General features: G+C 39.2%; 2 protein-coding genes across 4 annotated transcripts; both read left to right on the plus strand.

Moving 5' to 3' along the window:
- The first annotated feature begins 11,674 nt into the window (after positions 1 to 11,674).
- On the plus strand, positions 11,675 to 60,295 carry DHX15 (DEAH-box helicase 15). Its single transcript, XM_068943273.1, has 14 exons — positions 11,675 to 12,015; positions 18,366 to 18,714; positions 23,400 to 23,593; positions 24,809 to 24,968; positions 25,373 to 25,591; positions 36,807 to 36,974; positions 42,210 to 42,296; positions 43,874 to 44,023; positions 44,192 to 44,300; positions 45,469 to 45,660; positions 48,788 to 48,910; positions 49,885 to 50,075; positions 58,336 to 58,505; positions 59,731 to 60,295. Exons 1-14 carry the CDS (start codon positions 11,948 to 11,950, stop codon positions 59,846 to 59,848), a joined length of 2,298 nt encoding a protein of 765 aa, XP_068799374.1. The 5' UTR covers positions 11,675 to 11,947; the 3' UTR covers positions 59,849 to 60,295.
- Positions 60,296 to 74,218: 13,923 nt separating this feature from the next.
- Positions 74,219 to 458,278, plus strand: PPARGC1A (PPARG coactivator 1 alpha). 3 transcript variants are annotated; one of them, XM_068943274.1, is made up of 13 exons: positions 74,219 to 74,590; positions 395,750 to 395,929; positions 425,976 to 426,170; positions 427,125 to 427,247; positions 428,126 to 428,330; positions 432,489 to 432,534; positions 432,643 to 432,716; positions 440,981 to 441,893; positions 442,454 to 442,558; positions 442,695 to 442,815; positions 452,105 to 452,226; positions 452,579 to 452,730; positions 455,695 to 458,278. In XM_068943274.1, exons 1-13 carry the CDS (start codon positions 74,504 to 74,506, stop codon positions 455,796 to 455,798), a joined length of 2,427 nt encoding a protein of 808 aa, XP_068799375.1. In that variant the 5' UTR covers positions 74,219 to 74,503; the 3' UTR covers positions 455,799 to 458,278. The 3 variants fall into 3 exon arrangements, with proteins under 3 accessions (XP_068799375.1, XP_068799376.1, XP_009671609.2); XM_068943275.1 differs by lacking the exon at positions 74,219 to 74,590 and adding an exon at positions 365,425 to 365,526; XM_009673314.2 differs by lacking the exon at positions 74,219 to 74,590 and adding an exon at positions 390,469 to 390,641.
- The last annotated feature ends 100,025 nt before the right edge of the window (positions 458,279 to 558,303 follow it).

Here is a 558,303-nt window from a genome sequence, read left to right on the forward strand (position 1 = left end):
AAGTCTTACAATCTGATGATTTTTATGCTTCCAGAGTCTTATAATCTCTTTCACTCTTTCCCCAGCTCAGGACTGGGAACACCTCCACATATCCATTTAGCTTGTTTACAGTGGGACCCCAACCGTGTATGAAAAGAAAGAAGATCATATAAATTTTCTGGTGGTCGTGTATTACCTGAGCAAAATATCCGCTATCCCATGATTCAGAAAAAAAATTGGATTATTAGGAAAAAATAGAAGAAAATCACTAAAATAAAAGTTTAATCTACCTAGATTCAATATAGCAAAAACTTTAGAGTAACTATACACATTCCTACGCACATTTCATTAAAGACAGTTTAAAAAAAAAAAAAGAGCATATTTTAGTGGCCTGGCTCATAGATAACATCACTGTATCATTTTAGGCATTTATTTAGCAGTGTATATTGCAAGAAAGTTCTACTGATAGATAACTACTTCTTTAACCTGTGATATATGTCAAGAAGTTTAGCCAAATGCATTCAAAAGAGCATGAGGGACTGGGAGATCTCCTCACAGACTCTCTAATGAAGTCTATTCCCTTATCCACTGCCAAAGTGGCAGCATCACTTGGTCAGGTAACGTGCATTCATAACATGTATTAGAAATGATTAGAGTTTAATTTAGAAAAAAATATCCTCGGTGTGAGCTAAGCACAATGTTGTGCTTTTTGAATTGTTTCATTTAAAGTGACGGTGCAGTGGCATTTATCTTTAGATAACTGTCAGCTCAGGTAGAGGTCTCTTGACTTCCTTCTCCTGTGACAGTATAAGGTATCTAGGTTACAACGAGGTCTAGATAAAGCTTTCAGGTAGCCTTAAAATTGTTAATATTGATCATAACCAGCTCTCCCAAATTGTAACGCTGTTAACTTAAGCCTTCCCTTGAGATAAGCTCTTTTCCAGGGATTTCCTAAAAGTTTCTCTGCATCAGAGAAACAGTGAAACTTTTTCTTCTCCTGTGTTGGAACCATTTAGATTGTCCAAGTTAACAGAAAAGTGCTCTGTTTTCAACAATTTGTTATGCGGGAAGCTAAGTTTCCCCTCCTAGATAATTCTTTTTCCTTTTTTTTTTTTTTTTTAATACCAGTTACCTGATACATCTATTCTGCCAAAACAGGAGATGCCAACAAATGCAACTATTGGCCAAAATGATTGATTGAGGCATGCTCATCTATGTACCTGGAAGGCTATTTTTTCAATGTATTTACTACTCCCTATTACTTTTTCAAATGTTTGTCAAGAATTTCTGGACTTCCATGATAACTCCAGCTAACAGAGGTCTGGAAAATACTGGAAAAATAGCCACTGCATGTGAGCAGATGAACTTTGTAGCACATGCACAGTGAGTCTGGTGCACCTGAGATGTGTCAGACTTCCTGCACATAATGTGTGCATATTTCTATATGGGAAGACTTAGTCAGGAATATGAAACCCACAGGGTTGGCAGGGAGTTCTAATGTTAAAGGTACAGTATAGTAATGGACAAAGAAACATTTCTTTATCTCCTCCTCAAAATTAAAAGCCCTTGTTAAAATGCCAGTGCAGCCCGGGTTTATGGAGCTGCTGGCAATACCAGCAGGTCTGTCTGAATCATCATGAAGCTGATGAAAGGAAACAAAAATATAATGTAGTTGTTGAGTGCTGACATCCACGTATGGTATACAGTGCACTGAGAATTGGGCAGCTAGGAGGAGGTGCCGAGTGTCATCTGTACAGATTGGGACGTATTGTCTCACAGGTGTCTTGAAAGAAAATACAAGGAAATTAAACTGAGAAAATTGTGTTCACTGAACAATAGCAAGGACAGAATTTAGGCTAATGTCTAGTTCTGATTTTGATTCAACCTACAGTAATTAGATATATGCAGGATTTAACACTGTAAGAATTCTTCTCTTCCTGTTTCTTCTTTCTTTCTTATTCTCACCTGCCTCAATGACAAAGTCACAGTTGCATTCTATATAGCATCTGGACTCATCTCCTGGGACATCTGTGACTTTGTACCTACAACATATGGCCACTTGACTGTTCCCTGACCAAAGTTGCATGTGCAGCCCTCTCTTAATTTGTTCTATTTCTTCCTTTCCTTCTGTATTGCTCTTTTTCCTCCGATGAAATATTCTCTCTCTGTTTCTCCTTTGTGGTATAGAGTTGATTTCTCAATGTGAATAACTTGCAAATTATTTGCAAACTTGCAAATCGGAAGTAAATGTGTGTGGGAGTACATATATAGCCTTACATGTATGCAAGATGGGTGAAGACTGCTGAGGACCCAGATGCACCCAACAGCAAAACTTTGACATGGCTACATAGCTGTCAGCTGTATATATTTTAGAACATTAGGATAAAGGAGGAATAATGGGTAAAAGAGAGGATAATGTAGTCTGAGGTCTGAAATTTCATACCAGTGTTGTGGTGAAGAGATGTAGGCCTGCATCCTGAATGTTCTGGGTTTTTCTTAAGTCAAAAGAACTTCCTTTTCACAAAAGAAAACTTCCTTTTCTTTCAGTGATTTGTCTTTCAGTCTTACTTCCTGTGACTCTTCCATCCTCACTTCAGAACGGTACCCCCTCTGAAAGTCTGAGAAGAGGCTCTGTTCAGAAGGCTGGATATTTCTTCATCTTTCGTCTTTCTGTTTCTCCTTCTCATCCTCTTGTGCTCTTCTGTCAAGGGGAAAAAAAAATAGTGATGTAGAGACATTCTCATACTTTATACACCTTACTCTTTTTCCTTCCCCACAAAGGGAGCACAATGTTGGCGCTGAGATAAATCTCAAGAAGCAGTAATCCTCCAGGGAGCATCCAGGCCATGGGCACGAGCAGAACTGGATGATTTTGTGAATGCATGATTGCTAGGACAGAATATGTCTTTAAAACTTCATGCTGGAATAAATTAGCCTTTTCTATACTGACCCTATGAAATAGAACACATTTCAGAAAAATTAAGTCAGGAGATCTATTTGAAAGCACTAACACTGGTCTCAATCTTAACTATCATGGAGCTGGTATAGAAAAGTGATTTGTTGTTAAGATATGATAAAGTAGATTATGAACATATCTGTTAGCTATTTCTCAGTATCAACTACTGAGAACATTTTAATTCAGTAGTATTAATCACCACGGCATTAGCCAGTGGTAGCAATTAGTCTCAGTTAGAATAAAGATGGGAGGTGCTGTGGTTACAAATAAAGCTAGCACAGGATATCTGAAAAATAGGCACTGGTTATTGTTCAATGGTATTTTTAAAGCACAAAGCAGAAAAACATTCCTAGATCCATCCTGGGAATTTTAATACATTATTACCTTTAGTTTCCTAGCAAAGTCCCTCTGCTGGACTATCCTAATCCTCCCAACAAAGCAGTTTATGAGTGCTCCCTAACTCATTTCTGTCCAAATGAGAGAGGTTAGCTCGAAATAGTCTAAATATCAGCTCTTTTTTAATGTGGCTTATTTGACAAAAGTAGATCAGGAGAGTTTATAAAAACTACACCTGTGGGAGAACTTTAGGGTTATAGCATGTGTAGGAGGGATATTAGAACTGCCTGTTGTATGCGTGCCTATCAATAAACGAGCAACAGCGGAGCTGCCCATATCTTGTTCTAGATTTTCCATTTTCTTAAAGAGTCCAAATAAATCTACTACTAAAAAAATGAGCACATAAGAGTCTCATTTGACACAATATCTTCCACAAAATCCATGGTGTTTCAGCCAGATTTTCCTACTTTAATCTACCCATAGATTAACATGTTTTGTTGCAGCCAATATTTTTCAGAGAGTGTTTTGTACTGAAGACTCAGTTCTTACCCTATTCCTCTCCCACATATAATGCTTAGCAGCATTTTTTTTTTTTTTTTTTTTTTTTACAGTGAAGGAAATTCTCTAGGACTCTTTGCTACAAAATTGCTCCAAGGTATTAATTCATTTCCGCTAGAATTTAGGGAAAAATAAACCTAATGTCAAATATCTGCATATTTCTGCACCAATTGCTGAATAAGTAAATTTCTAAGAATAGCTATTATTATTCATGTACGTGTATCCAAATTCAGCTAGAAGGTCACCTAAAAGTAGGATCAATCAACTAGTACAGAAAAACATATATAGAAAAAATTAGCTTTTATGAGAAAATATATAATTCTTTGGTCCTGATCCTCCAAAGACATATTGAAGTGCTGAACTTTATTCACTGTGAGCAGTGTCAGGCTGTTAAGTGACGTGGATTTTTTTCAGGGGAACTGGCAGCTGACACAGTGTCCTGTCTCCGATTGCTTGTCCGTGCCCCTCTGCTGCTCCATCTGTTATCCTTGTTAGGAAACCAAACAAGCTAAGAAACTGCTTTTACTTTGTTGTTGCTAGGCTATTTTTTAGGCATATCAATTTCACAGCCTGATGCACTGCATGTCTACCCAAACAACCATGCCATAACAAGGGACAGGGTACTGCAGAGATGAGGATGAGCAGTCAGGATTGGGAAGGTCAGGGGCTGTTTAGACAGTGCTGCAGCACAATGTCTCACCACAGCATCATTTACTTCCATGAAACTACTTGCTGCATATCAAAAATAACATAAGACTGGGCGCTGTATTATATATTGCGTGCACCATTGTATAGACAGAAGCTACTTCAAAAAAAAAGTTGTTAAAATTGCAGAAGGAAGCACTTATTTACAAAGGACCTGTGGCAAGCTTAATTCTGCCTCTCTTCTTATTGTAGTAGTTCTCTTACACATTCATAGAAAACAGAAAGACTTTAAAGCAGTGTTGCTTTGTTTAGGCCCTGTAGGCTGTATACGACCTAAAAAAGATGACTCCCAGCCATATTCTTCTCTGGAGGCATCTCCTACAGCAAGGAAACGTTCACTCTCGTGGTACAAGGCAGGGTCCAAGGAAACTTGAGGCCTGAAAGTGGGCTGCTGCCTTCTGAACAAGTTATTTGAATTGCAGTCCAGGTCCAAGATCCATTGTGTCAACAGTGTACTTCTCAACTATCAGTGTGCTATCAACTATCTTGCTTCCCAGTATTATTCAGATTTGGGCAGAAAGCAAGCACTTGCATGATAAATCCAACCTGTACATGTATAAATCAACTACACTATGCATCGAGAGCAGATCCAGTTATAAGACAAAGAAGAGGCTCACCTTTGCCAAAGGCAGAAGTTGCACAGCCAACAAGGTCACCGCTATACTGAGTACAAAGAAGAACTTCATGGAATATGAGAGAGTAGACAGTTCTTTCAATTAATCCAGATGTAGCTGATAGGATTTAAAAAAATGCTATGAGTGTAGAGTGTAGAGTTCCTCTTGTTTTCAGTTGAGAGACAGGTTGCTCAGCATCTCTTCAAAGGGAGTCACTGGCTGGAGTATTCTATCAGTTCCTTTGTTTTTGCAAGAAGGAGCAGCTTTAGCAGCACCCTGTGCTTTCCTTTTGGGAACCCGCTCACCAATTACAGAGAAGGATATGATTACAGGGTATGCTATGTAATCTAATAGCAACAACAACAACAACAAACTTGGCCAAATGTCTGCTCTTAACTCCTTTAAGGGTTCTTCTACAGTTTTCAGATTATACTAAAATTATTATTCCCAGCTGTGATGCAGTGATGACACACTAAAAAATGACCTCACAAGGCCTGGGCTTTATGGTAATAAGCCATCAAAAAGAGGAGGTTACAATCCATTTTGACACAGCTGGATAAATTTAAATCCAATTTCAGTGCTTTCATTGGCTGTGAGGACTGTTCTGCAAGGGGACTTTTAACACAGTTGGTTAGAAAAAACCCTGATTGTCTGGGAGAAGAATAAGGAAGCTAAATTGTTGAAAAACTTGGCCCAGCTGGGCAAGCTATGGAAGTTGCTGTTTATAGTTTGCTACATCGTGTTTCTAGGATATGATGGATTTTTATTCTGTATGGTTCTCTACTGCTACTATTTTGTTATATAGTCTGGGGCTTATTATGAAGATAAGGACTAGCTGTTAACACTTTGTACATTAATAACCCATCAAGTAGAGGTTATTACGTCACCTATTTCGCACCTCAGGAGCTTTTGTGATTTTTACTTTTTGGAACTTTGTATATTCTATACAGGCAATAGAAACTAAGCCAATAACAAGTGTCTTACACTTACACATATACTCAGCGTGAAGCTGTACCACTGGTAGATCCAGCATGCCTAACCTTACGCATGGATATGAGTGTTTTATAGACTGTATTAAAAGAGAGGACTTTTAAAAAGTCTTAAGGAGCTAACTCAATAGTGAATAAAAGATGATTGTACTGAATACAAAAGGAATGAAAAGTATATACCAAGATAATGCATTTTTTCCCTTTGTGGACATGAAATACTTGCAAAGAAAAAGCAAGAAAGAATCAAACTTTCACAAAAGAAGTGCTCCTACCAAAACATGTAAATTCAATGTAGAATCAATGTAAATTAGATATATAATCTAGTTTACTCAGTGATGATATTTTGCGTTTATGCCATCACTTCAGCTTAAATTCAGAGTGCTTAAAATTCAAAGTACTTAACAAACATCTACTCTTGCAAGGTTTCTTTGAGTGGACTAAAGGTGACCTAAGGTCTTAGCAAATGACTGAGAGCGGTAGGATAGCAGGCAGTTGTAGGCAACAATATCTTTCCTTTTAGAGAATGGGTTTTTTTTTTCAAAAGTGAATTGTCCCTCCGGTTGAAGTTCTAAGAGATACAGCTACTTTTAAAAACACTTCTTAAATAACATTAGAGAATGTGCACTTTATAGTTCAGGCTGCAGGGAAGGGCGGGTTAAAATTCAGCATTTTACTTTCTTATGTCTTTACTTGGTGGTGTCTCTTTCTGTTGCACCCATCCAGTGCACAGTCTTAATTTTCTCAGAAGACTTCAGGTACTTGGTTACATTTTTTCTCTTTGTAATGCTACCCAACTAAGATAGAGGGGATGCCATTGGGCTGGTGACCTGGCATCTATCCCTTTATGAAGAGATGCATATTCCTCCTTGGTGAATGAGGTATGGTAGCTTACCTGAGTCATTTGCTTCTGGTGTTTAAGGTAGCTTTGATAGCCGGAAGTGATTTTTCCCATCTGTGCTTGCACAGTGATTGCAAACTCTCTCTCTTTTTTTTCCTTCTTTGTGAAACACTACTAAAATCATCCTGACCTTTTTGACCTCCAAACTGAATTGATGTGATGTGTTCTATATGGGATGATGTTTGATGACCGTTCACAAATTTCAGACAGTATCTTACTGCTGATAAAGTCAGCTGTCATGGCAGTGCTGCTAGCTTCCTAAAGTGTACTTCTCAGAGTAATTCAAAGTTGATTTATATATATTTGAAGTGTTGCAAAGTTTAGTTTCTGTAATTACATAGAAGCTACCTCTTTTCTTCACTGCAGAAACTGAGATCATTTGATGTATTCATTTTCATATTTTTAAATTTGAAAAATTTGGAAGTCTGAGGTCTTTAAACATACTCTGATTATGGGCTCTTGTCTGAAGTATTCTTCTGCTGATATGACAGAACCTAAGGATAAGCTCCATTTACTCACATTAGGCTTGGGTGGGGGGAGGGCAGAAGAAGAGCTTGTCTGTAATGGGTGTTTGTATTTAAGGCTCCTGGGTATTTTACTAGGGGCGTTACCCATGTATATATTTATTTTTTAAAGCAGATTGCAGTGACAATTATCAGGACTACTTCCAGGTTTAATATTTTAAAATTAGTTTGCAGGAACTTCTTTAATATTATGTGTTATAGATTTTTTAAAAGATGGGTTAGGCTTTTAGTTGTTTTTAAAAAGCAAACCATAAATAAAAGTACTGGCAGAGTAAGTGCTGCTATAGCATAGGGAGCGTACAGCCTGTAGCTTTGAGCCTACCTCCAGCCAGCCATACAAGAAATATATACTGCAGAGGTTGTAGGGGTCTAACACTCAAGCTTTAGCAGACTGAACCTCCCTTAGCTGTCTGCCCTGCGATCCTGCTCGTTACTACTGCCAGCATTGCAGCAGCGAAAGAATAAGATGTGTGGATTCACTTCAGTTGCCTGTTTTGGCTTAAACCACTGAGGAAGGTATATTTCTACTGAAATGCTAGACTGGATATATCATATTTTCCTGCCCTTTGTAGACTTGGCAATCTCTAGCAAATGAGTGAAACAATTAGCTAGCGGCAGTAATATCTGAAATTGTGACACCTAAATCTGCCACACTTCTCTGTCAGAAACCGCACTGGTTCCAAAGTAGGTCTCTGATATAAAGCTTGTCTAAGACTCACGATTAGTCTTCCGGGGTGAACGCAATGCACAATCAGAATAATATAATATTTTAGAGATAACATTATTTTCCTAAGTCACTGTATCAGTTTTAGACGTTAATGCTCCTTCCAACCCAAATAGCACAGTAAGTATGCCCACGCTCAAAGCACTCTTCTCACTGGAAATTGCCTAAGAAGATTTTGATACCAAGGAGCATGCATTGTTTAGCTAGGGTAATAGATGGAGAGTTAAAGAATAAATGGTCAAATGGCAACTAATATAAGCATCTCTTGTTTCAGTAATCTAAGATTTTCATTCTTATAGATGAATATGAAAGACTTCTCAGGGAAAAAAAAACAAACTTGCATTTAACAAATGCCTTTGAAAAGGCAGAAAATGTGCTTAAATGTGCCCTATTTTACACATTCCTTTCATCCTTTAGGAATTTAATGCTTATCACTTTGTCATTATGTGTTTCCTGATCATTTTTTTTCCTACTGTCTCATCTTATATTTAGACTGTGATCCTGTAAACACTTACCTACATGCTTAATTTTGCTACTCTTAGTAATCTCTTTGAAGTCAAAAGGATTATTTGCATTAGTAAAATAAGGCATGTGTGTGCTTGCAGGATGAAGGCCTTAGATTGCAAACTCTTTGGGATAAGACCAGATTATTTATTATGCAGTCATACAGCTCAAAGCACAGTTGAGTGGAGGTTCTGTTCAGGTAGCTTGGAAATACGTTAATACATAGATAATTAGTACGTGGGATATCAGCCTGGGCATAGCAGTCTAGTATTTGCTGACCCCAGCTGACACACTGGATCTTTCTCCCTTCTTTTTGCACTTGCTGGGGAGATTCGGCCACAAGATCATTTTCAGGCTGTCATATCTGCTGAGACTTCCTCTTGTACCGCCTTCTAAAGCAGAATCTTGCCCTGGTGTTGGCAGCGTGGTAACTTGCAGCAACACCTTGAGTGGCTTTATGCTGCTGTTCATAGGGAGATGCTGTGCATAATCAAGATGTGGAAGAGTTGCTGTCTTCCGAGAACCACATAGCGCTGCACAGTGGTAGCTGCTCATCCCATCTAATACATATAATGCTTTCCTCTTCCTCTCTTTTTCCATTTTCCAGGGAGACACAGCCACTGCATTGTTTTTTGGCTCCCTTCTCTGATAAGCTAATTGTCTTCTCCTCGGACACTCTATCTCAGTAATCGTTTGTTTAAGACAGCCATCATTTAAAAGCCACTTTGTGAGATGTGTAGAAAGCCTTCCCTAGCTGCATTCTGTGAACACAGCTCTGTATTCTACCAGAGCACCTCAGATAATCTTGATATTTGGGATAGAGACTACTGTAATACTTATCCTCTGGCAGCCTCTAAAATAGGTTCCTCTTTCATTTTTTTGTAATGTAACTTGGAAAATGACTCCTGGCTTTGCACGCAAAACTCGAGATCAAGGTCCAAGAAATATTTATTTCAGTTGATAATGCTAAGCAGGAAAATGGTATTTTCATTATAGTGGTCTCTAGAACTCTAGCAGAGATCAGGATACCATTTTGTCATATTATCCAAAATTAGGAACAGGAATGCTCTTCTACTAAAGAATATACGGCAAGAACTAACTATTTTAGTAGTTATTCTGATAGAACTCCAGAAAATCTTCGGGACATGAAGCTATGGATAAACATTCCCTTGCTGAGCTAGCTGTACTACTAGGTCACTGCTGCTGGATGCTCCTTTCTGACCACTGCCAGGTTTGCTAGCAGAGCTGTTATGTGAATGCTCCCTTGCCCTCATAGTCAGATAGCGTTAACAAAGATTTAGTATTTAAAATATCTGAACTATTCTGACTGCTTTTGACCAAAATGACTGGGGAGTGCTCATGCAAGTAGTTCAGTAATGGTTGTAGTAATCTCTGGCAAGAAGGTTGTGAAGGGCAACGGGGAGCAAGACTTGCAAAGCACATGTCTTTCAACACTTGTCTAGGTGGAAAGCTATACCAATAGCAGTGCTTTCAAACTGCATCTTAAAACTACTACTGATCTAAAATATGAAGTTAAATCTCTAGGAAGGTGCTGGGGGAGCGTGAGATAGGGCAGGACGAGTGGAGATGGTGTCCAGCAAGTGATGTTATCTCTAGATAGTGACTGGATATATCAAGAATTGTACCTCTTAACGAAGCTAGAGTTAAGAAGTTAGAGATGGGCTTTTATGAGCTATGGTAAAGTATCAAGGGACTGCACTTGAAAGCTGCTGAGACCTAGCGCTGAGATAGAGCAGGAATGGCTTGAAGGAAGTGGGTGTGTGGGAGCAGAGGTGGGTCAGTCAAGCACTGAGTGTGCTTCTACCAGCATGGGGGCAGCCTGCTTTCTGATGCCTTGGTTGTTACAGGCCTCTCAATGTTTGCCTGACTCCACCTTCTCCTGCCCAGGCTCATCTGTGCCTGCAGTTAGAGTACAAATTCTGTATGTGTGGATGGTTAACCCAGTTCTTAAAAAGTGTGTGTGCAGGCTAGCAGGTGAGGAACACAGTTCAGGGGCACAAGAAACAAGTCTCTTGGAGCAGGCCTGAGCTACAGGCTTCTGCTGGCACTTCTGCCAGTGAAAAGTAATCATTACAGCTACGTGCAAAAATCTGTAACTATACCGAGAAAATAGCATTTTCACTCGTGTGTTATTTTGGTTTTAGGATTTGTTCTACTAAATGCCAGTGTAGCTGTGCTCACCCTTAGAAAACTTTGTCACAGCAGACAGGTCCTCTGGGGTTTGTATTGCAAACATGGGATTTCCTTGTACTGTATCTTCTTGCACAGACACCAAAGACAAAGCACAAGAGAAAGTGGCAGAAACTAGCAACTCTGTTTCTGGGTCTCTGAATGGCACTTGGACTTTTCTCCCAAAACATACTTCTAGTAATACCTACCTTTGATGTCTGAGTAGTTAAAGATGTGAAGTAGTAAATAGTATGTGCTTTTATAGCTTGCAGTTTAGATGCCACCGGTTTTCTAATCATTTCTGCTACTGCAGATGGCATGTGAAGGATCATACTCTTCCCCACCCAATGCTAGGGAAGTCTGTGGCAGCCTAAAATAGGTGTTTGCCAATACAGTTATCTGGTTTAAACACCCTCCCGGGAAACGCCTGTCCCAGGGCACGCGCGCCCACAGGGGCACGACCGGCTGGGAAACGAGTTTTGCTCTCAGGGCATCAGCAGCAGCACCCGGGCTGCCGGACCCTAACAGGGCGCTGGAGCCGCTCTGATGAGCTAGGGAAGGCGCCTGGGCCGCCCAGGCAACGCTCTCCGCCGTTTCACCGGCAGCGGGGAGGCCGGACGCCGCTCGCAGCGCCGAGCCGCGGCCGTTGCCCCGCGGCAGCCGTTAGAGCGCCGCGGCCGGGGGCGGGGGTGGGGCCGGGGCGGCCGTTGCAGGCGGACCCGCCGCGCGCGCGCCCGCGCCCGCCCCGCCCTCTCCCTTTCCGCGGGCGCGCGGCGGCTCGCGCCAGTGTCTCGCGCAGCCCCGGCGCTTCCTTCCGGCCGCCATTTTAGTTGGTGTGCCTGGCCTCGCGGCGCCGCCGCTGCTGCTGCTCGAGGAGCGGAGAGCGCCCCGCCGCACCCAGCCCCGGCCGCCCTCCCGCCGCATCGCGCGGCCGCCCGCCCGCCCGTTCCTCCGGCCGGCCGCCGCCGCCATGTCCAAGCGCCACCGCCTAGACCTGGGAGACGACTACACCTCCAGCAAGAAACGCGCCGCCGACGGGTGAGGGACGGCGAGGCCCGGGCCGCGCGGCCTGCGGCGGGTGGGAGATTACGGCGGCTCCCGCGTAATCGTCTGCCCGTCCTCGGCTCTGGCCGTTCCCCGCGGGGCTGGGCCGCCTCGGGTCGCGGGGCGGCCGCGGTGGGAGGTGGAAGGAGGGGTTGAGGCAGCGGAGGCCGCATGGCGGACCCCCCGCGCCGCCGCCTCGTCTGGGCAGGCCCGGGAGCCTCGGCGGCTCCCTCTGAGCTCTGGCCCTAGGCCCAGGGTCGGCCTTTCTGGCGGGACCGGGCCCCTCGGCGGGACGGGGGGGCGGATGGCGGCAGGGTGATGGCAGGGAGCGGGCGGGGAGGGCCTCGTGCGGCGGTGCTGGGAGGGGGAAAGAGAGGAAGCCGCAGGCCTAGCCGCTTGGGCGAGCTGGGTTGGGCTCGCGTCGCGGCGGAGCCGGGGGCGGCGCGCTGCTCGGCCCGCTCCCCAGCGCCCGGCTTTGTGTGCGCCTCTTTCATCTCTCCTCCTTTCTCTGTTTCTCTGTTTTTTTTTTTTTCGTATGTCTCACCCTCTTTCCCTCCCTCTGCCCCTGTTTGTTTGTATCCTCCCGTCTGTGGCTTGAGGGGTCTGGCCAGTCTGGTCCTAGAGGTCAGCGTGAGGCTTGTTCAGCCTGTGTAACTAGTACCTAAGCTGGCAGAAACATTATTCCTTTGTTAACAGCTTTAACTCAGTAACCAACAGGTGAATGGCAGATTTAAACTAAAAGTCGGTGTGGGGTGGGTTTTTTGGGGAGGAGGGAAAGGAAGTTATAACTCCCTCCCCTAAACTGCAGGAACTCGAACAGTGGGCTCGTGCTGTCCTTTCGTACACAGTGGTTTCAGTGCCTCCACTGAATCTCCTTTTGCCCCACTTCTGTGGGGGACTCTTAAAACAGACTTCTGGAATGTAAAGGGCCAGAAAAAAGTATTCTGTTTTATCTGTCTGTTCTTTTGGTGGTGCCCAGAAGACTTTCCTGAATTAATTCTTTCCTAAAGTCCAGCATCATTGTTTTGGGCTATGACATTTATCCTAGAAAAATAAATGCCTTACATTGTTTACAAAACTGGTGATTGTTAAAAATCAGCCACAGCAGTTAGTGTTCATTGATAAACTGTCTTTGCTGTTGAAATAGAACTTGCATTTTCTTTAAGTGTGAACTTGAGTAGCTTGAATTTTTAGCTACTAGAGTTTGATATATTTTCATCAGCTAAAGTGAAGTGATTGTTTTTATTGAACATCTGTTTATGTATGTAGGATCACCATAATCTATTTTTTTTTTAATGAAATGGATTGAGCAGCTTACCTCAAGGTGTGTTCCCCTGATTTTTCAAAAGCTAGTATAGCTCTTTGTGCATGCAGAGAGTCATACATATACAGTTTTTTTGTATATACAGATTTTTGTAACATCTTGAAATGGTGACGCCAAAACTTGGCATAATTTGAACCTAGTACAATTGATATTGTTGTGTAGATGATCGTTATTAGTGTTTCCTAGTTTGTATGTTGTAGGGTTGTGGGTTTTGGTTTTTTGTTTTTTGTTTTATTTTTGGTACTATTTTTATTGAGTATCACTATCACTCTGAAGCCATAGTCTTCCCATTTGGTATATGCTATAATTGGTTCCCAGCAGTGGTATAACTTTTTTACCACAAGTGTTTGATCTTTATTACACCTTTAAAAAAAAAAAAAACCCTATATAAGCTCTGGTTTTGTGCTCCTTTTGCCAACAAAAGCATTAAATGGCATGAGACCAAGAACCAGTTGCTATAAGCAGAATTATTGAGTATGATTATTACTTGAGATCTTAATTCATCTAACACATGCCATACTAATCTTACATTGTCCTGATTTATCCATAGGGTTGTTAAGTTTTACAGGTTATAGAGGGCTAAGGGATATGCAGAGAGTTTCTTGTTAATAGCATGTATTTACATATCTTCTGTGCAGAGAGCACCTTTATGCAATGTAGTTGATTTTAGAACTGGATTAAGCTAAATTTGAAGTGGCATGTATTCAGGGAGCTAATACAGAAATAGTGATTGTACCTTACTGACTATCTAACTGTAATCTAAATATTGTATCAAGATACCCTGTATTTTTTTACCTCCTTTTTAATTGAGGTCACGTACTAATATGTGCACTTTTGCATGGGAGTGCTGTCAGGCCAATAGGCTTGTAGTCGCCCATGTAAACTTCTTGAGTATGGGCGCAATATCTATTTTCTTTCAGCCTTTATGTATCACTGTTGAACAAAAAAAACTTCTTGAAATATGTGAATTGTATGGGAAGTCTCTGGTTACAATGTTGCTATGTAAAGTATGTTAGTGTCTAAATCTGCTAATTTTTTTCTAAGCTACTTCAGTAGCTGCATAATATCAGAGTGCTTGTGTGAGTGGGATGTATCACTCTGACTTACTATACCTTCTGTTTTCATACATACAGAACAGAATTTCTCTTTTAACTCTGTTTTTTTTTTTTTTTTGGATGAACTGCAGACTTTTGCAAGTGTCTTTTTAGTAATGAAAGAATAATAGTAATGTTCTATTAGAAATGTTTAGGCTATTTAACAGTGATTTGTGGTTTCACCTTATGTCCTGTGTTTCTCTTTTTGGTTTAAGTGCTTTTCATCTTATGACTTAGTGACTGTTATGTTTCTTTTGTATCTGTATGTATATGTATGTATTAAATATGTGAAAGCTGATAGGTGAGACTGCTTACAAAAAAAATTGGTTATGGAATTGGAGTTTGTGAGCAAGATGAATTAGATTAAATCAAAATCAGGCTTCTCTAAGATGATGAAGAGTAAGTTAAACGTGACCGTTCTTAAATGAAGAATTATCAAGTTGCATTTTACAGGAGGTTCAGTAAGTTCATATGACACCTTAACATGTCCAGTATATATCTCACCAAAGTCTGAGTGATCACTCCTCAAAAGATATGAGCTAGAATTCAGTTTTGTACTTTAGTCATTAAAATGCTCATCTGGAAGCACTCTTTCACTTACTTCGAACTTGTCAGTGATGAGGAAGCAGGCAGCATCTTTTTGGAACAGAACATCATTCCCCTTTTCCATGGTTGATCCCAGAAGTCTGGATGTGTCTGCCAAGTTTTAGTAATACCAAGAGGAGATTGGGAAGCCCTTTTAGGATAAAAAGTGCTGCTGTAGAACAAACCAATAAATGACCAATGAATGTTAGAGAGTAAATTTGAGGGCATGTTGTATGTCATGTTTTTCTGTGCTGACATGTAGTTGCCACATTTCTATCTTTCTTAAACCTTTTTGAAACAATAAAGAAAAAACAACTCCCTTGGTTAACCTCTAATTAGAGTTTTTGCCTTCTGAGATGTAAATAAAACTTGATAAGTTTGTTTTCTTAAATGCGGGATTGGGCAGCTGTAAGTTAAATGAAGTAACAGAAATGGAGGATTAACAAGACTTTCAATTCTGGATCATATTTGTAGTTTATTTACTGCAGCTCAGTGTTCTTGAGATAATATCTATACTTTAAACCCACACAAGTCACTGCCATCACAAAAGACGACAGGGCTGCCCCCTCTCTTTTCATGCTGTAAGCTTGTGGGAGATTAGATTAGAGAACTGATCTATATTAGAATTAGTTTTAGTGGAGATGGACTAGGAAGGGCTTGTTTTCTACAGGGCCACTGAAGTGCTGCTGTGAACACAAGGATAAAGTTGGCAACAGAGGATGGGTCTTTTTGTTTTGTTACTGGTGCTGGCTTATGCATTTTGAAACATATGTGAAGATAAACTCATCTGCTCTGTAGAAGTTTCTGACATAGAATTGTTTACCTAGTTAGTGAATAGTCTGCTTCTGAAGGAATTTTGTTGCTAACTTCATTGGTGTCTAGTCATGGTGTAAAAACCATTGTTATGTCTTGTTCTCTTTCTACCTTTCTGTCAGTGAAGTATGTACTGTTATCAGTACTGTTATTGTATTTTGTCCTGGTTTTACTGTACTTAAATTGCTTTTTATAACCTTTATTTCCTTTTCTTATTATGCTGTTACTGTCTTGTCACACTTTTTTATGTCAATATCTTCTGATATTTAAAAATGCTGATTATTAATAGCTGATTAACTTAAAAAATCTAAAACTTGATCCGTTTGTCTGTTATCGTTAGACTCTTCCACCCTGAACTGTAGTATTATGGCAATTAGTTTCTTCAGTTTGTAACAGGGGTAACTTACCTCTAGCAGAGTATAAGACCCTACCAGGTTCTGCAATACTTGGCTGCCATTTTAATGTAAACAGAGATTTCTAGCTTTTACAGTATTTGACAGTGTTAGAACTATGCTGAGGCTATGGAGTTTGACTCAAGCAAAAGATGCAAACGAGCCTTTTTAAAATTATTATTTTTAATTTTTTTAGGTAGTTCAGTGTCCCAAAGACTTAGGAAAGTCTATGAAAAGTGAACTAGGACAGTGACAATCAGCAGTGCATTTTGTTACCCTCCTTTCTTCTCAGCTGGGTCTATGTTAAAAGAAGTGTTTTTAGAAATATGAAACAAAATAATAGCTATTAATTATGACAGCCCCTGAAGCCATAGTATGTCAAACTGAGCTTGGTTTTTGGTCTTGCTTGCGTGCCTGTCAGTCTGGAATAGCTCAGTTAAGTCATGGGGTTATACTGGGAAAGAACATCCATACAGTCTGCCTACATTACGTTCATTTTTACAAGAACAAGAATGTTAGTCCTCCTTGATGTCTAGCACATTTTGAATTAGAATTTATAAAATCAATAATAATATAAATTGTTCTTGGCTGCATCACCTTTCCTATAGGTAGGTGTTCGCATATTAGCTCACTGATTGCATGCTTTGCAAGTTCACACTTAAAAAGCCTTGTGGAGAAGTGTGGTGTTCAGCAGCTTTCACTCTTGCTTTTAGGTGTGTCTGAGAGCTGGTGAAGAAGTGGACGTTTCTTACTACTAATCTTTTGATTTATACGTGTGTAAAATTAGTGAGGTTTTTTTATTTAGTGGGATATAACTGCTGAAGTATTGGGAAGTTTTGAATTTTATTAAAAGCATGTAGCAACAGTTCTTTGGGTAAAACTGGAGACTTCTTGCGAGTGTTTCTGTGTTTAGTAGGGAAAGTGTAATTACATGCAAAACCAAGTATGTGGAATTGCAAAAGCAAAGTGCAACTAAGATTGAGGCTAGAGATTGAATTTGGACTGGATAACTATAGTGAAAATAACACTGTTTCTCTCTTGCAAGTGCAATGAACTTTTTTGGACTTCAGCTTTGGAAGAAAGTATACTTCATGTTCCTGGTAGCAATAATAGGCAACTTCAAGATTACTTGAGGTTTAATGTGAATTATTTCCCCTTGACGTGTTTGTTTACTAGGTTCGTTTTGGCTTTGCAGTTTATTCTTAATTTAGATAAAAATGAGCCAAATACTTCCAGTTTCAGATTTGCTGGAGTGTAATTACTTTTTGTGTATGTGTGTTTTTTTAAGTTTGTGTCTCTCTGCTATGGTGAGGAGGTGAGGTATTTATATAGCTTCTTACATTGTTTTTTTTTTTTGTGCAACTTGCTGACAGCTGTTTAGGTAACAGAGTTTTACAAATCATGTAATTGTAACTATGTGACTGCTACTGTTTAAGACTTGGCAACAAAAAAAATACATAAATGCTGGTTGCTTCTAAGTGTGTGGTAGGAGGTGATATCAAAGAAGGCAGTACAACTGAAGTGACTGGCTTTAAGTCTGAGTTTCAGACTCTGCAACCTGCAAATCAAAATTAATTGAGTCACTGTGTAACGGGTGACTTTGAGCACATAAAACTACAAACTCATTGTGGGATGTAAGAATCAAACTTCTCTCTTGGGGCTCGTAGATCATCTTGAGTTACAGTTCCTGCAGTTGTCAAAATTCTGTTGCTAGGTGGGCAAAAAGAGTATTTACTGTGTTTTTTTATTTTTCTGCAGCAATAGCAAATAGGGATGGGAGGAACTCTGAGAAGTTGAGGATGCGTAGCTGATTCTTGATAATAAGTGAACAAGATCAAGACGATGCTCTTTTCATGTGAATGCTTGCTTTAATCTTGCCTATACTGAGAGGAACTATGGCAGTACTTCTGTACAATGAGTGCAACTACTTTGTGTAGCTGACATTCAGTATGTGTCATATAATGTTATTCGTTCTCTGCTTATCCTTTCTTGTAGCTGCTTGCAAGGCTGTTTAAGTATTTGATATATATCCACTTTATATTATAAACCTTGAAGTCTGTTTTTTAGTTAGATTCCTACTCTGCATTTAAATGTTCTAGTATCTCATTTTCTGCTGTATTTCCTAACTTACTTTAGGAAAGATCGAGACCGGGACAGGGACCGTGACGACCGTTCTAAAGATCGTGATAGGGATCGGGACAGAGACAGAGATCGCGACAGAGAAAGGGACAAGGAAAAGGATTTGCGACCTACATCAAATTCTACATATTTTGCTGCTGCTGGGCTACAACCTATAAAAACAGCAATGATTCCACACAGTATTAACCCTTTCACAAATCTACCACATACACCTCGATATTATGACATACTGAAGAAACGGCTACAACTCCCTGTCTGGGAATATAAAGAAAGATTTACAGATATTTTGATTAGGCATCAGTCATTTGTACTGGTTGGAGAGACTGGGTCTGGTAAAACAACACAGGTGAGTGCTTACCTACTTGATACTGTAATTTTTACTGGTTGAGACTGTTGCTAACTGGGGTGTTAATCTTTTGGTTCCTTGAAATTCATTGTGCAAGGATACTTTACAAGGCTCGTGCAAAACTAGTTTGGAATGTTTCATTTGTTTAATAAGTATAAAAGCAGATGAGAAGAATCTTTCAGCCTCTTCCCTTTTCACAGTCCTGTTCTGTTCTCTGATCTCCTGTTTCTGGTAGGCTGTCCTTTTTGATGCAGAAGATGGAGGCTTTAACTCTTGACAAAAGCATACTATCCACAAACTGAGATTATGGTTGCCAGTTTACATCTGTAGTTCATTTAGCTACTTGCATAGGTAGTAGCTAGAAACCTGGAAAAAGGTTATGGAAGTGCACACCTGTTAGTGTTTGAAACTTAGTGCTACAATATGAACTTAATGGGAATTGAAATGTGAGATACAATTATGGCGTTATCCATCTTGGATAATGTGCTTTGGTGCTATTCAAACATGAGAGGGAAAAGATTGGATTTTTTGAGGGGTGATGACACAGCCTTACAGCTGCTGTGTTGACTTCTCAGAGGTCATGTAGTTTTTTGGTACTACAATTAAATTGCGTACACAACTCCTGTCTGTGAGCTGTGCCCATCAAAAAAAAAAAAAAAAGAATTTGCAGATGCCCTTAACAATGAAAGAGAAAAATGCTATGGCACTTACCTGCCCTCATTAATATTCTTATAGGTTGCTATGTCCTTCGTAGCATAGTTAGATGCTTATCTGGATCCTGTCTCTAAGTCCTTTGGAACTGGATAAAATCACATTTATAGTAGATTCATGGCTTTCAAAATCCACCTTGTCACTGGTGGTGACTGTGACAGATCTGCAGAACCTCCTAACCCTTAAAAAGGATTGGGGGGGGAGGGGGGAGAGACAGAGAAGACCTGGGATATGAGCACACTGCGGTGCATTTATAGTGAGACAGACTTGCTCAAGACTTTATACTTTGATTTTCTGTTTAAAATTTGTGGAAAACTGATGTAAAAATTCTTTATTCTGTAACCTGATACATTCCTTTTGTCTAAGGAGAAAGTAGGTACTGAAGTATGTTTTAGTCTATATGGTTTTAAGCAGATTATAGGTAACTTGCTCTAGGTCTTACAGAAATAAATTTTTAGTCATAATACAGAATCTGAAAGTCTGGAGAATGTGACGGACCTGGTAGTACATGATCACCTATAAGAGTGCAGCTATAAGAGCTGCACCTGATATGTTCAAAATAAATATGCCGTTGCTGCAAATTTCAAGAACCAGTTTTTTATTTAGATGGTACACTACATTATCAGTATTGCTCTTCTAATGTGTCAGCTGAGACCAGGATTTTACAGAATTCTTCAGATAAGTTTGATATAGTTACTTGAAAAAATGATATTCTGAACATTCATGTAAAAAAATTGGTACTTGTCTAATCATGTGGTCTGAGAATTCAGTGATATAAAGGATATGTGTTCTTAACACCTGTGATTTAAATTTCAAATATGTCTTAAGTTTCCAAGGCATACAGCTTTTCTGGAACTGCTGTAGTAATTTACCTCTTTCTGAAATGTCATAAGAAGCCTAAGGCCTATTAAATCCTAAAAAGGAATCAAAGCCACGAAAAGCACGTAGGTCGTCTTGGAAATTTGTTTCCCCCTAATTCTCTTTATGATACTGCAGCTATCATTTGAAACCTTTGCGGGTGCCCCTGTGGGAATGTAATTTGTGGTTATGTACTATCTTAAAACAAGTTGTTTTGTTTAGGCTTTTGTTCTTGTTTTTTGCTCCTTACTTTCATTGACCAGACTGAGATAAAATTTCTTCTGTGGCTAAGAAGCCTTCTAATGGTCATACTGTATTCATGAACTGTTTATGCTTGCTTTTTTGTCTGGTGTAAAGTTGACAGAAAGAGAAAACTACAACAAACTGTCCTTCCTAAATAATTTTCTTTCCTTTCACGGCAAGGAGACTCTAGTAGTAGATAATGTTTTGAGTTAGCTGCCATCTGTAAGGTCCCTTTCCCCAATTAACATGTGCGAGGTCTTTCCCTGCAATGTTGTAGAGCACTCGAATATGGAAAAGCCTGTCTTTGAGAGTGGGAACAAAGGGAGATAAGCTTCTCTGAAAGTCTTGATCCACATAGGCTTATAAAGAACTCTTCATTAAACTATACTGTGAAAATATGCTGACATATATATGAAGCCAAAACCACTAATTTTTGAAGTTTTCAGTATTTGCAGTGGGTTGATTTTTTTTTTTTTTTTTTTTTAACTTCAGCTTGAGTTTGTATGTCAACTCTTTTCTTCAGATGTTCTCGGAGTATGCTCAGTACTGTAATGGTGGAATGAATGTGTTGAATTTCTGCAGAAGAGGTTAAATGCTTGCTATAATGCAACACATATTCCCTTTTAAATGTGAGATCATATGTGGTGCTTGTATAATGATTTCGGAGTAGGCCACAGAGTGAATAGTAGAGAAGCATCTTGACTATAAAGAACCAAACGCTACTTCATGTGATGCGAGGAATGCCACTTTGTCAGCATGTTTTCATGGCATGTTAAGTTTAAAAGCAAGGTGTTTCTGAGCATGGCTTACCTTCTGCTGTCTGTATCTACAAAATAATTGCTATGGGTGAAAGTCTAATTTATTTTCAACTAATGGAAATTCTGAGAATTCTACTATATAACTTTAAACAGGGAAAGTTTTTAATAAATTGAACTGGCTTGCTTACATCCTTCTTAGAAGAAGCAGAAGGGAAACATGCCACCCTGTCCTGTCCTGCATCTATTTAAAAGCCTGTCTTTCCTTTCACTTTAAATAGTCTTTAACAGCTCTCAGTGTGTTTGCTTTGATATGGCAAACCACTGTGTAGTCCCTTCTTCATTGTGTGTGTTTTGGTTGCAACTTGAAATGTCTCTATATTGAAAAAGTTCTTAAAGGATGCTCATGCTTTTTATATTGCTGAAATCTTTTTTTCAAGGAAAGCCAGATTTTACAGTGACCTTTTTGTGAAGGTGACAAGTTAACTTTGTTAGTTTACAAGGAACAGATTATGTGATCACTTTTGTGACTATACAGAATTGTTCGTGGCTGAAGGGGAAAATGTAATATGGCTCAGTCCTTTTCTTACTGTTTGTGTCTTGTAAAGCTGGACACGAAAAGTTTTGTGATGGTCATCTAAACTGGCCTATCCCCTCAGAGTCTGTAAAGGCTTTTCTTTCACTTGACACCATGGCTGTAGGTTCTGCTGTTACCTAGAAAGCCACTTCTAAATTATTTATATTTCATGCTACAGTGGCCTGACAGATTTGCTATTTTAACATTCAGATCAGAACTTGCTCTATTTAAAGTGAAGAAGCTTCAGCTAGTATGCTTAGAGCTGAGTTTTCACTGGTGGCTTGTAAAGCAACTTCATTTTTTCTATGCTGCATATTTGGGAAGTGTGTGTGTTACTGGATAGGAATCCAGGCTCAAGTTACCAGTGTTTGAGAACTGTTACTTTTGTGAACAGATTTTTCTTCTGTTTGAGTTCTTTTCTGTCCAGAAGTCTGTTATCAGTCTCCTGTCATATTTTGATAGTCTCTACTTTTATTTTTCTTACTTAATATGAAAGTATGTTCCGCCCTTTTAAAAAAAAAAGGGGGGGGGGAATGTGGCTTTTTCTCTACGGCCTATGCTTGTCTGCTGTTGCTGTTTGTATGTTTTAGAGTTTAAATTGTGGTGTGAAAATACAACATTTTCAAGAAAAATTATGCTGAAATAGTTCAAATACATGCAGATTTCTGTTATTCTGCATTGGTGTGACTGTATAAATGGTAGCATTTTTCTCTTTGAATGTGAGCTTTTAAGTAAGAATATCTTGGAAAGCAATTAGTAAGTAGGAGTGGATTTTATTTGATTTCCAGTCTTAGAAGTAGTTGTGTCTGGAAGGTGTCTACTCATAAAACATCATACTAAGAACACTTTAAGAATATTCCATCTTCCTCATCAAGCTGTTAGTAGCCTTAGAGCTTCTTATCAATCAGACTGCTTATTCTGGGTGGTTTTTACTATTTCCAAATTTCTGATAGGATCAAAAAATTGCTGATTGACAAATGAGTGTTGATATAGGAACTAGAGCATTAAGTTTTCATGTCTGGTTGACAGAATTTCCAAAGAGCCAAGAATTAACCAAATGGGCATTCCTAATTAGTTTTGCTTGCCATGATTTCTGGCTAAGATAATTTTTATATTGTTGAACTTTTTTTTTTGCTGATATATTAATGAGCAGTGCTTTTTAAAGCCACAAAGCATATTTTATTTGCTATAACAAGTTGAAACACTAAAATTGGCTAAGGTTCTTGGATACTTTTGGAGCATGACAGCTGCTAGTCAATAGCTGTATAAAGAATTGATTTGATAGTGCTTGAAGGTACCGTGAACCTATGTATTCCCTTTATAACTTGAAAAATTATGTACATGCTTAGTGTGAATGTGTTTTATTAACTGATGTTGGATCCATTTAACTCAGCTGTTTGCAAAAATATCCAAATTATAAGAGCACAAACAATTGTCATCTGAGTAAGTTGGAATAGTAAATTTATCTGATAAAATTTTAAGGTTACAGATTACATCTAGCCATTAGAAGTGTATTTAAAACTGAATTTAATTCTTGACAGATTCCTCAATGGTGTGTTGATTACATGCGCTCGTTGCCTGGACCGAAGAGGGGAGTAGCATGTACCCAGCCTAGGAGAGTAGCTGCAATGAGTGTGGCACAGCGAGTTGCTGATGAAATGGATGTAATGCTGGGCCAGGAGGTTGGTTACTCTATTCGATTTGAAGACTGCAGTAGTGCAAAAACTATTTTGAAGTAAGTATGGTAACTGCTATTTACAGGTATAATGCAGCTAACTTTGGAGAGGGGCGTTATGGGACAGTAATGGGTGCAAGCAAAGTTTTGAAAGGTGTAGTGGGGAGGAGAGTGAAATCTATGGACAGCCGCTCTCCATCTTTGGGTAAAGAAGGGGGAAGGGAACTCTAGCATGACTTGAGAGAAACTTGGCGTGGGGCTTGAGGAAAATCAAAATTAATATCCACGGGATGCAGGGATTTCTGTAAGAAGAATGTCTCATTTTTACGTGATGCATAAAGAGGAAGGTGATCTGAAGAGGTATTTTTGTGAGCAAGGAGCTACTAGAATAGAGCACTTCAGCATTCATTTTCTCCATGTTATGCATTCACATGACCTTTGTCTCCATCTTCCTTGTTTGGTTACTTTAGTAAGGAGAACTACTGATAAGTTTAAAAATTGACCTATGCCTGACTCTAGGATGCATAATCTAAAGTTTGAAATCTTAGTGGTGGTTTAGCTGTCAGCTCTTTTAGATTCCTATGCTTTGTAGGTTGAACCAGGACCACTTAATATGTAGTTTGCAGATGACATTCAGAATGGTCAGTGTCTAACTTTCATTGTTGAAAAAGATTCCTCCTGGTGTTTTTCCACCAGTCTTGCTTGTCTGTTTCAAAGAACAGTGATTTGCAATCAAAACATGTCTTCTCTTTTGCTCATACAAGTAGTTGAAGGCTGGGAATAAAATTAATGAATAAAAAGAAATTATGAGTTGAGAAGGAAAATCAAAAAATAAACAGAAGAGGTGACCTGTAAATGGAAGAGGGGAGAAACAATTGCGGAACATAGTATTTGTAGGTTTTCAGAGTTAAGTTCCTCCCTCCACCTCTATTTCCCTGTCTTTAATTGTAGACCTGCAGGTCTGCTAGTAGTAGTCTGCAGGCTACTTGTAAATGTTGCAAACCTTGTTTCCCCTTCCCTCTTTCAAGTCCCACCCCTCCCCCCACCTGATTTCATCTATACCCTGCAGTAATTGTTATTTGAGAATTTTAAATGGGTTTATAACTCTGTCAGAAATAGTTTAGTGGTATTTACAAAAAAAAGTTGAGGAAAGATTTAGCTTAATCCAGTTAATTAGTGAACTAATTTAGTTGATTAGTGAATTTGATGTAGAATCCTCTTCCATGTCAGTCATTAATAGAAATTTTTATTGAAATTGTTCTTGTGTGCATCCAGGTATATGACTGATGGTATGTTACTTCGTGAGGCAATGAACGATCCTTTGCTGGAGCGCTATGGTGTGATAATTCTTGATGAGGCCCATGAGAGAACACTGGCTACTGATATTTTGATGGGAGTGTTGAAAGAGGTTGTAAGACAGAGAGCTGACTTGAAGGTCAGTAATGAAGCCCAAGAGCTTCTCCTTCTTGTTTACAAGCATACTGAATAGGGACATCTGTGTGCTTACTATTAGCTGATTATAAAATTAGCTAGTAGATTAACTGCTTTTGATTTGTTAATGACAGTCTGTATTGGAAAGATAACTCTAGGAAGGCCTAAATACAGTTTGTATTGAAGGAAATACTAGAAAGAATGCCCATGTTAGCTTAGCCTTTCCATATATGACTAAATTTTTTTGGACCTTGAAAACAAGGTGGTTTTCTATTGAAAAAAGCATGCTCATGTCACACAGTTAATAGTAAGAAGCTAGACTTAAATGTTATGCTTACATCATCTAACGCTTTCATAGATCCTTGTCAACCTTTAGAATAACTGTCTTTTTGTGCTCCAAACCTACAGGTTATAGTTATGAGTGCTACTTTAGATGCTGGCAAGTTTCAGATTTATTTTGATAACTGTCCTCTCCTAACTATCCCGGGACGTACCCATCCTGTGGAGATATTCTATACTCCAGAACCAGAAAGGGACTACCTTGAGGCTGCCATTCGAACAGTGATCCAAATTCACATGTGTGAAGAGGAGGAAGGAGATCTCTTACTCTTTCTTACTGGACAAGAGGTACTTTTTTTCCTTTTTTCATAAATTGTTTAAAAAAAAATTGTTTCAAAAATTGTTTTCAGATGCTTGCCTAAATTGAAATGTTTAGTTGACTTTTTTAGTTTGTCATTTAGAAATGACCTGAGGTTCTTTCCCTGTCATACAGAGAATACTTAATTACCTGAAGTGCATCTTTAATATGTGTATTCTGTGCAAGATTTCTCTAAAATGAAAATTCTCCTCTTAATATTCTGAAGTGGAAACCTAGAGTAGAATCCCGGGTCTGTACTGAGGTATATGAAAGTAACTAAATTCCTGAGGTATATGAAAGTAACTAAATTCCTGAGGTATATGAAAGTAACTAAATTCCTGAGGTATATGAAAGTAACTAAATTCCTGAGGTATATGAAAGTAACTAAATTCCTGAGGTATATGAAAGTAACTAAATTCAGAAGCTCTGGGTAGCATTCAAGCTTTTGATTTGAAAGAGTAGTTCTGGATTCCTGAACTTCCTGCACTTCCTGGATTTTAGAACTTGAGAGTAGCACTTTGGTTCTGTTATTTAGACAGCTACTAGCCTTCATTAAAATGTCTTTTTTTTTAAATTGCTTTGAGTATTAAGTTAGGGTTTTTTTGTACCACAAATAGTGGGAGTTTTATCTCAGAAGTGTGCTCAGTGGCATGTAGAAGTAGTTTGTAGAAAGCAATGTAAGCTTAAACTACATGAAAAAAAGATTTTTCCTGCAAATCTCAGATCCTTCATTTGAAATACACTGTGACTTCCTTAATACAAATATCTTGCTTTGAAATTCTTAAGCATGCTTGTTAGTAGATGGAGGTGGAAGAAAGGGTAAGGAAAAGGATAGGTATTGTGAAACTTGAAACTCCTTTTTAGTAGCAAGAGAGGACTCAACTAGCAAGAATACTTGATTTTTGTATTTCCCTAGTTTGCTCTGATGGTAGAGGTGCTGCTAGTGAAAGCTTGCAGGTAGTTGAAACACATCTCTGTTTCCTCAAAAGGCTTGCTCAACATAATCATTTTACCTGTAGCCAGTACTCCTTCATCCTGGAATGTGTGTGTGTGTGTGTCTGTGTTTTTTTTTTTTTCTTTTTCCCTCCTTTGTCCTGGAAAGTTTTGCTGTAGGAACAGCTACGGGGTGCAGTAACTAGAGTCTTGCTCTTGGTGTGTGGTTGTTTTTTAGTCCCTGGCCTCCAGGCTGGTTCTAGGCAGAAATGCTCTGCAGTTTTTGAGGATTCTGGAAAACTATGTGAACAGAGTTCAGAATGATATGATTTTCCTTATCGGAAAGATGCATCTATGAGGCTGAATGAGTTATGTAGAAGGAAGATACTTAGATAAAAGTATGCAAGTGTAAATTGTAAACTTTCTCTTTTTGTTTTTAAGGTGTGTAGGTGTTGTGTGTGTGTGTGTGTTCGGGTTTTTTTGGGCAAGGAAGAATTGCAGTGGTATAGACCAGAAGGTCCTTTCTAGCTACTGCCTTCACTACCCACTTAACTGGAAGTAACTTGCATAGACAATAAAATGATAGGAATTAGAACAGATTAATTAAGACATATAAAAAGCTGATAATGGAAGCTGGAGATGTTAGTTCTGTATTGTCAGGCTCCAAACCAAAAAAGTTCTAAGTGTATCAGAAATCAAAGAAATCTTAATTGTATAAGCGTGCTACTGAATGAAGATAAAATTATTAATGGTGCAGAAATAAATGTTCAATAAATTTTCTTTTCTAGTCCTGAAAGAGTAGAAGTATATGGTTCTGTTGAATGGACTGCTTTTCAGTACATTAGTAACAAAAGAGGATGCTAAGAACAGGGTCTATTAGGAATAAAAATTTCAAGCACAGATTGTATCCCATAATCCTTATAAAGAGGGAGAAATCATGTGGTCTTTTGTTTTTTAAAAGGAAAAAAAAAAAACTTGATGTCAGGGAAGTTCCAGCACGTGGAAAGAATGTTTGTGTTGTGCGATATGCAAGAAGGGAAAGTAAGTTAGGTTGCCTGACATCAGTCATAGGCAGAATTGGAAAATGTGATGGTGAGTTCAGTTTATAAAGAAATAAAAGTATGACTTTTATTTCAGTCAGCATGTTTCTCCTGGAAAATAGATTTTGTAAAATTGGTTTTCAGTTGTTGAGATTACATATTTTGTAGATTAATTATGTAGATGTGCTTTTGAGGCATGTGATAAAGTACATTTTAAGTGTCTCAAGACTGGCTAGCCTGCAGATTCTGCAGGAGTTCTGTGAAATTGCTATTAGATTGCACAATCCAGTAAAATCGGTAATCTGTGAATAAGTTTCATCTCTAGTGATTTTACACTTGCAGGGATTGTTTGAAGGAGACAATGGTAAGGGAACTACATAGATCTGTCTGCGTATTTTAGTAACACAGGCATTTATGAATTCAGAGTATGTTCTCCCCAATCCCAATACCCTTTTCTCCATACAGCAAAATATATCTCTCTACACACACACACACACACACACACACACACACACATATATATATATATATATAGAAAGTGGAATCCAGGATGTACTTGGAGACTGGAAGCAGAGATCAGCACTGTTATTTTTGAATGCAAATAAAGATCCTGAAATATATAATTGTGAAGTTCTGGTGTCAATGTTCCAACAAGGTTTAAAATGGGATATTGGTTAAACTGGAGTTGATGCAGAAAAGAGTTGCAAAACATGTTTGAAATTTTGGCAGAATGCTTTGTAAACAAGCCTTTATTTTAAAGGTGCCCTGTGGTTTCTTTCCCCACAGTGAGGTTGGTTAAGCACTGGAACTGTGAAAGAAAGTAGCAGAGACTTTCCTGTGAGAAAATTGAAGTCAGAATTGAAAACTTTTAGTTGCTCAATAGTAGTGATTAAATGAGGTAGTATACTGGGCTGCAGCTCACACAGGTTGTATCTTGTTTCAGCTTCACATAAAAGTTATTGGGGAGCTAGGGAACATAAACTGAAAGAGGAGTAATACTAATAATTGTGCTAAAGGCAGGACACTTCTTGCTTTTCCTGCATTAGAGATGATGCCAACCTGAATTATTTCAAATAAACCAGGTTAAAAAGATAATGAGTATTGAATCCTGTTGAGACAAGTTCAGCCTTGACTTACTGACAGAGCAGCTCCCAATTGTTTTTTAGTGTGGAGACTTCTTCCATGGAAGACTCTTTCTTTGCAAGTACTTCATTTTAGAGTTGCTTTTCTGAATCTATGTTCAGACCATCCATGATCTCCTGGAAGGTTATAGTTAAAAAGGCCAGCTGTCTTGACTGTTTCCTCATCTTATCACATACTGATTTGCTTTCATTGCTAGGGGCAGAAAGCGAAATCAGTAAAAGCTATGCAGCTTTCAGGACAAAGACAAAATAATTCTAGAAGGTTTGTGACATCAAAGCCAGATGTGGATGGCTGTGCCCTGTCTACAATAAGACCTCAGAAGGGAGAAGATTAAGGTGTCTCCCAAATACGTCTGGTTTGGGAAGCCTTTTTTATTTAAGCATTCAAATTCTTTTTCCTCATGCTCACTTTAAACAAGGTAAAACTACCTTGTCTTACACTGGAAAAAAAAAATCAATGTGTTTTCTTTCAGAGTTAAATAGTTATATCTTAAATTTGTTTATCCAAGGTGAAGCTCAGTCTAACCATAGTATAGAGACTGATCTGCTGTAGTTAAGACTGTCATCTCCTGTTTAAAAAGATTTTAAAATACTTACTTTAATTGGAACAGTCTTGAAGTCTTACTCGTCTTGTGAGATAGCATGAGGAGAAAAGTGCTCCAAATAAAGGGTCAGCTGAAGAAAGGGTTTCTCAAATAACGTTCCCAAGGTTCATCTTTGTAGAATTGTCCTATTCTGTTCTGTAGGCCTGAGTACTCTAATTGTGGTATTAATTATTCCTAAAATGGTATCACCTGTCACCATCTTTTTGCAGAAACAATTTTTGTAAAGTTAATGGGATGAGGTTTAAATCATCAAATTGAGCAGAGGCTGACCAGCAAGTTAAACTGATGTTTGTACCTAACAGTTTGGCCTATGAGCCGGAATGTTTGCAAGCACTTAGAGTACCTACATGACTCACCTCAGGGTAGTGTACCTTTGGCTGTTAGATAACTCATTTAGTTTCAATGTAAATTTAGCCATCTTCCTTGGTAGCTTTAAAAGCAAAGAAAGCACAGTTCAGTTCTCTTCCTGTATATTTTCCGAAAGCTTTGTTCTAATGATTGATATTGTTTGGAAGCTTTAAAAATGTTCCCTTGATTTTTAGGGATCACATGGTCCCTTGCATTTCTTTTGAGGTCTTAGAAAACTGCAATGATAAAACTGCAGTTATCTGGATCGTTCTTATTCTTAACAAGAGATCCTGTGTTGCTATTTCTCAGCTTTGAGGTATTTAAATTCACTGATCTTTACTAGGGTGACTTTCGAAATCTTGCTTATTTTCAGGATTTTGGGTGTGTACCATACAGGAAACAAAGGGGAAGGGAGTTGAGGTTATTGGATTAGATTGTTACCAGGTGGTAATTTAATGCAGTAACTAATTCCTGTTAGTCCTACCTGCTATTTTTCTGTTTGTTTTTGACCACCTCTTCACTTTCAATAAACTACATTGTGTATTTCAAAACTTGATGCAAGTGAATTGTTTGGCACAAACTTGCTCCTTAAAGATGTTAAAGATGTGATGCACTAATTGAATAATATATGCAACTGCTTCTATAATTCTGTTCTGTTTCTCTTGCTAGTAGTTATCCTTCAATATTTTCACCTCACTTTTACTGCAGAAATATGATCAAGGAAACAAATGAAAGTGAATTTCTACTGAGCTTTCAGTATGAATAGTGTAATAAAGACTTTATATTCAACAGCAGATAAGGAATAAAAAATGGGACTGCATGATAAGGAGTGTTAGTCTCTTGGTTCTGTGGTTAATTTTATACCACTCCTTTTACGTGAACTGCTAACGATATGTTCAAATCGTTACTTTCTGAGGCAGAGCTAGGGAATGTTAAGTATTGGAGCAATGACATGATGAACTTAGCAGTGGAGATACGGTATTACTGGAAGAATTTAGGGGGTTGGAGAGGTATTGGTCTGTTGTTCACTTAGTTGTAGGACTTAGCTATGTGCTCTGACATGGAGCCCGAGGAACCAACGTGTTTCTAAATTAAACCTAATGCTGGCACAGACTGCTTAAAAAAATCATATTTGGAAGATTTGCTGTGATTAGACTTTCAAAAATGAGGTATTTCAGGAAAGCTTGAGTAATCAAGGCGTTATTAACAGAAGTGTCTTGTTCACATTTTCAGCGTTGTTTTTCTTTTGGTAGTATTGACTAATATAAATCCAAGGGAATGGTGGGAAATTAATCCCTTTTTAAGTGTATCACTGAAGGGAAAAGAAGTTAAGCCATAGAAAAACTATTATATCTGACCTTCTATGTTTAAAAAACTGACAGCTTTCCGTAGTATCTTTCCCAGCTTGTTCTGTCAGGTTGAAGAAAGATGTCTCCTTCAAGAAGCTTCCTTTTGCCCTCCTTTCAGCAATGTGAGAGGTGTTATATTTACTTTCTGCGATTAAGGAAAGAAGGAAATTTTAGTGTAGTCATAGTGTATAGAAGAAAATAAGGATTTAGTTTTACAGATAGCAGGGGCTTAGCTCTGCTTTCAGAAATGTTCTGAACTCATGTTCTAGCTGAATAAATTCTTTTGTATGTTCTTCTGTGAGTGTTTTCCTTTGGGACGAGGGTGGCAAGCAGTACTGGGCAGTATGAGACAAATGGAGGAGGAAGGGACAAACTGAGATGATCTTGGGCATTAAAGAGACTAACCTGCAACCACTGTTTTCTGTGGTTAGTTTAACTGTTGTAAAGGAGTAAGAGGCTGTTGCCAATGAGCATTGACTTAAATGTTCAGTACCCTTGTTACAAAGAGTAAATGCAGCTGTCAACTTGCTGCTCTGCTTTAATTCCGTTCCTCTACAATGATGCTGAACATACCAGTATTGGCATGAGTAGCCTACTTCACCATTAATGATCAGTTTATAGGAGTCCGCAAACTTGTGGGAATATGCTGTACCAGTACTGTGGAAGTTTCCCCAGGCTTGAATATAGCTGCTAATACTGACTTCACCATGAAAGATTCTGTCAGTATATATGACAGTCATTCCAGTGTTGATAAGGTACCTGGGTCTGCTGCTGCTGTCACAGTCCAGAAACGTTAACAGTGAAATACCATGCTCCTTGTATCACCTGGAGATAAGCCTTATATTAATGTGATCAGTGGCAGCTATATCAACATGCTTTTGTTGGTTCTTTTGCTATCCAGTACAGCTGCTGCATCTGACATTGAGGGCACCTAGAATAAATGGTAAATTCTACTCTTAAGATTCATATTACAGTGTAGAAAAAGGTACTTCACTTAGCCCTGTTGAGTGACCGAATCTGTCTCAGTAGTTCTTACCAATTCTTTCAAGTGTGGTATGTACCTTACTTTCTCTTGACTCGAGAGATGAGTGCATCAAAGGTTTTTGTGGGAGGATAGTGGATGGTCTTTAAGGGTTAAAGCACCCATAGCCGTTTAGTTTTATTTTCTTTCCTATCGCCTTCCCTCCCCCCCCCCCCCCCCCCCCAGTCTACAGGATTTATATCCTTTTCCTGAAATATGTGCGTGTTCTGTGTACTGTTACTATAGTATTTAACATTGTTCATGGGGAAGTGTGTGCGACTGTGTGCTGTTTTGGCTTGGCTTTTGACTAGTTGTACCTGTGGTTATGTACGATTACATGAAGCTTTCTCAATGTAGTTCACTGGAGCAAAGGTTCTGCTCTGTGTCAGTTTGAATTGTTTAATAATACCAATTGTTCTACCTGTGGACATACCGATCACCCATAAGAACAGAAAATAAAAGAAAGCACAGCATTTCTTTTCTTGATAGGTGGGGTTTTTTTCATTCTTGTGTTTTTTTTTTTTTTGTTTTTTTGAAGGAGATGGCACTAGTTGTCAGCCTGTTCCCCAAAGAAGTGGGTTGAGATGGAGTAAAAGGCCTGACAGATTTGGGAGGCACGGGTAGCCTCCCTATTGCTTTGTGAAAATATGGGTGTCTCCCTTACCATTTCTAATAAATCGGAGGGAAATTGTGTGCCTTGTTCTCTCTTCTTTTTTTCCAAAACAAGATGCTACTGAATGTTGGCTCCCGTACCTGCTTAGGACTTGCTGAACTCTGTGGCACAAAATGGAAGTTCTAGTTGACATCCTGAACTTTTTTGGTATCTCTGAATTGCTAGTGCTGACGGTTAGGCTCCTGATTTGACAGTTAGACATTTTAAATTGCCCAATATCAGCCAGTGGTTGGACAGCCAAGAAGCCTGCACAGGGATTTGTGTAAACAAGCCTTAATCAAGCCAACTTCTTGGAAGGAATACTGTTCAAATTACCTTAAGTTTAGATGTTTAAAGTGAGACTTTCTTTTCTTGGCTAATGCCTTTTTTTTGGTTTGTAAACCATCTTTATATAATTTTAGGTACGAAATAAGGTATTGACTCCTGGATGTTCAGGTGACTTCACTTTTGCTTGTTGAAAAAATATCCCTGAAGAGCTTAAGGGGTAAAGAAGGCAGGAATGCAGCAAGGGTTTTTGGACCCTTTGAGGAAAATCATTGGTGGGTGTCCTCCCCCTCCCAATGCTTCATTGATCACTTGAGTATCCATAAAAGAAATATTTTTCTTTTTGCTGGTTCTTGTGTGTCTTTGGAAAACTTATCCAAGTAGAATAGGTTATGCTGTTGAGCATGTGAAAGAACACAGAATTCCACATTAGTATTTAAAATGTACTGCCTTAGAGCTCTTATCTGCTACCTGAATCTGGCTTCCACGTTATTTCAGCTGAGCTATAGGTGCTGTATATCATCAATTTACTTTGGTTGGATCAAGCAAGAAGTTTATGGAGACTTTAATATAGTCAGTAGACTGTTGGCTGGGCTAATTCTAATGACTAGATGTGAGGTATAGGTATAGCCTGTTGAAAGTGTGTGGCGCTAGAGATAAATGAGCATTTTGGCTAGTGTGTAACCTTTGTTCTTTCTGTGGTTTGTTTGCTGATTACCTCTGGTCATCTCTTTCCAGATTAATGCATTGATGCACAATTTCATTGACAGTAATCTTACTGAGAACTGTTTCTCAAGTAATATTCCCAAAAGCTCCTTAGTTTTCTACGGAATTAGAATCAAATTCACTCGAACTTCAGCATTGCCTATGTCTGGCACCAGTTGCATGATAGATCTGCTGCCTTCTTTGATTAATTCTGGAGCAGATCCTTGCACAGATGCACTGGGCAGACTTGGCTCTAGCTGTGGTTCCTCTGATCCTATGCTTGGTCCTGTTGCCTGTACCCTGGTATCCTCCTTTTTTCTTCCTCCAAAAAGAACCACCTCTTCTTACATGTGGGTTGACACAGTAATCCCTTCTCAAGGGATTGTGTAATAGACTTGGAGCAGTAAAGATTATGTGCAAATATTTAAGTTTGTAAGAAAAGTTGTTCATACTTGAGTAATTCAAGACTGTTGTAACTTGTCCTCAGAGGACTGAAGTTAGGACTGTGCATTCAATCATATCTTTTATTTCTAGACTTGAATGTTTTGAAGTGATGCAAAGGAATCTTTGATGCTTAACTCTGAATGCTTAATGCTTTTAAACTATTTTTACTACATATATGCATCTTAAATTGTATACTTTTGGATAGCTTTTTGGGATGGTTTCTGTAAGTCTCGGTTTTAGTCTGCTGGAATTAGAGGGTCCTTAAATCTTATTCTTCAGATGAAATTTAGGGTGAAAGTCGGGAGGTTGTGGATAAAACCTAGAGTTAAAATACTTTCCTGGCATTCTGGTGAATACAAGGAACCAGCTCTCCCCCCCCCCCCTTTTTTTTTTTTTTATTTAAAGCAATTTGGTACTACCAGGTTCTCTTTTTATTACTGCTTCTAAATGAGTATCAGTGGCTCTTGGTGACTTGCTACCTCCTTTCAGTGGTATATGATAAAAGGTCCATAGTTATCTCCACAAGTCTGCAGAGAGTAATGATTGTATATGCATTTGTCATCTGTGTCGAAGTACCTTAAAGAGTTCTGATTAGGGATACTTAAACTACTGAAAGATGATAGGTACTTGTGGACACATGTGGCCTGAGGAGTGTGGTGCTCTCATTTGTCACTGCTTGCTTATATTTTATTGTATCTTAAGAATAAACTGCCCTGGAGTCTCCAGTCATTAGTGTTGAGGCTGGACAGGATGCTTAATCTTCAGAGCTTTCGCAGTTATGAGTGTAATCTGCTCAGATTCCATGAAAGGGAATGTAGTGATGTTCAGAGCAGGGATTAAAATCTGTGCTATCTTTAATTTTTATTTTGACTTCCTTTTTGAAAGATAACCTTTAATTTTGTATTAAATGTTTAACTGATGCCCAAATGCTGGCTTGTTGAGACTTTGACTAGGGGAAAGTTTAAGGGAATGCAGTGTGCCAAACTAGTTAGTCAGCTACTTTGAAATGTTACCCTTTTTTCACCATTATGAAAGTATTAATCTACTCAACTACTGTGTATGGTCTGTCAACTAAGGTGGGTTTTTCTCTTTTACAATGGGAGGATTTTAATGAACTTTCAGAAAGGGTTTGTCGGGAGAATACCAAATATTGATGTCTGTTTAAAGAAATTCTTTCTTGTTGGTAAACCAGTAGGGGGCATTCTAGTTCAGTTTCTTATATGCCTTTTGTATTTTATGAAAGTATATTGGATTTCTTGGCAGAGTGCACCTTTGTTTAAAAGGTTTTTTGGAAATTCAAATTCAACTTCTTTGCAGTTCATTCAAACTTGCAAGATAATGCCAGAAGGCATTAGGTTTATTACTAAAGGACTCTAATATTAAAGGGAATAGTCATGTAGCCTTTCATTTGCCATACTCATGTTCTGTATTGACCAATATGTAGAATTAATGTATTATACTTTCCGTGCTCATTTAAAGCACTATACTGAATACTGTTAATCAAAAACTGACAAGTATCTTTAAGAACAAATGAAAAAGACTCTGAAATCTGTTAGTTCTACTTTAGGTTCTATCTGAATGTATAGATTCTGAAAGGGAAGCTGATTTTGCTTCCTTAAATCCTGTTTAAAGCAGTAATTTTACAGAAGCTTTAGATTACTTGGTTTGCATGGTTTTTTTTGAGTCTTGAACATCATTTTAATTTAGGTTGGTGATTTATTTGTCATAAGGGAGATCTCATCTGTTCATTGGCATATATGTTATAGCCGTTTTTGCTTTTTTTTCTAACTTGCTTCTACTAATGGTGACTTCATTCTCCCATCAGTGGTTCAGCTGGAATCTCAATGCTTGTTAAGAGTACCTCTTGGTCATAGTAATGGAGGCACTGTAATTTTTAAGCTGAAGTTTAATGAATTGTTAATCACTGGTCTAATTTTATGTGCATCTTTTCGTAGCTATAGGTCACCCAGCAGAAGTGCAGTTGATTTAAAAATGAAACTGAGTTGTAAACGATTTGGCAGGGTTAAACTTTGTCTATCAAGTTAGTCAGAAAATGGGCTCGCAAATATTATAGAAAATATTAAGTGCATGAAAAATCTTTCCGAGTAGTTCTGACTGTAAGCTTAAATGGAGTTTCAGTTAATTTTAAAATAAAAATATGAAATGTGAGATTGAGAAGTTTGTTTCTTGAGCATCGATGCTTATACTGTAAAGGTGTTTGTTCTCATTAGGTACAATGAAGCAAATCTTCCATATAATTGCATTAGTGATACGTGACATTAAAGCTTAATTGGCTTATTTTAAATATCTTGCACATCAATTTCTTTTAGATTGTGAAAATTGAAAAGGTCATGAGTGCAGTTTAATATTCCAGGGTGAGGGTTTTCAATTTTAGTACAATTTGTAGGGAATTAATTAGGAAACGTGTCTAAAAGAAAAAGGATGTTGAATGCAAATTAGACTCTTCATTAGAGGACAGAAGCAGAGGCATCTTGAAGTGTTGTGGAAATTCAGCAACTGTCTTGATCCCACCCTCCCCCCCCCCCCCTTTTTTTTTTTTTTGAAAAAATTATTGTAATTGCGTTTCTGTGGCTAGACTTAATATAATTGTCCTAAGGTGCTCTTAAATAAAATGTTACCATTTTCATGGGCTTCTTCTAACCAGTACTTTTGTTTTGTAGGAAATTGATGAAGCCTGCAAGAGGATAAAACGCGAAATTGATGATTTGGGCCCTGAAGTTGGTGACATCAAAATCATTCCGTTATATTCTACCCTTCCTCCACAGCAACAGCAAAGGATTTTTGAACCTCCCCCACCAAAAAAACAAAATGGAGCAATAGGAAGAAAGGTAAATAATATCAGAAATGTATTCTACTTTAGTATGCTGTTCAGTAACAAGCTGCTCGCACTTGTGTGGGGAATTAAATATGAGTTTCAGCTATTAAGTAAATTTGGACAGCAACAAATGAAAAGGTTTTTTATTAAGTCTTGAGTACCATAATCCAATATTTATCCTGTTTAGATTTTTAGATAACCCTTTTTCTTGGTGCAATTCAAAACTGTGGCTTCCATTTCTAAATGAGGATTTGAACTGAATCGGACTAGCATTTGCATAAATTTCTTAGAAATAAGATAAATTAATGAATTTGACAACCACATGATTTAAGTAGAGGGATAGGACTTTTTTCCAAAGTAATTAATCTGCGACGTGCCTTTTTGGAAACAGATTTGGTCATTAAGCAAGGAATTGGGCCTCTTCCCTTTCAGAGGGCAAAATGGAATGAGAAACTGATAGAAACTTACAAAATGATGTTAGTGAATATTTGACATAAAACTTAATAGTTTGCTTGCTGAATCTTTGCCTAAACCACATTAGGAATGTGTGGATATTTCTCTAAAACTGAAAATTTAGAAGGAATCTCAACAGAGCTTCTTCAAGCTAAACTAATGCTCTGTGAAACTAGCATTCCCAAAGTTAGATTTTGAAGGTCAAAGCTGAATCATACTGTCTGCTCTAGGCAGGGTTTGTTCCTTGATTATTTTCCTTTTTTGTGCAGTACGATGCATGCAGAATACTGGTGACAACTTCCTAGTGTTCTGGAAGAATAAATCACTTATTAAATTTTGTGAAAAGATCCTCTTTTTCCTATTGAAGTTCGTTGCAGAAAGCATGCAATCTGAAATCATGAAAGTAATGCTGCAACAAAATTGTATAAACAAATGACTTGAATGAATGAAATTGCTTCTTAGTGATGAACAAGTGATAGCTGTGTGTTTCATTAAAATTTCATTTATGTTTAAAACAGTGTGCTTTGAAATACAGCTTCTGGTTTTCTTGATAAGTGGATAACAGATGCAGCGTGAAGCTTTCATAGCGCTGAACTAACAAAGCCAGTACTAGTGTGTAACAAGACCTCACTGTAGCAACTATTTCACTATAAGAAAAATTGCTAGGCTAGAAAGTTTTAAACTGTGTGCAAAGGCAGGCACAGAACATGTATGCAACAGGCTCAGACCTATGAAGCCATTATGTGCTTAAAAAAAGATGGGGGAAAGGTACTTCTTACTGCCTCTTTATGGTGGTTTAAATTATATTCATGTGGTTTGGTTGAAACACGTTCTGGCTTTTGGCTTTTGTTTTTTCATCTGCATAGCAAATCTAGCACTGAGTGGAAACATGTTTTTTATGTAGTTTGTAGAATTGTGTAAGTGTTTTAGTGTCAGTTTCTTATCAATTGATATATTTGAGGTAAGACCTTGGGTTACTGGACCTCTGCTATCTTACAAGATGCCTGCTTTTACACCATCCCCTATGGGAGTTAAACATAGTTTTTAGAGCTGTTGAGGAAAGAATTAGTAGGAGGTCTGAGTAGGAGGTCTGACATTTAACTGTGAAAGATACTACAAGTTGTGTAGCATCTTGCAGTAATAATAATGGTAAAAATTAATGCTGCAGCTTGATTACTTAGATACTGGAATGTGTAAGGAGGAGAATAAGCTACTATTGCTGCAAGAAAGCTTAAGATAGATAAAAACACTTTTTTAGTTGCAGCTAATCAGAATATTTTGTTCTTCCTCTGGAAGATGATGAGGATGATGACTCAGAGCCTTCCTACTCCCTTTTTCTCCTCCACCTCTTTCCTTCTCTCTTCCCCCCCCCCCCCCCCAACTCACCAACAAGTGACTGACTTGTTTAAATTAAGAACAAGCTGGCCTAGGAGTCTACCAGGACCATCCCTGTACTTGTATGCCATTCAAGAGGGCATAATTTTCTATATCGCTTTGGATTATCTGCTGGAAGTGTTCCCCATCCATCATACTTTGCATTAGCCTGCTGAAAACATCTCTTGCCTTCCTTGGGGACCTTACTGCCCACTTCTAATTTTCCCCTTTTTGCTTACCCGCTACTCACTGTTAGTGTCTGAATTTTCACATACTGGATTTCTGATAGGAGCGGAAAAGTGAGTTAAAGACTAAGTTGTTGAAGGGCACTGCTATCCTTTGCTTTTGGTCATTAGTATGTAGCTAGCTTATTCCCTTATATAGTTATATAACTATGCAAACACAACGAATGAATGCAAAAGTATTATTGCTATACAATCTACCAGTAAGATGTCATGCCTTCCTGTACCTCTAAAAGATTTTTCTGGAGTGCCTACTGACTCCATTCAACTTATTTGTTTCATGTTTTGAAGTTTGTTTGTTTGTCTTTCCTTAGCTGTTAATTCCATTCTTGGAGGTCAACAACTCTTGATCAGCATGGTCTGTTACATAGCATTTGATGCGAGTCACTTAATCGGGTCTAACCTGTTGTTTAACCTGGGAAGAGGCAGAGCGTCTTATGCATTATTTTTAGGGCTTTGAAAGCTAATAAACCACTGCTCAATAATCTGTTACGTTTTACAGATAACAGTTTCAAGATTGGTGTTGGTATTTCAGGTATTCCACTGTTGCATCTGATAACCAGAAGACAGTCACTTCCAGTCATGACTATATTTTTTGCAGGGAGTCAGAAGTGTGTTTTTCTTTTTTTCAACCATTAGTAAATCCCAAGTGGGACTGGGCTTTTCCTTTGTATTCTGTTTATGAGAGTTGACATGTGCTTTTAAAAACAGGAGGTGGGAGGAGGAGAAAAGGAACATTAATGTTGACTAGGGTGTCTTTTGTGATTCATCTGAGATTTGTGCATGCACCACAGGCACCTTTGAATCTCCTTGTATGATTATTTAATCTTTTAATGCAAATCAGACATGAGTCTTAACGTATTTGGAGTAGATGAGAAAAAACTTTGGCTATGTCATATATAAACAGAAAAGTATGCCAGAATTGAATTCCCAGACTGTTCTATTACTTGTTTTGCTAATCTTATAATGGCACTAACTAGTAACTCTTGTGTGTGACATATGACTTTGAATATTCGAAGTAACGTGTCTTAATTATTCTCTAAACCTGTTTAATGTATCAGACTGCTAATCTGATACTTAAGAACCTTTTCAGCATAACCATTTCTGAAATTGCAAAACTATAGTTAAAGCTAATTAGGTACAGTTTATTATTTTACATAACTAAGTGCTAATTTCCTTCCTCTGATTTCCAAGTAATTTTGTGTTTTGATTTGGGCTTCAAAGATGTGAGGAAGTTTCCCCGAGTTTTTTCTTGGATGTTGTGGGGTTTTATGTTAATTAGCTTTTTAAGCAATGTAACATTAGCAAATGAGATGTATGTACAACACTATCCTCTTATGTGAATAGCTTTTTTTTCCCCCTCTACTCTTGGAAGGTTTCACTTGCTTTGAGTACAAGTTAAATAAGGCTGAGTACAATTTCAGTTGTTGGGCCTTTGCAGACTAAGTACGCTAACAGTGTTGAATCTTCAGTTTTGGTATACTAATGGAAATTGATGTTTAAAGTGGGACCAACACTTTTTGGTGCTGCTCTGTAATTGGTATTTGAAGACTGGGTATGGATGTCTCATGCATTAGTATATCTAGAACCTCTCAACTTTTTCTGCATAAATATTGTTCTCTAACAGCAAGCTGAATGGCATGCATGCATACACAGTTATGAATGTGGATTAATTATGCTTTTAACATGGACATGTTAGTTTAATTTACATCTTTAATGACTTGCAAAATTTTTACGGAAATCTGTCGTGCTACTGTGTCAGCACTTAACTGTGTTGATATGTTTGTGGCTTTTATCTCTTTGACTAGTCTGTGCAGGCTACCTGTGGATGAGAAGGGGATTTTTGTTTTACTTGTTTGAAGAATTTTAAAGAGGTCGTTTTGGGGTGGAACGTTGTATTAACTCCAGATCAATTTCAAATATTTTCCGACTAAGTATTGCTTTGATTATGTAGTAGCATTTGGGCAAGCCTAGATATTAAGTCTACTTAAGAAGAGATGAGTTGGGGTAATAGGGCTGGCAAAGTGAACAGCAGAAAGGGAAATTGGAACAGAATTATAAATCTAGTCTGACTGCTGAGTTTTATTGCAATTCTGAACAAATTGTTAGGGATCTCAAATTCTAATTGCTGAAAAATGAAAATGGTCATGATGGAATGCTCTGAAATTGAGAAGTGAAAGTTAGGTAGTTTTGGTGATGTACTGAACTAGTTTGGGGTTTTCTTTAACGTGGCTGGTTTAAATTGTCTATTAACATGTAATTTAATATGGTCACTATTTGGATGAGAACTAAGGATTTGTTTAGACTGTTATACTGCATCTGTGGCCATAAAATTTAAATGACAGTGAATAATGCTCAGATCTCAGCTATCACCTTTGTTTTAACTTCTGTATCAGATTTAACCTTCAGATATTTTGTAGTAATATGAAAGTGCAACCTCCAAAATGTGTGAAGATATTTTGAACATCGGCTAATTTAAGAAGACAAAGTTAAATGTATAATTTCAGGATTTTAGCTAGAATGTATTGATTGCTTTATTCCAAACCAAGAAAAAAAAAACCATACTATACTGCCACGTATGTCAAATAATGTGCACGCAAAACATTAAAAGATGTATGTCTGCTTTTTGACTGCTGTTAGTATCTGCTGTGTGAAACAGAAAAGGCTTTACTGAGTGTTTAACTGAAGAGGAGCATCTGTGTATAAAACTTACTCATCTAAGTATAGTTATATAGACCTTGATTTAATTTTATTTGACCAGTTTGCCCTACTTGGGCTTTAAAAGAAAAAAAGTTTATAAAATTGGTATTAACAGAAGATGTTAACGGACTGTAATGTAACTTGTCACTTTGTACTGAAGACATGAGTAAAATGACAAGTAAATTAGTGAAATACTTGCTCTTCTGTTCCTTAATTCAATATAACAAGTATTAGTTTTAATGAAGAAACAGAGGAGCGGAAACGTGGTGCACAAAAATTACACTGATGTCAGTGGAAGTTCCTCCAGTCGTTTCTGATCATCCTATAAAAGTCTTGGAGCACAGGTCTTGTGGTTATTGGTGAGGTAAAAGAAAATGCTGATAACTCCCAGTTTGTGTAAAGACAGAATTGGGGATCTATCTGCATGCATCACTTCATGACAAAGTAGATGTATAAACACTGTTTTTATTCTTCAACAGGTTGTTGTGTCCACCAACATTGCTGAGACATCATTAACAATAGATGGTGTTGTGTTTGTGATTGATCCTGGCTTTGCAAAACAAAAGGTAAATACAACTTCAGTTACTACTTCCTCAGAGTAGAAAAGACTTCTGGAATCTGATTTGTTCAGGTAATTCTTCCTTTAATGTAAACAGATAGGTCTTTTGCAATTGAAATCCTGAGCTTGAATTTTCTGCTTACTTAGAGTAGGCTTGCACTTAGTTGGTAAGCTTACTGAGCTGTCCAAAACACTGCAGTGCAGAAGTATTTTAGTTTTAAACTGAAATGTAAGGATTTTGAGTTAGGCCTGGAATATGGCTTTTCTAGATATTTTTGGAAGGATGATTTTGGGCTCTGTGGTTAAGAATGCTCAAGTAGAACCAGGAAATATGCCAAGATGAAAGTAAAAGAAAACTGGTGGTAGAGCCACCTCTTGGTTTAAGTTATGTCAGTGTAGAAAACTCCAGAACTAAAATGAGAAGAGCAGTAGTGCCTAGGTTAGTATTGGGTTTTCATCAGTATCTATCATGCGGTGTTGCAGCCCTGAAGATCCTACATCATGGAGCATGCATTGTATTTCTCAGAACACCATGGGAAGTTCAGAGGGGCTGAAGTAGCCTTCGCACAGTCAAACCAAGAACTCAATGAAGGACTGATTACAAGTCTTGGCTTTTTTTAGTTTTTTGCCAACTGTGACCTTTATAACTTAGTTTCTTTTCCTTTAATGTCTGTACATTTTGTCAGCCTTTTAAATTATCGCACAATGAGAGATGCAGCAGAATGTGAGTAGAGTCAATGCATTTTCATACACAGTTACAACGATCACTTAGGTTTAACTTTTTCCCCAGTAATTCTTATGCTAAAGAAAATCTTCTCTGAGAAGAAATAAAGTTCTTGCACTTTTTTCTCCCATTCACACTAGGAGAATTGCGTTAAAACATGAACCAAAGAAAGTCTTCAACTTGCGCTACTATCTGACTACCATCTTACAGTATCTTCATTTCTGTAAGCCCTAATGGGTTGGCAGGGCTGCTGTTTGTGTACAACTGTAATGGAAACTTTACAGCAAATTCCAGGATATATTTTGTGTTGTGACAGATTACAAATGTCCTTGAAATATAGTATTAGTTTGTCATCAGTATGATTTTACAGTTGCATTCAAAACTTAATGTTAGATTTTTCTGACCCCCAGAACAAGACTATTCAACCTTATAGTTCCATCAAGAAGACTTGTTTTTGCATGGAATTATTTGAGCATCAAGAGTGTGTTTAGCCCTCTATAGGACAAATTGGACATAAGTTCTGCCATAAAAATCTTATCTAAAAATACACACATTTAAAGAGGACAGGGAGCCTGGCAGGCGAAGATGTTAACAAATTAAAAAAAAAAAAAAAAAAGCAAATACTGTTCTCTAGGCAGTTATGTTTGAAGCTTTCTGTCACTGATCCAAGGGCTTTTGTAGCCAAAGCTTTGGTGTGTGGTGTTTTTTTTCCTCTCCTTTCAGATATGCACAATTGCTTGTGATTTCCTCATCAGAAACTGTGTTTGAAAATATGTTTAAAGCCGTCTTTGTTTTCTAGGTAGCATTCTTGTTCATGAGCGATGTTCATTCTTTTCTGCTCCGATTCCACTTTCAAATAGGTATACAATCCCCGTATCAGAGTGGAGTCTCTCTTGGTGACTGCAATTAGCAAAGCTTCAGCTCAGCAGCGAGCTGGCCGTGCTGGTCGTACTAGACCAGGCAAGTGCTTCAGGCTTTATACAGAGAAGGCTTACAAAACTGAAATGCAGGTAAGATTAGCTTTTTAAAAAATATCTATGAACACTTGCATTGATACAGAAAGTTGAATGCTGGGTTGCTGAGCAGAATTAGAATTTGAATATTTACATAGTTTAAAGTTTCTGGGAAGGACAAAGCCTTTTTTTATTGTGGTTTTTTTTTTTTTCCCTTTTCCCCAGGACAACACATACCCTGAAATTCTGAGATCTAACCTGGGATCTGTAGTGTTGCAGCTCAAGAAGCTTGGTATAGACGATTTAGTGCACTTCGATTTTATGGACCCACCAGGTATTTGATTCCTATTTTATCTTGTCTTCTGTAAGCGTTTTTTTTTAACTTCTGAAAACTTTGATTTCAGTGAATGTTTTATACGATAACAGCATAGAATAAACTTCAGAGGATTTTTTTGCACTGATTTTTGTCAAAATCCTTAAGGAACTTCTTCACTTACCCTGAAATTTAGTACTCTGTCTTACGAAGAAAACATTTTCTGTCACTGTCTGTATGAGAGCTTTTAATGGAACCAAGAAATCTACTGGATGTCCCTAACCTGCAGAGGATAAGACATGATTTTGTGCATTAGAAAATCTATTATTTGATGGTATTTTTATTTACATCCTTGATTACATGTTCTAATTACACATCAATTAAAAATTGTGTGTAAACTGGCTAGCATTTTTAAAGCTGAATACATATTTTTTGGCTCAAACTATGAAGTTAATGTACACCTCTGTTCTAACAGTGCTTAAAGTTCATATGTTATCTTTAAATAGCTGGGTTATATTGCTAATTAAAAATATAAATGAGCCATGTATAGATATATTTCTAAGAAAAAATTGATAATCTGTAAGCATTTTACTAGTGTTACAGAACTGCATTCTTTGTTCATGCTGTACAATGTATGTGTGTCACAGGAAGACTTTCAGGTTCTGTTCTGGGTTTTTTGTTTGTATAATATGCATTAACTTAGGAGGAATGCAGGATTAGGAGAACGCTCTTGCAGGCTAAGATTTGTGAAAGTTTATAGATACCTAAAAGCATGTAGTTGAGATTTTAGGACAGTACTCCATCTATTTTGTATGAAACAGAAGGGAGTTTGCATCAGCGCTCTTGGAAAACTGGATATTGCTACAATGCTGAATATTTTACAGTGCCGTTCCTGTCTGAATTTTGAAGAGCAATACTCTTCAAATATTCAAGGCTTTTGGTCCATTTAAGAACTCTTCTAAACAAGTGGCACCCCCCCCCCCCAACTCATTGGTCTCTAAATGTATAAAATTGAATTTGATAACAGTTGATTTTTGGAATTCAATTGAATGGACAATTAAAAAAAGGTTATAGTAGTCTGTGCTTCCTCTATTTTGCTACTTAAAGCAGTTTGATTAACGTGTCTAAACACACACATGCATATTTATGTATATAAATAAATATTAAAAATACATTTTTTTTTTTCCAGCTCCTGAAACTCTGATGAGAGCCTTAGAGCTTTTGAATTATCTAGCTGCTTTAAATGATGATGGAGACCTGACTGAGTTGGGATCCATGATGGCTGAATTTCCGCTGGACCCACAACTGGCTAAAATGGTTATTGCAAGTTGTGACTACAACTGTTCTAATGAGGTCCTATCTATTACTGCCATGTTGTCAGGTAATAGCAGGGAAAGAGACGCTAAACAGAACAGATCTTCGGTTTGGGGAAAATTTGAGTTTTCCACCTCAAACATAAGCCGTATAAAGACGCTTTTAATCTAGAACTGTTTCAGAGCTTCAGAAAGGGATTTAGTCAGTTTGGGTTTGTATGTTGACCTGCAGTTAATGATTAGTAAAGTTAAGGAATGAACATGCATAAAATGGTCAATTTGTTTGATCCTAAGTTTACTTAAAAGTGTGTGTGTGTGTGTGTATGTATATATTTATATATATATGTATATAGAGTTGACATAGGAAAAAATTTCAGGCTAGTGGAACAGAAACTTCCTTTTTAGGCTCACAGTCGGGGCTGGGAATGTCGGCTCAGCTACTCTGTTTTTAAGATAGGGAAATCTGTCAAATTCCAGTATTCCCAAAAGGATTATAGTATAATTTATATTAAACCACTAAACTTGTAGTACATATGAAGTGATACCTTCAGTCATATGAAGTGGTGAGGCTGAAGAAGAGTCCTTACTCTTAAAGGGAAGGAGGAAACCTTGGGAGAGGGTGTGTATTTGTAACAATAAATTTGTGTGCAAAGCTGTACTCCGCTGCATTGTGTGAATAGCACTGAATCAGAGCAGAGCTGCTTGTCAAGAAGAGAGATCTTGATGAGATAAAAATTCTGGTGAGCAAGCTTTACATTTCAGTTTCCAGTCATGTAGAACCTACTTCATTTTATACTTGGCTTTTATAGGACAAGCAGCAGGGTTTAGCCCATTATGAAAATGGGGTTGTTCTTATTCATAATTATTATTTCTTTTGGGTGTGTTGCTATTTTAGCAGACTCTTCTCAATGCAGGTGTGCTACTGGTCACATGCTTAATGTGGATGATTAGAAACAATGATTTGGCTAAGCATAAAATCTGTTGCTTCAGCTTAGCCTTACAGTATATTTATATGAAAGTTTTTAAGAACAAGCTAAAATGTTTGTTGCAGAGTTATGATTGTTCAGACTCAGAGCAGATGGGCAGGGCAGAATCTAATAATTTTTTGTGATTAAATGGTAGACTTAATTGCGGAGGTGGTGGTAGGTTGGTGCCTGTCTTTCTCTTCTTCCCCCTGCCTTCCCTCACCCTAGAAATTTACTAAAGAACAGTAAGTTAATATTTTTGGCTGTCTTCAACTGATTTATCCTACTACTATTTCTATTTACCTTCTCCCAACCCATAATACTTTACTTGTTTTAGGGCACAATTAATATTATAGCCAATGATGTCTTCAAGTTGACTTGAAGCTGGTTGCCCTCTGGGTAGTAACTAAAATTCTGCTCTTAAAACCAAGATGTTCACAGTATTTGTAACAGCTATTTTCCAAAGTAAAGACTTTATTGATTTTTGTTTATTTTTTTTCCCAATGACATGACGTGGTATATTATTATCTCTTAAGAACACCTAAGGATTGTCTGACTTGGGACAGCAATCCATGTGTTAATAGTTTGGGCTAAATACCAGAAAGGAGGAAAGGATAGCATTGAATGCATCGACAGATTAAATGATTATATGTGTTTAAAAATTACTTTTATAAAAGCTTTCTAGGGCACGTGAGGGTTTATAGCTGTCAGGGTGTTCTGTATTACTGTAGATTCTTTAATTCACTGTGGTGTCTTGCTGTGAGGTTTCACATACATACAGCTCTTTCATGCAGCAAGTGCTATTAATTATTCAAAACAGTGAGTTAAGGTAGTCATAGAATAACTTGAAATTTGCTTTTATTAACCTGAGTTGGAAATTAAAGTACCCTTTATCTTTGTTTTCCATACTGGACCCAGAATACAGGGTGTTTATTCCACACCTGCGTTTCCATTTTCTTTAATGCGTTGATCTTTCTGATATGTTAACATGTGATTCACTATTGCAGTGTACATTTTCACTGAAATTCCATCTAGTATTCGGTTCATGTGGCATACTTACTCTTGAAGTGTAATGCTTTTGGACTTTTAGGAGAATCTTAAAAATCAGAGGGCCCTCATCTACTAGGGACAGATGAGATACAAAAATAGTGTTCTAATGAGATTGATGGGCTTCAGTTATGGTAAGGCTAACATAGTCCCAAGGAGCTAGAAAAATAAAGGATTTGTAGCATTGCATTAAAATTATTGAAACTTAACACACATGAAAAACTCCTTAAAATTATATCTGCAGTAGGGTCTATGTAAAGAGCCAGACTGACCTTTTTTTTTTGGGTTGAGATCTCTATGAGGTTAAGATCTTTCATAACTACTTTCAACTTCCTGTTAATTTTGGTGTTAGAAACCTATCAGAACGTTGACAGACCATGAATTAAGTTAGCTGCAATATTTGTGGTCTTCCACAGTCTGAACTTGGAAAGGGAATCATAAAACTTAATTTTGGATTCAAGTCAGTGTAAGAAGGAAACAGATTATTTTATATAAGAGAATATAATGATAGACAACACTGATTATCATTGGGATTTTTGTTTTAAATAGTGCCGAAGGACGGTTTAACCTTCCACCACTACCGCTATCATCACAACCTTTAGACTTGTTAATACCTGCATTCACATATCTTTCTGTATACCAGTGCTGATAACAATACCATCTGGGGAAGATGACTTAACTTTATTAGTGCGTTCTGTCTAGTAGCAGACTTGTAATAAAATTAATGTTTGTTTAGACTGTGCTAGTGCAGTATAGTTTCAGAACTACCTTCTGCACTCTGTCCACAGAGGCTCACTGAGAAAACGAGCTTGTAATTAAAGTATTTATGTGGTACAAGTTTCTGGTAGAGCTATCAGCACTGGGTCTTGAACAAAGATCTGTTGAGCCTTCCAGTATATTAAGGCAATCTTGATGGCCTTCAGAATAGAGATTTTGATGGCTGCTTACAGTTCTAGTAAAAATAATCAGGTACTCTGTAGCTTTGAAACCCTCTTGTCTTACAGATGTGGTTAGGTGTTGATGTACCAAATCAAGGTAGTAAACAGTCCAAGATGCAGTTGGAGGCCATCCTGCCCTGCCCTATGCTCTGTGAACTGACCTAGCTAGGCCTTGTTCCTCTATCTGTGAATGCGTGACTCATCGATATGGGCGTTTGTGTTGGGCCCATACCAACCTTGTTTAGTCCCACAGTGTTTTGTTCGCCCCACGGAAGCAAAGAAAGCAGCAGATGAAGCCAAGATGAGGTTTGCCCACATAGATGGAGATCATTTGACGTTGCTGAATGTCTACCATGCTTTCAAACAAAGTAAGCGTGCATCTATTCTAGCAAAATATTTTTAATACTTTGTGCTGTCAGCTTTTGTTCCTGGCTTCCAGGGACAGTGAAAGATTTGGAATTTTTAGTGTAACTTAAATCGGTTTAACTTTTTAAGTTCTTTGCCTCTTTTACTGTTTTCCTTGGGAGGAAAAACCAGCAACTAGCTAAGAGATCACTTAACTGCTGAGTCTGGAGACAAGCCAGGCTTTTAAGTCAATGCTGGGTAACCTTGGATAGAAGGAAGTAAGCTTTCCTTTAATTAAGAAATATTGGAAGTTTGTTATCTGACATTAATTGCAAAGAAATCTACAGGCTTGTTTAGTAACTTCTGACTGTCTGTCCAGCTAATATAGAGTGTGAAGGATGTGGAATTCTGTGTTATTGATTCTATATTTTACTAGTCACAGAAGTTTAAGTGAATTTAGGTGAGATGCATCACATTTAGTACTAGATTAGTATGTTTGTTTAGCTTTTAAACAGTTATTCAAGTCCTTAATTTAAGGATCATTTGTGTGTTCATCTTTAGTTTCTCAAATACAACATGGTTATGTACAATTTTCTTGTGTATTCATTGCATGCTATAGTTAAAATGCTTCTTATATCCAGTTGCACTTTACATTGTAGCTTTGAAAGACGGTTTTCTTAGTTGCCCAATGCTTTCAAAAAGTGAGAAATTCATTGTTCTGGTATTCCAGCAAAACAGCAGTGCTTGTACATACATTATCATACACACAAAGAGAACCTAATTTTTGCTTGTTCTGACCACATGCTTCCTGAATAAAAAACATAGGGAAGTTGACTAATGCAAGAAATCCACTGAACAGGCTAAGAGCTATTATCACTTATAAAAGTTTGTTTTTTTTTTTTCCTGGTTCATCTGACTGATCAATCAGTTGGTTGCTGTTTGATTGTTTTAATTGGATAAAATATTCATTTTGGTTTCGTGTTTTTTAATGTTGCAGATCATGAGTCGGTTCAGTGGTGTTATGACAACTTCATTAACTACAGGTCCCTGATGTCTGCAGACAATGTACGCCAACAGCTGTCACGAATCATGGATAGATTTAATTTGCCTCGCAGAAGCACAGACTTTACCAGCCGAGACTATTACATCAATATAAGAAAGGCATTAGTTACTGGGTATTTCATGCAGGTAAGTGTACATTCTTGTAGGGAACTTTTATGGCTTTTAATGTTAGTATAGCTATTACCATTTATCAAAATTTCATGGATGTTATTTCAAATTATATATGGCTAAATATATTATTGCTTAGTCTTTGTCAGATTGACTGTTAGTCAGGAAGGAAGTACACTGCCTACAACTTATCTTCCAAATGTAATATTAAAGCAGTCTTACTAGTTTCAAAATATTTCTTCTGGCATTACCAGTCAGGACTTGACTGTTAATTTATGAGTAGCTAAGGAGGTAACTTCATAAAATATTTTGAAGTAGTTATTAAAAAGATTTAAACTACAAAATATGCACAGCTTTTCTCATGATTTCTAATCTGATACAAACAGAGAAAGTATACTTGCATAATTCTCACAGGAGGGGAGTGATTTCTCTTGCATGCTTTCTATATTTGGATTTCACTTTTAAATTATGCAAGTCACAAGTGCCTGAGTTCAGAGACTTTGTACTAGCAGTACATAGGTAGAACATGAATACCTTTGTGCAGTGTGCTGGGACTTGACATTGAGCTTAACCAAATTGCTGCTTTTAATCTTGACTTCAACTTTTCAGTATTTCATTTTCTCTCCACCTCCAAATTGCCTGGCTTCAAGTTGTGTATATGTAGCCTTGTATTTGCTTTTGGTAGTCTTCCTGTATGCTGCTGGTATTGGAGGAAGTCTCCATTTTCAAAATATGTGCTGTTTGTAACTCATTTGCCTCCTGAACCAGGATGGGGAGATGGAAGCCAGTCTCTGCTGCTACCTTCTGGGTGCTTTACATTAGAATCCAGGTCCTTTCTATTTTGTTGTTATGACATTGTCCCTTTCTGATGTGTATTTCCTCTTCAAAGGAATACAGTGATATTCAAAGATATCATCTTATCCCTGGGACTAAAGAGTCCCCTTCTGGCTCTTGCAAACCTGGGAGTATAGACCCTCTATTGGGAGTCTTCATCCTTACCCAGACCAGATCACTGTGGACATAGGGATGTTTCCCCAGCAAACATGCATTTGATGCATCTCGGCAATGTCTCTGCTAGAGCTTCAGATATCAGTTCTGGAAAACACAACTTTGTTGTTACTGTATCTTTGTTAAAGGTTGACCAGTGTCCATGGCATTTCTTAACTTTTCACCTGGGCTGCACTCAGGTTATACTTGAGCACAAAAACGTACCGGTTGTGAAGACACTACTGGTCAGTGCTGTGCAGCTTAGACTGCTAAGCAACTTGACAGATGCTGACTGGGGGACAGACTTGGGCATGAGCTATGTTTTTTTTGTTTTTTTTTTTTAAAAAGAAAAAAGTCTGTCAGGAACTGTGTTTCCCTGTAATGTGAATGGGAGATTAAGGTAGGGTGTTTATTTTTTTTTGCTCGTTTTGTTCAGTCCATGCTTTTGATGTGTGCTTCCCTAATCTTTATTAGGGAAACTTTATTATGCATTCCCACCTACACCTTTAATTCTGTGATCTTTTGCAAGACAAAGAGCAGTTCTGTCTGACTGTCCTTGTTGGGTCCCAGGTTGGCTGAGGCAAGTCTGATTTTTAGAGTTACACTTTGGTTTGGCAGAGTACCCTATGCCTGCCTTCTATCTCTTTGGGCCTATGAGAGAATGAGCCCTTGGAAGCTAATGCATTGTCAGTCTGAGTATGTTTTGTTGCTCAGAGGTAGAGTGAGCCTGTTCTTCTAGTATGTTTTCCTGCTGTGGATGTGAAACTGCACTACATGGATTTATCTGGTGAATCAATGGTTAGTTTTTTTAATCTGACATTATGTCGTAGGGTGTGAAAGACTACTGTTCAGAGTATCTTACTGTTAGAATGAAATCAGCAGTGTAACATATGCCTGACTATCGTCAGTGTTAGCTGTTTTAGATTACTGCCCAACTTTTGGTAGTGAGTCGTTGTCATCCAGTTGAATAGGAGTGAAGTTCCTCAAGAGCTAACCACCTGACTAAATACTGTGAGTGAGGTCTGATTCCTCCTTGATATGTAGGCATAGGCTTCACTTTCTTGATGGACTTACTGTTTGACTGGTGTTTCATCTGTGGTGTCTGCACTAGAGGCAAGAAGGCTTAGGGATAAACGGGAAAATGATGGTAGACGCCTACTTTAGGGTCTTTTTTTCGCCCTGTGTAAGTTGCCTTGTAAGCTTATCCCCAAATCTTGCTGTAAAGTGTATGTAATCTTGCCGCCTTCAACAAATTAATCTGTAGTTCTTCCATCAAAACCTCTACTGCTCAGGAGTTGGAGATATCATTGTATGTTTTTGCTGTGAATAGAGTAGTAGACTCATGCTAATGAAGACAGAGGCCTTTCCAGAGATCTTCTCAGGTGTTTGTTTATATAATCAAAAGATTCTCTCCTACTCCCTTACCCTGACTGCAGAATTAAATTTTTGGGATGAGTCAAGACATAGCTATGGCAGACCTGTTGAGATTACTCGGAGTCAAAGCAATATTAGCGGTTTCCTCTCCTTCTCTGTTTGAGCTTATTTTATCTTAAGCTTCTTTCCTCTTTAACCTCCATAGTGGTGTATGTCTAGATGCTGCTTGACCTTGATTCTGCACCTTCTCTTGTGAATTTCTTCTCAAGGTTACTCAAAGCAACATGAAAACTTAAATAACATCTCTTTTGAGCATTTGTAAATATATCAGCAGCTGAAGTAGTTAAATGTACAGTCAGTATGCACATTGTACACTCTTTAGTGTTGCTCGGGGTCTGATATTTTGGGGCTCTTGCTCAAAAAACCTGAGTAATGAGATGCATGTCTTTATCCTCTTAGTATGGAACATGCAGAGAATTCCAGAACTGAGCACTTGCAAAGTATGTGCACCTACAGCAGGAAGTCTGTGCATGCAAAGTAGCAAGTCTTATGAGCAACACGTGCAGATAATTTGATTCTTTAAACTGCTGTGTTTAAAGTGCAAAAAACAGTAGCAGCCTTCTTTCTGAAATGGGTTTTGACGACTGCATTGTTTTCCACTTTAATTGTCCTGAAAACAACTGTGAAATTTTACTTGGCTGTAGGGTTTTGTGCTAATCAAGACCTTTGGTTGATGTCTGACAATGCAGATCTGCAGGATAATGTATTAAAATGTTGAAATAGAGCTAACTGTGTAATTGTAACAAGTAGCGCAAATTTGCCCTCCTTCAGTTATCTGCCAGTGACTGACAAATATTGAAGTTCAGCTGGTTGACTGATCATCTTTTTACCCTCCATATTTAAATGCAAAGTGGAATTCCAGTAAATCTGTCATAAGTAAAGAAGAAATAGAAAGTACTACAAAATTGCAGCCTTCTGTATACAGGAAAAACTTCTGGAATAATAGATCTTTCCCAACAAGTGAAATATCTTGTAAAAGTTTGTGCTAGATCCCCAGTTTCTTCCAGTTCATATTTTTCTAATAAACTTATATTGTCTTTATATTGTCTTTTTTCACTATTTCAGCATCACACACTAGAATATGCATAGTATATATAAAATAAAGTAAATGTAATGCTTGCTATATTATTAAGAAACTGTTTAGTGAGGATAAAATAGACCAGAAAATAGAGGGGGGGTAAGGAGAGAAGGCAACAGTTTGGCTTGTAAAGCTGGAGATAAAATACAATGTACTAGGCCATTCCTTTTAAAGAACTCGCTTCTTATCATATATGAGATTTGAGAGTAGAATTGTTTGCATTTTTGAAGGGAAAACACTATATGCAACATGTATTTCCAGTTTAGTAATGAAGGCAAAACAAAAACTGGTACCTGAAAAATTAAGTCAAATTTATTTCAAGGTGGAACAAACTATTGTAGTGTGTGGTGGAGACACCACTGTTGTGGGTTGTCTTCAAGTCAAGCCTGACTACCTTTTTGGAAAACAGGGCTTAGTCAAACACAGGTTATATTAGGTTCATTACAGAGGATGAAATTAAATGACCTGTGATATACAAGGAGTTAGATTAGATGACCTGACAGTCCTTACCTGGCTTTAAACTCTAGGAATAAAAGAGAACGGTCATTCAGTTATGCAGAACAAATCTCTCATCTTGCTGAAGGCCAGATGAGTGGACTGCTAATTAAAATCTCATTCTTGCCAAGACTTAGTCTTTGGGGCTACTTAGTGTACATTTAGTGTACAGAATGAAGTATATCTTGTAACATACATAATCAGGCTTCTACAGTAACAGAATGGTAATAAAATCTACAATGTGAAGATAGTCATCAGTGCCTTTAATGGTAATCGTTTCTCTTTTTAAAGAATGCAGAATAGTTTGAAACTTTAATAGCTTCAGAAACAGTGTTGCATGACGTGCAAGTAGAAATTCCAGAAATCCAAGCAACAGACACTGCTCTTTTGCTGCATACTAGTGTCATTATTTTTTGTCTAAAAATGGAAGGCAGAGGAAGTTAGTATTTCTGTAAACTATCAAGACTAGCTCTCCAGAAGCAGTGGCCTTAATCTAATAAAAGATGCGTCTTGTTTTTGATGCTGTTTCTGCTTTTGTCCTTTTATGTACGTTTGGCTTTACAGTGTGTGTTTGGCTCAAGACCCCAGGTTGGGCCCTCTAGGTTCTGTGGTGTGATATGTAGCACAGCACCCTGAATTTTAAGGGCAGGTGGTGTGTGTATGGGCTGGGGGAGGGGGGAACAATGACAACAACACTTTATTCTTAATAAAATTGTGGCAGCCACAAAACCTAAATTAGAGGACTTGAACTAAAACTTTTCTTTTTTAAGATGGCAGATGTTGTGGTGGCAGCTTTTGCCATGTGGGTCTGTCATCTTGATAAAAGCATTGTAAGTTTCTGTAAATTACAAGTGAATTGGCTGGCCTGGCTCTTTCTAGAACTGTGTTTGTGCAGTTTTTTGTATGAAGAAACCAGTCTGAAAAATGCTTCTTCCTGGTGTATTTAATAGTGCAGAATCATAAAATGCATTTCTTTCTGTGGAAGCTAGTGATTTTTATACTCTGAAAAACAAGGAGGAGGGAGAGTTTTTGCTTATTGTCATTTGCCATACTAACCAGTGAGAGATTCTGCCTGGTTATCCAGGTGTCATTCTCAAATCTAATGAAGGTAAAATGTAAATAAAAACACATTTGCAAAAGACAAACCAGTTAAAATATCTGTAGGAGACATTGATTAAAAAAAAATTAAGCCTAGGGTTTTTGCTTATGTGAAAACTGAGCTGGAGAGGTGTTTGATCTCAGAGCATATTTGGTATGGGTTCTCTTTGTTCTGTTTAACTTATTTCATAGTGTCCATTAGCAGATAATCTGTTCTTGGTAAATATTTAGTCTTTATAGGCTTGTCTCCCATTTGAATTCTTGGGAGGGGGTGCAGAGGAATTTCATCTTTTTTTTTTTTTTACAACCTATTTTCTCTTATTCAAGAAAATGCCTTGGCATCTTTTGCAGTGAAGCGGTGCTGGTTTTAATTGCCATAGAGATGCAAGTTTGAAGGTGTGTGGTTTTCTTTTTTGTAAGATGGAATGTTATTTCTTCTAGTTAGCAAGTCAAGAACACCTGGTGTCAGAAAGGGATTGACACCCTTTTTTCCCACCTCCTCCTCATTTAGGATACGCAATTCACCAATGCTACTAGACAGTTCATTTTTTCATGCTTTCTGGCTTCCAGCTCCTGCTGTTTGTCTTGTGCTGGCCCTTTAATGAGACCTCCCCCTCAGCTGGATTTAACCTGGTTAACTAAACAAAACAGCAGAAAACAGAGTTGAAGTTCTCTACCAAGTCAGCGAGTTATATTGTTGAAGGGTCCAATGAACATCCGAGCTTACATGGGGGAGGGATTGGATCATAATAGCTACAAGCAGGAGAGGCAGGAAATGTCGGACTTCCTTTTTTGGCATTAGAGAGTCATTATGCAGCACTTTGACTTGCACCTGAATTGGTTGCAAGCCCTGGGCTCAAAGGAGCATCAGTTTATATGCTGTGCCACCCCCACCCCCCATCCTTATTCCCTCCCTTATGTCAAGCTTGGTGCTTGTCTGTGCCCATTCTGCATTCTTTCAGCATAGTAATCTGGCAAACCACTGACACCTTCAGAAAAGAAGTGGAATTAGCTCTTTGTCAGCTGTGCTGAAAAAGCTTAGTCCAGGAGAGAGTAGGAAAATGTGGTAGCTGGCAGTTAGATCATCACTGCTTGCTGTGGAGCCGTAGTTTTGTTGTGTGTGTTTCAGTATGGAGTGTTTCCATTACTGAACCTGAAATTCATCTGTATGCTACGTTTTTTTATGCTAATAGAAACATGTAAGTAGGGTAAATACTGTAGCTCACTATTGGCTCAAGACTAAAATAAGTCACAGTAGTATTTAACCACTTTCAAGTGGATAATCCCTGACATTTATGTTCTAAGAAAATATTTTTCTCTTAATTGGGGTCATTCCAGTCCCTTACCCTGGAAATGGAGAGCTGAATATAGGTAATACTTCCTTATTTTTTTTTGTGGATATACTTAATTGGTTATTTCAGAATCTATGCATTCATTCCAGAATTATACAAAGTAAACAGGAAATAGGGCTTATAACTATAGTTATAAGGGGGGGGGGGGAAGGGAAAACCTTTGGGGAAAACTTGAGGGTGAGACTTTACAGATTTTAATGGAGCTAAGCAAGATTGAAGTGATAAGGGTAAATCTGTTCCTAGAATAAAACTTAAGTGGATTGTTCTGTCCTTTTATAGGTAGAACTGAAATAGCTAAAACACGTTGAAAGACTCTTGTACACATATACTTTACTTCCATCCAAAAAAATTGATTTAAAAAAACCTCCCTTCAAAAACAGGCGTAATCCCAGAGTAACGTATGTTACGACTGTGCTAAACAGGTCTGAGATGGATGAGTTTCTAGTCTAGTCTGGCTTGCTGCTATACTGCTATTTAATCTTGCAAACACTGTATTGAGTTGGATGGAATTGAGCCTAAATTGTTACAGACAGTGCCCTGTTAATCTCCATTTAAAAGAGCTTCTGTTGGCTGTCCAAACTTGAGATAGAGTAGTGTAGTTTCAGATCTTTTGTGAAAAAGATTTGCAGACTATTGAAATACACTTTTCCATGAGCAAAGCATGTTCTAGATAATGTTGCAAAATATTTACGAAAAGCACATGCTCTATTTAAAATATATAATTTGTTATTAAGGAAGTGTCCTTACTTAAAATTAGAATGAGAAGTAGGCATTGCTTTTGAAATCTTGAAGTTTTAAGCTAATAGATGGAATTCACCTTGGACTAGCGCAAAAAAAAAAAAGGGAAAAACATCTCCTTAATTCCTAGGTATATTTCTCCAGTGAAGTACAGTCTGTAAAGGAAGATGTCTAATAATGAAATGATTAAAAATATGCATCTTTCAAAACATACTCTTTTATCTATGATCTGTTCTGCTTAATCTTTTACGAGGGGGATGTGTATCTGTTTCTCAAAGTAAATGCTGAGATAACTTTGAATTATCAATAACAAAAGGTTAATTTTAGTTACCTCTTCTGTTAGATTAATTAATCTTACAGAGGATATCCTTCTAAGGATAACTGACTGCTTTACCAAATCTTAATGAACTGAGTATCAGAACATCTCTGTGAGGTAGGCATTATTCCCTTTCACAGAGCAAGGAGGTTGGTCAGAGAGAGGTTAATTGATTTTTTTTTTTTTTTTTTTTTTAAACCAAGGTCACAGAGAATTGTATTGCTGAACCTACATTTTTCAGCTCTGAATCTCATGCTGTAACAAGGCTGTTCTTATTTTTGACATACTAAACTTCCTTTCTTATTAGACTGATGCTTTTTTCTAGGTCTGCTGTGTGAGAGGATTTGTAGACTAATACATGTAACAGTGAATTTATTATTCAAACACTATATTAATAAAAACCTACAAAGATACATTGAAGCTTACTAGTCCTGCAGAAGCTAGTACAATGAAGTGCTTGAAGCAGATATTTATGTTGGACCCACTGACTTTTGTATGATGTTATAAACTTGTCCAGTAAATACTCCCTTCTAATGCTTCTATTTGCGTTGCTACTGTTCTGATAATGATTATTCTTTAGGTGAGAACTATTAACCATTTTTGTACGTTATTTGAATTGTTTATTAGTATGTATGTGTATTGTGGCATCAACAAAAAATGTAGTTCTCTTCTGTGTATAAGAAATTGAATAGTTGCAGTAATCAGTGTGCCAAACTGAGGTTTGAAAGTTGGGATTATGTGTGAATTTGCATGGTAATGAAAGAACATCTTTCTACTTAGGTGGCGCATTTGGAGCGAACAGGGCATTACTTAACAGTAAAGGATAACCAAGTGGTACAGTTGCATCCTTCTACTGTTCTTGATCATAAACCAGAATGGGTGCTTTATAATGAGTTTGTCCTTACAACAAAGAACTACATTCGGACATGTACAGACATCAAGCCAGAATGGTAAGCAAAAAGTCTTAAAACATTGGTGACCTACTGTAAAACTTCTTTCTCCTTATTTAAGTTGAGAATATTCCTTTCATTTATGAAGCTAATATTGCTGAAATGTTGTGGGTAATGGCAGTGGTATGGGCTTGTGAACTTGAAGATGACTAAGCATTTTCTTGGTATATCTTTTTTTCTGTTTGTGGGAATTCTGTATAAACCTCAGATGCCCAGGCTCTGTGTTCAGTGCATGGAGAGATGTTTGACTTAAACACTTATTTCAGTAAGCCTGCTGGGTAGGAGCTGCCTGGAGTGCTAGTCAGCTGGAAATAGTAGCTTTGGGGATACGGCATAGTGCCCATTTGTGTACCTGAGTTAGCTACTGGCAGATGCCTCTGTTCACAAGATCTAGAACTTCTCTTGGGGATAGGTGTTTCTAACTTTGTTAAGGATTTGAACAGGATCCAGGGTTTTCCTTTTAACATATGAATGAAAGAACGAGATGGTATTTTTGGTACAACCTGCCTTGTCATAATATCTAATCAGTAGAATGCATATCAAGGAAATGAGGTCTGATTCTCTGCAGAGCAGTGGAGGTCTGACTGCTCTCATCCGTCTTCAGGAGTGACTGCCAGCTTTGGGGACAAGGAAGCCTCTTCAACTGTTGTTGAAACTGTGCTGTTGCACAAAAAAGACTTCTAAGTTGGAAAAGAGTCGTGTATGCCATTGTGTTTATAGTATTTTAATGGAAAATACAGGTTTGAATTCTTCCACAGGTGTCGTCTTTCTGAACAGGCACTGTATAACCTAAAGGCTGGCCACCAGGATCGTATCACCTTTTTTGGTTGCATTTTAAAGTTTAAAACAGCTAACTGACCTGTTATTGTTATAAAAATTGGTGATTAAGTGGTCTTCTGTCACTTCTGGACTTCAAGCTGACTCTGTGGAGTGTTTTTGGCATGTATGAAAGAGGAAACATGGGTTTGTAAGGGATATTGGGCTGGGCAGGAGAATCTGTTGTTACATTTAAGCGCTGCTTTTTTGCTTTGGACTTCGGCACTTGCACAGGATATGACTGAAATTTAATCATCTGTGTGCATGTGTGTAACCTTTCATTAGCATTGGGATCATGAGATGAGCTGAAAATAAAAGAATAGGTAATCTTTCTGTTCCATTCAGTGAATTTCTATAGGATGCATCTTAAAATTTGAGTATTTGTAACAACCTTCTCCTTTTTTGACAGGCTGGTGAAAATTGCCCCTCAATATTATGACATGAGCAATTTTCCACAGTGTGAAGCAAAGAGACAGTTGGACCGCATCATTGCCAAACTTCAGTCCAAGGAATACTCACAATACTGAATTTAGCTTTGAACTGAAGTTATTCAGAGGACAGCTTTAAAAGATGAATGAATTCAAAGTTCAAGTTGTGCTCTTCACTTTGGTTCAATAATGGCCTTTATTTGAAAGCTTTTTAATTTTTCTTTACAGTAAATATTCCATTCTGATTTCATAAATTAAACATTTATGCCTCCCTTTTGTGTTGACACTGTAGCTCATACTGGAAAAGCTGATCAATGTTTTGCAGTTTATTGAAAGTAGTTCTATATATAACAATGTTATAAGCATTTCTTTAGAAATGGTTGAAAATGCTTCTAAAAATGTGATTATCGACCATGGTATGCATGATCGTTGTAATTGTTGACATTCCTTTTAGAAGTTGTGATATGTTACAACTTGTGCTTATGTAGACACAATCTTCAGCTTCAGTACAAAGGTACTGACTTCAATAAAGTCTATTTATACTAATTTTGTGCCACAGTATGTCAGTATTTCTATTGTTTTGATCAAAATGTGAGAAACCATTTAATCTTTAGTTGAACGGCTATTTTATTGACATGGCAATAATTTATTTCAGTGCATATGTTTAAGTAGCACAATTACAGTGACATCAATATAATACATACAGTGTTAATCCCTTGCAGACTTCTCTGAATTGCTTAGGAAATTGTTTTAAAAATGAAATGCATGTAAACTTGTCTGAAGAATGCTTTCTTCAGACATATTCCTAGATATCTCTTGGGCAGAATTATAATATGTCCTGTGAATTGTCTGTGGCCAGTTAGAAATTACTATGCTGGACCTTGTTCAGATACAGTTTCAGATATAGGTTAGCACAAATAGTCAGCCACACTGTAGGACAAATTACACCTCACCACTCTAATTCTGTGGTGATTTTAGTGAAATACAACTTGTCAGCCTTTTCAAGATGGGCAAGTTTATCCCAGGTTATTTATAATAAGACTTAACATATTTGGTGGGATTTCAGATTTTTACCTTGCTTGGAATACACTCGAGATTCAGTCCTTCTGGCAAAGGCAAGTTGGAGCAACTCTTGCCAGAACAGGCTTGTTTAGAATGGGTGCTTTTCAGTTTTCTTCATGCTATAAGGCTGAAGCAAAAGTAGGTTATGCTCAGAGAGTAGGATAATAGTCTAAGGTGAACTACCAGAAGAGTGATCTTAAGAACTGATGTTTGGGGTATCCTATTTAAATTGTAGCATTTGGCTACAAAATTACTTGGAATAGATTCTCTTCTATTTCCAAGTATCTTTTTCTGAAATGCAGTTTAAATGGTGGGAAGTGGAGAAGTCTGGAAAGTGGTGGTGGTTGTTATTAGCAGTGAAAACAAGTATGAGGGAAGAATTTGAGTGGAATCATAATACACAGTGAGACTTGTGAGTCTGCCCAGACTTGGATAAGTGGAGGAACTCCCCCACTTCAGGAACTGAGAGATCCTTCTGTTCTTTAATGTGCACTGTACTTCCCCATGGGATATCTTTCAGCAGGAAGGAGGAGGGAGATTGACCTTTTTATAAAATGTTTGAATAGATTCAAGTCATCTGACTACAAATTACAAGAGATTTATTTAACATGTAGGTATGCTGAACTACTAAAGCATTTTATTTCAAACTAGTATTCCTAAAAATGAGAATCTAAAAAACAAATTCTGCTGTAGAGTAAATCTGAAGTCTGATTTGTCAGGTTTCTTGTTGTATTTGATCAGCACCCTCTTCTGGGAGGGGGAAGGGGCAGAAGAGGATGGGGGTGACTTTTGTGTCACCCTGAAAAATGGCTACTGTCTAATCCTTACTCCTCAGGTAAGATTTCCTCTAGGTATAGGGAGATCCACAAATGCAGCCAATTCTCAGCATAAAATTGCTTAAGGACCCCTGAAGCGGCTGGCATAAATTACAGCAGCTTTAGTGCTGGGGTACCTCGAGGATTGTGGAGCAGATGGTTACTGTGAGTGGAACTTCTCACTGGAGAGACTGTGGCCTGTGGGTGTCTTCTCCTTCCCCCCCACCCCCCACCCCTTTGTCACCCCACTCCCAATTGTCATACCAACAAACTCAGCTTGGGCCATGACAGCTAACCTGGGATCTTTCACTCTTATGTGTTTTTGCTACCAGGAATGCAAATACTACAGACCAAATTAATGCTGACAGCTGTACAACCCTGCTATCTTCCAATTAAGTCAGTGACACCTGTGTAATCCACCTAAAGACACTAGGGTGCACTGGTGTCATTGGCTTAATTGGAAGACTGTTGTGTTGCCCAGCTGTCATGGGGGACAGAGTAGGCCAGATTCTCTCCTGCTGCCTCAGAGAGGGGGATTAATGCTATGGAGAGCAGCTTGGCTATGGGAAGTCCCTGGAATCTGGGGGCTAGCAGTTCAAGGAAATGCTGAAGCATCTTGGGACTCTAGTGGACTTGCGTGATATTAGTAGATGTCACGCATCTACTGCGTGATTCCTGGAAGATTCCTGGAAGACGCTTTTATTCTTTAAATGGAAGAACTGATGTTCAAAATATTTGCAATACTTAAGATTAGAACTAAAACATTTTCTTTAGGCAGAGTTGTATCTGTTAAATATACAGTAGTTTATTCGCCAATAATTCTAATCATGTAGTAAGGAATACCTAGGGTTGGGGTAGGGAAGCTTAGTGTCTTAGTAGAGGCATTATGTACTAGGTGTTTCTTTATGGCATAATACTGATTTTTAACAGCAGTAAACGAGAGTAGCATTTAAGGCTTTTGGGGCAGTGACAGCCTCACTTAAATCTGTGGACACCCTTGAGTTACTGTGAGTTTCAGGTTTTTTTGTAGAAATTTTTTTTTTTTTTTAAGTCATATGCTATATGGGACATATAGTGGGAATGGAAAAAAACTTAATAATATCACGTTCTGCAAGAGGAAGTACTGGCTGGCCCTCACTCTGTGAAGGCGTAATGGAAGGGAAAATACGTCTTGTTAGAGAAAGACACTTTCCAGTTCCAAGAAGGAAACTATCAGAAACCCTTTTCTTAACCAAGATCTCAGGGATGCAACAGATGCAGGTAAAATAACTTGGTTTTGAGCACAGCCCTTGTTTTTTTCCTGGTAAGGTTAAGCATTTGGAAAGCAAAAACCTCATTCCCATTTTTCTGAGGGAAAAAACTGAGGGTTGGCAAGATCAAAAAGAGTTGCCTAGAGCCATAAAAGTAGACCATGAGGGAGAACAGGAATCATGCTGCTTTTCTGTGAGCATACAGAGCTCACTGCCTACTGCTTAGAACAGATTAAAATATCATAGCTATACTCATCATCAGAACTTTGGTTTTGGCTGCTTATAATGCAGACTGCAGGAATCAGGGAAAAAAAAATCAGAAATTACAAAATGGAAAAGAATTTGATATTGTCAAATAAGTTGCATGCATTTTTTTGTGAAATGCCATAGCTAACTAAAATAATTCAAATTTGCTTTATCATGTTAATCTTATGTTCTTAAATCACAGTAGCCCTGAGAAAACTAGTTAGTTTTCTTTTTCTTAGAAGGAATCAAGTATATTCTAGCAAGTATCAGTGAACGATCCTGAAAACGCTCTGTGGCTCTTTCTGCTGGTCTAGGGAATGAGGGGTTCTGAATAAACTACCTTTTAATCTTAGTTGCCTGGGACCAACTTTAGTTGTTTGTTCTTTTGCTGTGTTCCCTGCCTTACTATTTTCTTGTACATTCTTTAATAGTGTTCAGAGTACTACCTAGGGTGGAAGTGTGTTCCTTTCAGAATACTGAAGAATTGGTGTGTGAAGATTAGTTGGTTATCTCCCTTGGAATGATTTTAAAGGCAAGGCAATGTTTTATTTACTTGCGGAGATTTTTTTTTTTTTTTTACATGGGGAATTTTGGTGGTTTTTGAAAATATTAGGTTTGTATAAGATGAACTATTTATATTGTGTGACTTTTTTATATATGTTATCAATTAGTTAAGAAAATAGTGCTATGTGAAAGGAATATATTTTTTTTGAAAAGAGGAGTGTCTTCCATCTTAATAGTGCTTCTACATAATACCTCAAAGCAGTAAAGGGCTAATATTGATGTGAGGTAATAAGTATGTTTTTAGGTTTGTTATATATGGAAGCGGTTGCTGATGCTTGAATGTCTAAAGCTGTGTTTAGATACGTATCTGCTAACATTATGTACACATTATAAGAAGTGACCAGTTATACTGTGTTTAGATTTCTAGGGATTATCTAGCATTTAGGTTTTTTTTTGTCAGAGAAAGGAACAAATGGTAACTTCATGCTTCACTATGTTTTGATGTCAAAAAAACAAACAAAAAAAGCCACCTGGAAGTTTTGTGTATACAAAAGTGCAAAAGCTGTGCACTAAAGTTCCATTTGCAGTTACAGGAACATGCATTCATTTATTTAAAGCGCTGTTGATATAAGACCGTTAGCGTTGATATGTTCTATTTCAGTTTGATCAGTTTTGTATACTGGAGTAATGCCATAATTTTTGATCTTCCTTTCTCACTTTTTAGATCAAGACTTGTGAAACTGACAGAGCTTTAGTTTGTGACTTGTAATTGCCAATATGCGCTGCTCAGTATTTGTCATAAGAAATGCAGCTTAAAAAAAAAAAAAAGTTGAAATTAGCTTTTAACACATCATTTTAAAAGCTACTTTAACAAAAGTCGATGGGCAAGTAGTTTTCCTTCTTTCAAGTCAAGCTGTGATTGCTAATTTCCTTCATTTTTCCACAATTCAGCAAAAGTTTTACCACACCATGGTATTAGGAAGTGGAGAGCTGTATTCTAAGGTATGTGAATGTATCCACTTACTGTTGTTTGTGAGGAATAGACATTTATCTCATCTTTAGAAGAGCTGAAGATTTAACAATAAACATCTTTTTCTATTAGCAGAAGCATATCTTGTATCACTAGTGTGTTGACTTTTAAAAATTATTTAGCTTTAGGACTATGTATGGGACATAATTATCCCCTCTCCATTTTATATAAATCTTATCTACTTGGTCAGCCTCGTTCATTTTTCTATAAACACATCTTACACTGGTAACTTTCTTTTTTTGGTATGCTTTCTAGAGCTGTTCTAATGCAAAACTGGAGATTGGTCCCTAGTAATAAAAACTTCAGATATTTTTGAGCTTGATAAACAGCTTTAAAAACAGTATTGCACCATTACATGAGAGCATTTTTCTCTCTTTTCACTTTCCATTTACAAATGACAGACTTGGGCTGCTTCTAACTTGCACTGATGCGTTTTAGATAAGTGATGGGCTTCAAGGAGATCCCAGCTTTCAGTATCAAGGGATTAAACTAAATATGGTGACAGTAAAATATTCTTAGAGCTGTAGTAATAGATTAGTTCCAATGCTTCAAGGTGTTTTAATTTTGCAGTTTCAATTAAGGTATGGTAGTTTCTCAGGAACACTGAATGTATGTTGGTCAGATGATTAAATGATTTTCATTTGTGTACATCTTGGTTATAAGTGATTCTTTAAATTTTTCCACCTATGAAAGCTATGCAGTAGTTACATTGTATAGAGAAATAAAACATAGCACAAATTAATGTTGATAATAAATATTTTCTGTGGCTCTAAACATTTGTTATTTTTGGTTGGTTTTATTCTTCTAGCTAAAGTAGGCTCTTGCCTTCCATTTGAACTCACTGTTTTGTAAGCATATCACATTAATGTTCCTGGCCTCCCTGCTTCCAGCAGCATAAACAAACACTTAAACCATCAGGCACTTATCAGGCTTCATACAGTGGAGGGTTGCTGTTGGACCTATTTCCTGACTGCTTTGTCTATTTAAATATTCAGTCATGTAGTGAAACCTCTTCTACTTACTTTAGTAACAGATTTTGTCCTCACAAATACCAACCTTTTCAGCTTCTTCATGATGTTAGTTTTCACTAGCAAAGTTTGTGTTTGTTTTTGAAGTCCTACAAACTAAACTTGACCTTTCAAACCTTAGAATGTTATCTTTGAGGTTATTTCATTTTGCATGTTGAATAACAGGTACCATAAGCTTTTTATTGTGATGGGGACAGTATAGTTCTTTTTAAAAGTTTAATGTACCGTGAACCTTCTGTGAAAGGCTTACGATTTGTACAGTGGCGGAAGGTTAAAAGCAGTGAAATTCACAAAATGTTTATATGAGCAGCTAGCTGTCTAAAACAATACTGACAACATCATTCCAATGAGTTAGGGTGTTATGCAATATAATGGAAGTAAACTTAAATTACTGCTGCTTTTAAAGACTTTAAAGAATCATTTGATTAAGAGCAGAAACCAAAGATCAAGAATTGGCAAGAATGTAACCTGTCAGTCTTAATATCCAAAATAATACATACCCTGTTTGTTGAAAATAGTCTACTTTCATGTTGAGTAAATTTAGAGACAGTAAACAGCTTCTTCCTATAATCAGAACAGTATTAAACTAAAATCCATATAGGGAATGTAAACAAGTATACTAAACTACTTTTTTCATTTCAGTGTTAGATCGTGGCTGCATCTTACACATTGTGGCTCTGAAGCTCATTGCTGGACTTGCTGCTACATAAACCCAAATACTCTTTTCAAATGCCTGTTCTCTACAGATGCAGCATTGCCAAATACTAGGTTAAACTGTAATGTGGTTGTAGAGTTGTGATTTTCTTCAGCCTATGGAAATCTTGTTTCTGAAGGAGAATTTTAGGAGGAAAAATGAATAGGAAAATACTTATTTTAAACGTTCATGGCCTACCTCATAATCATATTTCTTCCTCACACAACAGTCGCTTGCAATGAAAATTATTTTTGCAGCTAAAGCTTTAGGAATCTAACAGTTCCTAGTCTGCTGGCTTGTTATGTGTCTAATGTTTAGCGCTCTCATTAGGCACTGTGTGTTTTTATCAATTTATTTGCCTTTTTAGCCGTCGTCTTTGATCAAACTAATCTGATTATAAAAAACAACTTTATCAATGCTGAGCTGTCTAGACTCAGAGCAGAACTTATGAAGTTAGCAAAAATTTGGAAGTCAGCAACAAATCTTTGTTCTTACTACTTCCAGACCTTTGATTAAAAAAAAAAGTAGAAAATTGCAGAAAAATTCCAATTGCCTTTTATTGCATTCATGTTAGTCTGCTTTAAGAAAAACAAAATGATTCTTTCCCTTGATTTGGGGAGATATGTAATGGAAAGGAGCTTAGAAGCTTCAGAAGAATGTCTAGTACAAAAAACCTACCTACCTCAGAATAGGTTTCCTCCTCGTGAGGTTTGTTTTTGTTAATTGGATCAAATAGGATGAGATCAGTAATGAAATGCAAAGTTAATGATCTGTCAATCTGAAATATCTATCAATTATTTCTGAGGATTTGCTGCCTCTTTGTGGTATTTCTTGTGTAAATATGGAACTCTGTGTTGATCAAAGCTTTTCTTGGGATAGTGCAAAAAGCAGTTAAATGCAGTTTCCCTGAACTCTACAGTGTGTGACTGGGAGTCTGTCTTCCCTCCTTCCAATTCCTCCCCACGTGATACGGTGCATAGCGCCAAAGAGGTAGTCAAATAATTTTTGAATGTCCATGATATACTTTGTGACGATGAGGTGCTGCTGCTTTATCAGTAAGCTTTGAGTAATATGCTAAAGAAAGAAGTCTCTGATCTTTTTTATTATCTCAGCAATGAGAAGAGATCTCATCATACCTTTCAGTACCTTCATTCTTAGATGGTATCTTTACCATCACATTGGTAAAGTGGTGTTGATTCTACTCTGTTTAAATCGCACAATATTTTGCTAAGGACCTGAATGTACCTAGGAGCACCAGAATATAAGCGGTTTGTTTTCAGATGTAAAGACAGTTACATAAGAGGCAGTCTCACAACCAGCCAGCCATCTTGATTGTTGGTAATTTGGATTATTTTAGGATTTTTTTTGCTTTGATTAGTTACTTCATACGGTAACTAATCACAGAGATGTTGGTTTTTGGAAGTTAAAGTCTGATAGGCCTTTGTAATTTATTTGCATTGCCAGTTGATGATGAGACTATCAGAGAAAGCTATGAACCACCTCGTAAGTTCAAGCCTGCCTACATTTGAACAGCATATATTCACTGGTTGTTATTTGTAATTCTAGGGTATTGAACACTAATGGAGATTACTCATGTTGAAAAGCTGCTGGAAGGCCTGAACTAAGAATTAAATTATCATAGTGACTTCATTTTGTTAACAGTCTCATTGAAAATATCTAGCTTGCAGGACAATCAAACTCATCAGTGTTCTGCTCTTCCCCTTCAGTAGACAAAGTTTTAATCAGTGGCACACTTGATCTTGCAGAATTCAAGGAAAATAATTTCCTGCATTTTTGAGATGAGCACAAATTCATGTAATCTAGCTTTTAAACTACTGCAGATTTTTTTTTTATTATTATTTCTTTTGGAATAATCAGTTTTACTTCATTCAGTTCGTTATTACATGTAACTTCAATTATCAAGATGACCCGATGCTTTAGATGGGATTAGCTCACGGGTAAAGAGCAAGCAATTGAAGTTGAACTCCAGGCAGATATTAGACTGATAGGGATATCAAAACACTTTGAAAAATGTGCAGTCAGCTTTGAAGTTGCATATTTGCAATTGGTCAATGCATTTATATAGCTTTAGAGCACCTTGTTACTCCATTCTGATGGTCTCACATAGCAGCATGTACAAAAAAATATTTTGTTACTGGTCTCTTTTTTTCTTGGAGATGCCATCCCATTGTAGTGGCCAGTCATGTGGCTTGAATTATCTGTATATCTTTGTTATCTTTTGGATGGAGTACAACAGTATATGGAATCTTCACCACCTAGCAAACTTACGAACAAAAAAAAATTATATTCCAGATCTTGGTCTTTAACTTCAAGATACTCACCAGCCTTGTCTCGGCTCTGGGATGAGAACTATGAGTGACAAAGTCAGAGCCAATGTTTCTTTGGTATAATTGAACTTTCTGTAATAAAGGTAAAACTTGTCTGTGCAAGAAAAGGAAGCAAGCACGCAGGGGCAAGTGCAAGACTGTTTAACAGAATTCAACAGTAATTATTAATCAGCTAAAAACTCATTGCTTTCTGCTTCAGTTGCAAAGAGTGTTTTTTTGACCATTTCGTGTCTCACCATAGCAAAAACTCCCAACACAATACTGGTGTGCATACTTTTCCTTCTGAGGAGAGGCAGATGTTAATCCCCTAGTTTAATGCACTGTTTAAAAGTGTTCAGATACTAAGGTGATGTACACAATCTAAAAAGGCCATTTGACATACTATAATAGACCTTTAGAAAAGCTGACTCTGAAATTCTTGTATCTACATTCAGTACTCACTGAACAGAAAGTATCCATTTGTTGCATTTTGATCAATGGCCACCATTGGCCATCATATCAGTTACAGAGCAAATTTCTCTCTGCAATTTTTCTTCAGCTGCATTCTGCAGAACCCTGTATTTTTTGAATGGTGGCATCCAACTGAAGTTCAGGGCATTATACTGGGATACTGCAACTTGAAAAGTTGCATCGTGATTCATCTTGATCTATTTTGATTATATTGAATCTTCTGCACATGCAGTTGCATATGTGGTTGAGGCTGATGATTCCAACGTGCGGAAGCTGTTCTGGGAACTTGGATCTCTTTAACTTGGAACTATCCTGTCTAGCGTCATTTGAATTTTAGCTAGAATACAGTAAGAAGGCAATGAAAAAAGCAGAACACTGAAGTAATGCGTTCAAAGTGACTGTGGTTGCTCTGTTCTCATCTAGTGGTGGTTCCATTCTCAGTTAGGCCTAATTTTATATTTTTGTAAAATTATAGACATCAATTATCTTGGAAGTTAAATAGAAACCTAAACATTTTGGAGTCTTCGCTTAATTCCGGTGTACGTAGTTTTCTGATCTTCTGGGACTATTTTCTTTTATAAAGATTGTTAGACAATGTTGCCCATGTTTTTCATTGGTATCGAGGGAGTAGAATCGGGTACTTAAACTGCTGATCTCCTCAAATATTAAAAGGACATAACACTTAGCTCCAGAGGTATTCATAAAGTAAAATGAAATAATTTTACATAGAAGGTGCTAAGGAAGCTTTAAAGTATTAGCCTAATAGAGCACCTGTCAGTGAACTTTTAAAGTCTTTCCGCTTCAGTTTTTATGGACTGTCTTAATTGAGCCTTATGCACTTATGAACAGGCTAACTAGAAATACTTTTTTTTTTTTTTCTACCTGCAAATAAGATGCAGGAACAGCTTCTACATTTATTTTTGAATATCTGACATTCGAGACATTTCCTAGTGAGAAGAGATTTTTAATTAATGAAATCTAGATTCAAAGTCAGGAATTAAAAAGTACATGTGTCGGCCAGTGCTGAAAGCTTGAAAAAAAGTGAGGGCGGTGGATTTAAAAATGATGCCCCAAAATCATCATGAGGTATTTGTGATTTCAAGCTTTAAAAACAGTGGGGAGCTGTTTTTACAAACAAGACCACAGTATTCAATTTAAACGCTACACTGATTGTTGAAGGGACACTATAAATAAATAAAATGTACCTTCATTGAATATCACTTTGTGCTGATGAATCTTAATGTAGAGGCTATAACTGGTTAGAGTTGAAGTCTGATCCCCATTGGACTGTTCTGATACAAATCTGTTTACATGAAATATGTGAGTTAGATGAATGTCTCTTCTTTCCTCTCAACGTTCTCCATATCCTTCTCAGACCAAAGACCTCTAGGAGAAGCCTTCCTTTTCAGGCAGTTTCTCAAGAGATGTGCTTAAAATAAAGATATGCACTCTTCATGATGCTCTGGCTTTTACCTGCGAAACACAGGCTTTCAGCTGTGTGTATTCTTTGAAGGGTCTCTCCCACAACTTGGCACTGGGTGATAGCAGATCTATTTACTGGCTCAAGAAGCAGTCCCAGCCCTTAGTCTTGTCTTCGTGCACCAACCTCAGGGGAACGAGGGCGTGCTGTCTGTGAGGAGACAGCACAACTCAATTCGAAAGTTTCACCTTGATTCATCTTACTTCTTTGCTAGACAGACTTTTCAGTTAAAAGAAAAAAAAAAAAAGTAGACTTTGAAACAATTTAGGGCTCCAAGCTGAAAATATGTAGGCAAAGAGTAAACAACATGAAATTTTAGACTTACAAGATTGCTTTCTAGCTGCTTTGCTATCTTTTATTTAGAAGTCCTCTGGCACATCCTAACTGCAAAAGCAACACAGTATCATCTGGCACTTGTGTCTCAAAGGATTCAACGCATTTCCTCAGTTCTGCCCCCACCAATAGGCCTCTCTCCTTCAGCACAGATGGAGTATTAATGGTTATCCTGAGGAGGTTACTTTTGTTATTCAAACATTTCCTGGATTTTGCTCTTTCCTCCATTCCTCCCCAAGCTAGTTGTAACAAGTTCCTTATAAGAATTTGTTTTATTTCACCTCCATCTTACTCCTTCCTGCCCGGATGGCTGAATACACCTTACCAGTCTTCTCTATGGAGCTTTTAAGACATTGGCCTATTAGACACTGGTAATTTGTAGATTTTATTTTTAATTTTGTATCTTTACCAATTTTTATAGAGACCAAGCAGACTTGATGACATAGTGTTTTGGCTAATGTATTTCCTCCGCGAATACCATCAGTTTTGGGAACGCCAGCATCACATTGTAGCATTCATTGATGGCAAACCAGTAATTTTAATGAAACGGTCTGCTCTTTTCCAGAGGCAGAGAGAAAATTCAGTGACCAACTTGTCAAATTTTGTTACAATATAATCATTACCTAAGTAGTATTGGAAGTGCTGGGTTTTTTGCATGATCTTTGTACTTTTTTATTCTTTCCCTTTAACAATGATTTTAAAATCCGACTCAAGAAGTTAAACATTGCGTTCACTGCTCTTAAAGACACAAAAGTTTCCTGATTGTTGTCCAGATGGAAAATAATTTTACTGGTGCTGCTTTTACCATCTTCTGCTGGAGATGATGGGAAGTCATACTGGTGCTTCATTCAGATGGTGAGGTATTGATTTGGTCAGCCTGGGGAGAGATACTGGATTTGGTACTCTGGTGCAGTACCGCTGTTTAGAGGTTCTATCATTTCAGCTCTGCTTTGTCCACATGTTGAAGCACAAGTCTATCTATTTGGACAAAACCTTTTCTTAGAAGGAAAAAAAAAATATATATATAAGAGGAAACACAGTGAGCAGCCTTCTACAGTATGTCTGATATTGCCAAAGACTGTTCATAAACATTTTATTGGAATTTAAAAAATAACTGATATATGTATGATGATTAATTTTGAAAAAGATTTCAAATTAAGTTTAGATTTGGACCTTAAGCACCTAGAATCTGTTCTGAGGCTTTTATAGAACATTGCACTGGAGATGAAGATACTATGTCTCTCTATCAGCAGAGACTGGGGGTGAAATAGAGTAAAAAGAGTGAAAAAAGCTACCTACTGACGTGTAGAAATACATTAGGGATTAGCAAGACAAAAAAAAAATCAAACTAGGATTTCATAGTGCAAACTTTATCTGAACAACATAAATAGCTTAGAATCCATGCTATGCTAGAATACAGATTCAGAATGGAATACACTGAGACTTAATATGACGATGAAACAAGCAATAATGTCAAATTGCTTTAAAAATGTTACAAGAAAGATTGCTTGGAACGCTGACCTCTGAGAGGGAGGAGAAGGGAACAATCCAAGAAGCATGGTGAGGTAGTAAGGAAATTTTATGCCTTAACTGTTGCTATCTGAAAGGATACAACAAATTCTTAAATTATGTAAAGTTTTGTTGGCCAGTGATGAGCAGCCTTGACAGGCGGAAGGCTCTCAAAGAAAATGCTGGAGCAATCTCAGAAACAAATCATTGTGATAACGATGAACAACTTGTTTCAGATGTAGTTTCCATATTGTATTGTTGGGAACCTTCCTACTATATGTTTACCTGGTTTAGGACAGGATGAAAGGCTCTTTGAACTAGTATGGAAGAGAGCTGTCAGTCATGAAAATTCCTCTGGATTCTCGGCTAGCCTTCATCCTTTCGTGGTATCACATGTCCTATTTGGAGACTGATTCGAAGAAATCTTTTTTTTTTTTCCCCAGCAAATAGAATGGCCAAAGACACAGTTTTTTTTCTTAAAGTATAGGAAGCACGTCAGGAGGAGTGAGAAACTTCAGTGGGCCTATAGACAGAGGCGTAAGTGGCAGAAAATTGTCTCTTGTCTTTTCTGTCGACTGTTATGGATTGTTACGACTGTGCTGGGCGCTGCTCAACAAATTACAGGCATGCATTTGGGCCCTCTTCTGTGGAAGGGAGGCAAAATAATGAAGAACATATAATACAGATATTCTTATATGACAGAAAATCTTTATTCCCCCCAAAATAACTATGTACACTATTTGCTTTCCAGTTATAGTTATCTGCTCTTTGTGACTCTCATGTTAGCTGATGAGGAAAATGTTCCTCTTGTTGGCGATTATGCTTTAAGCGTTAGTTATACAACCAGTATAAGGAATACGTAAGGAACGTGGTCAACTTAATCTAATCTATTTCGGCTAATTACTTGGCAAACGCTTTAAAATCATTATTTACAGTGTAGCTTCACTCTGTCAAATGCAAATTGAAAGCAGTTTATCTACTGCTAGTTTTACCTCTTCTTATGATTCTAAAGCGTCCCCTGTTAATCTGTGGCATTTTTGCAAAAGGGCCTTGTCATTACTATATTAACACGAGAAGGTGATTGTGAATGCCCCGAAACTGGCAGGAGGGAAGTCACATCGCCGGTGCCACTTCCGTAATTACTTACACGCTTAGAGAAAGGATCCAACTTTGCTCCCGTTCCTTGAAAACCGAAATGTGGATGCAAACTCCCCTCAGAAAGGGGGAAGAGAGGGGACGGCAGGGGAGCACGCGGGGCCGCACCTGACTGGGCGCTCTCCGGCGGCCGTTGGCGGCGGCGGCCGTTGGCGGCGGCGCCCCCGCCCCCCGCCAGGCGCCCGCCCTCAGCGGCCCGAGCGGGCTGCGCTGTGGGGCCGGAGCCGCGCCCGCCCCGCCGCGCAGCGCGGCGCCCTCGCTCCCTCACCCAGCTCTCGTCGGCCTCGGCTCGCAGCCTGGACACTGAGCCCGAACTTTTCGCGGCGGGCGGGCGGGCGGGTCGAGCCGGCGGCCGGGGAGGGCTGGCGGCGGCGGCGGCGGCGCGTCGCCGCTTGCCCGCTCCTTCCCTCCCCGCCGCGGTGCAGTCGCAGGTCCTGCAAGCGCCCCCTTGTCTCCTTGCGCAGGCTGCCTTGCCGAGGAGGAGACGGGGGCGGGTGGGGATGGAGAGGTCGCCGGGCGCCGGTGATTTAGCAGCGGGGTCTGTAGCACAGCCCGTGCCCGGCGGCGGCAGCAGCGGCGGCGGCGGCGGCAGCGGAGCGAGCGCGCACACGTGACTCCGGCGGTGGCTCCTCAGTGCCGCTACAAACAGACGCGCACACACGCACACAGGCACTCGCTGCCCGCTCCTCCATCCAGCCTCTCTCCCGCTCGCACGCACCGTGCCAGCCGCCGCCGCCAGGGCAAAGCTGTCGGCACCCTCCGCGGCGGCCGCAGCAGCAGCAGCAGCAGCGATCGCGCAAGAGGCAAGAGTTTGCTGCGTGCCTTCCCGAAGCGGTTTTGCGCCCAGAGGATGGCCGGCTGCGGGCTGTCAGAAGATGCTTTCTTCTCTTCCTTCTTTTACAACTACACCTCCTCCTGGGAAACCTCCTACAACCAGGTAAGGGGTGGCTGGTGCTGCCAGGCGCGCTCGCCTCCTCTGCCCCCGCCGGGCTCCCCAGGGAGGCAGAGGTGGTGCCGGTGTGTGCAGGGAGGGGGCTGTCAGTAAGGGGGCTCTTCAGCGTGGCTTTAAAAGGGGGAGAGGAAATGGGTCAGGAAGAGAAACGAGAGAAAAGAGCCTTTTTTTTCGTACGTGTCTCTTTCAGCCCCTTTCCTCTCCTTCCGTCCGCCTTCGCCCCTCCTGTGAGGAAGAGGAGAGGGGTGAGGAAGAGGAGAGGGAGGAGAATTTGGGCGCGGAGCTGTAGCGTGCGGGGGGCTGCGCGTTACCCAGAAACAACTCGGAGCGCGACGCGGCAACTCGAGCGGAACCCGCCCGCGTCGCCCCTTGGCTGTGCTCTCCGCCTGCCTCGGCGCCGAGGGGCCCCAGGGCGGCCCGGCGAGTTTGGGGGAGGGGGGCATGTGGGTGACAGTGTCGGCTCCAAGGGACCCCCCCCTTCCCCTTTCTCTTTCCCCTAGAAATGGCTGAATATGCATTTAACGTAGTACTTTCGGAGCCCGCCTCTGTGGATATAGTTCAGTTTATTGGTCTCTCCTTGCGGTTCTCTCTCTCCCCCCTGCACGTACTTAACTTTGATGACTGTGCAATGCAGAGCATGCATCTACCTCACCCCCGGCTCCTTCTGCCCGGCAGCCCTGCCGGGCCGGAGCGGCGGCTCGGGCCGGGGGCGGCTGGCGAGACGGGCAGGAAAGGCAGCGGGGAAGAGCGAAGGAAAAACAGAAATCACGCCTGAGATGTAGAGTGCTATTCTGGGAGCCTCCGAAACGTCTTTAATTAAATAACTGCTGTAGTCTGCTGCCCCCGCTGCTTGTTTGGTGAAAGTCTACAGGCAACTGTCATTTATAAACTCCATCGATGCGCGCGTGTGCGTGGAAGGGGGGGTTTTGGTGCCGGCGTGACGGGAAAAGTTGGGCGGCGGGCGGAAGGGGCGGCGGGCAGGTGCGGGGACGGCCGCGGTGGAGGCGGCGGTGCCTGCGCGGCGGCGGCGGCGGGCGGCTGCGTCCGCCGGGGGCGGCGGGGTCGGCGGAGCCTGCGCGCCTCCCGCTCCCTCCCTGCGGGGGGCAGAGCGCCGCTGAGCTCATGGAAAAACGTGCCGCCGCGGTTTCCAGGAAACCGAAATCCCCAAACTAGCAGTTGCCAGTTTAAGGTTACAGCTCACAGCGAGGGATCAAGAAACCGCACGCTCCCCTCTGCCTCCGGGAGTTAATAATACGGAGGGGCGAGGAGCGGGCGGCCGTGGGGCCCTGGAGCCCCGGCAACCGGCTCTTCCCTGGGAGCAGCCGAATAAATGCTGAACGCTGCCGTCCGGGCTGCGAGCCCGTGTTTGCCGGGGTCCTCTCGGAAGGCACCTCGTGGTGGGCAAACCTGCCCGCTGACTTCGCTACCCCTGTCTGGGGAAGCGTCTCTCCCAGAGGGAACAAGTGAGCCTCGCTTGTGCCGACACGCTGGAGAGGGGATTTGACGCCCACCCGCGTGTGGACACCAGAGCAGGTGCGGGGGGCGCGCCGCAGCCCCTCCGCCGCGGCGGGTGAAGTTGGTGGTGCCGCCGCCGGCCCCGCGCTCCGTGGGAGGCGCTGGCGGCGGGGCGCGGCCGTTGGCGGCTGCCTAACGGCCGCCGGCGGGCAGGGCCGGGCAGGGCGCCGCGGGCCGGGCCGGGAGGGGCTGGCAGGCCTCAGGGCGCTGCCCCCGGGCAGCCGCGGGGCGAGCTGGCCGTGCCTTGGCGGCGGGGAGCGGCCGAGCACCTGCACGGACACACGTACACCTGCGCGCACACCGCTGCCGGAATTTTTCTGTGAGCGAGAGGATATATTGATTGTCACCCTGTTAAATAGCAGTCCGCACAAGTAACTGAAATTTAAGAAGGGCTTCTGTCTGTTTCAAACGGCAAGCAGTCATATGAAGACTCCTTTGAAACCCTCAGAGGAGGAAAACGGCTAAGAATGCAGACGGTAAAATCAGGTTTAAACCAGTTCCTTTATCTGAAGTTAGTTTCACTCTACAGTGAAACATAGTTCCATAAAAGAATGGCCTTGTTAAATGGTAGGTTCTTTTACTTTTTTTTTTTTTTTTTTAAGGGCAAGTCCGTATTACAATGGAAGCAGGAAGAATTACTGACAGATCTACAGTGACTTATACTAAACATCAATGTTGAGCAGTATCTAAGGGGAAAACAGGGGAGGTAGTTTAGGATGCAGCAGATCTATTTATAGAAGGACTATATAAACTCTGGGATATATACACGAAGTTGAATTAAATATGCATGATTAGGAAGGGAGTTTAGAAGGAGAAGGTGTAATCATTATATAGCATTACAGCAGGAACGGATGAGCATGTGAGACTTTCAGGGGTGAAGATGAGAAGAATTTTTAAGATATATATCCTTTCTGGTGCTCAAGGCTCCTTTCTGTTCTCATCTTTTGAATATTACGTTAGCATTTACATCAGTCGGATTCACCAGCTGTGGATTAGCAGTAGATGTTAGTCTGAATATGAAATCAAAATGAATATGGGATTTTGCTGCAAATAGATTTTTCTTACAAGTTTTAACTTTTAAAAAGGCAGGGCTGGCTTAAATTTGACAGTCAGCCATATTCACATTTGTTTGTTTTTACCTGAAATGCATCAAAAAAAAAAAAAGGCTTGCACACCATTTCTTCTTGCTAAATATAGCAACATAGCTGAAATAGAATTTGTTTTGTGTACTCTATTTAAAACAAAACAAAACAGCAAACAGTAAAACTTTAAAATAAAGTGCTGATGCAGAGAGGGGTTGACTACTGGAAAATAGTTTTTTATTTCCAGATCAATATGATGCACTCTCAACATCTAGTACAAGGTAAAAGGATCCCTTGTACAGTATCAATAGCAGTTTAGCCATAGCTTAGTAAGGGAATCTTTTCCTGGTGTCTCAAGTCATGTTTTAATGACAGTATAAGTAATCAAAATAACACTTAATAATGGAACCAGTCAGGTTAAAGAGAACAGAGAGATTTCTTCTAGAAGCATAATATAACTGCTGTCTGTTCTGAAATCAGATAGGACATTTACTTTACAATTCAGGAAAGCTGAGCTAGGAGTTTCAACTCCTATATATTGATGCATTATTGCAGATCGTTTTTAAGCCCAAGATTATATGAGTGCTTTGTTGGTAATATTCTAGGAAAAAACTTTTTCTATTGCATATTAAATTCAAAAGTCCATCACAGAAAAGCTTATATTTGAAAAATTATGTCTGGAGACTATATGAAATCTGTTTTGAATCCATTTCTGAGACAGTCTGCCAGAAAATAAGGACCTGGAATAGCTATGCATATGGCTTCTTTGCATTACTAAGGTGAACCCTAAAAATATTAGCTCTTCTCCTGAACTTTGGTGTCTTCTTTACGGTTATTTTAGTACAAGGATTTAACCATTATGCTAAATTCTAGACTAGACAGCCTTGTAGACTTAATCATCATCATTATTAATTGTAGTGGCATGGGCTTATCTGCGTTGTCTTGCCAGTGTATGTAAGCCTGAGATGAAGAAATATCCAGCGGATTTCTTGTTCATTCACTCCATGGTCTTGGTTTTTAGACTGTCAATAAGCACGCCACTTTTAGTGCTTTGCTTTGTGGGTATTTATTCACTACAAACTTCCTGAGTCTATCATCTGGCTTACTGAAATTCTCTTTACATCTGTTTCTTTCTTAGTACTCATGAGAAAAGAACTGCCATTTCTATGCACTGCAGAAGGGGACCTGGCCTTATAAGAGCACTAGGTATATTCTTGGACATAACCTGTTTTTCCTCACTGAACTGACAGCGTTATTGGTACTAATTAGTTTTCACTCCCCACGCCAGAATTGGTGACGTTGTTGTGTTCCTGAATCTGTGCGGATAGGAAGTGCTTTAGAACCATTTGGAATGTAATTGTTCAGGGATGAAATCCTATGACTAAGGCAGAAATCTAGGTACTTATTGTAATTGGACCTCAAAAAAATCCTTGCAGTATCTAAGTAAAATGAGAGAATGCTGTCTGATTACTGTCAGCATTTCAGAGATTTTTCCCTGCAAGACTGAGCTGAGTACTTGTTACCTGGCGCCATCTCTGTGTCCTATGTTTTCAAACATGGCAGTACTTTTGCAGTGCATGTTAACAGAATGCAGGTAGGTCAGTGAAAGTTTGCGAGAAGAGCCCCTTTTGTGGCTTGGCTCTTTGTTCCACGTTCAGGGACAAAAATACCCCATTCTGTCAGTATTTTTTTGGGTGCTGGACTGAATCTAGTACATTGGTTTTATGCATCTTCTTCTTGTAACTAGAGTTAATCCAGTGGCTCCATTTTTGTTTTGGCTCATGGCCAGTAAGACTTCTTGACTTAATATTGTTTTCAGAGTTTCCATTTTTTTCTGTCTGAATAGCAGAACTCAAGAGTCTGTGGGAGGTTTGGAATTAAAACGTATTCAATGAGTTCAGGTTAGTACATGTGTATAGCATATACTACCTATGTAGAGGAGGATGTGGAATGTAATTCAGAGAGATACTGTATCAGTCTTTGCACAGAATCAAGGCAGTGCACTTTAGGATTTTGTCGATGTTTTTCTTTACTGGAAGAAGACTCAGTCAGCTGTTGTACGTTATTTGGCTGTGAAAATCAATGGAATAAAACTATTGTTTGTTTTCAGTTATATTTTAGCAAAGCCTGGAACAACATTTCTGCAACTTAAAAGACACTGGCAAAACTAAATTAGGTAAGGAAAAACAGTGATCCCAATTCAATATTATCAGAAAAGATGTGGTAATTAAAAAAGAAGTTAATCCTGGATTTGAAGATTTGCCTGGCTTTACTATATCCAAAAGGCATTGTGTTCTGGTGCACAAGGCTGGGAAAATGGAACTCAGTAAAAATGAAAGTGAAACCGAAGAGACCTGTTTTATTGGCATCTGAGCAGAAGATAAACGGTAGGGTTGTGAGGGAGATACAGTTTGGGTTTGGAAAGACCTCTACTTCAATAATTCAAATACCAGTAATAAAACAGATGACAGATTAAACAATTTTTTTTAAAACTTGGTTCTGTTCCTTTCAGGAAGTAATGTCTTAATCAGCTGTTCAGCACAATAGCTTTTAAAAGTTTCAGTGATCAGTATTGAATGTTATCATTTATTTCCAAGGGTTGTCAGAATCATTGCAGAAAACTTAGAGTAGATCTCAAAATACATTTTCTGTACAGTTTTTGTATTATTATTCTGGTTGTTGTTCAATAAACCCATCCACAGTCTGGATGAAAAACTGTATGCTGATGTTAGTCCCATCTGCCAAATAAGCACAATTTAAACTGGGTGCAAACCATTTCCTCACACCCCAGAGCAAAATAGCTAAATAATGATATACTAGAGCAAAATAATGCGAGTTTAAAGCATGTGCAGGGGCAAGATGTTATTTTAATATCTTAGCTCAGAAGAAAAGCTACTTTATACATAAGACAGGGATTTTCGATAATACAGTTGTGTTTAGAAAAAAATGTTAGTAGTTCTAGCAGTGTATTTTGTAGGAAGAGGGCAGGGAGTTCTTAGCTGGTCAAATGTTCATGTGGTCTAAGCAGAAATGTAAAAGTGCAGGGTTTGCATTGGAATGAGAATGGGGTCATCCACCCTTTGTACTCATCATCAGGGAAGCAGAACCTTCTTCCAGAGAGACCATAGGAAATCAATGAGTACACTTTGCTAGTGTAGAGATAAATGTGTACTATAGAAGGGTATTAAATATAAAAGGGCAGCAGTAAAATGATTTACTACATGAAGCAGTGGAACTTTCTTTTGGTCACCTTAAAGAGGATCTTCATTTTTGGTAACATAATTATATTTTCTTTTAATACTAGTATCTGAAAAAAGCTGGCAAGCAAACTGTTTTGAAGGGATTTAAGCTGTATGCTGTAAGCTAGGAGATGCTTGTTTATAAATGGTAGCTTACTGAAAAATATACATGTGTTTTTGAACATATTATCTGACACTTATCATTTAGACTAGAATAATCTCACCTGATTTACCACAAGTTAATGGGTTTTTAAATATTTTTTCCTGAGGCAGTGTGGATGCCTGCGATTCAGTTTGTCTCGCCATGACCAGAAGGTATCACTGAGGGGTACCAGCACAACGGATGCACATAGGAGAGAACCTGACGTACGTTTAGGTGCAGAGACATAATGAGATGTGGAAGAGCAGGTGCACAGTCCTAATGTGTCGATTTGTTTTTTTAAATTTCTTCTGAAGTGTCTATTTGCAGTGTGAGCAAATCGCCTTGTACATTTGAAACCTATAGCACTATAAAATTGCTGAAAAGGAAGGAAAAACAGTACTCTTATGATGTCTTTTGTCTTAGGCTGTAAATGTTCTCTGCAAATGGCAGTTGAGATTCCCCTTCTGCTTAGCAGCTGTGCATTATTGTCTTGACTCTAAAGGTAAAACTAAGATGTAGAGAGATTAGTAGCAGAGTGGCCCATGCTTTGGGTATGTCACTTTTGACACTGCAGTCCTAATTTTGGAAAGAGACATTCAACACTCCTGGTTCCCTTGGAAATCATTGGGAGCTGATATCACAAAAGGTATGTATGTATACACTGGCATTTGGGAGCAGAGGTATGCTGCAAGCCTCCAGTCATCCTGACTTTACTATGCTTTGGTTTTTATTGTAGATTCGCCTTGTAGGTAATGAACTGAATGCTTTTTGGATGGAACGAAATCGGAAGATGTGTTCCAGGAGTGCCTCTGAGCTACAAATAGACATTCATCTCCTGAAATGAGACCAGAGCTAGGAACGAAGTTAAACCACCGTACCACACCCTGAAGTGCATACGGTGGAGGTGTCAGATCCTCAGCACCAGCTGGTTGATTCTTCCACTCTTAGCGTTCTGTGTTACTTGCTAATGCAGACAGAGTATATATCAGTTTACCTAGCAAAGAGCCCATGAAAGCCCATATTTGGGAAGCTAGTTGGAGACTTGAGAGTAGAAACAAGTCACCTGACTTGCATCCTTATGTTGCAATCATAAGACCATTATTCCTTTCCTCAAAAAGGGGTAGTTCATGTTGGCGTGAAGAGAAACGGTTCATTTGATCACTTGTAATATAACACATGAGCGAATAAGAGGCATTGGAATTTTGGCTCACAAAAGCCCTCCACATTTTTAACCCATTTTATTATTTGCAAGAGCAATTTAGTTCCTAATGTTAACAATGAGTGATTATGATTCTGTACTTCCGTTTACAGCATAAATTAGCATTTTGTTTTCCATTACAGCTTTTGAATGAGGAATTATAATGTATAATTTGCTGCAAATAGATGTTATCATCTCTTTGGATGAGAACAACCACATAAACTTGAGCAAATGATAAAAATGGAATCAATTACTCCTCAAATGGAAGTAGTTTACAAACCTTCACATACAAAATGGCAACAGTAACTAGTTAGTCTAACAAATAATTAGTTTTTTTTAAAACAACATTTATTGAATTCCATTGACAATTTAGTAATTGTTTATAGAAGATTTAACCATCCCCCTCACAAAATACATACCACATGATATCTGCATTTTATAAACTGCAGATTGTCTCTATAGTCCTTGTTACAAGCTTCATCTGTGCACATTCACCTGTACAAACATTCTAGAAGGGGAACATGGAGCCACAAATTGCACAGGTGATGATGATGATGAATATTAGAGAGTTTCACGCTATGCTAGAATCAGTAGACCACGATTTAAACTGTAGAGGAGAGAAGAATGAAGAGTATGTCTTGTAGGCTGTATGCAAAGCCTGCTGAGGGTGATGTGTATTTTTTCTGCTGCTTTTGAACTTACAATCTAGGTCTCAAGTATTAGAGGGATAGAGGAGAAGAGGAAGAGACATTATTATAACTGCTTGAATGAGTAAATGCTGTGAGCCTCTGCTGGAGGCGAGATAATATCTGGTACCTTACTATAATGAGTTTACTGGTTTGAATTTCGTGGAAAAGTTTTCACTGTTGGTTGCTACTACATGTTTCTGTTTATACAAAGTTATTTACACTTGCAAGAAGATCAGACCACAGGCAAAATGAATGTGAGAAACAGTCCAGACTTTAATCTATTCTCTGTCCTTTGCAGAGACTTATTTCATCTCATCTAAGGATGTAATTCAGGCATCATTTTCAATTCCTTGTCACAGAGGCTGTCTGAATTCTGATGATTTTCTACATCCTGTTTGCATGTATGTTAATTTCTGGTCATCTAAAGCTCTAACCACCTAAAGCCGCTGGCCCACATCCTCTCTCTACCTGAATTCATCAGCATCTTTCTCATAATCTTCCCTGATAACCGCATTGCATGTATATGCAGTATAATTGCTGACTGAACATACCATCTTGATTTTTATCCACTCTTACCATTACTTAAAAATACAGATCCAAATCCATACTTTGCCTTTGTATTTAGTGCTTCAGATTTAAGACTTGTTGTTGTCCTTTTAAATCCTTTACATAATTTAGCTTTTCCCTGTTTACTCTGTTACTACCTCTTTCTGTTCACAAATGATGCTAGATTTGATGTTTGGTTGGATTGCTTCTGTTAACCAGCACTTTTTTGTTATCCCTACACTTTTACTTTTACTTAGTAAACTTGTGAGGCAGCTGAGAAAAATTATCTAAGGTTTTTTCTTTCTGGTCTCTTGAAAACCTCTTTTACCGAATTATTTAAAAAGTAATAAACTTATTTTGTGGTTGGAAAACTATGAAACAATCTAGACAAAAAACAGTCATCGCCCTGACTACTGTGTTTCAATATATTCTTCTGTTGTTTTTTCCTTTAGGTTGATAGCTACCGATAGATACTTAGATCAGTTCTGCAGATGGGAAAAACATTAAGTTTTTATTGTTCTAATCATTAAAAAAGAATAATGAAATCTTTTCTCTGACCCAGCTCTCTTATTAACCTCACTAAATCTGCTCCACTCTAGTAAAAATTACAAGTAATTAAGGTTAAAAAAAGAAGAAGTGATAAAAAGTAAATAGCATACACTGCAATTCAGGGTGCTGTATTGGCCTTAAAGCGCTCTCTTGATGCCATGTAGCTGGTTGCATAGGATGGAGCTTTTTCATAATGTCATTTCTGAGGGCAGCTGTTGGGTGTGAACATTTACATCTGACACTTGCTTTCTGTTTTTGACTCAATGTCTGGATTTTTAAAATGCTTGCACAAACTATTTTGGCCTGGGGAAGGAGGTGAATGTTACAATATCACAGTGAGGCCTTTTGAAGCTTAGAATGAGTATCCGTTCAAGCAATGGTTACTGAAAGGTTGCTGGTACCTGGTTGTTGGAAGTGCGTACAGAGTCATCATGGGGACCCTGGACAGAATAATTTAGTCTCAGCTTGTGCTTGACTGTAAAAACTCACTCCAACAGGATAACTCACTTCAACCATTTCTTTTCTTTTCTTTTCTTTTCTTTCTTAAGCGTCAAACAGCACATTGTGAGTTGACATATCTACTAAACTTTGGCTTTATTCATGAAACTTCTCATGGTATTGTCTACTTACTTCTGCCTGCTCATAGTTTGCGTAGGCCTTGATCCAGCAAACCACTTACTCGTACGCTCAACTGTAAATGCTTGAAGTCAAGGGAACTGCTCACAGGTTTAAAACAAACGAGTGCTGTGTTAGACTGGGGCCTTACATAGCTGTATCTTCAACATAGAGAACTTACAGAGTCTTATTTGTTAAGTACTTAGCACGTTTCCAGTTCTTTATAAGTATTGATGGTGATTATGGCAGTGGAAACAAGAAAGCAATGAAGAGATCAAGGAAACCTAGTAATGTTTATCATATTGGTTATTGCCATACAGTCGCTTTCTTTGTTAAATGGATTGACAAGTAAAAGATGATTTCTCTTCCTCTCCCAAGAGAAAAAGCCTTGTGATAGAATGAATAGGTATTGTGTTAAAATGCAAAACAATGTGCAGTGACAGAAAGCCGTGCATTAAAGATACTTAAGGACAGGAACTCCTTCTGGAGTGTAAGCAAGGTTTCAAAAAAAAAAGATGGCTGAAAACATGCAAAGGTAAAAAAAGATTTGAGTAGGATGCACATGCGCGCGCGCACACACACACACAGAGATCTAAATATTTAGGTCATGTAAAACAATAAATAAATGAACTACTAACCAGGTAAATTAGCAGAACAGAAGTAAAGTTGCCATTTTGGATTTTTTTATTTTCATCCAAAAGACTGTTAATTGCTAGAGGATTAAAATAATTCATATTCAAGGATAGAAAAGGATAGCAGTGTGCAGAAGATTGGATGCTCCAGCTGTACAAGAAATAGTGAAAGGAATGCTTTTCTCTTTGTGTGGTGTCAAAACCAAAAGAAGAAAAAAGGGAGGAGGTTGTGGCTCTTTGATGTCACTTTCTTTTACAGCATTATTTTTATTCTGAAATGGTGTAATCTTTTTCTATTTATCTAAGTCCTTTTCTTCTAAAGAGTTAGAGCAGCATTGTTAATTGATTTTTCTGACACTCATGATAACAGTTGCATTAAAAATAATTTACAAAGGAATCTTTTTTTTTTTTTCCCCAGGAGCTAAACCCTGCAGAATCTGTTGTAGAAAAGTGGCTAGAGAGTGGATTATTGTACATCACTGTTCTCACAGAATTATAATCTGCTTGATTGCTAAAGTGCATGTTGCGCTTTTACATTGTCCATCTTTAGCCAGCATTGTCTTTCCAATAAGATTTGCCGCTTTAGTAGTAATAGCACCAGGATATCTTTTGCCCTTTTCAACATAAATAAAGGTTGTCCCTACAGCTGCTCAGATGGTGCTGTGTAATATCTATCTTAGCTGGAGTGCCGGCTTTTGGCTAGATTATTTTAACACACTGGACCTTTTCTCTGGTTACCAGTGGTTAAATCATTTCCAACTGTGAAAACAGATGTGTGGCTTTTTGGGGAAGTAAAGTTAATTAAGGGAGATTTATGAATTTGCCTATTTATTTATTTTTATTTTGAGTTAGAGGATACATTTAGAAGAGGAATAGATTTTTTTGTGAATATGAGGTTGAACAGTTTACCAACACATACATCGCTTATATGGGAAACTTTGGGCATGCCCATGGCACGAAGAACATGTCCATTGCCTCGTTACCTTTTAAGACATGTTAAGAATCAGAGAAGAAATCCTTAGTATTTAAATTAATAACTACTAAAGTGGAGACAGAATGGGCAAATATGAGTGGCTAGTTTATCTTCTCTGCGTATTGTACATTAATATTACCGTTTGGCCATTTTGTAAGGCAACTGATAGTTTTTTCAAATCTGTATGGGGAAACACTTTACACATGTCTCATTAAATTTTTCATTTCTTCATCTTTGGCTTTTGTCTATATTCAAAGGAATTCTCTAGGCGAAAATTTCTCTGGAAAATATTTACCATGTTTTAGACATTTTCTATCCTTTTGTGTTTAGCATGCTGATTTGTATCTTTACTCATTGATGTCTATCCAGTTTTAAATCTGCTGGCAGAGACAATGCAATTGTTATGAAAAAGGGAACTTTTTGTATAAAAAAATTCTTAGTTTTGTGATTTCTTTTTTACTCTTCTACTCTTGATTGTTGTGTAAAATAAATGGTGAAGGATGCAAATAAAACTGACAGCAGCTCATTTAATTTTTGTTACTCCTGTTGCAAATAAACGTGTTGTGAAATGGAAAGCTATTCATCAGAGCATTCTGGAACAAGGAGAACAATGTGCATATACTAGAGCTGCACAATGTGTTACACAGTAAAACCCCAGATGTACAGAAGTGTCTCTAGAATTATCAGTAAACCTTCATGTCTAAATAAACGATAATTTTTTTCAGCAGCATTTAGTCTTTCTGACTGAGTCTGCTACAACTATAAACTAGCAGTGCAAATAGAAAAGAGATAGTTTACACATGTAATTTTTTTTTCCATGGGAAAAAATGCATCTTTGAAGGGATCATGGAGAGACTGTATTATAGCAAAATAATTGTGGAGATTGCAAACATGTATCCATGAAACCACTGAACTTTCTTCACCTTCCTGTCAACTGTAGAAAATACTTTGTGCTTTGGGTGAGTTCCCTCTGAGAAAAATCTCAGTGAAGAAGTTTACATGTTCAGAAGAATGGGTTGTGTATCTGGGCTTTGTAGAGAATGAGGAGATGGTGTACCTCTCCTGTTGTAAAAACAGAGTAGGTTAGGTAGTGGTTCAAAGCATTTTCTGTAAGGGCCATTGCCTGTTACTTAAGCAATCCAAAAATGCCAGAATGACTGTCTGCCTGATGGTAGCTCTCTGATAGCAGTTTCCGGATTCCTTTGGATTAGCAGTTACCCAGGCTGAAGAATAGCTGTGGCATTGCTACCTGTTAGTGCAGGTTTCCAAAAACTTGCCATGTTAGGCCATGACCTGATTTTGGACATAATTTTTGCCAGATGTTGACTGTATGAACTGTTTTTTGCCCCAAGCTAGGGTCTCTTTTTATTTAGATATCAGCAAATGTGATTTTAGTGTTTTCAGGAACATCATTAGATTAAAAAAAATACGTGCAAAATGCTACACTAAGATGTATAATTAAGTCTTGTCACCAGGGAAGGCAGTGTAGAACGTAGATCTGTTTTTTTTAACAGAAGGTTGTTTTTTAGAAAAAAAATAATTAAATATAAGACAAAAAGCACACGTAAGAATAAAAGGACTGGCAGACAGAGAAATATTTTATGAGAATATTTCTTTTTTGTAGTTCAGAAGATGTAAAACAAAGGGGTAGCAAAAGTCAGAGCTGTATTTGATTAGAGATTAAAAGGTTATTAATAGTGCTGATTACCTCAGCTTAGTTATGTCTGTTCTAGTATTACTCTTATATTTGTTTGCAACACTAATCAAGCTCACTGTAAGCCCTTATCTTTGACCAACCAGAAGAAATCATAAAGAAACCAGAAGAAATAATTGTTTAGTAAGAAAGACTTTGATAACAGCATGACTCTAGTGTGGGAGACAAGGAGATAACACTGTCTGAATGAAATGATATAGCCAAGGTAGCTAAGGTGATAAATTCTTTAGTGGTCTTGTCCTCAGTGATAAAATATACAGCAAATTAAAGATATCTTTTCAAGAGTCATTTTAAACGCTGATGCTATTTGTAATTTGCATGTTTCGCATTTGCATGTGTAGAAGAGAAGGAAGAGATTTGGTGTTGAAAATAATGTGATTTTGTGAAGCTGCAGATTTACAGAGATTGCGGAGTAAAGCTTACATTTACAGATTGCAGAGTTTAAGACCGGAAGATTCAGTATGAGCTCCCACGTATCTTAGGCCATTAGTTAGTACCCAGTTATCCCTGTGTTGAACTGAAAACTCTTTGGTTAGTGTGACTTGTATTTGACCAAAGCATTTTCCAAAAATTAGCAAGTCTGTCTGAAGGAAGGCATCAAGATATTAAATAGCTCCTTTGGTACTTGCTCTACTGGCTAATCGTTCTCATTGTCTGATTTCTTTAGAAAGCCCTGTTTTTCAATACAGTTTTTCTGGATTCATTTTCTAGGCACAGTTCTCTTTATGACTTCATCTGGTGGCTTGGGAAGCCCTTTAGTATCTTTTGTTTTCTCCCTCTGAAAACAGTTATAAACTAATCAAGTCACCACCGAATCATCTTTTTGATAAGCTTGTCAGAGGGAGCTCTTTAGGACTCTTACTGGAGGCCATTTTTTTGCAAACCTCAAGTATATTGCGGAACTTTTCTGCTCTCTTCCCAATTTTTTGACTTCCCTTAAAGGAAATTAGCTGCCAGAAGTTTGACATGGTATTTCAGTATTGGTGTCTGCAGTGCTGTATTACAGAGAAGAATTCACTTTCCTGCTTCTCTTTGGTATATCCAAAGTTCATATTAATTCTTTTTGCCCCAATATAACAGTGAGAGTTCACAATGAATCACTTGTAGATTGCAGTCCTTGCAGTCTTCCCTGGGTCGTGATTATTCAGGATACAGTCTACCATTCTGTACATATGGTACATTTCCTATTCATTGATCTGCACCTTAGTACTTTCATTCCAACATATTTTATTAAACTAGCCCTTTCCCCCCCTTATCTTTATATACCTCTCTGCCAGGCTTTATTCTGTCTACTGGTTTTATCATCAATGTCTTTATATTGCTAATAAAATACCGAGTAATGTGGAGCCTAGCACCAATCCTTGCTGAAAGCCAGGAGAAACATCTCAAATCTCTGGTAATTCCTCATTGACAAGTATTTTATAGTATCTATCTTAGCCCCATTTTAATACATTTAATATATTCTTATACAGTATCATGCTAATATTTGAATCTGAATGTTGTAATAAATCAGCTGCCTTGCAGAAAGTCTTCTACAGATACACAATCACTGAACAAGTGATTTCATCAAACGTTTGAGTTAAAATTACTGGATATTTTTGGTGATGAGATGCCACTCCTCTAGTAAGTTATACGTGTATGTAGCTTGATTCATTACTTAATATACCTCTCCTGGGAGGAGCAGGAGCATTCACACTCATAGTATGTAAATGAGCATTTTAGAATAACTTTGGCTCTATAGAGAGTATACCTGAGTTTTCACATACTTACACTTGTAGTGCCTGCACCAAAGAGACAATGACCAAAGCATCACCTTGGAGCAAGACCTTATGGGTAATGTGTAATATCAACATGTCAGTTTGCAAACATGTAGTAGGTACCCTGGGGAGTGTTAAAATACTTCCATCTTTTTGTAGGTAGGGCTTGAGGAATTGGAAATGTACTCAGATGTGTTCTAAACTGGAAAATGAAAAACAGCTTTAGGATATTCTTGGCCACCTTAATTTAGTGCAAAAGAGTAAAGAAATGATATATAGTAACTGCTGATTCCGTTTTGCAGAAGTAAGTCAGTTTGTTCCAGGGCTGAATTTATTCCCTAAATATCTAAAATAGCTTCTTCTGTGTTACTTCTCTGATGCTATAGTTTATTTACTCTAAAATCTGTCAGCCAGGACTGTTTCTGAATGAGGTGGTCCTGCTGGCCCCAGCTTCTGTCCTGCCCCCTTCATTTACGCTGGTGCAAGTGTTGCACGCAGTGAACCAGATCAGGGAGCTGATCCATGTTCACCTTTTGCATGTTGCTCATCCTCTAGCTACACAAACATTGGCCCTGGTACAAGAGAGGGGCGGCACAGGCAAGAGCAAGGCATCAAGGAAAAAGCACACATGTCTATTTTATTGTCAGTGATGGCCAGTACGGGTTTAACTATGATGTAAGTTTGCGATCAGATATGCTAAGGGACTTATGCCAGTTGCTCACCTCTACTGCTCCATTTTGTTCGTATGGCTTATGGCCTTCCTGCCAGAGGTTACCCTCCATTCAAATTTGCAAGTTTAATTGCACATGCAGTTGCTAACGTGATTCTCTCAAAATGGCCTAAATTAATATAACAAAAAAATTCTACTGTTATCAACTTTAAGTATCCCAAGCAAACCTGACCCTTTATTTTGAAAGGACTGGTTACAGTATGGTACAGTACAGTTCTGATGTGCTCTCATGCTGGCAGATCATTAGGAGGTCATGATGAGCAACTAGCGGTCTGGAGGGTTGGTAGCCTGGATCAGCTGCAGCGCCAAGAGACGATCTGCCTTCAGCCTACATTTGCTGTGAAAAGCACTGAACAGGAAGAGGTACTAACTCAGAATTAAGTATCTTTTTTAATAAGGGTTTGAGGTAGAAACAGTAGGTACTTGTTGTTTTCAATAAGTCTGGATTTTTCCTTGCCGAAGAGCTATAGGTATATGAATGCAGTTTTCTATAGGTCCATATCAAACACGTGATTTCTTTTTTCCCCAAGGAAGTAATGGTTTTGGGTGTCCTGGTTTTTGAAGGATTAGCTTCAGACATTTTAAGTAGGGCTGACTTTCAGAGGAGAAATGTTTATCTTTTACTGAATTTGTGGGCTTTTAATGATCTCATTTTGATAAACCCAATCTTAACCAGAATAAATGTCTCTTGACATGCATGTCTAGCATTTAATGCATGAACATGGGTTTCAACTACATTGCCGGGAAAGCTGCATGAAGACCCTCTAGCTCAGCTTATGCAGAGAGTTACCAGTAGTCACAGGAACTGATTATTGTAACTGATGTCTCTCTCATTAAAGGGGTATTTGTACGACATTTGTTAATCATAAATGGAACTTTGAAAGCCTGTAATTAAGCTGTGTAAGTTTTTAAAATAAGCCTAGGATCCTCAGTCTTTTATGTAGTCCCACTGTGCAGGGCTCTGTACTTCATGCAGGCTTGTGAGCCCTGATGCCCATATATTCCCCTGGAAAGGAAGATTTGATAACGTGTATTGCTCCAAGGTGTTGCTTTGGTCATTGCCTCTTTGGTGCAGGCACTACAAGTGTAAATATGAGAAAACTCAGGTATACTCTCTATAGAGCCAAAGATTTGATAACGTGTATGTTATTTGCAGAATTTACAAGTCTGAATTGAAGGATAGAATAGACCTATTCTTATAGTTGTGCTGAACTTCTGTGAGATAAAACAGCCGAAAATAGTTCCCTATAAACTGTCAGTGACCACTGAGGGTTTTATTCTGGCAATGATGATGGTATTTAGAGCTAAGTGTAGAGGGCTTAGGGTACTATTTGTCAAAGGTGCTAGGTCTCGTTGTCGGTAGGCACATGGGTGTGATAAGCAAGGTGCCTTTCAGTGAGTCTTTAGGTAAGCTCCTGAGATGCATAGTGCTGTGTAGGAATTTTTGAGATCATTTTAAATGAACTAGCTCAGATGCCAAAAGCAACAAAACTAGGAGGCAGTTCACTCTTCCAGTGGATTAGTTGTTACAAGTAGGCAATCATGTCATTGTATCTTTATTTTGTTTGCTTCCCAAGCCAGTTCCAGATCGAAGGCTGTGCTGGATCTCTTTATTTAGCATTGCACTTTGTGTGTGGTACCTCTGTACTTTTAAACTCCTGATGTAAGTAATGACTGAACATAAAATGGGGGGACTTCCAAAAATTTTACTCTTAGGAGGAGACTTAGGAAGGACTTAGTCTGTCAAGGCAGACTTGAAAGCTCATGCTCTAAGCTCAAGTTAAAAAGTTCAGGACGGATATTGCTTAAAAGAGAGATGTTCATAGCCTCTTTTTTAGTTTTATGTAGCTTAAGACCAAAATAAAAGTCCGCATTGGGATGCCTAATTTTATGTTAATTAAGCTGTATTTGTATCTGTCTGAAAACACTTGTTATTCTCCTGCCAAGCAGTAAAAATGCCATCTGCATAGCATTTGTTAAAATAAGTGTGTATATTAATTAATTAATTAATTTTTAATTAATTAATTTTTTAAAGATAAGAGGTGTGACTATTTTTGTAGTACAAAGTAGTTGGTTTAAAATGTGCAAAAAGCAACCCAACAATACTCCGAAACAGGAGAGTTATGCAGTCTTAAACGTCTAACAGAAAGTTAACTTTTAGTGTGGTGAAATGTGTTTAAAAGTTCAGGTAAATTTAAAGACATGAGTAGCCAGTTGTATAGCAGAAGGAGAGAGTGCAGTTATTTCAATTTTTACAAATGACATCATAATAAAAGTTTTGAACTGTCTTACGGATTCTCTATTTAATGTTCTCCCCAACACTTCCTTTTATGGAGTAGCACAATGATGTGTGGCATTTTGTATGTGTCTAATCTCTCTTTTATTTTTAAACAGATCTTCTTCAACTGGTAGCTGCTTTAAGAAATATGTGAGTAGAACTGTAGAAATAAAAGCAGCTGAGAGAAAACCATGTAGCAATGCTTTATACTTGCATCTCAGTTTTCTTTCATTTGGGAACTCAAGGCCTGTTCCTTTCAGTTGCCAAATGTTAGGGTGATTGCTTTCAAGGTGAGGTGGTTCTATGCTGCTTTGAACTGATACTGCATGATTAAGGTAATAAGTGAGTGCCATTTAACTGGAACAGGCCTGATCAGAAGACATTCCAGGTAACTCATTTAAGCCAAACAATACTTAATTGCAATGACTGTTGCTTAATGGGGATGGTAATTATGTGCATTGGGGATGCTTTCAAATGATTCATTGATGGTTGGGTCTTTTGTGTCTCCCTCACTTTGGCTCTTTTTCCTGTTGTTCAAGTCTCTTCATAAATAAGCGTGATTGATTCAGAGAGTGGTAAACTATTGCTGGTGGTCAGCTTTTAATAGTTCTGTGCCAGAGCTTTAAGATCAGCTTGCTTAAAATCATGATACCTCTAATAAATTTGAAGATCTTTTAATTTTCTTTTAGGATTTTAAACTGCTGTGTTTGCTTTACAGTTTTCTATGCATTCAGGAATTGTAGAAACTGAAATAAGAAAAAGGCAAATCTCATAATTTCTTGGCTTCTGGATCAGGGCAGACTCTAACATCATGAGACTTATTAAATCACAGAAGTTGATATGTTCTCTGCCCTTGGCAAATCATTTACTTGGCTTAGTTCTGTCATATTCTCTTCACCAGAACTGTCGTTCTTCTGCATGAGCCTGCCTGCCCTGTTATAAAATAGACTTCGAAGTGAGGACTCTCTCTTTATAGTTAAAACTGGCCATAGATAAAACTGGGCCCTTTTCCCACTTTTTCTCAAACTGCTACCTGCAAATATATGTTTGCACCTACATAATTTAGCCTTGCTCAGCCTACCTCATCAGTATGAGGTGTTGATGCTTTCAGCTTCATTTGCTCTATGTCTGTCCACTTTTTTCATATACGTTGTTGCACTTTCTTTCACGTTGCATCTTTTGGGGGAGTCCTTGTTAAACAGGTGTATATACTGGGTATTGTGGAGAGACGTAGTGTTTCCTTAGAAAATCTGGCAGACAAAGTTTGCTCCTGAGGCTAGCGTTACAATTCCTTTATAATTCCAGAAATCTCATTCTTCTGTGTTCTTCAAGCTTATATGTTGTTTCCAGAGTGAACATGTTGGATTAGTATGAGTAAATGTATTTGAGTTTAAAAGACTTAAAATCTTTCCTTTTACTATTTCTGAAATGAATAGTATTTTATGTCCTTTCTCTCTTACTACGTCTGGCACTTGACATGTGGGTAGTTTGTGGGTAGGTTTTGACAATGACTCCCGCAAGAATTGATTTTCAATGACAGTAACATATTTAAGAAATTGCATTATTTGAAAAATAGACATGTTTCTTTGTCAGTAACTCCAGTGCAAATATGAAAGCAGGACAGTATTTTCTTCATGAACCTCATAACAGTCTGTAGTACCTTTTTAAAAAAATGCAAGGACGCTCCAGGGTTTGTAGGATCACACTTCCTCCTCCTCCTCCTCCTCCTCCCCCTCCTCCATTTCTCATTATCTCTTCCCTTTAACAATGTTTAAGAAAAGAATTTCAGAATGACACATATCAAAGGTGGCACAGGGAAGGTTTTGTTGGCATAAACCAGAGCTATGCATCTCCTGAGCAGAAAACTCATGTTGTCTGTGTTGACAGCTGCAAGTAGTCTTACATATTGCATGAAATCTCTTTATCTAAATCAACTAACAATATTTAACCCCTTATACTTTGAATGAAAAAATATTAGGCATGTGAGACGTTATCATTGTCAGCTTTTTCCCTGTAAGATGATGATAGGTAAGTGGAGAAGCTCTCAAGAATTGTCTAGGCTACTTAATGGATTGGCCAGTGCTTCCCAGATATGTTGGTTAATAATTGAGTAATTTTTTTTCTGCACCTTTAAAAGGGCAGATGGCATTTTCAAAATGTCTCTTGATTTTGGTACCTTTATTATGGTTTCCCTTGACCTTGAGATTCACTAAAGGGCCTAATTTGCAGTGAGAGGAGATGTAGCCAGAAAGTCTAGGCCTCTTTAAAGTGTCTAAATGTCAGTTCCATTTACCTATTAAAATTAAACCAAAATTAATTTAAAATACACTTGCAAACCCTCTTAGCTCAGTAAATCTGATGTTTTTAAATTATATTAGTGAGATCTAGGCCCCTGTTCTGCTAGGTATTGTACTTACCCATATCATCTCATTTAAGTCAAGCACTTATTAATTTACTTGCTTCTTTAATTTAAATCAGGAAATCGTAAATCTAACGTTGCCCACATAATAGTCAATTATTCTAGTTTTCTGATGTATAAATACATATTTTTATCACAGCGTGACTTATACTTTAATGCAACATATAAATGCATTTCTTTCGTCAGTAATTTCAACATATAAACACAAATCTCACAGTAAAAAGAATCACAAAACATAGCTGAGTTAAATCTGTTGATTGATCTATACAACATATATACTTTTTGTGAGTACTAAATATTTTTTATGGAAGCAATAATTAGAAAAATGTTTAACTAAAAATTTGAATAATTACAATGTTTCTCATTCAGCATCATCTTTTAAAAGAAAGGTCGTATTTAGAGAGGGAGTTAAAAAAAATTACAATCCAGCTGTTTTTAAGAGAGCAAAAGTAATATATAGGTTGATAATGAGTCTCAGATTTGGTAGTTAGGCCAGAGTGTAATTGGTGTGGATGGAGGTTACTGACTTCCACTGAAGACCTAGCCCTCTGTTTGTGCTCAGAATAAGAGTTCCTTCCCATGTGGTTGTATGGTGGAGCTATATGAAATACCATAATTTTTAAGGTTTGTGGACTCTAAATCAAAGTATCCCTTATTGGTTGGAATATCCATTGAGACTGATAGCTGTTTGACTCAGCCTGATGGTTGTGGATTCTTGTGTAAGGATAAAAGAAAGAAATGACATGAGGTTGCCTTTTGCCATACAAAACTGTGTTACAAGTTGTAGTCACATAGGAAATGCTTTATTTGCCTACATGTAACTATTTGTAAGTGTCCTCTTGCATCTCCCCCAAAAGGACGGTGCTTCCGCTTCCAGCTTTTTATCTTCCTCCTCCACCTGAGGATTTGATTACTGAAGTGGTGATGTGGGAGAACACTGGCAGCTGCAGCTACAGGCCATCGAGTCTGGAGCAGAGGTGCTGTTTTGATCACCATGCCCTATCCCTTGTCTTATGATGCAGATGGGAGCACAGTGGTTCTCAGCAGCTACTGCTGATGCAGTTGTTCTGGGATCTGAAGCCTTCATAGCCTTTCTTTTTTTATACTCCCTTGTCATTTCACAGACTCGCAGTTTGGAGAAGGGAAGAATCTGCCCAGAGGACCTTGCAGTCTGACTTGGATATGCAGTTTGTGTGTAGGATACTGCAGAACTAGGAGGTGAAGAAGGGAAGGAAGGAAGTTACAATGATTTGTTCAGCTGAGACCCCGGCTCAGAGAAGAGGTAGCTGTGCATGGGGAGGGGAGGAAGGGCAGACAAGTTAATAGGCTTTCTATGTTAGTTTAGCTTACTAACTGTGGGAACTGTGGCTGAAGTGAGTCTTTTGAAAGCTGCGTTAAGTGAGGGAAGATAAATGCCCTTATGAAACACAAGTAAGGATGTAAGAAAAGACACGGAGGGCCTTGTGGAAGAAATGGACAAATGGGCCATCTGTAACGTTAGAGACTACTACTGGATGCTGGTAGTGCTTCTAAAGTCATAAATTGATAATACTATTAGTGTTAGATGCCAGAACTAATGCTAGTGTCCAACAGCAGGAGTGATTTTCCCACTGGGAGAGTGAGTCATGCTGTCCCTGTGGAGAGAAGTATATTAAAAAAAAGAAACTGGTGAATTATGCTGTTTTTTGGAAAATACTGACATATATCTTATACAATGCTTGCACTGTTGCATTTCAAATAGATTCAGATGTGTAACCTAGAGAAATAGGAGAGTGTACAGGACTGATTTGTATAAAGTACTATGGCAGTATGTAGAAGGACATTAGAAGGAAGAGAAAGGTCACAAACAAAGGATTTAAGGGGGAGATAGTTAAGCAGTTAATTAGACCTGGCTTTCCATTAGTGATGTCTCCTCCAAAAGCAGGAGGTATCTGCTCCTCCAAAGAAGAAATTGGTGGCAAGACTGGAATTGAAATTGAATTGCCCTAATGACAGGTGTTACATACAGCCAAACAGTTCAAAATTCTTATGTAAGTGCAACTTTTAGAATCAGTGATGTCAGTAACTGGAGAAGCTGCAGTTTTGAGTCCCCCAAAATATTAGCATTATGTTCATTTGAGGCAGCATTTAGGAGCCTTTACAAAGCAGGAAACAAAGGAGCTGTATGTCAGGGTGCAGTGTGGACCAGCAGCTCCCTGTGGGCCGTGGAGCTGGAAACCAGGGGGCCCATCCCGCTGCCCTTAGCAAGGGAGCAGGGCTGGTTAGGGGGCGCAGCTGAGAGCAGCCCTGAGCCCAGGGCATCAGCCATCTCTGTGGTGATGGAGCAAGGCTGAGGTCGGGCCAGGAAGCCAATCAGCAGGTGGAGGCCTGGGTCAGGATCCAGGGGTCTGTGGCCAGGCACAGGCATGGCTGCAGTGCTTCTGGGGCTATAGCTCAGATTGGGGCCAAGCAGCAGAGTGTCAGCTTAAAGCAGGTCTCAGGGGAAGGGTCAGCCCTGGCTGAGGCCTTCCAGCAGCATTGTATGGGACTCTCTCCCCATGGTCACCAGCGGGAAGGGGGCAGCCCTCAGCTGCACTGTCAGTTGGCCCTGAGCTGCGGCGGCCAAACCTCCAGGAGGGGCGATGCTTTCAGGGCCCTTACACTGTACTAACAGCAGCTGCCCTAGGGCTTTCACTTGCGCTCTGTCCTCTTCCAAAATCTTAGACTCTACTAGGTGAGACATAACTGGTAAATGAGATGAACGAGGATGTGGCGGGAAGAGCAAAGCAACAAGGCCATAAGCTAGCTGCGCACGCATGCTAGCTGTCTACACAACTTGTAGCCAAATAACAGCAGCAATTACCCTAATCACAATGTGGTGCTAGTGGTTTATTATGTTACTTACATACTTTACCATGTACAGAAAAAAAATTAAATGTTGCATCAGAAACTGAAGTAGTAAATGTTACAGTCTTTGAAGTGAGCAATAATGACAGAGAATTTAAGAAGAGGAGAACCTTACAAAACCAAGGAAAAATGACTCAGGGGGCATGGGAAGGGTAGATGATATGATGATATGGCAGGTTATCTCAGGAATACTCAAGGACTGAAAAAAATTTAATAACACAGAAGTGAACAGAGTGGATGAAACACCATGTGTGGCAGAGCTGCTATCTTTGTTGCCTGGCCAGGAGACCTGCTTGTGACTGGTTTAAAGAAATGAGAATACAAGGTTCTGCAGTGAGCTATGGCAAGTCAAGAACATATTTAGCACAACTGTGCTTAGCATTATTCCTTGCTTTACTGTTACAGCAGCTAACCCAGTCTTCTGTGGGGACGCTGTTGTACTGGGCTCTGTACAAATGCCAAATGAAAAGACAGTGTCTGCCTGATAGAGCTTACCCTGCAGGTGTAATAGAAGAGAAGAGAAGTGAGTGCAGTCAGGTGGAGAAGTGCAAGGAGACAACAAAACAGTCGTCTCTAATCTCTGTATGCACTAATGCACTGATCCTGTGGTGAAAACAGATAGGGCAGAGAGCTGTTCTCCCAAGGCCTTTGCAGCACTTCTAGCAGCTGTTTTCTCATTGACATAAGTGGGGTTCCCTGGGGAATGTATCGTATTGCAGAGGCACAAGCCTCTGATTTCAGAGGACACACCTGATGGTGAAAGACATGGAGTTGCAAGAGAGCCATATGACTAAGTCAGAACTACTTGTACCAACAGTATGACTAAGACTTGTACCCGTGTAGTGAACACTGCAGTAAGCCAAGCAAAGTTGGAGAGACGTCATGGAACTAAAGGTGACATACAGCTTTTGTTCTCTGTGCTCTCAGAAAAGTGACTGCAATCATGATTTGTTTGTGGTTGTACAGCATATTTTAGGTTCAGAACAGTGAGTCAGAGCATTCCACAACCGGTGTGATTTTAGTGTAGCATACCCCTCTGCAACTTGAATTTATACTACCATGTTCTTTTAAAACAATATGTCTAACTTTACAAAAGATGCTTTATATATACAAACAAATATGTACTGAAAAAAGTGTATTTGGTTCCCGAGAAGGTGATCTCTGTTACATCAAACACCAAAATGTCACCTCAGGTCATAAACTATATTACAAAGCATAAAATAACTTTGTCTTTTCCAAAAGTTTATGTATACAAGCAAGCCAGCAAGTAAGGAAGTCAAATGTATTTGGCTCCATTTCAGACTTTCTTAAACAAAGAAACTGCAACCCCAGTCTGATAGTGTACAAAGAAAAACTGTCAGCCTGCAGCTTTCTCTTCCTGGTTAGGCTGCCAAAGATTTGGTTTGTATTCATGTTTATATCAGGTAAACTCAGTGCGTTATGAACCCTGCAATATAGTTTTACACAAAAAAACCAAGTTCATTTTGGGGTGTTCTGATACTAAAAAAAGAATGAAATTTTTTTTTTTTTTGCTTGGCAGCAGATAATTCTGCAACATTTTGGTAACTTTGTATTTTTTACTACTCAGGAGATTAGTTATAAGTGGTTGGTTACATGTACAAATAAGTAAATCCCAAGTGGCTAAATGACAGTGAACACAGAATATAGACTGGACCTCATTTTGCATTTTCTTCTTCAGAATAGTTCCTTTTAAATCCCTTCTCTTTTAGTATTTGATATATTGCAGCCCCTGTGTTTGGAAGTTGCAACAATGAATATATATAAAAATCAGGAATGAGCAAATCAAGTAGAGTAGAAGACATAGAGAATTTAAAGTGGTTTTTAGATTGACAAAATTTATTTATTTATTGGAAAACATTTTATGCCCAGGAATAAACACTAAGCTGTTTCCAGTAAACCATCAGTTGTGGCAGGGAATGGAGGAGTTGAGGGGAGAAGAGTAGTTTTATCTGAATAAAAGTTCTGTGCGAGTGCTGAAGAAAACCAGAGATGACATTGCATGGCAGAATTCATCTGTTCCAGAAAGCATATATGCTGTAGATGGAGTAGCAGCTGAATTGCTGTAGAAATTAATTTGCCCCACACAGAATAAGTTGAATAATTTACTAGAATAAACATGCAGGGCTGTGATGGGAAGCCATCTATTCAGTGTCTCTATAAGGAGACAAAAAAATGAAAGCAATCTTGTATCTTGCTCTTTGCAAGTAGAGAGAAGACACTAGACATAAGATTTCTTGGGCTGTGTGTATGACAGGATGGAGAGGCAGGGTGGAGAGAAACCACTCTGCAAGCTACCATCTTCTTGACCAGATATAGCTAGAAAAATAGACTCACCAACTGTCTCACCTGACAATACAAAGGAGAAGTTTTTAGTGTTGGTCATCTTATTCATGCACGTGTCTGTCCCCTTGAAGAAGGAAGAAAGGGGATCTTAAAAAATCTGTAGAGCAATGCAGCTGTGTATCATTCCTTACACAGGACTTGTGACCGCTGGCTGCATCTGGTTTCTGTATGATGGCAACTTAGTGCCAAAAACACTGGTGGAGTATGGTGATTAATTAGTTAGAAGTGGTTTACAAAGCAAAAAAATGTATGATCTGATTTTATTTTCCTTCACAGTACAGTAATAAGATGTCCCAGGTTTCTGGAAGGTGATACCTGACAGAGGAGAGGTGAACTGTCTGGGTATGTATATGTGTACAGTCTGTAAAAGTGGGCGTTCACCAGCCCTCCAGACCAGACCTGCATACTGTATACCTAGTGAATTCAGAGCCAGTGCAGCACCCAGTGGATGCAGGAGGCAGCTTGCCTGAGGACAGCAGGTGCGTTAGCACCCTGTCAGGCTCCCTGTGACAGCTAGCTGCTGGCTTCAGCGTGACATGCACATGCATTGTGCTTATACCTGCTGTTTAAGAGCAGTATGAGGAGAGGTGCACAGCATTAACAGTTGCACAAGGTGCTAACCAAGATAAACAGAATATGTTTAGATAACACACAGTTGTTTCTTGCAAACAGCCTACAAAACTGGGAAATATCTGCCTTGATACTTAATCTGAATTTTTGTTCGGTAAGTAAGATTTAACCAAAAGAAAAATGTTTAGTCCTCCTTCATACATTAGACAAAATAAAAAAGGGTACAAATCCATAGTTTGCTTTTGCACATCCCTCTTGTAGTTTCCTGACCCGTTTAGGCTTTTGTCTGTGGAGAAAAAAGTAGTCTTTGTTTCTGTTTGATCTATGTCAAAAGATGTTTTTGTCTTTTGCACAGTACACAACTGTTAATTTGTGTTGATACCAATCGTATCAATACATGGGTTAGGAAACCATCCGACATCTTTTGCTACAACTTGGTATCCCATTAGTAAGCACACCTGCAGCTGTTCCCCATTTTCCCCAAAACATTATGCAAGTGTTGTAATGGGTTTGGTTGTGCAGGTTAAACATACCCTGTAGGATGAAAAGCTTTTGTGTTCCTGTAGGAAAGCTTTTGATGCAGATGAATTTGGTGGAGAAGTGTATATACTTGGGGTGGGTTTCATCTGAGGCTGCATTAGCTACTAGTCTGTACAGAGTTGTCTGCGCTCCATCAATAGCCTAGGAAGAGGGAAACATGTCCATAGGGTGATTGACCTTCAGCCAGTGGCTGAATCTAAATGCACTAGTTTAAATACATTACTTCTAGACTGCTGAAGGTGAGATAAATCTCATCTTTACTAGTGTGATAGCAAATGGTTCAGTCATAGTGAGTTGAACTAGGAACTGCTACAGCAGGTGAGGATGTTTGTCTTACGACACAGTGTAAGAGGCATGTTAGATAACAGCTGATTGGTATCAGTATTAGGCTTCATGTAGCTAGGAGTGTTGGCAGAAACACTCTCTGAAGTTACAAAAAGGTCTGCCTTTTTGACAGGTCACAGTCTGTTTTTTTGACTTCATAATGCTTCCCCCTTTCTCAAATCTTTTGGAATATGGACTTGCATATGGACAACTTAAGTAGTTTGTCATAAATTGGCAAAATTAGCAAAACTGGACTAGTATCCAGGTCTTCAAAGTTTTGAGTTTTTGGTAATGTAGCTGTGAACCATTCTTGTTCTGTCTGTTTTGCTACTGAAAGAGGAACAGCCAGATTTCTACTGCTGCTGATGCCTATAAAATTTTAACTCATAGAACTGCCTCTCTAACCACTGCTGGGAAATGAGTTCACTGGGGTGGTTGATAGAGCAGCTGCTCCCTGTGCCTTGCCCAGCTGAGAAGATTATTCTTCTGTCTGTTGATTTGCCCTTCCTGCCTACCCAAAGTTCTTCCGCTGTCCTCAGTTGGATCATCTCCTGGTGAATCTGCAAAGCCTCATACCTTGAATCCATTAGTGAATCAGACTTTCTTGTGCACACCTAATTTGTTGAGCTCTCCTGAGAATAGTTTCATGCTACCCAAGTCTTATGATCAGTCTGGCTTGAAGGCTGATTCAGCAGACATATCTCCTATAGCAGTCTCAAGTGCAGCAAGTATTATGCATATCTGCTGTATCAAATTCCATAGAGCTTGTGGGTGGTTTAGAAATAATGTAAGCTAAGCAGTTTTTGAGCACAGCTTGTTTCTGTAGATGAGGGCTTCTACAAAGTGCAGCCTTTTAATTTTTTTGTCTTATACAGTAAGTGGAGACTTAGAAGAGAGACGGAAACAACTGCTCTCTCTTTATTTTTGGGGGTGAACGGGGAGAACCCTATTCCCAGTGTTCAGGAATTTTTGGAAGAGGTATAAGTAGAAGATTGAAACAATTGTAAAGTTTGAAAGGCACTGTCCTGACGGAGATGTGCAGCAAGTTTGCTCATTTTACATGTGCATGCATGTACATATGTGTAACAATTCCATTCTATATCACTAAGAGATATTGCACACTGGAGACTTGATACAGATTGGACTGTAAGATTTAACTCATGTTATACTGAAATTGTCCAAAAAGAACTGGTAGCTTTGAGCAGTAAAGAAATACCTACAAACAATTTTTTCTTTTAGTGTGAAGAATGAGGTATCTGTAGCTGCCATTTTATTTTGTTTTTGTTTTTAGTAAGGTCAATGCTTCTGCAAAGGAGTGCTTGCATTTTTTCCCTAGGCTTGTGGTACAGTGCTTTTGAAAAGAATGCATGTAAGCTGACTTTCTTTTTTTTTAAGGTCAGGTTTGTAGTTTGAGAAGTGGTACTGCTCTTGTTTAGCTCTGTTCTCTCCACTAGAATTTACTGCTGGAGGGATGGTGTTTATCATGTCCTTTCCATTGTTTATGCTTTTGAAAAGGGAAAACTTGTGCAGATAGCTTGTTCTCTTCTGTGGGATAGAAATAGCATATGTAAACTAGTGGGACTTAGGAACGGACTGTAGAAAGGGCACATCTGACAATAGTATGACAGGGACTTGTTCTACAGCTTCCCTATGATCTGAATGCAACAAACTATAGGGGTGAATATTGCATGGATAGTGAATCATCGTATTTTTTTCATATCTTAGAAGTTCGAAAGCCCCACAGCTGTTTGGACCAAGGTGTCCTTTGGCAGGAGGAACTGCAGGCATGGTATATCCTTGGTGGTGTTCTTGGAGGAGAGGGCACATCGTCAGTGCTCAGTTGTGTGCAGGTATTATCTCTGTTGTCATGTTGTGCAAAACACAGACCCCTTTGCTCTCCTTCAAGTTAAGAATTTGCCTTAAGAATCCCCAGTGTTATTTGTGCATACAGCTGCAGATGCATCACCCTTTCTTCTCAAAAACGGATAAACTGGGGATAGCGGACAGCGGAATCACAAGCTGGCCTATTTTATAGTCCAGTTGGTGGTAATGCTTCTCTGTACCAGCTGATGTTTCTTCTTTGTCAAACAAAATGTTTGACTGGTGTTTGACTTTTGATAGTGCTGATCCTGGCATCTGACATTACCACTGTTTCTGTTTCCTGACTGCATCCCGTTGATACTTGTAGAAAAATGACCGAGTTGCTTATGCGCACCATTTTTTGTGAATCTGACATCTCTTCTTTTCCCAGGTACAATGGACTTGTGAGAAGAGGCCCTTCTTTGAGCACAGGGGATACAAGTTAAGAGGAACTCCTTCTATGTCAGTATTGTAAAAGTGTTAATGGGCAATTCTAGGAGCAGTGAGGCAGGAACTTTCAGGCAGAACAAGTACATATTATAGAGGAAGAACAGCTTAGTCTCTTAGGCTGAGAAAAACAGAAGTTGCCTGTATTTAAGGAGTCAGGATTGTTATCTGTCAGTAGCAAATGTCAAATTACGGGCATGGCTTATGTAACACAGGAGCAGACCCATGCACTCTAACCATGTACCCTAACCCTGAGTTCAGTTGTCTCTTTGAATGCCGAAGAAGGATGCCTTGGTAGAAGAGATAATTTCAGTATATGTAACTGAGGAACCTCTTTGTTTTTTATGAACCATATTGGTTGATGCAGAGAATGACTGAACCCGCAGAGCAGCAGCTGGCGAGACAGTCCAGGAAGGTTGAAGCCTATGTTTGAAAGAAAGACAAATACAATGTAGTAGTCACAACAGCTCAGCTGGTTCCTGGGCAAAATGTATGGTAGAGGCTTTTATAACCTGAGCGAACAAGTGCTTGGCAGTAGCATTATATCAGCATGCTCATCAAATCTCTGCAGTGGTGTTAGCAGTACACTATCCTGGATACTTCGTAAGTATGTTCTGTGTCTTGATTTTACTTTCTGTTTTGTAGAAAAAAGATCTCTCCGCTTAAGTTTTTGGAGATTCTCTGTTTTGTAGAATAAGTTCTTTCTGAGCTAAGCAATCTTCTCTTTGTAGTGTCTAATTGCTGTATTAATTTGGAGGCAAGGTGACCATTTCCATGTGCTGATTTGATGAAACCACAACGATCTGAACCAGCCTAGCGCAGATGCCTCAGTTATCCAAATGCCAGAGCTGGTCATTGAGATTTGATGAGAAAATATAAGTCTTCAAGTGCTGGTGCACTGGTCACACTCTCAGCACGTAAATCTTTGCCTGCATTGGCAAATAAATGAACTTGATGACCTGCTAGGTCTTTTCCATCTCTCTCTTACATGATTGTCTGTTTTGAAGCCCTAGAGCATCACTGTTGTTGCCTCCTTCTGAGCCAAGTGGCCTCAGGGAAAGAACCTGTCTGTCAGTGACTAGGAGAGCTCGCCAACTGGCTGTGAGTTGTGTGCTGGCTCAGGGGACCCCTCCTTCGTACTTTTATAGCCTGCAGAAATGGGCCTCTCTGTTATCTGAACCTGTGATTGTTTGGAGATTGCTGGGCTCTGCCACGACCCGGGGATAATAGCCTTCTGCTTTATAGTGTTCTGCTGCCCTTTAAATTTGAAGCATAGTGAGAGCAAAGTGTGGCAGTTCTCGAAATAGCAGGGAAATGAAGCCAGCCTGGGGAGATCTAAAGCTGGTGGGGTGCAGCCAGCATAGCTACTGTTCTGCTGGTCCAATGTGTTCCTTTGCAGCCTCTGCCTCTGAGTTCTTTGCAGTAACCTAAATCTGCCCTGTGCTACTGCAGCAAAAGGGGAAAGGTAACAGCGGAATTACTGCTGGTACTTTGCTGAGCAGCACGAGGCTTTCAGGCGGAGGGAGCACATGTCTCCCTGTGTCGTCAGTGCAATGAGATTAAGATAGCATGTAACTTGTGACGTGGGAGTGTGAATTACCAGTATATGAATCTTCCTCCTTCACCCCTGTAGGCCCAACATAATAATGGCTTCTAGACCTTTGCTTAAGTGGAGGAAGAAGCATTAAAATCCAAAATACCTTTTTTTTTCCATTTGTTATACAAACAGGTTTCCAAAGTAGCAGCAGGAGTCATGGAGGAAAGAAGGGCGGGTGAAGAGATGAAAAGGAGATGCTGCAAGGATGAAGAAAAGAGATAATTAGGTTGGCTAAACAAAAGGATAACAGAAGTAGGAGAAAAAGAGATCAAAAAGTATGAAAATATTTAAAGAGGCAAGCTAGTACCTGGAGAAGACAAATGGCTATATCCTCAAAAATATCTAGTAGTTTTGGGACCCTCCAGTCTCATTTTGTTTCTCATGAGAGTTAACACTTCTGAGGATCTAAACCACTCTTGGAAATGCTTTTTAGATTCCTAAATCGTTTCTGATGTTTTTCCAATTTTTTTTTTAAATTCTGACATACTAGAAAAAAAACTTCTCTTTGTCAATTAAACTATACAATACAGGGAAATGCAGGAAGCAGTTGGGAAGGTTTCCTGTAAGTTACCATTTAGGGTGCTGAGAGAAGTGAGATCAAAGTGCACTGAGAGTACAAAGCCAGATAGGATGTAATGTCCTTTAGTGCTTGCAGATCAGAGAAGTAATAGTGCTTGGAGTGTTTCATCACGCAAAGGCATAACAGAAAAGTAGCTGTACTGAGTCATAATAAAGGTGTATATAACCTTGTATACTGTTACTAGCAGTGGCCATGGTTGAGTAGCCTAGGAACTAAGTTCATAAATAGTGATAATGCCCCAGAATATGTTTCTGACATCCAACAGATTTCAGCACAAAGATCTGTGAGCCAGTGGTGGTGGTTTTGACCTGAATCTGTTTCTTTAGAGACAACTTTGATATATGAAATAGCTAGGTTCTTCTTGGGCTCTAATTTACAAACCAAATTTTTCTCTTCCTGTGGTCAGTGTAAGATCTCTTCTGTCAACAGGTGATCTGAGAATATGTTTCTGTGTCTGGCTGTGAGCAACACAAAGTTTTCTTATATGCTACAATAATAGCTAGAGTTACAGTGATATAAAGCACCTTTGGATGTTGAGTTCGTATTCAAGGAAAATGACAAAGTCAGTCTCCATTAGAATATGTGTAGCCTAAGACTGAGTTTTTGAATAGCTAATTCCTATGCACCATGCTCTGTGTTGCCCTGATATCTGGTGATTAAATGGCATACTTTAAAGTGGCACTAATATTGTGCATCTTCCGGCAGAAGTTCTTAAAATCTGCACTGATTGTAGTTGTTCAGTAAAAAGCTAAGTATGCCCCTTAGGAGAGATGCAAGGGAAAACAGCTTATCTACGCACACCTGAAACTGGAAGAGACAATTCACTGGAACTTAATTTGCTGCATGCTGGAAAGACTAATGATGATTCTGCGTTACATTGGCAAAGAAACAAGGTAGGTGGCAAAAAAGCTCTTATTATAGTGCCTAGGTAGTAGGAATTTATGAGATACTTGTTTTGCGTTTGCAACTTGTGATGTCATTTCAAAATCTTGTAAGGATTTTCAGAGCTGCAGTACTGTAATCAAGAGACTAAATATGTTGCACCAATTCTGACAGTGACTTAATTTCTGTCACATGCCACATCCTAATGTACTGCTGCTGTAGAAAAGTATTTTTATCTTATTTGCAGTGTTTTTGTTGTAGAAGAGTGTAGAGTGGGAAAAGGAAGGAAAACCCCTAGAAAAAGCATCTATGTCTTATTATATTGACATAATATTGACAATGAGGAAAGAATTAAAGCACTTCTGTCATGTCTCTTCTCTACTTCCTCTTCCAGCAGCTCTTCCTGTTATGTGGAACTTAGCTATGACGGTGATCGGGGGTGAAGTAGACAGAACAGGGATCGTATTAACATGGATGATAGGGGCTATCTGAATTGCAAGAAATTGGAAGAGACTGCTCATTTTTATAAAACATACCCCTGCCGTAAGGAGTATAATACCATAAAGGCTTAGGCTAAAATCTATTAGAGCCCAGCATCCTGTCTCATCTGATAAACAGTGAAGCTCAGTGGTGAAAAGAAGAGTGTAAGAACTAGGAAGCCCATTCTGGTACTTCCACTGTATATTATTCTCAGGTCCAGCTGTCTGGGACTTCCTGAGCCTTAGTTTTTTAAATTAAGTAGTTCTACCTGTTTCTTCTTCTTCCACGATTTTGTCCAATTCTGGTAGTGGATTCCACAGCTTAGTTATGTGTTGTGGGAAAAAAGTTAAACATTTGCTTTGAACCTTCCACATGCTTATTTCATTTGATGACCTGTCTTTTTTCCTCTTAGGGGAAGGAGTGAAAAATCATTTCCTGTTCACTTCCTTCACTTGTGATTATTATAGACATGTATGGCATATATCACAGACCCTTCAGTCACCACCTTGCCAGGCTGAAGATCTCTTACCTTTTCAGTCATTCCTTATGTGGCAGTTGTTCCAATACTTTTCATCCAGCTTGTTGGCCCTCCTTGTATCTTTTCCAGTTCAACTATCTTTTCTGAGAAGAGGCAGCCATAACTGGACATTCTGTTCAAGATGCAGATGAACCTCTGATTTATGTAGTGGCGTGAAATTCTTTTCTATTTTTTTCCTTTCCTAACAAAATTATAAAATTATATCTGCATGTTTGACTAATACTGAGCATTGTGCTTCATAAAGATTTCTTCTGTAACCCCAAGATTTCTGTTGTGAGTGGTGCCAGCTATTTCAGAACCCACCCATGTGTGTGTCGTGTAGAATTATTTTCCCAGTATGCATTACTTGGTGTTATTAAGATTGGATTTCATCTGACGTTTTGTTGCGATATCGTAACTCCTGCAACTCCTGGCAGCCAGTTTTGGTTTTTACTTATTTGAATAGGTAACATTAGCAGACTTTGAAAGGTCACTTCAAATGAATGGTTGCTTCACCTTTTTCCCAGATCATATGGTAGTGTGACGAATAGCAACTATGGATCTAGAATAGATTCCTATAAGACTTCACTGATGAGATGCTTTCTTTGGTAAAACGAACCTTTTATTCCTCTTCTTCAACCTATTTTTTTTAAATTGTTCATCCGTCAGGTCACTTTCACTCTTCACCCATAGCAGCATCAATTAGGGACTTTTCTTGGATTCAAGTAGACTTCATCACAAAGATCTCTCGTGCCCACATGCTCAATCATTTCTTCAGACAACTCTAATGAATCTGAGAGGTATGATTTCCCTCCACAAAAGCTGTGTTGATCTCTCTACAAAAAGAGAGATCATTACGTTATTACCAGTAAGGGACATTCAAAAGCTGCAAATTCAGTGCCAATTAAAAACTAAGAAGGATCAAAACCCAGTCATGAAACTATAAAGTTTCTACTTTTTTGTTAAAGATGTAGCTTTAAGAAGCACGTCAAGTATTGCTCACTGAGTTGGCAACAGAAATTCTCACATAGTTTCAAACTCTTATTTTAAAATGGTTTGGTTTGTGATTTTGTAGAAAACACGCATCTTATGCAGACTTTGTTTGAATGCCAAGTCTGAAATTCCAGCACCAAGCTGTTTTCTAGTTGTTCATCCTTCCTGTAGAAGCAATGGCCGCATTAGTTTACATTTTTGAAACTTCCATGTATCTGAGGGGGGGCAGAAGAGGCAAAGAGGCAACCTTCTGAGGGATGATCGTATATCTTTAAATGTTTTTTTCCTCCCATAATTTTGCATCTGAAAAGAGCTAGGTGGGATCACATATAAAATTTGGGTCCATTCCACAGCTATTAGAGGAGTAGTGTTATATAGTTTCTCCATGTCATTTTTAATCTATCCCTGTTTTGGGGAAATGGATGTGAGGAGTAAGAGACCTTACTCAGTCCCTAGGTCTTCTGTTGCAACGGCTGGAAGGTACCTCCCTCCATTCTATCTCAAATGCAAAAAACACAAAAACAGGACTGATGATTTTTAGCTGCCTCGCCCTATATGTTGAAATAGTGCCCTGCAAGTCAAAGACCTCATAGTCTCTTGAGCTGTCTATCCCCTCTGGATAGAACTATTAATGCTGGTAGCAATGACTGGCATGCAGCATAATTTTGAGAAGAGACACTGCAGCAGAGTGAAAAACAATCCTGTGGAAATGCATCCCATGATACCAGAGCAGCAATTAACAGTCCTGTCTTTGCCCACAGGGAGATGACTAACATTTAGATTATTACCAAACTGTTAATACAAAATAAAAAGCAAACCCATTCCAAGTGACCCATAGTGACCCATAGTAGTTTCAGATTAGCTTTCTCATTAAATTAAGCTTTTTTTAACTATGGGAAGCAATTTTAATTATTTCTGTACCAGGAATCATAGGCAATGCCATGAGGTTACCGTAACATTTGGAGTGGGGATACACGTGGCATTTCTGGCATTCCTATCTGTTGGCATGTGATCGGCCATGCTGTGCGTCAAGGCTGTGCTGGAAGATATGTGGCTGAGTAGGTGGGTTAAGGAGTCATTACGCAAACTAACTTGATTCTGTGTCGTTTTGTCAATAAAAGATTTAAAAAAATCAGTAGTAAGCTATTTGGGAATTGGATCTTTGCCAGACTGAAAAGAATTAACAGCTTCTTGAGTATCAGTGGGAGAAATTGGGTCATCTGGGGAGTCAGCCATGTGCTCAGAAATAGTGGGGAACTGCAGTTTATTTAATAAGAGGGTTTAAGATAGTTGTGGGGAAACTGAAGTGAGGAGGGCCTTTGGAATGAGCACAGCTTCTTGCAAATATAGAAAAGGGAATAATATACATCCTTTGGAAACAAATTGGCTGTTTGCTTAGTCTTAAGCCCAGGAATGGTCTTTGCTACTTGAATCATTCCCCTTTTTAGCTTCCTTATTTTATGCGATACATTTGTTAGAAAAGTTATCTCCTACTTTGGGTTAGCGACATCTGAAGTGCCCACTGGTTTGCAGGGCTATGTGGCCTTGGCTGACAGAAGTTTCTTGTGGTTTATAAAGATGCAAAATGAAGTTCCAAATCGTAGTGGTAACTTGGCAGCTTGTTTCATGAAATTAAATGAGAAAGTAATTGACTGTTCCCTAGATACTTATCTCATGAGAACAATCCAAAACAACAAGAAATCATGTTTTTTCCCGAGTAGTAATACTAAACAAAATGATAAGGTGTATGGATTTTGTTTTAAACTCCTGATGCTTTTTAGTGCAAATGTAGATTGTATATTTGTATATGTACTTTGTAGACAATCCGGGCCCTCCTCTTCAGTTAGTTTGGATAGGTAACTCTGTAATTCTTGCAGAGATGTATCAGAAGTGTTAGTATAAGCTAATGAAATGTTCATGACCTGTGTTCATAGATGGTGAGAAAGGATCTTTCCTCATAAATTCACAGGCATGCAGAAGCTAGGCTTCTTTCCTTTTGGAAGTAAGGATGAACTTTACATAGCTTCACTGTATTTCTCCCTTTCAAGAATCTGTTTGTCTGGGTTTTAAAAGAGCTCAGATCCCTTTTGGGCACCTAAATTAAATGGCTGGATTTGCAAAAGTGTTTAGCATCTAGCAGCTACTTTTATTCCCACTTATGTACCCCAGTGGAGGTGAGCTGTTTTGACAGTGTGGCCCATTATTTGTCAAGTTGGTTGTGATTGAGACGCTGAGCATTCCAGGAGCACTCTATTAAAATACTTGTACAGCAGAGAGCCTTATGGGGCAATTTGTAAAGCCATACTACTGGGCTAATATAAATGTAATCTGAAGTTGTGCAACCACATCTTGTAAATAAAAATTTAGCAGGTAAATTGCTGGTTGTTCTTTCCCCCATTCAGAGAATTCAACCAAAAATGAGGTGAAATTCAGGCAGTTGCACCCACAGGAAAGAAAATACCGAGCATTCCCAGAACAGTAACCACTGAGGTGTGCAGAATTGTCAGTCTGTATTATGTAAGCAGGGCGTATAAACATAAGGAGTATCCTTCAGGAACAGTGCATAGTTGTACAACGTATATCTGAGACATCTGTCCATCTGTTCTCCTTGGCATCTTGAGAAGAAAATAACCTAAAGAATCACAGATTTCCATGGAATTCAGGAACTGAAGAGTCTTAAATCTGGAATAGGGTTTTTTAGGGTAAACAAAGTTGTTGGAGGACTGACCACTCAGTTATTGCATACCATTATGGCTAGTAGTCTTTTTAATTCTGATTTTTTCTTTTTCTTTTTTTTTTTTTAAATCGTGACCAGTCATTTATTCTGGTCACCTTGAGTCATTATCTGTTCGAAGAATTAAATGAAATTCTCAGTTTATGTTCAAAATAGGTATTTCCCAATCGCCTCAGCATGGACCGCAGAGAAGCGCATTACACTTATTTTTGGAGCCCAGCGGTGAGGAGGCAGTGGTTGATTTCAGGACTGGGCTGCTGCTGAAAAACTTGCATGGTGACCATGAGAGCTGTTGGTGACACGTGGATATAATGCTGTTTGGCACCTGATGACAAGAGCATGTCTGAACGAGGAGGAGAGTGGAATGCTAAGTTACAACTTTAGTCACCTGAAGCATTCTTGCTCCTTGTAGCCTTAATGCTTGGCCTCTATTCCTTAGCATTGTGTTTTAGGTTTCAAAGTGAAAAGAGAGCTAGCTTTTTAAAAAGACTGTATTGGCTTAGCAGCCTCAGCAATTTGCTGTTCTGTGTTTTGATTCTAAAAGATGTTGAAGAAATCCTTCATCCAAGAAAATGGAAAATGATGGTAATGAGGACCTTTATGGCTTGGGCTCACAGCTATATAAACAGAAATGTTAGATGTATGTTGCTGACAACAAACTTCTTTTCTTCTGCTCTCCCTTAATTTGCACCACAAGAGCTAAAGGTGTTACGGATCTGACTGATTTAGGAACTTCTTCCTCAGAATTTTTTCTGTTGGTCTGAATGGGTGAAACCCCACTGAGTCCCCGTTCTCTTCCCTTTCTGCCCATCTTTATATTGTTGCTGAGGCACAGCTGTATTGAAAGCACTAAGGCCTTAACTTTAGGAGAGGCAAGTCTTTAGTCCTGCAGCAGGGTGGCTAAGAAGGCCAGCGATCAGAATAAATCAGTATTTTACAGATGAAACCTGTGCCTAAAGTTGAAGAAGAGAGCTGCAGGTTTCATTTTCCTCTGCTAACCATCACAAGGGATTGGAGAGTTTATGGGGGAGATACAGAAATATGCTGAATCTTCTGGGTAGGGATGCATCTTCAGTGAGTTATTGGTTGAATGGTTATATGGGGGGGAGGGGATTGTGAAGTACATTCTCCTGATGTTAAATTTGTAAAATTGGGGTTTGGTGCTAAATCACCCTTCTGCTTATAGGTGCTGTGCTCTGAAAAATTTGTTTTTCTAGGAATTTGCATTTACCGTGCTTTAGCTCACGTTCTGTAGGTTTTTTAATATCATGATATTTGAGCTCCTCCCAGATATTAATGCATGTGTATTTGTTATGTGTCCGTTTTATTGGTTTGGAATTTGTACACAGAGCAGATAAATGTCATGAAATGAGTATGCGTGCATGACACTGAAATGCTTTCTGACATGTCTGAGATAGTGCTCACTTGTGAAAATAGTGTACTTGCATCAACATACTGATTGCACTTTCATGACCCGTGATAGCAACCAGGAGGTTCAGTTTCATGATCAGAGTTCACCCGATTAGGGCCTTTACAGGCTCTTCAGTGTTATCTATTATCCTTTGTTAGTCAGGGGAAAGACTCCCGTTGTCTTACATTTCACTAGAACTGGATCAGGTCCTTACTGAGGTAAAGTGCTCACTCTAAGAGGCTGCAGTTAAGGACGGTCAGTAGAGCTGATGGAAGCAGTAGCAGAAACGGTGGCATTCTGCACAAGTGGCTAATCATGAAGTATACTACAGTGTGTGCAATATAAAGGGCTATTGTCTCTCTTGAGGGGGTATAGGAGGTGATTTATGCTACAGAAATACCAACAGTCATGTGACATGTGTTGTCTTAAAATTGTTTCAGTATACTAGACTTGATATTTTATGTTTCAGAGCAGCACTGCTACTCAACGTATGTATTTTTAGATCATTATAAAGCTGCCTGGTGGGATGACATTGGAGAGGGAGAAATCCATGCATGTAAGCTAGCTTTGTAACAGTTTGAGCATTTATGGCAAGACTGTATTCCTTACTTCCTAGCTACACATCTGCTGTGAACATCATACCATACTTAAACTTTAATATATATGGTTTTAAGGTTGCTACTGGTCACTATCTGATAGTTAATGCCTGAGGAAACTATACGTTGTTGCTGTTATGAATTGTTTTTTTACTGTTTTCCGTTTCCCATTTTACTGAATAGCTGCTGACACCCTCGGAGTCTCTCAGAGCTGGATTACAGTGCTTGACACAGAGGACAATTTTATGGCTTTGTTGTATATGCGTGTCTTTTAGAAGAATGCACTGCAGTATTTTTTTATATATTGCTAAGAAGTCCAAGCATAATAGGAAATTTCATATTGTATAATATATCCTTTACAACTGATTCGCTTTTTATGAAGTATGTTAAGATAAGAAAGGGATGGAATCATTTAAGCTAATACTTTCATATTAGTTTTAGCAGTTGTTTATTACTGTGATTTTCATATGAAATGTGTGCATAGTATCAAAAGCTCTTTGTGAAAATAAAGCTTTTTAAAGCTGTGATTTCGTTTTTTGCAGTTATATAATTTTTTTCCTTAAATATAGTGGACTTAGTTTATCACATTTTAAAAAAATTGTTCCTGGAAGTTACTCATCTTTGTTCTACAGTGTTAGAAGTATAAGCAGTATCATATACTGAAATTTGTATGTTTATTTTACTTCAGAATTTTTTATGGCAATGTGAAAGTATTACTCACAAAATAATAGAGATAAAGGCAAAAAATGAAAAATGGTAGAACATAATGATTTGCTTCCATATGTGAGTTCTTCTTCCCCTAAAGTTGTAGACATGAAAAGACAGATACTGAGCTGAACAGAGGATAAAAAGGTCTTAATATTAAAAACAAAATGTGACAGGGAATATACCTTAGAAGCCTGGCTTCTTGGATGCTCATTCTCAGTTTCATTTGCCACCCTGAATTAATCTTTTAACTTCGTAAGATCTGAAAAGGAGTTGTGCAGTGATTTCATTTGTCTTCATGTACTGCAGTGCTGCTGTATGGAAAGCTATATTAACATTTATAACAGGCAATTTTGTCAAGAACTACTAACTAATACAAATCTGCATTAAGCACTGCCCTTGTCAAAAGTATAACAATAAAGCATCATAAATCTCTGTCTATTTGTTTATGTATCTATTAGACAACTGGTAACTATGGTCAGGTTGTTGGGGTGTGGGTTGGTGGGGGAAAAAAAAAAACAAAAAAGAAAGTCCAAACACATACTCAATTTTGCTGTTAAGCAAAGGACAGTGAGAAATACAGATGGACTACAGTATATGAAAGGCTTTGTTCCCACTACAGAAGAAGAACAAATTCATGATGTTTATCAGGGTGGTCCACCTATTGCATAATAACCACAACCAGCCATAGTACACATAATTATGCTATCTCTCTCATAATCTGTATTATCATAGTACATTTTTCTTCCACAAGAGAAATTAGATGTGTAGTGCTCTGTGGCTCACGATTTTGTCGTCTTAAAGAGATGCTGAGTATTTGAGTGATGGCTGAATTACCTGTTTTATACTTAAGTACATAATCCCAAGAAGGTTTAAATCAATGTGTTAATTGGTAAGTGATACTGTAATTATATGTATAATCATGGAAATTTTGAATCCAGATTATTTACTTGCTCTCAGGAAATTAATCTACAGAGGTCATATATTAGATTGCTTGTTTATTAAGTGGAACCCCTGTAGTTACAAAGTACTGATTGGCTATAAGCTGAATGAAGCATTCTTATAACTGTATCCAGCAGGTGTCAACAGTTCAAATCTTAGAGTGCATATTGATCCAGATTCAACAGTTCATTAATCTAAGCACACATTATATAGATTTTTCAATGTAATTTTGAAAGAGTTGAAAAATTGTATTGAATGATGAGAGATGATACTCAAATTAATGTTTTATGGCATATCTCCCTTGGATATGTGACATATTCAGATGGGTTTGGGTGCTAAAACCAACACTGTGTCTTGATTTTTATTTTCATATGTACTTTTCTGGCTTGAGAGTAGCTTCAGTGGGTGAAGTGCTCTTTAGTTTGCTGGCAATCCAGACCATCTGTTTTTCTAGCATCAGGTTTGTCACACTTCATCTCCTGCTTCCTTTTCATTTGCTTTCGGGGAAATAGTGTTGGTTCCACTTAAGAAACCCAGAGACATCCAGCTATGCTTTATTTTTTTTTTTTCCCTCCTTGGGCTTGATCCTGAAATTCTTTGGAATCCTCTGGCAAGGCAATTCAGCACAGCCTTAAGGAAATCATTGGAACAGCTTGAACCTTTAAGTATATGCTTACGTGCTTTGTTTCATGGGGAGAAATGCCATGGATAGGCTGCTAGGAGAAGTAGCCCAAGGTATTTGGCTGGATTTTCCCTTCATTTACCTTGATGTACCTGAGGACAGAAATCAGCCAGTCTTTCAGATCATTTGTTGAATATTTTATTCTCACATATGAGTTTAGTAAGAGGAAGACTGTTTTTCTTCTGTGATAAATTCTGACAGACGCCTATCAGTTTGTGCATCTATGAACTTTTAGTTCCCCCAGCTTTTACTCTCTTTCTCTTCTCTGTTAATTGCTAGTATCTTTGCGGAAGTAGAGAACAATGAAAAGAAAGAAAAACGAGAGAGAAGATGTGTCTACTGTTACCAGTGAGACAAAAAAGAGGGGAAGGTTGTTCAATTTTAAGGAAAAAAAAATCCAATATACAGAAACAGGTTGGTATTTTTGGGAGTTATTATATTTTTCCCTTACTGTAATGATCAAGCTAAAGATATACTTCAGTCCTGCTGGCCAATTTTGATTAGACTGCCGTAATGCCTTGTACCATATATTAGGATAGCAGGAGTGCTTATTCAATCATTTACAAATGATAAGGGCTTTTTACTCTTTTCTCTTTCTGACCCCCTACAGTTTGCAGAAGAAATTTGTGCAATATTATTAAAGTTGTGATACCTCTTTGAGACATTTGCTAAAATATAACGTAAATTGCAAAGCCATAAAGATAGAAATTGTGCAATAGATCATTGTACATCTGACACAATAAAGATATTGTACAAAATCTGACCCAAATATCTTATCACTTATGTCTCTTTTATCCTGACAACGTTACTGTTATTTCCTAGTGCTAATAACTGACTTTACATTTCTCCAGTTCTGTGTTTAATTTGATAAAGTACGAATGCTTGTGTATTTAATAAAAAAATGAAATGCAAAATTGAAATAAAGCTTCTAAAATAATGGATGGGAATTTTCAAGAAGAGTCGACATGCCTGTCGAGATAATGCTGATAGAATTTCATACATCTGCAGTAGGACACAAAATTAATTACCAAAGAATCTGACATTGTTAGTCCTTTTTATTCAGCTACATGATAGCTTCAGTGCTCTGTAAAAAATAATCAAAGTAGAATTTAAAACTCTTCTCAGAATGCCAGGTTTTCATCTAAAAATATTAATGTATGTTAAACTTCAATTAAAAAGAATGCATATCATATCTTAACCTTTTTTTAATAGAGTCGTTATCTGTAGTATAGATCCTATTCAAAGGTATATTATTTAATCAAAAGATTCTTTTTAAAATGTAAAGGTTCTATATTTTTCATTAAATATTGTCTTCCATTTGTAATTTTGGAGAGTCAGGCATACACACAATGGTGCAATCTGCAGTCTTCGAAGCGTGAAGTCCGAGGGTGCAATTCAGTCACAAAGATTGGTGATATTTCCAACATGAAGTGTAGATTGAGCACTTCATACAAATATGAAATACCAAGATCCCTTTGCAACCTTTATGTTTTTAAATATATTTTATCTGAGCCGTCACTGCGTCGTTGGAATATGGGTGTGTATAAACTCTCACAAATTGAAATACCAATTTCTGCAGGCAGGCTATCTTTACTTCGCCACTCATGATTTCTGCAGATGCTTGTGTGGAAATAATATCTTCTTTCTTTCTGAAAAGTGAGCCATTCAGGATGTCACAGACAAAGTTACTGAGAGTGATATAATGTGTAAGAGGATAGCCATTTGGTGCCCAAATTTATTTTGACTGCCAGTGTCACTATGTAGAGAAAAAAAATAGCTGAAATGTGGAGCATCCTAAGGCATTACAAGCTGCCTGGCCACTAGATGTCACTGTTACTCCATAGTAAAATGTCCACACGTGCATTTTTTGGGCTGTGACTGTAAAGTAGCTGTAGGTGGCAAAGGTCTGTAAAGATAACTTCAGTTTGTGTAGCGCAACTGTAGATCATGCAGTTGTGAACTTTGAGACAAACAACAGCTAAGCATGTTCAAATGTAATTTAGGCTTCCAGCATATTGTTGAGAGTGAGAGAGGCATCAACAAGCCACTTTTAGCTAGATTGGTGGGAGCCAACTGTGGTCTGCAATTTTTGAACCACAGAAACCTTAACACACAGGAAAGAAAGCAGATTTCTGATCTCTATTTTATTTATCAGTGAAGGGATGCCTTTATTTCCTAGTCACTGACTGGACGAGCTGGATCAATATTTCACTAAAACTTCAAAGACTAAGGTTGCTTAGGTAGCATATGCCATAATTTTTCTATTCAGTCAATCACTGAAGTCGTCCAATTTTTTAAACTTTTTTAAAACATAGATTTGACTATTGTTTAACCTGAAACTAAAAACCAAAGGTAAGAAATGAAGAAGGGGAAAACCTGGGGTGAACACTGGAAATATACTTTTATGTCTATATTAGACCAGAATTTGTCTGAGAAGTACCAACAACAAACATGAATACAGAAGTTGTCAATTGATGGTGCATGTATTTAATGAAAAGCGTAGGAGTAGCTTCAAGAACCTACAAGTCTGCCTTGGTGTGAAAGACTGAAGACTCTTGTATATTTAAAAGATATTTTATCCAGGTCTGTCATTCTGTACATCAGGAGAGGATTTCTGCTAGAAGGGAGTGCCTCAGTCTAGGAAATAAAGATGTAGTTCTTATGATCCAATGGGTAGCAGCTGAAATTAGAAAACTGTAAATGTTTATACCATATTTAAAGTGTCATTTTTAATTGCTTCATCACATAGTGACTCCTGTGTCAGCAGACATCTTAAATCAAGACAAAATGTCTTTTTACAAGATATATCCTGCAAATAACTTAGAACGTATGGCTTTTGTGCAGAAATTACTAGGTGAAGTTTTTTGGACCAATACATGACACCTAAGGCTTTGAATAGGTCCCATGACTCCACCAATCTTAGACAGATTTGCTGGTTTGTGACCTCTGTACTTTTCCTGTGCTACTGAGCAGAAAATTTCAGATTGTATCCTGACTGGAAGGAAAAGACTGAAAATCATTGATCTAATATGACTAACATTTTTATGGTACATTTGTCTTCAGCAAGGTAATACTCTGTAAAATCTGCTTTCTTACTAATTGTCCTAGTGATTTGCATATAACATCTACTTAGTTTACAAAAATATTTTCTTGAGTCTGGCAAGTGAAACCTGAGCTCATTCTCTTTAACATTTCATCCCTTTCAGTAAAATCATTAAGCAGACAGATCTATATAAGCCCATTGTGGACTTGTATGGAGGTAACTGATTTTTAACTTAGTAAGCCGTTTTGTTGATGACCTAAAAGTTGAAGTGAATTGAATTCACTCAGCTAGGTAAGCTTTTCAGGGCTCAGAGGAGCAAAAGGCAAGTGAAAACATTTTATCATTAACATCAGAGATAGAACTGAATAGTCACAGGATATGAAATTGTGGTAGAAGAATGTTATTCATGTGTAGTAGAAGTGCATCTTAAAGGAATAAGGACGAAGGTGACAAAACTTAGTTAATTAAAAGTACAGATTATGCAGCTCAGCAGGTCTCCATTTGACTGGTAATGGATTGCTGCAGGGATCCTGTTACAAACTAGAATGGGGCTATGGGCGTTGTAGACATTTTTAGAATTAAAAGTACAATGTTGTATCCAATTAAATCAGGTCAATTCATCCTAGGTTTAGCATTTGTGTCTAAGGTCTTATTATGACACAAACTGTTTTCACAGAGATTATTCACTGATCACTGAATTTTGGCCTGCTGTGGGAGGAATGAGCTGTAGTCCAAGCCACTGACGCTATTTCAGAGCAGGAAGAGATTATGTGTTGCTGCAGTGATCAAAGCTGGAAACTGGACAGAACTTGAGGGCTAATTCTTAGAGAAGGTATAGAAAAATTTTTTCTGTCACACAGGTGACTATGGTGTGGTCACCCCTGCAGCTTATTTTCTTTGGAGTTTCTCTTGGATGGTAGAGAAAGCCCATTCTATGAGTTGCAGTACCAAAATTGTCATGTGACTGAGATCCATAAGATGCCTATCACTGGAACCAGAAAGTCCTCAGAGGTCCCCTCCAGCTTCATTTCTTCCCATAGCCAGGGATGTTGGATGCTCAGCAGCCCTTGCAGCAGCACATAACTCCATCCTGAAGCCAGAAGTAGAGCGTGCATGGGTGGCCTATAGTTTGGGAGGCATAGATAAGCTGTTACCATTTCACAGGCATGTTCTTAGCTGGAAAGGGCCTGATCCGTATCCTTTTGCAGGAGGCTGCAGTTTTATATGATTCTCTCTCTCTTCCCTCAGGAGGGGACTAGGTTTAGGGGCAATGTTAGAAGCAAAAAATGAGGTGTATAGGAGTATGTACTTGGATCTCTTTTTTCTGCCCCAGTTTCCAAGCTTGGGGGAGGAGCCGACTTCAACTTAATAAGTTATTGTCAGAGGTATTAAAATTTTCTATGCTATCTGCTTAGATAGACAAATTTTGGTGGGGTAATTTAAGTAACGTAAGCCAGAGTAGGGTTGTCAAGGGAGCATGAATCTTGCAGAAGCTTTTCTTTTGAGGCTAGATGCTGAAAAAAGGGAAGGGAACATCTGTATGGATTCCTCCAGCCTCCAGTGGATCCTTTGGGATCAGCAAATTCAAGGTTCAGAACCTCTGGCTTCTTGCATGTGGGCAAGTCCTGCTCCCTCCTGCTTGATGGTAGTTTCTAGGAAGCCAGGTGAGCTGGCATATGGCATTTCCTCTCTTGCACAAAGTTTTTTCCCCTTTAGAGACCTGAAGGTCAGAAGGAAAGAGAAACATTGCGTTCCAAGCATGGGTAATAAAATGCTGTTGCTATTTACATGTTGTAAGAGTGGCTGGGAACCACTGAGCTGCGAGATAACAATCCAGGGACCAACTTTATTCAAACATTCACATTTTATTTAACATTTATTTAAATAGCGAAGCTCTTTGATTGTTATACTAGCATTAAAGCAGGCTGGAAACTGGTTTACAGTCTCTGGAAAGCAGCCACACATCATCAGTGTCATAAATTATGTCCTTTTTTACCAAGATATTGGCTGCCAGCTGAAAGGTTAGAAATAACTTACTTTATTTTCAAATGCAATTTGCAGTTTATCTACGGAGAGAAATGAGCAAAATGGATGCAGCTGTCTTGTAAATTAACCCCATAGAGTCATCAGGCTTGGAGTTCCCAGAGAAGTGAAAATGCATTTGATATTGTCTCTACAAATTGGGAAATCCCAGCTTTTCATGGCATCCAAGACTTAGAGGTGAAAGTATATGTGCATGGCTCGTCAGAGAGCACAGGCTCTCATAGTAACAAACCCCCAAAAGAAAGCAATGGCCCAAATCCCAGTACACCCATATAACAGTGCAGCAACCTGTTCTGGTAACGCAGAACTCAATTTGTTGATGTAAGAGGCCTACTTTTCTAGGAAGGAGGGACTTTATTTTTAAAGCCTTTTTTAGTGCTGATAAGCCATAGGAAATTTTAATGTTCCAGTTACGGTGTGCTATCTTACTGTAGTCACTGGTGAAATTTCATCTTTTAAGTGAAATGTACGTTCTATTTTTGCAACTGTTGTGCCTCACGCAAGTGCCAAAGATGTGACTATTCGAAGAACTCCCATGAAGAGGAGAGGCTATGGCATTTTTTTGATGTATTTTGCATTTAATTTTTTCAATGCAGTTTGTACATTTCTGCAAGTCAGTTTGTTGGGCAAACTGTAACATAGGAGAGTAAATCTTGAATTAATAGATCTAGTGGCTTAGTATTCGTGCCAGACTACCTCAAGTTATTTTAAAATGATATATAAAATGATTTTTAAAAACAGTGAGCCCCCTAGGTTGTTTAATTTTCAAATCCATCACTCAAGCAGAGACGGTTTACGGTGCATGTGACATAGCAGAAGAAGGATTACTGTACGTGCGAAGCATGAGGACGAAGATTACTGAGGAAGTACTGTGGTCAGATGTACCTGGGAATCATCACTCTGTGTATAGGAGGTATCAGTTATTTACCATACAGCTGACAATGAGACTGGATTCTACACTGAGCATGCAAGTTAAGTCTGAAATACAATATATGTGGCATAAATGCTTTTTTTTTTTTTTAGTCACACAGCTGCATCATTAGAAACCCAGTGACATTTTATGTGTAGAACTGCAGTGGTTGCTTACTTCTTAAAATACTTGCGCGTGCCTTTTTAATGTACAAAGGAAGCTCATACAATATTTCCTGTCTCAGAGTCTTGTCTTGTGACCTGGGAACAGAGCTTATTGTATAAAAACAGCAAGTGGAAACTGTGGAACCTTCCAATGAGATTGTGCAGTTCATTTAAAGTCTCATTGGATGAATCATTGTTGAAAATTTTGTTTCTGAAGGTCGTTTATGGCTGAGGATTTTTAAAGGGAAAATACAGCATCACTGCAGTCATCCCTGAAATAATTTTTCCTGCATGTTAGTGGTATATTTCTTGTGTTCAGGAAATCAATGTCAGTGATGTAATGGGAGTTTCTACATCACACTTGTATGTCATTCACACGAAGAGAGCATCGTGGGAGCTGGGTGAGATTGATATCCTCTCTAAGAATAGCACTGATTATAGAACAGATTTTCCCATATACAGAGCCATTTTTAATTCACTGCCTACTGCAGCTGCCAGCCTGCGGAGATAATTCCTTCTAGCAGAATAGCTGTAGATTATTATAGGGAAATCAAATTTGCATAAAAGCATTTTATCTCTCCCCCTTTTTTTCTTCGTGTCAAAGTTACCAAACACTCATTGTCGGTTACTTTTTTTTATAGGTAGAACTTTGCTACTTTGTTAGAACTACATCTTAAGTAAATTGCTTATAAGATCTTTCCTGCTCTTTTTTGTTTTATATATTTTGGAATGAATGCTAAACAAGTACAAATTATTGTTAGAGAAACTTTTTTTTTAAAGAGAGCTAAACGTTCTTTCAGAGCTGGTTCTGCACATCTTGGTGGTCCATAGTAGCTTCATTCATTTCTGCTTATTCATGGTCCCTGTGACCTGGGCAAAGCTTGCAGGATGGGTCTCTTATTTAGCAGTGTGATGTAGCCACCCATTGATCAAAGTGCTGTGCAAATCTGGGTGTGTATTATCATTTGGTGGTGAGGAAACTGAGGCACAGGCAACTCAAAGGACTTGCTTAAGCTTACAAGCACATAGCAGAGTAGATTTTCAGTCTTCTGAACTGCAGATGTTTGCTTGCATGGTCAGACTGTTCTCCACCTCATTATGCCTCATGGCAATTATTCACATAGATCTTTGAGGTTCAAGAGCAAGAATAACAATTTGTTGATTTTTTGGGATGATATTTTTATTACAATTTTACACCTCAACTTAGGTAAGCGCAACACTGGCTATCCTAGCATCTATATATCAGCTGCTTTTTCAAAGGTCAAAGAAAATACTGTAGAGAGGTTTTTGCTGAGAGAGGAGGAAGAAACTTTCCTTCTGTTTTGAAATCTGGGCATGAAGTTTTTCTTAGTTTCTCTTCCCCTCTGCCCTGTTATTAGATCAGTGAAGAACCATTTAAAAGTGTTTGTGAAATTCATCTCCTCCTCTGTTAAGATCTCTAGTATGAGTTGCAGAATTCTGAAACTGATCTGCAGAAGCTAACTATTTAAAGGAAGCACCAATACATCATTTAGTTGCCGGGTGACTAATGCCATTTGACACACCCTAGGGCCACCTCTGCCGACTTAGTCCAGAAGGGCACAGGCATCCCATAGATCCTGTATCAGATCCAGCCTTCTGTAGATGTCTTTGATTCCCTAGGGTAACCCAGATGACACTATCAGATGCCTATGTTTAGGCAACTGAATTGAGTTCCCAGATTGACTGCAGGCTAAGTGTTTAAAAAATAAATGAACATAGCAGCAATAACATCACCTAACATACTGACCATGAAGGTAGATGGTAGCTCATAGCCTCATGAAAGCGATCAGAACACCATTCAGTCCATGAGGTTAATTTCAGATTCAGGATTTGCTGCCTTATTCCTTTGAAGACCCTTTGAAGATGAATGGCAGGTATGAGGGCATACTAGTAGGTTTAACCCTGGCTGGAACTGGGAGTCGTTTGGTATGACAAAGAGGAGAGGCTGCAAGAGAATTCATCTGTGTGCTCTACCGTGGTTGACTCAATCCTTACATAGGTTGGAGGCCTCTGGAGCTTAAACTTACCTGGCAATGGTCCAGTGGGACATTTAACCAATTAAAAGCAGATGAAGTGCTGGATACTCTAGGAAGGTCTTCTGTGCTCCTCTGGCACATGCTCTGCAGGGGTCTCAACGGTTTGGGTTGAAGTGGCCAGGAGAGAAATGAATATTTATGTTGGTAGTTAGGAAATTGTGAACTACTATGCAAAAACAATTAGTGATCTCCATGCCTCTTCGGGCTTCACTGGTTTCAGTAGATGCGACTTCCAAGAGTCTTGGCCGCTCTGTGCTATCAGCAATAGAGATTATGGTTTCCCTGAACAGTGTGCAGAGTTATATTTTTCCCAGGAACTGTGATAGCCTGCTTAAGTACTGTGCTCCCTCTGCTATCAGCTGCTAACGCGGAGTTTATGGTTGTAACAGGCAAAATGACTTTGGAGGATTGTGCTGTAACCTGATAGTTTTTCCCCTACCCCCAGCGTTATAACATGATTTGGTCTTGCCTGTGGATGGAAGTAAATCATATTTTACCCTCACTGCTAAATTGTATTATGGCCCTGACCTTTATAGGTGAGACAAAACTCCATTATAATGTGGTTATAGGGCTGCTGTGTTATACAGGGAAAACCTGGTTATCTGTGGGTCTCATGGGAATGTCCTAAACCAGAGGATAATTGGGAGTTTGGATAACCAGGAATTTCAGCCTTGAAGATGTGTTAAGCTAAATCAAAACTTCACTGCTAAAGCTGGGGGAGGTACCTGAGTCCAGTTAGTAGGCATTCAAATGTAACGTAATATTCAACGTGATCAAATGGAGTGGGGCAGGCCCTCAGCTGCTGTGACTTGTCATTACATTGAAGTGAGGCTATGACAACTAACACCATCTGGGATCTTCCTCTCTTCCCAGACTGGCTCTTTGATGTTTTTTTCCTAGTATGAGTCTATCTAAAAATAAAAGAGTCTATCTAAAAATGAGAAAAGTCAATGAACAGATAGTATAGGTCCTGTTAGACAGAAAAGTGAAGGTAAAAAATCCTACTGACAACCACCCAGCTGATACATGGTTACGACGTGTTAGTTGAAATGCTATTTTTGTATGTCATGGTTTCAACCAATGCAGTAGAACCCCTTGGTTAAGAAGAATATGCTAGAAAAATATATGCAAATAGAGGGTTAAAAGATTGTCACCACTTTTCCCTGAAGATCCCAGTTCATACATGCTACTTCCCTCTGGATGGCTCTGGATGTTACTCAGTTTGTGTCTGAAAGGATGGTCCCAGGTCCCAGGCAGAGACCTCGGGGATCATCACTGCTGCTGCACCATGGGAGCAGAGTGCCACCAGGCAGGAGCTGGCTCCCTTGCTTCTCTGAGCAGCCTGAGTGACCTGAGTCACAAGAAAAGTAACACAGTCAGTGAGAGGCAGCAAGGGGGCTGGACTGAGAGCACAGGTCTGTTGTATCCTATTTATTTCTGTCTCTGTCTCACTTTCACTGTGAGTCTGAGTGAAACCTTCATATCCAGACCCCGAAAATTCAGAGCTCAACATTCCCTTACCCTGAGCATTTCTTGGAGCTCATCTGTAAGTGTGACTCCTGTACTTCATACAGTGTGGAGAGAAGCACTTTGCAGGACGCTGTGATGATTGCTTGCCTAATTTTTTCAAGTTACTAAATGAAATCTAAAATTAATTGGAATGCTCACAGCACCTTCAGGGATAAGGGTTTAATAGTCTGCAGACCTTAAACTGTTTGCACAGTTGTGCCTTACAAAAAGGATGTGTAATGTTAGCAAACTTCTTCACGTTCCCTTTTGCAGACAGCTTCTCTCTTCCTGCAGTGTAAGCCTGACACTGGGGATTACAATCCTTTTGTCATTTACATATTGTACTTTACTGGGTGTATATATATGAGTGTGTATATATGTGTATGCACGTGTTTGTGTTTGGAAGTTTGTGCATGTGTGTGTATATATATATATGTACACACACACTGTGTGAGAGAGAATCTGTGTGTGCATATACATATAGTACTATATAAATGGGTACATCTGCCTTTCAGATTTCAGTAAAAAAAAAAAAAAATTCTTACTAAAGAGTTCTCTTGCTCAGCACTCACCACTATGATGATTTCTATTCTGATGTACTTTCCATTCATTGGAGCTGATTATACAGGTGGGTAAAAGGCAGTTTCACAGGCCCACCCAGAAAGTATATTTCATTTTCAGTGTGTGCTAAAGAATGGACGCTGGTAGCCAGTTCCAGCTCTCTCCCTCATAGCAAGGAGAGATGGAGACATTTTGCCAAAACTGAAGTTTAGTTTCTGTGGAGCCTTGGTAATGTAGAGGAAGACTGAGCATCAGATTCTTGAGCAGTTTATGTTGTTTATGTGAAGGAAGCTGCCCTGGGTTACAGAGGCTCTATCTGTAAATCCTTTGAACTTATGATTTGCTACATCGAATGATTTCTGTTGCTTCAACCCATAAGTCATAAGAAATGCTACTATGATATATATATATATTTTTTGTTCTAACATTTGAAGCCCAAAAATGCAAATTCATCTTTCACTTAGAAACTCTACCTGGTAGGCTACCATGTGATTGAAATGTAAAATAATATATCATCAGAATAAATTTATTACTGACCGGTCAGACCACCCTCCCCCACCCTGTTGTCTTCCACAATAAAGCCTACAGTTGTATGACTGCAATTTTGATATGATTCCAGCAGACATCAAAATTTATTATGTCAAAGTCATTAAAAAAATGCTATAAGCAAGCATAATTACTGCCTTTCTACAGACTGTATTAGCTTGCATATGATCATTAGCTCTAATTAAAAATAGCTTTTGATAGATTTTATAAAGAAAAGACTGAATTTCATTTGGGCTTTTACTGTCTTGTGTACATGATGATCTTGACAAATGTGTACCAATCGTTACATTCTTGTAACAATCAGATAAGAAAAGACTGATCAATTGAAGACATAATAAATTAAGGGTATAATAATGTTGCTTGTCAAAGTTTTGCTAACTAAATAAGACTTGGCTTGCAATTTATCTGGTATATTTATTTTAAATTGGGAATTACACTTAGAGATTTGTATAATTGATTTGCTTTGCAGTTTTTTAAAATAACAAATTAACTTTTAAATTATGTGTTATTTGCTGCAAATAATAATGATTAGTTTGGTTCAGCCGTAGGATGACGGAACCAACGGACTAGAACAAGAACCCCCTCTGATGAACAGCACCATCATCCTTTACAGTTTACGCTGGCAGTTGAATTAAAAGTTTTTTTTTTTTTTCCCCCAATAGAGAATTCTTCTTCTCCAGGTTTTAAATCGAGAGTTAGTGTGTTCTTAGTCGTTTACATTTAAGCTTGCCATTATCAGCAGTTTACTGAAGCAGCTGTACAACACACAATGTTCTTCTGCATAAGCATTTTGCAAAGAAGGCTGCGGAATCATCCGGAGCCACTCATCAGGAAGCTAACCTCAGGCTAAAGTAAGAGAAAGGACAGGAGTGTTTTTAACTGAGGATGCATTGGGTTTAGAACTGTACCTTCTGGTTGACTATGTGCTTTGTTTGAAGCCCAAAAGACAAAGCTCACTGACCAAACATAATGGTAATCTAGCAGTGAGAGAGAGAAATAAAATACACAATTTTTTTTATACTTGAGCACTTCTGTTATCCTTATTGGAGTTTTAGATAAGGAGTTTTGCACAGTCTAAACAGGCATCAATATTGGAAGAAAGTCTATGGAATTAGAGCAGCGGATGTGTTTTTTTGGAAAGGAGTCAACTTTTGTTGCAGGTGTAAGTTCTGAAAAATATAAACAAGAAGCAGGCTCCATGTAACTGTACCATCAATTAAGTTGGTTTAATAGCATTTCAACTTGTTATTAATAAGACAAACATTTACTAATCTTATCTCTTGTAAGCAGGAAGGAAGTTGAAGTGCACAGTAATGCACATTGCTGTCAGGAAAAGTGGTTTATAATATCATATGGTATAATTTGCAATGAAGCAAAACCAGCAAATGGCTATATGGGAGCAATCTTTATCCTCTTGATTTAACTTCTTCCCCTCCCTTCACCCCTTGGTGGCTTTTTTGTTGTTGTTCATTCCCCTAGTTTCGTGCGTCCTAAGCATTTCCTGCCATATTCTGCTTGGATATGTACTGCTTGGCTGTGCAAAGATCATACTAGTGGAGAACTGACAAGGCGAGGTAAAATGGTGTGAAATCTCCTTCCCTCAGGTTTTTTTCTTTGCCTTCTCCCAGGATTGAGCTACTTTGAGGAGCAATCAGCGTGATAGTTTAATTGTACTCTAAGGAATGCTGATACTATCAAGACTGACAAATGATGGTCTGAGGAGTGAGAGCACTTACTGAAAAAAATCACTTGCCTATCATTTTTAAAAAGGTGAATATTACTGACTGAAAATGAAGCAAACATTTATTTTCTTGTCTCACATGGCTGATTTTCCTCTTTTGCCTTCATATCTTCTTTTAACTTTTTAAATACTACTAGTGGGAGCAAGGCTCTATTTTGCTTTTAAGTGAAGAGTAAATCTTGACTAAACCTAGGTTCCCAAGACCATGTTAAGATTCCTGAATAAGTGACCTTACTTAGAATAGTACTGGGCAGTCCGCATCTCGTGCTTGAGCTTCTTGGAGCTGTTACATGCTGAGCGCTTTACAAGTCAGTATGCTGATATTTAAATACCTAACTTTGGGCTTCTGTTAAAAATAATAGCTAAGAGTGTGAAGGAGGATTTGACGGAGTGCTGGAGTCACAGTTGCTGCAGTGTCCCACTGCTGTTGTATTGAAGAGAATGAATTGCTGATTAATTCTATAGTTTTGCATGCAATACTGATTTCTGAAAACACTCCCCACCTCCTTTGTCTGGAAACAATCCCATAGTCTGCTGACATTTGAAAGAATATACAGCTTATCTGTTGTGAAGTCCACTGAAAAATAATTTACTATTCACATGTTAAATATAGGGGCAGTTGGTCTTTCTGTGCTACTGCAATAATTCTGTGAGAAAAATTTCAATGATGAAAATGAAAAAAAGTTAAAATAGTCATAATTTACTGCTTTAGTCTGCAGGGCAGCTGTTTTCTGCCTCTATCTGTATTCTAATAAGTCTTTTAAATGAAGAGATTTATGAGATTATTTTAATTTTGATGTCTTTTTAATGCTTCATGCATTTTAAATACAACCTTTTAATAGTTTTTGAGATTGAAGAATTTAATTTTATTTTATACTGCAGAAATAAATGTATTCTCAGGAGACTGCACCATTATTATAGCTTTTCTTTAATTCAACATATTTGGCATATACAACTATACTACTAACCAGCAACGCTACGCTTAGCATCAAATGCAAGGCATCATTAGAGTCTGAGAGACAATCTGGCTACTAGGGATACTTAAAGAAAACCTCTACTTGCTGTGGGCAATAACCTTCTGTTGATAGAATTGCATAGAAAGCCTGTGCTGTAAATGTAAAAGATATATCCTGAATGCAGCAAAATAGGTGTGGTGCTGCTGTGCAAGGCACCTCTGCATCCCAACTGCCTGCTTCTGCAGCAGGCACATGGAGGGCAAGGCTCGCTGCGCTCTGGGTGGCTCCATAACGTAACAGGCCAGGCCTGGCCAGCTACCCGCAGGGCTGCTTCAGGTGTACAGCCATGCGAAAGTCTTGTGCTCCCTTAACCCTGGCAGAACTCCTGTCTGCAAAATCTTTGTACCTGTGCTTTTGCTTTGGTTGCAAGTTGATAATAGCAGCCATATAGTTTATGTAAGACTAAAAGAAAACAGGCAGAAGGCTTTAAATGAAATAGAAGGAGTGGTGCTTTCTCATTTAATATTAGCTATCTGACAGTTAAGTATTTAGCTAGTCATAGGTCTCTCTTCAGATGCTAGGAAATTGGTCTTGCTGAAGGAGGATGGTGCATGTTTTAAATGTGATAGAAAAATGTAAAAGAGATGAAGACTGGCAGTAGGAACAGAGTGGCAGGTAACTCTGGCTGACTGGGCAAGCAAACGATGAGTGTCAGTGGCAGGCCTACGCTGCTGATTCCACACTCCTACCTCTGCACTGTTCAAAGTGGTAGCAGGAATCCTTTCTAGGAGCCCTGGGTCTTACAGTTGCTGGTATGTCTAATTAATGCATGTTGAAAAACAACTTTGTGATAGTGTTTGAGAAGATTGGCCTGTGCTGTTCTCCAGGCTCAGGCAGTTCTGCCTGCCACGGTCAGGACCTTGCTCAGCCCCACGCAGGTCCTGTGCTTTCCAACTTCCTCCTACTCTTTTCAGATACCTGGGAAACATGTGAATGCAGCTCTTGAAGCTACTGTTGATGCATTGGCTTGCATGAATGCCCTTAAGCCAGCTGTAAGCACTCTTCTGTCGTCCTCCTAAGATACTTCAGTTGAGATTTGTCAAAGGCCAAGCTGTTAGGCACCTGAAAGACCAGGGAAAACTCCTAAGTACTTTGAGAGAAGATCCTCCAAATTGTACTTCCTACCTTATCTTTCAGCAAAGCTTGAAATGGTCTCCAAGGAGCAATTGGGGCTTTCCCAAACGGTGAGAATTTTACCAGTTCTTAAACGTATTTTATTGTTCAGGCACTAGCTTTCAGTACATGCATTGCCTTTTGGGGAGTTCTTTGTGTATTAGTAAGGTGGAAATTCTCACTGAGCCAGTGATGGAAGAGTTTATGTCCTAATGGATCAGTTCAAAGGTTAGCCATGGAAATGTCTGCAGTGTCTTTATTAAAAAAAAAAAAAAGATACTATAATATTGGATCAGAATACTATAAGATGTACTATGATTTTGGAATGGTTCATGTGGGAATTCCTAACAAATGCAGATTTTCTTTGTGGATTTAGCATTCACATACATTTCGGCAGCCTATTTCACAACTGGATGAAAAATTACTTACACTATTAAGTTCCATCTATAGATAGATGAGAGACACATAAAAATTACAGTAAAGGGGCCATTAGGTATCCAGACAGAGAGAAATCACCTGAAAGAATAGTAAGAGTTTTTACAGGTGTGCAGCTCTTTTTTCTTTAATGGTATATAGAAACCAAGGTGGCAAGAAGAGTATTTTGCATAGTGGCTTGCTTGATGGTTATTACTCTGGCTATGACTTGCTTAAGACAGACATTTCAAAGAGAGAGTTAAAGAGATGATATTAACTGAATGACTTCTATAGGTGTTACATTAATTAATGAAAATACTTGGGGAGGAAACACAAATGCTACGGTTAGAATGTAAAGCTAAGAAAACAGCATGAATAAAACGAAGAAGGTGTTGTTCAAGGAGAGACTGGATGACAACTTCAAAAGGAGATCCATTGGGGTTTAATAAAAAAACAAACTACATCAAGCTTGAGAAATATCCTAGACTGAAAATAGTTGGAAGCACTCACAGTATTCAGGAGGAAGGATATATTCCTCCTTTGGCATCCACTTCTGGTCACTGTTGCAAATAAGGTTAGATAGACCCTTTGGCCTGAAGTAATACACTGGACTTACGTGCCGTTTTTATGAGTAGTCAGATGCTGTGAGATGGCCATTACATTGTTAAGTCAATGCTGTGCAAAACTAGAAGAATAAAGACTGACGGTGGAAATTCCTATTGGAAAAGTAAAACCTGAGAGAAAAGTGTATTTACTCTGTGATCATGTAACAGAACCGAAAACTACAGGACTAGGTGTTAAAAGAACATGGAAGTCTGGTTTTGCACATACCTGCCCTGTGCCACCAGTTACCTGGATGAAGAAGTGAAAACAAAGACCCAAATACACATCATTCCTACATTATTATGATAAAATACAATTGCTAAGTCACTTGGTCAACTAAATGTCCATGTTTTGGTGCTGACAAAACATGTGTTGTGGTGTTCTAGCCTTCTGAGATTTTCTGTAATGTTAACATATAATGCATAGAAAGAAAAATCTGTTAGTTATCAGAGAATGACAAAATAGGAAGTGAGTAAAAGCAGAGAGTAGTCAGTATCTTTCTTTCCAGCTGGTTCTACTTATTTTGAGGATTTCTGCCTTGATCTGCCCCTTGTTTGTCAGGCTAAAGCAATGGTATTTGCTGTGCGTGCATGTGAGAGTTCAGCTACCACATTTTAGGTTTGTAATTAAGAAATTAATTAAAATACTATACAGTTTACTGCACAGTCTATCAAGAGAAGGGCAGTCTACAAGATTTTTTAAGTTGTATGTGCTATAAATTCTGTGCTACAGATGTACAGAATCATAATCGCACCGACATTAAAAGTTATCCTCCTCTTGCAGAGGAGTATCACTAAAAATTATTGTGAAGGACTGGCTATAAAGTAATTGTCTCAGCAGAAAACTAACCAGTAAGAACAAAAATTTTAACACTGAAAGACCAACATGGAATCTGAAGTAACAGACTTCCTACGAAAGACTAAAGAAAGAAAGAGGTATCAGAAAAAGAAGTTCTGAACTTGTGTACAGGTTTCTGAGGTCACTGATGAGCTTCTGTCAACCTTCTACTAATGCCCCTTTAATGGCAGCATTTCAGAATTCTAAAGTACAAGTCTGAAAGTTTTAATTCAGTTCTGTACCATTGCCAGATTCAGAGTCCAAATTTCAGGTGGTCTGATTTTTGGGCTACTTTGTAGCTCCAGCAATTGCACTGGCTACATAATTGATATTAGTTTAGCTGAAGACACTGAAAATGATACTCCTTTTTGCAGATTCCAGGGTGACTCTGATTTCACTTTCAATAAAATTATAAGTCTCCCATTTTATATGTTACCACTGACAAATAGAGGAGAAATATTTGAGCTAATATTGATATTAAAGAAAATGTCTCACGTTGTTTAAGGTGACTTTTTTGAAAGCAATGTGTGTGAAAATGTTGGTATAAAACTCTTCACTTCCCATCTATCCAATGGTGAAGGTAAGAAAAAGAAAATATGGAAAAGGAAATATGTACAATAAACTTAGTACATAATGCTGATGTGGATGGCATTAGCAGAACTTTTCTTTCAGTAACCCTTTTAGAAATGTCAGGTTTTTGTTACCTGCCTTGAGAAGTATTGTTAGGAGAAGTGATGCAACAAGGCCGTAGAAAAAGAAAAACAAGACAGTGCAGGAAAAATTAATAACAGAATACATGGCAGACAAAATCAAACATTTTCCTCCTTTATCTTATTGTTGTCATGAGGAATTGAATTAAATTTTATAGCATAGCAAATTATTGATCTTCTTTTCAAGAAAGTTTCATCAAAGTGTTGACAGCTTTTACAGATTTCTCAAGAAATTTTAATCGCTATGAATTGGGATAATCGCTTCTTCAAACATGAGATGGTTCCCACCTTCCCACCATATCACAGTGGCAGTATATTTAAGTTGAACAATGCCAGTCAGCACAGACTGACTTGGAAAGCACATAGGAGAAAGCTGATAGTTTGTTATAGGAAGGGCATTGGTGTTAAACTGAAATTTGTCATTTGTATGCGCAATGAATTAATCAGGTTTACACTGCTTTTGTGAATTATGGCAGTGTATGACATTTCCAGTAACGCTATGTTGCAACCAAAATCCCTTAGTGAATCCATGAAAATACTCCCTGGAATATTTGGTAATTGTGCTACTGTTGATACTGTTGCATAAAATACACTAAAGGTCAGGCGATTGCCACAGTCTAATGGTGGATCAGTGTTGATCAGCAGGACCTTTGGCAAGGCTCTGAAGGGAAGAAAGGTCCCAATGATAAAGTGATCTCTGCAAGAGTCCTTGTCTTTTGGGATATTGTGCCTTCCGTCAAGGCTCTTATTAGCTCAGGTGGTTGCTCATCAAGTGGCAAAAGAGAGAATTGTTAGAGTCTCTTTTCACTTTGTATCTCCTACCAGGAATACAATTCAAAGGCTCCCCTTACTTTGGGTTGCAAAGAACTTCTTTTTGGAGCTTTTGAAAGGCTAGGATAGTTCCAAGCAAATTAAATTCCATCCTAAATGATGAAATGAGCATGTTGAGCACCAGAAACTTGATCGCTATTTGTGAAACAGTTGAGGAGGCTTTGTCAAGTACTGTGCTCTCCACTACATTACGAGAAGTATTTATTTCATGTGCATTTAATAATGCAGTAAAGATGATGCCTGAAACACTGAAGTACAATGAGAAATTATTAGTTTTCTGCAAGCAAGGTAAAGGCACTGTGTGTATGATTGCCTCAGAGGATATGCAAGATATAGAAAATGAAATGAAATAAATAAAAAAGTGGCAGATGACTGGTTTCTGGATATTGCTAGGTGGATTTATTAATTGCTAATATAGCGCTGAGCCATGAATTACTCAGTCATTGCCATTGTTTCAATTTTATGACTTTCCTCTTAAATACAGATTCGTTAGGAAGGAATCAAATGTCACCGGGCAGTGAATTACACAGAAACAAATTTATGCTTGTGAATGCTGATTTCCCATAATAAGTTATGACTTTAAAAGGACACCGTCAAGGTATTTTTCATAGTTTCAGCATGACTTTTTTCTTGCTGTTGTCTACGATAACCCCTTATGCTCTGGATAGAGAAAGCTGCCTTATACATTGCTTCTGCTTTTCATTTTATCGTGGTGGAAGAGGTTTGGGTCACTGTAGTCTTTCATATAATCTACTTCAAACTTCTTGTACCTAAGCAAAATACTATTAAATATTTTTGCTTTAAAATAGGAATGATAGAGCTAGCCAGATGTGCAACCAGATACTGTTACCTTCTCGTCACCTTAAGGACGTACCATCTCCGAGAAAGGCTTTACCTTGGAAATCACCATGCATCTGTTGGTCTTAAACACTTCCCTGCTGTAGTCCTGGAACTGGCTACGCCACGTCTGGCCGGCCAGAGTGAGCTTTGCAATCTGAGGTGCTTTGCAGAGGGACTCCTGTGCTTGTGGGCTCTTTTTTTGTATTCTATGTTTGATCACTAGAAACACTTTGTAATGGTTTAAAGCTTAAACTATTGAAGAAAAATAATGAAGGAACAGCTTGGAGCTCCAGGAACTGACATGCACGTGAAAATACCTCCAGTCACTTCAGTTTCATGTGAAAGGTCACTGTTACTTTATTGTATTGAGTAAAGTATAACGGAGAGTCTAAAATAAATATTTTGGATTAGTCTTGGCTGCATTTTCAATTACTAAATGGGTAACTGTCTCTCCATGTGGCATAGCATGGTAAAATTAGCTATACCCTTGAAATTTTATATTATTATTTGTTTTTTAGTAGATTTGTGTGCAGAAAACCATATCAGAGGACCTGACCAAGTGCCGTAGAAGAGTGATGTTGTATAAGTTTCTAATATGGTTTTTCATTTGAGCATCATACTGTGTTGACTGTTTAGTATGTAATGTCATAAAATGCAAGATTTTCCTTTTCATTTAGTTTTTGCTGTTTTGATAAGATAGTTAAAAATGTCCCAAGGAAAGAGATTTCTATCTAAATTTTCCTACATCTTTTCAGGTTCTTTTGGAGGCATACTTTCAGTGCTCTAAGTAGTCTTTCTCAAATATTGGTATTTATGCTGTTTTGATATTTGTAGGCATTTATAGCACCATGTACATTGCCTACTTTAGGCCTTGCATAGCTGACCTATATATAGTTCTCTCTTTCACTTTTCCTTTTATATTTCATATCCTAAAGCCAAAACAAGGGTAAAATGTATACTGTCAAAATTGGGTTGGGAGAACTGTCCGCCCTGTTCGTGCCGTCAGTCTATTGACTTCTTACAGCAAAAAGTGTGTTATAAATCCCAGACTGCTTTGTGCCAGGTTGTATCTTGGGTAACCACAGAGAGCTGCAGTGAATTTATGAACTGTGAGTTGGTGCCAAGAAGCCCAGCACGTCTCTGGAAACGGACAGATATTAAAGGCCACATTTGTAAAGGCATGAGACATCTACGTATTGTTCTGGGCACCTCACAGACACTGAAAGAAAGGGCATACCTATCCAAAAGTACCTAAGCAGGTAAAAATATCCTGTTGGTAAGGCACTGTCTCTACATCTTTGATGGCCTCAATCAGAGCCAAGTGTGTGGCAAAGAGCCAGCGTGTCCCTTCCCTGAGCACCTGTGTGAAACTGGAGTCTTGTGGGATCCCCTGCTTCGGTAGAGCTAACTTGTCTGTATAAATTTGCATATTTAAATAGTGAATATGCAGCCTCAATTGGGGTATCTGGTTTTGTGGGGAAAATAAATAGCTTGGTGATTAAAAGGACCGAACTCTGGGAAGTATGACTAGTAAAGGAACTTCTGTTATGTGGGAGATTCTGCTACACCAGATAGGGTCCATTGCATTAGAGGCTTTGCAAATGCATAATGAGGCTGTCTACTTTACCTTATCTTAATGTTTCCTTTCCTTAGATCTCTTAGAGCAGACTAAATCAGTTACAGTACTATTTGGATTGCCGTTATGGTCAAGGCAAGCTGTTTTTCAGCAGCTGTATATGGGATTTCTCCAAGCTAATTTTAGGATGAAGAAATTTCTTTTTCAGCTGCCAATTCTTTCTCCATTATCAGCTGAAAAGCTGATGAGAAAATAGGAGCCCATAGGTAAGAGTAGTAGACAGTAGCGCAATCTATACAGAAGAGTTCAGAAGTAACATAGTAATGTGCTGCTATCAAAGAAAACATAGGAATAAAGGTTTATCGGAATGGCATAATAGAAACATATGCCTTTCAAGATTTGTTAAGTGCTTATAACTTTTTAATGTAGCACTTTGTGCCTTAGCATAACTTTTTTTCTCAAGCAATTTGCTTTCGGAAATGCCATGCAAACAGAACTTTACAGTGCCATAACTCACTGTGGAAAGGTGCAGTGTAATCACTTACAGGAATGCCTTCATAGGCTATGTGTATCTATGGTAGAAACCATCTACCAGTCTCTCCATTAGTTAGCACCTAAGTTTACATGGACAGTTGATGTGTCTCTGCATTGTGGGAAACTGCTGCAGCTAATCTACTGAATGTTGTGAAAATGTGTTTAATCATAGTTTTTTTTTTTGTTTAAAGATGGTGGGTGTGTTCTGAAGATTTTGCTATTTGAAGCTTAATCTTATGAGAAAATCTTTAGCCAAGTCAGGTTTTTAATCACCATGTTAGTCATCCCAGTGATTACATAAAGAACACTGTAGGAGCATTTCACATACCATCAGCCCTTGGCACTGGAATAACAATGAGGGTGAAGCATTAAAAACGATGTACTCATAAAGACAAACATGGCTAGATTGTTACATAGAGAGATCATCTCAGTATTTGCTGTTTAATATATCTTTACATTAATTCAGCTCATTTCTGAGACAACACACTGGAAGAAAACATAATTTGAATTAATTATTTGCACATATGGCAAGTGCCTGATGTCAGCTAATGCTGCATTAAGGATAGACATGCTGGGCACACATTAAATAATAGAGTAAATATTTGGATGGTTTATGATAAACTGGTTCCTTCTGCGGATCTTCTTTGTGCCTCAGTAAACATTCCCATTGGGCTTATTTACTGTGATTCATATAGTGCAATATGTTAAGTGTTATAAAAAGTGTGCTTTTAAATCTAAATTCTTCTGCAAGGCCTCAGTGTGTTTTCAGAGCGATTGACTATGTAGTAACACTTCAAAATAATACTGAAAGCATTATGGCACCCTATTATTATAGGGAATGTTTTGTTAGTATTAATCACAAAGGTTCTTTTTGTGTCAGAAATTCTTCTATAGGAGTTCCATTGTAATCTAGCTGTAACAAAACCTTTATTTTCACGTGTTTCCAAATATTTGTGTCAAGTGATTCTTTTATGAAAAAGCATTAGGATTAGATGCTCCAAACTTGTTCAGCAATAGAAGAAAGAAGCATTGTTAAAAAAAAAAGGTAAGATCAAGAGCCTTGCATAAGAAATAAGCACATAAACCCTTATCTTACTAAATATAAAAAGGTATAAGAACAGATTAACTAGTTTAAGAGGACAGGAGAGTGCAGGATTTAAGGTAGAAAAGGTCCAGAAAATCTGGGAAGAAGTCTTAAGTTGAGCTTTATGTTTTCTTATTGCTGTTGAGTTCCTGATGAAGTCTAATACCAGAATGGAAAGGCTTGAATCATACAGGCTGGTTTGTGTTTTTCACCCTTTGTCTGCCCCAGCTGCAGACAATTATTCCAAGATGTGATTTAAGCGGCCCTTTGAGCTCTGGCAAGCCTCTAAGTGTTGTCAGGTGCATTCTCTTGGTGGATCTCCTGCATATGTTGCAGTTGGACTGCATGTGCCTTGCAAGTCCAATGTGCTGCACTTACTGAAATGATCAGGGTGATTCTATGTCCTATTTGAGATAGGACAGATTTGTTGTGTGTAAGATGTAAAGTTGCTCTATGCAGGCTCTAGCCGTCGGTCCAGAATTTCCCAAACTACCAGATATCTCTTGAATGACCAAAACTGCAAGGTGGTAGGTTGTTCCTAAAGGCAACAGTCTTTTCTCCACGTTGGTAAGCAAGGTAGATATGCTTACTGGAGTGAGTGGGTAGGGACAGCATACACTGTTTAATCCGTCCTCCCAAATGTTCTTCCTCAGTTATGTGGAAGTGTGCAGCAAGGAGTGTATCGGTATCAATTTTCTTTATTTATTTAAAGAATGACTCGGGAGAAAAGAAGCAGAGGAATCTAGGAAAGGGCTTTAGTTTTTAAGGAAAGAGGACAATCTTTGGCTACAAGAAAAATAAGCGGATGTATTCACACCTCTCCTTTTCCTGAAGATCATGATATTGAGTGTGTGGATGTATATGTAAACTCAGATATAATCATGCCTTCATTATTCCTTCTTATTTTTTCATATATACTTTCAAATGGATAAGATCTTGAAATATGTTTATCAGAAAATGCCACCTGCCAAAACATGTGTCTACATATGTCTAGGTAGTGAAATAAAATAACAAAAGTGACAACAATAATTATGTTCCCAATTTCTGAATGACTGTTGAAGCAGAGCAGGCATTCAGATCTCTTAGGCACGAAGACAACAAAAGCTGAAGACAAAATAATCTAGCAGTATCATTTAGTTGTTAAGAAAGCAACAGGCACTATATGAGAAGGTTTTAAAATAGGAGTAATGCTATGATGAACCTGACTGCAAACTCTGCAGTCAAACCTTGTAGGTTCTTTTTAGAGCCAGCATAAATGTTGAGAGAATGTATGACAAAACGTATAGAATGTTAGATGAATGCAGGCTTCCACTTTTCCATTATTGGGTCATTCTTTTTCCCAGGCTAATACTCTCAATAGATAACATCATCAGTATCATCTTACTACACATGCGTAAGATCCCCTATGTTCCCACACAGCAGTATAACGGCTAGAGTTTTAGTTAATACGGATAACAAAAGCTCCCTAGTTAGTGGTTTGTTTTTGACATTAGAGGTTGAACAGGGAGAGATAGGAGGAGGGGTTAGTGATACCTGTTGTTAATTCTAATATGCTGCAGGTGGGAGCGTTGAGGAGCCACTTCGACTGGCTACAATGACCATAACGAGCTAATATAGCTGAGGCTGTGTTCATGATCCACAGTGCCTATGTGGTAGGGCAGGCATAATTATAAACCATCTTTACACTTGCTGATTTGTGGAGGAAATGATCACTACTGCTGTCTGAAGCTGTTTCCAGAAGGCTGCCTGTGATGGCTCTGCTGATTCTGCACTTCTAAAGTTGGAGGAGTATGGAGATGGTGACTCGTACTGCAGTGTGAAAGCAGGGAGTTCTAGGTAAGGGGGAAGACCTTCTGCTGTGGGTGTTAGAGGCTGACCCACATCTAGGATACACAAAAAACTGTGATATGCCCTATAGGAAAATCTCTCTATGTTTCTGTACCTGATCTGTGATAAAGTTAATTGGTCATTTTCCAGTTGATTTTTTGAAATTTTTTGTATAGTAAGTTAATGAGTATTTTTAGATGTTAAGCTGTTGCTGATATAAGCCTGGCAATTATATTGGCTTTACCCTTTATCTTGAAAATACAATATGTCAGTTTTTTTCATGTTTTTCTTCAGAAGCTTATTAAAAATGATCATGGCAGTATGGATGTATATTGACTTTAAGAATTCATAGAAAATCAGGGTAGGGTCTTCTAGTAAAGTTGTGATAGGCCAAATGTAATTTTGTACATGGGGTTAATATATATTTAGTGGTGTGTTTGAGTGACTTGACAAGGCACTGATGTGGATGGCTGCTAGTTTCTGTTTTGCTTCACAGGCAACCAGATGCTGATCCAGCTCTATGGATCTCCATACCCATTTGCTTATCTTGCTCACTAATCAGCTACTTTGTGTGGCCTGCAGAATAGGCACCTAATCAGTTTGTAAAGGAATCAGGTGTTTGTTATTGAGGAGGAAATGGGGATTAAAATAAAAAAGTGATTGTTTTTTTTTTTTTTTAATGTGTCATTTGGAACTGACTTATAGATCCTGCCGTGTTAGACAGCCTTTGGTTCGATTCTTGGCAGCACTAGTTGGATTAGGAGTGTCTAGTGTTCAACTGAAATCCTGAGATTGTGTGCTAGACACTAATAGTGGCATAAACCTAGTGAAAAGTAAGAAGGCCGTTTCTAATAAATGAGTTGTTACTTTCTTCAAAATGCGTTTGTTGATTGACGCCTGGTTGTGTTTATGCATTTTTGAGATGAAACAATTTAATAAAACAATTCTTCAACATGTTAGAAATATAGACAATCTATTTGTATTAAAATATCACAGACTAAGGCTCCTATTAATGTTCTGAATTACCTATACTTGGAATATTTTCAGCTAGTTCTTGAATTACAAAAAATTCCTTCTGGGTTAGTTTTCATTGGTATGTCTTGGTTGATTAGTCTTGGTTGGTATGTACAGCTCCCAAAACATACGTACCATGATACAGTATATGCTGTTACTTGTTTTCACGTAGATTATCATGGACTGATAAGACCTAGTAATTTTTCTCCCTGCTGTGATTCTGAGTTCTCTCTATGTGCACATGTAAAGTGTTGCACGCTGGTTTAATGTACTGGAGAACAGCGAAGTGCAGCAGTAGAAGCGGGGATACACAGCAGAGATGTTGATATGCCAGTTTTGTGACCCAGCTGGTGGTTGATTTGACCTGTAGGATAAACTTGAGAGACTGCAGGTCGTCTTTAATTCATTCCTGCTATAATGGCCTCATATGGGCACTTTCTGCCAACCCACATTCACTGGAGGATGATATGCATGTGGCTGTTGTGCTTTCCACCAGAAATCCAGGTGAGGGGCTGCAGCAGCCTTATGTCTTCAGAGGGATCCCCTCAGTGTGCTACAGGCATCTGAACAAAAGAACTGGGCCCGTAAATGTGGGAGCAGACTTTCCAGGAGTATAATGACTTAAGACAATCAAAAGTGTCTGTATCAAAGCCAACCATTTGGCAAAAATATCTGTAGCAACTTTTCAAGAACTGAAAAAAACAGAGTAAATAAAATGCACAGGCATAAAGAAGAATAGAAATAAGAGGCTGTGGGCCTCTTTCTGCAGAACAAGTGTATGTGTGATGGCTGCAGAGCTCTTTGCATGAAGCAGCCACACATAGGAGTATTTTAGGATGGCTTCCAAATTTTGGAAGAAAAGGAGAAATGTAATCTTGTTGAAGTTTAGCAATTATGTACCATAGTTAATTAATCATATAATTAAGTAAAATGAGACCATATTTCTTGAAATGTGTCAGATAATTATGATACATTTTGGTAATTACATGTAATAAAATTAATTAAACATAGAACTCAAAGAATCAAGAAAACTGTTTCTTGAAATGATTTATCCTATTCCGAAGTCAGAAAGATTTCAATTTTGTTTTTCTTGTGCTCAGTCATAACCTTATAATCCAGTCTTTGCTGTTTTTGAAGACACTGCAGATTTCCAGTATTAGCTTTTTGCCATAGTACTAGTTCTTGGTCAGAATTTTTCTTGTGATTCTTTAATCTTTGTAATACTATTGGTCACTCAGTATGAAAATCCTTGGATGTCTCCTGTTAGATCATTACTCAGAAAATAGATGTGACTGCTGTCTTGTGCTGATTTTTGCTTCATTGCTGTGAAGTTGTACAGAATATTTGTAAAAGAAGAGAAAGAAAAAGGAAACCAGAGGAAACAAATATTACACAAGTGTAAGACAGGATGCACAGAGCTCGAAGGTGCTTTAATATGTTTCATTGGCATTTGCCTGAAGCATCAAGCACACAAATATCCTCCTTTGGTATGGAGGGCTAAACTGACCTCCCTTTCAAGTTGTAATTTTTTTTTATAGTTAGTTCTCATTTTCACTGCTGCCGTGAGGAAATTTTGCCGCCACTGCAGACAATACTCTAAGAAGGGGAATCGTGTAAGAAAACCCCATGAAATTGTGCTTGTGATATTAATTTTGTCACCTCAGGCTTAATAATCATTTTATGGTCATTTTTAAAAAGTTTTTTAGCCATAATGTTTTATCTGTCTTTATGGTCTCGTATGCTGTGTTTAACCAGTGTAATTATAGAAGGCTAATTAAATATAATGCTACTTAGTTCTTAAGATTTTAGCACTATTACTAGTAACGTAACTAAGAAAACTTAGTAAATCCTGATGTCTACACAAAGCAAAATATTGGTGTAGCATATTTTATATGCCATTAAAAGGAGATGATGGTGCCTTTTTGTTGGTACGTTAGCTCACATCCTAATTTGTTAGTTCATTTGCAATTGAAAAGTGGTGTGGGGGGGCTTTTTTTGTTTTTTTTTTTTTTTTTTTTTTTTAAGCAGCATAATACCAAAGGGAATGAGAGGCTTATTCTTCATAGGATGTCTCAGATTTTTGAGAAGTAGGCTCCGATTTAAAAAGCTACTTAAGCATATGATTAAACCTATCTTTATTAAATAGAGTTTCTCGAGTGCTTGTGTTCAAGTTGCAGGTTAAAATACTGTAATAAACCATGGCCTAGTGGCTTGGCTTGGTTCTGTATTTTTGACTTGGTATATCTTGTCATACTTTTTGGAAAGCATGGCTCTGATCTAGTGCCAGCTGAGGTCACCAAGTCAATGGAAACTTACTAGACGCATTTCCTTTTTTAACTATCTTTGGTTAAAAAATACTGTATGAAGCGCATTCTAAGTCTTGTAAAGTGTCATGCACCGTCTTCCACAATTGAAAGAGCCCCATCTTATGGCTTGCTGTCCGACAGGTGTGATTGTTTATTTCACATTAAATGAAGGCTGAAATTGTGATTTTTACACTGGAGCTCAGAAGTCATAGTTGACCTTTCTCATTTTCAGGTGTGTTTTTCTGTATCAGGTAAGATCAGTGTTTGTATTCTTTAAATCAAGATGAAAAAAGTCTATATAGCAGGAGAGGGTGGGGTGAAGGTGTGTGTGGGGGGTGGGATGTTTTAGCACTGGTCAAATCTCCTTGTGCTATCGCAGTCAGGAAGCAGGCTGAATTCAGAGCAACAAGTGCTGCTCTGAATATATTGCTTGGGTCATTAAAGGTTATCCCACATTCTTGATCTTCCATCTGAAGAGAGAATTTCTAGATTGAAGGGTAAGGTATTACTCTAGTATAGTGAGCATCACATTTTCCTCTGTCAAGTATGAATTATTCTATATCGCTGATGGCATGCTATGAAGGGATGATGGTATGTTTCATGACTGTTTTATTTGCAGTGATAATGATTTAGTTTTTGACAGTATTTTCATGCATATAAAATAACCCTCCAATACAAAATCTGTTATCTTTTTTTTTCTTTATTTTTCCCCTCAGCCCAAATCAGTTGGCTGCCTCTTTTTCAAACTTAGTTTGTGCACCCTCTGGGGAGTGCTATGTGTTTGTGCATTTGAGACAACGAAAATCTGGTGAGAATCATGTTCTGATAGGCCTTTAATATAACTAACATGACTAATGAGCCTAGTGTAGATCTAACAAGCAAAAGCTGTAGGTTTAGGATGTTTTAAAACAGATGAAAGCTTGTATTAGTATATTTTGAAGTGTCCTGTAAGCAACAAGAGTATGTTCTATTTGATACCAGTACAAAGACTTTTCCCTGTTACAACGCACACTAATTGTCCACCTTGTTAATGTTCTCAGAAGACAGGCCAAGACTGACCGTGCTCAAAGCATGAACTCCACTCTACCTTTCTGGCTCAGAGCTGAGACATGTTGGCAGGGCTGACTAAAGATGATGCCTTGCTTTCTTTTTTTTTTTTCTTTTTTTTTTTTCCATCATGCTGCATCTCTATGGTAAAGTATTTGTCTTTTCTCCTCCACAGTATATGTAAATCGGACATCTCCACAACCGCGGTCTTTGGCAGTCCACAGTGGGGGCGCCTGGACCCAGCTTGGTAATATAATGGTGCTAAGTCCAGTCATGCCAAAAATTATATGTGCATTTTCTGCCAGTGGTTGGTCCCATGTTTTACACATGCAGATGTCAAATACACAGGCTTTTCCCTTAGATTATCTGCTTTGGGATAAAGTGGGATAATAATCTTCACTTGTGCTTTCTGATTAGCACTAAGCTGTTTTTACAGTTCCAGTAGCCAATGTAATAGCGATTCACAACTGATACGCCATGCAAGCAGAAACACTGAAAAAGTAAAACCGTGGTGCATGATAATAGCTTGGCAGTGATACCAAATATATAGTGCTTTGCTTTCATTGCCTTTGAGGAAAAGTGGATGAAATATATACTGGAGAAATCTATAAACTAGCTGGCTCATCACTGTGCAATTCAAGTATGGCTGGCTATTCCAGGCAAGAATGTGGTGCCATATTTAGGCTACATCTAGAAATTGTCCAGAATGTGCCTCCCAAGGAAGGGAGCTCTGGATTCAAGACATGCCTCCGTCAGCAGGGTCGAAGGCTGGGTGGTCGAGCTCGTTCTGAATGGAGAGCTGCAGACTGGCTTGTAAGTGAAAGGCGAAACTTCCCTTCCACCTTCTCACCCGTGTTACAGAATGCTCAAAGGTGAGTTCATTTTAAAACCTAAAATTATTTTCCGTTTCATTTTCGCAGAGCAAATGTTTCATGAGTGTAGGAAATTCCTCTTCTGCAGAAACCTAAACACAGCCTTTGTATCAGCTGAATGCTGTGCTGTACTTCATGTGGCAGGAATGAGAAATACTCCTGGGATTTTTCATAGCACTGATCCCAAATAAAGTATCATGATAGCATGAAGTATCACAGTAATAGTACACTGATGTGAGAAGTATTGCAGAATAGAGTTAGTACGAGGAGCAGGGAAGATGAGGGTATGGTGTAACTTGTGGTGTTAAATACCTTTTGCTCTGCTCACCCTTGCTGGAAGAGGAGGAGGTTCGCACAGTTTAGAAGTGCTCAGCCATGTCCTAAGTCATTTTTAAGGAAGTGAGAAGCTGCTGCTCTCCTGTCACTTGCAAGGAGACTTCTAAGGCCATTTCCATGCCCTATTACAACTCCTACTACTTCCGTCCTGGTACAGCTTTGTGGATGAAGTTGGGCATAGGAGTGTCGTTAGTCTTGGAGCAGGTGAACAAAGTCTGACAATTGCACAATAATATTCAAAGGCTTTTAAGAAGTGAAGTGACTGCCAAGAGAGTAGAAGTATCAACACATTATAGTGGTAACATTTATTACAGTGGTTGTTTATTATTCATAGCATCCAGTACACATTCCTATACTACCTTGAAGGTTGAAGTGGGATGTAAATGCTGCGTCTGCCTCGTATTGGTGCTCTGCACGAAAGTAAATTTCACTCTTTATCTGCAGTACTATGGGATTAAGTCAGAGCTTATGGGGGAGTATATATTCAGAGCTTGTTGGATTTAGATTCAGAGTTCCTCGGCTAATATCCTGTGATGTTTTATTTAAAAAAAAAAAAAACAAAAAAAACTTGGTTTTTGAAATGTATAGATGTGTCTGTGGTTACTGCTGTGGTACATGTGTAAATCAAGTTTTGCTGCTTCTCCTTACATTTCAGTGAAATGCAAGATGGCAGCTGCTCAGAGATTACCATTCTTGAAATAAAATATCTATTTATGACTTAATTTGCTTCTCAGGAAGGCGCTGGCACTGAATGTTTTGTTGGTACACTCATAAAGAAGGGACTGGGCATCTCTATATGGCATTAGAAAGAACTTTAATGAGTAGGAAGCATGTCAGAAACTATATTTCACATTTAGCGTATAAATTTTTGTAGTATGCATGGATATTTTAAACTATATAACAGATGCAAACAGAGGCTTTTAGGCTTATTTCCACCCCCCCCTTCCCTCCCCTCCCATCCCCTCCTTTCTCTTTTCAGGTAGTTAGTTCCTCAGAATATAAAGGATTCTTGGGCTTAAATGAGTTTCTTTTACAGCACATAAGGGAATTTCTTAAAAAAAAAAATCCCAACAACAAAAACAGGCTAATGAAAGAAGTGATTTTAAAATATAGGGTAGTTATTGGATAGTTGAATTATTGCATCTTGCTAAGTATTTTAGTAAGGAAACAGCTTTAATTATAAGTTAAAGGATTGGTAAGCAAGATGAATTTCTACTATGTAGAAAATTTAGCCCAGCTTTGACTTTCCACAGAACCCTGCAGCCCCTTCCCATTTTTACTCATGAAGTTCAATTTAATAATGTGCTTAATTTTTTCAATGAGTGGCTGGAAGGAGCATTAAGAAAGCTATAGCAATTCATTAATACGGCTTTGCATTTTGGAAACTATTGGGTAGTGAAGTCTATTAAAAAACAATTAAGATCCAATGAAATGCAGTAATTTCATTCTCCAAAGGTTTCATGTGACTGGCACTACTGTTACAAGTTAGTAGTAGTTTTCCTATACTACCATTAGAACCATCACAGCTACAACTGGATTTTTTTCTCTTAGGTCACCTGACTATTTCTAATTGAGGTAGGTTTTTATCTGACCTGACTGCTTAAATACATTTCGGAATGCATGCTTTTGTGTTATGTTTCTTCTCTGAAAAACCCTTAATAGAGGGCAGAGAAACTAACTCATAGTACTGGTTTCAAGAAAGACAGCTGTCCTTGTAGGCTAGGGGAACTTCTCTAGAAGACTCTGTAGACAACAATGTGATTTTAAGTGAAATTGTGTCTAGTGCAGTTCCTCTGCATCCCATGCCCCGCAGTGTTGTCAGGGACAACGTTTAAGGCAAATCTTTTTCAAAAGTGCCTGTGTACGTAAGCCGCTGCCATTCTTCTCTGCAACTTCAGTCTCAAGACTTTGTTCCTTCTGGCACTGGGGAAAGCACAAGGGGTTTACCTGTGGGTTTCTCCCAGTCCAACCTGCTGTCCTCTTCCTTTATAAATCAGGTGTATTTATCTCTGTCAGTCTTTGTCAGTGAGCAGAAGGTTAGCTCCTCGCTTTTTATCCCAGGATTCTCCCCCTCTTTCTTGCTCAGTCATTCTGTAGATTTTTTCTTACTGCTTTTTGGAAGCAGCTCACCTACCTTTCTAGTAGGAGCTAATCACTGCTCAAAACATGTTGGTATAATGATCTAGACGTTTCCTGTAAACATTAATTTCTTTGAGGTACTCAGTGGCATTTGTCTTCCTTCTCACTTGCAAGCCATTTTTTCTTAGGTAGTATACTTGCTTTTTTGCTTGTACTGTGAGTCATTCTTAAGACTGGCTTGTTATGCCCATAATGACTATTAAAACATGGCTGTTGTTCTGTAGTTTCTCACCATACCAGTTTACTGATACAAATTTCCTACTCCTCTGCTTGCCTTTCCAAAATTCACTGCATTCAGCTGAGGTGCTGTCTTGCATACAAAGGCCAGTTCCCTGAATGATGTGTCATTCATAACAGTCTTGGAAGGTGAAAGGGTTGTGATGGATGGGCATAGAAAAGAATTTTTTCAGAAAGCGGGAGCATGTTTTTACTGTGCTGTCTCTCTTGGTCCATTTACCACTGAGAGAAGAAAGGAGAGAAATTAGAAGCTGTTCTGGTAAATTAACCCTAGCTGGTCTCATGTGATTAGTCACTACAACATTTTTGCATGAACGCCGTGGGTTGACAAATTCTGACTCCCATCACCAGGCAGTTAAGAACTTTCCTACAAAATTACATGAGCGTAAAGTAGTATCTATTAGTGAACCCTTCTTTAGTTAAAGGGAACTGATATACATTCATACTTGAACTGCAGTTGATGGTAACGATATCTTTTGTGGTCTTTATGCTTTCATTATCCAGTTTTTCATACCTTGCCACCATCATATAGGGCATCTTTTCAGAGACAGGTGGAAAGAAGTTCTGAATGTTTGGTATCTGACTTGGGGAAACTCCTGCATACTCAGCCGTTTTGAAAGTCAGATGTCTCTATAAGGAATTAGAAGACTATTTTTAGATAGCCATGTTCTGGAAATCTTACTTGTAATTTTCTTCCATAATAAAATGTGGTCAATTTAATCTGTTCTGCATAATTTCCAGTCATGATACTACCCCTTGTGCATAAATAATTAGCTAAAATGTCTGAGGTCATTTACATCTTTTGCTGTACAGAACAAATGATTAAATGACCACTACTCAGGATTAGCAACAAGATAGACTTGAAGTTTTAGTCTTGGTGTCTTTTTCTAGCTGACCTAAACCAAGGTATCAGAAACGGTTTGCTAATCTGCAGAGACAACTTTGGATGTAGGAAGTTATGTCAGCAAGAGCTGAGCAGCTGTATAAAACCTCTGCCCAGAAGGTGCTATGTTAACTGGTCACTGAAACAGCCCACATAAAAGCCTAAACTCCCAAAGAGTTTCATTAATTTCTTTTGTTCTTCCTTTTCCCTGCTTGCAGAATGGGACAACTAGCATGTGTCTGCTTGACAGGGATGCTGTGAGGAGCAGGGAATGTCTGTGAAGTGCTTTGAAGTTGTAATGCATAGTAGAGTAACACTTCTATGAATAATATTTTCTGCTCCATTTTTCATGATAGCCAATTAATGTATCAAAAGAAAATAACTTTGAGTCATGTTGGTTGATAGAAATGCATGGAATGTTTATCTTTAAGATGTAATAAAAGTAACTGATGAATATGGCAAAAATCACTTGGAAGAGAAGTGTGTGTGTTATCTTCCCAAATTAATCAACCGCTTCCTCAAGATGGAAGATTTGCTATTTCAGGTTCACTTGTCATAACTAAGATATCAGCCAGGCTTCAGTATCTAGGAGTGGTTTTTAATTAATTTTCTCCCACACTTTAAACTGGAGGAAGATATATTAATTTCTAGCATTAGCAAAATGTAAAGCCACCCCTGTATCTATCAGTTACAAGACTTATCCAAATGCGGCAGACAGGCACTTTACATGGATCATATCAGTATATGCTGTTTCTTCTTTTACTCTGTACACTTGGGTAAGTAGAGCTGAAATGATTCTGGGTCTGCAGACAACAGAATTGTACAACCCCAAACAAGTCTTCATAACTCAGCAGTATAAAAAAAATTGTAAATGCTCTGACTCCTAATGTCAGGAAGACGGTGTGGAAACAAAAAATGTTAATTGAGCCCTTTGGACAGAGGTAGTGGTGATTTAAATTTCTCGTTTTCTCAGCCATAACTAGCAGAAATTTGGTTAGTTTATTGTTTATATTAGCACCGTTTAGTAAAACCCATTGGATTAAGCCTATTGATGCTTTTTGGTACAACTTTTCTTTTAATCAAAAGGTTGACTTGGTGATGCAGAAATGCTTAGCTATACATTACAATTTTATTATCCATTTGTTTAATCCTTCAAAAATTCCTCAAGAATTAAAAAAACAAAAATCACCTTTGACATTTTCAAAATAAAATGTTTAAAATTTTCTGTTCTATAGTGATTTTTGGTTTTGATTTCTTACATTCCTTTTGGTAGTTGATTAATATGTGAAATTGAGGGCAAATAGGCTGTTTTATTTGTTCAAATATTTTCTATTTCTTCATTCTCAAAAAATTGTTTGAATTTCTGGTTTAACATGAAAAAATTTGTTATTGATATTTCTTTGTAAATGAACTGAAAAATCTGTTACTTGCTCACCTTGGTTAGTTACATTTGCCATATTTAGAAATTTGGGGGAATTGTCCATTCTTTAACATGGAACTAAATTGACCGAGCTTGGTCTTTTGTGAACTAATCATATAATTGTGGTGTTGAGTCGGGTGACAGGTTCATAATAGGCAGAAGATTTTTGAAGTGTCATTGTTATAAATAATATGCATAAAGGTGCGTATAAGTGTGTGTGTTTATATATATTTATCATCTTTGTGTGCTTGTGCATATTTTCTGTTTATTCAGAAGCAATTCAATTTGTGCTAGAATTGTTAAGAACTTCAAATTTGACATGTTTTGAGTTAGTAGTTTTAATATAAATAACTTCTAGGTTGAAATTAGCTTTAGAATTCCATTGAGGAAAGAATAATATCATCCCTTAGAAAATTAGCCTGGAGTTAGACATACCAGTGTCAAACCACTAAGGAGTCACTGGGTTCATCATGGAGGGATGCTTTATACTGGGGTACGGATGCAAAAAGAGCAGTAGGTTGACAAACCAAGTAAAATTCCAGTGGCTTTTTAGTGCTGTTGGTTTCAAAGTCTCACTCCATAAAAACAGTGATTACAACACTTTGATTACGTGGGTTCCCTTTTGTACTGTGTTTTGGTCAGTCTTGCTCTCGTGTTGTCAGTGTTGCCATTGTAGTGATTGTCAGCTGAAAATGTCCCCTCTGCCCCAATATGTATTCTTATATTTAGAAATTTTACATCATTAGTGTCAAATCTTGATTCTCAAGCTAGGTTCAGCTGCAGAGTGAACTCTGTGGCCCTTGTGGTGTTTTTCAATATTTAGTAAAAAAAATTTTATTTTTGTTATTGGTTTTTTTTTCCCTCATGCCACTTGAGAAAGTGTTGCTTAAGTGAACTAATGAATTGCAACCTAATGGAATGTTGCTTTCCAAGGTACCTGGTGTGCTGACTCCAAAAGCAAATGTTGTTAATTCTTTGTTTATGAGTGTTAATAACATCATTGTCTATCTTTTTAGGAAACAGAGATGAGAAAAATATTAAAGATGAAATGGAAATGTTTGCAATGGAAATAATGTCAAAGGGAAGAAAGAATGAGAAGTCAAAAATAGAAGAAAAATGAGGAGAAAAGGCAGGGGACTACACAGAAAGTTTAGTCTTCCGAAAGGGATCAAGAAGTGGAACAACAATAATGTAGATGAGGAGAGGTATTAGAAAGACACTGTTATGCAACAAATACCGATTTTTCTAAGTCAAACAGAGACAACAGAAATATTTCGGGGAACTGAAGATCTCTGAACTTTTTTGAAAACAAAGCTAGTACGTAAGAGCCTGGTTTTGATGTGCTCAAGAGATTTGGGGCCCCATATCAACTCACTCATGCATTGATGTATACACTGAAAGTTTTCCTTGGTCTATAGATTGCCCTGATGGGGGGGAGGGGAAGATTAGAAGACAGTAAGTGAATAAGGACCATTTTGTGATCATGGAGAGATCTCATGAAGAGAGTTGTTTTCTTGGAAACAACACTAGTGGTTTTTATCACTGTTATGTAACTACTTTGGAGCTTTAGAGTGAATCCACATTTGTACGTTTTGTGATGGAGAAGTTCTAGTTGCCCAGAATTTGTTTGAAATAGGCAGAAGCTTTAAAGTTGTGAATGTAGCTGAATTATAGGGATGAAGGGAAAAATAAGGGTGAAATGTTTATTACTCAGAGGTCTGCTATGGCATATATATATATATATTTTTTTTTCTAATAATACTATGTTTTAAGAAAAGAGAAACTATTGAAGAAAAAGCACGCTTCAGTGTCATAGGTGTGTGACACACTTTGGGGGGGAAAAAAAAATTCTAAAGCAATTAAAAATTAAAAGGCACATGTTGTCTTTAATCTATTACTAATGGAGAGTAGTGCATCTCCGTGGAACAAACTAAGGAAAATGAGTGAATACAAATTTGAGTTTTCTGTATGTTGTGATTTGTCTATCCTGTATCTTGCAATCTACAGCATTATTTAACAATATATCTAATTTTTTAATTTATGAATGAGCCAGTGTTGTGAACATTTATAAGATATCAGCATTTGGCAATGCAGAACTTAACGATCCACAGCAAGAAAACAACAGATGACAGTGAATTTACTCATTTCTTCATCATAAAGATAATCATGGCACTGAAATGCTGCAAAGCAGGATGGTGTTCAGATGCCCAAGTAATGGGGGCCATATAAGAACTGAAGAAGATGGAGAAGAACAGATGGAAACTTGATGAAAGGAAATGACCTGTCCAGAATTCTGCCTCCTGCTGTCATTTCAAAGCAATAATTAATAAATCCATAGGATTTGGAGCTGTGTAGAAACGTCATTTTGTTGTGTTTCCAGTCGCTTGGATCTAATAAAACTGCTAATCCCCTATGTTGTAATTATGGCAGAAAAAGGAACTACTTGTAAGATCATAGGATAATTCAGACTGGAAAGGACTTTGAGAACCTGCTCAAAGCAGCTTCTGCTCTGAGATCAGACCAGGTTGCTCAGAGCTAGTTGTAGTTGGATCGTGAAACCCGCTGAGGTTGGAGACTGCACAGTCTTTCTGGACAGCCTGTTCCAGTGCTTGACTATCCTCATGGGGAAAAGTGTGTGGTGGTGGTGGTGTTTTCTCCCCCCCCCCCCCCCCCCCCCAAATATCCAGTCTGAACCTCTCTTGTTACAACTTATGCCTGTTCTCTCTCATCCTCCTATCATGCTGTGAAGTGCCTGAGTCAGTCTTCCTGGTGACCTCCTTGTAGGTACTAAGGGGCTACTGTTAGGTCCCCCAAAGTCATCCCTTCTTCAGGCTGAACAAGCCCAGCTCCCTCAGCCTCTCCTCCCTGGGTAAGTGCTTCCATCCTGACAAACTTGGGGGCCCTCTGCTGAATTTACCCCCATTCATTGATGTTCATTGATGATTCTTGAATTGGGAGGGCCAAAACTAGATGCAGTATTCTAGATGTGGTTTGACAACTGCTGAATAGAGAGGGGGAGAATCCCTTCCCTCTATCTACTGTCTATAATCCTATTAATACGGTTGGGAAAGCTGTTGGCCTTGCTTGCTGCCAAGGCACAGTGTTGGCTCATATTCAGCTTGCTGTTTACCAAGACCTTTTCCATAGCACTGCTCCTCAGCCAATATTGTTTGTTTCTTCCTACGTGCAGGACTTGGCATTTCTCCTTGTTGAATGTCAGGAGGTTCCTGCTGGCCCATTCCTCCAGGCTGTCTAGGTCCCTCTGGATGGCAGCCTTGCCTCCCAGTTTGGTGTCATCAGCAAACTTGATGCGAGTGCAGTCCGTTGCCTCCTCTGGGTCACTGACCAAGAGGTGAAGCAAGGCAGGTCCCAGGACACAGGCCTGCAGTACTCCACTTCTTGCCAGCCTCCAGGCAGAGTACAGCCCATTAACCACTGCTCTCTGAGCCCAAACGTGCAGGTAGTTTTTTACTGTCCAGTTGTCCACCCATTCAGATCATAACGTCCTAACTTGGACACAAGAATACTGTAGGAGACGGTGTCAAAAGCCTTGCTAAAGTTGGGGTAAGCGTCATCCATTCAAGAAATGTATTCCAGGAGGACTCGCTCCGTGACTTTTCCAGGGACCCAAGTGAGGCTGACTGGCTTGTAGTTCCTTGGATCGGCCTTTTGGCCTTATTTGAAGACAGGTGCAAGATTTGCCTTGCTTTATTTGTTGGAGATCTCCCCTGATCTCTGCAACCTTTCCAAGGTGACAGAAGGTGACGCTCTGAGGACACCCGCCAGCTCTCTCAGCCCTACCCTTAGAGGCAGCCTCCTGGGTCCTGTGGACATGCATGGGCTTGGTTCTCTTGCGATGCCTGGCTTGACCCCCATCCACTGCTGCTTGCTCTCCTCCTCTACAAGCCCTGCCAGCACAGAGGCCTGGGGGATGTTGTTGGTGAAGCCTGAGACAAAGAAGGCATTGAGAACCTCAGCTTTACCTGTGTCCGCTGTCACTAGATCACCTGCCTTGTTTTTGGACGTTCTGTACTAGAACAGACCAGTATCTTAAAATTACCTATTTCTGATTTGTATCCCTCTGTTACCATATTCTCTGAAAATTACATAATTCATTTTAAATGTTCCAATTAAAAACATGGGCATTCTCATGTGAAAAAGGGTGGGATCTACCTAGTCTAGTATCCTGTTTCTGATGTTGGGTGTTTTATGTTACCTCAGAGAAAGAGGGCTATATATAATTCCATATATTCATTATATGGAATAATCTGCCCACAAGGAAACTTTCTTTCTCAATGGCTTTAGTTAGGACCTAGCTTCTGCTGTGAAGCAGGAGGATTTTTGTCCTTGATGTCCTTTGGATGATTTTTTTCATGTCCTTCTTGACAGAGGTAATGTATTCAAGGGGACTATATGCCATTAATTTACAGCAATTGCAGTGTATAAATGGCAGTATATTAATATTTTTTATAATATTCTATATTCCCTTCTCAATACATTGCAACATTCTATTCACTTTTTTCACTCCTCATGTGTATTGAGTGAACATCTTCATTGAAGTGCCCATGATGAATCTTGCATTTTCTTTCCTAAGAGGTTATAACTAATTCAGAATCCATCAGTATGTACAAGTGGCTTTAAATTTGTTCCTTCTAGTGTACCCTGCTCTGCACTTTTCTCACAGTGAATTTTGTCTGCTGTCAGGTTGTCCAATTACCTAGTTTTTTAAAGGTCCTCTGGAGTTTCTCATAATCCTTTGTAGTCTTGACTACCCTAAAATAGTTCTCTGTAGTCAGCAAATTTCACATTCTTATTACTTACAGCACATCAGCTTTCACTTATTAGTATATATTAGTATATATACACCATTCATAGTATTGATCCCTCAAACATGCTACTACATGTCTCTTTCCACGTTTGTTATCGTTTCTCCTTATCCCTATTTCCAAAATCATTTAGTTAATCTTACAGTTCTCACCAAGAACATCTGTAAATGTGTGGAGGTCATCACGCCCACCTGCCCCTGCCAGGGGGGAATTTGGCCTTCAGATCTGAACATCCAAGTTTTCTAAGTAAACTCATGGAAATAAACTTTTAGAAAATCTGAATAATGTTCTTTGATTCTTCCTTTTTCTTTTTACATTCAGATTATTATGGACAGGTTGTCGGAGCATTCTTAACTGGGCAAAACAGTGCTTTTCCTCTTCCTGAGGAGTTCTGTTACATTCTAAAATGTGTTTTATGATTCTGACTTGTATTGTAAATACTCTTCAACCAGGTGGAGTGCTGATTAAAAATTGGGTGCCTCTAATTGCAGGGAGTGCACACATCATCTCACTCTTATTCTGAAGGCTGGAAAATAATTACATATTCTTATTAGTAGCTCAGTTCTTTTGATCCTTGCTTCTTTCAGAACTTGGATCAGTGTTTCACAAACAACCTTTGGGGTTGAAAACTGCTAAGCTTAAGATACTGCTTAGAAAACAGTTATGATAAAAACTCAACAGAGGAGTCTTTGCATGCAAAAGGTTTATATTGGTTCAAGGTTATACTGAGCAGGTAATTGGAAGAGAGATCTGTTGAGAGTAACAAAATAGACCAATTGCATTAAGATCAGGAAATCCCATCAGTTGGAAATAGTTGAAGTGGGAAGAGGATTTTGGAGGTGGGAGATATCCTATATGCTTGCCCTTTTCTGAGTTCCCTGTAGTTCGAGCACTGCAGACACTGCTGAAAATAGATATGGGTTAATCCTAGGTCTGAACTAAGTATAGCCATTCTTATGCTTTCAAAAAAGATAAAACTATAAAAAGAAACTTTATGTGGCATACAGAACGTATAATATTAGGACCTTCAGAATAAGATCTTTTTCTTCTGTTTGACCTGCAAATACTGTCTCTGTTTGTCATATGACCAGAGAGTCGTATGAAGACAGATTTGCCATAAATGAGGTCAAATTTCCAAGAGCTTGAGAAACTGTGAAGAAGGCTTTCACTCCTTAAGGGAGTGAACAGTGGAATTTGTCAAATTTCACCATCTTCAATCATCCTGTCTTTGACAACACCATTATTACAGAGAGTTGCCCATCCTAAATATTATTAATTGTGATGGATAGTTATTAGAAGAAAGCTTTTAGCTTCCCTGCAATGTACTTTAGTTTAACTCAACTCTTGATACTCAGGTGGTCTAGTAATAGGAACCGTATTCTTACGAACCCCTCATTTTGGCTGTATGTACAGAATCTCTTAATTGTATGGTGTATTTGGCTGCTATTTGGGCTTTGTGCTTTGTTACTTAGCCATACTGTTTTGTTTTGTTGTGTTTTTTTTAAACTTTTTTTTTGGGGGGGGGAGGGGGAATATGTGAGCCTGCTGTCATATCTCATATGACTCTAATAAGGTATTTTTTAGTAAGCTGCATGCTTTTTGTTTGGATTTTAATTTCTTAACTTTCTCCTTCAGGCTTTATAACTAACTTCCTCATGCAGGACAGCAAAAATCTGCATGAAGTTTAGTGTCAAAGCACTACCTCTTGATATGACGGCCCAAAGAGGATGTCAAACTTATTTACACTGTGACCACTGCTGCTTAATGGCTGAACTTCACTTACTTCTTGAACCAGTTCATGTGTTACAATAAGCATATATTCTTGTTTGAATCATGAGTTTTGTGGGCTCTGCAGTGAGTTTCTGTAGAAAGAAACATGCTCATGGTATTGAGAATATTTTTCTTCAGTCTCTAACCTAATACGATATTCAGGCATTTGACAGGTAACTGAACATGTCTGTTCTTTCCATTGTAATTAATACTGTTTGTGGGTGTACACAGCTGCCAAATACCTATTTGAATTCTGGCTTGGCCTTGCAGTGAACGAGGTGTGCAGGTGCAGCCTTTTTGCACGTTGGGCTGGTGATGGCTTTGTTCTTCCTCTTCTCGTGTGGCTAGAGAAGGAACAAGATGGGATGTTGAGGTTACAATGCTGTAAAGTTGTGTTCCCTCCTAAGGTGTGCCGGTGTTACCGTACTGTAAGGTCTTGGTCTGAATGCTGAGAAAAGATGGGTACATTTCTTCCTCTCTGAACACAGAGGTAAATTATATATCAGGCAGTTTTGCTTTGCCTTGTACACCTTGGAAAAGAAAGCATCTGAATTGGCTCAATCAAACTTGGCACCAGGCTGAGTCTTTCTTTTGTTCTGAATCGGGGCAGGCTTCTAATAAGACGGGCTCTTATGAAGGTAAAACAGGGTTTGTTATTTCCAAATTCTGGCATGAAGGTTTATGAAGGGATCTTAAATATAGATCCCAATTTCAAATTTCTTCATTCTCTGTCACTACCTTGTTGATCTCCTGTAAGAGAAGATACTCTTGAATTCACAGAACAGCATCCTTTATTTCTGAAGAGCATCTCACACTGACTGTGTATATTTCTGCCCCTGTCTGTGAAGTCAGTGGGGCTCGCTCTTTCTAAAAAGCTTCTTTACTACTTGACTCAATCTATCAAAGTGTAATCACCCTGATAAAACACATTACTTTTTACAGTGGCTGTTACACTGTGATGAACTCCTGATTGTTGCAGTAGTTGCTGATGCTTTCTTGGATTTCTGATATTTTGATTTAAAAAAAAAAAAAAAAAAAAGACGAGGATAGCAGATGGTCCGTGTTCAGTTGGGCAGTGTGAATCTTCAGTTCAAAAAGCAGCACAATGTATCAGCAGACCAATTTCATGATTCTACTTCTTCTCCTGCCCCTTTTCCCTAAAACTCAGTGCTATGCAACAATATTTATTAGGTCAGATGATGTACTTCATTCCAAAACATTCATATGGGAAAAAACTGAAGACTTGTGATTAAAATTGATTTTTTCCCTTTTGGAAGTTAGAATCAAAAATGGTTACCTGCTCGTTTATGAAACAGATTTATTCTGTTGACATGGAAGCTTGTTTGAAATGTAATTGAATTTCTGTTACCTAATGGAAAGTGACAGTTAACAGTATTTATTTTCCATTTGTGTCTCAGCAGATAACATAACACAATTTTGATTTGTAGTTAGCTTTGGAATCTGAGATTGTTCTATCTCTGTAATTGAAAAGATGGGAGTGTGATGGCCTAATACAATCCTTTTTTTTTGTTTTTACACCAATAAATGCAGCATTAATACAGTAAAGCGTCTCTTCTAGCTTAATAATTACACTGAAATGTTGTTTTTGCATCCTGCCTTTCTCATTAGAAACTGACACATTGTGATCTGGGTTGATAATTCTTCCATTTAGACTCTCTTTGCACCAGCTAATTTCTTTGATCAATGCCTCCCTTTCCTTGTCCACCTCAAAATAACTTCTTTCCCTTGCAATTACATTTCTCTCGTTTTTTCACAATATATTTGAACAATACATACCATGCTCACTTTGTATGGAAAACCATCACTTCATTGTTAATGTTAAAAACAATAGATAACAACTGTATTCTTGCATTGTTATATGCCCTATGCTGCAATTCCCCAATCTCGGACGACCACACTGTCCCAACCTCTAATGCAGGCATATTCAGTGTGCAGAATTCTACCTACTCCAAAATAATTGTCTCTAGGCAGCCTCTTAACACAAAGGAAGTTCTCTCTCTGTGAAGTCAAACTCGCGTTCCTAATTACATCAAACTTGCGTCAAACTTGCATTCCTACATTCCGTTCCTACTTACACTCTTAATTTGGTGGTACCTGAAAAGAAGGGCTTATTTTTTCAGAGGGAGTTGTCTGTTCCTTCCTATGCCATGGTGAAACTTATGCTGCACTGAAAGCTGCTCTGCATAGTTACTTGCCTTGTAACTAATCATCTATGAAAAAATTTTAGAGTTCATATTAACACAATAAAGTAGGTATTAAAGTGGCAGGAGCCAAACACGTTGCAGAGGAGCTTGTTTTCTCTCTTAGTTGCGTAAGGAGAGTAATCAGCCAAATGACGTGCTTAAACTTTGATGGTGTGGATATCCTCCAGAGCAAGAACCTGGCTGTCACAATACAGCTTCCATTCACCAAACCTGCTTTCTAGAGGCAGGACACTAACTATCCGCATTGGTTTTCTAGCTTCTACTGCCATTTTGACTGCCACTGTTTTAAATTGGTGAGTTTTAAATCAGTAATTGCACACTGTCCCATTACAGCGTTTCAGAAAGGGTGTTATTCAAAACATATTTTTAGTATACTGTGCAAATGACGTCAAGCTTTTTATAGTGCATCAGATACCACAACTATGAATAACATTACCACTAGAACTTTTTCTTCATGCTAATGAATAAATTAAAAAGTCAGATTTTTATTAGCTACCTTAATTCTTAAGTTGATTCAGAAATAGAAAATGGAAACTCACAGTCAGTACTGTACTTCTGCCAAATCTAAAATGGAAGTTGAAAAAGAGTATTTAGATATCTAATAGCATGCTATCATGAAGAAGTTTTTTTTCACTGGGATTATTTCAAGATGTTGTGTGTGTGTGCATGAAAAACACAGAAGATAGATACTGATTTTTGAAAAATCCAGAAAAAGTCAATTCTTGAAAAAAAACCTGGCCATTTTACAGTCTCTACCTTTTAGTTTTTAGGTTTAATTCACACAAAAATCCCTGTATGTGCAAACTGAACTTCATAAAACCTCAGAGTTTTCTAATGTGAGCTTCTCAGAAGTTGAATTTATCCATCCAATTAAAAGATGAAATCATAAATAATAACAGTGGAGAAGATACCTTAAATTAACCAAAAAAAGCAGCAAACTAATAGGAACAGGAGACTTGCTGCATTGAATATGAACAAAAAGTACTGCACTGAAAAGCATGAAATGTTTCATATTTTCAAAGCTGCCTTGAGCTTCTCTGCAGTATTCACAAATCGCACTTTTCATCCTTGTCCCATGATTGGCCTAAAATATTCATAATTTGAGAATTCCCATAATTTAAGACCTACTAATGAACAATTATTTCACGAAACTTTTTTAATCGTACTACTGAATGTGTAAATATGCAGTTTCAAGTGATGGATATCCAAGCCTGTAATGACAAAATATTTCAATACATTTTAATCAGACCTGGAGTGGAGATTTCAATAGGTATTTACATGCATACTACTTTACATATGTAAAAATATGTATATGCATAGGGAGCTACATATATGTGTGTGTAAGGGGGTATATCTCTATATATCTGTGTATGTATATAAATCAGGGATTCTGTTATGACATTTATTGTCAAATACAGATGATAACCAACTAATGAAAACATATTTTTCAGTGCTATATAGTAGCTGCCAGGTGGGTGAAAGAGATCTTTTCACAAGCACAAAAAACTGAATATCCAGTATTGTCGTCTTCTGAAAACATTAAAGTTAATGCAAAGGGTATTTCATGTATCTCTAAACTTACACTGTTTAGAGGACTCCCACTCCCACATCCATAGTTGCTCAGAAGTTTTTGGCAGGTAGCGTGTCTCTATTTGTCCTTCTGTCTAACCCCAAGCTGTGGCTGTGTGTTGACCTTTCTTGCAGTCTCCTATATACCTTATCCTGAGATAGCTTGGGAGAGGATTTCTATTAATTTCATTGGAACATATTGGAACATAAAACAATGCAGTTACGATAGTTTTTTGGAGGAGAGGGGGGAAATAAGCAATCTTTTGCTTGAGTGGTGGTATTTGAGTAGGCTTTATGTGGAAAACTACAGATGTGTGTTATGTACCGATTCTCTATGAGAAGGAAATACAAGGTGCATGCTACTTTCATCAGTTGTTTTTGTTTATGTTTTTAGTGTTGCATATAGAAGTGCACTGATCTGTATCTGTATTGATAAGTGTAAAAAAACATCAGTTTTAGTCATAAATATGTGTTTCAAAATAGTCAACTGCATAGGAGAAATGAAAACAGGTATTGGAAGTAACTAGCTCTGTGGAAAGACTTTCAAGAGGAGGAAGTTACAAAGCAGGAATCACTTATTTTAGTGTGGAGGTTAATGAGAGAAACCATACAAAATAATGGTACAAAAAACAGGCTGGTGAAATTTCTTATACACCTTTTTTCGTCATGTAAAAACGGTGAGGGGAAGGAAGAATCCTCTTTAAAGTAACGTATTTATCTATCATTGTACAGTTTGAGCTGTCCAGTGTGCTAATGGTTTTATTTTTGCGTAACACTTTTCAGGGAGGGAAGCGAAATTATTTGCATTTTAAAGGTTGAAGTTGGGGCAATGATTTGTCCGGGATGTCAGAATCCTGTTCTGGAGACTGCATGCTCGCTACTGCTGGTTATGTTTCATTCTGAGACATAACTGTTTCAAGTAAAATATATTAAATATAAAACTGATAAAGTTTGCATATATGGCATGTGTAATTTATACCACAAATGGTGAATGTGTAGGCCTTAGTTTATGCGATGACAAAGAGTTCCTGCTTAACTGGAAATGAGGGAATACAGTGTACACCAGCAGCTCCAAGGAATTCTCGCAGTAGGGATGTAGCGCTGCAAAGCACTTAGGCCTTTCTATTGGTGTCAGTCTCTTCTGACACTTACCAATGCGTATGGGGACTAACCAAGCTGAGAACAGTACACTTATAAACCAGAACAAGCCTTTGAATGAATAATAAGAAAATAATTCACAGTTTACCTTAGGCTGGGTGTAAATGATACTTCGTGACACACAGATATAAGAAGAAACCTTCATCGGTAGTGATATTATTACATAATAGCTCATTGTGGAGTGGTTTTAGCTATTTTTCAGCTGCTTCCCAAGCACCTCATAGGGGCCAGGTAAAGAGAGAGGATGAACTCTCACTGACCCTCAGTTCATGAGTTAAGCATTTTATGGTAAAGTATGCAGATGTGCTGCAAAGAAATGGTGTATTTGAAGCCAGAAAAAGGGCCAATGGGAACCTGCAACTACCACAACTAAAGATCTTCTCAGATAGCCAAGTTTCTGCACGTATCTGCTGTTTTCTTTTGGTCACGTTCTCTCATGCACTGGGTTTTCAGGGAATTAATCGTGATGAATATTGCTACATCAGCGACGTGGGTTGAATTGCATTAATAAAGTATTGAATTATATCTGAATTACTTAATAAGTTGACAATATTTTTCATCTGTGACAGATATAATATGGATAAAACCTACATATGGATGAACTTAATCTGCTCATGAGTTTATGAACGTGTCGTCCCCAGGGAGCTTTGCAAATACACAGGATATCCCTTAGTGCAGGTTTTTTGTATTTAGATTTGTGAGTAAGCTGTAATATCACAGGTAGAAAGACACTTTCCTTTTGACTAAGCAATTGATGGGGCCTGTGGATGTTATTCCTTCTAACAGATGTATGGAATTTAGTGTAGTTTGGACCTACACACCTCATGTAGAAAGACTAGAATATGGATATACTACCTGCCAGTTAAAATATCAATTTCTTTCACTTCTGTCTTGTTTTCATTACCTTAAGGTCAGTGAAATTTTTTTTTGAGAGGCAGAAGAATTGGGCTAGAGATGCCTTGATTTGGAGATGCTGCCAAACCTCCAGCACATAGACGCGTTGCAGTCTGGCTCGGAGAAGTGCAGTTCTGCTCCTCCAAAGTTGCTTTCTCTTTAGCCTGCCTCCTAAGCTATTTCTCCCTCTTGGCCCAGCTTGTACATCTCCTGGGTAAGCTGGAACTGGATGAACCCAGGGGTTAGGGCAGATCTGCTCCCTGCTTCACAATCTCCTCCCGTGTACAACAGAGGGACTCTTGTTTCCTACCTTCCTTCATCTTCCCTGCAACTTTTGGTGTAGAAAGGAGAAGTGAGTGTGTTGCTGAGGGTTCCTAGGCTTTGCCTTTTGGGAAGGAGGGATAAGGGCATGCCCCTCCCATATTAAGGGTCATTGCCTTATTTTGTCCCATTCTATCACTGAGGCTATGAACTGTTCCTTATGTCTTCATGGGACATTCTTTATTTCATTCATATGTTCAGTGAGTAAGGGAAGGTTAATGTTACTTTTCAGAGCAAGGCAACTGTTGATTATATCTTTTTTTGGTCCAGAGCTCAACTTAAAGAGGCCGAGCCTTTGAGCAAAGCAATCACAAAGCATATCCAAAAATTACAATTTTGTCTTGTCGTACAACTGCCTCAGCTTGCATACTTGAAAAATCAGAGACAGGGATTCCTGTTTGAGATTTTGCCTATTGAAACCTCTGCTCTTATATTTGTGAACTACTTAAGTGTATTCAAGAAATGAAGGAAAATTCTGACAAGATTTATTAAAACCATTGTAAAAAGTAAATGCTTGTACACGTTAGTGTATTTTATTTCAAAGATTTCAGTGAATATTGTGTGCAGATAGTGCTTTGAAACACAGTAGTAAGCCATCTTCTAACAGGGCCCGAAGTTTCTACATATATTACATTTGTTCTCTGAAATTTTTATTCTGAGCTCAGCAGCACAAAAACAGGGGATTCCACCTCCAGTTTTGATGTACTGTGCACTGTGCTGAGCTGTGAAGAGGTTTGTAGAACCTCTCAATTGTGCTCAGATTGCAAAGTGAAACAGGTTCTCTCTGAATTTCAGATCAAGACTAGTGAGAGTTTCAGAGGAGAATTGAGGAGTGCAAAACTCCTTCAAAAAACCACCCCCCCCCCACCCCCAGCCAACCTTTGGTGGAGATCACTGTGGATACTGCAGGTAGATATTTTTGAAAACTGGAGAATCTAGCCAGAATAATGGAAACAACTAGGAGTAAGTATCAGAATTGCCTTCAGAGAATTTTAAGTGGTTGCTTTCAAGCTCTTTCCTTAGTGTCTCTAATTTCAGTGAACTATCTGGTTGGTTTCAAACCAAGTCATACTTGATTTGATCTTAAATAGCACTATTTTAAATTTACACAACCCTTTTGAAAATTTTTTCTTTACCAATTTCTGTATCAACTTTATATGCAGAAATGACTTGAAATTTCTACTGAAATGCCAAATAAGCGTGTAGGATATTTCCTGAATAGCTATAGATCATCTAAAAATTGCATCTAGGATTGATTTGCATACTCAGACTTTTTATATTAGAGGAGTATTTACTATAAGCTTAATATTAGCTATATAAGGCACAACACTGGGTTTATTGGGCCAGCACAGAATCTGGCAGAGCTGGTGCAGCAGCTGAGTCTAATCACTTTTATATTTAAAAAATGATATATTTATATTATTTTTAAGTTGCATGTCTGCATGCATTGTGATTGCAGCAGGGACTCTGATGGTGCAGTACAGAGAAGTTAGTGTAGTTATTATAAATCATTTTATTGTAACCGCAACTAATATTCTTTGCCAAATTTCATCCATAGCTAAAATGGCACATCTTGGTAGGACAAAAGCTTCATATATTGCCAGCAATATATTCACTTCTTTCAGCTGAGAAGACAATTAAAGATTTGGTTGAAAGGATATATGTTTTTTTTGTTTGAGACCACTGATGCCTCAAACCATGGAAATAGCAAAACAATTCTGATAGCTCTTTGTTACTATATAATTGAATGTACTTATTTTCAATACAGGAATGTTACTGAAAAAAATAATTCTAGAAAATGTAAAAAGCATACTAAAATAACATGATTTAAGCTGTGACAGTATATCATCATTTGTGGCTGATAATGCTAATGAAAATTTGTAGGCAAAATGGTGTCTCCAAGAGTAGTAGAAAACGAGAATGAATATGTGCTTCCAGCTAATTGTTGTGCTCACAATTCTTCAATGCCACATAACAGAGAAGAGTACACTGCACATCATTCACAAGCTGATCTTAAAAACTGTGTAAGAACAGTTTTTTTTTTTTTTTAATCACTTTTCCTCATGTGACAGCAGAGTTGCAAAATTACAGGAGATATGCCACTTTGCCAACCTAGAGTAGGTGAAAACATTGAGGAATGCCACTACACGTCAGTCGTTTCTATAATCTGAAATTGAAAGGGACCTAAAATGTTTCCTGACTTTAAGAAGTGATGTTCTGTGTTAAATAAAAACTGCTCATTTACCATGTTAAATTCTTTAAGAATTTATTTTATAATACGCTAAAAGATTTTTTCATTAAAGGCTTAAAATAAGGATGAACGACTTAAGTGCTGAAGCTTGCAACGATACTGTAATTGAAGGGTAGGCTATAACAAAGGATTAAGGACAAATTATTAGGTTATAAATGCAACTATTATTTGAAAACACATAATGGCAAAACAACAGTGAAAAGAGATTCATTCATTTGTGTGCATCAGTGTACTCTCAAATAGCTGTTTCACATTTTGATTTTGGTGAACAAAACTGCCTTAACTTGATTCAGTAACTTTCTCTGAAAATATGTTAATTTTTCAGAGATATTAATATTGAAAATTGACAGACGTCCACATTTGTCTGAATGAAAAAAAAGGCTTTATACTGGCAGATTCAGTAGCTTGTGTTTGTACTTCAAGACTCATTATTAAGAAATGGTCAAATATTCTCTCTTGAGATCCCAGGTCTCTCAACTTCTTCCAGCTTGCAGAAATTATTGTGTTCATTCTGTCGGCAAATACTGCAGTGAATAGTAGATGTATATTCTGTGTGTAGGTAGCCTTGAACAGATTACAAGAGAACAGTAAATGGTCTTTCCAAGAAGACTGACCTTCAAATTAAAGTCAATTCTGTTTGTACCTATGAAGAGATTTATGAATTGACCAAAATAAAAGATATATATTAAAATTTACAATAGTTACCATTTTAAAGAATAAATTGAAGCTTATGAGAATTGAATTGTGTATTTGAAAGTAGTAGAATAGAGAGTAATCTCAAAGTGACTATGTCTGTTATTACAGCTGGATTCAAAGCCTATTAATGCGGGATGGGTGGCTCTGGCCGTGAACATCAGTAAGCTCTGCAGCCACCTTTGCATCTTTATGCCACAGGTCTAGGTGTCACTTTTCAGATATTAAGGGGCTGAGGCAACAAACGTAGTTGTGGTTGTTTTGAGATTGACTGTTAAGTGGGTACTCAGGCATGCTGTTATTGTATGTATGTTAAATAATCTGTAACAATGAGGAACTTGCAATATTTTATCACTAGGTAAATTTAAATTCATGTGAATATTAGAATATAATCTGTTGATTGTAGTTTATGGGTAAGTAAGCCAGGAGTTTCAGATTTGTCTGCTACTTTTTCTCTGGTTTCCACATGCTGACAAATGGGATGTAGCATTTCCAACTTCATGTTAAACTAATTTTTTTTATTGTTATTTATGATAACTGCTCTTTGTCTGTTACTTGTCATAACTGCTGTTTGTATTGAGGGAGGCAGATAAAGAATGCCTATCGCTAAACAGCTGAGCTGCACTGCTACCAGCAATGTCATGGCACTGCTCCCATTCTCCCTTGCTCTTCTGATCGCTTGAGCAGGTAGCACCTGACAAACAGTATTCATAGTCTCCCTCATCTTGTTTCATCACTCATCTGCATCACTCAGTATCCTGTAAATATATACAGAACCAGAAACTTGATCTGGGCTTGGAATAGTCTTCATGGAGATCTGATGGAAATGAGGTGGTTCGAAGCTGCTTGCTCGCTCTCCGTCTAACACCACGGTCAGCTTCTGCCTTGGGTCAATTGTAGACCTTCTGTGTGGTCCCAGGTGCACATAATCAGTGAGAACAGTTTATGGGAGGCTGGCTGGACTGGTATGGTGGTCAGGGGAAGGATCGCTCTGGCTGATGTATAATCTATAATTTTCAGGAAACTGCTCCTGTAAACCTATCTCTTCCCATCTCTTTTATTCTACTGATTGTTAGGGCATCAGTATAAAGAGTTAGTAAAAGTGGTGGTTTTTAAGCTGAAAATCAGAGTTAGTTTGCTTTTATTTTTTTCAGCTAAAAGGCAAGAAGTCCAAACCAGAAACTCTTTCTGCTTTCAGAACCCATATTTCAAAGAAAAAAAAGTTGGGATTTATATTGCATTATTCAGGTTTGTTTATACAAAAGCACTTCTGGGATTACCTTTCAATTTTGATCTCCTCTAAATGAGTATATGTTCCTGTAAGTATAGCGGTGCTCAGTACTATAGTCTTGAATATATGACTATAAAGAAATATGTCCCAAACTACAACGTAGTACTATTCATTTTTTACAAAGTTGGCACAAGATTTAATATTGGTATGTTTATTTAGACTTTTTTCACTTGAAGTCCAACACCACAAGGCTTTGTTAAGGCAGAAGCAAGAGTTTTTTCGGTAGCGTAACAGTGATATAAAAAAGGAAAGCCTGTGTAAAACAGGGAAGTTCAGTAAAACTCAGCTGTCTATTTAACACAAAAGGCTGATCATGTAGTGGTAAAAAGGTATTGGATTATTTAAATTTTTCAACCCTGACTTGCATTCTTAACAGACAGCTGTATACTGCTAATGCTTTGACAATGGAATTTTTCCCCAATAGCATCAGCAATTGGTGAATACAAATATTATGGAACCTTTGTTTTACATGGTATAGACATCCAAATTAAAAAAAAAAAAATAAGAAAATGAGAATCGTTAAACAAAATATTCCTAGTTCTGAAAAGAGGCCACGTTCTCCTCCCTTTAGGAAAAAAAAACCATATACTTTCTCATTTTAAACAAACTGATTTTACTCATTCATTTGTCTGTTGCAAAACTCTGGACCTGAGCTATGCTGCTCTGAGATTTGCTTGAATGAGACACGTTCCTAACTAAAGTAGGTTAAACCTACAGTATTCATGAAGGAAAACCTTGGAAAATGTTCAAACAATGAGAGCACTAAATTAAACTTACTGCGAGAAGTCTAAAGAACGTACTTTATGTGTGTAAACGTATTGATTGCTCATATATTAGTAGTCATTAAGGCTTCACAAATCAGTACCATTCATTGAGTGGAACTTCTAGTTTTGCTTTTATTTTGATCTGAAGTTGGGAAAGAATGAGTAAATGCTGCCGGGGCTGGTAAATTTCCCAACCAGATGGGCTTGATCTTATGAGATTCTTAGCACCCAGTGATCCCATTGACTTCATAGGTGACGCACAAGCTTCATGAAATTTGTAGCAGCTGAGAGGATATGCTGTATTTGTGCACTTGCTAACATTGAAGTCAATGAGAGCTGTTGGGTGCTCAGTACTTTTCAAAATTAGGTCACATCTTTAGATTTCTAAATAAGGATTTTAAAAAGGACCTTGGCTCCATGAGTCTGTCAGGTCACAGCCCAAATCTGTTATTCCTTTCTCAGCTGCTTTGTGAAGCCTTTTATTTTTTTCAGCATGTGCCTCCCTCAGTTTCTGGTGAGTTCAGCCAATGGGCAGCCTGAACCATCACAGGATGAAAGATGTAAGAATCTGCCCATCGCTTGTATGGCAGTGCCTCTCCGTTCTGATTCTTCCTTGCTCTTTCATTTCAGTTATCGTATTTGTCCATGTACAGCAGTCTTGCTTGTCACTGCATATTCATAAACACTGAATGTACTGCTTAAATTGCCCTGTGTCAGGAACTAATTCTCAAATACTAAAACTAATCATTCTTGAGACTGTTTTTAGATAGGACTTCATAAGTGGCAGTGTTATACAATGACTGGATACAGATTGATTAAAAACTCCTGGTTACAATGCATTTCTCCTATTCCTTTTTAAAGATTGAGTCATTTTTCTCATTGGCTAGCTGCTCTGAACTGCAAATGAATATCAGTATGTAGCTTGAAAAACAAAAATGAGCTGCTTTTGCTTGTGATTAGTATGTAAAATTCCAAAAGGGAGAGTAGTTTTGAAAATAAACCTGTGCTGCAAAATATCATCACAGTTGTGGAAATAATAATCATCTGCGTGCGTGCAAGTCACATATCTGTGCATGCACATCTGGTATTGGTATGCGTAAGTTCGGCTTGCTCAGTTGCACATGGCTGACTTGGAAAATCTGCCCTGTAGTTATTAGAAGATGTGACATATTTTTTGGCATGTTATGAAACACAGGAGAAACAAAACCCCCTCTTCTAACTGCGCCCACCAAGGAGTGCTTTTTATTCCTTGGGTTTGTCATTTGGAGGCTGAGAGAAGTTGAGAGCAGGTGTGACAGATCAGGTAGATTTTGGCTCCCTTTACCACAGACACATGAAACAGATGGCTTAGATCGGTGCTTATTGAACATATGGAGTGAACACACTAGTTACCAAACTAGAACCTCAGCTGCACCAGCCAGTGCTTTCTGCTTGACATTTAGCTGTGAATACTTATTGCATATTTAGGATAGCACATCCTCTTTTCATTTTGTCGTCTTCTTAAATACCCTTTTTCCTCACGTTATCTTTTCTCCTCTCTCTTATCCTCCTTTGTTCACTGGGCTCTCCTTCATTATTTCCCTCCTCATCTGAGTGGGTGCTGAGTGCTTTGACTGTAGGGATTGTGTGGCCAGGTTGTTAACAGCCAGGAGCCTGCCTCAGATTCACATTCGTATCTGTTTCCTAAGACAAAGAGAGAAACAAACCTAGAGAAATAATAATAAGCATACCCACTAATATTTCAAACTTAGGTGCAGGGGTACCAGAGAGCAACAAATAGAATGTTAATCTTTCCATTTGAAATGATATAACTTTTTATCACCCACTGAGGGAAGAGAAGAGTAGAAGGAGTGAAAACATTTGTAAAACCAGCAGAAAAGCAAGAAACAATTTGAGCTGTGACACACTAGAATCATTGAACTGTATTCTTTTTAAGTCCTCATCTAAAAATCTGAAGATGTGACATGATTATGAGATTATCTTCTAGCTTCAGTGGAGTTTCTTGGCCCTCAGCACCACTTACTGTAAACCAGATTGATTGTTTGGAGTCCTAAATGTGAGTGTAAATGCTTGAGGCACCCATTAATGAAAAATGTGGACTTGGCTATTATTGGCTATTTCTCTGATTAAATAATGCTGTGATTGGTATGTAGGTGCAAGAGATTGGGCAAGATGTTCTCCTGAGGTCCCTACATTTCTGCCATCTTTAAATATTTGAAAGAGATGAGAGAGAGGCCTCAAGCCATAGTGTAGTACTTCACGGGATGCATTTGGCCCTTGGGCCATATTCGCCTGTTTGTTTTTACTTAAAAGAAAAATCCTAGCAAATCTGACTATTAATGAAAATGTCTTGGAAGCAAATGATAAAAAGCTGGCAAGGAGAAGGTTTTAAGTACTGCTTGTAGTTTTTGCTCACTCTCTTCCAATAGCTGTAAATTCTGCAGCATTTCCCTGAGGGGAGGAATTAGCGGGGCGCAGGAGCTGAGCCTGTTGGAGGCTGGCTTTGTGGGTGCAGAACTGCACATGTTCTGCTCAGTCACAGTCGTTTGCTCCTCGGAGGTCTGGCTCACATGTATTGTTTTATCCTTCCTACTGTTAGAGTGGCCCTATGTACTGTGCACATATGCTGGAGACCTGATTTATAATTAAGAGCAGCTGGCCATGCTGCTGTCCAAAATAATTTCCCCTAGTGAAGGATCAGTGGAGGAAAAATGCAGAGATGTTTTGTATTTGGTTGAAAGGAAGAAGAGCTTTCATGCTACACGCAGCCAAGTGAAGTTTATTGCCTGTCTGAAGAACCAAGAGCTGTCTGTCTGTTCCATTTTATGAGTCCCTCCTGTGTTGCACCTATGGGGAGAAAAAAAAGAAGTCAAAGTTGCCTTAAGGCAGCCTATGGGAATTTCCTGTATAGCTTGTTTAAGCAGTGCTGGTGGCTGCTTCTGCCCTGGTAGTCCTCAGGAAGTGAAAAAAGCAAAAAGACTGTTACGGTGGGTAACCCCCACCCCCTGCCCTCGTTAAGTCTTTGCCCCCGTTCCCCACGTGCATTTAATGATTCTGTAGTATGTCTAGTAACTTAGTATGAGAGAGATTTTTATAGTGGTCATGGAAGAAGATTTTACACTTAGTGTGATCCAGCTAAGCTGGACTCAAATACAGTGTAGCTCTTTGCATGTTTTTTTAAATAAAGGAAATTAATTTCAGATTATGATTTTTCTTTTCTCCAATGAGTAAAGCCTCCTGTTGCAATGTTTATGCCCCTGAGGGATGGCAGGAGTGCTAAGCCTCACCTCTTTGGTGCTGTGCTGCTTTGCTGCTTGTATTTAGATAAACTCTTTTTTTTCAGCTGTCCCTTCTCTTGAGCAGTACAGGAAATGGGAAGAGCATGAGACTGGTGGAAGCTAACTCTGCCTGTGCGAGAGCCCTTCTCCAGCATAATGAGAGAAGAGCAGCAACAGTGGCTCTGCCGCTCCTTTGTCCCTTGCCCACACCTCCATTGCGTGGATACAGTGATCCCGGAGACCGTGGTTTTTGGCCTCCAGTTTCTTTTTTTGGATAGCCTAAAACCTCTTGCAGGAAGTGCAAGCACAGGAGCGGCAGAACAGAGCTCCTACTGCCACGGGCACCCAGTTCCCTCGGGGCTTGGAGGAGACAGCAGCAAGAGCCTGTGACCTGCAGGGCTGGGAGGATATGAGGAGAGGAGAAATGCCTGAGAAGCCTTTGCCCTCCTGAAGGAAGAGAGTGAAGAGCAGCTGCCTGCTTGGTTTTTAAAAGAAGCTATTGCTGAACCGATAGGGAATGGGAAGCAGCATCTCTCCGATAAGAATTTGTGTGGAGTGTGTGTTTCTGTATAGGGCATTGCAGTTTTCTTGAGAAGGTGGTATCTAACTGTCGCCTCATAATTTACCTTGAGCTACAGTCTTTGTTCTCCTTTTGAAAGGTTTGACTGTGAGTCAAGCCTGTTGCTACTGAGGTGAGATTGTTAAACGCATATACCCTGTACCGTTGAACACAGTAACGCTGTCCAGGGTAGGGAAGTTGATAGGCTTCTGCCTTTGGGGCCTGGAATTCCAAACAGGAGGAATTTTGCCCACTTGGTAAATTTGCTGTGTACACCTAAGCCCACAGGAAAGCAAACCAGCTGAGCTAGGTAACTATATTTTCATAGCAGCCTCAACACAGGACTTTGTACTTGCTTAATTACTTACACTTGAATTGTGTGCCCAAACTGAGGGGTTTGACTGCTTGCAGGATTAAAACAATATGGAAATATTTTTATGCTGTGTGTGCCATTGATGCTATTTATGTGACCTCCGGCAGTTGCCACAGCATCATGGTCAATGGCTGTCTCTGGTCTGCTGAATGCCAGGTGCAGGCTGAAAGCTTGGACTGCAACCCAACTCAAGTCAAGCAATAAGGTTGTGCATTTACTGTAACATGATTTATGCAGGCCTCCATGGTGGGTATTAAGTTGGCTGAAAATGGATGCTGTCCTTTTGCTGGGCATTCAGCTCTGCCATATAAATATGCTATTCAGGTCTGCTAAATTTTTATAAAATGCTGCTTCTGCCAGCCTGGCTAACAGGGCTTATCCAACAGTGACACTTCAATAGCAAAATGTTTTGTGAATGATTTTAACCTATTTGTTTCTCTCTCACATTGTGATCCTAAATGTTTTGACAAAACTATATCTGAGAGGTGTAATCACTTGGAAGGGCTTAGAAAAGACAAATTAAGAGGTAAATTTCATATTTATTGATGTAGTCTGTTTTTGTTAACTTGAAAGTTAAGGTGCATGTATGATTATATGTGTATTGAAAGCACATGTTCAAAAATACTGCTGTAAAGTTCCATTCTTCAGTCACCCTCCTCCCCCCAAAAAAGGAGTTGTTAAAGATAGTTGATGAGGAGGCAGCTGTTTGTCCAACAGTTTTATGCTGCTATAGCTTGGAGCTAGTAATGTTAATAGAAGGAGCATTTTCAAATTGCAAGTGTGCTGTAAAATACTACATTTGTCAATGACTGACTTGTAAAACAAACATTCCAGTTATTAAGGCACCTTTAGCTTTTGTTCATGTGATGGACAGGCAACTGTTCCAGCTTGTACCTGTCCTTAGAAGTTATTATTACGCATGCTTAAAGTTCCTCTTTATTTTTCCCATATTCATAACAACTGCATTATGATGTGACATATCTTTTCCAGATATTTTGCTTGAATAAATAAGTAGGATATTAAATTCAACTAGGGTATTAGATTATAAATTAGTTCTGTAACAGGCGTCATAATGTTATTTAGATTTTCAGTTTACAGAGACCTTGTAGCAACTCCCTAGAGCTATGCTACAGAATTAGAGGAAGATGTGAGTTGATGTAAGAAAATTGGTTTTGGTAATATGCTGATGTCAGTAGAGTTTTGCTGTGTGGAAAGATATTTAAATTAACGCTTTTACTTACTCCATTGTACAAATGAAAGATTGGTAATGATTTCAAATTACTGATTTGTTGGCGTTTCGACTAAGCATACATGACTATAAATGTCTTTTTCCTAGTCGAGCAATATTTATATGGTAAGTATACATATGGATTTTATTTTTAACAAACAGAAACATATCCCAAACTTCCCCATAACATAAGCATTTCAGAAGAATAAAGAAATTTAAGAGCTTTTATAGTTTAAAAAACCCAGGTTGTTTAGATGGTTCAGAGCTCTCTATGTCAAGGAAGAGAGAATAGTCTTACAGTGCTGGTCTTGAATAACTGCATCACGATGAGCAAGTGCAGTGACACCATATTGGTAAGAGAGATGTGAAAACATGCACACTTATAAAAACACATTTGCTAGTCAGATTGATGGTAATGGTAATCTAAAGAGAGAGCTACTAAGTGAAAAGATTTATAGCTGCTTACTTAGGTATTCTGTAAATATTGGAATCCATATCCACTGTGATGCTTTATATATTCAGTGCAAGAATAAAAGGTGAAAAATAACTGTGAAAAGAAGTAGATGTCCTCCTAAGCCATTTTCTGAGATGATGGACAGGAATATTGGTAGGGGTCTTAATTAAAATCAAACCAAACAAAAAAATACCCTAGCCACTTTTATTAATGCGGAGTATCAGAGTAAAGGAACAGATTATCTCCTTCTCCAGAGAAAATTGGCAGATGGAGAAAATGTATGTGTAGGTATCAGCAAGATTGTCTTGAACCCCCCTCTGCTGCCTGTCACGGAGGTGCTATTTCAGTCTTCCAGGAGGGCTGCGGGGAGGCAGCTCAGTGGCCAGGCTGTAATGTGTATCCCCCCCGCCCCCCTTTTCTTTCATCTCCTCCCAACCCCTGCTGCAACAACCCTCAGTGGAGGTGTGTAAAGAGTGGAAGGTTGTTCAGGAAAGCTCTCCTGTTTACCTTTTTGGACAAGAGATATTAAAAGTGAAGTTTCTGATTCCCTCAAAACCTTCCTTCCTTCCCCAGGAAGGGGAAATGGCAATGGGGCTATACATCTTCCCCCCCCCCCCCCCCCCCCCCAAGCTGTGGGTATGCCTCCCGTAGCGCTGGGAGCTGTCAGCCCCAGCTTACTGAATACTCAGGCGAGGTATATGGTGCCAAGCAACAAAACTGATCTAAACTGGGAGTAATTCTAACGTGAGGGGACTTAGGGAGATTTTAAAGTAAGAATGAGAGCAGGTTCAGGCTTTTGCATTTACTATACAGGTTCTTTGTGTCTTGTCCTCTCCACTGCCCAGAAATACGGATGTCTCATGTTGTGGGCTTTTAGAGGTATCCCAGTCTGACAGCCTGTTCCTGCCGCTGTTTTTTTGCCCTTTAGGTTAGATCTTGCTTCACAGGGAAGCAATTCCCTTCTCACTGTTTGACCACCCTTATTTTACAGATGAATGCAAAAGCTCACATATCCTAGATATGATCTTTCTTTGCTTTGATGTCTGCCAAAATACATAAATAGTGAGGTTAATGGGTGCTGCCAAACATGAACTTTAATGATTGGGCCACTAATTTAACTGCCTAAATCTGAATTTAGAAGCCTTATTTTATGACTCCTTTTAAAAAAAAATCTTAGCCATAGTTAAAATGAAGATTCAGAAACATCAGAGGCATATCCTAATGCTGCACATCTGTTGATAATGCAGGCATGCTTTTATCTAGTGTTTCTGTGCGAGTTTGTGAGTCCAGGCATGCTTTAATATGCAAAACATGTCTGGAGCCCATATTCCTTGTCTCGTCATGGACATGCTATGAACATCCACTATTGGAATGTGATTTGTCATCTAAATGTAGCTGATGTTAAAGTCTGAATGTCTTGTTACTGTGAAACATTTTGCTGCTTTTAAAACAACTTGAACAAAGAGAGCACTTCATATTGCACTTTGATGTGTGTCTTTATTGAAAAAGCTCCTCTCCATTGCTGAGGCACTGAAGCATTTGCATTAAGTGATACAGGAGATGCCATAGCAATTTCATGAGAATTACCCTTTGCAATGAATGTTAGATTAAACACCTAAGTAAAATCCCTTGAAAGTGGCCAGAAGATAAATTAGAGCAGAGCTTTACCTAGGTAGAATTAAATTACGTACCTTCTTTTAAAGATTGTTTTTAATTGATTTGGTGCATACTCTTTAGTTAGTTAATAACAAATATTGTACCTATGGCTATATGATCACTCATGTGAGTTAGATTTACAGCACTAAGGAACTCCCTTTATCAAAGAAAACAATTTCATAAAGGGGCTGTCCCCTTTTACTGCTCTGTTGCTGATAATGGGTCTGGACTGTTTTCTGATTAGTGCTCCAGTGTTATACTAATATTGGAGATGTTCTCTAGCAGATAAATGCAGGATTATCACATCGTTTTAGCAACCTAATCTGTTCCTTGATTGCACACGACAGCAGCTTTCATATCTCAACTCTTTCCTCTCCATTAGGATTTTTAAAGCCCTACAAAAATAAGGCTGGGAGGGAGACGAGGATGGGAAGAAAAGAGAGCAGGATATAGGATAAGAAATGGTGGAGAAAGCAGTTACAAGTAGCTGGAAATTTAGCCAGTGCAGCAGTTCCTCCTGTTTTGCTTCTTTGGAAGCTTGAATCTGAATGGTGCTTTTAACTCCCAGTATAGCTGAGCTTCACTGCCTGTCAGTATTGGACCCTAAATGTGTAATATTGGGCCCAGTTAAGAGACCAGGATAAATTGTATTAAATTCCATCATTCAAATATTGTGTTAGGTGTTATTTTTATTAGCTTTGGCCCAACTTTTATATGTTACCTCCCAGTTCTCACTAGTTAACTTTATACCAAATCCTACATCTAAAATGAAATCTAAGATAAGAACTTTCAAATGCCTATATCCAAAGTCAGACATTCTTGGAAAAGGCCTTTCCTTGATAAGGAATACATATAGCATGGATCAAGAGGAAAAAAAAAATTAAGAACCTGGAAAGAGAGGAAGGGTCTAACAGAGATGCATGTTATTGCTTACAGAAGTCCTGACACAGGAAAGATGGGATGGGTGCATGGGAGGAAGCTAACTGCAGCCTGAGCCTGATGCTGTTGAGCCTCTTCCTTGTGGCTCTCTCCAAAGGTCCTAAGAGATCACTATGACAAGAAGTTATCTTTGAGGTTGCTGTGGTTAATAGTTATGATTCTAATTTTGGTTACAAACTTCTGAGCTATGAGGATAATGGCCCGTTCTGCAAATTGGCCAAAGAGAGAATTCCTGTTTGGGCAGTCTTAAAAGGTTTTCTCCTCAGAGCTCTCCTTGGATATGTTTGAGCCTTGCCTCAAATCCCCATTTAGGCCTAATAGGGACACATTTCTTGTCTTCAGTCACTCTTAGATTTAAAAAAAAAAAAAAAAAAAAGGCCTGAAGTTACACATGTTAAAAAAAAAAAAAATCAGATAATGATCTCTTAACCTCTAAAATCAGAATCCAAATGAGAAAAATATAAAAAAAAAATTCCTATCTAACAATTAGATAGCTAATGTTTGCATAATTTTAATTATCATATACCGCAATTATTTCTAATTCATTTCAGTATACAAATCACTATTTTATATATGGCATGTTGTTAATGTTTACTACTATAATTACTAATTTGCAATATAAGGCAGCAATTTTATAGTTATTCAGTTACGTATAATTATTATGTCAAATAGGAGACAGCAATTAACACTGAAATGTATTAGAAATGATTGTACTAAAATTACTCTAAGAATATTTGACACATAATTGTCATGTAATGGAAGATGGATTGCATTTTTCTACTCTTTTCCCCTATCCATGCTTTTAGAAAATGTATTTATTTGGGACCCTCAAGGATTCAGTTCTGCAGAAATTCATATTTGTTAATCACATAGACAGAAGAGTTAGAGCTGGAACTAATGAGCAAGATCAGAGAGTCTTCTGTACCTAAATGTCATTTGCGGTTGCAGGGTTTAGGTACCTTTTTCTACAGAAGCAGTTCAGAAAGTCTGTAGTTCAGTGGCTACTTAAAGAGGAGATGTTTACATTCTTCTGGTCTCCACAGCTGTACAGGGGCCCAAGTCAAAAGAGAGATTCAGCAAATGTTTTGCTCTTTGCGTTACCTCTGGCAACGCTCTCGTGGGAAGGTGTCAAATGAGTCCTGAGCCCCACGGCTGGTGTCCCTGACACGGTGTGGCTCCAGCAGCTAGGGGAGGCGCCAGGTAGCGAGGTGGTGGCAGAAAGAGGCAGGGCAAAGAAGAGGGTACCACAGCTGCTCATGGTGACCCACAGCATATCCAACACGTTTCGCTGAGACTGCCTGAGGCACAGCAGTCCCGTGCGTTGCATCTTCAGAGCGATAGCAGTGGTACCGTACTCCTGCTGCATAAAAACCTCACCAGGAAGGAGGACAGCTGAGGTTTAAGCTCCCTTTAGGAAGGAGGCATCTGCTATCTGAATCTCCTGTATTGGATTGCTCTATCCCCTACATTGTGGGAATAAACCCTAATGCAAGTTATAACTGGGAGTAACTTTAACTTCCTTTGCTGAAGCTCGGCCACCATACTGTGAAGTGCAGGAGTTACGGAGCCAGAATAAAGCAGGCATCTGAGGGTTGTGGCCCTTCTGGGAAGGGAGAGACTTGGCCTGGGGTGGGTTCTGATTTGGGAGCTCTTTACAGATAAGCCCCTTACAGTGGAAAAGGTGAAACAAAGCTGCTCTTAGTACAGAAAAAATTACAGCCTTAAGTCGCCTAGGGAATCCTTAAAGAGGGGAAAATTCCTATTTCACATCCTGATTCATACAGAAAATAAATTAGCACTACTGCTTAAACAACTGTTACTTTGTGGCAAAATAGCTCTCTGTGACAATTCTTTTTTTGACGAAAATTTAAAATTTGGGCAGCTCTAAGCCCTGCTAAACAAAATTCATGGCTGTACATCTTAATAAAGCAAGGAGGAGCACAGCATGTCAAATGTCTTGGTTTAAGTGTAAAGCTGATATAACTGCACATGGCACTGGGAGATCCAAATAGGGCCCTCAGTGTGTTAACAGAGCACATTGACTTATATCAGTCCTTTTGCCTGGTTTAAAATTGATCCCCTTAGAAAAGTTAAATATCACCTATGTTTGTAGATTGCTAGACAGCTATTAAGATAATGCTTTTATAAATACAGATGGTGCCCTTATCAAAATTACATGGCAGTAAATAGATGCCCGTAGAAATAATATGACACTTTGATTAGCTAATAAAATGGAGCACAAGTAGAATGGGGATGCTAAGTTGCTCCGACAGTTTTCATGCTGTCTTATTTGTTGCTTATTTAGCTTTGATAAGTTTCTATTACAGTTTTTGCTTCTTAAGCAATTCCTCTGAACCTTTAATTTTTAAACAGTAATCGTATTTTATTGTCTGTGGTGGAAAATCCTCATTGTCGATAAGCTCTTCATCATGATAGCAAACTGTTTTCATTCTTTTTAAAGTAAACGGACGGGCCAAATTGCATGCCGAAAGTTGTGGCGATAAAAGTGGCAGAGGGTGCCAATTAATATGTTACATGAAAATTATTGATTAAAGCAAATAATTGCTCGCAATTTGGCAAGCAGTACTGGTTCACTGATGTGGCAGCTTTTTATGCTATGAGAGATACAGTAAAAGTCTTTTATATTGTTACAGAGAATGACAACAGGAAAATTATACAGGAGGATGATTATACTTTGGGGAGGGAATTATACTGAGAAATTAGTCTAAGTACTTAGGGCAAGAGTCTCAGCTGTTCAAAACTGGTGTAACTTCATCAGTTTCAGTGGGATTGAAACATGGTCTTGTCACTTTTAAATCTGCTGATAATGGATATGTGGGAAATACTGGCTGACCTTGGAGACATATCAGAATAATGTACTCATTGATGCAATAATTGATGAGCTTGTAAATGGCAGTGATAATCAAGTGGCACAGACATCAGGTGAGATAAGTACAAATAAAAGATGAGTGATTAACAGTTTCACCAGTATAGTGCTGACTAATATTTCAACTTTTTTAGTTCCAAACAAAAATTCACTTAGCAACTTGAAAGCAGAAAACGATTAAAACCTGCCACAGATTTTAAAGTAGTCTCAGGACCTTTTGGCTGCCTCTGCTTTCTCAGGGAGTACAAAGTTCAGTTTTGGTCTTTTGGTGCAACCTGTCCATAATATTTGGTAAATGTAGTGAGCTAGATTGCCTCTTCCACTATTATGGAGGGAGAAAGATCTCAAGTGCCTTTGTTCAGTGTTTCCCTGTGGAGCCATGGTGAAACGTGATCTCCAGTTCTCATCAGCCTTACGCAGTAATTACTGCTCTATCACTCTCCGTCTGTCTGAGGCCAGCAGAGTTTGCACAGCCGGGTGGAGAGAGAGGAACCAGCATCCCAGCTGCCACAGTCTTCTGGATCCACGCCGAGTATCTGTGGTTATATTCTTATATCCCAAATGTGGCTTTACTGCAATTAAACAAAACTGTTTTCTCTCCATGCTTAAAGGCCTTTGAATGTACAACAGCTAGGTCTAGGCTTGGATGATGAAAAATCCTGTTCTTGTATATAGACAATTTGTGTGAGGGTGAACAACCATGGGCTGCATGGGAAGTTTCCACCGATTGTACCCACCTTGGGAAATGGTAGTGACAGAGGAAAGGACATCTTTTAGATTATTTCTCTTGGACCCCCTGCCATCAAGGTTCTTTGCGGGGGGGGGGGGGGGGGGGGGTTTGGACTATGAGAGCATTTAATGCCTGACTGACCCTATAGATGTAGTCCAAATGTTGCATATAGCTAGTTGTCAGAGAGCAGACAGGACATATATCTTATGCCTGATAGAAAAAAAAAACAAAAAAAAAAACAACAAAAAACTTCCAGGTGTCCAGGCACTGGCTGTATGGGCATAATAAAATCCTGTTGCTGGTCGTGTTTTCACCTTTTGTTATAAAAATTTAAAAACCTATTTTCCAAATAAATAAATCTAAGAAATCCCAAACCATAACAAAAACCCCCTTCAGCTCTCACATCTCTATGGCTATATTGTCAATTTGATGCATGAGGTTTTAGCTGTGCAAATCCCTTTAATGCAAGTGGGAGTTGTACAGCTAAAGATTTACTCATTGACATAATAATAATAATATTTCTTTAACTTTTTGTTTTATTTTTTGTTTTTCCTATTGATTCCCTTCTCCTACTCCCCCCCCGCACCCCCCGCTTTGCTCTTTAATGAAAAATGCAGGCTAATTCAGTGCTTCTTTTTCTGTAGTGAGAGGCAGGCACGATGATCCCTCCCTACCTGCTGAATGGGCATAAATCAAAGGGCCATATATGATTATTAAGGTAGTATGGTGGTAATAATGAAAATACTTTCTCACCAGTGTTTCCTCCCAGAATAGTGTGGGCAGTCAATACTGCAGAATCCTATCCTAGTGAAAAAACATTTTTTAAGACAATTTTTTTTCCAGGATGACTGTGTCAACCTTTTTGGCTAAAATTTCCTTCACTGCTCGAAAGTGATGTGGTTGACACAAACAGATGTACATAAATCTAACATTTCAGGGAAGATCATGCCATATCCTATCTATATGACAGGGCAGAATTCGAACATTCTTGTGCTAGCCTATGGGCATAATGCAAATTCCCTGGGTGAGAGAGACATGCTTTTGCTCCAGAATTTCAATTGGTTGTCTCCTCATTTTAAAAAATGGGCACACTCTACACAGCTGGGTTGTAGAGTTTTCCTTCCTTGTCTTAGTAGGTGACAACTGAGCTAAACGTTGGGTCCTTCGGGACTGTGAACAATGAAAACACCTTTTATCTCTGATTGATATTAGAAAGTGCGTTCTCTCCATCTTCTTTTTTCCAGAGAACTTGCACTGCTTCTCAGTATGCGACCTTGGAAACAGTTTATTCTCTGTGTAGTAGAATATGCAGTCAGGTATAGCCTTCTTTTTTTTTAATCCAAGGGAAAGGAAGGAATTGTCACCCTTCAGGATGGGGTGAGATAATCCTACACAGCCCAATCACTGTCAAAACGAGAATACAACCCAGATGGAATTTAGAGCACTGTAAGGAAGGCATTTTGCCAAAATGTTTGTCTGGAGAATGGCAGAGATTAAAGCACTTCTAGCTCTGATTGGATTACCATGGACCAGGAGCGCTTTAATCTCTACCACTGTGGCTTTGGGGGAAGCCAGTGATTGAGACGTGAGGCAGGATCCTGCTGAAGAAGCGGATGACTGAACTTAGCTCTTTTAATCTTCTAGTCCTGTGGCTGTAGTAGAAAAATATTTAACTGTTGCATCAGAGAGAGAGAAATGGGTAGCGAGTACTTATTTTACCTTTTGACATGTGAAAAAAATACAAATTACACTCTCTCCCCTCCTTTGTGGTGGAAGCAGCCTTTGTGTCCCAGCCAGACTAAGAGCAGCCCAAGTCCATGCTCAGATTATGATGCTGAGTAAACTGATGTTTACAATTAATATAAGAACATAATAGCTAACACTGCAAGTCAAAGGTAATCCAGTATCCTGTCTCAGACCAGTAGCAGATGCCTGTGCAAGCATAGTAAGCCAGAGTATTTATAAAGAGATTTTCCCACTGGTGCATTCTTCCAGTTTTCTGACAGTAGTATTTTCTGGACAATTCTTAAATAATTTTTATTTATACACTTGGTATTTCAGGCATAACTGCAAACAGAGCTATTCAAGAATGATTCAAAGCACAGGATTGCCCTTTTAGAGAAGGGAGGAACAGAGAAGCGTGAAATACTAGAAACCAACTTTGGATGATATAGGTCAGTAAAGAGACAGGCATAAGAGCAAAAAAATAAAAGAAACTTGGAACTGAGAAATTTCTCTTGCTCAAGCCTCAGTCAAGAAGGGACAGATATAGTAAAGAAAAGAAGAAGATACAGGAGAGACGATGAAAATTGTCATGAGAGATCTGAAATGTACACATTTCTGTGCCTGACCTGGGGCATGTAACATGCAGGACGTTGTCTGAATCGGACAGCGTCCTTTTCCCTTACGTAAGGGTCCCCAACGTGACTTTGGCTGAGTGGGCCTGACTAAGTTATTTTGGTGTTCATAAACCTACTGCCAGTAGTGTCATGAGACTGAAGCTGGGGGAAGCTGTGAGACAGGCATAATCTCCAAAACCTGCTGATGAGATGGGACTTTTATGAACCGGTGAATAACTGTTATAGCACCAAATGTAGAGAGAGCCCACCTGGCTAGCTGCTTCTACCTCTCCCCTCTCCTCCAGCCTGTGTGGGGTGGCTGGGCTGGAGGGAAGCTGGGCGCCTCACCGGCCACAGCAGGGGGAATGGAAGTGCCTACCGGGGCTTTCTGAAAGGCGGAGTGAGTGGGCATGCTCAAACTGCCAGGAAACTCATGGGGCTTGTTTTGCTAGCTTTAGTGGAGCTTGGGTCACCAGAAAAATACATCTCCCAAGAACGGAAGAAGTCTTATTTTCCATTTTCAATTACTATTAGAAGTCTGGTCCTTCAAGGTATAGGCCATATGTATAGCCTTTGCAAAAATATGTACAGCTTAAATTGGAAGCATGTCTAATGCCGTGTAGACTACTTTAATCTTTAAATGATCCTTCAGATTACGAGAGTAAAGCTGTGTAATCCTTATGTTTTATGTGCTATTGTGCCAGCCTTTCATGGTGAGAGGCTAAATATTTTTGTCATTTTGGTTGGTTTATATGCTCTATTCCTGGTTTGCTGGCAAAGTAAAACGTCTGATATGTCCCACCCCTGATGTCTGTATTTGGATGCAAGGATGAAGTGAAATGAACCCTATAAGCCAAGTACTGAGTTCCTTTCCTTGTTTTTATTAGCTTTTACTTGGCAAGTTCTAGTGTCTGTTATATATAGAGAGAACAAAACACTGTTTAAAAAAATGGATGTTTATGGAAGACATTGTTTAACTTAGTAAATACAGTATACATGTTATGAGAATGGATGTTCTTTCACTCAATACAGAAGCTACATATGGTGCTGATAGCAAATGCCATATGTTTGTAGAAGAGGCTACGTTTGTGCAATGCCTTTTTTGAGACCTACTAGTCTGTGAAAAATAACAATTCTATTTAATGCTGCTGTTTGTGGCCCCTTGGTTTTGTCTTTTAACTTCTATGGAATAGCCAGTCAGAATGGACTTGGTCGCATAAATCCACACTCCTCTTCAAGGCCACTTAATCCTAACAGTGCCCATCTGGAGGATCTAAAATGCCCCTTACCCTAATCACAACACTACAAAATTAGGCTGTCTCTTGCATTATTCTCTCCGCTCTCTGAATGCTGAGTGCCTGGCTCCCCAGTGACACAGCTTCCAAAAGAAAGTAGTTCTCGTTGGTCTCATCTGTGGCCTGCTGGCAGTGATAGTGTCTTTAGAGACATATGCTTGAATCCAGGCTCTCAGGCCGGGAAAGGATTTGACTGCAGGAGTCCCACCGTTCTGTTGCCCTAACCACCAGCAAATGCTGCAGCAGGAAGCAGCATCTCCTCTGCTAGATGGTGTTCTCACGAGCTGCACTTTGTTCAGAGCAGAAGTAGGTGCTCATGCTGAGGAGGGGGTTTGGGGCTCTGGAGGGAGAAATGCACCTCTTGGCTCGTCTAGGGGACTTTTAGAAAGGGGTAAGATTTTGAAAATGCTCTGTGCTATGCTTTCCTGTTGTCCATGTGGCTGTGTGTACAGTATGAGTCTTCTGAGGTTCCTAATCTAATGCACTCTTGAGGTTGGCTGCTCTATTCTCTTGGGGCCTATGAGTCTAGCTCTGGGCTTCAGACTACACTTTGGGACCAACTTTCTGAAAATTAATGCCTTGCAGTGCCTAAATTATAAATACTTAAGTCCTTTATTGGATCAACCGCAGCCTAAACCTGCTTAGTTAGAGATATGATTAGATAGCAGCCATACGTGGTATAGCTCCTGCTTTCTGGAATAGCCCTAATTTTTCATCTAAAGATGTTTGCAGCTTACAGAGGTTGGTATGGATTAACTAGATCCCTCTCTTTATGTACCATGCATAAATAATACACAGCTGCTAGCAATTCACGACATTATGCAATTATTATTTTTAGTTGTTCACTGAAGAGAAGTGTTTTAAATAGACATGTAGATAATTTGGCCAGTTAGGCTTTTCAGAAATAGGCAACAGAGAGTTAATTCTGGGTGTTGTCAGTTGCTGCTTTCAGTTTTGAACATGTATTGGATTCAGAAGACAGCCTTATAGAAAAGAATGTTATGTTAATGTGACAGCAATCACAGATACTGCTACTGAAAACTCACTGTTGCTCTCCCCTCCAAAATTAACATCATAACCTTATGTCAGTGACTCACTATTATCCTAATACCTGTTTTTGGATTCTGTCCAGTCCCATTAGATATCCCCATGTTGATTGCTCTGTTACTGGTGAATGTTAATTGCCTCCAAATCTCGGTGGAGTTCAGAAGCTTGGGGAAAAAATACTGACTGGTAAAGCTGCTAGTTTTATTAACAGGCAAGTAAATAATAAATCTATTCAGAGATTTGAGTGAAGTGCCTGAGACATGAGATATAAACAGCTGATCTCACATCTTTCTTTGCATGTCTATCATATGTTAGTAATGAGATAGCAGAGTAAGCCATATTGACTTTCAACATTTAAGTGATATCAGTAGTGCCTGTCCAAAATCAGTGTACGTTAGGAGCCAGTCAGGTTCCATATCCTTCCCATTGGGATTCTTCTCTGTTTGACATTAAATGATGCCCCTTATTACCTTTTAAGAAGTTCTTTAGAGTTAGTGGGACTATTTAATTAAAATGATGATGTCAAAATATGGTTATAGCAAAGCTTGTCACCTGTCATTTAGTATTTTTCCTCCTCCTGGTAATGCGTATTTATACACTCTCAAGGAGAATGTGTTCTTTTGCTTTGCTTTAAGAGGGAACTGAAATCTTTATTACCTGACTGCTTTCTTTTGTCTGCTTGTTTTAATCACAGATTCTGTAAGCGAAACCCTAACCCTCTCCCTCATTTCCACGCCAGAAAACTCTAGATTGAAAATCCACAGTATAATCTCATTGTGGGTGTGTTTCTTGTATAATATGTTCTGGCTTAAGCTCCTCTTTTAGTGGTTTTTAGTTTGTAAAAACGTTGGTAGCACTTACAGAGCTGAAATAAGTGATGTGAAGAATATACTGTAATCACATACTGCAGAATAATTACATATTTTATATCGCTGGTTTTCAGTTGGAAGATAATATTTAATCTCCTAGTAGAGATCTGTAATGACTCATTTTAGACACTGACCCTCTAACTTCATTTCAGGAATGAAATATTTCCTAATCCAGTAATGTCTGTCTATACCATCGTGTCATGTAGATAAAGAAAAGTAACTCTGGGCACCAACTGCTAGATTGCTTAAAAAAATAAATGTCAGCAGGTGAATTGCTTGCTGAGTGCTAGGCTGAAGTCAAACGTGAGCTGAACGTGTGCTATGGACATATAAAATCTGTATTAAAGCAGGTGAAGTAAAGTTGTTATTTTTGTTGGGCTGATATAATAAAAACATACCCAATCTTAACTTCTTTTTATGTTGGTCTGATAAGCGTAACATCTCCAGATTAACATGAATTTTTTAAGCAGTGCAAAAATGGTGATCGTGCAGTAACCATACTGGTAGTGAAAATGTGGATAGAAGCCAAGAATTTCATTGCGAGACTTACCCCGAAGAAACCAAACCGGAACAAGAAAATGAGAGAGAGAAGCAGAATGGCGTTTCTTTTTGTAGAAATGAGCTGAATGCTTATAGGCCAGTGTTGTTTATTAAAATACTTGTGAGCATTTGATCCGTGTGTGTGTGTTTTCACCAGATAGAGCAAACAACGCACTTTGAAAGTGAGCACGGTGCCAAACACTCTGTTTGTGATGTCTCTAGAATTAAGATGGTGGGTGCTTGAAATTAAGCTGCTTTAGTCACACTGAAGCACATAAATAACTGCCAGGATTTCACAGCTTCTGAGCATTAAGAATGTCTCATTCATTTCTGTTCTGAAAATGTTGGTCACGATCTTCTCTTAGTTGGTTAGTGTCTCTCACTGTGAAGAGGCATTTTTCCTATTGAGCCCCGTTTGACTGCATCCCTCCAGTTCTATTCACATTTATGAAGAGTTCCAGCAATAGGAAGGACTCTGTATATAATATTTTATAAACAGTTTTATATTTCCTTCTTCATTTTTACAATCCATGGTAATGCAGATTGTAGGTCAAGGCACAAAAAAGAGAATGAATGAAAGATTATTTTCTGTTTATTTAGTTTTACCAGGTTAGTACTTTGATTTATGTATATGTATAAGTGTACTAATGTTTATGATATCACAGTTCTGGTTGTGTGGCCTTGTCCTGCAGCCCTGAAGCGTGTGCTTGTCCCTAAAGTCAGAGGGTTTTTATTTGTGTAGCTAGCATAGAGTGAGGCTGTGTATGTTTACTGTAGGATTTGCGTCACCTTTTTAGTTCCCTTTTTCCATCCTTGCTTCAGACACCGCCAACACCTCTCTCTTTGCCAATGTACTCCCACTGAAAGCTTCCCGGCTCAAATGAATGCCCCAGTTCTGCTGTGGCAGTGCCGGCTGCAGGAGGTACCCTGACAAGGAGCTGCTGCCCGTCCCTGCCCCATCGGTACCTTCCCCCATAGCCCCTGCTAGCTCAAGTAGGGTTAGCTCAAGTATTGCCCAGGGAATGGAAGAAGCCTGCCCCCATCTGAAACAGAGGAAGGTGGTGTGTACTGTTTGACTGTCATTAGGGCACGAGTAAACAGTCTTTGATACTTAACAGCTTTTATACTTTCTGTAGGGCCTATGAACACTGGCCTCAGGTTTAAGACTGAAACAAAACCCCAGGTGCAGTAGTTCTGTGTGGGTCAGATTCATCTTAGATGTAAACATAGTCCTACCTTTGCATTAAATTATAGGAGTTTTTGCTAGGAATTAATTTGGGCCAGTGACTCTGCTGAGGTTAAATTCTTCATATGCTTGTGGATTATAATGGCAAGAGAGAGGATCACTTTTTCTGGAGAATGTCTAAAAGAAACTGACCAAAAATAGAATTTCTGTAACCCAGAAAAGAATAAAAATGGTAGAATCTTAAAAAGTCATGAATTTTGTGCTTCTAATTTGCAGAAATCCCAGCAATTGCTACTGTGCCCAACCACTCACAAGTACAATAAAATATAATTAAATACAATATAAGATTTTTATAATAGGAAATAGGAATTTTCTTGTCACAACATGCAGGTTGCCGATGTTGAAGCTCACAGTTAAACATGGGAGCTATTACTAGATGCAATTTACATACCATTCAGGATTCTCATACAGTGGCACTTTCCAATCTGGGAGAAAGTTGTTTGTTGTAGACAGCGTAAGTTTGATAGGAAGCTGCCCGAAATATGCCTTTTGGGTAGAGAAGTACATTGGTAAAAGTATTTTGCTTTGTTAATTGTTTTCTCATTGCTGTTTAAAGCATTCTAGCTGATGCTGTAAATCCAGTTGATGGACCCTGTATGTTACTAAGTCTGTGCCTCGCTGGAAGCTTAACATCAAGTGAGTGGGTGGCTTGTTGATGTAAAAACTTCCTCAGAACCTGATTCTCCATTGATTCCACTGAGTTTCCAGTGGAAACTTGAATGATTAGAACTGCAGAAACAGACAATGAAATTTAGGTACAACGGAGTCTCTGTTTGGGTGAGTACTATCCACTGTAATACAGAAGCATTAATCCTACTTTTATTGTTAAAATAACCTCTGTTTGGATGTTCCTTTGAGTTTAATTCTGAAGTATGTGAGATTGGCTTGTAGCTCACAGAAACAGTGGAAAACCATCTGGATCCAATGCTGGGCAATGTTGGCAGAAAGGTATTTATGGCGATAGGATTCCTGAAGCATACAGAACCTTGATGGGGGAAACATTTTTGTTGTTTATATATTTGAGCTCAGACAGAAGGAAAAACCTGAGTTTTAGGAAGCTTTTCACAAGATACATATAGAAGAAAAAAGAACGTGAGACTTAGATTTTAGAGGAAAGCATTGAAGCCATGTGAAATGTAATACAGTGTCCAGAAGCACTGGTTATGTTGCATTGTCTTGAAACTGTTGGTCGTCTTCTGTTCAATCAGATACATAAAGGCAGATGTGAAGTGTTAAAATAAAGGAGCAGTTTTTGTTACTTTCATGGCAGCTATTGGTGACAGTAATGGTTGCTTCGATTTTGCCCTTAATTTCTCTTTCAGTCACTTTCTTCCTCCCAGACCTTCTGCCCTTGCCCCCTTTTCCGCTCTGATCTTCTTGTCTTCGTTTACTGCAGTTCATCAGGGGCCTAGTCCTAATCTCATTAAAATCAATAGCAAAGCTATTATTGATCACAGTGATGCAGGATAAATCCCAGGTCTGCAATTTCTTTCCTATCCTAATCAGCCAGATCATCATAATTAATTTAGTGTAACTTAAAATAAATCAAAACACAGAGTGCTTTTATTTCACTTTTAGTTTTAGTGCCTAACCCTGAGACTTCAAACACAACTTGTATGAGGAGTTTATCCAAACAGCTGCCTTGCTTGCATTTTAGCTTTGCTCTAGGTAAAGGTTTGAAGGACCGTAGAGTCTTTGGGGTTAGCACATTCGGTTTGTAGACTACAGAATCTACTGATTTTGAGTAATCTGTGTAGATGTATGTGTAAAGTACTTCCACAGTCATAATCTTGAATAGTTCGAATTTAATTATGACTAGAGATCCCATATTTCATTTATATGTAAAATTAAAATATGCCGAAGCTAATCGTATTCCAAGACTGACTCCAAATATTTCTGAGCTAAAATGTTTGCAACATAGAAATCTTATTAAAATTCCTATTCCTGCACATTTTAGTAGTAATTTGGTTTAAAAATTGCAAGACTGTAGTTTCCTTTGACTGAGAGAAGAATTATGAGACTGTAGACAGACTAACTGCAGTTTTAACAGTGCTAAAATCCATTATAAATCAGAAAAGGAGGGAAAAAGTACACATGCCATAATAATAATTTATTTGATGGTGCTATTGAGTATACATATAGCTCACAGATTATGTGTTTCTAGTACACTAAAAATAAAAAGGCTAAGCACAGGAACATTATTTTTAATATGAGGATGCAATGCTAAAGGGGGAGAGAATTTTTTGGGATGATAATCGGGCTGCTGTAGGTCCTTGTTCTGCTGGCTGCAGTTACGCAGCCTCCTGCACCAGTTGCTGAAAAGGGACACAGACAAGCAAAGGTAATAAAGTTATCATCTCTGTCTATTTTTCTTCTTTTCACATTCCTATTGGTGAGATTACCCCACATTTCAAAACACGTTTTCTGAGCTATGGCTTTCCAAAGTTCAGTCTCAGAAATGCTAAACTGCAATATGGAGATTAGGAAACGTGCGGTGGCTTGGCTTTGTCCTGTTAGTATGTTTTTGTGGGGGCTGGTGAGTGAGTGATTGTATGATTGCTGCTTGTCAAATGTGAAGAGTGCAAATCTAGCTATTATCTTCTCCTGTATATTCCCTAAAGGCGCTTTAAATCCCACTGGTCACCTGGTCACTACTGGGATTTATTTTGTGAAGCAGACTTTGCATCAGAGCTTAGAAATACAGTTGTGATGCTCTGACAGGCTATAGGTAAAGCTGTATGGATTTCAGATATTTGGGGACATGGGTTGGGCATTTCTGATCCCCTTATGAAATGGATTTACAGCTTTTTGGGAGCTTTCCCTTTGGCTGTCGGTGATATCATATGTCTGCCAATAATCTGTTTGTTGTTGTAGTCCTTCTTCAGGCAAAACTCTTATTCTGAAATGTTAATATTAGCAATATTACAGTCATGCACAAGAATAGGATGGGGGTTTTGTCTGCATGAGCTGCTCAGGGTGAGACACAAAGTCTGGTCAAGATACAGGTTTAGCTGGCTTCCTTATCTGTATTTACAAATTCTATATAATGGGAGCAGTAATATGTTGCAGGCAAAAGATAATTTGCACTCGTGGTTTAGTTGAAATCGTTTGCCCTGAAGGACTGTGCTTTGTAATATTGGTCTATGCTCTTACTGCTCAGAAATGCATTGTTGTGTGTTATTGCCTAATTGGCTAAGTGTAATTGCCTTTATTGAAAACTGATCTTAAAAGTTAATCTATGCTAGAGTCAGGAAGATTAATTGGGGCTATCACTATCCCATAGATTTCTAATAAAGTGACACCCCCTTAAAATGGTTTGCTATGAGTGCAGAGTGGTCCACAATGAAAGACAGACGACACACACGTTCTTAAGTGTGCCGTTTCTAGCCCGAAAGCTCACGGGGAACTCGGCACGCCTCCACACAGTACTTCGGACGCAAGATTTTAGGGGAGATTGTGGCCGAGGAAAGGAACACAAGATTTCAAGTATGCTGTTATAGGTGAGGTCTATGTACTTAAGATTGGGTCACATTGGTGGGGGACTGTGGCTTGTGTCCCTTTTAGATTTGCTTCAAACGTTCATGTTGATTTGAGGATGGTTCTGTTGGCTGTTTTATAGGGACTAGGACTGAGATCCAGCCAAATTTTCACCGATGTGTGTGCCTAGAGTTCCTTAGAGGCTAACTGCTTCTGCACACCTGGAGCCAGCCGGCCAGGCACACCTGGTGCAGTTCGAGTTAACACGAACTGTCAGTAAAACTGCTCTTTCTGTGTTTGGTCAAGTACTTTTTCACACTGTGAAGTGTGGCTGAGTGGGTTTCTCCAGATACCTTATCGTTCGCTGACATGAGCTGAGTAGTGTAAACAGTGTGGGCAGCGGTGCATTCTCTGCTAATGCTGTACTGTGACCTGTTACCATTAAAATAGGAAGGACACAGTTAAAAACTTTGGTGTAAAACAGAGTTTGCAAATCCATGCTGGAAAATTTACATAGTTGAGAGCCTTCTTTACATAATCTGAAATCCAGTCCTACTTCATGCTTCCACTACAACAGCTGAGTCAAGGAGGTGGAAAACTAAAAGATGTTGGATCATGAGGCTTCGGTAGCTATGAACTCTGTGTACTGTACTGAAATGTCACATTGCAGAAGGTCTTGAAATTAATAGTTGAAGTGTCACATCGCACTACAGCCTCTGTTCACATGATGCAAGTCCTGTTTATCTGATCTGTCCTAAAATAAGAAAGCCTTATGCTTTATTTATGAGCATTGCGCCACCATCGCAACATAGCGTGTAACACATCATTTGATCACCTTTGTTTGCATTAACTACCTGTTCCTGCATGGAGAAAACACTTTTATCTGGCGTACTGAGTTATTTGTAAGAAGGCTGAAAGCAGCCTGTTGGGCTGTCTTGGGGGCTGCTTAACATGTAACGTGATCCAGCTGCTGAACTTTATAAGGTTTCTATTTCCAACTTTAACTGTTTTTGATTCTTTAAAAGAACTTTAGCCTCATTCCAGAGATGTCAGGATGTAACTGTATATCAGGAAGTGAGATGCAGGCCGGAGCCTCACCATGGAAAGTTAAAGACATGATGTTGGCTGGTAGAGATGTCACTTTGCATTATATGAATGTTTAGCATTCCTTGGTGCCATATTGTAATGTATGAAACCCTTCAGCAGAGCTGTCGTCAGGCAGCCATTTCACTTTCACTGAGTTATCCACTGGACTTTCTCCTTGCTGCAGGAATTCAGCCAAGAATAAGCAAAGAATTCACATTTGATGAAATACTATAGGTTTCTGGCACGGTCTTTTCTTCTCTGCCCTTTACTGAGGGTCCTGTTCTTGCTCTCCTTGAAGTTCATGAGCAATTGGGAGCTATGGCAGACAAAAGTTTACTTAAAGATTCATGGTAGTAATGCCTGAAGGGAGCACTGTGACTAGTTTGACCTGTCATAGAAACACACCACTTGAGTGCACCAGAATTAATTCATCGTTGGGCTAGAACCTCTCTCTCAGTGAGAATGTCTGTTACAGAAAATTGCTAGTGACAGACAGCCACAGCCCATGGTAATTGCTCCAGCAGTTAATTACCTTCACAGTAAAAAATAAAATAAAAAGGTTTAATTTCTAGTCTGAATTTGTGTGGCTTCAATCTCCTATCAGTAGATTTTCCCTTTATTTTGCTTGCTAGATAGTCTCTGGATCCCAGCTATAGATCCCCACTGTACAAAGCCACATGGTGTGCCATGGGCATCATACATGCGAGGGAGGGCAGAGCTACTGGAAAGGACCCTTTATGCCTGCACCGAATCAGGGCAGCCCTCTCTATCTGCCGTCTATGTCACAGGACTGTGCCAGGAGTGAACCAGTGCCCTGTGGTTGTAAGACACCTGCTTTGGCGAGAAAGTGGGTGGAAATGACCCTGACACAAACCCAAGAGACAAAAATCTTTGAATTTTGCATTACGTTAACTCTGTGCAATATTTCTGGCTTACGTCCATCTTTAGCTATTGAAAGAGACATCTTTTTGTGATACGGTCCTGTTGGCACATGTACAAATGCCTTCAACTTTAACTTAAACTCTTGGTTAAGTGTGCATTTTATTATAGGGTCAGAAACAATTTTTCTCAATTACCACTTATTCATTATTATAGAGAGAAAATGAATTTCATTAAAATGAAATAGGAGGACTAGTTTTCCAGCTTTACATTAGACCTGAACCAAAAATCCAATATTGTTCTTGGTGGGAAGAGTAAGAAATGTATGGAGACAGACTGTCTTTTGAACTTGCTTTTCTGCTTCATAGAAACAGCAGAGCCAGCTGACCGCAACTCCGTAGCTAAGTGCATATCCAGGCACTCCTGCTGGGACTCTGGAGTCATCCTGCTGCTAAACTGAAATAGGGACTTACTGTCTGGGAACTGTACCTGGGCCTCTCTAAGACAGAATGCTGGGGTTGGGGTTTGTCCCTCGTGGTTGGTCTGTGTCAGGATCCCGAGGAGCAGCAGCGATGCTGCGAATGCAGCTCACTCCTGTGGGTGGGCACTTGGGCATCCTGGCAGCCAGCAGAACTGCGAGAACAGGCAGGTCCTGAGAAAGTGAGTGCCCGTTGCCGACTTCTGTAAGCCAGTATGTGAACAAGAAGAGAGGCATACAACTTTCAGGAAAGCTAGGCTCATTTATTTTGAAAATTAGCTTTTATTGTAAGAGGAACAAAAGGTAACAATAATACCTACTGCTGCACGTTTAATAGTAGCATTAGGAAATGGAATAAACAGTGTCCCACTAATGTGATATGAGAGTGTTTTGCTCTGAAATCTTCGCAGCCCTTTGGGGGTGTAAGATGAGTGAAGAGGTGATGGAAATTCACCTGTGCAATGGGTTCTGTGACTTACTGAACAGCCACCACTGCTGCACTGTTGGTGCAGTTTGTACATCTTTTCAGTCAGTTAGGACCAATGAGCAGACTGCAACCTCCCTACCAGATTTCAGCCTGATAGAGAAATGCTCCTCTCCAGAGGAGAAAGGAAAATGAAATAATGAAGCAATTGTGGAAAAGCTAAGCCATAGGTTAAAGGCTGCTTCAGCAAGAAAATTTCATAGAGAAGTCTCTATTCTCAAGAAGCCTTCCCTGGATCTGATCCATTTTGCTCATCTGAGAGAAACCAAGGGGACCCAATGCTCTCAATCGCTATATAAAATAGAGGGCGAAAGATAATCTTGAGAGTGGCTTAGTGCTAGCTTATTAAGGATATTGTATTTAATGAGACCTTGCAATTGTAAGACCTTGAAATGCACCAGCGCCTTGCTTGCTGAGTGCCAACGCAAGGTGAGGAGGCCTGTGTTATCCAAGTTTTCATTTTTCGCTTCTGTTCTTGTTATAAAGGCACCAAAAGGAGAGATGTGTGTCTTTGTAATTTTAGGCCAGCTGAGCTTAATCGTTACCATGGGTTTCCATAAACTCATAAGGATGTGGTACAAGTTGTGTAATCAACCATGACATGATTATCACTTGTCTTGAGGTGTATTTAGATTGACTTTGTAGGCGACTCAGGTGTTAAGTATTGAGCTGAGTTGTATTGTCAGGAGAAAAATTTATCTTGAACAGCTGTTTGAGGTGAAACTGTATCATCCATTAAAATTAAAATGATCATTGCTGAATAAAAGTGACTTTTAGGCTTGGTTTTGGCACCATAATACTGGCCAGTCTGTTTCTCTTATGAATGCCACTTTTTTGGAGATCATATGATAGAATATACATTTAACTCTTCATAATCCCTTACAGATGTCTCAGAAGCCATATTTTAAGACATAATGATGACTCTGAGTAAAATGCTTGGATCCAGATACATAAAGTACTGCTTATTTCTTACTCCTAGTTTTCTATGCTGGCAGGTGATTCAGAAGTGTCATGTCACTGTTTTTGTATAAAAGCAAAGAAAGCTTTGCTGGTGTCCTAAAACTGATGAACCACTGTCAGTTTGTAGTCTTTAACTGGTAAATACAAAATTGTGTTTTTTCCCCAGGTTTTGATGATACTAGCAAAGATATGTAAATAGAAAATAAAATTAATCAGCTGCTGTTCAGTGAAAAGCATCATGTTTACCTCAGCCTTGTAGCTACTTTGCCCTCCTACAGGGGCTATTTTAATTAGCAACATGAGTTTTGGATAGTTTAATTTATTTTATAATTTTATAAAAAAATACTCCTTTGGAAGAGTTTATTTATAAACTGTCCAGGTAATTGGCAACAGTATTTCAAAACCAGCTGTAAAAGCAGAGTGTCCCGTAAAATGACTTTTTTCTCTTCTTTAGCCTTATCAACATGATAGTTAATGCAGTGTCTCATTTCCTTGCTGATCTTAGTTGGTGACAGCAGAGTAAAACACAGTGAAGATCAGATAATTAAATGAGAAAATAAACATTTCATCAGTTGTCTCCCCTGAGAGATTGTTCCGTATAATACAGTAATACCTTATATTTCTGTGATGACTTTCATTCCAGCAGACCACAGTGGACTTTACAGACTTTAGGGTCTGTTTGTGCACTCATTGAAATCATGGCAAAGTTTCTGTATGAGTAATACTGAACGTTAACTATTCCGCAAATACAGTTCTGGACCACTTTTTGTGTTATGCTTCTGCTCTGTGGAACTGATCATAACAACTTTAATATCTTTCAGAATCAAGCTGAAATAAACTCAAATCTTGCACACTCACGTAACCTACATACTTTCAATGAGATTCCTGTATGAAAAATGTTGAGCAAGGGTCTGTCTGAGTATGTAGACTGATACAGACATCATTTTGTGTACAATTGAACAGAGACCTTTCCTGAGTTTGAAATGCCACATGCGTATCGTATTAGTATCTGGGTTTAAACTGTGGCCATTTATGAAAAAATTCACTGAAATCTAGTTAAACCATGAATCCTCTGTTAACATTGAATGGTAAAATAGCCTTGCTGAGTGAAGACATTTGTAAATGTGTTGGTCCTGCAATCCTTATTCTTAAAATTAATCATTACTCACCTGAGTATGGTGAAGGGTTACTCACTCGCTCTTGTGAATAGGAACAGACCCACTGTATTTATTTCTAGAAAACATATTGCACAAATATGTTTAACCCATAAAGATTATTTGATTTTACTTGTACAGGGAATAGAAAGAACGTGATTTATGGTACTATGTTTAAAGTGTTTGCAGAGAACCATGGATGTGAGAGGCAGATGGATTAAGTACCTAAGGTTGTACAGTAAATGTAAGATCACATTCCAGAGATCTTACTTAAGGAAAGCTCTCAATGATCTATATGAAACTTGGTCTGTGGAAACACTAGATAGATATGTTGAACAACTTCACAAATTGGAGCCATCCACAAAATTCTGTCTAGTGAATGCCAGCATTCTCTATGCAGAAAGACATTTCCAACAGTGAGCATTTCGTGGAGGTAGGGGAAACAAGATTTTGGATTTGAGACTATTCCCTGTAATATTCCAAGTGGAAAGTTTTGCAAAAAGTTACAGCCATTAAGCAATTAAGGTAATCAAATGTTCAATCACTATAATTTCCTGAAAGAAAGTTCAATGTGCATGCAGTGACCCTTTTAAGAGGCCAGATCAAGAAGTTATAAGAGAATCAAGAAACTGCCTTTGAATTTCTTGCTTTTCAAAATTGCATATAAAAATGTGCCCTGCAAAGACCTAATCCTAGAATGAATTTGGTGCCACTATATAAATGATCTTTTCTAGAAGGGATCTCGTAGCCAGTAGGCTATAACGGACAAATTATGTCACTTATCCACTGTTTTTATCTGCCTTGTTCTTCCTACAAGTTAGGACTAAGGTTGATTAATAAATGAGCTGTTTGGATGTTTATTTAAACATTGAAGTCTCTTTTAAGAAATAGACTATTTTTTCTCATAAAAATGACATACCATGGACAATACTGTGGTGCCTGCTGTTAGAAAAGAGTAATTACTTACAGCCACAGTTATAATATGCTTGCTTGCTAAATGCATAAATCTAATAATGCAACAATACAGTGCTACAATGAGCTTCATGAATTGGGGAAAAAAAAAAAGAATTTAAATGCTTTTGGCACCTGATGTACGTTTCTCACAGAAGGTCTATAATTTCCTGTATTAAAGCTATCTGTATTCTTTAATGAATGCAGCTAGAAAGAAGAGTAAAAGATGTTTTGAGATTCATGTATTTAGTCTACTAGGTACCATTTTGCTATTACATTTGATTTTAAAGCTATCAACCTCATTTGGTTCATATGATCTTTTTCTATGGGGATAAAACACAGACAAAAATGGCAAGTTGTTCTTGGAAATTGAGACTCAGTAACACAAAGTTAAAATTAGTATACCTGTCCATTGTTGTTGAAGTGCATTTCAAATGCTTCAGTATTACCAGTATGCGTTTTGGGAAGTCGGTGTTTGTAAGTGTTAATATGTGCTTGCCTGGCTCGCTGTGCGTTTACAAAAAAAGCGGTAGATTATATAGTAGTTCACTGCAGTTTCTTTGACCTAAGCATCAGCCATGAAAGTTTAATGTAATCTTCTCTAGTGTACCCAGCAGTCATACACGTGTAAGCACAAGTCATCATTCCCACAACGATCTGTTCAGCCTTGATGCAGGACTGTCTTACGATAGGTTTGGCTTACAGAAGCAGCATCAGTAATAAAATAAACAGCGCTATATCCCCCTGTTATGGAAACAGTTCAACCCTAGGTTTCCGAGGAGCAGAGTCTCACGTACGTCTAGCAGCAAAATTAAGTATTTATTTAAATGATGGTAGAACAAAGTAGCAATTCGAGTTGGGTGCCTTTGGGGAGGGACCCCGGACAAAGAAATTCTGGGGTAATTATACCCTTTACAGTTTTATTTCCCTGCCTGCCAGTGAAGGTCTCCTCTGATCTTTTTTACCGAGTCGGTGGTCTCTCTCCTTCTGATTGGTATCCCTCTCCTGATTGGTGTTTGTCTCCTCCTGACAGGTCCTGGCCTACATCCGAGGCTTGTTGCCATGTCCTTGTTTCCCACAGTCCCTTATCTTCTCAAAGGTCAACCACAACCCGGGTGCATCCCATCTTGTTTCCTGCATTCTACTTTGTATCTGCATTAGCTAGTTTTGTATCTTTATTAGCTGGTTTTAATTGGTTTTGCAGTTACATCATCGGCAATGTCGCATCGTCAGCAATGTTTCTCGAGTTCATTGACGGTTCGGCATGGGGCCTGCAGGCTTCAACTACTTCAGGCATTTATGCTAAGTAAGAGTCAGACTTATGCTGAGCTGAAGCTAAGTCATCTACAATTTCCTTCTCTAACAGTGCTGAAGCTAAATCAGTTACGATTTCCTTCTCTAACACCCCCTCACCACTGCCTAAACAATTTTAGAGATCACTGGAAAAATGCTATATTTTAATGCTAAATATGATGTTAAAGCTGTCTGTACGATGGAAGTCAGTATATCTAGTTCTGGGAACACTGTTAGGATACTTGGAGAGCAAATGTGGCTGCTTTGAAAATTTGTTTTGCTGTTTTGCTCTTGTTCAAAGCTATGCTTGTGCTAAGAGGAAGATCTGTGCTCTTTGGGTAGGTAGCACTGTGATCTCTACAAGCGATAAACCACCTTGCCCCCGAAAGGAGCTCCCGCATGTGAGCTGCTGTCCTCTGCCCTGGGCCACTGATCCAAGCGGCGCTGCTGCTTGTTCCACGGTCTCTGTTGCTGAAGGGAAGCTGGTGGAGAGCAAGTAAGAGGAACTGACTGCGGAATGAATTGAGGCTTGCCAAGGCAGAACTGTTAATGCAGATATATCAAAGCAGTGCATATCAGCCGTTTTGGGTAAAACTGCTGTGTTTCGCCTATCTGTATTTCATAACCTCTGTAATTTAAATCTTCTTTAACTCATTTGGAACCTCTGTGCCTGACGTGTTGAAAACTTGAGTTCTGTGGAAAAACTTTTCATGAATGTCATGCTAATCTTAAAGAAAAAACCGTTCCCTTCCTTGGGACATTGCCTGTCCCTTGGGTCTGGAGGTCATGTCAATCCTCTGGCCCCATCAAGAGAAATTACTTATGTATTTCATGAGCTGAGTTCCCCTTTGTGTTGACCAATTCTATGCAAGCTTTCAAATAATTCTGCCTCACCTTTGCCCTTAGTCTCATTTAATTAGATATAAGTCTACATACAATTCAGTCCAGCTAGTCTCTCAGTGTAAGTTGTGGTTTCTCTTTTTGGCTAACTCTGTACTGCTTCTGTGATTGAAACTGTGGAATCTTGTAATTCATTTTGTTCTACCATTATTGATTTGGTGGCAACAGTCCAAACGTTAAAAAATATTTTCCACGTTGTTGTTGCCCTTGATTTCCAAAGACATTGCATACAATGAAGCGTGTGGCTCAGAAATTGACGTATCCATAGTCTTTCCAGGGTTTGAGGGTACATTTTCAATTGCAAAAGCAGTTTATTGTTAATTAGAGAGATTTCCAAGGGCATCACAATCTCCTGATAGTCTGTGAAGAGTATCCTGTGGTAGAGTCTACTCTGGGAGGGTTTGGCAAGACCATCACTAACGTAAATCCTGAGTTAATTCCCTGATGAAGAAGGGTTTTTAGAGTTTTCAAGGTACACTTATGCGTAAGCTTAATACTAAACTTCGCATTCTGCACTTTTATTACTGGATTTTGCCTTTGATTCTTTAAAAAAAAATCGATCTAGAAAAGTTTCACCAAAACTCAACAGACCCATATGCCAGTCGGTTGAAGCCACTGTCCCTGAGCAATGAGTTGGCTGTTTCAGTGGCAGTCCACAATGTAAGCATATTTCCTTAGCTAATTTGACTCAGAGTGTTAGCCTAAAAGGAAGGACTTCCTCTGACAAATTTTTGGTAGTGTGCAGGATGACTAACTAGTGAAAGGATATGGAATTGGATCCCATTGTGCGTTTGTTCTACTTAATATCTGCTGTCTTATTAACATGTTAAAAGGTTGTGGCTAGAAAACCCAATGACTTACCTTTGCAGTCAAATACTTTATCTTTCATGGTCCTGTTTGATCTCTGCAGATGCCACAGAGAATGACTTTCTGGGGACCTTTAATTGGGTTACATGAGAATGCAATGGCATGAATAGGAGTCTATCTTCTTCAGTGTCCTGGCTTTATTTCTACAGTACGTGCTTTGCTTGAGCAGTTTGAGTTTGTGTAAAATCACACAGTTCTCCATTTTAGGTGCCTGATCTTTCTTTAATATGTAGCTCTGCCTTCCCTTATTCAGAAATAAGTTTTTATTTGCCTATATATGCATGCCTGTATATAAAAATGGATCTATATAATGATGAAGTCTCTTTTTGTGTCTCTGCTAGTGCTGCTTTGTTATAATGGAACGACTAACAGTAAATAGAATTGACTTAGAGGCTGAATCGGTTATTGGTATTCTGTTGATGATAATATGAGTTGCCCCCCATCATGTAGTGTGAAAATAAATTCTGAGTTATTACAAATACCAAATAACTTTATGAAGATTACTAACTCAGTTCATCAAATCTGTTTTGTCATATACCCGTCATTTTGACCTGCTGTATGATGAGGTATATTTTAATTTTTTAATACTGGAAAGAACTCCTTGCTGTCTGTTACACAGACATGAATGTGTTTTTAAAATCAAGACACTGCAAACAAAAGCTCTGGATAGCTTTTTCTGCATTTTGCCTGTAGATGCTTATCCTGTTTGTGTCACAAACTAACGAACCCCCTCTACAGTTTTACTGTGTTTTATTTTGCATAAGTCTTTTAAAGTCTGAATAGCATGGAGAAGAATCATACAGCTAAGGTGCTAATCTGCGCTAGCTTTGTGAAGAATATACTCCTCAGATTGGTCTGCCATTACATTACCTTATAGTTCTCTGTTGGACTGATTTTCAAATCCTGATCCTGGCATTCACTGGATTATATGGATCAGCTCTTTCCTGTCTGTTTGAATTACTAAACTATTAGACTCTTCACCTCCATCAGATTCTGGTCAGTTATGAGTATCTAGGTTAGATCAGTTTTAATTCCATTCCTAATTGTATCCCCTCAGTTTTGAAATGCTCTCCCTATTGAGCTACATGGTTTAAAAAAAAATAAAAATGAGGATTATAACTCCCCTTCTCTTGGGAGGAGTTAGAGGTTATTTTGTTTGTTCTGTTTTCCCTGACAGGGGAATTGAAAGGGAAAGTTTACAGATACGAATGGGGGCGAAAACATTTTTGATCTGAAAACATTTTTTCTTGTCTCCAAAGCAGGCCTTTCTCTCTAAAACTGACAGTGATAAAAGAAGGTGTCATATTGTGTTTTCCAGTAGTCGTGTCTGGCACACTTTGCTGCCCGCAGTCTTATCTAAGGTTCTGGCAAGCTTAGGCAGGGGTGTTTGGCCGTGCTTGGGTATGTGAGGCTCACAGCTGCTTCATGCCAAGAGGCAGATATGAAACTTCCCCAACATAGAAGTGCATCTAGGCTGGGAAGAGCTCTCTGCACAGAGAGCTTTGTGCCCAAGGACATGAGCCACACATGTTTTATGGCAAGCACGTTAGGAGGAGAGGGCGGATAGTAGGAGAGGTTGAATAAGGGAAGTTTCTGTAGCTTTGTATTCACTGGGAGATTGGTTTAGGTTTTTCATCCTGGCTTGGTGAAGATGCTCTTAAACCCTGGATCCTTAAGATTCCGTGAAAAAGATGTGTTTTGAGAAAGAGAAAATGAATTGAGTAAATGGACAGCATTAGGAGGAAAGTCTAATTTCTTATACTCTGTTTTACAGCCATGCATGTTCATTAATTCACTTACATAGCGGATAACTCTTAGTTTTGAAGTACATGTGGAACTCATTATTACACTCTCGACGCATTTCCTCAGTCTCTCTTTCAGATTCTTATATCCTTGAGACTCACAAGACCCCATATTACGACTTAAAAAGGCTTATATGTATTGTCTCCCTTCTGGCCGTGAATGGAAGGGAGAAGGATTTTTAGGTCCCCTTCCCTGCTGCAAGCATTTAACAATAGTATACTATAGCTTTGTTTGTTACCATCCGCAGTGAAAGGAGCAGCAGGGCTTTAAAGCAAAAGCCAGTCTTAAGAATATGAATGTTCTGACTTTCGTCGATTTGATTGTCTGTGAAAGCACGTTTTTCATTAAAATTAAAACACCAGCCACCTTTGACCACCAGCTCTGTTTTTTTTTTGTATGATAGTAAGTGTGGTTGGTATTTGTTTTGCATTGTTTGTGTAACAGAAGATATGAGATGTAGTTTTTTTAACCCAGATTTTGTCAAGATGTAAGCATGAAGTAATGACATGTGACTGGCGTTTTGCATCTGTCTTAAGAAATACCACTTCCTTATCTTAATTAATGAAAGTAGATTTGCTGAATGGCCTGCTTATTGATTACTGCAGTAGCTGAATTTTTATGTGCTATTTATGCATGTTCTTGTTTGTGTTATCAAATATTCAAAGAACATTTGATCAAATTTTTTTTTTTTCCAGAGGGAAGGTATTTCTGTCTCTCATTAGACTGACACTGTTTCAAGATATTCACTGTGAACCTAAGGAGAATGATACATATCTTTAATGTGGTCACTGAATTGCAGGTATGCAAATTACAGTATAGGAATGGTAGTAGTCTCTGCTTGGTTCAACGTGAGCTCTACTGAGATCATTTTTGCTCATAGAGGAATGTAGGTAGCGTGACTCCTGTTAGCTAGTAAACTCAAATACTTGACATCATGCTAAGCTTTTTTCTTCAATTTTGCAGGCCATTTAAAAGATAGCAGTAACCATGACAGAACTGGGGCCTCTGGAAAGGTGTAGTTGGTTTTCTTCCGTAGTATGTGTTTTTGATGTGAATTTTATTATAAAAGTAAGAATCAGAATGGTGGAGATGGAATGAGTTGACCTAATGCTGGGAGACAGACTTTAGCTGTCACTTCACAATATAGAAAAATCTACTTTTCTTTATTTCAGGTACTGACTGAAACTTCTGATGTGTGACTTGGAGTAAAGATTATCTTTGCTCTCCTGTTTTGTACTGTGAACTGCCTAATGGGGCCATGAAGTCTGACTGATCGTGATACGTTATTGTTCACTTTGCAGAGGTCATAGAAGTTCTGGATGATTTTTCTGTGGTACACATTCATGGTTTTTTAATTATTGTAATTATATGGCAGAAACAACTGGTTTGGATTTTTGACAGTGTGTCTTATTCTGTTATTAACTTGTAAATACTGGCTGTCACAAGTTGTTGTAATACTTTACAGATATACCGACTTGGAGCATTGTCTTTGCCTTTGTGTGTTGCACTGTAAAGCGAAATACGAAACCTTTAAATAATCACTTCCCTGTTTTCAAGGTTGATTACGTTGTTTTATGGCCATAACATCCCAAAATAACAACTTTCCCTTTAAAAGAAATCAAAATAACTGGGTGCTGATATAGCCTAGAAAAGGAAGGCATTTATTTCCAGCATTTTGGCATCATTCTTTTATGCTTTTGAGTTTGTTTTAATTTTGTCATGCTTCCTTTCTAATGTTATATACTAATTTAAATAATAGAACTCGTACATAAAAATACAGTCATGCAAGAATGACTAAGGGTGATAAAATTGGAACAGTGATGCTAAGTGCAGCATTGCAATCAATAGGACTGCAATGGTAATAACACCAATATGTCTAGTTAAAGAGATGTAAATTGCTCTTAATCTGAAAGAAGGTTAGAACCACAGCGGAGCAAGGAAATGAGTAAGCTGCAGTGTGAGAGCTAGCAAAGATGTCTGTGCCCACTCAGAATATGTCTTGCTCCACAAAGGACAACCTCAGGGGGCCTTCAAGGGATTGCTATAAAGTGAGCAGAAACTCTAGACAACAGAAGAGATGTCCTATGCAGCAGAAAAACTCTATTACTAGCAAAGAAATATTAGAGCAAACTAGTAGGAGGATTTTTCAGGACTGATTCCAATTAAGCTTCTTGAGAACTACCTGCCTCCTTCTGCTGCCTGACCTCCTGCGAGCTCAGTGTGGCAAATCACTAGAGCAAATAGTGCTCACTGAAAGCAAAAGGTATAGAAAGGGGCACGGAGTGGATCAGCCAAGGCAGGCAAGACAGGCTGCTGTGTTCACAGCTCTTTTGGAGGCTTGTACCCCACCATGTTTCCCAGGTGTTCATTGACTTAAAGCAAACCATTATGTTCCTGTATAAAATTAACTGTGTGCAAACAAGGGATCGTCTCGAAAGACAGATCTTCGGTGGATAAAACCATGAGTGTTCTGAGCTGAAGCTGCCCTTGCAGCTTTTAATTTGCCCTAGTGCGACAACTCAAGGTATTTCAGTTCACTTGATATGCAAAAGCACTCATTGTTCAGAGATCCCTGCAGATGGCTAGGCACCGTGAAGGTGCATTAAGGTTAGAGCATTTATCTTAGCTCTGAATTCCTCTATTGGGTTGGTGTCAGATCTCTAATGTTGTTCTTGCATTTCTTACAGTTTGTTGTGCATGTTTATTTTTAGTAGTGTTTCAAAAGAAAAAAAAAAAAGAGGGGTCACTTTTTCCATTCTCTGCTTTGCCCAATTAAGTTTGAAAATTTTAATTAAGATTTGGTAAATTGAGTTGTCTGAGAACTGTATTTAGGTATGAAATGACCTGCCTCCTATGAATAAATAGATATGAGAAAGGTTCACCAAGTTTGTATGACATTTCGACTCCTTAGGGAGGTGTTTCCCAAACCGTTGTGCTACTCTGTGGATCAGAAAAAGAAGGTCAGGAAGTGGTCCCTGACATGCACTGTGGTTTAATGCTTCAGCGCAGCACTGAGGGTGGGATGAGTGAGAAAGTAATGAGCACCAAAGTGCATTTAAAATGAGAGAAAGATGACTGTGGTGCAAAATAGCTTGAAAAGCATTTAATTGAAGAAATACGGATAACTCTGAAGCTGCTGATTCTCATGCAGTGATCTGAGGATTTCACGTGCATATGGGATATAAACTGTGGATTAGACCTCTGCATTGAAGTCTTTATCTCACAAATGTTACCATCCAGCAGTTTGTGCTCAAATCATGTAGGTTCAGTCTCAGCAATACATGACAAATAGTTCATGGGCCAGGAATTAATTGATGCTTACTGACATAAGCCCTTGACATCGATGAAGATCTGAGTCCTTATTGTTTTATCCTATAAAGTGCAGTCCAGTCCCAAAAAACAGCCAAATTCATGAAAACCTACTACCTCCAAAGACGTTACAAGATTTGTTAAAAGAGGATAGGGTTTGGTCCTAAAGGTGTCTGTCATCCCATTGGAAGAAAATATCCTTAAATAAATAAAATCAAATGCTGAAATTTTGTTTTCAAAAATGTTTTGTTTTCTAAGATGTTTTCACAATTTGAAAGGTTTGAATGGAGGCTAATTTTATAAAATTTTCTGAAATATTAAAAGCAGAGGTGGTGAATCATACATGATGTTCCGGTTCATTATGAATTGACTGGCTCAATTACAATACTATTTTATTACATTTACAATAAAGTGTCTTCTGTTACAGTTAATTATCTGTATCCCTTAAGAACAGGTTCGTCATGTACAAAACTAGTAGTTAGTAGTAGCTCCCCAGCTTTGATGATAGGCAGCAACTCTGTCGATCACTTGAACAACAGCAAGAAACAACAGAAATGATTTTAGTCACTAAGTCTTACTAACAGAGTTGTTTGTCTGCTGCTAGGATTCCTGAGTGGGTTTCTGTTCAAGGACTTCAATTTTTTAAAGAACATAAACTCTTATTACTATGGACTGTTATTTAATAAAGTTACATCTGGGTCCTTGAATAGTGCACAGCCAAAGGAACATAAAATAGATCCATATGTCTAAAGTCAAAAGGCAAGATGTTTGCTTGAGGAGATGGTTCTAAGTATACTGAAGCAATACACAGAAGTTATCACACTGAAGAAATTAATTTAATTTTTCTCCCCAAACAATGTACTTTCTTTCTGCTTTTAACCTTGATCGTTGCGTTAACAGATGATAGAGGCACTGATGGGAAAAGCGTAAGAAAAGTGCTGAGATGCTAGAATACAATGATCTGAGGACACTTATATCACAAGGCAGATAACCTGTTTGCTTTTATTTGTGAGCTTTCAACCATGAATGTAGAAATGGCACTCCATGATTATCGATCAGCTTATCCCACTGTCTGCCATTAGACAGGGCTTCAGTTAAACCTACTGCCAAACAAAGGACATTGCAAACAGATGCCACAGAAAACATGGCTTACGTATTGCTTGCTCACTGAGCTAGAATATTGTATTAACTTTGCAAGGCTTCTAATATTTCAAGAATTACAAGTTAAGTGATTTTAAAAATCTCTTGCTCAACAGCATTATCATGGAAGGGCTATTTATGGTATCTGCATGAGTAAACTGATAGCAGCCTGGTTGCTTATTGTGGTCCTCCAAATTCATTTTCCTAATAGCTTATTGGAAACTTCAGTGGGGACAGTGCTTTTGTGTGGTGTCTCATCATTCCTCATACAACCAGCTTTCAAATAATTAAAGCTACTTCATTCTATCAGAAGGTGCAGCTCAACCCGATATTTCACAGTCATTATGTGGCCTTCAGTTTTGCTACAAGAGGAATATGTGCAACTGTGGGATTCAGAGGAGTAAGTACTGCACTGGTCAGTATAACAGATCCCATAATGGACCTCAGGTCCAAAATGCATGAGATGATGTTTGCTGTGGGGTTATGAAGACGCAGGGATTTCACTGTGGGAATTTTAAGGAAGCCTGGTCATTTTGTAAACTTACATGAGGATACCCAGGGCTATGAATCCCTGGCTGAGAGAAGGAAGCAGTGCGCTAGAAGCCGGCAGTAAGGGGTGCAGTCAGTACAGACTGTGGTGAAAGCGCTGTAGAAAGGAGAGAGACCAATGACAAAGAGACTGGAGTAGCCTGAATCGAAGACAGATGCTGGGGCACGGACAGCTAAATCCTGGAAGAACTTGTATTATATGGAGCGATGAGAAAGCAAACTCACAAATGGGGCCTGTCATTAATCTGTACACACAAACTGATTGTGGAAGTACCTAGAATTAGTGTTTTTATGTTGAATATAGACCTTCTCTTGCCCTGTTCCCTGCTTTGGCTGTGGCTGATATTTCCCAACCCTTAGGAAAATAATTTGAAATAATGCTGTTGTTTTCAGACAAGCATGTCATTTGTTTTACCGGTCTGTAGTTGATTAATTTGCAAATGATATTCCCAATAAAGTGCTTAGAAGTAGATAATTACAACTATATTAACAGTTACCGGGGAAGCAGATGGTATTCTGAGGAGCTGCCATGTAGAATTAGTGCTGATGCTCTACTGTAATGTACCATATACCCCAGCAACCCACAAACAACAAACTAAAATCCTGCTGATATTCCAGATTGTAAGTAAATTGTGCTATTGCTTCACATTCAGTTCTTATCTGAATTTTTATGTGTGTTTTGTAGATAGCTACAGTGCTCAGTGAGCTGATGCTTTTTATGTTCAGTCGCATAACTCTCCATGTCTATATTTTGTATTTTCTCAGTATTGAACTGACTAAAATCAAGTTTCTAGACAGTCTGTTGGTGCTTTCTCTACTATACTACTAGATACTCTGAAGCCCAGATTACGGCTGTGCAAACAGGGACTTTTAATTTACTAAATTACTCAAACCAAAATTCCATGTGAAGTAATAAGTTTAAAAGCCTCTGAAGCAGAACAGCTCTATTTCACAAACTCAGTCTCTCGCACATGCGCGCACGCACACTCACACGCACACGCACACGCACACACACACACGCACGCACACACACTCACACACACACACACACACACACACACTCCCCTCCTTGTTTAGTTAATATACATATTTTATTGTGCTGCCTGATAAAAAGCAATCCCTTTTATGCTTCCAGCTATCAAGTAAAAGGCCATAATGTCATTGCAGTTCCGCCTGTGCATCTAACCATCAATAGTTTTTGTTTTAAGCAGGCTGGAGTTATGTAAGCAATAATACACACCAGGGCTTGAGGTTGTAACGGAGTTTATATTCATGCCCTGGGTTGACCGAGTGCTGTTAGCATCCACAGAGAGTTCAGTATAGCCAAATGGCCTGGAGTCTGTTTAGATAACATTTTTATTTATTTAATTAATATACTTGTTGTCTACATATTTAAAAAGAACTAAGTACTTAAAAAAAAAAAAGACTGTATAAAACACTGGAAATGGTTACTAAAGTGATTTTATTATGTTTTTCTCTTCAGTGTATTTCTTTGCCATAGCTGTCTCTAAAACAAGCATATAGCTGTGTGTCTATGGTACATGTGCGTGTATGTGCAAAAAAGCTAACATAGGTACTTACCCTTTGGGCAGAGGATAAGACAAGAAACTTGTGATGTTTAGGGTAAGTCACATTGCTTCTTGCACTGTTTGGCAGGGCCTAGGCTGTTCTTTTATCGTGGAGTTGCATTAAAATCCAGTGGGAGCTGGTGGACATAGTGCCCCTTTTTATTTAGCCAAGCGAAAGAAATTATTCAGAAGCTCCTTTTAGGATAGGCAAAATCAGAACCTCCTTAAAAATACATAACACCTGGAAGTCAAACACAAATTCAAATGGTGGAGTATTGTTTTGATGGTACAGGATGACAGAAGCGTAGTTGTGCGTATGTATGTGCTCAACAAGTGTACGAGTAGGCACGCTCAGAAACAGCACAGGCATAAAGAAAGACATCAGCAGAAAGGTAGGGGCAGCCAGAGAACCATTTGTAATGTAATTCTGAGGGAAAGCTGAAGAAAAAGAGCTTCCTAGTATGAGTGCAGGCCCAAGGACGGGTCCCAGAGTACAGAAGTGGGAAAATGTTTCATGATTGTTTTGTTACAATTAGGGAGTATTTTATCCACTTCCTTGTAAATAAACAGGATTGCCTTAAGGTAGTACCGATTCCCCAGGCAATATATTTTTAAATGGAAGCTGCAACCAGATCCTAAAAATAAGTTAATTGTTTCAGTCAAAACAGGTTAACAAAAGAAGAGAATATACTACTGCCTGTTTCTGTAGTTAAAATTGGTGGAATTAGAACTGCTGACTTTAGGGGCATGTTCAGGAAAATGTGAGAAAGAGAACTTTATCCAATAAGGTCTCTTGACCCTGGAATACTCTTTCCCTAATCTGCATCAAAGTATATCTCTGGCTTCTTTCCCAGCTTTGTTTCTGTTGGTAGAAATCAGGAGTTATTGGATTTATTATAAGGAGGGTGAGAGGGTGACACCACTGATTGTTTTTAAGGTTGTGTAGCATGTCCTTCTGAAGAATCCTGTTTTCAGCTGCATAAAACTTTGACCATTTTACCATAAAAACTTTTGAGTGGATTTTCTGTGCAAATACTATATGAGGATAGCAACTTTTCAGAAAATGAAGCAATGAAAAAGATTCTATTCTGCATTTTTTAAGAAACACTTCAGACTTCCTGAAATGCTTGTGCTCCATATCAGTGGTTGGATAACTGGAAGGGAGATCACAGAATCACAGAATGGTTGAGGTTGGAAGGGACCTCTGGAGATCATCTAGTCCAACCTCCCTGCTCAAGCAGGGTCACCTAGAGCATATTGCCCAGGATCACATCCAGACGGGTTTTGAATATCTCCAGGGAAGGAGCCTCCACTGCCTCTCTGGGCAACCTGTTCCAATGCTCTGTCACCCTCACAGTGAAGAAGTTTTTTCTCAAGTTCAGGTGGAACTTCCTGTGGTTCAGTTTGTGCCCATTGCCTCTTGTCCTGTCGCTGGGCACCACGGAGAAGAGACTGGCCTCATCCTCTTGATATCCCCCCCCCCTACAGATAGCATATTGATGAGATCGCCTCTCAGTCTTCTCTTCTCCAGGCTGAACAGGCCCAGCTCTTGCAGTCTTTCTTCATAGGAGAGGTGCTCCAGCCCTCTAATCATCTTGGTAGCCCTCTGCTGGACTCTCTCCAGCAGTGCCAGGTCTCTCTTGTACTGGGGAGCCCAGCACTGGACACAGTACTGCAGGTGAGGCCTCTGCAGGGCTGAGTAGAGGGGCAGGATCACCTCCCTCGACCTGCTGGCAACACTCTGCCTAAGGCACCCCAGGAGACCATTGACCTTCTTGGCCACAGGGGCACATTGCTGGCTCATGCTTAACTTGTTGTCCACCAGGACTCCCAGGTCCTTTTCTGCAGAGCTGCTTTCCAGCAGGTCAGCCCCCAGCCTGTCCTGGTGCCTGGGATTATTCCTGCCTAGGTGCAGGACCTTGCACTTGCCTTTGTTGACCTTCATGAGGTTCCTCTCTGCCCAGCTCTCCAGCCTGTTGAGGTCCCTGTGAATGGCAGCACAGTCTTCTGGTGTGTCAGCCACTCCCCCCAGTTTAGTATCATCAGCAAACTTGCTGAGAGTGCACTTGCTGAGATAATCTCCTTTGTCAAGGATGGTCCTTTTGCAGCCGTGAGAACAAACCCATTTTTTCAGTGGTTTATGAATCTTAGAAAGAAGAAAGATTGGGATGTGTCCATTACAGGTTTGTTTAATTTTAGATGTTACACTTCAATCTCTCTGCATATGCTTGGACTTCGTGGAACTTATGATGATGAGCAGTGCCTGTGTGAGAAGTTGCACATCGGCAACTGGTCCCAGGCAATTGTGTTTCAGATGGACTGTATGTATTAAGGTTGCACCCTGCCTGGCAAGGCCTGGGTTTTAGAGCTCAGCAAAAGGAGCTTGTCTCTTTGGTACTGCCTATGTGGCAATGAGGTAGTGCAGAAAATAAAAACGATTGAAATGTAAAAGAGAGAAAGCTAGACCTCAGTGAATGAGTGGATGAGCGAATGGGATAGTTGGCCAAGGGGGTTGGCAGATTGGGACTGGAATGAAAAAGAAAGCTGGGAATTTCAGGAAGGGTAAGACTAGTAGTTGAGGCTGTTGGGTGAGAATGGGCAGTCTTGTCTCCAAAGAAAGTGTTAGGCATGAGACTGGAAGTGGAACCCATTAGGGTCATGAGGATAAATGGGAAGTACACATTCTCCAACAAGAACATGGGAGTGAGGTAGCACTGGGAATGACTGAAGAAGAGCAGCAGTACAAGGAGACTGGAGAAGGGGAAGAGATCATTTTGACAAGGCCTGGTGCAGTGGGGGATGATCTGTAAATATGTTATGAAGGCCTGGAGAGGGACGTGTGAGAGACTGGAATTGGGAGATTCTGGGGCAGGTGATGGGATTAGAATCCTATTAGGAAGGAGAAATTAGAGTTATCCCATGATGGATTGGGAGAAAATAACAGGGCCCACTCAGGTAAAATAGATGTATCTGGGAATGGAGAAGGAGAAAGACAGATAACTGGGTATGAACAGATTGGGGGTTGGAGAGCAAGGACAAAGGGGGTGTTTAGTCCTACCAAGGAGAGTGGTATTGTTTTGAGAATCATACGGAGTGTAAACTGGGAAGGTCATATTCATCTGTCTTCTACTGTTTCCAAATACCTGTAAATTCTACTGGTAAGAGTATTTGTCATCCATTTTCAAGTGTTTGTCCACATCAGTGAGGATAATGTATTATTGCTGTCAGTTACTCTACTGGCTCCAGCTGCAGAAGTCTGTACGGTATAACTTAACACTTAAGACTCTGGTGAGTTAAGTGGGGAGGACAGCCACATGATGCCACAGTTTTTATATTTTCAGCTTGCCTTTTTGAGAGAAAAAGAGGGAAATGCGTCCAAAAACATGCAGTAAAATGATAAACTTGAAAAGTCTGTGATTGAGTAATTAGGAAGTAATGGAATGAAGTTGTCCATGCCACAGTAATTTGCCCCTTATACGTTGCAACAGTTTTGCACACATGACCGTGTGCCACTTCTTTCCATGAGATTTATGCCTCATCAGTTGTCCAGGATGAATGATGGTGTGTGGACAAACCAAGGGTGTTCAATAAAGAATCTATTGTCAATGGGACTGTCCTGACTCTTACAAGAGTGGGAACATGGGCAGTGAATTGCCCTGTTGGTAGGGAGACGAAAGCCAGCCTCTTGCCCCAGAGAATTAGATTTTGTCTGTTGTTCTGTCACAGATTTCTTCATGACCCTAAGTCCCTTAAATCAGACTTTTTAAAGACAATTGCTAGCTGTGTATTTCATATTTTTTCTGGAAGCCCAACCTCAGCCCTAGGGCCTGTTTTGCACAAGAGCATAGCTGTGACTGAAGTCAATGGGAATCATGCTTTGAAGATATAAAGCACTGCATAATGTTAAAGATTCTGAAAAAAACATAGCCTAGACATCTTAAGGCAGGCTTTCCTAAATTAGTGGGTACTTTTGACTTTAATTTATCTGTGCTGAAGCTTCCCCTGTATAAAAAAAGAATAATACTTTCCTCAACTCATGGGGATCTTGTGAAGATTAGTGAAGTGTCTGTGAAGCCCTCACTTATTTTAGTGATGATTGCAGTAGAAAAGCTCATAAGGAAATTAATAATTTTGTCTTCAGAGCAGTATTTGAACAGTTAGCAGGAAACAAGCCATAAGGCCATACCCTGAACAATGATAAAACAAAATATTGAATAGTTGCTTTATTAACTCAACACCATGCATCCTGTGCTGTGAAGAACTGCACTTAAAAAAACGTTTAAAAAATTTGACTTTGTCATAATATGTATGCAGAATACACCAAATTAAGTTTGCATCAGCAACCTTAATTCTGTCGTTGCCTAATGTTGGAGGCTTGATTCTGTAGCCTGAAGAGCGCTCTTTTAACAGAGAGAGATTTTTGTGTATGTAGTGCAGTATGTTAATGGGGATGTGACTTTTAGAGATTTTTGCAGGAGAATTGTTTTATTTAATACATAATTCAATTTTTAAATACTTCTTGCTTCTGTAAGATCTGGCGAATTTCTAGCATTGACATTTAGTATCCTTTTTTTCCCTCTGCTGAAGGTCCTACTTTGTAGCATTTATTCATGCTGAGTAGCATTTACTAACATAGCTGAAAGTGCTGGGGATGCTAGAACGAGTGAGGATGGGAGAATCGTGCCCTCAATTTTTCATGCGATTATAAGTAGATACCTCACAACCTATATTGACTTTTCCAAAGATCAGAGAGCTCTTTGCGGGGGAGGAAGGGAAAAGCACAGAGGGTAAATTCAGCCACAACAAGGTTAATGTACTTGCACAAAATTATACATGAAGCCATGAGAGAGCCAAGAATAGTAGCACCCACAAATCCTGTCAAGGAGGTTGATCTTGTGAAGTGATGCCCTTCTTGCAAGGTGCTGATCCTCTGGAAGCTGTTAAGTTTAGAGGACACTTAGGCCCCTGCAGGATCAGTCTCTTATTTCCTGCCCTATGTATCTGAATTTTGATCGTATTTGATCTTACCCTTTTAAAGCTGTCAGTGTGGTCTAGTAGAATCCTAGGAGTGAATCTCAAAATTTATCACGGAATTTTGCTGACCCTGTGACTCTTTTTTTAACACTAGCCAGTTCCAGAAAGCAAACATTTAACACAGTCTGTCTCTCGGGGTGTGTTTCGTCTCCTGGAAGAAGAAATTCCAGCATCATGACTGTTACAGTGCAGTTCAGTTTGGGCTGAAAAATGGAACAGCTCCTTGCCACCGGTGCATCATTTTTGCAGTGTTTTAGCTGCTGCCTTTTGTTAGCTGCAAAATTCTGTCAGGTGAAAACAATACCTTTTTTCCTTGTTACAGAGGAAGTACTTCATAAATTTGTAACTGTGGTATTAACATCTGTGTTTTTACTGCTTTTTTATCTGAAATTTCAGTGATTATCATTAGAAAGGTTCACAGAAATTCTTAAGTAGGTATTGCAGTGCCATTCATTACATTTCAAACCTCAAAATACAACTAACCATTTTTCTTTGGATGAACATGTCTCACTTGCTGAGAAAAATTCTCTATAAGAAGTACAGAAGTTAAAGGACATGGAACAAAGTATCTGTTTACTTCTTTTCTTGGCCACAGGAAGCTAAATTTGCAACCTCTCTGTTCAGAAGTATATTTTTTAATATCCGGATCACGAGGTTTTGATCCATTTGGAAAATCCTGATATAAGCAAGGCTGTAGTCTGCTGCTGAAGTGCTTAGCCACAAATTGTTCCAGCTGTTGTGTGATGATAGCAGACTTCTGATGTATCATACAATATGTAGATCACTGCTAATTTTATCTTCATGTGGTTGCAGTTGGAGTATAGTGCTGTATAAGGCAGATGACAGGGGTAGATCTGCGTGGAGAAGTATGTTGTATGTATTGTCATTCCACCTGTGGAATAGGGTTATCTAGGTCAGTGGAATTGATAGTAGTAAACAGTGCTGTGTACTGCATATCTGGAACTTTTTTTTTTTTAAATTATGTCAAAATGTATTGGCAAATGGGGCAGCTGCAGTGGAAGAGACGCTTACCTTGTCTGTGATGGTCGATTTTAACTAGTGATAGTCAAGGGCAGCTGCTGTGTAATTCTCCCTCCTCTTTCTTCTGTCTTTTTAATGTATAGTCACAAGCTCTAACAGTTTTGATGCGCTGTGTGTGAATCCCCTAAAGAGGTATCTGTACTTAAAAGCATCAGTTCTGGCTCTTACTAAATCTTTTGCCTAAGCAGTATCCTGCACCATCCCGTTCCACAGATGAACTATACTTTACTATACGGACCACTTATTTTGTTCTCTGATTCTGTATCAGACAAAGCCGGAAACAGAGATCCGTATGTCTATGCAGACATATGGCCACTCTAGTATGAACTGTCTCTGCCAGAAACATCAGAAACTCACTGGGAAACTGGCTCCCTTGGATTATTGGGCCTTGGAGTAGGAGGAGGTGAAGCAGCAAAGCAGCTGCCCTCTATTCAGCCTTTTTCCACATGGAAAGCAGGTTTTAGAGCTCTGTCTCCATTAGGAGCAGTCTGCTGATGCAGCTATTGCCACATACTACAACAGCAAAGCCGTCCTGGGTGGACTGCTAGAAATAGCTTGTACTGGCAAAACCGTGCTTTTGACAAGATAGCTTATTACAGCAACCCCCATCCTTCCCCAGCAAACTAAGCAATCCCAGCAGAAGTACAGCTTTGTCAGTGTAACTGCCTTCACGTTAGTGCCTTTTGCCTGGATAGCTGGGCTGGTAAGGGATTGCACATCTTGGCCCCGGGCTGACACAACAGGGCTCGCAGAAGTTTTATGTTGTAGCCTCAGTGCAAGACTCAGTGGGTCTCCGGTAGCGGGTACTGAGGCTGAGGTGGGACGCAAGCAGAATGGCACAACAGGGCCACAGTCAAAGACACTCTAAGTGAGACCTCTTGACTCCGTGGAGCTGATACTGTCTTTCCTGAGGATTTGCAGGGTTGGAGAGGACCTTGTTCCTATTTTATCCCAAGCAATGTGAAATGTTCAGTGCTGCGGGCCCCCTATGGGTCGGTTCAAAGTAGAGTTTTAGCCACCCGACTTTTCTACAGATTCACTCTGCTCCTTTCCCATATATCACCTCTTATTTTCTTGATGTTTCCTTCTTTCTTTTCCAGTGTATGATGTTCCTTATTCATGCAGCTTTCCCCTTTTATTTCCAAATGAATGAACACTTGCCACCAAAATCCCAGTCTTGCTTCAACAGACGTGATCCAGCAGAAATCACTGAAAGAGGTATTAATACATCAGCAAAAAAAAAGAGTTTGGCCTTTTTCCTCGTCTGGACGTTCTCCTCCCTATTTCTAGCACTACAGGTGTCTTTACTTAGGGCATGGTTTACTCTGTGGTAATGACTCCATAGTTCATGTAACATTTTAATATGGCTCTATATTTTCTTTGGTTGGTATTTCATCTGAATGATTGCAGTATAGGATCTCTCTGGCAAATAATTCCATTCTGAAAATCAGGTTGAAAATTGGAACATATGACCTCAAGATTACTCCTGCTAGCATAGTGTTTGCTTTTGAAGGCCAAGTGGGAGTTTCCCTGCAGAAGTTTGCACCCTACATAAGAGCTCAAGAAATGCTCTGCAGGGTCCTAGTGGTCCATCTGGCCCAGAGTTCTGTCTCTGACAGTGGCAGCAGGAGATGCTGCTGGGACATAAGCCTGACCATTGCTCTGCCCCTGCCTCCCAGGCATTCCCGGTCTTTGGACTGGGAGCATTAGACAGGGTCTAAGAATGTGCCTGGGAAGCACGTAGGCTGTGGGATCCATTGGCAAGTAAAGAGAGGGAGGGCAGCATGTGTACTTGTGTGGAGAACAAGTAACTTTCTAACTTCTATCTAAAACATAAAATTTTCTGACCTGTCTTTGTCTCCTTTGGGGTGTGAGTGGAAAGGATTTACTTTAGATCACCGGGTTTGTAAACAGCTGTATGATACATTGCTGTAACAGCACATGGAGGAATAGGCCAACCAGAAGGACTTGTTAAAAAAGTATTTACAGGTTTTTTTTTTTTTTTTTAACCCCTCTCCCAGAATAACTTCTCATTTCTCTACAATAGCAAGAAAGGATTTTTTTGTGTTGTTCCTTTTCCGTGGATGGCAGGTCAGACTTTTCCCTTGATAGGTTTGCTTGTCACAAAACTGGTATTTAGCTTTCTCTGATTTTCCAGACTCTGAGATTCAAAGATAATGTTTGTCAGTCCATCGGGATAAAAATAGCATACCTTTATCACCATCATCATCACCAATTATAGGAATCACTAAGGCATCTGTCACCATGGTAGAGAGGTACTACAATATGCCTGTAAAGCATCTGGTTCCTTCAAGAGAAGGAACTAGTTCTAATTCCCTCTGCTTCAGTTATACATCTTATGCTTATGGGTACTTGAATCCGTGTAGTTTAATTCAGGATTACACTCCTGGGGCCATTCCACTGTTCAGCACTTAGTAATGTAGAAGATCCACTGCCAGCTTTGAATTGCAGTCTGATAGTTTTAGAATTTGTGCTCAAGCTCATCTCCTCACTAATAGTGAACTCCAGCGTGATGGTGGGGAACCACTGGAAACGCAAGGCCTCTGGCCATGTGATTTCAGATTGGCCTCTGTCAGGTTTTTATGGCCCTGTTGAATATAGATGCTCCTTCTCCAGTGCAAAGAAAAAGACAGAGCTGGGTAGAATTTCAGCTGAGCTTCAGGACTTTGTCATGTACCCGTTCTTGTCCCTGTCTTTAAGACACACACATAGTGCATACTGCTTGCCTCAGTGGCTGTTGCAAGAAGTTATAATAAAATTAGGAGCACAGCTGTTCCTCTTACAACCAGTGCACCCTGTATACAATAATAATAATGAAATATATCCATTGCTGTTCTCTGTGGTACTAAATATTCTCCAGTGAGGCATCTTGCTTTAATAATAAAACCACATTTTCTTAAACAAGGGAGCATCAGATTTACATTGGCAGTAAGTCACTATTTTCAAATACCATCCAGAGAGATATCCAAGATAACCATAAGACTCTCTAGGACAGCTGACTCTGCATTGAAACTGCAGCCTGATAGAATGGCCCACTATTAGTCTTCATTTTTTCCTTTTATCAAAGCAATTAGTGGAAGAGGACTGTCAGTCTAAAGGTTCACTTTCTGCTGCCCAAAGGACTGCACGTTGATGAACTTCTTATTTTCCATTATTCGTGCTGTGGAGGCACCCAGAAATCCTGGCGAGAGACCTTTTTCTCTGTTAACATCTAAAGGAAAGCAGGTTGCCCTGAAGAGGTTACAGCCCCAAGTCCTGATAACGGCATGCAAGTGAAGATATGTACATGCTTATGCGATTGTTGTTTTTGGGCATAACTGCCCATAAATTTTGTTTTCATCTTTTTAGTTGAGGAATACTGAAATAATATAGGCATGCTATTACAAAGGTGTGTATGTGTATCTGCTGGCTTTACTCTGGCTTACCCTCTCCTGAGGCAAAGAAGTAGTGACTCCTTTCTGTGAGTTTACAGAATCGGGCCCCTGCAGCACTACCCTCTTAATTAACCAGCAAGATAAATGTGCTTGCAGTGGCCAGGGCATGGCTGTAGTAAATGTTATCCTTCCAGGTGGAAAAGGGGTCAGACCATAGTGAGAGAAGAAGAAAAATATGGGAAGAGGATGACAAAAACTGTAGGGGAAAAATACAATGAAAAATATAGGGGCAAAAACTTCACTGATAATCATTCTGCACCAATTTAACTTTTCCCTAGTAGCATACCATTCATTTACCCTGTCTACATTAAATTTATCATCTCCAGGCTAGCTGGAAAATGGAGGTCAAATTTCATTTTGGCCTGCAACTTGATAAAAATGACCTGCAAAAGGTAGATGACAGGCTGTTATTTTATGCACTGGAAAATAGCAAAGATCACATACTATCTCCTGCGTGTCCTCTTTTTCCTGCATGTCTGATACTAGCTCCTATCCGTAATGTATCACAAGTGAGTGTCCTGATTTGTTGGAAGGCTGGTCAAGGTTTAAAACAAGAACAATCTATTTCAAGCTGGCAATCTCAATCAGTATGGGTTGACTAGGCACCTTTTGCCATGTGAAATCTCCACTGAATCACTAACAAGTCATAAAAATACCAAGTGAATTGATGTGATAGTCAAACACCCTACTTATTTTACTTAGAGTTCATTTAATCTCCAAAGTTATCTACTAATAGGAATTAATAATTCCTCAGCAATTGCATTCGCCGTGTCTCAGCAACTTTCATGAAGCAGGAAAAATGCTGCTAAAAGAAAAAACAACAGTGTACCAGCTGAGCTTGTGGATGGCAAGAGAGTGTAAAAGTTAGACTCTATACAGGAGGAAAAAACCCAAACAAATGTTTCTTTAGCCCTTGGAGTATTTTGGGATCTACACCAAATAAAGACTGTAAAGGATTAGTCTAGGATTAAGAATCCTTTAAACTTATGAAGTGCTTAACCTTCACCGTGTCTGCTTCCCACACTGTTTGCAATATTGCTCTGCCACTTTTGCAGGGGAACTAGTAGCAGAGCGATACTGCTGCAATGCAGCCTTCTCCACGTTGGGTCTTTTATGATTCAGTACTACTTTTGGTTTGCTTTGTAAAGATCATTGCAAGGGCTTATCTTGTGTAATTGTTTTACTGCCATCTGCATTACAGTATAATTACCTTTCAAAAATGGTAGATCTCTTTTGCTAATGTTTAAAGGCAAATAATAGGCAAATAAATTGCAAAGTCTTGGGATGTAGCAGCACATAGGCGATAATAAAATGTATCCTATATTTACAGCATATACTTCTGTCTCTCTCTTTCATTCTGTTTTTTTCTTTTTTCTTTTCCTTTTTCCCTGGGAATGGTAGATGGTGATTATGGTTTTCTCTTCTTCCTTTTTTTTTTTTTCCCCTTGCCTGTCCTCCTTTTACATGGAGTTAATCATAACTCGTGAGGGTTTTTTTTTAGAATTTGTTCTGATCCTTATCTGATAGCTGTCCTATAGTACAGGAAGGATGGATATTCTGGTATTTTCCTAAACTATAATAACAAACAAAAATATGGCAAATAATTCTAACACACATTGAACAAAATAAAAGGAGTCTTCTTTTTTTGTGGGAGATTTAGCTATTCCTAAAAAATAATCACTACTAGTTTTATAAAGTTTTAAGATGTATAAATCTTAAAACTGTGTGACATTTTAAATCTGTGTGACTTTCTGTCTGTCTGTCTATCTATCTTCTACTTTGTAGCCTAAAAATGCCCTCCGGTTCATACGATAAACTGCTCGTTTGATAATATCTTTAAGTTTTCCGTTCCCTGCAATTATGTACCAGGAATTACAGTTCGTGCCCTTAGTTACATGTGAATGCCTGTTCTCTGGCTGCTGCTGTAAATCCTGTATTACCTGAAAGGTTAAAATATGGAGGTGAGGACATTAAAAAGGCGTCCAGAAAATGCAGATGACAGGAAAAAAAGAAAATACAGCGGCAGAGGGGAAATACCATAGATAAAATGATAAGGCAGAGAAATAAAGCATGACAAGACCATGATAGTTTGCATAAGTAATGAGAATTGAATTCGTGGTTTTTAAATTGCTGTTTAAATTCCTATTTGCATGTTTATCAGAAATCTCATTTGCTCAAGTAAAACTGGCCTATATACATTTTTTAAATTTGTGTATAGCTCTGATTTTGTTAAACGGAGGAGTCAGATCCAGTTAGACAGATGCCTACGTATAATATTATTTTAAAAGTGGAAGTGTGCATGTCTCAATGACAAGCTCCTAAGATGTGTTCCATTAAGGGCAGGTTCCTGCTTTCCCTGAAGTCAGTGGGGAAACATCTGCTGTCTTCGTCTGGAGCAGGACTGGGTCGTGAGTGACTTGCAAAGAACTCCCTCAGTGAGCCTACATGGCCGGGAGCCTCCTCCAGCTCTGCCCTTTACAGGCTGGCACTGAAAGCCAGTTTTGCAGGTCTCTGAGCACCTTTTTTCAGGGTTCAGTAGCCTTAGCTCCCAAATGAAAGGCACTTAGAGGACTGAGTCCTGTGTTTGTGCTTCTTGTGCTGATGATTCTTCCTGGGTACTTGTGATTAATTGCATTGGCCACTGGGTGCCCCTGATACCTAAGATAAAAGCCAGTACAAGGCCATAATTTTGGTACTTAAAAGCTTGCATTTTTAATGGTTGCGTATTGGACTGCTTCACCTCTGCAATTCATGCATGCATGAATTTAGCTGTATTTGTGTTTGCTCTCTGCAAGAAAACCTGTGTGCATGGATGATTGCACCTTCCACATTTAGCACAGCCATTCTCCTGAGGACTCGTAGCAGCCATTCTCCTGAGGACTCGTAGCACATTTTCCTAACACTCCTGCCAGGGAGTGAACAACCTTAGGTTCTCTGGAAGCTGACTGGGATCTGGGAGCATCTTTGCAAAAGACACTGAGCACCTGAAAGGCTTCTGGTCACCTCACAGGATCAGTAACACTTTCAGGCAGCGGAGTGGAGTCTCATCTGAAACTCTCTGGAGAACAGGGGCTGAAGAACATTCTTCTGAATGAGCTCTTCAGCATGTAGAAACCCTGAATGGGCATGAGGAGCCCTTCCCTCCTCTTTGGAGGTGTTACTGCGAAATGTTTCCCACTGGACTATACAGTCCTTTGAAGGCTATGGGGACTCGTGAAGAGTGCAGTCACTGCAAATCTGAGTCATGTGCCGGCTGCTTATATGCATTCTTTTGGCATCCCTGAAACAGATGCAAATTGAATTTCAAACAAAAGATACCACTACTGCTGCTACAGTGGTGAATGACCTAGTCTTTGAAAGCTGACACTGCCTTACACGTTCGCAGGTAGACATCCTGCACTGATAGTTTTTGGATACAGTGTAGAATTCCTAGTAGAAAAATAATCATTGTAGAGTTGCTGTTAAAACAGAAAATTCTTTTTTCTCTTTTTTTCAAAATGTAAATATACATTTTTTGTTAATATATATTTTCAGTTATGGAATCAAATGAAACATACTTGCATTTTTCTACGCTTACAACCTCTTTAATTAATCTATATATCGCTCATGGATTTCTGTTTTCTAATATACTGGTACTATGGAAAAGTCATATGTCTAATTTACATGTCCAAATTAGTTTCAACTTAGTTATATTGAATGATAATAGATTTCTTTTTCATATAATTAATGTTGTCTGCAAACGTAATGTGGATTAAATTTATCATTGTAAAGATCTTAAGATTTTAATATTTTTGCAGAGGCATAAATACAGTGTAGCTATAATTATTTCATTATGTATGTATAAAAATAGGATACGGGGAAAAGTGCATGCTTTCCTTCACTGATTACTCTTAATGTCTCCCAAATTTCCTGATTTACAATATTCTCCAAGGATGTAGATTTTTCTAATTGAAGTACAGTAATTTGCATATTTTTAGACCTTGTGACACAGTTAATTGATATGTCATTACTTATACAGCACTGAATATATTTTACACATTCGCTGCAGAGCAGACTTAACTTGAGATGCTGTAGCACATTGCAAAGAATTCAAAACTATTGCATTTGGTTTAATCTTTTCCTTTCCTTCCTCACCCTTTCTTTATAAAGACGAAGCGGAGGATGTAGTAATTGGTATAGTTCCTGTTCAAATGTACTCGTTAAAATAATGTAACTGTGTAAATGACAGGACAAGAAAAGTAAGAGCAAGTAAACAAAGAGAGGAAGAATAATGGGAGAGACAAGGACAAAGAAGATAAGGTTAAGACGAGGGGGGAGCTAAATGTCAATAGTATCAGTGCTGTGTGTTTGAAAACCAAATTGTTCTGTTTTCTTTTACGCTATTCAGTATAAACTTGTTAAACGTTCACTGTGTCTAGGAATATTTTAAATGAGTTTCTTAAATTTGGGGGTACTATATCTATCATAGACAGTAGTAATGTGGCTAATAACGCTCCATTATTCAATCAAGGGCAGTGACTTTCTCCAGTGACATTATATTAATTTCTCCAGGTAAATACCGTAGCAGAACTGAATGTTTTTAGTTTTCCTTTGCTAACTAGGAAGGTGGCTCAGTTGTGTAAAAAGGAGCGAAGGGATCGTAATTCTATTTTCCAGGGTTCTGGTTAAAAGTATGGCTCATTGATAATGATATTGTCACCTCTATAGGTAGCTGAAGGAGGTGTGCTGTGTCTGGTGGATTTAATATTAATCCTATATTACTTGTATGCCTTACTACAGTGTAAGATAGAATTGTGTTCCTTACAGCACAGAGAAGACATGCTATTACAACAAATGAAGATGAGCAGAGGTGGAGACCTGGGAAGAATGAGGTTGTAATGGGTCAAGGTCACGTGTACGCGTGAGGAGTGATGCTGATGTTTCTCTAAGTAAACTCCAGAGAGTAGAGTTTATACACAAAGAGCGTGTTTGAAGGTGCAGCCAATAGTGGGACAGTGTAATGTGGTGGTCCTGGTGCTTTGCTGTGCATTTCCCAGGCCCTCAGGCTGCTTGCTTTCCTTCCTGCTTTCACAATGTACATTATGACCAAAGTATATTCCTTGTGCCCATGTTTATGGCACCTGGGTTTGGCCACATGGGATTTGCAGTGTGAGTTGCTTATCAGCTTTTTAGGTTACCAGTTTCTTAACATGCTCTTTTTTTCTGTTTTGGGAGGATAAGGTTGGGCATGAGAGCAGAGTATGTCACTGGAGTGAAAGTTACTACGCAACACTATTGAATTTTCTTAAATAGTGTGATATCTTGGCAGGAGTTTCTTCTAGGGCAGCAATAAAAATAAATATAAAAACGCCGTGCACATCTTTCAAATGCTTGTACACTAGAGGCTTGAAGCTTCAAGATACTTCCTGTTGGATCAAGCTCAAGAGACAAATATGAATTCTGAATCCTGGCTACAAAGTAGAATTCACTTTCATATGAACTTGCATTTTGTTTTCAACTGAAAGGGTGAATAAAGGGGAAAAATGCCAAAGGTGAGTTCTGTCTCTCCCTCTGAATTTGCAGTTCCTATGTACTCCAGTCTCAGAACAGTAAATTTGAAGTAGCTGCGTAAGAAGAAAATGATGATACAGCAGCAAAGTGTATGGTCTGCCCAAGTAAGCATTTGATTTGGAACATATTTTGCTGCAGCCCCAAACCTGACTGAACCCTGTCTCTATCAAAATAGCAAGTGGGCCATTCTTCTGGCTAAGGGGCACATTTTGGTGCTCCATGATAAAAACATCTTTAGGGAACTCTGGAAACCAAAGTTACTGAAATCTTGAGAACCTTCATGTGGTGGTTTGTTTTGTGTGGTTTGTTTGTTTGTTTTAATTTAAACAAGCCATGGTGGTCTTTCTCGCATAATAATCATTAAATAGTCAAGACTTCTTCCTCCTCTTACAGTATCGTAACATGGCAAGAGGGTTTGCTTATATAGGACAGCATTAATTTCACCTACCTTTAACAATCTGTGAGTTAGTTGTCTATACTAAGTTCATTGTTTAAGCACTGTGATCATTGCAGAGAGAGACAGGCATCTCCAGGATGTGATTTCTGCCACCAGTCTTTGAAACCAAACTTAGGATGTGACAAAATCATGTAAGTCAGAAAATCAGCAAACTAATTTAGGAAATTTTGCTGTGCTACAAGAACAGCTTTCTGTGAACATGAAATCTCACGATAGTCTGAAAGTAGGACACTTTGAAGCTATTTCATTATTTTTTTAAATACAAATTGAACACCAAGAATAAAATAAAGAAAAATATGCAGTATTTTGAATTATTATTTCTGCCCCTTTTTAAATGATCCCATTTTCTGATTAAATATTTTACTAGCAGTCCAGCAAAAAGTGTCAAATTTATGAATATTAAAATATAATCTGCTCTGTATAATTAATAACAATTAATAAAGACATTCCTTGATGATTGTATTAAATGAGGTGATTGATTCTGCGCTGGAGAACATCTTGCCTCACTGCATACTTTTAATTTTAACTACCCCGAGAAAAGGTGTTTAAAATGAAAATATGCAGCACTAAAAAAATATTTTACCAGTTCAAAACATTCTATGCATCAATAAATTTATAATATAAAACACTAATTCTTAAGAAGTAATAGGTAGTCTTTGGATGTTTTTACTTAGTTGCATTTCTTACTTTGCCAGTTGTACAACCATCAGATTTTACTGTCCTTGAAAAAGAGCTGCACTTACGCATTGATTGTGTGCATACAGAATACTGTAATTTCATAGACGAGTACGCAAGCTGTTGCAGTTTTACAGTTCAGCAATGCATATGTGAGTGGTGCTAATCTTATGTTATTCTGGAAGATTTCTGAAGGTTACTGTGCAAATATTAATAACCTGTAGGCCCTTTGGTTTGTTAAGAGGATGGGAAACCCATTAACACTCGTATCTTTCCATAGAAGAACTTATATTTTGCTTTTCCGTGTTTTACTGTAATGTTCACAGATCTCTTGTTAATTTTATTGCAGTTTCCTTTTCAAGATCATTTCTCATTGATACAACAAAGAGTGGAAGATGAGAGAAAGATAGAGAGAGTGTTGCATAAGTACAAAATAAATATCAGAGATAGGAATGTATCGTACTACATATAGAACGGTCGTTCAGAAATGTCAGTAGATCCTAAGAACAGCGCTGCAGGCTCTTCCATCTCCTAGCTAACGTTTCCTCCCTCTGGGACCAAAATACCTTGTAAGCTGCCCAGCTGGAGACCGTTTGCACGTCACTGAAGTGCAGCTACTTCTGGGGTATTCTCTCCTAGCTACGCATCTTTGCAGGTCCTTTAGGAAGGGACATGGAGATTAACTTATCCAAGTGAAACTTCAAAGGAATTTTAAGAGGGCAGAACATAATTACCTGAGCTGAAATTTTGCCAGGACGCAAGTTAAAGTTCCCACTCTTTCAAGTTTTCTGTTAAAACTACTAGCCTAGATAAAATCCTGACTCGGTAGAGTCAGTGGGAGTTTTAGCCTGGATTTTGCCCTGTGAGTCACCTTCAACCTCATCTAAATCAAGCTCAAACTTGCAATCCTTGACTGTGCAAAGCTGCTTGTATCTTCAAGGTGAGTTACGTATTAGACTGAGGTATGTACACTTGATGGATCTCCAAGAGAGGATGAGGAGCGGTTAGCATACAGCTGGACAGAAGCTCAGAAAACATGTATTGGAAAGATATGCTTGCTCAAAGCACCAATGGCAGTTTTTCTGCCAGGGAGCTTTTCAGCCTGGCTGACAAAGGCATAATGAAATCCAGAGGCTGGAATTTGAAGTTTCACAAATTTAGCCTTAAAATAACACACCATTTCCTAGCTGTGAGGATAATTAAACACTAGAGCACTTCACTAGGAGGTGGGACTTGCTGGTGCCTGCATTCTTTGGGAGGGAGTTGAATGTCCTTGTGAAAGAAGTTACTTTTGTTTATCAGACAGTCTCTGTGACTCTTCCCAGCGAGGTAGAAGGAGAGTGTGTTTTTCCTCAGATCTGTGCTCAGTGCACCTCATCGCTTTTCCATTCAGAGGGCATTGGGAGAACTGGATTGCCTCCATTGCTTTCAACACTATAATCATACCTGCAGTCCCACATTAGGGCAATGATTATAATCAAACGTCATGCTTCAGGACTTCAGCAACTCACCTGCAAGGAACAGGAGAAGTTTCTTTTGTTCCCCAGGACATTATTACCTGGATTTATTTCTTGTTTTAAAAATGTTTACCTTTAAAACATTATTATTATTTTCCACCCTGGGAGATGGGACTCTAAAGCAGGGGATACCAGTGTGTGTTCCTGAGATGAATTATTTGTGTTGTGCTCATACGGATATGATCCTGTTTATCATCATGAGTGGAGCTGTGAGTGAGTCTGTCAGGTCAGAGAGAGGCGAATGGGTAGGCACCTTTTCTGGGCAGTTTTTCTCCTGCTAGGATCTTACCTGGTTTCCTCCTGTTTGCAAGGTCTTTGTTATTTGGAATTTTAGTTTCTTTTTTTTCTGTGTCTTGAGTGTGTAAATCTGGCCATCTGAGAAGTGCAGTACTGTAATTTAACTGGAACTTTGGATTTAATGTAGAGTATCTGTGTGAAAGGCAATAGCCTGTAAGATAACTGAGATCACATGGCAAAATCTAATAGCCTCTTCTGTCTAGAAACTATGAAAACTATCTCCTTTCACTTTTATTGCCAGATATTTTGATGAACAGATTGCAGTCTAATCTCTCACAGAGAATTAGTGTGACAGTTAAATCTTGCTCTTCTGTCATCAAGCATGTTCATTATTAAAGTGGTCTGTAGGCATAAATCTCTTAACAGTATGCTTGCAGAGAGGCCATACCCCCCAAAATATTATTGTCTTGTATTTATAATATACACACATATATACATGTGCATGAGCACAAAACTTTCTCAAGGTGCTTCTCAATATAGAAATAACTGAAAAGACCCAGAGAGCCTTTCAAGTGAGTGCAGTAGACTACAGGAGAAAAAATGGGCAATACCTGCTTTTATTGTGGTATATTTACAAATACGAATGATCAGCCTCAACACTTACTACATGAAGACAAACATTGTCTTCTTTTGATCCCTCCTAGTATGTTTTTAATGTTGTAATTCAGAGGTTAAGGAGTCAAACCTCAAAGGCTAAGAGGAAGGTGTCTACTACAAGGGAACGTCTTTAGGTAGTTACCCATCTTTTAAGTTACTCACAGATATTCTGTCAGTCTCACTGAGTGAAATAATAAGGCCTTTGTTTATTCTTGTATATAAAAAAAACTAAAAGAAGTTAGTTATCCTGAAAGCTAATATTCCTAATGCTTATTTCAGTATTCTTTCCACTAGAATTGTGGAAAATCTGACAGTAATATAATATGTCAGTTAATATAAAATACACAAAAAGGTCTTTATTGAAAACCATATTTTTCTAATTTCTTGATTGTTTTAAAAAATCATTTATTTTTATTAACTAACAAACTTGCTTTGTTGGGCAGTTCATTAGCTGTGGAAAGATTTTATTATTTGCACCAAAAGTCTGTAATTAAATTCTAGCACTACCATTTAGAGTTGATTTTTTTTTTTTTCATAAAGCATTATGCATCAGGTAAGTAGTCTGAATGAAAATGTCTACTTTAGGCAAGGTTCATTACAGGGAAGAAAACATGCAATTTTGATTAGGAATGAAAAATAAAACAAAGAACTACTTCCTGGCATGAATGTAATCTCCTTTTTCAAACTGTACTAAACCATTACGATTGTTAATTTTTAGATATAGCTACTATTATTTTTACCCTAAAGTGGACCAATGTAATCTAGAGTATAGTCTGCAACATTTAATATTGTACAAACATATAGGGCGGAAACAGTAGATCTTACTCAGCCATAAAACTCAACTGCATGCTGATTTTTAAGATCTGCCCGGTGAAGTGGCAGCGGATCAGAGATCGTTCTCTAGTGAATGTGTATAAGCTGGGATTCAGTTAATTCATAGTGTAGACCGGATCGTAAATTTTCATGGTAAAGATCAGATACTGACAGGTACCAAGATGAGACCACTGATCCTCTGCTCCCCAGCGCTTGAATAATTATTATTAATAATAATTATATCTTACCCTGACATGCATCTATGTTCTCATAAGTTTCCTGAACTGTGTAACAAGCAAAAGAATAGATTCTACTCTTCCTACTCTCAAAGTAGTTCCTTTGACTTGGGGGGAATCTCATGTCCATATCATATATGCAATAGATTTTTCTGCTAATGTTTTTCATGAGGTACTGATCAGCCTTTGTGCTAACCTCAAAGAAATCTTTGATTCAGTATGAAATGCCTCTGTACTTACTATCTAATATCATAGCAAATGCAGCCAAAGGCTAGAGATGACATTTATATGAGATTTCTAGCACATGACTGCCAAAGTAAAATGGCTGGGATAAGTGTAAACTGACTAAAGGGTTTTTCCTCCCGTTTCTGCTGTAGGCTAGTAGTTGAATATCCCAGACGACAGAATAATTTGTTCTGTGTTTTTAGTTTCCCTTTTGCAATTAAAGCTCAATCTTCTGTGTCATGTGTCAGACAGTTATCCTTAAAACTGTTAAGTAGTGTTACCCTCCTTTTGCAGATGGGGAGTCTGGGGCACCTAACTGAGATGACTTTCTGAAGCCATCAAGTGCTAGTGCCATGTGAATCCTCGGACTAGGAGAGAAAAGAGAGGAGTCTAGGAGTTTGGCCCTTAAGCCTCTGGTCACCTTTAGTACTTTTTTCTCCATGTATTATGTGGGTCTCTACATAAAATACAAAATGCCCCAGTAGAGGACTGAAAACCTTGCTGATATGCCCACACAAAACCTGTTGAGACAACGGGCTTCAAAAGCTGCTTGCAAAATTGGCTTTGCGCTGCAACGTGACCATATATTCAGCGTGCCTGTTGGGAGAGAATTTTCTCCAGAAATTCAGGAACTTTGATTACTTATTTTCTGAGTTGAACGTGTGTCAAAGATACAGAGAAATGGACCAGATTTAGAGTCTTACCTCCATTCTGTAGTTTAAACCTCCCTCCCACCCCTAGTTGGATTTAAATCCACATTCTCAGCATGTCACTATTTAATGTGAACTTGGCCTACTGACCGTATATAACCAATGAAAACAATAAAAATAGCCTTTACAACCCCTACTGTACAAATTCAGTAACTTTTATCACTAGGTGCGATAATCTTTTTGTTATGGATGTTGTGGATGGGCCAAGAAGTCTCCTAAGGAGACGGTCCATTCTCTGGGTGAAATAACACGCTTCCCTTTCTCCCCTCTTCTCATAATTACTTCATAGAGTAAAACAGATCCTTGGGATCCAATCCAGTCTGTTGGGTAAGTGGTATGGTTTTGTAATTTCATTGCAACTCAGCAGTGAAGCTTGTGAAATAATAGTATATATACTGAAGGCTCTGTGGGGGACTGCAGTGAAGCAGTAGTTACTTCTCATAAAGTTTTTTAATAGGACGTGAGCTCCAGGATTCAAGGGAGAGAGCATTAATGTCCTTTTCAGAACATCGTGGAAAATAAATACTGTGCTGCACCAATCTCTTGGCAGTTTCAAGGAACGTCTAAAGAGGATCATTATGAGACCATTTATGATGGGAACATGATTCCACTGCAAGTCTTTGGAGTCTCTGCTGGGATGTTGTTCCTACTACTTGAGATTAGGAGAGGAAAGCAATTTCAGTAGAAGTCTGTGGAGACTGTACGGCAATTACATTACTGACAATATCAGTATGATTTTAGTGAGAGTCTCTGGAGACCCTAACTTCTGAGTGAAATGAAATGCATCATGCCCATACAAATTATGTTATTGTTTGAAATAAACCAAAATAAGTTAAAGCTAAACAAGTACTGAAATAATATGAACATTCAGATCAATAAGCCTTGTGGCAACTTAGCCAGGAAATCCTAACCACAGCCTTATGGTCAACTGCTGGCTGTGGTTCTTCACCCCATGTTTGCCTGGATGTAGCATATGGACAAAGATTTCTCTGGAAGTCTGTAACAGCCCAGATAGGAAGATTTGCTTTTTAGGTGCCTGTATAGTTCACAGCCAGTTTAGGGAAGGGCTTCTCCAGCAGGTGGTTTTACTGAGATCTTGCTTGGATCCCCTTGGTGGGTTGTGGGGTCTGGGAAGTAAAAGAGGGTAAAGTTGTTAGCAGCAGCAGTATACCAAAAAGGAGACGTAAGGAAGGAGTTGGGGTTAAAAATCTGGTGATGTGTGAGTACTGCTTTTTACCTCAGGTCAGCGGTAAAATGATGACTGGTTAAAACCACGAGCCTCTAACAGTGGTTGAAGTCTGCTGAGCTCTGGGAAGTATTTTCCAGAGTTTTCTGTTCGGAAAGTACACCGAGACTGTCCTTGCTGTTGCTTACATTTTGCAATGCCAGCTCCCTGTGAGGGTATCACAGTGCACCATTTTTTTACTGAAGCAGTAGCATACCAGCAAAACCAGATACCCTTGCTGGCTGGGAACTGAGCAAGCCCCGCTGCTTTTCCTGCCCATGAGTGACCCAGGACCTTCGTTTCCTTTAGCAACATTACGTATGCTAGGCTGTAAAAGGAGAGCTGCAGAATTTCCAGTGCTGAAGGTACGTAGTCTAACACAGCCAGGGTAAAGTGCAGTGTTTGCATTTTATTGATTCTTACCTATTGATTCCAATGGGATGAACTGTCTGCGTAACAGAAATGAGACTGACAGCAAGACAGGAACTCGGGCATCAGAGACAGGCCAGGCCCTGCATGACAAGAGCAAAATCATATAAACAAAGACCTCAGATATTTCCTCAGCTGAATCTAACAAGAACCAAAGAAAAGGAGTACTGTTCCTAGGAAGGGCTGAGATTTACTGAATAAAGTTGAGTTTGCATTTGATCACTCCTGCTGATAAAATTGAGCAGGGCAAATATGTGAGTGCTTCATGACAGATTGCCTTGTGCCAGCTACATTTATGGTGCCATTTCGTGTAATCTGGAGAGTGACAAAATGTAAAACCACGTCTCACATACTGCATGATTCTTGTTCTGTGACTCAGATGTGGGAATGGATAGAGATGCCATAGCCTGACCTTCCAGGTAGAAGGAAGATGTCTGAAGGGCTACTGAATATCCAAGACGTGTAATGAGTGTACAGAATGAGTGTGTTTCTCGGTTAGTTTTAATTAAATAATTTTATTGGAAAGGCTAAGCACACACTGAAGAAAATGTGCTCAATAAGAATATTGATCTTATTAAGGGTTTCTCTGCAGATATATATGTATGTCTGTGTGTGCTTGTGTGTGTGTACATATATATAAAATCTCAGACTAAGCTTCTGTTCTGATTGTAGCTAGTTTCTTATGGGCTTATTAAAAATTTTTGCTTGTGCGCTACTTCCATGTATTTGGGATGGAGATTAAGATGACACTGAATCATTTTTTGTGCCCTCTGGATTCTGGGTGCTGCCACGCCAAAACTGTCCTAATGTCATTCACAGTCTAGAGGGATTCACCAGAATCCAAGCAGCGTCCCTGTGCAGCGTCTGCTGCATCTGCCAGCCTGGTGTGCCCGGGTGGAAAGGGATCCTCCTTCCTGCCCCGAGCTCTGGCGAGCGGGGCCGGAGCGAGAGGCACGTTCCCTCCCTAGATAGAGGCTTGAGACAAAGCTGTTCCTGCGTCTTTGGCGGAGCGAAGGGCTGAGCCGAGACTTCTCTGATGGGGAGCCTAAATCTTATTTCAGCAGCCCTGGCTTTGACAACGGAAAGAAGGGATACTGGGAAGCAATTAGAAGAGAATACTATGTGATACTGTAAACTTCCTACTCACTAGCCTGTTCAAGGACCTGGAGCCTTGCTAGTTAAAATTTATGCTAAAGTAGCCCTTTTTGAAGAACTGTTTGGAAATGTAAGTGGAGGATTTGACACGTCTCAGATCAGATGAGGTGAGAGTCCTGCAAAGCAGGTAGCTGGCTCCCACTGACAGCCATCCCCGCTGAGCTGAGCTGAGCTGAGCTGCCACACGTAACTGCTCCTTCCTCTCCGTCATGGAGAGAGCAGGCTCTCCTGGCCAAGGCTTCGTTTTTACCCTTCCTCTAGGGTTAGTTTTGTCAGGTACCCATGATAACCACTGGAGCTGGCAAATAGAAACCTTGAAAAATGGTCCTTTTGCTTAACTTTCTGCCTCACATAATTAATTTTTGACCCCCAAATAAAATTGGTCAACCACCAGGACAATGACTCTTTCTACAACTTTACAAAGAAACTGTTGTCCCCACCTTCTGCCAAAGAGGGCCACAGCAGCAGCTGTCAGCGCTGCTCCCATGCTCTGTTTTACATGTTTTACAGTAGATTTGTAGCGCTCTCCTGCTCTGCTCCTGGCTTCTCCCGTTGGGAATAATAAACCACCAGTGCTTCCAGTGCCTTTATTTCCCCTTTTGCGCCTCATCTCGTGGCACAGATTTCCCTGCAGCTCTTTTTTCTGGCTGCCAAATATGCCCTTTTATGTACTTTTTGCAGGAACAGAGCTGTCCCTCCTCCCTGCCCCCTTTCGCCTGTCTAAATCCACCTCTCGTGTCTCTTAAAGGACCAGCACTTTCAGCCAGTGTGAGATTTTGAACGTGGAAGTGGATTTGATTATAAACAAAAGGGTAACTGACTTAATTGCCCGGAAAAATGCAAAAAAGTTATAAAAAGAAGAGGGAACAGGAAAATGGCCTTTTTGTTTTGAATGGAAATAACTTTAACTGAGGGGCTATTATTAACCTAAGTTAAGTACTTTGAATGCTATGTTCATCCCGTCCTGCAAATTTGTCTCTGCTTAAATTTAATATATCTGTTACACAAACTTTGTGTGCTTAAACAGGAAACATGTTTGAAACCTGGTTTTTAATTTCTTTCTTTCTTTACATATACTCTTAAATTCCCCCTTGCAATCCTGTTCATGGATTTTTTCTTGCTTACTGGTTTATAGGTTTCCTGAAAGAGAAAATAATATAAACCTTAAAACACAGGGCAAGGCCATAGTTTGCTTTTTTCCCCCCTGCTTTTTGGCTTCTAAAATAATAATAAAAAAAGTTAAATATTTTTATGCTGCTTCTTTCCTGTTTTCTTGCCAAAAGCGAATGTTAGTGGAGAGAATAATTAGACAGCGTGGTCTAACTGGCGCATTATAGTGTATCATTGTCCACTTAAGAACCAGTTGGAAACCTTTGTTAGCATCGAGCTGCAATTATAGAGCCAGTTACTTGCTCCCTTCCCCAGCTCTGAGTCACTAACTGGTTTTCCACCTGTCTCCACGTCCCACTGAGCTGGAGATTGCCTGGGTTCAAATTAGGCAGCCACAGGTGGCACCGCCTGCTGCCTCTGGGTTTTAATTGTTTTTTGTTGTTCAGCAGCAGCTGCTGGTTTGGGCCTTTTAAGAATGCATCTAGTGGAGAGGGAAGGCAGAAGAGCAGGGCTAAGTCAATGCGTGTACGTCGGTTTTTGGATGCGGCCCTCGGCGCTCGTTCCTGCGCGGCATCCCAGGCCCGCGGCCGGGCGCTGGCTGGCGGCGCTGGTGCGGGAGGGCAGGGAGGCGGCGCGAGCATGCGGCTGAGCGGGGAGCTCGCAGCCGCCCGCGCCGCCCTGCAGCCCCCGTTGGCGGGCTCGGCCTTGGGGCAGAGGCCGCGAAGGTCCCATTGCGGTTCCTGAACCCAGGTACCGTCCTCAGGGCAACCGCCCGTATCAGAGGGTGGAGAAGAAGGTGCTCTCTTCCCCTGCACCCGGTTAAAGTAGCACTCTGCGGTTACTGGATCTCCTCCCATGAGCAAGAGCTGCAGATACACGCTCTGCTGTCTGAAGGGGTTCAAACCTGCCTGTTTCACCTCTCAGAAGAGTTTCTGGACCAACCTGTTACGCAGCAGGGGCAGGAAGCGGAGGCGCTGCCTACCCGCTGCGGAGGCTGGGCCGTTGCACGGCGAGGAGCGGGGGCCGTGCGCGCATGGTGAGACCGAGCGTAACTTGGCATCCCCCTGGTTAGGGGAGCCGGCTAGGAGACTGCGCGCGTCCCTGCTGCCAGGGTGGTCCTGCTAGTTTACGTCAAAGTCATTCGATGGAGGGCAAGTGTATTTCTAGGAAGTGTGATCAGCAGTGCAGGGAGTCACGACAGCCTTTTGTGGGAAGCCCGGTCTTATTGGTATGCACTCGAGGTATCCTTAATGGATAAGGCTGCAGTAGGACTTGAGGGCCTGTCCGCCTGACTTGGTCGTGCCTGGGTACGTGTGGCAGTTAGCGCCGAGCTGCTCGGCCTGGGCACGCGCAGAAGCAGAACTCGAGGCACGCCAAGAACTTCAGTGTCAAACACGGAGGTGACTAGTGAGCTCACTGGCTTCAGAGCTAGACTGTATTTAAGCAGGTTTCTGCTGCTCATGTGTTTGGACTTTTGGACTTAAGCTCCTAAGAATCTGCTCAAATCCTCTTTGAGGTTGCATAATGCAGGAAAACGCCTCTGAGGTTCTGGACTGTAGGCACTGACCTCCGTAATTAGGTTGTTGGTAATATATTCAGTCCATGAAAACCAGGAAGTCTAGAGCTCTTACTCCCACACTGGTCTCAACCCAGCCTGAAAGTGAGATACTTAGCTCAGATTGCTACATTGAAATGGGCATACTGTTCCTTAGGCTTGGGTGGAGACAAGTCCTTCGGGGCTGTTTCTGTTAAAAGAAAGAAGCTGTTATCTGATCAGATATCTCCTTGCATAAAATACAGTGCATTCGTAAAGTATGCACGGCACAGTCACAAACTCTGCCTTTTCCATAGTGTCCTCAGACTGCCTTTCTAGCCAATTCCATGCCTTCCTCTCTGCTCCCACTGAGGATGCTCATGGTTGTCCACTTGCATCTAGGTCTTTCTGTGTCCTAGACGTACCTTGGTTCCAGGTTAACATCTGATCCAGCCTTGCCTGAGTCCTGAGAGTGGTGGTGTTATTGAATGGTGGTGTCTGTTGTTTCCAGCTGCTACTGAGAAACTGTGGATGACTTGTTTCTTCCATTTTGTTTTGAAAGACTTGCGCTTAGCACTGTCCTCAGCTTTAACCAGCAATGTGTTTCTCACAGAATCCATGATCTGCTTGATTTTCAGCTCTAAACTTAAGAGATACTGTTCTTTCCAAGGTTATGTGTGACTCACTGTCCAAGGCTGAGATTTTGCCTACGTAGTAAGACATTAGAGTTAAGAATATGCAATCTGAAAATGCTGTTGCCTCTAAATTTCACATTTCTTGTCATCCTATGCTAATTTTGAATGGTCTTAAATCTTAGGTATAGATTGTGGCTTTTTGCTTAAACTATTGAAAGAAAACAATAGACCTATTGTTAAGTTTAAATGCAAGATACAATTAAAAGCTCAGACTTCTGATGCGGTTCTTTAAAAATCCCTCTGTAGATGGAAGGAGGTTTCTTCTCTATTGGGAACTCTGCATTATTTAGTAGATTTGCCTTGCAGGACAGATAGTTTCAAGGCTTTACGACTATATCGAGGATCAAACATTTTTGTAGCCTGAATTAAAGCTAAATAATCATCAGTTCCACAAAACTTTATCATTTCCTGGACAGACTTCTTTTTTTACATTCTTGTTCCTGAGCAGATTCGTTTTCCTAAACCTTCTGTATTTGGCACATTTTTTTCTTCCAGTCGTGAGTCTTCTGTCTGTTTCCCTAGTGAAGCAGCTCAGCCACCTCAAATAAAATTACAGTGTCAGTCAGTTGTTCCACTGCCTCCTGTTGTGAGCATGCAGACATCTACTCACCAAAAGACTTGGCTCCTAGAAACCCAGAGAAACCTTTACTTGTAGTCAAGTGAGAAAAACAGTTAATCTCACCGTATGCTGTTCATGTTCTTCAAAAGCTTATTAATGTCTCTTCTTTTGGTCCACCTTTTGGCAAGCCATGCAAATTTAGAACTCTTTCTGTTTTGTCAAACATTTTTCTTCAGTCGTTTCTGTTACTGTCCTCTGTTCCTCCAACTGAGCAGCGCTTCCCTAGTACTTCTGCAGTCTTCTTGAATGACTACTGCACTCCTCAGTGCTTCTACTGGTCTCCCGGGTGGAGAGATGCAGCCCAAACAGATATTCAGAAAATTATGTTATTTCAGAAAAAAAGTAAAGCATTATGCATTTTACATTTCTTTTAATATACATAACATTGGCATATACTGAACTGTTTGAAAGAGAGTATTTGTAGCTGAGAGAAAGGTTTCATTTCTTGTAGTGACTGAGACTTTAGAAAAGTGGTGGTGCACCCTTCCCCCCCCCCCCCATTTTTTTAGTGAAATTCTGAATCCCAGCTGCCAACTGCTGTTTGTGATGGTGGGATACTGCCTGAGCCTGGGCGGGCTTGATGGGAGAATTGCATTTGCTTGCTGTAAATGATGCATGAAATGCAGAATCCTCACTTGCCCTGTGTGTGGGGAGGAGGAAGGTGATGCTTTGCTGCCACTAGTTCAGTATTCTCTTAGCTGAATTCCTAAGCTGAGAATCATTAAAAAATAAAAATAACAATACAGAAAAATAAATGACAGCTGAAAAACACTGCAAAACAAACACTCAGGAAAGCAGCTAAGCCCACCTACCACTGCCTGTGGCTTCCTACAAAAAATGACTCCTAGGCAGACTCACTTGTTGTCTGGCTTTTTTTCCTGAGGAATTTTGCTTCGTATCAGCCGTAGCACCTGGTTGAATCTGTCTTTTTATCTTTTCTTTTAATGAAGAAATAATGTCAGTGGGATGAAAACAAAAGCAGACAGGATGAAGATCTCCTACTATACTATAAAAACAATGTGAAGGTGAAGCTGAGATGCTTATTTTTGAAAGCAAGACATCATCATCTAGTCACAAGATTCTATTACCGTGAGCTTATTGTTGTTATATTAATGAATGAAAAATATGTACAATGAAGTGAACAATGGGAGATCTAACCAGACAGCCAGAAACTAAGCTACTCACAGAGGCAATGCTGTAACTGAGGCTAGTGGCTGACTGCTATTTTTGGATAGCCTGCCCTGACTGGCTCAGAGGGGATTTTGTTCCAAGTTAACTGATTCGAGAATTGCCAGAGACTCCTAGTAAGTGATGCTGGTGTCAGGTGCTTAATGCTCTTAACTCCCATTGACTTCAGTGGGAGCTGGCAATGGATAAGAAATGCTCAACATGATAAAATTCTGTATTGTTTGGCAGAGCCAAATCCAGTAGGCAACATAGACACCTAAAAGGCCTCTGGAGTTGAATCTGAAATTGTTTATTAGGCATGCGGGCTTCCTTGACGTTGCCTGTGGAGGGTTAGTTGCTTTAGAACAAGAGCTAAAACCTGCCAGCCTCCTGAGAAGAGACCTACCTAAAGTCTGCATACTCAGCTGCTTAATGCAGAGATGCAGAGGAGAAAAGTTTTCCGATAATTTTACCTTTCAGGCTGTTTATTTGTGCCTGCAGGGAAAGGTCTCAATCCACTAAAAATCCACAGCCCTTCACACTCTTCTCAAGTTGGGCATCCCCTTCTGCATGATCAGGCAGAGTGTTTGACCAGAGTGAGAAGGTTTTTTTGCATTTTTGTTTGTTTTTTGTTTGCTTTTGCTTGTGGAGATTCGAACCAATATCCCCACTTCTCAAGAACGTGTCAGAGCTACGGGCTGTTCTCAGGAGAGCAGGTGGGGACAGAGCAGGAGATTTTCCACGTACTTCTCTGCCTGCTGAGCTGAAGCCCTGTGGCTGCCCAGAGCTTAGGCACAGAAGGGCACACAGCCAAAGGAGCCTAGAGAAGGGCAGTGATTAGAGCACCCAAGTAGGGAACCTGGTGTTCTGGCTCCCAGGAATATGCCTGTATTTTTAATTGAAATCACTCTTGGATACAATGAAGAATAAAGCATTTTGATCAGAGCTAGCGATGACCTATTTAACATTTAAACTGGTTGGCACTTATTTCAGCTCGTGTATGAGTCCTTAATGAGTTTAATGAGTTCTTTTGGATGTCAGCATTTACTACTAGTATAGCTTTATGGCTCTGGATTTGGGAGATCTGAGTGACTATTTTTGTGACCTTGGGCAAATCCCTGAAAGTATTAGTGCCTCAGTTTCCCATAAACAGAGTGATGCAAGATACCTTTCATGGCTACTTGCACTGTGAACTATATGGGACAATTATTTTATTATATTGTGTTTGTGTTATACCTGGTATAATGGGCGCCTGGTTTTCAGTAGGGCCTCTAAATGATGCTATTTTAAAAATGAAAGATGATTATTAAGAAATGCAGCATAGCATGACAGGGACACACATATATATGTACAATCTTGTCTTAAAGAAGACAGAAAAATAGCAGTGTCTATTAGTCAAAGTAATGCAGTCCCAGGACACCACAGCAATTATTTCATTTGTATTACTCTGCCTGTGTGAGAACCCATGCCTACCTTCCAGATTTTCAAACAGATAAGCAATTTTTTAATTGATGCTTAGCCTGAATATATCTAATGTCAGCCAACTGTTGTTAATAGGAGCTATTATAACATAAAAGTGCTGATATTTTAAATGTAGTTGGTCAATCCCAGCAGGACTATACATTCAGGCCTCTTCTACAAGGTTGTATTAGTCATTTGACACTGGTGCTGAATTTATGTTGTCAGATCCATGCCAGCTATTGAAACTTGACAACTAATTCTGGATAAGAATGATTGGAATTGATAAACCTTCTTTTATTTTGGGGGGAAAAATTGGAAGTGGCTGCTAGTTCAAATAGAATCTCTTATCTAGTGTGGCATGATGGCATTTAATGAAAAACATTCAAACAAATCTACTCTTGGATTGCCCTGAAGATAGAGAGTTGCAGAGCTGGATGCAATTCAAATAAGTAGTTCTTTATTTTGCATAACTTTGGGGCATGCTGAGACGTTTCATCAGCACCTGATGTCATTAACTTTGGCAGCTACCAACTAAACTTCTTGCTCCTCACGTGTATGAAACAGTATACTATTAGAGGAATGCTTGGAAGATAAGAAAATATGTTTATTTGTTTTATATTCTTTGCATGTGTTAATAATGACACCTTAAATTATTAGAACTGAAACATTTTAGATTTGAATGTAGTTTTACTCTATATGAAAAGTGTCACCATGGGCTATCAGCATTACAGAGAATTTGACATTGAGAATGCTTTTATTGTTAAACAATGGCTGTGGGTCTCCTCCTCATTTTTTCCCAGCAATTCCCCTGTCTCCCCCGGAAAAGACAAAAAATTGCACAGAACCTAGCATGCGTTGTCAGGCTAGCTCCTCCTATGGTTTGACTGCTGGGTTACAGCACTCTCTTGCAGCTCTGGAGCTGCATTACCATACGGTCATGCCCCCACTAAGAAGTTATTGTTAAAATTATGTGGCCTAGCTGTATAACACGTTTAAATAGCTGTGGGACTGGGTTTGGCTTGTGCTGTGTCGGCTTGTCATGGAGACAGAGCTAGTGCATGAATGCCTGTGCTGTGTAGCTGGATCCCTGGGTTTATGGGAGTACCGGAGATCAGAAGGCAGCTCAAGCTGTGGTGGCAGTTCTAAAAATAGGAGGCAAGGCTTGACAGTGTCACCTTGAGCCATTTCATGACTGTGCAGTATTATGATACATATGACATGGTAGGGTTGCGTTATGTTTTCCAACCAGTACTCTCATTTAATGGACTTTCTACCCAATTTTGCAGGGGCAGTTGACTTTTCTGGCCTTTTTTTTTTTTTTTTTTTTTTTTTACACATACCAGTGTAATTTTCATAAAGTTTCAGTACTGTACCATATTCTAATATATTTGAGAGGTTATTTTCTCTTGTGAATATAGATAAGAGAGACATTGCTTCAGGTGCCACGATGTGGTAAGCACTCAATCAAATAACTCTCAACTAGTTGTGAGTCTGCTTCCGCTGCCATACGTACATTGTTCTGGTTGTAGCATACTTACATTAATGTTAATTTACAAATATAAACTAAGCTATGGGTAGTAATAACTAAGCCATTATCATACACTAAAGCACAGATTCAGCCAGCCTGAGTTCTGCCTAAGTCCTCATGCTTCCTACCAGAAGGATGCCTCTAAAGGAGTCTCAGCAGGGATATACAGAAGCAAAGTAAGGCCCAAGTGGGGAGCCAGCCAATAGGAAACAGTAAGCATAGGGATGTAGGTGTGATTTAGGAAGGCTGAATTTAAGCGTAGGAGGATAACTCGACTTCTGGGATGGCCTTGAGATAATGGAATCACCTGGAGTTTAATGGCATGTCACATCATTCAGCCTGCCTCATCCTTTCCTTTTTGAGACCTGCCTCACTCTTAGGGAGAATTTGGCAACTGTCCCATTTCCACAGACCTTGGCAGTTGGAGTACATCTTTTGGAAATTACGGGAGAGATATTGTTGTGTCCCTCCACGCTGACCCCTACCCTCTCCTTTGCTTACTAGAGCGCAAGTGAGAAAATTTTGACAAACCGTATTCTGCCCAAAGGTTCCCAAGTTCTTTTGCCTGACTTCTATTTTTAGACTGATTTCCTTTGCTTTTTTTTCATCGTGTTAAATTTTGCTAAATTTCTGCCCAGAGGAAATTTTTATAGCTCAATTTTAAAGCCCTTGCAATTGAGGATTTATCCTGGGAATGACACAACCCAACAAGAGTAGCACAAATGGCACAGTACTGAAATAAAAGGTTATCAGGACTGTAATTTATTTGTTTAGTCCACTTGGAGTACAAAGGATGCCTCTTATCTCTTCAGCTCCCTCAGTATGTTGCAACTCAGTGGCTGCTTTCAGACTGTCTTGCTTTCTCTGTCAGTCATTTTCTCTACAGAAACATTTTTCAGGAAGTGCAATTAAAAAGCTGTTTCCTGATATTCCCTCCTCCTGCCTCCATCCTTTCCCCTCCCCCTCGAAATCACAGCTTGGGCACAGGTTGTTTTGTACTTTCTCATCCAGGTGACTCAGGGGTGACAAAGGGTAATGAACTCTCTTCATATCTTGTTATAGGAGAAAAGACTGAAATAGCAAAGTGGCAGGCTTAATCTCCGGCAGTTAGGACGAAGAGAGGTTGTATGTGAAACCCACTCAAAATATGATTCCTTGTTCTAATATACATTTTGAATTTATAGAGAATTGACTCATGCCATTTGTTCAAAGCCAGAAAATGCATATGATCTGCAGCTGAACTTATCATACTCTAATAATGCGCTAGGCATTTTTCAGAAGTGATGGATACTGATTTTCATGAGTCTTTTCTGCTGAGCTGATTCAAGGCCAGCAACAATAAAAATGGTGATAGTCATTAGCAATGCCCCCTGCAAAGCTATTCAGTTAGGAACTCTCTGGTTGAAGTAGTCAGTATTTTTGTGACCCTTTTGTGCTGGCAACTCATTTGACTTAGCACAGAGGAGGATGTCATCCTCCCGTGGGGTAAACTGGGGCAAGGAGTGATTATTCCCTAATTGGAAGACAACTGAAGGGCTGTAAGGAGCTACAAACAGTAACAGTTCCTTGTTAAGCATAAGGAAATCGTGGTATACCCTAGATAAAATCACAGTAGAAAGGGAAATAACCCAGTTCCCCAGTGGTCATGACACATGCTGGTGTCATCAACGAGTTGCATCTCCAAGGAATATCTCATTTTCCTCCCAGTAAGGAACAGCACATGTTGATAGGATTTCCATTATCAGAAGGCAGAGATGCAGGCAGAGCAGAACAGAAGGGGGTGCCTGGATGGGGGCAGATGTGCCGACTGCTCTTGCATAAGAAGAAAACCTGCATTTTCAGGATGGCTGAAACAGATCTGAGGTGGAGGAATTGGGGAGAATGAGTTTCTGGTGGTGCAAGCCTCAACACTGAATATCATCTCCCCTTGGCTCTAGCCAAAGGCTATCTGCAGCTGAACTTTGGCAGTACCATCTCTGCCACAAACTGGAAGCTTAAACACCTTAAGAAAGAAAGTTATGGGTGCAATGTTGCAGTGGTGAGTATGGAGCACAGGGTGCCAGGAAGGGCTGAGGAGTTGCCTCCCAAATGTCAGTAGTTTTCTGGTGGAGAGCCTGCCCTATGTGATTGCTGTAAAGACCTCGAGAATGGGAACGGAAAGAGGTTTTGGAGGACAAGGAATACAGAATTTGGCTTGGACAAGGAGCATGGTGATTAATGTGAAACTTCTTGACAAATGGATATTTGAAATAATTGGAAAAAAATGAGCCAAGGGCAGTTCACCTTTGCCAGTGTGGAACTTTGGCAGCTGGGGAAGTACCTACAGGAAGGTTTTTGTCTGCTGTTTGCAGCTCTCAGCCCATGCTACAAGTTCCTGACGAAGGAACGTCTAGATCCCTAGACTTCCTGTTTTGATGTAAAAAATAGTGACGTGATTTTAAATGATGTTTATATCTCTGGACTTTTTCTCGCCCTTCTTGAATCAAATTGAAAAAATGTTGGTCGGATGTATTGGGTGGAATGAACAGGAGGCAAGAATGACTTTCACAGACCAGATGGGCTCTGTTTAGTCCTGAGATCAAGGCTCTTGTGTTGAGTAGCATATGCAGATGCATGCTCGTATATATCCTTCTCCTATAAGCAACTATAAAAATTATTTTCTGCTTTGGAATAGACCCCTTTATCTCATATGCCACCTAATATTTTAAAAGTCTTTCCTTGTGGCCTCCCGACATTTTCTTCTGTCATGTAAATTTGCAACCAAAAAAACTGCAGTGCATCAAATATAAAAATAGAATTCTTTCTATTTATCTGTTGTTCTATGAATGTTAATAATAAATAGCTCAAATCAGAAACTTCCACTGAAAAATACTTTATCTGACGAGTAGTCCCCTCCTCATCCCCAGATCCCTCTGAATGACTTGTTACGGGGAAGGGTTGCAAGTATCTATTTCAAAGTGGTTATAGGCTCACCACTGTGCTTGCCTAGTCTGCTTGTGCGTTGTGTGTAAGGTGAAATGATGCTCCAGTGTCCAGCTTGGCTCACTTGAGCAGATACCACCACCACCACCACCACCATCGGGGTAAATCCTAACCATGTGAGATGAGTGCACAGAGGAACCAGAATACTGGAGGAAGATCTGCTATGTGGCTCTGAGCAGGAATTTGCTTCACTATGTGCAGCTTACAAAATCACAGTTCACAACTGCTGTGCTTATACGGGCATGCTGGGTAGCCAAGTACATAAGATATTCAGGAGATACCACGTTCGTCATACTAGAATTTGGCCTTTATGGCCACTGATGTTACTCTGTTAGCAAGACATGTTAGTTAGACCACAAGAATAGGCACTTACAGACATAGCAAATAAATAATAAAAGGGCTCTTTAACCACCTCACATTTTTAAGAAGTAATCGTGACTGAAATATGTGAAAATACGATAAAAATCAGACACTTATTTTTCCAACAGAATGACAAATGCATCTGGTTAAAAAAGGGTAATTGGGTAATGTGGAGTACAATCATATCTCAGCATTCTCCCATATTTTTTTTTTAAAATAAAGTACAAACCATAATGCATGCAAGCCTGCATGCAGAGAAAAAAATGGTCTTTCTGGAAACATATGCTGGCTCCTAACTAGTTTCTAGGAGAAATATTTAGGCAACTCAAAAGTAAATATAAAACCTTGATTCAGTTGTTTTGATAAGCACATCAATCATTTTGTATTCCTTCAAATTTTAAACAGTTTGGGATTTTTCACTACTTTTCGGATGTTGTGCAGATTACAGAGCTATAGCCCATAAGCACAAATATGATCCTTTGAAAATCTGCAGTTAAAAAAAAAATGCTGTCATTGTTTCTGCCACTGGAATAGCTGGTTCCTCTCATTCCAGTCTAATATTTGGAGACCTTTGCTTGCTGGGTAGAAGATTCTTCTGAGTATATGAATGCGTTTATTGCATACTTCAGGAGGATGATTTAAAGTTTACAGCAGAAAGAGGTTAGAATTCCCATGTGTAGTAAAACAGTGATGTGTGGTGTCCCAGATGAGTATAAAGCTGGCTTCCTCTACCTACCTGTTAAGGATTCTTATCCTGTCGCTTCAGATTTGCATGCTACACGTGGATTTCTGGCTCTTCCCCTCAAACCTGTGTTCTTATGTGGCTAGTACTTGACAACGACCTGACAAAGCTTCTGAACTTCACTGTTGCAGATTCAGCTGCAACAAGGCTTTCTGTTTGTACATTTTCTTTCCATGGAATAAGAACAGGCAGCTGAGTTTGCCCTATTTTTGCCTGCCATTTCCTGGACAGAGGTATGGGCACATGGGCTACACAGGTGGCATGCACACGCTCTGTAACCATTTGCCTGGGACTTCTTGACATCTGCATCTGTGACTGAGGTATTAGAGATGTGTATAGCCTAGGCATCTGGCCAAATTTTTCTTTTTTCACCAGGAGTAAAACTTTCAGGTGGAAAAAGAAGTCTTGCCTAGGGAAGCTGGGACATATGGCAGCCCTAGAGGAAAGTTAAATTGTATGATTTGAAAAAATCCCTAATGCTGGTGGAAGTGCTACTTAAATGCCCACTGCATAAAGTCTTGTCTGTATGCTTTTTTGAGGGGGGTGTGTGTGTATGTGTGTGCATGAAGACTGACATTTCACACCCATTCTTCAGTTAGTGCTTGACATGACGTTTCCCATAGCCTGAAACACACAAAGATTCTCCAAACTGGAGAATACACATGCTCTTCTATTTTTTTTCAATGTTCTTGTATGGATTTAGGGTCTTACACAGAATTTATATCCACACACTTGAGAAATATTAACATTTAGATGTAGCAGTACGAGCAATTACAGGTTAATATTGTGAACCAGGCAATCAGAAGGACCCTAAGGTCCTTGGAAACTTGGTTTCTCTGCCTCTGCATTCCCATACATCAAATACAAACAATAGATACAGGACACAGCTCAGGCCTGCTGCAGGTTTCTAGGTGCTCTGTACGGGTGAATGTAACACTTCTGAGATCCTTTTGTAAAGAATACCATGCACAAGCCAAGTGTTTTATAATGACGTTTAGCATCTGGCAATATCAAAGGCAATTAGAACTCAAAGAGCTCTGATATATAAATATTAGGAACAAAAATATTGTTTATGATTTCAGATCCTCTGCAGTCACTCACTCTGTACTCACTCTGCATGCAGACAAAAGAACTGGGGTTTTCCTTTATAAAAAATGCTCTCAGATCTTGGAAGAATGAGGGCTGTGCAATTGCCTGAATAATATTGTGAGTCAAGATCCATCTTATTTCTACTTTGCAAGTGGGAGATTTTTCCTTTTGCAGTACAACAACTAAAGTCTTTACTGTCCTTTTACATTTTCTTTCTATCACCTGAATCTAGCGCGTTTTTGCTGACATTGCTGTTTTAAAATATTTTTCTAAGTTATTTTAAATGCAAAAGAGCGTATTGATTTTTAAAGCATTACATTGTTGTTTTTCTATTTTATTAAAACAGAAAACCATCACCAGCTTAACATATTTCACAGCTTGTATCCTGGGCTTGGAAGCGCTGCAGATATAAGTATGATCACAAGGAAAAGAAAATGTGTTGAAATGTAAAGGATTGGTATTACTAGATGAGTGGAAAATTGGCATGGTAACTATTTTACTATTATAGCTACCTTCCCCGCTACATTTCTTACACTCTGATTGAAGATGAAATAAAGTTCTTGCATCTTGTTTGTGTAGCTGATTTGTTGCATATTTATCGATTTACGGATCATAACGCACAATTTTTTTTCCATCGAAAGTAAGGATATTCTGTATCTGTCATGCTTTGTGTGTGTTACTGATTTTCTATGATCTGTTGAACTGATTTGTACCAATAGTTGCTAGTCCTTAACATGTCTGGGGGATTTCTTGAAAGATATTCATTCATTCTGCTAGGAATCAATGAATTACAACTGAGCACTAGTATTGTACTATTAGTTTTTCCGTAAATCATGAAGATATAGATTTAGGAGCAGGTAAATTTCTATTGAATACATAAACATCTTTTGTATCTGTCTGATGATTTAACTGTACTTCATGGAAAAATCAAAATACGATATCTGATGGAAAAATAACGAAGTATTTATCATCCTATTTAGCCCTTGCGTGTCTGGGAACGATAACATCACTGGGGGATCATTTCCAGCCTCTGTTAGAGGGGACTCTTCAATCTTCTGCTTGAAGAGTTCGTGATGGTCCTACTCAGGTCAAAAGTGCCTAAGATAAAGTGGTTTCCAGCAGCTGTATTTCTTCCAGAGAACAGAGTTGTGACACAACCCGGCTGTAGGTTGTGACTGCAGCTTCAATACTTTGTTTATCCATTCCTCTGCACACAAATAGAGACAGCAGTAATGTGGCCCTAAGTCATTTCTGGTTTTCTTGTGTTTGGGCTGTCCATGCACTTAGCTATGGACTAAGTCTGAGTAGCTCTTCAAATCCTCTGAATTTTGCTTGAGCCCTGACCTTAGCAACTATTGGTAGATAACATGCAGAGTAAAGCATCATCCCTACCCTCATATACTTAACATGCTGAAGTCTGCAAGTAGGCCTAGTTGCAGCTCTTGTTGCCTGGGAAATCTCGTTACAGAGGTAATATCCCTGAGGTTGAGGTTTGCTGTCTTCAAGCCTCTCTCTGGTACAAGAACAACAGAAGAGGCCTTGGGGCACCAGAGAAAATGTGATCCACGCTATTTAGAAGAGTTACGGTACAGCATATTAGTAGCCACAGATTGGCCACGGATTTGGCTTTGCCAAAATCCGCTAGTGCTGTTCATTTAATGATGGTATTCAGAGTTCAATTAAGTGTACAAACTGATCTGTTTCAGTTTATCTTCAAACAATGCTAAATCTGTGGAAAAGATGCTGACACTTACTGTGGAGCAATTTGTAACTAAAATTTTGATGATTTTTATGACCTGACAAGACTTTGGTTTTTAATTTGCTGAGGAAGACGCCTATGGCTAAGAATGCGGGGTGTTCATCCTAAATGACTTTAATAAGTTTTTTAATCTTAAATGCAGAAACATAGCTTTCTTGTAGATGCTTACAAGATGCAGTAAACCAGCAAACTGAAATTAATGCCAGGTTCCAGTCCCTGCATCCTTATGACTTCAGTTCTAAACATCTCTAAAAAACTCTCCTGGTAACAGTAGAATTTTCCTCTAAATGAGTAAGCGTTATTAGCAAATAGCTTCTCCTAATGGCCTGCTATTTGCATTTTTCATTCTGTACAGTGGTCACTTCAGGAAAGTAGTGAACTGTATCATTCATTTCTTCTTTGAAGTGTGTCAGATTTGACTGGAGCATTTGTGTTTTCATACACTGTTTTGGAAGATAGTGTACTAATTAATTTTGAGACATTTGAACTCTTAAATCTCTCAAAGCTCAAAACTGGCTTTTTCCATCATATGGTAATATGACAAGGTGTTTCAGTTAAAGGATCTAATCCTGACAGGTACTGAGCTCAGTACCTCTCAGAACTAGGGTCCTAAATATGCTTTATATGGTGTTACCTGAGTAGATGAAGATTCAGTCTAAAAATGGTTCAATTTTTGTCTGGCAATTTTTTTTTTAATCTAGGATGTTATAGAAAAGCTTTATCCTTTTTTTGTTGATGGATTTTAAGGGGGAGTGTAAATTGTTTGGCAATAACAGGAGGGAGGGTGGGCTGTTCATAAAGGAGAGCAAGGAAGTGCAGCAGAGAGATGCAAAGGGACGTGGACCAAGAGTATCACAGAATGGTTGAGGTTGGAAGAGACCTCTGGAGATCATCTAGTCCAACCTCCCTGCTCAAGCAGGGTCACCTAGAGCATATTGCCCAGGATCACATCCAGACGGGTTTTGAATATCTCCAGGGAAGGAGCCTCCACTGCCTCTCTGGGCAACCTGTTCCAATGCTCTGTCACCCTCACAGTGAAGAAGTTTTTTCTCAAGTTCAGATGGAACTTCCTGTGGTTCAGTTTGTGCCCATTGCCTCTTGTCCTGTCGCTGGGCACCACGGAGAAGAGTCTGGCCTCATCCTCTTGACATTCCCCCTTCAGATACTTGTACATATTGATGAGATCGCCTCTCAGTCTTCTCTTCTCCAGGCTGAACAGGCCCAGCTCTTGCAGTCTTTCTTCCTAGGAGAGGTGCTCCAGCCCTCTAATCATCTTGGTAGCCCTCCGCTGGACTCTCTCCAGGAGTGCCATGTCTCTCTTGTACTGGGGAGCCCAGCACTGGACACAGTACTGCAGGTGAGGCCTCCCCAGGGCTGAGTAGAGGGGCAGGATCACCTCCCTCGACCTGCTGGCAACACTCTGCCTCATGCACCCCAGGAGACCATTGACCTTCTTGGCCACAGGGGCACATTGCTGGCTCATGCTTAACTTGTTGTCCACCAGGACTCCCAGGTCCTTCTCTGCAGAGCTGCTTTCCAGCAGGTCATCCCCCAGCCTGTACTGGTGCCTGGGATTATTCCTGCCTAGGTGCAGGACCTTGCACTTGCCTTTGTTGAACTTCATGAAGTTCCTCTCCGCCCAGCTCTCCAGCCTGTTGAGGTCCCTGTGAGTGGCAGAGGTGTGTTCTGGTGTGTCAGCCACTCCCCCCAGTTTAGTATCATCAGCAAACTTGCTGAGGGTGCACTCTGTCCCTTCCTCCAGGTCACTGATGAATATGTTGAACAAGACTGGACCCAGGACTGACCCCTGGGGGACACCGCTAGCTACAGGCCTCCAACTTGACTCTGCGCCATTCACCACAACCCTCTGAGCTCGGCCATCCAGCCAGTTCTCAATCCACCTCACTGTCCAGGTAGAAGTCCAGGTAGACAACATCCACTGCTCTCCCCTCCTCTACCCAGCCAGTCATTCCATCCTAGAAGGCTATCAGATTGGTCTAGCATGATTTCCCTTTGGTGAATCCGTGCTGACTACTCCTGATCACCTTCTTGTCCTCCACATGCTTAGTGAGGACCTCCAGGATGAGCTGTTCCATCACCTTTCCAGGGATGGAGGGGAGGCTGACAGGCCTGTAGTTCCCTGGCTCCTCCTTCTTGCCCTTCTGGAAGACTGGCGTGACATTGGCTTTCTTCCAGTCCTCAGGCACCTCTCCTGATCTCCAGGACCTTTCCAAGATGATGGAGAGTGGCCTAGCAATAACATCCGCCAGCTCTCTCAGCACTCGTGGATGCATCCCATCAGGGCCCATGGATTTATGGATGTCAAGTTTGGACAAAAGATCTCTCACCTGATCCTCCTCCACCAAGGGAGAGTCTTCCTTTCTCCAGCCTTCCTCTCTTGTCCCCAGGGTCTGGAATTCCTGAGGGCTGGCCTTAGCAGTGAAGACTGAAGCAAAGGCAGCATTCAATAACTCTGCCTTCTCTATATCCTTTGTTACCAGGGCACCCACCCCATTCAGCAGCTGGTCAACATTTTCCCTAGTCTTCCTTTTGCTATTGATGTGTTTGAAGAACCCCTTCTTGTTGTCCTTGACATCCCTTGCCAGATTTAATTCCAACTGGGCCTTAGCCTTCCTTGCCGCATCCCTGCACACTCTGACAATGTCCCTGTATTCCTCCCAAGTGGCCTGTCCCTTTTTCCACCTTCTTTAGACTTCCTTCTTCTGCTGGAGTTTTGCCAGGAGTTCCTTGCTCATCCATGCAGGTCTCCTGCCCGCTTTGCTCGACTTCTTCCTCAGAGGGATGCACTGATCTTGAGCCTGGAGGAGGTGATGCTTGAATATTAACCAGCTTTCTTGGACCCCTCTTCCCTCTAGGGCCCTGTCCCATGAGATTCCCCTAAGTAGGTCCCTGAAAAGGCCACAGTTAGCTCTCCTGACGTCCAGCGTTGCGATCCTACTCATTGCCCTGCTCCCTCCTCGCAGGATCCTGAACTCCACCATCTCATGGTCACTGCAGCCAAGGCTGCCTCCAACCTTCACATCTCCAACTAGACCCTCTCTGTTCGTTAGTACAAGGTCTAGCAATGCACCTCTCCTCGTTGGCGTCTCCACCACCTGGGTCAACAAATTACCTGGGTCATCAGTCCTCTGCAGGAACCTCTTTGACTGTTTGTGCCTAGCTGTGCTGTATGGGCTAAACAAGGGAGGGCAAAGATGTAAGAGCAGTCAGGACACCAATATAGGTCAATAGGCAGGCTCCAAACTGCCTAGCTTTCCGAGTGAAGATGAGTTGCTTGAAATCAGTGTGGAAGGGAAACACATGAGGAGATCTCAGTAAGAGAGGACTGTCAGGAATATTAGAAATGGTTTTTATTTTGTTCCAGTAGATGACTTCACTTCTTAGCCCTTTTTCATAATTTCAAGTAATTGGCTATCAAACAATCTGCTAGGTTTTGGGAGAGTCTAATTTGTTATGATAGATGCAAGGCTTACATGATTCACTTCCTCCATTTTAAGGCTTTAGAAAAGTTCACATACTTCAGTTTTGTGTTTGCTTGTAGCTGACTGTTGAAGTAGGAGCTCAGCACTCAGATTTGTTAGCCCATCTACCCATCTGTCATGGTCTTTCCCTGGTGCTTGCGGGACAGCATCCATGCGACTTATCCCCCTATATAAGACTTGCATTCATTTTAAATATTTCCTTTCAGATTGTCACCTGTTAGAGGCTATTTTGCTAGTGTTATGGTTGGTGTAGTAGAACACAGGAACAAGAGACATATATTCTCTCATCTTTCTCTAGCTCTCTAACATCCTTTCACTCTTGAACCCTCTAAGAGCCTGCTATCTCAGCACCTTCTAGTGCCTGTAATGGCTGTTCAGAATTTGTGTTTAATGATTTGCTTGCTTGTGAGCTTTGCAGCCTCCTCTCAGACTTCTGTTATCTGAAATTTTATTCAATGTGGCTTGCAAAAAAAAGCCCTAACTGTCTATCTTGTTCTGGACAGATTATAGAAAATCATGTTAAGTGGCAGAAGCTCTCTTTCCTTCCAGAAGATTGTGTTAGTCACCAGGTTATTCTCTCTCATTGTAGCTGTTCCAGGAATAAATGCAACAGTGACTGGGTACATGCAGATTGCATGGGTCACATTTTCATCTCAATACTTGCATGCACAAGTAAAATAGGTAAAATACCCCATTAATCAGCCACTTATGTAGAGTGTACTGGTTTCTGATGCAGCTTTTTGCTAGGTTCCATCGATTTCTTCAGGAGTTTAGGGTCCTTATTGAGATTGTTAAGCTGCTCTATGAATATCTTCCTAATAGATCCCTGTCTCCCTTCCCATTTTCTTAAATTAAACAATAGGGCTCAGAAGAGGAAGAGTTCAAGACTATGCATAAGTGTGCGCCACAGGAGGGAAGGAATGGAACTGCACTATCTCATATGAATTTTATGTGGTTTTTCTTTGTCTACATTTCATAATCGAGATCTTCTATCCTTTTTTAAACAAGGAAATTCTGTATTCTGCTCCAGTCATTCATTCATGGACATTTTTGTTCAGATAATTGCATACTAAGAGTAATGTTTTTCTGACTGTGCGGATGAAGGCAGATGAGGCCCAGCTTAATTGAACTCTTCGTATTTTCAGTATTTAGTACTCTGAAAAAAGGTACCTGCTTTTGCAGCTACGATTTGAGAATGGAAGCCCACAAGGTACTGTCTCAGTAGATCTGTAGTAACTGCTTTGAAGAAAATAAGTTAAGTAATGTAAGTGAATATGAGAGGTAAAAACAAAAGTTGGTCTATTATTTTCTTAGCTAGTCTTTTATGTTAATAAGGCTGAAAGATATCAGTGTCTATGAGGTTAAAGTGGCATATTGTTTTCCTTTGTGTTTTTCCTTTTTTGCAGAATTTTTCCCGTAGTTCCTTTTATAGTCAAGCTATTGACAAGACAGCCTAGAGCACCAGACATCTACAGAAATGGTTTTGGTTCCTTTTGTCATACAGAGAATTAGGATTCGACACCTGGAGTTTTGGTCTCCCCACTACCATGCATTTGCTAGGTTATGTTATCATTCATACAGTGTGTCACTGGGTATTTTACATAATATAACTAATTGGTAATAAAGCAATATTGGAACGTAGAAATTGTCACAGAGTTCATTAGACAGCAAGACATAGCAATAAAAATAAAGCCTTTTAACCTATTCAAAAAAATGTACTGTTAGCTGAGCCTTCTGCTTTTCTAGAAGAACACAGTTCCACTGAGTAAAAGCTATTACTCCATAAAGCTAGCAAGTGAAACTCAGGACAAGTGACATATTTCCCGCAGCAGATCTGAGTGTACATCCAAGAACATAAAAAAGTTAAGAGGATGCTGGACGGAGGCCATGTAGTACCTTGTAGGTTAAAAGAGCAATTTTAAAATCAATACTTTTGTTTAACTGGCAACCAAGGTAGTAGTTTCAGGCTAGGTGAAATATGTTAAGAGCAATCCCTTTCATGAGGAGCCGTTTCAGGTTAGCTGTACTGAAGTACTATGCTGTGTTGTATTGGACATGCAAAACGTGGGAATTGCAAATAAACTAATCCTGATGTGACAAAAGCTTGCATAATTATTTTGAAACCGGGGGAGGTTGAAATGGCCCTAACTTGGGGATATCCCATAAGTGATAGACAGGCAGCTGCAGAATTTATAATGGATCATTTTCTGGAAGATGAGAAGGAAACTTAAAATAATTTCTTCTCCTGCTGCAACTCTAATGTGCTTGCACTTCTAATTGACAGACTGTGGATGGAACTGAGCAATGGCAATCAAAATTGCCTCTGAGCAGTTTTCCTCTGAATTTTTGCGCTCTGGAAAAAGAATCCAGTTACTCCCTGATAATGATATACAATAAAAAAAAAAAGTATTGATCTCCTTAGTGTTTACCAAATTCAAAGTGATCAATCAAAACACAGAAGATAAATCAGCTAGTGCCATAGCAATTCACTGGCTTTAGACAGAACTTAGTATTTAACAATCTTACACCAAAAGATGAGACTTTAGTTTTTTATCTGTTGCATGAAGCAACAGGTAGAAAAAATCTTCATAGTACAGTTTTTGTAGAGGAGAGTGAGAAAGCAAGAAGTACAACATTTCAAGTCTGAAAGCATATCTCAGCGCAAATAAAGTGAATTTGAGGAAGAATTTCTTGTTTTTTAATGACATAGACCAGACCATTAAGCACCAAGCAAAAAGAAAAAAAAAATCCCCAAATGTTTTTTGATGCTTATATAAAGTGAAAGGTCCCAGTCCATCTTCAGTGCAAAATTCTGCTATCTAGAGCATACCCTGAGCCTGAGTATTGGCTGGCGTACACTGAGTTGACTTCAAAGAAAAGAGCCCAGGTTCTCACAGCTGAAGATCTATCTCATCTATTTAGCCATCCAGGTTCACATACCATTGCCTGTCCCCCTTGCGTTTGAGTGTTTTCTTTTTTGCCTTTGCATGTAAACCATGGCAGTGTAATGGAAGTGGGACACTTAGGCAGATGGGGAAGTAAAAAATATTTTCTCTTGTTTGAAGTGGGAAAATTGGTGGGGGAGGGAGAGAGGAAGGAAGCAAGCTAGTTAGTTAGTTAGTTAGTTCCTGGAAGTTAGAAAAAAAAAAAAATTCCTGTATAGAGAAGATCAGAGAAATAATAGCAAATGTCTTAAAAAATGACTCCTGTCTCAGTTGTGGTGCTGTGGTATAAGACAAAAAGTTTGGGTCCTCCAAACTAAAACTCAAATCACTCACCGCTTTTGAAAACCTGCCCCTGTTTATTTATGTGTCATTTTATAAAGCAAAATAGAGCAACATAAAAAAGTGTGGTAACACAGAAAAAACATTAGATGAAAAAAACCCTAAGCAAAAAATTTCAAAGAATCTGCTTGACATACTAAAATAGTTTTGTTTTCTTGAAAACGTTTATTGGAAAATGCATTACAAAAGCTTGTAACAGCTGGAATATGGTGATCTAATTGCTGTTTCAATAGCACTGTGAACATGCAAACATATTTCCTATGCAAAATGTCAAAAAGGCAGCAATCAAAGTGAGGCTTTAAGCTTCAAAACAAAGAAAAAATGAGCTGATTTGTAAACATTTATTTCTAAGGTTACATTTAGAAACAAAATAGAACAGCGTAGGTTTGGAGACAGTGCAACAAATCTTTGTACAAAACACAGATCTGGAGAGAACAGAGCATTACTGGCTAAAAAATACTTGGGCTGCATCGAGAATTCACTGTGAGTTGCGCTGGAGCTACCTTACTATGTTATGTTTCTTCTAATTCAAACAAGTAGCAAATCTTTGATTTGAATAAGGGAGGGGAATTTTCAATATTAAAAGAAGTACACGTGGAGACCTGGGAATCCTTCATGTGGAGAGCAGGAATTAGCATTTACCTTCATTTGCAATAACGTGCCCTTTCTGTCGATGCCGTTTCCTTGCTATGTGATTGGGGTCAATGACAATGTTGACTTTTACTACAGGTATTGACTGAGGTGGGTTTGGAGTCTCTGTTCTGGGTTGTCTCTGGATTTAGGGTGACCTGGCAGTCCTGTACGATTCGTACAACTAATTGGTTCGGGGGCTGGTGTTTGCTCAGGTTGATTGTGTTCTGAAAGGACAGATTATAATTTAAAGGTACAGTTGAGTTCGCTGGCGTTTTAGCAACCAAGTGCAGCAAGTGACTGTTAACTACTAGGTAATGAAAATAAGCCTGGTATATTGTGCTATACTGTGAAGCCCCAGTATACGGTGCCATAAGAAACTTCCTGCAAGAATGCCTTTATTGTTCACTAGTTTTGCAAGGTCCTGCCTATATAGTGATGCACTTTAAAAGACAAATATCTGTTAAATGTTAAATGGGTGCAATCCAGAGATCTGGAAAATGATGCACACTTATCCTGCTTGCCAAAAGAATACTATTGACCGGCCTGATTTTCCTGTGACTTACTCCGGTGTAATTAGCATAGCACCACAGGAATTGCTTGAGTTACATGAGTATGAAATCAAAACTAGGCCAGTAAAAATGAACACGCCTGCTATGCTCCAAATTATGCCGACAGCACACAATGAAAATCCTCTTAAACATATACTTGATAAAGAAATAAATCTATTTGAGGAATGAATTTGCTTTTCACCAAGGCCATTCATTTGTAAGATTCTTACTGTATTGTGTTTGCAAATAACATTTATTTCTGTAGTGTAAATATGCAAGAGTTCATTTTAATAAAAAGTAAGCCCTAAAATAAGATAAACCCCATGACTAGACTTGCATTGAAGATTTAAAGTGCATTCATCTGCTGTTTTTCTATATAAATATTCATTGGTTTAGTGCTCTCAGGTGTTGGAACTTTTAATCTGCATTCAGATAGAGGTACTTTAATCAGAGAGTTCATAAAAGTCTCTAACTTTTTTCATAAAAAATAGAGTAGTGGATATAACAGAGGGTTGCAAAAGCTTAAAAAAAGCTAAACTGCAGCTCTAGGAGAAAAAAAAGTAAACACCAAATGGCATTTTGTGCCATAATATCAATATTCTATTAAAAATAAATCTCTCACTGTTAGACCGAAGAGTCTCAAACAACCTGTCACTTTACTGCAGTCTTCAGAGATGACTGATAATGGGTAAAAAATCCCATAGCATCTGTTTACCATGTACTCATACAAACTGTTAGGAATGTTTTTAAATGTCAGCAGTAATGTATGCATGTATTAGCTATCACAGAGCAACAGCTCAACAAAGACAGCATCACTGCCACACTGGGGGCTTCTGCTATAAATTAGGGAGGTCAAGTGACGGAGATACAAGCTGAGTACTTTTTAAACCATATTGTTTGCCTTCTGAAAGCTAGAATAAATTGTATAGCCTGCTGCAGTAACAGTAGTGCCAACGCATAGGGTTTCTACACTTTGAAAATAGCTAAGTGGGATTATGGTAAATCTTTCAGTTGCAAGGTTAATCGTCAAAGGCACTGAATTTAAGGTCAGTGGGATGAGTGTGTGTGTGTGAGGGGGGATTGTGGTTTAGACCGTCTTTTGCATTAGCAAGGACCACATTTCATTTGGTAACCTAAGCATTCATCAAGTGTAGAGTGTCATATAGGTGCAGTTGCTGACTAAACAATGTTTGTGTGACAGCATTGTTAGCAGCTGCTATATTACTTGACAATTCGGCACTATTTAACTACTTAGATATGGAACAGGGTATGTTGTCCTGGCAAAGTCATTGTACTACAAGCCACTTTTCACACTGAAATTCATAAATCAGTTTTTTCCCCCCGTGTTACTCATAATAGAAATCTCTCTCTCTCTCTCTCTCTCTCTCTCTCTCTCTCTCTCTTTTCTCTTTAGTGAGTGTGTGCAGGTTTTTTTCTGGTTTGCCACTAAAAGGATACGTTGTTGAATGTTAGTTCTGCAGTCAAAATGTGTGAAGAAGTTTTTTTTTTTTTTTTCAAACGATCAAGAAAATACATTTCCCAAAATGCAAGAAGCCTGTTACTGTGTTGATGTTGTATGGAGTGTTGTGTATTAAGAAAAGTGACAATCAAAACAGATTGCAGAGAGAAATTAATTCATCCCACGGTCTTTTTCAGCCCCTCTCTGACAAGCAGCTCTGTTTCAGCAGACACCTATGCTGTCCTGGACACTCCATCGAATTCGGTGCGGAGCCATGCGGACCCCACGGGGGCTACGTACATGGCCGGGCCCCTGGGCTTGGACTGCGGTTCCGGGGAATGAATGTGCTGTGGGTGAAACTATTCACATACTTGATGTTAATCATGTGCTGAAGTGCTTGGTGACTTGGAAGAGAATGATGGGCTGTTCGAATGCAGACTGCTCTTTCTGCTTTGCTATTCCCTCTATCCCATAGTGGACATTTTGGAGCTGCCTATAAACCGGTGCCCTATATGCCATATGGCCTTTAGTGAGTTAAGGGGACTCTGCTGAGAGTTCTTTAGAGAGTCTCCTGTCCTGACATTTCTTTTATGTAGGTATGGTCTGTGATGGCTGATAGGCAGTTTCCATAGAGTCGTAGTGGCCTTTAAATCTAGCAGTTTTAAAAAAAAGAGCCAAAAAAGAACAGAGAGAGATCAAGGACATAATGTTCTTGATGAAACAGACTGAAATCCCTGAACAACAAAGAGAGGTTTTTTCTTCTTTAATTATCTAGATCATTTGGCCAGCTGTGAGCCATGAACCCAGCTGGTCAGCTGTGGGTGTGAAAGGGAGTTCCACCAGGTTATTTTGTTAGTGTAACTCTTTAGTCTACATTAAAAACTAAGCACAAATATTTTCTTCATTGTAAAATGATTCCTTAGGTTCAGACAAAAGTTATCTTGCATACACGGGTGGAAGAGTCCATTAGGAGATAGACTCACCACATGGATCAGCAAGGTCCCGATTCACCTTAGTGAGGAAAATGGCTTCTGGGGGCTGGCCAGCTTTTCAGTTGGATAATTTAGTTGGATCATAGCAGAGCTGTGATCCAGTTCTTTAATTTCCGTAGCGGGTAATTGCAATTGAATTAGAGCCTTGAGAAAGTAATTATTACAGGCATTGTGGAACACCCTGCTAACCCAGCAGTAAATTAAACCACAGATTGGGAACAACTGGAGATAGTCAGATTAGAGCTTGCTTTTGGAGTTTTTTTCACTTCTAGTAAGTTCTTTTTTTTTTTCCCTGGTTGGAAGACTAAATTTTGCCCCTTGGAACGGTAGCGTAGTGTTGCTCCTGTAATCAGTTGATAAGAGATGTTCTGGTTAGAAAAAGTTTCTAAAAGTAAAGTGGAGAAAATGAAGTGTTCTTAGAGCTGGAGAAGAGTCGTGAAAAACAAGCACAAAGTTGAGCATCCAGTAAAAGATGTATTCTGAAAAATGTTCCTGCAGTATTTGGTGAACTGTGCAAGGTTCTTTGCCTGGCTCATTATAAAAAACTAGTTGTTACATGATATAGAAGTTTAAGAGTAAGGACTTCAGGTTAGAATATTGTAAGAAAGAACCTGATTGCAGGAAATCTACTTTAAATTTACTACTAGTGCGCAAGCAAACCTTGAAAAAGAACTATGTAAAACTTAAGAGCAGGAGTAAACAGCAGTTGCAGAAGGCCAAGTTCTGCCATTTTTTTTTCATGTAGCTGATTGAGAAAGTAGTATTATTGACAGGCCTTTTCATTCTTTACTGTTAAATGTTGAATTCACAATTTGTTCAGAGATACATACTTGACAGGCATCAAAGAAGACCCCACTGCAAAATTTCAGTCTAGTTTTTTCCCGAAATTATGCCTCATTTTTGAATATTGTGCAAAATATTCTCAGAAGGAGAGAAAATTTTCTTTTGACCTTTTAGAACAGTGTAATTTTTGTATGTCATGCTTCATTAATCCTGTTTAAAAAGAAAAGCTAGAAATTACTCTTTTGTTTTTTGTATGAATTTTAGCCCATCCCGTGCTTCTTACAGCGATGCACTGATTTTCCCCAGCTGAGGCTCTGGTCCAGTTCTGACCTATCTCTTTTAGGAAGTTGTGCCATTTGTGAAATCATTCCAAATTTGAATCCTTAGTGCAATTTTGGGATAGAGGAGAAGTCCCTCTGTGGCAAATAAAAAGCCCTGATACAGTTTATGTAGGAACAGGGTGCATCAATGAGCAAAGCAGAAAATGGGGACTCTTCCTTGCTTCTTGGGATTACAATAGCATCCAGGAAACAGCAGCAGCAGAAGTCTGTTTGGGATATCAGAGCAATTTACATGTCCTTTCAGCTTTACTGCAGGCTCTTCATGGCTGGCCAGTCCTTCATTGTAAGTCCCTTGAGTTTGGAAAGTCCCTCAGACCAAATCGGAAATAACTGCCACTAGTATATGTGTTCCTATATTTGGGTTTTCAGCACAGCTCTCTTTTCAGGGCAAGTCTGCACAGCAGTGATAAATTGTAGACAGCTTCCTTTCCCACATCACTCTCTTCTTTCTTTCTTGTATTAATGTATTTGCAGCTGAACAGAAGTCTGGAATGTGTAAGTAGTGATAACTCTTTATGTTACTTTAAAACATTTTCCTTGGCCTCTCTTCTGGATGAGATGGTCATAACTCTAATTCCAGAAAGAGATGAGAAAGAGTAGCCAAATGCTCAGAGACAAAACATAGTGTTTTGTGCCAGTTTTCCTAGACAGTTACCCAGTCCTTGAGACAATCGAGTCTGGGCAAGGGACAACACGAGAAGGTTGATGCGTCCGCTGTGGATTATCCTATGCTCATCTTTCACTGACACAAACTGCGCACAAGGCCATATATTTAATTTATGTACATGCACATATATGTGTATATATGAGTATATATGTTTATGGAGAGAGAAGAATCTCTGACACAATCTGGAAACGCAGTTATTGTCATTGGGCTAAAATTTGGGACGTATGTTAATCTCCCCAGTTCGGCAACAACGAATGTTCGTTTCTACCTCCTGATGTCTCATAACAATGCCTGATGTGTGTCTGACATGACTGTTGTGCCTTAACGTTAGTTTTCAGGCAGTGAAGCGAATGCATAAGCAGCTCTATTTCTTTGCCCACCACTTGCTTTATGAGGCTCCTTTGTAGTTCTATAATGTCCTCTGTCCAAGGTTCTTTTCAGACATGAATGAATTAAACATCTCAACAGCCATATAAAGGCATTCCACTTTCCTATATGAATAGGAAGACTGAGGCAGAAGAAGCTAGGTCTTGTACCTGATTTCCAAAGCTTTTCTCCATATTTTAGTCTAATTTTCAAAGGTTAATTAACCACTTGCTGAAAATTTGATGTGCTTTGGAAAATGGGAGTGCATTTTTAGGCTGCTCCTGAAAATATTGTCCTGTGTGACTTTCCAAAGTCAGCACAAATACATAATATTTTTCCTGTGGAAAGTATAGCACCTAGCACTGTACTGTCTAACTGCTGATTATGGACAAAAAGCCTAAATTTCATGCTTCCTAGTCGTCTGCTTCAACCCAAAGACAATTTTTCTTATTCCTCTGCTAAAAAAGCATCATCTTGAGAAGTATCTTGGGTTCCATCGCCTGTCCTTTTCTCCTTTGTTTGGTTGGTTTCAATAGGAACACTTAAATCACTTCAATATTTGGCAGAAGCTTTGTTTGGAATGTGATTTCACAAGACTTGGCTATAAGTAGTATTTCTCAACGTAAATTTTTAAAAGGAAATGGAAGCTAGTTCTGAAAGTGGACATTCATTGTTACATTTCTTACATGCCTTTTTGAAATTAATTGCAATCCTCTAGAGTTAGACATGGTAAGAGGCCTTCTACAAACACCTAATATATATAAGATACCATGTTCTTGTAAATATATCTCTCACTGATCTGTGTTTTAGTTTTTGGCCCAGCAACTGGCGAGCTGGGTAGTCTTCAGAGGCAGCCAGTTTGTATATACTCTGTAACCCCATTTCCTGATCAGAGAGTGCTTCATACCTCTTCCTCAGGACTCCTGCAAGGAGTTTGCAAAATTCTAATCTTAGTTAAAATGATATAAAACCATGGTACTTTGCCCGACCTCTTGAAAGTTCGTTTGGATTTTATATTTGGTTTGTTGATAGACTTCTAGTTTTGCTTAGGGAAGACTATAGGAAGCAGTCTGCTTTGTGTTACACCTTACTTTCTTACCCTTTTACTTCAAATATCTAAGTTCACTGGAAATGTCCTGCCCAGCTTGCTGGAGGTAAGTTTCTTCATCTACAATCTATCAAGGTTTTTATCTATTGACTTGTAACATTTGGTGCTGATTCCTACTAAACAACAGTGATTTACTGTTTGTAAATGTCTAACTTAATTCTACGTTATTTAGAAATCGATACTTAATTTGAATTGATTATGTTTCTATGCCCTTAGATCTTTTATTAAAAAAAGGGCTGACACTGGTAGATGAAGATCAAATTTCTCGACTAAAAAATTCTAGTAAGTTGGCTGTTCATGTACAATGATAGCCCATTCTAAAATGCTCATGTTTCCTCATTGTTAGAATAATACATCGCAGTTTTGATCTTGCTGGTGGTGATTTGACGGATGCAGTGCTAATGACTGCTATGGAAATACTTCCAATTGGCATAGAGATTGCAGAAAAGCAGGGCTGGTCCCCAGATGGTGGGGAATTTAACGTCCAGAGTTCAGTTCTTGCCTGCTTTGCACAATGTATGGTTGTCTGCAGGATGGGTAAAAAACTTAAGATTCAAGAGAGTGGGAAGTCAGATTTTTCTGTTTTTAAAAGTGAGATAGTGGATGGCTAAGGACTAGCTAGTCAAGTTCCATCCTCAGCTTAGTGAATGACTTCCTCAGAGCCTACAGGCAAGTAGTCTTATTTCCATTCTGCAAGACAGGGTTAATAATACAACATGCTTAATTCACAAAGTGTTGTTGAAAAGATTAATTATTTCTAAATACACTGAAGCTAAATGGGAGTATGAATAATTTGAATTTGTAAAATGTTAGTTCTAAGCCCTTGCGAATGTGTAGTTGATTGACATGCAGTGAAAGACAGGTATTTAGAGATCTGGAAATTCTTCCTTGTTAAGATAACAGCCATTGTTGTGAAGGAGGAGTGAAGAATCTTGGTGTCATCAAGTACAAAGGAAAATTTAATGATTCAGTAGAACCAGAGTATGGATTTCTCACCGTCAGGGTAGGAGTGTAAAGTATTTATTTAAAGTAATTGCAGGAACTAAGAAGTTTTTCGTAAATTCCTCAGTTCTTCCATGTTTACAGTAAATCTGAGATTGTGATATGATCAACAAGCTTATTTACTCCTCAGTGCTAAGCATGAGCAAAAGATAAAAAGATGTAGTTTTTCATTACAAATGTCCAGCATTCCAACTTCAATGCAGTTCTCACAGTCAAAGTGAACAGCCAGCATAGTATCACATATTGGTTAGTAATTTATTCTGCAGTAAGATACCATTTTTTTCTGTACTTAGTATCTGCATTTCCCTTTTCCTGTTTTACTCACCTTGTGCAAATTTTCAGTGTCACTTAGGAATAACACCATGTGCTCTGCTTTGACTGTTTCTTCTTTCTGTCCTGATGCAAGTCATTTCCGTAGGTGAGGTCTGTTCCTCTAGGACATCCTAGCAGCTGCAGTTTTCAATGCAGTAGATACAGGGCATGCTTTTAATTGGAAATAGTACAGATAATTGTGAGCGCAGTGAGGCTTGATAAGCTCCGCATGCCGGGAACGGACAGCAGTCTGTTCTGACTACATCCAAGTGGCTACTGGATCCCATGTGCTCCTCAGCTTTTGCATGTGAGCAGGGACTGGCAAGATCCTAGAGGATAGTTTTAGTGCTGGGGCTACTCTTCTATCCCCAGGTATGCTTTCCAATGGCTCCATACTCGTTTCACTTCACTTCCCGTGTCCTGTGGTCTCTGTCCATCCATCTCCTGGTCAGCCTGGCTTTCCCAGTGCATTTTCTCACTCTGTCCAGGTCTTTTCAGTGCTTGAGCACTGCTTCCTTCTGAGCTCCTCCTCTAAGTTCTTTGAGTTCTCTCTTCCTGGATGACAGCACAAACTATGAGGACTTGAGCACATGACATTGCTAGTTCTTACCATTTTTTTCTATCATAGTGGTGTCTGTCTCTAGGCCTGGGTCTCTTGCGTATATCCTACATAGAGGTTGCTGGTGCCCTTCTTACGGAAATGAGCTCTTGTAATCTAGTTGCAGAATGCCCATCTCCCTAGCTCTATCTGCTCCAGCTGCTGGAGGGACTTGTCGTCAGAGCTTTCAAGTACTCTTCCTGGATCGTGTGACCAAAAAGGCAAGGAAAACAAATTAGCTAAGTAATTTCTTAAACAAGCACACTGAAGTGTTGCAGGATGTTAGAAAGATATTAGACAGCCCTGGTCTCAGACCTATGACTTTGTGATTCCTCTGGTTAGAAGCCTTTCTTGTCTCCTCAGCCTAATTCTCTGATCTTCTATAATTTTTCAATTTTCTTTCATCTTGGATGAGAAGAATCCCAAACATCAGACATGCCAGTTGGTTTCTGTATGGCAAATCATTCTGAAGCAATGGAGCTACTTGTTACAACATAGAAATAACCGAGAATTCTTGATTTTTCTGTTGTTATCTGAAGCAGGCAGAAAAGTTCTGTTTCAAAATGGGGGTTCTACTTCACAGAGCAGGCTCTGATGTAGTATGATAAAATGCATGCTTTGTACCAGATAACAGGCATTTCACACTCAGATAAGAAGGACATGTTTGCAGTGTGTTGCAAACACACATCACAGAAATGCTAGAGATGCATTGATTTAACTTTTCTCAAAGATGTAGATACTGGGTATATAACTCAAAACCTCAACTGCTTCTTGAAAATCCTGCTCAAAATTTAGTGAGCTCAAAATTATAATTTTATGAAACAGCTGAAGTGAGGTGGACACTTATATTTTCATTTTTTCTGCAAAAGCAACACTGTGAGAATCTTGAGCAACTGAAAACTGTATCACTACCTTGACTTTATTATGCTTATCTGGAACCTTTGTTAGAAAGGAGGAAATTACTTGAGTGAAAAAATAAGACTATTTCTGTATAAGTAGTTGATTCTAGAACCTTTTTTTAAAGCTTTTTTGCACCGTTCTAGAATACTTGGTTTTATTTATTTTCCACCATACCTTTATTCTGTAGGATTTCTGCTTTTGCATTGGATTACTGAATTCCTTGACTTATTTGTGATATTTCCAAGAAAAATGGAAGTAGAAAATGTAAGAAATATCACGAGAAATCCAGTTCTCACACGATATCCCGTAACTTCATATGGATTCAAAGGAATTTGTTTGTTCAGATTGCATTTAAATTGTTTGGTGATTGGTGTGCAAACCAAAGCTCAGTTCTGAACTCTTCTGCTGCCCTTCTCTTTTTAGCACTTATTTTGCTTTACATGCTTCCTCCTTCGACTTCCTGAAGAATTTTGTTTTTAGGATATAAGCAATTTTAGATTTGCAGTATTTGTCCAAAATAACAGACAAATGCAAGAGCAGTAGACTGAACTCGTTAAAATTTTGGAAACACACTACTGTCTGTTCTTCCATTAGTGAATCTGCAGAACTCCTCTTAAATTTACCCAAAGTCTGATACAATAAACTTATTATGTTATCATATTTGTAATAAATAATTGTCTATACATTAAGTTTGGTGCCATAGACAATTTAATCAAGTCTTATTTGTAATGAAAATATGAGGAGATATTTCAGTGCTGAACTAAGGGATGTGATGAACTTCTCAGTTTCTGAAAACATTTAATCATACAGAATTTTTCCTCCAGGAATGGGAATACCTGGAGGCCAAAGACAGAGAGAGGGCATGTTAACAAATGCTAGTACAGGAATAAATCTACTGTAATCTTTACTGAAGAAAGGAGTATCTAATGATCCTGTTATTAAACTAAAAACAACCTGAATGATTTTATGACAAAGTTACAACCGTGTTAAATTAAAATATGTACCGTCTGCATCTATTTATGTTAAAGCAGCATGCACTGAAATCCTTCATAAATGAATACCTGATAAAGGAATACATTGACTGTAGAAGGTTATAGTCCCGATAGGTCATCGCTGTTGTTACACAAAGCACATCTAGTAAGAGCAGAGTAAGGCTGTTTCATGTTCATCTTGTATATTTTTAGCCCAGATGGCCATTTTCTAAGTTAGGGGCTATTATTCTTAACATGTGAATAAACCAAAGTGAGTGAGAAATTGGAATATTGGAATGACTTCCATTTAATTTGCCACATAAAAGTGTGTGTGGGGCAGAGAACTGCTGATTCCCCACATGTCATATTTGTAGATGGTTACTGATGTAGTGTCAATGTCTGAAATGAAAAAGAGATTTTATCAGGTTTGATATGTTTGATATCAACATCAAGGCATCATACACAAGATGGAGCAAAACCCAAGGCACTTCATCTGAGAGGATAAATCTATCAAAATTCTAAGGCCTAAAAAGGTAAAAATCCTACAGTTAGGACTACCTAAAAATCCTAATCTAAAAATAAGGTTCCAGTAGTGATATAAAAATAAGGTAACAGTAACGTGTGTTTGTCTGTTTTCAGGTTTTCAACCAAGACAATTGGAGTAGAATGGTACATTTGTGCTGTCTCAATTTGGAATTATCAAGAGGCAGAGGAGTGAACACAATCAAAGAATGCTATAGTCTTTAAAGTGTGAAGAGGAACTTAAACTTTTCAACCTTTGATTATTTTAAGCATTAAAACAATGCAACTCAGCACTCGTCCTATTTTCTCTGTGATCTACAGTATTCTTTTGCACTCTTACGCTGCTACAAGAACATCAGCTGCTTTGGTCCCTGGCTGATTCCACTATCACTTTACAACCCTTTTATGCCAGTGTAGCACTTGCATAAGGAAAGTTGTATATGGAAAAGGAAAATCAAGTCCTCTGGTTTGTAAGTCATGAACTACTTGCTAAATGCACATGTCATCTGGAGGCTAATTTCTTCCAGGTTGCCAGCGTTATTGGGGTGCACTGTAGCTAACCACAGCTAAATGTAACAACCTAGTTCCAATGAAGTGAATGATAAGACTCTTTAATCTCTCTTCAGAAGTTAAAGGCTCTTTGAAAGGCAGAGGCTCTGTGAAAGGCAGCAGTTCATGCAAGAATTAAAAATAGAGCAGTTAAAGACAGTATCTCATGAAAGAACGAGATGTATCATAAGTAACTTCAATGAAATATAAGGACCATTATCCTGAGTCAGATTCCAACTAGAAACAAGCCAAAATGGTTTGAAAAAGTATAGTTGTGTCTCTAAGCAGGAAAATTTAGAGATGTTCCTGTCAGATTTGTTGCCCAAGGTATGTACAGGCATGTCTCTCCAAGATGATACTTTGAGAATGAGAGAGTAATGCCAATTGACTGGATATGAAATGACAATATTTGACATCCCTTCTGCTAATATTGCCTGCCAGAAAGGGACGTTGGGGAATGATCTCTCTATCTATCTGGAGCTTGAATCAGAATCCTAATATTGGTCATGCTTGCTCCAGTTGCCATTTCTGTTAGCTGCCCTTACTGTTTATTTCTCTCTCATACTTGATTTCGTAGGTCACTGTCTGATCCTATATGTTGAATTTAACATTATTCTATGATCTTTATAATCATAAAATCTCCCTTATTATGCAGGAAGCACCCACAAGCACCAGCTTACTATGGAATCTTTAAAAATGTGACCAACATCTCTTGTATAATTTTTTCTGCTGATAGTCTATTTCCTATTCTTTATTTATTGAAAAATATACCAGTTAAATTATGAAAATCATGGCTTTTTTGACCAGCATTTTGCAATTCTGGGGGGTTTTCTAATAGCCTAGCTCATACCTCTACCTGAAGATTTAAAATGTGATGTTAGGCAAACATGCAAGAAAATCTGTTTTTATCAGGAGTCATTTTCCTTTCTCAGAAGTAACACATGGGACTTGTATACTTATTTGGCAAAACTGTTTATTCATATCCATGTAACCTGAGCTTAATCACTGTGGTAGGTGAAGTTTAAAAAGAAAACCCAGATCACAAAGCCCTCAGGATTTGAGGTCTGCCTATTATGTTGTAATTTCATAAAGCGTTCTGAATTTTTAGAAAGCAAGCAAAGAGCAAAGCTTTGAGGGCTTTTTTAATTCTTCCCCCCTTACCCCATAAGTCACACAGCATTGGCATGATTAGTACATTTGGTAGCTAAAATTTACTGAAAAAATGGAAAAAATTCAAAAATGAGGCAAAGGTTTTTTTTGTATATTATTTCTTTATATTGTTCTATATATTACATGTTCTATATATTAACATTCTTACCTTCAGTAGGTCTTCCCCTCTCTGATGTTTGTTATCTAATATAAAGCCAGCTTTTCTTTTACTACACAAAATGAGTTGAACTCCTGTAGGCAGAAAATGCTTCACGTTCCCATACTCATCCTCGCAGTTCTGTCATGTACCCGTTCAGGTCTGTGTCCATGTCTCTCAGGAGCATGTAACTGGAGCTGTACTCTGGTTTCCAGAGGATGTCTCACCAGAGCCTTGTATGAGCCTTCTTGCTCTTCCCTTTTTGCTTGACTTACAGTTATCCTCTTAAACTCATCTTCTCCATTTTAACTAAGGATTTCCCGTGTAGGTAATAAACACTTTGCCAAAGTCTGTATAGATGAGATTGTTATTTTGTCTTGAAAATTTGCTATTATATCAAAGAAAGCTATTAGTCTGGTTCCGTCTGCTTTTGATAAATCCATGTTGACTCTGATGCCATTTTCCATTTGTCTACACATCTTTTAACTATTACCTCCTGAAAAAATTTTCCAAAGCCTTACATGCTAGTGTGATCAGATGAACAGGCTTGTATTTGCATGGATCACTTTCCCCTTTCTGAAGTACATAAGTCATTTTATCTGCTAATCTTCAGTCATATGGTTCCACCCTAGCTTAATCATGCCCAACCTGCAATTTTGTGTGCCAGTTCTTTCAGAATTTGGGAGCAGTGATTATCTTGTTCTCCTGACTTGAAGGAATTACGGAAATGGAGTTTTGCTTCCACTTCAGATTTGATCATTTCCATTTTTATCCCCTCACTTATAATATGCATAACTGCTTTTGTCCATATCACCATGAGTGCCAACATCTTTATCATTGTTTTATTTCTGTGACAGCGTTAGCTGCTCTTTTACCTACTCCCTGATGTCACTGCATAGTTGCCCAGTTTAGTCCAAAATGTTTACTCAATGTCACCATTAAAAGTGGAGTTCTAAGAAAAGAGCTCCTAGTTAATCTAATTGCTTTCATGAAAGTCAATAGTAAAATTCCCGATACGCTCCCACTGAAATTTTGCATCAGACTTACTTGGCTCTCTGAGGAAAATAAAGGCAAAAGGCATAACATTTCAATCGATGTTTAAAAATAATTTTTCTATGAAAACATGTTTTGTCATCATTCTGTTTTTTTGAGGAAAAGAATAATGAAATAGTATTTTCAGAGGAAGAATATTTCACCCAGACAATGTTGGCCTGCTTGTAGAATGATAAGAGCTGAAGATTCTCTATATATACACCATTGCTTAACCTCAGATATTGTTTCACTGTAAACTTTTATTTAAATGACAGCATTTTGCAGATGGTATTTAAAGCATATGTATTCTGAGAAAGGAAGTGTATGCTTAAACTATTAGCTCTATAAAAATGGAGAGCCAAATCTTATATTCCTTATTGGGACTACTCGCAGAATACTTGAACGACTGGTCCCTCAGCTTGTTAGGATATATGTTTCAAACTATCTCTTCATTAGCCAACACAGAATTTACCTGGCAATAAAAGGTATCTTTGTATCACCCGTGGTCACAATAATGTTTATTTAAATATTATCTGATTCCCTCAGCACTCTTATTATTTACCAGTAGAAAAAATGACACCATTACTTTTCTTCTGAATTTTTAAAAATGACAATAGTGCAATTAAATTACTGAATTCATTTATATTTAATTGTCCTTTTGGTTTTAATGTGCTATTGGAGGACATTTCTTTCCATGACTGTTAGTTTTCCATGCAACATAAGAAAATCTAAAGCTATATTAAGGGAATATATTACATGGGCAAGACAAAGTCTCATTAGTGTTATTTATGGCATGCTGAAACCTCATTAGGAGAAGGTATGCTAGATTCAAAAATGCATTACTGAGAATGCTTTTTGGGGGGTTAAGAGAGAAATTGCTTTTATTGTGTTTCTTTATCACATACAGAGTGGTTAGTAGACGTGTTGGTTTCTTAAAGCATAAAATAAATTAAGATAGGAGAAAAAGAGTAATTAATCTAGGAGTAAGTATAACCTCATTACAGATTGAGAATAGCCTGCACATGGTCACAAGGAGTTTCTGTTTACTATTCACCTTAGTTTCAACTAACCATTAATTTTTAACTTCTTTCACTACAGGTAGAAAGCAGTATTTTTCAGCCTAGTAGTTTGCATCTTAAACAGTAATAATGTGCTTTTAGTGCACTTCAGACCAGGGATGAGTGAAACCTGAGGTGTGGAGTCACAAATAGCCCAATTTAGGTAGTAGTATTTGCTCTAATGAGAGCTATATATCCAGTCCTGCGTAAATATTGTTTGGTAGGCATACAAGGAAACCATTATTTGCAAGTAAATGAGAACAAAAGGAGAGTCCCTGAATTGTCAATCTCAGACAGGAAAGTCATTTTGCGTGGGCAATATCCTTCCCCAGGTTTGCATTGCTGCCATTACTTACTAGTGACTTGAACAGCCATGAAATGAAATCCCTCTTTTCCCACAGACCTTGATCCCTGATGCCATTGGTGCAAAACAGATGTGAGCAGTTAGTTCCCCTCTTCATTTGTTCCCTGCTGCAGTTGGTCACTGTCAACTCTGTTCCACAGCTGACAAACTCTTTTACGTTGGTGCTTCACAAGGCTGCCTCTTGACAGCAATGTTACCTGGTAGCCACGCACATTGTTTTGACTTATTATGCCAAATCCACTTAATGCTAACACTGCACACAGCTGCTTTGATGGTGCGTGTATATTCAGACTTCCTACATTATGCCTGCTGTTAAAATGTGAGTACCTGCGGGGCTCTTTAATAATAAACAAAAAAATCTATTCTTCTAGTAATTGTTCTTTTTAAAACCACTCCACATGTGACATCTGTGGTGGCAGCTGTAACATTTATGAATGAAGAAGCGCTGTGTGGTTTCTGACAGGAACTTAGGAGTACATGGTGACTTCTGATCAAGGCTAGAGCAGCTCAGTGAACCCAAAAATACTGCACACAATCTCTCCCTATATATTTTAAAGTGTTCCCCCTAGTGTTCCTTTCTTATTTAGAAGGCCTTAGATGTTGAGATGTTACTTTATGACAGGGTCACATAATTATTTTAAGTATAGTTAATTATCAATTGACATGTGACTAATTAGAGGATCTTTCACTGGGCTAAATCCTTTCTTTCCCCAGGATATTAAAAAAAAAAGTCCTCAGGTTTATGAGGACTTGGTAGATTAATCTGGATGCAGTCCCGTTCCCCCCATCCTCTCTCCGCCTAGTCACTGAAGCTGTGCCTACTTGCCTTCTCCTTCTGGGTACAGCATATGATGTACACGTTACTGTAGCACCTAGAAACTACATCTGAAATGAGAACCCCACTGAATTTTTCCCTGTGCTAACGGGGAGTAATAAGTAGTTTTTGCTTAAGAGTGATCTCTTTAAATAGACCAAACAAATGGGAGGAGGGACAGAGAAAAGCATACAGGCAAAACAAGTAAAGCAATTTTTAGAATGTATGTCAAAGCTGTCTTCTTTTTCTGTTACTTTTCTTCTTTCAAAAGGTTTTGGAAGGAGAACAGAGAGGGAGGGAGTATATCTCACAATGAGGATACCAGAGAGATGAAGAGGCTGGAAGGGAATGAGGAAAAAGTTAAAAAAAAAAAAAAAACTATGAAGGAAATGGACTGCAGGAAATGGTTCCGCAAATTACTGATCAGAAGCGGAGGACGTGTACGGTGAGAGCCATTGCAAGTAGCTAGTTTTGTCTGATACTGTCATTGCGCTAAGGGTCTACCTAGAGCTGACCTCTTCTTCCTAGAGTAGCATCAGAAAGTGTTACCCATCAAAATGAGGCTACTTTGCTGTCAACACGCACACGTGTATGATCTCAGTTCAGAGCATCTTGCTGTAAGTCTGCTTTTTTAGAGAAAAAAGTACAGAAAAGAGGACAAAAGAAGCAGCCCTAGAAGGGAAGGACAAGTAGATTTCATCCATGAAAACCCAAACGAAACACGATATTTCAGATAAAGAGAGAAATGAGAGGAGCAGATAAAAGCAAGGAACAGATAAGTATCCCTTGGCTTCGTTCAGTAGTATCTTTCTGCCCAAATTCACACAGGTAAAAGAGAACAGGGAAGACGACGTTGTTCTTGCACCTTGAGGACATCAAAGCTTGGGGGCTGAGGGTTGCTGGCACGTGAGGGATAGACCATCTTAGTCTTCCTTTTTCCTTCTTTAGTGCTGGTGTATTATGTTGTATAGAGAGGAAACTCTGACAAGCTTTTGTCCTCCCTCCTACGTCCCTGCCTTACGTATTCTCTCCATATTGCAATTTTAACGGCAGCTGTGTCTGTCTCCTACTTTGCCAGCCTGCTCTGTGGTCTCTTTCACCAAGTGCATTGACCAGTGCAGTGTCTAGTGTGACAAAACAAAATGAAGAAGCCTTACTTAAAAAAAAATACTACGCCACATCCAAGGCATGCTTACATTCACACCCCTGTTGTGACGGATTCCCTTCTGCTCTGAAACCATGGAGTGTGGTGAACACGTCCAGAAGATTCACAAACTAGTTAAAAAGATCTGGAAGTACTGCTGTGTAATACAACTAGGCACAGCCCTGAGAAGAGTTGCAGTACGAGGGTTTTGTATATGTAAGCACCTTTGCAGAGCAGAGCTCTGTGTTATGCAGCAGCCCTGTTTTACAGGTATGTTCTGAGCTGTCGCTGACTTTTGAGGGGGGTTACAGTTTATATTTAGGTACCATCCATTTGTAAGGAGAAGAGGAGGTCTGATGGCCGTGGAAGTGGACAGGGTGGCAAACATGTCAGTGTTACCTCTTTTCTGTGTGTAGGCATCACATGGGGTTTAGGCAAATTACATGAGAAGTCATCCTGGTCTCATTCAAGTCCATGTGGGTCTTGCAAGGGACTTTATAGGGACTACATATCTTTGATTTCATAGTTTTTGAAAGTCCCATTTATCCTCTGTCATTTAGAAATGATACTGCTAACTTGGTGTGGAGAATGTTAGTTCTGCCTTCTTTCATGTTTACAGCATGTGGAGATATTATTGTAATTGTCAGTTTAAAACATGCCTTTAATAATAGTCCTTAATAACACTACACAGACAGAAAACTCCAAATGCTGTTGTACTGATGAACCTAGGAAAGCTCTGTGTGACTAGGATATATCCTTCTGATACGACCACTTGTTTGTTGATGTATTACTGTGAAAGAGGTAAGCAAAGAAAACACATACCCCCCACTCAGAAGCTAGTTGAGCTTCTCTTTGGGGGAAAAAGGGACAAACTAGGATTTCTTTTCCATTCATTTTTTGAGCATTTGCATCCTCAACTAAGAAAAAAAGGAATAATTTTCAAGTGCAGACAAATTGCTGGCAGACCTTGACACTTTCACAATAATCATCACGTTGAGGGCTGGTGTCACATGTAGATTTACTGGAAGTACTTTGCAGAGGCCTACTTTGTAAAGAAAAGCAGGCAAATTTCATTCCAGTTTGACTCTAAAGAGGACATGAGAGGAAAATGACAATGAATTTGATTTTTGCTTTCTTTGCTTTTCACAAAATGAAGGTCTCTCCTACAGCAGTATAAAAAGGCTAAAAGAACTTGCATGTGTCACTAGGAAACCTGTTTTAAGATTTGATGCAATATATAAAAGATTTATACCATTTTCTCCTCTTCTGTATTGTACATTGTTACTGGTACTAATCTTCTACTATGAGAAATAGAGCAGAATATTTGTTGCTCAAGTATCTGTGATGGTTAGTGAGAAATTAAGAAATGTCTGAAGACATTTGGAAGTTCTCCATCACATCAGCATTGATCAGGTGGAGAAGCTAAAGACTATCAGTTTGCAGTTACCACACACCTAAGTGAAAGCAGGATATGATAAATGATAGAGAGAAATTGAGAGTGGATATGTGTGAAAGACAAGGCTCTTCCTTGAACATAGCACAGGAACCATTGTCCACTTTATAACTGGGAAATGAAAAATAGCTATTTGTGACCTTGCTGAGTTCATCAAGCTTGTTCGTTAAACAGAAAGTAATTGTATTGGAGCCAAACGCTGTTTTTTCTTACTGTAATTTTTATTTCAAAGAATAATTTTCAAAGAATTTAACAGCAGTCAAAGCTTAGCCAAGGGTTTAGGGAAAAGAAGAGGGCTGTATAATAGCTGCAAATTCCATGAAGCACTGTGCTCTCTGGGGAGGATTTAGATGAATGGTGAGCCTACCCAAAAGGACAAAGCAGAATAGGTTGATCTGATCAAATAAAGCTTAAACACATGGCCAGTGACACAAAATTGATTTTTTTAATCAATAAAAATAAAATTTTTCTGAAAAAAATGCATTTCTAATAAAAGATGTCTTTTTTGGAAAAGTCACAGCCACTTTCCCCTTGGACTTTGTGGTAGTTGCAGCATGGTCGAGGAGGAACCTCCCTCCTTTGAAAAGGTTGGGTTTATTCCAGCTCTCGGAGGGTCTGAGCCAGGTCAAGCTACAACTAATGGCTGCAGTACTGGGACTGACCTTTGCCTCCACTGGGCACCAAACTTCAGAGCAGACCCAACAGCTCCAACCTGTGGTACTGTTTGCTAAAACCAAGGATAATTTCATTGTTCTGGGCAATGTCTTGTTAGCTCTGCAAGGAGCAGCAGGGACTAAATAAAAAGAGTTCAGAGAGTCTTTTAGTAATTAATGGTTTTCCATAGCATTTTCAGTTCATTTTCTCTATTTTCAGTAGTTGTATGACCTGAAATTATGTCACAGCAGAAAAAACAAATGGGCTTTTCCTTTTACTCTTTTTCTGTTCTATAAGCAGATCCTTGCATTCAGGTCTTCTAATCTGTATGGAATCAAAAAAATTAGAAGTGAAAGGGACCTGTTAGTCCATCTAATCAATCTCTCTACTGGTGAAGGATTGCTCTTTCTGTAAACACATCATTCTTTCTGTACCCTAGTTTAATATGACTCAGTTGATAAGAAAACACCAAGGATATGCAGCAGGGTATTCTTTTGGATGTATAATTTTAAAGGTAAGCATGTATACTGTTTCAAGATCAAAGCCAGTGTCATTCATTTGTCTTCCATAGGTCCCCGTATCAGCAATCTTCATTTAAGTCCTGAAGTGGGGCCTGAGTATAGTGCATTTACTTACCTGGCATCAGAAGGAATTTTATGCTGGTTTTGAAAGGAGCTTAGATGAAATGGAGATCTTGGGTCCACTGCTGCATCTGCTGACTGGCCTGGAAGCTGTGGCTGCTAACCCAGGTCAGGGACTGCAATAGAGAAGCTTCTTTTAGCACATGTTATTTAGTAATGTAATATCCTATACAAAGGCCAGTTATTCAAGCTGTAAATGGAAGAGCTGAATTGCCCCATAAATTTGAGGCTTATTGATGTGAGTTGCTTCTAATATTTCTATAGGGAAAAACCCACTTATTGATCACTTGGGGCACTGTCTTAACTTCTGACATTAATTTAGTTGCAGATTAGGTAGGAATGTATTACTTTCATAAAGATCCTGAGTGCTTGGAGGCAGGCAGTGAAACTGCAGCACAGATACCAGCAGACTGTATGGCTCATGACACTGTCTGAAATAGCAAGCAGCACCAGTGAACTGGCACACTTTCAGTTCCGTTTCCACCGAGAAGGCTTATTACAGTAACAAACAACAGGTACTGCTGTAATGAAATAGATCTCATATTCCAGCTGCTCAGGGATCATCCTCAAAAGTCTACCTCTAGGTGCTTCAGAATGAATAAAGAGGCTTCAGCCAGGGATTTGGGCTAGTTTATGTCCAGCACTGGAATAGATGTCACAAGGGATTAATAGAGCAAGTGCATGAAGCTAACTATAATCTTGGTGGGAGGTATTAGCATTGCCCAGAAATGGTATCGGTGGCAGTACAAATCTCCTGAGAGAGTTCAAGAAAGGGCAGGGTGAGATTAAGGCCATCTCACTGCATTAGCTGGAAACAGTGGCCATGCTGCGAGTGGTAGGAGCAGGGAGTGGACTGTTCTTGCCTTGTTGTTCTAGCCTGTGCTAAATCTTTATGACGAATGTGCTTTGCTGGAGTCAGACGAGAAATACTGATGAGCATTCTTGATGTGGCAGTGGGCGCGAGCATTCTCTTTTGTATTCCCAAAACCAGTTCTGGTTTATTGAGAAATGAGGCAGCATCTGCAACTTTATCCATCCTGCCCATGCAAAGGAAGGCTGAATCTCCCAGAGTCCATCACAGCACGAGTGACAGCGCATATTCCTGTTCAGCTCCGATGCATGTGGTTCTCTGTCTTCACACGCAGAAAGTGATAACTTCTGGTCTCTAGCATGGAAGATTTGATCCCTTAAACTCTGCTGTTCCTAACAGAATTCCTTCAAGTCCTGTCAAAGCAGGAACGCTGACCTGGAGGCAATTGCAAGGGCTTGTTTTCAGCTTCTTTGGGCAGTACCCAAGAACTCAAGATCTGCCTTGCTCACAGACTGGAAAGATGTAACGGATAACATAGGATTAATGGAGACTTGTTTAGGTGAAAAAGATACAAATGTGGAAGTAAGATTCATTTCTGATGTTTACCTTTCACTCTGTATGCACTAAGGATTTTAAATGCAGTAAAACTGTAGCCATTCTAAATACTGAGAATGCACTGACTCTGATCTGAAATTTTTTCTCCTGTATAACTCAATTCAAGAATGGTACCTGCCTATGTAGGTAAAACAGTAGGGTCCAATGATGATTTGTAGAGACACAGGAATTGCCATGCTTCTTCCGTTCTTTGATCCATCTAGATCAGAGCACGGTCTCTGAAAGTGGCTTGCACCAGATGTTTCCAGCAAAAGGCAGTGTAGGGTGCCGTGAGCTTCTGAGTAGTCAGACATGGCAGTCCCCACCTTATGTCCAGTGCAAACAGTTCATTCCCACAAACTGATATACACTGTGAAGCATGAATTTTTGTCAGTGGTATCTGCTTTAAGCTTGAATTTCCTATTATAATAGCTGTGCAAACACTTTTAGAAAGTTGATACATTCTTTCCCTCAGGCACTTCGTTCAGCAATGAATCCCACTCTCTAATTACATGTTTTGCAAAAAGCATTTGATTTTCTTGGTTTGAATCATGCCACCTTTAGCTTTCATTGCATGTCCTTTCCTTTTTGTTTTGAGAGCCAGAAAGAATGGACCTACTGTGTTTTTTACCATTCCCTCTTTTAGAAAATTGTATCATGTCTTGCACTAATCATTTTCTTCCTTAAACAAAAAAATCTCAATTTTTTTGTCGCTTTTCATAGGAAGGATGTTCTGTGTTCTATTTTCACTGCCCTTCTTTGACCTACTTCTCCAAAGGGGAGTGAGGAGCAGTGTATACGGTATTCAGCATGAAGCTAGAAGACATATATATAAGCATATTTCCATTTTATGTTATCTCGAACTTACTCTTTAGGCACCCTCGCATCATGTTTGACCTGAAACAGAGGTCTTCATTAGGTTGTACATAATAACACACTCTTTTTCCTGAGTAGACAGAGCTTTGTGTTAACTGTTAATTTCAGTTATTAGCTCTCTGGCATGTCTGCTATGGTATGTCTGACTCTGCAGGGTCATTCACGTAACCCTGCACAACTGGGCTGAAGGGCACAATGCCCTCCTGATGCATCCCTGTGACTTCTAGGACTCATACATGTGACTTTGGTTGGAATTAGGCCTCACTGTGTAGGTCTAACAGGTTACTTGGAGATAGCTTGGGTGTTACTGTGGGGCACTGCACTTCCCCTGGGAACTTTTCTCACTCTCTTTCTAGTTATATTGACTTGGAGAATGAACTGAGCTTAAGGACATGTAATGGTTCAACCTCAATTTCACTGCAGTTGATTATATGGACTTCTTCCATTCTTTAAAAATCCGGATAATGGATATGTGGCAGGAAGTAATTGGTGAGCGGCTGTGTACTACAGAGGGCTTTTATAAACTGGGGCCTATTAAAAACAGAAATCCTTACCTTGATTAATTGACGTGCTGTATTAAGAGCAGATCCACGGCTGTTAAAAAACTTGAGTGTGATCCCAAGTCTTCTGTTTTCTATTCTGATATCCTGACGATACTGTGGTATTGCTGTCGGATGTTTGATGCAACATGCTACAGACAGTAAGGATCCAGAACTGCACATAGTGACAAAGGCAAAATATGTGTGCATTTATTAGACCATTCAGGGCTCCTAACTAAACTAGGTGGAAGGACCTTTAGAATACACAAAGTGCATACAAATGCATACTCAGTTGATAATAAGGCATTTAGTATACTTTTTAGTCATTCTTGTTGTTAGTATTTATATTATATTACCGTTTGGGTCTAAATCAAAGATCAGGGCACTGTACAAACACATAACAGAAAGGTGGCCATTGCCTTCTTGACTCAAGCCCAGAAAATCAAGGGAATTAAGAATGAAGATGAACATTTTTGAGTCAATATTTCATTCTTAACTTGTGTCAAAGCAATTTAGTTGTTCTCCTTCTGCTCCTCCCTCTTGTTTTCTGCCTTCCTCAATAGCGGTGTTATAAGGACAAAACTCACAGCCCTAATGCCTTCCTTTGGGGTTTTAAGTTAGATGCTGGATATTGCTTTAACTTAGAGTTTTTGTAGTTTAATTTATTTTGGTTGGTAAAGAATATTCATCACTCATTTAATTCAGAAGGTATCTATTGATTGCTTTCTCCTCATTTGGTATTTTCTGACATTTTATAGCACTTGATATTGATTTATACAAAATCCATAGTCAAAACGTCCCAAGGAATCCTTTATTCACTTGTCATTTGCTGTTTCTCTTAACTAATAAATATAACAGCCATGTATATCCACTTTTTTAAGATTTTGTGGCTCTGCTTTTAAAGAGATGACAGGCTGGCACTAACAAATGAGGAATTCTTGCAATGAGGAACTTAGAAGTTGCAGGATAGGCAAGACAGAGAAACAAGGTCCACCTTGACTGGTTAGCAAGACAGAGCAACCTCCCCTACTCAAAGGACGCTTAGGTTAATGTAGGAAAAATATAACTCTACTTCAGCTTTTGGAATGTCACACATTGTGGTACTCTGGCAACTTTTTTTATAGCTTGTCAGCAGGTAATCAATATAAGTAGCACATGCAGCAATACATATGAGAGCAGGTATGTCTAAACTGTGATCTGCCACATTGTCAGCTTGCCAGATGCTAAAGTTAGTTCTGCAGAATTGCAGTAATGTTCAGTGACTCCATTAGGAGGGCGGTGCCTTCAGCAAATGTTTTCAGAAGTCTCCACTTGACTTAATAGCCTAAGCTCTACTTCCAGAAATGATCAGGGAATTTCATGAGCCTAAGGTCAACAGGATTAGATCTCCTTAGTCACTGATAGCTTCTATATTGTATTTTCAGTTTGGGTTTGAGACATATGTCCAAATGGTGTTTGTGTCCAGAATCCGACTGCTCAGATCAGAGCTTTCTGTGATCTCTGATATATGGGAGAAGAAGATTGAGTCTTCCTGAGCTCTTAGGAGAAGTATAAGCACGCTCCTACCTGCAATGTGGATGGGTCAGTTTTGACCATATGTATTGTACTGCAGAGAACATGGGGACAGTATTTAGAGAGACAAGCTGGCTGTAGGCTCTGTCCAGGAAGATGCTGATATTGCATACAGCCAGGGTAGAAGGATTCTTCTGCACTGACTTAGTTACTTAGGAATTAGATGTGTAAGTCGGACTAGTGATCTTCAGTTCCTCCCACTGTCACCCAAGGCATGTTTTGCCCCAGGATGATTTGTTTCAGGCTAAGGTGAGTATGTAGGATAAAGTCAGGTGAATTGCCCTCTGGAAGTGCCTGCCTTCTCTCTTATTTACTAAAGGAACCTCACTTGGATGTGTGCAGGTCACATTCAGGTGTCAAAAACAGGTGAGATGAATGTCACCAGCAGATAGTAAGGATGTCTGAAGTTGGTCTCATGGATACGACTCATATTATCTATAGGTCTCCCAGGGACAGTAGCGTCAATTACCAGAACAGTGATCACAGAGCGTGTTGTGCTTTAACCTTCTTCTCAACCCAATAGTGTAGGTGCAGCCAATGAACCTGTAGCTACATGGCAGGCTACATTTAACCTTAATGGCTATACATGATGATCATCTATACTGTAAATCTTTCAGCTCAGGCCTGAAAAACCTCCAGTGAACTTCCAGCTCTGTCCTTCCCTGGAAGATAACCAGGTACGTGGTTCTGAGTACAGGAGATCTGACAACCTGCTTGATTTGCTCTCTCTGGCCTGTTGATACAGGTTCCTAAAAAGGCCTGTTTTACAAATAAGAAACACTATGTGAATAGCTTTTATGTAGGCTTTGTATGATATGACATAGTTATGCCTTCGATTAGTTCAGGGACAATTTGAGGTTGTTGATAACCAGTGTATAGCTGAAAGCTAAGAGATACTTAAAAAAAATTGCCTTACATGTATTATCCTGCAATGGTCCTTCTTGACCTAGGTTACTTATGTACTGAAGACATTTATAAACTCTTCTTCTTTAGTCTTTTATGGGAGCACTAGAGGGACCTTTTAAAAACAAATATCATGTCATCAAGAATTAAAGTGCCAGCCATGTATCTGGCACTGAAGACATACTATGTGCTGAAGTCTTGTGATTAGATATGCATATGGCATATAGGCATAAGATGTTCTGCAATCAGAGATCCCAAGGATCTCTTAGTAAGTTTACTAATTGACTCCCTTGTCCTCTCATGATAAAACTCAGAAACTAAGGTTATTGTGCATGACAGAAAAACAAAGCCATAGCAGGAGTTTTCTGCATACAAGGTGGGTTTGATTCATGTGTAGCTGATAACAGATATCAGAGTACAAAGTCTGGTTATTGGAGAGGGAAATAAAATGTGGGCATATATGGAACAGTTAAGAGAACACAGAGCTTGGAAAAAAATGTATGAAAACATGATGGGCCCATGCTGTGCTGTGTCCAAGCTGACCTCATCACAACTTTTTAAGGAGGAGGCAAAAATTGTTCATAGTCATCCTTGCAGCTGTCCAACAGCCATATGAGTTTGTCTGCTAGTATCCAGCATAATGGTGAGTAGCCTCAGAATGAAGTTTAGTGCTCCATTAAAGATCCTTTACAGCAGTGAGGTCCCTGGGAGGCACCCAAACCTCCTCCTGCTTTATTCTCATTCCTTTGTTATACCACTGGAGAGCAGATGGTTGACCAAGGAGCTCTCAGCAACCAGCAGGACTCTGAGGTGGAGATGTATCCTCCAGACCATATCTAACATAGGTAGAGCTACTGCGCATGTGCCCATAACAGCTACATGAGTCTGAGAAACCAGTCCTCACCAAGAAGCTGTATCCATTTCACATGTTAAGTATTTTGAAAAATTAGGATCTGACTGGGTAGCAATTCAGTGTTCAGCAAAAACTTGTATTTTTCTCACTTTGTTTCTTCACACTGCTGGCAGTAGTATGAGGTATCACAGTAAAAAAAATGTGGATATATTAAAAAAAATTATCCTATGTTTACAGTCAAAACCAATCCTCATGATGGACTTCTGAAGCATCTTTATTACTGTGAATTGAAAGATCCGTTTACACACTGGTACTTTTCTCACTGTTGGAGATGGAATTGCTGCAAAAACCTTTTAGACTCAGAGCTGTAATGTCTAGTGATGTTTTGTTTAGAGTAGTGTAAAATCAAGTATGTTGTATGAACTTCAAGCAAGGTACATTTGAGCTGAGTACTGGATTATGGAGAATGATGTATGGAGCTTCTTTAACTGTGTGGAGTTAGATTTGATTTTTAGCAAATAAGTGACAGATTCATATGTGGAGGAAAATTGAAGTTCTCATCTATATATTGTTTTTATTATATTTCCTTTGCTTCAGGCTCTAACATATCAAAGACACTGTGGGTGAAAAAAGTACTTTGATTTCCATCAATAAAGTCTTCATATTCTTGCAGTTCATACCCAATTGCATGGTTGTGAAAAAGACAAGCGAAAGTCATGAAATAATTCATTGCAATCCACAACAGCTTAGATTTGAAGCGTTGCTAATATTCACAATTATCACCCAGCCCTTTCTGTGTCGCATCCATCTCAGATTTAGAATTACGCTTCTGGCCCAATAAGAATATGTCAGTATGGTGGTTTGCATCTGTCTTTGCCATATGCAGAGTACGAAAAGAATTCCTGCTGCTTCCTTTTTTTTTTTTTATTGTACCCCTCCAAAATCAGACCAGCTGTTGCCTAGATGCTGTCTCTTGCAAATGACAGTACTCTTAAAAGAGAGCTTGTCTCATCCCAAGGGTTTCTTGTTGCTGCTGTTATAGTTTGTTATCATCAGACACTGGGAGATATGATTTGTTATTGGCATTACAAGTGGGCTTTTGTCACCACACAAATATGGTTGAAATATGCTGTTGTTACTGGGGCAGATCAGTGGCACGGCTGGGTGTCTTCCACTGAGTACAGGAGAAGGCAGCAGGGCCAGCAAACTGAAGTCACCTTTAACTGGTTCCCCTGTTGTATCTTAAGTGGAAATTAATTTTGTCCCCAAGAAAACAGAATTCTAATAAGTACTTTCTTAATGAGAAGCTCCTCTGTGTCTCTTTTGTTGCTAGTCTGATACATCTCTTTGTGTCTGTGCAAGCATCTGACTCCTTCCTGTGTTTGTATTGGTTTACCTCGTGCTCTCTTGGTCTAAAAATAAAATATCCATATGTGTAATAGAATCTGGTGTTCAGGCTTGCTCTTGTTATGTAACACAAGTTCTAAAGTCAAACTGAATGCTCCAAAACTCTCATCTGATAGTCCATCCTGAGATCTTTTGATTAGTGTAGCCATATTTAACAAAAAGGAAGAAGGGGGAATAAAAAGAAAAAAGAGAAATTCTGAACCTAAAAGGTAGTCTTACATTATAGGTAGGAAGTTTATGCTGAATAACGACTGTCATATTTAGTGTTATGGCAAGGATATTGTCAAGCTGTGTATGAGGCTCAAAATTTGTGAAGATCGATTTCTATGAAACCTGAGAAAAATTCCCAGTTTCCAGGAATCTAAGAAAAAGGTAACAAAGAAAGCGGCTTTTGTTTGTATTTAAACAGCCTTGTGCCGAGTTCTTACTCCACGTGTTTCAGCCCAGTAAGAGCATCTATGGGTCAGGAAATGAAAATCCCCAGAAGCAAAAATGAACCCAGAAATGAACCCAATTTTTCACTGTCTGCTTAGTTACTAAGAATAGTAAATAAAGAGTGTGAATGTTGAATGGTCAACAGGTTTTAAAAAAAAATCTCATCCTAATAGTGCCAAGTCTTACAAATTTTAAAGATGTTACATTATGACTTATTAAATGACATAGTTCTTTCACTTATTAGCATGCTTAAAAATTAATCTTTCTTTATTTTTGTATTAAGACCGTACTTTACAGAAAACAGTGTTTTCAGTTACTTGAAACTGGCTGAAAACTTGATTTTTCTAAATGCAGTGAGTTCAGTGGTCTCAGATAATCTGTGATGAATTCTATAGTCAAGTAGTAGGACACATTCTCTATATTTTTTTCAGTTTGGTTAAAAAAAGCTAGTCTGTGTTTTAAGGAGTTGATGGGAAGACTAAAGCATCTCTCGATAGGATGAAAAATAGTTGTGCTAGGTTAAGGAGTGATGAAGAGTGTAATAAAGAAAGTCTTGACATGTTCCGTTTATGCAGCAGGCATCTTCAGGTGTGATGTGCAAAAAGCAAGCTCAAGCAGTTTTCTTTAATGTCTTATATTGGGACTAATTTTTCTGGTTTGGGATTGAAATACTCGTGTCCTGCTGAACCCATTTCTGCATTGCTGAACCTGATCTCTGAAAGAGCTCAGCAGCAAGTATGGTAATGAGCCCATTTCTATCAAAATGGCCTGTATTATTATTCATGTTTATTGGCTGCAGAGCGGTTCATGAAGCACTTTTCAAACAGATACACTGAAATATTTTCTTTTACACAGACCCAGCAGCTATTTGTATTTCCTGTGCTTGAATCCACACCCCTGATGCAGTCTTAATTATAATGACACCAAATGAGACAATTACTGCAGTACATGAAATAACACTTTTGGGAAACGTGTGTGAAAATACTTCCGTGAGTATTACCAATTCTGATATACTTTACATCTAATTAGGGTTATTTCACATTGTCACCAACACGCTTTCATTACACTGCGAACTCCCTGGCTGTAGCGATGCATTCGCTGGACTGGTCAGACTGTGTCAGCTCGCAGTCGCACTTTCCCAAATCTTTTCACATGTGGATTCTTCATGTCAACCCTTTCCTTCCCCTCCCTCCCCGCCGCCCCCCTTCCCCCAGCCCGTGGTGTGACATTTTCTTCATGACAGTCTGTCTCTGAACTGCACTTGCTGCTGCCTTGGTAAAGGCTTACAAAGAGAGTATAACAGCCAGTGGCCAATCGAGTTTGTGCAAGCTACATCAGCTATGGATGAAACATCCACAAGAGAGAATAAGGACTTAGAAGAAAACTGGATAAAAGGGCTGCGACGGGAAGCTAGCTGGCAGGTTAGTGATACAAAGACGTATGCTTGAAAGTGCATTAAATGTAAGCACTAAAAATCTCTGAACTTTTTAGCCTAAGCATAAGTGAAACATGTATGTTTATTTGTAGCAGAGCAATGTCTGAAAGCATATTCCTGTGACTCCGGTTATTATGTTCTTATGTTCTCGAAAAGAATAGTTGTAAAATTTCAAATCCATCTATTCCACATTACAGGACAAGTAAATAGAGTTTTATAAACCTATTGACATTACTAAATTTACACTTGCTTAGTAAAGGTCCTTGCAATAACAAGTTGCAGGTGCATGCTGTAATATCAAAGGAAATATGTGGTTTGAGTCTGTATATGTGCAAGTTTATTCCATTAAAAATATAATACAACAACCGTCATCCTCTTACTTAATTGTGTCATAGTAACTGTAACACAGGGTTTCTTTTAGCCTCTTTTAATGAGGTAACATCTTTAAATGCACAATGCATGTTTTCTTTATTATACTGGACTCACAATAGATGTGTATGCAATTCAATCCAAAGGCAGGCAGTTTTTATTAAAGTGTGCAGAGCAATAATGTTTACATTATGCAGTACCTTTCTGGAGTTTGCAGAATTAGATACCGTTTCAGACCTGCTAAGCCCCACTGAGTGGTTGTGATTGCTCTTTACATTACATCCTTAGCATCGTCTATGCACTTTTTTCTGCTCTATTGCATTTTAATTAGTCAATCAACAATATTCAAGAGATGTGTCACCAAGCTATTTCCTTTTTCTCCCTTGCTGCTTCTTACAAGGGATTTTTAAAGAAGATTATTATTATTATTTTGCTGATGCCATTATATAAAATTCAGATAAAGTGGTGATTTGATTTGTTCCTATCAGGTGAAGCTGCGCAAGAGTCCGAGATTGGTAAGAGTTACTGCAGCAGTCTACATGCTACAATGCATACTCCCTTCCCCCAGAAGAAAATCTGTTTTAGTTGAATCTCTTCCCCATAACTTTCCTCTAGAGAAGGAAATACAACTCTCTTTTCAGAGGGACATGATATTCCATGTAATACTGCTTGTGTGTTTTGCTGTGGTGGCTATTTGATCAGCTGTCTGTATCACTAATGAAATGAAATGCAAAATGAGGATATAGTGAATATAGAAGCTAAATGATCCCTCCTCCGTAGGTCACTGTGGAAGCAGATATGGGCCAAATGTGCCTGTTGAGCCCAGCGTGCCTGGCTGGAGCAAGGTACATGTGTCAGGATGTAGAGGGGGTGGTCACTGTGCAAACACACCACGGGAGACCACCACTGCCCTGAAGAATAGGACTCAACAAGTGCGTGAACAAGTGGAAGAATTGGAGGAAATAGGGAGAGACAGGAGGAGAGGTGGGGTTGTGGAGGGATCTACAGCTAGTCTGAACACACAATTCAGTGAACTGGAAATATGTTCTTCTGTTTCTCTGGTTTGTGCTATTTCTGCTAAGTCAGATGAGGGAACAGTGTGTTTAGACAATATGGAAATGATTTTCCTGTAGTACCTGGCTGGAAAGCAAGTGTGCTCTCACAATAATTAATTTTAAGTCAACAGCTTCTGCCTCTTTTTTGGGTGAGGGAGCAGTGCACCATTGCAGGATGGCAGTGGCAGCATGGTGACTGGATTGCAATGGCTACCAAGCGTGGGAAGAGGACTCAGGTATTGTAGGTGTTTTACCTGGAGCCCTGAGATGCATAAAACTGGGACCTAGTGATCCCTTGGCTTACTTCTGAGGAAGCAATGTGCCCTGTTGCGCCTGCACCAGTCTGTTACTGTTCTGCTCCTTCCGAAACACAGAAAAACTGTTTTGGTTTTTTTTTTAGTTCTTATTTGGTTGAAGAAAGAGGATGACATGGTTGTAGATGTTTTGCTCTGGGATTGGATCTTTGTTACATTTGAGTGAGATTTTCAGAGAAACCCCTGGGAAAGGGTTATCCATTTCTCATTCAGGTTGTAAGTCATCCCATATTTCTTCTGCAAGGTCCTGAGAAATCCCAGGATAGGGTGCAGCATCAGTCTTGAAAGGAATCGAATCAGAGTACTGCAGAGCCAGAGCTCTTCTTCAGTCCTATCTGCTAGGGAGCTCCAAGGTGATGGTGTACATTCTTTCTTCTTAAATGGGCCAAGTTTTTTTAGAGCCAGGCCCTTATATCCATATTTAGTCTCCTAAATAAGTGTCCTGATTTTCAGAAGTGCTGAGTATCCTGAGAAACTAACAGACATTTCAGTTTTTTGTTCTTCAACATGTAAGACTTGTGCTTCAGGCTACATAGTGGTGGGTACCTGTGTTGCAGTCCTGGGGTACAAGGCAGGTTGTGCTGCTTGTTGCAGCCAAAGGTCATGACAGCTATGGATCGCCTTTGAGTAGAGCCAAGTAATGAACGTACCTCCTTGCTAAGGCACAGAGTTGTGGCTCTCTGCTCCTTCACAGAGACGCATCAGCTATTTGTGGTTGAGAGGTTAAAGGATGTGTTGACCAGGTGTGGCGGGCACAGCGGGTCACAAAGCAGGAGAGAAGTCCTAGTGCTGTTTTGCAAATGCAGAGGAGTGTGAGGAGGAGGCCAGTTGTGTGAGTCTCACTCTTGCTGTGAGAGACTTGACAATTCTGACTTGGCACTTCAGAAAAATCAGGCTGTTTATTTAGCAGGCTAAATATAGGTTAAGCAGCCTAACTTGAGTATCCTGCTTTAAAAATTCTGGCGATAGTCATCTTCTATCCTACCTTTCAGCCAGCACGCTCATCATGCTGTGAAGGGTCTGTGCAGTAGCCCCATGCACATGAATAAACATCAACTTGTAACTAAAAGAAGAAAGAAGCTTACAGTATTTCTTTCAAGGGAATATATAGTTTGGAAAATTGAATGTATTCTATCTCCTAAAGGAGTCATTTTTCTATTAAGTAAAAAAAAAAGGGATAAAATTATAATTCTGTCTTTATCACTTAGCTTTGTAACTTTTTATCTCCTATTGTTCTTATCATCTCAGACTTTGCTGTAATGATGTATATCTATTTTTCATTTTTCATGGAAAAAGGTGGACTTTCTTGCTCGTGTTAGCAGACCTTCAGAACAGGTTTTCAAAACCTTATATAATCTCTTTTCCTGATGTTTCCTTGGGAACAGCTTCTGACATTCTACAGATCTATAGCTGTCACAAAGCTGGCACAGTTTTACCATAGACCAGTTGCATATTTGGGTGACCATAACTATGCAGAAAGACTAAAGATTAAGAGCTCTATAAGGGTACAGATGCCAATATTTAAAGAAAAAAGTTCTGCATATTTAAAGAGAGAAATGGATTTTACTTCACATATACACACCCAGGGAAATGTATGCCCTCAGAGATGCTGGAGTAACTCCAGTTGACTTAAATAGGAATTTTGCTTCCATAAATGAGAGCAAAATATAGTCCAAAATGTCCTGAGAACACCAATCCCAGCAACTTGTCGGAGCAGTGAATCCCTCTGCTGACATATTGAGATCTTGAAAGCCACAATTTTCTTCCTAATTGATGGCTCAATCAAGAGTATGGTCTCTGTCTCAGGCTTACTTTAAGCTTTGTCCTTGACATGCTGAGTTACTGTATAGGCTAAAATACAGTGTCTGTATTGCAGAGGGAGGGATACAGAGCAAGAAATGTTTAAGTCATTTCAGAATCAATTGGGATCTTTCATCAGGATCGGCACGCAGTTGATTAAAAATAGGCATTTTGTCAGAGCCTTCAGCAGTTTGATGATCAGTTTCCTACAGTATAATAAAAGCAGACATGCCCTGCCACTTTCATTTAATTTTTTTGTTCTCATATGTATTTGTGAGGAGTGGGAGTAGTTTGGCTCAAATGAGATCTTTTCCGGCTTCCATAAAGCTGGGAACACAGCAGTATTAAGTGCAAGAGACCCAGGAACCCATCTTCTTCTCACAGTACGATCTTGTTGAGTTAATACTGATTGAAGAAGAATGCTGCGTAATCACTATATTTATGTGAATTATATGTGTGTGTCTTCGGGGGTATATATCTATACATCTGTGTGAGCATGTGAATGTAGTGAGTTCACATCTTCAAGATATGATAATACTGAAATTTGAATGTTTTGGAGAAGGAGATAAAGAAATCCCTGGCTGCAGCGGATAAAATTTTCGTGTTAATTCCTGTTGTGTAGTCTAGAGTAACAATTCTTAAACCTTGTAAAATTTCTTGTTCCTAATTTAATCAGCATTTAGCTGGAAGAAATCTTTCTCTCACATATAGCAAAACAATAAGAAATCTTAAGCTATCAAAGTTTTGGGGTTTTGTTTCTTCCACTTTTCCCAAGGACATGAATGCCATTCTATGATGATGGAACAAAGAGCAAAAAACCTGCAGACTCTTTTTTTTTTAAATATTTGTTTCAACTGATCACAGTGCTGAAGGCACTGTTCTTCTGCATTGGTGGTAGCCAAACAGGGCTATTAAACATCCAGTGATCCAAGCATGGAATGTACAATTTCATGTATTATTCCACCAGGCTGCCCTGTATATCCCCCAGTACTGGATTTGAAAATGCTGGAAATTTTGATTTTATCACCTAAAGCATCCAAGATTCAGGTATAATATAGCTAATAGAACCATTGTGCTGTGTTTGCTGTGACCACTGAATTCTTTCAAATAGTGAAGTTGTGGGTTTTTGGTTTTTGTTTTGCATAAGGGAGGAATGGTCACAATTTGATCCTAGAGAGATAACTTTTGAAACTAATATTTTAAAATTATTCTCCTGAATAATGTATTTTCAATATGATGTATTTTCATAATAAGAGCTACCGGTGATTAATTTTTAATCTTATAAACAAATTTTGCTATCAAATTTAATATTTAAGGTATAGTAGGAGGTAGACATCTGTAGGGCTCCAGGACCATGGTCTGAGCTCTTCACACACAGACGAACTTGCCTGGACTTTCATTTTCTGTGTCATATTGGATGCTCTCAAAAAAATCCTGGAAGCTGTCTGTCTGTGGAAGACAACAAGAGGAAAGGTGGCTTCATCAAATGATCAGCAACTGAATAGAGGCATATCAGAACTGGAAATACTTTATCAGGCCTATCTACAGTTACTGTTTCAATTGTTCTTTTGTTTGATATCTTTTAATATCTTTCAATACCCACACACAATGCTTCGAATTCAGATATTAACATAAGAAATTGTATGATTTAGGAGGATTTGGGGGAAAATACAGCCTATTCATAGAGCAGAAGCAGTTAATGAATGCCAGTGAAGTTATGTTTTAGGGTTATTAGACTGCAGCGCTGGTATTCTGTCATCTGTGATATTATCCATGTACTTTTTGACCTTTACTCAACTTGTCACATTAGACAGAACACTTTTAGCACTAACATTTGGAAGGGAGGAATGTGTTGTTCCCTCTTCAGAGTGCTGTCAATGATTAGTCCGTTCTCGGGTTTAAGGGTTAGGCCCTATACTGCGAGGACAAAATGATTTACCTGATTTTCATCATCCCTGAGGAAATGTTCTCTACTTGATGCTCCTCATCAAGAGCACTGAAAGGGGAATATTGCCTCACAGTACGAGACAGTGTCAGTCTTTCTGAAAGCCAGGATCAGTCACATATCAGTAAGAAAAATGTCATAGATGCACCAGGATGGTGTGAGGTGTCTTTTTGATAATAAAATACCTAATTAGTGTAAAGAGAAGTAGGACCAATGTGTGATATTGTATGGACTGTAGTTTCAGAAATCAAACGCCTTAAGATTAAACTGAGGAAGAGGTTCTACAAACCTCAGTTATTTAATACCCTGTGAAATGCACTGTGCATGCTGTGCTTAGCTTGCTATTGCTCGGTACTTTAAGCCTGTTCATAACCATTCGCAGCACTTAAGATCTAAAGATACACTCATCCTTTGATAGGACAAGGTCAATTATTCTCAATTTATTGCCAGTACCAAAGTGTTTATGCAGTTTTATTTATAAGCTGGGTTTATGTTTTTCTAACATTAAAGACATTTGATAGGAAAAAAGGGCATTTCATTTGAAGATTACTTGTTCTATGATATATTTATATATAAAAATGTGCATGTGTATATTCCATACAAACGATATAAACCCTATCTTTTTGTTTCCTCAGGACTCCTTTTAGCTTCTGTTTAACCTGATAAATGAACCCTGTGCTATCCTGAGTTATGTATGTGAAGCGTACAGATGTGCAGACACTTGGGTTTGAGAATGGTGTTATTTAACTAGCAGCCTTTTCTCACTGGGAACTTGGTTTTGGTCTTATGATCATTCAAGCTTTGTGGTTCTCCACTGTGCTACTGGAACGAGAACCTAAAGCCTTCTTAAATGTAGTCCTTTAATACCAGTACTGTTCCACCAGAATCCATAGAAAGCAGCTCCATTTCTGCAGATCCTGTAGACTGGAGATGAGTAAGTCCATTCTTGTGTAATGAACCACTTACTTACATGTGTGCTTAAGATAAGCCTGTGTTAACTGCTGCACATAAGAAAGATGAGCTATTGCTTTGGGAATATAAACCTATTGGTTCATTTACTTACACTCAGCAGGATTTTTCGTCCTGAACCTGCTTAACTGTTCTAAAACTTTTTTTTTTTGTTGTTGCAAATGGTTTGACAACTGACAAACATAATCAAATAACATTTTTGACTATGTTGTCTGAGCCAGTCATAGAGCTACTTGTATAATGGGAAAAATTCTTTGTTGAATAAAGTGAAGGGCAAAGACTGCCAAAACTCATCTAATAACTGTTTATATATACCAGCTCTACTATAAATGTTTATGGAGATGCTGGGCTGGGCGTCACAGCTTGGATGTTGGCTTACATGATCTTTTCTCCTCCTCCATTTATCCTTCTTTCAAAATCTTTACGGAAGTATCTGAATAAAGGAGATGTTTCTCAAGCCTAAATGCTTTAGATTTAAAATGTATTTTTTAATTCATATTGAAGTACTGGCTAGCAGTAATGTAACCACTTTGCTGGTGTTACTGCAGTTTAAATGTTCCCTGAAGGATTCACGCTATGACTGGGCTGTTGTACTTCAGAGTCAGGGCAAATATATTCCAGCTCTAGAATTGGGTAGCTGATGCCCTAAAGAAATGTTCACCTCTCTCTTCCCAAGTTATTGCTTTCAGAGTTTAGTCTGTTTACATGTCTTTGCTAATTTAGCCTCTTACTTGCACAGAGGATTACTCATGGGCATGCCTGAAAAAAACAGACAAATTATTTTCCAACAGAAAAAAAAATTCAGTTGTATGACTGGTCTTTAAAATATGTTCCAGCATATTTCAAATGGGGATGTGTGGCCATGTGACATGCAGCTCAAAGTTCATGAAACTTGTGGAATTCACACATGTTCTTACAGAAGATGTACTGTTTTTCTGAAATACCTCTGACTGATGAATCATACGACATCCTAGATCATATCTCCCATGACTGCATTGTGCCAAATTCAGCACTTGTCTCGCTATGAGTATTGGTTTGTCTTTTCTCTTTTGGCTGGGGGATTTTAACAAGGCCTCCATCTTATTCCAAGAATAAGAAAGAGAGCAGTTAGTCCGCAAAGCAGGTAGCATTGACGTCTGCTCCTCCTTTCAGCAGGTCTGAGAGTGCTACCTCCCGATGTGCCCCCCACCCTCGTGTCCGGGAGCTGGGGCACCCAGAGGGACTGCAGCAAGGTGCAGCTGAGCTGCTAGTTAAGTAGCAAGTAGCTGAGGACTCCGGCAGGTGTTTCAGCTTTTATCTTTCCGTCCTCCCCTGCCTTTTTGTCAGATGCTAGAAATTTGTAAACTTAGCTTTTCTGATTCTCAGAAGAATACATTTTTCTAATACTACTGGATTTAGGAATAATCACCCTTTGACAGCAGAAATGACATATGACTAAACTATAATGTCTTACTAAGCCCATGGTCTTTACTAGGAATGCTGCACAGCAGTTGTAAGCTAACTGGTGTAGGCTTCCTTGATCAGTTTAATTGGAGGACAGAAGGCCTTCAACATTTTAAATAGCTGACAGAAGGATCTATTCCCAACCCTTTCCCTCTAGCTAAACCTGTGATGTGTCAACCCAATCTCCAGGACACAGACAGTACTGTACTTTTGACCTTTTAGCATATTATCCACTCTGCTTTGTCCTAAGCTATTTTTCTGCAAAATGAGCTAGATTTTGCTTCTTGGCAAAACAGCAATAGAAAGCTGGAAAATCCAAAGGCGTGGATACATCTTTTATTACAGATATTTTATTACTGGGCAGTTTGTTTCTTTCTTTCTTTCTTTTTTTTTTTTTGACATTTATTATGTAGACATAGTTGTGTATTGCATCTGTTTGGTTTTCATGGTAAATTACATCAAACATTGTATCTTGGTTTAGAAATCACTCCAAAATAGCATGGAGAAGGAGATGCTGCTTTCATATTCTATGTATTTTGGTTTTTTTATATGAAAGTAAAAATATTTGGGAAAATTGATTTTTAAACTAATAACATGAGTTATAGGAGCTGATAAATGCGAAATTAATAGCTAAGAAAGCAGTCATTTCAGATAGATAATTTAGATTTTTATCATTTATTAATCATAAAAAGTAAACCTGCTGTATAACTAATTTTAGTTTTATCAAGAAGATGAATTGTTCCAGCTAATGAATGTATAGATATTCTATGCCAAAGGCATTCGTAGGAATCTGTTAATCATTTAACTGTGTCATGGCATATGCTTTGTCTTCATAAACCAATTAAAACACATAACTTCCTCCACTGAAATGTGTGTTGGTCTTCAGTGCCTACAGCAAATTAGAACAGCATTTGTCTTAAAATACATTTCAGTATTGCAGATACAAAAGTTGAATGAGGCTAGTATCTTCAGGTGGGAAACACTGGTAGGCTATCTATACTGCTATCTGGTAAAGATAGTTGCATTTTTGGCTTTTCAGGGAGCTGGGCATAAAAATACCGGTCACATACACTAAGGGCATGTGAATAGTCTCATTGGAATCAGCTGGGAGCACTTTCCAGCTTAGAGTTAAGTGTGGGCATAAATATATGAAAGATTGTAGCTTACATCTGGAAGAGCTGTGTTGATGAAGCTCTGTGTTGATGACTGTTTGCTACCCTTCTTGCTTACAAACATCACTGGTAATTTAAAGCAGGTCAAGGAGATCAACTCAGACCTGGGGGCGGTCATCGCACCTTTCGAGAGAGCTATGACAGGTCTTTACTGTATGGGGATGAACCGTAGCAATGGGAAGAAGAGCAGCTTATTATGACAGTGTTTGTAGGTGCAGGCCTGAACTTAAGTAGTGCTAAAACAAGATTGGCAAGGGTGCTCTGAAGGTCAGTTTTTCCTGGAAGCAGTGGAGGCAACCTTCAGCATTTTGTCCTAGTTCATGCTAATCCTCATGGAAGGTTATCTTTATTCTTTGGCATCTTCAGGAAGAACTTTTGCTTTTCTTTTGACCTAGGGGAGCCTGATGTGTGGTGTTTTGCAGGCTCTTCAGGCTGCATCTGGGACTTCGTGGCGCAGACATGGCTGTGCTCCTTCTGGCCTCCCTGCGTGCAGGCTGGGCTCCCTCAAGGAGCCCATGGTGGTGCGTTAGGACAAGCACCAGCCTGCGACGGAGATGGGCCTGTAATGCAGGTGCTGCTGCACTGCTGAGAAATCACTGCAGTAGTTTTGCCAGGCTTGCTTCCCTTGGCTGTGCATCAGGCTTTCCTGGGCTTCCTGCGGGCTCTTTCAGGAAGGAGGGATTAAGCGCTAACATCCAGTTTGCTTTTCCGCGCTGCCCCTGATGTGTGGTCTAGCCTGTTACTTCACTGTGTCTCAGTTCCCTGCATGTAAGTCGAGCTCCACCCCTTCCTGCCTATTACTTGCCTGTTTCATATAGTTAGAACGATCTATTTTGAATTTAAAGTCTTTGAGACAGACTTTACTGCTCTGTTACTCCATGCCTGTGAAGAATTTACGTCACTTGGGCTTACTCTTGGCAAGGGTTTAGAGATGCTGTTGTAATATGAATAACAACACTGATTGCTGCTGGAGATTTTCCTGAGGACAGCATATGCAGTTGAACCAAAACTAGAGGTTAGAGGGTAATAATTGCAGTCTTGGCTATTTTTAGTCCATGCTAGAAGAGATAGAGGGTTTAAAAAATTGCATTTTTACATTTAAGAAAATTACTACTTTCTGGAAAAACTTCAGAGCTATGACACAAAATGAGAGTCAATAGGGTGTTTAAATTTGGGGGCTGGTTTTCTATATTCTAGTCATGCAAAGCTGTTCTTTCTGTTTTGTTTTTTCCTCCCAGCGAGGTGAATAAAACAAAAGTGTGAATGCGTTTAGGTTTTATTCACAGCGCTGTAGTAATGTCAAAGTAAATACAGACAGAAACAGACAGAAAGCAGACAATTGAGAAATCAAAAGACAGCAAACACTCAAAAAAACAGCTCTAGCTAATCCGACTCTAAAATACATTTTGTTTGATTGGTTAACAACCTGCTTCCTATACTGTGTTTTTTTTATTTATATCTTTAATACATTATCTGTAGGCGACATGGGTGAAGCACTGTTGCTAAAAGAGAAGGTAAAATTATAGTTATTGCTATAATAAACAGCTTGAGAAAATCTTTTTAAGAAGATTGCGGTAATACAAAGGGAAACAGCATTAGATTGTAACATCAATTATTTAGAACAATGCTGTTATATTCATTTTTTACCCTATTTCTTTTCTGAGAGATAAAGTTCAGTCTTTCCAGAGTCAGGTTTTTGGAGCCATGGAATGCCTGCTTGGGTCAAAAGTCCGTAGCTTTCTGAGGAACCGATTCTGGAGACTAAGTGAAAGTGTGTCGTAGCATGTGTGAGGCCCAGGTTCTGCAAAGGTGCACGTGGGCGAGTGCCTGGGCTCGCCCAGCAACGCTCTTGCACCGCTGTTTAAGCTACAGCTCTGCTATAAGGGAGAAGTGCAGCTGCTGGCATTAGGTTTTCTGGGACTTTGAGGAAAATAGTAATTTTAGGCTATCTTGCCCTAGTTTTAGCAGGCTTCTGGGAATAAGAAAGGAAAAATGGATCTTTGTAAAGACTTAAAGAATGTTACTGAGAGGGAGGGGGTGAAATCAGGTCCTTATGGAGCAGTGAACCTGGTTTATAAATGGAGTGAGGAAATGTAAGTCATTGTGCATTTCTAAATTTGGGGCTTTTGTATGGATATTACTTAACTGAAGACAGAAATCTTCCCTGAAAAAGAACGCACAATTGTGCCAGGGAGGTAGGATCATTTGATTTTATTAGAAGCTAAGGTAAAGGCAATGGGTAATTCAAAAGAATAAAAACATTTTCTTCCCCCTCCCCCCACCTTTTTTTTTGGCTGCTGTCCACATATAAGAATTACTTAGTGAAATAAAACCCCTTGTCAGTAGGGCATACTAGTAAGCATGCAGGTTGAGAACTCAACACTTCTTAGTTACATTAATGTTTGGAAAAGGTTCTATGAACAATGCACCTGGCAATAGTTTTCTCAGTGCAAGTAAAATCTTTAGTGGCACAAACCTCATAAAAATAAACGATATTTTGTATAAATTCTGAGTGAATACACATAAGCTGCAAATACAGTTAGGACAGCTGCCACTGCTTAAAGGTCAGTAAAGCATAGCATTAAACGGCACATTTTGTGCTCCCAGACACGTAACCTGTGATAAATTTTATGCAGTACATTTCTGAAATATCTACAGACACATTTTCTTCAATAATTCACAATCCTTTAAAAGCTTCTTTTCTTTTGACAATCAATAACAGGACGCAGTGTCTATAAAAGTTGCTGGTACTGGGCTTCTACGGTCAGTTTAATTGGAGGACAGATGATGTTAAACTCCTCTAACAGCTGACAGAGGAATCTGTTCCCAAGCTCTTCCTTCAAGCTAAACTTAAGGCATACAGGCCCAATCTGCAGGATACATACTGTACCTCTGACCTTTAGCTGACTGCTCAAACCATTTTGTCCTGGGGATCTTTGTTTTTCCCTCTGCAAGGTGATGGGTTTCTAAACGCAAGCGTGGGAGGATTCGGAATGCACATTAGTATGAGATATTTAGTGGGAAATGTCAGCTCTACCACACAACTTTTTCCTGCTTCTGTTTGTTAGTGTAAAGTCAGCAGAAGTAAATTAGCTGGCAGATTTCAATGGAGACTGTTACCAGCGTCCTCTGCCAGATACCGTGTGGAGTGCCAAATTAGAATTGATTTCTCAATAAAACTGAGTTCAGTCTCCTCAACATAATCTAAGATAGAATGACAAAATCTCTCTAACTCACTTTTTAATTTTATTATTTTCGGTCAGTTTTGTTCCTGGATATTTTTGCTGCCCTAATTGCTTGTTATTATCTTCTTCCTCGAATTTTTTCCCTTGTCCAGGAGAACAAAACCGCGTCTGCTTTTATGAGCAATGCAGGATAGTAAGAGGGAAAGGATGTCTACTCACCACCTCCCTTGCCCCTCCTTACACTCTTAAGACTCTTCCAGCAGTAGAGCCAAGAGCGCAAGTCCTCTCTCTGTGCTGTGACTCACAGGCTCGGAGCACAACAGGCTGCTTACAGTCCCATCCTCATTCTGCCTTCCCACTCACAGCACGTTGCTTTGGGAACCACCAACCAACCTAATTAAAACAAATTTTTCCTATTGCGGGAGTAATTCCCCAAATGTTCCACCTCGCCAGAATCATGCTGTGTCTGCTCAGTTCACTACTTCTGTCCTACTCCCCAAAAGGCTCATCTTACTGTAAAGAAAATCAATGCCTTCTAATGTGGCTTTAATTCTTAAAGTCAGTGCTTTTATCACATATACTTCTAGGGAACCTCCTGTAATATATGGAAGTGAACAAATGGCTTCTTTTTAAAAGACAGATACAGTAGGTGACTTCTGAAATATCAGCAAAGCCTGTTGTATGACCCAGTGAGAGAGCTATTCAGAATTAAATAAAGCAGGATTTTAAGTGGGGAAGCCCAAGTGGCAACAAAACATGGCAGCATTTGAGGGGGTGCAAAAGATCTGAAAGTAAAGCCACCACTTGGAATTTGCTGATCTGTTTTCTGCTGCACCCAGGCATCGCAGCTGATCATTATGTCTAGCCTGGGCTTGTGAAAAAGTGAAGGGATATGTCTGCAAGGGCAGCGAGATTTCAAGGCATCCTGACAGCAGTCCTCTTTCTCCAACAAGTGAGACCTGTCTTTCACCCCAGGTAAATTTTACCACAGAAGAGATCAGTGAGCTTGGATATGCTGTGCCTGTTTGTATCAATTGCAAATCTGGTTCCCTGTTTTCCTAAGCACTGAAGTCTTCCATCCCTCAGCTCATTCCCTGGGAATCAAAATGTAACATGGCTCCTGAAAGTGTCTCAAGCGTGGTTGGAAATACCTGTGTTTGAATGTGTTCATCTGTTTTTACTTGTGTGCCTATAGTTTTTAGGGTTAAACGCTTTATGTTTATGCCAACCCTATTTTGGCAAAGGCGGAGTTTCTAAGAGGTGCTGGACAATATAGTCGGTTAGTGGCATTCCTCAAACTACTCTTTTCAGCTTTCACTATTTTTTTTTTCCTCTTTACCTTGGCCGTTTTCTAGCTTTCTGCTTCTATCAGGATGTCTTGTGCAGGTACTCCACCGAAACCAGCTGCCTTTACATCCCCTCTTTCACATGGTACTGGAAAGCTTCCTGCACGTTCTCCCTGGCTACAGGAGTGAAAACTTGACTGTATACTTTTTTTTTTCTTTTTCCATGTGAGACTGGTAGTTCTTGGAGTATTCAGAATCTGCTCTCTGTCCTTCTATTGCTTCCCAGCCAGTACTGCTGTCTAGCTGTCTCCTGTGCTCAGCTGTCCGTCCTTTCTCCCCTTTCTCACTTCCTTTGCCATGGTTCTAGGTCCCTCTGTTGCCATCTGTATTCTATTCACTCTACATAACAATGGCTAGAGCTTAAATACTGCCTTACAGTGGTTTACTACTAAATCACTAGAAGAACTGGAAATACGCAACACTGCTACAGTTTTACTTATTTGTGAAACTGAGTTTTTTCTCATGTGAACTAGAAATGAACTCTGTTGACATCAAGTGAAACCAAGCCACCAAATGACTGCCACAACCTATGGAGAGAGCAAGTGCTTGGTCTATGAGCTTTCAGGCATCTGAGAGCGCTGGCTGTGTTCCAGCAAAACATGGCACCATATGCTTAATTTTAAGTGTGTAAGCAACCTTGTGGAAATTGGTTCGGACTACGCTTAATCCTCAGCGTATTCTTAACTACCTATAACTTGGAGCATGAGAGTGGCTTGCACTCCCAACCCAAAAGCTATGACTGACTAAAAAGGAAGATAACTGGGAAGATTAATTAACCAAATGAAAGATGTTGGTTGGAGGAATGCTACTTCCAATCGTAGAATATGGGAATCTGAATTTCATTCAAAGTGGTAGTTGGAGAATAAATGGATTAACTAACACATTGGAGAGAAGTCTTGCTGGCAGTTGTTCTCAAAATGTTGATTCTCAGGGCTGTCTTCACAAGGGGGTTAGTCCTCTCTTTTGCCAGCAGGTTGAAATTATCCTCTATATTCATCATATAAAAAAAAAAAAAAGAAAGAAAGAAAAAAGAAAGAAAAAGGAAAAAAATCAGAAGAACAAGGATTTGTGTGCTGTAAAGGTGGATTTTAGTCACTGAGCGCTTATCCATGAAAGAGTTTATAAGTGGCATGTGTGGGGCACAGCAATGCAGACAACAGAGTGCTGGACCAGCCTGTCTTCTTCACAGGAATATGCATATCCCCTTGATAGTATAGGTTTATTTGCAGGAATGCTTTGTCCCTGAGTCACAGTGATGGCAGAGGGTGTTATATATGCAAAAATAAAAATAAAATATAGGGGGTGCTTTGTCTGCCCTAATGTTCAATATTTCCCCAAACTAGTTATTTTTGGTGAGCAGGTTTGAACATGTCAAGCACTATATACACTGTGTGCTAAGCGTTACTATTATTTAGTGTTTTATTTACTGTTAATGTATTTTTAGTAAGCATTGGGACTTTTCAAGTCTTCCTTTGGGAAACTGTTGTACATTCTCATAGATTTCACTGTCAGAGTTTTTACTGATAGCTTATATTTTCCTTTCCTTAATTGCTGTCTGTTACTTCTTCTTATGTGCTCTTGTACCTAATTATAAATGTTACAACATCAATTTAGGAAAAATATCAGGGGAGGTTTCACAAGGGTCAGTGCTGATCACAATATTGTTTAATACTTTCCTAAACAATATATACAGAGCAGTACAATTTGCAGATGATGCCAAATTAAGAAGGATCATAAACAGTGGAAGGCAGAGAGAGAGAGAGATAACAAAAGGATGTTGAGAGTTTAAAGAACTGTGCAAAAATTAACAAGATGAGATTTAATTTAGATAAAATACAAGGTCATACACTATGAGAGAAAAATACCAACTACAAAATGGAAGATGCTGGTTAGGAGACAGCAATAATGGTGATATATTTTACATTTATGTAGCTTCCTTCATCTTACTGAATCCCAAAGAGCTTTACAAATTAAATAAATTAATATACAAACTACACATAAGGATTATTTTATTCTCCACTGAGATAGCTCCTTTGTTGGTGCAGAATATGACAGTTACTCAACAAAGCTCTGCAGTGGTATGTAACAGTTCAGGACAAAATATTACAGATCCCCTTGAAATGGCAGTAAAAGTTACGGAAGCCAGAATTTGTCCAGGATACTGTTTAACACTCTTTCTCTGATGAAAACTGCCAGAGGATTTTCTTTCTTTTTTTTTTTTTTCTGGCTGCAGATGATCAAGATCTTGGTTTTACATCTGTCTTTACATTTACTGCAGTAATGCAGAGACGAGCCCACTGAATCACAATGGACAACGATTATATGAGATCTCATTGTGTGAGACAGTTGGGAAAAGAGTAAATGTTTTACTAAAATAGACAAATATATATGGCCTATTTATTAAAAGTATAAAGCTTCAAAATGCAAAGCATTATCTATAGTTATTTGAGAGCCATTCATTTGAAAAAGGACAAGGAAGTTAAACTGGAGGGTATATAAAAACTGATGATGGGAAAGAAAAGACACAGTGCTGAATTGATGGTTATGGGGTGTGACATAAAGAGAGAGATTAAGAAGATGGAGCGCATATAAGTGAAGAGGCAGCAGAAGGACAAGATGGGACAGGATAAATAGCACAGGGAAAGGCAATGGCAGAAGAAAGGCTAGAGGTAGTTTCCTTAACACCTCTGATGTTGCTGAATGTGATGTCATTCTTTGATGGATATTCTTCAAGTATTGGTATTTCAGAAGGACGTAGCAGATTCGTGGGGGAATACTAGTTTGTTTGCTTCCCCTTGTCCCGCTAACTCTGTGCAACGTTATGAGGGTTTTGCTTTTAGGCACATACAGCTGTATGTCTCGCACAACAGAAGCACATCCCCGATTGCATGTGGGGAGAAATAGGGGCCCTTAAGCCGAACCCTACGCAGTGCTGGGCTCTGCAGGTTCTGCACCGTCATGGAGCTGCAGGTGGCCCAGCGTGCCTGGTGCAACGGAGGACTCTGCGGTCACTGCGCCTGCCAGCCCTAAGAGTATATAGTACTGGGATCTCGGGGGGGATAGATGCTGGGAACTGCGTGACTTTGACTTGACTGGTATGTTCAGCACACTCTGCCTGCTCTCCAGGGAGCCGGGAGTTTTTGCAGTATTGAGGTCCAATACCTCTGATGCTAACTGCATAAACTCGGGTCATTACCCAGGCACGAACAAGTTGTGTGTCTTGTCAAATTGTTGGGTCTCTAATTAGGAGTGACTCACATATAGAGTCATTTCAGGAATCACTTTAAAGCACCATTTGCCCTACCAAGATGGCTTTTCTGTTAGAAACAGGCTATGTGTGAGTATGTGTCCCTCTGAATATAGATTTGGTGCTTTTATCTGCTGGGCCAAAGGGAGAGTTCATTTGTCAGATTTGCCTTTATGCATTACTTTTCTCCACAATAGCACATGGTAACATGGGGCTAAAATAATAATCATTAGAAAGGGTAATTTTCTGGGAAGGTTTTACAGTTCCTATCTGAGCCTATGCTTCTTGAATCTGCTATTTTTGATTTTTGTTTTCTGGTTGACAAATAAAGAAGATCTTGAATGCATTCTATCCGCTCCCCTGCAAAGGTTTTCTGTGCTCAGGTTGAAGTGGGGAAATTCCTACGTTCATTTTACTCTTCTGAGGTCCAGCTAAGTGCTTGGGTTTGTAACTGCCTGTCCCATGTAACCACATAATGTGAATTTGAGTTGAATTTCAGTTCCAGATTTTTTTTACATTCGGATTCCAGCAGTTGCATAAGATGTTTTTCTGAGCATCACCTATGTGGGCTGTTACACAGAGGTCAGCTGCTAAAGTAGACTTTATTTAGAGGGTGGAATTCACTGGGCCTGATTTTCCACTGTCCTGCTCCTTGTGTCTCTCCTTACAGCGGTGCAAAATACCATCATCGTCCTTCAGTAGTATTTCACATCCATTTTGCACAGGTATGAGTGACTATACAAGATGCAAGGCAGTGGAAAATTCTCATTGTGTTCTGTACTTTATCTTTGCCGAGGCACAAACCAGCACCCTCATGGTCTGTTGACTGTAAATCTCCTACTTCTAGATGAGCTAAGAAGAAGCCTTCCCATGGCTAAGCTGGTATGAATCACATTAAACTTACTCCAGCTAAAATAAACTCCATTTTTCCTTCTGAATAGAGCCCTCCTTTTTCTATGTGGCTGGATACGTGATTGTATTCAGTGCTCAGGGATCTTAGTGCAGTGTTCAAGAACCTGGGCTCCAAAAGCCGCGGGAAAATTGAGCTTTGTGGTTAACGCTCCCAGCCATCACAGGGAGGTTGGTTTAGGGCAAAAAGGATTCAAAAAGGTATACTTGAAATAAAAGATCTCAGGAAGAAGGGGAGGGCTAGGCCAGGTATTAGGCTGTTATGCTTTTAAATTACATTAATGTTGTATCATGACCATTCTTGCAGCTATGCCTGCATATGGAGTAGCTTGAGGTTTGTTTGTTTTAGAAGAAACAGAGCATTGCACTTAAAAAATAAAACCTGCCTTTAAAGACCTTTTGAGGGAGCTGTCAAGCTGGTATCTCATTTGCTTTTTATTATGACTGAACAGTAGTTAAAACTGGAAAGGAAAGAAACAATGCAGTTGAAGGACAGACTTTATTTCCCTCAGAGGCTGTAGAAGTGCCTGCTTCAGTCTACTGCCATTTTGCTTGAGAGAGCTAGAGCACTTGAGTTATGGTGACATCTATTAGAATTCAATTAGTGGTAGTTCACTGACCCAAATTAACATTCTTTGTTAAACTCAAGTCAGTGTATGTGTGTGCTATTTTCAGGCCAAATGGACCTGGAGAGAAAAGAGGCTCAGAATCTCTGAGTTTGTTGGCGATGTCTTTGTAACGCGATGCAGAGTACGAGCTTATGTAATGCCGGCGCTCTCGGCTTGCCAAAAGAATTGCACATGTCTGTGGTTTGTAATTAAACTGCGTGGATCTCTAACTCCAGGTGAGTAAGGGAGAAAAGGGACAATGGAGAAAATGCTGTGGTTGCTCAGGAGGCCTCTCTGTTATTTTTCTGCTCCTCTAGTCCTGCTGAAAATTGGCAGCTGCTAGGACTTGTTTGAGATTCTGCATCTCAGCTGCCCCATTTTTTTAGCTTGGACAGGCATCGTGGGGTGCAGGGATAGGGTTAGAGTATTTCAGCCTCGCTTTGCTTCTTATTTCAAGCCCTTTGTAGACTCCTGACAGCATCATGTCTGTTCAGGTCCCAGATTTGACATTGTTGGCTTTGGTTTTGGGGCTAAATTAACCCACCGTTCTTATCCACTAAACCTTTCAAGTGCCCGATTCATGCATTAATCTTTTTGTCTGAGCAATTTTGTCAGTGCCTACCATATTCCAGGCATGACTGTAATAGACAAAATACTATTATAGTTAGTAATGTCATTTAGCATCAGGAGAGGCAACTGATAGAAATTCCCGCTTTGTTCCTTTACTATAGTCTAGCTGTTTTGTCATTTGAAATACTCTATAACTGTCCCTGTAGTTGTGGTTTGGTGGCTGTCTTCTCCTTCTCTAGTTACCCTTCCTTACAGTTTATTTTTTTGTTAAAATACATACTGCACAGTACTTACCACATCTGCAACTTGGAGATTTTTTTGTGTTTGTGTGGCATATCCCTCTAGGAATGAATGAATCACTGACTATGACCAACTCTGATTTTATTTGAAAAGAAAACATGGCTTATTAGCCAATAGTTGTTAATGAGATTTTTAAAGGGAAAAGATTCTGTTTAAAATATTTTTCACAGACTCTAGTTCCATGCTGACATTTACACGAAGACAGCGGGCAGAGATGTGTTACTCTGGATCTGTTCCCATGTGTCACTTCAACTGGTTTAAACTGTCAGTGAGAATCTTAGAATAGTCAGCTTCAAATGTCTTGTAGATATCAGTCATTATATTTCACATTTTAATTTTAATAGCGACTGATGTATATGTCAAGAAGTGTTGAACCATTTGGGTACTGAGCTTATGGATTTTTTTCTTATTTAATAGGTTTTAAACTCAGATGTGGTTAACTATTATATGACCAAATTCACTCCTAGTGCAAGTGAATGTTATCCATGTATGCTGCATTTGAATTTGACCCATGCAGAGCAAGTACCGTTTGAAATGCAGGGTATTTTCTTCATTATCTATGCCTGCTTTCTGTTTGGTAACGTAAATATACACATTTTAAATATTTTGAATATACCAATTCCTATGAAAAAATCAACTAAATACATGTAAATATCCATAGAGCATATATTTCTCATGCTGACTGTGCCTGGTACAAGGTAAAACTTCAGAAAATCTGTTTCCAGTATACTTGAAGGCATTTACTTATCAGCAGCACAGATGGTACTTGAAATGCTGAATAATAATTGTTAAGAGCCAAGGTAAACGATGGCACAAATTTAAAAGAGGACACAGGAATTATAGTCTGCGCGGATTGCACCACTTGTATATACAGGTGCTAAAATTTACATGTGCAAACTCCATTTTACTACTGAAATGATCAGCTAATATGCTTATTTTTCAATGTGAGTACTAGGAGCAGAGACTAGGGCAGCGGGTTGCTGAGGTGAGGAATGAAGTGTTCAGGCCTTACTATAAACTTGAATTCTTGCCTAGCCCTGCTTACAAGTGAAAAGTAAAGGAATATGCCTTGTAGCCAGGGATGCCTCGATGACCTTTAAGGCACTAAAATCTTTGGGTTACCTGAAACCTCACTTATATGGGCTTCAAAATCTCTGTCCTTCCCACAACAGTTTCTTTTGAGCAGTTTTCATAAGCGTTCTGCAAGTTCCTGTGGGACTGAGAAAGTTGAGGACAGCGTATCTTTGGTGGAAAAATATGCCCAAACTGAATCAGTACTGAATTCAGTATCAAGTTAAATGACACCATGGGTGTTCTACTGATTGTGCTTTTTTGTATATATGCATAATTTAATAAAAACTTCTGCTTCTAATTTCTCATAAAACTACTCCTGAGATGCTGCTTATTTTGAAAGTGCTGTTCTGTAGCTATCCAGAAGACTTGCTGCAGTAGACACATGGGGCTACGTATAATTCAGTGCTGTGCAGAGGATATATGTGATGTCTGCTCACCTTGTCCATCTCATTTCAGCCCTATTTTGAGTTCTTGTTTTAGTCTTGCACTACTGTAATGCCTAGGACCCCCAGAAACTGAATCTTGAGCCTTGCCACATGAACATAAGACTGTGCAGACAGCCTTTGCCTTGAGTGCCTTAGAAGACAGATAAGAGAAGGCAAGCAGCAGACAGAAGGCTATGGAAGTATAAGGAAGCCATAAGCGTGTGGGGAAGCGGTAAGCATGGTGGGATCAGTTCAATAGCGGCTTAACTACTGCCATTTTTGTTTTTGTAGGCATCATAGTAGAGGAGAGTTTTAAGTGATAATGCTGTACTGGAACTTGACATAGACTGAATCTCAACCAATGCTGTACGTTTCATCAACCCAAGTAGCCTTTTCTTAACTACTCACAATGGGTTTGTGAGGTTTTTGGGACCTAAAAACTCACAATGTTAATGATGAGCAGGCTTTTTTCTTTTCTTCATATTTCCTATCAAATGGTCGTATTTCTTGCTGTCTTTTTAGCAATAGAGTAGAATAAGTCTTGCTGCAAAGACAGTTACCCTCCTTCAAAAACTAGCTGACCATTGCGCTCAGCAGCACACCTGCGCAGCTACAATCCTTCTCTTCTAAGTCTGGCCTGTCCACGTCGAAAGCTGTGCAAGTCTCCTTGTTCCATTGCAGCTCTAATCTTTCCTAACTATTAATTTCTTTACTGCTGCCATCTGGTATGGAAGCCCTTTCATCTGCAGATTCCCTTTCTCTCTCCTAGTCAGTGCTAGCAGCCAAAATTCAAATCTGCCATTGGAGGTTTTATTCTTCCTGCCGTCCTCCCTTCTCTTCTGAGACAAACAGGGATAGTGCCTGATAATGTTCTCTGTCACAGCTTTCTATTGCTTCAGTTCTGGAAATGTTTGTGGCTAGCAAAATGTCTGTGGTAGTAGGACAAAACTTGACTGTAATTTGAAAGTATTTTGGTTAGGAAGTCTTGAAAGTGTTTCTTTTAAATATTTACTTGCAAAGATCTATGTTGCTTTTAGCGTTAGGTTTGGGTTGGGGATGAAATTTGCTTTCTTTACTCTGTATTTGAAACATCTCTAATATTCTTTTGTCTCCATTTCTCACACCTCTGCATATTCTCATCAATAAAGAAGATGGAAATTTCAATTAGTGGCATTATGCTGTTGCAAGACATTTTTGCTCCTAATTTCAGCCTGATTTGCAATTTCTGCCTATTTTCTAATAAAGCAAACAGAAATTCAGTGACAGAATGTATTTTATGTTGGATTTACACATGATATTAAAAAAATCCAATGTCCATAGAGTAGTTGAAATAACATTTTAGTACTCCATTGGCTTCATTCTCTTTAGAGGTCGATACACAGTGGCATTTGTTCTGTGATGCAGAAAATAATCTGTTAAGGAAAAAAGGTATGTACATCTGTAACTTACACTTAAGAAAAAAAGCCTTTAGTCTAGCAAAGAGCAATTGTATGGATAAGTTAGTGGTGACATTGAGACTGGAGAAGAGTTAATAAAAGAACATGTTGAGAAAATTTTAGATGAGAAGTAAAACAAAGGAAAAATATTCAGCTTGTGTCATCATCCAAAAAACAATAAGGAAATAGTTCATGCTTTTTGTTGCTTTACTTGGATTCAAAGTTCTCTTCAGAATTTCCTTTTTTACTAAAATTCTACAGTCTCAAAAGTTATTAATGCATTGTGTTGGAGTCATTAGACTGCATGTTAAGTTTATTAGTGGACTGACTAATGTACTCTTAAAAAGCTTTATTTGGAAAAAAAAGTCAATATAGGAAGCCAAGAGAGCTCTTGAGAGTTTGTGCCACATATACATTCACACACAGAAAATCATGTTATCAATTTTCATTTGACTTTTAATCAATTACAATGACAAAGAGATGATTTGAAGTCAATTTTCTGTTGGTGCTAAATTAGCGTTTGATCACAGATGTTTATTTTGGTGACTGCATTCTTTGCAAAAAGCCCTGTAGAACTCATTTGCACAGATAGATGCTTCTAATTTTCAGATGATTAGCAGGTTTTCTGTATTTTTGGATGACGTTACTGCTTTTAATAGTATTAGGGATACATTTCTGCTTGGGTATGACTATGTGGGAACCTCTTAAGATAAACAGAATTTTGCAAGAAAGCCTGCCATTGACTTAGAAGTGCTACTCTTTGAAGGGAGATGTTTTTCTGAGTGATCCCATGCTAAATCAGTTCTAAGAATAACAGGCTTTTCCATCCATTTGTTTAGATTTGTAAAATACATGCTAACAATAGCCTGTAACCAAAATAACGTTTTGATTCCTACTTATTGTTAAGGAGCAGAAGACAAAAGAAGAAAAAGCTATAAAAATAAATGTGAAAAGTAAAATATGGGGTTTTTTTTTGCAAGGGAGTTGGAGAATAAATCCTGACAGCATTACTGTTCTTTTATTATACCCCTTCTTTATTTATCTACTGATTAAAATAGATTAGCCAAGTCTTTTCAATCTCTATTCATATGACAGCAGTTCCTGAGACCACATAACAGGCATATGTGTAAAACTACTCTGTTATCTTTTAGATTTCCCAGATGGGATTCAGAATGTTAGTTTTGATCTTTAAAATTACATAAACACAAGCTTAAGGCCAGGTTTTGAAGTGGTCAGTGCCCTTAAATGTAGCCAGATTTTTTAAAAGCACAGTTTTTATTTAAATTCTGGAAGGTAGTGCCAGACAGCAGGTGCTAAACGCTGGGATTTTTTTATTTGTTTGAAATCTGTATTTCAAACTAAGAGATGCAGGACACTGAACATTTCTGAGAATCCAACCGTAGAAAAATACTGCATAAAATGCAAACCATAACACATACAACCCAAACCCATCATATAAATCAGCCTAAATCATCAAAGTGATAGATCAAACAAATGCCTCAAAATTCAATTCTCTCTCTCCTGTCATTCTCCCCAAATGCTTTGCATAATACCCTGAAGATCAACAAACAGATTTTGCCTGGTATGCAGTAAAGTGAGGAATGTATTTTATTGAGGCATCATAGAATAAAAGGATCCACCAGAAACCTTGGCTGTTCTAAACTGAGATGATAATACTGGTGGCATCGCAAAGAGAAAATACTTTTTTTTCAGTTAGATTTTGGTCATTTATTGTTAATTGTACTTAAAACTTGCTAAATTCAGCACAGCCCCTTCCACTGATAATCCTTAAATCAGGATTATATGGGTAGAAAACCATAGTTTTCAGAGATTACAGCTGCCTGCAAATTGATAGATATTTTTGATAAATAAATACATAATGCCTCACAGCAGAATCTGCACTGCATGAAAATTAAATTGAAGTCCCCCTAATGTCCAACTTCAAGTGAAGTATTTCAGGTTATGTTCTTTGTGATATGCCCCTCTTCACCTTCCCTTTTCCTTTCCCATTCTCTTTCTCCTTCCCTCCCCTTCTGTCTCTCCACTTTCCTCACTAAAAACTACTGAAGTAAGAAAAAAAGCAGAAGAAGGATAGTAACTGTAGTGTTCATTTTTTGATGAAAAGCTAAAAGAATTCTATGTAAGTGATAATTACTTTCATTTTCTGTTAAGCCCACACCCTTATTTTAATAATATTAACAGTAGATTTTCAATCAGTAATACTGGAATCAAGTGTCAAGGAAACAGTATGTTTTTGTGGCGAACTGCTCGCCTGCATCTGGAAGGTATATCCAGATGTAGCACTGCATGCTGCATCGGATGTTCTGAAAGGAGACCGAGTATTGCGGTGAGTTAATGAAAAGTCGATAGACCCACCGATTTGATTTGCTGTGTATAAGAGGTGGGCAACTCTACGCGGAGGGTATTAGAAAGGTTAATCTCCATTAAACTTAGTGTTCCCTCGACTCCCCTGTCGAAGCGTTACCCTGTGGAAGCCCTGTTGGAGTTGTTTAGTCTCAGTGACAGACTTCTGTGGCTTGCATTATTGTGTGCCAGGGCTCGGGGGAAAGGAGTGGCTAATTTAAAAACCCAACGCCACCACGTTCGTTATTGAATTTTTATCTCTGTGTGTTACATAATGAAAGGATGAAGGAGGGATTTACCAGGGAGTCTAACACCGCCCCCCATCACTAAGTTCAGTATTTTACTTGTGTACCTTGGTAAAGGCCACACGCATGTGCAGTTCTCCTGCATGTCCTGTGACTTCATGCAGTGTTGAGCACTTTGTGCTAGCAAACTACGTTAACTCTTTCATGAGGAGAAATGTTGTAACTCCTAATGAAGATGCCACATCTGCAGCTAGAAGCCAGCCATTTGTACGTTGACGGGTGCGTAGAGCCGGCTCTGAGACTTTCCCTCTGTGACCTCTAAATCCTATTCAGCGTTTGTAAGAGATTAGCATATGCAAATTATTCAGTTGAATAAAATCTCCTTTTTTTCAGTCATTCATAAAAAGTCTTCTCAACAAATGATAATAGCAAGGTCCAATATTTAAAAGACCGTGTCTTCAGACTAAAAGACATGGAAAAATGTTGCATTGGCCATTCCTGTGCTTTGATTGTCTAATAATAGAAGCTGGGAATCTAATCAGATCTTTGTGCAACGCTGGTTTTATTTTACAAGCCTCCCTTTCAGTGCAAAACTCAACATGCTATACTTCTGTCTTCTATTATACTGTTTTCTCACAGCATTTTACTGGGTTTTTGTGTTTAATAGGATATTCTGAGGATCTGATTCACTTCTTGCCTGACATGAATACCTCTCTCTGATTTTTAATCTCACTTTCTGTTAAAGTATATGAGAATTATTTGTATCTCAGGAGGAGAATCAGAACCTAGATTTTTTTGGGGAGGGCTCCAGTGCTATTCTACAGGTTATTGTGTCTTTTTTAGAAATACCATACTTAGCAACTCTGCCTACAACAATTATTCAATAGAAGACAACCGTTCTAGTACTAAATTCCAGTGTACTTGACTGAGATTTTTCTCGCAACAGTGGAGAAAAGTTATTTGCCTTGTCTTGCTTTCTTCTACTTTACATACTCTTAGTGATGTCAAGAAGGACTCTTTTTCACCATCCTTTACTCTGTTTTCTATTTGTCAATTTTGGACTGGAATGTGAAGGATGAATTAGGCAGTCAGGGCGAATCTACTCCGTTGGGAAAGACCTAGTCAAGTTGAAAGATAATGAAGGGTTTTGTAAATCTTTTAAAAAAAATGTCATTATGCATTAACCTGTGAATCTGTGAGTAGCAAGTGAATGTTATATATAACATCATTTAGCAGGAAAAGAAAGTAAATTTAAATACTGTCAGAAGTCAGTGGTGAGGGATGCTGGGAAAGCTTCAAGGAGAAAGGTATTGCATTCTTCGCTTCTTTACTTTTGTGTTGAAATAAATATTGTAATTTGTAAAATTGAAACTAAATTTGGCCACTCTAATTTTGAGGGAGATTTTTTCAGCATTTCATGAAGAAATGGCCAGTAAGGGAATCATTTAGTGAGGTGAGCGGCCATTTCATGAAGGAAACCAGCCAGGAAACCTTAGGGATAGAGGAATACTGCATGCAAAGTGCCTGCTCCTAGAGTTGCCCAGTACTCATCTGTGTCACAGCTCTGATTTCCCCTCTTGTTTGAATTAATGCTCACTGCCTACAAATTCCATCTGCTTTTTCAGCAGGCAATGTTGGGGCCTTCATTGCAATCAAATTTCTAGTAAAGGTTTTGCCTGTGTGACTCTTAGCAGAGGGGTACTTAAGAAAGGGATATTTAACTTGAAAAATTGTTTATTTTGTAGAAGTTCCAACTAGCATAATGTGTCCAACTAGCCATAAAATTCTCTGCATACTACATGAAATTCAGCTTGATAATGATACTGCTGCTATTGTGATTATAGAAACACACAGCAGCTGATTTAACAAGAAATAAATTCAAATCACATGTTCCCAACCTGTAGCTGTGCAAGAAGTACCAGACTTAAAAGCTAGTGCTGGAGTTGGTGTGGAGATTAGTAATGGACTACAGAAACTTTCAGCTTGAGGTTCCTCGTTTGAATTCAAGCTAAGTCAGTTATCACAATCTGATGGCTTTCAGCAGCTTGTCTAAAACGAACTGATGGTCTTAACCCATTTCCTCTTATATCCCTATCACCCTATCATGAGGCAAACTTTTGGGGAAGTCTCAGAAGAGAGAGTTAGTATTAAACGGGCACGGGGGCTGAACTTCCCTCTCTGCAGTATGAAAGCTGGTCCCAGTCAGAGTGCAGAATACAGGGGAGACTTGTTCTTCTGATTAACGGTGCATAATATCTGTGGATACATTTGAGATGCAAGACCTTGGGCTGTCGTTCCAGCAGGGAGCCAAAATGCTGTGAATCTACTTATGAAGAGTTGAAATGGCACTGTGGATGGTTACCACTGAATTTTCAACATACAGAGTGATATGGCTAGTGATTGAGATCAGCAATATTAAATGCTTTAAAAATGAACATTCCACATTTTTAATGTGATTTTATTATGTTTTCATTGGAAAAATAAAAGGTCACTATCCTGGCAGGACATTACATTGCAAGTCCCAGGACTTTAGATAACACTCCATCTCTAGCTATTTATGGCTTTCAGTTTTATCTGCTGCTGAAATTCATGTGAGAGAGAGTAAGTAGACAGACAGATCCTGGGTAAAAGGTGTAGCACATGCCACAGTAAATGGATGCCTTTTAATTTTGGAATTACATCAATCACATGGATGCTCTTTGGAATAGCATTCATGGCTGGAGCAAGCGGGCCATGAATATTTAAAAGAACAGACCACAAATGAGAAGCGTACAGGAGGCTCGCAATCTAGCAGATATTTGCACATATTACAGCATTCTTACAGAAATACCACACTGAACCAGTAGCCACTTTTGTAGGTCAAATTAGTTGTGCTAAAGTACCTGGGAATATTATGCAGCCCTTAGTTCTTCACTCTAATTTATTAACACCTCAGTCTGTTAATCCACGCTGCTTTTAAACCTATTTTCCTTCCACTCACCTGGAAAAATGTCTGGCTGAGTGCAAACTTGGGTTAAATACCTGGCGGAGAGTTAGATTCAAACTAGAAGTTATCTGCTTCTCTGGGAAGATGCCTAAATCACTCGAGTATAGGCAAAACCCCCAGTGCTATTACCATGGTTTTTCTGAAGGACACGCAAGTTTTCTTGCAGTTGGCACAGCCCCCTGGGAAGGAATCTCAGTGTGTCTTGGCGCAAAAACCCGAGGAGATGAGCTCCCACATAGCCGCAAGCAGATTCAACAGCTAGGAGTTGGCAGCTGGAAAGCTCATGCCACAGCCATGCTGACTAGGAAGCTCAGTCCTGGTTGCCAGCTGCCCAGGTTGACTTCACAGTATAGACATAGCCCAAATAGGAACACCCAAATTTTGCTCAGAAAAACAGTGTGAGCTTTCCTCAAATACAAGATAGTATTTTTTCTATATATTTCATGTTAAGGATCCTAGTCCCAAGGCTTTCTTGCATTTGTCCCTTTCTTTGAAGCAGATTTGTGACTAGGTAGTTTTGTTCTTCTTCATTTTTGCTGAACCACTGCTTCAACTGCTACTTCATTCTGTACCATCTGTACTTTATTTTTCTCAGCTGCTTTTCCTGCAACTATATGCAGTCGAAAATATCCATCTGTTAAAGGGTGAGGTATCAGACAGAGAGAGAGAGACAGTTTTAAATAGGTATTAGAGACACGTCAAACTAAGTTAAACAGAAAAGATTAGACAAAAAATGTCCCAGGAAAATCTGGGTGGCATTTTATTCTCATCAAAACATGAAAAATGATCAGAAGAAGGGTGGAGGGAAAAGGCTTTTAATCTGAGAATCTCCCATTCTAGTTAGATTTCTGTTGTACTCCCAAAATACAATGATCTAACCATGACATGAAGATGATGATGTGCAATCATCGACTGTATCAACAGTTTCACAGATGTTTTTTTGAAGTTTAATGTTAATGAAATGCAGACATGTGCCTTGTACATTCTTCTCAAGTCCCAGTTTTCACATTTGGTCTCTCTAATAGTGGAATTAATTTATCTCATTTAGTACCTGAAGAACAACAATTTTCAGAATGTGATTTCATGAATCACCACAGTAGGAGTCCTGTATTTAAGAGGGTCTTGGACTGAACAATTCAAAAGGCTAAAAAAGGAGTTAGCCAGTAGAACGAAAGATCTCTACTGGGGTATATTGGAAAATTTTATACTCCTGCTTGATAGCCTGACAGTTTTAAACTCCCTTGTCACCAGGACTGAATTTATCATTTTTAGAAGTACTAAGTAACATGTCAATGCCTTTGTAGCTGTAAGAGATAATTGCATGCTACATACTTAAGGAAACAAACTGAGGAAAAGACTATTTACATACACTAGGAACATGCACAGATTAGCTTCAACTGGCCTGTTTATACTGTCAATCTGTATTATATTTGAGATTAGATAAATATACATAAATGTTAGGCATAACAAATATTTGACAGTGTTTCTCTGTCCTTGCATTGTGCTGTGTGTAGCTGATTACAGTACTTGCCTGAGAAAGCCAGAGACAAAGAGGTGTTTAACTCCTTCAGGTCCCTTGGTACAAGATCCTTCCCAGACAAAATGGTTTCATTATAACTCACCAGTTCCGGTGTATTATTCTGTCTGAATATTCACACTGGAAACAAATGTAGCTTATTAGAAAATGACAGATCAGGAAGAAGCATTTTCAGAGTATTATTACAAATAATACAAATTACATTTTATTTCTAGTTATCAGTTTGCACTGCTAAGTTAAGATCTTTGCAGTTACTTGTCTTTTGCAATAACTGGTGCATTTACACAGTGAACTACGAATAATAAAACCATAAAGATCTTAGTGGTCAGCACTGTCTATTTAAATATTTAGCGTTATATTTGGTAATTTCCTTCTGTATATTTTTGTTTTTAATTGCATTGATTTTTCTCCCTTTTTAATGACATCAATAGAAAAAAAATGTAAAAATATAAAATACCTTTGTCTCAGTGGCTGAGTATGAGGGCTGGGCAGTCTAGAGACAGCCGGGCCAGATTCTGTGCATCTCTCCCGTTTATGCTTGGTCTTACTCAGAAGGGGTATCATCAGTGCCTTGTAAGGTAAGGGACTAGTAAACTAAAACATGGCTAAAAGACAGGCTATCTTTTGCCATCTTTTGTTTCTCAAGGTGTCTTCTGTGTAAGATGATGATAATTAATCATAAAGAAATGTATAATTTAGTATTTGAAATATATCTGCTTTTCCATCCATAGATTTCAAAACACATTATATACGTGTATGTATCATTAGCTCATGCAAACATGCAGAAAGTTAGGCTTTGATATTAAAAAATGGCCTGTGTTTTTGGCTGTCCAGTTTTAGACATCTGTTGCATATTTTTCAGAGGCACTAGCACGTCCCAGGCTACTACGGTTTCAGTGTTCAACACTTTTTAGAATAAATGCAGTTTAACTGCCCCAATACGTCTGGCATCTGATCCAGGAAATGCATCCTGGGCTCTTAGAGCCTGTCACATGGGTCCCCCGTGTGTTGCGTGGAGCTCGCTGGAGTCCAGGAACTCAGGCTTCAGGGACACCCTTGCCAGGGGATGGCCTCAGAGAAGGGCAGGGAAAATATACCTCATGGAAGAAAGAGGAGCAAGATATTGTTGAGAACAAGATTCCAGAGTGGTGAGAAAATAATTTTAGGTGCTGTGTTTGGATGGACTTGTTTGCATATTTGCGAAACAAAATGAATAAGGAAATAAATTCATGAATTTTACACCTCAGTAGGCTTTAGCCTTCTTTTGATTTGAGAACCTCTAAGATATTTCCACCAAATGTATTAACCTCTGCACAGGAAGCTCAAGTCCGCAACCAGGAGGCTCACTTTGTTAATAACTTTTCCTAAACTCCTTAGAAATGGAGATTTAGAGGAACCTGTGGGCTGTAGATCGCAAAGCACTGTTTCAAGCTCTCTTACTAATTACAAGGATAGCAATTGCTATATCTGCAGAAACATCTCTACTTGTGAAGCCTCAGATTATCTAGATAGACAATAACTATATCTGATCCGCATAAGGCTTTTCTTGCCTGGAGCTGTGGGTCTGTACTTGCGGCCATTGCCTAGGAAAAACCTCACTGACTTTTTACCTGTTTTTCTGGAAAGAGACTTGAGTTGAAGCGGGGCTGAGAACTGCTTCAAGGTTCTGTAATTTAGACATAGCCAGCATCTGACTGGTTTTTCACCTTGCAAGACCAAAGACCATATATTACATTTTATTCATCCAGTTCCTCTCTCTCCTCTTTTTTTTTTTTTTTTTTTTTTGGTCTCCTTTTCTGAGTCTCGCTTTACGTAATAACCCTCCAATGAGAAAAAACAGGTGTGGCATCTCTTGATGTGCACGTGTGCTTTTAGCATAATTTCCCTGTTGAGGCTTCTTTGTTTGTTTACTTACACTTTATCTGTATCAAATATGTTCCTTCTCTGGAGATTGCCCAAGCAGATTTCTTCCTTTCTATTTGTTACAGAATTTTCTTGTACATTTTTCTATATATTTTAAAACGCAATACACAAAGCATACAGAGCTTTAGCTGGGATTACCTCTTCAACAGTTGGTTCTGAAACTTCAGACGTGGTATTTTGTCTTGTCACTTCCCTAGCTTGTTGCTGTAGATAGGGAAGATGACCCATACCATCGTCTTCCAAAGAAGCTAATGGAAGGCTCTTTTGAAGATGATGTCATTATTGCTGATGTTATTTTCATAGGGATCCCACAATGTACAGTGTGATGTATTTTATGAGTATGCTCTTAGTATTCCAGTACAGAGGAGAGAAATACATGTCCAAACTTATGTGTGCTCATCTACTGCTTCAAAGGGAACAGAAGGATAAGGCAATGAGTGACAGTGAAAAATTTAGTCACTGAGGCATGAAACAAGAGTGTGAAGGTAAATGCTGTTAGTGACCTGGGCAGACTTTTGGGAATCATGGCATCATGGCCTTTCTTCACTGCATCATGAACCCAGTGGAAGGACAAAATTAGAAGTGTGAGTGTCTGAAATGCTTTTGTAACATAGAGGGTTACGTTAGACCTGCTAAATGGGATTTTTGGAGGCAGAGAGCACAGAATATTAAAATATCAGATGAACAAAAGCTGCTACAGGAGTTTGTATTCGTACTGTACCTGTAAAATCTAGAAGCTCCTGCTGACTGTAAAATTAATAACAGGCAAAGTCAATGTTAAATGGCCTCAAGAAAAAAGGCAAAAATTCATATAAAAAGTGAGGATCGATATGATACCTTTTGCAGTACAATATTGAGCCTTCTTTTCCCTTCCCCCAAAATAACATTGACAGTTATACAGCAAAGCTTTTACTTACTTCTGCTAATGGAAAACTGTGATAACGATCTTTGAATAATAGAGTTTTAGAAATATCAGCTACTGGGTCCTTATACTAGCTTTACCAGTCAATACTGTAGTTTTCTTTAGAGAGGAAGCAGTCCTAGGGGTTGGGAAGGAATCTTTGCCACCTAATGTATCTTGAAGAATTTTTTGCCTCTCAGATGAATTATTAAATGCAAATTCAGCAATGCAAGGGAGGAAAAAACAGATTATTTTCCTTTTGAGTTTGCTGATTAGTCAATTGCTTAGTTCATGGAGGATGCCACTTGTGTCAAGTTTCTGTATACTTTCATAGAACTGGAGCATGATACTTACTGTATCTCAAGTGAATGATTTTTCAATTAGCCTGCAGTTCCTTGGCTGTTTTCCCTTTGCAGTCCTATGCGGGTGATGTGGAGCAAAGGTTTAAGAGGTTTTGGACAATTTATGATGTTTGGAGAAACTATTTGTCAAGACACAATATCTGCAACAACTTTTATGTTCAATTTTAGTCCTGGGTCTTTTGTTTATTTTTATGGCACTGTTTTCTGAGGTGTTAAAGCTAACTTTAAGGTATTGTTTAAAATGGCGGGGGGAAAAAAAGAAAGAGGAAAGAAAAAAAGCCAATGTTAAAAGATCGAGATATCAGGGGGCACACAACTGTTTTCATGATAGAACTGCAGATGGGAGTGCACTGTGAATTGGTTTACTCTGCCATCCAAACCGAGAAAGAAAAGAAAGATCAGAAACATTTGAAAATGAGATCATACAGCATGTGAACTATACAGACATCTTGCCCATGTTTTTTTTATGAGAAGTCTTACTGACATTTGAAAAGTAGGGACCTGTTCCCTAGTCTTAAGGTTGACTGACATTTAAGGGCAGCATAAGGCACGATTTCCTTCCCCTCTTTTTAAATTGAAGTTTTCATAAATCAGGGTGAGAGAGAAACCTGGTTGCACCTTGCAAAGTGTTAAGATCTGTGTAGAAATATGAAAAAAGTAACCCATGGCGTTCTAAACACTTTGCTAAGTCTTGTTGTTCTACGTCTATAGAAGCATAGATAACAGAGATGTATCTGGACAAGGAGAGAGAAAACCTAAAAATGGCTTAATCTCAAATATTTATCACAGCAGATTGGACACAATTGCACAGAATTAGCAAAATAAAAATGATCTGGGAGTGACTAAAGTACTTCTGAATAAGCTGCTGCAATGCAAGACCAGTGCATTTTGCCTTGTCTTCATCTCCAGTGCAAACAGGCCACCAGGCCTTGCACACGGACATGTTCAGATACAGACGCCACTTTAACTGCCGGCACGTGTGGGCAACACCAGTCGTGGCGGCCACGCTCAGGGGATAGCAGTGCAGCTCCGAGAGCGAGCTCTTGCCTTCAATCGCTGATCCGGGACCGTTGCTTAGAAAACATTCAGCTTCCTGTATTTTTCTTCATTGATTTATTTCTCTGCTCTAACAGTCTCAGAACGCATCCCCTTAAAGGGCAGTGCCACACATAGTATGTGTGGCATATTTCTATCACACATATTTCTAAAACTATCCTAGTATTTTTCTAAAACTAGTATTTTTGCAGAGGCTGAACATCAGTAATAAAAATCTTACGTGGCTTCAGCAGACTTGATGCGAAGTTTGTACTTGCCCCTCAGCTGTGTTTCCTCCCTCCAGCAGTCTGAGGTTCTGGTTTCATGGCAGGAAACATTTGGCAGCCGTGGTGGCCAAGGTAGTCCCCTCCTCCATCACTTGTTCCTGTCCCTGGACTAGGCTCTGGAACAGTTGCTTTTGGAGTCACACCATGAGCAGATCAGGAAACAAATATGGTCTGAAAAGATTTTTTTTTTTTTCATCCAGGATGGGAAGAGGGGAGAAGTGAGGAGGGAGAAGGAATGCCATGAACAGCTATTACTATCTTGCACTTGGTATCATCAGTCCAACTACCTTTTGAGGTCAAGCAGAAAATACAAAATGTACTACAAAAATAATGAAGCCAAATATTTTCTCTGTTTCATTCCAGTGGGTAGTTGTAGATACTTAATTACAGAAATGGTTCCTAAAGCCCTTCTCTGAAGTACCTTATTTCTTTCTTTGACACCCAAGCCAGCTTAAAAGAGTAATGTAAAAACTTACAAAGAGATGATCCAGAAGTGCTGCCCGATCAAAGGCAAGGTCCACTGACTTGCTTAGGCTGGAAATTGGCAAAATGTTCTATGGCATTTTGAAATCTGTTTCTTGGAGAGTGATATTACTCTTCAGCTAGTTTTACTTTTGTGGGTGATTACAGCCAGATGTTGCAGTCAGGCAGTGAAGCCAGTATAGGGCAATTGTTTTATAAAGGGCAATAAAGAGCATCAATGGAAGACATTAATATTTAGGTGGGCTCCTGCTAAAACTATCTAAAGAGGAGTGATATAAAGTGACATAAAAATTGCCGTATTGTAATTTGAGTAGCACAGAAGAGTGACTAATGAACTGCATTGCTTTTATAGCTAAATAGACTGAGAATAAGACCATTTTTAATACATCCCCACTACACAATTATCGTGGGAGGAATTTCTATCACTTTTTGTATTTTATTTGCAGTATCATATATTGTGGGGGTGTGTGTGTGTGTGTGTGTATGTGTATGTGTGCATACTGGCTTTTTGTGTGCTAATGAACAAAAGCTAAACAGTTCAGGCTTATAAATAACTGTGTATCTGTCTCTTTCTAATCTAGAAATCTTTCTACATATATATTTAAGAAGCTCCTGTTGACAGTTTACAAAACCTATTTTCACCAACACAAATGGTTTGCATATTTCTGTTGCAATTACCTTTTAAAAATAAACACCAGAAATACAAGACAAGCTTCTCTACTGCTCCAGCACTAGCCAACACAGAGTGGGAGGACCATCAGGGAGCTATTTATGACACCCAGCTTCTCAAGTGATTGTTACTTAGGATGCCAAATAAATGATAGTAGCTTCTGGGTTTCTCTAATGTAAGGGCAGCCAGCTGGGGTCTTAGCCAAGACCATCATTTTGCAAAATCCAGGGGCCCCATTCCCATCCTTCACCCCCATAATTTCCCCTCTCCTTAGATGCCCCCAGCTTTTCATTAAACATCCCTTGTGAGCATTCATGTAGAAGTTTCCTCCACTCATCTAAGCTGGCTGCGGGCCCGTTTTCAGCTGGGCACTGGACATTTTCCAGCTCTATGAGCAACATCAATGAGGCTCTGAAGCCAGAAGCAGAGAAAAAGAATCTGTTTCTTTAAATTTGAGACCTTTATTAGCCTAACATTGACTCTGCCCACTGTACCTCTCATATACCTATTGCCAGGCATGTGGCACCCTCTTATAAATAAATCCATTGCAAATGCTGCCAGTTGCACCCCATGTGACCGAGCAGTGATGTGGTGGGGCACTCTGAGGTGCTGCCGGAGCGAGAGGCAGGCAGGCTTGGGTGCCGTAGGTGGCCCGGCTCCCTCATGGCCCACGCAGCGATGCAGCCACCGGATGTGCTCGCACTCTCTCGTCTTCATGCCTTTTTTCAAGCACAGAGTGAGAGATGGGGGGGTTCCTGTCTGGAACTGTTTTATTGCTATTTTACTATGTGGGGCAATATTAATAAGAATCTGGAGAGCGAGGCATTCCCAAAACCTCATGGCCTGTGTTCAAAACCAAGCAGGCAGAGGAAAATATTCTCCTGGATCTCACACGTTTTTAGTGAGTGCTTTGAACTGTAAGCCCTTGACCTTTTCTTTTTCTGGAAGTTTTGTGACTCTTCAGTTTCCCTGAACAGCTTCTTCTTCCCTTCTTCCTGTCAGTATGTAGGTTGTAGGACTCTAAAATAACTGCTTTGCCTGTAGAAGACTGCTCAGAAAGAGAAGATTTTGTCCTGTGGAAATGCAGTAACAGTGACAAGCAAATCTCCAAAGGCTTTTGCTAGACAAAAAGGACACTGGGTAATCCAGTAACTGCGTAAATGAGATTTATTCTGGAACAAACTCGCATTTCAGAAGCAAGCACCCAGCTTCCTTCATGCAGCTAGAGTCGTGCAAATGTAAAATGAAGGCAGAATTGGGCCTGCAGTGTTCCTGGCAGCTGCCTGAGCCAGTGACTGCCGGTGTCGAAACGGCCCCACTGCTCTGCTGTAGCACTGCCTAAGTCCCCCCTGGGTTTAGTGGAGGGAAGCCTCTTGCAGTGGAGTGGTGGATCCCACCTCCAGTATTCATATGTCTCTTCCAGTGAAGTAGTTACTAAAATCTGAATATTGCTGTGAATATGAGGCACAGCTCTCACCTCCAGCTTACAGAACGTTACTTCACCTGGTTTGAAAGGGAAATAGAGAAACCTGAATTCATCCCACCCTGGAACAGCCTTTGGCTCTCTGCATAGTCAGTGCATAGAAAAAGGTACCTCTTCAGGTACCTTTAGATCTTCAGTTGGAAAGGATCACGCTCCAGGCTTACCTGCTTCTCTCATTGACTTAGTGGGAGCCACCGACCATTGTCTTCCTGGCTTAGGTACTTCAGCTGAGCTCCTAAAGTTTAGAGGATAAAGCCAGCCTTCAGAGACCGGAGTGAGATACTGGGGTAAAAAGCATGTGAATCAATATAATTTTCTTGACTTCAGTGAAACTTCTTTGTAATTTGCCATATTTTCTTTCAGTCTCCTTTTCCTGACGAATGTTTGGGTTTATTTATTCCATACTGTTATGCTGGTGGTACTGAATTATGATGAGGAAAGACTTGGTCCATCACCAAGTGCTAATTTTCAGATAATTAATACTTGGCATCAGAGTAGCACTTAACAACCATGACTGGAAGATGACTGACGAAAAGTCCAGGCATGGCATCATCTAAATATTACTTCTTTTGTATGTGCCAAGGACTTAATCATTTGTTACTTTTTTCTATGGGGAGAGGAAGTGATTACAAATTTCTTATGGGAAACAAAGGTACCACTGGGCTGCCATTAGCAGTGCCATGGGTATGAAGGACAAATTATACTTGGTGATCCTGCCAGCCTAATGTTCACCAAAGCCAGGCTCAGGATGTATAAGTATTATTCCCTGGTGATAGACATAAGTGAGCCTCTTAACAGGAAGCCTCTCTGATTTTTCTGTCTTCTGCCACTGTGCTTGATATCATCTCTGTCTCCTAATTTAATTTTCTTTTTTTTTGCTAAAACATCCTGGTAGCTCCTTCTGAATTGGACTGATTGAATCTATTACTTCCTTAATTTCAATCTCCTCGGTGTTCAACAACTTGCTTTTATTGCGCTGCTACCAAAAAAAAAAAAAAAAAGACTGCTCACCAAGTGGGTTATCCCAATCTCTCACTGCTCTAAATTTAATCCAGGTTTATAATATAAATGAGCTATCTGTTTAGCAGGGGAAAACTGAATGCAAGCGTTGCTCAGTTACTAGTATTCTCGCCTCTAGGCCAGAAGGTTGCATTTTCATTAGTCTCATACCAGGATGTGGCTTTATCCCCAGTGCTACAACTGGGTGTTGCACTATTTGAGGAGCTGTTCTCTGGATGAAATGCTGCATTGAAGCACCTTTTGCTAGTGGCTGGTGTCCAGGTAGAAATGGAAATATCTCAGAGAATTATTTTCTTCTTTCTTTCTTTCTTTTTTTTTTTTTTTAATGAAGACGGTATAATCCTATTGTCCTAGTAGTATTTCCTCTTTCAACAAAGCAAGTACTAATGTCGAAGTCTGTGTGTAAGAGCCATTGGTATGCACACAATGGCCTCTCTGTTTAGGTAAAGGGTCACAGCACTGAGAGTTTAGTAAAGGGCATTTAGGGTGCCTGAAGTCTGAAAGACAAGTTACGAATCAAATTGTATTCTAGAATATAAAAAAGCATAGAAACAAAAATCCAAGTGCTGGGTTTCATACTGGATAGCTCATTAACTTAAAAACAGAATATGAATGTAAATTATAACCCTTGTTATTACTCATAACTACAGTTCAGATGATAACTTGGCAGTTTGCCCACAACTCTTTTATAAACCAGTAACCTCCGGAATAAATTATACATCATACATAATACATAATTGTCCTTAAAAAGGCAATAATTGTTCTAAAAGGTACAGTTTGCAGCATATTTCACATGAAATATATGCCACAAAGCCAGCCTGGTTGTTCAGGCTCTAGTTACTGAATAACCTGTGTGCTCTGTAGTTTTAAGTTCCTACCCAGAACACATAGTGTCCTAGTATGAGTGGGTGGGTTTTTTTCCTTTTTGTGGATAGTGTCTGTTTTTAGCTGCAGTGTTAAGTTGGGTGGACAAGAGGGGCACATTCTCTGAAGTACATGCAAACGAGGAGGGGAAAAATCTAATTACCGGTGGTATAGCTCACATGTGAAAGCGACTGTTTCACAAAACCAGTTTGTATCTTTTTCCTGTGTTCTTCTCTGTTGTGTATTTCTATGCTTCCTCCAGTTTGTGCTATGCCAGATACCCTCACCTTTCTTTGATTTAATCTTGAGGAGTCCTTATTTATACAGCATGTGCTGTCCGAGAAGGGCTGGTGTCCTGGGGTGATCACTGGATTTAAGAGAGTCTCATTTTCATGCACTCAACCTAATTCTTCATTATCCTGGAACGGGGCACTTGAGTTATACTTAGTTTTGCTTTAAAGGGGTCTTCTGGACAAAGACAACAATAACAACAACAACAAAAGAAACCCAAACCAGAGACCTGTCCTCTCCTCAGTCCAAAGCCTCCTTATCACATGTTTGTCCTCCCTGCTTGTTACAGATTTACAACTGTTTTTTTTCCCTAAGAGTAAGGGTTCAAGTAACAGCTTGCAATTTGTAAATTTGAAATTTGGCCTATTGTTGTCCTCCTATCAAGAGATGGCTGTGTTTCAGTGACAGGTAAGGTGATCCCCATTTTACCTAGGTAAAATATTCTGTAACGTAAGGGTCTTTCTGCTCTTACAATGATATTCAGGTAAACAAGTAATGCACTAAGAGTACTATTACTATAAGGGGTTTTAGTGCCTGTCCTGCTAATGGCCAGATTACCTATTCAGAGCTACTCATTATTTTTCTGTAGAATTACATTATCTTAGTGTCAGTCAAACTTTTTAAATAACATACTTTTAGCAAAAACCACTTTTATAGTATTTTTGCACCCAGCCTTCCACCTCTAATCCTTTTTGAATCACATGCTTCACCATGGTTTTCGATTTATTTTTTTTCAATTTGCAATTTTGAAATGTAGTGTTAGGTTGCTAGCACTATACTGTCATTTTATGATCAAATTTTCAGTTAATTCTCTTTGCTTGTAGATATTTAGCTGTAAAATATCTTACTATAAAATAGACAGCAAGAAGGTTATGTGTACTTTTTTTCCCATTTGTTTATTTGTCTGCACAAGACACATTACAGGAAACCTTTCACACAGGAGTTACTGTGTCACTGTAATAATTGATAACGGAAAGTTATGTGAAGGTCTTATTGTGTTAAATAAACTAGCTTTTTCTCAGAATGAAAAGATAAATGATGGGACCTAAAAAAGAAAACTCTCTAAAAATGACCTACTGTGTAAGATATATAAGCTTCAGGAAAAGTACTCACATATTTTTTCCATTGCAAAGAAAGGTCGCTATTTTTCTACCACAGTAACAGAATAATAGTATGTTCAGTTAGCAAATACTTGTACAAGCAAATGGTAAAATGCTAATAGATGTTGCAAGCCAGAACTTGAACAGAGAATTCTTCTTTTTTAACGTGGGTTTGCTGTCCTTCAAGTGATTAGATTCTGTCAATCAAAGACTGTATTCATATATAAAACTATTATAGCCTGATCTTCCTCATTTCTGAAGGGCAACCAAACTTGAAAGCTCTCAGTGATAAAAAACTGGTTGCTTTATGCCTTGATTTCGTAGCTGGGTTTTAAAACAAATTTAGTCTTAAACTTTTTGTGGAAGTAATTTGAAATGCAATGTGCTATGCATTTACTCATCTTCTGTCCTTTTGCTCTTCAGATTTTTCCACTGATGGTACATTGATAATACTGGATAAAAAAGCGTTATCTCATACCTTTTTCTGCCATGTCCCCTCTCCCCAGCCAGCCTTCAACCTGAACTTACACTAAACTATCTCAAAGAAAAGTCTGCAAGAAAATAAATTTTAGTTATTGAGCTGGTAGCCTAATTTTAGCACAATTAAGAGTAGTCTTAGAACCAGGTTACTCTAGCTGTATAGGGTATGTACACTGACTGCATCTATACTAGCCTATTAAGCCCAGGTCTCAAAGTGTCATGGAAATCCAAACTCTGTGATTGTTGACACTACCTCTGTGTTGGCTCACGTTCTGGCTCTAATGTGACTCTAATTCTGCTGACTTCCCGTTCTTGGAAATTTCCTCATGGTGATGGGATAGAGAGTTGGGGGGGGGGGGAGCGACCCAGGGAACTGGTTCTCTTTAAAGCCATGCCCCACTAACAGTTCATCTATCGAAAGCTGTCTGGGTCTAGGAATTCACTAGTTCTCGCTTTGGTGCAGTCACGAGAGGCTGCAGAGATGTAGTCAGTGGAGAGAGTCAAAGAACCACAATCGAAATATACAAAACCCCCCTGAGATGGTATCATTTTAAGCAAACATTAGTTTAAATCTCAGTGTTTTCTCCTACACTATTCTAATTTTTCTTTGCGACACACTGGATGATACTAAGGTATTGGACCACTAACTGTGGTAGTAGCTGTTGAGATTTCGTAATGGTTTTTATTACCTTCATTATAGAAAGAGAATTTATTTAAAGGCACAGAGACAAAAGTAAGCTTGAAATATCAATTTAAGCTGTGCATTTCCTGTCTTTTGAGCAACTCGTTTCAACGGTAGTGTTGCAGTAGCATGACCAATGTCTTTGGGAGTTGCATGTATTTTTGAACAGATTAATAAGAACGTCTCAGGCTTTGCTCTTGCTCCCTCAGTTCCAAAGCTCTTGTTTGATGGTGCAGTGCTAAGTCTCATCGTTTGGGGTAGGCCACTTTTCCAGCATAGAAATAACAGGTACTCAATGGGGGTATTGTGGGGTTTAGATCTGTAATGATATAAAGGTGATAGGCTATAGCACTCTAGTCACCTAAAACTTCCTCTTTCTGTAAACATGGCTGTCAAATTTGCCTGCTAAAATATCTTAAAATATCTCTAAAAATGTTATAGAAAAGGTTGAAAACATGGCTAGAGTAAGTCTACTTCTTCCACAAAAGAATAAGCATGTCTTTTAGTTAGGCTTCTTGATCTGAACAGTTTGTCAATGGTGGTAAGTGATCAGGAACTTACTTGTGTCCCATCTGAAAAACTCAAGACCTAATTTAATCTCCTTGTCTCCTAAAGAGAAGGAACTCCTCTTGAGTTAGAAAAATTTCACAAAGTTACAGCCATTTTTCCTCTGCACTTAGAGAAGCCATTAGGAGTCTTTTCATATATTGGTATTGGCAGTACTTTATTATCGTTTCTCCTTTTTCATGGAAACAGTACCTGAAAAAAAATACAATCAGTGTGAAAAATAGCAATTCCCAATCTTACCAACACTGGAGAAAAGGCACCAGTCAGTATTCTCAATTTATCCTACTTTTTCCATAGCAAAGTAGACAAGAGTTAGAAGTGAGCTAACAGTCATGGCAGCCAAGGAGAGGTGGACCATGCAAACTTTGAAGAAGTATCAAAAAGGAAGTACTTAGATTTCTGTTCTGAATAACTGGACAAACTCGGGCAGGCCAGTTTCTAATTTTGCGTCTCAGAAGTGAAAACTAGGCCACTCCTTTCTGGACTGCTGGTTGTCAGTCCTGTGCTAAAACAGTAAGGTGGAGCCGACTGAGTTCCCCCCTCACCCAGACATCAGGGGACATAGAGCCTCCACCAGCGCTGATCTGGTCGCCAACCTGGCCTGTCGGTGAAACCCTGCCATGTGGTTGACCCACTGCACAACAGTGGATCTGCTTATGAGCCAGATGCCTGTGTAGCCAGGGGTGAAGACAGGGGCTGTGGAGCCCTCAAGTAAAGATGGGAAGGAGCATGTGGGCTGTAGGCTAGATTCATATTCTGGTAGGCTTTATGCAGGGCAGCCATACAGCCCACCCAGTGCCTTACTCTGAATTTACCCTGGAGTTGGAAAATGGGGCAAAACCCTCCTCCCGTATGCATCATCCTCCTACCCAGCCCAAGCCAATGCTAGCTGGATGGTGTACTCTAGGCAGTGACGTCCTGTTCCCCCCAGTCCCACCCTGGCGGGTTTGCGTTACAACAGCTGCCAGTTATCTTGTCCTTGTCAGCTCAAGTATATCAGATAATAACTAGCTTTCACTAGTACAGCACAGTGCTTTCCAAACAGTGTGGGATAAGCAATTAGAAGGAACTTGGCTTTTCCTTGCTTTGGTAACATTTGGAAATATTCCTGGTTAGACACTGTGATTTTGAGCTAGCTGCTATCCTTTGTGGCAGAGCCCAGCTTTACTGATTATATCACTTCCTTCGTATTATAATAGAATTATTCTATCGCTTCCTATTACATGAAGTGCCCCATGTTTGTGCACTACATTCTAATTAAAGGCTGATATCCAGCTGAAGTAGTTTACATTTCTTTAACAGCTTTTATGGTGTTGTCTCATGGAGTTAGGTCTGTCTGAAGACAGCCAGAGTTTAGAGCAGTTAAAGCTTTTGAAGGAGATTACCATAATTAAAAAGTGATCAACATTCAGTGCTTTCTCTCTTCCACCCTCCCTTCCCCTTCAGCCTTTCCCCCCAGCACAGCTTATCTCAAGGCAGGCTGTAGAAGGGAAGCTCAGAGAAAGTGGCTTTACAATGAATATCAGGTATGGAATGATTCCTTAAATACACCACGCCCCAAAGTGCAACCTTGCCGCATACGTGTTAGACTAGCCCTTTTAGGTCGTTGCTGTATTTTCACCAGGTACAACTGAATTGTCATTGTATTCAGAAGTGCTCTTACTGGTATTTCTTACCCTGATGTATTCATTTTTATGTTAATCATGACCTCATTTTTTAAATAATTGTAGTTCTTGTTTTATTTACATTTAAGTGACAATGGTTTTCCTCATGGTATGCTTTAAGGAGGTACCTACAGAAATCTTACTGAACAGTCTTCCCTGCGTTGCGTTCATTCCAGTACCTGCTAATGTTTTGAGACAGTAGGTAAAAGTCATGATAATGAAAAAGAAGGTTAAAAACAAGAAATACAAGTACCTTCTGGATAGAGGAATCCATTTTTCCACTAATTAATAGCATACTTCTAACAATGGAAAGCTATTAAAACATGAAGGTGTGTTTTGTGAATCACATTTATCAACCGCTATACATGCTGAAGTTCTATTATTTATTCTATATTTTTCTATATACTATCACCAGTAGTGTATGGATTTTTTTCATTCAAATGTAGAAAGTAGCAACAAAAACATTTTTTTCTCCATTTAAGTATATATTCATGCAAAAAGGAAAATGTAATAAGAACAGTACATTTTTATGTCAACAGTAACCTTTATATGGTGCTCTTTAGATAAAACTGTGAATATTGGAAAAGAAAAAAGAAAGATAAGTGGTTCCCTTATTCATCTTAGTCCAAAATCTATTTTACCCACTGCTGGTTGTTGGCATTGTTTGATGATATGACACAGTAACAGAGTATCAGATTATCAGAAAAGGAGATTCCCAATTTAATAGTTGCTTGCAGAAATCAAAGTATTTTTCCCTTATCTTAACATCTCAAAAATAAGTAGCTGTTAAATTTCAAATCATGTAGTCTTCCTGATTTATCATCATATCATGGGTGCACTTAGCTGTCTAACATCAGGGAATCCAATAAGTCCTGTCACATAAGAAGAAAAGAGAAAATCCTATTGGATGATGGTTTACATTCTCCCCTACAGTGATTTATTTCTGTCACAAGACTTAATTTTATCACGAGGCAGATGCTCCATCTATATCAATGCAATACATTCCTGCATTCATTTGTTTCACACAAAAATTGTACCTGATATATTTTCAGATGCGTTTTGGCTTATTTAGTACATGGAATGATTAGATGGTGTTTAATCACATGTGTAATTTCCAGTTTTCATAATTCTCAAGCATAATAAAGCAAGTCCTGTGTGAAGAAGCATAATATTAAATTAAATTGCACAGACTAGCAGTTACAGATGCAGCTGGTGTTAACATTTCGATCTCTAGCGCATGTCATGGCAGAGCATGTCAGAAGGAATAAGCAGAGCTTACCCAGGTGATCAGGTGATCATCCTGATGAGAGCGTGCCAAACTATGTCTTGAATTAATTTCGTTGACATTATACTGAAAAAAATAGTCATTACACCTTTTTCTTTGAAATCTGCAGTGGGTATTCTCTGTAGTTCCTCTGAATGCGGAAAGCCTAACCAGCGTGCTTTAATGGCAAATGTGTGTCCTATCATCACTTCTCCCCCTCCTGTCTGCCACTTAATACAGATTATACTCTTCTGAATAATCATCTTTATTCTGTGGGGCAGTGGAGGTCTACAGGTTGGGATCCTCCGCCAACTGTCATTATACTGCGGGAGCGGGCTGCATCTGCTTAGCCGCCCTGCTTCTCCGCAGCCGCTCTGAAAAGCACAACTGCTTCCCTCAGACGCAAAGAGGTCCCAGTGAAAGACTGTCAGACTGCTGAACTTTTCAATCAGCTCAGGATATGTGTGATTCCCATTTTGACATTCTGCCTGGAGGACCATCGATTGTCAGCTGCCATTGACAAGTGACAGCAGAGCTGTGGCCTCCAGGAAGTTTATTGTCTTTTTCTCCCTCCTTCCTATACTCTTGCCTTCTCTTTTTAAAAATAAGCTTTGGCCAGCTACCCTTTTCTTCGCTATGGAATGTGGACAAGTGAAGGTAGGTTTGATGTAAAGTTTCCCAAATTTGCAGTTTAGTGGTATCACTACAAGAAGGTGAATAGATGGGAAAGGAGACCAAGTTAATGACAATTCTCTTAACAGCTGTTGTACGATTCAGCTTCACTACTTCAGTTAATTAATCAGCACCTTGCTGGCAACTCTAGGGGAGATACTCGTTAGATACTGGTAGCAAACAGACAATGCTTTCATATCAAATATGTTCAACAACATCTAATACAGCGATAACTTCCACAAAAGAGGGCAGGGAATACAGAGACTCATAAAGGCACTCAAGAAGAGGCATTTAATATCCTTGTATACAAGGATGTGCTACATATGGTACTTACTTTGTTATTGATATCCAGCTTAGCACACTTTGGACTAACAAAGTCAAACTTTCATGTGTTCGTTAGAGGTATTTCTTTTAAGATAATCTTCCTATATATATTTGTATATATTTATATAAGTACTTATACATGTGTGTACCGTGTATTGTTGTATTTGTGTATGATCTCAGAATAGACAGTATGTTCTAAATTAAACTACTCTTTATTTTGCTGCAGGATGAAAAATGGGCAAACCAATCTTTTATGCAAATATATCTTGTAGAGAATGAAAATGTGATTAAGATTAAAAAAATCAGTCAGTAGAGTGCTGAGTCTACACATTATGTAAGAAAATGGCTGTTGTCTGAGAGTTCCCTCTTTCCTCTTTGGCTTTAAAAGGGAGATACTTTATATCCTACCTACTAATAACAGCATTCATATTTTATGAGAAATAATGCACAGAAACCTTAAAACAATGAAATTACATCTCTACATTTGTAGTGTATTTTATATTTTAGTACAGCCCTAAAATTGCCATTAATGAATGTTAGCTTCAAGTTTAAGACAAAACAGGCTTTAAAAAAATGTTACAGCCCTGTTATGACAAACATTTCTTTCTACCATGTTGATTTACTGTTAAATTGCATTTCAGTGCACTGTAGTTCTTATTCTCAGACCTCTTCTCTCTCTTTATTCACTTTTCTGATTTAAACCTCTTATATGGTAGACAGTAAATTGCAATGAAAATGACAGTGCTTAAGAGACTGAAATATATTTGCTGTCAGATGTTCCATACATGTTCGGTTTAATTTTTCTGTTGACTTTATTGATTTATTAAGAATGATAATAGCTTGCATATTACTTCATATACATAATTGTCACATAAATCTTTAGCATTACTGACATGTAATTGTGTCCACTGTGGATTGTAGTGAACGGTTTTCGTATTTAATGCACTATTGTGTGTGGAGTTCAGTACCAGGTTGTTTTATGTTTTTGGGGGTCATACTGTTTCCTTTTGAAGCCCTTCCCAGTTTGAACTAGTGGCACAACCTTAGTTAGGACTCCTCGATACAGTCCTAGGAGTCACCACTGCTCTGGAAGCACTGAAGGCACTTGAAGTTGTATTAAGCAATTTATGTGGACAATTTATCCAGTCTGCCGCTATGTACTGATGTAGACAATTATAGCTCCAGCTCTTTAATGAAACTTACATTATGGTAGAAAGAATATCATAGCTTCTATTATACTCATGGGAACTATAAAGAGAAATGTCCTTTTTTAAATTAGCTTTACAGCACTGAAGCTTTTATGTATTTACATGCAAGTACACTATTAACCCAAACTACTTGTTTTGAACTCTCTCTTTTGTCAACTATCAGGAAGCAACCCAGGCTTTAAGAAAAACTTCTTTTGTATCTACCTTTACACATTGCTGGCATTTAATGTCAATGGTGATCCTGCTAAAACTTCCCCTTTGCTGCAGTTGTTCACATGACAGTGAGAGCAGGATGCTTTCTTAATCCTGCCTAATCTGCAGCAAAAACCTTAGATAAAAAAGGACTCTTGTCTAATCCGGCTTCTCAGGTATGGTTTACTCTAGGTTTGAGCTATAAATATCTCTCTTTATTTTGTCTTCTGAGAAGCAAACTGTTGAAAATGAGGCACGGGTTCATTTTTAGCTGCCCATTTGAAAAAGAGAGAAAGGTAATATCTAATTTGGAAAAGAGAAAAATAAAGAGACAAAGCTTTTGGCATGTGTTCTCTCTTTGGGGAATTCGCTTGGGAGCAAACTGTGTTGCAGAGCTGTGCTGTTGCCTTATTAACCCCCAGGCAGCAGTGGGCATAGAGCTCCCAGCGCTGAGTTAACACTTAGCACTCTGTGTTGCAGCGGTGCCAAGCATCAGCGAGTTTCAGTGTCTGTTTTCAGAGGCTTAAGATCGGGTGCATTTGGGCCTAAAACACTTGTCTCTGCCCATTTTTTCTCTGCTATTGCTCACTCTATAAACCTTAGTTTTAACACTTTTGAAATATACCATTATGTTGATGCTTATTTTTTCTTATATGCTGAAAACAAAAATAGCGCTATCGTATGGAAGTATGGGATGGGGGAACGGGATAAGACTTTGTGCTTGGAATGAAATAACATTAACAGTTTTGCCATGGGCTTCTACAGATTCAATATTTCGTCTGCATTTTCTCTATTTATATACTCCTCATGTCCCAAATATCCTTAAAGCACAGTTGTTCTTCTGCTGAAGGCCAATCCAAAGACAAGTGAACTCAACAGATTGTTTTCTTCCATTGCCTGTAATGAAGCTAGATGAAGCACCCACTTTTACTGCAGTCCAGTTTCTTGAGTACTGTTTCTTGTCTGAGGATAGAATTTGGAAAGGAAGAATAGTTAAAAAGTGGAGTAAATGCCTGAGAAATGAATTGGAATAATTTGATAGAAGGGAATATAAAATTAATGGACTGTCTCAAGGCTTTCAGTCATTCCTATTTTCTTTTGCAAACTTTTTTGGGGGTCATAGATGGATGTTAGAAAATTGGTAGTCACTTGGTATCCAAAAGCAGACTTCAGCAGGACTGTGCCTTTCCCTAAATCATTATTCCCCAGTAACACTGTTATGATCACCTCTGTGTCAGGGTGAGGGGGTCTGTTTAAGATTTTCACTGATCTGCAAAAGAAAGTACATTTATGTCATTTATGTGAGGTTGGCTTTTGCACCTAATTTTCCATACAGCCAAAAATCTTCTTAATAATGAACCCTGGACGTCTTTGTCCATTCTAAATCAATTTTCCTTTCCTTGGCTTTGAAAACCTGCTGAAAAAAGCTCCCTTTGAAAAAAAAAAGGAAAATGCCAGTGCCCTGCAAATAGAATACTTCTGAAATCTGCATACGTTTTCCATGTGTTTAATATAGGGGAAAGGTAAAGGATAAACTTTATAATCCCTTGAAACCATGTGTGTATATCATAGATGGATATAAAATGTATATAAAATTGGAGAGAAAAGGTTAAATTTGGATCTATAGTCATTCGGAGTCAAAGATTAACGATGACAATGTCATCTCGTAATGAGGGGCTAATGGGGCTAAACTTCATCAATTAAATCCTTTCTTTTTTATAGATTCATAGATTATAATGCCAGGAGGGAATACTGTAATAATCTAGTTTGACCTCGTCTATAGCATACGCTATAGAACTTCCCTGAAATAATTCTTGTTTGAGCAAGAGCATTTCTTTTACAAATAAAACATCCAACCTTGATTTAAAATTGCCAGTGATTGAAAATACCTGAAAAACCTTGAGAAATTGTTCCAATGCTTAATTATCCCTCACTGTTACAGATGTGCACCTTCTTTCTCCTCTGAATTTGTCTCTCTGCAGGTTTCAGTCACCAGTTCATTGTTCCATTGTTTGCTAGACTGAGCAGTCCATTATCAAAACTTTGTACTCTGGTGTGCTCCTGATAGACCAGGTGTGAATGACTACTTTGTCCCATTAACAGAAATCTGCTAAGTGTCTCTCCTACATGATAGGCACCTTCTCTCCCAGTGCAATCCAGCCTACACATTAGAGATGCCCTCTAGTCTGTTGAGTGTGATCCAGGGAAGGGGGATGTGGAAGAGCTGCACCTTGTGTGCTCCTGTGGCACTATAGATGTGGTCCGCGATAGATAGTGTGGTGGTTTCTCATCCTTAACAGAGCACTTCTGCTCAGTAGAGAGAGCAGAACATGAACCAGAACATGCTAAGCTGGGCAAGGGCAGGCGTCTTCCCCGACTTCCCAGTATAACCCTCTGAGGGAGCCTTAGCAGAGAAAGCAGAAGAGCTCCCCTGCCTAGGCAGGGGCAAGGAGAGAGGCAGCAGGCATAGGCTTGGTGGGCTCAGTGACATGGTGGGCAGCTTGGCAGTGCTCTCTAGTGTGAGGGGTGGGGGCTTTCCATATCTGCTGCCCAGAATAGGCAGCAGGAGTGGTACATATCCTGTAAATTTTTAGCTTCCTGTGCTAGGCTGTGGTTTGGCAGGGAGCTCTTCTAGTTCAAGCACACTTTTTATTTGGGGACATCAGCAGTCACTGAATTGTGGGAAGTGTTACTATCAATTAAGTACCAACCAATAAGTTGTTTAATGGTGTGAAGGACACAATTTCTATCCTGGGACTTGTCTCAGCTTTAAAGGTTTGCCTTTGTGAGTTATAGCTGCAAAACTCTCTTAGAATAGATGCTGTTTTATTGGAAGATAAGGAGTCTTTCTGTCACAATATCCTGACAGAATATTGCTGTCGTGATACAGCTGTGCAGTGTAGCTATGGCTATACGGTTTTTACTGCTGCTTTAGAACAGTAATTCTGAGTTTCTTTGCTTGACCTTCTTTCTGCCTCCTGACATTCTGGTACCCTCCTTCCTGCTTTGAGGACCATTTGCACATTGGAACACAGAGCAGGGATGGAGCAAAGAGATGCAGCCTGAGTTCAAATGAACTTCTTTACACTGCTTCGTTCCTAACCCAGTCACTTCTCTCTCGCCTCCTCTTCCTTCCTCCCAGCAGCTTCCCTGCCACATGGTGTCCTAGAATGTGGCTGGAATGTAGTAACCACTGAGTGGTAGTTAGCAGGGAATACTGAGAAGGCAAGGAATGAGCAAACTTGCTCCATAAAATGATCGGTCCTGTCCTCAGTCACCTCCTTTTGCTGGCCACCTCTTTGGAGGTCCTGCTAGAAGTGGAGAAGGGCGCATAGATGGGAGGAGGTGGCTGGTGCAGGCAATATATCATGGGTGCAGCAAAGCCTTGGTCTCCATCATCAGCCTTTCTTCTCTGCCAGCCCAGCTTATGCCTGGTTGGCCCCAGCCCCGAACGTGTTTCAACTGGGGGATTATAGTGCCTATTTCAGAAGTGCTGATCCAGAAAATGGAAGTAGAAAGGGAAGATTTTCTGAAAAGCCCAGAGGAAAAATTACTTTAGTAAGTAATTAATGGTATTTGCACGTTCTAGTGTTTTAATGTAAGACAAGGTTTTTCATGCACTGGAAAGTCTTCACCAATGATTCTGAGGTCTTGCAAATGAGAGACATAAAATAATAGAATCACATCTGGGTATGTAGAATGTTGGGACAGAGACCCTGGCTCTTCAGATCAAGAAACATATTTTTTACCAATATTATCTTCTTAGAATTTCATATGGCTCATCCCAGTGTCTGTTTTGCACATTTTCTGCAAAGAGAAAATCTTTTCTATCTAGCAGAATATTTTTCCTGTAAAATTTAATGAAAAATGATCGTTACATTTCTGATCATGAAACTTCAGAGATATGCTTAATAGTTGGAACTGGCACACAGCTTTGTGAATATGCTACCTGTATGATCAAGATTGTCCATTTAAGGTAGCGTAGCATGAAGATCCTCCATTTGGAGGCCGAAGATTCTCAATCCTCTATGTTAATGAAAAATCTCCTTTGTAGTAAGGATTGGCCTATCAGACAATATTTTGCACTTCTGTTCATTTCCTGCTAACATGAATTCTGAGGGAGTAAGGATTGCTTTTAGCCAGTAGTTAGGACAGCCCTCTCAACTGGTCAGATGAGGTTTTTCAGTTTATATTTTAAGCCAGGTAAATATTCATAGATATCTTTTACTCTAAGCTAAAAAGCCCTGAGTATTTCAGGAGTTTTTGGCCTTTCATCATCCTCATTGGTCAGGACCAGTATTAATCTATTGCAAAAAAACCTTATCACAAAGAGAAATCCCTCCTTTGCTCTCCCCCAGCATTTTTTTTTTTAAGTGAGGAAAAGAAATCACAGAACCCAGAAGTGCCAGGCATCTGCAGTTTCCAGGTGCGAGTCCTTCTGTAGGAAACATTTCTCGAATAGCTTCCCATGTCAGTGTTGTTGCAGCTCTGAGTAGTCAAAAGGACCAAACCACTGGAACTTTATTTCCAATGTTCCTGAAATGTGTGGTACTGCTCAGCTGGAGCCCCATCTCCAGAGAAGCCAGCTGTGTTCTTGCTGTTCTGAAGTGGTAGATAAATGGAGTGACTGATGTTTCTTGAAGGCAGATGGCAGTTTCTTATGGATAATGTAGTATTCTGGTAGTTATTGTTGGAAAATGATGTAACCTAATGTGTATTAGTTCTGCTTACCATAATCTAAAGTACATTAATATTCTGACAGTAATATTCTGTTCAATGGTTGCATTAATACATAACGCTGCAGATATTATAGTGCAGCTGCATTTATATCACATACTTTACTACAATATTTACAATATTATTACTGTCAAAACTATGGACAAAGTTGCCTGATTTCATGGGTGGGTCATAGCACAAACTGTAGATTTCATTACTTGTTATAGATTATTAGAAAAGTCATATGTGGAAATTATTTATATAGGTTAACTAGTTATCAATACAAATTTTATGAACGATAAAAACAAACACCAGCCTCTCAGCAATAAAGCTATTAGGATACATATTATAGCATTTGTATTGAGCCTTCTGACCACTTATTTTTTGATAGGTATCAAGCTCAGTCTGTTGTATGGGAACTCAGATTATGAAAGCTAGACAAGATAGCATACATTTTTATAAGGACCGAGACAGGATTACATCAGTATCTTGTTGCCAACAAAAATAGAACAAAACATGAGAGAAAACATCCCTATTTTATTAAAAGCTTATTCTTGAGAAAAAGTGCCTTTTAAGTTATCTCTGAAAATACTTTTATAAATAAAACCCATGGTTAGTGTATTGTAGTTCCATATCATATAGATATAATATGTTATTATAGCCCTCTGCCCCATAAGGGGAAATAAAGCAGTCCTAGGTTTCTCAAAACATTAGGATCTTTGGCTTGATTTGTCACATGCTTGTAAGTCTTTGATTTCCCGTTTGTCAGCCATGAAGATACTGATTATACAGATTCCTGTGAGTTTCCGGTTAGCAGCCACTTGAGATACAAACAATATTAAAGTGAATGTTCCAGCCTGTAAAAAGGAAAATACTCCATTTTGCTTACTAGCAATTTAAGAGACATAAAAAAGAGCTGCACTGGGAGGAAACAAATCCATCCATTATTCTTATCACTCTTTTCTGATCTCTCATTCTATTTTTCTGTTATCTAGGACTATATTGCTTATTTTGGGCTATAACACTGACAGGATCTGTTTAAAAACAATTAAAATGCAAAATTTAAGGTTACATGAGAGTATAATTTTACATGATTTACTGTCGGACTTTTGCCAAGCTCTCCATCGTCACCGGCATAACATTTGGTAAATAACTGAATTTAAGGATTGTGCTAGCCACGAGGTATTATCCACAGCAGCCTTTTTTTCTCTCTTTATCTTCTTTGAACAAGCTGTTTTATATATTGGAACTTTGTTAATGAACAGAATAAGACTTAAACAAAACAACTTTGCATTTAACATTTTAACATATTACCAAAATGTTAAACTTTATAAAGATTTTCTGCTGATTGTTAACCTTAATTAAAGCAGATTGTAATATATTAAGTGCAGAGTGACAGAGCTGCAGGAGTTTATTGGAGCCATAACATCTCTGAGATGGTTTTAGTTACATTTTTTTCTGACCTTGGAGCATAGAAGTTAGCCTAGCTTAGACTCCTAAAGTACATCCTGACAGCATTAAAGGCAATGGCAAATTCATTCAGTCTCTGGAAAATAGGCCCTACAATTACAGACTTAAGAAGCTCAGTCTACTTACTTTATCCAAGAGAAGGTGAGACGATGTGATGGTGGTCTACAAGGTATTACCTGAAGATGATACCTTTGATAGCAGACAGCTCTTTAATCTAGGAGAAGAAAGCAAACGGAGATCCAGGGTTAAAAGATGATCCCAGCACATTCAGACTAGAAAGTGACCACGCTTTTTCCAGAGTCGCATAACTACCTCGTAGAGTGAGTTACTTGGGGATGCGGTGAGTTCACCACTGGGAGGTTTTAAGTCAGATTACAGCCTCACAAGTTGGCCATCTTCCAGGGTCCTGTTTTTATTCGGGAGTGGAAAACACCGCTGAAAACCTTTGGTGTCAGAAGCCTATGAAAATTGTCACTGGGTTAAGTGGAACCAGAACTCACAGGCAGTTTTAGCAGTTTTGGCCTTGCTCTTTACAGCCTCTTGCACATCAAGTCTAACCTGGGCGGTATTGTTCCCAGCAGTCGTGCTGAGGATGTGTAGGTGTGTGTCACCTGTACTTGTGACAAGAGATGTGACAAGGAGTAGCCAGAAAATGAAACTAAAAAACATGTAGCTTACACCAACCTATCCTAGGCTGCCAAAAGCTTGATAGTCACGACAACCACCTAGTGTATAATTATTGTGGACCAGCAGACAGCAGCTATCACGGTTACGTTGTTGAGTGACAGTTTGCTTCTACAAGAAATAAATTCTTACTTCTCCGAAGCCTGTTGGGGAAGTCAGGTGGTTAGTACGTTCGCTCCAGTTCCTCACCGGCTTCTCCTCCAGAGAAACAGTGTCCTGACCATGTCCCATAGAAGACAGAAAAGCAAGGCTTTTAATCCCCCACCCTGTTTCTGACCTTATTATGTAGGTGTAGGTCTGCAAACCAAATAACAGTGTAGCTCATCAAAATGCAACAGGAGTCAGGTGAAGGAGAAATTAGCTTGGCACATGACATCATTTGCAGTAAGAATGATTTTGTGTAAAGCCACATGTTATTCTTTAGAAGATGGTCTGGGAGGAGGATTGAGATACAGCCATAACTGCATCTCCTCTGTTGTGACCGTTACTGTGCACAGAAGGATGATGTTCCTAAGTAATGTATACCCAAAATTTCCGTGACCAATATGTCATGAAAGGCTCCTAAGACAGAAAAAATACCTAGTGTCTTCTAAACCTCCTGTGCTATGCAAAGGCCAATCCTATAAGTGCTTTCTTGTTAAAAATAGTTCTGGAGTATTTCACTGAGCTGTGTTTTCTCAGACCTCAGGGTTCTTTGCAAAGGGTTTTAAATTTGAGAAGTTAAGTCAAAAAGTCATTGTATTTAAAGTTTAATTGATGCGGATAGCTATAAAGAAAACCATTGTGAATAGCCCTTTTCTTACCCAAGCTCTATTCATCTCATGTAAATGTTTTAGAAGCATTTTTACTCTGCCTTAAGGCATTTCAATGAATGCTCAGATACATGCTGGTAAAAGCTTTACCTTATGGTTGTTTACTTGGAATTCTCTAGTATTCAGCCACAAGCTGAGCAGGACATCAACAGGTAGCAAAGACTAACATGAAAAAGTGAATAAAATCTTTTTCTCTTGAGAGACTTAACATTTCACACTTTGTTTTAAGAAGGCTATACTCCTTCCAGGAAATGTGTTACTGACTGTGATAGGTCTCTCTTGCTGGAGCTTAACAGGTTTTACCACAGCAGTATTATAGTGCCTATAGTTTCACTGTGGTCATTCTCAAAATGAAAAATACCTTTTAATGGTATTATAATTATCATTAAAAATGTGGATAAAAGTCTACTGAACTTGTCCTGTTCCACCAAGACACTGCAGTAATACTTGTGGTATGTAGGGGCGTTTAAGGAGAGCTTAGCATCACCAGCAGACCCGTTGCAGAGTTGGAGTGTCGTCCACGTGCTCCTTCCCTATTGCTTCTGCCGGCATCCCTCTGCGGTTGAATTGGCAGCTCATTGCATTGACCTCACAGGCAGAAAGCTCCGGGTTACGACTTTTACTTATTCCAGTTATTCAATCTTGAAATTGTACAATTAATTCTAAATCTGTTGGATTACTCTTCTGCTTCTCTTATAATGTACAGAAAAAAGCTTTTCAAGGTCTTGTAGGTTTCTGCTGCTTATCTTGTTTTATCACTGAAGAGGTCACTTTAAAATGACATGACATGCATTGATGGCTTTCGTATGATATGAAAAGTTGATTTTAACATTGATGCATATTTAGATTAGTGTTATTATTTATATGTTGAGAGTAATATTTATCTTGTCTGCATCTTTGGAGCCAGGTCTGTTTTAGTTGACTGGGGAGATGCTTTGTATGTACAGTGTTGTAGAGCTTAAATGATGTGTTTGCAGGCAGAAGGAGAATTTTCTCTAATACATTAGAAAGGCAGGATATTTCCACATATATTCTTCCAGTAATACTGGAGTCAATCTTCCCCAAGAGCAATCCACTAGATTGTCTAATGTGTTCCTAAGTATGGGACAATCTTAAAAGTTTTTAAGATTTTAACGTTTTATTGAAAAGTAGATAAAAGAGAGTGAGGAAAACCTGAAGCTCAAGCAAACGTAGATTAATGTTTTCCCGTGAGTGGTTTCAAAGTCTCTTGGTTTTCTCTAGTTGTCTTTTTTCAGCTTTCTGATCCAGTGTGTGAGGTGTATTTCTATCAATCACTGTCACAACTTTCTATCAGATATTTGGCTCTTTCTGTTAGTGCCCGAATTGCAGGCTGCAGTTATTCACACTGACTTGCATGCAGTTTTTGTGTGGTATGGTTTTATTAGTATAATAATAATATACATGTGTATATTATATTCCTGAGCAGGACCATGATCTGGAGAGATAGGAAGACAAATTTACCATGAAATCTGCAACAGAGTATGTTATGTGAACCTGATGAATATATCTAGCCTACATATAGTCCTCCTGATTGAGGCATATGGTGAACCAGTCCTCCTGAAGTAAATACCTCAATTTCCTGTGTAGTGAATGGGAAGAGGTCCACATAACTTAGGTTCCTAATCCCTAATTAATTAGATTCCTAATCCAGATCTCTCTCTCTGCAGGCTTTCAAAGGCACCTAGTTCTCTTTGTTGATTACAGAGGAAATTTCCACTCTCCTCTCTATAGAGATGATAGAGTAGGTTGAACAGAAGTGGTAATGAAAGCCTGGAAACTGGAGTAGCTGGGAGATACAGGATGAACTAGGATTTGCAATATGGAGCGTAGAGTCTGCAGTCCATGCAGAAGGGGGTGTGGGTGGGTGTGCGCGTGTGCGAGGGAGAAGGATGCTTTTTGAGAGCGGAGGAAAGAAAAAGGAACGGGCACAAAGAGCCTTTCTCTCCCACGAGCCACGCAGAGTGCCCAAGACTTTTCATTACCTCACACTTGCAGATCACTCACTGAAGTGCGGCTACTTGTCGATAATTTTATTGTGATGACCATTTCCAGTGGAGCTTGTAAAACCTAATTGTTGTTCCTGTGCCTTTAAAAGTTTAAAGGCAGAAAACTTTCAAAAAATTTTTCTCTGCTAAGCTAATTTAGTCCCACAGAAGAGAAGTGACTTCAAAACTTAGGTAACTGCAGAAGCCTGTTTCCTGCCTGGATTTTCTGTTTACTGGGAGTCCAGTAAGCTAATATAAAATATGCAACATTTTCACTTGCCTAAATTGCAGCAGCTATGTAAATATCAAAATGCTATTCTGGGTAATCAAACAAAGGAAAAGTTGTTTGTGTGTACTGCATTATTGTTCATTAATTTACATCCAGAAGTGCTTTAAATGTATATACAAACATACATTAATCACGTTTTAAAGGCAAATGTGGGAAGAGCAAAGCTTATAAGAGTAGCCGTGTAGATGTAGAAACCATTAATGTTTCTGATGCCCTGTGGTAGGAAGAAATATATTAAAAATTGATTTTTGGTTTCTGCCTTTTTCTTGGTAACATTTACAATAAAGGATATAGCAGAAAGTAGCCTTTAAATTGATATTTCAGAGCTTTTTATGTGTGGGATATGTTTTTCCGTATTGTTAATGGGTTTATATAGCAGAGTAAAAAGGTCAGCTTCTGAATACAATGGTTTTATTCTTCTATTAAAAAAAAATGAGTTCAGCATTCATGAATTATTTAAATATCAACCAAAACATTTGGCACACTGCTATGGTAAGCAGTATTATTAAAACAAGGCTTAGAAAATGTGTCGTCTTTTGAATGTGATGTGAGTCCAAGGCAATACGGTGTGTAACATTAACTCTCTCTCAGCTTGTAACAAGGTGTTGCCTGCTGCTGTATCTGCGCTCTGCGTGCAGTGACTGATGAGACGTGTATTTATGTTACTTTCGCTGCCGGGATGCAATCTTCTCCCGTTTACACTTTTATAATTGAAGAGCCTCTCTTCCTCCAAGAAGAGCGAACTATGATGCGTCTCAAAGCTTCTCCTAGTTCACAGCCACGGTGTATTCAACGAGCGCTGCTGTCAGTTTATTTTCTTTTAGTAAAATGTTTTGGAAAACAGCAGTCCTTCCCATGTTTTAAGATATGCCTGAAATATAATTCAGAGGAAATGAAACAGTATGGAGCTGTTCTAGACAGGGTTTCATTAATCAAATGTTTTATGTCTAATACTTTTTTTTTTTACTTTTGAAAATAAGGTACGTTTTGGAATAGTTTTATGAAAATAATGTTGTCAAATGATGAGATTCACAGTGTTTTTTTGTAATTCAGCAGAACTCTTCAGGGATATGGTTCTGTATTCTTTTTAAAGAATTTTTTTTAAGTTCCAATATAGTCATGATGTTTTTGAAGTGTTAATTGCCAAACCTCCTAAAGTGTATAAAGAATGACATTTCATGCGGCATCATTGATCATATTTTTAAGGAGCCCGTTGATGGATTAATAACCTTCTATGCAAAAAAAAATGTTTATAATAAATGGACTGTAATCCAACAGGCCTACTGCTAGATGAATTGAAGTTGTAGCAGTAACTGAAAAATAGAATAATTATAGTATCACCGTGATGAAACCCTAGTGTGTAAGTTTACTTTCAAAGTTAATTCCTTGCAAATAGCTGCTGTACGTAGGCATTGCACATTTTCTCCTCCAGACGTACCTACCGTGCTGGTTGTCGATGGCTGAGGAAGAGACTTGGGGTGGGTGTAGTTTGGCTACAGGCAGTCCATCTTATCAGAAAAGATTCTTTCAACAAATATTTGCAGAAAATGTAGTAACTCTGATGCTGTTCAGTGCACTGTTGTAAAATGTTTAGTGCCTTTTTAATGTTGGCGTAGCAGCTGTAATACATGAAAAGTGAAAATTTACACGGTAGGTGAAATAATATATAAAGAGTAATAAGTAATTTAAAATCAGGCATAGAACATAAAGGTGTCATTTAGCACTGGTTTATATTTTTACAAACTTAGAGTCTTGTTCCTTGAAGTTTGATTACCACAAAAACAGATGGATTCATTTAAACATATTTAATCATGATGAAAATAACTCATTCTTAATTGCATTTATATTTAATTAATATAAGCCAGATGATAGCAAGTTGAAGACATAGAGCAAAAATTACAATATAGGCTTTTTTATGCAGGCAGTAACCTCATGCTGTAACCCACTACGACATTTCCCCCACTTTTAAACAGAAGTGCTAATTCTTTACCTGAGGAATGAAAAATATAAGAGAAGTTGGTGACTCCTGATAACTGAACTGCCAAGGGAAGTAGCCTCAGTTTGTCAATTTGCCAAATACAGGATGAGTATTGTCCCTGCGGGTTCCTGTATTCCCTTTCTCCAGTCTGTTCCTGGCTACTTACAGGAGGACTGTTAGGATGATCTCTGTGACAGAAGCATCTGGACAACAGAAACTGTATTTACCTCACCAACTCACTTCTCATCAGCTGTGCAAGAGGTATCGATGATAGGCATTGGGCCGTTGCTGTCACACTGGACATTTATCACCTGGTGGATTGTCAGTGAAACATTTTATTCCCCTATTAAATGCCTGAAACACCAGCCTTCCAACTACAGTTGTGCGCTGGCCATATTTTTCACCCTCTTCACCTTTTTTAAATAATAAAAAAAAAAAGGCTATGTAGTGGTATTGCTAATGTAATTCAGTATCAATATCTGCCAAAATAACTTCCTGGACCTTTATATGGGTATACATACATACATACATACATACATATACATATGTATCTCTACATATACCCTCTCTCTCTCTATAATGTAAAGTAAGGATTTTGCATGCTGATGCCATTCGGTAGTACCATCAGACAAGCGAACCCCCAGACAAGCTACCCTGTGTTAGCATGTTGTGCTGTGAGAAAGGGACAGATCATTCCTATACCTGTAGATGTGATCAGCTCCCACGTATTCCCATAAAGGATTTTGGACTGCCTGGTATGAGCAAAGGTCAGTGGGCTATAGCATGCAGATGACCGTGTCACCGATGATGATGCTGACCCAGACATGAAAGTGCTTAGAGGCTGCTGATACAAAACAGCCTCTTCAGAACTGGAACTTTCCCATGAAAATAAGGACATAGGGCAAACCTTGATTTTTACACCCTTTCATCATAATTGATGTTTTCATCTTGTTCTTCTATTCCTCTAAGTTATGACATTGTGTCCAAAACGACATTATGATATTCCCTCAAAATGTCATGGCATAAATGAGTAATATCTGGTGAATGAATCCCCAGAGGAACAATTTGAACTCTTTCTGCTCTTGTTATTGAATCCCATTCAATTAAACGTGGAAATCCACGGTCAGTTAAATGTGGAAGAGGCAAGCTTCACAAGATCTTCTCTGAAAGGCAGCTGCTAGTGGTATGGAAACATTGAAGTCAGCACTCTTTAGTAGTGTTTCCTTTGTGAGACAAACATTAAAAGAGCTGAAATCTCTAGAGATGCTTCTGATAAGCAGTGATATTAAACGCCATGGTCCTATCATGCTTCTTTAAAGGTGAGCATTATTAATAGAGCAGCGTGCTTTAGCTGTCTTAATTCTTTGGTTTCTCTCAGTTACTTTACTTGCTAAGTCAAGTGTACCTGTATTTCTGAGATCAAAATAATCGTATATTGTTACAGAAGTAGCTCTCCCCTTCTTCACTGAAAAAGAAAACAACCCTCCCATTTATGCATTAGGAGGCTTTGGTTATTTTAGTACCTACAGTAAAGAATTAATTCTCTATGAGTATTTGCATACTGGGCACTGGTAGTGATCAGCTATACTGTAAGCTCTTTACTTAAAACTTGTCTGGAAGGCACCTGTGCTTTGCTCTTCTGTGGCTGGAGCTCATGATATTCATGGACTCTTAGGCCTGTATCTTTTCTAAGCCCTGCTTCATCTTTATCAAAGCTGGCATAATCCCAACAGAGCTTTCATACACGGTATATTCAAACAATCCTCATTTTCAGACACGCAGCGCTCTAAATATGGAATTTGTTGTGGTTTCTCTAATTCTTATGAGTCACACGCTCTAGATCTCTGCTACTACCATTTCAATTCCCCTTGCTGTGGCCCAGTCCGTTCAATGTAAGCTTTTCTAGGTTTGGCTGAGTAGGCTACTCAAGAGGTTAAAATCATATCAGTGGAAATTATTGGTTCATTGTTCAGCCTTTCCACACGTGATCAATAATAGCTCTTGTTTTGAAACAAAACTGTGGAGTAACACAGCTATTGTCTAATTTTTGATAAGCTGTGGAAAATTTGTAATGAGTTACACTAGAGCTGAAAAACAGCGATTATTAGAAGAATAGCATGCTTGATGGACTACCAGAGCATGTGTTAGTCATGAACCCTTCAATTTTCCGTGTATTTTGTTCCCATTATTTTCTAAAGTCCCTGCATCAAGTAGGTAAGGGTCAGTATTGCCATTTGGAGGGGGGAAAACTTAGGCTGAGAGGAATGTTCACCAAACTTAGATTTCAAATTTCCAAGGGTGCACCAAAGTAACGGCCAGTTTATAAGTTATTGCAGCTAACCACCCTTATTTCCTACAGTACCATATTAAACAACAGTGATTTACATAGCTACATAGAGCATGCACTTTCTTTTGCCTGAGAGAGTGTGTGGTGGGGGAAGCTGTATTTACATTCAATTAAGACAGAAATGTTTCATGCTTACAGGTGGATATTTTCATCTGGGTGGAGTTAACTGAGTTATTAAAATGTATGTGAAATTTTACTATGTAGTGAGAATTCAGTTCTGTTCAACCAAAAAAAAAGGGTGCATGAAATTTTAGTATAAAATGTTTGCTTTATCTTTAAGGAACATTAAAATGGACATCAAATGATATAGCAATGTAGCGGGCTTAAAAAAAATCAGGAAGGAGAAGCACGCGAATTTGTGTGACAACCAATTTCATAGCAAAAACTTTGCAAGAAAAAATTATGTATGTCCAATACTGATAAGACATTGTGAATGTACATTTTCAGATGCAGTTCTCTTAGTATTCTGGCCTTCCACTACAGCACTCTCAGAATAGTAAGCACAGTTCCAAGTGTTCTCTGTATGAAAGTGGGAAATATATAGGGCATGAAACAAAACTTTAGTATACAGAACTGCCACTGCAAAGTTAAGGACCTGACATTGACAGGAATTCGTAAAATTCCCACCCCCGGCCCATCTCGCCAGTGACAAACTCCGTCTCACCGGAGTTTCAAACTGCCATTTCAGTTTGAAATGAAGTATATATGAACTGTCTCTTTTTCAGTGCTGGCAGACCTCAATGGGCGAACTGGTCAGCAGTGAGTAAAAGCATATAGGTAGCCACAGGAAAAGAGTCACTGACACCTACTCGTCTGAGGCTCATTTGTTGGGCACAAATTTTTTAAATTTTAGCAAAGGTGCTTTTAGCAGAGAGCTTTCGGTTCTGTGCTGGAGATGTAACTGCTGACAATGGGCAGAAGAAATAGAAGTAACGCACACAGCTGGAGACAGGAAAGGCAGAAAAGACGACCCTGGACTTGCTAGGCTCGTTTCTGATGGCAGCACGTCCTGAGCAGCTGCAGCATGTTTCAGCTGAGCTGTGGTCTGCTGATATTCAGGGCCCCTACCAACAATGCCAGGCTGAGAAGTCATGGCAAAATATTATCTGCGTGTATAGTTGCTGTTTTCCCCCTGGAATAACAATCCAGCCTTGTTCTTGCACAAATTATTTCTCAGATCTTTTAAAGAACAGCCCTTCATAATATGCATTTGCATGCATGTAGACAGAGTGATTTTGATAAGGGTTTTCACAAGCATTTATTTTAGAAGTGGGCTTAGTTATGACATTCTCTTTTGACATTCCTGGAGGCTTTATATTTGTAATCTTCACATGGTAATAACGTTCACTGTGGTAGGTAAAACGTAGCTATGATAATTACGCCTTACTAATGTTTGATGACAGGATGTTGTTTCTTTTTGTTTCCAAATAAAATTATGAGGAAAGAAAAGAAGAGAGGTACCCTGCTGCCAGAGAGGGAAAGAGTGGCTGGCATGACCTGGACTATCTAATGGCAAAGAGGCCAATGCATGTCTGCTGCCTGTTTGTTGAGAATGTGATTTTTGTGCTGAACATGCTGTCAAGAGCCCTCTGAAAAGGAAGCAGCTCAGGGAGTCCCAATTTCTGTGGGAGCAGGCCCTATATCTGTAAAGCATGCAATATGCAGACAGATGTGGGGATTGGTGACAGCATTGTTCTTTTTATGGTCTTCATATGCATAGAAAAAGACAGGGCAGAAACTAATTATTTTTCGTGTAATGTCTGTGGCTTATAGGATCACAGAAGCAGAAAGTGTTAAAATCCCATGGATTGAAACAATCACTTCTTTATGACCTGCCCTTTTACACCAACACCATTTAAAGATTTAACATACAAGTATATATATTCAGATCCCCTCGCCTTTCCCTCACAGAAATGGCATTTCATTTTATTGAGATGTAGATAAATGTGCAGGGGGAGAGTATTCCATTTTTTGAGACCCTTCTGTAATACTATTAAATAACAGTGTAATTAAAGGCTCCAGCAATTTGCTATCTCTTTTCACATAGAATTACTTCAGATGTCTGGCATACACACTCACCCTGTTGTTCAAAGCCATTACAGTCCATACAGTCAATAATCTGCAAATTAAAAATTCAATAAGTAGACGCATTAAAAATTGCATGGTTCCAATTCAGTCCATACTCCCAATTCAGTCTGCTTAGCGCTGGAAAGAGGTTTCTGAGAAGCCCAAGACTGTGACACAGTTTCAGGATACCTCAAACCATCCTCCAAACCACACCTAACCACATTCTAGTAGCAGAGCAAGGGCTTGCTTGCAGGCTGTATTGAATCTATAGCTATTTTATAAATAGATAATATAATAAATGGGCATAAATGGAGATTTCTGTCATAAAACCAAGCTATCCAAGTAGCTTGGCATGCTGGTAAGATTGGTGCTGAACCATTGTCTGTGCATAAATTTAAAGGGAAGTGCACATCTTATTGAATTATCAACAGCCTACGTGTTCCTAAAATGGGCTTCCCTTCTTAGTGTGCTGCAGTCCAGCCCCCTGTGATTTTGGGCAGGAAGTAGTGTGGCTAAAAGCCATCTATTCTAAGAACAACTATACGGAAATTACGTAAGGAGACTGAAGTTAAATTTAAATCTCCATAGAATCATTTCTTCTTCTTCTTCTTTTTTTTTTTTTTTAATTCACCCTGCCATTATTGGGAGTCAGGGGGTAGCAAGGTTGCAAGCTTTCATGCTTAATGTTTTTGCTGCTGATTGATTGTTTTACTGGTATTTCAAGACCTGGTTTCTAGTGTTTTATATGAAAGCCCAAAACATCAGTCTTGCAGATGTTGCTTTTCCCACTAACAAGAAGACACTGTGATTCAAAATTTTCATTAAAAATTTTGCAGAGCTTACCACTGGTGGGAAGAGTTTTGTACTTTTCAGATTGTTGCGCTGAGCACAGTGAATGCAGTTTTCCTTTTAAATAAAAGAAAATACATGACTAGGACCTAGATAATACTCCTTAGCTACGCTCTGGGGGCTCCTTGTTGTGCCCAGTGTTTGGAAGACAGTTCTGCGGACATGAGTTGCACGCCCCTTTTAAAAGGGAGTTTAAAGCCAACAAAAAGATCTCTTCTCAAATTAGAAGGCCCCATTTGCGAAAGGCCTTCTGCCTTTGCTAGGGTTCCTGTTTTACCTGCCAGCAATGTTATTTTCCACAGCTTTATCCATCCCCACCTTTTTCCCTGGTGTGAAAGGAGCTCCTTCAGTGCAGCAATCGCGTCTCTCTTGAATCGCTGTCAGTCTCTGCCTTTTACGCAGGAGATGCCATCAGACTGCACAGCATGCTTGGGAAGATGTAAAGCCCCAGATGGCTGTGCCCAGCACAGACTTGACTTAACAGCAAAGTTAAAAAAAAACACCAAAGATACCAGATGACATTAGTTTTAATCATGAATGATCAAGGCAAAAATATTTTAGACCTTTACTCACACATGATATTAAGGGCAGTTTTATCTCTAATTCTGATTGATCAGTGCAGTGTTACACAAATGCTTTAAATGTCTCTTTCTTTCATCTCTGGTGAAACCTTTAGAGGGTGATTTTTTTTTCCCCTCTCCATTGTGGTAAAAGGCAGAAAGGCCGTGAAGCAGGAAACTCCTTCTGGGGCCAGGATTTAGGGGCAAGGCAGCCCGAGGGCCGGTGACATAGGGCCTGTGCACCCTGTGCCTGGACGGGCAGGAGCCAGTCTACTATGTGTAATCTACTCAGGATACGCACAAGAGCAGCCAAGGAATTTTTATTTAGGGTAGAGGTAGGGATGGGGATGATGAATTCTAGCTCTAGTAAGTTTGAACCTGAGCCAGCCCAATCTTTTAGCGGCTCATAGGTGTCAGAGCTGATACAGCTGCGTGGCTGCATAGAGCACTGGTGGTACTGGGTTCCTCTCCCAAGTGCATTTAGCCAAGCAGAGTTTAGCCTGTTTATTCTGATAATTGGAATCTAGTTTTCTCTTTAATATTTACTAATAGTGCTATGTACTTATAGGGCCTTCTATCCAAGCACTTGACAAACCTTAATGGAATAAACCTCATGGCACTCTGGGGAGGGAAGTGGATATCATTTTGTTTGTCATGCTGAAATAGTAAGATGATGTAATTGTACCTCCCTGTGTTTATTTATTTCTTTTCTCCCATTATCTATCTGATAAAAACTGCTAACTAGCAAAAAATCTATTGTTTTAGAAATCCTTCTTGTAGTTTAACTATAATAGAAGATTCGTAACCAATTTAGACAGCAGCGTAATTAGTGTAAATGCTTCCAGTAACTCCCTGTGATGAATGTGACTGCATTTGGATATTCACATGTAGGACATGAACCTGAATAATAAAGTGTTACTCTATACAGAGTGCAGAAGTGTCTGCGAATGGAAAAAGGCTTAACCAGGACTTTCCGAGCTTTCCTGAGATAAACAATTTTTGAGCAGAGGCACAGCCACATGGAGGGTCAGTTGAGCAAGGCACCAAGTGAACATGGTGTTTCCAAGCTGCATGGTCCGGGAGGAGGTGCCGCAGGAGTTGGGAACAGTGCCGAGAGATCAGGCGCTGGGTGGAGGGTGCAGAGGACACCAAAATGTCATGCTGTGCTTCTGGTTAAGAGGATAAGGAGAGAATAATGAGAAGGTTGTATGTACAGTGGCAACAGGGAGAAATCTGTCAAGCCCTACTAAAATGTAGTCAACATTAGGAATAAGCCACAAAATTGCTAAAGAAAAAATCAAGAACTACCTTGCATAGGTGATGCATACTTTTGATGTGAGTTGGGGCAGATAAAGAAAAATTGCAAGCTTTTCTCCATTCTAGATACATGCTGGGCTTTAGTTAGAGGCTGGAAGTACTTTTCATACCCATTAAGTCTATCATCTGCCTGTAGTACTGACCACGCAATAGCTGGAATTCAAGTTGGACTTTCTGCAATGAAAAAATACATATTTGTTATTTTATATCAGCCCAATGACAGGACTTTATTAGCCCTAATTTGAAAGTAATGCACTAAGGGGAATATTTGTCAGATGTAGTTTTGCAGTGTGAAAGCTAGTAGGAATTTTTGGGAAAAAAAAACAATCCAGAAAGAAGCCTGGGCTTGTTTTCACATTTCAGCCTGGAATGCATTCTGATACGGCACAACAGCTGAAATGTATAAGGGAAACACATTTTACTTATTCTGGCTCAGACAAGCAGTAGCAATTTGTCGAATGGGCACACCATTCAAATTCTGGTGGATTTTATATGACCAGGTGTCCACTCTCTTGCCTGCCTCATTCTATGTCAAAAAAGGAGCTTCTCCCTCATAGAGTTCATTTTGAACGACCATATGGTGTATAATAACTCCCTTTCAATCAATGCAATAGCATTTGCATTTACTCTCTGATCAGACAGTGAAGGAAGACTTCTTCCTATTGAAAAGAATCCTGTTTTTCTTCCAGTAACTCTTCCGAACAGATACTGCCAATATTGTACCATGTGGTTCAGCAATTTTGTGTTTTGGACAAATCTCTGCAACAGACTGGTTAGGTATATTCTCATTAGAGTTGCTGAGGTTTCTGCACAACCCCCTGTGCATCGAGATAAAAATACCTTTAGGTTTGCATTTCAGTGGAAATATCAGCTATTTTTAAAGACATATTTTTAAATATCCATGTATGAATGAAAGTGTTGCACTAATACCAGAGAGAAAAGCATATTCTATCTCTCCTTTTTCTCTCTTTCTTATAAACTACTTTATTTGCTTCAGAGGGGAAAGCCCAGCATGCTGGACTGTCTATTAATTATCAGGATTGTGTTTAGACTGCTACATTCAAGAGTTAACTTTGAACCAGAAGTATATGTGTATTTTCATATGTTATATCACCACTCTTAAATATATCATTATGGAATTCAGACTAAATACCTTGATATTTTGATTCATTTTTAACAGTGTGTGTGCAGTATTTGTTAAAGCCCTTGAACTTCAGTAGGCATTGGCTCAGGCCCTAAATGAAGCAACTTAAAGGATTTCTGTTTTACCTGCCCCAGTTTTTATATTATTATTAAAATAAAAACTGTTAACTTGGGACATGCTTTAAAATATCTCCCCTGAACATTAAAGAATGCTGAGTATAATTTAGTTTGATATTTTTATGCCATCATAAGTAATTTTTTATTCATTGTAAAAACATTTCTAGTTGTGTAAATCAGTTTTGTTTGGTATTCATTGCAGATAGGACATGTATCTCCAAAGGTTTTCAGGTGTAAAAAAATTAGCAATTCTTAATAGAAACATAAATGTTATCTAGCATTTAGATACAATTAAAAAGTATCAGTAAAAAATCCTGCCTTGGATTTGTTTCCTATTTCAGATAATATATTGCAAACACAGCCTAATAAATTTAACAGTTTGAAGTTGATTTATGCTGAACCTTTCTGGTATTAACATTCTTGTTTTATAATTACAAGCAAAAGGAGCATAACCTTTCCCTAATATGTGGAAAAGAGAGATGTGGTGTTTCAGGAAAAATCATTTGTCACCATTTTTACTTTTTTTCCTCCTCTCTCTTGTTAGCCATGCTCTCATTTCTTCAGCTAACACTGATACGCAGTGACACATAGTGAAAGTAGCAAGACTGCAGCAAAACTACATGCTTCTGTCTCATTGTTGGGACTACAAGGTGTGCTCTTCTGGCGCATTACCTAAGGATTAAAGTAGCTTAAGGATTCATGCAGACTTCTGGGGTCTTTATTAGTACAAAAATTACAAAACCCTCATACCCTCTGCTTTCAAATGCTAACACAGACAAATAAGGCTTGATCTTGAAATACCTTTTGCAGCATTGGTATCATGTCTTTTTTCCTTTTCCCAGATCATTTTCAACATGATAATTCTCATGATGAAAAATGAAGTATATGAACAAAAGGGTTTTTTACATTGCATTCTATCTGTGAAAACAACAAAGTAACTCCTAATTTTTTAAACTGGTTTTGGTGTTAAATAAACATCAGTTCTAAAAATTTTTTTCTCTAGATCAGTGGTTTGCAGTTCCTTTAAATTTATATTAATATAGTTAGAAAGGTTGACACAAATCTCTGAGCAACCCACCTACAGCTGTGCTGTCTATTTAAAGGGCAGATCCTCTTCTCTTCCTGCCTGGCTGTGAGCTGGGGAGGCCTGCCCGAGCTGAGCTGCATAGTGGAGCTGCTGTGTGGGATGAGGAAAAAAAAGCTGGTCAGGAAATAGTTGAGGGTTGTTATTCTGTCTCCTGCTTAAGCAAAATAAATAAATAAATAATCCTTTTTTATACTCCCAAGTCCTGAAAATCAGAACGTGGGCAAGATACTCCTCTCAACAGCTAATGGGCTTTTTGCCTTTCCTTGGCAATATACCTACTTCCTATCCCAAAATTACTGAAAAACATCAGGTACCAAACAACGAAGGGAGGGGTTTTTGGAGGACAATGTTTTTTTCAGGGAAAATGTGAAAATTAGAGTTAAAAAGAGCTTTCTGGTCTGGTTAATAAGCCTATTTGTACAAAACAATTATTTTCCATGAGTGTGTATTTTTTGATTGACCTTAATGAAAACCATTGGTTCTTTAAGAGATGCCCATCTCAATATTGGAGAGCAGCTGCAGTTTCCAGTTGATTTTAAAAGAGATCTTTTCTTTATCTCACCTGGGTGCTAGATAACGTCCTGGAAATGCACACTGATGCCTCACTCTCCTTTCCCACATCTCTGCTGTAGTTCAGGAGCCCCTGCAGCGACTTTGCGCCATACATAAGGGCTCAAATTCAGAAGAGCATTTAATTCAAGTGTGTGAATAATCCTATTGAAGTAATTTAAAGTGATCGTGTGCTTAAAGTTAAGTGTGTGCTTAAAAGCTTTGCTACACTGAGGCATAGCCTACCCCCACCCCGCTACAACAGAGTAAGATCTATGGCCAAGAGATCTACTGCATCAAGAGGGACTGGCTCCAATGCCTTTTGAACTTGAATTTGATCAGCATAATTATATACAGTAGCTACTGGTATTTCTTACTGCATTAGATACCCAAAATATTGAAAACAAGATTCTCAAGAGGTTAAAACATATAAAATGGGAAAGGCATATTAACTGAAAATGTTAAATATGACACAATTACTAAAAAAGTAATTGTAGAAATTATTAATGGTAAAAACAGATATATTTTATGGTTATACAAGCATATGCCTGGGACTAGCCTATTAGCAGAACTGCAGTACACAGGCACAGGGAAAATCCCTGTGCATTACTAAACTGCTAGAGTGGAAAAATTAAACATGCTTTTTTCTCTGTCTGCATGCAGTATAGTTCTTTGTTATAATAGTGTCAGTATGTTCCTTGGTTTTGATGTTGATTTTTTGAGAAAGCAAATGTCCTGGCCACATTCTAATAGAGGGTATTGTCAAATACGTAATATATTTCACACTTAGAAACTGATAAATTGGTACCCATATTTCTTGCTTTGCTACAGTGTTGATGATGCGTCAGAAAATGTAGTACGAAGGGACTTTCTATCTTTTTATAATTTTCAATATTTAACACCACTATCAAAGCCTGTTTTTAAATGAGCGTGTAGGTGTTAGGAGCATACGTGATAATGCACCTTCATCTGTCTATCTATCCATCTATCAATACATCTATATTCCTTGTACTGGAAGAGAAATATCCTGTCTCATACCACAGTTCATGAACTTTACTGAATATTTTTGAAATACTATTATTTGACTGTTTAATTCAGTTTTAACTGTCCATTCAATTTCAAAGTATAAGCGAGTACCGGACAGTCTATCATCTACTGAATCTCTTATTGGGTGGATGTTGTGGTATATGCTGAGTATATTTATGGTTTAAAAGAATGATGATTCAGCAAGCTTACTGCATAATAATCCTTACTTCATTGGATACTGTAAGTGGTTAAAGCTAAGTGTACATGAATGTATAATGTGTTCCTCCTGTTTTGTAGCTTAGTAATACATTATATTGGTGAGCTACTGAGACATTTATTCCAAAGGAAATGCAGAGAGTGATTTAGAAATGCCAATAACAATAATGCAATTACAGTTACAAAACATCTTAGTTGACCAAACAAATCTTTTCTAAATGCACCTGGAATATTTTTTAGCACATTTAATTAAGTATATATTCAGCATATTTAGTTTAGGACCCAATTAAGCACCAAAAGCATAGACGTATAAAATACAGTCCTTGCCTTCCAGGCACTCCTGCTTAAATTCAGCAACAGTTGCATTTGGAACTATAATACTGTTACAAAGACAAGAAAGACAATACAAGCACAAGAGGCCATATTGCAAGCTGGCACTGGTATCTACAATAATTATAGCAATCATTCAGATGTTCTAGCAGTCGATACAGCTGAACTTTATACAGGTTGCAGCTCTTAATTTATTAATGCAATATTTTTTCTTTACGAATTTCTCAAGTCAATCTCTTACATGTATGCAATTGGTTGTGTTAGATTCTTTTCAGCTTTATAGGGATAGATCTTAGTACAGTATTTACAGCCATCTTTTAGTCTCTGGTTTGTATATCAAGGTGTCAAGATGTCTCAGAGCCAAGCAGCAGAATACATGCAGTGAAAGTGACAGTGACATGAAGTTACATCGCTCCAAACAGTAAATCTCGATGCTGAGAAAGCATAAGAAATTGTCAGTAAGGTCTAAACAGAAGGGCATTTTGACCTACAGCATAATACTAGATTAATGACTGGCTGGTGCTAACTGTCCCTATTTCCAGCAGTTGTTCAAAAGCTCCTGCGGCTCTTTGTTGAGATCCTACCCTGCGCTATGTGGCGCTCTGTAGGAGAGCGCGAGGAGCAAAGCTCAGATGCCTACGAGGCAGTGGCGCAGGCCTGCTGCTTCCCGTTGCGATGGGCCAGGGACACCGTCCAGCTTCCCTTGCAGCTGGCCACTGTGGGCCCGCTGGGACGCAGTTTGCCAGCTCCTAGGCAATGTTCATATGTTCGTACCAGTACTCTCCCAGGCCCTTGCACGTGTGCCAGGAAATCGCTTGTTTCCTGTTATAAACCACGGTAGCGCTGTGTGTACGTCGCTTGGTGTCCCTCTGGCTGCTCCCGCTCGCGGGTCACTGCTGCAGCAGAATGGCTCCGTGAACGTGCAGCTTTCCACGGCTTTGTCTGCCCCTGACGTAGCTGTGGCTATTAAACCTGTTAGCTTTCTCCTGCTGCCCTTGATCTGGTGTAAAACTTCTATCAGGGTTATAGAAACTGGTGCCTTTGTGGTAACACCTTCTGAAGTACCTTCTATTGCTGGTGTGATGGCTGTTGCTCGAGTTTGTGAGGGCACGCGAGGACTGCACGTGGTGCAAGAACAGCAGTGCAGCTCTGCCAGTCAGTCCTAGAACCATATCCTGCAATGATGTCCTATATAAGTATCATAATTTATGTGTGTTTTCAGGATGGGCATATGGTACGTTTCTCTGAGAGATTTTTTCATCACTGACTGCTGGTTCCTCTTACAGCAGCATGTCCTTAAACTCCAGTGTAAGCTTGAGGTTTAAATTACGCAAACAATGGAAAAAATGCTAAAAGGAAAAGTCTCTGAATGCTTCATAAAGGATTTCTTGCCCTTGAAAAAATTGATAGGCGGTCATTTAACCTTGTGGCACCTCTTCAAGCTGTCCATCATACCCTGAACATTTGAGACTTGTGAAGTATGATATGGAGTAACAAAATGGTATCTGCTTATTCAAAATGGGGAGTACTAGATTAATCTCTTGAAGTATGTTGATAACAGATGGAATAAAAGATCACATGGCACAGTTTAAATAGACTAAGGTTAGCCCCAATGTCCTGGTCAGTGTCCCTTTGCTTGTTTAATGCCATTGCTAATTAACTGGCACGAGCGCTTGTAGCCTTATGTGGGCTGTTACTGAAAGCCTGCTGGCTGTTGGCACACCTCAGTGCAATCTCTACCTGGACGGCAGTGCTTTGCTCGGTTTAGTTTTGTTCTGTGCTGTGCACCCTTAGCAATGGGGGAGGCGACAGAGACTGCTGCAAAAGCTGTCATATTTGCTTCATTTCCTACGGGTTGCTGTGTCTGCTTGTAAACGGGAGGTTCCCCTGGCTCACCAGAAAGTTAGTGAGCTGCCTTGCTTTCGGGCTGCCGGCCCGCTTGCATCTGCCAGCAGCAGAACTGGTCAGATGGAGCTGACCTCGATATGCTAACAGGTAACAACAGCTACCATGGAGGTCCTAGCTTTTCCCTGGCATGCCTGTATACTTTGTGCTTCATGCAGGTGTTTATTGTGGCTTGAAGGAGGAACCATGGCACAGGAAACTTCCTTTATTGTAAAAAGGAAGATGGTATTTCATGGGAAAGAATTTGGTGGTACTGAGAGTCTTAAAAATGTATTACAGTAATGCAACAGTGGTTTAATTTCATTAAGTTACATAGTAAACTTTTTCCTTTGAAATTACATTGAGGTTCAGGGTAAACAGATTTTTTTCCTTGAATCTTCTTACTGTAGGAAAAGTATACTGTGCAATATGGTGTTCCAGCTTCCTGTCTTCTTTTGGCTCTATACCTGTATTTTTATAGATCTTTATATTCTTTATAATAATATATTCTTTATAATAATATATAATAATATATTCTATATATTCTTTATAATCTTTATTTTCTGCCAGTAAGTACCAAGGACATTATGCTTCTATGCATCTAACAGTAATGGCAACATCCTATAATGTGTTCTGTGTCTCTTCTGCTTATGCTATTTCCATGGCATGTTTGGTGATGAGACCCCATCAAGAATACTATGTACAGTTCTGGTCATCTGTATGCAGAAAAGATAAGTTCAATTTGGAACAGGTGCAGAGAGTGGCTAGCAAGAAGATCAGAGGAATGGAGAGCCTGTCTTACGAGGGGAGACTTAAAGAGCTTGGCTTGAGTAGCCTAGCAAAACAAAGGCAGAGAGGGGATACGGTTGCTGGCTATAAATACATCAGAGGGATAAACACCAGGGAGGGAAAGTACTATTTAAGCTACAAGACAGCGTTGACACAAGAACAAATGGATGTAAACTAGCCATGAGTAAATGCAGTCTGAAAATTGAAGAAATTTTGACCACGAAAAGAGTGAGGTTCTGGAATAGCCTCCAGCCAAGAGGAGTGGGGGAAAAAATCTTACTGAGGAGAGTGGTGAGTTTATACAAGGGACTGCACCACATTGTAGCCTGTGACACCAGGGGCCTGGATTTGGCGGCTGAGAAGATCATTTCCATTCCTGAGTCCCTATAGTCTTATTTAGTGCAAGGTTTGTCTTGTATGATATGCTGGCAGGGCTCCTTTCCCCCTCTTCCATCTAAAGGGGTAGATACCAGGCTGTGACTTGCTTTTCTCTCTGAGCATCTTGCTGCTGAGATTAGAATCAGGACTTAAAAGAAGATCCAGGAATAAATAACACTGTGATCTTTCAGAGGACATTTTATTTTCGGCTATTTTTCCTTCCTCACATGTGCATGATGCAATGAGATTTTGCTTCTTTGTACACCAATGTTAATTTTTCTGTCAGCTTTTTGGCACGCAAAATTAGGAAAGAAATTGTCCTAGCATTAAACTAGAGACCCAGGGACTGGGAAATACTCCTGCTCTCTATGTGTAACAGTACAAGGCTATTCTTCAACCTGAAGGGACTATAGAAGGCAACACACTATTTTGGCAATTGTTGTAGTGAACGCTGCATCGTCTGGCAAGAGGCTCAGCTTGATGTGGACAAAAAGTGAATTCCTCCTTTGTGCCTACATCCTTAGCTCCCGCGTGTTGAAAATAGAACCTGCTTTAATCTTCCTGAGGCTGACGGAAAGATATCTTGCAGACTGCAAGTCAGCAGTTGCCCACACAATTGTTTGGCAAAATCTATTTTTAAAAGTCCATAAATTCCACAACTAGACAAACTGGGATTTAACAAAAAAATATAGTCACTAATGTCCTATCCTTTTAAAGAAAGACAATACTTTCCCCTTTCCTCCTCCTCTCTTGGGGAAAACCTGCATATTTTAAAATGTAAATGCAAGGTGCCTCTGAAGAAAGCCTAGTCACAGCAGGCCAGGCTGGGCCGCTCTGCTCTTGCCTACATCGTGCTGTGCTGCCCGGGGGATGCGGCGCGGTGCAAGCCGGTGTGCCGCGCGAGCGGCCCTGGCAGCGGCCGTCCCCCGGGACTGCCGGGCCTGTGGGATCCCTGCAGCGACACCTCTGCGCATCACATGCGAGTGAGCTGCTCGGCGGATGCGTCAGTAAAGCTGGAAATACAAACTAGGAAATCAGGTTAAGCCTCTCTCCAGTTTTCTTCCCTCTGCACATGCCTTCTTTCTTCTGTTCACTGAAATAAGCTATCTGGGAAGCCTTTGCTGACTGTGGAGTCAGCCTTGTAATTTTTTTCATTTACTGGAGTTACAGACTCAGAATGAGTTAAAATTGCCTGTCCCTGCCACTGTTTAAAAAATCTGATAGATGTAAGAACACATTGTACACGAGTCACCTACACTGAGTACCCTTTAAAAATATAGCCCTGGGCTTTGATGTACAGGCTTGTATTATTTTTCCTATATTTTAAATCATTCATAAGTGGTTTTCAGGCTGACCTGCTGGTCTTTTATGCAGAAAATTGTACAGATTACCTGAAGTGAATCTGTACTGCACAAGGTTATTTAACTGTGTAGCTTTACATTTAAGCATTTCATATGTGAAGGGGTTATTTGTGCGTGAATGGACTTGCACTCCAAACATAAATTGTTTATGTAAATACTCAAATCTTACTGTAAATCTTCAGTGAGGAAGCCTCCTTTTTTGAATTAAACAACCCCCCAGAATTAAAACCAACAACCCCAAATGAGAAGTGATTATGACAGAATTATGGTTTTCAACTCATATTATTATATATGCCTACATTTAGATTCCCAAAGGGACCAATTTACTAATATTAAGTATTCTTGCACTAAATGGGATGTGGTAAAGAGAGAACTGCACATCTTAAAAAAAAAAAAAAAACTTTCAGAGTTGATTTTCAAATGACTAATAGTAGCACTGGAGTTCCAAACGAGCGGGACTTTTTCCTAAACCTCTTATTAATTAGGAATTATCATAAGGCAAAATATCTGCATTAATTTGCCAAAGGCAGAATAAAGATTGGTGTATTGCAGTGCTCACAAACTTATTCTGGTGGTGCTGCAATGCACAAAACTTCTAATAAATTGGGAATAACTGATGAATTTGACAGCAGGCTATTAATGCTAATCTTTCCCTTTGCAGGGGCACATTTTGTGCTAAGGTTCTAATAACAAAATTACTAGCTCCTCCTTTGCCTTCAGTCATACTACATGCAGCATGCTCTGGTATATTGTAGTAATCTGTAAAATGCCTCCTGAAAAAAGTGCTTGTGGATCAAAATGGTAAGAAGCTGCGTTTTGGGATAATCCTGTAGATACTAGAGTAAGGCTGACTGGCTACCTCTGCTGATCCCATTGTAACTCATTGTCTTCAGCAATGAGAAGATGCTTTTGGAGTAGATTGAAGATGCTTTTAGAGTAGATGATTGTATTGTATCCTTGAGCAGCTCATTCTTGTGAGCCTGAAATTTGGATGGGTGGGATTAATTCACTAATGAAAAGAGCTAAACCCTTTCTGAAGCAAATGGCAGTTTTTTATAAAGCTATTTTTTTCTGATTTTTCTTTATATACAATTAAAATCATGTTAGACTGTAGCAGTAGAAACAACACCTGTAATTTCTTGTTGTTATGATGGTGTCCGGTTAGCAGTCTTTCCCTCTACTGCATTCCCAGTGCATGTAATACAACCTGGGACACATTCAGACTATTTGTAAAAGTCTCTAGGTGCAGAGCTGACATATATCATGAAAATAAATAGCTTAATATGTCTATATGCATTGTGAGTGAGGATTTAATTTAAAAAAGTTCCTGTTATTCCTATTTTTAATTTCTGAGCTTTTTTATATTGGAGTAGACCCAGGCACATGGAACACTATAACAATATCTAGGAATTGACTATTTTAATTTCTTTTGCTGATTTGTTCAGTTGGCAGAAGAAAAAGTATCCCTACATGAGAATATCAGTTTCTTTCTTTCTTTTGCTTTCTTTCTTTCTTCGGTCTTTGTTTTTTCTTTCTTTCCTTTCTTTCCTTTCTTTTCTTTCTCTTTCCTTCTTTCCTTCCTTTTTCTCTTTCTCTTTTTCTCTCTCTCTCTCCTTTTCCCTCCTTTTCTACGTTCTTCTTTCTCTCTATTCCTGCAGGGATGTTGTGAATGGGGTAGAATTGTTTGAGGTATTGTTGAAGTATTTAAAAAATACTGCTTAGTATTTAGAATGTACTATTGTCAAAGTATTTAGAAAAAAAATTCATTACCAGGTCACATTGTTATTGGTATACATGTAGATATAACTGCATACAGACGTACAGCTCTGAGTGTGTTAACTTGTTTATGTGCTGAATGACAAAGCATGGTTGCTTCCTGACCAATGAGACACAGGATTACCAAAAGAGAATGGCCTTATTGTTAGAAAAGGAGGTTAAGGAGCTGGTTCAGCATTATTATCATGCTCTGTCTTGAAACTAATTTTGAAACTAATTATAGTGTTTGCTTTTGCTATTCCTTTCCTTATTCATTGATCTAGCTACATCTATTTGTGTGTTTATAAATATATATAAATTTGTATATCCGTTTATTATTTTTCTGTCGTGAAACACCTCCACCAAAAAGCTAAGCAACAGTAGTCCCCCTGCATTATATGGGAATGTCAGTGTGGCCTTTTGAAATTTGTGTTTTGCTTTCCTCTCAAGTTTGTTTGTGTAACTTTACATGCCACTTTAAAGCAGTTGTTTGTGTTGTCTTGTATGTCTGATGTGAACATGATTCAAATCTTGCTCTGCTGCTGTTAGCCATTGGGCACTGGCTTCCAAACCATCCTCCTGCACTGGCCCAAATAGCTGAGCTGGGCCTGTAGGATCTTGGTCTGGACAGTGGTAAGAAGAAATTGACTGTAACAAGCTGGAAAGAAGTGAAAAGTCTAAATGAGATTTCAGATGAAGTTGCTTGTTTTCTGGAATGCTTTCATGTTTATGAATATGTACAAGTAAAGGTATAAGTTCTCATGTGCCTACATACGCACACATGCCCTGTGGCATATATAGGTAATTTCTAGTGTGTTCAACACACAGTGGTACATCCACAGGTCTCAGCCGATGTCCTGTTTGATTCTCGTGTGCAAAGTCCAGTGGTGAACTCTGCACAGGGCCATACCAGTTTCTGTTGGGAAGCCAGCCTGGTCCATAGGAAGGAGCCTATTTTAACCCCAAGTAGTCCTTAGAGCGCAAGCCCTCTTGCAAGAATATTCTAGGCAGCAGCTTTTCACTGAGGAAATACAAAGATTTTAAAGGTGTAAGAGGCAGACATAGTCCATTAGATCTCCCCAGATGAGTAGTTCTCCTCACAGTGCACTGAAGTGACTGAGGGAGGAGAACGGAGATTTCTCTAGCAAGTCAGATCTTCTCTGCGAGCAACCAACTCCCATATGGGAGCATCATCTGCACTCCCAGACAAGACTGGAATCCTGTGGCTGCTGGAGAGAGAGAGTTAGTTCCAGCCGTAAGATTGCTGAAACTCCCCACAGGGCTTTCCAACCAAGAATAAATCTGTTATTCCCTGACAGAAACTGCTGAAGCTGGGTCTTCCCCATCTGCACAAGTACCCCTTTTTCTCCTGAAGAGAAAAAAGGCATGTCTTGCCTTTCGGAACTCCTGTGGTTCAAAAAAGAGCTGGTGTTTTCCATTGGATTAGGTTCTGGGTGTTTTGTATATTCTTTTTACCATACTTTGTCCTGCAGAACTGCTTAGGAGTTGGGGGACATTTCTTCCACCTGGACTTTGTATACCTATAGTGGGGTCCAGGATTATTTGTTGAGTTTTTCCCCACAATGTTACTTCACATTTGTTAGCGCTCTATCGCTTGTGCTGCATCTTAAAAATCACTGCAGTGCTCGCTGTGAAGGTGCCCCACAGAAGTTGATACTGCAATTTTTAAGGAGCAAAGATCATTACATTTTAAAATGTTCATTTAGGATTCTGATTTAAAGCCAAAAAAAAAAAAAAACCAAGAGAATCCAAGTTAAAGCAGGAATAGTTCCATGCTAGAATAGCTGCAAACAGTAAATCACACATTTAGTTACGTTTGATTGAGAGCGTTTATTGCTCATGTGAGCAAAATGTCTAGCCTGAGCCACTATATGGGTAGTTATTGCACAAGCATACCACCCGCAGCCATGCCAGGACACCCAAACCCCCTGATACCGCAGCACTTGCTGTCTTGAATAGGAATTGGAGGTCATGCCAGATTGTGTTGCAGTGCAGTGAAGTGGACTAGAAAGAGGCCACCCACCTCATTTGCACTTGTGACTTACCGTAATCGGTGTTTGAATGTCAGTCTGCGGTGATAAAAGGCTAATTTATTAACCCCCAGTGCTATGTGCACCCCCTTTCTGCCCATGTAGTGGAGATCATAAAGTCTGTAAGATTACCCACTGTACTGAAGCCTCCAATAGCCTGAGCCTTAATGTTATTTTTACATCATTTTTTTGTATTTAATCTTGTATGCTCCAGTTGAGCTACATTAATGGATTAGAATACAGTGCGATCTTATGAGAATTCCACTACAATAGATAGATAGTTGGATGGACGGACAGACAGATGCAAGTTTAAAGCACAAGAGGATTTGCATATTTAGTTCTGCTTTACAGCCTTCTTTAGAGAGTGGGATTAATGATCTGCTAAATTATCACAGTTGAGTCTTCAGCATTAGTGTGAATTTGTATCCTGCTAGAGCTAGTTTTACAACTTTTCCAGAGCCATGTACAAATCTTACTGGGAGGAGGGCAGATCTGGTTGTTGATAAAGCAGCTGGCAACTATAGGAGAAAAATCAGAAAATAGTCCCTTTCCTGGCCTAAGAGCCTTTCCATCATCCAGTGCATGCATTTACAACATGAGAAGGAAGAGTGTTCTCCAAGGACTGTTTGCTTTCTGAGTACCCAAGATGCTACGTTAAGCGATTACTGAAAGTTGGCTTAGAGAAATGTCTTCCGAAAACATTTATTTGGAAAGGGAAAACAAGCTCTTTTGAGCATGTGAATTCCAGATGCCTAATACACCTTTTGGTCCCTGTTTTTAAAATGGTGTGCTTGAGCAAGGTGTTCTGCAGTGGGCTCGGCTCTGAACCAGAGGATCCGGCACAAATGCCATTACTGACTGAGCCCACACCAGCCTCATAAACTTCCCTTTGATCTAGCCATTAAAGGAAAGAACATTACTTGGCATATTTCTTGGTTACGCATATTGCATTCTTTGGTCCCATTAAATAATAATGAATAATAAATGGCATAGTTTGAAATGAAATTCTGCACAGCTCAGTAGGAGAAGAGGACTAACATACCTTCAGCCTCTCACAGAGAATGATGTGAGTGGATCCCAGAGCCCTCTCTAAGGTCAGAGGTCTTAAGAAACCAGGGAGTGGTTTCCAGACATTCAAATATTATGTAATGCCAATGTTCAAACCTGTCAGTAGAAGAGGAAAACCGCTCAGACAGCAGTTAGGTAGGAAAAAAGATGCTGGCTCCTAAGATGACACTCAATAGTCTCCTCACAGTATCGAGATTACATACCAGAGTGAATTCCTCAGGAACTGAAACTGCCCAGTTTTAGGAAGCAAATATGCGTTCCTATCCTACCTAATTTAAGGACTTAAATTAGGAGCGCAGCTGCTTTAGGTTCCCTCTGCAGTCAAAAGAAAGGCACAGACACTTCAATAAAGAGATTCAGGTTTTAACTGAGTCCGGAAGTGCCTGTTTCTGTCCGCTGACTCTAGGCAACCCAGCTTCTTAAAGTAAGTCTAAGTGTGTGCACCTCTTTCCTGTTTTAATTTAGTATAATACCCAAAGCAGGTATTAATATAATATCCAAGAGACCAACAAGTGCCAGGGAAGGAATATCTTTCTGGTGTGCAATTTTTCTGTCTTTGCTGTGGGTGCCCTGCAGAGTGATTGAGAGCCCGATGATCATTCTTGGCAAGCCTGGATCATTCCGGATCATTCTGATCCAGCTGCTCCTGAACACAGAAGACATCTCCAAGGTCTTCAGTAGGAGCTGGACTAGGTCTGGATGAGCAGCCTGTGCAGCCTGCCTGACCTAAGTGCTGGCAGACAAGTCCCAAACACTTCCCCCCTTTTCCCATTTATTTGCATACCCTAGTTTTACTGAACTTGATGGATGCCATGCTTTTTGGCTTAACTGGGTGCTAATATGGAGGAAACTTTAGGTGCAGAATGCCAGTTTAAAATTAGATAGATTAACATTAGCCAGACACTTAGCAGTAAGATTCAAACTCCAAATCTCTTCCTCAGGGTGCAAAACTTACTGTTTTAAGAGGTACAGATGGGGTGCACTGCAGTTTATAAGGACAGAAGTAATTCAGGAAAAAGAACAAAATAAATTTCTTCATTATTTTTCCACGTTCTTTTAATTTCTCTGTAATGCCATCTTTCTCTTTCAAATTATTTGCCTTCCTTTCATTCCTTTTCCCGTTTTTTCTTGGAATTCCCTTCCTTCACAGTATTCCCCTTCTGCATTTCCTTTTCTTGCTCTCTCTTCAAGATAATACTCTGCATTAGCCTTGCACCTTGCACAGCTCTTCTTCTCATTTCTTATCCTGTCCAAATGTCCCCTTTCCTTCTCTGGAGAGGTGCTTCGCATAGTGCTGCCAAGCTTGCGGCTGCCTGAAGCTGCCTGAAGTTTCCAGTATTGTCAAGCTGCACTTGGTGAAGCCCGAAAGAAGAGCCATAGGACACGAGCAACCTCAAACCCCTGGAACGCTCTCAGGACAGCATGATCACAGAATCACAGAATCACAGAACGGTTGAGGTTGGAAGGGACCTCTGGAGATCATCTAGTCCAACCTCCCTGCTCAAGCAGGGTCCTCTAGAGCATATTTCCCAGGATCACATCCAGACGGGTTTTGAATATCTCCAGGGAAGGAGACCCCACTACCTCTCTGGGCAACCTGTTCCAATGCTTTGTCACCCTCACGGTAAAGAAGTTTTTCCTCAGGTTCAGATGGAACTTCCTGTGGTTCAGTTTGTGCCCGTTGCCTCTTGTCCTGTCGCTGGGCACCACGGAGAAGAGACTGGCCTCATCCTCTCGACAACCCCCCCTTCAGATACTTGTACACATTGATGAGATCGCCTCTCAGTCTTCTCTTCTCCAGACTGAACAGGCCCAGCTCTTGCAGTCTTTCTTCAGAGGAGAGATGCTCCAGTCCCCAAATGATACCTGTCCAGAAGGATGTCTTCACATTTATTGTAGCTCTGCAATAGATTTTCCTTCAATTCTTGTTTTAAAAGGTTATTTTTACCATTTCCCTGATTTACTCAACACCTTGTGCCTGGTATCATTAATTATTCATATTTATTTAGCATCCTGGAGTGCCAGAACACCACTGTGCTGGAAACTTTATACCCACATACTGAAAAGATAGCTCCCCATCCTAAAAAATGGAGTAGGAAACAACAGTCAGCCGCACGAGGAGATCGCATTAACTTTCCTTTAGCTGGCCTGGCTTGCAAGTACTCACTATGTGTTGTGGTTCGTTGGATACAAAGGAGATTGCTCACTGATGTCTGGGGCTGGCCGTGGGGCATCTTATGGGTGGGTTCAGAGTAGTCCATAGACGTGTAATTGGAAGTCTTGATTTTTCGTGTGTTTTCATGGGTTTTGGTATTTCTCAGCTGCTGTACAACCAGTTCAGTCCCATTTTCAGCTGTATTTCTTACACTAGTTTCTATGTTGCTCTTCTAATAGTTCCTTTTCTTTCTTGATCACTGAACTTTCTCTGTCCAGACCCCTTTTTGCTCTTTCTACTTAAGAACTTCACTGTCTATCTTGCAGCCCTTCTTTCTGGCATCTGTTTTCTGTTTCATTGCCTACAGCTCCCCCTGTCCTACCCCTCGCACCCCACCCCCAGCTCCTTCCCTCTCCCAGCCAGAGGACAAGGCACCACTTGGGGTCTTTGTGCCTCCCCCTCCAGCTCCTTCACTCTTCCGTTTTGCACAGCGGAGATCACATGTTCCTGCAGAGCTGGAGACGTGGAAGAGCCAGGAAAAACAGTGCCTGAAAAGGAGAAGTCACCCTGGGTGCCCTCTACCAGCAGAAGGGTTTCCCTCATCGTGGAGGCTGGCTGTTGAGCAAGGAGGGGGTGGCCAGCACGCTGTCATGCTGGGACCCCTCGCAGCTTGCGCAGCCTTCCCTCTGCAGCATCGCGGCAGCCTGCGGACGGAGGCAGGAGGCGTTTCACCGCAGACAGGAGAAAGCACCCGGTAACAACAGCACACGTTGTACTCGTATAAAACTATCTAAGCCAAAGTTCAGATGAAGGGCAGCAATATAGCCAGAAAGTCATGTGGCTCTCATGTTGGTTAGTATGTCACTTTGAACAGCTCTTATCTGATATTATTATGACTAACCCAGTGCTGACAGCATGGAACAGATTACAGGAGCCATGTGATGATTATTTAAGGCATCACTGAGTATAACGTGCAGCTAATATTAACCCGTTCTTTCCAGCCTAACTCTATTTTGAAGTTGCACCCACAGAAAGACCCCTACTGAGGTGACATTTGGTAACTAAGCTTATGCTTGTTTCCGTATTTTAGAATGTTTTTTAATCATTCAGCTTTGGCCTTACAGTTTAAAGCAGATTTGCGGGCTACAATTGTGTTTTTTTGCTTGATTTTCATTTTCCTTTTTAAAAAACCAAGATACCGGTTGTGGCAGGTGCATGTATTTTGTATTTCTTGTAGCAGCACGTGCCAATAAAATTCAGAAGCCTTTTTGTTTTGTTATGGTTGATCTTTAAAGTTATTGAGAACTGAACTGAAGTCATAGCTGGCAAAATAGACTCCAGTGTTCTACATAAATGTCAGCAGCGAGAAGGCGATACTTTCCAAGGGGCAGTGATTTGCGCACTGAATGAGAATGCGAGGCAAACACACATATTGTACCCTTTAAACAGACTGACACCTGCACAGGGCATTTCAAAAACAATGCCAAAAATGCAGTGTTATATGAAGCGTGAGAGTGGCAGGGACTGTTAAACTATTTTGACAGATGTGTTAAATGTAGTGCACAATGAGATCGGAAAAAGTTTGCGCTCCCGATGAATTACGACGTTAATCGTAAATAAATGCGATGTACCAGATCCTGGTTATGGACTTTTGCAGATTTTGGGCGGGGGGGTTGAAGCCATTACTTCTCTTGTCCGTTCGTGAACTTCAAAGGTGTGAAGGATTTAAATTGCATTCCTGGAAATGCCAGTCACATGAGGAACTTCGCTCATGTGAGTAATCCTTCCCTTACCCTACGCTCTCTGCCCCTCAGGATGGCGCTCCGCAGGGTAGTGTTGCATGAGCAACCACTGGAGTTAAAGGTGAAATGCTTGTAGGATACGGGCTGGAGCTTATTTCTCTGAAGTGTGCACGACTGTGCGGGGAGAAAGGAGGTGAGTGTCCGTATCTGGCAGCAACAGGCCTGGCACAGAGAAGAAGCTGTGGATACCTTTAATCTTGCCCATGTTGTGAGGTGTGAGAGTTGCTGCAGAATCAGTGTGAGGCATTCCCTTCCCTCAGGCTGAGCGTGCTGTCTGCAAAGCATTTTTATCTCCTGCCAGCACAGTGAATGGCTGGGTTTGAGGCTAAATGCTGGGTATTTTATGTGGGGATGGGAGGGTGGGAGAGCTTGCTAGAAGAAACTAAGGCCTTGAGAAAGTTAGGGCATCAGGATCAACTTTCCTTTACACACCTGGGAAACACTAGGGCGCGAAACCAGCGTTATCAGCCTTATCAGTATTAAAGCCTTTTCCTGGATTGTTGAAGCCAATGGAGCTTTTGCCACTGACCTTGTTGAGAAGCAGAAGAAATCCCAAAAGAAAGGTGTTATATAAGGCGGGTTCTGTCCCCTTTCCCAGGTCCTCTATGCGCTGCCACATTTCTCCTCTTGTATCTGCCTCAACCTTACAAACGAATGAAGGAGAAAGGCTGAGAAAGGAAGTCTGGAGCAGGAAACATGCAGTTAATATAAACTCTTCCCTCCATTTTGAACGTCTAGCCAAGCCCATCTGAGATCGGAAGGATTAAGGGCTACAAAATATGGTTGAGACTAATTACAAGTGAGACTCCAAAGGCTCAGAAGGTTTTGGAAAGGGGCTCAAAATTCCCTCAAAAGGGGCTCTGAGCCCTCTTTGTTTAAATTAAGAAAAAAGAAAAAGGGAAACAAAAGAGAAACAAGAAAATCTTGACTCTAGAAAACCAACAACACATGCACAAGTGAGTATCTTGGAAAAAAAACTGTCTCATGAGATGCGTATCACCTCCTGTTTGGGGGCCAGACTGCATGACCACAAGAATTCCTGTGTTGTTGTAGGATTTTACTTCCTCTTTCAGCAAAATTGCAAAAGGTAGAGCCGAAAGGAGAGGAAACGAGATCTACTAGTGATGATAATAATTGAGTATGTGAGCTTTGGTAAGTACTTTCACACAGTTCCCAAGACTCACTCGGGAACTCAAGTCAATTCACTGCATTTTGTGTATCTTGGTGGCTCCATCTGTACAATGCAAATGATAAATTGCTAACTCACAGATTTGTGATGAGCTCAGATCATTAATATTTTGCATTGTTTGGAGATCCTTGATTGGAAAGTGCACAGAAGGCTAAAACATTTCTTTCTTTTTTTCTTGAGCTGAATTACTCATGTTCTGAAAAAACTATTTTCTGCAGAGGCTTTATGAAATGTTTGTCCTAACGCTCATTTATTATGAGTGGCACTGATGGAATGTGTTCTAGTGTGAAGCAGATGTATCTATTTAATAGTTTACTTTGATGGCTCCTTTAAGAGGTTTTATAATCTTTATATTTTACCATTGGGTTTGGAATTTTATGTTCCTTTAACAGGTGCATTACCTTGATCAGATGTTTTCATTTTAAACTATTGACTTGAGCACATGGCCTGCAGGGATTGATGTGCAGCAAATTGATTCTTTTTAAAAGATTTATTCTCATATTCTCTTTTTATTTAGTGTAGAAGTTCACTGGTAAACACAAATGATTGACAATGGCAGTTCATTAGTAAAAATGGAACTGTGCCACAACTGGGGAAACCGTCCCTTTGCTTCCCCTAGTTTAAAAGCGTGCCTGTAAGAAATCAGTAAGGATGGGAGAACACTTAGAAAAATCCGATCTAAAATAAGACAGAGTTTAGTTTTCTGGGTTACAAAATGGCTTTTTAAACATTTCTTCTCCACTCACAGGCGCTATTGTTTTTGTGCCCTTTTATCATTTAAAGAGTTCAAGCTATTTGAAAAGGATGTGTACAAAGATTACCTTAAAATGACTCATTGTAAAAGCTCCCTACCTGATGAATTTGTACTATCAGAACCAACATCCATTTTAACAGAATCCACTAAAAAAGCTCAATCTGTTCAGCATGTAAGATGGAATGCAGCAGCAGAGTCCTGAAATGAAAATAGCTTGTGTAATCAGTGGAATATAAATGGCAACAGCATCTAGTACTCCCTTTTATGATGGTGGAAAGAGAAGGAATTCAGTGGGCAGCCATATGACCAGGTCCTGCATGACTGAGAAGCTTATATTTTTGCACTGTGCTATAGCACAGAACCTTGTGTATCCAAGAGGAGGTAAATTGTTCCCGTGCCTTGTGACCAAAATCCGTGTCTGAAGGAAGAAGCAGGATAAAGGACCATTATTTTAGCAAAGGCATTAGAAATCTGTGCAACTGCTGGAAGCATTAATTAACAAAATATTTTCTCATAATGGCTAGTGTCCTTCTGAAAATAGAGTGGGGAAGCTGTTTGAAATAAAAACTGCAAGTATGTCTGGGTAGCTCACAGTTTTAAAGCGCTGCCTGTGCAGATAGAAGAGGCAAGGACATGGCATGCAGTTACTGAAGGTTTAATACAAGCATAGATTTAAAGCAAGTTTCTTCCACATGTGAGACTCTCACATGAATACCTGATTCCTATGTTGTTGCCAATATGGGTGGCATTCTTTGGAGTCTGGTTGGTGTCCAGTCTGTCTTGCTGCATGAAATGAGTTTGATGGGGTCAGGTCAATCCTCTCTGAATGATAATCCACATCATAAAGCTACTGTAAATGATTCAGCATGGTTTAGTATTATTTTCAGCCAGTGCCCAGGAGAGGCCAGGACTGAGCTAGCATTAAGAATGAATTGTACATGCTTCCTACCCTTATATAACCAAGGGTTGAGGTCACAGGAAAGCACAACAGGAAAATGAGCACAGCCTCCTTCTGCAGTGTAGAATATTTGTCTTTCATAAGCAAAGGTTATGAAGCTTTGGTTAGAGGGAACGGACAAATGTATTTGGTTTTCAGAAGGCACCTTAGAGCCTCCTAGAGAAATGGAGTCCTCATTCTGCAAATTGCCAGGACTTTTCAGACAGTGGCTGCATACCTTCTACTTCCACAGTAACTAGGGTCATTTCCCACATTTTAAGAAAGTAATTGGTATGTTGTCTTTCGGGCCTTTTCTTTCTAACTGGATGGAATTTGTTTAATTAAAGCCAACAATTCAGTTGCTAACAGGTTATTGCTGCAATTCGTGGCCAGTGTAATTTTTGCCAGACTTACTGCTTAGTTCTTCTTTGAACTGCTCTTAAGGCATCTTTGCAACATTAATTGTAATAGACTTAAATCTTTGTTTGGGGTGTGACCAAATTGCCATTTTCTTCTGTTGTCATCCTCAAAAAGACCTGAATATGTTACTGACATAGATACCTAGGTAATTTTTATGTGACCATAAGAGGCTACAATAAAAGAGACTGGGATGCAGGAGCACAGAAAGGGACAGACCTGAAGGAACAAGAGAAAATGTAGAAAGAACAGAAACTGCAATTCCTGCCTACCCAAACTTTGTTTTTTAGCAGCTACCTTTGGGTTTGATTGATGACTGTATGATTAAAGCATAACTCTTTACTGAGTAAGGAACCTGTGAATATTGTGGAGTTGTGCTTAAATACAAAGACATATGTTATAGAGCAGAGTCCCATGTGTTTCAGCGCTGGCTACTGAGTCCAGCTGAGAATAGATGGAAACTCTGCCCAACACTTGTTCATTGAAGAGTCTTCTTGAAGTTTTAATCAGAGCATTACAGAAAATATTAACTGCTTCCTGCTCAGGGTGCTAGTCTTCTCCCAGTATTGAGAATCCTCCTGCAATTGTGAGTTGGGCTCCTGGCAAATCGAGGCCAAATTCAACGGCTGCATTTATGACTGGTGCCCCCACACAAAGACCATTTGACTAGGAACTGTGATGAAGCAATATCTACTGAATTTTGTTGGAGTATTTTTAGGAGTTTTGAAACTTTGATGTTGTGTGTTCTTATGAACAGACAATTTTCATCTGTATCTCTTGGCGGTAGTAAATTCCCTGAGGAAGGTGCTTTTAACTGGCTCACATGCTGGAGCTTATACTGTTAGCTATAATGTCATAGTAGTGTAGGTCCCACACTTGGCTCTCTTTGCCTCGTAGAAATGTCAAAATCTTTTTTTTTTTTTTCTAATTCTTCACCAGTTACTTTATTCTTCCATATAAGAATGTGCTCCTTTACTTACACACTTTTCTCTCCTTTAGGACTGTACAATCCTGTTATTTCAGAGGGGACTGTATCCTAAAAGAGCAAAAAAAGAAAGTGTTTGGTTTCTGGTTTGGGTCTTTTTTTTTCACTATTATATATAAAGAAATGCCATGAAGAATCCATAGAGAGGGAGTTCATTATGTTAATCCCATCTCTAAAAATGCTCCCATGCTTAGGGCCTTTGTTGTCAATAAAATGTCAAACAATGGCACGTATAGCGTGTTGTTCACACTTAGAAATGCCACAGCTGTAGGATTGTGCTGTTTTCTACACAAGAGTTGAGAAGGAATTAATATCAGGTACAAACCCAAGTGTTAGTACTGGAAACCAAAGCAAAAAAACTTACAAAAAGTTTTCTTCAGTATATTTTTAAATATCAGTTGTCGTTCTTCGTAATTTGAAAGACTTCTGTTTATACCTCATAGATAGTGTCCTCTAGTTTACCAAGGAAAGCTTTTACACTAGTTTGCTTTCTCAAGGGGCAATATCTTTCAAAGTGTTATTGCCAGTGTATACCCTAATAGTTTCAAAGGAGGGCAAAACCTAGGAAAGAAAATTGGGACCTTTTGGCGCTATAACACAGTAACTGCCATTAACTTACTGCGTTTGTGATAATGTGGTGTCAGGTAAAATACCATAAAGCAAATTGCCTTTTCCGTAGCTTGCTCCAAGAAAAGGAATTTTCCTTCAGCACTATCATGTGTTATGAAATTGTGGATTTTGTACTATAAAAGACTAGATGCTTGTTTAGCACAACTTGGACCAATCTGGAGGGCTCCCTTCTGGTTGTGGCTCCAGGAAAGGGAGTCAAATGCATTCATGTTACGACCCTCCCCAGTAGCAAGCGACAGGAGAAACGCTGCTGTCCTAGAGATGTGTTTTATAGGTGCAGTACAGAGACTGAACGACAGCAACATTTTTCACTCTCCTAAGTACTAAAGCAAGACTTAACCAGAGTCCAGACATTGCATAAGGATGGTAACGACTGTGAGCAGGTAAACTACTCTTATGACTCTCTGAAAAAACTATCAGGCCTTGTTTCTCAGCAGAAGTAGTTGTCCAAGCATTCTCCTGTTTTATTAGAGGATATCACAGTCTCTTCTGCTTTTCACACAGCTCTTACAGAGTGCTAAGTGATGTACATGAATCCTGGGTCTGCGCTGTGGACGTACGTTTTAGTGATTTTCAAGAAATACTAAATACTTTGAAAGAAGGACCGGCCATGTGATGCTAGTAAAACTTCTAAGAACAACGATTTAGTTTAGGACAGAACTAAGAGGGATGAGGAGAAGGGAAAGGTTGTCATTTGTCATGGAGGAAGGTCTAGCCTGATCCATGACCATAGCATTTTCATCTCCGTGCAGTTTTCGTATTGATTTCAGTGACTGGATAGCAGGGGGAAGAGAAACACTGCTATTATTATTCGTTACATTACACGTGAGCTCCTGTGACCTGCCCACTGTACCTGACTGGATCGAGGTCAGGCTGCTTTGGGCAGAAGCCTTTGATGGGGGCCTTGTAAGGAAGTGGTGCACTCTGCTGTGCAACTCCGTCCACCTCTCCTTGGAGTATTTTTGTTAGGTTTCATATAATTATAGTTGACATCTCTTCAAAAAAATGTTGCATATTATGTTTTCTGCTCCGTTTTGACACCTTGTGATAGGGTTTCTTTCAGCAAATCACCATGTGCAAAATGTGGAAAGACAGCAGGTATAAAATTAATTTCATTTGTATTTAGCCAGGTGTGGCTATTAAAAGACAACCAAAATCTGGCGTGATAAATCCTCTTCCAGGAAAAGCTTGTTAGTATCTACATTCTGGGTTTCTCTTGTCTTCCAGACTCTTTTTTTTGTTGTTTCACTGAACATGCTGGCTGCTGCCAGGTTCCTTATAGCGGTTCTCATTTTGTCTGCCGCTGGTTTGTGTGCTGACTCAGTACCTACAGTAATGTACGCTCCTTCCTTTTTGCTTAACTTCTTTCCTGCCTGCCTGCCTGCCTCCCTCCCTCCTTCTCTCCTTCCCTCTTTGCTCCCTTCTTTCTTCCCTTCTTTCTTCCCTCCCTCCTCCTCTTTTTTCCAAAATGGGAGCAGATAACCTGAAAAGCAGTTTTATCAGCTTGGGAAAAAGTTGCACTTGCAACCAGTTCTGCATCTAGTGATTCACTGACAAATTAGTGCATCAAACCTCTCTTTTTCTATGTGAGAAGATCTCTTTTCGTGTGGAATAGCAAGAGAGATGCTCTGTCTGTTTCTGGGTTTTGGGTGTTACAGGTAGCTCCAACATAACCTGCACCTCTAGTAAAGTCAGTTGTCACCTGGAAAATCTGGTTTTAGACTAGGCAACCAGGGCTGTTGTTCAGGGCTTTGGTCTCTGGTGTGGTCTGCTGGGCTAAGCTGGGCAGCAGTGTGAGTCTTTGTAAGAGTAGGTATGAGGATGAAGAGGTGCTACTTTTGCACAGAGCCCTTGTGACTCTAATGACATCTCTACTTGGAAGAATCCCCTTTTTAACGGTGAGAAATAGTTTAGTTTGTCTGCTTGGCCCTCTATAATGCCAGTCATATCAAATTGTTCTAATTATAAATGTGACAGCTCTGTGAATTTGGATTTTAAAATCCTGGTTTTTTCAGGTGGTATGTTGCAACTCCGAAACAGAAAAGTTAATAGTAAACTTAAAGAGGTTATAGGGCAGTGCTTTATGCATAAAACCACCTCGTCTACACCTGGATTTGAGCCAGGGAGTACATCTGCTTTGTATCTCAATGAAAGAAACAGAAGTATCCTATGCTGTAAGATTGGTATCAGCAGGGTCCCCTGTTTCCAACCATGCACGTTTGCTCTAACTCCTGAAATTAATTAATGGAGAAAATTTCTTGTAAAATAGAGCAGCAGTTCTGATTTACATGACTTCTGTGCATTTGCAAGTATTTTTCCCCCTATGGCTAGAGCTGCATTAACAGATTTTGTTCCAATAAATGAACTAATGTGCGTGTATTAGGCAAACATCTCAGGGATCCAGTCTCTGCAACAACTTTGGCATTCCCTGCTATTTATTGCTATTTATTGCATTGATCGAGATGCCCCCCTTTCTGTGCCGTCTCTCTCCCCCACAGCTTAGCTACTAAGCAACCTCTTCTGTCGCTGCAGTGAATCAGCACTTCTGGCAGCTCTTCCCTCCCGCGTCGGGGCTCCGGGAACGGCGCTGGCGCAGCGCGTAGACCGCTCCTGAGCTCGTTCGGGTCCGGAGAAGCAAGGCTCAGCCCTGCAGGCGGAAGCTTTCTTGCAGTTTTTTGAAACAGGAAAGAGGAGGGCGAAAAGTGAGACTGACTCTTACCCATTTAGTAGAAGCAGCTTTTGGCTGACAGTGATCCAGGAGGTATTTGCAGCCTTGTTTGAAGTACTGCGTTGGCATTCAGATAGTTTGTAAGAAGTATAATCAAAATACTAATAAGTAAAACAGATATAACCTAGTCACGCTGCACTTAGAATGGATGGACCTTATGAGAGTCATAGGTCTTCGAAAAATTTGGAAAAATTTGTGAAACACTCTGAAATAGCTGCATGAAACAGGCAAAAATCCCATAAATGCATGAGCTTTCTTACCTCTCCAAGTCTGTTTGCAGGTCCTTAGACATGTTACCTACAAAAGAAAAGAAAAAAAAAAAGAGGTTCTTTTATTTAGTTCATTACAAGGGAGATTTTCAAAACCAGAAGTTCAGTTTGCAGTTAAATCTAGAAGATACCCAGTTTCTCTCTGTGCCTTTGAAAATCTCCCCCAGATTATGCATATCTTCTTTGCTGTGGCAGTACAGAAGGGCAAGAGGGTGTCTGTAGACCTTTTACTTGGCATGAATAATACTTGAAACCACAGCTAATCTCATTGAGCTGTTTGGTGAAAAGGTGTTACTGAATTAAAGCCTTAGGAGATACTGAATTAAAGCATGGCCCACAGGATAGCAGAAATCCTGCTCCCACTGAATCTGGGTGAGACTGGGCTTAGTAGGGTTGGAGAAGGGCAGGGTCAGGTTCTGTGCTTCACTTTGAACATTTTTTTATTACATAGTAAGGGAAACGAAAATAATTTGCTTCCAAAAAGGTAAGTTTTATAATAACCAGGACAGTAGTGATAAGTAGCAGGATTCTGAGGATACATTGTTGTTGTTGTTTCATTGTTGAATGTTTTTTTCCTCTTGTATTCAAATCTGAACTCACATCTCTACTCAGATCCTTTGATTATGTTTTCATATAGGTAACAATGCAGGGCTCTTTAGGCATTGATTTCCTTAACTTCCTTTGACTTAAATAGTTAAATAATTGAAGCAAATGCAACCATCTAGTATTGCCCCTCTTCATCAGATAATTGGTGCTTTGTAGGCCTAATATGCAATATGCTGATTAGTGCTTTTGTTACATTAAGGAGTTTATTTTTACCATACACCAGACCTACTGTAGATTAGTCTCCAGCATGCAGTTCGCTAGATGGCTTGGGTGAGGTTTTCAAAGTGCACTCAACCTTGCCTTTACTTGAGAACTCGGTCCTGCAGAAAATCATGGCACAATAGGCGCACGTGATGTGTGTCATCTTGAGTGAAATGCTGAGGAGCTCCAGAGTCCAGAACATGGGCTCCTAGCGATGGATCTGAAGAGCCAAAAGCTCCCTAGGTGGCCCGGAGCAGATGTCTCAGGGGGCATTTGTATGTGTCCGCTTTGTACCTTGTACGCCAAAGTGTTCTTGCATCTGCTGTGCAGTGAGTCGTGTTGATGTGCATGCAAGTGTTGGCCCATGGAGAGATGTATGAACGTAAATAGAGTCTGTATTTTCAAAAGTGATCCATTGTCTTGGGGATTAATGGGAAACTTGATCATCCGGTTATTGTCTGAAGCTGTATACCCTGTGAATACACCAAGTACTCCACATCCAGTGCTATGGGTCTGTGTTTTTTAAGGTGATGGTTGTGGAGAGGATTATCTTTTTTTTCTATTTACTTTGTTAAGCCAATTAGAAATGTTCAAGACTAGGAAGTGTTTTTACAGGTCTTATGATCCCGTTAGTTAAACAATGGAGGGATAAGTGAAGAAACGAAGCAGACTGCAAAATAAGCTGTGTAAATAAGATATAATAACTAACTTTCTGGTAACGTTTTGCTGAGCAGTCTGATCATTGACTGCCCAGCTAGTTCTATTGAAATGACCAACATAAATTTATCTATCTTCACTACGTTTTTACTGATGCTAATGCCAAAGAGCTGAAGGAGCTCTAGGAAAGGAGAGTTAGATTCAATTCTGGTTCATGAATCATATACTGATTTGTCAGGTAAGGAACAAATTCTGCCTCAATTGCCACTAAAACTAAGATAGGTTGTACTCCTGTGTCTCAGGGCAGAATACAGTCTGAAATGAAATAGATGAGGTCAAAATCTGTTTTCATTGATCACAGAAAAGGCAGTGAAGCTGTAGAGGCAAATGTGACAGCAAAATATTGCCAGCAAGGCCGTTTCTCTTGCCAGTGATGCATCATGGCAGAAGGAAGGCTGTTTGATTTTCAACTTCCATGATGTGTTAGTAGGGTTGCTAAAAAAATAATCTTTCTGTAAGTGAGCAAATTGAACTGAAAGTAAGACATAATGATTGACACTGAATCCCAAGATGCTGTTTTTATAGAGTCTTTTTGCATGGGGGAAAAAAAAACATTTGAGGGACATTTTGCTTTTGTTAGGGAAAGTAATTTTTTTTTACTTATATTTTCGGGATCTTGCAAAAGGGAGACAAGGAATGTGATTCCATGAATAATCTTCCTTTACTCTATTATATATTCTGCAGCCCATTCCATAAAGATGACAATAATAAAAAGTAAGGGACTCAATATGAGAAACAACTTTCTGTTAGGGAGGATGGCTTTATAGAATAGATACTGAAGCAGCAAAGAACTGAAAGTGGTTTCTGAGAAGTGTTGACCTCCTTTCGTGCCACTTACTGTGAATTAAAGCTGTGAGTGAGAACTAGTTTGGGCATGTGGTACAGCACTTACCGCAACTGCTGCCAAGGAACAAGATTTGTGTTTCTAAGGAAATGCAACAAAAGAAAATGGTTTAAGAGGCAGTAGCTGTCACTGAGTAAAAAAGTATCTATGTACGGATAGGAAAGAAAGGCTGAAGTGGGTTATTTTTTACGCAGGTTAGCATATGTGTGAATTCTAGTAATGTGGGATTCAAAATCAGACAACTGTAGAGCGTACAGAGTTTGGCACACCTTACACTGTTAGAGTTTGCAAAGTCAAGCTGGCTGAAATCAGCTGTGACCTGCTCTGTGCGTGTGATTGACTGTTGTTTGTCATTCCTATGGACATTATTAGTAACAATGACCTACTATAGCAAAGAGATACATTTAAAGCAGGGAAATGTTTTTTTTTTTGGCTTCTTGGAACTACTTTCTTAGCAAACCAAAAGGCAAAAATGTTCGGCGCTTCTAAACCAAAGCTGCCAAACGGTATCACTTACCACTACCTTTAGGGTTATAAATATCACAGGACATGACATCCACTCACTGATTTGTAGCAAAGATGTTATGAGAATTGTTCATGCACTGAAGTTTCATTAAGGGATGAAAACCATAGCAAAACACCGAGGAAAAAATATTGCTATATTTATACAGTGTCTTAACTCCTTTTTTTTCCCTCCTTGGTTGGAAAGGGAACCACCTGTCTCCTTTGCTGATGTCAGACTGCTCCCTTGAGACACGGTGCTATTGGAAAGCACATGATACTGTACATATTTACACCAAGCCCGTATCTGATTGAGATTGGGCTACGAGACCTGTGAGTTCACGAGTTTCTTCATCATACTCTCATGCATTAAACATGTGTTTGAACTCTGGCTTGAAAGCTGTATGATCTTATGATAGACGTATTTATGTAATAGTTAAATGAATGATCATGTGCTCTCCAGCTCCTTTTCCATGCAAATGCAGAGGAAATTGAATATTATAATATTTCAGTGAGATGTCCTCAATAACAAATTACTGTTTAAAATAACCAATATTTGTATATATATCAATTGCCTAGCAGTTATTTTTGTCTGCTATTTGCATGATATGGGAAAGACTTTTTCTAGCAAACGTTTTAAGCTACTTGGTGCTGCTTTCCTTTTGGAATGATCACAAGGGCGCACATTTAGGGACGTATTTTCCATCTGTTTTTTTGAAGCTGGCAAAGCGCATAATTTGGAATAGAAAAGAAGTCTGAAAGTACCCGAATTTGAACTAGTATGTGTTTGAGCCATTCTAGGAATTCTTATTCGGTTGCAGTTGGTAAAGATGAAGGACTATATTGCGCCCTTGGCTGCAATATACAGGCACAGCTCCAGGCAAATGGGAGCCGCATGTAGTCACATGTCCAGGGGCATGATAGGGGCCCTGGGAGTTTTTCTGTTCTGTTACCAAGGCAGGACCTGAAATGATCAGCAGGGCTTGGTGAACCCCAACTGTTCAGAGTAGCTCTGGGATGTGGAGAGTTGGCTGAGATGGGTCACTGCCCTGCGTTCTTTTGCACAGTCCTGGGCTTGTGTGTCTCTTCGTAAGAGCTTGAGTGAAGCCTCTGCCGGAGGGACCTGCTGAGTCTGCTCTGAGCTGCACTGGTGGGCACGGGGCTGCCAGCGTGAACTGGCTGCCTGAAAGGTCACTCTGACTTTTGTCGGAGCACACGTAGCAGGGGAGCTTTGTAAGCCAAAGTCAAGCTTTGCTGCAGCCACGTGTCCCGCACTGGGGGAATGAATTTGTGCCCGGAACAGTGCCGGCGTAACCTCTTGTTTTGTAGGAGCAGGGAATTTCACCCTGTGAGCTCTGGGTTCCCCTGCACTCCCTCCGCTTGGCCAGAAGTATCTCCTTTACTCTTCAAGTCAGCTCACTGCATGGGCTGAATCTGGCCCTATAGCTCTGCCTGTGGTAGGTAAACCTGAGATTCAGTGGAATGGTTTCTTGTAGGTGGGGATTTTCAAAGCACCACACGGCTCGGGGGCACTAGCACTCCTGAGAGTCAGTGGGACTGCAAGCAGCTGGAAAAAAAGGCTCTGAGAAATGTGAACGGCCCCTGAACCTGGCTGTGAAACCTCCCTAACTAAGAGGAGTGCGGCAAGTTTTGAGACTGGGATGGTAGCGTGCCTGAGATCTCCAGTTGCCCTCATTAAGCCCTGAGAAAAGAACTTTGGTTTTTATTTGTCCTGTCATAGAATAGGATGCGCAAGCCATGGTTGTTGAGCTGCCTAAGTCTCCCAAGCAGTTCAAGTGTAATTTCTGGCCTGTGGAGATGCCCTTTGACTAAAAACTGCAATTTTTTGGCTGGGGGCCAATAGGTTCCAGGGGAAAAAAACAGCGGGGGTTGTGACAGGCAGCTCTGCTAGGTCACTGTGGGATCTCGCTTATTGCCAGTGCAGGCCCATCTCACCTTTGTACAGAGGGAGCCATCATTATCTCGTGCTCCGAGATCTCCCTCCTCCTGGTTCTGTAGGGTATGTGATATATTTAGTGTAGTTCTTGGCCATATGTTACAGATTTTTGTAATGGAGATTGAAGGGTAATGAAAGACTGGCCGTCCCTAGCCTAGAAACAGAAAAGTTACAGCTAGAGAGGAACTCATGGGTCATCTACTCCATCCTCATGTGCTAGCGCAGGATTTTCTTGTGTACTAAACCACTCAGTGCTGTAATATATGATTGATATTAATTAGGTTTCTGCAAAGTACTGCGCTCCTCAACTTGAACTGAACCAGAAATAAATATATTGCCATATATTAACATTTTATTAGTTGAGAAGAAGAATAGGATGAAGGCACCTATGTGAAATCCAAAGTATGAGCTTCAGATTGAATTAATGCCAGCAGTGCCTTGAGATTAATTTGGTTACTATGGGTACAGAATAAGAAATAGTATACCATAATGTAACTATGTTTACTGATTCATTTCTGGCATTAAAAACTAAAACCACATTATATATGCAACAACAGTCTTTTCTTCCTTGGAAGAGGAAGGCGGGTACATTTTAGTAATTAAAGTGAATGTTGCCCTCTGAAAAGTGCCAGTACTCTACTGGAAGGAAAGCTGTTATTATTTTACAGGATCTGCCCCATCACATACAGCGGAGCTGCAATAAACCGAAAGACCTGAAAAAAAAAAGAAAATATCACCACTCCAGGAAGCTTCCATTCTTTTAGAGCTTCTTGTTAAATGTCTCTTCTAACATGATAACATTTGTTTCATATACCATTCAACTGTATTGGTCAAATGTCAGTTTTCTAACCTCATGCTACTTCATATCTCATCAGTATGTAAGGGATAGGACAAGTTTTGCATCTTAAGATGTTGAAAGCTGGGTAATAATAAAATAATGCAATGGAAATACCATATATTCAGAAAGCAATTATTTTAAGGGGTTTCAGTTTTGACATGGCTAGATTAAATATGAAGCTTTTTGTTTCTTATACTTGCTGTCAAGAATATTGTTAAATACTGATACCACCTCCTAAGAGAACCACTTTTAAATACCAAAATGGAAAGGATAAGCATTAAATATTTTGGTAGATATATTGTGCCATAATGTCTACTGCCTTGTTCTTAATACAAAGCACAGTAGGGCTTAATTAAAAAGTGATTGTACGATCTATCACAAACCTGCATTAGGGATATGGATGCCAAGAAAATTAAGTTGAATAGGTGGTGATAATGAAATCGATATTTTATTGAATAGTTTTTATTCCTATGCCTTTGTTTGCTATTCTTGCTTCCCTGTCAGCAGGTAAGACATTTTCCATCCAAAATTCTTTGAAAGAACTCATTGCGTTTGTTGCTTCTTTGTTTCATTGTTTGATCAGTGTAAGTTATTTTGTTCATTTTTTGAAAGAGTAACATGTCTTGATCAACTTTTGACTCTGGTGTAGTAGAGTATGACAGTAAACAAAGAAAAGCAAGTCCTTTTGAGCTAGTTCCTGCTAGTTTTTCCAAGGAGTAGCTAGCTAACAACCGGTACAAGGGTGATCTTTTATTTCACGTAAGCAAAAGTCACAGCCACTGAAAGCCTCTGGGGCAGTCCCGCAGCCTGGTTGGTACAGATTTCTCCTGTACCAGCTCGTCGTGTGGCTTCAGAACCTGATAAGCAGTGCTGAGCAGTAGTGAACATGAAAATATACTCACTGAAGCATAAGAGACAGTGAAGAATATATACAATGAAAGTAAGCATCTGTAAGGCCTGGGCCAAAATCACCCTTGTTATAACTTCATCAACTTAAATGCTATTGATTTTTCAAGTACCACCGACCTGAAGTTGCTGGGATTGTACTTGGGATGAATTTGACCTATACCGTTAAGGCCAGGCAGAATCACGATTTAGAAAATGCAATGCAAAGAAATAGTTGCCGAGTATTCTGCCCTGTTGTAATTCTACAGCAGTCAATCAGAGTTCAGTGTACTGTTGGAAAGGCTCATCTTTAAATGGGTAGAAGTGTGTCTGCAAGCCCCGTAGCAAACAATAAGACAAAAGATCTTATTGTTCCCCTTCATATTTTAACAGAGTGGTATGTTGCAAAACAGACAGCTTGCTTCTCTAAGCAAAATTCCTGGGTCAGCCGGCACAGCTTCATTTTCACGTCCTCAGTTATCAGGTTCAGTTTTGCCAGTGTTTTGTGGTAAACTCAAGCAGCACTGCAAAAAAGGAAGGCTGCTTTTTGTGATCTGGCTGAATGTCCTGAATGAACATGTATCACATATTGCACTGCACACTGCAACTAGCAACTCCTCTCATGCCGCGGCACAATATGGGATAATGTGCTAGAGGAGAAGACAAGCACAGCACAAGGCTCTGAAAGCCATGAGAGGCACTGAAAGCTTGCATTTCTGGTATGCAGCAGTATAGATATTTGAAAGGTTAGGTTCGGTCTATTTTTAGGTAGCCTTCACATTGGGACTGATCTAAAAATGAAGGTGATATAAAAATTGCACATGTCTCTCCTGAATTGTCAGAGATTTTTGACAAAATGCATAAAAAGACTGTTCTCTGAATCAGATAGATTTTTTTTTTTTTGAAGTAAAGCTATGCCTCTTATTTAGAAGAGGAGCCTTTATAGTCTTGATTAAAATGCCAGTACCGTCTATTTCACTCTAAGATCAGCATTTTCAGATTTTAGCAAAGTTAAAGAAATATGACTTTCGCACTTATTGTTTGGGAAGATTTATTCACTTGTGTAAATGAATTTTAAAAAATTGGCAAAGCCTTTTCTCTCATATAAAATAAATCTGAAGATAAATGATCTTTTCTGCTAACATCACCTATCATTAAAGTGGCTAAATGAAAATCAAAATGTGTTGCTATTTAGTGCCTGCTCTTCTTTTACGGGAGATGAAATTGAACATGTTTCCTGGGCAGGAATTGTCAGCTATGCTTCGATTTATAGCATTGTCCAGGATACAAATTAACAGCTGCCAGGCATTTCCCCCACTCTACCTTAAAGATGGTGGCCCTGTCTCCCCGAAGTACCTGCCTGTAGTTTGCTGTGCACACTCCTATTCTACCTTAAAGGAAATCTGCGAACAATGTAATATTGCATTGCGTTGAGCTGAAGCACAAACATTTTTCCATGTCTCTGTAAACAGGACTGCACGTGAGGATGAAAAAGCTGGAGGTCTACCTCCAGAAAACCCCTGGGGATGTGTCACAGCCATTTCTCTGTTGTATGCAATCTTGGTTTAATAAATTGGTAATAATATTATGGTGAAGGGCTCTTTGGTCTGGGTTTGCTGAGGATTTTTTTCCTAAGTAACTTGCAACATTAAATTAAAATAATCTTCCATTCAGATGGTTTCTTATTTTCACTTGGTTCTGTGTTCCTCAGAGAGGAAGGGTGAGCCTGTAATGGGCAAAACTGAAAAGGTACCCTCTAGTGAAGTCTGTACGTCAGTGGGAGTGCTACACAGTCCATTTAATGCTTTTTGGTTAAATACATGGTTGTGCCTTGCCATTTTACTTGTGGAGTTCAATAGAGCAGAGACTACAAATAGTTTAATTGTGTCAGATTGTTGGGGAATTTTACAAGGGTAGAGATCCATTAGGGACAAACATGAAAGCAGCAAACTTGTCTTATTTGTTGACTGATATGGAGTAATGAAAATACAGTCATAGCTCTTTTTGGGAAAAGACTAGATATAAATCTTTGCTGATACCTATTTATAAAATACTTACACCAGTGCCCCAGGGCAAAGGATGTTTGGCAAATACTAAATTTATCAGAAACAAAGATATGCAAAATGGTGGTAGCTGACGCAGTCTCAGTACTTTATCCCTGTTCTGTTTGTAGGGGAAAGCTGGTGAAGCCTGAGCAGTAAAAGGAGGAAAGATGCGGAGGAGTTTCTGCTCTGAACTTTCTTGGTCCTGTCTTCAGTGACAAGACCTGGTTCAAATCCCACCTAAATCCATTTAAAAATTCTCATTCCCTTTAGAAGCATTTGGAGCAGTCATTCATTCCAGCCACTTTAACCTCCTTTTGTGCATTTTTTTTTTTTTTGTACAGAGATTCAGGCAAAAATTTGGGGGTGAAAAAACAAACAAACAAAAGTAACTTAGACCGAACCTTTCTATGACTAACATTTCTCCTATTCTATCTCTGTACTGGTTTGTTTGGCCCTGGGTGAAAGGTGAAAGTACTGACAAATTTCTAGTCAAAAGCATCACTTGGGAAGGGTCAGCCTCCAAAGGTTACAACTGTATTTGGGACAGCTAGTGACCCCAACCTAAATGTTCATCTTCCATTATTTCTGTTATCTGAACTGGGGATAGAGGGAGGGTGACATCTCTTGCCATTTGTGCAACTTTTTTAGATTAATATTGCAGCTCCAAGAAAAATGAATAATTGGACTTTTGAGCACGCAGTGCAACCATAAAACCTGTAGGGATTCTTCTAGCACTAGTCACTAGTTTGCCTATTGCAAGTTAACTGCAATTCATGAAGAGTGCTAGCTAAAATTAACTCTTGGGCTCAGTTTTGGCTGGCAGGAACTACTAGTTAAGAGGTCATGTGAAGCTGATCTTTCAGGAGCCTGGTCTGTGTGAGACTGCGCTGGCCATTGCAGTGAGGTGACCCCTGGCTTATCCTTGACTGACTCGGGAAAGTGGGGTGTCATGTCTGCAGGAACATGAGGTAGGAAACGTTTTCTGTGTCCCAGGACTCTGCGAGGCCACGGTGTATGCTGGTTGCTGAACGGATGGAGCTTGGGTACCTTTCCTACCACCTTCTCCATATGAGTGCGCCTTCTTCAGCAGCCAGGCATAACCATATAAAGGGTTATATGGTGCAGAAGCAGGTTAAAAAAATCTCCAGTTCTTTCATGTGATATCTTCATTTGATTTTGTGTGCCTAAAATTGTAGCAGAGCATATCTGTGGCCTGTGTTACTAGAATCAGATCAGATGACTACAATTCAGAATTATTTCCACATTGTACTTTGTTTTAATACAAAAAAATGCCAAGAGCGAGGCCCAAGAAAAAAGGCTGACTCAGTTCCACAGAGCTGTGTCTGAAGAAAGTCTTATTTGAAGATGAGAGATGTGTTCGTAAGGCTGTCTGTCATCTCTAGTTTATTAAAAAAAATTGCTAGGAGGCACTAAAGCTGTCCACTGCCTTTCCCTCTGTTCCTTCACTCAAAGGTGCTTCATTCACATCGACTTTACCATAGCAGTTTTGTGTAAAACAAGATTTGATTTTGGAGTATTTAAAGGTGAGTGTTCTTCCCAGTTATGTGCTGCAGTCTTGCGTGCGCTCCACTGCAATCGCTTTCCCAGCCATTTTTGAAAATAGATAGAGTGTGCTATGAAAGTATGTGAATTTTTTCTGCCTTTAGCTACAGTACTGCCTGAAGTGGAGCTAGCAGGCGAATGTGCTGTGCTGCCCTGTGGCAGTTAGGACACCACGGCTTCTGTCTGAGCTGGGAGATCTCAGTTCAATGGCTAAATGGCCCATGTGATAAAACAAGCCCAAAACTGAGTTTAATTGACAGTCAGCAGTCAGAGCAAGTGACTTTCCATGGAAGGGCCATTGAGAATGAACTATTTCTCTTTTGTAAAAAGTTGAGATAAATGTAAGGGTTGTTATAAAGAAGCTTTCCTGGATATATGCTTTGTACCATTGGACAGAGATCAAAGGAGTCACAATCCCTGTCCAGAAAGAGTTCATAAACTAATGTAAATTTCTTAAGAGTACTTTAGATAGCATCTCTGGAACAGGCTTGTCTTCCAGCAAATTGCTTAAGGGTTGCATCAAGGAATCTTTTATGCACTGTAAGATACCAAATCCACATTGATTAGTCCTGGGATTCTCCTGGCCAGATCTCTCTCAGGAAAAGTCGCTACAAACCAGATTGATGTTAATGATAAACAAGTGGGGAGACAAGAACTCTACGGAAATACTGTAGGTGCCCCAGGGAAATGGTGCAAGGTGGATGGCAATAGGGGTATCGGGAAGAATCCAGGTGGACTTTTCCAAGATCCTACAGAGCTACAAAAAGAAGTTGTGTCCTTGAAGCTTTCACCAATCCTGCCTTTGGTAGCAAGGGCTGGAGAAGACAATTGCCTGTCCACAGGTGGACGTATGTACTTGTGAGTGGTAGGCTAGGGAATGGCAGTGGAAAGGTGCTGCCTAAGTGTGGGGGCATCCCCCTCTAGCTGCTGAAAACCAGCGCAAGCAGAGAACTAGTCAGAAGCCTGTTGCCTGGGTCTGCTCTGCTCAACATTAGACACGAGCAGGATTTGTACTCTTTAGAGACTTGAAAGCACTGAAGGAAAGGGAAGGGGAAAAAAAAAAAAAGAGCTTTATGATTTCTGTTGTTCCAAAGAAATATCGGCGGAGAGGTGAGTGGAGACGATCAAAATCTGTGACAGACTGTGATTTTGATGTGGTCATGCATGAACAGAAAGCTCTGCCAATGTGCAAAACAGGAATCTGTCTCCTTTGCTTGCCCAGGTGTCTGCACTCAAGCAGCCACCAGAGCTTCCCTAGGAAACTGATGTGTTTACATGGCTCAGTTTCTCAAACATAGAGGGGCAATAAATTTAAATGTAGATTCTCCTTTACAGATTAGTCTCTCTGTAAAACAGTAACACCAGAGTGAAAGACATTGTTCATACTGCTTTTAACAGGCTTGACAAGCTGGATTTTCCTGCAAATAATAGAAAATGTGGGTCCTGGAGAACATATGCTCCAAATGTTGGGGGAAAAACGTGGTAAATGAATTTTTATGTAGTCAGCTGGAGTGGTTTTGCTTTTCTTGTTTTAGTAATGAGTAACTGAAATATGTTTGTGAAGAGGGAGATGTTCAGAGGTTTGAAAAGATTTAGGAAGATTACTTTCAGGGAGCACCTGTATTCCTACTTTACTTAACTGCTCCTGGGAGGTCTGACAACGACCACTGAGTTATAAAGAGTAGTATGTGTGCAACCCCGGTTAACACTGATAATCAGCCAATCTTCACTTAATAGTGAATATTCAGCCAGGTCCATTCACATGCCTCCATATGTGGAGGCAGATGTGGTAAAACTCTCCCTGATGTCAGTAGGAAAGACTCAGTGGAGGGAGAAAGCTCTTTTGGACTCTCTAGTACACAGCTGCTCAGACAGCAAACTGTGGCCCAGAGTTGAGACATGAATAAATTTGCCCCAGACCTTCCTGAGTCTTTCAGAGAGCTGGTGCAGAGGACCATCGTGGTTTGTCTCTGCAAAAAAATCTCAGTTCATAACGGCCCTAGCAGAATTGGAGAGGGCTTGCTGTTTTTTTCCATTGTAAAATCATTTTACCAATGAACCATGAACTTGGTTAACCCTCTTAAAATACCCCAGCAGTTCAAGGAGTTTGGCTCACTGGCTTACGCTATTGAGTGCATAGGTAAATAAGGAGAAGAAGCTGAGAAGGTAAAAAACCAAACAAACAGAAAACAGGATAAAAGCAGAACAGCGAGAATGGAGTAGAAAACAAATACAAAATAACTGCAGAAGAAATAAGAGTAAAGATGCACAGAAGGAAGATTTCTAATAAAAAATTAATAAACTATATATGCTTTATGTAGAGCACCATTCATGCTAACATACCTTTGGAATGCAGTTTTGCTTTTTATGTATACCATTGGCGTATCTTCTGCTATAAGGCCATTCACTCTTGGAGAGTCAAACGGAAGGGGTTGAACTGATGTGAAAACTGGTTTGTAAACTTCCGCTTGCTGAGACTTCAACACTGTTCTTTTATTCAATTTTAATCATCCTTACTCCACTGGAACAGTAGCTAATTTTGCTGAATATTAGCAAGTACTGTAGTTTGGAAGCCAGTAAAGACGTTCTTTCTGTGGGGTTTCAGAGTCAAAGGGCTCCAAAATCAGTAGCTTCTTTGGGAAATCTGAGTTATAGGGCGTAAAAACCTGACCATGAAAATGTGAGTGAAAGAATAGGAAAAAGAAATAGAATGAATACAGAATTCAGAAAAAAAGTCAAGGACATAAAGCTTGAAGACTTTGGTCTTTGAGTTTCTGTTCGTTGCTGTTGTTATTGCAGACAGCCATACCTTCTAATCCTGTTAAAAGATGTATCAGGATTTGGGAATTTGTGGCCAAATGGTGCTGGAAGGCTTGCCAGACCTTTCTTGAATTATGGTATTTGAAGAAGAAAAGGCAAAATTTGGAAATTGCTGAGAGCAGATACTGAATAACCTAAAAACAGAGAAAGGGTAATGATCAGGGATGTGGTCTGATGAAAGACATTTCAGCAGAACAAGATTGTGTCAAACGGACCTGCAGACTTTACTGACCGAGAGAGGCTTTCCTTCATATATGTTTATTATGGAACAAAATAATGTGTGCCTATTCCGATATTGCCTCAGAAGAGATGTTTGTGCAATTCTTTCGTGTTATCGAGACACTAGGGAAGAGCATTGCTGAAGCTACCAGGGAATTTTTTAAAGATCGTTTCCTTGGAGGACAGTAGTGTGGATATTGGCTGTATTCTCCCAGGCTTCACTGATGTGTGCTGAGGCCACCTGATTTTCAAGCTCTAACACTACTGCAGCTGCCTTCCTCTCTTCCCTCCTATTACATGCACTGCTGTCAAAAAAACACATTTAAAACATTTGAAAAGGATCCTGATGAGTAGATTTATACTGTGACTTGATTTGGACCATACCATTAAAAAAGTTCTTCCTAAGAGATGGGGGACCCTTGTTTGAGCCTTGCTTGCCATTGCTTCTGGGTACCGCTGGAAGTGCCAAGCAACTTCAAGCCATAATGTAGACAGGCCTGTAGAAAAGCGCTAAAGGGATCTCAATTATTATTGGATATCACTTGCACGATCTGCAGTGTATTAAGAAAGTTCTCTAATCTCTAAGGCTCGTATGAAAGCACCACTAAGGTTACAGTTTATACTTACCAGTTAACTTGCTAATTTGAAGGAAAAGCAGTGAAGTGGAAATGTAGAAAATAGAAACAACGTGAGCAGGTCAAAATATCCAAAACAGCGATATAAAATGTTCCAGTGTAAATACATTTCTATAAAAGGTGTGAATGAAACTTCAGAAGAAGAAAAAAAAAGATGATGGATTCGGCACAGTCAATGAACACAATTATAAGTAGGTATTGAAGGAGAATATTCCACCAAGCATGGATCCACAGATAATAATTAATAAGAAGTGACTCCACTGGAGGCAGGCAGGTGCCCAGCTTTATTTCACAGCTGACTGTTCGGAGGCCAGAGGTACTGACCTTTGCCCCACATCTTAATAATTTACTGCAGTTTTATCATTAAATCAGCATATAATTGGGAAGGAAATTAGGTTTTTTTCATCGTGTGAGCAAAGTAATACCGTTAATTTAATCATTTGTAGGAAAGGCTTTCTGTAGTTGTTCGGTATTTTGTTATGTGTTTTTTTTTTTAATTAAGTAAAGTAAAAACAATGCCATTTTTGTCATCTGTGCTTGGAGAAAATATGACAGTGTGATGTGATTTGCAACTTAAGCACAAGCAGGGAAAACTGTACGTTTTATCAGAACTGGCAATAATAAATTACAAAGGAACACAAATAAGCTAAGAATATATCTGAGACTTGCTACAGTTTCTGAAGTTTTTAATATCTGGAGGGAGAAAGGCTATTTCAAGAACACTACTTCTTTTTATTTATTTTTTCTCTCAGCAAAATCGCATAATTGTATCCATTTAGCCTTTGGAATATTCAAGTTTGCAAATAACTTAACAACGGAAATGAATATTTCATGACGGGGAGAATGACCAATTATAGTTTCGCGACTGTGCCTGGTAGCCCATCAGCATGACTGATCTAGTGCTTACATTGTGCAAGACTTTTGAACCCAGCTAATTAAAGAAATAGAACTTAAGAAAATTAACAGGCAGGTGGGAATAGTTAAACAAGACCTTTATTTTATTTTTTACTCTTTTCCTGTTGTGGGAAATGGTTTGCTGTTACGTTTGGTACCTTGAGTTTGTTATGTATTCAGTGTGTAGTGTCATCATAAACCAGTTGCACCTGCAGCAGCCCCTATTGTCTCCGCGAGAGAGCTGTAAAAGGCTTAAAAGAAGAAACACTTCTGTTAATAGCGTGTCCGTGCTTCCACATGACAAGAGCTTTTTTTGTTTTCAATGAGAAAATGCCCAGTCCAGGTCAGAGGGGCTGGTGCACAGTGTTTGTACAAAAATGCACCCTAAGGCAGCACTGAGGCAATAGTGCTTATAGGAAAACGCAGGCAGGAATCTAAACAGTTATGGGCAGGACTGGAGCAGTTTTATGTAATAACACTGGTTTCTAGGGTGAGTACACTAAGACACAGAAATGATTAAGCAGCAGCCGAGGAATACCGTAATTAAGCTGGAAACAGGATCAGGCTGCTTCTTTGTAGCAGGTGAGATACCTATATGATGTTTTTTATCCATACTTTCTCCGTTACTGGGAAATGCGCTTTTTTTTTCTTTTTTTGGCTGATGCATTTGCTTGTGGAAAAACTAGCTGTAGTTGCAGTTATCACTCAGAAATTCTTAGCCTAACATACTTAAAATACTTTGCAAGGTGTAAAATCCGTTAGCGAAAAAATTACTGTAGCGTGTTGTAACTTTTACAGAACTCTGTGGTAGCCCTTGCGAGCGAAACGGCGCTGGGGAGCTGGTGCTGGCTCCGGCTCCGCTTGGAAAGGTTAGAATCGCTCTATTCAGAGCCCGCATGCTCCAGCTCGGCTTGGAGTTACTTCACTTTTCCTTTATAATAAATGCAGCTTTGTGTGCTGTTTGTTTTGGAAAAAAAAAAAAAAGAAAGAAAGAAAGAAAGAAAGAAATTAAAAAAAGATTGTGAGGGATTGTAGTTATTACATGGCAGGGGCACAATTTAGGGGGTGTGGCACTGAAATCTGATTTTAATCACAGCGTGGTGCTGAAGCCTCAAAGGTCTGAGTGGTTTTTAAAAAGATTTACTTCACTTAAGCCTAGGTCTGCCTCTGAGTGACGTCACTAGTTTTAGCAGCAGCACAAGAAGGCTGGATGAGTGACAGCCCAGCCTACTTTTTAATAGCTTTGTCATGTGACTGGGAACAGTAGTAAGACAGGTGCCTTCAGTTCACTCTCAGTAAGGGGCTCGTTGCCTGCATGAGTGTGTGCTCCCTGCCCGGCTCTGGATTGTAGTTTAAAAGCTTCACCGCTGGCGTTTGGGAGCTGGATGGCGTGGGACATGTGCAACCAGGACTCTGTCTGGAGTGACATAGAGGTGAGCTGGGCATCGCGAGCGGTGTGGGCATTGTCTGGTGCGCAGGCGTTCTGCAGGTCGCTGGTGGCTTTTTGTTTTGGTTGGTTTGTGTGTTTTTTTTTTAATGAGAAAAATGCTGGATAATGTACTAGGTAGAATACTTTGCAAACAAGTCTTAATCTTATCTTAACTCCAGTAAGTTTGCTATTTTAAGGTTACTCTGTGATGCCTTGAGCAAATCAAAGCTTAGCTCCTGTCATCAGTATCTCCTGCAGTTGGAAACTATTTTCATGTGCCTCTGGCTTGCTTTCCCGTCATATGCAATATTTATGCTCTAAGATATTGATATGAATCAGTGTCTGAAGTCTTTCCAGTGGCGTTTAGTGGCCTGGTTGGAAAAATGCCATGTTTATTTAGAATAAGATTAATGTTTCTTCCCTCCCCCCCACCCCCCCCCAAAAAAAAAAAGAAGTTAAAATTAACTAATGGCTTCATATTTTAATTGCTTGTTTCCCTGTACTGTGTTGAAGGCTTTTTCCTTGTTTATCAGCTGTAAAATTCAAACACACACACAAGAATGAATGCCTGGTTGTTTTTAGATGCTTTTAAAAGAGATTTCTGGAAATAGATGTTTCCTTGCTTCTTATTGTGTTGGAAAAATTAACCAGCAGTTAATGTCCCATAGGGCAGGATTCTCAGTGAATCCAAGTAGTCCAACAAATGGTTAAATCCTACTGTACAACAGAGACAACAGGATGAACCATGAGAATAGAGTTTATGCAGGACTGTGTGAACTGCTGCTGCTGCCGCTGCTGCTTGTGTAAAAATAGACGGCAATACATCAAATCCACAGCTTCTGCTGGCTACAATTCATAAAGGGAAAAAGCAAGCAGTTCCCTGGTAATCTCTGGAGTATAAAGTGAGGTCTGAGGATTTCGGCATGTTTGCATTCGGCAAAATGGAGCGTTACCTGAAAGTTCTGGCAACTTGTGAAGCAAGGCAAACTTTCCTTGGACCCCGTCGAGAGGACTCTGAAATCCAGACCTGCTCCCAGGAACTAGCCCTCAGCCTGCGAGTTTGGAACAAGCGCTTGAAATGCTCCCCTTAGGCAACAGGGGTGGGGGGAGAAACGTTACACGTGATGCTTTTTCAATAAGATGCTCGTGCCAGGAGATACCTATTTAAAGGAAAAATGTTAGTGTTCCCAGGTATATTTTTCTATCTATCTGGTGGAGCATGCATGCGGATTCTTAAGTCTTTTTGTCATATTTTAGATATTTGCAGCTTGCTGCTGTATCCACTGATTTCTGTTTGCATATTGTAATTGCTCTTATCTTGTTTTGATTTCTTGGTAAAGTGGAATAGATATGGATAATTCATATGTCCTGTAGCTATTATGAGTCAAGGCTGTAAGTGGATGACTTTCTGGCTCCAAAGTCCTAATTGTTTCTGAGTAGCTGGAGTATCCTGTGGGTTGTTGTCTGGCTTGTAGCATGGGTCTCAGCTGCTGTAGCTTCATTTTTCCATCATGTATTATTCCTGATGCTGCTAGGAGCTGATTGAGGAACCAGCTTATATGGAAATATTGAAGATTTATTTTAATCACTAGAGTTCCTGCAGTAATTTCAACCTAGTAACAGAATAGATAATTTATGTCAATGACTAAATTTTTCGTAGTGTGAAGGAAAAAAAGGTTTGATCTTAATATTAATTTGTAGTGGATGGATTAACTGTTGGTAGGATTTTACCAACTGGCTCCTGCATTGCACTTCCTGTAGCAATGTAGTAGTGTCTGCATGCTGTTTTGGCTCTGGGGATCACCTTTACTGATCTAAAATCTTACAGACGGCAGGTACTGTAGGCAGCTTTCGTTTTTTGAATCATTAATGTTTGCTGTCAACTTAAAATGTATTATATTCTCTCTCATATAATGACAGGATGGTGTGTTGCTTAATAAAGGCCTGCACCACTGTAGCTGATCAGCGTCCCCAGTGTTTCACAGTTTAATGAAGGTGATGTACAGTAAAGTTGTGAAGATTGATAGAGAGAATCCACATGACATACATTCTGTCAAGTCTGTCATTCTTTCCTGGGTTCATCCCCTTGGCTGTTTGAAAAACTTGTTAAAAATAAAACAAAGATTATTTTTTCATTAATATAATTAATATGGCACAAGTCCAGTCTCTCTCTCTTTTTCTTTAATTTACCTTCAAAGGCACAAAAACATCCAAAAGGTTAATGGAGAATTATACTTAATTATAATGATTCATTATCATCAGTGCAGTTAAGCTAATTTATTGTTTGCGCCTGAACTAAGAGAAAAAAAGTCTGTTGGAGTGAACTAACGCACAATAATTAGCCTTTTGTGTCTGGTGACTGCTTTATCCTCCTAAATGTTACTATAAAATTAAGGTTATAGTTAAGGAATAACTATGATATCAAATAATGGTGGGAAGACAGTAAAATGCATTATAGCAATGCAGGTGCACCTGTTACAGATGTACAGGCAAACAGTAAATATCAGCATGTCAGATGAGGACAGTTTTAGGACTTGGAGTGTTAAATCTGGCATCATCCAAAGGTCAAATATAAATTAATAACAGGAACACTTGCTACTAATGTGTCTCAGATTAGAAGCATAATGCCATATTCAGAACATGTCAACATTGGCAAGAGCAGATATACTTCATTTCAGCTACTACATTTTAAGTGACATTGCAGTCATTATAGGCAAATAAAAGCTGCAGTGATCAGGATTTTTTTAAATACAATTGTTTATGTTGCTTCAAAAGCCCATTGTAGGATTTAAAAATGCATATTACCAAGAGCTAACGCATTTAACTAGGTGGTTCACAGGGTGAAGCTATTTTTTACAAATGAAAGCAGTAACAGATCAGCAGGGTATTTTAGAAGTCTACAGCATCAGTTATAAGCTACTGACCTCCACAACACAAACCTGAGAATGATGCTGAGAATCTACCTTTTCAGTCAAAAACTAGATTATCCTTTAATGAGATCAGAGATTTTGTCCAAACATCAAAAAAGGTCATCTCTGCATTATAAGACTTCTGCTGGAAGGTTATGTCTAGCACTAAAGAAGAGGGAACTCTTTAATTTTTTTCTTTGTGTTTTTTCTGTGATGGAAGTAATAATAAATGGTGTGCGGTGAAAATTACTTAAGTGAAATTTTTTTGACGATTTAAAGTTCTGCAGCCCCTTAAATAATAGAAATAAAAGCAACCAATATTTCAGAGCCTCATTTTGCAACCTCTTAGTTCCCTTGCCCCTTGGCCTATTACGTGATTATCTCGTAGTGTACTGGTAGACATGGAAGTTGCCTGATAAATTATAGCTCACACCAGCTGCACTGAGTCTTTGTGCCAACAGATGAAATCTTTGCTCACAACAGTGCTGCTGCATATAGCCTGTGTACTGCAGCCGTGCTGAGATTCTCAGCGACAAAAATCTCAATGAAATTCACCTTCAGCAACTCTCCCTCATACTGCCATAAAAGGCGGTCCTTTCAAGAGTGACATAACAAATATTGAGTAATTCACATCAGTGGACACTATGTTATTGCTCTACAGACATATCTCTTTAGAAGGTGGCACTTTCTGGATTGACTTCAATCCAAACAGAAGTTGGGAAATCATTCAAACCACCCAATCAACTGACTGGAGTTGAGGAGTACCTGCCGCCTGAATGCGCGGTTGGCCATCCTTAGCACAAAGCTAGAAATACTCAGTGTTGAAGCCCTTAACACTCAGTTGACTTTAAGGCTTTTAACCATTCACTACCTGGTGCCTTTGCAGCTTTGAAGAGAGGAGGTATGTTCTGCCGTATAACAATATAAATGTAGCTATTCGCAGATGAGTTCCAGGAGTGCGTGGTACAGTGCAGTAGCAGTTGCTTCACTGAGCAGTGTTAGTGTATGGGACTACGTTATTTGCCAAGCTCTTACTATGTTTTCCATAATTAAGAATTGGCTTTGGCTACCCTAACATTTCAATTGCCATGCTAAAGTGGGTGTGTAGTATTTTTTTTTTTCTTTCTTGATTAGTAGACCAGTTAATACCGTATCCATCTTCATACTAGTGTGTAGAAGTTTATGCATTCTGGGTTTATTTGTATTTATCACTTCTCTATTCATAAGCCACAGAGACAACAGCATTTTGCACTGATGCAGATCAGACTTTGCTTATTACCTACACATTAAATTAGTGTTTCACAGGCCCTCTACCTGAGGATCACTGAATCAGCTGTAGTGTAGAACTTGCTGGGTTGCCTGGAGGAAAAAGTCTGCCCTGGTTCACTTGATGCGGCTGCTGTCTGGAGAAAATTAGGAAGCTGGCTGGAAGTTTTAGGGCTGCGACAATACGCATACTTACTTCAAGTGGGTGAAAGGCTCCATAAGCTATCACCCAATGTCTATCCATGTCTATCACCCAAGGGTGACTGTGGAGATATTTCAGAATACACTTCAATTAACAGGGCGCTGTTGCGTGACTAGGTAGCTGTGATCTGTGCATCGTCTGGTGTATTGGGGAAATAGCGCAGCAGCCTCTACTGACCCATGCTTCAGTATGCCCATGTGGGAGCTGCTACCATGGCTGACCCCAGGGATTACAGTGAGGATTTGTAGAGCTGAAAGCGTGAAGATCTGCAGCTTGAGATCACCCCTGGGGTGAAGGCTGTAACAGGCTGTGCCTCTTTAACCTGACTGCACCAGGAAATGCATGACCTTGCCTAGAGGTATTCTTCTGCGACTTCTACCTGTACTGGCTCTCTCTGACACAAAAGAAGAGTAAGGCCGTGTCTTGGCCCTTGCTGTTGGATTTACTAAAGCTTCGGATGCTAGTGTTGTCAAGGAGTGTAGGGAGAAGGAAGGTGATTGCTCCCTGCACAGAGATGTGGAATAGGAGGCAGCGTATGCCTTTATTTTCCCCCTCCCTTTTGCATACCTGTGTAAAGCTAGCAGTGATCTAATATTTTGGGGGAGGTCCAGAAAACAATCATTTCTAGTGACCCTGTGCCATAGCTTAATCAAGGCTTAATTCTTATCACATGATGTTAAGGTTAATAGACTCCTGGTAATTAATGAAACTATGTGTTATTCTTGTTTCCTGCAGTGTGCTGCTCTGGTTGGTGAAGACCAGCCTCTTTGCCCAGATCTCCCAGAACTTGACCTCTCTGAACTAGACGTGAACGACTTGGATGCAGACAGCTTTCTAGGGGGACTGAAGTGGTACAGCGACCAATCAGAAATTATTTCCAATCAGTACAGCAATGAATCCTCCAATATATTTGAGGTAAGGGAAGACTGTGCAAGTACATATTTCAGAATGCTTTGCCTCTTTTCTTTTTTAACCTGATGGATGACACTTCTTTAAGAACCAGCAAACATTGCGATATGTGTTATGACCTCTGAATGGTGCTCTTAGTCCTCATGATCAAAACGCAGTTGGTTAGCTGGAGATGGGGGGGGGGGGGGGAAGCTTTGAAAATAATTAAATGGAACTTTAGATTTTGGGTTTTTTTTTTTTTTTGAAAGGAAATGGCTGAAGAGAGCCTAGAGCACACTGCGCTGTGGCGTGACAACAAGGAATTGCACAATTAGCCTCTACCAAGAAAAACAAAAGTTGAAGACATTTGTTATCTTCCACTTGCTTTCCACAGAAAGGTGCAGAGGGCAACACTGTAGCCAACTGATGGATGGCTGAAGCTCTTTTAATAAAGACTGTAGCAGAAGGTCGCACTCAGGGCATTACCGTGCAAGGCACTTCGCACACAAATTGAAAGGTCCTCCTAGTTTAAGTATACAAGAGAAAATGGGTACACATCTCGGAGAAGGCAGCGATGGCTGTCATTTGCGTTGTAGCTCATGAACTGGCTCATCGTTTGGGATGGTTCATAGCTCTCCTGGCAGAGAGCAGACTTAAAGTGAAAGTTGAAGGGTAGCAGTAGAGATTTAAATGTTTTCCTTAAAATACTGCCTTGAGGATCAGGGGGTACAAGAAGAGGGTTACGGTCTCTTTACCTCTGCGTCCAGTTTTCTTCTGTTGTGTAAAACCTTCATGATTCTCCACCCCATAGTTATGGGGCAGCCGTGCCCTGCTTGAACCCTAACCTCCTTCCCTCCTTGATAATAGGAAATGTAGTAGATCATCTGCTGACTGGGAAATTGGACAATAAATTGATTAGCTGGCAGGAACACTTTGTGCAACAGCAAGCTATCGCTGCGGCCTCTCGCGTTGCAGGTACAGCAGCTCCAGGAAGTACAGCTGGCCCACTTGCTTGGGGAAGCCCCGACTAAGCACTCTACAGTTTAATAGCTGGAAAAGATTAACTGTAACAGTTTAGTAAAATGCTTCTGAAGGTAAAATATAGCTTACCTAAGATGTCTTGAATGAAATTCTCCTTTTATGTATGCAGCTATAAACCAGTGGTGGTTTCCCTGGTGCAGTTACTCTGGATTTATACAAGTGTAACTGAGAGCAGAAACTGGCCCTCAGAATTTGATCTTCCTCTCATTTACACTCAAGTAATTTGGAATTAATTTTATTCAAATCAAAATGCAGTTATCCCTTGCACTTAAATCCTCTTTTTTTGTTAGTTTTATAACATTTCTTGTCATGTTTTATGAAGTTTCAAAACTCAGTCCTCTTCTTGAGTTGCAGTTGTAGTAAGTAGCACAAGTTACAACTTATCTGTTCACAATTTTTTTGATGGTCAATAACAGGGAGGCATAGGAGGGGGGTAACATATTTGCAGCTAAGATCAGAATTAGCATTGTGCGAGAGAGAATGTTTTTGCTTTTGTCATAACCTAGGATATATATTTTCCTAATCCACTGAAAGCCAAATGCAGAGACATTTTTCCTTTGGAAGAACCAGGAAGAGATTTAGACTTTTAAAATGCCAGGTCCACATAAGTGATGTAATTAAGCATGTACCTGTCTTTGAGCACATAAATAGCTCCAGCAGAAACAGTGGAACTTGTCCATTTGCTTATTGCTTGTCCTGTGCTTTACTACCTGCACTGGTGGCTAAAGCTATCAAGTACAGAATTGTCTCATGCAGGTAGTGACAATCCTGCTAAATTCCTTACATAACAATTGTCACTTCCTATATGAGACAATTCCAGTTCTGAAAAGCAAGGTATTCTGCAAACAGTGAGACCACCATACAGATATTGTACTTACCCTGGTGGGGCATGGTGATGTGGAGGTACTGGTTGTTTCATGTAATCTCACAGGCCCGTTTGGGTGTGTTGGTAGAGGAGCAGCACCAGTGTGAAGAAATAGGTGGTATGCTGCTGGAGGAGTGCATCTAGGCAGCAACTAATGTGTCAGAAATAATCATTTGGAAATGAAATATGTTACATCTTTCTTGATAGGCAAATTCTGCTGTCATCTATGTAAATGCTTGGATTTCAGAGTTCACTGACTGCAATTACAGGGTGCCCTGCTGTCTCTGACAGCATAGTTTGGCCCATACATACCTGTAGGGACAAATTGTTCTCTAATAGCATTTTGCAATGCTGCAGTGCTAGAGTAAGACTATTTTCAGTTTCTCAGTGTGTTATATTTAAATTTCTTAGTTGTTTGGCCCAGGAAGGAGGGGTGTCAAACAGTTATTTTTTTTCTTGCCGTGCATTAACCCTGTCCCCATTCTCCATTGTGCAGCTGGATGCAAGCACTATTTCTTGTCTCTGCTGCTCTGTAATGTGACGACTGGGGGTGCTCAAGAACAGAACAAGATGTGTTCTTTCTCCAGAGATTATCTCAGATGCTCTGAGAGGAACTATTTGTTTTAGCTGAGAGAATGGAAGTTTTATTCAGTTTGCTATTTGGTAATCTGTTTTTTTTCCATATTGATCAGCATTGGCTTTTCTTTTTAAAGAAAAAAAAATATACATATATTTGTATATAAATAATATATTTTTCTCTTATTTCATCTCGGGCATAATATGGTTTGTATAACTTAAGCTTCCAGCTGAAAACTGGTGATATGAAAAGTGGAATGGTAAACAAAAGCTGGGAGGAACAGGCAAAACCTAACCTTGAATGCAGTACATTCACCTTTGAATTGTTAATGCGGTACATATGTTGTTGTCTGTATGAGGCACCTATGCCCCAAAGGTGCTTTATAAAGTTGCTGGATGTCTCAAGCTGATGATTTTTTTTTTTTTTTTTTTTAAAGCACTTATATTTCGGAAAGTGAGTTCTCAGGCTTTCTGAACTCCCATTCCTGGAAGCTACCTTGAGCTGAGCACCCATAAGCTTAACTTCCCTTGTAAAAGTAGCATTGTAAAAATCTCATGGATTAGACGTTATTAATAGTTATGGTAGTGACTAGGCGCCAAATAAAATGAAGGTCCAGTTAGACTAGCTACTATGTAACTGATGAGTAAAGGTAGTTGCTCTCATGGGTTTACATGTGATGAGATGTTGTCCTTCACCCTAGTATTGGAAAACACTGGTATCCTGTGAGATATACCAAACTCATCACTGCACTGGTCTACTGGCAAGACAGTGCAACCGATACTAGTCCTTATTCAAGCCCATACTGTTTGCCCTAATGTGGAGGCTCTTATTATCGACATGTGTACTTGTGCATATTATGAATTAGTTGATTTCTTTCTACTCACAGCTTGATAACCTCAGTTTTTCATCTGATTTTCTTTGCCTGGTGTTCTGACTACTGTAAAGATACCATAAAGGAGCTCTTAGCCCTAAGGGCACCATCTGTTGAAACAAGCTCGTGCAAGTAAATAGTTAACAAGTCACCCAAGACCAGTTATTTAGACGGTTTACTGCATCACTCACTTGCATTATTTATTTTTCTAGAGAACTAGACTTTAAAGAGTTGTATTTGTTTTTAAAAAAAAAAAAAAAAAGATTTAGCCCCTTCTAGAAAGCCAATGTTATTAGTTTTCCATTCTCAAATCCAATGCTATGTGAAAATGTGAACAACCATAGAACTTGAGATGACAGGAATGGGAAGGCTTTTTGATGATAAAAACTATTGTCCCCTGAGGCATCTTCAAATATACTGTACCCTATCATGTAAGGTTAGTCATATTTAAAATTACTTATGACCCATGCCTAGTGTTTTGGAGAGATTAAGCATCTACAGTGGGTATATCTCTCTGTTGGCATTATTTACAAATAGCTCAATTGAGGTAAAAAGAAAATGCAGTCTATATATAGGCAATAGCCTATTAAAGTATAATGAACTTACGTAAAATTGTAAAGAATTTTAAGGGTGGTGTTCTAATACTTGGCAAAACATTTTTAACCTTTAAAAAGACTTCAGAAATCTTGAATTGGTTGCCCTTTCCTGGATTTCATTTATTTACACATTTCCGAAAATGCTGAGACTCTCTCTGGAATATGATGACTTTATTTTTAATTATTTTGCATAGGTCTCATCCAGGTTACTTTTCAAGACCATGTTACGTGCTCTGTATTTGGAAAACGTAAATAGGCTACTGTATTTTATTGTAGACTGCCAAAAAATGCTGTATTATGAGCAATGAGAATGAGGAGAGAGAAGGAGATTCACAATGAAATGCATATTCTCTTACCCCTGGCAGTAGGGAAATTCATGAAGATAAATGATTTCTTATTTAGTTGGAAGGGTTTGCATCAGGAAGATGATGAGGGTGGAGGGGAGCTTCAGACACCACCAGGGTAATTTGCATTGGTTCAGATTATAAACTCTAATATTCTGTGGTGTTGCCAGTCTCTTTTACTATTGCAGGTTATTCATTCAAGGTTTGCAGCCAGATTGATTAATGAATTACCAGATCTTGCGTAAAATGACTTGGCCTGACTTTTAAACAACCACCAATGTTTTCTTTGCCAGTCTTGTGACTGGTGTTAATGGGTTTCCAGAGGACTGAGCCTATATAGATTTTTCTCTACTGGCCTCTCCTAGCATTTTTTCCACTTTTTAATTTTCTCCAAAACTAGTAGCCCAGGGCAGGCAGTTCAAGGAGATATAATCTCAGGGAAAAAAGACATAGTAGTCAAATCCTTGATGGCTGATGCCCTTCAGTGCCAAATCAGCATGATTTATCATAGCCATCTATTCAGCACAACAGAGTCTAGAGGTGAGCTGCATGGTGTACCTCACACAATATGCATAACTAGAGCTCTGAACTTTGAAGGAAAGCCTCAGAGCTATTTGCAAAGTGCTGGTGCTTAGTGAATACTAAATTACATTTAGGAAATAGTCTACTGCTACCAGTTATACTTCATTTTTATTCTTGACACAGACACCTAAATCAGAGAACAGTAACATTTCAGAGATTATGGTAGCAGTTTGGGTATGTTCCAACACTATAATAGGATCAGAATTTTAAGGCCTTTTTTATTATTACCAATAGTCACTTAGTTTCTACTGCAGCGTACTTTGTAGGGAATTACAGCTTTTACTAAAAAGATTAAAATGCTATTATGCAAATGATTGCAGTATGTTATTATGTTTACAAATTAACATCCATGGCTCAACACACAAATTAACTAACTATTCCATCTATATTATTAAGGATTTAATAAAGTAACTGTTGATAAAAATGAGGAGCTTGGAACAGTTAATAGGAACTGATTGTGATTTAACATAGAACTTAAACATTGTGTTTAATGTTCTAGATGGTATAATGGCAGAATAAAGCTTATCAAAGTGCTTAAAAGAACTGAGATTGTGTGAACAGCATAGCAGCATATCTGAGGCCTTAGAGAACATAAACTAAATAGCTCTGGGCAGTAATGTGGAGTGGGCAACCTATCAGTGAATCTGAAGGTAACACAGGACTATCTTGCATCAAAACATAGTTTACTGCACTAATAAGTAGTTTTTTGAAATTCAGCTTAACACACATTGAATGTTTTATGTTACAGGCACATGTGGGATACTTAGCAACTTGCATCCCTCTAAAATGCATCCTGTAATGAAATTTTCCTATGGCAAATGGGATTTCACTGCAGAGGGTATCACTGTATGACAAAAAGGGGAACGCTGAGTTCAGGCTGAGATGACTTTACAAATAGTGCTGCAAATTGCTGTTCCTAGCAGTTCATAAGAGATCATAAAAGCAAACAGATCAGAGCTACTGAGGTCCTAGAGAAATGAATGTACAGTATGTGGTTACAGGATAGATTTAGTAGGGAAACAGACAACATGCTAGGTTTAATAGAACAATAGACATAAAAGGCACAGGATGCAGATTTGGGATAGGAAACTTTATAAGAACAATAAAAGATAACAATGTATCATAAAAATCCTTTTGAAACTAGGAGAAGGACCCTCAGTTGCGATGGCAGAAAATAGCAGATTCTGTGCAAAAGTGCAAGAATCTTTTATATTCTTAATAGTGCAAGGTCCCTTACTCAAGTAAGTAATCTTTTCAAATGTCCTGGGCCTGACTCTGATTAATGCATCTACTGAATAGGAGTCCAGTGCAATAACACTGTATCTGCATGGAAGATGTATGTAAACTATAACCCATGACTAACTATGCTGGCATTAAAAAATTCTCAAGCAGTAAGTAGAACTTATTTAGCTCAAAACATCTGCTGTGTAATTGGGAAGGGTTTATGCAAATATTCTATATCTAGTGTAAGTAAGGTGCGCTGTTCCCAGTTGGACAAACTGTCTAAACTTGTCTCTGTTTTGATGCAAGAACCTTGCACATTGGTTGAAACCTTTAGGCAGAAAAGAACTCTCAAATAAACAAAAAACCACAATTGCTTTGAGAGCTTATAGTTTGAGAGCTTATTGTTTGATGTATGAGGCCACCAAGACCATTCCCCAGGTGTGTGATCAAGAAAATGCAACTGATCTCCTTCACAGTCCCATTAAGTCCCATTTCACTACCCTGCCTGCATTTTACCTGGAACAGCTGTGTCTTTGTCTCTACTCAGCTGAGTACCTGCCCTTTTTGCAAGAGGGAAGAATAACACTCACCAGGACAGTAGTAAGCTAATTAGATCATTAGACAAACGTCTTGGCCCATATTAAAACAGGCCCTTAAGGACACTGTGTACCCACTGGCTTCATATCTAAATACAAACTGGTGTCAGCTGCCATACAGGCAAAAATGTAATAACCTCCTTTCACAGAGGTCATCTTAAATCCACTTTGGTCACAGTCACACTCCACATCTGTTTTAGTGAGATGCAGCTTCTTAAGGTGGCATTTGGACTTCATAAGCACACAAACAACCAAGCTATAAATTGCTACTGCTGGAGTTATTTTGAATAAGTGTATACTGTTTCATATTTATAATGGTGAGGCTTCATAATATTTGCAGTGAATATATAACACAGATCAGTTCAACAAGCATGAAATTGTATGTTGTCAACTTGTCACATAAATAGAGCCATATTCTGGCTTACGATAATGTTGAACTAAATATTTTCTCCCTAGAATTGCAGAGAGGGTTGCAAAAAAGTGGGGCAGTGGCTCTGTCTTTTGTTAGAAAAAGTCACTGAGTCATTGCTAGTGGGAAGTAAATATTTCTGATAAGATTTTTTTTGGTGTGGTTTTTTTTTTCCTCTCCATTTGCTTAACAAAAGCAACAGAAAGTTTACCTTTTTTAGACAAATGCTAATTGGCTAAACTGTTAAGTTTATTTTCCTTAATGGTTTTATTTCCAGTGTAACCTCTTCTTTTTTTTAATTGTTGCTATTTTTGTACTGTGCATCAGTGCTAATTGCTCTGAAATGCTCCATCTTAACCCTGGCGTGCTCTTTTCCTGCTCCCCCATCCCACTTCACATTAACTCAGGCCCATGCCATTACAGAAGGATAAAATCATAGCGAGGCTTAATTTAGGATTATTTTTTTCTTAGTACTGCTAACCTATTGTACATGTGTAGGTCAGAAGAAGGCAGTTACTGGGAGCCAAGTTGTGCAGGGAGAAAGTTTTTGTATTGAATCATACTTTTTTCTTTTCCATGAATGGAAAAATACAAGGAACTTGTGTGTGTGCGCATGCATGTGTGTGGGAAAACTTTTCCGCCTGTAGTTCTTTTTTGTAATACATTAGTTAATATTCAGATACACCAGACGTTTATAGCCGCATGACTGTGTGTACACAAACACTCATCCATGGAAGATGGTTTTAGGTTTCGCTGGAAATCAGCCCCTCTGGAATGTGTAGTTAGCGGCTTTGGCTGAATTTTATGTTCTGATGCAAAGGAGCAGCAGTCTTACTTCATAATGATTGAGAAATTAATCAGCACTTTGTGGTGGTGACAAATCTGAAGGGCCATGATTGGACTTAGCTTTTTACCACATGCAGTAATCACTGGATTTTGTTTATGAAAGCATAAACCCCAAACCTATTGAGATGTTAGTGTTGTTATGAAGTCTTATGTGTGTGATGCATTGGAATAATACTTTCATTTCTGTATACACATCTGTACTTTTGTGTTTTGCTGCAACTAACACAAAGGGGTGCTGGTCCATAATGGGTAATTCTAGTTACTAAGGCAATAAAAAGAACAAAAGAACAACAGAGTATTTTCTCTGAGGACCTGCAGTGGCAACCTTAGGCTCATATTGTTACTTCACTTGCTGATTTATGACAGTTTTGAGTTGCCTGGACTGCTCATAGCCATCTAGCTTGTCACATGAAGTTTTAGAGGATCAGCTCTTCCAAGAATGCTACAGAGTTAGAGGTGGAGACCTGGTACTGTGTCAAATGGGCAGAGAGAGCTTACTAGTCCTGTAGAACTCTGTCTATAGTCACGGCTTCTCCTTGAGGCTTGGAGATATTAAACCTTTGTAGGGACTCACAGGGGCAGTCCATTAAACTGGGTAAACTTCACCTGTAAATCTCTCCTATGAGAGATCTGTTTGCCTGAAAGCAGAGAAAGTGGGTGAAAAATGTTTTTTGTCACCCAATGGATGACTTCCAAGTAGGTGGTGATAACCAGTTTCTAGAGAAGAGGGTTGGTCAGAGGAATATTCTGCTTCCATGTGAGGTGCCAGAAGAAATAATGGGAGTTCTCTCCTGGAGTAGTAGTTTATCCTGCAGGGAACTCAAAATTGCTTTTGAAAGTAGTCTTAAACATTTGTGAAGAAGAAAAATTCTTCTTCCAAGTTGCTGTTTGAACAGTGAAAAGCGTCGCAAATAGCAGGTAATTAACTTTATGAATGTGAGACTTATCACGGGATTTTGACTTTGGTGAAAATGCTGTGGGCTTGTGCTTTTCTGTAGAGTAGTCAGTAACCCTGAGCGAAAAGCAGATATGACATGAATTTTAAAAGTAAGCTTTCTTTTTTCAGCCTTGTTTGTTTGTTTTAATGTGCATCAGTTGACTAGATGCATCCACTGTGCTCCATTCTGCCATTCCTATTCTCTCCCCTTAAAATGACATTTCTAATAGGATTGGCAATGAGTTCCTGGTCACGTCTGGAAGATCTCACACAGTAGTTTTAAGCAACTAGGGAGTCTCCAGCAGCCATGTCTGTACATACCAAAAAGCCTAGCATGGCCAAATCCAGCTAAGTTTTCAGAGGAGCATGAGTGGCAGCAGGAAGACTTTGACAAAAGATTAATCTGTTAACATCTTTCATACAGCTCTTAATTTGCTCTTTACATGTGCTAAAATTAAAGTATACATCTAATGTGGCTCAGACAAAGGGGAAACAACAACAAATACCATTGAAATTCACACTTTTGAAGTGTTCTCAGTCTAGCCTAATTTTTCATTATCAAATTCTCATATTGGGAAACCTTGGGCTAATCTTAGCTTCCACAGGTCCATAGCTTGTCCATTTTCATAGGTTTCTTGTTAACTTTCAGATTTCACTAGTCCAACAACTAGTCCAACACAGGTTATCAGGTGAATGAAGAGAAGAGAGATATGCGGGTACTTTAATAAATGAAAAAGTAAGTGCCTTCTTGTTGACTGGGGGCCCTTATGGGGCTGGATGTGCCCCATAAGGTATTTGGCCCTCTGAGCACCCACAGAAGGAGCAGTGAGCTTTTACCTCTACCTGCTTGGAGAAAACTTTGCGTTTTTGAAAGCCTTTTTCAGTTTTTGTCTTTGCTTTATTTCTTTTATTTTTTTCTCCTCTACCCCACTAGGATTGGTGTGTGTTTTCCTGGCTGTATTGACTTTCCTTAAATGCCTGACAAGCACTCTTCTCACTAGTATGAAGCTATCAGGCAAAATGCTACCAGTTGTCACCTCAATTGCATCTGGAGAAAAGCCAGAAAAACTTACTTTTTTCTAAGGCATAACAAAATATTGCACAGTCCTTAATACTGGGGAGGCATTCATCCCTTTCCACTGAAAGGGTGTCAAACAGCTTCTGCTTTTATGTGATGGGAGTGTTGCCATCTCTTGACAGTTTTTTCACTGTTGATCCCACTCTCATATAGGATGGGTCAGGTCAAATGTCTCTCTGGAGACCAAGTCTCCCATTTGCAGCAGGAAATCTCTCGGGTGGAGGGGATAACATTACAAAACAGAGGCTAACATTACAAAACATTTCTACTGCCTCTGGCACAGTCTGGAGCATCACAGACCAATAACTCCTATCATGTCACTTTCACAGCACCTTATTATCTATGCTTTTCTGTAAATCCAATCTGAGACTGTCATTGCCAGTTTCAGCTAGGTGAACACCATCTGGGTGAAATAACCATGCAACAGTGATGGGCTGGAGGGGGGCTCTTGTTAGTTAATCATCCCTACCTTCCCTTTGATTAGTTAATTTGTCTGTTGAGCCATGGAGGAGCCCCCAAGAGCTCCCAGGAGCCCCTTGTTAAAATTCTGCCGACAAATGGATGGGAAGATAGGGATGATTTCATTCTTTTTGCTGGAGCTATGATATTGCTAAATCATCCGTAATGTATAACTTTCTATGCAATCTTTTTTGTTATAATTCTGGCAGCACATTACTTCTTTGCGCATTCAGTTTTAACATCATCACTGGACACCTAACCCTCCTGAAAATCTCATCTCGTGAATGAAGCGTAATTGCACTACTTTCATATGGCCTTTTAGTAGCTGCTGTACTGTGTTCCTTGACTCTTTGTCAGTTGCAAGACAGTCCTTATTTACTTGTCTTGTGGTAATGTCTAAAAACCCCTGTTGTAGGGGGACTAGTACGTGGACTAGTGGCCAGCCAGTCCCTTTTCTATGGTGTGTACCCTGAAGAGGTAGTGAGGGAAGAAAGGAAGTGGTTCCTGGGGCTTGTGAGTAGAGATAGATAAACACAAGTTACTCTTCCTTTAGAGGCCCAGGAGCCATGCAATATAACAGGGTCTCCCTTTTTCTTCTAGCCAGCTGCAGATAATTGCAGCCCACTGATACTGCCCAGCCCAAGGAATAAAGTTCTAATCTGCAACGCAGCTAGAAAATGCTGATTTGGAGTTACAACTGTGTCAACATGATTTAGGGCTATGAAATATGGAGAAAAGCTGCTGTAACTAGCATGTCCCAACATGTAGATTTGTTAATCTCCTGACTTAATGAGAAGGAGAATTAAAAAAAGAAGATGACTTGGCCTAGAAAGCTAAGCAGTTCTGGCATTCGGGAAATACTCCGCTGTCTTTGTGATTAGTTGGACTGGGCTTGTTAGGTCTGATTAAGTGCCCATAGAGCCAGATCAGGACCAGCTCCTGCAGGATTACAAGTACATCACTACATAGCCCTGACCAGTACTTTGGGTGGATTTATTAGCTCTAAGTTCAGTATTAGTGTGTTTTCCTGTTCTGAGGTGGAAAAATCCCTCCTGCAGGAACATAGCGAAAGCAATAGAAGTACATTGGAGTGAAACTGTAAGAATCAGTTTGGATCCTGCCAGGCTCTGAGCTCTGGCTAGTGCTGGTCATAATGTACCAAATGGGATCCTGCAGAGGTGGTTGGTGTCTCTGAACTGTGCATTGGGAAGGGTTACGTGGTCTTGTCCAGTACAGGCCTAAACAGTGTCCAAGAACTTGTGCTGTGCTATAACTACCCTGTAAGTACTAAGGAGCGGGAGTTACGACAGGATCTCCACACCGAGTCAGTTCAAGTCCAATATGGACAGAGCAAATAGGTCATGGAGGGCTAATTCTCTGCTGAACCATGAGACTCGCTTTACACCTCACTCTGCCACACTTGCAACTCTGAACACAGTTCAGATATGCTGCAACTGTTTCTTTGTGGACCCTGTATGGATCTGAGAGCTTTATTAGTGGGAGCTCAGTGCTGTATGAACATAACTGTTTCATTTCTGGATCTCTCACAAGCTTAGACTTGTGAGGCTTGGCTTTTTAGACTTAAAGCCTAAAAAGATGATATAAATAAACAAAAAACCCCCCCTATCTCTAAACTTCTAACTATAGTGGTTCCCATTTCCTAATCCAGGTAAAGATGTGTTTTTGAAACTTGTGTATAAAAATTCTTAAAGACCTGACATGCCTGTTGGGCCAAGACACAATTTTTTTTTTTTTTTTTTTTTTAGGAAATGGCTTTTGTGTATACTGCGCTTTTCTGTGAGTCTAACTTGAAACATCCAGGCATGTTGCCATCTCAAGACTGTTGTTCCAAGTTGTGCCATTCACGTAGCACAGACTTGAAAATTGGACCTGTCCACATAATCTTATACTATTCTTCCTTATGTGATTATTGTAGCTTGCCCTACCTCAGTATAATGCTAGCTATTTACCACAGCTTCTATCAGGTTACTTCTTTACCTGACCAAAATGCATAGAACTGAACAAAAATCCACTCATGCTTCATGTCCTTTCCTGTACCTGCTTTTGGGAATGCAATGACAGATACCAGTTTTATTGTGTCCTAGTCTTACTGCTCTGTTTACAGCAGATTTAAGAGTTTACATTAGGCCACAGTGTTATCTTCCATTTTTCCTAATTCTATCTCCTGGCAATGCGAGCTGTGCAGTTGGGGTGGCTGCCCCTGTCCTAAAGGAATTTGTGTCAATTTCTGCAGGAACAAATCCTCCCTGTGCTAAACCGCTTTGCAATATTTGCTCAAACTGAAATTTTGACAAAGACATTCTGTCCACATCCACCAGAAGAGATTGCCTTTATTGCCTTTTTTTCAGATGCACTTGGAGGTAGATGAGTTGGAAGCTGCCTGTACCTGGCTGATAACTGAGACTGAGCATCTATGTAGCATGATCCATGCCCTTTTCTAATTTGCCTTTGAATGACAAATGTGCCTTCACTGAGTCAGCAGAAGAGGAGATCCTACAGCAGAACTCCTTGCCCTTCTATATCTTTTTACAGAGTGGCCGGATTTTCCCAGTTCTTCCTAAAATCAGTCTTTGAAAAAGCTCTGATAAAGAAATGTCTTAAATGTATTGCCCAGAATTGCATTGCATTCTCTAGTCTGTTCTGACCGAGACTCATCATCCACTATTATTTTCTTTAGAATCCCTGACTAACCATACTGGCATATTCCCACTTCAAAAAAAGTAACTCTTTGTGAAAGTCAAAATTACAGGGATTTGGAGATATTCCATACTCATCCCCCATCACTATTACTACTAGAGAGTCAAATCTAAAAGTTGAGTTTGGCTGACTTTACAAAGAAATCTGCTTTTAGTTCTTGAACTACTGCATTTCACATACAAACCACGCAGGAGGCAGCCCAGGTTCTCCTGAGAGGTTTTAAGATGAGAAACTGGTCAAATTCTGTGTGACTTCAGTTTTCATTGAAAGTGCGTTGCTCAGTTCTAAAATTATATATATACATATATATTTTTAACTTTGCAACGGCTAAACAATAAGCCAAACCTTCCTCACCAAAGAAGCCTTAGCAAAATAACTTGCGGGATGGGGGGGAAGGTGGAAGGATAATAGTGTCACATAATAGCACATTGTCTTCAATAGCAAAGGATTCAACATGCTCATAGAATTGGAAATAAAAGCTACAGGATATTGCTGACTGCTGTTTAAATGTTTGAATGCATTTGATTTGTTTGGGTGTGAAGAAAATGCATCTCCCAGTGCCAAGTTTGTGCTCACCAAAACTCTTGGAGATGAGTCTACCTGCTATTTCTTGACTACTTGTACCTTTGGATAAATATAAGGGTGTCCCTTCTGGCCCAGAATGTTAGTCAACTAGTGAAGGATTAGGGCTGCTTCCTCCCCCATCCCCGCTTTTTTTGCCCTCCCTTTGAGGAATCCAATAAGTGTTTAGCATCAGGGCATAATTGCACCAATAGGTATTAGACAAACTTGCTAATCCAGACTCCATAACTCTTGAGTATCTCCCCAAATTGCGTTCTGTGATTTGGTTAGATTACATCTTATCTCTAACCTTCTTGCTTCAATAAACACACAGTATCTAGTCTATCTTCTTTCCCACCATATACATAGGGACAATCATCAGGACTTAATCTGTTGCCAACACTAATGGCATGTTACTAATTCCAATTCACTCGGCCTGATTTCCCACAAATATCTTTGTGAAAGTATTTTATCCCTGATCCTGTGCCAAAGATATTTTCTTCTTCTGCCACTGCTGTCTGACCTCCCACAGACTTTGTAATGACCTTTGCAGGCTGTGGTGAATGAGTGTTGCATATGACAGTCCACAAACGCATGCCACATCTCAGCCTCTTAGTTCAGTTCAGAAGGCTCCTAACAACAGATCTCTGATCTTGAGCTACTAAAATTATATCCAGAAAGAGCAGAGGGCTAGTCTCCTCACTGGCCAAAGAAAAGAATGGAAAAAGGGAGAAGCAGTGCAATTGCTTTTTTTTTTTTTCTCTCTCTCCCCTCTCTCTCTATCTATTTGGAGTGTGGTCTGACTTTTTAACCGGTCTGTACGTTGTTGTCCCCCTGGGCTCCTTGGGGCCTGCACGTAACAGAGCTGCAGTCAGGGGAGACTGACGAAGACACAGAGTGGTTGCTATTGTGAATGCTTTTGTTTCCAAATACCATCCAAATTCGTAAGTAAAATATTTTCCCCCTTGGTTTATAGTAATTTGGGAATCTTTGAGATGAAGTTCTGCTGAAGTGTCAGTTCATTTTCTCCTGTTTACCTTTCCTTAAGACTAAACCTATCTATGTGACTATCTGTTCAGGTAATGACTTATCCAATCTGCTTCAGATGTTTTCTGGTTTTTATCTTCCCAAGCGATATAAAGAGAACACTGAAGGCCCTACTTAAACAATATGTTTTGCGAATCCTTCATTTTTTCCAAGATACTTGCTGAGCTGGTTTTCTATTATAGTCTATTTCTCCTGTGTTTTGGGGTTTGCTCTAATTTAGTATGTTAAGCTATACAGTCTCAGTACTCGCTTTTGAACTCAGTTGTTGAACTCAGTTCCTTCCTATTTATCCAGTCTTTTGCACTTTCTCTAGTCCATTAATAATCTCCCTAACGTCGGGTACGTCATAGAGACATCTCTATGGTTTTCTCATATGTGTGACATGTGATACACTATCCTTGTGCTGTTCTGTCAGTTCACAGCTGTCTCTTTATTAACTTTATCTGAAAAACTCCATTCAGGAATGCCAGTAGTAAGTGAGTAAATACTGTTGGTACTTTTTTTGTACAAAGAAGGGCAGAATTACCAAGTTATAAGAACGCAAAAAATGAACCTTCCATTAATTATGTTGCTGTGACCTCCACATTCTTGAAAACCATTTTCAGTCCTCTTCTGTCAACTGGGCACTAGGCTGTCAGCCCTTTGGGACAGGCACTGCCTGCACTGCTGTCTTTTGTGAAAGGTTTTTGCCTCCTTTGAAAGGGACGATAGTGGTGGTGGTTAGAGCGCTGGCCTGCGCTCTCCCGTACGTGGTCTCTGACCTGGAGAAATTGATTCACCTCTGTGCATCAAATCCCCTGCTACAAAATGAGGATTATAATGCTTCTTCCTTGATCTTGCGTATTATTTCTTTGTGCAGATACTTTCCCTAACCCTGTGCTTGGAAAACATTTAGTGCAATAGGGCTGTTGTCTGGGTAATGCTAGAGTAGTGCTAAAGCAGTAGAAATGGGGAATTGTAGGAGATGGAGAGTAATATTAATCATAATAATGACGATGGAGTATTATTTTTGGTGTGTGACTATGGAAGGGAAGGCTGAGAAATAGATGGCTAAAATCATTGAGTGCAGGTTTTCAAAGACAGGGCTTGCTCAGCAGCCCAGTGACAACAGTCATGTTGTTTATTTGACAGAGAGGCTGTGAACTTGACTCCTGACTCAAAAAGAAAACTTGCTTCCCAAATGAAGACATATAGAGGGCTTTAATGGCAGTTGCAAGACATGTGGCTAGGTTATACCACTATGGTTTAGCATACCAAGGTGTTGGGTGAGGGAATCTGTGAATTCTACCACTATTTAACAGTAAAAACATTTCTCACCCTTAAAAGAGAGTCGAAGAAAAATTATGTCTAAGAGAACTGGCTCTGCCAGCTCCACATCAGTCAAATGAAATATCTACCCAAGAAGAAAATAATCTCTTGTTCGGATACATAGTTAGGTTTTAACTTCACCTGGCCATGCATTTATCTCTTGAAATTGGCCTTACTCAAGGTGGGTTTTTTTTTTCCATCTTCAAATTATATAAAAAGTATCTGTCTCCTACTAAATATTGCAGAAAAATCAGTCTTGGTGGGAAAGAAAAAATACTGGAAAACATGCTAAAATAAGTGCCTGCATCAGTTTCCGTTTGGTACGGTTATTATGGCCATCATTCCAGTGAGCAGACTGTCGTAGTACCCGAAACTTCACGTGGAGGGTAGTGGACAGGAATTAGTACGCGGAGGCACTTACTGCTTGAATGTTGTAAAGTTTCTGGTCTGTGCTCATACAGCAAATGCCAACGATAGTGTTAATATGCTGAAGTGTTCAGAGTTGAGGCAACAACAACAAGGATATTATACTGCATGGCTGATTTCTGTGATGATATTTTTCAGGCTGGTTATAATAGGAGTAAAACGTATATAAGGACTGAGAACATTTGTGCTTTGCTTTGAAGTTTCTTTGTTTTGACATGTCTTCATGGTTTTCAGTGTAAGGAATAGACGAAAAATTATCCTGCCTAAGACCAATTAAAGAGATCTGCTTGTAGTCTTAAAAAAACAAGCAAACAAACAAAAAAATTCTTCTATGTCTAAAGATGAGCTACTTTCATTATAGACCAAAAGGTCTTGCAGCTCTACCCCAAAGAAAACATTGACAGTTCCACAGTTCATCTGTAATGTGTTAAGCCGTGGAGCCTTACTGCTAGGTGCAAGTCCTCTTATGATAGCAAAAAGTCTGTTAGTTTTCTTCTAAAATCCTGGCCAGTGAGCAAAAAATGTCTCATTTAGAAATGCGTTTTGGAATTTCAGGATTAAATGTAATAAAGGAGATTTTTTTTTCTCTTTTGATGAGACATGCAATGGGAGAGTGAGGAAGCAGAGTATCTTTTGATTTGCTATGTGTTGAACATTTATATTTCAAAGACATGTTTGTACCTATCCTGAGTGTTTGCCAAGTCCAACATCTCGTTAGATGTTAACAATAGCAACGTTGCTAAATACAAAGGATTCATAGGCGAAGTACCCCTCAGGCTAATCTCTGAGAGAAAAAGTGGCAAATAGAATCAGAAACTAATTAAATAGTCAGCTAAAGCCAGCATAACTTTAAAAAGCTCTAAAACTACCAAAAATGGAAACATATTACAGTTATCTGCATTCACAGTGCAGAACAAGTTTGGTAGTATTTAAGATAATTCTCTAGTGCCTGCTATTTTTAGTCCAAGGGTAAGCTTCTGTAAGAGCCTTTCAGCAATGCATCCCTTTAACCTGGCCTAACAAGCTAAGCCAATAAGCTGTCTGATTTCCGTCTTACATGAGGAAGAGAGATAGCTAAAACAAACCATTTGTGGTGAAAATGCTCAGCCTATCTTGTCTTAAGAGCTTTCTTCGTATAGATTTTTTTCAAACATTCCAATATTAAGTGTTGCTTGTCAGAGACCAAAATGTCAGGCTTTGCTGTTTTGAAATTGTAGAAGCACTGAAATAAAAGGAGGATTTTATAGACCAGCCTAATGGAAATAAACATTACTGCATTACCATTGGTGAAACTGAATCTTAGCAGTTCAGGCTATTGTTATTCATGTGTCTGAGGAAAAAGGAATGCATTTTGTTTTTCTCAGGGAAAGAAAGGCAGACATAAAGAGTCTGATTTTCTTCTCACTTACACTTAATCTCTACTGGTTTAAATCCGCTGGCTTCACTGGGGTTACTTTTGGTTTATAGCATCCTAAGCCGCAGGAGAATCAAAGAGAGAATCTGCGTCGTGTTTGCCGTAGAGCCTTGAATCAGGTTCTGGGCACCTTTTCTGTTGCAGCTGAAAGCGAGGCCATATGCAGTCGTAAAATACTAAGCTGCTCGTTCCACACTCGTAGCTAAGAGTGTTTGAGGTGTGTAAAACTTGGCAATATTATGCACTTGCAGCTAGCTCTTCATTCCTGGATGTGTGTGTGTGGGGGGTTTGTTTTGGTGATTTTTTTTTTCCTTTCTAGTTTTATAGGAAGTGCAGTCATGCTTTCTCCTCCCTCCCTCCCTCCCTCTCTCTCTCTCTCTCTGTGTGTGTGTGTATGTGTGTGTGTGTGTAATCTCTATATAAGTTTACAAAATAGAATTTTATTGTGCCCTAAACATGCTTGGTCCTACCTACTCCCTCGCAGCAAGCCATGCCAGACTTGTTTGGAGTATCCTGTCCTCCGCTGGAAACACTTCGAAGTAGAGGTCATGCTGCTATGGCTAGGAGAGTAGCTCCAGTCTGCTGCCTCCAGAAATTTCACTTGAACAGATTTTCCCTTCCTGGGACACTGCGAGTAAGGGTTGCGGTGCTAGGCTGTAACTGAAGTCTGGCCGCAACACTGGATTCGGGGGCCCTCGATCTGAAGTGCAGCTATTTAGTGCTGGGCTATTTCCAATCTGTGCCTGCCTTTCCCTCTTTCTTCCCTCTCATGCTGGGTGCTGATAAAACAGGACAAAATTTCTTGACATGATTGGAAGCCATCTGAGCCAAGAAAACTTTTTAGATCAAATGACTGCAATTTACCATTTTTTCCTTCTTTTTCTTTTTTCTTTCTTTTTCTTTTTTTTCCCTGCAGGTTAGGCATTTCCTTTGGGTTCTTGGTTGTGCATCTAGCAGTTACATAGGCTCAAATCCTAACCTGTGTTAACTTTAGCGGAATAACTTTTAAATCGAAGAACCACCTGGCACGACCCAATACAACCAGTGCATTTCCAGCAGTGAATAGGAGCACAGTGTACAGTATAGGGTAGACATACCCAAGCTAGCTTTATACTCATCTGCTTAGCTGCAGCAGCATAGTGCTCAGCTGGAAAACTTGCTTGGTAAGTAGGATAAATTAGCCCTTGCTAGACTCCAGGCTGCACTGGTGGGACTGCTGTTGGTCCCAGTGCCTGGTTGGGGTGTATATAGTATGCAGTTGCTGCTCTGGGCTTCAGCATCAACATGCCCTAAGAACAGAGGACCAGATCCCCAGCTAGCATAAATCTGCATAGCTCCATTAAAACCAGTGGAGAGGCCCTAATTTATGGCAGCTGAACATCTGGGCCCAAGTTCTTTTTCTTTTGGTTACTAGCAGGATTAAATACAAGTACAAAATATTATTTATTATAGATACTGTGGCAGCATCTCAAAGCGCAACTGTAAATCAGGATGCCATTGTGAAAGGGGCTATGTAAGCACAGCAAAAAGAGAGTCCCTGCCTCGAGGAACTTACAGCCCAATTAATATGATATTTAATGCCTTGATAGGTATAGCTGGACTTGAATGGGGCATTTTTAAAGAGACAAAGCAAAAAAAAAGTTGAAGTTAATTGTCACCATTTCTAATAAAAATGAGGCTGGTTAACATCAGGGTCTCCTAGACCTATGAAAAAAGAAAAATACAATCTTTTGCATCTTTTGTATTGAAAGCTGGCGACCAAGAACATGCACTTTTAAAAAGCTAGTAGAGAATGAGCAATACATTTGATTTTGACTACGAAATAAATATAAGCAAGGCAATTGCTGTGGGAGTTGTAGCATGCACCATGGTGCCTGCGTGCACTATGAAACTCTCCTAAGCTGGTTGAGCGTAAACTACCAAAGTAGTTCTACGTTTTAGTGTGAACCACATTTATCAAAAGCATCTAATGAAAACTAATCAATTCCAGGACACTTAGACACCAGCCAACAGCAGACTTGTTGTAGCGGAGGCCTTGCAACAGATAACTTCACTGAGATCTTATATTTTTTAAGATGCTTTCTGTTTAAAAATCATCATCTCTAGTTTATGATTCTATTCACATACACAAAATAGCACTGAAAGAGCATTAAAGTCTTGCCACATAGTGACAAATCAAGGAAATAGATAGTTAAGGATATTATGAGACATCTAAACTAATCCAAATGCTTAACTGGCTGAAAATTCAGATGCATCTCTATTTTCAAAGGGTATCCTCAGAGGTTGTAGGAGTTTACCAGGGTGCACTGTTCTGTCACTACTCTTTGAGGCAAGGGTTTATTTAAATGTTGTCAAGTTTACATTTTGTATTTGATGTGGCTGTAAAGGTGAACAGAAAAGCCTGGAAAAATGCATTTGTGGTTTATGCTGTATTGATTCCTATGCCTGTTGGCACCTTCCTTACTATGGTATCTGCACATTTTGAATTGGTGCTTCATTATAAAGTAGCCTTTCATTGCTTTCAGACTAGGACACTTACAATACAGGTACCTAGAGTGTCCCACCAGCTCCAGCCAAGACCCTCCCTGAAGAGGTGAAGAAGGAAATAAAGTATCATCATATACTAATAATGTTCTCTTGGCCAAGTATCTCCTTAGATATAGGAAAGGTACTAATTTTATCTGAAGCTTTTTAGCTCAGTAAGAACACAAAGCACATATCTAAAGACATATTTTTCTCCTCGTCATGGGGATTTTCTGAGGCTTTTAGGGCCGCTGTCTCTATCTAGTGGACAGTGAGAGTGTCCGTGTTTGTTTTATCTGGCTAAGCTCACTCTCTCAGTGGTATGTGCTGGCCTGTCAATTGACACTTCTGCTGGTACATACCGGGGGGGTGTTGCGCGCATTGACGTGACACCTAAAGACACCACTATAGCTACATGGGTAAGACATGTAGAGTGGATGCAACTTTAGCCTTATAAACAAGTTTTTGTGCTGTGTCTGAATAGACTCTCCTAAAGCCAGCTCAGAAGTACATAGGAAACGAGACCATGTGGCAGCCATCCAGTTAGAGCACTATAAAAATTTATGGGAAGTACAGTTATATTAATGAGGTACTGATCCATTCATGCTGCAGGTCTAAGAAAAACCTGGACATGTTTTTCTTTCTATGAGACATGACTAGAGTCATCGTGTTTGTAGTACCTGTTTAACAGGCATGGTGGATAGGTTTGATGAAGCTGAACACACTGATAAATTAAAACATCGTGAAAAGCATTTAATGAATTTGATACTTTACAAATGCTAAATGGTCAAATTAAATTCCAATTTTCTGACGGTAAAAGCACTACATCTAAGTGTCTGTCTTATTTTGTTATTTAAAATGGAACTTTTTTGTTTGTTTTCTGTTCTCACAAAAAAAGTCTCCACATAATTGACTGAAATTAAAAAAAAATATGTAAACTCTTCTCTAGTGTATTGTATGTAATTTTACCCTGAAATGTATTTTTGTATAGAGTCATAAATCTCTAGAAAGAAGTAGGAATTATGATAGACGTCCTAACACATCCAGTATAATTAAAACTAAAGCAAATGCAGCACTGAAATAGAAAATGAACAAAAGGAACAAGCTTCTGCTTCATAGTTTTCAGAGGAAGGGTCTATCCTACCACTCAAGTGCATTTTTTAAGGTTGTCTGCCCTTATCAAGAGGAAAAAGTTATGCCAATTACATGTGTGAAATAATCACTGCAAATATATGTGACTCTTTTCCCTTAACATGCCATGATACCTAACAAAGGTGTATGCATGCTGAAAAATTGTATGTGACTGCATAGAGAGATTAGTGTAGTCATGCAACATCAATCAGGTAAATAAATAAATCTGAGCAAAGAGCGTTTGAGTATTTGGACTAAAATACTGCTGGCATTGTCAGTGAAAAGTCTATAACAGGGAGAGTCCCAGATATCTTCATAACCTTATAATGTAGCTCATATCCCTCCTTTTGCCTTCTTCCCTCTCTTTGCAATATTTGTTCCTCATTAGCTCTTGTCTGAACTGGGACTTTTGGTCAGGAACTGTGACTCTGTCCCCTGCTGTAATTTTTTTTTAGGTGTGTAATAATAATTAAAAATTCCCTGTGTCGTTTGTTGCTTGGGTCCTTATCCCATGCCTGTAAATAGGGAAGAAAGCATGTGTAATGGGCCCCAGGTGCTGCAAGTGCAGGGGTTAGCTGTGTAACCCCTCATGTTCCCCCTGCTTGACCACCGTGCCTCCCCATTGACAGCTCTCTAGTTTCCTCGTTAGCTCTGGGAGCAAACAAAGTTTACCTTTCCTTTCATCCATACTCTGTTTGCGACACTGTGCATTTGTGCAACACCGTTGATGCAGCCCCTCAGAGAAGAGGAAAACTCCCAGTCTTTCTTTCCAAAATCTGTGATTCTTCATATGACTTTTCTCCTCCCTTTGCACTGTTGTCATTACCCTTCTCTTGTTTTTCCCCAACTGTGGGTAGAGTTTTGTGCTTCAGTGGTCCCAAGCTCTGTCCAAATCTAAACTGAGAGCTGCCGAAGACTTGCCAAGTCTCCTCTTCTCCATGCAACTAGTTCCCCATGTACGAATGAGAGCTGACAAGGGCATGGGGAGGACCCCTCGTGACATAGCACTGTGCAAGGTAGCTCACATCTTCACATAGCAGGATGGCATTTCTGCTGTGTGTCTCAGTGTTACAGAAATGCAAACAATGATAAGGGATTTGATAATGCTTTTACAGTGTCAAGTTGTGTACAAGTTTAAAAGCCCCTCTGGTGAGCTAAACCAGTGCAAAACGTAGGTAATGCATTTATTTAGTAATCAGCAAATTAGCCTATGTAGTCGGTAAATGTTGAGACCCAAACTGCTGATAAGATCATTTACTTTCAGGTGTTTTCTCAATATTGTGCTGAGCATCAAGTATAAATTGAATTGAGTGACCTTTTGATACTGAGTCAAATTGACTGCATTTCCAAAGATTCTGTGGTTTCAATTACCATAAATTTTTGATATTGGGTCTACCACCAGTGCACTGATTCTAGCACAGCAATATCTTATCATTGGTCCTGTTAACACAGTCAACAGCACGATAGCTTGTTCTCAGATGATTTTTTTGTTTTGTCTTTCCTGTAGAATCAAAAATTACTATCATAGAGGGGAAAGATGCAGTTTTCACAAATGAAGTGACTTGCAAAATGTGAATGATTTTTGGTCAGAAGACGTAAAATGTGTTACAGGTTGCTAGCTGGATCCTCAGTTTGTGAGATGAATAAGTCAATTAGTAGCTCTTCAGTTTATTAGAAACTTAATTGCTAGGCTGTAATGGAAACTTCTGAACTGCAACAACTCATTAGAAGCAATAAAACAAGTGACTTTGTGATAGAAGAATATTTAGTGGGCTCTTTTAAAATGACATATTTAGTTTATAGTAAAAAGATTAGTTTTCTTTCAGCCGAGAAGATGTTCTGTCTTATGGGAGCCATGGTGGCATCCATTCAGGTGATCGACAAAAGATCTTAAAGAAAACCGTATTTAAAAATGGCCTGTGTCATGATTTTAAGTTGGTCTGTGTTGTGTTGATAGTAGATACTTGACAGTACTTTTACTATATCCGATCAGTGTGCTTTGAACACTTTCCTGGTGAGCTCAGGTGTTACCAGTGTGCTGGGCCATGTACGTGAACTGGAACACATCTTGGGGTTTCCGTGCACAAAACCTTTGCCAACTCACAGGAGCACATTAAGATTCTTGAATGGATGTTTCCTGCAGCTGCATTACATGCTCTTAAAATATGCATGCTTTACTCATTTCTTTTGGCTGCAGCAGCATACTACAATGTGAGCTTTCTTCCAGAAAGAAGGTAACCTGAGTATAGATACCAAAAAATGAACTGTTGCTGCCACTTCTGATTGAGAGAGAGGGGATCACAAGTGCTGTGCCAGACAATGTTTAGTTCCTGCTGCTGGATGGCAGAGGAGGCTGCTTTGCCCCATAGCCTTGGGAATGGGATGTAATCCACCTCAGGCTGTTGGACATCATGGCATCCTGGTTAAACCCTTGCTGCCCACCAGCCTGTGGAGCTGGCACTAGAGGAGACGGCTTGTTTCCTGCCTCCCTTTGTTGATTCCACTCGGGGACGAGGCACCAAAAGTTGAGCGTTACAGTACTTACGTTGTGCATAATTATACTACTTAGTGAATATAGTTTGGGGGAGAGTGGGATGGTGAATAATATGCAGAGACCTATTCCTTCAGATTAGCACAGAAACCCAGATAGAGTGAGGCTATTAAATGAGTATTCAGATGTGGTATGTCCTACAGAGGAGGTGTGTGCGTAGTCCATACGTTGGGCAATGAGACTCCCTCGGGCAAAGTGCGAGCTCTAGATTCAAGTGCTCTTTGCCTGCAGGTGCACGTGAGCAATGTGAGTGTAGCGCTCTCTTCAAGAAGATCTCTTGTTTCCTTTGCATACCCTAAAGGCATTTGCACAGGGGTGGTGATAATTAATCCCCATATTTCTACTAGATATAAAGGAACCTGGCTGTAATTTTCTCCTAGTGGGACTCCATTTTGTTTTTAAAGATAATTGATAGCTCTGGACTTAAGCATTTCAATTATAGGAATGTCTCTTGGGGACCAGGCTAACAGACCTTGGAAAAACGTTCTAATGCAAATGCATCGTGTGGATTTTTACTGTAAAGCAGTGCAGGAAGCTTAAGGATTTGCAAAGCAGTTAACCAGTAAAGTAAAATCAAAATACTTTTCAAAACATATAATGGCATGGAAGTGATCATGAGTGGGTAGAATGGAACATGGTGATTCTCCCCTTGGATCACTGAATCACTTTTGGGACTGGGAGGATTACTGTCAGGTATGGGCAGCTCTAAGATGAGCAAAGGAGCGCTTGCCTTGGACAGCAGATTTTGGAAGCAGTGAAATCTCCCTGACTTCACTGCCTGTGCCAGAGCGACGGCAGGCTGGCTCCTTCTGCGCGAGGTGGTGGAAAAGTTGGGGGGTGATTCTCCCTAGCAGCAGTCCCTGGACTCAGCTCTCATTTTTTCCTGGCAGGAGCAGCAAGTCCAGCTCTGCATCCTAATTCTTTTCCTCCTGCCTTTTCTGTGCTTTCACCTAGCTCGTGGCTCTGTATCCTTGGGTGGCAAAGTTTGGTTTGTGGAGCCACGTCAGAGATACCTTCTGCCTGGAGTTCCCTTCTGCCCTATACCCTGGCATGCTTGCTGATAGTAGGACCGGGGTGGGGGAGGAGGGTGCTCTTCAATGCCTCAATGTCCCTATGTGCACAACTATGCTCCTCGTTTCTCCCAGTGTTGTGCAGTTTAAGGACCATCTTTTTCCAAAATGTGCCATTAAGGAATTAAATCCTATTGGAAGTCCTAGATGTGCTCACAAGTCATTTTTTGTCCTTTTGAATATAGTAGCATAATGTATTCGTATTTTTGGATCACTGGGATGTTTTCAGCTGGAGGAAAATCTTTTATTTGCTTTGTTAATTATGCTGTGAATAGATCTGAGGCTACTGAAGAGAAATGAGTTGATATGTTGAAATGGTTATCCCTTGTGACTTCAGGTAAGCACCTGGCTGCTCTGAATTGCTTAGAGCTGGTCTACTGGAGCTGTGACAGCTTATACCAGCTGCAGGTTTGTCCCAAAGTTTCTTGGGCTTTTGGGGAGGATATGGCAAGCAGCCACTACTCCCAGCTCTCAGCTGTGGATTAATACTGCAGTTTGGGCCTTAATCTTTCAGTATGAATCAATGCAGGCCTCCACATCATTCAAATTATCAATAAAGAAACCTTAGAGCATTGTCATCATTCATTAGCAGATTTCACTCCTGAAGATACCGTAAGCACAAGCTTTGCATGTAATAGTTGCAGAAGAGGAAGGGGGGATCAGCCATAGGATAAGTATTGGAGATACTGTTAATATTTGGAAAAGATTTTCTAAAAGATGGGCTAAACCCTTTTCCGATGTGAATCAGCGTACTCCTGACTGCAGGAGAGGCACAGCAGAGTCCTGGGTCAGGACCTTTGCCCACTGGCATCAAGGTTTTCAAGAAGAGATCAGTGGTGGTAATGATGGTTATTTTAAAATGTGTCATCTTTTTTTTTTTTTTTTTTAAGGAAGAAAATTCAATGTTTAAGGAAAAATCGTATCATTACTCGATATATCATAAAGAGATACCTCTGAAAGACAGGGTGGCCGAGTCTCCATTCCAGCTCAGGCTTTGGTCTCTATAGTGGCAAGTAACATATTATAGGCATAACATGCTAACCACTAAGTGAACCCATCTGCGTCAATAAGCAGAATAAGTAAAGGAGAAAGAATTATCAGGGGTAGGGGATTTAAATACCTTTGTGTGGGTAAATTATCAACTTATTCCTTATAGCTTTTCATTGGCCGAAGAGAGAATATCTCTGGAGACGTTTTACTGAAGGCAGAAACCCAATTAAAATAAGATTGTTACACAACTAATAAAATGTTTTCAGATAGAGACTTATTTTCAGTGCTGTAGAAATATTAAAGCATTAGAGCAAAACATTTAAAAGCATAGAAGAGCACAGTTAGAAACTTTTCATGGTATTTAGCTCCCTAGATCACTCATTTTTTGAGGATCAGTTGGTGTTTTGGCAGTTTACAGCATTAGCCAACTTTCCCTGTTGAGTTTTCCCTACGCAGTGACACCAGTGTCACAGCTATAGCTTTTTCCCAGAGCTAATATCATTATGGATATACTAGAAACTTTTGTTCTTAGGTATGTGCAAGGCCAGCATGTTCATACAGTGACAAAACCAGGTTCCTTGCCTCCTTCAGCCAGGTGGAAATTTACAGGGATCAAAAAAACTATGGCTTCAATTTCTTTATGTTGAACTAACAACTGAGGATTTTAAGACGTCCTTATGATACAATTGAGAAGTGCAGAAGCATAACTGCTTTTGCATTAAAAAGTTCCATTAATTAGCAAGATACTATTATGAAGTGTTTTCAAAAGTTTAATAACTGCATATATTTGCCATATGGCTTTACACTTTAAATAATTCTCCATCCCTTCTTCTTACACAAATGTAGTCCATTTGATTGGTCTAAATACGTACCAGCCGTTTCTGAAGGAAGCAAAAATTTCCGTGTTACCCTGTTTGGCATTTAGGGGCACAACCGAGCAAATTTCTGGGTGCCTTCACTCAGGTGCTGAACAGCCTTCATTTCTGCTGACGTTGGTGGAAATTAAAGGTGCTCAGTACCTTACAGGTGGTATCTTCTGATTGACAGAATGTGTGAGATTAGCAAGTTGGATGCCAGTCTGGAAAATGAACTTCTTAAGCGATGATGCTGAAATAGTGGAATACACTGCATTTGGCCATGGCATTGTTTCTCCCCAGTGCTGTCAACACCAAGACTCAGGCTGCAATAGCAAAGCTGAGAGTTACTGCTTCAGTGATTATTACTCAGACATTGATGTATCAGACCATCTCTCTCTCTCTGTCTGCATCTCCCCTCTGCCCCATTTCTGCTGTATGTAATAAGTGTGTTTCTTTATAAACAGTAATTTAGGACAATTAGGAGCAATAGCAGAGTTAAACCTTTAAAAGGTTATCTTGCAATGTCATTTTCGTGACTAATGTGTTCCTGCTGCCATGTCGTTTGTGAACAGACATGTGTTAGCCAGCTAGTGTGCTTCATCTGTGGTGACTTTGATTTATTTGCTCTGTAAATTGGGACTGGAGCAATAATGGAAAGTGACATTAATTGTTTAACAGAGTCCTCTTTGTCACATCCTTTGCTTTCTCTGGGGTGTTTGAATGTTGAAACTGGTACAAAACTAATTGAAATTGCTGTGATGAGGGCTAGTGTCCACTCAACTTTCTGTTCTTGAATGTCAGTGCACTTGAATGTCTGTTTAAAGCATGAGAGCTAAGCAGCTAACAGCAAATATCAGGGTTTCTTCTGACATGCTATTATTAAAGAAGGCATTCCCAGTTAGAAATAGTAACACTTAGAGCTTTGTTGTCAGCTTCATAAGCTGAAGTGTTCAGTGTGAAGGCAGTGCGGGGCAGAGATGCACCGTACCAGCTAAACTTGCTGGAGACATTTCCCTTGCGGAGCTAGTAGCCAGGCAAGCAGGGTCCCCCTGAAGTCACTCGAGGCGATTGGCTTATGAGCAGCTCTTTCGGCCCTAGTCTGACAAGCATGAAGATATGCCATTCTTCTATAGCCTGCAATGCTTGCTTCTAAGCTGTTTTAAATACTGTTGAAGAAAGTTACCACTTCTTTGTAGAAGATTTTTTTGTGTAGTTACATTTTTTTATACCTTAGCAGACATGGTAAGACCATACTTTTTCTTGTTTATCTCAACAAGTGGCTGTGAAAAGGTGGGTTTGGAGGGCAGGGCCATTCACAAAGTTGACTTCCCTCACCTCATTTCAGTATATTCCACACTAATAGCAGAGTTAAGCAGCTGGATTATCGCGGTGTGATGCATGTTTCTATTTGGTATGGTGGAAATTACTAGATCCTTGGACTTAGATTCTTTTTCTCAATGGTCAAGCTGCTTTAGACCTTTGGCCTAAATAAATACTTTTTGTTAACATTAGCTTTGCGGGAATGTTTATTTGTTTCTTGGGGATGAGACTATAAGCACCAGAACAGTTTGTGCTCTGCCTTAGCCTTCTAACTAGAAGACAGTTTTTCCTGTAAGAACCCATGAGGTGTGATTTGGCTGAGGAGCCTGACAGGAGGAATTATCTGTGTGGTTTATGACAATCTTTGTTCAAAGTCTGGTGGATATAGTATTACTAAAAGCTATGCTAAGGGGATACCGTGACTTGACATTTTTCCTCGCCCTCCCCTAAGGTGCCACTAGCAATATTTTGATGTAGACTTCTGTAACTTTCTGTTTTTTTCCAAGAGGAGAGCGTTTATTTGTCTTGCTGCTATATTGCACCTCTGTGTTCCTTGCTAATTCACTTCTAAACTGTGAGCACTGAAATCAGCTGAAATCTCTTCACAGTGTGAAGAGCCACTATGAAGTTGGTGGAAAAACTCCCAATTGATATCCCTGGAATTTGGATCAGATCCCTGGAATCAGTGAAAGGCTTTTCATTTACTTTAATAGCACAAGGATCAGCCTCAAAATCTCAGATACTTGATCTGTTAAGATCAATTTCTGATCTTTCTGAAAAACAAATCTAATGATTATTACACAATTCTGTTGCTTAGAACTCTTACTATTCAGAAAATCTGTACCTTAGTATACAGTAGGGACTGTATTTCGTTACAAAATTGGAAAGAATTTAAATTTACTCAATTTGACAAAAACAAGTCCTTTTTCTGAAATAAGATATCCAATATAAATTAGCATTACAGCCACATCTGATTAGGAATTAATCTACTTTTTATAATTGCAGTCTGAATTAAATAAATGCATACAATAGTTGTATTGAGCACTCAAGCTACATAACTGGAAAGGACAACTTCAAAGGCAACCTAACTAATATATTTATTTAAAAGAAACCCAGAGAGTTTACCATTAATAATGAGAGCCTTGGTTGCTAGTCTTATGCCAAAATGCTCAGAAATGAGAAGTTTTTATTTGGTTTTGAAGCAAGGATATCCAGAGGTATGGAAGAGAAACCCTTTCTCTGTTTCACTAGGCTGCATATGTGAACAAGATTTGCCTAATTTCTCTGGTAATACGTTTTTGGTCTTCTGATTAGCTGTCTTATTCTGTGATTCTTGTAATTTTGTCAGGTCAGTTAACTAGTATTCAGTGCTGAAGAGAGAAAGAAAGGGACAGCCTGGACCATGCTAGCTTCATGAGGTGTCAGCAGCTTAGGTGCATCCTGTAACTTGATCCCTTTGTGGTTATTTATCTATCGTTGTTAATGCTGGATTTAAAAAAAAGAAAATTGTGGAAGAAAATAAATTGGAAGAATGCATTGCAAATGCAGAGAGATTTCTCTCTCGAATTCAAATATGGATAATTTTATTGCTCTAAATTATGCTTTATGAGACACTGTTGCAGGTTACTATTTCACAGGCTAGTTCAGCTGCGTTTTGTCTTTTTTACATAGGGTCATCATGTCATTCCCTTTTTCTTCTCATCTGCTTCCCACTTTTTTTTCTCTCATACAGAAGATAGATGAAGAGAATGAGGCAAACTTGCTAGCAGTTCTCACAGAAACACTGGACAGTATCCCTGTGGATGAGGATGGATTGCCTTCATTTGATGCGCTGACAGATGGAGATGTGACCAATGAAAATGATGCTAGCCCTTCCCCAATGCCCGACGGCACCCCTCCAACTCAGGAGGCAGAAGAGCCGTCTCTAGTAAGAACCCTTCCTACTGTTTAACAGGAATTGGATGTGCCTCTGGCTACCCGCTGCATGGGTATGATGTAGTCACAGTAAGGTTTGGGCTTTTCATTTAGACTGAAAAGGAAAATCAAGAACTGAAACTTGAATAGGGAAAAAAAACACAAAAAAGGTCATAAGATGACTAATGAGGGAATCTTTTGAAAAGTGTATTGAAGAGAGAGTTGTTGAGATACTTGTGCTAATGACTGACACTTTTGCTTATCATTCCGTTCAAATGAGTCATGGTAATGGTTTTTAATTCACATTTCTTTTCTTGGGGCTTTTTGTATGTATGTTTAGACTTCACTTCTGGTAATCTGTAAAGAAACGCCCATTGAGTCTGGTGGGTTGTGAGGCTAATTCTGTGCCTTTAACATTGATTTGACCAGTAAGCACCAGCTTAGTGCTAATCAGGGTAAAGCCAATTCTTGGGTGAGGATGTGGATGAAACCTTTATAGGCATTTTGCTTTTTAAAAACAATTTGGGACGTGAATCTATTTCTTGTGAAGGCTTCTTCACCCTGACTTCCTACAGGAGCAGTCAAATACCTACGTCTTGACATTATATCCATTATTCCATACAAGTTAACTTTCTGTTTAGATCAGAGGCCTACTCTGTCAAACAGATCACGAAGAATTTCGTATTGCCTTGGCTTCTGAAATCCAAGGCCCCTGTCATTTCTCTTGCCCTGCAGTATACTGCAGTAAGGGAAGCAGAAATATGCTGGCAAGCCTCAGAAAAAAAAAGAAATCTGTTTGCTCTGGGGATTGTTGAGCCCTTCTTTCTGTTTTAATATCCTCTGCTTGCTGAGTGATATAGCTAATTTTAAATAACTATGCAAAAAATGTAGATAAGTCATTTTAATCCATAAAGATGCATAACTTTTCTGTTTTCCTTCCACCTCCCTTTCCCTGATATGTTTGTAGCTTAAGAAGCTCTTGCTGGCTCCAGCCAACACTCAGCTAAATTACAATGAATGCAGTGGTCTCAGCACACAAAACCATGCAAACACTAATCACAGGATCAGAACAAGCCCTGTGGTTGTTAAGGTACAAACTTAATCTTTTTAACAAGTCAAAAAAAAGTGTAACAGGGTCTTTTATGCTTTCAGCAATCGAGTAAGCAGTAGATCTATATGTGCGGTATTAATCTGCCTACTATCCTGCAACTGCTTCAAAAAACGTGAACGGATTATAGACTGGGTTCCAGAAAATCACTTGAGCTCCTTTATGCTCTGAATATTTCATTTATGCTTTTTCTCTTGGCAGAGTTCAGTTGTAGTCCCACCGTCTGTTACTCTTGCCTACTTTATTGATACGCAGAGTAGTAGGGGGTACCATAAAATTTGCTGATGGGCTGATGTTGTTTATGAGTGACTCCAAGATGCGGGACTGCCATTTTACCAGCTGTCTGAGCTAAGAAAAATGACGCTAGATTCTTGGCAAAAGATCTATATCAGCCATTAATTGGCTAGAATGCCAGCTATGACATAATTCTGTTAGCAGGCAGTATTAAACAATGTTTGTCTTGCCGTTCACTGTAACTGAAAACAGAGCATTTAGGGGTACTTAAGAGAGTTGTGAATACTGGGCTCAAGCAATCAGCAGCAAATTAAGGTTTACACCAGCTTATTTTTTTTGTTCACGGTAAAGGCGCTGTAGGGTCTTGTTAGTTACATGTTGCTGAGTAGGAACATTGAAATGTAGGAGAAATGAAATAAAAAGCTGCATAAATGTCATTTAGGAATTTTAAATGTAATTTTCTTTCCTTGTTCTGCAAACAATTATTCACAGCTCATAGATCTAGTACACTTAGACTGAACACTTCATTGAAAATCTCATCTCTTCAGAAAACCTATATCCATTCTGATAAGGTTCAGTTCACTAATTTTAGCTTTTTTTTTTTTTTATTATGCCTTGTTTTTAAGACTGAGAATTCATGGAGCAATAAAGCGAAGAGCATTTGTCAACAGCAAAAGCCACAAAGACGTCCCTGCTCTGAACTTCTCAAATATCTGACTACAAATGATGACCCTCCTCAGACCAAACCAGCAGAGAACAGGAACAGCAGCAAAGAGAAATGCACCTCCAAAAGGAAGCCCCATCTGCAGTCTCAGACAAATCATCTGCAAGGTAGGTGTGGGATCACAGAACGTAACTTTGGTACCAGCATTAATGGAGGGAAGCAGAAATACAGTGGCTGTGAATACCCTCAATACCTCTTCTGTTCTTTGGATTAGTATTGTAAATCCAGTAGCTCTTCTGCATAGAGAGAATTTAAAAACACGATAATGAAGTTAAAATTAGTTAGGTAGATTTAGCTTTGAAACAATTTTAATCCTGCTGCTCCCTACCCCCAACCTCAGAAAAGGAATCTGGAAGTTTAATGAATGCTGCGTGTTAATATAAATCAAGCTAGCTGGAGATATTTATTCGCAGAGTACTGTACCACTAAGAAATCATTATACCCCTAAACAAGCTGGGCAGACCGGTTCATTAGCGAGCTTCTTTCTTTTTACCAGCGTAAAACTGAAGGCATTGTTAACCTGCCACATACTCCTTAAGAGACAATAAATAGTGCTCTCACTGCTACAGAATAAGCAGTAAATGTGTCATTCCTGTTAGAGCTGGAATGCCAGTTTGTAATTTTATTTTGTAAATAGTCGAAAGTTTAGCTACCATCCTGATCTTTCTCTCTCTCTTTCTCTCTCTCTCTCTCTCTTTTTAGATTCTTTATGGCCAAAACTAAACACCTGTGTTGACTTTTAGTATCCTCCAATGCATAAAGAACGGGGCTGTATTACAAGTAGCTTCTATGGCAGAGATGCACAAACTTAAAGACCCTTTCCTGCTCTCTCCCCCCCCCCACCCCCCGCCTGCTCTCCCAAGATAAAGAAAAGCTGTAAAAGCTTATGAGCCCCAAGGGAGCTTACTTAAAGTTACTGTTACTTTAAAATACATCTATGTATATACTGGCTTGACTTGTAGAAGGCCACATACCTCTCTCAGTCACATTAGTGCAGATCCTGGATGACTCCACTAAAGTCAATGGAAATTATCCCCTGCAACAGAGATCATAATATGACCCAAAATGTGTTCTGATATTTTCAAGGCAACAGTTCTAAAATGTGTACATTTTTATATCTCTTCTGCTTCCCCTCTCCTCCCACCCTGGCCTTTTGAGCCCTGGATAAATCTAATTTTCCATTCTTGATTAGTAAGGTTAGGCAAACTTAATAAAAATGAATCTTCCCTCCCCACCATTAAATACCCTTCTCACAGCTGCACGCTCTGACCTCCTAAGTATAATTTTCCCCATTATGGTTTTAAATTCTCTGAACAATGTTTCTTGTAAGAAAGAAATCCAACTGCCCCTAGAGCTTCTTTGATGCCAACTGCCACTCCTTCTGGATGGTTTCGGCAGACTGCTTCCGAGTAAAATCCAGACTGGATTGTGCAGATGAAACCTGGGTCTCTTACTGCAACTGTCCTGAAACTAGGCATAGACTTACCAGAAGTTACAGGGAGTTGTAAGCCCTTTATTAGCGCTATGGGGTGCCATAAGGTATATCTTGTATAACATGGTATACTGATTAAATAAATTAAATAAAAAAAAAGAAATAAATTAAAGATATACTGATTAAAAAGTCTCCCTAATCAGACCAGAGTGGCATTTCCCCCAGCTGAAGTAACTGTGCAGATTCAGTGCAAAGAAGAAAGGCAAGCTGGGTTGTAAGAACCAAGGCGGAGGGAGAGGTTAGGAAAGTCCCAAAGGGGCATATAGCTAACTTTCCAGTGTTTAATAGATGACTGCCACTTTAGTGGTAGTGCAGGTGAAATTACAGTTTTTTTCACTTCCTTTTTTTCAAATCTCTTCTCAAGTTCCTACAGTTCAATTTTCAGGCTTCTGAAATGTTATTTTTCCTCAAATTTGTCTCATACACCAATGTATGACTTCAATATCAATGGAGTACACAGAGAATATATGTCTTTCAGGCTGAACAGTCAATTCATGCAGAAATAACCTTGCAAATATAACTGGTAGTCACAAACCTGTAGTCATTTGTTCATACATTTAATCAAAACTACAAAAAAAGCTTTTTCTGTTTTAAAAAATAATCAGGATCTGATATTTTCTTTCAAAGTTATGGGAAAGCTCACAAGGAATAAGTCAAATGATATTTTCCTTTAGGGTTACTGTTGCAAACATATTGCAAACCCACGGGAACGTCCACGAACCCATTCATGCCAAAGATCATCTGTGGTTTTGCATTGAAATTTGCCCATGAGGAAACTTAGTTCTTTTGAACCTGAATGTTTTCAATTTACAGGGACAAGCAACTCCATGTGAACCCTTTTAATATTAACACATGCGCGTGCGCACACACACACACACACACACACAAGACCTTGAAACTCTAATAAACATGTACCAGGGAAAATGATATTGTCTTCCTAAATATTTACAGTATCAATAACTGCGTATGTGAGGATGAATCCTTTGCAGAAATTCTGTTTGGTCAAGTCCTCGCTTAGCAATAAGAAAATGCCTAATGGGTGTTTTGGTATATGAACTTCTTAGTGGGAGGACTCACTGATATCTGCCTAAAATCAATGCAAAGGAGTATCAGGTAAAACCTTGGTTCCTTGTCCATCTCTGTCAGATTTGTGCTGTGCCTCAGCACTTCAGATTTTATATATATACTCTGATCTGCTTCTCTAATGAAAGGTAGACTGAGACTTTTCAGAGGCTTAAACAGCTCATACACCTTCAACTTGCTTTGAAAGCCAAAATTGAGTAAGAGTATGTAGATTTTATTCTCTAAAACACAGTGGAAGGCTTCGCATAAAACCTTTGTTCCTGAGCTTTACTGCAGGTTGGGGGGGAGGCGCTGGGTTTTTGGTTTGTTGGTTTTAAGCCAGTTTTATCTCTAGGTAGCTACTAGCAACTGTGGCAAACATTAATATCCCTAGATGTATATGTAGTAAACACACAGATGTGTCAACTTGCATTCGATCTTAGTGTAAAAGCCTTCTTAATACAAACCAGTGCCAGTGCTGGATCAGACAAACAACCCGTTTAGATGAATTTCTTCTCTGACAGTGACTTCTGAGGAAGGTGAACCTGAGGTGAACACCTGAGCTTCCACTTCTAACTTTCATATGGGGAGGAGGAGAAACAATATGCAGCCCTTGAGAATTGAGTTAATTTTTTAAAAATGGAATATTACTTCAGGAATGCTCTAGAGCTTATAAAAGTAATCAATTTGCATATAAAATCCTTTAATGTCGATGGGAGTTCCATGCCTGGAATGAATACGAAATATGCAGTAGTGACACTCTGGACAAAAGATCTGCAGTGCAGGAATGTTCAAGGGGAACATTTTGTCTTAAGTAATTAATTTGCAGAAGAGATCCCCTGCTGTTGTTCTTGGTACAGTGCTCTCTGCATTTAAACATCAATGTAACTTCTGAAAACTACAATTTGCAAGTAATAATATCTTTAATTTTGAAACAGTTTATTAGCAATTTAAGGAATCTTAGTTGTTTTAAAATATCCAAGTTCTTGGTTTGTTTTGGGAAAATACAAGTTTGCGTGAATAAAAGGTACAGAGTTGTATTTTTATAGCTAAACTGTGTTTTTTTTGTATGTCAGCATTGTAGGGCTGAGAGCTTCAACCTCATTTTTAACCATCTGTGACTATGTCCATGGCTTGTCATAGTTTGCAGGGTAATTTGCAGAAATTTGGACTATAGCTGATTGGACTCTGGCCTCACAGAAGCAACCTATTCTCAGTGCTATATATAAAAGTGTATATTGTAGAAGTAAAATTAACTGAATATTCATAACGTTCTGTTACTTTGTAGTTATTCTGCTGCTCTTGTTTCCAAATAAAATGTGAACTGTAGTCCAAATTAAATCTAAGAGAAATAACATTTTCACAGCATATCCCGTAAATTTCTTCATTGATTTTTAACATGTAGCACTCTACTTTTGAAAGGTTCTTGGCATTTGGGCTTTGTACCATATTTTGGAGGTACAGTAATTGATGTTAAATTGTTGCTGAAATTTAGGGGCCATTTAGTTCGAATAATGAGGAATCAAGATGAGTCTCCATATTTATTTATTTATTTATTTATTTAAGATAAGCTGAGATGCCTGTAGAACTATTGGACCTCACCCCTAACTAACTAACATAGGATTCTAGCACCGAAATAAAAATAAATCTTTTTAGTATACTTTACAGAATATTTAAATATTTCAGAATTGCTTTCTTTTTTTCCCTTTAGCCAAACCAACAAGTTTATCACTCCCGTTGACACCCGAGTCACCAAAGTAAGTACTAAAAAGTGAAAACATTTATAAAAGGGAGGGGGCTTTAATACATTTTGGCTACAGCAACTCCATTTCAGCTTGTTTTTATAAATGTGCCCTGTCTTCCAGTGATCCCAAGGGTTCCCCATTTGAGAACAAGACTATTGAACAAACCTTAAGTGTGGAACTCTCTGGAACTGCAGGTGAGAAACGTGGAGCACTGGCTCTTCCTTTCAGCATGGCTTGCTTGCGTGCTTGTTTTGTTTAATGCAACATGTGTACTGAGATGTTACGGCGCTCTCCAGCAGGTTAATTTCAGTGCAGTTTGGCACTGACTTTTTATCCAATTACCTGAGAGGGAATGTGGTTGAAAATATGACTCCAAACCAACACAAGGGAGCGTAATTTCTGAAAAAATATGAATGAAGCCATTTATCCGTTATACCTGCCCATTCCGCCATAGATTTGTGTACTGCTGAGCACTATCTTTCAAATGCATACCCCCATAGAACAGTGTAATAGATGTTACAGATGGAAAAGTTATGTCATCCAGTCTGTCTCCCGGCCAGTGTAGGGCTGTACGTGCCTGCACATTTCAGTGTTTTGTCAACTCTAGATCGAAACATCACAACTAACAGCTTTCTTCTCTGCCATTGAAACATTATTCCATAGCTTAAAGGTATTTTTTTTAATTGATATTCATTTTATATTCTCAAATTCTCTTTATTTTTTCCCATTAGCCCGCTTTATTCAACCTCCGATCTATCTTCCTCCTTTCAGCTCTCTGGTGCTTATACCTTTCAAAGATTTTTATCATGTGCTGCTTTAGGTAATGTTCCACCACGTTATACTCATTTAATTCATCTGCTCTTTCCATAAAAGTCATTTCCTTCAGACCTCGGGTCTGCTTATTGCTTTCTTCTGAACTGCTTTGCTGTTGTTTTCTTGAAGTGTCCCGAACTGAACACCAGCCTGTGTATTCAGTTCAACCCGAGCTATTGATAAGACAGTTTTCTTTCTCAGTTGCATAATATTAAAAAATAAAAGGTGTACCAGAAGTATGTTTCTCTCAGCAGCATACCTAGGGGAGGTGTGATTTATAAATTATATATTCTATAGCATTTTGGGGAACATTGCAAGCTAGGTCTTCAGGGACTATAAAGCAGCTTGGTTACCTCAATGGCAGCTTTACACAAGAGTAGGTCCAAGCTGTAGGTTTGTATATGCACTTTGGGCTGTTGCTATCCCCTGCCAACAACCGTCATTTCACTTTCTTGGAAGCTTCTTCATTTCAGCATGGAAACATATACACTTCCGTCCTACCTGTCCTGAAAATCTGTAGTCTTAATCTTTCCCCTCATAACAAGAGGAAGTATCCTTCCAGTGCACTTTACTTTTGCAAAACTGATACAAACATGGCAAAATTTGTTATATGCAGCAGGAAAATCCCATTCAGTGCCCACAGGTCCGAAGCGCAGAAAAGTCTCTTCTATCATTACTGGAAGCGCACCTGCACAAGCATGCCTGTTTATAAGCACACCAGTAGGTCAGTGCTTAATGCTACAGCTGAAAGGGGCAGATTAGGTGGCTGCAGCAGAATAGTACAAGAAACAGTTGAAATCACTGAAGGAAGTAACTTTTTCTCCCAGCCAGAAAAATAGCAGCCTGCTCTTCACATCAGCTGAGTGGACAGAAACTGGGAGTCGATCAGACTGCTCCGTAGCACTGTAGTATTGCTCAGAAAGTGCAGCTGGCGTGGTTTTCCACTGTATTAGCTGAGCGCAGAGGAAGAACCAAAACAACTTTGTAGTTTTTTAAGGCAATATAAGCAATAGAACTGGCAAATTAAATATGCATCAGAAGCTGAGAAGTAGTACAACTAGATGAATATGTGAACAGGAACACTGTACTATGAAAATATGATATTTTTCCCTCTGGAAGTAAATCCAGTCTAGCTAGTTAGCTGATGCTCATCAAAGCAAACAAGAGTTGGTGGAGCGTGTGCAGCCAGGGAGCTGGGGCAGTGTTCACAGGCAGTGCAGGCGGTGATGGCTGTCCGATTCCATGCTGGACTTGCTCTGCTCTTCAGAGTGCCTAGTGAGGAGGTTTCAGGAGATGGCATGTCCTTGTTTAGTAGCTGTATTAATATCTGCCTTTATAGACACAGAGCTTTTATTTTTATGTACGTACATATAAATCTGTATGAAAAGTGGATGGCTGTGCATGTCTTATGTTCGAGCTCGTTTATTTGTATTGCTGTAGCATCTTGTGTCACAAGTCTGCTTGTGCTGGAAACAAACAAGTACCTGACAGAACCAAGCTCTAGTACTGAAGGGCTTACAGTGTACGTGGGTAAATCATGGCAGAATGGCGACCCGCTTCAGTAATAAAAAAAAATTTAAAAAAAAGAACACAAGAAAAAAACAGTGGCAGTAGTGATTAATAATACCTTGGAGTTCTTTAGTGAGACCCTGGCAACTCCAAATTATATCCAGATAACCGCATTGCTCATTGTCCTTATATAGGGCAGCTTGCACTGTACAAGCACTATTTATTATAATTTAAATAGGAGTTGCCTTGATCTCACTGCCAAATTGAAAAGACCATTAGCAGTGCTGCTCGCACTATCGAAGCAAAAAGTATTTTAATATAAATAGCAGCTCCCTTGATCTCTCTGCTGAAAACAACGTTGGTTCCCTCACTGATGAATTAACTATAGAGTAGAAAAATAAATAAATAAAAGCATTTTCTACACAAGCCATCCGTCTTCGTCACGCATATGTTTTGGATTCACGTACCTAAAGTCAAACGGAAACCGTTCTCTTGCTACTGCTATATCTTGCTTTAGAACTGATTTGCTATTACTCATGAATGTAACTTTATCCTCTCTGAAACTGTAAAAATAAACTATAAAAATATTTATTTGCTAAATTACAAGGAATAAAATCTTTAGAACTGTTTTCAAGGGAAAGCACATGTAAGAATATAAGAATTTCTCAAATATACTTTAAGTGGCCTATGGTAGAAGAATGAATCCATTGCTATCCAAAATCACAACTCCTGCAGCTCCTGCACAAATGCTGCTGTTCTGAGGAACATGGGCCAGAAAATCATGTTATGGAGTCCTAATTGATGCTAATATAGTGGTTGAAATTTCTGCCTAATAAGAGTCTTGTTCTGCCTAAGAGATGACGGCTCATGAAAGGGCCTTCTCTCTTCCCTTCCACAACTGTCTGCATTGCAAACACTGTGCAAAGAGGCCATGGGCAGGAACCCTATAAAGTCTTCCAGGACATGGGACGTTTCTGCATTACTGGAAAATGGGACATTTCTACATTACATTCTTTTCTCTGTCACCTGTCAGGCCGAGGAGGTAGCTGCAGAGGTGGAGACTAGGAGGATGTCTCCCCCTTGGGAGGTGACTGTGTCTCTCTCTCGATGACAGAGAGCTCTAAAATGATTATGCTACACTTTCTGCTGAACTTTTAAATGGCCAAAAGTTGAAATACATGGCTCCTAAATGTTTGAAATTCAGCTTCCTCTGTTTTCTCAGCATCTTTTAAAACCTTCACTTGTAAATACTTAAAGCCATCATGTAAGTGCATGGATTAAGTGAAGTTGCATGTTTACGGCTCTACTACCATACAAGTAACAAACCAAAAACTGGAAGAATGATTCCACCCTCCTGTTGGGGGCTCAGTGAAAAATATTTTATTTGCTCACAGATTCCTGTAATTTACTTGAACAAAAGCCCCTCGCCAGTCTTTCTTGTGTGCAAAATTTGATCTCTCCAAAAAGATGACAAAAAAATGTATATGAATGCAATCAGCTTGAATAGTGATTTGGAATTCGTGAGCATCCTTGAGGATTCTTAAACCCTACTATTTGCCCACCTCTAGATCTGAGTTACCTCTTAGTTGTCAGAACAAATACTTAAATTCTATCATGTAAGAACTTGTTTGACCTCAGAATGATTTCTGATAAAATGAGATGTGAGATACAGAGAGTTGTCCAGAGGGAATAAAATCTAGTAAATTATTAGATATTTTCAGGGGTCTGTATTTATTCTCTGCAGCACTGACAACATGATTAAACTGACTACTCAACAAATATGTAGTTTTTTTTATTATATGATGGCTATTTGATTTTATTATATACTCCTGGCTTCTGCAGTCCTGTGGCACACAAAAATGCTTCTTAATCTTTTTTTTAACTGAATTGGGCTCTTATCTTGCATTCAGTTTTTTAAGTGGCCTTAAATAATGTTTCTCTGATGATCCATTTTCAAACTTAAAAGGTATAAAAGAATTCACTTTCAATGCCTCCCAAAAAGCCAGTGCACTTGTAGAAAGGTTCCACAGCTGTGTTCCCCAAAAGATGCTAATTCTCAGCCTCTCCATAGCACAACAAACCTCATCAAACATTTAAATGCTAACAGTAACAGTATGTTTTTTAGAAAGATTGGTGTCTATATGAAACAGCATTGCAAATGAGTCCTAAAAAGTCAAGATGTCACATTTTCTGTAAATGCACTCCCCTAATTTCTGCTATCAACCTAACTGAGCCAAATGAGTTACCAAGGGTTTTTTTTAGTGCAGTTTTGGAATGTATCAAAACTGCTTCCACTCCCCCCCGAGACTTTCTTGAAAGGAAGTCACTGGATCAAGGTGGCAGAGTCGGCATACAAGCAAACACCTTTTGTTGCACAGATGCGGGAAGGAGAGTGCTGATTTGGCAGCAGTGTTTGCAAATTGATATATGCTATTTTAAAACCCAAGATCACTGAGTGAGTTCACAGCATACAGACAGAGCAAGGCAAAGTGCAAACGTACCATTTACCGAAGCCATTCAATTAAAGAAAAGTCCCTACAAAGAAAATGGTTTTATAGCATGTCATGAAAAAATACTTGTCTTTTACTTTAAAAAGAAAAAAGACTGTTTAAGGGGGATGATTGTAGAGTATGTACCACTTCTAACAGATTTGCTGTGCAGAAGTACATAAGTGTGAGTGATGTAGAGGTACTTGTTTATTATAGAGCACATTTCAATGCAGTAATCATAAATATTGCTAAGGTTGTGCTCTGTTGAAATATGACCTACATACTCTTGATTGTTTGTGTTACGTGATTTGTCTGACACCCATTACATTCTGGGTAATGGCAGCCATTTGTTGCTGTGCACAGCAGGCTCTTTTGACAAAAGAAAATAGGCAGCAATAAAAAAGCTATAGTCTGAATTACATTCTGCACAGTGCTGCACTGCTGAGAGTTTGTGCAAGTGTGTTAACAATGCTCTGAACTGCCTCTTGTCAGCCTTCAGCCTGTAATGGCCATCTGTCCTTACATAAATCTGTCAAAACCTGCTAAGTTCAAGAGAGAGCACAGAATATACCTTGCACTGTCAACGCTAAAACGTACACATTCGCGGAGAAATCAGCGTGTATGAAATGATCCAAAGGTTGTAGAAGATTTCAGCACTATTGATTTAGGATCGTGGTGTGAAGTCAAGATTACAGCAATTAGTGTAGCAAAAGTGACGCTGATGAGCAAGCGTGCAGCCAACTCTCTTTCTCAAAGTTTACATATCGGAGGCAGCTCACGGGACACGCTGAAGGTGGACTCCATAGCAGTGACATAGGCAAGATCTGATTCAAAATTGTACTCCTTTCCTCAGCCTCCTGCTGAGGGTTTGTTCAAAAGTTAAATGAACGTTTTCCAACTTTTAGCTATTTATACTTGTTTCTGCACTTCCTGCTTCTGCTTAAAACCAGGAAAAAAAGCTAAAATGCCACGAGGTTGCCTTTTCTTAGGATGTCCCCAGCACAGTTTTGCTGGCAAAAGATGTGCCAGTACATTGGCTCAGTCTGTACTTTTGGGCGGGGGGGGGGGGTGTTAGCTCCTCCATCCCCAAGATTGTTGGACTCCTTGTGGGGCTTCTGGAAATGGTGGTGCTCTGTGTGTAGCTTGCTTTCTCCCAGGGCTAGTTTTAAAGAAGTGGGAATGGACACATGATTTTATTTTGAACGTTGGATTATACATGGGGTTTCTTTGCCTAAAATTCTCAAGTATGCAGGTATTTCAGACGTTCATTGTGGAGTAGTTGCATTTTATAAGGATGCAATAAGGAGAGGCTGGAATGAATATGCTCCCAGTTTGTTCTTTCTTTAAAAATACATACAAGAATTGAGTAACTAACCCCAGGGCTCCTCATGGGCTATATATTTTCATGAATAAAAATGCTATTCTAAATTTTTAATTTAGAAAGTTATCCTTGCTTGCTTAAATTTTTGTTGAATCTGAACCTGAATTTTTAACCCAGAAATGATTACTGCAGAATATTGAAGGGGCTTGTTCTTTGCATTTTAACAAAAGCTTATTTGCTAGTCCAAAGTATTTGTTATTCAGGAGGTGGTGAAGGTGTGAAATCTATACTGCTGGCTCAAGTGAATTTTTGGGAAGTAAGAGAAAATTGAGGACACAAAGGAAATAGTCTTAACAGTGACGACTTTGCAAAAAACTATTTAATTTTTATATTCACATGTGGGCAGCTAGAATTTTAGGGTTCAGTATTTGCCTTGGTTTCCCTGACTTTGGCAGCATTAGACAAAGTCTTTATGTAGTCATGGGTAGCTCATAACCATTTTTTTTCCAAATGTTCAGACAAAATCAAATTTCTCTCTCACATCAAGTATTCATGTCTTGGTACTCCTATCTCCTTTTTTCTGGAACAAATTCATTGCAGCTAATGCAATGGGACTCCCAGTCTCCATTTATGTTCCTTAGGGAGCACTATGCATTGATGGACGCTTTTCCTTCTTTACAGCAAAACACTATAAAACACGTTCCATTTGCATTGATCTGCTGAGCTGCACGGTATGGTTAAACTACAGAATAAAACTCTGGAGCCATATTTGAAATACACACTTCCTGAAAGTATGTCTGCATTCTCTTTTCATTCTCACTAGGGAGGTCGTGGAAAGCTCATTGCTTGGGCTAGAAAAGGAAACCTGGTCTAGCATTGGTCTCTGGAATGCTTAAGGATGGACTAGATAAACTAGAACACCCTTCTCTCTGTTCCTAATTCAGGAAAATACTTAAGTATTTGTTTATTTCTAAGCCCATATACCACTAAATCACGTCAGAGTCAATGAGACAGAAGTAGATTTTTAAAACTAAACATGCTAAATGCTTTCCTGAAGAGCAGTTATTTCCTGAATGCTGGCCCCAGCTTGCTGTTACTCTGAGCTATTGTTCTGGTTTATTCTTTTATAAAGTCCTAATGACAGCCTTTATGAATTCTATAGATAACTTCAGGAGTTATTTTCTTCCCTTAGACAAAAACTTGGAAGATACTGCTTTGGTTCCCCGGTTTTACCAGAATCGACTGTAGTCCTTCCTGCAATTTCACCTTACCATAGTGGTGTAACCTAATACAGTGTTATGTGAAAAAATCCTGGTAGTTACTGGTATCTGTAGTCTTTAGTTATCTATCTATCTGTTTCATTTCTATCATCAAGTAAATTTCAGTCTCCCTAATTCATGACTTTCACTAATATTTCATTCTAAACATAATGGTTCATTACAGTTGCAGTAGTCCTATTGTTCACCTGGCTTTCAGTTGCAGAACCCTATTTCAGGCAAAATGTATTGGTTATGCTTACAATAATGTATTATACTTACATTAGCATTGGTTTACTAAGTTAATGAACTGTGGAGGCAAAGAGTCATTGCAGTCAAGTTGTACAGTTGCGGTACTTCTTTGCATTTAAGTTCTCTGTACTACCGAGGTTTCTTTGGAAACCTCATTTATTTTTCTCAGATTTACTTTTATTCTGGGTTTTGTCCACTAATTTCTTTAGGTTTGTGACAATCCAGTCTTTTGGCTTTCGATTTTTATATAAAAATCTTTGTGATTTTTATCAAAAAAGCCTTTTGATCTTTATCTTTTGATAAGGATCAGAGGAAGAGAGAGGTGGATGTCATGAAGGAAGGGGAGGGGCAGAAATAACGTTGAAGATTAATGGCAATGTATTAGTATTGGTGCCATTGTTATCCCAACTTTGGCATCTCAAACCCTAAATACTGTTATTCCTAGTAACAGTACTGTTAAGTTAAAGTGACATAGAGTGGGTTTTTGCTATTTTTATCTATTTTAAAAAAGTATAATAGAACACACAAAATACAAAAGTCTGCTCACATGTATTTCTTAGTATATCTAATTTTAGGCAAATATGTGTCTTCATAACAATTTGCATTTTGATGGTACAATACTAATATTTTGAGGTTCAGCAAATTGCAGCTCTCCAAGTTTGTCACAGACGACAAATACCAAGGACTTACTAGAAAATTGTTCAATCTCAGACAATAGAGATGTAAAAGTGACCCTGTCTACTTATACGGGGAAAGTAATAAACATTGTTTCTGCACTTAAAAATGTTCTCTTCCTCCTCTTTTTTTTCACCCCTTAGGCCTAACTCCACCGACGACCCCTCCTCATAAAGCCAACCAGGATAATCCTTTTAGGACTTCACCTAAGCCGAAGTCATCATGCAAGACTGTTGTACCACCTTCAAAAAAGCCCCGCTATAGTGAGTCTTCCAGTTCTCAAGGAAATAACCCAACCAAGAAGGGTCCAGAACAATCTGAGCTGTATGCGCAGCTTAGCAAGACTACAGTACTGTCCAGTGGACATGAGGAGAGAAAGACAAAACGGCCCAGTTTGCGGCTGTTTGGTGACCATGACTACTGTCAATCTGTGAATTCAAAATCGGAAATACACATAAAAATATCCCAGGAACTTCAGGACTCCAGACAACTAGAATTTAAGGATTCTTCACCTGGGTGGCAATGTCAGATTTGTTCTTCTTTAGAACAAGACCAGTATTTCAAGAAAGAGACTTTACAGACAAGTAAGCAGGGTTCCCACTGTAATAACGGAAAACAGCTCCAAGACCAGGAAATTCGGGCTGAACTGAATAAGCATTTTGGTCACCCCAGCCAAGCTGTTTTTGATGAAGAGGCAGATAAGACCAGTGAGCTAAGGGACAATGATTATAGTAATGAACAATTCTCCAAACTACCTATGTTTATAAATTCAGGACTAGCAATGGATGGTCTCTTTGATGATAGCGAAGACGAAAGTGATAAACTATGCTACCCTTGGGATGGGACACAAGCCTATTCATTATTTGATGTATCGCCTTCTTGCTCTTCTTTTAACTCTCCATGCAGAGATTCAGTGTCTCCACCCAAATCCTTATTTTCTCAAAGATCCCAAAGGATACGCTCTAGATCAAGGTCCTTTCCTCAACGCAGGTCTTGTTCCCGTTCTCCATATTCCCGATCGAGATCAAGGTCGCCCTGTAGTAGATCCTCTTCAAGGTATAGTACAGCAAATTTATGTCATCATCATCATAAGAAGTATAATAGTAAAAAGCATAAAGCATTTTAAAGCAAAGAAATAAAAAGCAAGAAGTAATTTAATACAGCGCAACTCTTTTATTGCCCCTGAGCTGATTAATTCTGCAGGTTACAGGATTGCTACACATACGCATGTTTGCCATTATCTTTTAAGTTTGCCAAGTTTACACTTTCTGAGTGGAGCGAGTGAGATGAGAGGCAGAGCAGTGGGTGAGAAATTTACAGAGCTAACCTTTTCCATTATCTGCAAGCTGCCCTGTGCCAGTCTAGCTGCAGTCCCTTATCAGATGAAGTTGACAGTGGCTGACTCTGTGCTCTGCGTTAGCCTCAATAAGGAACATTTCAGAAGGGGAAAAAATTACTTGAAGCCCCTTAGTTGAGCAGGAGATCACAAACTGTCACTAGAAAATCTCGCTGGTAGCTTAGAAGAAATTGTAAGTTCAGGTAAGAGGTAGCTCGGGAGAAAATGGTGTCAATACATTCAAAGTGAATGACAGAGGTAAATGTGTTTCTTCCCACAGATCTTGTTACTATTATGAGTCCAACCACTGTAGACAGCGAGCATACAGAAGTTCTCCCTTATATGCAAGATCGCGATCCAGATCACCGTACAGTCGAAGACCCAGGTAGTACATTTTGTGTGCATTTGGCTTGCTTTTCTGTTGGTTCTCAAGAGACAGTGAAGCATTCTGGAAGTCATGCTATTAATTTTATATTAACAAATGCAGGTGCTTGATTTAATGACTAAGTTATGTTTCCTAGATATGACAGCTATGAGGAATATCAGCATGAAAGGCTGAAGAGGGAAGAATACCGCAAAGAGTATGAAAAACGGGAATCTGAAAGGGCCAAACAAAGGGAGAGACAGAGGCAGAAAGCAATTGTAAGCACTGTGGAGATAACTTTCATTTTGAAATAGTTTTCTGTTTCCTTTTGAAAATAACTAAAACTAAAACTGAGACTTCCTTTCTTTTCTTCTTTATAATAGAACACACAAAATACAAAAGTCTGCTCACATGTATTTCTTAGTTTATCTAATTTTAGGCAAATATGTGTCTTCATAACAATTTGCATTTTGATGGTACAATACTAATATTTTGAGGTTCAGCAAGTTGCAGCTCTCCAAGTTTGTCACAGACGACAAATACCAAGGACTTACTAGAAAATTGTTCAATCTCAGACAATAGAGATGTAAAAGTGACCCTGTCTACTTATACAAGTCTGTCAGTGAACCTGCCTTTTATAGTACATATCACCTACCAGAATGTCAGTAAACAGTGTCTAGTTTCCAAATTTCTGTTTCTTTAGTAAGCAATAATAGGAGTCAGTCAGCTTACGTAACTGATTATCGTACTTTTGTGGTGGTTGTAATTGTCTCTACAGAGGGCACAAATAACAGCATTCATATCTGTCCAAAGCATATGGGCCCAAAGGATAGGTATGAATTTAATTCTGTTTTTTTCTGTCTATGACTTGGTTAATTTTTAAGTGAGTTTTAGTAAAAAAGTCTGAAGGCACGATGCGGTTTCAAAATGTGACTTAACACAGGTCCTTTTGTAGTGAATATGGATTATTTATTTATTTTGGGCATCAACGTTCTGTGTGAAACGACCCAAATACACAAGGCAAAGGAAATGCCCCTGTGGGAATCGTTAAACTCTCTTGCATGTTGCAGCAGTAGGACAGAGGAATGGCTATTAGAGGGACAGATGGCTTTTGCCTTTTCTTAGTTCCCTGTTGGGAACTGCACGACGTTTTTGATAAATTAAATTGGTAGCTGCTGTAAGTCTGGACTCTCCTTGTACTTGTCAAGTCTTTTTGGTGGCTTGTCGTAACATCTTCTGTTTGGTTTTCTGCGTTCCTGTTCTTTACATTCTGTGCTGTTCTGACCATCCTCTTGCTCTGCATTAACTTGTGCAGACTATGATGCTTCATCTTCATTTCCAGATTTTTCCTTAGTGCTTTATCCAAAGCTCACCGAAACAAATAGGTCTCTTCCCAACACCTTTAGTGGACTTCGTAGCAAAAGGTTATTTGTCACACTCTCTGCAGCATTTCTCCTAATGCTTAAGCCTCCAGAGTTGAGAGTACATAGAGATTGACAGAGGCTGATATAGTCTAGGGGCAACAATAAGTTTTGGAAAAGAATAGACACCTTTAGATTGTGCTTTTTGTCTCTCTTACTGTTGTACTTAGTTACCTTGATCAAATCATTTTGCTTTTCTCTGCTTCAGGTGTGCTATCTGCAAAACGTGGATGAAATACATTCTGTAAAGCATGAGATTTAGGGCTATAACATGCTATAGTGTGCTGATCTGAAACTCAGTGAAGGCAATATAATGATTTTGCTTGGCTTCAGATATGGCTATATTTAAGTCAGGGTTGCTGTTAATTTTAAAATATTTGGTTTCCATCTCCTCGGCACTGAACGCTAACTTTCAGTAATCCTAAGTTACGGTAGCTGTTCTTTCTTAGGGCTAACACAAACTAGAGACTCAAGTAGACCTCTGCCATGGGTGTATCTCACTACTTCTCAGTCACTGTACTGTACTTGTGTAAATCGACCTGAATCCTACTGAGAAGGTAGACAATTTGATTTAATTTAATTCAGAAAAAATTTGGAAACTCGCTGATTAAGAAAGGAGGAAAGAAGAATGAATAGAAAATTAAAAAGATCTAGATACACTGACATGTAACTTCCTCCATATTAAGAATTTTAGACTATTCAAAACCAAGGCTGAACTTATTTTCTCTTCTAAGGTGAGCATTGGCAGTTAAATGAACTTCATTAATGAATTTTCTATTTATTTAATTATTATTATTATTATTATTGAATTTGTAGTTATTTATTAACAACAAATAAATTGGAAGTAAAATGGTCTAGTGGGATGGCAAATCATATCTTTATAAAATATCAATAAATGGAACATAGCAAAAGCTTAAAATCCAGGTACTTGTATATAAGCTTCATGGGATGCAGTTGAAATCTGGTTAGTTCCTTTCTCCAAAGTTTATTAGCACTGTTACTTTAAAAATTGGGATGCGATCGTACCAGGTTATTCCCTGGGCAAATAAGTGGGGTTTGAGGGACAACAGAGAAAGGAAAGCACTGATCCCCTGAAGTCAATGATAAAACATATATTAATTTCACTAAGACTGCTATTTTAGTCTAGCTTTCTCTGTTCCCTTTCTTACTCCTTTTGGCTTACGGAGATCTTGTGCATTCAGTCTTTGCCTTCTTGAGGGACTCAACTCATTACTGAGCCCCAAGAATCTCTTCTTCCCTGTCTTTCCTTGAACTCTTTGTACTGCTCTATAAATTTAGGTTTCTTCACTTTCTGCATTGGGGACTTCTCTCCTTTCTCACTAGCCTTATTCTCATCCTTCAAGAATTTTGATTCATGACCAACATACCTCCAAATACTATTAAAAGAATGGCTCAAAGGCTGGGTAATACTAATGGCTTGGGTGCTATTTAGGGCAGGTGGCTTCTCTTCATGAGAAGCACCATGCTAGGAGCTCAGGAGTTAGTTGAAGAAAGGATGCATAGGGGAAAGGGAGCAGAAATTATGACTGAACCAAAAGGCATCAGGTGTTATTGAATCAACATCTAGAAGATCTATAACTCATCTGGATGGAGTAACGGTAACGTGACACCTAGGAAGAAGAAGGGAGAGGAAGTTTCACATACTTTAATCTGTCAAAACCATACATGTAGCAATGCTCCCAGATTGTGAGGTGGCTTGTATTTTGGCAGATGTGAAGGCGTATTGGCTGAAGAGGCTTGTTTTAGAAGTCTGTGTTCATGCTATGTAACAACGGCGTGTTTACATGGCTACCCATTCAGTCTTGCACGCAGCGCATTTGCCACAGTAGCTTTAGGTCAGCTAAAAGCCATTTTCCAGCATGGATCTGAACTCATATCTAGACTCACAGCTATGCAGAGGTGGCTTTACTTCAATAGGTACTATAATATTCTTTTCTTCTTTCTCTTCTTCCTTCTCCTCCCCTGCCCAGTTGATGGAGATTCAGTGCCTTTTCTGTGAATCGAGGTCTTAATTTTGAGCAGTCACACTTCAAAAATATGGGCTGGGTCAACAAGTCATTTTCCAGTTAGTACGAAAAATAATTTTGTCATTCACTGGTTTATTTAATTTAATGCTGCTGAATGGGATACCTTTGCTAACTGAACAAATTTTAGTGTAGCTTAGTTTGATCTTGACTTTATTTATTTCGCTGGGTCCAGATTTCATTTTGGCATAGAACTTCAATGAATATAAGGGTCATCTGCCTTTAGCCACCAAGACTTAGCCAAGTCACTTAATAATGCTAACCAGATCATAGTAGAGACATATTCGTTCTCAAACTTGAGGAACAACTGCAGGATGAGGCAGTCTATTCAGGGATCTGCAGAAAGTGACATCCAACCCGCAACCCAGGCAGATGTATTGATTTGCCCAGAAGACTGAGGACTGCTTGCTTGTTTTGATACACCTCAGGAAATTTGTGAGCTATGGAGGCTTTTACTGCAGCAACTCATTAGACCGTGTGGCAAAAACTTTCCAAGGGCTGGGTTCAGAAATACAATTAGCACATGTCAGTGCTGGAGTCTGACAACCAGGCAAAGAGGCCTGAGAGGAGCTAGCAGGTTAGCAGCAATCATGGGAGAAGCAGTGAGTGCCATCACCTGCCTGAAGAACTGTGGTAGCTCCGCAGCTCACAGGCCCGTGAGCCCTAGGAGAAAGCATCAACAGTAAGTGGTCAACTGGTAGCAGAAAGGCAGTGGGTAAAGAGGAGACTGGCCAGGCGACGGGGAGCACTGTTCAGCAAGCCTGAGTCTAGCAGATCTACAAGTCTGGTGGAGCACACTCAGCACGCTAGCACTCCTAGGGCATTGAAGCCCTTAGAGGTTTAAGCAATTCTTGCTTCCCCGTTAAAGTAAGGCATCCGGGCTGGAAGGTTAAACCGTCCGATTAGCAGCCTAATGTTTTTTAATCTGTGCTACTCTGCCACTGTGGCTGCTACGCTGACTTATTGTCACAGCCTCACAGCCTCCCTGCAGCTTCATTTGCTGCTTGCTCAGGCTGTTGCCAGGAAGTATAACAAAATCCTCTTTTATACCTAAGATGAAAATTACTATTAACGTTATTACTTTTAATTTCTCAAGTGTTGACAGCCTACCTGACACAAATATCAAGAGAGTCCCTGTCCCAGAGAGCATACAGGCAGAAGCAGATAAATGCACTGTGAGGCCACTACAGCGGAAAGAAACACATTGTTTCAAAGAAAATATATTGCTCTACAACAGGAAGGCAAGAGAAAGGTGGTTTTGTAAATGAGTGCTTGGCTTCTCTAAAATCTAAAACCAGACTCAGCCTATAATGGAGTAAATGCCTGCTAATGAAGGATCTGGTGTATGCTGTATATTTACTTAGGCTTTTTCGGTAGTTTCTCATTTTGATGACCCTGATCCCAGGAATCTACCTTTGTTGTACTAGTTACTGAGAAAAAGGTTACCAAAATCTTGAGTTTTACTGATCCATCACTGTTTTTCTAGCAGTCACCATGTAGTGTGGCTAAACTATTTCAGTCCTCAGTTTGCCACACAAGCACACTTGAAAATATTGTGGAATGTTCTTTCTTTCCTTTCTAGTTCTTATGAGCCTTTTTCCTTTATGAGACTTTATGAGTCTTTTTCCATTCGTACTTGTCCAGAGGTCATATGTAATCCAGAATTATTCTTTAATGCAATATCTAAGGCAAGTTTTTATTTATTATGTCAGAAGCTTACATTTTACTGGCTTTTCCATCCATAGCATTTTTTTTCTTAATCTCTGCTCAACCGTTCCCACTACATGTTCAAAATGATATTTTGTCTCCAGCTCTAAGGAGGCAATAAATCTCTTTATTGCTTTGTACTGAAAGAAGGGGAAGGACTTCCTTTGGCATGGAAGGCAAGTCAGGCATGGGGCTTGTACCCAGGCTGCCACCTGTGCTGGAGGAAACAGCCTTAGACAAGCCCATGGGATGACCGACAGATCTCAGCCTTAAAATGCTACTACCTGATTTTGTCTCTCAGCTTCGCATTGAGCATTATCTGGGTCTTGGAGAACTGAGTATGCATCACAAATGTACAGAAAATAAGTGGCAGGGAAGATGGTGGAGAGAGCACAGTGCAATATTTCCTCTTAAACAGCTGCGCTCAGCTCCCACCGAGCCTGCTCAGCAGCACCCTGCGAGGGCAAAGAAAACAAGTGCTGGGTGAAGAAGCCTGATGCAAAAAAAAAAAAAAAAAGGTGAAAACTAATACCTCTGATGGTCTGCACTTTAGTTCCTTGTGAAATTAAAGATGAAGAATGAAGAAGGGAAAATGAAACAAAGTTTTGGAGAAAGTGTTTGCAGGACAAAAAGATTCTAAGCATCTGCAAGTTTTGCGGGATGTGCAATCCCTTTATGGACCTTTAGATGTGTAAGGTATAGTCTGGTCTTGTTTTTCAAGTTTGGGCATACTAATGCTTTAGTGTTTTAATTTGAGACTTAAAATACTTCTTTTCAGTTAAAGACTTCCTGCCATATGTGCTCATTCAAATCTCTTTACTGCAAGGAAAAAGGGCTTAAGATTAAGAAGGAGGAGCTTTAGATAAACTGAAAGAAGACAGATATGTTGGGCCTGAGGGAGATGGCAGGCCGCTTCTTTTTTCCTTTATTTACCTGGCAAATGAGTCAACCATACTCAATGCTTATGATGCAAAATAAATCATCTGCACTTTTGGGAGGGAAATATGAGCACTGTCTTCTGGAATTTCCTACAGGTTCCCTCTGCTCACATTAAATTGAAAAGACAAGCTTTTCTCTGTAGATCTCTAGGTTCCCAAGTCATATATCATCTGTTCTAACAAGTGCCGTAAAAACATACTTAATATGCACATATGGACTTATGCATGTAACTTACTATAAAATAAGTCTTTAACATTTAGAGAGGTATGTCATAATCTTGTTAGGCTTCTATCACTCTTATTATTAATAGAGAGGTATAAAAGGCAGGTGACACTATGAATACAAATACATTTCCTCATAATTGCTTTAAAATAAACCAAAGTTAGCAAAGACAAAGACAATACTATGTGAATCCTGGGTTCTCCAAAACCTTATACCATCATGGCATTCTACTTAAAACAAGACAGTTGAAAGAACATCTCCTCATGTCTGCACACTGGAGGACATCTGGTACATTTCAGCTTTAAATTTCAGTTTCCTTAATTTTGCAGGTTTAACTTACTCCCTTAATGATAGTTTAACAGGCTTTTTTTTAATTGTTCAGTTTTGTTTTACTACAGTTGTCTTAAAGGGATATTAGAGATATAAAGGTTATTAGAGGGACAGAAGAAGAAAAAATTGCACAGGCATGCACACAGACATATAGAAGATTTGCAGTAGTTATTTCCATCACACTGTAATATAACAGTCTCCATGTCAGTGAGTGAAACATTATGTTTTTTCAGTTGAGATGTATTATCTCAGCTAAAGTATATTAGACAGTCTGCTATGTTATGTTCTGCTCCATCTGGTCAGTCATTTAGGTTCAATAGCAAGTATCAATGGAATTGTTTCTTATCAAGTGTTTCAATGCGGTTAAATCCTTGATTTGGTAAAACAGTCTGAAAAAGTAATTACTGTGAATATGCAGATTTTCCTGTTTTTGAAGTTTATGGCACCCAACCATAATGAAAGCAAGCAGAATTAGAGCAGTGAAAATGGAAGAAGCGCAAATTTCTGTTCTTACTGTCTGCATTCCTTATTTCACAGAAGCCCTACCCAAAATCCTCTATCAGGAGGCTCAGGACTCTGGACTAGGACACAGTGGAGACAGAGCTAAAAATCAGCAGCTGTTTGGAGGCTAAGAAACAGCCCCTATTCCATAAACTTATAGCTATCCATGAACCCATTCAGCCTTCTTTCAACAGTGTTAGCTTCTCCAGTCTACGTTGCTATTGCAGAGAACAAGGGCAGTTTTAGCCCACGCGCCTTAGAGAGCATGACATTTAAAAATGAGTGTCTATCCCAGCAGGGTGATAGAGGATGGCTAACTCAGACACCTTGGTTCCTTGTATAATGAACAGAGAAAATATTTTAGTGCATCTAAAGGAGATGCTTACCTGATCCCACTGATTAAGCAGAGCATATATGTATGTTGGCAGAGCAAATGGGAACTCCACTGGGCTGACCAGGGAGCTACACAGGACCCAGAGTGTTGCAGTGGTCACTTTTTGTGTTGTGCCTCTGTGGTTAGGGCATTTGTGCAAAAAATGAGAGTGCTGGATTCTTGGATCTCTGTTTCTTGGGACTTTGATCCCACATCGCTCATTTCTCAGTAACTTAGATTAACTAAATTTGGTCCATCGGAATTTATGGGGCCAGGAAAAGAATAAGCAAAGAAGAATTGACTCACTAGTCCCGTGAGAAGGAGTGTCTGTTGGGATGCAGATATCTTGACTTTGGCTTCCTGCTGCAGAAATTGTTTATTTTGTATTGAATACTCTCTGGAAGCAGAGTGCCACCCTAGGAACAGGGAGCCAAGAGTTCAGACCCCCACGGACTAAGAAGAGTTCAGATGGTCCCTTCTGTCTCCAGTGAGTGCTCTAACAAATGAAAAAGAGGCATCAGGATCATTTCTGTTTCCACATATATTTTGGTCTGAGCTCACTTTTGAGCTTCTGAGGCTTCCTATTGTCTGTGGTCCATGAAGGACTAGTGCCTTGTGCCTCTTTGGAGACTCATGGGAAACGTACATTTCCTGCTATACCTGAATTGTTACACTATAAACTACCTGTCTCTTCAGGCAAGGATATTTCCGAGTAGGAATATGAGTCTTTGTTTAGGTCCCTAAAGCCTTTTGGATTGCACAGTGGAGGTGCCATTAGCCTTTAGGCACCTTCAGGTTAAGATAGTCATAAATTCTCCACAGCCGGCATAGCTCCTTTGGAACTTGGCACCTAAATTCTATGCAAGTCTCAGGTGCCAAAGTTGATGGTCTAAACTGACATTGCTCCACTGACTGACAAATTTACCCCAGCTGAGAATTTGATGATGGTTCAAATTGTGGGATGAGTGTGTGTGTGTGCGTGTGTGTGTGTGTGTGTGTGTGTAGGGAGAAAGCAAGAGGCCAGTAGTACCAGTTACTCAAGCCTGAGGCAATGTGAAACAGAGGAAGGCTGAGCACGAAATCCATGTGCAGCTGGTGCTTCTTCACCCGCATTATCTTAATAACAGCTATATGAAGATCTCTTTCTACTTGTTGCCTTACTTGAAAGTCACTAAATACCTCTCTGCTCAGAAAAATGTTAATCCAAAAATTCATAAAGTGATTCTTACAGGGCCTCTTAGTCTTTCTGCCATTCTGCTGGACATTTTCACTCAGAAAGGCATGGTATGACTGTGATTGGAGGATTTCAAAAGTACCTCTGAAGGTTTGCTCCAAATGTTGAAGTATCATGCAAATGACCCCCTAACACCAGTAAAATTCAGTCTTTTTTTTTTTTTCCTAAGTGATCAAAAGTGTAATGGTAACAAATAGAGGTATTTTATTCTCTTGCCTTGCTCCTAAAAATATTTATTGCAATAAAATTTTTTTCTGGGGTCCACACAGGTTTTCCTCAATTTTGAGATATGTATTGTGATGGAACTGCAGATTGCAAGATGACTAAACGGAGTCTGACTTTATAATGTTAAAATTCATTTATGCTATAATTGTGTTACTTTATAGTACTACTGGGTCCTGGTTTTGCTCAGTGTTGTATAGATTGCAAGAGCGACAGAGTTTCTGGTTCTGAAGAGTTTACAAGTAGTCAAAAAGTTGGAAGGGAAGAAAATATAAAGAGATATGAAGGGAGTTGTCCGTGGATGTATAGCAGAAAAGTGACAGAGCGAGCAGTGGAGCCTTCCAGGACTGCAATACCTAAAAAATGTGTCATCATTTAAATACCTTAAATGTTTTCCAGTAGACAACTATTTTTACTTTTTAGCAGGATTCAGTAAATCCTTTCCATATGTGACTTACTATAATTTTGCATCCTCAGCACATCCGTGTGTGTATGTGTATGCATATATGTATAGGTTCATCTGTATTACACATTTGGTAAAAATATCCCTTTCCTGTTGCTCCTTCTCAATAGGAAGAACGTCGTGTGATTTATGTGGGTAAAATCAGACCTGACACAACCCGAACAGAACTGAGGGACCGGTTTGAAGTTTTTGGTGAAATTGAGGAGTGCACAGTAAATTTGCGGGATGATGGGTAAGAACTTTTGAGATTACTTCTTGTTTGGGAGCTGCCATATGTAAAAAATTATGGCAGTAAGATTACTGGTATGGGAGTTACCAATGTAAGTGCTGTGACAGATGACATGCTGAGTTCAAAACCTTATTTATTTTCTTTCATCCTTATTTATTAATCTTGCTAGTTGAGATTTCCTGTCCCAGAAATAAGTATTTAGCTGCATGACAGGACAATCATGCTGATAAATGGATGCAGTACTTTTGGCATTTCCACTGCTGGATCTCCTGCAAGTTCTTGCTCTTAGGAAAGGGTTACACTAATCTGCATTAACTCTTTAGTTTTTGTTCACAACTGTGTTTTTCAATTACAGAGACAGCTATGGTTTCATCACCTACCGCTACACATGTGATGCCTTTGCTGCTCTTGAAAATGGATACACTTTGCGCAGGTCAAATGAACCTGACTTTGAACTGTACTTTTGTGGACGCAAGCAATTTTACAAGTCTAACTATGCAGACCTAGGTAGGTATTTTGATCTGTGCAAATTAAAGTACATAGTTAGAACCTTATAACTCAGGAGAACAGAGGGTTTGCTTGGTTTTGTTTGTTTTTGGGAGGGAGTTGCTGCTTATAGTATTTAAATGATTTTTTTTAAAGAAAAGGGTTTTTACTTTGAGACGTTCAAAAGCCCAGTAATCTGAGCTCTAATATGAGTTGACTTTTTTCAGATGCTTGTCTGTGAAAATTCTTTGACAGCCCATTTTTATCACTATCAAAACTAATGTGCTCAAGAACATGTCCCATGTTCAAGAATACCTTGCCATGTTGAAATGGTAGTGCCATAGAAACTTACTGCATGCTTTACTATTTGTTGTTATTTAAGGATGTTATTTACTTGGTTCTGATACCTGATTTATTTATATGAACTTCAAACAGAGAGCGAAGTAGATGCCTCACTGAAAAAATTTACTTTGAGACTTTCTTTGTCATGAGCGTGACTGTAGATGCGTAGAACTTGCAAGAGGCACTTCTTAAATGTAATTTGTAGTTTCTCAGCTTTGAAAGCCAGAAGGGCTCGTGATGATCAACCAGATCTGACCCTTAATATAACAGAGGCCATAGATCTCAGCTGGTGATTCCCACATCAAGCGCAGGAATGTATGTATGAAAGCACCTTCTTTTCAGGGCCTTACAGTCGTGATGTGAGAGGCTCCTTCCAGTGGAGAGCTTAGCATGTTGCTTAGTTTTTGCACTTCCATTGGCAGTCTCCAGTGTGCATACTGGCAATAACAACTGATCTGAGTCTTTCCTACTTCTGGCTAGGCAGAAATGTACAGTTCTGTCCTATGCTCTTGGTGAGGTTGCAAGGCAGGCTGGCTGATGCAGAGCGCATACTCTTCGTCTGGTGCTTCCCCTTGCAAATATGTTTGGAGGTCTTCAAACTCTTATAGCAGGAATACTTATGTAGGTAGATAAAGAGACTCTGCAGACTTTACTGAAATAGCCTCTATAATAGTATAATATATTATAAATTCACCTCTTATTTAATTATCTTTTAAAATGTAAAGTATTCATTAACTGTTAAACCTTCCCTGGTACCTGCATAAACAGACTAAAGGTATGGGAGATAATGTTTTCTGAATAAAATAGTAAGGGACGTTTTGCCATTGAATCTTTATTAATCAGATATTGTGTTATTTTTTTTATGAATTAATGACCACGGTCATTAAAATCTCTGCATAACCCTGTAACACAGTGCTAATGAAATCTTGTATGTGCTGCCCTTAGCTTTGTACAATGCAGGAAGTGAATGTAAGTATATTTTTTCGAACCAGTTGATGTCTTTTCAGAATAAGTGATAAAGATGATACACATTGTTCACAATGAATATGCTATAATTCACTTCAGTGGCTAAACAGATAATGTAAAGCTAAGAAAAAGCAATTGAGTGCTGAAGAGATATAGGGTTGATGGTGAAAATATAAAAGGTAGCAAGGCATTTTTTGAAATGTTGGCTGATAAAAACAGTAAAACTGATTGAAGTCTTGAATTGATTTGACTTATCTTCAGTAGTGGAAGCCGGGGGTGTCTCTGTATCTCACAAAATCTGGGGTTTAAAATAAGTTGTCCAAAGGGAACCCTCTTGAACATTATTCATCACTGGGAGTATTCCCTGGAAGAGCTTTCTGTAGTGAGTGGGATTTCCAAAGTATCTCTGAGTAGAGTATTTTCACTTTGTTGTGCTGACAGCTTGAGCCTCTGTACTTCAGACTGCATTCTGTGTATTTTGCAGAGAATCTGATATAGCTACATAAGGAAATGGCAGGATGAACTTTAAAATTCATGAGCTAGTACAAGGGCAGAGAGAATTAATCAGCCTTGGGTTGAGTACAGAAGAAAGAAAACACTTGAAAATAGTAGTCAGAACTTTTAACACCTCTCCTCTGTAAGAGGATATTGTCTTAACAACTTGTAATGAACATTTAATTCACAGTGTGTCTTATAGTGGCAGATGAGGAGTTCTGATTAATCTGAGAGCACCCTTTTCTTGCCATTTCTTGTGTTGGCACTTGCAGAAAGGAAGTATGTCACAAGAATGAGGGAGAGTTAGCATCAAGTAGGAATGACTCCAGTGCTTGCAGCCATGTGAATAATTGCAGTACTGCAACTATATGACCGCAAGTGCACAATCCCTCCTCTACTGCAGGAACAGAACAATGTATATCTGCGCAACTATAAAATCTGGAGCAGATCTTGCAGGTCACCCCTAAAACACATATTCCACAGGAGTTGAGCCATTATTGTTGCTATAACTTATCTCATAAGTTACAAGAAGCTTAGGATGCTACCTGAGATGGTTTGTATGGCAGCATAGAGGCCCTGCCCTGAATTACTCATACTCTAAGCAAGTAAACCATAAATTCAGAGTGTAAGGGAAAAACAGAGATTCAGGGAGATGTAGTGACTTGTACAAGAGTGCACCACGGGTCAACAAGAAATAGAAACGTGTCCTGTGTGCTGTCCAGCAGGCTCCACTGGCTTTCTGCAGGACCACCTGATATTACCTCTCTCAGGAGTAGTACATTTTGGGTAGTACATCCTACAGCAGTTGCAAAACAGTGGTGGAATTTTTGGTAAAGTATCTGTCAAGATTGCCTGGACTACACAGAAACCTATAAATAGCCATGTGTCAGTGCTCAGTCCCTGGAGAAACCTTTTGAGCTTACTTGCACTATATACATTCAGTTTATAGCTCTTTCCCTGTACTTATGGGAGGTACTGCTTTTGTTAAGTTCTGAATCTTATCAGAAGGCTCTGTCCCCATACCTAAAGCTTCTCTGAGGCCCATTCTATCATCCTAGAACCCAGAAACACAAGTGGATTAATTCTGTAGTGCTTGGTTGGTACTGTTGTACAAAGACAGTAATAAAAATATGAGCTAGCACCTCTCGCCTCCTAACTGAACTTGCATTTTTTTGGTTTCAGATTCAAACTCAGATGATTTTGATCCTGCTTCCACTAAAAGCAAGTATGACTCCATGGATTTTGATAGTTTACTTAAAGAGGCACAGCGGAGCCTGCGTAGGTAACATGCATCACATTGAGGAAAATGGAGGGATGGCGAATACCTCACGGACATCACGTCCTTCAATAACGGACAATTAAGAAGTCATACTTAGGAATTTCTCCTACTTTACACTCTCTGTTCAAAACCATGGTTTACATGAACACAGCTGCTCAATGAGTGAAGAGGCAGAATGGATATCCAGTAAGCACACGTGCAGCCATGGGTGTCAGCTTTGCTTTCCTGGGGTGATCGGTGGCGAGGATTTCTGTCGTTCATAGCGGGTTCGAGTGCAAACCACATGACATGGCAGCAGTTCCACAGAGATACACTTACAATGTAGAACTTCAAAATGTGTACATATCTCATTTTAACAAAAAACAAAAACAACAACAACAACAACAAAAAAAGCAAATTTGAGAACTATAGCTGCTGATGTCTGGGAATCAGACACTGCTTTTTTTTTTTTTTAAAGAAGCTTCTTCTCACAACACAGTGATCTTATGACAATCCAGAAGAAACCACAAATCCTAGAAGCCTACAATCTGCTTTTTTTTGGTTTTAGGATTTTTTTTTCTCTTTTTTCCCCGTTTTTTCCTTGCAGAAGAGAAAATGAAAGGCTAAAGCTTCCCTTACTTTTTGAAGTTTCATCTTTTAATTCTGACACCCATGTAAATGTCTACAACGTTGATCTTCCACAGCAAAATTTTCAAAGCCTTGTTAATGGTCAAATGTGCAGCTTGTTCAGCGATTTATTCTAATGAGCGGACGTGGTGTTACATTATTAATGAGAGTTGGATATAACTATCTGAGTGTGTGCACGGATAGTTTATTTGCTACATTCTCTAAAGTAGATGAGTATTTACAAATGTTAAATGGAGTATTTTTTTTTATGTACATACTGTATGACAACATTCTTTTTTGTTACAGCTATGCACTGTAAATGCAGCCTTCTTTTCAAAACCTGCTGAATTTTTCTTAATCAAGAATACTCAAATGTAATTATATGAGATGAAACAACTATTGTACACTAACATATGTAGAAAGCTGAACTTATGCCTATATATATTTGATTGTGAAAAAAAAAGAGAAAAGCGTGTGGGTGAGGGTGTGGGTGTGTATATATGCGTGTGCGTGCGTCTGAGTGCAAAAATGCTTTACACACATTCATCCCTTCTTTGGTGAGCTTATATAAGAATTTTATCGAGAATTATCCCAGCCCAAAAGGTATTAACCACTTCTGCAGTATTTTTCCACATTTTTCTCATTGCTTGTTTTTCTTTTGCAGTTTTATACACTGAATTTGTTAGGGGAATGAAATTTTCTCATCTAAATTTTTCTAGAAGATACCATAATTTTATGTAAAGTCTCTCAAATGGATAATCATTAAGAAATGTTTTTATTTTATGTATCAACAGTAGTTTTGGAACTAGAGGTCAAAGATCTTTTTAAAATGCTATTTTGTTTTAATTTTTGTGATTTTAATTTGATAAAAATATGCTGAGGTACTAAGTACAGTATGATTTTTACAGTAATTCTGTGTCTAAACACTGTTCTTGAAGCCAGTAACCTTTTCATTGGCAGAGTTTAATGATGGTATTTATCTATATTTTTACAGTTATGCATCCTGTATAAATACTGATCCTTCATTCCTTTGTTTACTAATGAGACATATTTATCAGTTAAAATTATCCTATTTATTATAAATTATGAGATGACTAAAATAATAAAAAGGCCAGTGGAAATTTTATACCTAGGGTGCATGATGGTTGTCAGTTTGGAGTAAGTGCTTCGTTCGGAAATTCAGCTTTTGCAGAAGCGGTGTTTTTTTTTTTTTTTTTTTTTTTTACTATGCACTAGCATGGCCTCATGTGCCCATGACATTGTTGCTGATTACATTGCTTCTGCTAAATTAAATAGAAACTTCAGGAAAATAAAATACACAATGGTAAACTACTACTATTCTGAGTGTCAGGTTTTCATCTGAACTTGGAGTCTATAGACTGAATCAGCAAAGTTTGGAATTTGCTTGCGAATGTATAGATTTGGTATTCTATTACTGTTTGGCATTCATGACTCCTCTTAAAGATATGGCACACCTAACTATTTAATCTCCCTTCCCACTCCTAATCTTAGAAAACCGATTCCACCCCATGCCAGTGCAGTTGATTTTGATGGCTGCATTCATTTTATCACCAGCATATTGTGTTCGGAGAGATTCCACTGTCTGTCCTGTCGGATGCTTGCTTGATTTTTTTGGCTTCTTCTTTCTAAGTAGATAGATAGCAATAAAAAAAGAGAAGAATTTTTCTGAGGTTCTCTGTTACAACTGTAACATTCTTTAATCTGCATAATTCTTGTTGTTGCTCTGTAGGTTAAAAATGCAGGTATTTTAACTTTGTGTGAATGCCAAACTAAAAGTTTACAATTTTCCTTTCTGGATTTTGAGTATCTTCTGTTGTAAAGAAAAATATTAAAAGCAATAAATTATTTTTAAGAAATCAATATTTAGTATATCATATTATGTGTTCAAGGACCAGATGCATTACCTATTTTGCCTTTAAATTTCTGTGACTAATTTTTAAATACATTCTCTTTTGCCCTAGATTGCTGACATGAATAAATTGGTGTGGGTTTGGGGGAGGAGGGATTATTTATTTTTCCCCAAGCAGGCATAATGTCATGAGTCAATTTTTTTTTTCACTGGCCTGGCAAACATTCATATTTTGAAGATGACTTTCCTCTGTGGATTTTCAAATTGCATAAGAAATTAATGTAGAGCTAGCATTGCTGACTAAAGCTATTTGTATCCTTTGTAGACACTGTAGTAGGTAACCCATCAAAATATACACTTGGTGTTTCCTTTTTTTCTTCTCCCCCAAGAACATTTCAAACTAGCACATGTACCGCATTGTCACTGGAGGCAAATTGCAGCATAGATCTGTATGTCTTTTAGATGAAGATTGTACTGTTGCTTTCATGCTGTGGTAAGTACCACATCTGCAATACAGGTAACAGAACTGGTACTTAGAAACTATGGTCTTTTCTAGAGCTGTAGCAAAGTAATTCCTACATAACAAAATGATCCAAATCCAAACAGAGGGAGCCTGAAATTGTAGAAAAATATCTGTGCTAAACTGCTTTGAGCAACAGTTGGGCTGCTGTCACCAAGAGCAGCACTGAGGAAGTTTGTGCTGCTGGGGTATAATAGTTGGGTCAGCTGGAAAAAAACCCCCACATCTTCTTTTCATCCCTTTAGATGTAAGCTTACAGTAGGTAATGATTATGTGTCCTTTTGATGGCTGTAATGAGAACTTCAATCACTGTAGTGTAAGATCTGATCTATAAATGACCTAGAATAGCCATGTAATATAATGTGATGATTCTAAATTTGTACCTATGTGACAGACGTTTTCAATAATGTGAACCACTGACCTGATGGAGCTACTGTAAAACTTTGTACAGTAGGTGAGCATGTAAAGCTATTGGTTGGACTATGCTGAACAGGGAAAGTGAGCTATTAGTTAAGCCCGAGCTGGGCTGTTTTCCACCTGCCAATTCTACATGTACTTTTGTGGTTTAATTCATTGTATGAAAATTCCTGTGATTTTTTTTTTTTTTAAATGTGCAGTACACATCAGCCTCACTGAGCAAATAAAGGGAAACGAATGTTTCAAATCCACTTCTGTTTCTCTTTTTTATCACAAGTGACAGGTTTTTTTCCCTTAACTGGGCACGTACTGGGTTTTCTGTTACTCTTCTTGATGATCGTAGTTGATTTCAAACAGTAGTCCAGATCACGTCTGCGTTACTGCTCTTTGGGCAAGGGACAGAACCAGTCAGTAGGTTTAGTAAAGAAATCTGATAGTAGGGAAGCGCTGCCTGCCTATCTGCTGTCAGTAGCCTAGACTGTAGAAGGGCCAACATAAACCTTGTGGGGAAACTTTTGAAAAATGCTTAGTGGAGTTTTAAGAGTTACTGGCTTGCGTGATGAGAGGGTGGGGGGTATAAGGGCTTTTCTACATGGCCATGTTTGGATCAAGCAGATAATAGAGACTGATATGTCTGAAATGATTGGTGTCTTCCATCCTCAGGATTGGTATCCTTCATCCTCAGGACAGATACCTGTATTTAGGAAAAAGCACCATCCTGATATAAATTTGACCAGCATCTCTGTCTCAGGCTGGGAGGATGAGACAGGTAGGTGGGTCAACATGCATGGATTTTTGAATACTTCCTGGAAAATACAGGATGTAGAGTGTTGGCCTGCCACACCAGCATCGCCATTGTGCAGGTAACAGCTATGTGAAGAAGTACAAAGGATCTGGCAAATGGTGTTTATAGACCCTTTATTTTAAAGGCACATAAAAGGGGAAGGAATTGGCTTTGTTTGGTTTGAACAGGCAAGAAAGGTTCACTCACACGTAGCCAATGCATCGCTGTAGACTTGCCCTGTTGCATCAACAGCCTTCTGTGCCTGTTCTGTAGCGATACAGCACTTTATGACTGAACTGCCCCTGCTGTCGTCTGCCCACAAGTCCTCCCATCTTGCCACTGTGCTGCACAAGACAACTGAGGCGTCCTGAGAGGAACAGCCTAGGACAGCCTACAGTGGGCAGGCTGGTTGTGGTCTTCAGGGAGAGAGGATGCTCATGTCCCTAGGCTTCAGCACCACTCAATTCGCTTAAAGAATTACCTGTCTCAATACTATTAGCCTCTACCTCATCCCTGTTCCTAACATTGCTGTTTGCTCTATAATCATATGTTTTTACTTGCAAAGCATGCCATGAAAATGCCAACTGTGGTATTTATGAACTTTCACTTTAGACGCTTATTTGACCTGAGTAACGTGTTGTTAGCCTGCAGCACGAGGTGCAGTCTCCTGCTGTTTGAGTGGATAAAGCAAGAGCAGGCATAGCCTGGTGGAGTCAGCTAGCTGCTAGCTGCGCTGCTCAGAGGGGGCTGCCCATGAGCAGCTGCAGGGGGCAGTCCCTGCAGCGAACGCATGGGTGATATGTCTACCCTGAACGTAGAAGGACGTGAAGGTGCCTGCTGCCTCTGCTCAGCGAGTCCAGCTACCCTCTCTCTGGTTGCCCGAAGTACAGAGGTCACCTGCACGTGGCTGTGCTCTCGTCCCTCCCCGCCTTGTCCCTCCCCTGCGGGAGCAGCTCCCCGTTGCCTTGCTGGAAGCTGGTGTCTCAGGATTGACTTGTGAAGCTTTCTGCCGGCTGTGCTCTTCCTTGCAGTGATTTTTGCTTCTCCCCTAAACATCTCTCACTGTTCCTTCCCGTCCCATTCCTTCAGCTCTTTCATGCTCTCTTAGTGACTTCTTCCTCCAAAGAGGATAAAAGGAATAAAACTCTTACCTACCTGTGCGAGGTTTGCTAACTCACGTGTTGGGGGGCTATGATGTTTAGCTTCTGCATTTTTGCCATTAACAAATCCTAAATGTTGCACTTGGTGCTCGCAATGCTTTTAGAATGAAATTCTTTACTGTGTGGGATTTGCATTGTTGACTCACTGTTCCCAATCGAATTAATGCCTAAAACTTATTGGGCCAAATCCATCCCTGACGTATTTCATTGATGTTGCTGCAGTTACGAAAGGTATGAATTTAGCCCAATATCTCTCCAGTTACTAGGCTTTTTAATTCAATTTGTTTATTCATTTCATAGTTCTGCAAAGCACTCTGGTGCTTGCAAAAGGCATTAGATTTCCACTAAAGTATTTCTTTTTCCCTCATCAACTCATTTTAGATTATTAAGGTTTATTGCATAAAATCAGGACCTTATTTATTAAAAAATGATCTCTTCCACTGCCTGTTCTCCTGGGCTAGCGTTTTTTTCCCAGAGTGAATGCTGCAAGCTGAGCACCTGAAATGATATTCAGGCACCTCAATGAGTGGCCTGATTTTCAAAAATGCTGAGCGTCTTGCAGCTCACGTCATTGACTTCAATTAGACCTGCTGGCTCTCAGCACTTTTAAAATCAAGCCACATATTTAGAGCCCCAATTCAGCCCAGCATTTACATTTGTGCTTAAGTCGATCCTGATTCAGCAAGGCACTTAAGCATGAGTGTTTTTAGATTCATTGAAGTCAAGTGCTCCTCCGCTGCTTTGAATAAAAATAGACTCCTGGATTGGGGCCTAAGAATCTAAAAACAGACACTGATGCCTAATTTTAGGCCTTCATTTGAAAACTTTGGCCTTGCCTGCCACCTTTAACCCAATAATGCTTTCAGAAAACACAAAAACACCCATCTGGCCTTTATGAAGGTTTTTTTTTTTTTTTAGTGAAGAGAAGTGGAGCAGCTGTTCATAAATTTCATCCTTGAAGAGAATATTTTGAAAATTTTAAATACAACTCTAAGAAGCTGACTTGCTTCATCAATACTATTTCAATTGCAATTCTAGTTATCTCATTTAAGATTTATGTGTATTTATTCTATTGTCCTTCACCATTAATTACTGAAGCACTATATTAAACTTAACAAATATAACTTTCCCTGCTTTTTTGCAAATCACACTCTCAACATTGATATTCCATATTCACAAGCAAATTAAACTATAAATCAATTTTTTCTACTTTATCAAACAGCCAAAAGTAATAAAGAAGGTCGCAAATAGTACAGTAGTTCCTTGGAGGTTTGTAACATCCTAATTTAAAGCTCAGAAAGATTGAATCAAAAGTTGAATGAATCCCTAAGGGAAAAGATTCTATATAGATTCTATTGATAGGCATAAGGCAGTCTATCTTCATTGGGAACTGGTATGTTTGTTATTACATTGGGACAAAGCAAACTAGTCTGCTCAACAAAGAAGAAAATGAAATCCTCAGCGAGAGGAAGTGAAAATATCCTTTGCACTTCCTGTTGCTCTGCTCTCCTTTCACTGTTGTGGTGAAAAAAAGAGAAAATAAACTAATCTTTTGATGCACAATGTGCTCTTCAGAACATATTTAGTGTCTATATCCCCAGCTTATCTGTTCTGAGTAAATTATGAAAATTGCATTTAAATAGAACACATATATAAATTGTAGACAATGCACTCGATATGTATATCAATTCCTAGACTGATGCTTTTTAGTTCAAACAACCTCGACACAAAATCTTAGCAGTGTATGAACCCAAAGCAAAATGAATGGTTGTTTTTTTCAGTTACAAATTTTGGTGAAGCTACAAATATTTTTTCCAAAGAGGGAGGCATATTCCTCAAAAAATGTTTAGTTTTTAAGTGTCCCTTGAATTATTGCAGCTTCCTTTCCACATAGTTCTGAAATCATATTTTACAAAGACATCTGTGATTCTGTCTAAAAAAAAAATCTATAACTTTAATGGCATGACTGGACCTGATAAATTAAGCTCTGCTTTCAAATTCAAATGGAATTAATGGGGAAAAAAAGACTTCTGTGGAAAGAAAAACAATTAAAAGTAAATTTCACTAATGTCTTTCTTTGGTTGGAATAATTCTCCATACAATGATTGTAAATGGTGTAAATGAAATGTATCTTTTTGGAATGCATGCATGGTGAAGTACAATATGACTGAAGTGTTTGGTCTTGCATACTGACTGTTTTCTTACTGTGTTGGCTAGTAGAAAGGAACTGAACTGCACTGTGATAAAGGCAACTGAGCAGAAAACTGGGCATAAAGTTCCAGCCTCTTCAGATTCAGTGACTGAACTCCAGTCCTCTTCAGCCTTTTGCATTAACCCCAATCTGTGTAAACAGTGGACAGTGCTCAAATGTAAATGATTACCTGTGCCTTATTTGCGTCATGATAGATTGCTGGCCAGATGTAATGTAAATGAAAGCCAAAGCTAAGTATGAAGAAAATCACGGCCTAAAGAGCACAATATGTAAATTATTATTAGGACTCTTAATTGAATAAAATATTTGCTACAATTTATTTTTGACAATGTGCATTCCATTCTCTATTAAATGAGTGCTTGATAAAGTAATAAAATTATTACAGCTATAAAGTTAGTGTGCTCTACCTTCAAGGCAAGACATTTGAGAGATCATCTCGTTGTCCTCGGCTTATTGACTTTGGCATTATGAAGAATGCATATTGGTGCCTTATACTAATTCTTTCCTACTGCATTTGCAACTCAGGCCTATGCTTATTCACGCAGTGTATTGGCAGTAAATTAAAAAAAAAAAAAAAACACCAGCCACAACACTTGAAAACTGACAGAGCGCTTTCTTTTTTAACCTTTTATTGGAACAATACTATGGGTAACTATAGTTTTCTATTGTATGAATAATGTATTGCATTGTGGTAGCTAAGCGTTCCCTCGGTTATACACTTCTGCCAGCAAGTAGTGGAGTGGTGAGTGCTATCACTGAATAATGATTAATTACTCATCCTCCTGAAGGAGCCTAGTTTTGTAAACTGGTCACACAGCATATTACGTGGATTGTGTCTGCTACACAAAAGGTTACTTGCAATCACATAATGAGACATAATCATGCACATCACAACAATTCTTTGGTACAAATCTGCACCCAATGGAATTTACGTAGAAACCCCTTTATTTACTTATCCTGTTTGCTAGAGGGTACAAAACTTCATTGCATTGCTGCAGTGCTACCATTGCTTCTTCTGCAGTGCTGACATTTTGCATGACAATACTGTAACTAACTGCTTCTTTAGGGACCTCAAGCAGCGTCTTCATGGCATTGCCTCATGACGAACTGCTAGCACAAGTTAGGAGGGACTCAGCTCTTATGGCGTGATAGCCAGGTGGGTGGGACACTTTGCTGGTGCGTGTCCAAATTCTTGATGGGAAGCCAGGATGGAATTCCTTACTGTGAAGTCAGGAGTTCACACATAATGTTGAGCACCCCTACATATGCTCTCTCCTATCTGACCCGGGAAAAGTGAACAGGGAATCTAACTTTTACCATATGCTGTACTTCATTGTATAGACAAAGGAAGAAGGACTTTCAGAAGTAGAGCTCTAAAACCTAGAGCCACCACTTTCTTGAATCTTAGCTGAAAAAGATCTAACTGCTGTTGGCGCCCGCTCTTTGGAAAACAAATGCTCGGTCAGGGCTTTCCCAGCTTTGCTACCTCAGGTTCCACAACCAGCAGTGTTGGTGACAGAGCAGTGGTGTCTAGTCCTGCGCATTCTCAGCAGGAGGCATTTGACGGTACAGGCAGTGTTTTGTTACTATTGTGAAGCAGTTTGTGTGCTGCTAAGGCCCTGCTGGCCAAACTCTTTGAACCTCTAAACTCCAAAAATTTGGGAGCCACAAGGGATGGATTGGGCAGCTTGGAGAGCTGCAGGGACTGGCTGTCCAGTGATGAGCCTTCTCCTCCTCTGAGGGCACGGGAAGGGCTGCGTGTGCAGTGGTGTCCCACAACAGCCCAGCAAGGTTGGCTGCAGCAGTCCACGCTGTCTCCTTCCCCTTTAGAGGGACCTGGATTACCCAGAAGCCCCTGAAAGCACTGTTATGGTTTGGGCACAGGAGCTGCATTTGAACAGGCTATAGCATCTCTATGTGGTTTGTGAGCCTTGTTTTGGACACTCCTACACCACTGTTACGTGTCGCAGTGTTTGGGAACTCCCTGGTAGCTGGTATTCAAATGATTCCTTTTGGCCTTTGTTGTCTCTTAGCGCAAAAGACAACATTTTATGATACAATTAATGCATCAGCATGACTAACGTAGAAGATCAGGTACCCTATAAAAGTTTATTTTCCTATAAAGGCGATGGACTTTGCGTATTTGGTATGAAATGCTTGCCTCTCTAAATATAAGGCAATAAATAAAGTGCTTCCTGTCAACAGATCATCAGCCGTCTCTAAAGTTATTGTGTAGTTACAGGAGGTATGGAAAGGCTGCTGGGATAAGACCAGTAAATGGCACTGTGCTCCCACCAGTGTGGCAGGTATTGCTCCTGACATTTCTTGCAGCCCTCATTTTGGCCCGCTGGTAATGTCACGGCCAAGGCTACCGCTTTGCCCTGCAGTACATGACAGTTATGTGAACCCTGCTGGACTGCTATGCGCCCTTTCAGCGGGTAAAAGGTGCCCACGAGATGCCTTCGTGGGCCGCAGGAAGGCTGACAGAGCCGAGGCGGGAGCCGTGCCTGGGCCCCAGCCCTCCGGAGGGACGGGAGGGATGGGGGCCGCAGCACTGTAGAGGCATGCTGCTTAGTGTAATGGTGGTAATATATTTAGTGAACAGCTGGCATAATTCTGCAGCTAACAAATATAATTTTTCTTCCACAAATAGTTTCATGAACAGTAGATCATACGAAGCCTGATTTACTGCAGCACTCTCCTGTGCGGAGTCTCTGATTTGTAATAATCTTGCTGAGGCGGCTCTGCAGCCTTTCCCTCCGCAAAGGCAGTAATAGATAGCGTCTCTGTTGCTGTTTATCTTTGGCTCTTCCCTCCCCACACTTGGCTACCTATTTTCATGAAATAAAATAGAGTATGCTGGAATGTAATATAGTGAAGGCTTTTACCCCTCTATTGAATTTAGCTGAAGCTGACCAACATGATCAAAAGTTACTGGGGAATGGGAATGCAACAGACAAATGGACAACACGGCAGAAACAATGCAGACAGGCTGCATTAAGGGTTTAAGTCTCATCTCCTCAGGAAACGAGGCACTGAAACAGTGGGATCCTACATTTTGGTGGCTAAATAGTTTTAGTAGTATTTCCTGGCCTCACAAACTTTGCTCATCTAACCAATAAGGTGTCAGTATATGCAGACTCAGACCTTTGCATATTTACAGCTGGGCAACTGTATTGAGATTTGACAGAGAATGAACAGGAAATGAAAATGAAAATGGACAGGGAATGGCCGGGAAGCGTTGAGCACAAAGTCTTGCAGCTCCAGAACTGCACAGACTCCTACTTTTGCTGTAACTAAGCTGATGGTGTTGTATGAAAGCCTATATATATAACAGAAGAACCTATGTGCTCATTTAACAGTGGAAAGGGCATAGTAATAATAAGGCTACTCCATAGTGAGGCTCCTAGGATGCTTCTTCCTAGTAGAAGCTTTGCTGGATACCTACTTATGCTTTCACACTGAATCTCATGGGCACTGGTCTTGCTCCACAACGTTGGGGCTGATGAGAGCAGATGAGGTTAAGCTGCCGCACATAGCTGCTGACTGCTAGTTTAGTCCCATCTTGTGCAGTGATGCCAGATTCACTGTATGTCTGGGAGGCAAGGAATACTGTTAGGCTAGACAAATGGAATAGGAACAAACAACAAAGTGAATCCTGTACTGTCATATACATTTTTTATTCACATTGCACATAAATCTCATCCAAGCTCATGGGAGAACTTTAGCATTCCTTAAATGCCCATTTATTCTCCATCCGTCTCACTCTTTGCACTATTAAGAAACAGATTTATTTTCTGAAAACTACTCTTAATCATTGTGCAAATAGCATTGGAACATTTATACTCAAAGTAATAAATAGATGATTCGCATCTTAATACGAGATGAGATTATTCTGACCTATTTGTGTTATTTTGCATCTAACACATAGATACCATTCTCATTCTCTGATACAAATGTTAATCACACGATTTCATTATTTTTATTAAGATATGGGTTTTTTTCAGTGTCACAATGTGTTTGGAACTGCACTACAAGATGTGAAATGCAGATATTCAGTGTTCCAAAATGCTAAAGAGAAAAAAAAGAAAATTAGGTTCAGCCAGAAAAGGTAATAATCTGAAGATATGTGCAAAATCCAGAGTAACCGAGAACATGGAAATCTTTTTGTTATTATGCTGGTTAGTGGTGAAGTCCTAGAAGAATCAGCCATTTCTTAGCTTTTGATGATAATGAGAATAAGGTAAAGAAGGAGGTTTGACCAGTTCCAGAGTTTATGTCCTTTGCTACAGAACTAATTTTGTCAGTTGAAGTACCTCTGAGCACAGGAAAGTGGATTGTCAAGTCTCATTACGGTGGGTTTTCTTGGATGAGTAGGAAATGTTTTCTCTTTCTCCTGGCTATGTCTGCCTTTATTACTTTATACTGCCAAGGGCAGTATCTGGCCCTTGGAACTATTTATTTGTTGCATGCAAAGAGAAATATTACACAATCTTTTCATTACTCAGTTGTATTCTCACTGGTTCGGGTAATACCAAGGACCGTGTTCCTTTGGCCAAACTGAGAGTCATATGGATCTTCGGTTGCTTTATGCAGGTCATTAGACTTGTTTAAGATTTAACCTTTTCTGGTCCGTTTAGTCTTCAGTAAACTGTTCAGGTGCCAAAATATTCACACACCTACATATACACCAGATAAGCATGTGTGTATATATATATATATATGTGTGTGTGTGTGTGTGTGTGTGTGTGTGTCTGTCTGTCTGTATACATACATACATACATACATACATACATATATATCCCCTTCATGTATATATTTATGTGTATGCATAAATGCCCCCTCATCCATGGTTTGTCATTCAGAAACTCACCTCATACAACAAGATATAAGTTCTAATAACAATTTTCTCTCCAAACAAGGCTGTCTGTAGGATGTACCTACATCCTTATGTGTCAGAAGAATTAGTTCCCTCAGGCCAGAGAGAAACTTGGATTCCACCTGTGTTCTGGCTGGTGTTACCAGGCTGCACCTTGCTGCCTGGATTACCATCACGAATGAAGGTGCAGAGACTGCTGTGTACTCAGAACAGTTTGAGGGAATTCACATCGTTGTGTTTAAACTGGTTAGGAGATATGCAATTCCTGCTTAAGCCGTGGTAATTTGTGCATTTCTAATCATCTATCTTAAACCTGTTCTCTATATTTTTGCAGGGTACTAGTAACTGAATACTGGGCTGCTTGGAAAAGAAATAATTATTTCTAAAATTGGTATTTATAAACAGATTTGTGTGCTGTACAAGCTGTTACTCATGGGAAAACTCAGATCCTCTAAGCTTACCCCAGTAAATCCACAAACAGTTAAACAACGAAAGCAGTAGTACCTGTTTTTCACTCAGTTTGAACTGGCATTTATTGAAATCTCACTACAGGTGCCCTATGTCCCCCCAGGTTCCCAAGGCTGCAGGCTCCAGAGTGCTTTCATGCCATGCCTGTTCCTCTGCTCAAACGTAGGTAGGTGTGGATCTGAAAAGGTGGGAATCCCCAGGGTGAGGATCTAAAGGCTTCCAGTCCTTGGCACTGCACAGATTCAATCATGCAACGCTGCAGACTGAAGGAAGTCGTCATTTCCTGAACTCTAGGAAGGTGTATCAGCCAGTCCAGGATATGTTAACTGTCATTAAGTATTGCTAACTACTGAACTCATGTGAACAACCCACTTCCTCCAATTTTACAGGGTCATATCTGGCAACTGAATAGGGATATGCTTTTTTTTCTTTTTTCCTGTTTCCATATGCTGGTTCTGTAATTAAATTCATACTTGGCTGCAGTATTTTAAATGTCATTCCCAATCCCTGGTCGTAAACCAGGCAACTGGCTCTTTCAACACATTCACTTCACAGTGATGTCACTGAAAGGATTTATTCCAGCTCTTACATTTTTTTTAAGAATGCATTTGTTTGTTTGTTTGCTTATTTATTACAACCCACTTCTTTGATCCTTATCACTATCACCGTTGAACCAAAACAGTTTATGCTGTAAGCAACACCAGGTGGCTTCTCAATGCAACATTCCCAGATCATCTCAAATCCTTGCAGCTTTACAGGAAATGAGGGGAGCACTTTGGCTTCCGCAGGTGTGCTTAGGGGCACCCATGCCAACATTTACTGTAAAGTCTGAGCTTTGTAGTGTGCCTTATGCAGGCTGCGAATTAAATAATCCTTCTTTATTTTTGAGTGTTACTATCATGGCTCTTCATGGGTAAGTAGTAAATGTGTTTTCTTTCTTTTGCCTATATCTGACTTTGTATTTACAACATATGGCACTATCCTATTTATTTAAGAATATCCGTCTATCCTATCTCATTTAATAAATGTTTCTGTTCAGATCTGTAAAGGAAAATAATTGTCCAGTGCTACTGAATGTCTGTTATTGAGGAAACAAATATTTGAAGATTCTGAGATACCCCTGCTGCACCCTTCAATGGCTTTTCAATCTCTTCCTTGCGTTTTTATCACTTCAGCATTGCACTAGCTTTCCTTTAGCTTTTGATGAAATCACCTCCTTGATGAAATCACTAGAACAACAGACTCTAGGAAAGTGCTTTATCTGAGATCCCAAAGACAAGTTTGTTCCAAAGATGTTCATACTTTCAATTCTTCATATTTAGAACTGTCTGGTGATAGTTAAAAGTCTTTGCAAATACTGATATTGTTTCTCTAGGCTTTTGGTTACTTTTCTGGAAAGATGTTCCTTTGTGAACTAAGTGCTCTTTGAGGATAAAATGTTTATCAGAAGTCTTCAGTGTTACATTATCATCGTTTTCATGATACTGCTTTCAAAGGAGATAATTTATATATGTTTGCCTATTTTCCTAGGGTATATGTCTTTCCCTGTCTCCTTATTGAACTTCAGAGCAATCATGTAATGGTGCAGAGTAGACTCTCCATCCAGCCCATTCACCTGGATATCTGCAATTACAAGCCTCTAGTGGATTAATTTTTGGCATCCTTTTTCAGTTATATATTACTTGCTTTCCTTCTCTCTGTACTTCCCCATATTATGCAGTAGTCACTTCTGACACTATGTAGAGAAAAAGAAGATATACAAATAGAGGCAATTAATAAAGTGATTAAAAATAAAACTGCTGTTATCTAGTGGTACATATATATGTATGTACCTATATGTGTATACACACACACACACATGCACGCACATGCATATATACACACATGTACACATATATGTCGACTGCAAATATGCCCAATTCAGTCAAGAAAAACAAAGTTTGGAAGGGGCTGCATACTATCTTTCACACGAACAATCCAAGCTGACCTATGAGGATGGTCTGGAAGATATGGATTGCTACTGGCATTATGCTGTTGGAGAAACAGGGCTACTTTGCCAAAAAAAAAGAATCCAGTTAGTCATAAAACTGCAACTAATTTGATTCAGGGTTTATCTAAAAAAGCCCAGCTGGTTTGGTGTAAAATGAAAGACAAAATGCTAATTTGGATGCAAATTGTTTTTCAGTAATGCTAATTTGCACCAAACAACCCAATTTACATAAGCAAATAAGGGCCAAATGTTAGGCCAAGGAACATAATCTAAACTTAGGTTCAGTTATGGGGGAGACTAGGCTGTGTGAAACACAATTGCTAAAAACGTATTTTTCAACTTCTTTCGACCTTAGAATCTCTAAGCATTTTCCAGTGGAGGTGCAGACACCTATATTCTAAAACCTAGCCCAGTACAAATATACTTTTCTTAATTATCTGTCATGAGTTACTTGAAAGTAATCTGAACAGTCCCCAGACCAGAGGCTGAAAATCTCTGCAATGATGTTCTCTTTTCTTGTTTCTCTCTCATTTTTGCTGTGCTTCTGCTATTTCTCTCTTAACAAAGATCTCTTTATTTGTTGTCCTAAGATCTTATTCCCCCTAATATTGGCCTAGCTTTGCCAATTTGCTCCACTGAGCTTATGTTTCTCTTTTGGACCATCCCATAAAGCAGTGTGTTGGTCATGCCAATGCAGTTATTTCTACTGAAGAGTAGACAGAAGTTTTAAAATCAAATTTAGTCACTAAGGATCAGACTTCTGGCTTTATTTTGTGCCTTAAGTACAAAGTGATAGCACTGATGGATAAAAATTTCCAGTGAGCTTGTGCATCAGGGTGCATCTGTGCTGTCCTATACGTGCCAGTGTCCCCAGAGAAAACCTCCACGCCTAGGGACCCCAAGGGCTGCACTTCACCGCAGCCCTGGCAGCTCCCATGTGGTCCCACACTGGCACAGGCCCAGCTTCTCTCAGTCTCCTAGTCTGAACCGACAGGTGAAGACAGTCCATCAACTGATTTCTTGACTCTCTCTCTTCTCAGTGAAAAAAATGGAAACTTTCAGGAAAAAAAAATAGCCTTTTTCCTCAATTGTTTTTGAATGCTTCATACAGCAAAACTGGAAATTGAGAGAAGGGAAATTAAAAATCAGCTACTACTCAAATTAAATATTTTTCTTTAATGAATGAAAAGTGAAATGATCTTTAGAGTAATATGTAAATTTACGTTACTGCTATTTCAGTTGTTTGTCAAAATGCTGCCTATAACTAGTATCTATTTGAAATGAAGTTACTTAATTCAGTTTCTAGAATTAAGCAATTGTAATTCCCATATATCAAATTTTTGGGTTTCAGCATATACTAATATGGGTTTTACACATATATCAAATCTACTTGATGCAATCCTTATTTTCCAAGCTTCTTTTCTTGAAATTTGAGTTTATCTTGTATCATTTATTATTACACATTATACCTTTATAACATTACATCTTTGTCATCTATCAGCCAGCACACTGTCTGAAAGCCTGGTGGATACCGACCCTTGGATTATGTTAATACTACTTGTTCCTTCTGTATCAAAATATATTTATTTTCTTTCTCATTTGAGAAAATGACAGGTATATATTTCCATAGCCTTCCATAGCCATCTTACCTAGCCTTAGCTGTACACGAATTAGCTGCCTTATCAAGTCCGGATAGCTGAACTCACTCTCAGTCAATGGACTTACCCCATTTCCCTGCCCCCTTATCCCGTGTAGCTTGAACCATGTAGTTTAGGATAGCACAAGTGCCACTTCAGATGCCCATTTCTCTTCATTAGCTATGATGGGAACACTGGACTCTAGTTTAGAGACCTAACATTTGAAGGGATAAAATAAGATGCAGAGGCCTGTTCTTTGGGTGTAGCACAGCTCTGTCCCTATCAGTTCGTTTATGTGTCATTGCCTGAAGTGAAGAGTGTAGACTCATTTATATTATAAATGTGCCTAGGAGTCCTCTGTGTGCTAAATAAATCACATGCAATAATTTGCTCATTCTTAGAGAAGTAAAAGAAGTTTAGTATTGATAAGCAGTGAACCAATGAAAATATTACTATTTTTTCTCCAATTTCCTACCACGTTTCCAGTATCTCAGAGAGGAATGCCATCTCTTCCTCCTCTTGCCTCCAGCATTCGGCAGTCCAAGCACAGTGTGAGTGCTTTGGCCAAAGTGCAGCTGGATTACCACAACAAAATATCTTGTGGCTTAAAGAGATCAAAATACATAAGCCCAGTCTCAAGTCCTCTATTCAGTCCAGCATCTAGCATAGGCTCTAGGCTTTGCACTGCATTATGCCATGGTGCAGATTTGTGAATGAAAGCTAAATAAAATAAAAAGAACTCACTAAAATTCCAGGCACCCCTTTGCAGTCACATAGAGGTACAAAACCCCATGCAAATTTTTTCCTCATTCATCTGTCACAGAACAGAATTAATGTGCATGATGATTTACTATCTCTGAAGAGACATATCCTTTTTATTTTTAAACCTAAGTGAAAAAGCTTCAAAGTGCAGATCTTTAAAAAGAAAAATCATTTCTGGCTATAGCAAAATAAAAGTCAGACTTTCAAAAGAAAAGCAGATGTTTCTTTAAATTAATAGCGCAAACACTTCCTACCATTGTCACATGCCTTAACAGCCCATAAATCACACTCCTTTTGTAATGCGCATATTATTCTACCTTACCTTTGTACTTACCACTCAGACCAAGGCTTAAGTATATTATAGAATGAACCATTAAGCTTTTCTAACCTTGTGGTGCTCTACTGTTCTTGCTTATTGAATAGCAATAAAATTAGTCAAAGGGAACTAGAGGTTATACTAGTTAACTATGTCAAAGAAAAGCAGCTGTTTTGCAGTTTGTTTCTTGTTTAGGATGTGTGTCCCTTTTCCAACAGCAAGCATACACTCTACTATGACCCGAAGGCTATTTGCTTTTTTTTTTTTTTTCACCCATGCCTATGCAGGACCATGAATTCTTTAAAGTGGGCTTTAGTTTGCCCCTGGCCTTTTCAGCATTCTTTCAAAACGTGTTCTTGCAATAGTAACAGATTAAACTAGTTACTAAGAATGGAGCATGTTTCAGCACTTAAGTTAATTGAACTGTTACAAACTAAATATGATTCCAAATTGTTTCTGTATTCCAAATCACTTCATGCATGCAGATAAAATGAAAAAATTACTAAATCGTTTTGAAATGTGCAAATCAGGCATACAACACTGACATTTAGATCTGTGACCTGATCACAATTTAGTAAGTACCTTTAAAAACTTTGCAGATTTTAAAGCTGTCATATCAAACCCTTGAACCACTGCTTGATGTGCTATTCAATAAGTGGAAGTCAGCCTGCAATCAAATTGTGGTACTGTCTGCATCAGAGTTTTACTACCAACTTACCCAGAAAATAATCTTTCCCTGATTCATTTCACGGGCCAAGTAAGAAAGGAGGAATGACTTAATGTATAAAACATCATGCTTTATTCTTTGGGACTTTGGTGTGAGTTCAATTTGTGGTCCTAACTAAAATGAGCAGCTCAATCCCCAATGAACAGCAGTCCATATCGTTGAACTACCACACACAATTAGGCACAATTGGCTGTCTCTGCTTAGGAGAAGTTGAAGACTGATTTAGCATGGAGACTAAATCACTTCTCTCAGCCGTAAAGTGGGATGGCCCTTTTCGGGGGTCTGTGGAAAAAAAAAAAAAAAAACATATTGTTTCTTTATTTCAGCATTTCTCTAGTACAAGAAAAATAAGGGATGGGAAAAGCCTCATTCTCTTATAATACAAGCCAGATGGCAGCCCTAATTTGCAGCTATTCTCTTTTATTAAGAAGCTAGCAACTACCATAACTGGCAGACTGTTGGCGAAAAATACTGGTACAGGGAACAAATGGACTACTGCTAAAAAGAGAAGGAAAAAAAAAGATGAAGAAGAAAATAAATGATGTTGGAAGCAGGTAAAAGCTTTCCTCTCGGAATACGGGAGCAGGAGAAACATTTGCTGGGTAATACATCTATCTAGTTACATGTCATACATGGCCACAGCATTGAAGGCTTTAACTGTCCTGGGATTTAAACATGTCACTACCGGGATAAGCTGGGCTTGTACAAACAGAGGAGTGTAAACTGTTTTGCCAGTGGTGCAAGTACCTTAGTGTTGAAGCTCTAGCAGAGAGGAGATTTGAGAATATCAAGGTTTGCGCTGCACCAGGGGGAGGAGAGGGTAATAGCTGGATGGGCTGCGTGAGCCAGCCGCAGCGAGAGCTCAGCGAGGGTGAAGGCAGCCACAGAGCTGCTAAGCAGGGGATTAGAGGAAAGCCAAAAGAAAAAAAAGGTCTACATCAGTGTGGTGTAAAGATAGAATTAATTTAAGTCACTGGATCTACTTCACAATACGCCGGCAGAGGATATTGGCTAGTAGTGTGGAACAGAGAGATTTAGCATCCATACCTAGAGCCTTCCTAAAACGCAAGGATCAGAGTATGTCTCTAATATATTATTAGGTCTAAACAGGCTCTGTCGAGCAGTGTGTTAGCATGGCGCTCCACTTTGAGAAGCAGGTCACAGCTGGTGGCACTGGCACGGCTGCATGGCGCTCTGCACCCGAGCCAGTTCAATCAGGGTTAGCTTCAGAGCCCCAGCCGGTTCAGGCATCCCCACACAGCACCTCACTGCCACGTCCCGCACAGTGGGCAGCCCAAGACAGCTGTGTGACCTTGCACTGCAGACTTCTGTTCAACTTTGTGTACTAACGTGAGACCTCAGAGAGGATTCATAAGCTTTTAATTTTAACTTTTTTTTTTAGCTTTTCTCAGGGATTCCATTAATTTTCATTATGAACTATACTTGTCTCTTTCATCTTAGGAAGAAAGGACTGCAACTGGATGTATACTGCAGATCTCATTTTTTAACTGCTGGAAATAAGTTAATAAATGCAGTCACAATACAGGGTTCCATTCTCATTCCTTATTGATACCAACCATACTTTAACAATGAATTTCAAAGTGCTGCTGATGTAAACTCTACCTGAAGCCTGTTTGATCTCAGATAAGCATCTTCATCCCATTCTTCATTTCAAGAAAGGAAAATCTTACTGCACAGCAACATATTCATCTGCTTTGGGTTCAGTTCAAGATAAGCCATGCTTTGCAAAAAACCTAATTAATATCAATCACAAGCAAAACAGAAATTGGAAGGAAATGTGCTTTCATTTCTTGATAAACAGATCACCCGTGATACGTACGCAAATGGACATACCGATTTGCTTTATTATGGAAGTACCAGAAAATAAATAGTCCTTGTAAAGAGGATGTTTTTAAAGAATGAGGAAGTAGTTGCATTCTTGCTTAAAGTGGTGTAAATAATAAAGTAATTTTGTCATGTTAAACAGCATTCCTATGGTGTAAATCAGATCAGAACTAGGTCCTGCAATGGCATGGAATGGATTTTGCTAGAATTTAAGAGACTGCTTACTCCCAACACTCAAAATAGTAATTAGTAATGATAGCTTTTATATATATATATATATATATATATATATTTAATCTTTTTTATAATGTATTATTTCATGCATTTCTTTCCTTTTCCCTTCTGCCAAAAGGAAAGTCACAGCTTATGAACTAAGAGACCTTATGGGCTTAGAATAGAACCCTTAGGGATAAATATTCATATATGGAAAAATTCATGCAAAAATCAGATTTGCTAGCTTCTATCACAAGCCTACTCCACATACTAGTGCTTCACATCACCTTAGAGGAATTTTACTCTTGACCAGCATACTTTCCCACCCTTGGCTTTTAGTCTCTGGGCTGACTGTATAGCACTAGCCACATAGTACTTCCAAATAGAATAGGGCTTGCTTTACATCTGCTTCACAAATTTCTCTTGCCCAAAGCAGAATTCTGCTCTTATGAATGCTCTTGGCCTTTTTGGAAAACAGAGGCTCACTAATTTTTAGAGAGGTCTCTGCTTTGGCCATCCATCCACTTTTGAAGCCATTGAGGTTAACATTTCAAGTGACAGTGTGGTATATAAAAACCTCTAGAAGAAATACAAGTGGTACCAAGTGAACATAAAAAAGGAAATACTCAATTTTATTATTTCCTTTCAGCTTCCTAGTGCTTCCTCTTTTCTTCTAGTGTGCCCTCAGCTACCTTCATATGATACATTTTTTTAGCTGCAACAATATTAGGCTTTGCCAGCATAGAAACAACTAACGGACTGAGCTCATAAGTAAAATTTCCAAAAAAAAGGTACAAGCACTGAATTGTTGGGGTGGCTGGTATGCAATAGCTCTGGATGTGTCCCATTCTCCTCCCACCTTTCCCGCTTAACGCTTACTGATATAATGTATGTGCCCACATGGCTTAGTATATTTAAGATGATATCTCTTCACAAGCCTGCCTTTAGTGATATGTTGTACTTGTCTTTGAGAACAGTTTTCTTTTGGCATCTCATAGAGTTACTGGAGAAGTTTCTGGAGCAATGAGTCATTCTAAGGATGGAGAAATCCACTCCCCCCACTGAAAGGACTGATCCTTTCCATGCAATAGGAAGAAATAAGGGAAAATAAAAGAGTCAGAAGAAGCGCCTTTACCAGTTTTGAAGATTTAAACAAGGAGAAAGGAAAGCATTGGCTAAAGATGAAGCTCCAGACCTTGAGCTAATTCCTGATTTGGCAAGTAGGCCAAAAAACATTTGGAGCATTGTTATTTAGCCAGTGGTCTGTAAATGGCTGGTGGTCTACAGAAGTAATTCTTATCAGTAGTCATTGGCAGGTATCATTAGCAGATTGCCAGCCAGTCCTTCGGTGTTTCTGAAATTGCACATTCAAATGAGGGAAAAAAGATTCAGAGGCATTGCACTAGTTAATCTTGCTTTCTCCTCAGTCTTCGTTCATTCTTAGTCTTCGTCTACATTGATGCTAAGACATGACCTACCCAATCTAGCTTTAACCATAGAGCCTGTCTAGCAGTCTATTTGCAGTCTGGTTGCATGGGTGCCAGCTTACTGCCAAGATATGTGCCAAGATTCTCTATTTGTTTTTTCGAATCCTTGCACAAGTATTTTCTGCTGAAGCTTCCCTTGCTCAAAGTTAGCTCAGATATGTCTGTGTGGTATGTCTGTGGTAATAAACCTTAGCTACAGCATGGGCATACTTCACAGAATGCACGTAGGTATTGTATTAAGCTGTAAATAATATGAGAAATATGGAGATAGACGGATTTATGTTGCTATTTTTTAAGTAACAGTGGCTTTGAGGCATAGTGTACGTATCTGTCAAAATAATATACATAGCTCTACAGTAAACTATTTACAAAGGATTAAAGTTTAGCTCCTAATAAGATCTTCTTTCTGATACTTTTGCATTTACTACCTAATACGAAGAGAGAAGTCTGTATAAATTATGAAAAGAATGTAGGAATTCATGCAGATCTGAAATATTCTGTTCAAAGGTGGATATCTAGGATAGAAGAAAAACAGTTCAGACAAAAGCATTTCTTGCACATTGTAAGAAGCAAAATAGAATTAAGTCCTTATTGAAGTTCGGGAATTATTTAGTCATGTCTTTTTTCACCTAGGTTTCCATAAAGGCAAGAGAACCAAAAACCTGTACTAGTTTAGCTCACATTTCTTCCAGCGTTTCAGATGAGACAAAAAACAAACAAAAAAAACCCCAAAACAACCCCCCCCCCAAAAAAAAACAGTGAAATATCTAGGGAAAAAGTCTATTTGAAAGGTTTTAATTCTTTAAAAGCTATGAGAATTTGTATAAAATTTGCAGTTAAATATTTCCTGTTTGCTATTTTCTTGATTTGTCTCTCCTTTTTTTTGAAAATTGCTTCTCCCCTGGCCTCCTCTTTGTAGCACATGATTCTTTGAATGAGGAAGAGCAGAGACTACATGGCTACCTCTCTGCCGTTATGTTTCTAAGTTAGCTGTTGCTTATTTTCTAATTTTGAACCACGTCAGCATATGGGCTCGCCTTTGGTGAGCACAGTTCTGCATATATCCACTAAATAACTGGGATTTTGGACACAATAATGACCTTATTAAAAATCAAATAAGACCAGAAAAATGACATTTAAAATTAGAAAGATTGGGGGAAGTTAAAATAAAGACTAAAGAATTGCTAAAACCTGCAGAATAGCATAAGTTTCAGGATGATGTATCCTTTTGGGTGAAGTCATGGAGACACTGTATCCTCAAAGACAGAATAGGTTAGAAGTGGACAAAACTTAAACAGGGAATGATAAGGACAGAGTCAGAAAACTATTTCCTATTTAAACAGAACTCAGGAAAGTGGTAATGGGACCAAGCGTTGGTACTGCTTACAGATTCTAGAAGTCTAAAAAAAAATTTACAGAACTGGAATATCTGGGTTTAAACAAAGATATGCCATATTAGACTCTGAGTGAAAAAAAGATGATCAGTCAGACCATGTAATACCCAAGCATAAATTCTGTAGGAAAGATAAGGAACATCATGGAGAGGAAGCAGTGGTGCTACATATTCTGAGTTAAATTACGTGAATAATTTAAGTATATGGACAAATAATACAGATTTCATGTGGACTGTATCATGCACTAACATAGAGAAAATATAGTATTAGGACTGCTGCCACCAGTCACCCATTCAGGTTGTTTCTAAAGGCTCACTGTGGACAAACAGTAAGATCAAGGAGGTTATTATGACAGGAGACTCCTACTGTAAATTATGATGTAAATTAGGTTGTCACAGACACAATATGATGCCAAGGTTAAGTTTTTTGATGCAATGAATGATTGTTTAATGGAGCAGACAGCCAGGAATCTGAGAGGAGAAAAGCAGCTCTTTACCACCGGAGGATTTGGTTCAAAATGTTACAGTTCAACAGCCAGTGTAACACTGGCCGTAATGTGCCTGTACTCAGAAAGCTTGCATGAATAACAGAATCCAAACCCAAAATATTTCAGAAAGTGAAAACTGAGAGTGAATATTTCAAAAAGTGAAAATGCAGATTTCCTTGCTCAGCCTTTTACTACTTTAGCTATGAACGTAGCAGAAGGAGCTCTTCTTGTTGCCTTTGATGTCCCTTGCAAATGCCAACTCCAGGGAAGCTTCAACTTCCTACTATGATCCTTATACACACAGGCCTTTCATGCGTCTTTCTATAGACTAAGAAACAAACAGAAATAAGAAACAAGGGGTGGTCACAAGTGAATCTGTGGCAAAAAGGCAAGACGGCCAGGGCCTATGGTGCTCAGGATCTGCATCAAAAATCTGGAAAATGACTTTGAATTCACTGAGGATACTAAGTTATTCAGCTTAGTGAAGATCACAACAACTGCAGACTGTTGTCAAAGGAGTCTACAAAGCCAAGTTACTGAGCAATAAAATGGCAGATGTATCTGAAACTGATAAACACAATTTGATATATGTTTGGAAAAAAAGATCTAGACGTTATATTCATAATGTTAGCTCAATCAGGTGACCTGTGCTGGTCAAGTAAACAAGATGAATGGTAGGAAGCACTACGAACAAGATAGTGGCAGAAAACTTCATTATATTGTTGTTTAAATCTATTGTGACCATACCTTCAATAATACATACAGTTCTATCTCTTCAGTCTCAGAAAGTACATAATATCATTAAAAGGCAGGCGAGAGGAAGGATGATTGGATGACCAGCTTCTGTGTGAAAAATGACTAAATAGACAAGAATTCTTCAGCCTAGGAAAGAGATGACAGAGGTGCAGATGTGATGAACGTGAAGAAAACGTGAACAGAATAATAAGGCAGATAGATAGATAGAAAATTATTATTCACTGAATCTCATAATACAAGAGATGGAGGACATCAAAAGGAGTTGCAAGATGACTCAAACACAAAAAGAAGGAATTTCGGCATACTATGAATAGGTAAATTATGGACTTCATTATCACAGGAATTCAGTGTGGTGGATGCCAAATTTTGTGTGTGTTCAAAAAGTAACCTGACAAACTCATGGAAAAAAATCGTAGAGAGTTGTTGACACAAGGATACTGAGGACAAGCCCAAGCTGCAGATCACTGGAAAGGTGGAAGACCTTGCTAAGAGAAGTAGCACCGTTTAGCTATTGAAATAGCCATCACTGAAAACAGCTGGATGGTGCTGTTTCCATCTACCTCATCCTTTTCTGACTAGACATAATTTGCTAGATGTTATGTACAAGACATACACACACACACACAGAGCACGAAGTGCTGTATGTTTATGTGTGAAGTTCTTGTTCAATAGAATAGGAACAGTGCTCAATCTTTCTAATTTTCCCAATTGCCCCAGTAAAGCATAAAAGTAACCTCCACTTATATTATAACCTGAAAGAGGCTTATTGAGGCACTGGGATAAAGAAAGATATGTTCTTAATGGCCATTGGTCTGTCCATCTTGAAATCAGCCCAGGAGTGCCAAACATGTGGCTGGGGAGAAACAGAAATAAAAAATAGAGGGAAATTAGTTTTAAATTGCTCATTTAGAATTACTACTTTCAATCAATGACAATTTTAAGGCATTAAACACAGTCCAGAGTAACTTGTCAAACCCCCCGCCCCCTGCAGTTGCTGACATTCTCAGAGGTTTTTTAATAAGATCAGGGTCAGTGATGGGAAATAAGCAGGAAGATGAATAGGATGTCAAAATTAAATTGAGTTCCAGAAGAGTTATCTTAAGTTCCCAGAAAAATAGAAGCTCATGAAACTTTGTCTCAAACTGAATGGAGAATGCATATTTTAGCTTAGAAAAGTACTGGGAAGGCTGTCTTTAGAGGTAGTAACAACCTATCCTATTTTAGCAGCTTGAAAAACACCTTCGTCCTTTGAATGCTGGAACAGAGAAGGTTCTACTTATTTTAAATCCTAATGGTTTCTGCTGCACCAAGCTCTTTCATTTTTATAGAGGAAACCCAGATTAATTGTTTCAACCATCTGACTATCCATTACAACCAGAGGATCTACTTCTTGTTAAAGTTTCAAAATTGTTGAATAAAATGCTATTTTAACAACCCATATGTCCTCGTTTTTGTTTTGTTGCGTTTTGTTAAATGTGGTAGCACTTCGTTTTCTAGAACATAAATGCACTATTGGCCAGGCTGTCATTAATCATCATTGTTGTCGATGAACAAAAATCCAGTGAGACAAAACAACTGAGTATCTAGGACTGCAGAACATTTCAGGTTTCTGGATGACCATTCTGATTAATAATGCTACATTGGTTTGGGAATCTGCCTGTGCACTGTTTATTAATTCTGCTCAGGTCTGTGGTCTTTCTATACATTTGCACTGCTGCTTAAGGTACTCTGTCTCCCTACTCCTTGGGCTAAAGTGGCAGAATACTGGGTCTGAAAAGGAAAGTCATTAGAAATGGTTAGCTCTTCTCCAACAAAAATCATGCAGTCGCCTAACAGGAAAACATGTTTCCTCTAGCTTGACTGTGGATGAATGCCTGGAGTGTTAAGGACTGTAAAATCCTTGAAACAAACAAACAAAAAAAGACGAAGAAATATGTATAAATACTGGGCTAAGTAAAGAAAGGCTTGGTAAGCAGCTAGTTACAAGGGAATAGATTTTGCAGTAGAGTTACAGACTGCCAGGCTAATAGGACAACTAGAGAAAGGGACATAAAGAAAACTGTGATTTCAAGGACTCAGCTTCAGCTACAATAGTGCAGTGCAGCAGGAGGCTCCTAGAACTCAAAATGTCCATAAGATCCACAAAGAGTTTAGGGAAGAGGATGGAGAAGTAGATGCTTCATGTTTTACATGATCTGTACATCTCTTGGTCTGTGTGAAATAAATGAAAAGCACTTAGTGATTTCTGTCTTTTTGCTTGAAGTAGCTTTAAAATGTTAGACTACCAGTGAAATTGCCCTTAAGAACGTAGGTCTTAGAAAGGATGCTTTCAAGCTTTTTAGGAGTTCTCTTTTTGAAGAAACTGTCTCTCATTTACAGGTAAAGCAATAAACATATAATGTTGTACCTAACAAGAGCACTGAGTGACTTAAACTCAGAAATAGTGGCTGGAGACAGCCCAAGGATAAAGAAGAGTTAAGATGTTCAGGGATACACCTTGTAGATACAGCACAGCCAATTGGTGGAATCCCATGAAATGACTGGATCAGGTTCATAAGTGTTTGAAATCATTTATTAACAAAGTTCACAGTATAAACATTGGGTCTTTTGTGTGTCTTTTGCTATATTCCACCTAGTGATTTAACTGCACTGTTGCTGTAAGTATCTCACAGGTATCACATTAGTATTGTTTTCTCCCAGAGAAGTCGGAGTTTTGGTTTAGGTCCTGCTCCTAGCTGAACACCAGCATTTTATGCCCCTTTAATCTGCAATAGAGTCTCTTAACTAAATGTCATTTCACACCTTCTTGGTTCTCCAATAAGGTTTCTCGCCTTACTACTCTCTAAAAAGCACTGTTGTAGGGACTTAGAGCATCATTAGTTTCTAACGCTTAACATGGAACATGATATATAAAAACTAAGCTTTATGATTCTTAATGTTTTCATATGCTTACATGAAACTAAAAGTCCACAGGGGACGGAAAAAAAGTGGAAATACAGTAACATTTTACTAATATAGGAGTGGCTGTGAAAGAATGAGCGTAATGCCTCTGAGCACACTCAAGGAACGTCCATGCAGACGGAGACTGACTCAGCTGAAACCAGAAACCACTGAGCACCTGCATGAGCTAGCTGGACGTCTGATAAAATGCTGGACTTCCTCGTGGTGCATTCTTATACCTCTTAACTTGAATCCCAAGGACATGAGACTGGCTGTCAGAGAAGGCAAAAGACAAGCTCAGATACATCAGGTTGTATGATGGGTGTGTGCATGGATGGGTGTTTGTGGGTTTGTGTGAGCTCATGCAGTGAGTAAGGGCCCTGGTTCATCAAGCCACATGATGAGGGATCAATGGCACAGTAAGACTGTCGGTGAGATGTATACCACTGGTAGGGCGCCTTTGAATATGAAATTTTGTTGGGCAGCTCACAATACAACATCAGTTGCTTCCATATCTATTAGTGATCATGCTGGTCTGTGACTTCTGCTCCGTCAGGCCCATGAGCATATCTCTATTCCTTCTTTTCCCCCCTGGAATGGGCTACTAGTCTTCTCCAGACTGAAAGCAATGACATGGTGACATCCTTGTGAATATATATATGTATGTATGTATATGATTCCATGAACCAGAGCCATAGGCATTAGACTGTTGTACCTAGTATTTACTCTGGGCCTGATGGAAGAAAGTATTAAAATTACTGATAAGTTTTCTATGTTAACGGGTTTTAAAGACAAGTCAGATATTCTGGGTGACTGTGTAGGAAGTTTATTACTTCAGTAATTTAAAATCTAATGACTTTCATGGTTAATCCTGTTTCCTTTGCAGTTGCTTTATCTCATTTGATAATGATGTGTGCTTGGATGTAAGTGTGAAGGGCATAAGTTTATACCTGGAAAATCGGTGAGGCCCTCTATTTGATCATGCAGATCTCTGTCTCACAAAGACCTAAAATCTTGCCGGCGACTACGTGCTGCATTTATTCTAGTGACAATATCAATTTTTTTCCTCATGCTCTCGCTGAAAATGAAAACTACCTGCTTCCTCCTCTTAGAAATGCATAATTTCCTGCATATTTCTCCCTCCTACTTATTTCAATCCCTTCTTCTAATCTAGCTCGGCATTATATGTATCAGCACTGGTAACAGTTCAAGGAAGTGAATTTAAAATGGTTTGCTTCACTGAAGGCCTGACTTTGTCACTGCTCACATCAAGAGCAAAATCTTGAATGGTTTCATTATTACCTAGAATCTGCTATAAATAACTGAGAATTCATCGAATGGGAATGGCTGGACTTGCTAAAGCATCATTCTGACGCTGTCAGAAGAAATGGTCCAAAATATATGAACAAAAATTTGAAAGTCCCATGAGTAGTAGAAAACCATGGAGAAAACTGAAGTCCTTGAACTCTAGGTATATACTGATTTTTCGCAAAGTGTTTTCAGTGAAACTTTGATGGGTAAAGGGTTTCTCTATATTTCTCTATTCTCTTCAAATCATGAATGTCAAGGGCAGTTTGTGTTTCTTTCTGAGAATGAGATGTCCTCAGAAGTAGCTGAGCCATATGACCTAGCCATGACTCATTTCTTAACTCAACACAGTTCAGAAAAAATAATGGGGATGAATAGATAAAGCTAGGGCACAAAATAGATCACCATTTCAGTTAGTTTGTTTGCTCTCTGAATGAAGTGGGCAGAATTCTGAATCTCAAAGAAAAGGTAGATTATGGTAACAACTTGCATAAACACTGAAAAATCAAAATTTATATGTAAAGCTGTAAATTAAAGGAAAAAAGAATCATTTTTCACCCACTTAATAACCTGCATGTAAATGAATAGAATTCTATTTTTTTGCATTGTATTGCTTCTCTATTGAATTAAGTCTTTGTCCCATTGAAAAGTCCCATCTTGTTCTGTCAATCTCCGAAGCAGCTATTCAGGAGCCAACCAACACAACAGAATTTCTCTACGCTGAATGTTCTTTTTTATTTTTGCATTGTATCCTAGTCTCTTCTTATAATGGTGCTGTTAGCAGAACTATAGACAAGCGTATGTCAATATTTCTATGCCAAACCCTATTTTATTAGTAGAAGTTTGTAACAGGACCATTCTAACTTGTATAATCAAGATGAAGTTAAATACAATCATTCTCCATCCTGACATTAATTTCTCCTGAAAATATGCTTTATTTTCAAAAGCTAAAAAAGTGCTGAGGATGCAAAACCACATGTTGCTTGCTATTCCTCCTCAGGTAGAAGGAGGCAAGAAAGAGCATATGCAAACATTTAGCAAGAGTATTTCGATACAAAGCACTGCAGGCCAGGGAATTCCTTGTCATGACTGAAGACATTTTTTTGACCTTGTAGTGCAAAGTAAGAGACTATCTGTAGCTGGAGATGCGCTTTATCTTCCTTTTCAATCATTTTGTATATAATTTGTATTTTATGTAGTAGACCATTTCGGTGTTTGTTTTTCTTTTTTTTTTTTCTTCTCGTAAGTATAGAGAATATAAATAATAGTTATGTCTATGCCATTCCTATTTTTAGGCAAAGTGCCTGCTACTGACCATGGCTATGAGTGTGAAGAGAAAAGATAAGCTTTTAGAAAATATGGTCTCATTTACATACTATTTTTAGTAAAGACCAATTCTTTCCTTTTTATAATGACTTTGCTTCTTGCACAAGGTGAGCTAAAAATAGAATTTGTTTCTCCCTTGGTAGTTTATGGCAATGAACCGTACTGCAGCTGTCCAGCTTTCAGATCTGCCAAATACTAAAGTCCAGAACTCATGACCTTTGCAGACCTTACAGGCTCAATGTCTCTTTTAAAATAACATCAAAAGTTCAACCAATGACCACAAGATTGTTTGAATTCCACCTAATATTGTGGTATATTTTCATAGAATCAGACATTTGTTTCAGTGCTAAAATTAACAGTCTAAGGCTCAACAATCCAGCGTAGATCAATAATACAGGTTTAACTTACAGTAATGCCTGAGGACATGATTGTAACAGCTTGGTGCTACAAAAGTGCTTTCCCCCACCCTCTTAAATTTCCTTTTTCCTCTCTTATTCTCACCCGCTTTTGTCCTGCCCTATTCCTTGCACTAGTTCAGATGTCTTTGGCCCTTCCTATGAGCTGATTCATCCCCTAACTAAACAGACAACTATGCACATTTTTGCTGACTTCATTCCCTTGTGAGCCAGCGAGCTGAGTCAGTTCAGATGAGCTGTAAAGGTAAATTGTGGGAAAACACAACCAGGAGCAGGGAGACAGCAGTGTGCATTTAAGGAGGAGGGAGAGCTCCCTTTTTGGGTGGGAATGAATTGTGAGATCATCACATACTTCAATGAGCTGCATCTTGTGTAAGTTACAATACAGCAAAAGTGCAACTACTGCTATTTCCCCTAGACTCTAGGCCAGAATTCAGGTTCAATAACCTTTAAGTAACAAATATTTGAAGTATTTGCTTGCTCCACATTATCGTTCAAGCTCCCAGCCTGTTTGTGAAAGGGCTTGCTGGAACTCCCTCTCAGGAGACCACAGGGGCAATGGGATTATCACCGCATGGTGCAGCCTGGGTGATACCACTGGTACTGCTCCTGGACTGTGGCACCATTTAGCATCACATGTTATGATCATTTGTAGACTGCTTGTTATAAAAAACTGAAATTAGGTGTTTAAATCCATGACCTGGATGAGTGCATTAGATCTGCCAGACTAAAGTTTCACATCTTTTTTTCAGTGGGCAGAAGAGGAAGGGCCTTGTGCATGAAATTTCACCCCTGGATAAATGCACACCAGGTGAAATTTGCATTTATTCATATTTTTTATCTGAATTTTGCACTAAAAATCCCCAAATGAATATGAATATTGGCCTCTGTTCACAGCCTTGCTCTTTATGCTTTCCCAAGGTAGTAAATTTGACTCCTACTAACGGCAGGTGAAACTGCTCTTCATGGAATTAAAGAAACTGCTTAAAAATCTTTAACTCTTTTCTTGATGGATTGGTGCAGTCATTTGTGAATGCATATGTTTAAAGTTTCATTTACATTTTTAATTAATTACTCCAAGTGATTTTTTTCAGGATATATCGCTGCTTTATTACAAGCAAATAAAGCCCTCACTTCCGTAGGTTGATCAGGATATATTGTCCTAGTTTTATTCCATTTGCCTGCCGATGCCAGCCACCCTTGTCTGCACCTGTTGTTATATGACTTCAGTTTCTTGGCCATGGATGTCCAAAACGGTACTCAGCTTTCTGGATGGCACTTTCCCAGAATTATAATGTGAATAAAATTTTTACAGCAAAGAGAAACATAGCAACATAGGAAATAGGACTGTAAGGCCTGAAAGCTTTTCTATTTCTGAGCGTATTTCTCTGGATATGCCATAGGATCACATTTTCAGATGTTCGTTCTAAAGTACATCTCAACGTTAGCTCATAAGGACATATGTTCAGCACATTGAATCTGACTTTTTCTTCCCTTTTTTGTCTGTCTTATATCCAAGGGACAACTCAGAGTTGAAGCATGAATTAATGCAGTAGAGCCTTGCTCTGTCTTAGTCTGTGATTGCAGGTGGTTTATTCCAACCAGGGACCACCGTTCTGGCTCTGCGTTGAAATTGCTCAACAAGAGCTTCATGTTCTGTCACCTCCTAAGAAGACTGACTAAAAATGCTGAGTGAAGTGTACTTAGTGTGGCTGAAGGTCCTTACTGTACAATATGTGCTTGACAGTACAAAATGCTACCAAAATATCAAATTGAGATACTAGCATATTTAATGTCTTACCTTTTACACTGAAGCGTTTGTTTATTTTTACATTTATCACTATTTCTAGTTCTGTCACACAATCTTTTTTATGCTTAATCATATCAGTAGATATGATTTTCTTTAAAGGAGTTATGTTCCTCTGTTTTAAGTTAACATTCAGAGCTATATTGCATTAAATGTTCGCTGCCCCTTGGCAGTTCCAATCAATCAAGCATTGACTTTGTGTTCTGCTGTTGTACTTTCTACCAGTGAAAAAGTTTAAGTACCAGTTATTTTGGGTTGGAAAACTGAGAATGTAAACTCTGCAAACACAGCTAATTGATTGACATGGTGGCATGCTCTGTAATCTAAAAGTTTTTCCCAGAAAAAAATGCTAATCGTAAAATCACAAAATATATACATTTTCCAAAAAAAAAAAAAAAGAGATGTTGAGGAGTTAAGTTAATTATCATACAATTACAGTAATGGAAAGAAAAATCCTGATCAAACCTGAACCGCTTGTATAACCATTAACCAGGCTAGGGTAAACCATTACTTAACTCTTACTTAAAGAGATCCATCCTGGGATTCATGGCAGCCAGTTAACTAATGCTTAAACAATTCCACAGTAATTTAAAAGCTGTGGTGAATGGCATCACTCAACCAAGCAGTCACTCTTGGTCTCTAAGCTATTTTTAACTGGTATGAAGTTATGCTAGCTCTCTCCTCCCTTTCCCCACCTAAATTCCAAACGCTAACAAGTCTATACTAGCTGTGTAGCAAAGTATAAAATCCATTACTGAAGTCCAGATAGTTGATATTCATTGTACTTTGTTTGCAGAAAAAAAAAAAAATCTCTAGCTAAGAGTAGTGTCAAACTAGATTGGTACAATCTGCCTTGGTTGAAACCTTACTGCATTTAATATAATTTGTATTTATTTTCTATTCCTTAACTATTTTTTACTTTAAAAGTTGTTCAAAAAATGCTTATTATTAAGATCAATATAACAGCTGGTAGCTGCCCAACTCATTTTTTATACATTCTCACTAAGAGTTAGTCAAACTAGGGAAGATGGAGGAGTTGCACAAGGTGGTTAGAAAGCTGACTAAAGTGGACATGACACTGGTGAGTGTTAAAGAGCAACAGACAGGAGAGAGGCTACTGGTGGAGTTTTACAGTGGCTGAAAAAACCTGTGTATTTTTTTGATATTTTTATTTCTACCCTGGAGATCAAAAGTGGGAATGAACTGATAAATTATGCTAGTGACATAAAGCTGGGCAGCATTGCCATTGCAGAGGAGGATCAAAATATCATGCAGGAACAGCTGGATTACTGAGGATAGAAGTAAAAAGAACAGGATGAAATTTAATAGTACAGAGTTCAAGGTCATACGGTTGGAGGCCAACAAGTATTTCTGCCAAGAACTGGCAGCCTATATTTTGGAAACAGCTGAAGAGAAGGGAAAGACTTGAGACTATTGTCTGATCATAGGTGAATATGACAATGAAATTCCTTCTGCTTGTTTGGCAGTAAAGCCCATTTTTGTGCTTTTCTTCCCACATCTCATGAGGCACATGCTTCTTTTCCTGTTCCACAGATCACTGCCTTCTCAGCTGTGCCAGTGCAATGGGTTCACTGTATAAATTAGATGATATGAAAAAAGAAATTGGAAGCTCTTTCAGGTAAAGTAATTCCAAAAGACATAGTGAGTGCTAGTGCAAATTTCGGGGGCACATCACGGACAGTGCTGTGTGTAATCCTGGGACATACTCAGGAAAGATTAATGCAAACTGGAACAGGTGCACAGGAGGGTGGCGAGGTAGATTTGAGGCACAGGGAGCCTATCTTACCAGAGGCCATGAAAAGATCTTGGCTAGTTTTGCTCAGCAAAACAAAGTCTTAGAGAGGGCATGATTGCTATAAATACATGGGGGCAGCGGACAGAGGGTAGATACAAGGGAAGGAAAAAAAAAAAAACTATTCAAACTGTCGGAAAACGTTATCATAAAAACAAATAGATCCAAAGTAGAATTTATTTAATCTAAGTATGTTTTACCCTGCAAATCAGAATCAGGTTCCTAACCATCAACGCAATAAACTGTAGAGCTCTGTTCCAGAACCATCTGCCTGGTAGAACAAAAATCTATTATTGTTAGAGTGGAGATTGATTTGTTATGAAAACTTATTTGATATGAATAGCAGGTGCATGAACTCAGTGTCTTAGGAGGCCTACAGTCCCATATTCCTGGGCTACAGAAAGAGTCTGATCTAGGCACTATGCTGAAACCCTGATATGTAAAAAGTCCCTGATAAGAACTTTTCTGTTTTAAAATTTAAAGTTCAGAGCTGGTTCTCATTTTCAAACATACATATTTTTCTAAGGACATTCTGTTTTACGAAGCCCACGGAACAAGAACTAATTCAACTAGGACCAGGTGAGGTGTTAAGAATAAGGCTGATAATGATGACAACAGTAATAACTACACAATAATTCCTTGTGTTCTATGAAATTCTTTTTTTTTTCCCTAAAATAGTAGGTGTGTAGAGAGTGAGGAAAAGCAGTCAGTTTAAACAAACTCTCTTTTACCACTGGCAAGGCAGCACAAAAGAGCTTACGTAGAGAAAATGAGCCCTACCTCACCAGTTCTGACATTCCCACTGTTTACCTCCAAGCACTAGCTAGTGACCAGTGTTAGCGTTAATGAGGAGGGGATGGTGGAGTGCTACCGTCGTAGCTGTTCTTTCTCCTTGCAACGTCGCTGATGACCTTCCCAGAGCATGGCTTAAAATAAGCAAGTTATTAGTGTGGAAGAACCCACCTCATGTAGCAGTTCTGGGGATTGCATCGTACTTTCCCTCAGATAGCAGTGCTTCTGCTAACGAGAAGGAAGCTGGTGGACTCAGCCATGCTGCAACAGAGAAAAGGCTCAGGCTGAAAAGAGAGGGGCAGAGAGAAAGAGGACAGTGTTGAGTTATTCCAAAAGGTATGGCATGTTAAGGGTCAGCATTTACAGTTGTCTTGTTACATTTCAAGATTAAAGAGTTTGAAAATTCATTTAAGATCAGTTATTGAATAGAAAGGGCTGCAAGGGAAAGAGCGTCATTCTTCATTACATTGGCTTAAAATGAGATCCAAATCAGACCTGCCATGTATATTCTCTCAGCTGCACATGCTTGTAGCCAGAAGAATGACAACTTGATACCTGCCTACGTGGCAGTTGGTTCCTTTACTCCAGATAAACTTTTGCTTCTACAGTATGCTTTGCTTCAAAGCAATGCTGACAAGGATTTATTGAATTAACCTAAATGGCTTTAAGCCCCAATTCATGCTGGTGCAGCATGTCTCTATCAGGGGTTTGCGCTGGTACAACTAATTGATTTAGTTACAGATGGGAAAATTTTCTTAATAAGAGGAGGCCTAAACTGCTGGCCAGGCTGCCTTTGTTGTTTGCAAGTAATCTCCCTCAGCCTGTTGTTAGTATAAATCTGTTCTATTTTGGATTCCCATAGAGCTAATTTGCACAGGAGCCACATAATAGCATGGTTTATATTTCTAGCTCCCTTTCAAAAAGAGATGGTAGGATTTAAAAAAAGGACTTTTCACGAGTTGTCTACACTTCTGTGAAGATGTCTTTGCCTCTGTCTCAGTCCTCATGTATACTGTGGAAAAGCAATTCATTTGATAAACGAGCGTTTTCTAATTGGAGACACAGGGCAGGGTATGTATTTCTGTTTCCTGAGTGGCTGGACTGGACATACACTATCTTTTGAACCATAGTTCTGATACAAAGTATGATATTAACAAATCTGACAGTTGATTCCTGAATATCTGGTAATACCCAATATGAATTTTTTCTCGCTGATCTTAGTCCTAAGCTTGTCTGCTACTGTGTCCACGAGAGCTCAGCCAAAACTTGTGGACATATTAGAAACCAACATGATGAAATCTGAGTTAATGTTCACAGAAAACATACATACTCTCAGTTAAATGAAATAAAACATAAAAATAAAACAATCTGTTTGGGGGAGTTAGGTATGAGATTGAAGGTTAAGTAAATCACTTTGGAGGCTTGTTATATGTGCATGTAGAACCTGGGTCTTGCTCCTATTTATTATTTATCCCACAACTGGAACTTAATTCTATTCATTTTATATACATAGTTGTAATCATAATGATGAACAAGTTACTGAAAGCTTTCCTATTGATTGTAACAGACACTGTAAATTGAGTTCACCTGTCAAGTTCACTTAAGCATTGTAACATCTAGTGTTCCTTTCAGAAGAACACTGAAATCTGGGGACAATGACATAACTGCCAGTGAATATATTGTAATCATTACTACTCCTCAAAACCCAAGATATTTTAGGCAACTGTTTACAAAGGATGGTATGGTAACAGTCTTGTTCAATGTATTCATGAGTGACCTGGATGAAGAGACAGAGTGCACTCTCAGCAAGTTTGCTGATGATACTAAACTGGGGGGAGTGGCTGGCACACCAAAAGACTGTGCTGCCATTCACAGGGACCTCAACAGGCTGGAGAGCTGGGCGGAGAGGAACCTCATGAAGTTCAACATAGGCAAGTGCAGGGTCCTGCACCTGGGGAGGAATAACCCCACGCACCAGTACAGGCTGGGGACTGACCTGCTGGAAAGCAGCTCTGCAGCGAAGGACCTGGGAGTCCTGGTGGACAACAAATTAAGCATGAGCCAGCAATGTGCCCTTGTGGCCAAGAAGGCCAATGGGATCCTGGGGTGCATTAGGCAAAGCGTTGCCAGCAGGTGGAGGAAGGTGATCCTGTCCCTCTACTCAGCCCTGGGGAGGCCTCACCTGCAGTACTGTGTCCAGTTCTGGGCTCCCCAGTACAAGAGAGACCTGGCACTACTGGAGAGAGTCCAGCAGAGGGCTGCAAAGATGATGAGGGGACTGGAGCATCTCTCCTATGAAGAAAGACTGCAAGAGCTGGGCCTGTTCAGCCTGGAGAAGAGAAGACTGAGAGGCGATCTCATAAATGTGTACAAGTATCTGAAGGGGAAGGTGTCGAGAGGATGAGGCCAGTCTCTTCTCCGTGGTGCCCAGCGACAGGACAAGAGGCAATGGGCACAAACTGAACCACAGGAAGTTCCACCTAAACCTGAGGAAAAACTTCTTCACTGTGAGGGTGACAGAGCATTGGAACGGGTTGCCCAGAGAGGCAGTGGAGGCTCCTTCTCTGGAGATATTCAAAACTCGTCTGGATGTGATCCTGGGAAATATGGACCCTGCTTGAGCAGGGAGGTTGGACTAGATGATCTCCAGAGGTCCCTTCCAACCTCAACCATTCTGTGATTCTGTGATTCTGTATGGGGCATTGTTTTTAACAGTTCGTTTGAATTCAGTTAGCTACCTCCCCTAGAGTTGCTTTTTCTTTTTATTATTAACATAATCCTTCTTCAGTTTTATTCTGTTATATTGTTCCAGTCATTACGAAATGGAAGTGGAACAACTGATAGGGCCCAAACTGTTCATATTAATGTAGGGAGTGTCTAAACACTGCAGTCTCTGCCCTAGTCAGAACAGTATTTTCATGGAGATCATTTATGCTCTTCATATATTTAAACAACATCAATTTTGTGATCTAATCCTATTAAGAAATGGCGGGGAAGTGGGACATTGCAGAAGCTGATAAAGAGAGAATTTAGGTGAATACATCCTAGAAATATTTTATTTGTCTAAATCATTAACTTATGTGTCTAAAATAGTTTTCAATTGTCCATAGAATTGAAGAAGGGTTTTTAAAGAAAATAAACATAGATAAGGAATTTTTTACTATGCTAAGTAGTCTCTTTGCTGCTTTCTTGCTCAACTAATGCAAAAGAAAACAATTTTCATACCAAGAATGAACAATTCTATTCTCTAAAGTATACTGATATGGCCATGTATTTTTCTTATTTATTCACTGTAAAAAGATAGACCTGAATCAGGAATACAATTTTCAAGGAAAAGATCTCGCTGCAGCCCAGAAATGTGGACTTATATCATACAGTGTTGTATATTGGAAAGCCTTTTGAAAATTAGCTAAAATAATGCTTGATAGTTGGAGAACAAATCAGCATTCATCCTGGCCCATTCACCAGATTGTGACTAAAAGCCCTCATGTATCTTTTTCAGACATAGATTTCACATTGTTGTTCAATTTGTATACTGCTTTTCCAAAGGAAATGTTAAAAATTTTGCCTAAGTAGGCTGTGCAACAACTTCAGAATTTATTCATTTGCCAATGAAAATCTTTCTTTTATATATAGCTCAGAATAAAATTTGCTTTGCAAAGTCAGTCAGAAAAGGCAGAAACTACTCACTTAAGCCTGAAAACTGCATATATAAATATAGATTTTATTTTTCATTGCTGGAAATGTTCTACCATTTCAAACAGTGTTGATCGTTTTTCAGTGATTTATACCACAGGTTCTTCCTGTATTAGGAAGGTCTTTGGCTACTTGGCAACATGCAACGTTCAGACGTACAACAGCCAGAAGTCAGGCACAGACTGAAGGAATAGAATTCATGGTAAAAGGCATTGATGTTTCTCACACACCAAATGATGCAGCTAGACTCCAATAATGACATTTACAGCAGCTAGCATGGTGAGGGTGGAAAATTTAAGCCAGGTAACAGCAAACCCTCTTTCTCTATTCATCTTATACGATATTTTCCTGGGCAATATGCTCTAGGTGACCCTGCTTGAGCAGGGAGGTTGGACTAGATGATCTCCAGAGGTCCCTTCCAACCTAAACGATTCTGTGATTCTGTGATTCTGTGATATCAGGCCTTTTAAAGTTCTTCTGTGCCTCAGGTATTTGAATTTGCTCTCTCTTTCTTACTCTTCATTTTCCCTAAATTTCACACTCTTTTTTTCCCTAATCCCTTTATTTTGTGTATTTAGTCCAGCATTACACTGAGAAAAAACTTCATTTCCAAAATGGACCGTGGTCTTTATGAAGAGAAATTATGTAAAGATGCTGTGCTTGCAGTTCCCAGCCTCATGCCTGTAGACTGGTTTCAGGCGCATTTCTGGTCTGTGACCCTTTCTCTCCTTGCTCTTTTATTCTTGCTGCATCTTTCCCTAAGCACCCCACATTAAATTACATAGCAGTAAGGTCTGAGGGGAGTCAAAAGCCAACATACCCATGAACTTCACAAGGGATGAGTATTTGCCACCTTCTGGATGCCCACATTTCTCTATCACCTATCTTTTCTGCTTTTATTTTTGCATATTTTTTCATCATTGGTATGTATCTTTATCTAAATAATGCTCTTCATGTATATGGCAGCTTCCATCCTTCAGGACTCTGCTGTGAGTTTGACTTAAGCAATGAGCAAGGGAGAGCCCCTATCTGTGTTACCTCCAGAACAACAGGCTAGGCAGCATGCCATGACCCTGAGACAAGAGCAACCAGCTTGACTTTGGATGTTTCCTTACATTAAACAGCATTAAGGTTAACTATGCAAGCATTCGAAAGCACTTCAGGAGTTTGTTTGTGTTGAGGTGCTTGCTGCCCCTTAATGACCTACAACCCCTCTGTCCTGGAAATAAATTCTAGCCTCTGAAGAAGTGCACAAAGAAGAAAATAGGGCCTACTGTGGAGAAGGCTGTAAAAAAGGAAGCAGGTGCTAGAACAGTTCTTTCCTTTCTCTGGTGGATCACCCAAGGACAAGATTCACACTCTCCGTGGGCCAAGGAAATCATCTGATTTGTCTGGAGTCATTGAGGAAGTTTGTGCCAACACCTTAACTCAGGTTTTCCAAAGCCCACTGTAGTGTCTGCTCCACTTAAGCGTGCCCTCACATACTTTCAGTGAAAATCAGTCTTCACTCCTAACCTGTTGATTATAGATCTCCTAACTTTTATATCTCTGGGCACTTATAAAACAGCTAAATAAATGAGGAATAAAGTCATCATCATCATCATAATCACATATAAAATAACGGCAGCTACATTTTTTGACTACAGAAGTCAGATATACATTATGGATGTGAGTTTGCCAAAGAGGCTATGGTAGCTCCCATTATGACACACAGGCCTCACGCATAAATAGCATCAGCTTTAGCCCCTATATTAATATATACCGTATGTATTGATTTATAGTAAATCTTATGTAATAACATATTGATGTAGAATGTATTATATATTGTGTAAGTTTTATAACACGTAACATGATACATTCTTTCTCAATAAACAAGGTAAAAAGATAACTATAAGAAAAATAAAGCTGTTCAAACTTCACATACAGCTATTTCTTTAGGGAGCCAATACTGACCATATTTAAAATGTTAATCTGAAAATAAAATTAAAAGATTCCAGATGCATAAAGCACAGGTAGAAAGTGGCTCTCCAGAGTCTAACCTTACCTGCCCCCTACTTACTTCTGATCTCAGCTGACATGACTACATTGGGTTTCTGCTTTTTCATCAACTATTTTCTGGTCAATATGCAGGACTGTTAATAATGTCTGAGAACATATTTTGCATTAGGCATACCTGGCCAATGCTGAAGTTAAAAGGACCCTCTTGACACCATAGGAACATGTGGATGGAAAGCACAAAATTTTTTTAGAATGATCTAAACAGATCAGCTGGAGAGTCATAGGTCAGCTGAGTAGTTGACAGGAAAAGAAGCCATCATAGGAGCAAATATGGGTACGGGACATCTGTGGAACAAGATGAGAAAGTAATTTTGCTCGTATACATACTCTCGTCCTGTGAAGACTTGTTAATGTATTTAATTTCAAGTAAACGAGTAGCCCTACTGACCTCATTAGGACTACTTATGTGCTTAAGATTAATCACATGCATATCACGTTTTCCTTTGCTGAACATAAATTTTCATGAAAAATTGTTGTCAGAAAATTTTTCACCTTACTTTCCTATACTGCCTTGTATATGAAATTGATAGTATTGCTCATCAAGTTACCTCCTCACTGGGCTTGCTCTGTGAGAACCGAGGCAGCACCTGGGCTAGCACCATTTGGCTGGGGATGGAACAGGAGACACCGGAGTATTCAGCCTAAGAGATAGGGAGCAGTTGAGTGGAAAGGTAAAAATAGCAGGTGGCTGAAAAAGGAGCAAAGGGGATTGCTCCAAGACGCTCCCAGGAGACTGAGGAGTTTTGAAAGAGTGGAGAAACATGGGAAGGCAGAGGTGTGTGTTATATTCAACATCAGCCTTTTTAACGGAAAAAAATAGTGCTGGTTTAATATTGGAGTTATGCTATATTTGTACCTTCTGGATCAAAATATCAAACATCCAGTGTGCAGTGTGGAAGTCAAACCCAGAACCTTTTGTTACAGAAAAAAAGTACTCTGCTGCTTGACCTGTAGAAAAGTTTTATTAGTTTATTTTCAATAATATAAATCTTTCTAGAGGCTGCATGTGTAGTCACTATGTGCCTGACTTCTGTGCAGAGCCAAAACCCCTGTGTTAAGGTTCTGAATTCCTTGTCCTGCTCAAGCATGTTGAGCAGGGCCAACTGGTAGGAAATGACATGCGGCAGATGTCTGAAGCTGGCCCCCTTTCCTCCTCTGGTACCAAGTGTTTTATTCTTGGCTACAGGCAAGTGCCTTTCTCCACGCGGGATCATAAACCTAGAATCCTCTCCTGGCAACAGTCTTTTGTAACTATTTCTTCAAAGAATTGATCCCAGCTCTCTCTTTTCTTTTAACATACAGCCAGGGAGAGGTGGTTTCCTCGATTTCTGTTACTGATCAGAGCACTCACTGAGGAAGTAAGACACCTCGGCTCAATACTTTCCACAGTTCAAATGGCTCAAACACACATCTCTAATTAGTGGGGAATGTGCAAAGAAGCCTCTTGAAACCATTTCAGAGCTTCAGTGTTAGGCTGAAAGAGCGATAGTGCACTTATCAAAGACAATGTGGATTGAGCCCCCCTCAGGCACTGTGGCGCAGGAATCCCCTATCCGAGGTGAATGCTCTAACCAGTAGACTATTTGCAAAAAGGACTTTTTGTACAGAGGTGGCATGTAGCTGGTGCTTTGAATTGCAGTGGAGCACTTGGTGGGAGGTAAGCATCCATTTCCCCAGGACAGGCACTTAGGAGCTTATGTGGGAAAGTAAATGCCAAGAGAACAGTCAGATGAAGTAGGGATACACGTGCTAAATCTTGGCCCTTCAATAGCCATTCATGGGTTTAGATCCCCCAACTTAGATAAGATGTTGTTGAACTGGATCTTCTCACTCAGCAGTGAATATAAAGCTTAGATGGTCAGAAAAAAGGACACAATACATTTCAATGAAAAACTTAAATGAAAATGTTTTTAATTCCTTCCCCCCTCTTCTCATTCTTTCCTTTTTTATACTCTCTTATGAATTTGAACTCTTTCTTAAAATTTCTCTCTGGAGGGCTCCTCTGTCTCACTCCTTAGGTTCCTCAGATTTAGAGAGAAATATAAAGACTATTTTTTACTTCTACATTGGGATTAATAGAACTCTGCCAGGCTAGTTGCAGGGTAAATCAGCACAATTCCCCTCTATGCAGAATGCCAACAGTCTGTCATAGGCACACTTAAGCCCCATCATGAAATGTGACTTGCAGTACATGCTGTGTACTACCGTAGTTATCTAGGTGAGAATGATGACCAAACGGCTAAGACCCACTTTCAAACTTCCCATGACCATATCCCCAAACTGAGAGCAGATCTGCCTTTGCTGACCATAAATGTTATATTATTTGGATGGATTCTTTAAACATTGCCATTTTTGGCATGTAAAAATAAAAGGATAGACAAAAACACATCTGGCCTGCAAATGTGCCTGCCATGTTTGAGCTTGATGCAATTTCAAATTAGTTGTTAAACATTGAAAATCAGGGTTCATAAGGGAAATGCCTACTCAGCTGATTGTAGTGCAACTGGTGCAGCTATAATAGACGCCAGACACTCCTGGAATAGCAGATAACTGTGTACGGCTACAGAGGCATAGATGAGAAAGAAAAGCCAGATGGTACGCTAAACTGCACTTAAAATCTGATTGTGTGTGTCAATAATGAATGCCCAAATCGGATTCCTCCATAAAAAACAAATATATGTGCATAGTAGTAGAGCAAATGCAACCTTATAGAAAAAAAAGTGCGGATTCCATCACTGTAATGATGGTTATTACCATTATCAGTTAATTTGTATTTGCTATAAGTTTCTAAAGTCTTAAACATTAAATACCTTACAACATAGTAGCAAAATCAACTAAGTCATAGGCATAATTCTTTCAAATAGAAAACCACTATTTGTAGCCAGTTTTCTTAAAAATTAAAATGGCTACTGTTACTCAGATTTCTGGAAAAGGTTGCTTACTGGATGCTACAGTCTTAAAATATCTACCCTTCCTTGAACATCAGGATGAAATCCTGGCAGGGTCAACTAAGTCCTTCATCATTTCAAGGTAGATTAAGTTGTTTATGATGGCTGAAAGTTAGGCCTTGTTATAACCGATGGAAGCTTTACTGGCAACAGCAGCATCATACCTATGCTTTCTATCATATCATCAATATCTATAAATAGATATTTCACGTAAGACTTGAAAAGTAAAGAATTTCTGCTGTACATGGAAATTAAGGTTCCCTCAGTCTTTCCTTAATGGAGAGATTCTGAACCCCATACTTTGAGTGTATTCACTGCTAGCAGCCCCACTGATTTTGGCAGGAAGGTTTGTGGAGTAAGATGCTAACCAGTCTGAGTCAGGTTATCAAAAGATGGCTATTAATAAGGGCCAAATCCTGTCAAGGTTAATCATATTAATCAGATTAATCTCAGATTAATCTCAATACCTTATCTGTAGCATGTTCAGGTGGCATAGTACAAAGCTCTGTAATGATACTAGCCCAGATATATTGGCTAAGACCAAGTTAAAAAACCCTTCCTCTCTCGGTGTTTCCTTTCTGCATGGGGTGCCATGCAGAGGTATCTTCCTACTGCTCCCATTTCTGCCACTAGCACAGTTTTCTCTAGCTGGAGTCACAGAAGCTTAAGTCGCAATGACTTTCACAGAGTTTAGGCTCTCAAACCTCTAAAGTACTTTTGAAAATTGTATGCAATATTTATTACCCCTTCAAATTGCAATTCAGTGAAGTAGCAAAAAAGAATCAGACTGCCTTTTATTACAGTTTCCTGACCCTTTATCTAGTGTAAAATACTATTTTTAATTTCTAGTATCTTTGCCAAACCTTAAGAATTGCCTTGTATGGCCTGAAATGAGCCCCACTGGGTGTGAGCAGTATGACATTGTCTAATTACATTATCACATCTGAATTTTGCCCTAAACTATTTGTGCTTCAGTCTATGCACAGGACAGAAGGAACTTAGCTCTAAAGTAAATATTCAATTTCAGTTCTCTTTCCATTGCTCAATATGTCCCCCATGCCTTATTTACTGCACAGTATCCAAACCTTGCTATTAAGATAATTACTACGTCCCTTCCAGGTTTTTCTACGGTGCTTGTTGCCATAGTACCTGAACATTTTACAAACTTTAATGAATCTATATGCACAATACCCCTCTGAGGTGAGGGATAGTATTCTTCCATTTTGCAGATGCTGAAATGAGGCATAGCAAGATGAAAGTAGAAAACACCTGCTAATATCTCAGCTTTGAGATGATGAGATCTGAGTTTTTAGTGTGCTACTTTATATATTCCAAAGGCTGATCCCATTGCACAGTGCTTCTTGTACACCTGAGGTATCAAGGCAGTCACCCAGAAAATCAGGAGTGCACAAATAGTGCAAACAAAAGACTTCTTTAAGTCACTTGCTCAATATCTGTGGCAGCGACATAAATACAGCTTTCCAGACCATCGTTCCGTTGTCTTAACTGAAGACTCTCTTTCCTCCTGAAATCCTTGCCCAGGCAACCAGAAAGCAAATGAGGCACAGGTGCTATAGGCACCATTCTTCTTCACAGCACAATAAGATCAGAATCCTTCTCCCAGCATATCAGAAGGAAACACTGCCAGAAATCCTCTAGATCACCAGGTGACAGGGGTACTGAAGGAGAGGTCGGCAAGGGTAAGGCTGTGGCAGTGATGGTAAACGGATTCTTTGCTCTGGTGCTCACTGTGGAAGGACTTGGGGCAGCCCCAAACCCTTCCTTGGCAGGGGATTGTCTGAAACCAAAGAAACTAGAGTAAGTTTTAGAATAAAGGGATAGAATAAATGCTAAGAAATCCCTGGGACTGTATGGTATTCACTTGAGTCTTAGAGAACTAAAAGATGAAATAGGTGAATTATTAATAGCAGTGTATAACCTTTCTCTTAAAATTTCTCTCATTCCTGAAGAAGAGAGTGTGGCAAATGTGACACCAATTTTTAAAGAGGTTTCTGGGGAGCAACTTGGGAACTCTAGGTCTGTGCGCCTGATGTCTCCCCTTGGCAGATTAGTAGAAGCCATGATAAAAGATAGATTTAGTGGAAATCTGGATAAATATGGCTTGTTTGGAAAATAAGAAATAGTTGCTACATAGGTTAGCTCTGCTGTTCAAACACAATGGAAGTCTCTGAGGGGGACAACAAGCGTGTCATTAATGATGATGCAGTTGATGTAACTTGGAAAGTAAAATAAACAACAAGGTGACAAACCTGGCTGATATGAGGTAGCCATGACTTAGGCTAACTGTAAAGAATTGCAAAATGCCAGTATGAGAGTAGGAAATAAAATGGCAGGTAAAATTCAATATAGATAAATATAAAGTGGTGCAGATAGGAAAAAATAATCCTAAATATGTATATAAAATAATGGTCTCTGACCTGCATACTGCCACTCAGGAGTGAGACATTGGTCTTATCATGGAGAGTTCCAGGAAAACATGATCTCTTTTCTCAGCAGCTATCAAAAAGAGAAGCTGGATTTTAGGAACCGTTGGGAAAGGGATGGAAAGCAAAGAAAGAAAGAAAACATCATTACAGCTCTGCAGCTATGGTTGTATCGCACCTTGCATATTGTGCGTTATTCTGTCCCCTTATCCCCAAAGTGTATATTAGAACAGGAAAAGATGTAGATAAGAGAAACAAGAGTAGTCAAAATGATGTAATGGCTTCTGAGGAGGAATAGTCCAGTAGTTTGGAATTCTTCAGCCTGGAAAAGTGATGCCTGAGTGCAGGGGGAATATACGTCTTTGAAATCATGAATGTCATAGAGAAGGTGTGACAAGGAATTGACTGTTCACTGCCAGTACAGGAGTTGAAGGGCCATCAAAGTAACGAAGTAAGAACCAGATTCAGAAATAAAATGATGTCTCTTCATCTCAGGCAGTAGACCTGCAAAGCTCCTCAAAGCCAAAGGTGTCTGTTGTGCATAAGAAGCTTACCAGGATTCAAGAGGAGAATGGAGAAATGCTTAGAACAGAGCTGCACTGTGGGTAACAAAACAGACAGACCGCAACAGATTCACGAATTTCCTTTAAAATTCTCTGCAAATTGTCAGAGCCAAGCGACTGTCAGGGGAAACACTGGACGTGCTTGCCCTGCTCAACAGCCCGCCCAGTTGTCCACCTCTGGACACTGCCAGAGGGAGGACACCAGGCTGACTGATTACAGTTTCTCACGACTTCTACAAAATAAGTTTACGAAATGAATGCCTTGTTATGTTTTGAAAATGAACTGAAATTGAGAAATGAAACCCATACGTTTCAAGATGCTGAGAGAAATTTTTCAGTTTCTCTGTTGGAATCAAACGTAATGAAAGCTGAGGGTCTGTTTAGGAGTGCTACCAGACTTGAGAAACGCTCATGTCCTCATTGCACACAGGATATTAGAGGAATAGACAAAGAATAATCCAAAGCTGAGTTTCAAGTCTAGGGAGAAAGTAGACATCAGTCAGCAGCTGTGAGCAAATTGGACCTGGCACCTTAAGTGCCTTAAATGTTAGGAGTTAAATCTTAAATGGTATCCTGATTCTTAAAGGAAGGTAATAAATTACTTTCTGAACAAATGGGTGACATCAAAATGAGTAACATTGCTGAATTCTGAATAAACTGCAGAATCTGAGCGCAAGAAGCTAGAAGATGAGGCAGGAGTGGATTGCCAGTTTCCAGGTAAATCACACGTTTGCAAGAGGCATGGTTGTAAAGAAGAGAGCCATTCTGTGACAGTTTTAGTTGAATGTAATAAGTGTAATAAGTAAAATCAAAATTCTCTGATAACTCACTTTACATAAATTTTGCTGTTATCACCATTGTATGTCACAAAAAACATAAACAAGAACATCAACTGAACAAAATTGAGAAGAAATTGGATACTTTTTTCTTTAAAAGAATCTCTCATTATTATCTTCAGAGTGTTTTTCTGATAGTGAAATGAGTGATAAGATGGTTCCAGATGACAAGGAAAGCCTTTTAATTTACTAAGGAAAAACCCCAGAAAGCCGCTATGACTGGCATTACTAAAACTTACTCTTCTGTAATTGACTTGTGTCTAATCTAACTTATTTTCTGAGCATTAGTGTTGGTCATGATGGTGAAACAAAATTAGTCACTCCAAGAAATATTAAGGATCTGATATTTTTCAGAAAATAAAATGGATGGCTGGGAGGTAGAGATCCCACCACTGGCAACAAATAAGAAATTTGCTTGTACAAAGATGAATTTTGCTTGTACAAAGAATAAGCCAATATTGATATTTTAAGGTCACTTTTGAGAATGACTTCAAGTTGCCCCGTGGGACTCCCACACTCCTTTTCTAACTTGGTGCTTCTTATTTGCAATGTGGAGACCAAATAAAAACTGGTGTGCAGACAACTCAGAGCTTCTTCTGGGTTTGTCCCTTCTTCTTGCACTAAAAAAGAAAGGTGGAAAAGTACTGAATGATCTGTCATTTGAAGCAGAGAATTTTGGGACAGGTGCTTACAGATAGCACTAGCTCATGTTAATACTCTTTCTCCTCTTAGGGAGGAGTATGTGTACCAACAACTGTGAGGTCATATCACTTTACAATGTAGACAAACAAAAGCAGAACTAGAAACAGAGCATCAATTCTCATTTCAGTGGTATTTGATTCAGAACTGCATGAAAGTTCTTCAAGTACTTCTTTTTTCATATCTAAGGCATTTATGAAGCAAATGTCCACTTGCAGCAGTTTTTAGCCAGTTTTTATTAATACTTTTTGCCACTGTTATTGTACCTCAAGATTATTGATAAATAGTCCCTCTGTTTAATGCTGAAAAATCAGGTATAAATTTTATGCATTCTACATTTATGTAAGATGATAACTAATTGGGTCTAACACACTGCAAACTATTATTCTCAAAACTCTAATTCTATTTCTCTAGTCCATTTATTCTGTTTTTATGAAAAATTTAAAGAACCTAGTTTATTTAAATAAGTTCTATATCTCCTTATTACAGCAAAATTTAACCTATTTTCTTATGTGATAGAATTCTTTATTCTAGCTTTTTATTGCTGATCTAAAATAATATATCTCTGAGATCAAAAGTTCTTATATATTAATGAGGATTAGGCTGTTTCAGAGCTTGTATGGAAATCTTCAAATACCATTAAGGTGTTGCAGGAAGAATGTGACTTTTATTTAATTAATGAGTAGTTCTTATTCATCTTTTACACAATGCTTTTGCAAGATTAATATTCTCATAGAGGACAGATCGTAAAAATAAGATCTTCAGTAAACTTGGTCAGAACTCAGAATTTCCACTGCATAGAAATGTCAATAACTTAAATGTTATTTTTGTTTCAGTTCAAACTGAGAATTTGTTTGGCAAAACTTCTTCTTCTGATGGAAAGTAGTCTTGACAAAACTTTTCATGAAAGTTGTCTCTGCCTGGCTAGACTATCTTGTAATTTTGCGTTCCTCCTCAATTTCTGTTTGTAGCTGTTGTGTACTATTGCATTGTAATTACATTGTAATTCACCAGCAATGTGTTTGTGGAGCAAGACAAAGAAAATTAGAAAATTATGATGTCATAATTTCACACTAGAGGTAGAGTTGTGAAATAGCTGCTCAAAATTTGAGAGGAATTAGCTACTTAATTCTAGGAAAGGGTCTGCATCTGAGAATTGGAAGCAGAAATAATCACTTCCCATTGACCCAGAATTAGGCACCTAAGAACTCTTGCTGCTAGACCTAATTTTTTTCTTTCTCTTTGACATAAACTATAGCTTAGACTGCATAGTGGCACCGCCAGTGTTTTCGTTTATTCCTTTAGATTTTACAGGGAGCCTAGAGGTTACAGCTGAAAAATAAAGGTTATAACATCATTTGCAGATAAGGTCCTATATAATTTGGGAGCCTGTCACAACATCAGAAGTGACTTGGGCAGCATGAGTCAGATCTTTAAAGGAAATTAAATGTTGAAAGTGTCAAGGGCTTTTGATGCTTAGACATTTTGAAAATTCTTCTAAGTACCCTTCTGTACCTTTAGCAATGGAAACATCTTTAAATCTAGTATGAAGACCCTTAAAGATATACTTAGCTCGCACAGCAGGTAGGCGGCCTGTGTCCAAGAGCTTAATTCACTTCAAAAAGTGGGCCTGAGATTCTTAATTCATTCACTTTTGAAATGTAGTTTATTTCTTTTTTTTCCTACTGTTCCTTGTACTTGCCATGCTCTATGTATAAACTTAAAAATGAAAGAATTTACAGCACAGTTATAGTACAAGTTCAACTTACTTGATTTCTAGCCTGCATGTAAAATCTGAGTAACATTTCTATCATTTTGAGGTTGGGATGTGGGGATCACATTTTATTTATCTACCTTTCCTTTCTGAAGACCAGCTATTCCATTTTATTGAAATACATAATCTTAGTATGCCAGACATCAGTGCTATGAAATGTCATCTGTGCCCATTTCTTTATATTATAAATCTTCGCACATTGCAAAAGCAGTTAGATTAAAGAGTAGTAGCAGTTAAAAGACAATGAAGAAATTGTAAATTATATATGCGTATGTGCGGGCCTGATTCTCATTTGTACTCTGAACCGCTTGTACCAGCAGACAAATGGGCTCTCAAATAGGTGCAAATGTATTTTGCATAAAGTTCTGCTTCACTTGCAACTTGTAGTAGCTTGGCTTCGTGCTGACTGTCAGCCATGAGAACGTGGTCTTGCAACGTTTATATCAGTGTAATTACCTATATCAGTGTGACAATTAACATCAATTGTTTATATAAATATAATAGCCATTTAGAGCTGTAGAACCCCAATAAAATACATATAGGGCGACCGGATACTTATTTATATCAAGGGTATGTCTGCATGGTACTTTGCAGGCAGGTGAGAACTCACGTTGTTCATACACCAAGAAACCTGGGAGCAGTGTGAACTTGGTTTGTGCAATATGAAGAATCTGCCTCCTACCTGTAGCCAAAAGCAGGTTGTATAAACTTAGGCCTGGCAATTTCCTAACTATGTTCAATAGCTTCTAGACAAATCAGATCACAAGCAGAAACCACTCTCAGTTCCTGGCAAAATACCATATGCACACGCTAGGAGTAAATAAAAGTCAGGCCTTATCTACACAGAAACTTAGTCTGTTAGTTTTTTATAGGTCTGACTCTCTTTGCTTTTTCGCTTTGATATGAATCACAGAGGTTAATTGTGTTACACTGATACAAGATTTGTGTGAATGGGTAATTGGGCCCTACATGTTCAAAGCAGCATACTTACTTAACTCATTCATAATTTGGATGCAAACCAAATACTATTATAGTGGGAGAAGGAGGAGTTGTTTATGTTATAACTTCATCTGGCCTTGTACCTGTTAACTGTGAGGCTCCTACCAGCTCTTTTAAGGCATATTCTTCTCATATTGACATCCTCCCTTTCCATATGTTTTTAGACACTACAGTATGAATTATGCTTATTATGGAAATGACAGCCAAATCTATTTTGCTTTTAGAAGTGATGTGCTAAGACAGCCTCTGTTCTGTCCGCAAGCATTGCCAAGATACAAATGCATATGGCAGCGAACCTTTTTTAAGTTAAAACAGAAATGCTGAAAACTGACTTTGCTAATTTGTCAAAATTGTTTCCTGGCTCTTCTGGGATTTCTTCTGGCACCTACAGGACATCCTTCTCCAATGCAACTAGAAACTTTTGGAGCTAAGTCAGTATTTTCATTCACAATTCATGTTAACACTGGACTCAACGCTACAAGGTGCTAAATCTCTTGAAGGGGAGGCAACCAGCACTTTTGCAACAAAGAAAACATGGTCCTACTCTAATGGTTTGCCACCATTACTTTGCACTTGGTAAAACTGCTAATTGTGCAAGATTGCTTTGAAATACTACTAACTCTGAATATTGGCATTTTATTTTCATTCTTCCCTCTTTGCCTATAAATGCATCCATGCGAGCAAGACAGAGAAAAGGAAGTTACTTAAACTCATTTTCCTTCCACGTAATTTAACACCTTAATATTGGAAATGGTGGGAATACAGCCTTCCTCCCTGTCCTTCCTGCAGGTCAGATGCTTGACAGTCCTTGGGGATTTTCAGTGGGCATGGGGCATGGCTTACCATGCAGGGGAGTCGCTTTCCTCCTTTTCTCTTCAACATTCAAATCTACCCTGGTTTTGCTTCTGAGAGCTGGAGGGCCCAGTGCCTTTGTCCTTTACCAATGAAGAAACGTCAGTCAGCAGTTCAATGTTTTATGAGGCTGACTTGGAAAGATGCAGAGCTTATAGAGCTGCATGCTCTACATCTTCAGGAACTGTTTACTATGCCATTTTTTTAACTGGATTCTCTGATACAGCTCTTCAGTGCCTTGAGACATTTATGAATGCTGCTGTCGTGTTTCTTACCTTCATGAGCTCTATTCAATATACAAAGGACCCCTTTTTATAATCATTTTATTGGCTTCTTGTGTATAGCGAATCAATTAGTTAAACACACTTTCACTTTGTGTAGTGTAAGCATCCTGCTGGGTAATGGCTGTTTTTGAAGGAGAGTGGATCCTGCATTTCTTCAACAGAGTACCAGTGACACCTCTGATAGAAGATGACACTGTAATCTTATGTAAGGGGTATTGTAATGGAGATTTCAGTTACTCTCCCTCTATTCTAAAGTTTCTTGGGCAAGAATGGAAAAGCTAATTTAGCCACTCAAAATATTAAATCTTTCTATGGCATTTTCAAAATGAATGCCTTTTAGGTACTATTGATCATAACCCAAATCCTTAGCTGGTATAAATCAGTATAGGCCTTCCAGGCTTTAAAGAGGATGCTGATTTACACTAGTTAAGAGCACAGTCAGGGCCTCTAAGGCATAACCGTTAGCAAAGAGGAAATTGTCATGGGTTTTATTAATCTGGGTCATGATCCTGCAGCCTTTTTTGTAACTGTCACCTAAAAATAGCTTTCTGTAATCTAGGTACTAGCAGAATTTGTTATTCTGGATCCCTATATAAGAATTCCACGAGCAAGTGGCCCATCCTGCCTATTATTCATCTCTTTAGGAATTTAAGATTAGATAACTAATGACTTGAAGTGAGTTGTGTATAGTTGTGTGACTTCTAATGTATAAGATCATGGATCTGCTGAGAATAGAACATCTTGTGTTGTTTCTAACAAAATCCAACCTTGTTGACTTTTTTCCTGATATGTTAAACTTCAAGCATGTTCCCTATGAAATCAGCCTCAAAACTCTCCTCAGCATCAAAAAAGAACAGGACTGAGCCAGCTGACCTCCCTGCTTTGAGCTGCTCCTGCAGGAACGTGAAGGATGAGCACATAGAGTAGTGTCACGAGATTAGAGAGTCCCTAGATCAGATAGGTCTGCCCCTGTGTCTGGCCGTCACTTGGCAGACATAACAGTGCTAAGTTTAGCTTTGTATTGATTGTAATTTGCTGTGGGATGCTGTGTAGGGAGGAAGATTCAGAAATGGAAGATTATAATGTATTATTGCATTTACTGTATTGATATTATTGCAAATCGTTTCCTAATTTCTACAGGAATATTTTAGGCACAGCCACATGAAAATACTAAAAATAACAGCCTGGTTCCATCATTTGGAGGGTCAGACTAGTGCATAGATTTTGTAATGTGTAATAGAGTTAATTCTTTCACAAATTGGAAATTGTTTAAGATCTTTCTGAACTGAACTTCTTTCTAACTGAATTTTAAGTTAACCAAAGTCTGCAAATTTGCAATAATAGATATTGAGAGTGACTATTGGCAAGAGATGAAAAGTTAAAAGTGCCCACCTGGGCTAAAATCTGAAAATGCTATAGTTTGTAACTTTTATTAAATAAAGAAAAAGTTACCAGATAATAGTAGAAATCAAAACAACCGTGTAAGTGTTTCCAGAAGGCTTTCCAGCAACCCTACAACTATGCCTCTGCACAGAATTTTTAATCACAACAGCAGGCCTAGAGAAGCACAGTTATACTACCAGGGCATGCGTGAGGAACTAGACATACTTGCTAGGATGTATGAATCAGATGAAATCACCTGGGCTGAAAAGACCCAAAATCGATCTCTTTGAGAGAGAAGGAACAGCCAGCTCAGCCTTTTCTGTCTTTTTTTGCTTAAAAACCCCCCAATCCTTCTTGTGTTTGGTGACCACCAGATGGTGAGGCTGGGGATAACCTCTTCAACTTCATTGCAAAAAAAATGATTCAGGGGTGGGTATGAAGCTATTGAATGCTTTTGAAAATATATAGGGGTGACAACCGAAAACCATATTGTGTGCAGTTCTGTAGAAGGATATGCAAAAGGCCTAAATGTTGCTCCTTTGCCTGGACACATCTCATCACAAAGACCAGAGTAATTTACCAAAGATGCAGAACCACTTTACAGTTCCTCTTGAAATGAAGTATAAGAAGTTAAATTAAGCGTGTTTAAGAAGTTAAACTTAAGCGTGGCCAACTACCAGCCTCATTTTAAACCACTTTCTAAACCATGATGTGTGGTGCTTGCCAGATCAGAAATCACAGGCGCTGATCAGAATTACAGAATGCACCGTGCATTTACCTGAAATGGTTTTGACTGCTCCAGTCCTGAATACAAAGCAGTAGGACCACATCTGCAAGGGCCTGAATACAGGCCATTTACTTCTGCTGGGGCTGGTCAGGCATGATGTGCCCTTGGTAAATCCATGCTCCATGCTGCCTTTTCCCAGTCACATTCTTGTCCTTCATGTGCTTGGACATGATTTCCAGGATGTTTTGCTTCACAGTCTTCCTGTAAACTGAGATTAGGATGACTAGTCTGTTTCTCCGATCCTTCTTTGCGCTCTCATGAAAGATGGATGTGATGTTTGTCTTATTCTAGGCATCAGGAACCTCCTTGGAGTGCCACAACCTTTCGAAGATGATAGAGAGTGGCCCTGCAACATTGGTCAGTTCGCACAACACTGCTGGGAGAATCCTATCCCATAAATGCCCAATTTGATTAAGGGGTCCCTAAGTCTATCTTCCTCTATTTCAGGTAATGCCTCACTTTCCCAGACTCTGTCACTAGGCTCGGGAATCCGGAATGCATACAAGTAGACTTTCTTAGTAAAAGTTGAGGCATGGAAAGCACTGAGTGCCTCATCTTTTTCCATGTTCTTGGTCACTACGTCCTCTGCCCCACTCATCAGTGTGCCCATATTTTCCTTTGTTTTACTTTTGCTGATGATGTGCTTCTAGAAGCCTGTCTTTCACCACTGACTAGTTTCAACTTCAGCTGAGCTTTGGCCTTCCCAATTCCATCCCTGCATGCTTTGGCAATATCTTGATACTCCACCTGGCTTGTTCATTCCTGCTTCCATGTGGCATAGCTCCTAGGATTTGTACAGTTAATAAAATTTATCGCTGTGCATTGCTAAAGTATTGCTCTGGCTCCTAATACCATTCACTAGGATCGAGTCTGGTCATTGCTGGTTATCCTCTAAATCAGTTTAGTTGCTGCCATTCTGCGATCACTGGCACCTTTTGACCAACCTCCATGGTGTCCTAAATTTTAACATCTTATTATAGTCTGAAAGCCAGGAGCCAAATGGAACCAGAAGCCAAACTGTTGTTTTCCTTATGGAAAACAGAACATGGCTAATTAGAAAATAACTGACTACTAGAACTGTACTGAATAATTTTTTTTTTTCTACGTGAGTTGTTGGTCTTTTATCTGAACAGTTCTTTGCAGATGCTTGGGTCAAATGATGCAAACTTCTTTGGTTGTAGGAGTAGCTTTGCATTCCCGAGAGAGAAAATATAAAAGTGTAAATCCAGAATGTTTACAGCTCAAATGAAATAGGAGGAGACTGACAGAACACAGAGCATTCACCCTCCAAATGTTAATCATAGTAATGCATGGTACATAATAAGGCTTCCTTTCCTCCTAATGGTGTTCAACAATAGTTTACATGCGACCATAATGGAAGTCCACTGTGTTATTTTGGAAGAGATAAATGGGCCAAGAGGCCCACATATTCAGGCAAGAGAGAAGCAGAAACCATCAGAGATCTAAATGAACTGCATATTGTGAAATATGGTTTTGAAATGAAACATTTCCACCCTCCCCCATCTTTTTACATGTTTTTTCCACTCAGATAATGTAGATGCTTAAGGTGCAATTATAACAACTTTAGAAGATTGTTAGATTATATGAAAGAGGAAATAGTAATATACATACAGAGAGATACTGAGAAAGAGGATATGTGGTTTGAGTCAGAAATCCTCTGATCTCAAAAGAAGCAGATGATGCAGATAAAACACAGGCTTCACTGGCACAGCTAGCAGGGAACTTTTATGTGTACATAAAGCAATTATAAAAGGTGTTTGATTTTGCATTAAAGCAGCCAATTAGTTCCTTTTTTGGCTAAAAATATATATTTCTAATTTTTATACGTTCGGCAGACAACAAACCCAAATGAAGCTTTGTAAAAGTCATTGACTTTTAATAGCTTTTAATACATTCTAGTGCAGTAATGCTGATGGGAAAAGTCCCCCCACACCAAGATCCTTTCCTTCCATCTCGCAACCTATATATAGTAGCTTTCCAACAAAATTGACAAAGATGGTGGCTTCAGAAAGATACTTTTTGTTTCTAGGATAAAGTTGGATATTAAAACACAGAGTGGAGGCAGTTTGTTAGGCAGCCCACATGAATGACATATCAGCTGCACTGTGGTGTACCCTTGCCTTGGGATTATCCCAGATAGGGTTGGTTGTTGGTTTTGCAAGCATGTTTCTCTTAAAAACAGGAAGAAGTCAAGAAATGCCTTCGACCATGACACAGAGCAGAGAGCACCGGGTCTACAACACACAGGCGAAGGCTGGAATCTCTGTTTGTTTTTCTGTGTTGTAATTGCACTATTGTATTACACAACATATTTAGCTTTTGCTCTCATGTGGGAGCAGCTTTCAGGCAGGTTTCTACAGCATAATAGCTTCCCATGAGGAATGATTTCAAAGGGCAACTTCAAGATGTAGATGTAAGAGAGCTGCTGATTTTAACATGCTTTCATTGCAATTGTTTCTGAATAGGCATGTTTTAGAATACTAACAATTCATTTATTAAAGAATGCTTACTTATAGGTAAATACTGCAATCTGTGTAATATTCCTTCATTTCTTGTAGCTTCTCAGAAACCATTCTCATTATTTCTAGACATTATCAAAATACTTTATAATAAAAAATAATTGTTATTGGTCCAACACAGTGGTTGAGATAAGGTTAAAATGACTCATAGGGGTGCAGAGAACTTCCTTATAAGAAGTCCTGGAAGCTGCTTTATGGGATCTAAGGGTAGAGGTTGTCATCCTGGCATAGAATGAAAGTGATATGCCCTATCATCGATATGTTTGGCAGCATTTTAAGGATTTGGGAATGCCATTCATATTCACATGAATATTGAAGTAGGTCAATCAACACAATGTGTCGTGCTCATGGAATGCACCAATAACACTGGGATTTTTCAGCCTCTTACACACAGTTATTGTGAGTCTATCCACCTTCACTGAGTAGGGGAGATGTCCCAAAGCCCAAATCAATTTCTAGAAATATCAGCTCTGCTTTAAGCTTTCAGATGAAGGGTACTACAACTAAGTTTTTAATGCTTATATGAGCATCTTCCACTAATTTTGATAATGCTTCCCTGCCTCTGTTGTAACACACTTGGAACTACTACATGCGGTTATTTTCTTGAGCAAGTTCCAGATATCAAAGGACAATGGAATATATTCTTCTGACTGACCTTGATTATTACCGAGGGAAAAACTAATTCATTCTGAGCATACAGCTACATTCTGCCTTTCTTACACTTTGATCATGTATTCTTCTGAAGGCATCAGATTTTAGGGGGGGAGATAAGCAATGCTGTGGTTTGGAACTAGGCCTTGCCGCTAAAGGCAATGTCCCATGCTGAACATAACCTGCTAAACCCAATATATCTCTTAAATCTATGTACATCTCCAGCCAAGACTTTCCATGGATGCTGTAAGCATGAACATCTTTAATAGCTTGTTAATTGGCTGTTTTTAACAATTTCAGATAGAAACAGCTCTGTATAACATTTTGAAGTGGTAAACTCAGAAGGCTTCACTGTAGGCCATGATGTGAAAATATATTTGAAATATAACTCCAGTCTGAAGAATTCTAAGTAAAATATACCTTTATTTTTGGCAAACACCACTGCAGTTAGATGCTTTACTAGCATTTGGCAACTCTCTCTGCCTTTTCTCACTCCTTACTTAAAACTAAAATCGTACCCACTCCAAGCTTTATTATTTCTTTTTTGCCAAGGTTGATTCTTTAATCCAGAAAAAGAAATGCTCTCTCTTAGAAACAGAGTAGATCTATTTCTTTAGATAGACAACAAGGAAATACTCTGCAAAGAAACGATTTCTGTTGAAAAATACATTGAGAAACTGAACTCTAAAGAGTAGGAAATTCTCCAAGTTCAGGATAAAGGGTTAAGGTAGGCTCCTTAGTGTGGGAATAGTAGAGCCAGTCCTGAGCCATCCAGCTACTGTATTGTTCTAAACATTGGGACTTTTCCTCCTGCTAACAATAAGTGGAAGAAAGCTGTATTAGGGCCGGTGTAGACCTCAGGAGGGTATCAGGTAGAAGCTTGAGCTAAAGATGGTGTTGCTCGTGCAAATCATGCCTCTCCATGATGGATGACACTAAACAAGTAACACCATAATCAGAAGCATTTTTTACCACCAGTCTACTAGTCAAAAGCAAGGGGAGACTCTTCTGTTGCTATGAAATCATGAATTTTGGTTGCTGAGATTACGATCTGTGGGACGCACTAAGTGGGATGTATTCCACAATGCTGATATTAACTGACTTCCCAGCTGAAGTGCCTCACGCAGCTGCTAATCACCTGCTTCTGAGAAGAGAGGAGGTACGAGGAGAGTTTGTTTTTCCTATAAATTGATCTCTGATCCTTTCATCCCTCTGTACTCTTTACTTGTTTAGTCTACTGAGGCCTCTTAGGGCTAACATGTAATGAAGTACAATCACATAAGGGTGTTCATAGCCACAGCAGTGCTGTTAGCTGTGCTCTTTAACAGGTTTGGATAAAACCTCGCTCAGCAAACAGCACGCTGAAAACAAATATTCTCTTTGCTGTCCGAGGATAGACTGTCCCCATTATTGTACTGCATTTGTTTTCAAAACAGACCCATGCACAATAGCATTTTGATCTTTGAACTTTGAGCTGACCAGCTGTCAAATACTGATGCTTCAATGTGAACCTTAGCACAGAAACAGATCATTTGTTTTGAAATACCAGAAAAGCATATGCTGTCTTGGTGGGTAAAGCATGTGGTATTTTCTAATTTATTCATAATTTTAGTAAAATCAGAGAACGTATGAAAATGTAAATTAAGTATATACCCAGCAATCTGTTTGAGCTGCTCTATACTGTATACCCAGCCATGTGGAGGAAAATGCAGGTGGGGGGTCGAAAGCTCAGTGAGTGGCTAAAGCATTCAGCACATTCTTGGACAGTGTATAAAGATGGCAAAAATCATTAAATCCAATCCACTGCTTGTCACCAGATCCCACGATGGGAATGGCTGAATTGTATGCAGAGAGCCAAACTGAGTTCCCCTTTCTGATATGGGGCTAGAGCTCACTGTGGACTACGCAAAGGAATGGGGCAGGGTAAAAACCTCTTGTGATTCCATCTCTGAGCATTAGGTCTTTGATTCTGAGGACAGTAACCAAAAAGGTGAGTAACTTCTCATTGAAATCAATGACAGACAAGGAACTAAGAATTTTCCTGCCATGCATATTAGGGAAAATCAAATCTACTCTCCTTTCCTATCTAGAAGAAGGGAAAGGGAAAAGGGGAAAGGGGAAAGGGGAGAACTTTGATTTTGTCCTTCTGTATACTGGCTGATGTAATGTGGCCAGTACTGGGTTTTATAAATTACCACCTGCTAAAAGCCAGGAGCGGGGGGTGGAAAACGTGACTTAGTCTCTAAGTCACACTGTGCCTCAGGCTGCTCATGGGACAGTGCAGTTTAGGCAGTGCCTTTAGCCCAGGGCTGTTCCCAAAGTTGCATTCTCACTCCCCGTAATCTCTTGGAATCTTTTCGCTAAGCGTGTTTGCTCCCACAGTTGACAAACAAATTCAGAAACAAGAAAGTGTGCAGGAACGTGTGTTCATTGAATAGGTCTGCCTTTGCTGTTTAAGCTCTGTAGATGCACAAAGGTATAAATAGGAGGTTTAATATTTCACCAAAATCTCAAAGCTTGAAAATCCTACTAGAGCAACTGAAATGTGTATGTGAGAGGATGAAGTGAAAGCACAAAGCACTACAAAAATCTTATAGCTTTAATACCAATGTGATTGTTAGAGTAGTGATTCTTAGTGTAGTTATTCTCCGTAGATATGGTTAGTGATATGCAAGCAGGAGATTTTTAGTTCTGTGGCATTTTGCTGACTAAGCAGTAAAATCATCTTCCTTTCTCAGATTTTAATGTGTTATGTCAGGAGTAAATTATATAATGGATGCCTGGGACTTTTTGTCTTGTGGACTGATTCTGTAAAAAATTTTGCCCTTCTTTTCCTCAGAGAGGGTAATTAATGGAGTGTACTATGATTTCCATATGAGATAATCTTTAGAGAACTTTTTCAGTTGTGTATGTATAGCCCTGTGAATTGTTTGGCTTTAAAAGAGAATATATTGTGCAAAGCTTAAGCAGTACTGATGAGCCATTTTTCTACAGAGGACCTCTTTTAATGAATTCAGGTTTCTGTTTCTTACTGAAGTTGTTATTTTTTTAAAGGCTATGTGCAGCCCTTCATAGTCAAAAATGCCTTACAGGTAGTTTCAGTGGACCAAGAACTGGAGATGCAGGATCAGGTACTTAATTTACTTTTAAGTAGTGCATGTTTCAGTTTCAGGATGCGGGTCAGTACAGGTTTCTGTAAACAACAACTGAAATTATTACACAGAAGAAAATCTGATGATGTTGACCTTGGCAAGCTGAACTGACTCACACTAGTCCTGAAGCTTTTTTTTTTTCTCTTAACCTGAAATACAACATGGGGAAGAGATGCAAGTGAAAGGGGAAACACAAAAAAGAAAAAGGCAGAATTCTCTGTGGCTTTATTGTCTTTGTTCATCTGCAATAGTAAAAGTTGCCTAACTGAGTATGTGTTAAAATAATCATTTGTCAAAGGAGTAAACTTACTGTACACCAATGCTCTGCATTTAAAAGATCCCTAGTGTACTATGAAGTATATAGCATTCATAAAAAGTCATACTCAGGAGTCAGATATTCTTCCTTCTTCAATTACTGTAGTTTTCCACTGTCTCTGAGGATGAGCTATTAAACACTCAGTGTCAAGATACACCACACTGTACTTCGTGTGATGTATGACATATTCATTAGGCCACTTTTCTTTGAAATTCTGATTATATGTGTGTACGGTTATCAAAGACTTCAATAAAAAAAAAGAAAAAAAGGAAAAAAAGAAAGAGTCCCTAAAAAGTCAGGCAGTCAGGAGGCAGAGCGATTCTGAGGATACTGTGCTTCAGTTCATGAAAGCCTGAGGTCATTTTTGCTCGGACATTGCATAAAGTGTGCCTGCCAGATTCAATATACATAATCCAGGGCCAAGTGACTGAAATTAGGTTTTTACTATTTGATCTTTCAGGCAAGTAAGCAAATTGTCACTTTCGTTTCCCAATAATTGCTGGGATAACAGATCTGGCTATTATTTTTTCCAGTCTACACTATTAGCCAAGGTATGGAGGAAGGAGTCTGATCAAAGGTAATTAACAAATCTGAACAAGATTTTACTGGGGTATTGGATCACATTTCCTTTATACATGTCAGAGGGAGTGTATCTGAAGGAAGGACAAGGCTGATTAAAAGGAAATGAAGCTTCCAGAGGAAGTTATGTTCTTTTAGAGGTAATATGCTAGAAGGCTGAGATTATAGAACTATTGCTGAAGGAGCAGCATGCTCCTACACATAGCTAAGTGCCCCCAAGCTGACATCATCTAATAACACCTGAAGGTTCTAATCAGAGGTAAGGCCTCATGATATCATCCTCTGTCCAAACAGGAAGAATGCTTTGGGCCCCAAAGGATCACAACATCATTTAATCTCGTTGATGTCGATGGCAATCAAAATATCTAATGAGGGGCTTCAAAGTTGTACAAAGAAGAGGTTTCTGCAGGAACAGCATCTCAGATAAACATTTTCTGATGGACAAATTAATAATTCCTTAAATAAATATTTTAATGAAGTTGGCTGACACAGGCAGATGCTTTGAATGGGATGGAAGGTAAGTCAAAATGGCCATGTACCAACCTTGTTCAGAGTAGCATAAATTTAAACAGAATAAGAGTAAGATTTCTTTAAATGCTATGAATACTACATTTTTAAAGATAATATGGTCTCATAACATGGCCAGACACATAGCCAAGAGAAGTAAGAAGGATGCATATTTATTTGCATGCTGTAGTTTCTGTCAAGTGGCTGACTGTGGGATGAGCAATTTGAGAATTCAGAGTGGTAGCTGTACTCCAGATTGGAGATGGTGATAAAACATTTTTGAAGGTTGCCTATTTCACACGGCGTTGAAGTCAATTCAGCTCCTGTTTCTGCCTTGCAAGAAATCCATCATTTCTTACCACAGAGTGAAGAAGTCTGGTTTTCGTGAAGAGAGCACTTTTTCACATCCTACTGATCTGTATTCTGCAAACCCACCACTAATGGCAGGTTTGTTGGAGTTTAAGCCACTTTCTGCTTTGCCTTGGGCTGTCTGGTTTGTTCAAGTTACCCAGGAACAGAAATAGCTCTAGTTTTGGCAGTATCAGTCCTGCTTTACTATAGGGAGTATATCACTATTTAGCAGTGAGTATTTCCAAATGCAAATGACCCTCCAAATTAGGGATGTCCTGCCTCTTAGAACCACTACTAAACGACCACCTGCATGTGTTCATATTCAAAGCTGGTCTGCTCACCCCATATGCATCTCCTCCAGTGTTTTATTTGACAATCTGTTTCAGCTTCGCAAGGGAGCTAGCAAATTATGTATTGCTCATTTTGTCAAAGTCATCATTGATGACAATTCCGGCATCAAGAGGCTCATTTTGTTCTGCAGATGTTTTTTTCAAATAGAAGATAAATCCTCGTTTTTAATCTTTCTTTCCCTGTCTTTTCCTTTCTTTTTTTCTGAGTGTGGGTATACATGCTATGTTGTTAGGAATAGGAATGGGAATACATAAAAAATCAATTAATTCAAAAAATATTGAACCTCAAGAGGAAATCCACTTCGAACCTACAGAGCACATTAGTATACGTTATATTTAGCACCAGCATAATGGGCAGAAAAAAATACCGTGTTGTTTATATAAAGGGAATGGTGTCATTCGTGTTGGATAACATCCCAAATTCCAAACCATGATTTACTGTCTCTGGCCAATCCACAGCTATTTTGCAACACAGGATTTCCCCAGCCTGTAGGGAGGCATCTTCAAATGAAAAGAACAAGTGACCTCAGAGGTAAGATGCTGTAAGAGGCTCTTTTTACATTCTCTGAAAGTGCAGCTTGTCCAAGTGCTATACTTTACACTGTGAAAGGAACACACTTTGCTGCCAGTCTCATAAAGTTGGCAGTTAATGCTCTTAATATCAGGGTATAGCATTCACAGTGAATTCAGTTTTTCAAAAGCCCTGAGCTTTCATTCACAAATGAGGTGACCACATTTTCCAAAAAAATCCACCTCTCCCTGCTCCCACTATTTTCAGAAAAAAACCTCAGGAACTATGAGGTTCACTGAAGCTCATTGAAGGACACATTTGCTCCATGAAACATCTTGACTTTTGTAGTGGCAAACTCCATCAAATGATTTAGAGAGAATTTTTTATCCTTTTGAAAAGAAATCACAGGATTCCTCCTCTGCAATTGAAAGTAGCATGTCACGGAAGTCTCCAGAGTAGAGTATACCAAGAAATCTATAGTTAAAATGGCTTGTTTGATCCCATGGAGAAGGATACACATGTAGTGTCCATACTAGAACTCTCCTGAGCTGACCTGTTCGAATGTGCAGGGATTGGGTTAAGAAAGCCAAAGCCCACCGGGAGTTGAATCTGGCAAGAGATGAGCATGGCAACAAGAAGGGTTTCTCCAGGTACATTAGCACCAAAGGAAGACTAGGGAAAACGTGGACCCACTGATGAATGGGCCAAAGAACCTGGTGCCAGGAGACATAGGAAGGACCAAGGTACTCGGTGCTTTCCTTGCCTATGTCTTTACTGGTAAGATTTGCCTTCAGCGATTCTAGGTCCCTGAGATCTGTGGGATTGTGTGTGAGGTTATGAAACAGAAATAGCTGTGATCTAAGCAGCACCAGTCTTTCATTACTATAGGGTTGTATTATTTCTTAGCGGCAGATCACTTTGAATACAAATGACACTACCTGAGAAAAATAAGTCTAACTGAAAACACGGATTACTAATAAAAACCACAGGTCAGACAGGTATTTTTTAACCAGATTCAATATTGAACACGTCTGAAAAATCTACCCATTTCATTTAGGATCTTCACTTCCACTCTTTCAACAATCTGGCTGCTATGGATTTATTTTTAAAAACAACTGGGAAGCACCTGGCAATTCAAATGTGCACAGGATGCTTAAAAAATAAAACACTGTGGTAAGAATCACCATTTTCTAAACTTGTGAGAGTGGCACCAAAGAGCAGACCTATGCATTTGCATCAGACATCTGATGAGAAAAGGAATTACTTGCAACTGTTCTTAAATAGGAAAACTTTTAATTTGCGTCTCAAAATTGAGAAATCATTTGTGTAGAAAATGACCACTGTTGAAATACTCGTGTTATATTTTAGATGAAAGCTACAAGAAAATGATCAAGATGTAGTTAGTAGTTTTTCTATCCAGAACGGACTTGCAGGACAGAGAACATGAGAATCTTGACCTCATAGAAATTCAGAAGTGATAGCCAGCATCAACCAGGCCACCTCTATGCCAGTCTAAGAACAGAGGCTAAAAAGAACCTCTGATGAAATATTAGACAACTTGTAATAAATTCACAAAACCAGATGCTCATGTATGTCCTTTTGGAAGGTCGATCCATTTGCCTCCCAAGAACTCTGGAACTACTGAGCTGAAGATACCAGATAATGTCATACCTAAAGGTATCCATGTCATATTTCTAGGCCGTCCAGAGCTAGAATGCTGTGAAGCTATTATGGAACTACTAAAGATGGTTTAGTTTAACATGACAAGCTAGCTAAAGTTAGCTAAACATGACAAAAGGTATCTAAACCTTAGTTAATAATTTTGAAACATATACAAAAGATAGCCCAAGTAACAAAAAAGAGTTAATGTAAATCTACAGAGTTCCTGAAGGATCATGAAACAAAGCCGAAATAGGCCTCTTCACCATGAACCATGAATCTTGTTAACACTAAATACCACTCAAGACGTTTAGGAATCAAACAAACTGCTAGAAATCGCTGCAGTGACCATCACAAGTAAAAGAGGAAGCAACTCAGCCAATGTACCATCCCGACTGATTAGTTTTTAATAAGAGAGCTTGGCTGACTTTTCATGAGTTTGTGGAATTTGCCAATGAATGCGAATTTTTCCATATTACAACATCACTATATCACTGCCAGACAAGTGGCAAAGCCCAAGTCACTGTTAGTATTGCTAAGATTTTAGTAAAGAAAAGTTGAAAAAAACAAAGGTGACAGGTGAGAAATCATTCTTTAATGACAAACTCGTCCACGGAATATCTTAATAAGCGTGTGAGTGGAAACACCCAAGTACTTTAGTACATTCAGCACATGGAGTACTAAAATATACAGTGGCTGAAAAAATACTATACACAAAAAATAAGACATCTTTGCATAAGCCAAGCCCACCACTGCAAACAAATCAAGTTTCCTCTAACACTTCCTCTTTAAAAATGTATAAATGAAGGCAAGTTACACGTGTTGAACTGATATATTGCATTCAGATAAGATAAACAGACTGACAAGTCACCAAATCCGCTTGCGCATTTACTCAGTATGAGTGCAACACAATAAATATGGGCATGCACGATGATGCAATATCTCTTCCACAGAGATCTGATGAACAAGACTTCAAAGGAACAAAGTTTGACAAGCAATTAGGTTATACTGGAACAGCTAATTGAAACATATCTAAAAAAACCCAAACGCAAAGCAGACTTTACAGGCTGGAGTGTCAATAGAATCTTGTTTCTTCTACAGAACACATGGAATATACTCACTTCATCTAAGTATTTAAGGGAGAAATTCCACTTTATTTCCCAATCAGTCCTTAGCAAGTCTTGATAGAATGAAAATACATTGCTAAAACTCGGGCTCCCACTTTAGCTTTGTACATGGATCTAGGAAAAATTACTTTTATGTGAGTTACTCTAAAGGGCCAGGCAGAAAGAGAATCAAAAATTCGAATAATGATTTAACAGGCTTTCAGTAGGTTGATGTAAAGAGAAGGAAACCTGGAATGATGAAAATAACAAGAAAGCAACAAGCTACATAGATGTCAGCAAAGACAACATTCAAACAGATCCAAAACAAAAAAATTAAAAAAGACATATTTAAGTTAAATTTTATTGAATAATTTTTTTCTATTTGTAAATCAGTTAGAGTTTTATTAATCTCCTAAAGCCTTTTTTTCAATTTTATTGTGTCACCTTCTTTTGTTCCTTTTCTTAAAAATATATTTTACCTAGTGATTTTCAGGCAGTTTACTATTTCCTGTAAATAGCAGAACTCATGGAACTAGCTGCTAGAGTTATTGTTAGAACACAAATAGGCTAAGACAGATCGTAAAGTCCCTGGTGATCTGGGAACTATGCAATGCTGACTAGCTCCAGCACCGACAGCAAAAATTTCATAAGCCAGTGCTGAGATTTTAGCAAGCTCCCTCCCTCCCGTTCTTTCCACCTGAGAAGTGACTAAACCCAATCTTAGCACAGCCATTTTCAGTACCATACTTTTCTCAACCTAGAAGGAGTGGATGGGTGCTTACTGCTGAGCTGTTTCTCTGCGAACAACCCCGAATCCCTGGCTGATGTGGAGGTGTGCTGTGCACCTCCAAACACGTCAGACCCCCACATCAGAGCACATTCACTCTGGGGCACTCAGCACCCATGATGGGTAAGGCTGAGACACTTAAACTGGAGTACTGCTGAGAAATAGCTTTGGATGGTGTTTAATCTACAGTGTAAAAGTGTTGCTGAGTAAGAGGGGTTACATGGGGAGCTATTTCAGATGCTTCACATTCCCCTTACACTTCACCCTGGCATAACTCACAGGCATAGACAAGCCCTAATACATAAAAGTAACAGAAGGTCTAATGCTACTAAGCCCTGACTATTTCTGAGAGTTAAACACTCAGAATCTAGAAATATGGGGGAAAAAAGTCACTTTCTTACTTCTCTGAGTAACTGCAAATAGCTATTAAGTGTAAAAGCATTTAGATTTTTTCTTGGTGCTAATAGGGCTTGAGCTAAGCTTTTTCTGGCTGGACCCATTTTCTGCTGCAACTTCTCTTCTATTCTTGTGGAGTAAGCCTGGAAATTTTGCAACAGCTTCATTTTCATTTAATAAGGAGATATTTCCTGAACTAAATGTAAGCATGAATAATAAAATCAGGACAGAGGCTCCTGTTTTATTTATTTTATTATGAAATTTATTTTATTATGTGCTTTTCCCACATTTCTGGTCTTGGTCTTCAGTGTGCTACAGATTCCTGTCCTGATGGCAAGTAATTGCATTAGAGCTGCTGTAAATAGGAGGAAACTGGTGAGTCTGGGCCATACAGTCTTTTGGAAGAAGCCAAGGTGGGGGCCTAAATTAGCTAGCTTTGTCAGTCAAAATGCTCAGCAGTGAAGTAGTTAATTAGATTGAAGGGTAAACTATAAGCTGTAAGGCGTTAGCGTTAATATCGATTGGGATGAATGGAACAGTTCACACCTCTCAGAACTAATCTTTCAGTCTGAGAGTTTTGTTCACTGTTCTGGAAGGTCACTTAATTACCATGAGAAGCACAGACATAATCATATGATGAAGGTTAAGCTCTAGTATGTTATTCTGAGGCAAAGAATAGAAAATCAAAGCAGATTCAGCAGCTATACAAGCATGAAATATATGGTCTCTGTTTGTAGCTGTTTTGACCAAGTCTTATTCTTCAAAACAGACTAATAGAAATCTCATCTCCAAATATTCTTTGGGGACAGTTTTTTTTTTTTTTGTATTAAATAAAACATGTTCCATTCACAGTCTGGTTTCAAACAACCGTGAGATGAGTTACTGAGGATTATTATCCATTGTAAATACAAGTAGGAAAATAGTCTTTTCTAGAAAATGGCATAATGTTAAAAGATAAGTGAAGTAACATTGATATTTAGCATGCCTTAAGAGTCTGAGTAGACAAAAAGTCTTTGACATAAACAAAAACTCTTTGATTTTGTGTCAGTTAGTTACAGCTGGTGGGAGAAGCAGCATAGGAGGACTAAAAAAGATCAAAAGATCTCCTCTGTGACTGCTTCCAATTTCTCTATTGGGCAACCAGGCAACATGAATTCTTTTGCAGATGCCCTAAGGAGTACCGAAGACTGCTGACATAACACAGCAGCCCTCAGTTGTATTTGGCAATTAGGTTTTATATACTTTGATAGTGGCACTTGCCTTTGCTACATTACTAGTTGTTGCATATGATCACTAGTATGTTAACTTGTCCAACCAGTCTGTAGTTTCCCGGTGTGAATAAACTTAGAAACTGCACTGGAATGAAGAGAATAATATTTAAATAACATTTATGGGAGTTCTGGAACTAAAGGAAAACTACCTGTTTTCCCAACAGTTTTATTTTGTCTTAATTATAAACTATTTTTTTGGCCTTGCCTGTCTCTATAAACTGTCTCTCTGATGCAGATTTGTTGATGTCTCAGGCATGTGAAGGAGATGCTAATAACACGATTTTTCCTTCTTGTACAGGGAACACTTACACGAATTTTAGTCTTGGTGTGACTATTTTCATAAAACCCATAGTTTTATTACTTCATTAATTATCTGTTAATTATATTAATTAATTATTAACAAAATGCAGATGTAATTATTTTTTAGACTAAAGGACAAAGGCACCCTTCAATCAAATTTGGCTGAAATCGGCTAATGAGGTCAGAAGCTACTAGCAGAGGGATACAAACAGAGACACAAATATGTACACACTGTGACCTCCTTAGGAATATGACTAATATCAGTCTCATTTTATCTCAATTTATAGAAGCTAGAGTTGTAAAAGAGACTATTTCTACTCTCTGCACTCAGATATTTGCATTTTGATACAACTGGATCTTTCTGGCCAAATAGCTCTGTGTTACTCATCTCCTGATTAAGATAACTATATTTGGAGTAGCATTACCGACAAATTTACTTGTCAGCATCTGCTTGTGATAAATGTAATGGTCCTTGGAGGAAGAAAGACTGAAGTTGCTGGAGAGAGGGATTCTGGGGGAGTCACTAGGAATCTGGGCCAGGAATGCTAACTGCATTCGCAGCGTCTCTGTGGGCATGACTCATCACAACCAAGTAGCTGTGCCTTATAACACGGAGGCCTCTCAGCAGGCAGTACATGAAACTTGTTTGCAAAAGTCAGTTCACTGAGTTTCACAGCAAGAAACTAACCAGTTAACAGGCAAATTGCAACTAAAAAGAGCCCAAAGAGACAGTATGAAGGTATCGCTAGAAATATCCTTTCTCAAAACCACTACCCTCTACAAAAACCCTTGCACAAGAATGAAAACACTGAAAATGAGAACTGAGCCTCTATCCAGAGATCAGCATGTTAGAATAGGGAGGATAAATACTATCTTATTGGGAAAAAACATTAAAAGTGAGTCAGTTGTAAATTTTGGTAAGCAATACTTTTCTTATATAGAGTAAAATTGCAGAGGAAAATGTGTTTGTTTTTTTTTTTTTCATCTAAATCTGAGAAGCTGTGAGAAAGGCAAACATTTATATAGCAGAGCTGTGAACTTCGGTTCTGTACTTGCAAACTCCAGAGCTACTCAGGTACCAGAGGGAACAACAGATCCCCTCACATCAAATTGGATCCTTGGTAGACAATGTTGAGAGAATAAGGTCTAATTTAGATCTTACTCCAAAGAGCACCGACTGCTGAAATGCCCAGGACTGAAACAGTGACAATACAGAGAAAGCTGCCTGCAAAGTGCCTTTGGTAAATTCAAAGATATATACTGATTCAAATATATAAATACACTGCAGAAGAAGGTTGCAAACCAATAGTTGCCATATTGGTCAGGGTATTAAATGATCAGCAACCCATTGTTGTTCAATAGTCCGGCGGAATTGCAGGGCTGACCACAGTATGATCCCAGTACCACGAATAAGTGTTAATATCAGATTTGAGAAATGTGACAAAGGATTGATATATAGCAAAAGCTTCCTGAGGCCACTAGACAAAAGCAGGTTGTCAATAAAAAAATCTCCTGAAACAGGCAATTGCTTGGCGTGTACAGCTATTGACACAAAGAGGTAGCACTGACTGCTGGTAAGCACGGCAAAGCAAATCGTGGAGTTGGTCGTAGTACAAACTCAGAATAACCTCATCAAGAAGGGAAAACCCAGAGCAGTCATCTTGGGGCCTATTAAGAATCTAAACCAAATCACATATTTCAAGGAACTGGACACTCTGAGGGCAAAGTCAAACTAGAAATGCATCCCTATTTGCAGCTGGTGAAACTACTGAAATGCAAAGTACCATTAGCTGTGATGAGGCTATTGAAGAAAGAACTGACAAGGCTGCAAACAAGAGGTATTATTATGCTTATTGAAACTAGCATAGAGTGAATCAGCAACTGAAAACTACTTAGAAAGTCTTCAGGTAAATGAGGATCTGTGCTGAGCCAAAACCACTGAACAGAGCACTGGAAAGAAGTCAGTATCCATTGCCACTGACTGGAGACCTGGAACTGTGATTTATTCATGGTCAAACTGCTTGTGATGTAAAGAAAGGATTCTGGCATAGTAAGCGAGGTGAGCCATCCAGCTTCTTGACAACCTTTGCCATACCTATTGGCAGATATTTTGGGCATCAGCCCAGGCATGACAAGGACTGAAACTGGACTCCTAGATGTAAAAATCATAGGTTATGACGTGATTGTTATAGAAGATGGGGATGCTGAGGCAATCTGGGTCCATGAAGTCAAACTGAAGCAACTTTTTAGCAAATGTTGGTATAGAATATTAACCTACCAGCCTACAAGCTAAGATGAGAAAGGTTGAGTTCCTCTTATACTGTATGTGTTCTGATGATCTTTGGAAGGACTATGAAGACTGTGAAATTGTAAGAAAATGCCCAGGTCAATAGATATGAAGATGAATATGTCTGATTTTCAGTATCTTTTCAGATTCTGCATATGTCCTTCAGATGCCTCTGAAACCTTGAGACAGCCTACCGTGATGCAGCAGGGGATGTGCCAAGAACCTGAATTGAGTATTTGAAAGAGTAAGTGAAATTATAAGCCAGCACCAGTCTTAAAATACTAGGGCATTTATGGAACAGCTGGAGCTACAACATGATACCTCAGGAAGAGGCAAAGCCCCCTTTTGTGCAGCTTGCCCTAATGAATCCCTGACAGACACAGGAAAGCGATGCATCCAGTTGAAAAGAAGGTACTGGCTATACTTCTTGTAGTGAAATAATCATGTCAGCTTACTTCTGAGCATAAGGTAGACTTCCAGATGTCATTAGAGAGTATCATGAAAAGGCAATGGTGAGGGCAGCCAGATGACTAGAGTGCATCGGTGAGACTCCAGAGATAAAGGATGAAGATGGGGTGATGCCCAGAAAAGCTACTCAAGGTGCAGGTAGATTGACCAATGCATACGACCAAGCAACACAACAGAAAGATTTCCAGATAATGTTAAAGTCAAGGTTGTTATTTTGTTTTATTTGCTTTTTTCTCAAAAGCAATTCAGGGAAGATCTATATTGTACAGGAAATAGGATAAAATGATCTCACTCACTTTATAATCAATGTATTATAAGCCCATTATCAGTTTCAACAGGCACTTGCCCTTATTGGTAAGAATTTTGTTTGTTCTTACATTTCTTTAATCATTACGATTAAGACAATTTTGGGAACAGCTGGAAAAATTACATTGTTCATGGAGCAAACCTAATTTATGGATTTATAAATATTATAATTTCCGGGAGTTTTTTAGGGTATTTCCCGAACTGAATTGTTCTTAATAAAATAAGAGCTCTAGCCAGGGACCCGGGAGAGCTAGCTTCTGTCTGCTGCTCCATCACAGACTTCCTGTGTGAACTTCAATTCCTCACACTGTCAAATGGTAAAGAGCGTGTGGGTGTAATATCACAGGGATGCCTGAGGCACATTAATAACTGAAGGGTGCTTAGAAATGTGGTAAGGATGAATGTATATACGACAAAACTATACAGAAGACCTGCAGGTATTTACTTTTTTTTTTTGTAAATATATCTTGATGTTTGTTCATGATTGAACAGCACCCAATTAACTTCATAATGCTACTTATATTAACAAAGTTTAATCACTTTCTCATTAGTAGCTTATTATAATCATTAACTCATCATTTATATACACAGGCCCAGATAAATTAACATTTTATGCTCATTGAGGGTCTGACCATGTATGTGTCTATTACTTACTTGCTGTTTTATATTAAGAACAACTAAGTATTTTTTTAATTCATCAGTTATTTTCTGCACTTTTCTGTATCATGGCCAGTAATAACACATTTGTCTCTGTTAAATGTGTGCTTGATAGTATTCTATTGACTGAATCCAAGGTTACATCTTTCTTGCAGTGTTTTTCATAAAACATTCCATACAGCAGAAGCATATAGAGCTTACGTATCTTTCACTGTAAGCAATAATAGTACTGATTTGCTAACTTCTTTACAATACTTATTTAAAAACCAAGTAAATTACATTAATATTGCCTCACAAGTAAAACGTATTGTTGTTATACTTCAGGCTTCATTCCTGCTGGTGAAACTAGTATGAGACTAGAATGAGTTGGAAGCAAGAGATTTCAACTATAATTGCAAGAGAGATAATGAATTATTTGAGAAAAGTGAGACAAAAAGAATAGCCAATTTAAAAACTACACTCTCTCTTCTAACCTAACAGCACCATACAAATCTTCGTAGTGCTTTTACTGAAGTAACACAGCCATGCCAAGGCAAAAGTGTCAAGATCAAGCAGGACACTGGTTCTGGCTTCCTCGTATGATTTTAATGCACCCACCCCAAATGACTGCGGTCCTCATTTGCTACTGCAACTTTGCAACTTTGCCTGTCCTATCACAAGCTATTTCCTTGGAGAACAAAGAAGACAAGAAAACAGAATTGCTTCCAGCCAGAGTTTCTTTTCAAGACCGTGGCAGAAAAATTAGGCCGCATGAAGGAAGAGAAAAGGAAGGATCATTGTTGTTATATGGCTCTTTCCCAAAGTCCCAGGAGGGTCACACATGCCAGGCCCTTTTTATCTCTTCTGAGAGCTCAGGATTGTTTTCCAGCGTTACCTGTTGCTTCTCTATTCTTCTCCAAGGTGTCAGCGGAGGCAGGCAGACAAAGCATTTGCACCAGTTTCCTATCCATTTTTGACAGGAAAATCTCAGAACCCATAGAGCTCCAATACTTTTTCTCTTAAGATCTTACCCTTCGGTAATGGATTAGGCTGCAGCCAAACAACCTCTTAACCTGAAAATTGTCAAAGTTTATTTATAGAAAGAGGAATTTACTGGTGACCTGAGGGGCTGGACCAGCAAAAAAGTCTGCTCTTTTCCTCAGTTAATAAGCAAAAGAGAAGTACCTTCCTCTTCCCCTTGAGGAAGGGGAAGATTGCTCTGATCAGACAATATCAGGTCAAGATTTCTCCTTTCAGCATGGGGTTGGGAAGCATAACGCTTCCTTTCAATTTCAGCGACATTTTGCATTAAACCCATTGCAAATTAAGCTGATTGCCTAGAGACTATAGCTACTGCTTATAGCTCACCAGAGAGACAAGACAGTGTAATGATCTGTGACTGCACACCGTACATGTAGACTACAGCCATCAGTCAACTACATAATCTTTAGCATCAAGATTCATTACAGTCAGTTGGAGTCATGTTGTTAAAACCCTGTATGCAATTTAGGAAATGGAGGGGTTAATACTATAGAATCAAGATACTGGGTAAAGAAAAAAGTGAAAAAGAAGCTGCTAGCGCAGAAGTAGATGCATACGGAGTTTTATGCTTGTGGCTATAGATTACTCTTGGATTTTTAGCACATAAACATTTTGAAAAGAAAACAAATGACTATCTATCGTTTTGTAGGAGGTGGTATTCTTTTCCCTTTTTGTTATATTCGTCAAAATTACTGTTTCCATTTGGAAAGAAATAATATTTTTTCAAAAATTCTTACATATATATGAGCATCTCACTGCAGCCTCTCTTCTCAAATACCTAAATGTAATAAAGTGGGTCTTTAGGGTCTGAAAGTGTTAAAAAGACAGTTAAACCTTAATTATGGGCTGTAAGCTGCTAAAGGGAGAATACTAGAGTGTAGCAATGACATCTGGACCAGTACTAGTGCACGTAACACATATCTGTCATTGACAACTCACTGGGTTACATTTAATTCACAATCATCAGTCATGTCTTCTTCTTCTCTAAGCACAAAAAGAAACCACAACAGCATCAGTAGTAGAAAGAATGCCTTCAGAGGACAGATTTTTTGAGTCATGTGCTATGATTCAAGAGGATGACCTTACAGATGTTAACGTAGTGGACAAAATAAATATCAATAAATATGAAGTGACTGAGACTTTCATATGCTCTGCTAACACATAATTTACCGTATCTAATGAAGCATTGTAGCTCTTCTCTCACCCATACGCTCTCTGTTTCTGAGCTTGACTCTCCTTTCTCTTTGGCTTCAGGGGAAGCCTCTATGTCTCTGTAACTCAGAGCACAGCACAGCTTGGATTTACCATGGTAAAATGTGAGCAGCATCCATCAACCAAGAGGAAATAACTGTGCCCCTTCTTCAAAATCTGAGAACCTGAAGCAGTTACAAGATCAGTCCAAAGGCTTGCTGAACATTTACTCTACATTCTTGCATGTTAATCTGAGGAATAGTGAATAATGGAATAAACAGTGTTGAATAGAAATCAGCCTGAGTAAGAGCAGTAAATACCAGCTTCATAAGCTTGGACACAAAAGCAGTATGTTAAAATCTTGCATTACAGAGTTCTTCCTCCTTGAAAGAGGTGTAAGTAGCAACCTGCAGGTGTCTAGAAATGCTCTTAAAAATGAAACTCTTGCTTCCATGGCTTCACAACCAGAAGACATATGGACACGGCTCATTTTCACCTAACAACTCAGTTGAGGCAAACAAAGCAGCAGAAGCTATGGTAAATGCAGACCTCTGATCCCAAACTAAATGACAGTTTTAGCGCTAACACTTGTCCAGATGCCTTTGTTACAGATCAGAAAATCTGTTTGGCAAGCTCTCACTCATTTGGCTATAAGTATTTCAGTTGCCCTCCCACTAGATGTAGTCTCACCACGTAAGTCATGTTTCAAGACAGAGTGAACAGATGAGCTTGTCTTACTCAATCACTAATATTGATTCACACATTCACACAGAAGAAAATGCAACTTTGAATTGTCTTGGCAGAAAACACACCTTTCACATGCACAATTAAAGACTAAAGAAGTAGTAGGTGCCCTAATTAAAACTCTTGAGGGTGAGTTCTATTATTTGACCACACTTCATTATGTTTGTCTTTTCTGTGTCTTTGTGTCTTTGTGACCTCTGCCTAGGTGTGCATTTTGCTATGGTTTATGGCAGTTATAATTTTTGTTCATGGTAGATTGACTAGAATCTCTTTGGACTATCCAGTGTATAATCTTTCTTTATGTATTTCTACTATACTACTGTATGCGTTAGCACCGGCCCACTGGGTATCATTTCATCTCAGCCTTCATGTATACATTCTAATTATTTTGCTACCATACTACCGTCGGAGCTTGGTGTTGAAAATAGCATCTACTTTTTACTAGGTCCACCAACAAAATTACAATTTGTGACATCTTAGGTTAAGCTATCACTAACAAATATGAAATAATAGGGCACTTTGTGGTATGATGAATATTAAATTAAAAAGTTAAAAGCACATAAAATAAACAAAAAAATATACTGTTCTGAAATACCTACATATTAGAATAAACTGCAATCATAATAGCATCATATGTTTAAAACTAACATTTTATGGTGTGATGAATTCTGTGGTAAGCTATTTTTACTATTTATTATTTGCATTATGGTAGCGCCTAAAGGTTTGTGTCCCAGCAGTGCTAGACACTGTAATAATAGTTTTATATGTATTTTTACTTTCTCCTTCCCACCTAAGCACCAGTCTTTCTCTAGTCCATTTCCAAATTCCCTCTCCTAATCATCCTTAAAATTGCATCACTTCCAAATGTGCCACTACCCACCTGTCCCAATTAATAGCCTTAACATTTTTTCCGACACATTCTTCATCTTATCTTTCCCAAACATCAGGAGTGACTGGCTCCTTTCACTCTATAGTTTCTACACTTCAAGATTCTTCCCTCTTTCTGCTGTTAAATCAGTCCTACCAGCTAACTGTGCTGGCATTAATGATGATAGCCTTTGCAACGTGCTCCCACCAGCTTTTAGGTGGAGACTACTAATTTACTCTCTTCCCTTCCTCCCCATCAGAGTGTTGGCCGATCAACTCCCTAGCACATGCTTTGGCTCTTCAAACTGTTCCAGGGTTGGTTCTCCAGCAGGATGCATTATCATTTGTTGTTACTACAAACTGGCAGCTAATTCTCTCCCTCCTGTCCCCTCATTCAGGGTAATTGATAGGGGATTATATTTTCAGGGGACCTTTAAAGAACCTACCTCTAGCACCATATATTTGTCGCTGCTTGTTTTGTACAACATGCATGTGGAATGTTTTTGATAAGAAAACAGTGTAACAATATCACTGATGCGTAGTCATTCATTTATTTGCATATTTGGAAAGAGAGCTGTTAATTCATCAAAGGGATAAATAAGGGAGACCAGATACAACTAATTGCTGAAGAACATCACCCACAACATGCTGTTGCTTTTTAGAGTGGCAGAACATTCTTGTATTCAGTATACTCCTAGACAAATTAGAGAGGAGCATTTTATACTGAAATTTTTGGCAGATCTCTTTTAGTATTCATAGGTGTGCCAGCATAATACAATTCATTTAGGGATATGACACATCTATGTAATTTGTAGGTGTTGACTGTCTAACCTTCAGACAATCTGATGGAAAAAAATAATTCATCCATAACTGAGACCTTTAGTTTTCAATCCATAACATTTTATTCAATGTATTATAAGTACATGAAAAGAATAGAAAAACAGGAAAAGTAAAACAACAGGTAGAGAAAGAAGTGCCTTACTGTACAACATTTCAATAAATAATGTAAAGATGGATTATTCCGTATTTTTGAATCCTTTATAGTGAAAGTTCTATCAGTCTTTCTGTGGTCTATCTTACTTACTGGTTTGATAAAGTAAGAGAAAAGTCATTATAATAACATATAAATATGAAATTTATTTCTCCAGCAATTCAGGCAACTTGAACAGACAATATGGAAGTGTATGTTATGAACATTTCATCTTGTGAATAGGATCAACTTCATATATAATGCTCTACATTCACATAGCTTAACTGTGATGTGATATACAATTGTGTAATCTTTTTACATCACAGTCATCTTTATCAAAATAAAACAGGAGTTAGAGGTAGCTAAGGAAGGATAATAAAAAAGATATCCTACTGCTATAGCTATATGGTGTCTTCCATTTAAAATAAACTCTATTTAATTAAAACAGAGTAAGTTTTGATTACTCTGGAAAATAAGACCTCTCACTTAAATGGCATGGTGGGTACTTGGGAATTTTGTCACCCTTGAGCACTCAGAGAACCAAGGTGCTTTTATCTGCACCATCTGAACTACTTCACAGTGTCCCAAGGCTATTAATTTTGCTTTTCAAGCAATGGAATTTATGGTCGTATTACACTATTCATCTCTGCTCTAAGAGCATCTCCCAGACATCTTTTGCAGGTTATGTTCCAACCTGGATCAAGAGTAGGTGGATGTAAGCCTGAATTTTCTTTTTGAACCTATCTCCTTTTTTTATTTTTTAATTTCAGAAAGTATGCATAGTATACGCTTTGCCTTCTCTTTGCTCGATGAAAGCAAGCCTTTTAGGAAGAGTTTTAAGTGAGAAATTACTGTCCTGTGAAAGCAGTCCCAAGGCTGAGCTCCCAGCTCCTCTCAGGACCCCACCCCTAGATTGCGGCTCACCCCAGTAAACTCCCAGCCCTTGACGCTCTGTCCAGAGCTGTGCTCCAGTCTCAGGTCTCCAGTTCTACTGGCTCCCCGAGCAGGCTTCCTCATGACCTCAAGTTTCATTTCCTTCTTTTCTGTGCTGTTATTTTTCTCCACAGGAGGGCTCAGATGATCCTATTGGGTACAAAAGTGCTTTAAGTGATCACTAAATTGGAGCCAGTAAACCTCTTTAGTAGCAGGGGTTATTACTGAATGAAACTTCATCTAGCTCCATTTCTAGTTTACTTCCCAACCCTGCATGTCTCTTTGCAGGAGGCGACAGTACAGCCTAAGCGTTTGCAAGTCATGTAGTTAACAACTGCAATTGCTCTAGATAAAAAGAGTTACATCATCAATATCAGTAGGGAGGGGTGAGTCTAACAAAACACACATTGCATGAGCAATCGGGTAATTGGATCACCACTGGAAATGCAGCCTGAGTAATAATTTCAAACTGCACCCATGGTGTTATAACCAAAATTATACCCCTTATTATCACGTTCCAGTGAATCCAATTCTCACTACGAGCAAATGGTTTAAAGGCACTATAGCACATCCACACACATCAGAACTTTTCTGGAAGGGCTAATCCATTTTGAAATATATGCCAAATTGGCAAAATGCTCCATGCATTCTGAACTCAATCTTCTGCATTCAGGCACACAGGGAATGTGAGAAAGCAACCTTTTCCTGAAATACAAAAGAAGGAAAAACTGCCTCTACTATCCAGTATATTGTACATCTCTTGGCTGCATGAGTAGGAAACATTCTGGAGCGTGATAGTGCACAGGGATGTGGTGTGCTACTTTTTTTTTTTTTTTAGTAATGAATTTTATGCCTGCCTGTTTCTGTTCCTTTGTCTATTTTTAATTCAAATATGTAAAAGCTTTTCTTAATACAGACTCCCAGGTGTCAGTTGCTGCCTGGAGTCCCTTTTCTTTCCTCTATTGTTCCCTTAATTGTTACTTCAAAACAATTAGCTGGGCATTCATATGCAAATGAATGCAAATGTACAGGGGATTGGGTGTGAGAGAATACCACCACTCGTTAATTTCCACTTCAAGGTCTGCTGGTAGGAACAACAAAATTGCTTAACACTGTATTTTTCCTGGGCCATAAAGGGTGAAATCCTGAAGATTCCAGCCATCCTGCTGGCTCGGCAATTGTTAAGATTCTGCTGTTTCTTGGTAAGATTTTTATTTATTTATTTATTGGTTCTAGAGACTGTGCTGAACTTGTCACCCTAAATTGCCCCTGCCCTTGCTCATTTATGCTCAAGGACGTGCCAAATAATTTGGATACAATCCTGATTAGGAAACAAGTTAAATTATTAATATTACTGCTATTAATATGATCCATTAAGGGAAAAAACCTCTCACTTAAAATAATTTCTCATGTCTCAGACAAAATAAAACTTTTATAATTTATAAAAGAGCATGCTTTGCTGCATTTAAGCCTTAGAATAAAAAGATACACTGAGTGATAGGCTGAGACTGGGGATGAATTCTAGAGAGACTTTACCAGTTGTTAAGATAAATCTGATCTCCTTCGGAGCTGTTGTGTTTGTTGCATAAATCTGCATTCCCTTTCAGACTGAATAGTAAAACTCTTTATGAAACATAGTTGGTCATTCAGCATTCAGAACTGCTCTACAAAGATAAATATCTTAGTTTTTCAGATTCAATAAATATAAAAAAAAAACAATTAAAAGACCAAATCCTGTAAACACTAGGCAGGAAAAGTTCCTGGCACTGAGAACCTCAGAATATCCTGAGCAGGAAAACCCAAGCATAGCAGGAAAACTCTGTTACTCATCTATGAATTTCCTACCACAGTCCCACCAAGGAAAAGTTTGCTTCTAGAAGGCATAACTTTAGGAAAAAATTTCAGAGGCTATGAGAAGAGGTAACTAACTTTTAACTGCACGATTACTTCTCTTCTACACTAGCTCAATGTTCTACTACTTTTATCTTTGAAAACCATTCACACAGTAATAAGAGAACACAATATATGCTCCTTGGGCAGGTGCCATCTTTGTTACGCAGTGTAATTCTGATTCCTTCCTTACTACCACATGCCTTCCTCGTAGAAAAAAAAAAAGTCTACTGCATGGTGGACCAGCCTAATAGTAGCAAGAGCTTGAATTCCCATGTCCTTTGCTTACCAGGTGATGTTGGGTAGATTGCTTAGACCTGAACGCTCAAATATGTTTAGATGCCTAAATACCACTAAAATCAGTGAAAGTCAGTTGTTTACTTGCCTTTATCTACACTTTAATTATCCTGTGTCTCAGCTTCCTAGCTCTGAGACTGGGGTAACAGCACTACCCTTACAGTGATGTTATGAGAACAAACACATTTAAAACCGGGAGGAACTCAGATATGGTAAAGATAGGGACCTTATAAATACCTCAGGCCAGGAGACACCACCACAGTACAAATAAACAGTAACAAAGCAGCTGGGACTGCTCTAGGAGATTTAGGCGCTCCAAGGACTGCACACATGCCCAAGCCCTTCTTTGCGTCTACTCCAGTGTGAGACCTGACCCTGCAGTGGCAAGTCTCTTCTCTACCTTCTCTCTTCTCGGTTTCATAAACAGGAAAGGCAGGAGCAGGAAGAAACAGTAACCACACTGCGCTTCAAATAGGTCTCAGATCTACTTGACTGGGCAATTAGGACCATGGGGAATGCGGCAGTAAAGCCCTGCAGGTTAGTCTAGACACAGCTGGAGCTGTGTTATGCCAGTGTGATGTATCCTGCACCATTTACGGTGTACCTAAAAATTTTTCCTTGGGCTGTGGTTTCCTTTGATTCGGACCTCGGTGGCATACCGCCTACTATATTTTGCATGCCCTATATTTGGTTTTACTTAATTGAAAGGAATGTCAGATGCCTTTAGCAATGCATACCGGAGGAGAAGAGCTTGCACACCTGCAGAGGTGGCAAAGAGAAAGAGGAAGTCCACCCTCTGATCGTACAGTTTGCTTGTACGAAGGAGTGGATATTACCTATGGTGACTTGCATGGCCACTCGCAAGGTATTAGACTGTGTTGTGCTGCAGAAAGATGTGTGATGATGAGTCTCCTTGCCTTCATTCCTGCTCTTTCTCTCTGTGCCCTTTGTGGTCAGTGTTCTATTTAAATAAACGGGTTTTTTTTGTTTTTTTTTCTCCATGGGCATATCCATTTATGATGATTTAGTCCTAAGCAAAGACTTAAGGATTTTGTCCAAAACTAATATACACATGCCAGAGAGGGTCTTTAACCATAATAAGTCTATTCTTCCCGCCTTAAAACCTGGAGAAATTGAAGTATCTGTCTTCATTATGGCACAAGCACCTCTGGAAACTTGGAAGGTACTGGATATATCCCCTTATGGGAAGAATAAATGTCTTATCCCAGCAGACTGTGCCCTTACTGCAACCTATTCATACCTCATGAACAAATATATTTTATCTTCATATGTGGTTGAAGTAGGGCAGATTTTGGAGATTTAAACAGGCAAATAAAACACATCAATCTTCCAATAAGCATGTAGGAAGTTATTCTTAGCCAGTGGACTAATAGTAAAACACATTGAAACACAAGAAAAGAAAGATTTGAACAGGTTAGGACTAAGCATGCTTTACTCTGAAGTTTTGACTAAAGTTTTGTTCTTAGCAAGTTGTCTGAGACCTTTTTCTTTTTCTTTAAGAGGCTGACAGTTGAAACTTTAAAGTTCGAGGAATATTTTTAGTAGAAATAAGAGATAGATGCTGGTGCAGTGTTTTAACAATGGCGTGTTTGTTTTGGTAATAAGACTCAAAGAATATATTATTTATAATGCCCTGATATGCGCATGTGGCAGAATGTGCTCTGGGTGTATGCCGCAATATAACAACAGAACTGGTTTCTTGTAATCCTCCTGCACGGCGCTCCCAGATGCCTGCAGTTGCTAGGGCCATAATTTCACATGCAGTTTGAACCAGCAAAGCCAGTAAAAGAAGTCCCTCCCTGGACTTCTCATTCCCGGCCTTTTGCCCTCTCTCCACTCTTCTATCAACATATGCTTATGTTGTGTTTTGAACCAGAATGGGGAACTAATCCAGGTTAAAACTCGGCCAGGAAACCCCAAGGCTTTAATTGCTTATGTTCTTATGTCCGTGAACGTATGGTCTGAGGAGGCCTCATACTGTGTGTTCGCTTTATAGCTGTTCTTTAGTCTTTTAATCTAAAAAAAAAAAAACAAAAAAAACCCCTAGTTTCTCCAACAATACTACCATGGCTCTTGGCCTTTACTCATACTAGCACTATTTTATATATTTATTTTCATACGTACATACACGTGAGTAGTAGTGATATGTGTTACATATTACATTTTTAAAATATATTATATCTAATTTATATAAATGCATATAGGAGCATGTAAAACACATATATACTTGAAGATCAGAAACACCCTTGGAGGGGGCTGCATATTATACAAACTTCAAAATGGATAAATGAAAATATAATGATGGTGGTCCTTTGGCTCTTTTGATCCTTTTGATCTCTTATCCAACCACCTAAGCAATGGCTGATGGAATTTAGACAAGGAAAATATCAGTCTTTTTGTCTCTTTACTTCTGCATCCATTCTGCATTTTTGGGATGGTTAACCTAGGGCCATATTCAGACGGTCTAAATTCCAGTAAAGTCTTAATAAGTAGTGTTTTCCATTGGCTATCTTGAGGTCATTAGAAATAACTAGACAATAGAAACCGTAGGGATTTCTGTGAAATTGTGACTTCCTGGAAAGAGCTCAGAAGCTGACTGAGCTCTTGATCAGCTTTAGAGATGGCCGATCCATCGAAACTTGCCGCAGTAGAGCAGGGCTTTCGTGACAAGTGAGTAGTGCAGCCCTCGCTGCGTGTTCATTGTGTTTCATGGTTGGATAAGGAAGCCGGGACAAGGTCTCCTCATGCTCCTATACTTCCCTCTTTGTGACTGGGTCTAGAAAAAGGTTTCTTTATGTCCTCTGCTCTTTTCAGCATACTTTCATAAGGTGCTCACAGGCAGATGGCCCACATTAGCCCGAATGAATTATCTGCTGTATTGATATAAAGCACAAAGTACATTTTGCATAAATCTGGTCTCTTATAGGCAGGTAGTTGTGATGAAGCTCCTGATGAGGAAAAAGGAATGGCAATAATTTAAGAAAGAAAGTATTTCTGTGTATCAAAGCCTTGGATGTAACATAATATACGTCTAATACGGTTTTATACAGTAAAGATAAATAGAGAGAACACAAATAGCGTAATCCCATTGCCAGCATCAAAGTATGCAGATTTCAGAAAGGGAAAATATGATTAGAATGTGATTCAAGACATAAAGCTTTTCATATCTATGCAAAATGCATATATGTGTATATATATTTACATTTAAATATATATTAATCAATTCTTTTGCATAATACATTTTGCACAGCTCAAATCTCTTGTCTCTAGCATGTTCCAGAATCCTTTCTTTTACATCTGGTTCTCCTCATTAAGAATGCATATATATTTTTTAACAGACAAAATCCCCCACGAGCCTTTCTCCTTGAAAATTCCTTTACGTTTTTCCTTATCTCTTCCTCTGAGTTTATTGTGTGATTGTGCTTCTTACATAGGCCTTTACACAAGGTTAGTGAAATTAAACACTAGCTTGCTTAATAGGTAGCTGGTAACATTAGTTTATCTACCAAGATAAGCTTCCAGAATTTGGATGTCTCTTCCACTTTCATTGTTCAAGACAATGTTATGTGAGGAGTCTGTGACCCATTTCCTTGAAAGTTCCTTACAAACTGTTTCCCTATCTAAGACCCCATAATTAATATTTCTCTGGCAGGTTGCAGCTAAGGTAGTTTTAACACATTTTCTTTCTGAAGGAAAAGGGTATAGCTGTTTCAGAATATTTCATATTCTTTGACTTTAATTTCTAATAGCTTATATGTAAATAACTGGATTTCTCATGTTTCTCCTGTGTACTACAAGATATATACTCCAAAATGTACTCTAAGAATCAAAGAAGCAGCAGGATAAATTGGAGATTGTGCTACTGTGTACTGGAGCTTCACTCTGATATGAAGGTAAGAAGGAAAGGAAGTAGGTTTGCAATATTTCCTTATGAAGACAGAAAAAGCAGGTGGTTGCTCTGACTCTTGGAGCTAAAATAATATTATATATGGAGGAATGGATGTGAAACTTGGCCAGAGGCCTCATGGATTAGTATAATAAAGCTGTAGATGTTTGTGTTATTCCCTTAGATCAAAAGGCCACTCTGATAGTACAGGAAAAAAGCTATCTTTAGGCTATGTGAAAGGCAAGATTACACCCTAGTTGCTTCCCTTCCACATGGCAGTTTGAAGGGGAAGAGGTATCAGTTTGGTAGGAAATAGCCTTCTAGGTTAGCTATTACAAAGCAAAATTATGAATGTCTACATTTACCTGGAATCTAAGGTTTCCACAAAGAACAACGCCTCAAACAGCTGTTGGCTGTGCTCGTACCTCACACTTTATCTGAAACTCTCCTTTTGCAGGATTTGCCCAACAAGAGATTCACTATGTTGAAGAGCCCTACTGAGAGCTGCTGCTATGATCCAGGACTTCCAGGGCCTCGCTCTACCACAGTCAGGGAAGAGGTAGACATGGCACCCAAGACATAGAGTAGGAGGAGTGAATATAGCCTTCTTCAAAACAAGTCTTCTGCTACAGGTAGCTTGAGTTTGTTTAAACCCAATTTAACTAGGTTCACTCCAGAGCTAGTACTTGGGACAGACTATCCTTCTCTCAAACAGTTTTTTCAATTGCGCACAATCAGTAAGATTGGCAGACATTATTAGGACATTAGACATCTCTGATGAGATGTGACTGGTTACATTGTGCGAGGCAGACAGTCATGATGGTGCTTTTCGAAAAGATTTTTCACAGTTCTGAGTGACTGACCTCCAGTGCCAGCAGTTCACTGCCAGCCTTATGCAGCAAAGCAATCAAATAAACAAATCTGCCTTCCATCCTCCAGCTCTTATGGCTCATAGCCCAATAAAGGGGTGGCTGGGGACTACTAGAGCTGTCACGTCATGGGACATTGGCCTCTGCAACTGACTAATGATATCTTCCACAATGAAGTCGATGTTCTGCTTTGGCATATTCTATAATTATCCTCTGTAAACCTGTCCTATCTGTTGCCACTTAGCCATTGCAAATGAATGTATTGAAAGTTCATCAATGCTTTTTAGATACTTCTTCACCTTTGGGTATTTCCTAGGTCCAGGTGCCACTAAAAGATCGTTTGAATGCAACGAGTTGGGGGCTTTCTATGCTATGGCCAGTAGGTTTTTAGAACAGAGGATTCCACCACCTTTTATTCCCCACCGACACAGCTGTAGTAGTCTCAGGTGATGCTAGTTTCTCATCCAGATGGTCTCCCATGGTTTAATACATGCAAAACCAGAATCCAACAGCTGGACTATTCCTCCATTTCAGGTAACTTTTTTTCAGTATTAGTTAACAGGCAGTTTTCAATCAATTCTGATTTAGCACTTTTTTTCAGTACTTTTCTCCTCACCTACATCTAATTTTCACAAGTCATCTCCTTTCTTTTCAGCTGTCCTATAATGTACCTCATCAGTTACAAACTTATTCAGTACCTCACCTATTTTTGGGGCCTTCTTCAATCATTGTTTCTTATTCTACTCTGTTCCTGTTAGAATCCGTTCTATGTACTTTTTCTCACTATCAGCTAACACCTCCGCCCCTAATCACTAACCTTTTTTTCAGTGACATACAACATATTTTCTGTTTGATCCATATTGTTTCTAAAAATTGGACTGCTTCTGCAGCCTATAAACTCTCTTAGAAATTAGCTACTCTTTATGCTGCCCTGTAACACAGTATACCTAACTCAAGCTTCAAAAAGCAGAGAAAAGAAGACTGGGAAAAGATAAAGGAGGGCCTTTGTTAAACAGAGTATTTCTGCATCCATCTTATTCCAGGCAAAACTCTGATAATCCGCAATACTATAGCTTTCATGTGCTGGGGCACTGTGCCAGTGTTGCAACTGCTGCAGAAGGTAAGAATAAAGAGTGAAGATAAGGAGTTGTGGTGTAGAGGGGGAAGGGAGGAGTGGAAAAAATCTTTTGCATTCCTGGAATGATTGTGACACAATCATGATAATTCTGAAATAATTATATTTGTTATCAGTCAACATAATTTCCTGCAGTTCTACACACAACGTCGTTTTCCTTTTCTTGCAGTCAGGCTGAACAAACGTTTCTGTTCTTGTCATTATTCCAGTACGAAACAGACTAATGTTGGTTGAACTAATAGTATAAACACAAGGATATCACTTAGAAATGCCAAAAGATGGACATTTAGCCTATTGTTTCCCAACAGGATGCAACCATATTTGTTCATTATCACTTTTCTCTCATATTTTTGCTGTAAAATGCCATGATGCTGTTGTATTGTAAGGACAATGCAACATGGTTAAAGACTAACTCTTCCTGTTTAAGCTGTTATCCAGAGCCTATTACTGTAGTACTGGCATGCATAAGAGGCTATTTAATACATGAAAGAGAAATAATACAAAACCAGTATCATGCTGTTTATTCAAAGCTATAGGCTAGAGCTCTACTTATGACACATTTACAATGACTGATAGAAGTTAACCCACGGTTTAGGAAGAAGGACACAGTCCCTGCTGGGGTTCGGGGTGATGACTGTCTTCCACCACACAGATCCCTTGCTCTGCAGAGGGACTGATATGTCCTTGGAGAGGCAGGTCATATTGCCCGCAGTTGTCCCCAGACACTTGGTTGGAGAAGGAAGGCAGCTTTAGCCCAGGCCGTTCAATTCCCAGGAGTTTTGCCATACGAGATCTATTCTAGAGATGGAGCCTGTTTTCTGCCCTAACCAGGCACTCCTCAAAGGAGACTTCTGCACTGCTGCTAATTCTCCCTGGCATTATTCTTTATTGCTAAGTGTCTGGCACTTATGCTCCTAGAGGTTCACATGAACCAAGAGGAAACTTTATACCATTTATACTCTTGTTTAAGTCTCTAGATAATCTGTCGAGCTAAAAGGGAGTCCTGCTGGACAGGAATACATAGCTGATTGATATAACTGGATTGGAATTTGGTCTTTATGCTTACTACGGTTGCTTTACAATCTGCTTTCATTGCTGCTCAGTTATTTCCCATTGTTCTATAAAATAGTTAATATTTAAACATGAGAGAAACAAGGACAGGCTCAAAGGATCTCTCCAGCGAGTTTACTGGAAACTGAGTACAGGAAAATGGGGACTGAAAAATACACATAAATAAGAACTAACTTATCTATAACAGTCAGACACAGAAAAGAGACAACTTCTAGGCTGTTTGTTCCCTCCTTCGCTAAAATAGGTTAGCTAAGGCATTTACTCATGTGCATTTCCAAATTAGTTCTCAATAGACAATATGAGAAGCATATAGCCTTTTCCTGACACATTATGAAAGACAACAATGTAGGAGGTTATAAGAAGCGTGATACAAGGGTCTTTGCTGGATGTAGACTCCTATAACATTTTTATTAGAGATGTGGAAGGGGAGAAGTAGCAAGTTGAATGAATTCACAAGCAATATTAAATTAGGAGGCACTGTGAACACTAGCAAGGACAATTAAATAATGGCATCTTGAGAGGTTAAAAAGTAGCAAAATAAGGTTCAACTTGGTAATAGTCACATGGGGGGAATCTATAAAAAGGCTATTTTAAGGTAAAATCCATCACATAGTTATTAAAGGCTTTTATGGCTTAAATATTTTTAAGGTACCACTTTTAAGTTTATGTTATTTTGGATACGTGGCATCTATAGGGAATCATTTGACTCCTCCATTGACTCCTATGCCTGCAGATTCTTCTTTTAAAATTCTGCTATGAAGACTTGGAATACTGTGTAAAAGAAGTTTCTGTGCCAGCCAGCCTCTTTCCCTTTAGTCTCATTTCAAAGTCACATTGATGAGAACAAAGGAAGTTTCTCAAGCAAGAAGAACTGAAAATAAGCTAATGAGAAAGAGTTCTCTGTTAGCCAAATTGGCTGCTTCCTTACAGGCATATAGCTGCCTCTGTGAAATAAACTCAATACCATCCACTACTAGATATTATTTCTTTAATAATTGTCGTAACACAAACACAGACACATACATAGAAAGTGAAAGAAATATCTAAAGATGTTTATCTATGCACAGTAATGGATAAATCCTAAAAGTGTGTATTGTTTGACTGGAGAAACTGTAGCATTTCCTACAATTTATGCACTGATTATAGGCTTTTAATATTTTGTCAAGCAATGGACATTGCATTTAGAGGCTGATTTACAGATAGGCTCAGCACTCTGTAGCTCCAATTGAACACAGTAGGACTTGGAGATCTTCACAAAACAGAGACTTTCTTCCTCTGATTTGTAAATCGGTGAGCACCAAGTGAAAATCAGTGTCAGCAAACTTAGGCAGAGTCAGAGGAAGCCCTTTTCACGCAGTATGTAGCCAGTCTGTGGTGGAATCACTGCCATGGAAATTGCTGAGGTAAGCCCTTTGGGAGGATTAAAAAGGGATTAGGTATCCATACGAATGGAAACAACATCAGTTTTGTAGCCTTGCTCCCAAAGAGTTACAAAGGTAATGAAACCTCATGCTTCAGAGCTTAAGTTGATGATCTGTTGGGGTCAGTGGGAGATTGTCATCTCTATTATAATACAGTCAACAATTGAGCTAGGACACCATTATTTTCTTACTAATGTGCTTGTATTTATAAGAAGCAGGACACTGGATAAGAGGAAGCAGTACTCTCTACGTACTGTGAAAAAACCTGTGTTTCTGTGAATGCAGATTTGTTCTCCTTTCTGCAATCCTTTCAAAATATGTCTTTCCTGAGAGATCAGGCAGTGAGTCAGTTGTATATAGAGGAAGAAGAGCTGGGGTGAACATGAATTTCTTCTTGATCTGCTAGTTTGCTCAGTACTAATTCGAACAAAACTGTTTAATACTGCGTAACAAAATATCTAAGGTTTACATACCCAAAGAGATGTTGAATGATGCACCCCTGTACTCACTATGTCTTTCTCTGCAAAACTTTCTCAGTGCTTACCCCCTGTGTTTTCCTTTATTTCTAGCTTGTACTGTTATGCACCATCCCAAACTTAGCTGGTCACCATAGCAATCCTTTGCATTTAGTCAGATTTACTCTCCTGCACACAGGTGCGGGCACATGTATAACTTTTTTCAATGCACTCAGATCGGTAAGGTCCTTCCTCTTCTCGGCTTAACAACCCAATGCATTTGCTTTTCCATTGCATCTTGAGGAAAATGTCAAGGATCGTGCTGAGCTGGCAAGTGGAGGGCAGCAGTGCTTGCCAAGTTGAATGGCTGTTCCTCTGGACCCTGAGGAAACCTTCAGGCTTTGGGAGGAGCCCTCCCACTCTCTGGATGAAAAGAGTTTTGATGTACAGTCTCCTTCAGCACTTGGAAAAGGCAAGATATAGCTTTAAAGAGTTCCACAGTAAAAGGACCTTTGATAGCTGGAAAAAGCACAGATCAGTTTTGCTTCAGCAATGCTAAAACTCTTCTTGTTGGCTGCTGTGTTTAGTGTCGTATCCCATTTGTATTAGCGATGTGTGGTAGTAGCAGAATTGCAGACAGGCAGAAACATAGACAAACACAGATGCCGCATGGTGAGGTGGCCACAAGTTTATCCGAAAGTCCAAATCAGCTACCTTTTTGATCTGCTATTTTTACTTTCATTATACCCAATATACGTAACAAGCCATGTGTTTACTAGTGAACAGTTTGCCCTGCTTCCAAAATCAGGTGCTGATTTCAGATGGAGCAATGAACAATTAGTAGCCAAGATAAAAACCTGGAGAAGTGGAATAATCGCTTGAATGAAGATAGCAGGACCCAGTAGAGAGATGGATAGATCTACAGTACTTTAGAGCAGTAAATTAGAATGCAATTCTCTTTTTAGCTGTGAATCGTTTGGAAGAATGTGATACAGTATACCTGTAGTTTTGAGACAGATGCAGGAAAATTTAAAACTTGCTAAGTAAGAGTTTACTGAGAGTTTGCAGGAGGAGCAGTAATGGCTAAGCCTCTAGAAACCTGAAGGGATGCCACTGTGATTGGATTTTAGGAAAAGGAAGAATTGCTAACGCAACAAAGTACATGCTCTTAAATGAGAAATCAAGGAGCACCTTCACTAGAGGCTGGTCTTTGATATAGGGGTACTATATCTTAGTGATTGTTCCCTTTCAGGTCTTGATGATTTAAGCTTATTTTTATAATGCACCTTGCTGTAGCATGCAAATAATGTAGACTTGCACACAATTGTATTATACAACAAAGCAAGGATAATCTGAACTAAAATTAATGCACAGTATTAAATCAGGTACTTAATCACTCATTTTAGTTTGATTTACTAAAGCTATTGTGTTCCTATTCTATATTACAGAAAAAATTTAACAAGACACAACATGTCTCTGAATACCACGATATGTAGGCTCAATTTAGGAAACAATATAGATCATTCTGATTCTTAAAAACCCAATAGCACCATTAGACTTGCATATTAAAATGCACCCTCCTCCTCTCAAACTCAAACACACCCATATACTGCCCTATCAAGAGGCAAGTGGTGCATTAGTTTCTAATCTAAAAAGGCCATTAAGAAGACAAGAGAAATTAATTCCAGTTGGCCAGAATTGTTTTTAAACATATTGAAATACTTTTTACTAAAAGACTATTTTCAAAATCAGTCTATGAAGGGGGCCGATTCATTTTGTGTATGCTACTGCTCTGTCTTCATTTGGAGATAAATTATCACATCATACTCTTTGCTCTCCCACGTGCAAATTAAGCTGTCATTCAGCAGCTCATAAAGAGGCAAGTCATAACAATCCATAAGAACAAATAATACAGCTGTTCTTTATTTAAAAAATGTGCTTTTACATGTAAGGGGTTTTGTAATTTTTTTCCTTATTCTTTGTACCTGACTGCATTTTGGCAAGATACTTGTAATTTCTCTTCCCTGCTCAATGGGCACTATTAAAATTCTAACAATAGTAAATCTGGTTATTTTCCTAGAAGAAATTAAAAATATTTTCTGTGAGGTTATAGTTTAAAAAATTTTTCTTTTCTGCGAGGAAGCTTTGATTTGCATTGTTTTTTTTTGGGAAAGTGTGAGTTCCAAAAGAAAAAAGAAAGCAAAAAGAAAACTCCTTTTTCAAAGCAGTATTCAGAAAAACTATCTCAGGTCAGTTAGTCAATTATATTTTTGCATCAGAAAAACCTGATATTTCAAGTCCAAACGAAATGAATAGTTTCAAAATAATGAAAATATACAATAATGCAAAATAAGCACTTTTAGTGAAATTTTGTTTTTACCAAACTGTTTTTCAGCAAGGAATCTGCATGAAAACTATCTATCTAAAAAACCCTACACTGGATATTTCTATATCAACCCGTGATATTTGGCAGTGACATCTTGAACTACAGCTGTTAAAACTTTCTTATGTAAGAAGTTATCAGGAACATTCATGTTTTAATGCAGTTCATTGTTTTATCAAGTAGATTTGAAGAAATAAGAGCATTCCCAGTACTTGGAGTTCAACTTTACTCCAAGATATCTGCTCTCTCCTCAAAGTTAAATTTCACAAGACAAATTCTGAAAACTAGTAGAAATTGGCTAAAACAACTGCAGCAGTGTCACGGCCCCATATTTCACCTGAATTAAAAAAGGATTTGAAGTTGACATAGGAATACATGATTATATCTTGCTCATGATGTCAGTGCTAGATCAAGGCTGTGGGCTGGCTTCTTACTGCATACTTAGCAAGTATAGTACCTGTGAGGCTAGCAGCGCTAACTTTGCATGAAACTAGAAGAAAACACAGATGAAAGACACCCAGTACATCTATTCTCAGCAAGCAAGTGTATTTTTAGGAATGGCCTAAACCATTTTAAATGTACTTAATATGAACGGTAGCATTTCACATTTTTTTTTCTGGATGACTTCTCACTCTACTCTTGTCTCTGCAGTGGCAGGAAAAAGGCATCTGGGAGTTTGGTAGCCTGCCGTTATCCTGCACATCAGCTAGGGTGGTGCTGGGTCTCTTCTAGCTGAACAGATATCGTGTCACAAGTGCCTGATAACTGTCCTTGGAACAGGTGCTGTTTTATTCTGTGAAGACACCAGAAAGGTCCTGAATTTTAACTTTCTAATTATTATTTTATTTTTCCACCTATTTTTCTGCCTCTCCTGCAGTATACTGTCTTCCCATAGTGCTCGTCTTAATTAAAAGTACACAGCTCTTCTCCTTTGACTTGTTTTCCACAGCCAAGCAGTTTCATAGGTGTTTTTTCTGGCTTGGACTAGACATAAATGTCTGATGCTAGAAATGCTGATTTTAATAAAACTGAGATTTAAAAAGAATCAATCCGGAGAAACATATTAACCCATTACTGCTATGTTACACAGGGTTAGATAGATACCCGTAATGCATGTCCAATATAAAGCACTTTTTTCCTCAACTGCAATATCTGTGGGGTGGGCTGAAGTAGCCTCATTAGAGCCAACTCTTTCACTGTGCAGGCTAAAGAGGAGAGGAAAACGTGCAAAGGCCTGTTTTCATTTTGCTGAGCCACTGCTCTGTGTGGGTCTGGTGGAGACCCCCCGCGCACAGCCGGGCAGGTGGCGGGCTGTGGCTCTTCAATACCACAGTCCTGGACCGCTCCCCAGGGCAGCGTGTTGAACACTTTGCTTCCTACGCGTGACTTGTGGCAAAGCCATTGCGGAACCCACAACTTGTACTGTTTTCCTTGGAGCTGCTCAGAGGTTTAAAGTCCTTATCCATGGACGGAAAACAGCATATGTGGCTGCATTGTTTGCAATTCCTATTCATAGAGGAACACATCGTAAGGGAGCTGCAGTCAGTGAGTGGGTGCTGGTCACCAGTAACAGCAGGCACTGGGAGGATGAACACATCTCTTTTCAGAGATCTATGCTCAGGGTAGAATAGTGCCTAGGTTTGCATTTACTGAAGGTGGAATAGCTAATTATTTTATGTGTTGGTGGTAACAATCCCACGCCAACAGGCTATGGCTCTGTACAGGATGAACTCTGACCGCAGTTTATCCAATCATAATACGTTGACTATTCATAGACCCAGAATCTTCACACAAATGATCAGGAGCTTCAGCCGTATTTAACGCGTGGGAAAACTGAGGCAACCAAAGGAGGGGAAATATTGACCGGCTGGTCAATATATATCAGTCTCACACCTGACACAGAACAGATGTTTCGTGGGGCTCATCTGAGTGTTGTGTCCCCTGTGTGCGTTCTCTGACTCTTCAGGGGACTATGTAACTAAATTCTCTGGCTGGTTAAAAAAAAAAAATCAGTCTCGACTATTATTTATAAGGCTAATCAAAATATGTAGTCTCTACTCCTGCAAAACCCAGAAAGGCTATCTTTTTTCATTTCACAATACCAAAAATTAAACTGATAGACAGTGTCTGCAACAGCACTGAGTAACTGATAATAGCAACAAGTTATGATAGAGAAATTGTTCAGCATGGTCTTGACTCTGACCTTTCATTACGTGTATCAAAATAGCGTGAAAAGGAGACAGAAGACACCAGCCAAGTTGCCTCTAAAATTATCACTGGCACCAGAAACACTGAGTGTAGATCAGAGTATTGTCCTATGAATAGAGCTCAGAGGAGCTGGGGCAGATTTGCAGATCGTGTATTTTTGTAGCTGAAGCTGATGACTGGCGGCCAGTTACGCCTCTGGTGCCTGAAAAGCAAGTAAGAGGACTTCAGACCTGTCCAAGAGAACAAATCTACAACCAAATTGCAAGGTACTTCAATACCTGGAAATTGCATATCTTTGCACAGCTTTTTGTTATATCAAAATAAATGTCAGTGAACGCAAGCATAGCAACATTCTCTGGTCTATCAAGTGAAACCTCCAAAGAACCTACTGAGACTCTGCTTGCCAGGGGCACAGATCATCAGCCTGTTCTTGGACATGCTTGCCCGCCTTAGCAAGTATTACTTGTGCTAGGAAGCATCTGAAGGTTCAGGACCAAGGAGTTATTATTTTTATCTCAGTGCCTAAGAGTACTAAACGAGAATTAGCATAAAAGGCATTGAAGAAGGAACTTGGTGTGTAAAGTTCTGATAATCCATAGCTTGAAGTAGACAGGAGTGAGTGTGTAAGCAGACATATAGGGAGAAGAGGCATGAAAGCAGTGGTCAGAGGTTAGCTATCAGCACTATGCGATGAAGAAGTACGTATTAAAAGCAATGTCACATGGACATTATAAATATTGCTTGAAAGCTTATATGCAAGGCAAAAAATATATGTGCTGAAATTAGTCTATGTTTTATGCATGGAGGCTGGGTTTGCCTGTGCAGTGCAGTGACACTACAGATGTCTACAAATTGTGTCTTACATCCAAGTTGTTTATAATGTGATCGCAAACAGCGAGTGTATTGTTTCAACATGGTTAATGTTTATGAGATGCAGTTCAGTTTATAGGTGTACACAGATTGCCTGGAAAAGTACCAGGCCATTCTTTTTTTAAGATAGTGATGAAGAAAGATGAAAGTCTACATACTCCCCTCCAGTGTAAAATCACATGGAGGAGAGTGAACAAGTCCAAGGAATCTAGTATTATTTGAGCCTTAAGTTTCTATAAATTAGCTCATGCCCTCCTTATGTCTGTGAGATTATCTGAGATGTCAAATAGGGCTAGCCCAGGCCAATAAAAGAAAATAGTTAAGATTGGGAATCCGTGAGAAATCAGGACTTCAGTGCTGTAAATTCTCAGCCTAGACATGCAAAGACAGTATTCCCAAAGGCTTTCTTCTGGCTACTGCTACTACCAGCAACAAGGTCCAGCTGGTTGCTGTGCTGCTTTTGCCTCCATCACCCATGTGTGCACTTTGGGAAGAGGGGGCTTATGCAGTGTATAATGAATTTAACGCTGCTTCAAGCCACATTAACTTTACTCAACATTTGCAGCATACGGTTCCTAGGTTTCCCAGTGGACTATACCTTTTAGGCCTGCTGCTCTTTAGCTCTTTCTAGTGCCCCTACTATGCTTTGTATTTCCCTGTGACCTAGAAGTCACTTGCATATATTGGAGGAGCAGGACATGCATTGAAAGGGCAAGCGCAGCATTAAATATTGCTTTCCTGGCTTTTTAGTTCATTTTTCCCCCCACTACACTAGGGGAGAGAGCAGAAAAATGGAGACACTAAATGCAAAGATATCGGAAAATAAATTCCCTCTCTAGTTTACATTAGGAAAGAGGAAAGAATGCAATTAAATCTGATTTATAAACAGAATAATGAATTTTTTATTTTTCCTTGTATTTTTTCTCCAGTCTTTGGAAATTTCCTATGTGGAAGTTACTTACAGAAATACACATATAAGCAGCAATGCATGTATGTTTAGAATTCAACTGAAGAAGCAGTCACTGAAGGGACACCTCACATTAGGCTCAGGGTCATCCACCTTCCCCCACAGCAGGGGATGTGCGGTCTGTGAGGGATTCTGTGCATAATGCACAGAATGTACTGTAAATTACACTTTTTTCCCTATCTGACTGTAAAGTTAAGGACTTTCTCCAGGGATAGCACAGAAAGGTGGGATATAGGGAAGGAGCAGGACACCCCTGTTAAAAGCTGGGCATCTAATTTCTCATGCAGGGTTATTTTCCCTCATTTTCGTGTTCTTCAGCACTTAATGATTTTTCTGTCATCAGTGGAGTTTTAATTGAGTGGGATTAGGGGTGGATTAAAGGATCTCATCAGAGCTCATACTCCCTGCATCCACTTCCTGTCGAGTCCTCTCAACAGAAGAGCTTTTGACATTAGAAAAGTGAAAAATACTTAAGACAGTGGCACAGTGAGGGTGAGAGCTCAATTGAAATGTAACCAAGGAGTTACAAGTGTAAAGGCAAGTATATCTTAAAATCTTGGAGATCAGAGAAGGACATGATTTACTCCCGAATTTCACCTGGCTATACAAGAGGGGTTTAAACTTTAGCAGACACAAGGACATGACCTCAACCCCTCCTCAACTATCTATGGATTTTTAAATGAAAGACACTTTCCAGTACATAGCTAAATCAATATTAAAAATGTTCATAAAATTCACAACATGAAAAGCCAGTGGCTTTACATTTCATTCTGTATTTACATTGGATTTAGAATCAAAACTGTAGTAGGAGCATAAACCCTTTCTTTCTCCTTTTATGCTAGGGAGAAGTAGAATATCAAAATTATGTGTTTATTTACTTGGGTTAGTTCTCTTTTTACTTTTTTCTTGAAAATACTTTATCTTATCTAACCAGGAGAGTAGGAGAAGGAATAGAGGCTCTGAGAATGAATCTCAATTGAGTACTCAGCCAGACACAGGACAAAATCCTGACTTACCAAAGAAGAGATAATACTCTCAGTGATTTGGATGGGCACAGTTTCACATATCGCTGCTTACATAGAGCAAAAGCTCCGTTCTGTACTTCATATCCTGCTTTAATCACCAACAGTTACACAAAGAAATCCATGGCAGGATTATACCCAGAACATTTAAGACTAATTACAGAGCTCTGGGAACAATGGCCAAATCTCACCACAAAAAAATTGATATCTTTCAGACACTAGGAGATCCTCTCCAGTAGCAACATTTTCCTCTTAGATATGCACAGCAGGCCTCAACTCTGATATGCTGCCGACATTAATGGGATATAAGCGTACAGAGGAAATGCAGCATATACATGTCAATATTTAGCACAAGATTCTGAGAAGATACTACTGATGTTTTCTCTTCCACATTAGTACTTAAAATAAGCTGTGATAGTTTAGTCTTGAAGGGTGTTGTATACATGGTTCTGGGTTCAGTTAAGCTAAGTCCCTCAAAGTTACACCTGCCCAAAGGTGTCTGAAATGCTCTGGGCTAAAAACATTTTGGGGATGGACATCCTTTTAAAGTGTACTATCTGTAAATCTTACCTTAAGCATGATTTGGTGTGGCCATTTCCCATCCTCCAGGTTGTCCAAGCTCCCCATTGGCTTGCAGAATTGAAGGGGATTGAACATACCACTACTTTTTTGCTTATTTATTTTTAATTGTTATTATTTATTCAATCAGAGTTACCACATAAATGGGTTCCCTGGGACATGTCCCTTCCCAGATAAAAAGGGCCATGCAAAGCATGAGAAGATAATTCTACATTTTTACAGAATACTTATTTTTTTCTCATGGTCCTATCAGATCCGATCCTGAATTTGTTTGCTACTGTGAGCAAATGCAGTAACAGGAATCTGACTGTTGAATGCCTGTAATTCCTTACTGCTCGGCACAGATGCAGTGAGCATGTCTAAGATTTGTTGACATCTGGTAGCCTGGCCAGTTCCACTGGATATGCATGTTAGCATTCAACTTCATAGGGTTACTAGGTGTCTGGAAATTTGCAGAGACGCTTCTGTGAGACCAAAAGTATTTGTGCTGCGCAGCTATTCTATGTGTATGCGATAAAATAAATCCAGCTAATGTGGGAAACATCAGAGTTGCCTTATAATTGCACTGGGCTTATTTTACTACATAAGAAGATAGTTCTCTATGGGAAATCCCAGACAGAGGTTAGTAGACATATTTAGGACACTGGAGTTCAGATTAATGCTTAGGGTTTGACAAATTTTGCTGTAACATTGCAAACTCATTGCTAATAGTTCACATGAAAACACATGTCAGAGAAAAAAAAATCTCAAATTTACAGCAGCTTTTTCAAATTTCCACAGCTATAAAGAATATATGTTGTTTCTGGATTACTGTTTCCACTGTTCAGAAAAATTATTAATAGAGAATATAGCTGCTAAAAATATAATCTCATATGTTACTCTATATATTTGCTAAACATACAATAAGTGCTTGACTATAATGTGCCATTTAGTTATTTAAGTATTTTTTGAAAGATACAATTTTAACGACATGACTTTGAGCCAAGGGTGTTTACAAGCAACTAGCATCATGTAAATGATGTTGAACTGTGAAAAGGATGATTAAAATATTTCCAAAGTCAAATTCAGACATCTATTACATACTACTGAACTGCAGGTTATCATCCTCACAGAATCTTCCTTCCGGGTCTGTCTCATGTTGATGTTAAAAATAGGAGCATTGTAAATTCTTACACACACCGTGAAAAATGAAGTGGAAGCAGAATTATGACACAGGATACCATGAGTTAAAGCCTTTAGAGCATCACTCTAATGGTCAGACATAATCTAACATGGCCGATAGCTTCTCCTGAGGTGTTCCTTGCCATTACCAGGCGATTACTAAAAACAGGCAGAAGAGAAAAGAAGCAGCTTTCAGCATCTTCCACAAAAACAGACAAATGAGAAGACAGAAACTCATGAGATGCTTTGGAGTTATCTAACGCGGAGGAGCTCAACTTTAAGAGTGACTGAAAATCGCTAATGACTGTGCTGTCAATCATTTGTTTTCATTTGGAAAAGAGAGATGTAAGTCTGACCATTCCTTTAAGATAGTGGAAATAAACTGTTTTTTCCTCTGCATTCCAAGAGTTGAACCAGCTCCTGGTGACAAATATGATGAAGAGAAATGTGTGTGTGCACCAGTTCCCACCTTCTGCTTCATAAGCATTTTCCTTTAACATGGACTGCTTACAAGTTATGTTAAAGACTCATAGTTACAAACTCAGTCTTGGACGTCTCATTAATTACTCCTGAGGAATACTGAATTTAAACTTAAGTCTCAGGCAGTAAAAAGAGGTCATAGGAAAGAACTTGAATAGTTGCACCTGCTTTTCACTACTCATATTTTCTTGTTTGCCATCAGTGTTCATGTCACTGCATATTCTCTGGAAACTGGTTTTCTTAAATTGACTGTAGAATCAGTCCCTGTCCCAGGGTAGCTGTTTCAAGAATGTTGGCTGTTCTAGGTCCTTTACTAGCTCAGTTAAAATGCTTCTAGTTCATTTGGCAGTGAGAGTTCAGGTTAAGCACGTAAAACCACCCCGATGAGCAGAAGGAAATTGCCTTCCTCTATTTCCGTATGATATCCAGAACTGCATGATTTAGAAGTGTGACATTTACGGGGAATCTGACCACTGCAAGAACAGAATAAAAAGCCAGGTGGAGAAGGACAGCAGTTTCCACATACTGAGGTAGACAGAATGTTTCCATAAAATTTCATGGATCACACAACTTGTTGAAATGCTGTAAGAGACTGAGAAGCACAGTCAGAACTCTGAATAAATTAGATGGTATGATTTAGATGTGTCGTAAAAAACTTCAGAAATCTGTATATAAAGAGGCTTTACGGATCAAGGCTTTGAAATAAGCTGGATTTGTAATAACAGGGTTTTATAAAACATCCACTCTAGAGGAACGTACAGCTAAAATATTTTGGGGCTAAAGTTTTCCATAACGATGGAGAAAAGAAACATTTCCTTATCTGAATGATATGTAATTCTGTGCCCAAGGACATTTCAGTGACCAAAACTCTCCATAGATGCAGGGAATTTGAGATGATAACCTAACTTTCAGACTTCCCTTAAGGTCTACTCCTCTCTGAGACATTACGCGATATATGTCATCTTTATTAGGCACATTAACGAGTGTTTGACACAGAGTTGGAGGCAGTACTGCTTGTGCTTACCAAATAGAAAGTTTTCTGTATTCTGATCCTGGGAGACAACCATGCCTTGGCATGCAGTTCCTTTTTGCTCCCTTAGTAAGGAGAATACTGGAAAAGCAGGTTAACCTGCTAAATCTAGTAACATCATCTTTTGTTTGGACAACAGTTGCATCTTCAGCTGGGGAAATACAATGACAAAGGAGCAAAATATGTTACAGAGTGATAGCCAGGAATGCACTCTTTTACTAAAATTGAAAAGCTCCCAGGGAATTCATTGGAATCTATGTTAATCTAAAGTAGAAATACTTACTATAGTTACTAATATAGTAGTTACTAAATATAATTCTCACTATATAAAGTGCATGTTCTGGAATCCTATAAGTTGAAAAGATAAAAAATCTTTAATTGCATTTGCCATGGTAATAAATGATTGGCTTCCTTTTATATAGTTCCACTGTAGACAGAGTATGCACAAAACACTTTGAATGTTTTGAAAATTCAGCACCAGCCAGGAGTGTTAGAGTTCTTGCTCCCTCTCCTTTTTTTATTTAAAGGTTGGCAGTAATTTTTCATGTCAAGGTCATGATTGATGTAGGTTAACGTTCACTAAAAATCTTTTTGAAACATTTTGAGTAATGTTAAAAATTATGGCGTGCAATACATCAAAATATTTTTCTAGGCTTACTGCATAAGTAAATAAACACTAGGGAAATGTGGAAGGCATTCATAGTATTTTGTAAGCAAATTTCAAACTGCATGCTGCAGATTTATGTGCTTCATAGCTTACACCGCAATGCATGTTGCATTTTATTAAAATACAGTGTGGGTGAGGAAGAGATGGTGATCTACAACATTTGTGTCTTTGTCCATGTCAATTTGAAACGGAGATCAATTCGCTAAGAAACGTATCCAAGCATGGATTATGTAGCCTGTCCGTCAAGTGTCAGTTTCCTGGGGAAATACTGATAGAGACTCCTCAATCTTAGGCCAAATGTCAGGGCTGTAACGTCCAGCATTCTAAGCATGGAGCGCGGGATTGCACAAACATCTGCCATTGACAGGCAAATGGTAAAGCCACTGATCTTCAGCAGTTAGGTTCTGAATAGCACCGAAAATCCCTCCAAGACTTATGTCTTCCCAAAGATAAGTAAAGTAAAACAAGATCAGGAACAGGTGAAGCAGCAGTGTATTTTCCACAGAGAAAAAGAAAAAGGGATATCTACTGTCACTCAGCTGCGTAGGTTAGGACAGGTCACTGGCAGATGTAAAGTGTGGAGCTCTCCTCTTTTTTACAGACAGCATGTTTTCATCTGCCCTTTTAATTATTAGCAGAACATAATAATAAAACTTGGGAGATAACACTGTAGCCAGTAAGATTATCAAGTAGTCCAGAATACTACTGTCCTAGTTAAGTGAAGAAGATGCCTAACAGTGAACTAGAACGTTAACATACGAAGCAAAACTGAAGGCATCTGTCTTTTCTCACTAAGTTTTGATATCTAATTTAAGAGTTTATGTTAGACGTCTAGAATCCCTGTGGTAAAAGACCATCCAGAGCAGCTCAGAGCCCTTGCATGAGGAGTCTGCATCTCCTCACTGACATACAGAGAGCACAGGCTCTTAGGCAAGGAGCTGTTACACTCGTGGATGCAGCTTGTACTCTAAGGGCACAGAAAGTATCAACTACACGAACTTGCTTTGAGGTGAGATTCTCAGAAGCCCACAGTATGGCTGAGGAAAAGGTTCCGAGGTGCTATTAAAGCATTGTTTAGTATTAGGACATCACAGCAATAAAACCTTAACTCTTGCACATACCAAACACTCCCTTAGTATTTTTCTTTCCACTTCATATGTATTGGCCAAGCATGAGTGATGAACTGTTCTTTGAAAATGTTTGTCTTTCTCCTTAGATGATTGCATTAGACAACTAGCTTTGATTAGACATTATATAGTTTTATATGGGTAAACTTAGGAGAGACAAGTCCCACATCTAATGTGTACAGATAAATGCTAAGAGTTAAAAAACATTTTAAGATCCTTTCAAATGCAGGTTACAGAGATAGACATCTTGGAAAGATATGCTTCAATGTTTCTATGTATTTAAAATGAACCGAGTAAGCGATCTCAGAATGCTGGAAGTCATGGGGAAGATGGTAGAAAGTGACTGAACGTGTTTGAAGTGCTATATTCAAGGTCAGATATACAGTACTTTGCTGAGGTATGCAGTATAGAAGCTAGACAATCAGCTGGCTGTAAGTGTTTATTCTTCTTTCCAAGAAGCATCTACTACAACTGTCAAAGTTCAAACTATGTGACTTCAGTTCAATTTTTACTTTCCAAATACTCTTAATGTATTTATTTTCATTGCTGTCTTGAAAGTAATCAGAAAATGGTTTACTTACCTTTCAACTGCACAAGAAAACATAACTACAAGAAATATTTCTGTATTTCCATGGTTTAAGGCACCAGTGACCATAGAAAGATACACCATTTCAACTAAAACTGGAGTTGTTTCCTAAACTGAAAGAAGACAAATATACTGCTGGCAATATATGAAAATGTTGTCCTACGAAATTATGGTTGTGCATAAATCTTGGAAAACTGTATTATTTAGTTTGTT

This window comes from Struthio camelus, chromosome 4 (genome assembly GCF_040807025.1).
Source record: "Struthio camelus isolate bStrCam1 chromosome 4, bStrCam1.hap1, whole genome shotgun sequence".
Lineage (NCBI taxonomy): Eukaryota > Metazoa > Chordata > Aves > Struthioniformes > Struthionidae > Struthio > Struthio camelus.

What these genes read in the sequence shown, in the direction of transcription:
- DHX15 (XM_068943273.1), top strand. Translation starts at nt 11,948, where the DNA reads ATGTCCAAGCGCCACCGCCTAGACCTGGGAGACGACTACACCTCCAGC. An exon ending in CTGGCTTTGCAAAACAAAAG is followed by an intron (nt 42,297 to 43,873) that starts GTAAATACAACT and finishes ACTTTCAAATAG; the next exon opens with GTATACAATCCCCGTATCAG. An exon ending in TTACTGGGTATTTCATGCAG is followed by an intron (nt 50,076 to 58,335) that starts GTAAGTGTACAT and finishes CTTTCTACTTAG; the next exon opens with GTGGCGCATTTGGAGCGAAC.
- PPARGC1A (XM_068943274.1), top strand. Translation starts at nt 74,504, where the DNA reads ATGGCCGGCTGCGGGCTGTCAGAAGATGCTTTCTTCTCTTCCTTCTTT. An exon ending in GACAGAGGCAGAAAGCAATT is followed by an intron (nt 442,816 to 452,104) that starts GTAAGCACTGTG and finishes CCTTCTCAATAG; the next exon opens with GAAGAACGTCGTGTGATTTA. An exon ending in GTAAATTTGCGGGATGATGG is followed by an intron (nt 452,227 to 452,578) that starts GTAAGAACTTTT and finishes TTTCAATTACAG; the next exon opens with AGACAGCTATGGTTTCATCA.